Raw genomic sequence first — 524,126 nt, forward strand, 5'->3', positions numbered from 1 at the left:
TCCTGCATACAGTATTATGGACCCCGTATATTGCTCCATTCAGTATAATGGGCACCACATAGTCCTCAATACAAAATAATGGACCCCATATAATCCTCCATACAGAATAATGGACCTCATATAATGCTCCATACAGACTAATGGACTCCATATAATGCTCCATACAGAATAATGGGCCCCATATAATACTCCATACAGAATAATGGACACCATATAATGGTCCATACAGAATAATAGACCCCATATAATGCTCCATAAAGAATAATGGACCCCATAGAGTGTTCCATAAAGTATAATGGGCCCCAAATAATGTTCCATACAGAATGTGCCCTATATAATGCTCCACACAGAATAATGGACCCTATATAATGCTCGATACAGAATAATGAGCCCCATATAATGCTGCATACAGAATGGGCCTTATATAATACTCCATACAGAATGGGCCCCATACAATGCTCCATACATAATGGACCCCATGTAATGCTCCATACAGTATGGACCCCATATAATGCTCTATACATAATGGACTCCATATAATGCTCCATACAGAATGGGCCCCATATAATGCTCAATACAGAACAGGCCCCATATAATGCTCAATACAGAACAGGCCCCATATAATGCAACATGAAGACTTGTCCGATATTGATCCTAGTGTTGGAAAAAACTCCCAACTATAATCTATGGATCTATGAAAAAATCGCACAGATCGTGGATGCCATCTATGTGCTCAGTACCGGCTCCAGGTTTTCTTGGGCCCTGGGCGAAAGAGTCTCAGTGGGCCCTTTTAACACATACCACGATTCATGGTGCACAGATACCGCAGAGAAATATAGATATAGTACAATGCCAAAGATTTCACTTCTTACATTACATGAGCGATATATATTGTAAATTCTACAACAGCTCAGAAACCGGCGAATTCTCTCAACGCACAGTGTGTGCCCTGGGGGGATTCAAAAGTTTTCATTTTAGACCAGACTGTATAGTCCTCCATATAGTATTATGGACAGCACATAGTCCTCCATACAGTATTATGGATACTACATAGTCCTCCATACAGTACAGTGAGCCCCATATATTGCTCCATATGAAATAATGGACACCATATATTGCTCCATACAGTATAATGAGCCTCATATAGTCCTCAATACAGTATAATGAGCCTGATATATTGCTCCATACAGAATAATGGGCCCCATATAATGCTCCATAAAGATTGGACCCCATATAATACTCCATACAGAATAATGGACCCCATAAAATGGTCCATACAGAATAATGGACCCCATATAATGCTCCATACAGAATATTGGACCCCATATAGTGTTCCATAAAGTATAATGGGCCCCATATAATGTTCCATACAGAATAATGGACCCCATATATTTCTCCACACAGAATAAAGGGTCCCATATAATGCTCCATACAGAATAATGGACCCCATATAATGGTCCATACAGAATAATGGACCCCATATAATGCTCCATACAGAATAATGGACCCCATATAGTGTTCCATAAAGTATAATGGACCCCATATATTGCTCCACACAGAAGAATGGGTCCCATATAATGCTCCATACAGAATAATGGCCCCCATATTCTGCTCCATACAGAATAATGGGTCACATATATTGCTCCATGCATATAAAATAAATAATCAAATACTCACCTCTCCTCGTTCCCCGCTGGTCGCTGACCCAGACTCCTCAGCGTCTTCTGGCTCTCTGTACTGCTTAGCAGAGGGCGCACTGTAGTGTAGTGACATCATTGCGCCCTCTGCCCTGAGACGTCAGAGAGTCAGAAGACGAGGAAGACACCGGGCAGCGGAGGAACAGGGATCAGTAAATATTTCAAACAGTTTAAAATACAATGCGGGGGGCCTGATGCCAGCGCCCACTCTGGCATAAGTCCCCCCGACTCATGGGTCCAGTAGCGTATCAGTGACCTCGGCGGCAAGTGGGCCCCGGTACTTGCCAGGGTGTGCCGGGTGGTGATGCCGGCCTTGTTTGTGCTATTCGTTTTTCATTGCTGTTTGTTAGGAAAAGGTGGAGAAACCTCCATCAATGCTTTTTCAACTGAGAAAAAGAAATGAAACTCTGATGATAAAAACTGAAATTGACCAAACTCTGATGACTCTGATTAAAAACACTGGTGACACTTGGATCGTTTTTTTTTTGTATGTGAAAAATCACTGACATGTGAATGAGGCCTAAAGCAGAAACTTTTCCAATAAACCTGTGTATAATTCTGCTCAGCTTCCTAGCTGCCATGATGATTGGAGTGATGGTATGTGACAGGTTCCCATTAACTGGATTCTTTTGAATCTGTTTTTTTTTTTTAATTGAGATATTATCGAAATACAAAAAGTTGGATATCAATCAAATATTCAGAGTTCTTAAATAACCACAAAATATATACGACAACAGACCTGAAAGAGTCAGTTATGAAATGTTTGGCTTATTATTATTATTTTTTTTTAAATTGGCTTCTTGACTGAGCATTTCTGGCTCTGAGCACATACATGTTACTACAAGAACTGATCATTACTTAGAGCTAACTATTGTATAATCGGAGGTTGTTCCAAAAAGAAAAACTTTTAATTCACCTTTGATCATGTCACCAGTTTATGCTATTTCTATTGAAAGGCTTCTATATTATGGTAGTGATATTATAGGGTTATTATAGGTCTCATGCTCTACTATTATGTGACTACTAGAGAAAATGGTCAAAATGTAAGGTAGGACCATTTGTCTCTTTGCCATGTTTAGACAAATTACTTATAATTTTAATCAGCTAAATAACACCAGATAGTGCTAATATAAAATAGATAGTGAACGGTGCTGCACGATAGCAGATGTAATCAAATGGAAAAATTACTAAAAAATGGACCGAAGAATAAAATAAATTAAAAGAGAATTTTATGTAAACACACACAGACACATAGCTCAAACGAGTCACTTTTTAAATACATTTTTTCCTTTATTTTATTCTTCTGGCACTTTTTTGGTAATTTTTCCATTTTATTACATCTCCTATTGTGGGAATGCCCTTAACCTGGTATCTTCTCCCTCAGTGGCGTCCTAGTAAACTGGTGTCCTAAACCCTAGATTTTTCCATGACACTACATTAAAACATTTTTTTTACTTCTCAAGGGGCATAGAAGAAAGTGATGTTTTGGTGTCTGCATTCCAGCAGCTCTTCTACCTGAGTCTCAACATGCACCATCAGACATTTTTCTCTCTCCTGGAGTATAGTGAATTCCATTTTTCTTTTTTTTTTGACTGCTCAGATACTACTGTTAAAAATTCAAATGGGGGAGATTTAGCAATCATGTGCCAGAATTCCTGCCAAAAAACTATCCTTTATGACTTGCAAAATATTTATTTTGCCTTTAGTGATAATGAGTCAGCTGCTAAAATGTGATCTTTAGGGTATAGGAATCTTATTGTCTGGCTCAGAGGTCAGGATGAAAGCAGCAAAATTGTGAGATTTTCTGTAAATCAATAATTAGAGATGAGTGAACCCAAACAGTAAAGTTCAGGGTTCGTACCGAACATCTACTGTTCGGGCACAAACCCTGAACACGGACTTGTTCAAAAAGTCTGTGTTACTGTTTGGGTTCGGCACCCCGAACATCGGGTGTTTCCCGCACTGTCATGTGTGTGAGAAACACCGGTGGGCTCTGATTGGCGGAAGATTGTTACTGCCGATCAGAGTGCTTCGGGCTCATGCTGTCAAATGATGGCGTGAGTCCGCAGCTGTGACTGGCGGTAAAATGGTTCCCGCTGGTCACAGGCGACGGCTGATGAGAGAATACTACTCCCATCAGCTTACGTCTGCTGTCGCTGATAACAGCAAGAGCATCAGCCGGCGCCTGAGCTCCAAGTAAAGAAAAAAAAGTTAACATGAATAAATATTGAAATAAAAAAAAACACAGTTATACTCACCTTAATGACTAATCCTTGAAGCATTGTCCACTGTAAAAAAAAATTAAATAAAAAAACACCATAATATTCACTTAACACCTAATCCCTGAAGCCATTGTCTCCCGTAAAAAAATCAAAAATAAAAAAACACCATAATACTCACCTTATACCTAATCCCCAAGCCATTGTCACCTGTAAAAGACAAAAAATAATAAACCACCATATTAATCACCTATCCGCCGTGACCCATACTGTCCCACGACGATCTGGTTCTCAAGCAGTGGCCGTGCCGTAAGTGAGATCACTGGGGTTCATCAGCGGATGAACTCCTGTGAACTTTGTCACAGTAGCTCAGCGCTACACTGCTGCAGGGAAGAGCAGTCACATCAGTGACTGCTGATGTGACTGTTCTACAAGTAGATAGTCGTGGGATAGCATGGATTATCTTCACTGCGGACAGATGAGTATTATGTTGGTTTATTATTTTTTCTCTTTTACAGGTGACATTGGCTTTGAGGATTAGGTGTTAGGTGAGACTAAATTTGCTTTTTTATTTTCTGTTTTTTTTTTTACAGGGGGCAAAGTCTTCAGAGGATTAGGTGTTCGGTGAGTATACCTGTTACGCTGGGTATGGGGAGAACACAGTGTATAACGACAGGAAAAGGAAAGAGTGCCCTACAAGTGAGGAAAGGGGGAGTGGAGACCTAAACAGCTCAAATGACAAAACCTGACTCCCCTATGGACCCTATATAGTTTCTGCACCTATCACCAAGCAGGAAACCTGGCCCTAGCTGACCCTATAGCTAGGCCCTAGGTAGGGAGGGGGAGGGGTGAGCACTAGTCAGCCCCACTGAAAACTAAAGTACACACAAGGGAAACAAACAAGGGAATATACTTAGCTTAAAGATGACACTGGGGAAAACAAGGCAACAATCCCCAAAGGAACGCCAAGAAAATTCTAGCCGACCACTAGAATATGAGGCCTGGATAGATAAGAAACTCTCGATCACCAGCAACTCTCTAGAGAAACTGATTGTAGTTAAGGATACAGCAAGGGTTTGGCAATTATCAGCAGAAGGTGAGGATCACCGCTGGGTCCTAAAGGTATAATCCCTAAGCAAGGTGAGGATCACCGCTGGGTCCTAGAGAGAGAGGGATAATAAAAAGATCAGGAAAATGTTTGCAAGGCTAAACGCAGTGACCTTCTACAGCCGGACCCCGTATGACTGTCTGTAAAACCTGACACACCCGTGACAATAACTATGTTTTTATTTTGAAATAAATTTGTAAAACTGTGTGAACTTTTATTTCAAATAAAGTTTTTTTTGCAGGCTGTGTCTTCATTTGCAAACTGTTACTATGGGGTTAGTAATGGGGGCATCTTATAGATGCCTCTGCATTACTAGCCCCTGGGCCTCATGTCAGCTACCAATACAAGGCTGACATGAACCTCAAACCCATTACCCCAATTTCCACCGCACCAGAACAAGTGGGAAGAGCCAAGGCTAAGTGCCATCTTATTGATGTGCCATTTCTGGGGCCGCTGAGGGTTGATGTTATTAGCCTCAGAGGGGGCTAGTATCCATGGCCCCTTCCCTGGATATTAATGTCAGCCCACAGCTGTCTGTTTAGCCTTTGCTGGTTGCAATTTATTAGGGGACCCTACGTCATTTTTTTTCTGGGATCCCCCTGTAAACTAGCCAGAAAACGCTAATCAAACAGCTGTGAGCTGTTTTTAATAGCCAGGGAACATTATCGGCTAATGGCCCCTTTCTAGGCTATTAATATCACCCTGCTCTGTCTGTTTAGCCTTTGCTGGTTAGTGAATATAGGGGGGACCTCACATCAATTTTTGGGGGGGTTTCTCCTATAATAATCAGTAAAGGCTAAGCAAACAACTGTCAGCTGATATTAACAGCCTGGGAACCTTTAGGGCTATTGGTCCATTCACAGAATATTAACATCAGCCCCAAGCCATCGGCTTTCACTCTGCTGATTATGAAAATTGCGGGGGAACCCATGCTTTTTTTTTAACCTGTTTTTTTATTAACAAATACAGTAAAATACATACCTAAGCTAACCTTAGTTCACAGCCTCCATGTGTTCCAGCAGCTGGAAACACCAGTAACCTTAAAGGAGTTGGCCGTTCAAAACCAATAAGTCTGCAGTCACTCTGTGCAACTGCAGTCTTATGAATCCCACCAGCACACCCACTGTGAGCTGCAGGGATTCCCCAGTTTCAGACCCGGGACCGAAGGGTATGTATGAGTTATACATACCCCTGGCCAGTGGGCGCAGTCTCTCTCTCCATATACTTGTATGGAGCTAGGCCACACCCTCTAGTCGGCCATGCCCACTAGTTGGCTACGTCACTAGATGGGGCGTGGCCTCGGCTCAATACAAGTGTATAGAGCAAGGCCGCACCCCTGGCAGGGGGTATGTGAAGCGCCCCCTGGGCCGTAGGGTACTCGGTAGCCAAGCCGATTGGTGCTGGTGACCCGGACCGTGACCCAGGGCGGTCAATAAAAGGGGCAAAATAAAAAGGGGAATAAAGTTTTTAGAGATAATATTTGTGACGCCACCTGTGGTATACGGTTATATGGGGCCGCCGCTGCGGTGCAGATCCACTGGAGCTGATGGTGATGCAGCAGAATTGGTTCAGCTCTCCACAGGCAGAGCTAGGCTCCAGGGCAGTGTAGAGGATTTGAAGAGTAGGTGTTGTCGGCAGGGACAGCGTCGTGCAGGGCTGAGGGCACTGGTAATGAACAGACAACACATTAATGGCGGTTTCCTATTGCTTTACTTGGGGTTTGTCAGAGCAGACCGGGGCACTGTTACTAGCTGGTAGTGGAGGTCCGGGCGGTCTGGAAGCAAATTGGGGATCCACCTCGCCAGGTGGAGTTGTAGGCCTTCTCTCTGTGCTATTCTCTTTAGCCCTGCTGCTTGCAGCTATGCTATGGCCCTCGTCCCTGAGTAAAGCGTCTTTTTCCTCACCCGTATGGCAGGCAGCTCGGGCCTTCTGCAAGTGTCGCTCCACGTGGTGGTGCTGGGCCCTATGATGCTGCTGAGCCGCCGGGCGTCTGGTGGGGCCCGGAAACCTGCAGTCTCCTGCCCTCCAGATCTTGCTGCTGGGCCTTCAGTGCCCCACAGCCACGGACTCCGGTGTCCGGTTCCTTTGCACTTCTCTCCTGAGGCGAGCTTTTCCACAGCTCCCTTCCTCAGGTTCTTCCTCGTCGCTGTCCTGTCTTCAACTCCTCTCAACTAACTCTTACTAACCCCGCATCCATATTCCAGTTGCTAAGGGGAGAAGCTCCCCTTCCTTGTCTGGAGCCAGGAAAGTGTTGTATGCTGGCATACCTGATAAGGGGACCCCTCCTTGCTTTTAGGTGACTCGCCCCCTGGGCCGTGGGGTACTCGGCAGCTGGGCCTCTGGATGCCGGTGGGGGATATCATGGTAGCTGGCCCAGTCCATGACCCAGGGCGGTCAGAAAAAAGGGAATTATTTATAGGGGATTAGGAAAGTTCGTGACGCCACCTGTGGAATGCGGCTAAGGGGTGCCGCCGCTGCGGAGCAGTCCTCTGGAGCTGGTGTTACAGCAGCAGGGATGGCTGGCTCCAGGGCAGCGTGGGGTGTAATGGATGATGGTGCAGGGGAGATGAGACCCAGCCGGGTCAGAGGAAGAACAGACACACACACCGGGGCTAGTTTCAGTACCTTTACTGCAGATGGTAGTCAGGTACGGTCCGGGGCACTTGTAGGTGGTGTGCACTTCTGGTCTTGCTCCCCAGTGAGCGGGTGTAAGGCCTCCTTTCTGTATCTTCCTGTCTCTCTACCTGGAGCTTCTGACCTGCCTGGAACAGGGTCTAGCTCCCTTGATGTTCCTCTCACCGGTCTTGCTTGGCGGCGAGGGCTTTCCCACTGGTTACCACGATCCCTGGACGCTGGGGCCTTCGTGGTACCTAGTCCTCTGAGTGTGCGCTATTCACGGGTGGACTGAGGGATATGAAATCCTCCTCCATATGCCGGATTCCCTACTGGGCATAGAGATCCCAATAGGCTCGGGCCCGGTGCCCGGCTTGCAACAGGGGACGAACCCTCTGTGGTTCCTCTGTCCATCATGGCTCTTCTCTTCCTTCTTGCCTTCTAGCCCACTCTAGGCTCTCACTGGCCAGACTAGCCCGAAGCTTGGGCCTAGCCTGGCTTTCAGCCACACAGACTTCAGCATGTCTGGTGCTCCAGAATCGTGTCACACTCCCTGACTGACTTCCTGAACTCCACCCCCAGTATATATATGACTCGCCCCCTGGGCCGTGGGGCACTCGGAGCCGGGCAATCGGGAAACGATGGGGGTAGTAGTGGCGACCCGGTCCGTGGCTCAGGGGGGTCAGACCAGTGGTAGTCCCTTTATACAGTCATATGAAAAAGTTTGGGCACCCCTATTAATCTTAAGCTTAATGTTTTATAAAAATTGGTGTTTTTGCAACAGCTATTTCAGTTTGATATATGTAATAACTGTTGGATACAGTAATGTTTCTGCCTTGAAATGAGGTTTATTGTACTAACAGAAAATGTGCAATCTGCATTCAAACAAAATTTGACAGGTGCATAAGTATGGGCACCTCACCAGAAAAGTGACATTAATATTTAGTAGATCCTCCTTTTGCAAAAATAACAGCCTCTAGTCGCTTCCTGTAGCTTTTAATCAGTTCCTGGATCCTGGATGAAGGTATTTTTGACCATTCCTCTTTACAAAACAATTCCAGTTCAGTTAAGTTTGATAGTCGCCGAGCATGGACAGCCTCTTCAAATGATCCCACAGATGTTCAATGATATTCAGGTCTGAGGACTGGGATGGCCATTCCAGAACATTGTAATTGTTCCTCTGCATGAATGCCTGAGTAGATTTGGAGCGGTGTTTTGGATCATTGTCTTGCTGAAAGATCCATCCACTGCGTAACTTCAACTTTATCATTGATTCTTGAACACTATTGCCAAGAATCTGCTGATACTGAGTGGAATCCATGCGTCCCTCAACTTTAACAAGATTCCCAGTGCCGGCATTGACCACACAGCCCCAAAGCATGATGGAACCTCCACCAAATTTTACTGTGGGTAGCAAGTGTTTTTCTTGGAATGCTGTGTTTTTTTGCCACCATGCATAACGCCTTTTTGTATGACCAAACAACTCAATCTTGGTTTCATCAGTCCACAGGACCTTCTTCCAAAAAGAAATAGGCTTCTTCAAATGTGCTTTTGCATACCTCAGCCGACTCTGTTTGTGCGTACTTGCAGAAACGGCTTCTTTCGCATCACTCTCCCATACAGCTTCTCCTTGTGCAAAGTGCGTTGTATAGTTGACCGATGCACAGTGACACCATCTGCAGCAAGTTGATGCTGCAGCTCTCTGGAGGTGGTCTGAGGATTGTCCTTGACTGATCTCACCATTCTTCTTCTCTGCCTTTCTGATATTTTTCTTGTCCTGACACTTCTGGCCTTAACAAGAACTGTCCCTATGTTCTTCCATTTCCTTACTATGTTCCTCACAGTGGAAACTGACAGGTTAAATCTCTGAGACAGCTTTTTGTATCCTTCCCCTGAACAACTATGTTGAATAATCTTTGTTTTCAGATCATTTGAGAGTTGTTTTGAGGAGCCCATGATGCCACTCTTCAGAGGAGATTCAAACAGGAGAACAACTTGCAAGTGGCCACTTTAAGTAGCTTTTCTCATGATTGCATACACCTGGCTATAAAGTTCAAAGCTCAATGAGGTTACAAAACCAAAAAAAGTGCTTTAGTAAGTCAGTAAAAAGTAGGCAGGGGTATTTAAAACAAGAAAATGATAAGGGTGCCCATACTTATGCACAGGTCAAATTTTGTTTGAATGCAGATTGCACATTTTCTGTTAGCACAATAAACCTCATTTCAAGGCAGAAACATTACTGTGTCCAACAGTTATTACATATATCAAACTGAAATAGCTGTTGCAAAAACACCAATTTTTATAAAACATTAAGCTTAAGATTAATAGGGGTGCCCAAACTTTTTCATATGACTGTAAGTTTTAAGCGATGTCCGACTACGCCACCCGTGGATTGCGGCTATTAGGAACCGCCGCTGCAAAGCAGACCGCTGGGGCTGATGATGTATGCAGCTGGGATGGTGTGACTCCCCACGGGAAGAGTGCGGCCCCAGGGCAGTGTAGTGGATGGTGGGAGTGATGGTGGTGAGAGTCCCAGTACCGGTAGTGCCGGAGGAGCGAAAAAGCACACAGACAACGTACTGCAGTCCAGGGTCTTTACTCACGGTTAATATCCAAGTCACTTCAGCTGGCAATGACTGCCCGAGCCGTGCTGCGTCCACCAGGTGAGGGGCTCAGTCAACTCCCAGGCAGCTCGGAAGTATGGCTCAGGACCCCCTTCAATCCTTCCTCTGGCCTGCCTCACCAGTGACCCACTTTTGTCCAGCTGCCGCGAACTTGTGCGGGTAAACGTGGATCCCGTTCCCCGCTGTTCTATATGGTGCCTTCCTAGCAGGTTTAATGAGGTGTCGCACCAATAAATGATCACGACGTCCGGTCTTTGGCTGAGGGTAGTTTCTCCTCCACCAACTTGGGATCCGGCACCCTTAATCTGCTTGACCCTTCACCCTGTATTCTCGTGGGTTCTTAGGGTCCCTTCCTCCTTCTTGTTCCTGAGCCCTTCTGTTTCTTTCTCTTCTTTTCCCTTCTATGTTCCTCCATCCTCTCCTTTCTCGTGGAGCTGGGCTGATAAGTAATCCCAGCTCCCCTTCACCTCCTCTCTCTCTCCACTTTCCTCCTCGGCCTCTCCCTAGGCCCACTCTGGAGTAGAGCTCCTACAGAGCCTCTACTCCCTGTCTTCTCCTCTCTTTGCACAGACTGTCCTGAACTGACTGAACTGACTGTCCTAAGATGGTGCCCACCTTTTATACCTCCCTATAGCCATGAGCCCAGGTGACCAGCAACCAATGGGCTCCTACCTACGCTCAGGAACCATCCCCTCCTGCTCCTACATCACCGGGTATTCCTCCCCCCTCCCCACTCCAGCCAGGGACATGGTCTGTCGTACCTGCATTTCTGTCTAATGGGAGTACCGTTGAGCTGTCCCTCGGAAATGGGGTGAGTGTGCTGTATGCAGCTAACTGAGCCCTGGTCCATACTCCATCCTCACCCGGGAGTGGAATATCACACTTCTGGCAGAGGTGCAATACCCCTGTAGCGGCCGAGCCCTCGGGGCGCTACATATATACCTGACAGGGCTCCATCTAGTGGACTTTGGTGGAGATGTCTGCATGTATTGAGGCCACTGGGGAGAAACCATCTGTGCAGCACCCAGGAGTTCTGTGACAGCCTGCAGCCGCAGGGCATTACACAGGCATGGCATCACTCCTTGTGAGGGAGGCAATCCAACTGTGACAACCGGACATCTGGGGTGCCACATATGTATAACTCATACATACCCTACCATCTTGGGTCAGAAACCGGCAAATCCCTACAGTGCACAGTGCATGCACGGGGCATATTCATAAGACTGCAGTCACAAAGAATGACTGCATACTTATTGGTTTTGTCCGGGCTACCCCTTTAAAATGTTCCTCAAAGTTTCCCATGAGGTTTCTGGTCCTCGCAGATGCCGGGAGACCCGGTGGCTTTGAACTCTGGTGACCTGAGTTCAAGCCACCGGGTCTCATGGTAGCTCTAGTGCCGGACTGTTGAATGCCGGAGTGCCGAGTGCCGGACAAGCACTGGGTGCTGAGTGCAGGTCACATCATTATTGCTTGTTCTCCCTGAGATTAGCGTGACCAGGCGACAATGTTGGGAGCTGCGGTCAGCACCCGCAGTGCACATTATGTGTAAAATAAAGAATTAAAGTAAAAAAACAGCTTGGACTTCCACCGATTATTCATAACCAGCAGAGGGAAAGTCGCTAGGGAAAGGGGCCATTGGATAATCTGAAAATAAATATACAACAACAGTCGTGAAAGATTCAATTCTGAAGTGTCTGTTTTATTACTTAATTTTGTGAAAAATTTGCTTCTTCTCTGAATATTTCTGTCTGTCAGCACAGACTCTGAGAGCAAATTAAAGAGATTGCCTGGGATTTTAACATTGATGACCTATCCTTAAGATAGGTCATCAGTGTCTGATTGGTGAGGGTGCAACACCCAGTAATCCCGCAGTTCAGCTGTTGCCTGTGTTGGCGGCGGCCAGAATTGCTCAATTAAGGAGCTGCACAACACAGCTATTTCAATCGAATACCCATCCACCCTCTATTCATTTGAATAGGTGGTGCATGTGCAGTACCCGGCCACGGCTCTATTCAGTCGACAGAACTGTGCTGTGCAGCTTCGCAACTGAGCATATCCGGCTGAGGGAGATGTTGATCGGGCATGTCTGAATTTGGACTGACAATCACTTTGTTCTCCCAGAGATGTCTGCTTTCTCATAGAGAACATAGGAATGCTCATCTGAATGAGTTCTTCTGTGAATGGCTGTCTCCCAAATGATCAGCCAAAGCATCGTTCGGCCATCAGCCATCTAATGTGTGCGGACCAGGGGCGGGGGGGGGGGCAGAGAGGCAAATGCTGGTCACTAAGCAGCAGATTAAGGCCGCCAGGGGGCCAACACTGTTATATTTGTGCAGGCCGGCCCCATCACAGGGAGGGAGGGACAGACAGGAGGCATCAGTATCTATGAGCTTCAGCTCTCTGTGCAGTGAGGAGATGGCTGGACGCTACTCGCCTCTTGATAAGTCCAGGACCAGATCCTGTATTGTTTTAGCAGCCGGCCGGTCTTCTGACGATCAGAGATTTATTGCAGGAGTTTGAACCGTCACACCGATCAAGTCGTTCTGTCAGTGGGAGTCATTAGCTCCAAAGTCACCAGATCCGCAGGAAAGTTCAGTCTGCTGCAATAAATCTCCTTAAGGGTATGTGCACACGATGCAGAAATGCTCAGGATTTTTTCCTGAGCGTTTCTGCATCTCTCTGGCAGGAAAAAACGCATGCGGATTGTACATGCGGTTTCCTGCCAGGGACATGCGGATGTGAAGCGTTCTTCACTTTCATTTCCGCATGCGGGTTGACAAGCGCTTCCCAAGCGATTTTAGCATCACTTGGAAAGTGCTTGTCAACTTCACACTATATAAATCCATGCAGCCGGCATGGATTTATATAGTGTGTGAATGTCAAAAAATAAAAAATAAATCTATACTTTACCCTCTGATGGCCCCCGGTGTCCTGCTTCATCGGTCCCGGCTGCCGGCAGTGAAGACTTTAGGACCTTCCGACGTCAGCGTCACGTGACCCGTCACATGACTCTGACGTCAGCGAAGGTCCTTCATTCAACCGCGAAGTGCGCGGGAAGCCGGCAGGACGCAGCGCGGGCTGTCAGAAGGTGAGAGTATATATATTTTTTATTTTATTCTTTTTTTTTTAATGGTACCTGGGTCTGGATGAGAGTCCTCTCATCCACACCCGGGTACCATCCGCACATTAGACCGCATGAAAAGCGCATCAACATATACAGTGATGCGGATTCCATGCGGTCTAATGCAAGTCAATGGCGGCAAAAGAGCAGCGTTTCCGCAAAATTAATTGACATGCTGCGGATTTTTGACCGCAGCGTTTACGCTGCGGAAAAATCCGCATCATGGGCACAGCACATGCGGATTTCTATTGGGGAACATTGCTGCCCTTCTACCATGCGTTTTTCATGCGTTTCCGCGGCGTTTACGCAACTGCAAAAACGCCGCGGAAACGCATGAAAAACGCATCGTGTGAACTCAGCCTTAACCTCAGAGTCACCACAGACACAATACAGAAACCAACACTGGATAGATAAACCCTGAGCCTGGTTACAGGACATCACATGCTATTTGTATGGCCAAGTATATACAGTATATAATATGTATGTCCTGTGCCAGGTGCAGGATTGATAAATCTTGTGCAGATAACATTGTACACCTGTACCATGTATAGTGTACAGGATAATACATGAGTTGTATATGGTGTACAGTGATATATACATCCGATGTTATACAGTTTACACACTGTCATAAATATTTATATATGTCACATGCAGAAGTAGTGCTGTTGCAGAGTGTGACATGCAGAGGTAGTGCTGTTGCTTTAAAAACATTCAGCAACTATTAGAAGTAACACAAGCACATGAGACAGGAAGTTTTGTTCTCCAGAAGCGTCCAGGAATTAGAGGGGTTAACACAGTCACAGGAGAACGGGAGTGTTTTAGCAGAGCCCCAGGGATATTGTGGGCATGTTGTTTATTGTCTGGCTGGAGCTGAAGAGAAAGGTAGTGTGTTCTATATCTCACAGAAGCGCCCCTGCAAGTGAAAAGGTTCAAGTCAGGAGTGAAGCTAAGCACAGGTCAGGTAGAGTTCCTGAACTAGCAGTGCAGAGTATTGTCAAGCAGAAAGATAAGGACTGGAAGAAAAGGTGTCACAGGGATCATCTCCTTCAGCAAACCCCTCCTCCTCTATCTCACTGTGCTGTAAAGAATGCTGTGTTTATTAATGTGCCTTTGCATTAGAACTGTGCTGTCCTGTACTACTGGGAAGACTGTGAACTACTGTGCTGCTAAGGAAACTGTATTGTTTGTCACTGGAGCCTGTTGCTGATAAGACTTAACTTGCACTGGCTGTGTGGCTTCTTATTAAATGCTACTCTTCTACCGTTTATGAGGACTCTTGTCAAGTGTGTCTGGTCAGGAAGTGCAACAACCTACGTGTCTGTGCCTGAGGGTCAATACCCCTGTGTGCCTGAGAGAAGTTGCAGCACATGGTCTATGGTCGCCCTGAGTAGCTGTTCCCCCAGGATTCCAAAGAATTCATGTAACCTGTCTCGCCCCTATCTGCACCTAGTGGTGTGCGTGTAACATATACAATCATAGCCGAAAGTGTTGACACCCTTGAAATTGTTACAGAAAATGAAGTATTTTTCCCAGAAAATTAATGCAGTTCCACATGTTTTGCTATACATTTGTTTATTTCATTTGTGTGTATTGGAACAAAACAAAAAAAACAGAAAAAAAGGCAAATTGGACATAATTTCACACAAAACTCAAAAAAGGGCTGGACAAAATTGTTGTTACCCTCAACGCAATATTTGGTTGTACACCCTTTGGAATAAATAGCTGCAATTAATAGCTTCCTATAACCATTAACAAGCTTCTTACATCTCTCAACTGGAATTTTGGACCACTTTTCTTCTGCAAAATGCTCCAGGTCTCTCTTATTTGAAGGCGCCTTCTCCGAACAGCAAATTTAAGATCTGTCTACAGGTGTTCAATGGACTTTAGATCTAGACTCATTTGCGGCCCAGTTCAGAATTCTCCAGAACTTTGTTTCCTTCTATTTCTGGGCACTTCTTGAAGTATGTTTGGGGTCATTGTCCTGCTGGAAGACCCATGACCTAGGACTAGTGTTGAGCCACCCCCGTAGTGTTCGAGTTCGGTTCGTTGAACAACCGTATGTTCGCCGAACTGTTCGTCGAACTGTTCGACGAACACCTTCGAACACCGTTAAAACCAATGGCAGGGAAACAAAAACGCATAGAAACACATAGAAAACACCTTCAAAGGTGTCCAAAACCTGACAAACTGCTCAGAAGACACAACTAACACATGGAAAAGTGACAAGTACATATAGTCATGCGAAAAGAAAAGAGGTGGAGGAGTAAAAGGAGGGGGAGACAGAGATATAGGCATGTCATGCCCTTCTAAAACCAAAAAAGTGCAAAGCCGACACGGCCAGTCCGTTCCTGCCTGTGCGACCTCCGTGTCGCCGGGTTTGTGCCAGAGCCACGTTGGACCCTGACGGCCAGCCCCCCTCTCCCAATACTGGTGCCTGTCCGCTGGTGGGTCGAGCGAGCCCCCCTGCGGTGGAGGCAGGTCTAATCTTTTTAATTTAAATTGTCTCTCTAATTTGAATGAGTACACTTTAAATCCTTTTACAAGGATCTATTGGAGGGCAAGTCTCATGCCAGCTGCCGCGGTAATTCCAGCTCTAGTAGCATCCACTAAAGCTGCTGCAGTTAAAAAGCTTTAATAAGGATCAAGCTTGGCGGTCCACCGCAAGGCGTCCTACCGCCAGTCCCAGCCCCTATGCCTTGGGGTGCCTCCCCTATGCTCTTCACTGAGTGTCCCTGGGGCCCGAACCATTTGCTTTGAAAAAATTAAGTGTCCAAACTACAGGTGGTGTAGCTTGCTTAACAGCTGGGATAATACGCTAACTAGCAGACACTGCTACTAGGCACAAAGTATTTCCTGGGCTAGATGCAGTTAAAAATTTGTAATTAGATACTCTTGTTGGATGATGAGAAAGCATTCCATAGAGTCTCCTGGCATGCCATATATTATTCTCTTAAAAAGCTTGGGGTAGGGGTCTAGGGGACCCTTTTATAGCCAAAATCACGGCCCTGTATCGCAATACGTCACCTAGGCTGAAGATAAATGGAAAATTTTCATCACCTTTCATATTCACCAATGGTACAAGGCAGGGATGTCCTCTGTCCCCTCTCTTATACATCCTAGTGACGGAGCACCTGCTCTCATCAATTCGCCATAACCCCAATATTAGGTGGATTGAGGTGGGAGGCACCGAGTACAAGTGCTCTGCATTTGCTGATGTTGTCCTAGTATATATCACTCAATCACATATATCCATCCCTGCTGATATGGCTGAAATAGATCACTTTGTTACATGGTCAAATTTTAAAATCAATGCAGCGAAGTCTGAGGCCCTCGATGTCTCCCTCCCAAAATCCATACAGGATTCCATCCAGTCCAACTTTCCCTTTGCCTGGCCCTCACAGGGTATCAAATACTTAGGAATTCGTATTCATAGAGACCTCTCCCGTCTATGTTATCTTAATTTTGGGCCCTTTATTGAACAACTCCATACAGACCACGGTTGGCAAGTTAGAACTGTAAGATTCACTACGTGAACCACTGGTGTTTTGTGGAAAAGCACATGTACACTGTGTTCCAAATTATTATGCAAAAAGTGTTTAGGAGTGATAAGGGAAGAATTTGTTTGTTTGTCAGTTAAACTCATTGATGGTGATGTGTGTCAGGACTCTTTATATCACTGTAAGCAATTGCAGACACCTGTGCTAATTAGTTTAGCAGGTGTGTCCAATGAAATGCAATACTACTTAAGAAGGCTGTCCCACATTATTAAGCAGCCTATATTTTCTGCCAAAATGGGAAAGAAAAAGGATGTGTCGGCTGCTGAGAAACAACAAATTGTGGAGTGTTTAGGTCAAGACATGACTACAATCAACATTGCCAAGACACTTCATCCTGATGATCGCACAATCAAGAAGTATGTAGCTAATTCATAGTACACATGTGTGCGTGCTGATAAGGGAAAATTGAGGACTCTTTCCTACAGGCAATTACGTCAGGTTAAAGGAGCAGCGGCAAAAAAGCCTTGTCATAGCAGCAGACAAGTTTTTGAAGCTGCTGGTGCCTCCAACGTCCCCCGATCAACAAGATGCAGAGTCCATAAGAGGTTTGCAGCTGTGCATACGCCATCCTGTCGACCTCCTCTATCCACTGCACACAAGCAGAAACGGCTCCAGTGGGCCAAACAATACATGAAGACTGACTTCAAAACTGTTTTGTTCACCGATGAGTGCCGTGCAATGCTCGATGGTGAAGATGGATGGAGTGGAGGATAGCTGGTTGATGGACACCCCATGCAAACACGGCTACGGCGCCAACAAGGAGAAGGTGGAGTAATGTTTTGGGCTGGAATCATGGGGAGAGAGATTGTCAGCCCCTTTAGGATCCCTGAAGGGGTAAAGATGAACTCCATAATGTATGTGGAGTTTCTCAAACAGCACTTCCTGCCATGGTTCAAGAAGAAGAACCGTGTATTCCGAAGCAAGATCATTTTCATGCATGATAATGCACCGTCTCATGCTGCACATAACACATCTGCATCTCTGGCTGATATGGGCATAAAAGGGGACAAACTTATGGTGTGACCCCCATGCTCCCCTGACCTCAACACCATTGAGAACCTCTGGAGCATCATCAAAAGGAGTGTCTATGGTGGCGGGAGGCAGTTCACATCTAAGCAACAGCTCTGGGAGGGTATTCTGTCCTCATGAAAAACAATTGAAGCAGAAACCATACAAAACCTGACAAATTCAATGTACGAGAGAGTTCAGAATCTCCTTTTGAACAAGGGGTCCTATCTGCAAATGTAACATCACCTAGAATAAAGTTTTGAGTTGAAAACTGTTTGATTTCAGTTTCTAATAACCTGCTAATTCTTATAATTTCAAAAATGACCATTTTTTTTGTTCTTTATTAAAATGAAAAGGTTGATCGAAGAGTGTGGGGGATCTAAGAGTGTGGGGGATCTAAGAGTGTGGCAACCCAGTAGTCAGGATTATTTCGAATTCTGACAATCTGAGGGTCATGTTGCAGGTAGTGCAGCAAGAAGGCACTCATGCGGCTTGCGCATCTAGGAGCCCCAAAATTATTTTCCGGGCTAGATGCAGCTAAAAATTATTATTAATTTGAAAGCTGGTGGAGCTTAGTATAGATGGCCTAATAGAATCAGTACTGCAAACTGCCACAAAGCCCAAATTATTTTCCAGCCAAGATACAGATAAACATGATTAGTAATTTGAAAGCTTAAAACGGTGGGTGAGGTGATTTTAACAAATCATCAAGCTTTTACTCTCCCCATGATGACACAGCGGTAGAAAAGTCATTTTGGATCCATGATTTGTTCATCTTTATGAACGTGAGTCTGTCTACATTATCAGTGGAGAGCCGCGTGTGCTTATCTGTCAGCACTAGTGTTGAGCCACCCCCGTAGTGTTCGAGTTCGGTTCGGTTCGTCGAACACCCGTGTGTTCGCCGAACTGTTCGTCGAACTGTTCGTCGAACACCTTCGAACACCGTTAAAACCAATGGCAGGCAAACAAAAACACATAGAAACACATAGAAAACACCTTCAAAGGTGTCCAAAAGCTGACAAACTGCTCAGAAGACACAACTAACACATGGAAAAGTGACAAGTACATATAGTCATGCGAAAATAAAAGAGGTGGAGGAGTAAAAGGAGGGGGAGACACAGATATAGGCATGTCATGCCCTTCTAAAATCCAAAAAGTGAGAAGCCGACACGGCCAGTCCGCTCCTGCCCGTGCCACCTCCGTGTCGCCGGGTTTGTGCCAGAGCCGCGGTGAACCCTGATGGCCAGCCCCCCTCTCCCAATACTGGTGCCTGTCCGCTGGTGGGTCGAGCGAGCCCCCCTGTGGTGGAGGCAGCTCTAAGCTTTTTAATTTAAATTGTCTCTCTAATTTGAATGAATACACTTTAAATCCATTTACAAGGATCTATTGGAGGGCAAGTCTCATGCCAGCAGCCGCGTAATTCCAGCTCCAGTAGCGTCCACTAAAGCTGCTGCAGTTAAAAAGCTTTTATAAGGATCGAGCTCGGCTGTCCACCGCAAGGCATCCTACTGCCAGTCCCAGCCCCTATGCCTTGGGGTGCCTCCTGATGCTCTTCACTGAGTATCCCATGGTCCCGAAGCATTTCCTTTGAAAAAATTAAGTGTCTAAACTACAGGTGGTGTAGCTTGCTTAACAGCCGGGATAATCCGCTGACTAGCAGACACTGCTACTAGGCACAAAGTATTTCCTGGGCTAGATGCAGTTAAAAATTTGTAATTAGATACTCTCGCTGGATGCTGAGAAAGCATTCCATAGAGTCTCCTGGCACGCCATATATGATTCTCTTAAAAAGCTTGGGGTAGGGGTCTAGGGGACCCTTTTATAGCCAAAATCACGGCCCTGTATCGCAATACGTCACCTAGGCTGAAGATAAATGGAACTGTAGCACCCTGAGGGCTCGGTTGCTACAGACGTATTGCACCTCACCCAGAGGTGTGATATCTCACTCTCAGGTAAGGATGGAGTGTGGATCAGGACCCGACACCTGCATGCATTACTCCACATTGCCGTGGGGCAGGGCGACCAATATGCCCCTGAGATGGGCACGACAGTCCCTGTCCCTGGCTGGAGTGGGGGGAGGGAACACTGAGGAAGGGGAACCCTGTAGTGCAGGAGCAGGGAGGAAGCAGTTCCTGGGTGCATTGAGAAGGGAGTATAAAAGGTGGGCACCATCTTAGTTCAGTGCAGAGAAGTCTGAGCAGAAGTGGCAGGGAGCAGGGGCTCTGCATGAGCTCTGCTCCGGAGGCGGGCCTAGTAACAGAGGCCCAGGCCTGGAAGAGGGAGAAGGAAGGAAGAGGAGCGGAGAAGGCTCCAGGAACAAGGAATGAAGGGATCCCAGGGGTGCGGACGGGCGAGTCGCCACCGCACGCACGAATCCACCTGCGTGGAGGGGTCAGGCCAAAGGGGGAGACCGGTCCCCGAACTAGTGGAGGCAGGAAACGACCCTCAGCTAGAAACCGGAGGCTCTGACATTTTATGTGGCGCAGCCCCTCGCTACACCCGCTAGGAAGGCACCACATAGGGTCAGGGAAACTGGCTCCAAGTTTACCAAGAGGAGGCCCGAGGCAGCCGGACAGAAGTGTTGGTAAGAAAGGCCAGACAAAGGACACACAAAGGGGGTCCTGTGAAGTGCTCCAAAGTTATCTGGGAGTTGTCTGAGCCCCTCACCTGGTGAGCACAGTACGACGTGGTCAGCCGTTACCTGCAGACGTGGTCTGGATAATAAGAACTGTGAGTAAAGGCCCTGGACTGCATCACTGACTCCGTGTCGTTACTGCTGCTGCCCTGCACCATCACCCCCATCCTCCGCATACACTGCCCTGAGGCTATACTCCTCCCGTGGGGAGTTATGCTACGCTCTGCTGCACCCACAACACCAGCCTCAGCGGTCTGCCCTGTAGCGGCGGTTCACTCTGACCGCAATCCACGGGTGGCGTAGTCGGACATTTAAACATCAAAACCACATAAATAGTTCCGCCACTGGTTTGACCGCCCTGAGCCACGGAACCGGGTCGCCGCCACGAAGACTACAACCACCAGCATCCACCAAAAAGGGTCCGGCTCCGGGTGTCCCAAGGCCCAGGGGGTGCGTCAGAACATTTTCATCACCTTTCACAATCACCAATGGGACAAGGCAGGGATGTCCTCTGTCCCCTCTCTTATACATCCTAGTGACGGAGCACCTGCTCTCATCAATTCGCCATAACCCCAATATTAGGTGGATTGAGGTGGGAGGCACCGAGTACAAGTGCTCTCTATTTGCTGATGATGTCCTAGTATATATCACTCAATCACATATATCCATCCATGCTGTTATGGCTGAAATAGATCACTTTATTACATGGTAAAATTTTAAAATCAATGCAGCGAAGTCTGAGGCCCTCGATGTCTCCCTCCCCAAATCCATATAGGATTCCATCCAGTCCAACTTTCCCTTTGCCTGGCCCTCACAGGGTATCAAATACTTAGGAATTCCTATTCATAGAGACCTCTCCCATCTATGTTATCTTAATTTTGGGCCCTTTATTGAACAATTCCATACAGACCACGGTTGGCAAGTTAGAACTGTAAGATTCACTACGTGAACCGCTGGTGTTTTGTGGAAAAGCACATGTACACCGCGTTCCAAATTATTATGCAAAAAGTGTTTAGGAATGATAAGGGAAGAATTTGTTTGTTTGTCAGTTAAACTCATTGATGGTGATGTGTGTCAGGGCTCTTTATATCACTGTAAGCAATTGCAGACACCTGTGCTAATTAGTTTGGCAGGTGTGTCCAATGAAAGGCAAGACTACTTAAGAAGGCTCTCTCACATTATTAAGCAGCCTACATTTTCTGCCAAAATGGGAAAGAAAAAGGATGTGTCGGCTGCTGAGAAGCAACAAATTGTGGAGTGTTTAGTTCAAGGCATGACTACAATCAACATTGTGCGATGATCAGGATGAAGTGTCTTGGCAATCAAGAAGTATGTAGCTGATTCACAGTACACACGTGTGCGTGCTGATAAGGGCAAATTGAGGACTCTTTCCTACAGGCAATTACGTCAGGTTGAAAGAGCAGCGGCAAAAAAGCCTTGTCATAGCAGCAGACAAGTTTTTGAAGCTGCTTGTGCCTCCAACGTCCCCCGAACAACAAGATGCAGGGTCCTTCAGAGGTTTGCAGCTGTGCATACGCCATCCTGTCGACCTCCTCTATCCACTTCACACAAGCAGAAACGGCTCCAGTGGGCCAAACATTACATGAAGACTGATTTCAAAACTGTTTTGTTCACGGATGAGTGCCGTGCAGCGCTCGATGGTCCAGATGGATGGAGTGGAGGATGGCTGGTTGATGGACACCCCACGCAAACACGGCTACAGCGCCAACAAGGAGGAGGTGGAGTAATGTTTTGGGCTGGAATCATGGGGAGAGAGATTGTCGGCCCCTTTAGGATCCCTGAAGGCGCTAAAGATGAACTCCATAATGTATGTGGATTTTCTCAAACAGCACTTCCTGCCATGGTTCAAGAAGAAGAACCGTGTATTTCACAGCAAGATCATTTTTCTGCATGATAATGCACCATCTCATGCTGCACATAAAACATCTGCATCTCTGGCTGATATGGGCATAAAAGGGGACAAACTTATGGTGTGACCCCCATGCTCCCCTGACCTCTACCCCATTCAGAACCTTTGGAGCATCATTAAAAGGAGTGTCTATGATGGCGGGAGGCAGTTCACATCTAAGCAACAGCTCTGGGAGGGTATTCTGTCCTCATGCAAAACAATTGAAGCAGAAACCATCCAAAACCTGACAAATTCAATGGACGAGAGAGTTCAGAAGCTCCTTTCGAACAAGGGGTCCTATGTGAAAATGTAACATCACCTAGAATAAAGTTTTGAGTTGAAAACTGTTTGATTTCAGTTTCTAACAACCTGCTAATGCTTATAATTTCAAAAATGACCATTTTTTTGGTCTTTATTAAAATGAAAAGATTGATTGAAAAGTTTGGGGGATCTAAGAGTGTGGCAACCCAGTAGTCATGATTACTTCGAATTCTGACAATATGAGGGTCATGCTGCAGGTAGTGCAGCAAGAAGGCACTTATGTGTCTTGCGCATCTCGGAGCCCCAAAATTATTTTCCGGGCTAGATGCAGCTAAAAATTATTTTTAATTTTAAATCTGGTGGAGCTTATTATAGATGGCCTAATAGGATCAGTGCTGCACACTGCTACAAAGCCCAAATTATTTTCCAGTCAAGATACAGATAAACATGATTAGTAATTTGAAAGCTTAAAACGTTTGGTAGGATGATTTTAACCAATCATCAAGCTTTTACTCTCCCCAGGATGACACAGGGGTAGAAAAGTCGTTTCGGATCCATGATTTGTTCATCTTTATGAACGTGAGTCTGTCTACATTATCAGTGGAGAGCCGCGTGCGCTTATCTGTCAGCACACCACCAGCAGCGCTGAACACACGTTCAGACAGAACGCTGGCTGCGGGGCATGACAAGATCTCCAAGGCGTAAGTGGCTAGCTCCGGCCATTTATCCAGATTGGAAGCCCAAAAAGAGCAAGGGTCCAGTGACACAGTCGTGGCTTCAATGTTTACTTGGAGATACTCCTGTACCATCGTCTCTAGGCGTTGACTATGTGTCAGACTTCTTGTCTCCTGTGGCCTTGCAAAGAATGGGCTAAAAAAGTGGTGAAATGATTCCGCAAAATTGATGTTACCAGCAGATACTGTGGTTCTGTTACGGTTTGAGTGCTGAACACTTGACGGTCCCATGGTTGGCAAGTTGGAACTGTGAGATTCACTACGTGCACCACTGGTATTTTGTGGAAAAGCACATGTAAGATTCTGCAACAGTCTCTGCTGATACTCCTGCATGCGTGCATCCCTTTCTATGGCAGGAATAATTTCTGCAAATTTACTTTTGTACCGGGGATCTAACAGTGTGGCAACCCAGTAGTCAGGATTATTTCTAATTCTCACAATTCGAGGGTCATGTTGCAGGTAGTGCAGCAAGAAGGCACTCATGTGTGTTGCGCATCCAGGAGCACCAAGTCCCTGTTGTGTTGGTGGCGAGGTAACAATCATGCTTCCTTCCTCTGTCCTCTCCCCCCAACCTCGCACAACAGAAATGTGATCAAGGTCTCCCTCATCTGATGAGTCTTCCATCAGTTCGTCCTCCACTTCTTCCTGGGCTCCTGCACCTTCCTCACTAGTTTGGCTGCTACCATGCGCCCTGGTAAAACCATCTCCCCCACCCTCACATGCCTGCCGCCTTGGTGCTGCCGACCTTCTGGACCTTGCAGATGTTAGCCCTTCCGCATACAACTCCTCCTCCTCTACTTCCTCCACCTCCTCTTGTGCCACCACCTGACTCCGAATTCTGTTTAACATGTGCTCCAGCATGTAAATCACCGGAATAGTCATGCTGATAATGGCATCGTCAGCACTAAACATCTTCGTCGCCATTTCAAAACTGTGCAGAAGGGTGCATAGGTCCCTGATCTGAGACCACTCCTCCAGCGTGATTTGCCCCACCTCTGAATCTCGTTGGCCCAGGCTATACGTCAGAACGTATTGCACCAGGGCTTGTCGGTGCTGCCACAGTCGCTGCAACATGTGCAGAGTTGAATTCCACCGGGTAGGCACATCGCATTTTAGCCGGTGAAGTGGCATGCCCAATGACTTCTGTAGAGATGTAAGTCGCTGAGCTGCGGGATGCGAACGGCGGAAGTGAGCACACAGCGACCGTGCCCTCTGCAGAAGGCCATCTAGTCTGGGATAGTGGGCTAAAAATTGCTGGACAACCAGGTTCAACACGTGAGCCATACAAGGCACGTGTGTGACATTGCCCCGGCGAAGGGCCGCACCCAGGTTTGCAGCATTGTCGCACACGGCCTTCCCTGGTTTCAGGTCCAGTGGAGACAACCATTCATGAAATTGGTTCTCCAGAGCTGACCACAACTCCTCAGCTGTGTGACTCACATTTCCCAGACATTTCAATGTAAAAACCGCCTGATGACGTTGAGCCCTACTGCCAGCATAGTAAGGAGGTGTGCAGGATCCCTTCTGCGCAGTTAGAAAGCTTGTGGCATGACCAGACAGGCTTTGGGTGCAGGTGGAAGACCGAGAGGAGGTTGAGGAGGCAGAAGCAGTGGAGGAACTTTGACATAAAGAGGATTGACGCACAACTCGTGGGGACGGCAAGACTTGGACAGCAGCCCCTTGTCCTGCTGTCACCATAGTTACCCAGTGCCCAGTCAGCGACATGTAACGCCCCTGTCCATGCCTACTCATCCAAGTGTCTGTGGTGAAATGCACCCTGTCACACACAGAGTTTCTCAAAGAAGCGGTGATGTTGTGTGCTACATGCTGGTGGAGCGCAGGCACACCTTTCTTTGAGAAGTAGTGCCGACTGGGCATCTGGTACTGGGGCACTGCGACGGACATAAGGTCTCGAAAATCCTCTGTGTCCACCAGGCGGAAAGGCAGCATTTCTGTAGCCAAGAGCTTGCAGATGGTGAAATTCAACCTCTTAGCTTTCTCATGGCTAGGAGGAAATGGTCTTTTACTTGTCCACATCTGAGGGACCGAGGGCTGGCTATTGTGCTTAGACGGGGTTGATAAGGGTGTCCCCGGCAAACTGCCGGTCTGTGAGGAAGATGCAGGCGGACATGTTAGGTTGCCTTCATCCAAAGGTGGTGCTATCGATGTCGGACAGCGCTCAACACCAGCTGGTGTTACCACCTCCAAAGAAAATGATGACCTGCCAATCACGCTGGCTGTTGCGGGTAAAGAGGTGGCAGGTCTGCGCCCCAAAACAGGTGTGACTGCTGTCCCCCCAGTCACAGAGGATGAAGAGGCCGCGGATGCACAAGATATGGCAGACGGTGGTTGGCCCGGCCGGCTAGGCCGCATTGTAGCACACTGAGCTTCCCACTGCAACTTATGCTTCATGTCCATGTGCCGGTTCATGCATGAAGTACTCAAACTATGTATTTTTTGGCCTCTACTTAGCTTTTGCTGACAAATGTTACAGATAACACGAGTTGGGTCATCTTTATCGATCTGAAAAAATGCCCAGGCTATGCAAGGCTTAGCACCCATGCGACCTGAAGAGCCACCACGACTTGTGGTGAGAGGCAGAGTTGTGTTTGAGGATGCAGTTGTTGACGTGCTTCCAGTACTACGTCTCTGTCCAGGAAGGCGCAACCTGACCTCGTCGTCACTAGCATCTTCCTCCACCTCCTCTGCTGACCTCATCTCTTGGCTGACTGTGGGTTGACAGTAAGTGGGATCTCCGACCTCATCATCATCACCCTGTGCGTTATCACACCCGTCGTCCTCAGAGCCAACCTGTTCCTGCCCTGACAAAAAACTAAAGTTGTCGCTCCAATCAGGTATTTGAGTCTTATCATCGTCTTCCTCATTGTCTCCACCAACAGGAGTTACAGTTTGGGAATGAGGGTCTACATTATGGTCAGAACCTTCTGCGTCTGGTCCTGGATCCGACTCATAAAGATTCTGGGCATCAGTGCAGATCATTTCCTCGTCTGGATTCACAGAAGCGCTGGAGTCGACCTCTGATTCCCAGGCTATAGTATGAGTAAACAGCTCTGCAGACTCAACCATCTGTTCTACCTCATACTCAGACGGGCAGCTGGAGATTTGGGAGCTGTGAGGAAGCAAGTGCGATTTGGGTGACACCTTTGAGGACTGGAGTATTTGTGATGTTGAAGTTGATGTGGAGGAGAGCCCACTTAAAGGAGCACTTGATATCCGTTGAAGCACCTGCTGTTTTTGTGCCTCATCTGGAATTTGTAGCGATTGGCGTGGCCGTAAGAAAGGGATCTTATCACATTGTCCGCTAAAAGAAGTAGACATTTTAGTTTGGCTGGAAGATGGTCTTTCTTCTGCAGATGTTACTGTTGCTTTAACACCTACCCCACGGACACAACCTTTTTTCCCCTTCCCAACATGCCTATTCCCCTTTCCACCAGCAGCAGGCCTTTTTCCACTCATTTTGGTGGTTAACTAATTCACAACTCTGGAGTTGTTTGCACAAAAAAACAATGGATGGTAACCGAGCAGAGCTGAGTGGCCAAACTGTGGTATTAGGCCAAAACTATTGGCTGGGTTAGATGCAGAAAAAAATTATTTTGAATTTGCAACCTGATGGAGGTCAGTATAGATGGACTAATAGAGAAAGTCCGACACACTACTAGAAGGCCAAATATTTTTTCAGAGGTAGATGCAGAAAAAAATATATTCAGTTTGCAACCTGATGGAGGTCAGTATAGATGGATTAATAGAACAAGACCCATACACAGCTAGAAGCCCAATATTTTTTCAGAGGTAGATGCAGAAAAAAATATATTCAGTTTGCAACCTGATGGAGGTCAGTATAGATGGACTAATAGAACAAGTCCCACACACTGCTAGAAGCCCAAATATTTTTTCAGAGGTACTGTAGATGCAGATAAAAATTAGTTTTAATTTGCAACCTGATGGAGGTCAGTATAGATGGACTAATAGAGAAAGTCCGACACACTACTAGAAGGCCAAATATTTTTTCAGAGCTAGATGCAGAAAAAAATTATATTCAGTTTGCAACCTGATGGAGGTCAGTATAGATGGACTAATAGAGAAAGTCCGACACACTACTAGAAGGCCAAATATTTTTTCAGAGGTAGATGCAGAAAAAAATATATTCAGTATGCAACCTGATGGAGGTCAGTATAGATGGATTAATAGAACAAGACCCACACACAGCTAGAAGCCCAATATTTTTTCAGAGGTAGATGCAGAAAAAACTATATTCAGTTTGCAACCTGATGGAGGTCAGTATAGATGGACTAATAGAACAAGTCCCACACACTGCTAGAAGCCCAAATATTTTTTCAGAGGTACTGTAGATGCAGATAAAAATTAGTTTTAATTTGCAACCTGATGGAGGTCAGTATAGATGGACTAATAGAGAAAGTCCGACACACTACTAGAAGGCCAAATATTTTTTCAGAGCTAGATGCAGAAAAAAATTATATTCAGTTTGCAACCTGATGGAGGTCACTATAGATGGATTAATAGAACAAGACCCACACACAGCTAGAAGCCCAATATTTTTTCAGAGGTAGATGCAGAAAAAAATATATTCAGTTTGCAACCTGATGGAGGTCAGTATAGATGGACTAATAGAACAATTCCCACACACTGCTAGAAGCCCAAATATTTTTTCAGAGGTACTGTAGATGCAGATAAAAATTAGTTTTAATTTGCAACCTGATGGAGGTCAGTATAGATAGACTAATATAATGATGCTATGCCCAAAAGATTTTACTTCACTAGGTGCAGTAAAAAAATTGGTATTCTATACACAGGTGGTATATCTTGCAACACAGATAGGCTACTCCACTGACTAACACACTCTGCAATAGGCCAAAAAGGATTAGCTTTGCTAGATTCAGCCAAATGCTGTGAAAAAAACTTGCACAGCACTGGCACAGACCTGCCTGGCAGAAACTGATAGGAACTCATGTAACCTAGTCCTGAAAAGGACTGCAATTACAATTAGTCTTTACTCCCACAACCGATCTATTTAAGAGCACAGACCTCCCTGATAAAAGTCGTAGGAAATGCTGTAACCTAGTCCTTAAAAGGACTGCAATCACAACTATTCCCTACTCCCAAGCTATCTGTATATTTGTGCGAAAATTGGCTTGAAATTAACAAGGTATAGCACACACAGCAACAGCGGTGCCGTCTAACACGCAGCTGCAGCAGTGAGAAAATGGTGGCGACGGGGAAAATGGCTTGGTCTTATAGGGCAAGGACATGTGACATACACTGCCAATGACACATGCCCTTGCTTGTGTGAAAAAAAGCACTTCGCTCCGTGTGTGCGCTGCTGATAGGCTGACAGATTGCACCTCCCCACTGTAAATGCGGGAAAGAGAAAAAAAAATGGAGATCTTCATTGTTCCTGCACAGATCCATCCCCTGCCCCTCCCCCCACCCCGCTGTACACTCAAACTGCGTATTAACATTAATTTTCATCATTACTGAGAAAAAATCCAGTTATGATTTTGGTGCACGAACAGTTATCGAACATAACCTCGAACAGCCGAATTTTTCTCAAATTGTTCGTGTTCGCCGAACGGCTCGAACACCGCCCAAAACAGCTCGAATTTGAGATTGGCGAACAGTTCGAGTAGAACAACGCTCATCTCTAGTCAGCACACCACCAGCAGCGCTGAACACATTTTCAGACAGAACGCTGGCTGCGGGGCATGACAAGATCTCCAAGGCGTAAGTGGCGAGCTCCGGCCATTTATCCAGATTGGAAGCCCAAAAAGAGCAAGGGTCCAGTGACACAGTCATTGCTTCAATGTTTACTTGGAGATACTCCTGTACCATCGTCTCTAGGCGTTGACTATGTGTCAGACTTCTTGTCTCCTGTGGCCTTGCAAAGGATGGGCTAAAAAAGTGGTGAAATGATTCCGCAAAATTGATGTTACCAGCAGATACTGTGTTTCTGTTACGTTTTGAGAGCTGAACACTCGACGGTCCCACGGTTGGCAAGTTGGAACTGTGAGATTCACTACGTGCACCACTAGTGTTTTGGGGAAAAGCACATGTAAGATTCTGCAACAGTCTCTGCTGATACTCCTGCATGCGTGCTTCTCTTTCTATGGCAGGAATAATTTCTGGAAATTTACTTTTGTACCGGGGATCTAACAGTGTGGCAACCCAGTAGTCAGGATTATTTCTAATTCTCACAATTCGAGGGTCATGTTGCAGGTAGTGCAGCAAGAAGGCACTCATGTGTCTTGCGCATCCTGGAGCACCAAGTCCCTGTTGTGTTGGTGGCGAGGTAACAATCATGCTTCCTTCCTCTGCCCTCTCCCCCCAACCTCGCACAACAGAAATGTGATCAAGGTCTCCCTCATCTGATGAGTCTTCCATCAGTTCGTCCTCCAATTCTTCCTGGCCTCCTGCACCTTCCTCACTAGTTTGGCTGCTACCATGCGCCCTGGTAAAACCATCTCCCCCACCCTTACATGCCTACCGCCTTGGTGCTGCCTACCGTCTGGACCTTGCAGATGTTAGCCCTTCCGCATACAACTCCTCCTCCTCTACTTCCTCCACCTCCTCTTGTGCCACCACCTGACTCCGAATTCTGTTTAACATGTGCTCCATTATGTAAATCACCGGAATACTCAAGCTGATAATGGCATCGTCAGGACTAAACATCTTCGTCGCTATTTCAAAACTGTGCAGAAGGGTGCATAGGTCCCTGATCTGAGACCACTCCTCCAGCGTGATTTGCCCCACCTCTGGATCTCGTTGGCCCAGGCTATATGTCAGAACGTATTGCACCAGGGCTTGTCGGTGCTGCCACTGTCGCTGCAACATGTGCAGAGTTGAATTCCACTGGGTAGGCACATCGCATTTTAGCCGGTGAAGTGGCAGGCCCAACGACTTCTGCAGAGATGTAAGTCGCTGAGCTGCGGGATGCGAACAGCAGAAGTGAGCACACAGCGACCGTGCCCTCTGCAGAAGGCCATTTAGTCTGGGATAGTGGGCTAAAAATTGCTGGACAACCAGGTTCAACACGTGAGCCATACAAGGCACGTGTGTGACATAGCCCCGGCGAAGGGCCGCACCCAGGTTTGCAGCATTGTCGCACACGGCCTTCCCTGGTTTCAGGTCCAGTGGAGACAACCATTCATGAAACTGGTTCTCCAGAGCTGACCACAACTCCTCAGCTGTGTGACTCACATTTCCCAGACATTTCAAAGTAAAAACCGCCTGATGACTTTGAGCCCTGCTGCCAGCATAGTAAGGAAGTGTGCAGGATCCCTTCTGCACAGTTAGAAAGCTTGTAGCATGACCAGACAGGCTTTCGGTGCAGGTGGAGGACCAAGAAGAGGTTGAGGAGGCAGAAGCAGTGGAGGAACTTTGAGATAAAGAGGATTGACGCACAACTCGTGGGGACGGCAAGACTTGGACAGCAGCCCCTTGTCCTGCTATCACCATAGTTACCCAGTGCCCAGTCAGCGACATGTAACGCCCCTGTTCATGCCTACTCGTCCAAGTGTCTGTGGTGAAATGCACCCTGTCACACACAGAGTTTCTCAAAGAAGCGGTGATGTTGTGTGCGACATGCTGGTGGAGCGCAGGCACACCTTTCTTTGAGAAGTAGTGCCGACTGGGCATCTGGTACTGGGGCACTGCGACGGACATAAGGTCTCGAAAATCCTCTGTGTCCACCAGGCGGAAAGGAAGCATTTCTGTAGCCAAGAGCTTGCAGATGGTGAAATTCAACCTCTTAGCTTTGTCATAGCTAGGAGGAAATGGTCTTTTACTTGTCCACATCTGAGGGACCGTGGGCTGGCTGTTGTGCTTAGACGGGGTTGAGAAGGGTGTCCCCGGCAAACTGCCGTTCTGTGAGGAAGATGCAGGCGGACATGATAGGTTGCCTTGATCCAAAGGTGGTGCTATCGATGTCGGACAGCGCTGAACACCAGCTGGTGTTTCCACCTCCAAAGAAAATGATGACCTGCCAATCACGCTGGCTGTTGCGGCTAAAGAGGTGGCAGGTCTGCGTCCCAAAACAGGTGTGACTGCTGTCCCCCCAGTCACAGAGGATGAAGAGGATGCGGATGCACAAGATGTGGCAGACGGTAGTTGGCCCGGCCGGCTAGGCCGCATTGTAGCACAGTGAGCTTCCCACTGCAACTTATGCTTCATATCCATGTGCCGGTTCATGCATGAAGTACTCAAACTATGTATTTTTTGGCCTCTACTTAGCTTTTGCTGACAAATGTTACAGATAACACGAGTTGGGTCATCTTTATCGATCTGAAAAAATGCCCAGGCTATGCAAGGCTTAGCACCCATGCGACCTGAAGAGCCACCACGACTTGTGGTCAGAGGCAGAGTTGTGTTTGAGGATGCAGTTGTTGATGTGCTTCCAATACTACATCTCTGTCCTGGAAGGCGCAACCTGACCTCGTCATCACTAGCATCCTCCTCCACCTCCTCTGCTGACCTCATCTCTTGGCTGACTGTGGGTTGACAGTAAGTGGGATCTCCAACATCATCATCATCACCCTGTGTGTTATCACACCCGTCGTCCTCAGAGCCAACCTGTTCCTGCCCTGACAAAAAACTAAAGTTGTCGCTCCAATCAGGTATTTGAGTCTCATCATCGTCTTCCTCATTGTCTCCACCAACAGGAGTTACAGTTTGGGAACGAGGGTCTACATTATGGTCAGAACCTTCTGCGTCTGGTCCTGGATCCGACTCATAAAGATTCTGGGCATCAGTGCAGATCATTTCCTCGTCTGGATTCACAGAAGCTCTGGAGCCGACCTCTGATTCCCAGGCTATAGTATGAGTAACCAGCTCTGCAGACTCAACCATCGTTACCCCATACTAAGACGGACAGCTGGAGACTTGGGAGCTGTGAGGAAGCAAGCGCGATTGGGCTGACACCTCTGAGGACTGGAGTATTTGTGATGTTGAAGTTGAGGTGGAGGAGAGCCCACTTAAAGGAGCACTTGATATCCGTTGAAGCACCTGCTGTTTTTGTGCCTCATCTGGAATTTGTAGCGATTGGCGTGGCCTTAAGAAAGGGATCTTATCACATTGTCCGCTAAAAGAAGTAGACATCTTAGTTTGGCTGGAAGATGGTCTTTCTTCTGCAGATGTTACTGTTGCTTTAACACCTACCCCACAGACGCAACCTTTTTTTCCCTTCCCAACACGCCTATTCCCCTTTCCACCAGCAGCAGGCCTTTTTCCACTCATTTTGGTGGTTAACTAATTGACAACTATGGAGTTGTTTGCACAAAAAACAATGGATGGGAAGCGAGCAGAGCTGAGTGGCCAACCTGTGTTATTAGCCCAAAAGTATTGGCTGGGTTAGATGCAGAAAAAAATTAGAATGAATTTGCAAGCTGGTGGAGGTTAGTATAGATGGACTAATAGACCAAGTCCCACACACTGCTACAAGCAGGAATATTTTTTCAGAGCTAGATGCAGATAAAAAATATTTTTAATTTGCAACCTGGTGGAGGTTAGTATAGATGGACTAATAGACCACGTCCCACACACTGCTAGAAGCCTAAATATTTTTTCAGAGCTAGATGCAGAAAAAAATTAGATTGAATTTGCAACCTGGTGGAGGTTAGTATAGAAGGACTAAAAGAACAAGTCCCACACACTGCTAGAAGCCTAAATATTTTTTAAGAGCTAGATGCAGAAAAATATTATATTGAATTTGCAACCTGGTGGAGGTTAGTATAGACGGACTAATAGAACAAGTCCCACACACTGCTAGAAGCTGAAATATTTTTTCAGAGCTAGATGCAGAAAAAAATTAGATTGAATTTGCAACCTGATGGAGGTCAGTATAGATGCACTAATAGAACAAGTCCCACACACTGCTAGAAGCCTAAATATTTTTCCAGAGCTAGATGCAGAAAAATATTATATTGAATTTGCAACCTGGTGGAGGTTAGTATAGATGGACTAATAGAACAAGTCCCACACACTGCTAGAAGCTGAAATATTTTTTCAGAGCTAGATGCAGAAAAAAATTAGATTGAATTTGCAACCTGGTGGAGGTTAGTATAGATGGACTAATAGAACAAGTTCCACACACTGCTAGAAGCTGAAATATTTTTTCAGAGCTAGATGCAGAAAAAAATTTGATTGAATTTGCAACCTGATGGAGGTCAGTATAGATGGACTAATACAACAAGTCCCACACACTGCTAGAAGCCTAAATATTTTTCCAGAGCTAGATGCAGAAAAAAATTAGATTGAATTTGCAACCTGATGGAGGTTAGTATAGATGGACTAATAGAACAAGTCCCACACACTGCTAGAAGCCTAAATATTTTTTCAGAGCTAGATACAGAAAAATATTATATTGAATTTGCAACCTGATGGAGGTTAGTATAGATGGACTAATAGACCAAGTCCCACACACTTCTAGAAGCCTAAATATTTTTTCAGAGCTAGATGCAGAAAAATATTATATTAAATTTGCAACCTGATGGAGGTCAGTATAGATGGACTAATAGAACCAGTCCCACACACTGATAGAAGCCTAAATATTTTTTCAGAGCTAGATGCAGATAAAAAATATTTTTAATTTGCAACCTTGTGGAGGTTAGTATAGATGGACTAATAGACCAAGTCCCACACACTTCTAGAAGCCTAAATATTTTTTCAGAGCTAGATGCAGAAAAATATTATATTAAATTTGCAACCTGATGGAGGTCAGTATAGATGGACTAATAGAGCAAGTCCCACACACTGATAGAAGCCTAAATATTTCTTCAGAGCTAGATGTAGATAAAAAATATTTTTAATTTGCAACCTGGTGGAGGTTAGTATAGATGGACTAATAGACCAAGTCCCACACACTGCTAGAAGCCTAAATAATTTTTCAGAGCTTGATGCAGAAAAAAATTAGATTGAATTTGCAACCTGATGGAGGTCAGTATAGATGGACTAATAGAACAAGTCCCACACACTGCTAGAAGCCTAAATATTTTTTCAAAGCTACATGCAGATAAAAAATATTTTTAATTTGCAACCTGGTGGAGGTTAGTATAGATGGACTAATAGACCAAGTCCCACACACTGCTAGAAGCCTAAATATTTTTTCAGAGCTAGATGCAGAAACAAATTAGATTGAATTTGCAACCTGGTGGAGGTTAGTATAGATGGACTAATAGAACAAGTCCCACACACTGCTAGAAGCCTAAATATTTTTTCAGAGCTAGATGCAGAAAAATATTATATTGAATTTGCAACCTGGTGGAGGTTAGTATAGACGGACTAATAGAACAAGTCCCACACACTGCTAGAAGCTGAAATATTTTTTCAGAGCTAGATGCAGAAAAAAATTAGATTGAATTTGCAACCTGATGGAGGTCAGTATAGATGCACTAATAGAACAAGTCCCACACACTGCTAGAAGCCTAAATATTTTTCCAGAGCTAGATGCAGAAAAATATTATATTGAATTTGCAACCTGGTGGAGGTTAGTATAGATGGACTAATAGAACAAGTCCCACACACTGCTAGAAGCTGAAATATTTTTTCAGAGCTAGATGCAGAAAAAAATTAGATTGAATTTGCAACCTGGTGGAGGTTAGTATAGATGGACTAATAGAACAAGTCCCACACACTGCTAGAAGCTGAAATATTTTTTCAGAGCTAGATGCAGAAAAAAATTTGATTGAATTTGCAACCTGATGGAGGTCAGTATAGATGGACTAATACAACAAGTCCCACACACTGCTAGAAGCCTAAATATTTTTCCAGAGCTAAATGCAGAAAAAAATTAGATTGAATTTGCAACCTGATGGAGGTTAGTATAGATGGAATAATAGAACAAGTCCCACACACTGCTAGAAGCCTAAATATTTTTTCAGAGCTAGATACAGAAAAATATTATATTGAATTTGCAACCTGATGGAGGTTAGTATAGATGGACTAATAGAACAAGTCCCACACACTGCTAGAAGCCTAAATATTTTTTCAGAGCTAGATACAGAAAAATATTATATTGAATTTGCAACCTGGTGGAGGTTAGTATAGATGGACTAATAGAACAAGTCCCACACACTGCTAGCAGCATAAATATTTTTTCACAGCTAGATGCAGAAAAATATTATATTGAATTTGCAACCTGATGGAGGTCAGTATAGATGGACTAATAGAACAAGTCCCACACACTGCTACAAGCTGAAATATTTTTTCAGAGCTAGATGCAGATAAAAATTATTTTTAATTTGCAACCTGGTGGAGGTAAGTATAGATGGACTAATAGACCAAGTCCCACACACTTCTAGAAGCCTAAATATTTTTTCAGAGCTAGATGCAGAAAAATATTCTATTAAATTTGCAACCTGATATAGGTCAGTATAGATGGACTAATAGAACAAGTCCCACACACTGATAGAAGCCTAAATATTTTTTCAGAGCTAGATGCAGATAAAAAATATTTTTAATTTGCAACCTGGTGGAGGTTAGTATAGATGGACTAATAGACCAAGTCCCACACACTGCTAGAAGCCTAAATATTTTTTCAGAGCTAGATGCAGAAAAAAAATAGATTGAATTTGCAACCTGGTGGAGGTTAGTATAGATGGACTAATAGAACAAGTCCCACACACTGCTAGAAGCCTAAATATTTTTCAGAGCTAGATGCAGAAATATATTATATTGAATTTGCAACCTGGTGGAGGTTAGTATAGACGGACTAATAGAACAAGTCCCACACACTACTAGAAGCTGAAATATTTTTTCAGAGCTAGATGCAGAAAAAAATTAGATTGAATTTGCAACCTGATGGAGGTCAGTATAGATGCACTAATAGAACAAGTCCCACACACTGCTAGAAGCCTAAATATTTTTCCAGAGCTAAATGCAGAAAAAAATTAGATTGAATTTGCAACCTGATGGAGGTTAGTATAGATGGAATAATAGAACAAGTCCCACACACTGCTAGAAGCCTAAATATTTTTTCAGAGCTAGATACAGAAAAATATTATATTGAATTTGCAACCTGATGGAGGTTAGTATAGATGGACTAATAGAACAAGTCCCACACACTGCTAGAAGCCTAAATATTTTTTCAGAGCTAGATACAGAAAAATATTATATTGAATTTGCAACCTGGTGGAGGTTAGTATAGATGGACTAATAGAACAAGTCCCACACACTGCTAGCAGCATAAATATTTTTTCACAGCTAGATGCAGAAAAATATTATATTGAATTTGCAACCTGATGGAGGTCAGTATAGATGGACTAATAGAACAAGTCCCACACACTGCTACAAGCTGAAATATTTTTTCAGAGCTAGATGCAGATAAAAATTATTTTTAATTTGCAACCTGGTGGAGGTAAGTATAGATGGACTAATAGACCAAGTCCCACACACTTCTAGAAGCCTAAATATTTTTTCAGAGCTAGATGCAGAAAAATATTCTATTAAATTTGCAACCTGATGGAGGTCAGTATAGATGGACTAATAGAACAAGTCCCACACACTGATAGAAGCCTAAATATTTTTTCAGAGCTAGATGCAGATAAAAAATATTTTTAATTTGCAACCTGGTGGAGGTTAGTATAGATGGACTAATAGACCAAGTCCCACACACTGCTAGAAGCCTAAATATTTTTTCAGAGCTAGATGCAGAAAAAAAATACATTGAATTTGCAACCTGGTGGAGGTTAGTATAGATGGACTAATAGAACAAGTCCCACACACTGCTAGAAGCCTAAATATTTTTCAGAGCTAGATGCAGAAAAATATTATATTGAATTTGCAACCTGGTGGAGGTTAGTATAGACGGACTAATAGAACAAGTCCCACACACTACTAGAAGCTGAAATATTTTTTCAGAGCTAGATGCAGAAAAAAATTAGATTGAATTTGCAACCTGATGGAGGTCAGTATAGATGCACTAATAGAACAAGTCCCACACACTGCTAGAAGCCTAAATATTTTTCCAGAGCTAAATGCAGAAAAAAATTAGATTGAATTTGCAACCTGATGGAGGTTAGTATAGATGGAATAATAGAACAAGTCCCACACACTGCTAGAAGCCTAAATATTTTTTCAGTGCTAGTTACAGAAAAATATTATATTGAATTTGCAACCTGATGGAGGTTAGTATAGATGGACTAATAGAACAAGTCCCACACACTGCTAGAAGCCTAAATATTTTTTCAGAGCTAGATACAGAAAAATATTATATTGAATTTGCAACCTGGTGGAGGTTAGTATAGATGGACTAATAGAACAAGTCCCACACACTGCTAGCAGCCTAAATATTTTTTCACAGCTAGATGCAGAAAAACATTATATTGAATTTGCAACCTGATGGAGGTCAGTATAGATGAACTAATAGAACAAGTCCCACACACTGCTACAAGCTGAAATATTTTTTCAGAGCTAGATGCAGATAAAAATTATTTTTAATTTGCAACCTGGTGGAGGTAAGTATAGATGGACTAATAGACCAAGTCCCACACACTTCTAGAAGCTAAATATTTTTTCAGAGCTAGATGCAGAAAAATATTCTATTAAATTTGCAACCTGATGGAGGTCAGTATAGATGGACTAATAGAACAAGTCCCACACACTGATAGAAGCCTAAATATTTTTTCAGAGCTAGATGCAGATAAAAAATATTTTTAATTTGCAACCTGGTGGAGGTTAGTATAGATGGACTAATAGACCAAGTCCCACACACTGCTAGAAGCCTAAATATTTTTTCAGAGCTAGATGCAGAAAAAAAATAGATTGAATTTGCAACCTGGTGGAGGTTAGTATAGATGGACTAATAGAACAAGTCCCACACACTGCTAGAAGCCTAAATATTTTTCAGAGCTAGATGCAGAACAATATTATATTGAATTTGCAACCTGGTGGAGGTTAGTATAGACGGACTAATAGAACAAGTCCCACACACTACTAGAAGCTGAAATATTTTTTCAGAGCTAGATGCAGAAAAAAATTAGATTGAATTTGCAACCTGATGGAGGTCAGTATAGATGCACTAATAGAACAAGTCCCACACACTGCTAGAAGCCTAAATATTTTTCCAGAGCTAGATGCAAAAAAATATTATATTGAATTTGCAACCTGGTGGAGGTTAGTATAGATGGACTAATAGAACAAGTCCCACACACTGCTAGAAGTTGAAATATTTTTTCATAGCTAGATGCAGAAAAAAATTAGATTGAATTTGCAACCTGGTGGAGGTTAGTATAGATGGACTAATAGAACAAGTCCCACACACTGCTGGAAGCCTAAATATTTTTTCAGAGCTAGATGCAGAAAAATATTATATTGAATTTGTAACCTGGTGGAGGTTAGTATGAACGGACTAATAGAACAAGTCCCACACACTGCTAGAAGCTGAAATATTTTTTCAGAGCTAGATGCAGAAAAAAATTAGATTGAATTTGTAACCTGATGGAGGTCAGTATAGATGCACTAATAGAACAAGTCCCACACACTGCTAGAAGCCTAAATATTTTTCCAGAGCTAGATGCAGAAAAATATTATATTGAATTTGCAACCTGGTGGAGGTTAGTATAGATGGACTAATAGAACAAGTCCCACACACTGCTAGAAGCTGAAATATTTTTTCAGAGCTAGATGCAGAAAAAAATTTGATTGAATTTGCAACCTGATGGAGGTCAGTATAGATGGACTAATAGAACAAGTCCCACACACTGATAGAAGCCTAAATATTTTTTCAGAGCTAGATGCAGATAAAAAATATTTTTAATTTGCAACCTGGTGGAGGTTAGTATAGATGGACTAATAGAACAAGTCCCACACACTGCTAGAAGCCTAAATAATTTTTCAGAGCTTGATGCAGAAAAAAATTAGATTGAATTTGCAACCTGATGGAGGTCAGTATAGATGGACTAATAGAACAAGCCCCACACACTGCTAGAAGCCTAAATATTTTTTCAGAGCTAGATGCAGATAAAAAATATTTTTAATTTGCAACCTGGTGGAGGTTAGTATAGATGGACTAATAGACCAAGTCCCACACACTGCTAGAAGCCTAAATAATTTTTCAGAGCTAGATGCAGAAAAATATTATATTGAATTTGCAACCTGATGGAGGTCAGTATAGATGGACTAATAGAACAAGTCCCACACACTGCTAGAAGCCTAAATATTTTTTCAGAGCTAGATGCAGATAAAAAATATTTTTAATTTGCAACCTGGTGGAGGTTAGTATAGATGGACTAATAGACCAAGTCCCACACACTGCTAGAAGCCTAAATAATTTTTCAGAGCTTGATGCAGAAAAAATTAGATTGAGTTTGCAACCTGATGGAGGTCAGTATAGATGGACTAATAGAACAAGCCCCACACACTGCTAGAAGCCTAAATATTTTTTCAGAGCTAGATGCAGATAAAAAATATTTTTAATTTGCAACCTGGTGGAGGTTAGTATAGATGGACTAATAGACCAAGTCCCACACACTGCTAGAAGCCTAAATAATTTTTCAGAGCTAGATGCAGAAAAATATTATATTGAATTTGCAACCTGATGGAGGTCAGTATAGATGGACTAATAGAACAAGTCCCACACACTGATAGAAGCCTAAATATTTTTTCAGAGCTAGATGCAGATAAAAAATATTTTTAATTTGCAACCTGGTGGAGGTTAGTATAGATGGACTAATAGACCAAGTCCCACACACTGCTAGAAGCCTAAATATTTTTTCAGAGCTAGATGCAGAAAAAAATTAGATTGAATTTGCAACCTGGTGGAGGTTAGTCATAGAATCATAGAATCATAGAATGGTAGAGTTGGAAGGGACCTCCTGGGTCATCTGGTCCAACCCCCTGCTCAAAGCAGGATTCACTAAATCATCTCAGACAGATGTCTGTCCAGCCTCTGTTTGAAGACGTCCATTGAAGGGGAACTCACCACCTCTCGTGGCAGCCTGTTCCACTCATTAATCACCCTAACTGTCAAAAAGTTTTTTCTAATATCTAATCTGTGTCTCCTCCCATTTAGTTTCATCCCATTGCTTCTAGTCTTTTCTTGTGCAAATGAGAATAAAGATGATCCTTCTACAATGTGACAGCCCTTGACATATTTGTAGACAGCTATTAAGTCTCCTCTCAGTCTTCTTTTTTGCAAGCTAAACATTCCCAAATCCTGCAACCGTTCCTCATAGGACAGGGTTTGCAGACCAGTCACCATTCTGGTCGCTCTTCTCTGAACTTGCTCCAGTTTGTCTATGTCTTTTTTAAAATGTGGTGCCCAAAACTGTACACAGTATTCCAGATGAGGTCTGACCAAAGAGGAGTAAAGACCAATAATGACTTCACGTGATCTAGACTGTATGCTTCTGTTAATACATCCCAGAATTGTATTTGCCTTTTTTGCTGCTGCATCACACTGTTGACTCATGTTCAGTCTATGATCTATTAGTATACCTAAGTCTTTTTCACATGTACTGTTGCTTAGCTCTATTCCTCCCATTCTGTATATGCTTTTTTCATTTTTATTGCCCAGATGTAGTACTTTGCATTTTTCCCTGTTAAAAACCATTCTGTTGGTTGCTGCCCACTGCTCCAGTTTATTTAGGTCTTTTTGAATCCTCTCTCTCTCTTCTCTAGTATTAGCTATCCCTCCTAGCTTTGTGTCATCAGCAAATTTAATCAGTTTACCCTCAATTCCTTCATCTAAATCATTGATAAAGATGTTGAACAATACAGGTCCCAGGACGGAGCCCTGTGGTACCCCACTTGAGACATTCATCCAGCTGGATGTGAAGCCATTTACAATCACCCTTTGAGTCCGATCACTAAGCCAGTTATGAATCCACCTAACAGTTGCCTGGTCCATTGCATACTTGGTCATTTTTTCAATAAGGATGGTGTGAGATACTTTGTCAAATGCTTTGCTGAAGTCAAGATATACTATATCTACAGCATTTCCCTGATCCACCCAGTCAGTGATTCTGTCATAGAAGGAAATTAAGTTAGTCTGACATGACTTGTTAGTTATAAACCCATGCTGACTCTGGTTAATCACTTCATTCTTATCCAGGTACTTACATACATGTTGTTTAATAATTTGTTCAAAGATCTTTCCTGGTATAGAAGTCAGACTCACCGGCCTATAGTTCCCTGGGTCCACCTTCTTCCCCTTTTTGAAGATAGGAACAACATTTGCTCTTCTCCAGTCTTCTGGGACATCTCCTGTTCTCCAAGAATTTTCAAAGATTATGGAGAGTGGTTCTAAAATTTCTTCTACGATCTCCTTCAGTACTCTGGGTTAGTTAGTTAGTATAGAAGGACTAATAGAACAAGTCCCACACACTGCTAGAAGCTGAAATATTTTTTCAGAGCTAGATGCAGAAAAAAATTAGATTGAATTTGCAACCTGATGGAGGTCAGTATAGATGCACTAATAGAACAAGTCCCACACACTGCTAGAAGCCTAAATATTTTTCCAGAGCTAGATGCAGAAAAATATTACATTGAATTTGCAACCTGGTGGAGGTTAGTATAGATGGACTAATAGACCAAGTCCCACACACTGCTAGAAGCCTAAATATTTTTTCAGAGCTAGATGCAGAAAAAAATTTGATTGAATTTGCAACCTGGTGGAGGTTAGTATAGATGGACTAATAGAACAAGTCCCACACACTGCTAGAAGCCTAAATATTTTTTCAGAGCTAGATGCAGAAAAATATTATATTGAATTTGCAACCTGGTGGAGGTTAGTATAGACGGACTAATAGAACAAGTCCCACACACTACTAGAAGCTGAAATATTTTTTCAGAGCTAGATGCAGAAAAAAATTAGATTGAATTTGCAACCTGATGGAGGTCAGTATAGATGCACTAATAGAACAAGTCCCACACACTGCTAGAAGCCTAAATATTTTTCCAGAGCTAGATGCAGAAAAATATTATATTGAATTTGCAACCTGGTGGAGGTTAGTATAGATGGACTAATAGAACAAGTCCCACACACTGCTAGAAGCTGAAATATTTTTTCATAGCTAGATGCAGAAAAAAATTAGATTGAATTTGCAACCTGGTGGAGGTTAGTATAGATGGACTAATAGAACAAGTCCCACACACTGCTAGAAGCTGAAATATTTTTTCAGAGCTAGATGCAGAAAAAAAATTGATTGAATTTGCAACCTGATGGAGGTCAGTATAGATGGACTAATACAACAAGTCCCACACACTGCTAGAAGCCTAAAAATTTTTCCAGAGCTAGATGCAGAAAAAAATTAGATTGAATTTGCAACCTGATGGAGGTCAGTATAGATGCACTAATAGAACAAGTCCCACACACTGCTAGAAGCCTAAATATTTTTCCAGAGCTAGATGCAGAAAAATATTATATTGAATTTGCAACCTGGTGGAGGTTAGTATAGATGGACTAATAGAACAAGTCCCACACACTGCTAGAAGCTGAAATATTTTTTCAGAGCTAGATGCAGAAAAAAATTTGATTGAATTTGCAACCTGATGGAGGTCAGTATAGATGGACTAATACAACAAGTCCCACACACTGCTAGAAGCCTAAATATTTTTCCAGAGCTAGATGCAGAAAAAAATTAGATTGAATTTGCAACCTAATGGAGGTTAGTATAGATGGACTAATAGAACAAGTCCCACACACTGCTAGAAGCCTAAATATTTTTTCAGAGCTAGATACAGAAAAATATTATATTGAATTTGCAACCTGATGGAGGTTAGTATAGATGGACTAATAGACCAAGTCCCACACACTTCTAGAAGCCTAAATATTTTTTCAGAGCTAGATGCAGAAAAATATTATATTAAATTTGCAACCTGATGGAGGTCAGTATAGATGGACTAATAGAACAAGTCCCACACACTGCTAGCAGCCTAAATATTTTTTCAGAGCTAGATGCAGAAAAATATTATATTGAATTTGCAACCTGATGGAGGTCAGTATAGATGGACTAATAGAACAAGCCCCACACACTGCTAGAAGCCTAAATATTTTTTCAGAGCTAGATGCAGATAAAAAATATTTTTAATTTGCAACCTGGTGGAGGTTAGTATAGATGGACTAATAGACCAAGTCCCACACACTGCTAGAAGCCTAAATAATTTTTCAGAGCTAGATGCAGAAAAATATTATATTGAATTTGCAACCTGATGGAGGTCAGTATAGATGGACTAATAGAACAAGTCCCACACACTGATAGAAGCCTAAATATTTTTTCAGAGCTAGATGCAGATAAAAAATATTTTTAATTTGCAACCTGGTGGAGGTTAGTATAGATGGACTAATAGACCAAGTCCCACACACTGCTAGAAGCCTAAATATTTTTTCAGAGCTAGATGCAGAAAAAAATTAGATTGAATTTGCAACCTGGTGGAGGTTAGTCATAGAATCATAGAATCATAGAATGGTAGAGTTGGAAGGGACCTCCTGGGTCATCTGGTCCAACCCCCTGCTCAAAGCAGGATTCACTAAATCATCTCAGACAGATGTCTGTCCAGCCTCTGTTTGAAGACGTCCATTGAAGGGGAACTCACCACCTCTCGTGGCAGCCTGTTCCACTCATTAATCACCCTAACTGTCAAAAAGTTTTTTCTAATATCTAATCTGTGTCTCCTCCCATTTAGTTTCATCCCATTGCTTCTAGTCTTTTCTTGTGCAAATGAGAATAAAGATGATCCTTCTACAATGTGACAGCCCTTGACATATTTGTAGACAGCTATTAAGTCTCCTCTCAGTCTTCTTTTTTGCAAGCTAAACATTCCCAAATCCTGCAACCGTTCCTCATAGGACAGGGTTTGCAGACCAGTCACCATTCTGGTCGCTCTTCTCTGAACTTGCTCCAGTTTGTCTATGTCTTTTTTAAAATGTGGTGCCCAAAACTGTACACAGTATTCCAGATGAGGTCTGACCAAAGAGGAGTAAAGACCAATAATGACTTCACGTGATCTAGACTGTATGCTTCTGTTAATACATCCCAGAATTGTATTTGCCTTTTTTGCTGCTGCATCACACTGTTGACTCATGTTCAGTCTATGATCTATTAGTATACCTAAGTCTTTTTCACATGTACTGTTGCTTAGCTCTATTCCTCCCATTCTGTATATGCTTTTTTCATTTTTATTGCCCAGATGTAGTACTTTGCATTTTTCCCTGTTAAAAACCATTCTGTTGGTTGCTGCCCACTGCTCCAGTTTATTTAGGTCTTTTTGAATCCTCTCTCTCTCTTCTCTAGTATTAGCTATCCCTCCTAGCTTTGTGTCATCAGCAAATTTAATCAGTTTACCCTCAATTCCTTCATCTAAATCATTGATAAAGATGTTGAACAATACAGGTCCCAGGACGGAGCCCTGTGGTACCCCACTTGAGACATTCATCCAGCTGGATGTGAAGCCATTTACAATCACCCTTTGAGTCCGATCACTAAGCCAGTTATGAATCCACCTAACAGTTGCCTGGTCCATTGCATACTTGGTCATTTTTTCAATAAGGATGGTGTGAGATACTTTGTCAAATGCTTTGCTGAAGTCAAGATATACTATATCTACAGCATTTCCCTGATCCACCCAGTCAGTGATTCTGTCATAGAAGGAAATTAAGTTAGTCTGACATGACTTGTTAGTTATAAACCCATGCTGACTCTGGTTAATCACTTCATTCTTATCCAGGTACTTACATACATGTTGTTTAATAATTTGTTCAAAGATCTTTCCTGGTATAGAAGTCAGACTCACCGGCCTATAGTTCCCTGGGTAAACCTTCTTCCCCTTTTTGAAGATAGGAACAACATTTGCTCTTCTCCAGTCTTCTGGGACATCTCCTGTTCTCCAAGAATTTTCAAAGATTATGGAGAGTGGTTCTAAAATTTCTTCTACGATCTCCTTCAGTACTCTGGGTTAGTTAGTTAGTATAGAAGGACTAATAGAACAAGTCCCACACACTGCTAGAAGCTGAAATATTTTTTCAGAGCTAGATGCAGAAAAAAATTAGATTGAATTTGCAACCTGATGGAGGTCAGTATAGATGCACTAATAGAACAAGTCCCACACACTGCTAGAAGCCTAAATATTTTTCCAGAGCTAGATGCAGAAAAATATTACATTGAATTTGCAACCTGGTGGAGGTTAGTATAGATGGACTAATAGACCAAGTCCCACACACTGCTAGAAGCCTAAATATTTTTTCAGAGCTAGATGCAGAAAAAAATTTGATTGAATTTGCAACCTGGTGGAGGTTAGTATAGATGGACTAATAGAACAAGTCCCACACACTGCTAGAAGCCTAAATATTTTTTCAGAGCTAGATGCAGAAAAATATTATATTGAATTTGCAACCTGGTGGAGGTTAGTATAGACGGACTAATAGAACAAGTCCCACACACTACTAGAAGCTGAAATATTTTTTCAGAGCTAGATGCAGAAAAAAATTAGATTGAATTTGCAACCTGATGGAGGTCAGTATAGATGCACTAATAGAACAAGTCCCACACACTGCTAGAAGCCTAAATATTTTTCCAGAGCTAGATGCAGAAAAATATTATATTGAATTTGCAACCTGGTGGAGGTTAGTATAGATGGACTAATAGAACAAGTCCCACACACTGCTAGAAGCTGAAATATTTTTTCATAGCTAGATGCAGAAAAAAATTAGATTGAATTTGCAACCTGGTGGAGGTTAGTATAGATGGACTAATAGAACAAGTCCCACACACTGCTAGAAGCTGAAATATTTTTTCAGAGCTAGATGCAGAAAAAAAATTGATTGAATTTGCAACCTGATGGAGGTCAGTATAGATGGACTAATACAACAAGTCCCACACACTGCTAGAAGCCTAAAAATTTTTCCAGAGCTAGATGCAGAAAAAAATTAGATTGAATTTGCAACCTGATGGAGGTCAGTATAGATGCACTAATAGAACAAGTCCCACACACTGCTAGAAGCCTAAATATTTTTCCAGAGCTAGATGCAGAAAAATATTATATTGAATTTGCAACCTGGTGGAGGTTAGTATAGATGGACTAATAGAACAAGTCCCACACACTGCTAGAAGCTGAAATATTTTTTCAGAGCTAGATGCAGAAAAAAATTTGATTGAATTTGCAACCTGATGGAGGTCAGTATAGATGGACTAATACAACAAGTCCCACACACTGCTAGAAGCCTAAATATTTTTCCAGAGCTAGATGCAGAAAAAAATTAGATTGAATTTGCAACCTGATGGAGGTTAGTATAGATGGACTAATAGAACAAGTCCCACACACTGCTAGAAGCCTAAATATTTTTTCAGAGCTAGATACAGAAAAATATTATATTGAATTTGCAACCTGATGGAGGTTAGTATAGATGGACTAATAGACCAAGTCCCACACACTTCTAGAAGCCTAAATATTTTTTCAGAGCTAGATGCAGAAAAATATTATATTAAATTTGCAACCTGATGGAGGTCAGTATAGATGGACTAATAGAACAAGTCCCACACACTGCTAGCAGCCTAAATATTTTTTCAGAGCTAGATGCAGAAAAATATTATATTGAATTTGCAACCTGATGGAGGTCAGTATAGATGGACTAATAGAACAAGTCCCACACACTGCTACAAGCTGAAATATTTTTTCAGAGCTAGATGCAGATAAAAATTATTTTTAATTTGCAACCTGGTGGAGGTAAGTATAGATGGACTAATAGACCAAGTCCCACACACTTCTAGAAGCCTAAATATTTTTTCAGAGCTAGATGCAGAAAAATATTCTATTAAATTTGCAACCTGATGGAGGTCAGTATAGATGGACTAATAGAACAAGTCCCACACACTGATAGAAGCCTAAATATTTTTTCAGAGCTAGATGCAGATAAAAAATATTTTTAATTTGCAACCTGGTGGAGGTTAGTATAGATGGACTAATAGACCAAGTCCCACACACTGCTAGAAGCCTAAATATTTTTTCAGAGCTAGATGCAGAAAAAAAATAGATTGAATTTGCAACCTGGTGGAGGTTAGTATAGATGGACTAATAGAACAAGTCCCACACACTGCTAGAAGCCTAAATATTTTTCAGAGCTAGATGCAGAAAAATAATATATTGAATTTGCAACCTGGTGGAGGTTAGTATAGACGGACTAATAGAACAAGTCCCACACACTACTAGAAGCTGAAATATTTTTTCAGAGCTAGATGCAGAAAAAAATTAGATTGAATTTGCAACCTGATGGAGGTCAGTATAGATGCACTAATAGAACAAGTCCCACACACTGCTTGAAGCCTAAATATTTTTCCAGAGCTAGATGCAGAAAAATATTATATTGAATTTGCAACCTGGTGGAGGTTAGTATAGATGGACTAATAGAACAAGTCCCACACACTGCTAGAAGCTGAAATATTTTTTCATAGCTAGATGCAGAAAAAAATTAGATTGAATTTGCAACCTGGTGGAGGTTAGTATAGATGGACTAATAGAACAAGTCCCACACACTGCTAGAAGCCTAAATATTTTTTCAGAGCTAGATGCAGAAAAAAATTAGATTGAATTTGCAACCTGGTGGAGGTTAGTATGAACGGACTAATAGAACAAGTCCCACACACTGCTAGAAGCTGAAATATTTTTTCAGAGCTAGATGCAGAAAAAAATTAGATTGAATTTGTAACCTGATGGAGGTCAGTATAGATGCACTAATAGAACAAGTCCCACACACTGCTAGAAGCCTAAATATTTTTCCAGAGCTAGATGCAGAAAAATATTATATTGAATTTGCAACCTGGTGGAGGTTAGTATAGATGGACTAATAGAACAAGTCCCACACACTGCTAGAAGCTGAAATATTTTTTCAGAGCTAGATGCAGAAAAAAATTTGATTGAATTTGCAACCTGATGGAGGTCAGTATAGATGGACTAATACAACAAGTCCCACACACTGCTAGAAGCCTAAATATTTTTCCAGAGCTAGATGCAGAAAAAAATTAGATTGAATTTGCAACCTGATGGAGGTTAGTATAGATGGACTAATAGAACAAGTCCCACACACTGCTAGAAGCCTAAATATTTTTTCAGAGCTAGATACAGAAAAATATTATATTGAATTTGCAACCTGATGGAGGTTAGTATAGATGGACTAATAGACCAAGTCCCACACACTTCTAGAAGCCTAAATATTTTTTCAGAGCTAGATGCAGAAAAATATTATATTAAATTTGCAACCTGATGGAGATCAGTATAGATGGACTAATAGAACAAGTCCCACACACTGATAGAAGCCTAAATATTTTTTCAGAGCTAGATGCAGATAAAAAATATTTTTAATTTGCAACCTGGTGGAGGTTAGTATAGATGGACTAATAGACCAAGTCCCACACACTTCTAGAAGCCTAAATATTTTTTCAGAGCTAGATGCAGAAAAATATTATATTAAATTTGCAACCTGATTGAGGTCAGTATAGATGGACTAATAGAACAAGTCCCACACACTGATAGAAGCCTAAATATTTTTTCAGAGCTAGATGCAGATAAAAAATATTTTTAATTTGCAACCTGGTGGAGGTTAGTATAGATGGACTAATAGAACAAGTCCCACACACTGCTAGAAGCCTAAATAATTTTTCAGAGCTTGATGCAGAAAAAAATTAGATTGAATTTGCAACCTGATGGAGGTCAGTATAGATGGACTAATAGACCAAGTCCCACACACTTCTAGAAGCCTAAATATTTTTTCAGAGCTAGATGCAGAAAAATATTATATTAAATTTGCAACCTGATGGAGGTCAGTATAGATGGACTAATAGAACAAGTCCCACACACTGCTAGCAGCCTAAATATTTTTTCAGAGCTAGATGCAGAAAAATATTATATTGAATTTGCAACCTGATGGAGGTCAGTATAGATGGACTAATAGAACAAGTCCCACACACTGCTACAAGCTGAAATATTTTTTCAGAGCTAGATGCAGATAAAAATTATTTTTAATTTGCAACCTGGTGGAGGTAAGTATAGATGGACTAATAGACCAAGTCCCACACACTTCTAGAAGCCTAAATATTTTTTCAGAGCTAGATGCAGAAAAATATTCTATTAAATTTGCAACCTGATGGAGGTCAGTATAGATGGACTAATAGAACAAGTCCCACACACTGATAGAAGCCTAAATATTTTTTCAGAGCTAGATGCAGATAAAAAATATTTTTAATTTGCAACCTGGTGGAGGTTAGTATAGATGGACTAATAGACCAAGTCCCACACACTGCTAGAAGCCTAAATATTTTTTCAGAGCTAGATGCAGAAAAAAAATAGATTGAATTTGCAACCTGGTGGAGGTTAGTATAGATGGACTAATAGAACAAGTCCCACACACTGCTAGAAGCCTAAATATTTTTCAGAGCTAGATGCAGAAAAATAATATATTGAATTTGCAACCTGGTGGAGGTTAGTATAGACGGACTAATAGAACAAGTCCCACACACTACTAGAAGCTGAAATATTTTTTCAGAGCTAGATGCAGAAAAAAATTAGATTGAATTTGCAACCTGATGGAGGTCAGTATAGATGCACTAATAGAACAAGTCCCACACACTGCTTGAAGCCTAAATATTTTTCCAGAGCTAGATGCAGAAAAATATTATATTGAATTTGCAACCTGGTGGAGGTTAGTATAGATGGACTAATAGAACAAGTCCCACACACTGCTAGAAGCTGAAATATTTTTTCATAGCTAGATGCAGAAAAAAATTAGATTGAATTTGCAACCTGGTGGAGGTTAGTATAGATGGACTAATAGAACAAGTCCCACACACTGCTAGAAGCCTAAATATTTTTTCAGAGCTAGATGCAGAAAAAAATTAGATTGAATTTGCAACCTGGTGGAGGTTAGTATGAACGGACTAATAGAACAAGTCCCACACACTGCTAGAAGCTGAAATATTTTTTCAGAGCTAGATGCAGAAAAAAATTAGATTGAATTTGTAACCTGATGGAGGTCAGTATAGATGCACTAATAGAACAAGTCCCACACACTGCTAGAAGCCTAAATATTTTTCCAGAGCTAGATGCAGAAAAATATTATATTGAATTTGCAACCTGGTGGAGGTTAGTATAGATGGACTAATAGAACAAGTCCCACACACTGCTAGAAGCTGAAATATTTTTTCAGAGCTAGATGCAGAAAAAAATTTGATTGAATTTGCAACCTGATGGAGGTCAGTATAGATGGACTAATACAACAAGTCCCACACACTGCTAGAAGCCTAAATATTTTTCCAGAGCTAGATGCAGAAAAAAATTAGATTGAATTTGCAACCTGATGGAGGTTAGTATAGATGGACTCATAGAACAAGTCCCACACACTGCTAGAAGCCTAAATATTTTTTCAGAGCTAGATACAGAAAAATATTATATTGAATTTGCAACCTGATGGAGGTTAGTATAGATGGACTAATAGACCAAGTCCCACACACTTCTAGAAGCCTAAATATTTTTTCAGAGCTAGATGCAGAAAAATATTATATTAAATTTGCAACCTGATGGAGATCAGTATAGATGGACTAATAGAACAAGTCCCACACACTGATAGAAGCCTAAATATTTTTTCAGAGCTAGATGCAGATAAAAAATATTTTTAATTTGCAACCTGGTGGAGGTTAGTATAGATGGACTAATAGACCAAGTCCCACACACTTCTAGAAGCCTAAATATTTTTTCAGAGCTAGATGCAGAAAAATATTATATTAAATTTGCAACCTGATTGAGGTCAGTATAGATGGACTAATAGAACAAGTCCCACACACTGATAGAAGCCTAAATATTTTTTCAGAGCTAGATGCAGATAAAAAATATTTTTAATTTGCAACCTGGTGGAGGTTAGTATAGATGGACTAATAGAACAAGTCCCACACACTGCTAGAAGCCTAAATAATTTTTCAGAGCTTGATGCAGAAAAAAATTAGATTGAATTTGCAACCTGATGGAGGTCAGTATAGATCGACTAATAGAACAAGCCCCACACACTGCTAGAAGCCTAAATATTTTTTCAGAGCTAGATGCAGATAAAAAATATTTTTAATTTGCAACCTGGTGGAGGTTAGTATAGATGGACTAATAGACCAAGTCCCACACACTGCTAGAAGCCTAAATAATTTTTCAGAGCTAGATGCAGAAAAATATTATATTGAATTTGCAACCTGATGGAGGTCAGTATAGATGGACTAATAGAACAAGTCCCACACACTGCTAGAAGCCTAAATGTTTTTTCAGAGCTAGATACAGAAAAATATTATATTGAATTTGCAACCTGATGGAGGTTAGTATAGATGGACTAATAGACCAAGTCCCACACACTTCTAGAAGCCTAAATATTTTTTCAGAGCTAGATGCAGAAAAATATTATATTAAATTTGCAACCTGATGGAGATCAGTATAGATGGACTAATAGAACAAGTCCCACACACTGATAGAAGCCTAAATATTTTTTCAGAGCTAGATGCAGATAAAAAATATTTTTAATTTGCAACCTGGTGGAGGTTAGTATAGATGGACTAATAGACCAAGTCCCACACACTTCTAGAAGCCTAAATATTTTTTCAGAGCTAGATGCAGAAAAATATTATATTAAATTTGCAACCTGATTGAGGTCAGTATAGATGGACTAATAGAACAAGTCCCACACACTGATAGAAGCCTAAATATTTTTTCAGAGCTAGATGCAGATAAAAAATATTTTTAATTTGCAACCTGGTGGAGGTTAGTATAGATGGACTAATAGAACAAGTCCCACACACTGCTAGAAGCCTAAATAATTTTTCAGAGCTTGATGCAGAAAAAAATTAGATTGAATTTGCAACCTGATGGAGGTCAGTATAGATCGACTAATAGAACAAGCCCCACACACTGCTAGAAGCCTAAATATTTTTTCAGAGCTAGATGCAGATAAAAAATATTTTTAATTTGCAACCTGGTGGAGGTTAGTATAGATGGACTAATAGACCAAGTCCCACACACTGCTAGAAGCCTAAATAATTTTTCAGAGCTAGATGCAGAAAAATATTATATTGAATTTGCAACCTGATGGAGGTCAGTATAGATGGACTAATAGAACAAGTCCCACACACTGCTAGAAGCCTAAATGTTTTTTCAGAGCTAGATGCAGATAAAAAATATTTTTAATTTGCCACCTGGTGGAGGTTAGTATAGATGGACTAATAGACCAAGTCCCACACACTGCTAGAAGCCTAAATAATTTTTCAGAGCTTGATGCAGAAAAAATTAGATTGAATTTGCAACCTGATGGAGGTCAGTATAGATGGACTAATAGAACAAGCCCCACACACTGCTAGAAGCCTAAATATTTTTTCAGAGCTAGATGCAGATAAAAAATATTTTTAATTTGCAACCTGGTGGAGGTTAGTATAGATGGACTAATAGACCAAGTCCCACACACTGCTAGAAGCCTAAATAATTTTTCAGAGCTAGATGCAGAAAAATATTATATTGAATTTGCAACCTGATGGAGGTCAGTATAGATGGACTAATAGAACAATTCCCACACACTGATAGAAGCCTAAATATTTTTTCAGAGCTAGATGCAGATAAAAAATATTTTTAATTTGCAACCTGGTGGAGGTTAGTATAGATGGACTAATAGACCAAGTCCCACACACTGCTAGAAGCCTAAATATTTTTTCAGAGCTAGATGCAGAAAAAAATTAGATTGAATTTGCAACCTGGTGGAGGTTAGTCATAGAATCATAGAATCATAGAATGGTAGAGTTGGAAGGGACCTCCTGGGTCATCTGGTCCAACCCCCTGCTCAAAGCAGGATTCACTAAATCATCTCAGACAGATGTCTGTCCAGCCTCTGTTTGAAGACGTCCATTGAAGGGGAACTCACCACCTCTCGTGGCAGCCTGTTCCACTCATTAATCACCCTAACTGTCAAAAAGTTTTTTCTAATATCTAATCTGTGTCTCCTCCCATTTAGTTTCATCCCATTGCTTCTAGTCTTTCCTTGTGCAAATGAGAATAAAGATGATCCTTCTACAATGTGACAGCCCTTGACATATTTGTAGACAGCTATTAAGTCTCCTCTCAGTCTTCTTTTTTGCAAGCTAAACATTCCCAAATCCTGCAACCGTTCCTCATAGGACAGGGTTTGCAGACCAGTCACCATTCTGGTCGCTCTTCTCTGTACTTGCTCCAGTTTGTCTATGTCTTTTTTAAAATGTGGTGCCCAAAACTGTACACAGTATTCCAGATGAGGTCTGACCAAAGAGGAGTAAAGACCAATAATGACTTCACGTGATCTAGACTGTATGCTTCTGTTAATACATCCCAGAATTGTATTTGCCTTTTTTGCTGCTGCATCACACTGTTGACTCATGTTCAGTCTATGATCTATTAGTATACCTAAGTCTTTTTCACATGTACTGTTGCTTAGCTCTATTCCTCCCATTCTGTATATGCTTTTTTCATTTTTATTGCCCAGATGTAGTACTTTGCATTTTTCCCTGTTAAAAACCATTCTGTTGGTTGCTGCCCACTGCTCCAGTTTATTTAGGTCTTTTTGAATCCTCTCTCTCTCTTCTCTAGTATTAGCTATCCCTCCTAGCTTTGTGTCATCAGCAAATTTAATCAGTTTACCCTCAATTCCTTCATCTAAATCATTGATAAAGATGTTGAACAATACAGGTCCCAGGACGGAGCCCTGTGGTACCCCACTTGAGACATTCATCCAGCTGGATGTGAAGTCATTTACAATCACCCTTTGAGTCCGATCACTAAGCCAGTTATGAATCCACCTAACAGTTGCCTGGTCCATTGCATACTTGGTCATTTTTTCAATAAGGATGGTGTGAGATACTTTGTCAAATGCTTTGCTGAAGTCAAGATATACTATATCTACAGCATTTCCCTGATCCACCCAGTCAGTGATTCTGTCATAGAAGGAAATTAAGTTAGTCTGACATGACTTGTTAGTTATAAACCCATGCTGACTCTGGTTAATCACTTCATTCTTATCCAGGTACTTACATACATGTTGTTTAATAATTTGTTCAAAGATCTTTCCTGGTATAGAAGTCAGACTCACCGGCCTATAGTTCCCTGGGTCCACCTTCTTCCCCTTTTTGAAGATAGGAACAACATTTGCTCTTCTCCAGTCTTCTGGGACTTCTCCTGTTCTCCAAGAATTTTCAAAGATTATGGAGAGTGGTTCTAAAATTTCTTCTACGATCTCCTTCAGTACTCTGGGTTAGTTAGTTAGTATAGAAGGACTAATAGAACAAGTCCCACACACTGCTAGAAGCTGAAATATTTTTTCAGAGCTAGATGCAGAAAAAAATTAGATTGAATTTGCAACCTGATGGAGGTCAGTATAGATGCACTAATAGAACAAGTCCCACACACTGCTAGAAGCCTAAATATTTTTCCAGAGCTAGATGCAGAAAAATATTATATTGAATTTGCAACCTGGTGGAGGTTAGTATAGATGGACTAATAGACCAAGTCCCACACACTGCTAGAAGCCTAAATATTTTTTCAGAGCTAGATGCAGAAAAAAATTAGATTGAATTTGCAACCTGGTGGAGGTTAGTATAGATGGACTAATAGAACAAGTCCCACACACTGCTAGAAGCCTAAATATTTTTTCAGAGCTAGATGCAGAAAAATATTATATTGAATTTGCAACCTGGTGGAGGTTAGTATAGACGGACTAATAGAACAAGTCCCACACACTACTAGAAGCTGAAATATTTTTTCAGACCTAGATGCAGAAAAAAATTAGATTGAATTTGCAACCTGATGGAGGTCAGTATAGATGCACTAATAGAACAAGTCCCACACACTGCTAGAAGCCTAAATATTTTTCCAGAGCTAGATGCAGAAAAATATTATATTGAATTTGCAACCTGGTGGAGGTTAGTATAGATGGACTAATAGAACAAGTCCCACACACTGCTAGAAGCTGAAATATTTTTTCATAGCTAGATGCAGAAAAAAATTAGATTGAATTTGCAACCTGGTGGAGGTTAGTATAGATGGACTAATAGAACAAGTCCCACACACTGCTAGAAGCTGAAATATTTTTTCAGAGCTAGATGCAGAAAAAAAATTGATTGAATTTGCAACCTGATGGAGGTCAGTATAGATGGACTAATACAACAAGTCCCACACACTGCTAGAAGCCTAAATATTTTTCCAGAGCTAGATGCAGAAAAAAATTAGATTGAATTTGCAACCTGATGGAGGTCAGTATAGATGCACTAATAGAACAAGTCCCACACACTGCTAGAAGCCTAAATATTTTTCCAGAGCTAGATGCAGAAAAATATTATATTGAATTTGCAACCTGGTGGAGGTTAGTATAGATGGACTAATAGAACAAGTCCCACACACTGCTAGAAGCTGAAATATTTTTTCAGAGCTAGATGCAGAAAAAAATTTGATTGAATTTGCAACCTGATGGAGGTCAGTATAGATGGACTAATACAACAAGTCCCACACACTGCTAGAAGCCTAAATATTTTTCCAGAGCTAGATGCAGAAAAAAATTAGATTGAATTTGCAACCTGATGGGGGTTAGTATAGATGGACTAATAGAACAAGTCCCACACACTGCTAGAAGCCTAAATATTTTTTCAGAGCTAGATACAGAAAAATATTATATTGAATTTGCAACCTGATGGAGGTTAGTATAGATGGACTAATAGACCAAGTCCCACACACTTCTAGAAGCCTAAATATTTTTTCAGAGCTAGATGCAGAAAAATATTATATTAAATTTGCAACCTGATGGAGGTCAGTATAGATGGACTAATAGAACAAGTCCCACACACTGATAGAAGCCTAAATATTTTTTCAGAGCTAGATGCAGATAAAAAATATTTTTAATTTGCAACCTGGTGGAGGTTAGCATAGATGGACTAATAGACCAAGTCCCACACACTTCTAGAAGCCTAAATATTTTTTCAGAGCTAGATGCAGAAAAATATTATATTAAATTTGCAACCTGATGGAGGTCAGTATAGATGGACTAATAGAACAAGTCCCACACACTGATAGAAGCCTAAATATTTTTTCAGAGCTAGATGCAGATAAAAAATATTTTTAATTTGCAACCTGGTGGAGGTTAGTATAGATGGACTAATAGAACAAGTCCCACACACTGCTAGAAGCCTAAATATTTTTTCAGAGCTAGATGCAGATAAAAAATATTTTTAATTTGCAACCTGGTGGAGGTTAGTATAGATGGACTAATAGACCAAGTCCCACACACTGCTAGAAGCCTAAATAATTTTTCAGAGCTTGATGCAGAAAAAAATTAGATTGAATTTGCAACCTGATGGAGGTCAGTATAGATGGACTAATAGAACAAGCCCCACACACTGCTAGAAGCCTAAATATTTTTTCAGAGCTAGATGCAGATAAAAAATATTTTTAATTTGCAACCTGGTGGAGGTTAGTATAGATGGACTAATAGACCAAGTCCCACACACTGCTAGAAGCCTAAATAATTTTTCAGAGCTAGATGCAGAAAAATATTATATTGAATTTGCAACCTGATGGAGGTCAGTATAGATGGACTAATAGAACAAGTCCCACACACTGATAGAAGCCTAAATATTTTTTCAGAGCTAGATGCAGATAAAAAATATTTTTAATTTGCAACCTGGTGGAGGTTAGTATAGATGGACTAATAGACCAAGTCCCACACACTGCTAGAAGCCTAAATATTTTTTCAGAGCTAGATGCAGAAAAAAATTAGATTGAATTTGCAACCTGGTGGAGGTTAGTCATAGAATCATAGAATCATAGAATGGTAGAGTTGGAAGGGACCTCCTGGGTCATCTGGTCCAACCCCCTGCTCAAAGCAGGATTCACTAAATCATCTCAGACAGATGTCTGTCCAGCCTCTGTTTGAAGACGTCCATTGAAGGGGAACTCACCACCTCTCGTGGCAGCCTGTTCCACTCATTAATCACCCTAACTGTCAAAAAGTTTTTTCTAATATCTAATCTGTGTCTCCTCCCATTTAGTTTCATCCCATTGCTTCTAGTCTTTCCTTGTGCAAATGAGAATAAAGATGATCCTTCTACAATGTGACAGCCCTTGACATATTTGTAGACAGCTATTAAGTCTCCTCTCAGTCTTCTTTTTTGCAAGCTAAACATTCCCAAATCCTGCAACCGTTCCTCATAGGACAGGGTTTGCAGACCAGTCACCATTCTGGTCGCTCTTCTCTGAACTTGCTCCAGTTTGTCTATGTCTTTTTTAAAATGTGGTGCCCAAAACTGTACACAGTATTCCAGATGAGGTCTGACCAAAGAGGAGTAAAGACCAATAATGACTTCACGTGATCTAGACTGTATGCTTCTGTTAATACATCCCAGAATTGTATTTGCCTTTTTTGCTGCTGCATCACACTGTTGACTCATGTTCAGTCTATGATCTATTAGTATACCTAAGTCTTTTTCACATGTACTGTTGCTTAGCTCTATTCCTCCCATTCTGTATATGCTTTTTTCATTTTTATTGCCCAGATGTAGTACTTTGCATTTTTCCCTGTTAAAAACCATTCTGTTGGTTGCTGCCCACTGCTCCAGTTTATTTAGGTCTTTTTGAATCCTCTCTCTCTTCTCTAGTATTAGCTATCCCTCCTAGCTTTGTGTCATCAGCAAATTTAATCAGTTTACCCTCAATTCCTTCATCTAAATCATTGATAAAGATGTTGAACAATACAGGTCCCAGGACGGAGCCCTGTGGTACCCCACTTGAGACATTCATCCAGCTGGATGTGAAGCCATTTACAATCACCCTTTGAGTCCGATCACTAAGCCAGTTATGAATCCACCTAACAGTTGCCTGGTCCATTGCATACTTGGTCATTTTTTCAATAAGGATGGTGTGAGATACTTTGTCAAATGCTTTGCTGAAGTCAAGATATACTATATCTACAGCATTTCCCTGATCCACCCAGTCAGTGATTCTGTCATAGAAGGAAATTAAGTTAGTCTGACATGACTTGTTAGTTATAAACCCATGCTGACTCTGGTTAATCACTTCATTCTTATCCAGGTACTTACATACATGTTGTTTAATAATTTGTTCAAAGATCTTTCCTGGTATAGAAGTCAGAATCACCGGCCTATAGTTCCCTGGGTCCACCTTCTTCCCCTTTTTGAAGATAGGAACAACATTTGCTCTTCTCCAGTCTTCTGGGACTTCTCCTGTTCTCCAAGAATTTTCAAAGATTATGGAGAGTGGTTCTAAAATTTCTTCTACGATCTCCTTCAGTACTCTGGGTTAGTTAGTTAGTATAGAAGGACTAATAGAACAAGTCCCACACACTGCTAGAAGCTGAAATATTTTTTCAGAGCTAGATGCAGAAAAAAATTAGATTGAATTTGCAACCTGATGGAGGTCAGTATAGATGCACTAATAGAACAAGTCCCACACACTGCTAGAAGCCTAAATATTTTTCCAGAGCTAGATGCAGAAAAATATTATATTGAATTTGCAACCTGGTGGAGGTTAGTATAGATGGACTAATAGACCAAGTCCCACACACTGCTAGAAGCCTAAATATTTTTTCAGAGCTAGATGCAGATAAAAAATATTTTTAATTTGCAACCTGGTGGAGGTTAGTATAGATGGACTAATAGACCAAGTCCCACACACTGCTAGAAGCCTAAATATTTTTTCAGAGCTAGATGCAGAAAAAAATTAGATTGAATTTTCAACCTGGTGGAGGTTAGTATAGATGGACTAATAGAACAAGTCCCACACACTGCTAGAAGCCTAAATATTTTTTCAGAGCTAGATGCAGAAAAATATTATATTGAATTTGCAACCTGGTGGAGGTTAGTATGAACGGACTAATAGAACAAGTCCCACACACTGCTAGAAGCTGAAATATTTTTTCAGAGCTAGATGCAGAAAAAAATTAGATTGAATTTGTAACCTGATGGAGGTCAGTATAGATGCACTAATAGAACAAGTCCCACACACTGCTAGAAGCCTAAATATTTTTCCAGAGCTAGATGCAGAAAAATATTATATTGAATTTGCAACCTGGTGGAGGTTAGTATAGATGGACTAATAGAACAAGTCCCACACACTGCTAGAAGCTGAAATATTTTTTCAGAGCTAGATGCAGAAAAAAATTTGATTGAATTTGCAACCTGATGGAGGTCAGTATAGATGGACTAATACAACAAGTCCCACACACTGCTAGAAGCCTAAATATTTTTCCAGAGCTAGATGCAGAAAAAAATTAGATTGAATTTGCAACCTGATGGAGGTTAGTATAGATGGACTAATAGAACAAGTCCCACACACTGCTAGAAGCCTAAATATTTTTTCAGAGCTAGATACAGAAAAATATTATATTGAATTTGCAACCTGATGGAGGTTAGTATAGATGGACTAATAGACCAAGTCCCACACACTTCTAGAAGCCTAAATATTTTTCAGAGCTAGATGCAGAAAAATATTATATTAAATTTGCAACCTGATGGAGGTCAGTATAGATGGACTAATAGAACAAGTCCCACACACTGATAGAAGCCTAAATATTTTTTCAGAGCTAGATGCAGATAAAAAATATTTTTAATTTGCAACCTGGTGGAGGTTAGTATAGATGGACTAATAGACCAAGTCCCACACACTTCTAGAAGCCTAAATAATTTTTCAGAGCTAGATGCAGAAAAATATTATATTAAATTTGCAACCTGATGGGGGTCAGTATAGATGGACTAATAGAACAAGTCCCACACACTGATAGAAGCCTAAATATTTTTTCAGAGCTAGATGCAGATAAAAAATATTTTTAATTTGCAACCTCGTGGAGGTTAGTATAGATGGACTAATAGACCAAGTCCCACACACTGCTAGAAGCCTAAATAATTTTTCAGAGCTTGATGCAGAAAAAAATTAGATTGAATTTGCAACCTGATGGAGGTCAGTATAGATGGACTAATAGAACAAGCCCCACACACTGCTAGAAGCCTAAATATTTTTTCAGAGCTAGATGCAGATAAAAAATATTTTTAATTTGCAACCTGGTGGAGGTTAGTATAGATGGACTAATAGACCAAGTCCCACAAACTGCTAGAAGCCTAAATAATTTTTCAGAGCTAGATGCAGAAAAATATTATATTGAATTTGCAACCTGATGGAGGTCAGTATAGATGGACTAATAGAACAAGTCCCACACACTGCTAGAAGCCTAAATATTTTTTCAGAGCTAGATGCAGATAAAAAATATTTTTAATTTGCAACCTGGTGGAGGTTAGTATAGATGGACTAATAAACCAAGTCCCACACACTGCTAGAAGCCTAAATATTTTTTCAGAGCTAGATGCAGAAAAAAATTAGATTGAATTTGCAACCTGGTGGAGGTTAGTATAGAAGGACTAATAGAACAAGTCCCACACACTGCTAGAAGCTGAAATATTTTTTCAGAGCTAGATGCAGAAAAAAATTAGATTGAATTTGCAACCTGATGGAGGTCAGTATAGATGCACTAATAGAACAAGTCCCACACACTGCTAGAAGCCTAAATATTTTTCCAGAGCTAGATGTAGAAAAATATTATATTGAATTTGCAACCTGGTGGAGGTTAGTATAGATGGACTAATAGAACAAGTCCCACACACTGCTAGAAGCTGAAATATTTTTTCAGAGCTAGATGCAGAAAAAAATTAGATTGAATTTGCAACCTGGTGGAGGTTAGTATAGATGGACTAATAGAACAAGTCCCACACACTGCTAGAAGCTGAAATATTTTTTCAGAGCTAGATGCAGAAAAAAATTTCATTGAATTTGCAACCTGATGGAGGTCAGTATAGATGGACTAATACAACAAGTCCCACACACTGCTAGAAGCCTAAATATTTTTCCAGAGCTAGATGCAGAAAAAAATTAGATTGAATTTGCAACCTGATGGAGGTTAGTATAGATGGACTAATAGAACAAGTCCCACACACTGCTAGAAGCCTAAATATTTTTTCAGAGCTAGATACAGAAAAATATTATATTGAATTTGCAACCTGATGGAGGTTAGTATAGATGGACTAATAGACCAAGTCCCACACACTTCTAGAAGCCTAAATATTTTTTCAGAGCTAGATGCAGAAAAATATTATATTAAATTTGCAACCTGATGGAGGTCAGTATAGATGGACTAATAGAACAAGTCCCACACACTGATAGAAGCCTAAATATTTTTTCAGAGCTAGATGCAGATAAAAAATATTTTTAATTTGCAACCTTGTGGAGGTTAGTATAGATGGACTAATAGACCAAGTCCCACACACTTCTAGAAGCCTAAATATTTTTTCAGAGCTAGATGCAGAAAAATATTATATTAAATTTGCAACCTGATGGAGGTCAGTATAGATGGACTAATAGAACAAGTCCAACATACTGATAGAAGCCTAAATATTTTTTCAGAGCTAGATGCAGATTAAAAATATTTTTAATTTGCAACCTGGTGGAGGTTAGTATAGATGGACTAATAGACCAAGTCCCACACACTGCTAGAAGCCTAAGTAATTTTTCAGAGCTTGATGCAGAAAAAAATTAGATTGAATTTGCAACCTGATGGAGGTCAGTATAGATGGACTAATAGAACAAGTCCCACACACTGCTAGAAGCCTAAATATTTTTTCAGAGCTACATGCAGATAAAAAATATTTTTAATTTGCAACCTGGTGGAGGTTAGTATAGATGGACTAATAGACCAAGTCCCACACACTGCTAGAAGCCTAAATATTTTTTCAGAGCTAGATGCAGAAACAAATTAGATTGAATTTGCAACCTGGTGGAGGCTAGTATAGATGGACTAATAGAACAAGTCCCACACACTGCTAGAAGCCTAAATATTTTTTCAGAGCTAGATGCAGAAAAATATTATATTGAATTTGCAACCTGGTGGAGGTTAGTATAGACGGACTAATAGAACAAGTCCCACACACTGCTAGAAGCTGAAATATTTTTTCAGAGCTAGATGCAGAAAAAAATTAGATTGAATTTGCAACCTGATGGAGGTCAGTATAGATGCACTAATAGAACAAGTCCCACACACTGCTAGAAGCCTAAATATTTTTCCAGAGCTAGATGCAGAAAAATATTATATTGAATTTGCAACCTGGTGGAGGTTAGTATAGATGGACTAATAGAACAAGTCCCACACACTGCTAGAAGCCTAAATATTTTTTCACAGCTAGATGCAGAAAAATATTATATTGAATTTGCAACCTGATGGAGGTCAGTATAGATGGACTAATAGAACAAGTCCCACACACTGCTACAAGCTGAAATATTTTTTCAGAGCTAGATGCAGATAAAAATTATTTTTAATTTGCAACCTGGTGGAGGTAAGTATAGATGGACTAATAGACCAAGTCCCACACACTTCTAGAAGCCTAAATATTTTTTCAGAGCTAGATGCAGAAAAATATTATATTAAATTTGCAACCTGATGGAGGTCAGTATAGATGGACTAATAGAACAAGTCCCACACACTGATAGAAGCCTAAATATTTTTTTCAGAGCTAGATGCAGATAAAAAATATTTTTAATTTGCAACCTGGTGGAGGTTAGTATAGATGGACTAATATACCAAGTCCCACACACTGCTAGAAGCCTAAATATTTTTTCAGAGCTAGATGCAGAAAAAAATTAGATTGAATTTGCAACCTGGTGGAGGTTAGTATAGATGGACTAATAGAACAAGTCCCACACACTGCTAGAAGCTGAAATATTTTTTCATAGCTAGATGCAGAAAAAAATTAGATTGAATTTGCAACCTGGTGGAGGTTAGTATAGATGGACTAATAGAACAAGTCCCACACACTGCTAGAAGCTGAAATATTTTTTCAGAGCTAGATGCAGAAAAAAATTTGATTGAATATGCAACCTGATGGAGGTCAGTATAGATGGACTAATACAACAAGTCCCACACACTGCTAGAAGCCTAAATATTTTTCCAGAGCTAGATGCAGAAAAAAATTAGATTGAATTTGCAACCTGATGGAGGTTAGTATAGATCGACTAATAGAACAAGTCCCACACACTGCTAGAAGCCTAAATATTTTTTCAGAGCTAGATACAGAAAAATATTATATTGAATTTGCAACCTGATGGAGGTTAGTATAGATGGACTAATAGACCAAGTCCCACACACTTCTAGAAGCCTAAATATTTTTTCAGAGCTAGATGCAGAAAAATATTATATTGAATTTGTAACCTGATGGAGGTCAGTATAGATGGACTAATAGAACAAGTCCCACACACTGATAGAAGTCTAAATATTTTTTCAGAGCTAGATGCAGATAAAAAATATTTTTAATTTGCAACCTGGTGGAGGTTAGTATAGATGGACTAATAGATCAAGTCCCACACACTTCTAGAAGCCTAAATATTTTTTCAGAGCTAGATGCAGAAAAATATTATATTAAATTTGCAACCTGATGGAGGTCAGTATAGATGGACTAATAGAACAAGTCCCACACACTGATAGAAGCCTAAATATTTTTTCAGAGCTAGATGCAGATAAAAAATATTTTTAATTTGCAACCTGGTGGAGGTTAGTATAGATGGACTAATAGACCAAGTCCCACACACTGCTAGAAGCCTAAATATTTTTTCAGAGCTAGATGCAGAAACAAATTAGATTGAATTTGCAACCTGGTGGAGGTTAGTATAGATGGACTAATAGAACAAGTCCCACACACTGCTAGAAGCCTAAATATTTTTTCAGAGCTAGATGCAGAAAAATATTATATTGAATTTGCAACCTGGTGGAGGTTAGTATAGACGGACTAATAGAACAAGTCCCACACACTGCTAGAAGCTGAAATATTTTTTCAGAGCTAGATGCAGAAAAAAATTAGATTGAATTTGCAACCTGATGGAGGTCAGTATAGATGCACTAATAGAACAAGTCCCACACACTGCTAGAAGCCTAAATATTTTTCCAGAGCTAGATGCAGAAAAAAATTAGATTGAATTTGCAACCTGATGGAGGTTAGTATAGATCGACTAATAGAACAAGTCCCACACACTGCTAGAAGCCTAAATATTTTTTCAGAGCTAGATACAGAAAAATATTATATTGAATTTGCAACCTGATGGAGGTTAGTATAGATGGACTAATAGACCAAGTCCCACACACTGCTAGAAGCCTAAATATTTTTTCAGAGCTAGATGCAGAAAAAAATTAGATTGAATTTTCAACCTGGTGGAGGTTAGTATAGATGGACTAATAGAACAAGTCCCACACACTGCTAGAAGCCTAAATATTTTTTCAGAGCTAGATGCAGAAAAATATTATATTGAATTTGCAACCTGGTGGAGGTTAGTATAGACGGACTAATAGAACAAGTCCCACACACTGCTAGAAGCTGAAATATTTTTTCAGAGCTAGATGCAGAAAAAAATTAGATTGAATTTGTAACCTGATGGAGGTCAGTATAGATGCACTAATAGAACAAGTCCCACACACTGCTAGAAGCCTAAATATTTTTCCAGAGCTAGATGCAGAAAAATATTATATTGAATTTGCAACCTGGTGGAGGTTAGTATAGATGGACTAATAGACCAAGTCCCACACACTTCTAGAAGCCTAAATATTTTTTCAGAGCTAGATGCAGAAAAATATTATATTAAATTTGCAACCTGATGGAGGTCAGTATAGATGGACTAATAGAACAAGTCCCACACACTGATAGAAGCCTAAATATTTTTTCAGAGCTAGATGCAGATAAAAAATATTTTTAATTTGCAACCTGGTGGAGGTTAGTATAGATGGACTAATAGACCAATTCCCACACACTTCTAGAAGCCTAAATATTTTTTCAGAGCTAGATGCAGAAAAATATTATATTAAATTTGCAACCTGATGGAGGTCAGTATAGATGGACTAATAGAACAAGTCCCACACACTGATAGAAGCCTAAATATTTTTTCAGAGCTAGATGCAGATAAAAAATATTTTTAATTTGCAACCTGGTGGAGGTTAGTATAGATGGACTAATAGACCAAGTCCCACACACTGCTAGAAGCCTAAAAAATTTTTCAGAGCTAGATGCAGAAAAATATTATATTGAATTTGCAACCTGATGGAGGTCAGTATAGATGGACTAATAGAACAAGTCCCACACACTGCTAGAAGCCTAAATATTTTTTCAGAGCTAGATGCAGAAAAAAATTAGATTGAATTTGCAACCTGGTGGAGGTTAGTATAGATGGACTAATAGAACAAGTCCCACACACTGCTAGAAGCCTAAATATTTTTTCAGAGCTAGATGCAGAAAAATATTATATTGAATTTGCAACCTGGTGGAGGTTAGTATAGACGGACTAATAGAACAAGTCCCACACACTGCTAGAAGCTGAAATATTTTTTCAGAGCTAGATGCAGAAAAAAATTAGATTGAATTTGCAACCTGATGGAGGTCAGTATAGATGCACTAATAGAAAAAGTCCCACACACTGCTAGAAGCCTAAATATTTTTCCAGAGCTAGATGCAGAAAAATATTATATTGAATTTGCAACCTGGTGGAGGTTAGTATAGATGGACTAATAGAACAAGTCCCACATACTGCTAGAAGCTGAAATATTTTTTCAGAGCTATATGCAGAAAAAAATTAGATTGAATGTGCAACCTGGTGGAGGTTAGTATAGATGGACTAATAGAACAAGTCCCACACACTGCTAGAAGCTGAAATATTTTTTCAGAGCTAGATGCAGAAAAAAATTTGATTGAATTTGCAACCTGATGGAGGTCAGTATAGATGCACTAATACAAGTCCCACACACTGCTAGAAGCCTAAATATTTTTTCAGAGCTAGATACAGAAAAATATTATATTGAATTTGCAACCTGATGGATGTTAGTATAGATGCACTAATAGAACAAGTCCCACACACTGCTAGAAGCCTAAATATTTTTTCAGAGCTAGATACAGAAAAATATTATATTGAATTTGCAACCTGGTGGAGGTTAGTATAGATGGACTAATAGAACAAGTCCCACACACTGCTAGCAGCCTAAATAATTTTTCACAGCTAGATGCAGAAAAATATTATATTGAATTTGCAACCTGGTGGAGGTTAGTTTAGATGGACTAATAGAACAAGTCCCACACACTGCTAGAAGCTGAAATATTTTTTCAGAGCTAGATGCAGAAAAAAATTAGATTGAATTTGCAACCTGATGGAGGTCAGTATAGATGGACTAATAGAACAAGTCCCACACTGCTAGAAGCCTAAATATTTTTTCAGAGCTCGATGCAGAAAAATATTATATTGAATTTGCAACCTGGTGGAGGTTAGTATAGATGGACTAGTAGAATGATGCTATGCCCAAAAGGTTTTACTTCACTAGGTGCAGTAAAAAAATTAGTAATCTATACACACTTGGTGTAGCTTGCAACACAGATAGGCTACTCCACTGACTAACACACTCTGCAATTGGCCAAAAAGGATTTGCTTTGCTAGATTTAGCCAAATGCTGTGAAAAAAACTTGCACAGCACTGGCACAGACCTGCCTGGCAAAAAGTGATAGGAACTGATGTAACCTAGCCCTGAAAAGTACTGCAATTACAATTAGTCTTTACTCCCACAACCTATCTATTTAAGAGCACTGACCTGCCTGATAAAAGTCGAAGGAAATGAAGTAACCTAGTCCTTAAAAGGACTGCAATCACAACTCTTCCCTACTCCCAAGCTATCTGTAGATTTGTGCGAAAATTGGCTTGAAATTAACAAAGTATAGCGCACACAGCAACAGCGGTTCCGTCTAACACGCAGCTGCAGCAGTGAGAAAATGGTGGCGACGGGGAAAATGGCTGGGTCTTATAGGGCAAGGACATGTGACATACACTGCCAATGACACATGCCCTTGCTTGTGTGAAAAAAAGCAGTTCGCTCCGTGTGTGCGCTGCTGATAGGCTGACAGACTGCACCTCCCCACTGTAAATGCGAGAAAGAGAAAAAAAAAGGGAGATCTTCATTATTCCTGCAGAGATCCATCCCCTGCCCCTCCCCCCGCCCCACTGTACACTCAAACTGCATATTAACATTAATTTTCATCATTACTGAGAAAAAATCCAGTTATGATTTTGGTGCACGAACAGTTATCGAACATAACCTCGAACAGCCGATTTTTTTTCAAATCGTTCGTGTTCGCCGAACGGCTCGAACACCGCCCAAAACAGCTTGAATTTGAGATTGGCGAACAGTTCGAGTCGAACACCGCTCATCTCTACCTAGGACGCAAATCCAGCTTTCTGACACTGAGCAATACATTGCGACCCAAAATCCTTTGGTACTCTTCAGATTTCATGATGTCTTGCCCACAGTCAAGGGACCCAGTGCCAGTGGCAGCATAACAACCCCAAAACATTTTTGAACCTCTGCCATGTATGACTGTAGGTCTTATTCCATTTTCGGTAGACAGTAGCATGATGTACTTTACTAAAAAGCTCTATCTTTGTCTCATCTGTCCACAAGACGCTTTCCCAGAAGAATCTTGACTTTCTCACATACATTTTGGCAAACTGCAATCTAGATTTTTTATGTCTCTGTGTCAGCAGTGGGGTCCTACTGGGTCTCCTGCCATAGCGTTTAATTTCATTCAAATGTGATAGTTAGAGCTGACACTGATGCACCCTGAGCTTGCAGAACCGCTTGAATTTCTTTGGCACCTGATTGGGGATGCTTATTCACCATCCGGACTATCCTTATCCTGCGCTGCAACCTTTCATCAATTTTTCTCTGCCGTCCACGTCCAGAGACATTAGCTACAGTGCCATGAATGTAAACTTCTTGATTACGTTGTGCACCGTGAACAAAAGAACATCAAGATCTCTGGATATGGACTTGTAACCTTGAGATTGTTGATATTTTTAAACAATTTTGGTTCTCAATTCCTCAGACAGTTCTCTTCTCCTCTTTCTGTTCTCCATGCTTAGTGTGGCACACACAGACACAATGCAAAGATTGAGTCAACTTCTCCCCTTTTTATCTGGTTTCAGGTGTGATTTTCATATTACCCACACCTGTTACTTGCCACAGGTGAGTTTGAACGAGCATTCTATGCTTTAAGCAAAGTTATTTACCCACAATTTTGGAAAGTTGCCGACAATTTTATCTGGCTCATTTTTGGGGTTTTGTGTGAAATTATGTCCAATTTGCCCTTTTTTTTCTTTTTTTTTTGCATTGTTCCAATACATACAAAGGAAATAAACATGTGTATAACAGAAAATGCAATAATTTTCTGGGAGAAATATTTCATTTTCTGAAACAATTTCAAGAGTGCCAGCACTTTCGGCCCTCATTGTATACACCATTATACCATCACATATAATTTTATATTTACTGTCACATTATTTAATATACCATCACATATTATGTTATTGATGACATCTAGTATCTGTAATCATATCATACATCAGTAGAAATGAATTAATTCACAGAACCCTGATCCAGTAGTCAGGTCAGTAGCCTGTAGCCACAGGACAAATTTTCTGAATCAGCTCCCATCTAGAGGCATTTCCAGCTCCTCCTTTGATTTGCAGTCCTTGTACAACGTCATTTTTGCGGTATGACACATACATGACATTACACTGGGCTACAAATCAATAGAGCCTTCTGGGATGTCGGCAGGTAGGATGTGGTTCACAGGGCTCCCATCCAGAAGCTATAGACTACAGACCTGGCCACTGGACCAGGGTCCTGTAAATTAATGTGCTCATTTGTTAATACTAGTGATGAGTGAGCATGCTCGCTACTGCTCGGTGCTCGCCTGAGCATCTCACTTCTCGAGATGCTCGGCGCTCGCCGAGTATTTCCGGGGTTGCTCGGCGGAAGCTCGGGGCCCCTACCTGCATGTTTGGAGCTCCTTAGAGTGCCAATCAACATGCAGGGATTGTCTGCCACACACTGTAATGCTGCTGCCTTGTTGGTTGTGGCATTACAGTGATTGGCTGGCCGCACAGCGTCATCAGGTCTATATCAGACCTGGCGCCGCTGTACTCGTCACAGTCTCTCCGGAATCAGGCAGTGTAGGGAGAGGTGCTGATGAGCTAGGGAGAGATTTGCTTGTTTCTTACTTAGTGTAGGTATACCACCATATATTATTCTCATATCCATCTCAACTAACAGTCCTTCTGAGGACTAATCCAGCTGCATAGATATCATTTCTAGGCAGTCAGTGTATGTGGCAGACTTCAGTGCATATAGCAAGAGGGTCCATTCCAGTTCTGTCTGCTGGTGCTTTTACAGATATTTGTAGAAATAGCCCAAGGTATCAGGGGCCAGGAATAATTTTTTTTTGGATCTTAATCCTGATTATTTGCTTAAAAAGCAATCCAGACAACGCAGTTTTTCTGCACCATTTGCTTGTTGGCACTGCAGAATACAGCCAGATCCATTCTATATTACAGCGCTAAAAATCCATCTATTTAAAACTGTGGTTTGTCCGTCACATGGATCACATATAAGTGCGCTGAAAATTCTGCCTTTTCTGGCCTCCATAGAAATTTTGTTTCAGTGTGTCAGCGAAGTTATTGACACGAGGTCGCTGTTAATAATAGTTACCGACAGGCCAGCTATTTAAAACTGTGGTTTGTCCGTCACATGGATCACATATAAGTGCGCTGAAAATTCTGCCATTTCTGGCCTCCATTGAAATTTTGTTTCAGTGTGTCAGCGAAGTTATTGACAGGAGGTCGCTGTTAAAAATAGTTACCTACAGGCCAGCTGTTTAAAACTGTGGTTTTCTGTCACACGTATCACATGTCACTTCGGTCCAACTCCAGCCATTTGTATTGAACGTAGAAAATATTGTCCTCCATTTAAAATGGGCAAGACACGTGGCAAGGGATGGGGAAGAGGACGTGATGGAGATGATGGTGATAGCAGAGGACGAGGCTGAGGCCGTGAGCTAGATGAAATTCTGCCACAACAAACACCAACATCTTCTCGCTCGACATTCCTGTCCCAATTAATAGGGGACCACAGAACACCACTATAGAACACAGAGCAGAGTGAAAAGGTTTTTGGTTGGATAGCAGATGCTTCCAGGCACTTAGCTACCACCACCACATGTCTTCCACACGGTCAAGTCTCAGTAGCCGTGAGCTTGGACCGCATATTCCTCACCCTGATCCTCCTTCCACCATGCCGAGTGCCCGGTACAACTGATCCCACACTTGGATACTCCAAAGAGATGTTACCTTTTCCATTTATAGATTCGGGCCTCTCGTCCGGTCCACTTGAAGTGGGGCAAGAGAAGATCACATGTAGCAATGGCCAAATATTTGAGCAGCCACAGTCACACGAAGGCAACAGTGGGAAACTGTCACAAGAGGTGGACGATGATGACACAATTGGCAGAAAGTCAATAGGAGGACCAGAGTGCAGAAGTGGAAGACGAGGTTGTGGATGATATAGTAACTGACCCAACCTGGCAGGGGGACATACAGAGTGAGGACAGCAGCACGCAGGGGGAGGGAGTCGTAGCACCACAACAGGCAGGAAGAAGAAGTATGGTGGCCGCAGATAGAAAGAGGGCAACCATTCCCCATGACATCAACAAGATGGAAGTTGCCAATACAACTGTTAGGTCTTCCAAAGTCTGGTTGTTTTTTAAAGACTCTGCCAATAACCCCAAAAAGGACATTTGCACCACCTGCGAGGCCAGTATCAGCAGGGGTAGCAAAACAACCAGTCTGACCACCACCAGCATGATCAGGCACATGGCAGAAAAACACCCGACTAAGTGGGCTGAACCCCAGGGTCCAGGAACAATGTCTGCGGGTGGCACCACTGCTTCTTTCACTGTTGTGCGCGCAGGCCAATCCTCTGTCCATGGCGCATGCGAAGACGCCTCCTGCCCTGCACCTGTTGTTGCACATTCTCAAGTAGCACCATCAGCAAGCACGTCCATGTCCTTGTCCCAGCGCAGCGTTCAGTTGTCCCTACCCCAGTCCTTGGAACGCAAGCACAAATACGCAGCCAATGCCACACAGGCCACACTACTAAATTCACACATTTTGCAACTGCTTGCTCTCGAAATGTTGCCTTTTAAGCTCGTGGAGATGGAAGTTTTGTGCAACTTGTTGGAGGCTGTCCCTCGGTACTTGGTCCCCAGCCATCACTATTTCTCCCGGTGTGCCATTCCCGCATTATACGAGCACATGTCCCACAACATTAGCCGTGCCCACAACAACACAGTTACTGGGAAAGTCCACCTAACCACGGAAACGTGGACAAGTGCTTGTGGGCCGGGATGGTACATCTTGCTGATGGCACACTGGGTTAACATAGTGGAAGCCGGGACCCAGTCGGATCTTGGGACGGAACACGTCCTACCGACGCCAAGGATTGCGGGCCCTGGGTCAATAATGGTTGCCCCCACATTCTACAGCTCCTGCACAACCTCCTCCTCTTCAGCATCCATCTCCGAAATGACCACATCAGTCGCAAGCTGGAAGCACTGCAGCACTGCCTCGGCCAAGCGGCAACAGGCTGTGCTGAAGTTAACATGCTTAGGAGACAAACCACACAATTCTGAAGAGTTGTGGACAGCTCTGAAAGAGCAGGCATATCTTTGGATGACACCGCTGAACTTACAGCCAGGCATGGTCGTATGTGACAATGGCCAGAACCTGGTGGCAGCTCTGAGGCGAGGCAAACTCACACATGTACCATGCCTGGCCCATGTGCTTAACCTCGTGGTTCAGTGGTTTCTCAAAACCTACCCGGATCAGTCAGATCTGCTTGTCAAAGTACGCCGCCTGTGTACCCATTTTAGAAAGTCACCTACAGCTTCCGCAGCCCTTGCCAAGTTTCAGCAGCGTTTGCAGCTTCCGGCTCACTGACTGGTGTGTGATTTCCCCACGCGTTGGAACTCTACATTACAAATTTTGGGAACGATTTGTGAGCAGAAGAGGGCAGTTGTTGAGTACCAGCATCAACAAGGCCATCGGTATTGAGTTCAGACTCCACACATAAAACCTCAGGAGTGGACATGGATGTCAGACATATGTACCATCCTCCAAAACTTTGAGTACTCCACCAAGATGGTGAGCGGCGATGACGCCACAATTATCATCACCATTCCGCTTCTCTTTCTTCTGAAGCGCTCTCTGCTCACAATCAAAGAGGATGCATTGTAGGCGGAGCACGATGAGATGGAGCAAGGAACCATAAAGGGTGATTACACACAGCCCAGCCTCATCTCATCCCAATGTGGATTGGGTGACAATGAGGAGGAGCTAGTTTCCTGCACTATAGATGTTACTACCTGCACAACTGTCACACCGTCTGTCAGGGCCAGCGTCAGCACCCGGGCAAGTGCTGGGGCCCTGAGAAGGCAGTGGGGCCCACTCATCATCGGGCACCCCGCTGTGCTATGAGACCCGTGAGCGGTGCAGTGCCTGTGTCAGCACCTGCTCCCCCTGCTTGCTTAGGGCTGCGGCACAATACTTACCTTTCCCCGTGACTCTGCAGCAGCTCCGATCTCCTCCGCGGCTGCTGCACTGTGACATCTCAGGTCAGAGGGCGTGGTGACATCTTTACACCTCACTCTCTCCTGAGCCGTCACAGACAGTGCATAGCGGGAAGACGGCGGCGCGGGTGAGGTGTCCAGAGCTGCGGCAGCAGGTGAGAAGTGAGGTGAGTATTTGAATTTTTTTTTAATATTTATGGAGGCATGGGGCATTATATGGTGGGGGGGGTAAGTGACATCCTGCATAGGGGATTATATGGGGAGGAACAAGTGACATCCTGTATGGGCCATTATATGGGGGGGAACAAGTGACATCTTGCATGGGGCATTATATGGGGGGTGACCAGTGACATCCTGCATGGGGCATTATATGAGGGGAGAGGTGACATCCTACATGGGGCATTATATGGAGGGGAGAGGTGACATCCTGCATATGGCATTATATGGGTGGAGAGGTGACATCCTGCTTGCGGCATTATATGGGGGGGAGGTGACATCCTGCATGGGGCATTATATGTGGGGGAGAGGTGACAGTCTGCATGGGGCATTATATGGGGGGGAGAGGTGACATCCTGCATAGGACTTTATATGAGGGGGGAGGTGACATCCTGCTTGGGGCATTATAAGGGGAGGAGAGGTGACATCCTGCATGGGGCATTATATGGGGGGAGAGGTGACATACTGCATGGGGCTTTATATGGGGGAGAGGTGACATCCTGCATGGGGCATTATATGGGGGGGAGGTGACATCCTGCATGGGGAATAATATAGGGGGGGAAAGGTGACATCCTGCATAGGGCATTATATGGGGGGAGAGGTGACATCCTGCATGGGGCATTATAAGGGGGGTGACAACCTGCATGGGGCATTATTTGGGGGCCAGTATTCTGTATGGAGCGTTATAAGGGGGCCAGTATCCTATATGGAGTGTTATATGGGGGCCAGTATCCTGTATGGAGCATTATATGGGGACCAGTATCCTGTATGGAGTGATATATGGGGACCAGTATCCTGTATGGAGCGTTATATGGGGACCAGTATCCTGTATGGAGTGTTATATGGGGACCAGTATCCTGTATGGAGCGTTATATGTGGGCCTGTATCCTGTATGGAGCATTATATGGGGACCAGTATCCTGTATGGAGTGTTATATGGGGGCCAGTATCCTGTATGGAGCTTTATATTGGGACCAGTATCCTGTATGGAGCGTTTTATGGGGACCAGTATCCTGTATGGAGCATTATATGAGGACCAGTATCCTGTATGGAGCGTTATATGGGGACCAGTATTCTGCATAGAGCGTTATATGGGGACCAGTATTCTGCATGGAGCAATATATGGAGCCCATAATACTATATGGAGGACTATACTGTCTGGTCTGCACTGTGTGCTGTGAGGATTCGCCGGTTTCTGAGCTATTGTAGAATTTACTATAGACATCGCTCATGTAATGTAAGAAGTGAAATCTTCGGCCTTGTACTATATATATATATTTCTCTGCGGTATCTGTGCATCAAGAATCGTGGTATGTGTTAAAGGGGCCCACTGAGACTCTTTCACCCAGGGCCCACAAAAATCTGGAGCCGGCCCTGCCGTCTGTTCAGCATGGATGGCCTGGGGACAGGGAGGAGGAGGAGGAGAGCATGGTCAGTCGTCCTCCTCCAAATTTTTGGCAGCCGTTGCTTCACTGCATAGGCAAACATTATGGGAGACCCACTTCCTAATAATGGGAATATTGTTTTTAGGAGGATCTCCGACCTCTAAGTCTCTTCCAAGGGGCATTGGAGTGCCTCCAAATTTTTGGCAGCCGTTGCTTCACTGCTTAGGCAAACACTATGGGAGACCCACTTCCTAATAATGGGAATATTGTTTTTAGGAGGATCTCCGACCTCTAAGTCTCTTCCAAGGGGCATTGGAGTGCCTCCAAATTTTTGGCAGCCATTGCTTCACTGCATAGGCAAACACTATGGGAGACCCACTTCCTAAAAATGGGAACATTGTTTTAAGAAGTCCAAATACAAATGCACAGGCAACCAGCACTGCGGCGACTCAGTCCTTGTGCAGAGACTCCAGAAGCTCGACCTCATCAGCTGGAGCAATCAATCTTACCATTGGGTGCAACTCCCTCCAGAAACAAAGTAAGTCACAATTCATACATGAAGAAAGCGAGGTGGCACACCGATGTAATAAAATCTTCTATTATTCCATTTCCATTAAAAATGCAGGGACGCGGCGCCTGGGCCCGTAGAAGCGTGATAGACACGCGAAACGGCCGTCGTCCGCAAAAGGCGCCGCTTCCCTGCATTTTTAATGGAAATGGAATAAAAGAAGATTTTATTACATCGGTGTGCCACCTCGCCTTCTTCATGTATGAATTGTTTTTAGAAGGCTCTCTGACCTCTATGTCTCTTGCAAGGGGCATTTGAGTGCCTCCAAATTTTTAGCAGCACTTGAAGTCACTGCATATGCAATAACAGTATAAGAGATCCACTCGTTAATAATGGGAACAACAAAGCATAGCCAGCTGATGGCTCTCTAACAATAGTGAGGGGTGACTGTCGGCCCTTTAAGAATAGTAAGGGTTGCCTGATGGCCCTATAAAAATAGGCTTTGTGACTTTCAGAGTCCCTCCATCATAAATGAAAACGGATGTGTCTGATGATGTGTCACACACTACATGGCCAGATAAGATTGTAAAATGTTAAAATGACATTTCCTGGTGAATGCATTTGTCACGGTTGAAAGTAATGCAAAAGTGCAAAAACGCATAAAAAACGCTACGTGTGAACATAGCCCAAGGTGTGGAGGAGCATTTTTGTTTTTGTATATTTATTTTGCCTTATATACAAGTCATTACCCTGGAAAGGATGTTCCTTAACATATTTCCCAGGAAAATTCATTTTGGTTTCGTTTTTGTATGTTTTATTGTGTCCGTAAAAGTGGTGTAATACCTCTGACAACATTATTGACAGCAGTGACCTGGGAGTCAGAAATGCTTTCAGTGGTCTTCCCCATGCTGTTCCCATGTCATTTGAGCACTGTTCCCATCGATTTGGACAATTTTTAGGCCCTCTGCAGACTGCCGGGGGGAGCCGCCTGAAAAATGTTCGAGTTTCGCATATACTTATATTGGGCTCGTTGCTCGGGTCGAGCACCCGAGTATTCCAATGTGCTCGACCCAAGCATTGAGCACCCGGGCATTTTAGTGCTCGCTCATCACTAGTTAATACCAGTCATGTATTATCCTGTATACATTTTTTCCCACCAAATTTGTGCAGAATAGTGCAAAGTGTGCACATAGCCTGAAACAAGATTTTCACCATATTTTTTCATGTATCCAGGTCTACTATACAGAAAGGATATAACTAGAGAAATTGAAAGCAAAAGAACTGTATTAGTAGGAACCTAATAGTGGAAATGCATGTTCCCGGGGAAGAGATTGAAGAAGACACAAGGTCAGGTGACACCGTGTTGCAGTTACTAATTCTAAATGGCCTGGTCAGGCCGAGAAGGGTGGAGTTGGTGCCAGAACCTACACCAGGCAGATCGTGTGGCTGCAAGGTTGGCTTACAGCTACCATCACCAGAGAAGGGTCCGAGAACAGTCAGATGCCGGAGAAAGCCTGATTTGTGAGGAAAATCCATGACCAGTGCCAGTAAAAGACTGTAAGCAGCGCCAGTAGATGACCATAACCAGATGCAAGCCAGGCTCAGGAGACGATCTGGCTGTATTAGAGGACTGTTCCTGTACTCCCAGCATAGACGTACAGTACAGGGTGTGGGCTGGGGCCGTGCTTCAGGGAATGGAGATGGCCAGTGCGACGAGCACACTCTATACCCAGTGACTCGCATATTTATAACTTGTGGCCTAGCAGGAAATACCAGTGACCCCCGCTGGGGCCCATGTAGTGATCAAAGGAGCTTAGAGAGACTACAATGGGGATGGGCCTAGAACTGAGAGTGAAGCCTGAAAAGCTGACTCATAAAGGCATTAATAGTGTTTGGAATTACTGTGTTCTGATAGTGTCATAACATACTGTATTGACCTTGTTACTGTAGCCCACAATATAATGCTTACCTGTAGATATTTATACTGATAGATACTGGTTGACTACAACTGTTTCCTCATTGTCTGCACCTTTGCATCCAAGTAACTTGCTTACATACACATCCAGATATATATTAGATCAAAATTACACCTGGTTTTGTAAATAAACTGATAACCTCAGTATGACATATATTTGTTAAAGCAGGTAAGTAAGAGAGAGTTATTATCCATATTGGTTTACAGGAACTCGCCGCACCATTACCCCAATGCAGGTTTTACGTCACTCGTATCCTCAGAATGAGATATATGAACTATCAATCTATAAGGAACTGGAGTACATTCCTGTAGGAGGGGTACAGCACTTATAAGTTGAGACTAATTCATTATGTGGCATATGCCTCTTAATAAATTAGACGCATCTTACTCCAATACGCCCCTTCTTTAAGATTGGAGTGATACATACTAATAAGGATAGTCCGCTATCATGGGCCACTGGTTTGTGCTCCTTCGCCCTTCCTGAATTTTTTTTCCAGCCAGCCTCTGGTGGGGACCCTTAACGGCCTCATGAGAGTACACTTGCTGTGTTCCAAATGGTTAATCTCTTCTTTTATTTTCCCCAGGAGCTAAGTACTGTAGGTCTGTATCTTCCATTTTCTCTGTTGAAATAACATGCCTGCTTTGCAAGAATTAAAGAGTTTGTATGGAAAAGGATTTGGATTCATATGAAGAGTTTGGCTGAAATCAGCTTCTATCACTTGCCAAATGTAAAGGAGAAGAATATATAAATGTAATGTGACACAGCTACGTAAGGTACATTTTGCATAAATGAAATGTTTAAAGATTTCATAAATGGGTTGTGTGCAAACAGGTTTAGAAAATAAATAAAATACAATGGATGAAAATATGACCTTTATTTCTAGTATATGCATGATTGTTAACTTTATGTGCCAGAAGAAAAGAAATCAAGTATTTGATCTGAAAATTTCAAACTATTTCAAGCGTATCGACAATTGTAAAAAAGTCAACTGTAAAGATAATTGACCACACTAATATCTTCAATCATATATAATTAAGCCAAAAAAGCATATCCAAAAACCTCTGTTTAATAAGCCTATCACTACATGGACTTTATAACATCTTGTTTCTAATACAAATAGAGTTTTTTATATATTTCTCAATATTTGACAGACTTTTAATAGACATAGCAGTGCATTGTAGGTACTTATTATCTAGGTATAACCACATTCTTTCCTATATTTGTATCCCCCTATTCCATATTTTTTTATGTGTTGAAATGAAGATGTTTTTAGCCTTTTTCAAAAAAAGCCTTTTTTTTAGTGTTTGTTAAGGTAATTGGTCAAACCTTATTATTATTATAAACCTATTGGGTGTTTCAAAGTAGCCAGAAGCCTCCCTAACAGTTAGGCTATGTGCCCACGTTGCGGACCTGAAGCATATTTTTTACGCTTCTCCCTGGCGGGAAAATCGCATGCGGATATTACATGCGGTTTTCCCGCCAGGTAGAAGCGTTTGTGAGGCGTCTTTGCATGCATTTCCGCATGCGGGTTATCAAGCACTTCTCCAAGCATCACTTGGAAAAGTGCTTGACAACTTGTTCAGAATGGTAAAAAATAAAAAAATAAACTTTATACTCACCTTCTGATGCATTCTCTGCCCCGTCCGGAGGCTTGAGCGGCTCACGCTGTTGTGTGCAGGACCTGCGGTGACGTCATTGAGTCATGTGGTGGGTCACATGACTCAATGACGTGGCAGGTCCTTCAGACAACAGCGCGACGGAGGGAAAACATCAGAAGATAAGTATAAACTTTATTTTATTCTTTTTTTTACAGGTTCTTTGGTACCCAGGTCTGGATGAGAGTCTCCTCTCATCCAGACTTGGGTACCATCCGCACATTGATTCCGCTGTGCTTCCGCAAAATTAATGAACATGCTGCGGATTTTTGACCGCAGCATATACGCTGTGGAAAAATCCGCAGCAAGGGCATTGACATTGCGGAATGCCATTGGGGACCATGGGGTGCGGATATACATGCGTTTTTCAAGCGTTTACGCTGCGGAAATTCCGCAGCATATACGCTTGAAAAACGCTACGTGGGCACACAGCCTTAAAGGTTAATTGAAATGTAAAACGTCTGGCAACACTAGGCAGAGAGCACTGTCAACTGATTTGTTCAATAGGAGTTACGGTACTTCTTTCTGTTGGAAAGAACCAACAAGCCACCAGACCCAAGAAATCACAAGTCTCTAAACCACAATTCATTAAAACGAGTGATATTTATAAGAGATGTAGAAAGTTGTGAGTAAAATAATGGGGAGCAGTTAGATGGTGCAAAGTTTTGCAGTTTCTGTGATGTAATATGTATATTTTGGGTCCTTTCCCTTTCCTTTTCCCTTTCCTTTCCCTTTCCATTATCCTTCTTTTCATTTGCTTTTCTTCCTTTCCTTTTCCACCTCCTTTCCCTTATCTTCCTTTCTTTCCTTTGCTTTTCTTGCTTTTCTTTACTTTCTATTCCCTTCTCTTACCTTCCCTTCCCTTCCTTTGCATTCCTTACTTTTCCCTTACCTTCCCTTCTTTTTATTTTCTTTTCTTTTACTTCCTATCTTCCTTTCCTTCCCTTTCCCTTACCTTATTTTCCTTTGCTTTTCTTTACTTTCAATTCCCTTCTCTTCCTTTCCAGAAAAAAAGGAAAAAAAAAGAAGAGAAGAGAAGGGAAGGGAAATGAAAGAAAGGGTACGGAAATGAGATAAGGGAAAGAAAGGAAAGAAAATATATTTTCCTATCAAGGTTCTTCTTGAGCCACCTGCTTCTGGTGTATTATCAGAGGTGTTCTATATGCTTTTAACAATCAGAAGTCTCTCACTTCGGCTATCCCTGCCCTCTTGCAGCATGCAGTCTCACAGACACACTGAGATACACACTGAGAATGATACTGCAGCTGCTTCTTTTTCCAACTTATCTTTAGACAAATTACATTTTTTGATGATTGTGATTTTTTTAGCATTCACAAGAAAAGGGAAACTACATGTAAAACTTTATGATGTAGCATTCTTTAAAGAGGACCTATGACCAGGTCAAAAGTGGATAGTTTTTTTAAATACATTTTATTCCCGCTGCTCCCCTTACTATTCTATGTTTTTATTTTTTATTTTTTTATAGTCCGATAGCAGGCTCCTATCTATGTAGCTTTTTATTTAGTGCTAATTTTTGTGGTCTATACCTGGGGTCTTACAAGATAAATATACAGAGTAGCCTAAAGACGTGACCCCGGAGATTCTTGTAAGCGCCACCCTCTTAATAAAGACCAAAATATTAGTACTTTATAAAAAGGCCCTTATCTCTGGAACTAAATGGCGGATGTAAGTAAAAAAAAAGGAATACTTGGGAGCAGCGGAAATAAAGCAAAAGCAAAAACTGGTCACTTTTGAACTGGTGACAGGTCCTATGTAAGGAAAAGCTTGGCATGCCATGAATGTTTGTTAGTTGCAATTTGCTTAGTCTGGCAACTCCAATTCAAAGTGGATAAGAGGTCAAACTATGCAAACTGCAGCTGGACCACCCAGGGGATACGTTGCAATAAATGAGGAATACGGTGGTTCAGAGTCTGTGCTGCCCAAGGTTCCAATATACGATCACAAAGGTAAAGCATTGATGCTTTTTATATCAACGCATTTCAAGGTTTTCAAACCTCTTCATCATGACCAAACTACAATGATAACAACCACAACCAATCATAGTGGTTTGGTCCTGCTGATGAAGTTGCTCGAAAACCTTGAAATGCGTTAACATAATAAACTGCATTCATGCTTAACCTTCGTGTGTGATCGTATGTTTGAACCTTGGGCAGTGCGAACTCTGAAGCACTGTATTCCTCATTTATTACAGGTGTTTATAATCATAGGTACATTTTGGATGTCTAACCAAACCTATATACACGTAAGCCAAGAGTTGAGCAAATCCAATGAATATTAGCCCCTTTCCGATGTGGTTAGTAATAGTACGCACCACGTCGGAAAGGCCGGTTTAGCGGGGGCTCCGGCTCTGTGCCCACACTGCACCAGGCACCTGTCAGCTGATTTATACAGCTGACATGTGCCCACAACAGCCACAGGTGGAATCACGATCTACCCGCTGCTGTTGACCAGTTAAATGTCAATCTCTGACAGCGGTATTTAACTCGCGCTTCCGGGAAGCGAGTCCTAGGCCCCGCCCATCGGTGACCCCATCACTGATGGGTTGGCATGACAACCCGGGGTCTGCAGCAGACCCCTGTGGTTGTCATTTCTCAATTGCTATGAGCGCCACCCAGCATTTCTACTACATAGAGCATTTCTACTACATAGAGTCGATCCGCTCATTGCCTCTATGTAGCAGAGGCGATCGGATAGCTGCTGCTTCTAGTCTCCTGTGGAGAATATTGAAGTATGCAAAAAGTGTAACAAAAAATGTTTTTAAAAATATTAAAAAAATTAAAAAAATCTAAAAGTTTAAATCACCCCCCTTTTGTCCCATTCAAAATAAAATAATAAAAAATAAACCCCACATACACATATTTGGTATCGCCGCATTCAGAATCGCCCGATCTATCAACATAAACAAAGAATTAATTCAGTCTGTAAACGGTGTAAGGAGAAAAAAATTCCAAACGCCAGAATTATGTTTTTTTTGGACCCAGCAACAATACAATAAAATGCAATAACAGGCAATCAAAACATTGGCTATACCCCAAAATGGTATCAATAAAAATGTCATCCCGGCGCGCAAAAAATAAGCCCGCACCCAGCCCCAGATTCCGAAAAATGGAGACGCTATGGGTCTCGGAAAATGGAGCCAATTTTTTTTTTTACCAAATTTTGGAATTTTTTTTTACCACTTAAATAAAAAAGAACCTATACATGTTTGGTGTCTATGAACTCGTAATGACCTGGAGAATAATAATGTCCGGTCATTTTTAGCATTCAGTGAACGTGGTAAAAAAAACAAAAAAACAACTGTGGAATTTATTTTTGTTGCAATTTCACCGCACTTGGAATTTTTTTCCCGTTTTCCAGTACACGATATGGTAAAATCAATGATGGTGTTTAAAAGTATAACCCGTTCCACAAAAAATAAGCCCTGACATGGCTATATTGACCAAAAAATAAACGAGTTCTGGCTCTGGAAAGAAGGGGAGCAAAAAATGAAAACGCAAAAGTGGAAAATGCTCTGGTCATTAAGAGGTTAGGATTCACTATGTATTTCAATTGAACACTAGACAATCAACTTTTCTTTCCTTTGAAAAATCAGAGATATTTTTTCAAGGGTGGGTTGGTTTGATCTACAAGTAAAGTAGCAATTTTTCTCAGACTTTAAAAAACTAACGAGGTAAAATGCAGCACTTGTACTCTGGAGGGACACTCCCCAGACCGCTTGCTGTTGGTCTGATACTTAATTCTTCCATTGAAACCACGGGTTTGAAGGTGAAATTTTGCAGTAAGGATGTAAAGAAAAGAAAGAGTTCCATCCGAGCCAGACTTTCCCCCAGACAAATTCGCTTTCCTAGCCAGAGAAAGAGAGAGAGACCATTAATTACAGAATGGCAGGGCTTGATGATATTAAAATTCATGTAGCTAGTAAATAAAAATCAACGGTACAGTAATACTTTGCAATTAGTTTTAAGTGACTCTTTAAAGTCTTCTTTCTTAATTTTAAAGTCAATTACGCTAAATCAGAGGCCTTGGACATATCTCTCCCACAGACTGAAGTCTCAGAAGTTATGACTAAATTTCTATTGAAAAGGCAGAAAGAATCTTTAGGGGTCCATATTCCCTCGGATTCTAATAAATTATTTGAGTTTAACCATCAAGCTTTACTGAGTAGAACATATGGAGATCTATTGAAATATTGAAATTGAAGCTATCTTGGTTTGGAAGAATGAACGCCATCAAAATTGACATTTTACCTCTTTTCTTGCACATTTTTCATACAGTCCCGATCTCTCCTCCTCATAGCTTCGTTCGTAAACTAAGGTCAGCTATGATTAAATTCATTTGGGGTAAGATTAAACCTTGCATAAACATACAGATACTCTCTCGTCATAAATCAATGGGTGGTGCTAGCCTTCCAAATTTCAAGAGATATTTTCAGGCCTCTGCCTTGCTGAGAATCCTAGATTGGCACTTTTATGCAGACTCTAAACAATGGGCAGGGGTGGAACAGGAAGGCTTAGAAGTCCCTCTACAACATCTACCATGGTGTCAAGAAGACTCAGTGTCCTTGGTCAAGTGCAAATTAACTAGGGAAACACTTAGATCATGGTATGCCCTGAGGAAAAAAGTGTTTCCAGATAAAACTAACAGTCCACTCATATCAATATTTTATAACTCTTCCTTTCTACCCTGACATCTACGCAGGTCCTTCCTCGGTCGGAGGGCAGTGGAGGATACCCGATTGTTTCAAATATTGAAAAATGATACCTTCTTTTGTAACTTTACAAACAAAATCTCCAAATGTGAAAATCAAATGATTTGAATACTTGCAAATACAATCCTTTCTAGTAGCACATAACCCTAATGTAAATTCGCTCTCAAACTACACCTTCTTTGAGAACATGTTCCTTGAGGAAAATGGACCGATTCACGCTATTTCTGTGATCTATGAGGGATTGGGTAGAGAGGAAGGAACAGAGAAGCTGGCATATCAGCGAGCATGGGAAAGGGACTTGGGGATTAGCTTGTCCCCTTTTGAATGGGCAAAAGGGTTTCTCTTCACACATAAGCTCACTAATGCTGGGACTGCACAAGACAAGAACTATAAAATACATGATGGTATCACTACCCTTTTAAATTACATGCAATATTCCCTACAGTCTCAGAAATGTGTCAGAGATGTGAATGTGTAGTGGGTTCCATGATTCATATCTGGTAGGAGTGTTCTAGAATTAAACCATTTTGGCTGAACATATTCGATAATTACCAACATATCACAGGTAACAGAGTAACAAGGTCTCCTCAAATAGCTCTCCTGTCAATTCTCCCTTCTTAAATAGGTACTCAAAAGAAAGACCTACTTCAATTTTGCTTAACAGCGGCATGGACGGTAATCCCTCAGTTTTGGAAACTTTAAAACCCACCTAGCATATTGGATTGGTACAATCAAATGGTGAATTTATGTAGAATGGAAGAACTTTCTGCAGAATGTAATGGAACCAACGATAAATTCAGAAGGGTTTGGAGCGGATGGATTCTGTTTCAGGATTCACATGATTTTCATACCCTGTTTTAACAGTTTTAACAGATTTATGTGATTGTGCTCATAAACAGCTACATGGGCATAAGGACCCCCCCTCTCCATCCTTCATCCCATGTCTTTTCTCTCTCTTTTTCTTTCTTCTCTTTATATGATTTCTTCAGACATAATATAAAAGTTACCTCAACATAAGAAGAACCTCTTATTGGTGATTATTACATAAACAATATGATGTTCAAGGTATTACAATGTGAATTGATATTGAAAGAGGTGATCTCATTGGAACTGTAGACATTTTATATATTGTTATGTTTTCTTCGAATTCAGCATATTTTTTTATTTGCAAAATGTATAATAATCAATAATTAATGTTTGGTTAATGTTTAATAAAACAGAATGAATATAAAGTCTTCTTTCCAAAAATAGTATAGAATGGAGCAGGGGTGGGCAGTTTATTTTTATGTGAGGGGCCATGTGAAAGACCATCACTGTTGTAGTGGGCTGATCAAATAGGCTGATGTTAATTCTGCTCAATATTAATATTGTTATTAAGAAAATTTATTATTATTAATGTTGCAAATTAATATTAACTGTATCGCTTAATATGGAACAGAATTAAAGGGAAACTGTCAGCATGATTTCACTCAATCTATTAATTTGTGCATATAACTCTTTCAAAGTCCAGCAATACCTTTACATGGCGAATCCATTCCTCCATTACTGAGAAATCAGAATTTGAATTTATATGCAAATAAGGCTAAACAATTATTTGTAGATCTGATGCCTCTGTCACTCCAGCTCTATTCTCCTCCCCCTTGCCTGAAGACACACAGCATAGAAGCTGTCAGTCAAGTGGTTCACGGCAATGGTGAGCAGGGAGTGGAGCTGGAGTGACAGAGGTTTCAGATCTACCATAGCACTTCAGTATTTGAACTGATATGCAATTGAGGCTAATTTCTGGAGTATTGGAGGAGTGGATTGTATGAAAAGCCATTGCTGGACTCATCCTTGAAAAAGCTACATGCACATATAGCTAATTTGAGGGTGAAATCCTGCGGCCAGTTTCCCTTTAAGTATGTTGACTAACTGCTACTATTAAATCATATTAAATCATGTTATGATAGGTATTATTGTAACACGAATTCTTACCCAACAACCCTCCACATAGCATAATAACCTCACTGCCCCCCCAAACAGCATGGCCTCACTAAGCCCCCTCACACAATATGATGGCACACTGGCATTTTCTCTTTTTGGGCTATGGCCCTACATTTCTCTTCCATCTCCTCATCACACTTCTTCTATGTATGTTTGGGAGACATAGAAGCTTCTTGAAACCTACTTTCTGGCAACATCCAAGCAAAGAAAAGAGAAGCTACAAATAAAACTTTATATATCACACCAATTTAAAGGTGTGATACTGTTTTTGGATGGATTTCTTCTAGTGCTGGAAAATTGATTCAAGAATGATTTGCCAAGCGTGCTATAATAAAATAATCAAAGGACAGAGTCAAAGTCATAAAAAGTGTAAAAACAACACTCCTTACCAGCTGCAAAGGGCATGTGAGCATCATTCTTCTTAAAAAGACCTTTTTCATCCAAAAAATTGTTTGGGTTGAACACGTTTGGCTCAGTATAATACTCAGCATCATAATGAACGGAAGTCAAGAGCGGAGTGATTAATGTTCCCTAAAAGAAAGATAAAATGAAATAAATAAACAGAAAAGAAAGGGCAGTTTAATTCACTGGGTTGATATATTCTAAGATGTCAGAAATAGAGATGAGCGTTGTTCTACTCGAACTGTTCGCCAATCTCAAATTCGAGCTGTTTTGGGCGGTGTTCGAGCCTTTCGGCGAACACGAACAATTTGAGAAAAATTCGGCTGTTCGAGGTTATGTTCGATAACTGTTCGTGCACTAAAATCATAACTGGATTTTTTCTCAGTAATGATGAAAATTAATGTTAATACGCAGTTTGAGTGTACAGCGGGGTGGGGGGAGGGGCAGGGGATGGATCTCTGCAGGAACAATGAAGATCTCCATTTTTTTTTTCTCTTTCCCGCATTTACAGTGGGGAGGTGCAATCTGTCAGCCTATCAGCAGCGCACACACTGAGCGAAGTGCTTTTTTTCACACAAGCAAGGGCATGTGTCATTGGCAGTGTATGTCACATGTCCTTGACCTATAAGACCAAGCCATTTTCCCCGTCGCCACCATTTTCTCACTGCTGCAGCTGCGTGTTAGACGGCACCGCTGTTGCTGTGTGCGCTATACCTTGCTAATTTCAAGCCAATTTTCGCACAAATCTACAGATAGCTTGGGAGTAGGGAATAGTTGTGATTGCAGTCCTTTTAAGGACTAGGTTACAGCATTTCCTACGACTTTTATCAGGCAGGTCTGTGCTCTTAAATAGATAGATTGTGGGAGTAAAGACTAATTGTAATTGGAGTCCTTTTCAGGACTAGGTTACATCAGTTCCTATCAGTTTTTGCCAGGCAGGTCTGTGCCAGTGCTGTGCAAGTTTTTTTCACAGCATTTGGCTGAATCTAGCAAAGCTAATCCTTTTTGGCCTATTGCAGAGTGTGTTAGTCAGTGGAGTAGCCTATCTGTGTTGCAAGATATACCACCTGTGTATAGAATACCAATTTTTTTACTGCACCTAGTGAAGTAAAATCTTTTGGGCATAGCATCATTCTATTAGTCCATCTATACTGACCTCCATCAGGTTGCAAATTGAATATAATTTTTTTCTGCATCTAGCTCTGAAAAAATATTGGCCTTCTAGCTGTGTGTGGGACTTGTTGTATTAGTCCATCTATACTGACCTCCATCAGGTTGCAAACTGCATATATTTTTTTCTTCATCTACCTCTGAAAAAATATTGGGCTTCTAGCTGTGTGTGGGACTTGTTCTATTAATCCATCTATACAGACCTCCATCAGGTTGCAAACTGAATATATTTTTTTCTGCATCTACCTCTGAAAAAATATTGGGCTTCTAGCTGTGTGTGGGACTTGTTGTATTAGTCCATCTATACTGACCTCCATCAGGTTGCAAATTGAATATAATTTTTTTCTGCATCTAGCTCTGAAAAAATATTGGGCTTCTAGCTGTGTGTGGGACTTGTTGTATTAGTCCATCTATACTGACCTCCATCAGGTTGCAAACTGAATATATTTTTTTCTGCATCTACCTCTGAAAAAATATTTGGCTTCTAGCTGTGTGTGGCACTTGTTCTATTAATCCATCTATACAGACCTCCATCAGGTTGCAAACTGAATATATTTTTTTCTGCATCTACCTCTGAAAAAATATTGGGCTTCTAGCTGTGTGTGGGACTTGTTGTATTAGTCCATCTATACTGACCTCCATCAGGTTGCAAACTGAATATATTTTTTTATGCATCTACCTCTGAAAAAATATTGGGCTTCTAGCTGTGTGTGGGACTTGTTGTATTAGTCCATCTATACTGACCTCCATCAGGTTGCAAACTGAATATATTTTTTTCTGCATCTGCCTCTGAAAAAATATTGGGCTTCTAGCTGTGTGTGGGACTTGTTCTATTAATCCATCTATACAGACCTCCATCAGGTTGCAAACTGAATATATTTTTTTCTGCATCTACCTCTGAAAAAATATTGGGCTTCTAGCTGTGTGTGGGACTTGTTGTATTAGTCCATCTATACAGACCTCCATCAGGTTGCAAACTGAATATATTTTTTTCTGCATCTACCTCTGAAAAAATATTGGGCTTCTAGCTGTGTGTGGGACTTGTTCTATTAATCCATCTATACAGACCTCCATCAGGTTGCAAACTGAATATATTTTTTTCTGCATCTACCTCTGAAAAAATATTGGGCTTCTAGCTGTGTGTGGGACTTGTTGTATTAGTCCATCTATACTGACCTCCATCAGGTTGCAAATTGAATATAATTTTTTTCTGCATCTAGCTCTGAAAAAATATTGGGCTTCTAGCTGTGTGTGGGACTTGTTGTATTAGTCCATCTATACTGACCTCCATCAGGTTGCAAACTGCATATATTTTTTTCTTCATCTACCTCTGAAAAAATTTTGGGCTTCTAGCTGTGTGTGGGACTTGTTCTATTAATCCATCTATACAGACCTCCATCAGGTTGCAAACTGAATATATTTTTTTCTGCATCTACCTCTGAAAAAATATTGGGCTTCTAGCTGTGTGTGGGACTTGTTCTATTAATCCATCTATACAGACCTCCATCAGGTTGCAAACTGAATATATTTTTTTCTGCATCTACCTCTGAAAAAATATTTGGCCTTCTAGCTGTGTGTGGGACTTGTTCTATTAATCCATCTATACAGACCTCCATCAGGTTGCAAACTGAATATATTTTTTTCTGCATCTACCTCTGAAAAAATATTTGGCCTTCTAGCAGTGTGTGGGACTTTCTCTATTAGTCCATCTATACTGACCTCCATCAGGTTGCAAATTAAAAATAATTTTTATCTGCATCTAGCTCTGAAAAAATATTTGACCTTCTAGCAGTGTGTGGGACTTTCTCTATTAGTCCATCTATACTGACCTCCATCAGGTTGCAAATTAAAAATAATTTTTATCTGCATCTAGCTCTGAAAAAATATTTGGCCTTCTAGCAGTGTGTGGGACTTTCTCTATTAGTTCATCTATACTGACCTCCATCAGGTTGCAAATTGAATATAATTTTTTTCTGCATCTAACCCAGCCAATAGTTTTGGCCTAATACCACAGTTTGGCCACTCAGCTCTGCTCGGTTCCCATCCATTGTTTTTTTGTGCAAACAACTCCAGAGTTGTGAATTAGTTAACCACCAAAATGAGTGGAAAAAGGCCTGCTGCTGGTGGAAAGGGGAATAGGCGTGTTGGGAAGGGGAAAAAAGGTTGTGTCCGTGGGGTAGGTGTTAAAGCAACAGTAACATCTGCAGAAGAAAGACCATCTTCCAGCCAAACTAAAATGTCTACTTCTTTTAGCGGACAATGTGATAAGATCCCTTTCTTACGGCCACACCAATCGCTACAAATTCCAGATGAGGCACAAAAACAGCAGGTGCTTCAACGGATATCAAGTGCTCCTTTAAGTGGGCTCTCCTCCACATCAACTTCAACATCACAAATACTCCAGTCCTCAAAGGTGTCACCCCAATCGCACTTGCTTCCTCACAGCTCCCAAATCTCCAGCTGCCCGTCTGAGTATGAGGTAGAACAGATGGTTGAGTCTGCAGAGCTGTTTACTTATACTATATCCTGGGAATCAGAGGTCGACTCCAGCGCTTCTGTGAATCCAGACGAGGAAATGATCTGCACTGATGCCCAGAATCTTTATGAGTCGGATCCAGGACCAGACGCAGAAGGTTCTGACCATAATGTAGACCCTCATTCCCAAACTGTAACTCCTGTTGGTGGAGACAATGAGGAAGACGATGATAAGACTCAAATACCTGATTGGAGCGACAACTTTAGTTTTTTGTCAGGGCAGGAACAGGTTGGCTCTGAGGACGACGGGTGTGATAACGCACAGGGTGATGATGATGAGGTTGGAGATCCCACTTACTGTCAACCCACAGTCAGCCAAGAGATGAGGTCAGCAGAGGAGGTGGAGGAAGATGCTAGTGACGACGAGGTCAGGTTGCGCCTTCCTGGACAGAGACGTAGTACTGGAAGCACGTCAACAACTGCATCCTCAAACACAACTCTGCCTCTCACCACAAGTCGTGGTGGCTCTTCAGGTCGCATGGGTGCTAAGCCTTGCATAGCCTGGGCATTTTTTCAGATCGATAAAGATGACCCAACTCGTGTTATCTGTAACATTTGTCAGCAAAAGCTAAGTAGAGGCCAAAAAATACATAGTTTGAGTACTTCATGCATGAACCGGCACATGGACATGAAGCATAAGTTGCAGTGGGAAGCTCAGTGTGCTACAATGCGGCCTAGCCGGCCGGGCCAACCACCGTCTGCCATATCTTGTGCATCCGCGGCCTCTTCATCCTCTGTGACTGGGGGGACAGCAGTCACACCTGTTTTGGGGCGCAGACCTGCCACCTCTTTACCCGCAACAGCCAGCGTGATTGGCAGGTCATCATTTTCTTTGGAGGTGGTAACACCAGCTGGTGTTGAGCGCTGTCCGACATCGATAGCACCACCTTTCGATCAAGGCAACCTAACATGTCCGCCTGCATCTTCCTCACAGACTGGCAGTTTGCCGGGGACACCCTTATCAACCCCGTCTAAGCACAATAGCCAGCCCTCGGTCCCTCAGATGTGGACAAGTAAAAGACCATTTCCTCCTAGCCATGAGAAAGCTAAGAGGTTGAATTTCACCATCTGCAAGTTGTTGGCTACAGAAATGCTGCCTTTCCGCCTGGTGGACACAGAGGATTTTCGAGACCTTATGTCCGTCGCAGTGCCCCAGTACCAGATGCCCAGTCGGCACTACTTCTCAAAGAAAGGTGTGCCTGCGCTCCACCAGCATGTCGCACACAACATCACCGCTTCTTTGAGAAACTCTGTGTGTGACAGGGTGCTTTTCACCACAGACACTTGGACGAGTAGGCATGGACAGGGGCGTTACATGTCGCTGACTGGGCACTGGGTAACTATGGTGACAGCAGGACAAGGGGCTGCTGTCCAAGTCTTGCCGTCCCCACGAGTTGTGCGTCAATCCTCTTTATGTCAAAGTTCCTCCACTGCTTCTGCCTCCTCAACCTCCTCTCGGTCTTCTACCTGCACCCAAAGCCTGTCTGGTCATGCCACAAGCTTTCTAACTGCGCAGAAGGGATCCTGCACACCTCCTTACTATGCTGGCAGTAGGGCTCAACGTCATCAGGCGGTTTTTACATTGAAATGTCTGGGAAATGTGAGTCACACAGCTGAGGAGTTGTGGTCAGCTCTGGAGAACCAATTTCATGAATGGTTGTCTCCACTGGACCTGAAACCAGGGAAGGCCGTGTGCGACAATGCTGCAAACCTGGGTGCGGCCCTTCGCCGGGGCAATGTCACACACGTGCCTTGTATGGCTCACGTGTTGAACCTGGTTGTCCAGCAATTTTTAGCCCACTATCCCAGACTAGATGGCCTTCTGCAGAGGGCACGGTCGCTGTGTGCTCACTTTCGCCGTTCGCATCCCGCAGCTCAGCGACTTACATCTCTACAGAAGTCGTTGGGCCTGCCACTTCACCGGCTAAAATGCGATGTGCCTACCCGGTGGAATTCAACTCTGCACATGTTGCAGCGACTGTGGCAGCACCGACAAGCCCTGGTGCAATACGTTCTGACGTATAGCCTAGGCCAACGAGATCCAGAGGTGGGGCAAATCACGCTGGAGGAGTGGTCTCAGATCAGGGACCTATGCACCCTTCTGCACAGTTTTGAAATGGCGACGAAGATGTTTAGTGCTGACGATGCCATTATCAGCATGACTATTCCGGTGATTTACATGCTGGAGCACATGTTAAACAGAATTTGGAGTCAGGTGGTGGCACAAGAGGAGGTGGAGGAAGTAGAGGAGGAGGAGTTGTATGCGGAAGGGCTAACATCTGCAAGGTCCAGACGGTCGGCAGCACCAAGGCGGCAGGCATGTGAGGGTGGGGGAGATGGTTTTACCAGGGCGCATGGTAGCAGCCAAACTAGTGAGGAAGGTGCAGGAGCCCAGGAAGAAGTGGAGGACGAACTGATGGAAGACTCATCAGATGAGGGAGACCTTGATCACATTTCTGTTGTGCGAGGTTGGGGGGAGAGGACAGAGGAAGGAAGCATGATTGTTACCTCGCCACCAACACAACAGGGACTTGGTGCTCCTGGATGCGCAACACACATGAGTGCCTTCTTGCTGCACTACCTGCAACATGACCCTCGAATTGTGAGAATTAGAAATAATCCTGACTACTGGGTTGCCACACTGTTAGATCCCCGGTACAAAAGTAAATTTGCAGAAATCATTCCTGCCATAGAAAGGGATGCACGCATGCAGGAGTATCAGCAGAGACTGTTGCAGAATCTTACATGTGCTTTTCCACAAAATATCAGTGGTGCACGTAGTGAATCTCACAGTTCCAACTTGCCAACCGTGGGACCGTCAAGTGTTCAGCACTCAAACCGTAACAGAACCACAGTATCTGCTGGTAACATCAATTTTGCGGAATCATTTCACCACTTTTTTAGCCCATCCTTTGCAAGGCCACAGGAGACAAGAAGTCTGACACATAGTCAACGCCTAGAGACGATGGTACAGGAGTATCTCCAAGTAAACATTGAAGCCACGACTGTGTCACTGGACCCTTGCTCTTTTTGGGCTTCCAATCTGGATAAATGGCCGGAGCTAGCCACTTACGCCTTGGAGATCTTGTCATGCCCCGCAGCCAGCGTTCTGTCTGAATGTGTGTTCAGCGCTGCTGGTGGTGTGCTGACAGATAAGCGCACGCGGCTCTCCACTGATAATGTAGACAGACTCACGTTCATAAAGATGAACAAATCATGGATCCGAAACGACTTTTCTACCCCTGTGTCATCCTGGGGAGAGTAAAAGCTTGATGATTGGTTAAAATCACCCTACCAACCGTTTTAAGCTTTCAAATTACTAATCATGTTTATCTGTATCTTGGCTGGAAAATAATTTGGGCTTTGTAGCAGTGTGCAGCACTGATTCTATTAGGCCATCTATAATAAGCTCCACCAGATTTAAAATTACTAATCATGTTTATCTGTATCTTGACTGGAAAATAATTTGGGCTTTGTAGCAGTGTGCAGCACTGATCCTATTAGGCCATCTATACTAAAGCTTCACCAGATTTAAAATTAATAATAAGTTTTAGCTGCATCTAGCCCGGAAAATAATTTTGGGGCTCCGAGATGCGCAAGACACATAAGTGCCTTCTTGCTGCACTACCTGCAGCATGACCCTCATATTGTCAGAATTCGAAGTAATCATGACTACTGGGTTGCCACACTCTTAGATCCCCCAAACTTTTCGATCAACCTTTTCATTTTAATAAAGACCAAAAAAATGGTCATTTTTGAAATTATAAGCATTAGCAGGTTGTTAGAAACTGAAATCAAACAGTTTTCAACTCAAAACTTTATTCTAGGTGATGTTACATTTTCACATAGGACCCCTTGTTCGAAAGGAGCTTCTGAACTCTCTCGTCCATTGAATTTGTCAGGTTTTGGATGGTTTCTGCTTCAATTGTTTTGCATGAGGACAGAATACCCTCCCAGAGCTGTTGCTTAGATGTGAACTGCCTCCCGCCATCATAGACACTCCTTTTAATGATGCTCCAAAGGTTCTGAATGGGGTAGAGGTCAGGGGAGCATGGGGGTCACACCATAAGTTTGTCCCCTTTTATGCCCATATCTGCCAGAGATGCAGATGTTTTATGTGCAGCATGAGATGGTGCATTATCATGCAGAAAAATGATCTTGCTGTGAAATACACGGTTCTTCTTCTTGAACCATGGCAGGAAGTGCTGTTTGAGAAAATCCACATACATTATGGAGTTCATCTTTAGCGCCTTCAGGGATCCTAAAGGGGCCGACAATCTCTCTCCCCATGATTCCAGCCCAAAACATTACTCCACCTCCTCCTTGTTGGCGCTGTAGCCGTGTTTGCGTGGGGTGTCCATCAACCAGCCATCCTCCACTCCATCCATCTGGACCATCGAGCGCTGCACGGCACTCATCCGTGAACAAAACAGTTTTGAAATCAGTCTTCATGTAATGTTTGGCCCACTGGAGCAGTTTCTGCTTGTGTGAAGTGGATAGAGGAGGTCGACAGGATGGCGTATGCACAGCTGCAAACCTCTGAAGGACCCTGCATCTTGTTGTTCGGGGGACGTTGGAGGCACCAGCAGCTTCAAAAACTTGTCTGCTGCTATGACAAGGCTTTTTTGCCGCTGCTCTTTCAACGTAATTGCCTGTAGGAAAGAGTCCTCAATTTGCCCTTATCAGCACGCACACGTGTGTACTGTGAATCAGCTACATACTTCTTGATTGCCAAGACACTTCATCCTGATCATCGCACAATGTTGATTGTAGTCATGCCTTGACCTAAACACTCCACAATTTGTTGCTTCTCAGCAGCCGACACATCCTTTTTCTTTCCCATTTTGGCAGAAAATGTAGGCTGCTTAATAATGTGAGACAGCCTTCTTAAGTAGTCTTGCCTTCCATTGGACACACCTGCCAAACTAATTAGCACAGGTGTCTGCAATTGCTTACAGTGATATAAAGAGCCCTGACACACATCACCATCAATGAGTTTAACTGACAAACAAACAAATTCTTCCCTTATCACTCCTAAACACTTTTTGCATAATAATTTGGAACACAGTGTACATGTGCTTTTCCACAAAACACCAGTGGTTCACGTAGTGAATCTTACAGTTCTAACTTGCCAACCGTGGTCTGTATGGAGTTGTTCAATAAAGGGCCCAAAATTAAGATAACATAGATGGGAGAGGTCTCTATGAATAGGAATTCCTAAGTATTTGATACCCTGTGAGGGCCAGGCAAAGGGAAAGTTGGACTGGATGGAATCCTATATGGATTTGGGGAGGGAGACATCGAGGGCCTCAGACTTCGCTGCATTGATTTTAAAATTTGACCATGTAACAAAGTTATCTATTTCAGCCATAACAGCATGGATGGATATATGTGATTGAGTGATATATACTAGGACATCATCAGCAAATAGAGAGCACTTGTACTCGGTGCCTCCCACCTCAATCCACCTAATATTGGGGTTATGGCGAATTGATGAGAGCAGGTGATCCGTCACTAGGATGTATAAGAGAGGGGACAGAGAACATCCCTGCCTTGTCCCATTGGTGATTGTGAAAGGTGATGAAAATGTTCTGACGCGCCCCCTGGGCCTTGGGACACCCGGAGCCGGACCCTTTTTGGTGGATGCTGGTGGTTGTAGTCTCCGTGGCGGCAACCCGGTTCCGTGGCTCAGGGCGGTCAAACCAGTGGCGGAACTATTTATGTGGTTTTGATGTTTAAATGTCCGACTACGCCACCCGTGGATTGCGGTCAGAGTGAACCGCCGCTCCAGGGCAGACCGCTGAGGCTGGTGTTGTGGGTGCAGCAGAGCGTAGCATAACTCCCCACGGGAGGAGTATAGCCTCAGGGCAGTGTATGCGGAGGATGGGGGTGATGGTGCAGGGCAGCAGCAGTAATGACACGGAGTCAGTGATGCAGTCCAGGGCCTTTACTCACAGTTCTTATTATCCAGACCATGTCTGCAGGTAACGGCTGCCCACGTCGTACTGTGCTCACCAGGTGAGGGGCTCAGACAACTCCCAGATAACTTTGGAGTGTTTCACAGGACCCCCTTTGTGTGTCCTTTGTCTGGCCTTTCTTACCAACCCTTCTGTCCGGCTGCCTCGGGCCTCCTCTTGGTAAACTTGGCGCCAGTTTCCCTGACCCTATGTGGTGCCTTCCTAGCGGGTGTAGCGAGGGGCTGCGCCACATAAAATGTCACAGCCTCCTGTTTCTAGCTGAGGGTCGTTTCCTGCCTCTACTAGTTTCGGGGACTGGTCTCCCCCTTTGGCCTGACCCCTCCACGCAGGTGGATTCGGGCGTGCGGTGGCGACTCGCCCGTCCGCACCCCTGAGATCCCTTCGTTCCTCGTTCCTGGAGCCTTCTCCGCTCCTCTTCCTTCCTTCTCCCTCTTCCAGGCCTGGGCCTCTGTTACTAGGCCCGCCTCCGGAGCAGAGCTCATGCAGAGCCCCTGCTCCCTGCCACTTCTGCTCAGACTTCTCTGCACTGAACTAAGATGGTGCCCACCTTTTATACTCCCTTCTCAATGCACCCAGGAACTGCTTCTTCCCTGCTCCTGCACTACAGGGTTCCCCTTCCTCAGTGTTCCCTCCCCCCACTCCAGCCAGGGACAGGGACTGTCGTGCCCATCTCAGGGGCATATTGGTCGCCCTGCCCCACGGCAATGTGGTGTAATGCATGCAGGTGTCGGGTCCTGATCCACACTACATCCTTACCTGAGAGTGAGATATCACACCTCTGGGTGAGGTGCAATACCTCTGTAGCAACCGAGCCCTCAGGGTGCTACAGTTCCATTTATCTTCAGCCTAGGTGACGTATTGCGATACAGGGCCGTGATTTTGGCTATAAAAGGGTCCCCTAGACCCCTACCCCAAGCTTTTTAAGAGAATCATATATGGCATGCCAGGAGACTCTATGGAATGCTTTCTCAGCATCCAACAAGAGTATCTAATTACAAATTTTTAACTGCATCTAGCCCAGGAAATACTTTGTGCCTAGTAGCAGGGTCTGCTAATCAGCGGATTATCCCGGCTGTTAAGCAAGCTACACCATCTGTAGTTTGGACACTTCATTTTTTCAAAGGAAATGCTTCGGGACCACGGGATACTCAGTGAAGAGCATCAGGAGGCACCCCAAGGCATAGGGGCTCGGACTGGCAGTAGGATGCCTTGCGGTGGACAGCCGAGCTCGATCCTTATAAAAGCTTTTTAACTGCAGCAGCTTTAGTGGACGCTACTGGAGCTGGAATTACGCGGCTGCTGGCATGAGACTTGCCCTCCAATAGATCCTTGTAAATGGATTTAAAGTGTATTTATTCAAATTAGAGAGACAATTTAAATTAAAAAGCTTAGAGCTGCCTCCACCACAGGGGGGCTCGCTCGACCCACCAGCGGACAGGCACCAGTATTGGGAGAGGGGGGCTGGCCGTCAGGGTTCACCGCGGCTCTGGCACAAACCCGGCGACACGGAGGTGGCACGGGCAGGAGCGGACTGAACGTGTCGGCTTCTCACTTTTTGGATTTTAGAAGGGCAGGACATGCCTATATCTGTGTCTCCCCCTCCTTTTACTCCTCCACCTCTTTTCTTTTCGCATGACTATATGTACTTGTCACTTTTCCATGTGTTAGTTGTGTCTTCTGAGCAGTTTGTCAGCTTTTGGACACCTTTGAAGGTGTTTTCTATGTGTTTCTATGTGTTTTTGTTTGCCTGCCATTGGTTTTAACGGTGTTCGAAGGTGTTCGACGAACAGTTCGACGAACAGTTCGGCGAACACACGGGTGTTCGACGAACCGAACCGAACTCGAACACTACGGGGGTGGCTCAACACTAGTCAGAAAGCCTTCTTGTACGTGTCGCATCTCATCATGAAAGACTTTATCCTAAGTCGACTTACCTAAGAGCTATATATCGTGTTTCTGTTCTTTTAAAAATATTGGAAACGTCATCTAGACACATTAGAACTTTTGACTTATATGAATTATGCATTAAAAACGCCTCCATTTCCTAGAATAAAGAGGCATGAGTTCTGGGATCTTTGGCAGGACCGAGACCAGTTATTTTAGTGCCCTTGTCATAAGAAGCCAATTTTGCCTCCCACAGCTATCCCCAAGCAAAGTAATATGTCAGAAACTAATGGAACAGGATCCCTAACATACCCTCCCCCATCAATGGTTCAGATAACAAGTGCTCTGATGACCACTTCCACAAGAATTGTGTGAGAGTAGGATTTATATTTATCTATCCTGACTTCATCTTGAGTATTGCCTCTGTAGGCAACAATCCCCACTCCACAAACTATCATACCCACGCAGAAACCTCAAACACCTTGACCTACACTCACTCTCTGAATCCCTCCTCCATCTTACAGACATCAGTTCCTTACATGATGCAGATATTGCTGCCATATTATATAACATCACAACAACTGCAGCTCTCAATTCGATCGCCTCCCTCACACATACCAAAGCTCACAGAATTAACAGGCAACCCTGGCACACTGCACACCAGCCTAACCAAGGAACTGTGATGGGTCTCCAGGGTTTCTGAGCATAGATGGAAAGGGTCCCACTCCAATGAGCACTTCATCGCGTTCAAACAGTCCCTCACTACCTTCAAGTCCACACTTACTACAGCAAAACAAACATACAACTCATCTCTCATATCCTCCCTGTCTCACAACCCCAAACAACTATTCAACACCTTCAATTCTCCCCCCCCGCGCCTCCTCTCTCTCCTCTCATCTCAGCCGAAGACTTTGCCTCATTCTTTAAGCAGAATATTGACACCATGGGACAAAGTTTTTGCCTAAAGTCCCCCCCAGCCCCTACTCACACCTACTCAATACTCCTCCTCCAAAACCAGCTTCTCCACCATTACGGAAGAGCAACTTTCCTCTTTACTCTCCAAATCATGTCTCACCACCTGTGAACTTGACCCAATCCCGTCCCACCTCATCCCAAACCTTACCACTATCTTCATCCCAACCCTAACCCACCTTTTCAACCTGTCACTAACAACTGGTATCTTCCCCTCATGCTTCAAACATGCCTCGATCACACCCATTGTAGCATCGGCGTCTCTGCCCCGTTCTAGGCAGAGACGCCGTCCCTCTCACCTCCCCGCTCCTGGCGCGGCGTCCTCCAGCGCTTCTCTCCCCGCTGCTTCCAGCACGCGCTCCTTCCCCGGCAGTGTGCTTAGGGCGCGCGCGCTCCCCCTCTCTTAAAGGGACCGCGCGCGTCGTCCTAAGGAGTCCCCGGCCAATTGCCGGAGGACCTCCCATATAAAAGGCACCTCCTCCAAAATGGAGGTGCCCGAGCAATGTTGTAGCTCTGTTCACTACTCTGCTTCAGCCCTCAGGTCCCGTTGCCAGTTACCTGCCAGATACCTGCCAGATTCCTGCCAGTCTACTGTCTATTCCTGCCTGATATCCTGCTACCTTCCTGCTAGCCTGAGGTCCGACGGTCTGCCTTCCAACTTCTGTCAGTCTGTCTAAGGACCAGCTTGCCCGCTCACCTGGGAGCGCACATCTTCTACCTGCCTGCTTGCCTGAGGTCCGACGGTCTGCCTTCCAACTCCTGTCAGTCTGTCTAAGGACCAGCTTGCCCGCTCACCTGGGAGCGCTCATCTGCTGCCTGTCTGCTAGCCTACCAGGAGGCTCTGCCGTCACGTGCTGTGACCACCCGCCTGTCCAGAGACTCCTGCCCGCTCACCTGGGAGCGCTCATCTGCTACCTGTCTGTTGGTCTTCCTGGAGGCTCCGCCGTCACATGCTGTGACCACCCGATTATCCAGAGACTCCCGCCTGCTCACCTGGGAGCTCACGTCTATCATCTGCCGCCACAGGTCGTACCAATCCTTACCCAGAGACTGCCCCGGTCACTTGCCGTGACCTCCTGCCCGTTCATCCAGAGACTGCCCCGGTCACTTGCCGTGACCTCCTGCCCGTTCATCCAGAGACTGCCCCGGTCACTTGCCGTGACCTCCTGCCCGTTCATCCAGAGACTGCCCCGGTCACTTGCCGTGACCTCCTGTCTGTTCTTTCAGAGACTGTCCCAGTCACCTGCTGTGACTGCCTGCCCGTCTACCCTGGTCGCCACCCGCTCCCTTACAAGGATCGCCCCCTTGTATAGTAGCTCAGAGGTTCCGCCTCCCAGACCCGTTACAGTTTGCTCGGGCCATGGAACCCGGTGGCACCCAAGCTCCCTCGCTCTCGGACCTGTGTCATGAACTGTCCCGTCAGAGGTCCCAACAGGAGTCCATCCTGGGTCACCTGCGGAATGTCAATTCTCGCCTGGACACTCTGACTGCTCTGCCTGCAACCACCGCCAGTGCCATGACTCGCAATCCGGCGGCTCCACTGCCCACTAATAACATGGTATCCTACCCCGGACCCCGGCTTTCTGCACCTCCTCGTTTTGGAGGCGACTCCTCCCAGGCTCGGGGCTTCATAAATCAGTGCACCCTGCACTTTGAACTCCTGTCTCACCAGTTTAACTCCGACCAGGCCAAAATTGCCTTCATCATGTCCCATCTCACCGGAGAGGCCCTGGCCTGGCTAAATCCTCTATGGGAGAGAGGAGACCCCCTGGTGTCCGACTTGCCTGCCTTTCTCACGGCTTTCCGGAAAGTCTTCGACGAACCCGGACGGAAGAACTCATCCGCATCATCTCTGCTACGCCTCCGTCAGGGAAGTCTCACCGTGGGCCAATATGCCATACGGTTCCGTACCCTTGCCTCGGAGCTGGCCTGGGATAATGACGCTCTGGTTTCCGTCTTCTGGGAGGGTCTGTCCGGCCGTATTAAAGATGAACTTGCCGGTCGGGACATTCCTACCACTCTCGATGACCTAATAACTCTTGCCACCCGGATTGACCTGCGGTTCCAGGAGCGTGCCAAAGAGGTCACCCGTGAGAGGAGGTTTCCACGTCTAGCTCCTACTTTTCAGAAACCCGTCACTTCCTCCGTCTCTCCTCAGCTACACTCTCCTGAGCCTATGCAGGTCGACCAGACCAAGATGGTCGGTTCTCGCCAAGAATCTCGCCGAGCCGAGGGAAGCTGTTTCTATTGTGGCAGTATGAAGCACTTCATCCGTTCCTGTCCGGAAAAGCTGGGAAACGCCAGTGTCTAGGACCACTCGGAGAGGTCGTCCTAGACAAAAGTAAGCCCTCTCCGTCTCTGACCTTACCGGTCTCTATTGCTTGGGGAGAAAACCGTCTCTTTGAACTCGCCCATCTGGATTCTGGAGCTGCTGGAAACCTCATCTCCCAGTCTCTGGTAGAGAGATACCATATTCCCACCAAGTCCCTGGCTGAACCATTGTCAGTCGCCTCCGTGGATAGAAGACTTCTCTCGGAGACCATCCTGCTCGTCACCGAACCCATAACCCTGCAGGTGGGAATGCTGCACTCTGAGGAGATCTCATTCCATGTGCTGTCCGGACTTTCTCACTCCCTGTTGCTAGGTCTACCTTGGCTCCAGACACATGAACCCGTATTGACCTGGCGGTCCGGTGAAGTACTCCGATGGGGTCCTGACTGCCATAGGACCTGCCTGGTCCCGGTCCGTCCACTTCGCCCTCAGCCTACTCCAGCTAACTTACCTGGTCTCCCGGCTCCCTACTGGACCTATGCGGACGTCTTCGGTAAGAAGGAAGCTGAGACGTTGCCACCCCATAGGCCATACGATTGCCCGATCGACCTGGTACCTGGCACCACTCCTCCCCATGGGCGTATCTACCCGTTGTCTGCAGCCGAGACCCGAGCCATGTCTGAGTACATTGAAGAGAATCTGGCTAGGGGATTTATCCGAAAATCTACCTCCCCGGCTGGAGCCGGATTCTTCTTTGTCAAAAAGAAAGACGGCTCGCTACGTCCCTGTATTGACTACAGAGGACTGAATCTCATCACGGTAAAAAACAAATATCCCCTGCCACTCATCTCCGAATTGTTTGACCGTCTCAAGGGCGCCAGGATCTTCTCCAAGCTGGATCTACGAGGAGCATATAATCTGGTCCGTATCCGTCAAGGAGACGAGTGGAAGACGGCATTCAATACCCGGGACGGTCACTACGAGTAGCTTGTGATGCCCTTCGGTCTCTGTAATGCTCCCGCGGTCTTTCAGGAACTAGTCAACGACATCTTCCGTGACCTCCTGTACTCCTGCGTAGTGGTATACCTGGACGATATCTTGGTCTTCTCTCCGGATCTCCCCACACACCGGAGGGATGTTCGTCAGGTCGTGCTTAGGCTTCGGCAGAACCACCTTTACGCCAAATACGAAAAGTGCATCTTCGATCAGACCTCCCTTCCGTTCTTGGGCTATGTCATCTCCCAAACAGGTCTGCAAATGGATCCCGAGAAGCTCTCTTCCGTTCTAAAATGGCCTCGTCCTGAAGGTTTGAAGGCGATACAGCGATTCCTGGGCTTCGCTAATTATTATCGTCTTTTCATCCCACACTTCTCGTCTCGTACTGCTCCCATATCTGCACTTACCCGTAAGGGGGCTAACCCCAGGACATGGTCGCCTGAAGCCGAGGAGGCCTTCCTTTCCCTAAAGAAAGCCTTCGCCTCTGCTCCCGTCCTGCACCGTCCGGACTGTAATAAACAATTCTACCTGGAGGTTGATGCCTCCTCCTCCGGAGCCGGAGCGGTGCTCACCCAGAAGTCTTCTACCGGGAGAATGGTAACGTGCGGCTTCTTCTCCAAAATCTTCTCCTCGTCGGAGCGCAACTACTCCATTGGAGACCGGGAATTGCTAGCCATCAAATTGGCACTGGGAGAGTGGCGCTATCTGCTTGAAGGGGCTCTCTACCCGGTAATTATCTACACGGATCACAAAAACCTGGCATATCTCCAAAATGCCCAGAGACTCAATCCTCGCCAGGCCCGGTGGTCGTTGTTTTTTGCCCGCTTCGACTTCATTCTTCATTTCCGTCCGGCGGACAAGAACGTCAAAGCTGATGCCTTGTCCCGGTCCTTCCTGTCCTCCGATCAAGAGGAGGAACCTACGCACATCATCGACTCCTCCAAGGTGATGAATGTGGCCCCCTTGTATCTGACTCGTCTTCCACCCGGTAAGACGTTCGTAGCTGTGCCAGATCGGGAGAGGGTTCTTCGCTGGGGACATTCTTCTAAACTAGCTGGCCATGCTGGCCAAAAGAAGACCTTCCAACTTATTACCTGGCATTACTGGTGGCCTACCCTGCGTAAGGACGTGGTAGACTTCGTCGCGGCCTGTTCATCCTGTGCCCGTAACAAAGTTCCCCGACATCTACCTGCCGGCCATCTCCTGCCCCTTCCCGTACCTGCTGCTCCTTGGCAACACATCGCTATGGACTTTATCACCGACCTTCCAGTTTCTGCCGGTTGTACTGTCATTTGGGTTGTCGCTGACCGTTTTTCTAAGATGGCCCACTTCATTCCCCTGCCTGGTCTTCCGTCTGCACCCGAGCTGGCTAAAGACTTTATCCGCCACATCTTCCGTCTCCATGGTCTGCCCCTCCACATCGTGTCGGATCGTGGGGTTCAGTTCACCTCTCGCTTCTGGAGAGCCACATGTAAGCTGCTGGACATTACCCTGGATTTCTCCTCCGCTTACCACCCTCAGTCCAATGGTCAAGTGGAGCGGATAAATCAGATCTTGTCCAGCTACCTCCGGCACTTCGTTGATGCTCACCACTCAGACTGGGTGGATCTCCTACCATGGGCCGAGTTCTCTTATAACAACCATGGGAGCGAGTCCTCTTCAAAATCCCCGTTCTTTATAGTCGGTGGCCAACATCCCCGGATTCCATTTCCTGTCTCCGTTTCTGTGGACAACCCTGCTGCGGAGTCTCTTGTCAGCGAATTTTCTACTATTTGGGAGAGCACCAGGTCCGCTCTTCTTCTCTCCTCTGAGCGGATGAAGAGATATGCTGATAAGAGACGTCTGGATCCGCCCCAATTCCATCCGGGAGACAAGGTTTGGCTCTCATCCAAACATGTGCGGCTCAAAGTACCCTCCTACAAGTTGGGTCCTCGATTCATCGGCCCCTTCGAAGTCCTCAGGCAAATTAACCCTGTGGCCTACAAATTAAAACTCCCGGCCACCCTACGGATCCCCAACTCCTTCCACGTATCTCTCCTCAAACCCGTTGTCTTTAACTTTTTTTCCAAAAATCCAGGTGCCCCTCCTGCTCCGGTTTCCGCTGATGACATCTTTGAGGTAGAGAGTATTCTGGCCTCCAAGAGGGTAAGAGGAAAAACCTTTTTTCTGGTAGATTGGAAGGGGTTTGGTCCTGAGGAGAGAACTTGGGAACCCAGGGAGAACATCAACGCCCCGCTTCTCCTTGAGAAATTTCTTTCTGGCCAAAAAAAGAGGGGGCCTAAAGGGGGGGGTACTGTAGCATCGGCGTCTCTGCCCCGTTCTAGGCAGAGACGCCGTCCCTCTCACCTCCCCGCTCCTGGCGCGGCGTCCTCCAGCGCTTCTCTCCCCGCCGCTTCCGGCACGCGCTCCTTCCCCGGCAGTGTGCTTAGGGCGCGCGCGCGCTCCCCCTCTCTTAAAGGGACCGCGTGCGTCGTCCTAAGGAGTCCCCGGCCAATTGCCGGAGGACCTCCCATATAAAAGGCACCTCCTCCAAAATGGAGGTGCCCGAGCAATGTTGTAGCTCTGTTCACTACTCTGCTTCAGCCCTCAGGTCCTGTTGCCAGTTACCTGCCAGATACCTGCCAGATTCCTGCCAGTCTACTGTCTATTCCTGCCTGATATCCTGCTACCTGCCTGCTAGCCTGAGGTCCGACGGTCTGCCTTCCAACTTCTGTCAGTCTGTCTAAGGACCAGCTTGCCCGCTCACCTGGGAGCGCACATCTTCTACCTGCCTGCTTGCCTGAGGTCCGACGGTCTGCCTTCCAACTCCTGTCAGTCTGTCTAAGGACCATCTTGCCCGCTCACCTGGGAGCGCTCATCTGCTGCCTGTCTGCTAGCCTACCAGGAGGCTCTGCCGTCACGTGCTGTGACCACCCGACTGTCCAGAGACTCCTGCCCGCTCACCTGGGAGCGCTCATCTGCTACCTGTCTGTTGGTCTTCCTGGAGGCTCCGCCGTCACATGCTGTGACCACCCGATTATCCAGAGACTCCCGCCTGCTCACCTGGGAGCTCACGTCTATCATCTGCCGCCACAGGTCGTACCAATCCTTACCCAGAGACTGCCCCGGTCACTTGCCGTGACCTCCTGCCCGTTCATCCAGAGACTGCCCCGGTCACTTGCCGTGACCTCCTGCCCGTTCATCCAGAGACTGCCCCGGTCACTTGCCGTGACCTCCTGCCCGTTCATCCAGAGACTGCCCCGGTCACTTGCCGTGACCTCCTGCCCGTTCATCCAGAGACTGCCCCGGTCACTTGCCGTGACCTCCTGCCCGTTCATCCAGAGACTGCCCCGGTCACTTGCCGTGACCTCCTGTCCGTTCTTTCAGAGACTGTCCCAGTCACCTGCTGTGACTGCCTGCCCATCTACCCTGGTCGCCACCCGCTCCCTTACAAGGACCGCCCCCTTGTATAATAGCTCAGAGGTTCCGCCTCCCAGACCCGTTACACCCATCCTCAAAAAGCTCTCCATTGTCCCATCCTCTCTGACTAGCTGTCGCCCCATATCACTTCTCCCCTGTGCCTCAAAACTAATGGAACAACATGTCCACTTTGAACTGTCCTCCCACCTCTCCTCCTGCTCTCTCTTTGACAGCTTCCAATCTGGCTTCCGACTGCACCATTCTCCTGAAATTGCCCTGACTAAAGTGACCAACGACCTACTAACTGCCAAATCCAAGCGACACTACTCTGTCCTCTTCCTCCTAGACCTGTCATCTGCCTTCGACAGAGTGGACCATTCCCTCTTACTACAGACTCTCATCTCTCGGCATCACAGACTTGGCCCTATCTTGGATCTCCTCATACTTAACAGACCAGACATTCAGTGTCTACCACTCACACACCACCTCCTCATCTCTCCCCCTATCTGTCGGTGTCCCCCAAGGTTTAGTCCTAGGACCCCTCCTCTTTTCCATCTACACCTTTGGCTTGAGACAGCTCATTGAGCCTCTCGGCTTTCAGTATCACCTCTACGGTGATGACACACAGATCTACCTCTCCGGACCCGACATCTCCTCCCTACTAACCAAAATCCCACAATTTCTGTCTGCTATTTCATCCTTCTTCTCTGCTAGATTTCTAAAACTTAACATGGACAAAATAGAATTCATCATCTTTCCACCATCTTATTCATCCCCCCCACCATCTTATTCATCAACGTCAATGGCTGTTCACTCTCCCCAGCCCGCAACCTTGCTGCCTTGGGGTAACCCTGGACTCTGATCTCTCCTTCAAACCACATATTCAAGCCCTTTTCACGTCCTGCCGACTCCAACTCAAAAATATCTCCCGGACACGCACATTCCTCAACCACGAATCTGCGAAAACACTAGTGCACGCCCTCATCATCTCCCACCTCGACTACTACAACCTCCTGCTCTGTGGCTTCCCTTCCAACACTCTCGCGCCCCTCCAATCTATCCTAAACTCTGCTGCCCGACTAATCCACCTGTCTTCCCGTTATTCTCTTACCTCTCCTCTCTGTCAATCCCTTCACTGGCTCCCCATTTCCCAGAGACTCCAGTTCAAAACCCTAACCATGGCATACAAAGCCATCCACAACCTGTCTCCTCCATATATATCAGTGACCTAGTCTCCCGGTACATACCTACAATCAACCTCCGATCCTCACAAGATCTCCTTCTCTACTCCCCTCTTATCTCCTCTTCCCACAATCATATACAAGATTTCTCCTGTGCATACCCCCTACTCTGGAACTCTCTACCCCAACATATCAGGGTCTCGCCTACCGTGTAAACCTTCAAAAGGAGCCTGAAGACTCACCTCTTCCAACAAGCATACAACCTGCAGTAACCCTCGCTTCACCATAACGCTGCACGACCAGCTCTACCCCCACCTACTGCATCCTCACCCATTCCTCGCTCATCCTGTACCAGTCACCGTCACGTTTTGTTCATGATCATTGTAATTGTTCTTGTATGTATACCCCTTTTTCATATGTAAAGCTCCATGGAATAAATAGTGCTATAATAATAAATAATAATAATAATTCTAAGTCCATTTTCTGCTTTCTTAAATGCAGTTTGAGCCAGTATGTGTGTGTGAGATAAGAAGTATTTGGAATGTCTTTGTCTAAAGACTTAGAGAAACATAAGGAAGAAACAAAACTAGAAAGTGAGAGATTCCTGAAATCCAAAAGCTGGGTGTAGACAGAATTACCTTTAGCCAATGAGATGTACTCCATGTATTCTAATGTCAGCACATATGTATAGATAAGCTGAGCCAATTATATTGTTACCATATATGACTATTAACAAGCTATAAAACTTTGACCTATGATGTAATAAAGTCAGATCTGCCCTGATGCTCAATGTATCAGAGGTGGTTCTTCCGTGCACATATTTGAATGTTATAATTTAATTTGGAACAGGCACAACGTCTCAGAATGTCCCACATTATGTGGCGATAACAATTGTTATCTTACTTACCAAAAAATACAAGCAAAAGTAAAAAAAAGTAGTGTAATTTAGAGGTGTTATTTAACAGAGAGTGCAATTTCAAAGTTAGATATAGAATAATTCATTATTTGTAGGCTATTTACACAACACCAAGGACAAATAGAGATATTCATCTCTGACATACTATATTTTAAATGTCAAACCCGAGGATAATAATGGAAACTAATATCACTTAACTATAATGGGGGCCATTTGATTTCAATTAAGTTGTCTGGAATTTGAAATATAGCCTAATGGAAACTAAACAGACCCCATTATAAAGTGAAATGATGTTTTTTGAGTCCATCTTTTTATGGTGGATCTGGTGCTGTATTCTTGTACTAATAGTGATTCTGCTGCTGTATTTCTGTATCAATGGTGGTTCTGGTTGTAGTATCAGCGTCTCTGCCCCCTGACAGGCAGAGACGTTGTCCCTCTTACCACCGCGCTCCCTGCCCGGCTTCCTCCGGCGCTCCTGCTTCTGCTGCTGCCGGCGCGTGCAGCTTCCCGGGCACTGTGCTTAGGGCGCGCGTGCTCCCTCCCTCTTAAATGGACCACGCGAGCCGTCCTAATGAGTCCCCGGCCAATGGCCGGAGGACCTCTCATATAAAAGGCACCTCCTCCAAAATGGAGGTGCCCGTGCAAGGTTGCAGCTTTGTGTGTTAAACTCTGCTTCAGCCATCAGGTCCCACTGCCAGCCTGACTACCAGTCCAGCCCGCCAGCCTGACTATAAGTCCAGTCCACCAGCCTGACTACTAGTCCAGCCAGCCAGCCTGACTACAAGTTCAGTCCGCCAGCCTGACTACAAGTTCAGTCCACCAGCCTGACTACAAGTTCAGTCCGCCAGCCTGACTACCAGTCCTGTCCGCCAGCCTGACTACCAGTCCTGTCCGCCAGCCTACCAGTCCAGTCCGCCAGCCTGACTACCAGTCCTGTCCGCCAGCTTGTCTACTCTCCAGCCCGACAGTCTGTCTACAGTCCAGTCCACCATTCTTTCTATAGGCCTTGCCCGCCTGCTTACCTGGAAGCACCTGCCTGTTACCTGCCGTGCCTGCCAGCTCGCTTACCTGTAAGCACCTGCCTGTTACCTGCCGTGCCTACCAGCCAGCCTACCTGGAGGCTCCTGCTTGTTACGTGCCGTGTCTGCCAGTCCGTCTACCCGGATCACCCGTCAGCCTGCCTGCCGTGCTCATCTGCTGTACCGGTCAATCCCTGCCTTCTGACACGTGGGAGTCACCTGGTCTCATACAAGGTCGGTTCCAGAGTAGCACCTGGTCGGTCTGCTCGGTCCTTCCCTGGTCACGGAGTCGATTGAGCCACAGTACAACCTTGGTCAGTCCGAGTTGATACCTAGTTATGCCCCTCTGGTCCCTCCTTGCACCGCAGCCTGAGGTTCCACCACCCGGATCCATAACAGTTTGCATGGGCCATGAAACCCGGTGGCCCCCAGGCCCCTTCGCTTGGTGACCTGTACCAGGAGGTTTCTCATCAGAGATCCCAACAGGAAACCAGCCTGACCTACCTGCGGTCAGTCAACTCTCACCTGGACACACTGTCTGTTCCACCTGTGGCCGCCTCAAGTCAAGCGACACCCGCTCCGGCAGTGCCACAGCCTACCAATACCACGGCATCCAGCATAGGACCCCGAATTTCTACGCCTCCTCGTTTTGGAGGTGACCCCGTCCTATGTCAGGGCTTTCTGAACCAGTGCACGCTGCACTTTGAACTTCTGGCACATCAGTTTCCCTCCGACCGGGCCAAGGTGGCGTTCATCATGTCTCACCTCACCGGGGAAGCATTGGCATGGCTAAACCCTCTATGGTAGAGAGGGAATTCCCTGGTGTCCGACCTTCCGGCTTTCCTCACTGCCTTCCGGAAGGTCTTCGATGAACCCGGATGAAGGATTTCTACTGCCTCCTCATTGCTCCGTCTCCGCCAAGGGAGTCTCACCGTGGACCAGTATGCCATACGGTTCCGTACCCTCGCTTCTGAGGTTGCCTGGGACAACGAGGCCCTGGTGTCCACCTTCTGGGAGGGTCTTTCCGGTCAGATTAAGGGTGAGTTAGCCTGCCGGTACATTCCTACCACCCTGGATGATCTGGTGTCAGTAGCTACTTGGATTGACATCCGTTTCCTAGAACGTGCTAAGGAGACTACCCGGGAGAGAAGATTTCCCCATCTTGCTCCTGTTTTCCAGAAAGTGGCTTCCCAAACAGCAACTCCCCGGGCACGCTCGCCCGAACCCATGCAGATCGACCAGACCAAGATGGTCAAGTCCCACCAAGAGACACGCTGAGCCGAGGAGAGCTGTTTCTACTGTGGTTGTAAGGAGCACCTGATCCGCTCCTGTCCGGTGAAGCCGGGAAACTATAGTGTCCAGGACCGCTCGGAGAGGTCATCCTGGGCAAGATTAAATCCTCTCCATTCTTGACTTTGTCCGTCTCTATCTCCTGTGGAGAGAACCGCTTCTTTGAAACCACACATCTGGATTCCGGAGCCACTGGGAATCTCATTTCCCAGTCCCTTGTAGAGAAGTATCAGATTCCTACCAAACCTCTGGCTGAACCATTGGCAGTCACTTCCGTGGATGGAAGACTCCTTCCGGTGACCATCTTGCTCGTCACAGAGCCCGCAACCCTGAAGGTGGGAATGCTGCACTCTGAGAGAATCTCCTTCCATGTGCTTTCCGGACTCTCTCACCTCCTTTTGCTAGGTCTACCCTGGCTACAGAGACATGAACCCATTCTGAATTTGCAATCCGGTGAGGTGCTCCATTGGGGGCAGGATTGCCAAGAGACCTGCCTGGTTCCGGTTCGCCCGGTTCGACCTCCATCTATTCCGGCTAATTTACCTGATCTACCAGCACCTTACTGGTCCTATGCTGATGTCTTTGACAAGAAGGAGGCAGAGACACTGCCACCTCATAGTCCATATGATTGCCCTATCGACCTGGTACCCGGTGCCACTCCACCCCATGGGCGTATTTACCCATTGTCGTTGGCCAAAACCCGGGCCATGTCACAGTACTTGGAAGAAAATCTGGCTAGGGGATTCATCCGGAAATCTTCCTCCCCGGCTGGAGCCGGATTCTTCTTCGTAAAAAAGGAAGACGGTTCACTACGCCCCTGTATCGATTATAGAGGACTCAACCAAATTACTATCAAAAACAAATACCCCCTGCCGCTCATCTCTGAGCTGTTTGACCGGCCAAAAGAAGCGAAGATCTTCACCAAGCTCGATCTTCGTGGGGCGTATAACTTGGTCCGGATCCGCCAAGGAGACAAGTGGAAGACGGCATTCAATACCCGGGACGGTCACTATGAATACCGTGTGATGCCCTTCTGTCTCTGTAATGCTCCCGCCATCTTCCAAGAATTAGTTAACGACATCTTCCGTGATCTCTTATATTCTTGCGTAGTGGTGTACCTGGACGACATCTTGGTCTTCTCTCCGGATCTTCCTACACATCAGAGGGATGTTCGTCAGGTCCTGCTTAGGCTCAGGCAGAATCACCTTTATGCAAAATTTGAGAAATGCCTCTACGAGCAGACCTCTCTTCCGTTTCTGGGCTATATTATCTCTAAGACAGGTCTACGGATGGACCCCGAGAAGGTCTCTGCCGTCTTACAGTGGCCCCGTCCGAAGGGGTTGAAGGCGATTCAGCGATTTCTGGGCTTCGCCAGACTGCTCCCATCTCTGCGCTCACCCGAAAGGGAGCAAATCCTAAGCAATGGCCGTCCGAAGCGGAGGAGGCCTTCCTCTCCTTAAAACAAGCCTTCTCTTCTGCCCCTGTGCTGCACCGTCCAGATAGCAACAAACAGTTCTTTCTGGAGGTTGATGCTTCCTCTTCCGGAGCCGGAGCGGTGCTCACCCAGAAATCTTCATCCGGGAGAATGGTAACCTGCAGCTTCTTCTCCAAGCTCTTCTCCCCGTCTGAGCGCAACTACTCCATAGGAGACCGAGAACTGCTAGCCATCAAATTGGCGCTGGAGGAGTCGCATTACCTGCTCGAGGGGACTCTGCACCCGGTGGTCATCTATACTGACCACAAAAACCTGGCATATCTACAGAATGCCCAAAGACTCAATCTGTGTCAGGCCCGGTGGTCTTTGTTCTTCGCCCGCTTCAACTTTACCCTACATTACCGCCCGGCGGACAAGAACGTTAAAGCCGACGCTTTGTCCCGATCCTTCCTGTTTTCTGATCAAGAGGAGGAGCATATGCATATCATCGATCCCTCCAAAGTGATGAATGTGGCCCCCTTGGACCTGTCTCGTCTCCCACCCGGTAAGACGTTTGTAGCGGTTCCGGATCTTAAGAAGGTTCTTCACTGGGGTCATTCATCCAAACTAGCTGGCTATGCTGGCCAGAAGAAGACCTTCCTGCTCATTACCTGGCATTACTGGTGGCCTACCCTGCGCCAGGATGTGGTAGACTTCGTCATGGCCTGTTCATCCTGTGCCTGCAACAAGGTTCCCAGACATCTTCCAGCCGGCCGTCTCCTGCCGCTTCCCGTACCTGCTGCCCCGTGGCAACACATTGCTATGTACTTTATTACTGATCTTCCTGTTTCTGCTGGTTGTACAGTCATTTGGGTGATCGCTGACCGCTTTTCTAAAATGGCCCACTTCATCCCTCAGCCTGGTCTCCCATCTGCATCTGTGTTGGCTAAGGACTTTTTCCATCACATCTTTTGTCTCCACTGCCTACCCCTCCACATTGTGTCTGATCAGGGTGTCCAGTTCACTTCACGCTTCTGGAGAGCTACGTGTAAGCTGCAGGATGTGACCAATGGCCAAGTGGAACATATCAACCAGATCCTTACCAGCTTCCTCTGGCACTTCATCAACGCTCACCATACCGATTTGGTGGAGCTCCTACCATGGGCCGAGTTCTCCTATAACAACCATGAGAGCGAATCTTCTTCCAAGTCCCCATTCTTTGTGGTCTACGGTCAACATCCCTGGATTCCGTTTCCCGTTTCTGCTTCAGTGAACAACCCTGCCACGGAGTCTCTGGTCAGCGAATTTTCTACTATTTAGGAGGACACTAGATCCGCACTTCTTCAATCCTATGAGTGGATGAAGAGACATGTGGATAAGAGACATCTGGATCTGCCTCAATTCCGTCCGGGAGACAAGGTTTGGCTTTCCTTCAAACATGTTCATCTCAAAATACCCTCCTATAAGTTGGGTCCACGGTTCATCGGTTCATTTGAAGTCCTCAAGCAAATCAATCCAGTAGCCTACAAGTTAAAACTCCTGGCCACCTTACAGATTCCCAACTCCTTCCACGTATCTCTCCTCAAACCAGTTGTGCTTAATTCTTTTTCCGACAATCCAGGTACCTCCCCAGCTCCGGTCTCCGCTGAGGACGTCTATGAGGTAGAGAACATTCTGGCCACCAAGAGGGTAAGAGCAAAAAACTTTTTTCTGGTGGATTGGAAGGGGTTTGGCCCAGAAGAGGGAACTTGGGATCCCAGGGAGTACATCCACACCCCGCTTCTCCTTAAAGAATTTCTTTCAGGCCTAAAAAAGAGGGGGCATAAAGGGGGGGGTTCTGTAGTATCGGTGTCTCTGCCCCCTGACAGGCAGAGACGCCGTCCATCTTACCACCGCGCTCCCCGCCCGGCGTCCTCCGACGCTCCTGCTTCTGCTGCTGCCAGCGTGCGCAGCTTCCCGGGCACTGTGCTTAGGGCGTGTGCGATCCCTACCTCTTAAAGGGGCCGCGCGCACCATCCTAAGGAGTCCCCGGCCAATGGCCGAAGGACCTCTCATATAAAAGGCACCTCCTCCAAAATGGAGGTGCCCGTGCAAGGTTGTAGCTTTGTGTGTTAAACTCTGCTTCAGCCCTCAGGTCCCACTGCCAGCCTGACTACCAGTCCAGCCCGCCAGCCTGACTACAAGTCCAGTCCGCCAGCTTGACTACCAGTCCTGTCCGCCAGCCTGACTACCAGTCCTGTCCACCAACCTGACTACCAGTCCTGTCCACCAGCCTGACTACCAGTCCTGTCTGCTAGCTTGTCTACTCTCAAGCCCGACAGTCTGTCTACAGTCCATTCCGCCAGTCTGTCTATTGGCCTTGCCCGCCTGCTTACCTGGAAGCACCTGCCTGTTACCTGCCATGCCTGACAAGCCCACTTACCTGTAAGCACCTTCGTGTTACCTGCCGTGCCTACCAGCCAGCCTACCTGGAGGCTCCTGCTTGTTACCTGCCGTGTCTGCCAGTCCGTCTACCCGGATCACCCGTCAGCCTGCCTGCCGTGCTCATCTGCTGTACCGGTCAGTCCCTGCCTTCTGACCCGTGGGAGTCACCTGGTCTCATACAAGGTCGGTCCCAGAGTAGCACCTGGTCCCTCTGCTCGGTCCGTCCCTGGTCACGGAGTCGATTGAGCCGCCGTATGACGTTGGTCAGTCTGAGTTGATACCTAGTTACGCCCTTCTGGTCCCTCCTTGCACTGCAGCACTGAGGTTCCACCACCCAGATCCGTAAGACTGGTGTAGTATTCTGACAGTGTTTTTGGTGACATATTCATGTAGTAATGGTGGGTCTGGTGATGTATTCATATACTGATGGTGGTTCTGGTTCTATTTTCATGTACTGAAGATGGCTCTGGTGATGCATTCATGTAATGATGATGGTTCTCCTGATGTAGTTATCATTCATCAGACGAAGCATTATCAGTACGTCAATATGAAAAAAAAAATCATCATCACTATATAAATAGAACACCAGAGCCAATAACAGTACCTGAATATAGCACCAGAACCAGTAAATAAATATGGCACTAGAACCACCACCAGTACATGAATATAGCATCAGAATTACCATCAGTACATGAATATGGCACCACAGCCACCATCAGTATGTGAGCATGGCACTAGAACCATCATTCAAGTACATGAATCCATTACCAGAACCATCATCTGTATATAAATATGGTACCAGAACCAACATCAGCTCATAGATACCATAAATGTATTACCAGAACCACTAACAGTATGTGAATAGAGCACCAGAACCACCATCAGTACATGACTACAGTACATCACCAAAACCACTATTAGTACATGATTACGGCACAAGAACCATCAGCAGAAAATAAATAAAATTCCAATACGATCAGTAAATGAATAGTCACCAGAAATACCATCAGTACATGAATACAACACCAGAACCACCATCAGTACACGAATAGAACACCAGTACCATCATAAGAACATGAATACATCACTAGAACCACCATAAGTACTTAAATACAAGAACAATGCTTAGTACAGAGATCAATTGTAATGTCAGGTCAGCCCCATACACATTTGTATGACATGAACCTACAACTGCCAGTATGTCCTCAGCAATGGAAAGGAGATACTGGCAGGTGTTGTTGCCAGCCATTATCAGACTGTAGACCATACAGGCAGCATAGTAGTTATGATAAGTAGTCAGTATCACAGATAAATATTTACTCCCAGGTACCATATAGGTAAGGTGACATCTTCTCTGATTGAGCTGTTCTCTTTCTTTTTATCCCTAATTTGCCCAGATGCCATGATGACTTTTCACAGCCAAGTTCATGTCTGCAGACTTCCATCTTCTCCGGTCTTCTGCAGCACATACCGAAACGGTGCCCTTAAAACTCAGAGTGTTATTAAAATGCCCTCTGCATAAAAATATCTGTCCACACTATGCCCTTAATAAGCCTTCTATGGTATATGGCATTCACGCTGTCCCTATGAGCTACACCTGCTACACCGTCTACCTCAGTGAGCTACAGTGGGAAAAATAAGTATTTGATTCACTGCAAATTTTGCAAGTTTTCCACCTACAAAGAATGGAGAGGTCTGAAATTTTTATCATAGGTACACTTCAACTGTAAGAGACAGAATCTAAAAAAAACAAACAGAAAATCACATTGTATGATTTTTAAGTAATTATATTGCATTTTGTTGCATGAAATAAGTATTTGATCACTTACCAACCAGCAAGAATTCTGGCTCTCACAGACCTGTTAGTTTTTCTTTAAGAAGCCCTCCTATTCTGCACTCATTACCTGTAGTAATTGCACCTGTTTGAACTCATCTGTTCACACAGTCAATGAATCACACTCCAGCCTCTCCACTATGGCCAAGACCAAAGAGCTGTTTAAGGACACCAGGGCCAAAATTATAGACCTGCACAAGGCTAGGATGGGCTACAGGATAATAGGAAAGCAGCTTGGTGAGAAGGCAACAACCGTTTTCACAATTATTAGAAAATGGAAGAAACACAAGATGATGGTCAATTTTCCTTGGTCTGGGGCTTCATGCAAGATCTCTCCTTGTGGGGTAAGGGTGATTCTGAGAAAGGTCAGAAATCAGCACAGAACTACATGGGAGGACTGGGTCAATGACCTGAAGAGATCTGAGACCACAGGCTAAAATATTACCATTAGTAAAATACTAAGCCGTCATTGATTAAAATCCTGCAGGGTACGCAAGGACCCCCTGCTCATCACACCACATGTCCAGGCCCATTTGAAGTTCGCCAATGACCATTTGGATGATCCAGAGGAAGCATGAGAGAAGGATATGTGGTCAAATGAAACCAATATAGAACTTTTTGGTATCAACTCAACTCGCTGGGTTTGAAGGAAGAAGGATGAGTACAACCCCAAGAATACCATCCAAACTGTAAAGCATGGTGGGGGAAACATCATAGTTTGGGGGTGTTTTTCTGAAAAGGAGATAGGACAACTCCATCATTTTGAAAGGTGAATGGATGGGGTCATGTATCGTGAGATTTTGGCCAATAACCTCCTTCCCTCAGTAAGAGCATTGAAAATGGGTTGTGGCTGAGTCTTCCAGTATGACAATGTACACACAAATTGCCAAACGCAAGTAGAGATCCCTTATAAAGACCTAGATTTAAAATATAACTTTTATTTTAATTCAAATTATAATTAACGGAGGAAAACACACACTTTAAAAACACACAACACTAAATGTTCCTTCAGTGAAGGGTTATTCACCCATAATGATTAAGGTGCTCTGTGCTTATATGGTGACAGTAATCCAAACTCAACTGCCTCCCCAACATGTTTAACCATGCGGCGTCATCAGGGGAAAGAGGCTATACTGAGCTTGTCAAAATGCTGTCTGACCTTTTGAGTTGGAAGAAGTCTTAAGGGAGGCAGTGATGGATAACCTAATAACATCTGAAGAGTCTAATTTCAGTATGAATAAGTGTCCTACGATTGTAACCTTTTATACACTTCCCAAAGTGCATAAAAATTAACTGCCGATGCCCGGTAGACCTATTATGTCCAGGAATGATTCCCTAATGGAGGGGGCAAGTCGTTATTTGAATGAATTGCTCTCCCTCTTTGTCCTCACCCTACCCTCCTATGTGAGGGATACAAAGGATATGGTGTGCAAATTGAGAGATATTACTGTATCAGAAATGACCAAGCAAGTAAGATTGGGTGTTGAGAGCTTACATAGCAATAGAAGACACAATCTGGGAACAAATACAGTAGCATATTTTCTTAATGCTATAGGCAGACATTTAGAAAACATAATTCCTTTCTGCTCAGATTATTGCTATTTGTGTTGGAGCATAATTATTTTACCTTTGGCTGTACCCTCTATCATCAGATACAGGGTACCGCCATGGATACGTCGTGTGTACCAACCTTTGCAATTTTTTTCTTAGGGTGGTGGGAGGACACTTTCGTTTTTGGTGAGGACCTTTCTTTCTCTACGAGTCACATTTTGTTTTGGGGTCGTTATATTGACGATGTGCTGATTTTGTGGGATGGGGATATGGATATTTTTTTAGATTTTGCATCCATCCTGAATAAGAACCAAATGGGCATGTTATTTATACATGAAGTCGGGGACAAACTGATAAATTTCCTTTATCTAACTATATCTATCAGTCATGAGGGTATGGTACATGCTAACACCTACTGGAAGCCAACTGCTACCAATAATCTTTTGGATTGGAGCAGTTGGCATCTACCGGAACTAAAAGCAAGTATCCCAGTATGGCAATACCTGTGTGCACGGCAAAATTGTTTGGATGCAGAAACTTTCAGGCAGGAAAGTAACAAACTCTTTCGGAGATTCTCCTTAAGAGGTTATCCGAAAGAAATACTGCACAAAGCATTTAACAGGGCTTAAAAAACAAATTGTGAGTCTCTTTTGAATCAGATCAAAAGAAAATCAGAGGAGAAAATTATACGGTTCATCGGAACATTAATGAGCAGGCTGAAAATGCCCTTAAAATTATAAGAAGATATTGGCCAATCTTAAGGGCTGACCCAGATATTGGAGAAGTCATTGGGATTAATCCCAATATCACCTATAGAAGAGGCTAGAACCTGAAAGATAGGAGATAGGCCTGAGGAGAATAAACAATTGAATAGGATGCTTTTGTAGCACCCTGAGGATTCAGCTGCTACAGGGGTATTGCACCTCAACCCAGAGGTGTGATATTCCACTCCCGGGTAAGGATGGAGAGTGGAACTGAGCTCGGTAGGCTGCATGCACTACATACATCCCATTTCCGAGGAACAGGCCGACGGTACTCCCACTTAGAAATGTGCAGGTACGACCGAGTCTGTTCCTGGCTGGAGTGGGAGGGGGGTGGTACATCCCATGTAGTGTAGGGGCAGATAGGGGGAGCAGCCTGGGTAAAGATAGGAGCTCATTGGGTGCTGGTCACCTGAGCTCACACATAGAGGGTGTATATAAGGTGGGCACCAACTAGAATCAGGGTCAGACGCAGAGAGTCAGATGCAGAGAGGATCAGCTGCAGAAAACAAGTTAGGAGAGGAGAGAAGAAAGATCAAGACCCAGAGTGAGAGAGGAGAAAAGAGAAAGACCCAGAGCACAGAAGAGAAGGGACCCAAGAACCCAAATCAGAGCACCGGGTGAGGAGTCAGCATCAGGGTACCGGAACCCAAGCTGGTGGGGGTAAAAACAATCCCCAGCCAGAGACCGGAGACCGTGGGCAGTGTCTGTCACGGTCACCCACCACATTCACCCTGAAGGCACACCACAGGAAGGGTCAGGGAACCCAGGGCCAAGGGTGTCCCAACAGAAGGCCCGAGGGAGCTGGACCTAGGTGGATCACTGGTGGGGACGGCTGAAGAAAGGACAGAGGGAGAGCTCAGGGCCACGCTCCGGACTTGTTTGGGGGTTGGCTGGATCCAGGACCTGGTGGACGCAGCACGGCTCGGGTGGTCACTAGCAGCTGGAGTGACCAGTACAACATCTGCAGTAAGTAAACACCCTTAACTGCACAACCCGACTCTGTCTTCACTGCCGTCTGCACTACACCACCACAACCCCCATCCTCTGCGCCTGTCCCCTCTGAGGCTATACCCCTCCCGTTGGGGGTTATCCCACCAAGCTGCGCACCCACCATCAGCCTCAGCGGACCCTGCTGCAGTGGCGGCCACAGTGACCGCATCACAACGGGTGGCGTAGTCGACACAAAAGAACTTTAGTAACATCTGTAGAACTGCCACATCACACTGAGCTTGACGCCCTGGGCACGGGACCGGGTCACAGCCGCTCGGAGACTACAACCCCCCATCTGATCCGGTGCCGGGTATTCCCCTCAAAAAGGAATATGTCCCAGGGGGCGCGAGAACTTTGGCGTAGTCGGCAGGATTACGTGCCCACAACAACCGGGTACTGCGTGCCTGAAGAAAAGTGCAAGTTTACCTCAGAAAGAAGTCTCCCGCCGGTTCCGGAGGGTCCACGCCATCGGACCCCATCACAGGTCGTGTCCCGCCGATGGTCCGCCATTTCCAGCTTGTTCCCGCCATCTGCAGAGTTTCCCGCCACTGGGCGACGCTTCCCGCCAAAACCGCAGATTTCCCGCCTTGGAAGAGCAGCGGACGCCATTATGGGCGTGCCAAAGGAGGGCAAGAGGCCACCTCCCATCGTGGGCCAGGACAGAAAATGGCGCCAAAAGTGGAAACCGCCCCCACCAACAGAGACTGTGATGCTGGAGGTGTCTGTCAGCGTGAAAGAACTACCCCTGGAGCTGACAGTCACCGAGTTGCCCCGGGACCGCCCTCGAAGTGGGAGGAGACGAAAGAGAAGAGAAAAGATGGGTGTCGCTTGGAGCAGTCTGGAGCGAGCGCACCCGGAGGCAAGAGGTCTAACGAGGAGTAGCGGAGGAGCTCACCCGGAGATGGAGAGAAAGCAGAACAGCATCGGCCCGCTGGCCAGGAGTCTGCTAGAGACCGAGGAAGGAGGGCAGAGCAGCACCGGCCCGCTGGCCAGGAGCCTGCCGGAAGCAGAGCAGAGCAGCACCGACCCGATGGTCAGGAGCCTGCTAGAGTCCACAACCCCGCTAGGTCTAGCGGAGATCTTAGCGCAGCTCCCCCGAGACCGGGAGTGTGCACAAACTGCCCTGGAGGGCCTCGCAAGGAGGATGGCCCGGGTACAGCGCGAGATACTGGCGGAGTGGAGCCGGGAGATGACCCAGCAAGCTGAGACCAGTCAACGGAGCACGCTACCCTGGAAGAGGAAGCAGACCGCCTCTGAGGATGGCGCGGGAGGACCCAAGGCCGGAGACGGCGCCGAGAAGGGAGCCGAACGCATGGAGGCAGGTAAAGGGGACGCCTATACCCCAAGCCGTGACACCGCTTACCTGCCCCAGCTCCCCGTCGCAGAGCCCGAAAGTCCCCCTGCTGTGCCCGTAGCCGCCATGTCACCGCTATGGACTAGGCCCCAACCGGAAGCCGCCGCAGCGACCCCTGTGACGTCACGCGCCTCGACCCGGAGCGTGACAAAGCAGGAAATACCACCAGCCTGGTCGCAAGGCCTAGTACCCCCGGGCGCCGCACCACCAACAGCGCCCCCTACCTCCGCGGAGCCTCCGGCCTGGCCGCAAGGCCAGGTAGCCCAGGGCGCCGCCGTCCTAACGGTGCCCTTCACCTTCCAGGTGCCCCAGGCCTGGCCGCAAGGCCTGGGCAACCCGGGCGCCACCACCACCGCGCCCGCGCCCGCAATACCAAGGGTGCCACACCTGGGGGAGGAACTGTTCAGCCAGCTCACATGGCCGGACGGGCGGCCCTTCATCTGGCCCGAAGGATACCATGAGCTGGAACGGCAGCAGAAACCAAGACCCCTGGATGAACCCCTGATTCCGGCTCCGAAGCCCGTGGCACGGATCTCGCCCCCGCTAGCGGAAGCGCAGTTTGAGTGGGACCCCACCGGAGAAGATCTAATGGGGTTCACTCAGGAAACCAGGGCAGCTGCAGCGGAGCGTGCTGAGTGTTGCCGACAGCAGCTCGAAGAGTTCGCGAGGGAGCGGAGAGAGAGGCGGGTCCGGGAACAGCAGGCCCAAGTACGGAGTGCCGAGCAAAAGAGCCGGACCAGGAGGGACCCCCGTGCAGCGCACAGTCCCCGTACCACCGGGACTGTAATAAAGTTCAACCAGCAGCACGGGTGGGGCTTCATTCGAGACAACAACACCCACGGCGACGTCTTTGTCACGCGCAGAGACGTGGAGTCCCATCTGCCGGAGGGGCACAGAGGTCGTGACCTCTACATCGGAGATGAGGTCACCTTCACCCGGCACAAGTGTGCCAAAGGACCTTACGCCCTCCACGTACACCGCTTGACGGAGGAGGAGTTGCGGTACGAGGAGGAGGAGCAAGAGGACCCGGACGGGTCTGAAGTTCAAAGAGCAGGAGGAAGACGCCGTTGAGTGCGGCAGAGCAGGTGCTGTAAATAAGTTACCCAATGGGGGTATAAAGAAACTGAAACTGTTGCTGCTAAAATAGTCCCCGTTGGGACCAGTGAACTGTTTACCCGTTTACCCCTTAATCCCACAGGCTGAGGACTGTGAGCAGCCATTCCCTTCCCTCTACCTGGCCGAGGACTGAGAGTGGCCAACTTCCCCTGTAAATAGTTGCGCGTCCTAAAGCGCCCCTACCGGTTTTATAGAAAACCAGATTTTCTAAGAGACTGTCGCACTTTTCCCGGACACACGGTGCACAGTGTCCGGAGGAGGAACTTGAAACAGGAGACGACGAGAAAGTTTTATCTGCTAAGATATGTTATTTATATTATGTTTTTATATGTTTTATATGTTTATATGAAAAATTTTGTATGTTTTGGTGTTTTATGTCTTACAGCCCGAGGACGTGCTGTGATTTACCAGGGGGGAATGTAGCACCCTGAGGATTCAGCTGCTACAGGGGTATTGCACCTCAACCCAGAGGTGTGATATTCCACTCCCGGGTAAGGATGGAGAGTGGAACTGAGCTCGGTAGGCTGCATGCACTACATACATCCCATTTCCGAGGAACAGGCCGACGGTACTCCCACTTAGAAATGTGCAGGTACGACCGAGTCTGTTCCTGGCTGGAGTGGGAGGGGGGTGGTACATCCCATGTAGTGTAGGGGCAGATAGGGGGAGCAGCCTGGGTAAAGATAGGAGCTCATTGGGTGCTGGTCACCTGAGCTCACACATAGAGGGTGTATATAAGGTGGGCACCAACTAGAATCAGGGTCAGACGCAGAGAGTCAGATGCAGAGAGGATCAGCTGCAGAAAACAAGTTAGGAGAGGAGAGAAGAAAGATCAAGACCCAGAGTGAGAGAGGAGAAAAGAGAAAGACCCAGAGCACAGAAGAGAAGGGACCCAAGAACCCAAATCAGAGCACCGGGTGAGGAGTCAGCATCAGGGTACCGGAACCCAAGCTGGTGGGGGTAAAAACAATCCCCAGCCAGAGACCGGAGACCGTGGGCAGTGTCTGTCACGGTCACCCACCACATTCACCCTGAAGGCACACCACAGGAAGGGTCAGGGAACCCAGGGCCAAGGGTGTCCCAACAGAAGGCCCGAGGGAGCTGGACCTAGGTGGATCACTGGTGGGGACGGCTGAAGAAAGGACAGAGGGAGAGCTCAGGGCCACGCTCCGGACTTGTTTGGGGGTTGGCTGGATCCAGGACCTGGTGGACGCAGCACGGCTCGGGTGGTCACTAGCAGCTGGAGTGACCAGTACAACATCTGCAGTAAGTAAACACCCTTAACTGCACAACCCGACTCTGTCTTCACTGCCGTCTGCACTACACCACCACAACCCCCATCCTCTGCGCCTGTCCCCTCTGAGGCTATACCCCTCCCGTTGGGGGTTATCCCACCAAGCTGCGCACCCACCATCAGCCTCAGCGGACCCTGCTGCAGCGGCGGCCACAGTGACCGCATCACAACGGGTGGCGTAGTCGACACAAAAGAACTTTAGTAACATCTGTAGAACTGCCACATCACACTGAGCTTGACGCCCTGGGCACGGGACCGGGTCACAGCCGCTCGGAGACTACAACCCCCCATCTGATCGGGTGCCGGGTATTCCCCTCAAAAAGGAATATGTCCCAGGGGGCGCGTCACTTTTATCTGCATACACAAAAATGTAATAATATTTGATAAAACGGAATTGGGATAGGTCTGACCATGTTGTATAATTTTACTCTGATTTATGTGGGATGCAATTAGTTAATGAGATATACAGTGGGGAAAAAAGTATTTAGTCAGCCACCAACTGTGCAAGTTCTCCCACTTAAAAAGATGAGAGAGGCCTGTAATTGACATCATAGGTAGACCTCAACTATGAGAGACAGAATGAGAAAACAAATCCTGAAAATCACATTGTCTGATTTGGAAACAATTTTTTTTCAAATTTTGGTGGAAAATAAGTATTTGGTCAATTACAAACAAGCAAGATTTCTGGCTCTCACAGACCTGTAACTTCTTCTTTAAGAGGCTCCTCTTAAAAAAAGACACGTCAAACAGTCACACTCCAAACTGCACTATGGTGAAGACCAAAGAGCTGTCGAAGGACACCAGAAACAAAATTGTAGCCCTGCACCAGGCTGGGAAGACTGAATCTGCAATAGGCAAGCAGCTTGGTGTGAAGAAATCAACTGTGGGAGCAATAATTAGAAAATGAAAGACATACAAGACCACTGATAATCTCACTCGATCTGGGGCTCCACACAATATCTCACCCTATGGGGTCAAAATGATTTCAAGAACGGTGAGCAAAAATCCCAGAACCACATGGGGGGACCTAATGAATAACCTGCAGAGAGCTGGGACCAATGTTACACAGGCTACCATCAGTAACACACTACGCCGCCGGGGACTCTGATCCTGCAGTGCCAGTCGTGTCTACCTGTTTAAGCCATTACATGTCCGGGCCTGTCTGAAGTTTGCTAGAGAGCATTTGGATGATCAAGAAGAGTATTGGGAAAATGTCATATGGTCAGATGAAACCGAAGTAGAACTGTTTGGTAGAAACACAACTCGTCGTGTTTGGAGGAGAAAAAATGCTGAGTTGCATCCTGTGAGGCAGTGACCGGGATCGTATACGAGGGACGTTATATATCCCCCAGAATGTGTACAGAGACCTATTAAATCTATTGGAGTGCATTGCAGTCACAAACTCACCTGCGGCTGCAATGCAGGAATGAAGGTGAGCATTGACCTGGTCAGGCTATCTGGCTAAGGCAGATTAAGTAAAACCCGGCAGGGCCTTCATTTCTTGGGGGAGGCTACAGGAAGGCAGTGGGGCGGCCTCCCCCTCCAACCCGGGTTTTCCAGTGGCTCAAGCCACAGGTCCTTTAAAAACTCTGCACTAAGGATTAGTGTTGTTCAGTGTTGGGACCTGCTAGGAGCATAGCAGGAAAACTCGGCAGGACTGTATATAGCTGAACCCACACATGGGAAGGCTCTGCACCCATCAGGCTCTGAGCGGCTCGGCGCGGCCATTGTCCACGGCAACCATTGTGTATGGACTTTCTGTTAACTCGGCTGCGAACCAGAGGACTTTCTGTTAACCCGTGAGTTGCTGAAATAAAAGCTGGTTATGTTGGACTTGCTTGGGTCACTGCCTTAGTTACTGCACGGTGTGAACACCGCTGCCTTACAGCTTGGTGGAGAATGCGGGCAGAGTGACTGAGGCATACACCACCATCAGCTGCATGACCACAATTCTGACGGCCACCTTTCAGCCTAATCCCGTGGACAAAATGGAGGAGCGGTTAAGGCAATTGGTCCTCACGCAGCGGCAGCAGCAGGAGCAGCTCAAGCAGCAGCAGCACACCAATGAGCTGATCGTGCAGCAACTTACAGCCCTGCAGGAGACGCCGATGGCACCAGCCCCGGAGTGTCAAGAGGCCCGGGACAAGGTTCGCTCAGCATTCAGGAAGATGGGACCGGAGGACGACGTGGAAGCCTTCCTGACCATTTATGAACACACAGCGGAGCGGGAAAACCTACCAGCCGGACAGTGGGCAGAAGTGGTGGCTCCGTTTCTGGTCGGCGACACCCAAGAGGCCTACTTCGACCTCAGTCGGGAAGACGCCCTGGACTACCAGAGGCTCAAAGGTGAGATCCTTGCCCGACTGGGGGTCAATACATACATGAGGGCTCAGCGCGTATTTTCATGGGCCTATGTGGAGACTCGACCCATCCGGTCTCAGGCGTATGACCTTTTGCAGCTGGTAAAGAGGTGGCTCCAGCCTGAGTTTTTGACTCCAGCCCAGATGGTGGAGAGGGTGGTGGTCGACCAGCTGGTGATGACTCTGCCAGCCGCTGTCCAACGTTGGGTGGGGCAAGGGGATCCTGGCACCCTCAACCAGGTGGTCAGCCTGATTGAGCGCTACTCAGCCACTCAGGACTTTATCCGAGACTCTGCCCCCTTGCGGCTGTCACGCCGATCCCTGCCAACCCAGGAACCGGGTCCTCTGCTAAGGACAGTCAGCACCGTACCCGTGCAGAAGGGGTAAACTGAAATGATAGTGGCAGGAGACCGGTTCCCCCCCAAACAGTCATAAGACGTAACAGTACTTCCACCATGAGGTTCTGGCAGTATCAGGGCCTGGTACATGTGGTTGCTAACTGCCCCCTGATTACGGAACCCATGGACTGCGGGTATAACCGCCGGGTCTTAATGTACGCCCAGACCATCTGCACTGCGAGTGCCGACCCCTCAGACAGTAAACCTCAACTGTGCCAGGTACTGGTTAATGGGTACCCCACGGAGGCCCTCCTAGACTCGGGGTGCCTAGTGACTTTGGTACATGGGTCGCTGGTGGCAGGAGACAACCCCAATGGACGGACAGTCGGGGTTGTGCATATCCATGGAGACCTCCAAGAGTACCCAACCACAGAGGTAGTTTTGTCCACGCCATGTGGAGTCATAAAACATGTGGTGAGGGTGGTAAAAACTCTTCCCTATGGGACTGTGTTGGGAAGAGACTTGCCCCTGTTCTGGACTTTGTGGAAAAACAAAATCCACTCTCCGCCGGTAAAATGTATTACAGGCATTGTACCCGACGAACCCGAGTCAGGGGTACCTGCCTTAGGGGTGTCCAACCTAGGGACAGAGTGTGACCCCGATAGATTTCCCCTAGAGGTGCTGGCAGGAGAGGTCGAGGAGATCCCATCGATACCTGAGCTGGAAGTGTCCTGGGGCACGTTTGGGACAGATCAGCTACAGGATCCCACCTGACTCGGGCGCGGGAAAGGGTGTTAGAGGTAAATGGCGTAGCTCAACAGCGTCGTACAGATACTGTATTTCCACGCATGGTAGTCAACGGTGAGTTGCTCTATAGGGTAGACAAAATCAGGGACAAGGTCGTGGAACAGTTAGTAGTACCTCAGTCGTACTGTCGGGCGGTGCTGGAGATGGCACACACACACCTGCTGGGTGGACACTTATGAGTTAAAAAGATGCAAGAGCGTATCTTGCAGCGGTTATTTTGGCCAGGGATTTACGCGGAGGTCTAAAGGTACTGCGAATACTGCCCCGAATGTCAGTTGACGACACCCACCACAAGTTTCCGTAGCCCATTGGTACCCCTGCCAGTGATAGAGGTACTTTTGAATGGATTGCAATGGACTTGATAGGGCCCATTGTAAAATCTGCCCATGGCCACCAACATATACTGGTGGTCGTCGACTATACCACCCGGTACCTGGAAGCTATACCGCTATGCCACACCTCGGCAAAACTGATTGCACGGTTGCTGTTTGCCATGTTCTGTTGCCTTGGACTACCTAAGGAGATCCTGACGGATCAAGGGACCCTTTTATGTCCAAAGTGACAAGGGAACTGTGCAAACTACTAAAAATTAAACAATTGCACACCTCGGTGTACCACCCTCAAACTGAATGGCTAGTAGAACGGTTCAATAAAACCCTCAAGTCCATGTTAAAAAAGGTGGTTTCTAAGGACGAAAGGGATTGGGACATGTTGCTACTAGTGTTGAGCCACCCCCGTAGTGTTCGAGTTCGGTTCGGTTCGTCGAACACCCGTGTGTTCGTCGAACTGTTCGTCGAACACCTTCGAACACCGTTAAAACCAATGGCAGGCAAACAAAAACACATAGAAACACATAGAAAACACCTTCAAAGGTGTACAAAAGCTGACAAACTGCTCAGAAGACATAACTAACACATGGAAAAGTGACAAGTACATATATTCATGCGAAAATAAAAGAGGTGGAGGAGTAAAAGGAGGGGGAGACACAGATATAGGCATGTCATGCCCTTCTAAAATCCAAAAAGTGAGAAGCCGACACGGCCAGTCCGCTCCTGCCCGTGCCACCTCCGTGTCGCCGGGTTTGTGCCAGAGCCGCGGTGAACCCTGATGGCCAGCCCCCCTCTCCCAATACTGGTGCCTGTCCGCTGGTGGGTCGAGCGAGCCCCCCTGTGGTGGAGGCAGCTCTAAGCTTTTTAATTTAAATTGTCTCTCTAATTTGAATGAATACACTTTAAATCCATTTACAAGGATCTATTGGAGGGCAAGTCTCATGCCAGCAGCCGCGTAATTCCAGCTCCAGTAGCGTCCACTAAAGCTGCTGCAGTTAAAAAGCTTTTATAAGGATCGAGCTCGGCTGTCCACCACAAGGCATCCTACTGCCAGTCCCAGCCCCTATGCCTTGGGGTGCCTCCTGATGCTCTTCACTGAGTATCCCATGGTCCCGAAGCATTTCCTTTGAAAAAATTAAGTGTCTAAACTACAGGTGGTGTAGCTTGCTTAACAGCCGGGATAATCCGCTGACTAGCAGACACTGCTACTAGGCACAAAGTATTTCCTGGGCTAGATGCAGTTAAAAATTTGTAATTAGATACTCTCGTTGGATGCTGAGAAAGCATTCCATAGAGTCTCCTGGCACGCCATATATGATTCTCTTAAAAAGCTTGGGGTAGGGGTCTAGGGGACCCTTTTATAGCCAAAATCACGGCCCTGTATCACAATACGTCACCTAGGCTGAAGATAAATGGAACTGTAGCACCCTGAGGGCTCGGTTGCTACAGAGGTATTGCACCTCACCCAGAGGTGTGATATCTCACTCTCAGGTAAGGATGTAGTGTGGATCAGGACCCGACACCTGCATGCATTACACCACATTGCCGTGGGGCAGGGCGACCAATATGCCTCTGAGATGGGCACGACAGTCCCTGTCCCTGGCTGGAGTGGGGGGAGGGAACACTGAGGAAGGGGAACCCTGTAGTGCAGGAGCAGGGAGGAAGCAGTTCCTGGGTGCATTGAGAAGGGAGTATAAAAGGTGGGCACCATCTTAGTTCAGTGCAGAGAAGTTTGAGCAGAAGTGGCAGGGAGCAGGGGCTCTGCATGAGCTCTGCTCCGGAGGCGGGCCTAGTAACAGAGGCCCAGGCCTGGAAGAGGGAGAAGGAAGGAAGAGGAGCGGAGAAGGCTCCAGGAACGAGGAATGAAGGGATCCCAGGGGTGCGGACGGGCGAGTCGCCACCGCACGCCCGAACCCACCTGCGTGGAGGGGTCAGGCCAAAGGGGAGACCGGTCCCCGAAACTAGTGGAGGCAGGAAACGACCCACAGCTTGAAACCGGAGGCTGTGACATTTTATGTGGCGCGGCCCCTCGCTACACCCGCTAGGAAGGCACCACATAGGGTCAGGGAAACTGGCGCCAAGTTTACCAAGAGGAGGCCCGAGGCAGCCGGACAGAAGGGTTGGTAAGAAAGGCCAGACAATGGACAAACAAAGGTGGTCCTGTGAAGCGCTCCAAAGTTATCTGGAAGTTGTCTGAGCCCCTCACCTGGTGAGCACAGTACGACGTGGGCAGCCGTTACCTGCAGACGTGGTCTGGATAATAAGAACTGTGAGTAAAGGCCCTGGACTGCATCACTGACTCCGTGTCGTTACTGCTGCTGCCCTGCACAATCACCCCCATCCTCCGCATACACTGCCTGAGGCTATACTCCTCCCGTGGGGAGTTATGCTACGCTCTGCTGCACCCACAACACCAGCCTCAGCGGTCTGCCCTGCAGCGGCGGTTCACTCTGACCGCAATCCACGGGTGGCGTAGTGGGACATTTAAACATCAAAACCACATAAATAGTTCCGCCACTGGTTTGACCACCCTGAGCCACGGAACCGGGTCGCCGCCACGAAGACTACAACCACCAGCATCCACCAAAAAGGGTCCGGCTCCGGGTGTCCCAAGGCCCAGGGGGTGCATCAGAACATTTTCATCACCTTTCACAATCACCAATGGGACAAGGCAGGGATGTCCTCTGTCCCCTCTCTTATACATCCTAGTGACGGAGCACCTGCTCTCATCAATTCGCCATAACCCCAATATTAGGTGGATTGAGGTGGGAGGCACCGAGTACAAGTGCTCTCTATTTGCTGATGATGTCCTAGTATATATCACTCAATCACATATATCCATCCATGCTGTTATGGCTGAAATAGATCACTTTGTTACATGGTCAAATTTTAAAATCAATGCAGCGAAGTCTGAGGCCCTCGATGTCTCCCTCCCCAAATCCATATAGGATTCCATCCAGTCCAACTTTCCCTTTGCCTGGCCCTCACAGGGTATCAAATACTTAGGAATTCCTATTCATAGAGACCTCTCCCATCTATGTTATCTTAATTTTGGGCCCTTTATTGAACAACTCCATACAGACCACGGTTGGCAAGTTAGAACTGTAAGATTCACTACGTGAACCACTGGTGTTTTGTGGAAAAGCACATGTACACTGCGTTCCAAATTATTATGCAAAAAGTGTTTAGGAGTGATAAGGGAAGAATTTGTTTGTTTGTCAGTTAAACTCATTGATGGTGATGTGTGTCAGGGCTCTTTATATCACTGTAAGCAATTGCAGACACCTGTGCTAATTAGTTTGACAGGTGTGTCCAATGAAAGGCAAGACTACTTAAGAAGGCTGTCTCACATTATTAAGCAGCCTACATTTTCTGCCAAAATGGGAAAGAAAAAGGATGTGTCGGCTGCTGAGAAGCAACAAATTGTGGAGTGTTTAGGTCAAGGCATGACTACAATCAACATTGTGCGATGATCAGGATGAAGTGTCTTGGCAATCAAGAAGTATGTAGCTGATTCACAGTACACACGTGTGCGTGCTGATAAGGGCAAATTGAGGACTCTTTCCTACAGGCAATTACGTCAGGTTGAAAGAGCAGCGGCAAAAAAGCCTTGTCATAGCAGCAGACAAGTTTTTGAAGCTGCTTGTGCCTCCAACGTCCCCCGAACAACAAGATGCAGGGTCTTTCAGAGGTTTGCAGCTGTGCATACGCCATCCTGTCGACCTCCTCTATCCACTTCACACAAGCAGAAACGGCTCCAGTGGGCCAAACATTACATGAAGACTGATTTCAAAACTGTTTTGTTCACGCATGAGTGCCGTGCAGCGCTCGATGGTCCAGATGGATGGAGTGGAGGATGGCTGGTTGATGGACACCCCACGCAAACACGGCTACAGCGCCAACAAGGAGGAGGTGGAGTAATGTTTTGGGCTGGAATCATGGGGAGAGAGATTGTCGGCCCCTTTAGGATCCCTGAAGGCGCTAAAGATGAACTCCATAATGTATGTGGATTTTCTCAAACAGCACTTCCTGCCATGGTTCAAGAAGAAGAACCGTGTATTTCACAGCAAGATCATTTTTCTGCATGATAATGCACCATCTCATGCTGCACATAAAACATCTGCATCTCTGGCTGATATGGGCATAATAGGGGATAAACTTATGGTGTGACCCCCATGCTCCCCTGACCTGTACCCCATTCAGAACCTTTGGAGCATCATTAAAAGGAGTGTCTATGATGGCGGGAGGCAGTTCACATCTAAGCAACAGCTCTGGGAGGGTATTCTGTCCTCATGCAAAACAATTGAAGCAGAAACCATCCAAAACCTGACAAATTCAATGGACGAGAGAGTTCAGAAGCTCCTTTCGAACAAGGGGTCCTATGTGAAAATGTAACATCACCTAGAATAAAGTTTTGAGTTGAAAACTGTTTTATTTCAGTTTCTAACAACCTGCTAATGCTTATAATTTCAAAAATGACCATTTTTTTGGTCTTTATTAAAATGAAAAGGTTGATCGAAAAGTTTGGGGGATCTAAGAGTGTGGCAACCCAGTAGTCATGATTACTTCGAATTCTGACAATATGAGGGTCATGCTGCAGGTAGTGCAAGAAGGCACTTATGTGTCTTGCGCATCTCGGAGCCCCAAAATTATTTTCCGGGCTAGATGCAGCTAAAAATTATTATTAATTTTAAATCTGGTGAAGCTTTAGTATAGATGGCCTAATAGGATCAGTGCTGCACACTGCTACAAAGCCCAAATTATTCTCCAGTCAAGATACAGATAAACATGATTAGTAATTTTAAATCTGGTGGAGCTTATTATAGATGGCCTAATAGAATCAGTGCTGCACACTGCTACAAAGCCCAAATTATTTTCCAGCCAAGATACAGATAAACATGATTAGTAATTTGAAAGCTTAAAACGGTTGGTAGGGTGATTTTAACCAATCATCAAGCTTTTACTCTCCCCAGGATGACACAGGGGTAGAAAAGTCGTTTCGGATCCATGATTTGTTCATCTTTATGAACGTGAGTCTGTCTACATTATCAGTGGAGAGCCGCGTGCGCTTATCTGTCAGCACACCACCAGCAGCGCTGAACACACGTTCAGACAGAACGCTGGCTGCGGGGCATGACAAGATCTCCAAGGCGTAAGTGGCTAGCTCCGGCCATTTATCCAGATTGGAAGCCCAAAAAGAGCAAGGGTCCAGTGACACAGTCATGGCTTCAATGTTTACTTGGAGATACTCCTGTACCATCGTCTCTAGGCATTGACTATGTGTCAGACTTCTTGTCTCCTGTGGCCTTGCAAAGGATGGGCTAAAAAAGTGGTGAAATGATTCCGCAAAATTGATGTTACCAGCAGATACTGTGGTTCTGTTACGGTTTGAGTGCTGAACACTTGACGGTCCCACGGTTGGCAAGTTGGAACTGTGAGATTCACTACGTGCACCACTGGTATTTTGTGGAAAAGCACATGTAAGATTCTGCAACAGTCTCTGCTGATACTCCTGCATGCGTGCATCCCTTTCTATGGCAGGAATAATTTCTGCAAATTTACTTTTGTACCGGGGATCTAACAGTGTGGCAACCCAGTAGTCAGGATTATTTCTAATTCTCACAATTCGAGGGTCATGTTGCAGGTAGTGCAGCAAGAAGGCACTCATGTGTGTTGCGCATCCAGGAGCACCAAGTCCCTGTTGTGTTGGTGGCGAGGTAACAATCATGCTTCCTTCCTCTGTCCTCTCCCCCCAACCTCGCACAACAGAAATGTGATCAAGGTCTCCCTCATCTGATGAGTCTTCCATCAGTTCGTCCTCCACTTCTTCCTGGGCTCCTGCACCTTCCTCACTAGTTTGGCTGCTACCATGCGCCCTGGTAAAACCATCTCCCCCACCCTCACATGCCTGCCGCCTTGGTGCTGCCGACCGTCTGGACCTTGCAGATGTTAGCCCTTCCGCATACAACTCCTCCTCCTCTACTTCCTCCACCTCCTCTTGTGTCACCACCTGACTCCGAATTCTGTTTAACATGTGCTCCAGCATGTAAATCACCGGAATAGTCATGCTGATAATGGCATCGTCAGCACTAAACATCTTCGTCGCCATTTCAAAACTGTGCAGAAGGGTGCATAGGTCCCTGATCTGAGACCACTCCTCCAGCGTGATTTGCCCCACCTCTGAATCTCGTTGGCCCAGGCTATACGTCAGAACGTATTGCACCAGGGCTTGTCGGTGCTGCCACAGTCGCTGCAACATGTGCAGAGTTGAATTCCACCGGGTAGGCACATCGCATTTTAGCCGGTGAAGTGGCAGGCCCAACGACTTCTGTAAAGATGTAAGTCGCTGAGCTGCGGGATGCGAACGGCGGAAGTGAGCACACAGCGACCGTGCCCTCTGCAGAAGGCCATCTAGTCTGGGATAGTGGGCTAAAAATTGCTGGACAACCAGGTTCAACACGTGAGCCATACAAGGCACGTGTGTGACATTGTCCCGGCGAAGGGCCGCACCCAGGTTTGCAGCATTGTCGCACACGGCCTTCGCTGGTTTCAGGTCCAGTGGAGACAACCATTCATGAAATTGGTTCTCCAGAGCTGACCACAACTCCTCAGCTGTGTGACTCACATTTCCCAGACATTTCAATGTAAAAACCGCCTGATGACGTTGAGCCCTACTGCCAGCATAGTAAGGAGGTGTGCAGGATCCCTTCTGCGCAGTTAGAAAGCTTGTGGCATGACCAGACAGGCTTTGGGTGCAGGTGGAAGACCGAGAGGAGGTTGAGGAGGCAGAAGCAGTGGAGGAACTTTGACATAAAGAGGATTGACGCACAACTCGTGGGGACGGCAAGACTTGGACAGCAGCCCCTTGTCCTTCTGTCACCATAGTTACCCAGTGCCCAGTCAGCGACATGTAACGCCCCTGTCCATGCCTACTCGTCCAAGTGTCTGTGGTGAAATGCACCCTGTCACACACAGAGTTTCTCAAAGAAGCGGTGATGTTGTGTGCGACATGCTGGTGGAGCGCAGGCACACCTTTCTTTGAGAAGTAGTGCCGACTGGGCATCTGGTACTGGGGCACTGCGACGGACATAAGGTCTCGAAAATCCTCTGTGTCCACCAGGCGGAAAGGCAGCATTTCTGTAGCCAAGAGCTTGCAGATGGTGAAATTCAACCTCTTAGCTTTCTCATGGCTAGGAGGAAATGGTCTTTTACTTGTCCACATCTGAGGGACCGAGGGCTGGCTATTGTGCTTAGACGGGGTTGATAAGGGTGTCCCCGGCAAACTGCCGGTCTGTGAGGAAGATGCAGGCGGACATGTTAGGTTGCCTTGATCCAAAGGTGGTGCTATCGATGTCGGACAGCGCTCAACACCAGCTGGTGTTACCACCTCCAAAGAAAATGATGACCTGCCAATCACGCTGGCTGTTGCGGGTAAAGAGGTGGCAGGTCTGCGCCTCAAAACAGGTGTGACTGCTGTCCCCCCAGTCACAGAGGATGAAGAGGCCGCGGATGCACAAGATATGGCAGACGGTGGTTGGCCCGGCCGACTAGGCCGCATTGTAGCACACTGAGCTTCCCACTGCAACTTATGCTTCATGTCCATGTGCCGGTTCATGCATGAAGTACTCAAACTATGTATTTTTTGGCCTCTACTTAGCTTTTGGTGACAAATGTTACAGATAACACGAGTTGGGTCATCTTTATCGATCTGAAAAAATGCCCAGGCTATGCAAGGCTTAGCACCCATGCGACCTGAAGAGCCACCACGACTTGTGGTGAGAGGCAGAGTTGTGTTTGAGGATGCAGTTGTTGACGTGCTTCCAGTACTACGTCTCTGTCCAGGAAGGCGCAACCTGACCTCGTCGTCACTAGCATCTTCCTCCACCTCCTCTGCTGACCTCATCTCTTGGCTGACTGTGGGTTGACAGTAAGTGGGATCTCCAACCTCATCATCATCACCCTGTGCGTTATCACACCCGTCGTCCTCAGAGCCAACCTGTTCCTGCCCTGACAAAAAACTAAAGTTGTCGCTCCAATCAGGTATTTGAGTCTTATCATCGTCTTCCTCATTGTCTCCACCAACAGGAGTTACAGTTTGGGAATGAGGGTCTACATTATGGTCAGAACCTTCTGCGTCTGGTCCTGGATCCGACTCATAAAGATTTTGGGCATCAGTGCAGATCATTTCCTCGTCTGGATTCACAGAAGCGCTGGAGTCGACCTCTGATTCCCAGGCTATAGTATGAGTAAACAGCTCTGCAGACTCAACCATCTGTTCTACCTCATACTCAGACGGGCAGCTGGAGATTTGGGAGCTGTGAGGAAGCAAGTGCGATTGGGGTGACACCTTTGAGGACTGGAGTGTTTGTGATGTTGAAGTTGATGTGGAGGAGAGCCCACTTAAAGGAGCACTTGATATCCGTTGAAGCACCTGCTGTTTTTGTGCCTCATCTGGAATTTGTAGCGATTGGCGTGGCCGTAAGAAAGGGATCTTATCACATTGTCCGCTAAAAGAAGTAGACATTTTAGTTTGGCTGGAAGATGGTCTTTCTTCTGCAGATGTTACTGTTGCTTTAACACCTACCCCACGGACACAACCTTTTTTCCCCTTCCCAACATGCCTATTCCCCTTTCCACCAGCAGCAGGCCTTTTTCCACTCATTTTGGTGGTTAACTAATTCACAACTCTGGAGTTGTTTGCACAAAAAAACAATGGATGGGAACCGAGCAGAGCTGAGTGGCCAAACTGTGGTATTAGGCCAAAACTATTGGCTGGGTTAGATGCAGAAAAAAATTATATTCAATTTGCAACCTGATGGAGGTCTGTATAGATGGATTAATAGAACAAGTCCCACACACAGCTAGAAGCCCAATATTTTTTCAGAGGTAGATGCAGAAAAAAATATATTCAGTTTGCAACCTGATGGAGGTCTGTATAGATGGATTAATAGAACAAGTCCCACACACAGCTAGAAGCCCAATATTTTTTCAGAGCTAGATGCAGAAAAAAATTATATTCAATTTGCAACCTGATGGAGGTCAGTATAGATGGACTAATAGAATGATGCTATGCCCAAAAGATTTTACTTCACTAGGTGCAGTAAAAAAAATGGTATTCTATACACAGGTGGTATATCTTGCAACACAGATAGGCTACTCCACTGACTAACACACTCTGCAATAGGCCAAAAAGGATTAGCTTTGCTAGATTCAGCCAAATGCTGTGAAAAAAACTTGCACAGCACTGGCACAGACCTGCCTGGCAAAAACTGATAGGAACTGATGTAACCTAGTCCTGAAAAGGACTTCAATTACAATTAGTCTTTACTCCCACAATCTATCTATTTAAGAGCACAGACCTGCCTGATAAAAGTCGTAGGAAATGCTGTAACCTAGTCCTTAAAAGGACTGCAATCACAACTATTCCCTACTCCCAAGCTATCTGTAGATTTGTGCGAAAATTGGCTTGAAATTAACAAGGTATAGCGCACACAGCAACAGCGGTGCCGTCTAACACGCAGCTGCAGCAGTGAGAAAATGGTGGCGACGGGGAAAATGGCTTGGTCTTATAGGGCAAGGACATGTGACATACACTGCCAATGACACATGCCCTTGCTTGTGTGAAAAAAAGCACTTCGCTCCGTGTGTGCGCTGCTGATAGGCTGACAGATTGCACCTCCCCACTGCAAATGCGGGAAAGAGAAAAAAAAATGGAGATCTTCATTGTTCCTGCAGAGATCCATCCCCTGCCCCTCCCCCCACCCCGCTGTACACTCAAACTGCGTATTAACATTAGTTTTCATCATTACTGAGAAAAAATCCAGTTATGATTTTGGTGCACGAACAGTTATCGAACATAACCTCGAACAGCCGAATTTTTCTCAAATTGTTCGTGTTCGCCGAACGGCTCGAACACCGCCCAAAACAGCTCGAATTTGAGATTGGCGAACAGTTCGAGTAGAACAACGCTCATCTCTAGTTGCTACCCTATTTGATGTTCACCATCCGTGAGGTACCCCAGGCTTCCACAGGGTTCTCTCCCATTGAGTTATTGTACGGCAGACACCCTAGGGGTCTGTTAGACGTAGCCAAAGAAACGTGGGAACAAGAGCCGACTCCACATAGGAGTATAATTGAACACGTGGCTAGTATGCAGGACTGGATCGCGGCGGTCATGCCCATCGTGAAAGAACATCTGTTAGATGCCCAGGCAGCCCAGAGGTGCACATATAATAAAAGAGCCAGAGTCAGGTCTTTTAACAAGGGCAATCGGGTGTTAGAACTGCTACCCACAGCCGAGAGTAAGCTCATGGCCAAGTGGCAAGGGCCATATGAGGTTCGAGAAAAGGTGGGGGAGGTAAATTGCCGGGTGTATAAGCTCGGAAGGAGGAAACCTGAGCAGCTTTACCATGTAAACCTGCTAAAACCTTGGAAAGATCAAGAGTCTTTAGTTACAGACGTCACTCTGGGCATATCACCAGAGAGTTCTCTACCTTCAGCCAGGGATGCATCCTGGGAAGAGGTCAGGATAAGTGATGCTCTCACTAAACAGCAGCATCGGGAGGCTCGCTCACTGGTGCAGCAGAATACCGACGTATTCTCAGAGCTACCCGGTAGGACTACAGTTCTCCAACATGACATTGTCACCGAACCTGGGGTAAGGGTGCGAATGAGACCGTTCTGGGTACCCGAAGCCAGAAGGCAAGCCATCACGGCTGAGGTAAAACAGATGCTCCATTTAGGCGTCATCGAGGAATCACGGAGTGAGTGGGCTAGCCCCATCGTACTGATTCCGAAACCAGACAGATCGTTACGCTTCTGTAACGATTTCCGAAAACTAAATGAAGTGTCGAAGTTTGACCTTTATCCAATGCCCAGGGTGGATGAGCTGATTGAGAGACTGGCGCAGGCCCAGTACTTTACCACGCTCGATCTCACCAAGGGTTACTGGCAGGTACCTCTCACGAAATCGGCAAAGGAAAAGACCGCCTTCATAACTCCGGAGGGTCTATATCACTATGTGGTCTTACCTTTTGGGTTACATGGGGCCCCAGCTACATTCCAGAGGTTGATGGACATAATGCTCAAGCCTCATCAGGAGTACGCGTCCACGTATCTGGGTGATATTATCATCTTTAGCACTGACTGGCATCCCAGGTACAAGCGGTGCTGGATTCTCTCAGAGCTGCGGGGTTAACGGCAAACCCAAAAAAATGTGCGGCAGGGCTAAAGAAGTCCAATATTTGGGCTATGTGATTAGTTATCAGGAGTTATCAAGCCCCAAATCAATAAAGTTGAAGCCATAAAAAACTGGCCTAAACCGTCAAGTACAAAGCAGGTGAGGGCGTTCCTTGGCATCCTTGGGTATTACTGCCGGTTTATACCTAATTTTGCTGGGAGAATGGCGGCCCTGACCGATCTCTTAAAAGGGAAAAAAATCGGTAATGGTTCGGTGGAACCCTCAGGCAGAAGAAGCCTTTCAGTCCATGAAGTTGGCCCTGTGTGGACAGCAGGTCCTCATCAGCCCCAACTTCAAGGAAACATTCATTGTACAGACAGATGCCTCAGAGGTAGGCCTAGGGGCGGTATTGTCACAAAAAGTGAATGGTGAAGAGCACCCGGTCATCTACATAAGTAGAAAACGTGTCCCGGCAGAGAAAAACTATAGCGTGGTAGAGAAGGAGTGTTTGGCTATTAAGTGGGCCTTGGAATCGCTACGTTATTATTTACTCGGGCGTCAGTTCCGCTTGGTGACGGACCACTCACTCTTGGTATGGATGAGAATTGCCAAGGAGAGGAATGCTCGAGTCATCAGGTGGTTCCTGTCACTGCAAAATTTCAGTTTCTCTGTAGAACATCGCCGTGGGAAGTCGCAGGCAAACGTGGATGACCTGTCCCGGACACCCTGTATGGTGTCAAATGTTCAACCCCACAAGTTTGAACAGAGGGGGGGGGATATGTGAGGCAGTGACCGGGATCGTATACGAGGGATGTTATATATCTCCCAGAATGTGTACAGAGACCTATTAAATCCATTGGAGTGCATTGCAGTCACAAACTCACCTGCGGCTGCAATGCAGGAATGAAGGTGAGCATTGACCTGGTCAGGCTATCTGGCTAAGGCAGATTAAGTAAAACCCGGCAGCACCTTCATTTCTTGAGGGAGGCTACAGGAAGGCAGTGGGGCGGCCTCCTCCTCCAACCTGGGTTTTCCAGTGGCTCAAGCCACAGGTCCTTTAAAAACTCTGCACTAAGGATTAGTGTTGTTCAGTGTTGGGACCTGCTAGGAGCATAGCAGGAAAACTCGGCAGGACTGTGCATAGCTGAACCCACACCTGGGAAGGCTCTGCACCTGTCAGGCTCTGAGCAGCCCGACACGGCCATTGCCCACGGCAACCATTGTGTATAGACTTTCTGTTAACCCGGCTGCGGACCGGAGGACTTTCTGTTAACCTGTGAGTTGCTGAAATAAAAGCTGTTTATGTTGGACTTGCTTGGGTCACTGCCTCAGTTACTGCACTGTGTGAACACCGCTGCCTTACAATCCAAAAAACACCACACCTACTGTGAAGCATGGTGGTGGCAACATCATGCTTTGCATCTGGTTGTCTGCCAAGGGACCAGGACGACTGATCCGTGTACATGAAAGAGTGAATGGGGCCATGTATCGTGAGATTTTGAGTGCAAACCTCATTCCATCAGCAAGGGCATTGAAGTTGAAACGTGGCTAGGTCTTTCAGCATGACAATGATCCCAAGCAATCTGCCAGGGCAATCAAGGAGTGGCTTCGTAAGAAGCATTTCAAGGTCCTGGAGTGACCTAGCCAGTCTCCAAATCTAAACCCTACAGAAAACCTTTGGAGGGAGTTGAAAGTCCGTGTTGCCAGCGACAGCCCCAAAACATCACTGCTCTAGAGGAGATCTGCATGGAGGAATGGGCCAACATTCCAGCAACAGTGTGTGCCAACCTTGCGAAGACTTACAGAAAATGTTTGACCTTTGTCATTGCCAACAATGGATATATAACAAAGTATTGAGATGAACTTTTGTAATTGACCAAATACTTATTTTCCACCAAAATTTGAAAAAAAAAATTCTTTCCAAATCAGACAATGTGATTTTCAGGATTTGTTTTCTCATTTTGTCTCTCATAGTTGAGGTCTACCTATGATGTCAATTACAGGCCTCTCTCATCTTTTTAAGTGGGAGAACTTGCACAATTGGTGGGTGACTAAATACTTTTTTTCCGCTCTGTAGGTTAAAATGAAGGTATATCAATTTTGCCAAAATTAAACTTAAACTACAGCGATTTATTAATTTTGCTAGTAGCTAATCAAAACCACATTAATTAGTCTGCTTAATGATTAATATTATTCTGGTAGACATTGCCCATCCATTATAGTTGTCTGCTGGGTGAGATAACATTGAATTATATAAGATTTTGGTTATGTGTGATCAAGAATAGCTGAAGGTGTGATATATTAGGATTCAATGGCATGAGCAACACCTGCCTGATGGCAGCGAGGATACTTTTAGCGATACCCTCTATCATCAGACACAGAGTACCACCATGGGTACGTCCCGAGCACCGACCTTTGTGAATTTGTTCTTAGCATGATGGGGGGACACTTTAGTTTTTGGTGAGGACCTTTCTTTCTTTACAAGTCACATTTTGTTTTGGGGCCGTTATATTGACGACGTGCTGATTTTGAGGGATACGGATGCGTATCTTTTTTTACATTTTGTATTCATCCTGAATAAGAACTAAATGAGCAAGTTATTTACACACAAAGTCGGGGACAAACTGATAAGTTGTCTTGATCTAACGATATCTATCGATCATGAGAGTATGGTACATACTAACATCTACCGGAAGCCAATTACTACCGATAATCTTTTGCATTGGAGCAGTTGACATCTACCAGACCTAAAAGCAGGTATCCCAGTAAGGCAATACCTGTGTGGATGGCGAAATTGTTTGGATACTGAAACTTTCGGAGATTCTCCACTAGAGGTTATCCGAAGAAAATACTGCACAAAGCATTTACAGGGCTAAAAAAACAAAAGTGTGAGTTGCTTTTGAATGAGACCAAAAGAAAATCAGAGGAGAAAATTATACAGTTCATTGAAACATTTGATGAGCAGGTGGAAAATGTCCTTTAAATTATAAGAAGATTTTGGCCAATCTTAAGGACTGACCTAGATATTAGAGAAGTCATTGGTATTAATCCCAATATCATCTATAAAAGGGGCAAGAACCTGAAAGAACATCTGGTTCATAGCTATTTGGCTCGAAAGGGAGGCTCAAATTCCTGTGGTACATGTAGCTTTTGTAGATTTATGCCATATTTGAGAGAGTTTACCAACTCATGTGACGGTAGAAAATATGAGATCAGAGACCGGATAGATTGCAAGACCAAAAGAGTAGTGTATGTTATAATGTGCACATGCAAAAAACTTTATGTAGGGAAAACCATTCAGGAGTTGAGGAGATGCTTATCAAAACATATAAGCTCTATTAACACAGAATTAGATACTTCCCTTTCTGTCCACATGAGGAATTGTCATGTCAGTAATCCCACAGATCTGAAAGTATGGGGGATTAGACATATTACCTTAGGGTCAAGGAAGGGAGATCTAGATAGATTGTTACGACAAGAAGAGGCGAAATGGATCTTTCGTCTAAATTCAAGAAACCCTGTTGGTCTTAATGAAGGTTTTACCTTCTCAGCATTTCTTTGAGTGAGGGGGACTGTATTGGTGGAGATAGGCCTGAATACAATAAAGAACTGAATAGGATGCTTTTATCTGCATACTCAAAAATGTATTAATATTTGATAAAACGGAATTGGGATAGGTCTGACCGTGTCGTTTATGTGCGATGCAATTAGTTAATAAGATATAGGTTAAAATGAAGGCATATCAATTTTGCCAAAATTAAACTTAAACTTCAACAATTTATTAATTTTGCTAGTAGCTAATCAAAACCACATTAATTAGTCTGCTTAATGATTAAGATTATTCTGGTAGGTATTGCCCATCCATTAAATAATAATAATAATATATATATATTTTTCTATGGCGCCAACATATTCCACAGCACTTTACAATTTTAGGAGGGAGTTATACAAAGAATACAGAATATGCATTTCTCAAATCAAATGGAGTGAGGGCCCTGCTCGCAAGCATACAGTCTATGAGGAAATGGGGGAGACACAAGAGGTAAAATGTACATACAGTGCTGGCCAAAAGTATTGGCACCCCTGCAATTCTGTCAGATAATACTCAGTTTCTTCCTGAAAATGATTGCAATCACAAATTATTTGGTATTATTATCTTCATTTAATTTGCTTGCAAGGAAAAAACACAAAAGAGAATGAAGCAAAAATCAAATCATTGATCATTTCAAACAAAACTCCAAAAAAGGGCCTGACAAAAGTATTGGCACCCTCAGCCTAATACTTGGTTGCACAACCTTTAGCCAAAATAACTGCGAACAACCGCTTCCGGTAACCATCAATGAGTTTCTTACAATGCTCTGCTGGAATTCTAGACCATTCTTCTTTGGCAAACTGCTCCAGGTCCCTGATATTTGAAGGGTGCCTTCTCCAAACTGCCATTTTGAGATCTCTCCACAGGTGTTCTATGGGATTTAGGTCTGGACTCATTGCTGGCCACCTTAGAAGTCTCCAGTGCTTTCTCTCAAACCATTTTATAGTGCTTTTGGAAGTGTGTTTTGGGTCATTGTCCTGCTGGAAGACCCATGACCTCTGAGGGAGACCCAGCTTTCTCACACTGGGCCCTACATTATGCTGCAAAATTTGTTGGTAGTCTTCAGACTTCATAATGCCATGCACACGGTCAAGCAGCCCAGTGCCAGAGGCAGCAAAGCAACCCCAAAACATCAGGGAACCTCCGCCATGTTTGACTGTAGGGACCGTGTTCTTTTCTTTGAATGCCTCTTTTTTTTTCCTGTACACTCTATGTCGATGCTTTTTCCCAAAAAGCTCTACTTTTGTCTCATCTGACCAGAGAACATTCTTCCAAAACGTTTTAGACTTTCTCAGATAAGTTTTGGCAAACTCCAGTCTGGCTTTTTTATGTCTCGGGGTAAGAAGTGGGGTCTTCCTGGGTATCCTACCATACAGTCCCTTTTCATTCAGATGCCGATGGATAGTATGGGTTGACACTGCTGTGCCCTTGAACTGCAGGGCAGCTTGAACTTGTTTGGATGTTAGTCGAGGTTCTTTATCCACCATCCACACAATCTTGCGTTGAAATCTCTCATCAATTTTTCTTTTTCGTCCACATCTAGGGAGGTTAGCCACAGTGCCATGGGCTTTAAACTTCTTGATGACACTGCGCACGGAAGACACAGGAACATTCAGGTCTTTGGAGATGGACTTGTAGCCTTGAGATTGCTCATGCTTCCTCACAATTTGGTTTGTCAAGTCCTCAGACAGTTCTTTGGTCTTCTTTCTTTTCTCCATGCTCAATGTGGTACACACAAGGACACAGGACAGAGGTTGAGTCAACTTTAATCCATGTTAACTGACTGCAAGTGTGATTTAGTTATTACCAACACCTGTTAGGTGCCACAGGTAAGTTACAGGTACTGTTAATTACACGAATTAGAGAAGAATCACATGATTTTTCAAACAGTGCCAATACTTTTGTCCACCCCCCTTTTTAGGTTTGGTGTGGAATTATATCCAATTTGGCTTTAGGACAATTCTTTTTGTGTTTTTTTCATTGAAGACAAATTAAATGAAGAGAATAATACCAAAGAATTTGTGATTGCAATCATTTTCAGGAAGAAACTGAGTATTATCTGACAGAATTGCAGGGGTGCCAATACTTTTGGCCAGCACTGTATATTGTATAATGCAGCCTTGATATACTAAATAGGATAAATAATAATTAGTGATGAGCGAGCATGCTCGCCACTGCTCGGTTCTTGCCCAAGCATCTCAGTACTCGAGATGCACGGAGATCGCCGAGTACTTTCGAGATCATCGGGCGGGAGCTCGGGACCCCTCCCTGCATGTTTGGTGCTATTTAGAGCACCAATCAGGCAGGGATTGTCTGCCACTCACTGTAATGCCACAGCCATGGTGTTTGTGGTATTACAGTGATTGCCCAAATCGATGGGAACAGTGCTCACAGTGAAACATGAAAAGCCGGCAATTCAGCAGCGGCATGCATCGGTACCCGACAACTTAGAACAGAAAGAATAGAGCATAACACATAGATTAGATAGATAGAAACATGTCAGTCACATATATAATAAGTACAGTGACAGTGTTGGTTACTGTACTGGTTATTTTGTGTTAAAATAAAGGATTTATTAAAAAAAAAAAAGTGTTTTCATGCACCTGTCTCTTTAAAAAAGCCGTCCGGAAATTCATCAGCGGCATACATCAGTACTAGTGTTGAGCGGTACTCGCCCGAGCATCTCACTACTCGGGATGTTCGGTGAGCACCAAGCATTTCCGGGTTACTCGGGCGGGAGCTCGGGTCTCCGCTCTGCACATTTGACGCTCTTTACAGAGCCAATGAACATACAGGGATTGCCAGCCAGTCACTGGAATGCCGCAGCCATGTTGTTTGTGGGCATTACAGTGATTGGCTGGCCGCACAGCGTCACCTCGAGTATTTAAAACTGGGCGTCGCCATCTTGGAAACAGTCGCCCAGGATCAGACAGTGTAGGGAGAGTGCTGCTGAGTTAGGGAGAGATATATAGTGCGAAATAGGTAGTGTAGGGTCTTTAAAGCCTGCCAAATCAAACAAACAGTCCTTCTCAGGACTAATATTCATCCCAGATATCAGACAGGCAGGCAGGCTGTATAGGAGATGCAGTGGTTATACCAGCAAACACTGCATTACAGTCCTGTGTGCTCCTGTTGGTCAAATTGCTAGACTTATCCCCCGGTCTCAGGGGCCGGGAAAAATCCTTTTTTTTTTCATCTAAATCCTGTATTTTTTTTTTCCTAAGTCAGACTGTACAAATACTCGTCTTATTTACCTTTTGGTATCCCCCCCCCCCAAAAAAAAAAATTGAGTGTGTCTGTGACTGTTCAGACACAAATATATCTGTTCAAAACAGTCTGGAGTAGGCCAGAGAAATAGAACTGTGATTTTGCAGTTCCACGGGTCAAATCTCTGTAAGATCCTGCTTTTGGCATTTTTTGCCGAAAAAAAAACTATAATAGTCTCTCCCTGACTGTTCAGACACAAATATATCTGTTTAAAAGAGTCTAGTGTAGGCCAGAGAAATAGAACTGTGGTTTTGCAGTTCCACGGGTCAAATCTCTGTATTATCCTGCTTTTGGCATTTTTTGCCATAAAAAAACTGTAATAGTGTCTCCCTGACTGTTCAGACACAAATATATATGTTTAAAAGAGTCTGGTGTAGGCCAGAGAAACAGAACTGTGGTTTTGCAGTTCCACGGGAAAAAATCTCCGTATTATCTTGCTTTTGGCATTTTTTGACATAAAAAAGCCTGTAATAATGTCTCCCTGACTGTTCAGACACAAATACAGTATATCTGTTTAAAAGAGTCTGGTGTAGGCCTGAGAAATAGAACTGTGGTTTTCCTCTTTCACGGTTCTAATCTCCTTTTTATTACCCTTTTTCCATGGATAGTGCGAGTGTAAGCTATTTTACTTCATTTACAATGGGCAAGGCGCATGGCAAGGGACGTGAAACTGGATGTTCTGGTGATGGTGCGTGTAGAGGACGGGGCCGTGGCCAAGGTGAAAATGTGCCACGACCAACAGCCACATCTTCTCGCTCCCACTTCTTGACCGAATTACTAGGGAAGCACACTACAACACCAGTATTGCGAACTGATCAGTGTGAACAGGTTATTAATTGGATAGCAGATAATACTTCCAGTTACCTTGGCACCAATACCTCCGGTCTGTCTTCCACACGGTCAAGTTTTAGTAGCCGTGAGTCTCAACCGCATACTCCTCCTCACCCTGATGCTCCTTCCTCCCACCATGCTGAGTGTCGTCAGACAGCAACTGATCCCACACTTGGACACTCTGAAGAGCTGTTCACTGGTCCATTTCCATATTTGTGCCCCTCACCTGCTCCGCTTGAATTGGTGGAAGAGGAGATACCATGTAGCGATGCCCAAATATTTGAACAGCCACAGCCAGAGGATGTCGACGCTGGCAATTTGTCACAAGAGGTGGACAATGATGAGACACAATTGCCACGAAGTGAGGAGGAGGATCGTGGTGAGCAAGTGGAAGAGGAGGAGATGGTGGATGATCTAGTAACTGACCCAATGTGGCAGGAGGAAACGCAGAGCAAGGCCAGCAGCACACAGGGGGAGGGAGGCAGATTACCGCAACAGGAAGGAAGAAGCAGTGTGGTGGCCGCACACAGAAGGCGGGCAATAGTTCCCCGTAACACCAACACGAGGGACGTTGCCAGTACAACCGGAAGGTCTTCCAGAGTCCGGAATTTTTTTAAAGACTTTTTTAATGCCATGCCAGGGGTGACAAAACTACCAGCCTGACCACCACCAGCAAGATCAGGCACATGTCAACAAAGCACCCGACTTTGTGGGGCAAACCCCAGGGTCCATGACCAGTGTCAGCGGGTGTAACCACTGCTTCTTCCGCTGTTGTGCGTGTAATAGAACCCCCTGTTGTGCGTGCAAGGCAATCCCCTGTCCATACTGCATGCAAAGATGCCCCCTCCTCTCAGTCTTCACTTGTTATGGCAGTTTCTCAAGAAACAGCATCAACGTCCACGTCCACGTCCCACCGCTGCGTTCAATTGCCCTTATCCCAGAGCTATGAACGAAAGCGCAAATTCGCAGCTAATGCCCCACAGGCCACAGTCCTAAATTCGCACATTTCACGACTGCTTGCTTTGGAAATGCTGCCTTTTAGGCTAGTGGAGATGGAATCCTTCCGCAACCTTATGGCGGTGGCCGTCCTTCGGTACTCGGTCCCCAGCCATCACTATTTTGCCTGGTGTGCCATCCCTGCACTACACAAGCACGTGTCCCAAAACATCTGTCGTGCCCTCAACAACGCATTTACTGGGAGAGTCCACCTGACAACGGACACGTGGACAAGTGCTTGTGGCCAGGGACAGTACATGTCCCGTGCGGCACACTGGGTAAACATAGTGAAAGCCGGGACACAGTCGGACCTTGGGACGGAACACATCCTCCCCACACCGAGGATTGCGGGCCCTATGTCAGTCAGAGTTGCCCCTATAGTGTACAGCTCCTGTGCATCATCCTCCTCCTCCTCCTCACGTTCAGCCTCCATCTCAGATATCCCCACATCAGATACAAGCTGGAAGCACTGCAGTACTGCCTCAGCCAAGCGGCAACAGGCTGTGCTGAACTCATAAGCTTAGGTGGTAAACCTCATACTGCTTGTGAGTTGTGGACAGCTGTGAAAGAGCAGGCAGATCTGTGGCTGAGACAGCTGAACCTACATCTAGGCATGGTCGTGTGTGACAATGGCCGTAACCTGGTGGCGGCTCTGAGGCGAGGCGAGATCACACACGTACCATGCCTGGCTCATGTGCTTAACCTTGTGGTTCAGCGGTTTCTTAAATCGTACCACGAGTTGCCAGATCTGCTCGTCAAAGTACGCTGCCTGTCAGCTCATTTTCGCAAGTCGGCTACAGCTTCCGCCGCCCTTGCTGTGTTGCAGCAGCGTTTGCAGTTTCCGGCACACTGACTGGTGTGTGATGTCCCCACACGTTGGAACTCTACCCTCCACATGTTGCAAAGGATTTGTGAGCCGAAGAGAGCAGTTGTGGAGTACCAGCTGCAACAAAGCTGTTGATATTCAGGTCAGACTCCACACATAAGACATCAGGAGTGGACTTGGATGACTGACATATGTACCAACCTGACAAACTTTGAGGAGTCCACCAAGATGGTGATTGGCAATGATGCCATCATTAGCGTCAGCATCCCACTTGTCTGTCTTTTGCTACGCTCTCTGCAGAGAATTAAAGAGGAGGCATTGCAGCCAGAGTATGATGAGATGGATCAAGAAGCCATAGCGGGTGATTACACACAGCCCAGCCTCATCTCATCCCAAAGTGCATTGGGGAACTATGAGGGAGAGGAGGAGGAGGAGGAGAAAGAACAGGAGCTGGTATCACGCGCTGTAGACGGTAGTACCTGTACAACTGTCATACAGTCGGTTCAGCGTGGGTGGCCTGAGGACAGGTGGGAGGAGGAGGAGGAGGAGGAGAGCATGGTCAGTCATCATCTTGGTGAGGACACGGAAGCTTTGCCCGGCACGCATGGCTGACTTTATGTTACGCTGCCTTAACCGTGACCCTCTTGTTGTCAAAATGTTGGGTGACAGTCATTACTGGTTGGTGAAACTTTTAGACCCCGCTTCAAGGAGAACTTTCACTCTCTTATTCCTGAGGTGGAGAGGTCTACAAAAATGGGGCAGTATCAGAATGCCCTTGCTGCAGAACTGTTAAAAAAATTCCCATCTGAACATGCTAGCGTCAGAGGTCACAGTTCGTTGACCAACCAAGGCGTACAGGCGGGAGAGACGCAACTTCAATCCAGCAGAGGCAGGGGAACACTGTCAACGTTCTGGGACAGTTTTCTGAGACCCACCCAGCTTACAGGCCCTGAGACGCGGGGTACTCTCACAAGGAGTGGAAAGTTTCAAAAGATGGTGAAGGAGTACCTTGCCGACCGTACCAGCATCCTCCGTGATTCCTCTGTGCCTTTTAATAATTGGGTATCCAAGCTGGACACTTGGAATGAACTCACTCTGTACTCCTTGGAGGTCCTGGCCTGCCCTGCCGCTAGCGTGTTATCGGAGCGTGCTTTAAGTGCCGCTGGGGGAATTATAACTGATAAGCGCATTCGCCTGTCAACTGACAATGCTGACAAGCTGACCCTTATCAAAATGAACAAGGGCTGGATTGGTCCAGATTTCTCATCACCACCAATTGACAGCAGAGTAACATAAAGTCAAATCCACTGTGTTATTTCGGGAGGTGTATTCCCATGCACCGATTCACACCCACACATGGGTATACGCTTACTCATTTTGGCTGTATTTTGCTCTTCTCCTTATCCTCAGCCTCCATCACCACTATACCACCAGGGTGACCATGGTCCGTGTTGCCAGCATTGCAAATTCCTCTGTCCTAATTTTTGGCAGCTTTTGCTTGGAAGGCATAGGCAAAGACTATGGAAGACCCACTCCACAATAATGGGAATAATGTTTTTAATATGCTGTACTGCATGGCTCTTGTAAGGGCATGAAAACCGTCTTGTTAAGCTACTGCGACCTCCACCACTTTTCCAAGGGGCATTGATATTGTCTTTTTATTCCACTGCGACCTCCACCATTCTTCCAAGGGGCATTAAAACTGTCTTTTAGTATGCTGTAATCCACGTCTGTTTCAAGGGGCAATGCAGTTCCTCATAATTTTTGGAAAGCTTTCCATTCACTGCTTAGGCCAACAGTGCACAGGAGACAGGAAAAAACAGTTTAGTTAAGGTCCTCTGACCTCCATGTCACTTCCAAGGGGCATTGGAGTGCCTCAAAATTTTTGGTAGGCATTGCACTCACTGTATGCCCTATAACTCTGTAGCCGAACGCTCCTTTTGGTACAGAAACATATCCTACAAGACATGTGTGGTTGACTGGCCTGATATTGATGTGAATGGTCCCTGTTCCTCCTGCTCTTTCTCCTTTACCACCACCTCATCCATCATTCATCACCTAAAGCTTTGTTTTAACGGGAGTCATAGAACTGGGATAGTAGCAGGAAAACATCCAGCAATCATCGGAGGAGGTAGGATATGCGCCAAAACGCTGACCCCCTCAAGCCTAGCCGCTACTACATATATGCACTTGCATTCCAAGAAAACAAAGCAGATGCTCACTTCTATCATCATCATCATGCTCCTCACCTTGGCACTCTCAACTCCCCTGATGGAGAAGCCAGGGCACACCGGAGGAGTCTGGTTCTCTGGTGGGCTCGTCCAATGCTGCCCTAAAGCAGGCCAGGCTAAGAAAAGTGTGGGGGAAGTTGACAGGAGAAATAGGGGTGGCTGGGGACCGTTTATGGACACCCGGCCGCCCCCAGGCGGCTGGGCACCGTGTGTGGACACCCGGCCGTGGGGCGGCTGGGGACCGAGTATGGACACCCGGACGTCCCCTGGCGACTGGGGACTGAGCGTGGACACCCGGCCGCCGGGTGGCTGGGGACTGAGTATGGATACCAGGCCGCCGACGCAGCCATGTCTTGGTGGCCGGCGTCTGCCTCCACATGCCTAAAAGGCCCAATTTCATGTGCAAGCAAGCTAGCAGTATGGTATTGCAGTCTGGGGATGGGTGGGTGGCAGGGTGCACACTTACGCTTGCATTCCAAGAAAACAAAGCAGATGCTAACTTCTATCATCATCATCATACTCCTCACCTTGGCACTCTCAACTCACCTGATGGAGAAGCCTGGGCCCACCAGTGGAGTCTGGTTCTCTCGTGGGCTCGTCCAATGCTGCCCTAAAGCAGGCCAGGCTAAGAAAAGTGTGGGTGAAGTTGACAGGAGAAATAGGGGCGGCTGGGGACCATTTATGGACACCCGGCCGCCCCCAGGTGTCTGGGGACCGTGTGTGGACACCCGGCCGCGGGGCAGCTGGGGACCCAGTATGGACACCGGGCCACCCCCTGGCGGCTGTGGACCAAGCGTGGACACTCGGCCGCCGGGCGGCTGGGGACTGAGCATTGATACCTCATTGCCGAAGCAGCCATGAGGTAGTGGCCAGCTTCGGCCTCCTCCAAACTAAAAGGAACTATTTCAAGTGCAAGCTGGCAGTATGGTATTGCAGTCTGGGGGTGGGTGGGTGGCAGGCTGCACACTTGCGCTTGCATTGCAAGGAATGGGGGAGGTACAATTGAACACTGCCCTGGGACAAGGACTTGCACGGGGATAGTTGCAAGTCTGCATCTTCTGATGCAGCAAGGATTACTTCTGATTGGCACACTTTTAGGCAGTGACCTGGGTGTCAGAGATGCTTCTAGGGGTCTTCCCCATGCTGTTCCCATGTCTTTTCAGCACTGTATGCATGTGTCACACAGCACATGGCCAGATAAGATTGTAAAATGTTAAAATTACATTTCCCGGTGAATGCATTTGCCACGGTTGAAAGCAATACAAAAGTGCAAAAACGCATAAAAAATGCTACTTGTGAACATAGCCCAAGGTGTGGAGGAGTATTTTTGTTTTTGGTTATTTATTTTACCTTATACACAAGTCTTTACCCTGGAAAGGAAGTTCCTTAACATATTTCACAGGAAAACCGTTTCAGTTTCGTTTTTGAAGGTTTTATTGTAAACCCGTAAAAGTGGTTTAATACCTCTGACTACGTTGTTGACAGCTGTGACCTGGGGGTCAGAAATGCTTCCTGGGGCGATGCCCATGCTGTCCCCATGTCATTTGAAAACTGTCACTATCATTTTGGGCACTTTTTAGGCTTTCTACAGACTGCCGGGGGTGCCGACGCAAAAATGCTCAGGTCTCCCATAGACTAACATTGGGCTCGTTGCTCGGGTCGAGCACCCGAGTATCACGGTGAGCTCGGCCTGAGCTTCGAGCACCCAAGCATTTTAGTGCTCACTCAACACTAATCGGTACCCGACAATTTAGAACAGAAAGAATAGAACATCATACATAGATTAGATAGATAGAAACATGTCAGCCACAGCTGGGGGCTGATATTAGTAGCCTGGGAAGCTCCGTGGGTATTACCCCCTTCCCAGGCTTCAAACATCTGCCCCAGCCATCTTCTTAACCTCCGCTAGAAACTTAAATTAAGGGGAACCCCACGCCAATTTTTCTTTTAATAACACTAAATGACAAGTACAGTAACCAACACTGTCACTGTACTTATTATATACAGTATGTGACTGACATGTTTCTATCTATCTAATCTCTGTGTGATACTCTATTCTATCTGTTCTAAATTGTCGGGTACCGATGTATGCCGCTGATGAATTGCCGGCCGGCTTTTTTAAAGAGACAAAAACACTATTTTTTTTTTTAATAAATCCTTTATTTTAACACTAAATAACAAGTACAGTAACCAACACTGTCACTGTACTTATTATATATATGACTGACATGTTTCTATCTATCTAATCTATGTGTGATGCTCTATTCTTTCTGTTCTAAATTGTCGGGTACCGGTGTATGCAGCTTATGAATTGCCCGCCGGCTTTTTTAAAGAGATGGGTGCATGAAAATTGGAGGCCACTAGTGTGCTTCAAGTGCCCTGCTATGTTTTTCATGCACTCTCCTATATACCCTGCATGCCTATTTGCCTATATAGTCTGCCTGCTTGACGTTTAATTGAGCACTGTTCCCATCGATTTGGGCAATTTTTGACCTTCTGCAGACCGCCGGAGGGGACCTCCAGAAAAATGCTTGAGTTTCCCATAGACTTACATTGGGCTCGTTGTTCGGGTCTAGCACCCGAGTATTCCAATGTGCTCGACCCGAGCTTCGAGCACCCGAGCATTTTAGTGCTCGCTCATCACTAATAATAATACATGGACTGGTCGCCAGCCAGTATGTGTACAGTCCTGACAGAGGCTATTAAGTACATGGATGGTATGAACCTGAAATTGAAGAAGATTTTAATATGGGGGAAAACTGTGACGGACAGATAGTGTGTTTAGGCGGTACAAATATAATAATCCATTATACAGTAGTTGTCTGCTGGGTGAGATAACATTGACTAATATAAGATTTTGGTTATGTGTCTCCCCCTGTGTGATCAAGAATAGCTGAAGGAGTGATGCATTAGGATTCAATGGCATGCGCAGTGCATGCCTGATGGCAGCGATGTGAGCGCGCTCTGGTGGGCGTTGATATGTGAGGCACGGAGAGAAGATAAGCGTAATCCCGTGCCCCTGGCATGCCCATAGGAATACGCATAGCAATGATGCTATCTCCACTCTGGAGAGCGGAGGATGTCCGGCAGCATGACACGCACGCTGGATATGACCCGTTTTGACTAGCGCTGAACATGATTATGTGGGGACTACAAAATGTAGAGATATGGGTAATAAGTGAACTAATTTGATTGGAGGGGGACCCCTTAGTTGTTACCTTCTTATGGTGGAGTGGTTTTGATTTGTTAAGGCAACATATCATTATAGTTTTAACTATATGTATTCCTGGTAATGAAGTCTCAAGTCTTACTATTGGCTATGACGTCAGTGGCTTCCACTGGTTAGTAGAATGAAGACATTCTGTGACATACAGAAGTAGTGCTGTTGCTTCAAAAGCATCCAGCAACTATAAGAGTTAAGACAGTCACAAGTGACGGCAAATGCTGTGCTTCAGAAGCATCCAGCAACTAGAGGGGTTAACACAGTTACAGGAGACAGGGAGTGTTTTAGAAGAGCCCCAGGTGAATTGCGGCGAACTTGCTATTGTAGTCTGGCTGGAGCTGAAGAGAGAGGTGGTGTGTTATCTGTATCTGACAGAAGGCAACTGAACAGGATTCAGACCAGGAGATAAACTAAACACAGGTCAGTTAAACTCTCTGAACTAACAGTGCAGAGTATTATCGGGCAGGAAGATAAGGACTGGAAGCAATTGTGTCACAGGGATCATTTCCCCTATCAAACCCTCCTTCCTCCATCTCCTTGCAGGATAATGAATGCTGTTTACTAGTGAGTCCTTGTGAAGGAAAAGCCTGCTGTTTATGCATAGAAGTGTGCTGCCAAGAGATCTAATCTGTGCTGAATTATGCTACTGAAGAGACCGACGTTATTGTGCCTGCTTTATGAGACTGTACTGTAATGAAGATTGTTGCTGTAATATCCCTGAATTGCAATGGCCATGCTTCAGTTTAAATTCCACTGTTAAACTGTTGAAAAAGACTCTTGTCAGATGTGTCTGGTCAGCAACTGAATCTATCGTGTGCCTGAGAGAAGCTGCAGCCTATGGTCGCCCTGAGTAGCTGTTCCCCCAGGATTCCAACGAATTCATGAAACCCGTCTTGCCCTATCTGAACCTAGTGGCGTCCGTGTAACAATGAGACAAACAGAGTAATTGGATGACCTTTGGTAGTGAGGTCACACCTAAGCTTTTAAAAGGTTAGACAGCATTTTGAGAAGCTCAGTATAGCCTCTTTCCCATGGTGAAACATGTTGGGGAGGCTAATGGCTGCTAATTTTAACTAGCATAACCTGAATGTTGAACACAGTGATGAAACAAGAGATGTGCTTTAAAGCTAATAAATAAATCTCAGAGTAGCTAAGTAACTCCTATTAGAAAATGAATTGAAAAGGAGTATGTCAATTGGAGAGCACTGATGACAACTAAGTGCTATAACTCAAAGTGTAATACATTTAAGGAGTGTTTAAACTATTGATTGGGGGGGAGGGTATTCATTTTATAGGTTGGGAAGATAGTGCAGATAGTGACCTGGGCACAAATAAAGAAATTGGGGGTGGGGTTAGAACAGTCAATATAGTAGGAAGGAATAGAGGTACAGAGAGATACATAAAATGCATGTTCACTAATGCCAGAAGCCTCACCAACAAAATGGAGGAATTAGAATTAATTTTGTTGGAAAATAATTATGACATGGTGGGGATATCTGAGACATGGCTGGATGAGAGCCATGACTTGGCAGTTAATTTACAGGGCTATAGTCTGTTCAGAAATGACCGTACAAACAAGTGAGGGGGGGTGTGTGTTCATATGTAAAATCATCCTTAAAACCCATCTTGCGTGAGAATATATGTGAATCTAATTAAAAAGGAAGAGTCCCTGTGGGTGGAGATAAGGGGAGGGGGAAAAAATAATAAATTACTGTAGGGGTTTGTTATAAGTCTCCAAAAATAATGGAAGCAGCGGAGAATATCCTCATAAAGCAAATAGATGAAGCAGCGACTCAAGGAGAAGTCATTATTATGGGGGACTTTAACTACCCTGAAATACACTGTAGTTCAAGCAAAGGTAATAGGTTTTTGACAACTATGAGAGACAATTACCTTTCACAACTGGTTCAGGACCCAACGAGAAGGGGGCCACTGCTAGACCTAATATTAACCAACAGGACTGACCGCAAATCAAATATACGAGTTGGGGGTCACTTGGGTAATAGTGATCACAAAATAATAAGCTTTCATGCATGCTTTAATAAGAAGTGTAGTAGAGGGGTTACAAGGACACTAAACTCCAGAAAGGCAAATTTCCAACGGTTGAGAGATGATCTTAGTGCAATAAACTGGGACGATATTCTGAGACATAAAACTACACAAAGCAAATGGGAGACATTTATTAGCATCCTGAATAGCACATGTGCACAATATATACCCTATGGGAATAAACATGCTAGAAAAAGGAGGAAACCACTATGGCTAAATAGAGCTGTAAGGGGTGCAATAAGTGACAAAAAGAAAGCATTTAGAGAACTAAAGCAAGTAGGTAGTGATGAGACATTAAATAAATACTGAAAATTAAATAAAACCAAAAACCAAATCAATGCAGCAAAGATTGAGACAGAAAGACTCATTGCCAGAGAAAGTAAAAATAATCCCAAAATATTCCTTAACTGCATAAATAGTAAGAAACTAAAAAAATGATAGTGTTGGCCCCCTTAAAAATAGTATATGTGAATTGGTGGATGAGGATGAGGAAAAAGCCAATATGCTAAATGATTTTTTTTCAACAGTATTTACACAAGAAAATCGCATGACAGAAAACATGATCAGTGATAACAAAAATTCTCCATTACATGTCTCTTACATAACTCAACAGGAAATACGACGGCGTCTAAAAATCACTAAAGTTGACAAATCCCCGAGCCCGGATTGGATACACCCGTGAGTACTGCAGGAATTATGTAAAGTTGTAGATATACCATTATTTTTAATCTTTAAAGATTCCATAATAACACAATCTGTACCGCAGGACTGGCGTATAGCAAATGGGGTGCCAATATTCAAAAAGAGGAAAAAAACTGAACTTAGAAATTATAGGCCAGTAAGCTTATCCTCTACTGTGGGTAAAATCCTGGAGGGTTTCCTAAGAGATGCTATTGTGGCACCCCAGGGGTCCAGTTGCCACAGTGGCATTGCTTCCCTCACAAGAGGTGATGCCATGCCTGGAAGCAAGCATGGGTCCCCTAATTAGGTTTTTCTAAACATGCAACACTGTCCTGGCTCCAGACCAGCAAGGGGAGTCCCTCCCCTTGGCAACTGGGATCTGGGGGCGGGGTTAGTTAGACTTAGTGTGAGGAGTTGAAGTGAGGACATCGAGGAGAGAGGAGCTGGGGAGTGGAGCTGCGTAGCAGTTCATCCCAGAAGGAGCCAACTCAGAGGAACCGGACACGGGAGTCCGAGGCTGTGGGGCACTGAAGGCCCAGTGGCAGAACTCAGAGGACAGGAGTCTGCAGGTCTCCTGGCCCCATCAGACGCCCTGAGGCTCAGCAGCACATAGGGCCCAGAACTGCCACGTGGGAGCGGCGCATCAGGAAGGCCCGAGCAGCCTGCCATACGGGTGAGCACAAAGACATTGCACTCAGGGACGAGGGCCACTGCACAGCTACAAGCAGCAGGGCCAAAGAGATTAGTGGAAAGGGAAGGCCCCCAACTTCACCTGGTAAGGTGGATTCCTTACTTGCTTCCAGGCTGCCCGGACTTCCACTTCTAGCCAGTACCCCAGTCCCGGTTTGCCTAATCACCGCCAGTAAAGATAAGAGGAAACCACCAATTATTGCTGTGCCATCAAACCCTGCACTACAACGCCCAGCATCACCTATAACATCTACACTGCCCTGGAGCTAAGCTCTACCTGTGGAGAGCCACACTAGCTTTGCTGCACTAACATCAGCTCCAGAGGACCTGCTCCGCAGCGGCGGCTCCCTTTAGCCACATACCACAGGTGGCGTCACGAACTTTGTACATAAAAACGATAAAATCCCCTTTTTACTGACCGCCCTGGGTCACGGACCGGATCACCGCCACTGTGACATCTCCCCTAGCAACGACCGGCCTGGCACCGAGTACCAAACGGCCCAGGGGGTGCGTCACTATACTAGAGTATCTGAAGAAGAATAACCTCATGACCCAATATCAACATCGGTTTACGAGGGACCTTCCTGTCAATCTAATCTGATCAGCTTTTATGAGGAGGCAAGTTCTGGACTGGACCAAGGAAATGCAGTGGATGTTGTGTATATGGAGTTTTCAAAAGCTTTTGATACGGTTCCACCCAAAAGGTTGATACATAAAATGAGAACAATAGGGATAAGGGAAAATATATGTAAGTGGGTTAAGAATTGGCTCAGTGATAGGAAACAAAGGGTGGCTATTAATGGAACACTCAGGCTGGGTCTCAGTTAACAGTGGGGTACCACAGGGGTCAGTATTTGTCCCGCTTCTTTTTAACATATTTATTAATGACCTTTTAGGGGACATACAGGGTAATATTTCAATATTTGCAGATGACACTAAACTCTGCAGGGTAATCAATACAGAGGAGGACAATTTTATATTACAAGAGGATCTATGTAAACTAGAAGCTTGGGCTGATAAATGGCAAATGAGCTTTAATGGGGATAAATGTAAGGTAATGCACTTGGGCAGAGTAAATAAAATGTATAACTATATGCTTAATTGTAAAACATTGGGCAAAAGTGTCACTGAAAAAGACCTGGGTGTATTGTTGGACAACAAGCTCACATTTGGTAGCCAGTGTCAGGCAGCTGCTGCAAAGGCAAATAAAATAATGGGATGCATTAAAAGAGGCATAGATGCTCATGAGGAGAACATAATTTTACCTCTATACTAGTCACTAGTGTGACCACACTTAGAATACTGTGTACAGTTCTGGTCTCCAGTGTATAAGAAAAACATAGCTGAACTAGAGCGGGAGCAGAGAAGAGCGACCAAGGTTATTAGAGGACTGGGGGGTCTGCAATACCAAGACAGGTTATTACGCTTGGGGTTATTTAGTTAGGAAAAACGAAGGCTTAGGGGTGATCTTATTACTATGTACAAGTATATGAGGGGACAGTACAAAGACCTTTCTACTGATCTTTTTACTCTGAGGCCTGAGACGGGGACAAGGGGGCATCTTCTACGTCTGGAGGAAAGAAGGTTTAATCATAATCACAGACGGGGATTCTTTACTGTAAGAGCAGTGAGACTATGGAACTCTCTGCCACATGATGTTGTAATGAGTGATTCACTACTAAAATGTAAGAAGGGCCTGGATGCCTTTCTTGAAAAGTATAATATTACTGGTTATAAATAATAGATTCCTTGATAGGGCGTTGATCCAGGAAACTAGTCTGATAGTCGTATGGAGTCAGGAAGGAATTTTTTTCCCCAATGTGGAGCTTAGTGTTTGCCACATGGTTTTTTTTTGCCTTTCTCTGTATCAACATGTTAGGCTATGGGTTGAACTAGATGGACTTAGTCTTCCTTCAACCTTAAAAACTATGTTACTATGTTATATGAGAATTAATAGTGACAAGATAGATGGTTACTCTTAGGCTATCGGTGAAAGATATGTTGAAAGCCTTAGAAGGCCATATTGTACATAGACCGACAGTTGTTGTGACCTGAGTAGTTGCCTATAGGTCCACTACAAGTGGTGATTTCCTCTGATCGTCAATATATGAAGCAGTTGAGTTTGCATTACTGTCACCATATAAGCACAAAGCACCTTAATCATTATGGGTGTATAACCCTTCGCTGAAGGGACAGTTAGTATTGTGTGTTTTTAAAGTGTATGTTTTCCTCCGTTAATTATAATTTGAATTAAAATAAAAGTTAGATTTTAAATCTAGGTCTTAATAAGGGATCTCTATTTGCCTTTGGCAATTTGTGAGTACAAGAAGTAAATAGTTTTGAGCAAATTTGTTCGGTGAATATTCAAAAGTTTCAAATTCAGCACAAATATGGTAGATTCGGTTTCGTTATCGCAAATGCGAGCAAATTTTCTTAAAATCGGAAAAGTTTGATGAATTTGCGCGGGACCGCGAATACAGGAATATGACGGTGTTTTGAACAGTTTTGATAGCATAGTGCAAGTGTATGATGAGTGGAGACATGTGCCAGGTGAGTGTGGGGGCTGTGGAGCGCTTAGAACAGGTCAGATCAGCAGCACACTTTTTTTTTTCCTGTGGGTGGTAAGAGATATAAGCTAGATAGATGGGCGCTTGTGTGGTAGTCAGATAGTGTAGATAATTCCTGGCCTGTGTACCTCTGCAACCACAGGTGCAGAACATTTTTGGTGTTCTTGTGCAATTACTGAGATTCTGACTGAAACAGAGGGCCTCTTACTAGGCCCAGTCCAAAAAATATTTTTTCCTGTGCCAAAAGTCATACAGTGCTATAAGCCAGCTACTGCATCAGTGGCGGTCAAAGTCAGCTGGACGCAGAGCTTCTGAAAATATTTTTTGCTCTATGAAAAGTGTTACAGCTGGCTAGATCTGAGCTTGAAATATTTTGGAGCATATATTCTATGTCATACTGGCCTCATCCACATTAAAAAAAAAAATTCTTCTGTTCCTAAAGTAATACAGCAGGGGAGATCTCAGTTTGAAATTGTTTGGAGAATATCTTGTAGGTTTTATCGGCATCATGCACACTAACAAATGTCTTTTGTTTGTTAGTAATGTTATACGGCAGGCCATATCTGACCTTGTTATTTAGTGTCGCAGAAATTCAGGTGAATTATTGTACAGAAAAAAAACATTTTTCTTTAGTTAATTGCGTGCTCCTACTACTGTATCTGACCAACATGAGTGGGAAAAAGAGAGGGCGTGGTGGAAGGGGGAAATAGGCTTGGTGCTTAAGGTGTACGTGGGGTACATGGTAATGTTAGTGAAAGCACTAGTGAACCAACACAAATAGGTCCTATCCAAAGACAACTGACAACTTATGTTAGTGGACGGCCTACTGCACTTCCTTCCTTTGGCAGCCGCACAATGATACGCCTTATTGATAAGGCCCAGAAAGAGCAGGTGCTTCAGTGGATGGCAAGCTCTACTTCCAGTGCCCTCTCCTCTTCTTCCTCCACCTCAACATCACACGCAGTACAGTCCACAGAGGTGGTACCCCAATTACCCTCGCTTCCTCCCGCGTCACAACTGGCCAACTGCCCAACTGACTGTAGCGAACCACAGATGGGCACTACGACAGCTAAGAGATACTAACACCTACTCTAGAATGTCGTTTAATCCCACTGCCTCCTTCTCCGCCACCCTCCAGGGGATCCTGGCCTGGGCCTGTGAACAACATATCATTGATAAGAAAACCATCGAGGCGTTAACGGTACGCTCTCCCCGGATGGCTACGTTCTATCTGCTCCCTAAAATCCACAAGGACGCCCTCTGCCCCCTGGGCGTCCGATCGTGTCTGGTTTGGGGGGTCTTAGTGGACCGATTTGTACCTATATTGATAATCATCTCCGGCAATTTGCGGAAACACTACCCTCCTACATTAAAGACACGAAGGTCATCCTCAGGCGGGTCGATGGCGTCCTCGTGGATGAGAGCACTCTCATGGTCACGGCTGACGTTGAGAGCCTGTATACCTGCATTAAGCATGATCTCGGTTTGACAGCGGTCCGCCTCTTCCTCGGGACTTCCGATCTGGATGGCCCATCACGTGATTTTCTCCTCGAGTGCCTCCACTTTGTCCTCCATCACAATTATTTTCTTTTTAAAGATGTGGTATACCTACAGAGGCATGGCACGGCAATGGGGGCGGCCTTCACGTCCTCGTACGCAAACCTCTTCCTGGGCGCTTGGGAGAGGGAAATTTTTGGTGGCAAGGGGGTGCAGGGCGTGGTCTGGGTCGTGACATGGCTCAGGTACATAGATGATGTTTTCTTTCTTTGGCAGGGTACAGTGGAGGAGCTCGATTAATTCATGAGGAGGTTGAACCTTAATGAATGGGGTATTAAGTTGACATATACTTACCATCAACAAACAATGCACTTTTTGGACATCACTCTGGAGGTTGAGAAGAATTGTCGCATCCAGACTGATGTATTTCGTAAACCAACGGCAGTCAACTCCCTGGTTCATGCCTCCTCTGCACATCATAAATCAACTATTAGGGCCGTCCCGATTGGACAGTTCCTTAGGATGAGGCAGATCTGCTCCTCTGATTCTCAATCTGAGAGACAGGCGGCTGATCTTACTGACTGCTTTAAAAGCCGAGGGTATAGCAACAGGTGCATCGGCCGTGGCTATGGGAGGGCACGGGGTACCTCGCGTAACCGTTTGTTGTACCCCGTCCCCACGGACAGGAAGAACAATTCGGGGAAGGTCTGCTACATCTCCACCTTCAACCATGAGTGGGAGAAGATACGGCGGATCTTCTCCCGACATGGGGGGTCCTCGGTTCGGAGCCCTCGCTGCGTGACCACATTGGAGATTTTTATAATGACTCCTCGCAAAGTCAAAAATTTGGGAAACCTATTGGTTTCCAGCCACTCTGTCCCCCCACCTACTAATCCCTTCCGATCCCACGGACCCGTGAAGGGGTTCTTCCCATGCGGTCACTGCCTGGCATGCGCGAATGTCATGCGCTCTGTTTCCTTCACCTCATCAGATGGCTCCCGTGAATTTCAGATCTGCAGTTACATCTCATGGGGCTCCACATATGGAATCTACTACGCCACGTGTGCTTGCCAATTAATTTATATTGGCTTGACCACTAGGGAGCTGAGGGTGAAAGTTTGGGAACATGTGCGTGACATTTGTGCGGCCAGGTCAGTGACCGACCTCCGGGAACTTAGGACTCTCCCATGTCACTTTCGGCGCAAACATAATTGCGATCCAAAATCTGTGTGCGTGGGATAGATATCCTACACTTAGGATCCCGTGGAGGAAATGGGGGGAAAATTGTGGCCCAGAAAGAGGCCAGATGGATCATCAACCTTGACACCATGGCTCCGCGAGGTTTGAATGAGTCATTGGGTTTTGCTTCCTTTCTATGAATAATATGATTTATTTGTTCTCCTGTCAGTCCCATTATTTAAATATCTGCCTTTTTTTTAATTGTATTTTAAAATGTTATATTGTATCTATGCTTATTGTTTGTTCTTTTCTCTGATTAACACCTGAGTGGGACCTGACTTCACTCTCTGAGCCACCAGACTGGAAAGAATATTTGGCGTGTCATTTCAACTACTCTTCTCATGGGACTGCCAGCTGTCTATATTCTACTGTATTGATTGGGGATTTCCCAGTTTCATATGTGTGTATATATGAGTACTATGACACGGGTAGTCTTGTTATATGATGTAATGGATTTACTAATATCGCCAGTTTTTTGTGGTATCTAAACCTTCCCATATGTCTGTTTTCCCCTGTGGCACTTTGATGCACCTTTGTCACGCTGTCTCTGTATACTGGAGGTAGGGGGCCTAAGCTGACCCTAAGCTGGGGCCCTGACTAATCCCTCAACCTGGAGGTACTGTTAAAGGTACAGAGGTCCAGGCCGCCAGCGTAACCCCTACCTCCTGAAGATCCCTGCACCTCAGTAATCTAGTCCTGAGAAGGACCCCGATCACAACCAAAGGGAACAAGAAATAATATGCCCAAACACAGTATTTAGACGAACAAGACAGTACAAGGGAAAAACCAAAACCACCTTGCATACAAACAACTTCTCAACTACAACAGAGGGAAAACCAACGGGAAAGGAGATAAATGATAAAGCGAGGAAAGGGAAAAAACACTTCCAAATACACTTATCTCAGCAACTCCAAACACCACGATCCGCTCTGTCAGTCTGAATGAAATGCTTTCACCGACACCTCCCAAACAGACCAGCAGGTATATGAAGGAGTCTCACTACAGAAGTATTGATTGCAGCTGGGCGAGGCTGGACCTCATCTAGCCCAGAGAGAGAGAGAGAATTAACTCCCTCACTGCCGAGAAACACAAAGCACCAAAAAGTCAGCTGCGAGAAGTCAGGCTGTGTACTCGTGACGATCTTCGTGGCAACACACCCGTGACAGTACCCCCCCTTCTACGAGGGGCCTCCGGACCCTCAGGGCCAGGTTTATCTGGGTGAGTCGTGTGGAAGGCCCGAACTAATCGGTCTGCGTTAATATCCGACGCAGGAACCCACATCCTCTCCTCAGGACCATACCCCTTCCAATGAACCAGGTACTGAAGGGACCGGCGATTAAAGCGTGAATCAATGACCCTCGATACCTGGAACTCCAAGTTACCATTGACAACCACTGGAGGGGGAGGTAAAAGTGACGGTACCACCGGCGCCACATACCTCTTAAGCAATGATCTGTGAAACACGTTGTGAATTTTAAATGTAGGGGGGAGGTCAAGACGGAATGCCACCGGATTAATAATAGAACTGATTCTGTACGGCCCGATGAACCTGGGACCCAGTTTCCAGGAGGGAACCTTAAGTTTTATATTCCTGGTAGACAACCATACCCGATCGTTCACACTTAGGTCCGGACCAGACACTCTCCTCCTATCAGCCATACGTTTGTATCGGTTCCCCATAGTATTCAGATTCTTCAGCACCCCTCTCCATACTGAAGCGAGTGATGAGGAAAATCGTTCCTCCTCAGGAACCCCCGAAGAGCCCCCCCCACTGAAAGTACAAAACTGGGGGTGAAAACCATATGCCCCAAAAAACGGGGACTTACCAGTGGACTCGCTCCGCCTATTATTAAGAGCAAACTCTGCCAGAGGTAAGAAAGAAGCCCAGTCCTCCTGGTTCTCTGACACAAAACACCGGAGATATGTCTCCAAGCTCTGGTTCATACGTTCCGTCTGACCATTGGTCTGAGGATGAAAAGCCGATGAGAATGACAACTGCATCCCCCGCCGTGCACAAAACGCCTTCCAGAACTTAGACACAAACTGAGACCCCCGATCAGACACCACCTCGGAGGGTACCCCATGAAGCCTCACAATCTCCCCAATGAACACCTGCGCAAGAGTTTTAGCATTAGGGAGAGCCGGAAGAGCGATAAAATGTGCCATCTTGCTGAACCTGTCCACTACAACGAGTATGACCGTTTTACCCGAAGACGGAGGGAGGTCCGTAATAAAGTCCATAGACAGATGAGTCCAAGGACGCTCCGGGATCTTCAAAGGTAAGAGGGCCCCAGACGGACGGGTATGTGAGGTCTTAGAGCGCGCACAAACCCCACAGGACGCGACAAAAGTTACCACCTCCTTATGTAAATTAGGCCACCAAAACCGACGCGAGAGGAGATCCACAGTAGCTTTACTCCCCGGGTGTCCTGCAAAAACTGAGTTATGGTGTGCCTCGATCACCTTTTGTCGCAACTGATCTGGAACAAACAATCTCCCTGGAGGTCCAACAGGGGCGTCCCCCTGAGCCTCCAATACCTCCTCCTCCAGCTCAGAGCATACTGCCGAAACCACCACCCCCTCCTGAAGGATAGGAATCGGGTCGTCCGTATTCCCGGCCCCCGGGAAACTACGAGATAAGGCATCCGCCTTTACATTTTTTGACCCAGGACGATATGTAACGACAAAATTAAACCTGGTAAAAAACAATGACCACCTAGCTTGTCTGGGATTCAGACGTTTCGCGGACTCCAGATATAGCAGGTTCTTGTGATCGGTGATGACGGTGACCGGATGAACAGCCCCCTCCAGAAAATGGCGCCACTCCTCAAAAGCTAACTTAATGGCCAAGAGTTCCCTATTGCCGACATCGTAATTCCTCTCAGCGGACGACAATTTTTTAGAGAAAAAGGCGCACGGATGCCACTTACCAGGGGACGAACCCTGTGACAATACTGCTCCCACCCCTACCTCGGAAGCGTCTACCTCTACAATGAATGGCTGAGACGCATCAGGTTGAATGAGTATGGGCGCCGAGGCAAAACATTTTTTCAAAGAGGAGAATGCTTGACAAGCCTTGTCAGACCACCTAGAAAAATCCGTCCCCTTTTTAGTCATGTCAGTGAGAGGCATAACCATGGACGAGAAATTACGAATGAACTTCCGGTAATAATTAGCAAACCCCAGGAAACGTTGTAGTGCCTTAAGATTCTCTGGCCGATCCCACTCAAGAACTGCCCGCACTTTCCCAGGGTCCATACGAAAACCGGACGCTGAAACCAGGAAGCCTAAAAACTGGAGTTCCTGTACGGCGAACACACACTTTTCCCACTTGGCATACAGTTTATTATCCCGCAAGATCTGTAACACCTGCCTAACGTGCTCCTGATGAGACACCAGATCCGGCGAGTAAATTAGGATATCATCCAGATATATGACAACAAACTGTCCCACCAAGCGGCGAAAAATGTCATTAACAAAGTGTTGGAACACCGCCGGGGCATTAGTCAGACCGAATGGCATGACAAGGTTCTCATAATGCCCCTCCGGAGTGTTAAAAGCCGTCTTCCACTCATCCCCCTCCTTCATCCTAATCAGATTGTACGCCCCCCTGAGATCCAACTTAGAAAACCATTTGGCGCCCACGATCTGATTAAAGAGATCGGGAATAAGTGGGAGCGGATACGGATCTCGGACCGTAATCCGATTAAGTTCACGGAAATCCAGACAAGGGCGTAGGCCTCCATCTTTCTTCTTAACAAAGAAGAACCCCGCAGCCACCGGTGAAGATGAAGGTCTAATATGCCCCTTAGCCAGACTTTCTGAGATATAATCCTTCATGGCCTGCCTCTCAGGACCAGAAAGGTTATACAACCTAGCTTTAGGTAACTTGGCCTCAGGGAGCAGTTTTACAGAACAGTCATACACGCGATGAGGAGGTAGTTCCTGACACCCTTTCTCCGAGAATACATCCTCAAAGTCCGCCAGAAATGGAGGTAAGACCCAAGGAGTAACCGCACCAATGACCGTGTTCATGCAGTTTTTATTACAGAATTTACTCCATTGGCTTATCTCCCTGGTTTGCCAATTAATAACCGGGTTATGCTTAGCTAACCAAGGAAGGCCCAACACAATAGGAGTGGGAAGACCCTCCAACACGTAGCAAGACAACAGTTCTTTATGTATTGCCCCCACTTGAAGTTTTACGTCATGCACAACTTGCAAAAAACTTCCCTGCCCGAGAGGCCTGGCATCGATCGAGAATATGGGGATGGGTTTAGCCAACTCACTCAACCGCATACCTTGAACCCGGGCAAACCGAGCATCAACCAGATTAGCCCCGGCCCCACTATCCAGAAGAACAGATATCCTCTCAGTTCTCGTACCCACCACCACCTCCGCCGGTACGAGAAACTGAGACGAACCTAGGGACGAAATACCTACTCCCAGATTGCCGTCCACCACACAACCTGGGATCAACAGTTTTCCGACGACTCTTCACTCTGCAAGGGACGGGATGGACACCCCCCAATAAAATGTCCCTTTCTCCCGCAGAAGAAACACCTTCCTGCCTTATGGCGCACCACCGGTCCCCTCCCCCGAAATGATGTCCCTCCTAATTGCATAGGCTCCTCTGGACTGACCAGGGGAACCACCATATGAGGGGACCTTGTAGGAGGTGGAGTCATCACAGGGGGTAGAGTTATCCCGCACCTCTCCCGAAGCCGTCTGTCCACGCGAATAGCGAGGGCCATAGCGGCTTCCAGAGACACGGGAGAGTCATACTGTGCCAACACATCCTGTAATTTGTCGGATAAACCATGACAAAACTGGCTCCTAAGAGCCGGGTCATTCCACTGGGTGTCCGTGGCCCACCTACGGAACTCCGAACAGAATTCCTCCGCCGGACGATCTCCCTGCTGGATCCTACGTAACTTAGACTCAGCAAGGGAGATCCGATCTGGGTCATCATATACGAGTCCCAGGGCAGCGAAAAACCTATCCACTGACTGGAGAGCCGGGGAACCCGGGGGAAGAGAGAACGCCCAAGATTGTGGGTCCCCTTGTAGGAGCGAGATGACAATTCCCACCCTTTGTTCTTCACTCCCCGATGACCGAGGCCGCAGCCGAAAGTACAATTTACATGCCTCCCGGAAAACAAAAAACTTGTCCCGCCCCCCAGTGAACCTATCAGGGAGAGCTACTTTAGGTTCTGGTCCGGCTTGCTCCTGAAGATGCCAAACCTTGGACCTAACGTCCGCCAGCTCCATGGACAAACTCTGCAATTGCCGAGCTAGAACGGCTACTGGATCAATAGTAGCTGGAGAAAAACTAAGTGGGTCGGTGAAAATGTCACGCTGTCTCTGTATACTGGAGGTAGGGGGCCTAAGCTGACCCTAAGCTGGGGCCCTGACTAATCCCTCAACCTGGAGGTACTGTTAAAGGTACAGAGGTCCAGGCCGCCAGCGTAACCCCTACCTCCTGAAGATCCCTGCACCTCAGTAATCTAGTCCTGAGAAGGACCCCGATCACAACCAAAGGGAACAAGAAATAATATGCCCAAACACAGTATTTAGACGAACAAGACAGTACAAGGGAAAAACCAAAACCACCTTGCATACAAACAACTTCTCAACTACAACAGAGGGAAAACCAACGGGAAAGGAGATAAATGATAAAGCGAGGAAAGGGAAAAAACACTTCCAAATACACTTATCTCAGCAACTCCAAACACCACGATCCGCTCTGTCAGTCTGAATGAAATGCTTTCACCGACACCTCCCAAACAGACCAGCAGGTATATGAAGGAGTCTCACTACAGAAGTATTGATTGCAGCTGGGCGAGGCTGGACTTCATCTAGCCCAGAGAGAGAGAGAGAATTAACTCCCTCACTGCCGAGAAACACAAAGCACCAACAAGTCAGCTGCGAGAAGTCAAGCTGTGTACTCGTGACGATCTTCGTGGCAACACACCCGTGACAACCTTACATCACACTGTGCGGTGCGCGTGCGTGGTGGTTCCCCGGTTACCTGGCCCGGGCTTGGCTGTCTCCGCTCGGCCGCGTGCTCCCTGTATGTGTGTCCTTGCACTCCTGGGTGCGCGCTGCCGCTTGACGGCCAGTGCTCGTGCCCTGGGACTCCGGTGGCCATACGCATGCGACATGAAGCACTTACTGTGAAGGAACTTCCAGTCACATGACCTCAATTTTGTCATGTGATTTGTGGGAGGGTGTATTTAAGGTCCTGCTATACAGTTCTGAGCATGCCTCATGAAAAAGCCAGCGGTTATAGCGGCGAAAGACGCGTCGGGGCATTTTTTTGCCGGGACACCACCTTGCTGCGGCCCTCCACACTATCTCCCATCACACCCAGCGGTAAGCATTGCCAGTCTGACTCATACGTAAGCACTGCCTGTCTGACTCATACGTTGTATCATAACCTTGGAACCAAATTATTTATACTATTTTCATGAATTGAACTAGGGTTTCCAACTGGTCTTGTACCTCTCAGCTGTGATGTGGTAAACGCTATGGGGGGACTTGTGTTAGAGCACGGCAGCTTTCCTTCCCAGCACATTGCACCTTTTCCTGTTATGATAAAAACTTTCTGATTGAATACTTCAAAATTTTATATTTGTATTAAATAAAAAATTCTATTTTTATGCCATATTTACTCATCGTTTCTCTTAATTTCTACTAGATGGGCAAGTCTGTAGAACTCTTCACCCATTCTACACCATGTGCATCAGAAGTGTACTCCAAACAGTCACAGAGTCAAGGGGAGAAAAGCATCTGCACCGATGCCCAAAGTTTTTTTAGCTTGGATTTGGGGCAGGACGAAGTAGGGTCTGAGCAGGTTCCTAACCCTCGTCAACAAACGTTAACCGCAGGGGAGAGAGGTGATCCCATGAGACTCAGATACCTGGGGACTGTACTGTGCTGTCAGGGCAACAAGAGGAGAGGGGTCACTCTGATGGCGAGGAATGGGATAACACATTGGATGATGACAAGGTTGAAGATCCTACTTGGTGTGAACCCAGTGTCACGCGGCTGAGTAGCTCATCTGCGGAGGTGGAGGAGGAAGACAAAGAGGTTACATTTCGCCCTACGGTGCAGACACGGAGTGATGCTAGCATGAGGAGCACTGCATCCTTAGTCACAACCGTGGCTGTGGCCAGCAGCGGTCACCGGTCTGCAGCTTGCAGGGGCAGCAAGGGTTGCCTAGCATGGGCCTTTTTTGTCTCTGCAAAGGATGAGCCAACTCACGTTATCAGCAAACTTTGCGATAAAAAAATTAAAAGAGGGAAAAACTGCAATAATTTGACTGCTACATGCATGAACATTCACATGCTCAAACAACATTCTTTACGCTGGTAATCTTACCGTGCTGAAATGCGGACCAGCGCACCTCAACAGCCATCAGCTGCCCCATCAAACGCATCCGCTACTTCTTCCTCCTCCTCTGTTATCATGCCAAGTATTGTCACACAGGTCTCCCATCGCAGAAAATCCGGTTTACCCGCTCCAGTCAGGCTGAGTGACAGCCCTTCAGCTGTAATGGAAGGGACACGCGTGCTGTGCTTGTTTCACCAAGCAAACCACATATTTCTCAATCCACTGCAACATCTGCACCTCACTCACGCTCCACCAGTTTTTCTGGTTCACCATACTCCCCCATCTCTCAGCACCTTAGGCAGTCTTTGGTCCCGCAGTTGTGGTCACGTAAAAGATTGTTTCATCCTACGCAAGATAAAGCTAAGAGGTTGAACTCCACCATCTCCAATCTGTTGGCCACGGAAATGATGCCTTTCCGCCTGGTAGATACAGATGGTTTCAGAAAACTGATGGCTGTTGTTGTCCCCCAGTACCAGTTGCCCAGTCGCCATTACTTATCTAAGAAAGCTGTGCCTGCGCTACACCAGCATGTCGCAGATAACATCACCCATATCTTGTCTACATCTAGGTGTGCCAGGGTGCATTTCACCACAGACACCTGGATGAGTAAGCATGGCCAAGGGCGTTACATCTTGCTGACTGGTCACTGAATGACTCTGGTGGCTGTGGGGTCAGGCGGAGAAGGGGTGGCTCCACAAATCTTGGAATCCCCAAGACTTGCAGAAGAAACCTCTGTATTTCCCACTTCCTCCGCTGCTTCAGCGTCTTCCACCTCCTCTAGGGCCTTCACCTGCGCACTCAACCTCTGCCTTAATGAAACATGCGTTCCAAGGGTGCAGAGCGAATACACACCACCTCTGTACTGCGCAGTCAGGGCTCACTGTAATCAGGCAGTCTTCAAATTAATATGCCTTAGAGATCGCAGTCATACAGGTGAAGAGTTGTGGGCAGCTCTCCAGGCTCAGTTTGAGCAATGGCTGTCTCCGCTGAACCTAGAGCCAGGGAAGGCCGTGTACAATAACGGTGCAAACCTGTTAGCGGCCCTAGGCCGAGGTAAGCTCACACACCTGCCTTGCATGGCTCACGTCCTCAACCTGGTGGTAGAGCGATTTCTCTGCCACTTTCCCGGCCTGGATGTGTAGCTTCACAAAGTGCGGAAGCTGTGTGCACACTTCTGCCATTTGCACCGCTCATGTCATCGACTTGCATCGATACAGAGGTCTTTGTCCATGCCAGTTAACAGATTGATCTGCGATGTGCCGACACGGTGATAGGGCGTTGATCCAGGAAACTAGTCTGATTGCTGTATGTGGAGTCAGGAAGGAATTTTTTCCCCAATGTGGAGCTTAGTGTTTGCCACATGGTTTTTTTTTGCCTTCCTCTGTATCAACATGTTAGGCTATGGGTTGAACTAGATGGACTTAGTCTTCAATCAACCTTAAAAACTATGTTACTATGTTATATGAGAATTAATAGTGACAAGATAGATGGTTACTCTTAGGCTATCGGTGAAAGATATGTTGAAAGCCTTAGAAGGCCATATTGTACATAGACCGACAGTTGTTGTGACCTGATTAGTTGCCTATAGGTCCACTACAAGTGGTGATTTCCTCTGATTGTCAATATATGAAGCAGTTGAGTTTGGATTACTGTCACCATATAAGCACAAAGCACCTTAATCATTATGGGTGCATAACCCTTCGCTGAAGGGACAGTTAGTATTGTGTGTTTTTAAAGTGTGTGTTTTCCTCCGTTAATTATAATTTGAATTAAAATAAAAGTTAGATTTTAAATCTCGGTCTTAATAAGGGATCTCTATTTGCCTTTGGCAATTTGTGAGTACAAGAAGTAAATAGTTTTGAGCAAATTTGTTCGGTGAATATTCAAAAGTTTCAAATTCGGCACAAATATGGTAGATTCGGTTTCGTCATCGCAAATGCGAGCAAATTTTCTTAAAATTTTCTTAAAATCGGAAAAGTTTGATGAATTTGCGCGGGACCGCGAATACAGGAATATGACGGTGTTTTGAACAGTTTTGATAGCATAGTGCAAGTGTATGATGAGTGGAGACATGTGCCAGGTGAGTGTGGGGGCTGTGGAGCGCTTAGAACAGGTCAGATCAGCAGCACACTTTTTTTTTTCCTGTGGGTGGTAACTTTAACTGAGGAAAGCGCGACCAGCCAATCATAGCGCAGGAAGCATCTACACTGTCCAGACATAAGGGCTTCTGCAATTGGCTGCAGAAGTCACATGTCCTCTCAATATAAAAAGCGGCCATGTTCCCTCAGTGCCATTATATCCATGTCACTGCTGGAGACTGACGCAGCTCAGTGTTCTCCTGTGTAGTGAGAGATATAAGCTAGATAGATGGGCGCTTGTGTGGTAGTCAGATAGTGTAGATAATTCCTGGCCTGTGTACCTCTGCAACCACTGGTGCAGAACATTTTGGTGTTCTTGTGCAAGTACTGAGATTCTGACTGAAACAGAGGGCCTCTTACTAGGCCCAGTCCAAAAAATATTTTTTCCTGTGCCAAAAGTCATACAGTGCTATAAGCCAGCTACTGCATCAGTGGCGGTCAAAGTCAGCTGGACGCAGAGCTTCTGAAAATATTTTTTGCTCTATGAAAAGTGTTACAGCTGGCTAGATCTGGGCTTGAAATATTTTGAAGCATATATTCTATGTCATACTGGCCTCATCCACATTAAAAAAAAAATTTCTTCTGTTCCTAAAGTAATACAGCAGGGGAGATCTCAGTTTGAAATTGTTTGGAGAATATCTTGTAGGTTTTATCGGCATCATGCACACTAACAAATGTCTTTTGTTTGTTAGTAATGTTATACGGCAGGCCATATCTGACCTTGCTATTTAGTGTCGCAGAAATTCAGGTGTGTGCTGAATTATTGCACAGAAAAAAAACATTTTTCTTTAGTTAATTGCGTGCTCCTACTACTGTATCTGACCAACATGAGTGGGAAAAAGAGAGGGCGTGGTGGAAGGGGGAAATAGGCTTGGTGTTTAAGGTGTACGTGGGGTACATGGTAATGTTAGTGAAAGCACTAGTGAACCAACACAAACAGGTCCTATCCAAAGACAACTGACAACTTATGTTAGTGGACGGCCTACTGCACTTCCTTCCTTTGGCAGCCGCACAATGATACGCCTTATTGATAAGGCCCAGAAAGAGCAGGTGCTCCAGTGGATGGCAAGCTCTACTTCCAGTGCCCTCTCCTCTTCTTCCTCCACCTCAACATCACACGCAGTACAGTCCACAGAGGTGGTACCCCAATTACCCTCGCTTCCTCCCGTGTCACAACTGGCCATCTGCCCAACTGACTGTAGCGAACCACAGATGGGCACTACGACAGCTAAGAGATACTAACACCTACTCTAGAATGTCGTTTAATCCCACTGCCTCCTTCTCCGCCACCCTCCAGGGGATCCTGGCCTGGGCCTGTGAACAACATATCATTGATAAGAAAACCGTCGAGGCGTCAACGGTACGCTCTCCCCGGATGGCTACGTTCTATCTGCTCCCTAAAATCCACAAGGACGCCCTCTGCCCCCTGGGCATCCGATCGTGTCTGGTTTGGGGGGTCTTAGTGGACCGATTTGTACCTATATTGATAATCATCTCCGGCAATTTGCGGAAACACTACCCTCCTACATTAAAGACACGAAGGTCATCCTCAGGCGGGTCGATGGCGTCCTCGTGGATGAGAGCACTCTCATGGTCACGGCTGACGTTGAGAGCCTGTATACCTGCATTAAGCATGATCTCGGTTTGACAGCGGTCCGCCTCTTCCTCGGGACTTCTGATCTGGATGGCCCATCACGTGATTTTCTCCTCGAGTGCCTCCACTTTGTCCTCCATCACAATTATTTTCTTTTTAAAGATGTGGTATACCTACAGAGGCACGGCACGGCAATGGGGGCGGCCTTCGCGTCCTCGTACGCAAACCTCTTCCTGGGCGCTTGGGAGAGGGAAATTTTTGGTGGCAAGGGGGTGCAGGGCGTGGTCCGGGTCGTGACTTGGTTCAGGTACATAGATGATGTTTTCTTTCTTTGGCAGGGTACAGTGGAGGAGCTCGATTAATTCATGAGGAGGTTGAACCTTAATGAATGGGGTATTAAGTTGACATATACTTACCATCAACAAACAATGCCCTTTTTGGACATCACTCTGGAGGTTGACAAGAATTGTCGCATCCAGACTGATGTATTTCGTAAACCAACGGCAGTCAACTCCCTGGTTCATGCCTCCTCTGCACATCATAAATCAACTATTAGGGCCGTCCCGATTGGACAGTTCCTTAGGATGAGGCGGATCTGCTCCTCTGATTCTCAATCTGAGAGACAGGCGGCTGATCTTACGGACTGCTTTAAAAGCCGAGGGTATAGCAACAGGTGCATCGGCCGTGGCTATGGGAGGGCACGGGGTACCTCACGTAACCGCTTGTTGTACCCCGTCCACACGGACAGGAAGAACAATTCGGGGAAGGTCTGCTACATCTCCACCTTCAACCATGAGTGGGAGAAGATACGGCGGATCTTCTCCCGACATGGGGGGTCCTCGGTGCGGAGCCCTCCCTGCGTGACCACATTGGAGATTTTTATTATGACTCCTCGCAAAGTCAAAATTTGGGAAACCTATTGGTTTCCAGCCACTATGTCCCCCCACCTACTAATCCCTTCCGATCCCACGGACCCGTGAAGGGGTTCTTCCCATGCGGTCACTGCCTGGCATGCGCGAATGTCATGCGCTCTGTTTCCTTCACCTCATCAGATGGCTCCCGTGAATTTCAGATTTGCAGTTACATCTCATGGGGCTCCACATATGGAATCTACTACGCCACGTGTGCTTGCCAATTAATTTATATTGGCTTGACCACTAGGGAGCTGAGGGTGAAAGTTTGGGAACATGTGCGTGACATTTGTGCGGCCAGGTCAGTGACCGACCTCCGGGAACTTAGGACTCTCCCATGTCACTTTCGGCGCAAACATAATTGCGATCCAAAATCTCTGTGCATGGGATAGATATCCTCCACTTAGGATCCCGTGGAGGAAATGGGGGGAAAATTGTGGCCCAGAAAGAGGCCAGATGAATCATCAACCTTGACACTAGTGTTGAGCCACCCCCGTAGTGTTCGAGTTCGGTTCGGTTCGTCGAACACCCGTGTGTTCGCCGAACTGTTCGTCGAACTGTTCGTCGAACACCTTCGAACACCGTTAAAACCAATGGCAGGCAAACAAAAACACATAGAAACACATAGAAAACACCTTCAAAGGTGTCCAAAAGCTGACAAACTGCTCAGAAGACACAACTAACACATGGAAAAGTGACAAGTACATATAGTCATGCGAAAAGAAAAGAGGTGGAGGAGTAAAAGGAGGGGGAGACACAGATATAGGCATGTCATGCCCTTCTAAAATCCAAAAAGTGAGAAGCCGACACATTCAGTCCGCTCCTGCCCGTGCCACCTCCGTGTCGCCGGGTTTGTGCCAGAGCCGCGGTGAACCCTGACGGCCAGCCCCCCTCTCCCAATACTGGTGCCTGTCCGCTGGTGGGTCGAGAGAGCCCCCCTGTGGTGGAGGCAGCTCTAAGCTTTTTAATTTAAATTGTCCCTCTAATTTGAATGAATACACTTTAAATCCATTTACAAGGATCTATTGGAGGGCAAGTCTCATGCCAGCAGCCGCGTAATTCCAGCTCCAGTAGCGTCCACTAAAGCTGCTGCAGTTAAAAAGCTTTTATAAGGATCGAGCTCGGCTGTCCACCGCAAGGCATCCTAGTGCCAGTCCCAGCCCCTATGCCTTGGGGTGCCTCCTGATGCTCTTCACTAAGTATCCCGTGGTCCCGAAGCATTTCCTTTGAAAAAATTAAGTGTCCAAACTACAGGTGGTGTAGCTTGCTTAACAGCTGGGATAATCCGCTGACAAGCAGACACTGCTACTAGGCACAAAGTATTTCCTGGGCTAGATGCAGTTAAAAATTTGTAAGTAGATACTCTCGTTGGATGCTGAGAAAGCATTCCATAGAGTCTCCTGGCACGCCATATATGATTCTCTTAAAAAGCTTGGGGTAGGGGTCTAGGGGACCCTTTTATAGCCAAAATCACGGCCCTGTATCACAATACGTCACCTAGGCTGAAGATAAATGGAACTGTAGCACCGAGGGCTCGGTTGCTACAGACGTATTGCACCTCACCCAGAGGTGTGATATCTCACTCTCAGATAAGGATGGAGTGTGGATCAGGACCCGACACCTGCATGCATTACACCACATTGCCGTGGGGCAGGGCGACCAATATGCCCCTGAGATGGGCACGACAGTCCCTGTCCCTGGCTGGAGTGGGGGGAGGGAACACTGAGGAAGGGGAACCCTGCAGTGCAGGAGCAGGGAGGAAGCAGTTCCTGGGTGCATTGAGAAGGGAGTATAAAAGGTGGGCACCATCTTAGTTCAGTGCAGAGAAGTCTGAGCAGAAGTGGCAGGGAGCAGGGGCTCTGCATGAGCTCTGCTCCGGAGGCGGGCCTAGTAACAGAGGCCCAGGCCTGCAAGAGGGAGAAGGAAGGAAGAGGAGCGGAGAAGGCTCCAGGAACGAGGAATGAAGGGATCCCAGTGGTGCGGACGGGCGAGTCGCCACCGCACGCCCGAATCCACCTGCGTGGAGGGGTCAGGCCAAAGGGGGAGACCGGTCCCCGAACTAGTGGAGGCAGGAAACGACCCTCAGCTAGAAACCGGAGGCTCTGACATTTTATGTGGCGCAGCCCCTTGCTCCACCCGCTAGGAAGGCACCACATAGGGTCAGGGAAACTGGCGCCAAGTTTACCAAGAGGAGGCCCGAGGCAGCCGGACAGAAGTGTTGGTAAGAAAGGCCAGACAAAGGACACACAAAGGGGGTCCTGTGAAGCGCTCCAAAGTTATCTGGGAGTTGTCTGAGCCCCTCACCTGGTGAGCACAGTACGACGTGGGCAGCCGTTACCTGCAGACGTGGTCTGGATAATAAGAACTGTGAGTAAAGGCCCTGAACTGCATCACTGACTCCGTGTCGTTACTGCTGCTGCCCTGCACCATCACCCCCATCCTCCGCATACACTGCCCTGAGGCTATACTCCTCCCGTGGGGAGTTATGCTACGCTCTGCTGCACCCACAACACCAGCCTTAGCGGTCTGCCCTGTAGCGGCGGTTCACTCTGACCGCAATCCACGGGTGGCATAGTCGGACATTTAAACATCAAAACCACATAAATAGTTCCGCCACTGGTTTGACCGCCCTGAGCCACGGAACCGGATCGCCACCACGAAGACTACAACCACCAGCATCCACCAAAAAGGGTCCGGCTCCGGGTGTCCCAAGGCCCAGGGGGTGCGTCAGAACATTTTCATCACCTTTCACAATCACCAATGGGACAAGGCAGGGATGTCCTCTGTCCCCTCTCTTATACATCCTAGTGACGGAGCACCTGCTCTCATCAATTCGCCATAACCCCAATATTAGGTGGATTGAGGTGGGAGGCACCGAGTACAAGTGCTCTCTATTTGCTGATGATGTCCTAGTATATATCACTCAATCACATATATCCATCCCTGCTGTTATGGCTGAAATAGATCACTTTGTTACATAGTAAAATTTTAAAATCAATGCAGCGAAGTCTGAGGCCCTCGATGTCTCTTTCCCTAAATCCATATAGGATTCCATCCAGTCCAACTTTCCCTTTGCCTGGCCCTCACAGGGTATCAAATACTTAGGAATTCCTATTCATAGAGACCTCTCCCATCTATGTTATCTTAATTTTGGGCCCTTTATTGAACAATTCCATACAGACCACGGTTGGCAAGTTAGAACTGTAAGATTCACTACGTGAACCACTGGTGTTTTGTGGAAAAGCACATGTACACCGCGTTCCAAATTATTATGCAAAAAGTGTTTAGGAGTGATAAGGGAAGAATTTGTTTGTTTGTCAGTTAAACTCATTGATGGTGATGTGTGTCAGGGCTCTTTATATCACTGTAAGCAATTGCACACACCTGTGCTAATTAGTTTGGCAGGTGTGTCCAATGAAAGGCAAGACTACTTAAGAAGGCTCTCTCACATTATTAAGCAGCCTACATTTTCTGCCAAAATGGGAAAGAAAAAGGATGTGTCGGCTGCTGAGAAGCAACAAATTGTGGAGTGTTTAGGTCAAGGCATGACTACAATCAACATTGTGCGATGATCAGGATGAAGTGTCTTGGCAATCAAGAAGTATGTAGCTGATTCACAGTACACACGTGTGCGTGCTGATAAGGGCAAATTGAGGACTCTTTCCTACAGGCAATTACGTCAGGTTGAAACAGCAGCGGCAAAAAAGCCTTGTCATAGCAGCAGACAAGTTTTTGAAGCTGCTTGTGCCTCCAACGTCCCCCGAACAACAAGATGCAGGGTCCTTCAGAGGTTTGCAGCTGTGCATATGCCATCCTGTCAACCTCCTCTATCCACTTCACACAAGCAGAAACGGCTCCAGTGGGCCAAACATTACATGAAGACTGATTTCAAAACTGTTTTGTTCACGGATGAGTGCCGTGCAGCGCTCGATGGTCCAGATGAATGGAGTGGAGGATGGCTGGTTGATGGACACCCCACGCAAACACGGCTACAGCGCCAACAAGGAGGAGGTGGAGTAATGTTTTGGGCTGGAATCATGGGGAGAGAGATTGTCGGCCCCTTTAGGATCCCTGAAGGCGCTAAAGATGAACTCCATAATGTATGTGGATTTTCTCAAACAGCACTTCCTGCCATGGTTCAAGAAGAAGAACCGTGTATTTCACAGCAAGATCATTTTTCTGCATGATAATGCACCATCTCATGCTGCACATAAAACATCTGCATCTCTGGCTGATATGGGCATAAAAGGGGACAAACTTATGGTGTGACCCCCATGCTCCCCTGACCTGTACCCCATTCAGAACCTTTGGAGCATCATTAAAAGGAGTGTCTATGATGGCGGGAGGCAGTTCACATCTAAGCAACAGCTCTGGGAGGGTATTCTGTCCTCATGCAAAACAATTGAAGCAGAAACCATCCAAAACCTGACAAATTCAATGGACGAGAGAGTTCAGAAGCTCCTTTCGAACAAGGGGTCCTATGTGAAAATGTAACATCACCTAGAATAAAGTTTTGAGTTGAAAACTGTTTGATTTCAGTTTCTAACAACCTGCTAATGCTTATAATTTCAAAAATGACCATTTTTTTGGTCTTTATTAAAATGAAAAGGTTGATCAAAAAGTTTGGGGGATCTAAGAGTGTGGCAACCCAGTAGTCATGATTACTTCGAATTCTGACAATATGAGGGTCATGCTGCAGGTAGTGTAGCAAGAAGGCACTTATGTGTCTTGCGCATCTCGGAGCCCCAAAATTATTTTCCGGGCTAGATGCAGCTAAAAATTATTTTTAATTTTAAATCTGGTGAAGCTTATTATAGATGGCCTAATAGGATCAGTGCTGCACACTGCTACAAAGCCCAAATTATTTTCCAGTCAAGATACAGATAAACATGATTAGTAATTTGAAAGCTTAAAACGGTTGGTAGGGTGATTTTAACCAATCATCAAGCTTTTACTCTCCCCAGGATGACACAGGGGTAGAAAAGTCGTTTCGGATCCATGATTTGTTCATCTTTATGAACGTGAGTCTGTCTACATTATCAGTGGAGAGCCGCGTGCGCTTATCTGTCAGCACACCACCAGCAGCGCTGAACACACGTTCAGACAGAACGCTGGCTGCGGGGCATGACAAGATCTCCAAGGCGTAAGTGGCTAGCTCCGGCCATTTATCCAGATTGGAAGCCCAAAAAGAGCAAGGGTCCAGTGACACAGTCGTGGCTTCAATGTTTACTTGGAGATACTCCTGTACCATCGTCTCTAGGCGTTGACTATGTGTCAGACTTCTTGTCTCCTGTGGCCTTGCAAAGGATGGGCTAAAAAAGTGGTGAAATGATTCCGCAAAATTGATGTTACCAGCAGATACTGTGGTTCTGTTACGGTTTGAGTGCTGAACACTTGACGGTCCCACGGTTGGCAAGTTGGAACTGTGAGATTCACTACGTGCACCACTGGTATTTTGTGGAAAAGCACATGTAAGATTCTGCAACAGTCTCTGCTGATACTCCTGCATGCGTGCATCCCTTTCTATGGCAGGAATAATTTCTGCAAATTTACTTTTGTACCGGGGATCTAACAGTGTGGCAACCCAGTAGTCAGGATTATTTCTAATTCTCACAATTCGAGGGTCATGTTGCAGGTAGTGCAGCAAGAAGGCACTCATGTGTGTTGCGCATCCAGGAGCACCAAGTCCCTGTTGTGTTGGTGGCGAGGTAGCAATCATGCTTCCTTCCTCTGTCCTCTCCCCCCAACCTCGCACAACAGAAATGTGATCAAGGTCTCCCTCATCTGATGAGTCTTCCATCAGTTCGTCCTCCACTTCTTCCTGGGCTCCTGCACCTTCCTCACTAGTTTGGCTGCTACCATGCGCCCTGGTAAAATCATCTCCCCCACCCTCACATGCCTGCCGCCTTGGTGCTGCCGACCGTCTGGACCTTGCAGATGTTAGCCCTTCCGCATACAACTCCTCCTCCTCTACTTCCTCCACCTCCTCTTGTGCCACCACCTGACTCCGAATTCTGTTTAACATGTGCTCCAGCATGTAAATCACCGGAATAGTCATGCTGATAATGGCATCGTCAGCACTAAACATCTTCGTCGCCATTTCAAAACTGTGCAGAAGGGTGCATAGGTCCCTGATCTGAGACCACTCCTCCAGCGTGATTTGCCCCACCTCTGAATCTCGTTGGCCCAGGCTATACGTCAGAACGTATTGCACCAGGGCTTGTCGGTGCTGCCACAGTCGCTGCAACATGTGCAGAGTTGAATTCCACCGGGTAGGCACATCGCATTTTAGCCGGTGAAGTGGCAGGCCCAACGACTTCTGTAGAGATGTAAGTCGCTGAGCTGCGGGATGCGAACGGCGGAAGTGAGCACACAGCGACCGTGCCCTCTGCAGAAGGCCATCTAGTCTGGGATAGTGGGCTAAAAATTGCTGGACAACCAGGTTCAACACGTGAGCCATACAAGGCACGTGTGTGACATTGCCCCGGCGAAGGGCCGCACCCAGGTTTGCAGCATTGTCGCACACGGCCTTCCCTGGTTTCAGGTCCAGTGGAGACAACCATTCATGAAATTGGTTCTCCAGAGCTGACCACAACTCCTCAGCTGTGTGACTCACATTTCCCAGACATTTCAATGTAAAAACCGCCTGATGACGTTGAGCCCTACTGCCAGCATAGTAAGGAGGTGTGCAGGATCCCTTCTGCGCAGTTAGAAAGCTTGTGGCATGACCAGACAGCCTTTGGGTGCAGGTGGAAGACCGAGAGGAGGTTGAGGAGGCAGAAGCAGTGGAGGAAAAATGACATAAAGAGGATTGACGCACAACTCGTGGGGACGGCAAGACTTGGACAGCAGCCCCTTGTCCTGCTGTCACCATAGTTACCCAGTGCCCAGTCAGCGACATGTAACGCCCCTGTCCATGCCTACTCGTCCATGTGTCTGTGGTGAAATGCACCCTGTCACACACAGAGTTTCTCAAAGAAGCGGTGATGTTGTGTGCGACATGCTGGTGGAGCGCAGGCACACCTTTCTTTGAGAAGTAGTGCCGACTGGGCATCTGGTACTGGGGCACTGCGACGGACATAAGGTCTCGAAAATCCTCTGTGTCCACCAGGCGGAAAGGCAGCATTTCTGTAGCCAAGAGCTTGCAGATGGTGAAATTCAACCTCTTAGCTTTCTCATGGCTAGGAGGAAATGGTCTTTTACTTGTCCACATCTGAGGGACCGAGGGCTGGCTATTGTGCTTAGACGGGGTTGATAAGGGTGTCCCCGGCAAACTGCCGGTCTGTGAGGAAGATGCAGGCGGACATGTTAGGTTGCCTTGATCCAAAGGTGGTGCTATCGATGTCGGACAGCGCTCAAGACCAGCTGGTGTTACCACCTGCAAAGAAAATGATGACCTGCCAATCACGCTGGCTGTTGCGGGTAAAGAGGTGGCAGGTCTGCGCCCCAAAACAGGTGTGACTGCTGTCCCCCCAGTCACAGAGGATGAAGAGGCCGCGGATGCACAAGATATGGCAGACGGTGGTTGGCCCGGCCGGCTAGACCGCATTGTAGCACACTGAGCTTCCCACTGCAACTTATGCTTCATGTCCATGTGCCGGTTCATGCATGAAGTACTCAAACTATGTATTTTTTGGCCTCTACTTAGCTTTTGCTGACAAATGTTACAGATAACACGAGTTGGGTCATCTTTATCGATCTGAAAAAATGCCCAGGCTATGCAAGGCTTAGCACCCATGCGACCTGAAGAGCCACCACGACTTGTGGTGAGAGGCAGAGTTGTGTTTGAGGATGCAGTTGTTGACGTGCTTCCAGTACTACGTCTCTGTCCAGGAAGGCGCAACCTGACCTCGTCGTCACTAGCATCTTCCTCCACCTCCTCTGCTGACCTCATCTCTTGGCTGACTGTGGGTTGACAGTAAGTGGGATCTCCGACCTCATCATCATCACCCTGTGCGTTATCACACCCGTCGTCCTCAGAGCCAACCTGTTCCTGCCCTGACAAAAAACTAAAGTTGTCGCTCCAATCAGGTATTTGAGTCTTATCATCGTCTTCCTCATTGTCTCCACCAACAGGAGTTACAGTTTGGGAATGAGGGTCTACATTATGGTCAGAACCTTCTGCGTCTGGTCCTGGATCCGACTCATAAAGATTCTGGGCATCAGTGCAGATCATTTCCTCGTCTGGATTCACAGAAACGCTGGAGTCGACCTCTGATTCCCAGGCTATAGTATGAGTAAACAGCTCTGCAGACTCAACCATCTGTTCTACCTCATACTCAGACGGGCAGCTGGAGATTTGGGAGCTGTGAGGAAGCAAGTGCGATTTGGGTGACACCTTTGAGGACTGGAGTATTTGTGATGTTGAAGTTGATGTGGAGGAGAGCCCACTTAAAGGAGCACTTGATATCCGTTGAAGCACCTGCTGTTTTTGTGCCTCATCTGGAATTTGTAGCGATTGGCGTGGCCGTAAGAAAGGGATCTTATCACATTGTCCGCTAAAAGAAGTAGACATTTTAGTTTGGCTGAAAGATGGTCTTTCTTCTGCAGATGTTACTGTTGCTTTAACACCTACCCCACGGACACAACCTTTTTTCCCCTTCCCAACACGCCTATTCCCCTTTCCACCAGCAGCAGGCCTTTTTCCACTCATTTTGGTGGTTAACTAATTCACAACTCTGGAGCTGTTTGCACAAAAAAACAATGGATGGTAACCGAGCAGAGCTGAGTGGCCAAACTGTGGTATTAGGCCAAAACTATTGGCTGGGTTAGATGCAGAAAAAAAATATTTTTAATTTGCAACCTGATGGAGGTCAGTATAGATGGACTAATAGACCAAGTCCCACACACCGCTAGAAGCCCAAATATTTTTTCAGAGCTAGATGCAGAAAATTTTTTTATTCAATTTGCAACCTGATGGAGGTCAGTATAGATGGACTAATAGACCAAGTCCCACACACTGCTAGAAGCCCAAATATTTTTTCAGAGCTAGATGCAGAAAAAAATTATTTTTAATTTGCAACCTGATGGAGGTCAGTATAGATGGACTAATAGACCAAGTCCCACACACCGCTAGAAGCCCAAATATTTTTTCAGAGCTAGATGCAGAAAAAAATTATTTTTAATTTGCAACCTGATGGAGGTCAGTATAGATGGACTAATAGACCAAGTCCCACACACTGCTAGAAGCCCAAATATTTTTTCAGAGCTAGATGCAGAAAAAAATTATATTCAATTTGCAACCTGCTGGAGGTCAGTATAGAAGGACTAATAGAACAAGTCCCACACACTGCTAGAAGCCCAAATATTTTTTCAGAGCTAAATGAAGAAAAAAATTATTTTTAATTTGCAACCTGATGGAGGTCAGTATAGATGGACTAATAGACCAAGTCCCACACACTGCTAGAAGCCCAAATATTTTTTCAGAGCTAGATGCAGAAAAAAATTATTTTTAATTTGCAACCTGATGGAGGTCAGTATAGATGGACTAATAGACCAAGTCCCACACACTGCTAGAAGCCCAAATATTTTTTCAGAGCTAGATGCAGAAAAAAATTATTTTTAATTTGCAACCTGATGGAGGTCAGTATAGATGGACTAATAGACCAAGTCCCACACACCGCTAGAAGCCCAAATATTTTTTCAGAGCTAGATGCAGAAAAAAATTATATTCAATTTGCAACCTGCTGGACGTCAGTATAGAAGGACTAATAGAACAAGTCCCACACACTGCTAGAAGCCCAAATATTTTTTCAGAGCTAAATGAAGAAAAAAATTATTTTTAATTTGCAACCTGATGGAGGTCAGTATAGATGGACTAATAGACCAAGTCCCACACACTGCTAGAAGCCCAAATATTTTTTCAGAGCTATGGCAGAAAAAAAATATTTTTAATTTGCAACCTGATGGAGGTCAGTATAGATGGACTAATAGACCAAGTCCCACACACCGCTAGAAGCCCAAATATTTTTTCAGAGCTAGATGCAGAAAATTTTTTTATTCAATTTGCAACCTGATGGAGGTCAGTATAGATGGACTAATAGACCAAGTCCCACACACTGCTAGAAGCCCAAATATTTTTTCAGAGCTAGATGCAGAAAAAAATTATTTTTAATTTGCAACCTGATGGAGGTCAGTATAGATGGACTAATAGAACAAGTCCCACACGCTGCTAGAAGCCCAAATATTTTTTCAGAGATAAATGAAGAAAAAAATTATTTTTAATTTGCAACCTGATGGAGGTCAGTATAGATGGACTAATAGACCAAGTCCCACACACTGCTAGAAGCCCAAATATTTTTTCAGAGCTAGATGCAGAAAAAAATTATTTTTAATTTGCAACCTGATGGAGGTCAGTATAGATGGACTAATAGACCAAGTCCCACACACTGCTAGAAGCCCAAATATTTTTTCAGAGCTAGATGCAGAAAAAAATTATTTTTAATTTGCAACCTGATGGAGGTCAGTATAGATGGACTAATAGAACAAGTCCCACACGCTGCTAGAAGCCCAAATATTTTTTCAGAGATAAATGAAGAAAAAAATTATTTTTAATTTGCAACCTGATGGAGGTCAGTATAGATGGACTAATAGACCAAGTCCCACACACTGCTAGAAGCCCAAATATTTTTTCAGAGCTAGATGCAGAAAAAAAATATTTTTAATTTGCAACCTGATGGAGGTCAGTATAGATGGACTAATAGACCAAGTCCCACACACCGCTAGAAGCCCAAATATTTTTTCAGAGCTAGATGCAGAAAATTTTTTTATTCAATTTGCAACCTGATGGAGGTCAGTATAGATGGACTAATAGACCAAGTCCCACACACTGCTAGAAGCCCAAATATTTTTTCAGAGCTAGATGCAGAAAAAAATTATTTTTAATTTGCAACCTGATGGAGGTCAGTATAGATGGACTAATAGACCAAGTCCCACACACCGCTAGAAGCCCAAATATTTTTTCAGAGCTAGATGCAGAAAAAAATTATTTTTAATTTGCAACCTGATGGAGGTCAGTATAGATGGACTAATAGACCAAGTCCCACACACCGCTAGAAGCCCAAATATTTTTTCAGAGCTAGATGCAGAAAAAAATTATATTCAATTTGCAACCTGCTGGAGGTCAGTATAGAAGGACTAATAGAACAAGTCCCACACACTGCTAGAAGCCCAAATATTTTTTCAGAGCTAAATGAAGAAAAAAATTATTTTTAATTTGCAACCTGATGGAGGTCAGTATAGATGGACTAATAGACCAAGTCCCACACACTGCTAGAAGCCCAAATATTTTTTCAGAGCTAGATGCAGAAAAAAATTATTTTTAATTTGCAACCTGATGGAGGTCAGTATAGATGGACTAATAGACGAAGTCCCACACACTGCTAGAAGCCCAAATATTTTTTCAGAGCTAGATGCAGAAAAAAATTATTTTTAATTTGCAACCTGATGGAGGTCAGTATAGATGGACTAATAGACCAAGTCCCACACACCGCTAGAAGCCCAAATATTTTTTCAGAGCTAGATGCAGAAAAAAATTATATTCAATTTGCAACCTGCTGGACGTCAGTATAGAAGGACTAATAGAACAAGTCCCACACACTGCTAGAAGCCCAAATATTTTTTCAGAGCTAAATGAAGAAAAAAATTATTTTTAATTTGCAACCTGATGGAGGTCAGTATAGATGGACTAATAGACCAAGTCCCACACACTGCTAGAAGCCCAAATATTTTTTCAGAGCTATGGCAGAAAAAAAATATTTTTAATTTGCAACCTGATGGAGGTCAGTATAGATGGACTAATAGACCAAGTCCCACACACCGCTAGAAGCCCAAATATTTTTTCAGAGCTAGATGCAGAAAATTTTTTTATTCAATTTGCAACCTGATGGAGGTCAGTATAGATGGACTAATAGACCAAGTCCCACACACTGCTAGAAGCCCAAATATTTTTTCAGAGCTAGATGCAGAAAAAAATTATTTTTAATTTGCAACCTGATGGAGGTCAGTATAGATGGACTAATAGAACAAGTCCCACACGCTGCTAGAAGCCCAAATATTTTTTCAGAGATAAATGAAGAAAAAAAATATTTTTAATTTGCAACCTGATGGAGGTCAGTATAGATGGACTAATAGACCAAGTCCCACACACTGCTAGAAGCCCAAATATTTTTTCAGAGCTAGATGCAGAAAAAAATTATTTTTAATTTGCAACCTGATGGAGGTCAGTATAGATGGACTAATAGACCAAGTCCCACACACTGCTAGAAGCCCAAATATTTTTTCAGAGCTAGATGCAGAAAAAAATTATTTTTAATTTGCAACCTGATGGAGGTCAGTATAGATGGACTAATAGAACAAGTCCCACACGCTGCTAGAAGCCCAAATATTTTTTCAGAGATAAATGAAGAAAAAAATTATTTTTAATTTGCAACCTGATGGAGGTCAGTATAGATGGACTAATAGACCAAGTCCCACACACTGCTAGAAGCCCAAATATTTTTTCAGAGCTAGATGCAGAAAAAAAATATTTTTAATTTGCAACCTGATGGAGGTCAGTATAGATGGACTAATAGACCAAGTCCCACACACTGCTAGAAGCCCAAATATTTTTTCAGAGCTAGATGCAGAAAAAAATTATATTCAGTTTGCAACCTGATGGAGGTCAGTATAGATGGACTAATAGAATGATGCTATGCCCAAAAGATTTTACTTCACTAGGTGCAGTAAAAAAATTGGTATTCTATACACAGGTGGTATATCTTGCAACACAGATAGGCTACTTCACTGACTAACACACTCTGCAATAGGCCAAAAAGGATTAGCTTTGCTAGATTCAGCCAAATGCTGTGAAAAAAACTTGCACAGCACTGGCACAGACCTGCCTGGCAAAAACTGATAGGAACTGATGTAACCTAGTCCTGAAAAGGACTCCAATTACAATTAGTCTTTACTCCCACAATCTATCTATTTAAGAGCACAGACCTGCCTGATAAAAGTCGTAGGAAATGCTGTAACCTAGTCCTTAAAAGGACTGCAATCACAACTATTCCCTACTCCCAAGCTATCTGTAGATTTGTGCGAAAATTGGCTTGAAATTAACAAGGTATAGCGCACACAGCAACAGCGGTGCCGTCTAACACGCAGCTGCAGCAGTGAGAAAATGGTGGCGACGGGGAAAATGGCTTGGTCTTATAGGGCAAGGACATGTGACATACACTGCCAATGACACATGCCCTTGCTTGTGTGAAAAAAAGCACTTCGCTCCGTGTGTGCGCTGCTGATAGGCTGACAGATTGCACCTCCCCACTGCAAATGCGGGAAAGAGAAAAAAAAATGGAGATCTTCATTGTTCCTGCAGAGATCCATCCCCTGCCCCTCCCCCCGCCCTGCTGTACACTCAAACTGCGTATTAACATTAATTTTCATCATTACTGAGAAAAAATCCAGTTATGATTTTGGTGCACGAACAGTTATCGAACATAACCTCGAACAGCCGAATTTTTCTCAAATTGTTCGTGTTCGCCGACCGGCTCGAACACCGCCCAAAACAGCTCGAATTTGAGATTGGCGAACAGTTCGAGTAGAACAACGCTCATCTCTACTTGACACCATGGCTCCGCGAGGTTTGAATGAGTCATTGGGTTTTGCTTCCTTTCTATGAATAATATGATTTGTTTGTTCTCCTGTCAGTCCCATTATTTAAATATCTGCCCTTTTTTTTATTGCATTTTAAAATGTTATCTTGTATCTATGCTTATTGTTTGTTATTTTCTCTGATTAACACCTGAGTGGGACCTGACTTCACTCTCTGAGCCACCAGACTGGAAAGAATATTTGGCGTGTCATTTCAACTACTCTTCTCATGGGACTGCCAGCTGTCTATATGCTACTGTATTGATTGGGGATTTCCCAGTTTCATATGTGTGTATATATGAGTACTATGACACAGGTAGTCTTGTTATATGATGTAATGGATTTACTAATATCGACAGTTTTTTGTGGTATCTAAACCTTCCCATATGTCTGTTTTCCCCTGTGGCACTTTGATGCACCTTACATCACACTGTGCGGTGCGCGTGCGTGGTGGTTCCCCGGTTACCTGGCCCGTGCTTGGCTGTCTCCGCTCGGCCGCGTGCTCCCTGTATGTGTGTCCTTGCACTCCTGGGTGCGCGCTGCCGCTTGACGGCCAGTGCTCGTGCCCTGGGACTCCGGGGGCCATACGCATGCGACATGAAGCACTTACTGTGAAGGAACTTCCAGTCACATGACCTCAATTTTGTCATGTGATTTGTGGGAGGGTGTATTTAAGGTCCTGCTATACAGTTCTGAGCATGCCTCATGAAAAAGCCAGCGGTTATAGCGGCGAAAGACGCGTCGGGGCATTTTTTTGCCGCGACACCACCTTGCTGCGGCCCTCCACACTATCTCCCATCACACCCAGCGGTAAGCATTGCCAGTCTGACTCATACGTAAGCACTGCCTGTCTGACTCATACGTTGTATCATAACCTTGGAACCAAATTATTTATACTATTTTCATGACTTGAACTAGGGTTTCCAACTGGTCTTGTACCTCTCAGCTGTGATGTGGTAAACGCTATGGAGGGACTTGTGTTAGAGCACGGCAGCTTTCCTTCCCAGCACATTGCACCTTTTCCTGTTATGATAAAAAATTTCTCATTGAATACTTCAAAATTTTATATTTGTATTAAATAAAAAAATCTATTTTTATGCCATATTTACTCGTCGTTTCTCTTAATTTCTACTAGATGGGCAAGTCTGTAGAACTCTTCACCCATTCTACACCATGTGCATCAGAAGTGTACTCCAAACAGTCACAGAGTCAAGGGGAGAAAAGCATCTGCACCGATGCCCAAAGTTTTTTTAGCTTGGATTCGGGGCAGGACGAAGTAGGGTCTGAGCAGGTTCCTAACCCTCGTCAACAAACGTTAACCGCAGGGGAGAGAGGTGATCCCATGTGACTCAGATACCTGGGGACTGTACTGTGCTGTCAGGGCAACAAGAGGAGAGGGGTCACTCTGATGGCGAGGAATGGGATAACACATTGGATGATGACAAGGTTGAAGATCCTACTTGGTGTGAACCCAGTGTCACGCGGCTGAGTAGCTCATCTGCGGAGGTGGAGGAGGAAGACAAGGAGGTTACATTTCGCCCTACGGTGCAGACACGGAGTGATGCTAGCATGAGGAGCACTGCATCCTTAGTCACAACCGTGGCTGTGGCCAGCAGCGGTCACCGGTCTGCAGCTTGCAGGGGCAGCAAGGGTTGCCTAGCATGGGCCTTTTTTGTCACTGCAAAGGATGAGCCAACTCACGTTATCAGCAAACTTTGCGATAAAAAAATTAAAAGAGGGAAAAACTGCAATAATTTGACTGCTACATGAATGAACATTCACATGCTCAAACAACATTCTTTACGCTGGTAATCTTACCGTGCTGAAATGCGGACCAGCGCACTTCAACAGCCATCAGCTGCCCCATCAAACGCATCCGCTACTTCTTCCTCCTCCTCTGTTATCGTGCCAAGTATTGTCACACAGGTCTCCCATCGCAGAAAATCCGGTTTACCCGCTCCAGTCAGGCTGAGTGACAGCCCTTCAGCTGTAATGGAAGGGACACGCCTGCTGTGCTTGTTTCACCAAGCAAACCACATATTTCTCAATCCACTGCAACATCTGCACCTCACTCACGCTCCACCAGTTTTTCTGGTTCACCATACTCCCCCCTCTCTCAGCACCTTAGCCAGTCTTTGGTCCCGCAGTTGTGGTCACGTAAAAGATTGTTTCATCCTACGCAAGATAAAGCTAAGCGGTTGAACTCCACCATCTCCAATCTGTTGGCCACGGAAATGTTGCCTTTCCGCCTGGTAGATACAGATGGTTTCAGAAAACTGATGGCTGTTGTAGTCCCCCAGTACCAGTTGCCCAGTCGCCATTACTTATCTAAGAAAGCTGTGCCTGCGCTACACCAGCATGTCGCAGATAACATCACCCATATCTTGTCTACATCTAGGTGTGCCAGGGTGCATTTCACCACAGACACCTGGACGAGTAAGCATGGCCAAGGGCGTTACATCTTGCTGACTGGTCACTGAATGACTCTGGTGGCTGTGGGGTCAGGCGGGGAAGGGGCGGCTCCACAAATCTTGGAATCCCCAAGACTTGCAGAAGAAACCTCTGTATTTCCCACTTCCTCCGCTGCTTCAGCGTCTTCCACCTCCTCTAGGGCCTTCACCTGCGCACTCAACCTCTGCCTTAATGAGACATGCGTTCCAAGGGTGCAGAGCGAATACACACCACCTCTGTACTGCGCAGTCAGGGCTCACTGTAATCAGGCAGTCTTCAAATTAATATGCCTTAGAGATCGCAGTCATACAGGTGAAGAGTTGTGGGCAGCTCTCCAGGCTCAGTTTGAGCAATGGCTGTCTCCGCTGAACCTAGAGCCAGGGAAGGCCGTGTACAATAACGGTGCAAACCTGTTAGCGGCCCTAGGCCGAGGTAAGCTCACACACCTGCCTTGCATGGCTCACGTCCTCAACCTGGTGGTAGAGCGATTTCTCTGCCACTTTCCCGGCCTGGATGTGTAGCTTCACAAAGTGCGGAAGCTGTGTGCACACTTCTGCCATTTGCACCGCTCATGTCATCGACTTGCATCGATACAGAGGTCTTTGTCCATGCCAGTTAACTGATTGATCTGCGATGTGCCGACACGGTGGAATTCCACTCTGGACATGTTACAGCGACTGTGCCAGCAGCAACGAGTTCTGACGCAGTATGTCATGGCGCATAGCTTGGGGCAATGCAGTATCGACTTGCGGCATATCACGTTTGCGGAGTGGGAACTGATTAAGGACCTCTGCACACTTCTGCATGGTTTTGAAATGGCTACTAAACTGGTTAGTGCTGACTAGAGATGAGCGTTGTTCTACTCGAACTGTTCGACAATTTCAAATTCGAGCTGTTTTGGGCGGTGTTCGAGCCGTTCGGCGAACACGAACAATTTGAGAAAAATTCGGCTGTTCTACGTTATGTTCGATAACTGTTCGTGCACCAAAATGATAACTGGATTTTTTCTCAGTAATGATGAAAATTAATGTTAATACGCAGTTTGAGTGTACAGCGGGGTGGGGGGAGGGGCAGGGGATGGATCTCTGCAGGAACAATGAAGATCTCCATTTTTTTTTTCTCTTTCCCGCATTTACAGTGGGGAGGTGCAATCTGTCAGCCTATCAGCAGCGCACACACAGAGCGAAGTGCTTTTTTTCACACAAGCAAGGGCATGTGTCATTGGCAGTGTATGTCACATGTCCTTGCCCTATAAGACCAAGCCATTTTCCCCGTCGCCACCATTTTCTCACTGCTGCAGCTGCGTGTTAGACGGCACCGCTGTTGCTGTGTGCGCTATACCTTGTTAATTTCAAGCCAATTTTCGCACAAATCTACAGATAGCTTGGGTGTAGGGAATAGTTGTGATTGCAGTCCTTTTAAGGACTAGGTTACAGCATTTCCTACGACTTTTATCAGGCAGGTCTGTGCTCTTAAATAGATAGATTGTGGGAGTAAAGACTAATTGTAATTGGAGTCCTTTTCAGGACTAGGTTACATCAGTTCCTATCAGTTTTTGCCAGGCAGGTCTGTGCCAGTGCTGTGCAAGTTTTTTTCACAGCATTTGGCTGAATCTAGCAAAGCTAATCCTTTTTGGCCTATTGCAGAGTGTGTTAGTCAGTGGAGTAGCCTATCTGTGTTGCAAGATATACCACCTGTGTATAGAATACCAATTTTTTTACTGCACCTAGTGAAGTAAAATCTTTTGGGCATAGCATCATTCTATTAGTCCATCTATACTGACCTCCATCAGGTTGCAAATTGAATATAATTTTTTTCTGCATCTAGCTCTGAAAAAATATTGGGCTTCTAGCTGTGTGTGGGACTTGTTGTATTAGTCCATCTATACTGACCTCCATCAGGTTGCAAACTGTATATATTTTTTTCTTCATCTACCTCTGAAAAAATATTGGGCTTCTAGCTGTGTGTGGGACTTGTTCTATTAATCCATCTATACAGACCTCCATCAGGTTGCAAACTGAATATATTTTTTTCTGCACCTACCTCTGAAAAAATATTGGGCTTCTAGCTGTGTGTGGGACTTGTTGTATTAGTCCATCTATACTGACCTCCATCAGTTTGCAAACTGAATATATTTTTTTCTGCATCTACCTCTGAAAAAATATTGGGCTTCTAGCTGTGTGTGGGACTTGTTGTATTAGTCCATCTATACAGACCTCCATCAGGTTGCAAACTGAATATATTTTTTTCTGCATCTACCTCTGAAAAAATATTGGGCTTCTAGCTGTGTGTGGGACTTGTTGTATTAGTCCATCTATACTGACCTCCATCAGGTTGCAAACTGAATATATTTTTTTCTGCATCTACCTCTGAAAAAATATTGGGCTTCTAGCTGTGTGTGGGACTTGTTCTATTAATCCATCTATACAGACCTCCATCAGGTTGCAAACTGAATATATTTTTTTCTGCATCTACCTCTGAAAAAATATTGGGCTTCTAGCTGTGTGTGGGACTTGTTATATTAGTCCATCTATACTGACCTCCATCAGGTTGCAAACTGAAGATATTTTTTTCTGCATATACCTCTGAAAAAATATTGGGCTTCTAGCTGTGTGTGGGACTTGTTCTATTAATCCATCTATACAGACCTCCATCAGGTTGCAAACTGAATATATTTTTTTCTGCATCTACCTCTGAAAAAATATTGGGCTTCTAGCTGTGTGTGGGACTTGTTGTATTAGTCCATCTATACTGACCTCCATCAGGTTGCAAACTGAATATATTTTTTTCTGCATCTACCTCTGAAAAAATATTGGGCTTCTAGCTGTGTGTGGGACTTGTTCTATTAATCCATCTATACAGACCTCCATCAGGTTGCAAACTGAATATATTTTTTTCTGCATCTACCTCTGAAAAAATATTTGGCCTTCTAGCAGTGTTTGGGACTTTCTCTATTAGTCCATCTATACTGACCTCCATCAGGTTGCAAATTAAAAATAATTTTTATCTGCATCTAGCTCTGAAAAAATATTTGGCCTTCTAGCAATGTGTGGGACTTTCTCTATTAGTCCATCTATACTGACCTCCATCAGGTTGCAAATTAAAAATAATTTTTATCTGCATCTAGCTCTGAAAAAATATTTGGCCTTCTAGCAGTGTGTGGGACTTTCTCTATTAGTCCATCTATACTGACCTCCATCAGGTTGCAAATTGAATATAATTTTTTTCTGCATCTAACCCAGCCAATAGTTTTGGCCTAATACCACAGTTTGGCCACTCAGCTCTGCTCGGTTCCCATCCATTGTTTTTTTGTGCAAACAACTCCAGAGTTGTTAATTAGTTAACCACCAAAATGAGTGGAAAAAGGCCTGCTGCTGGTGGAAAGGGGAATAGGCGTGTTGGGAAGGGGAAAAAAGGTTGTGTCCGTGGGGTAGGTGTTAAAGCAACAGTAACATCTGCAGAAGAAAGACCATCTTCCAGCCAAACTAAAATGTCTACTTCTTTTAGCGGACAATGTGATAAGATCCCTTTCTTACGGCCACGCCAATCGCTACAAATTCCAGATGAGGCACAAAAACAGCAGGTGCTTCAACGGATATCAAGTGCTCCTTTAAGTGGGCTCTCCTCCACATCAACTTCAACATCACAAATACTCCAGTCCTCAAAGGTGTCACCCCAATCGCACTTGCTTCCTCACAGCTCCCAAATCTCCAGCTGCCCGTCTGAGTATGAGGTAGAACAGATGGTTGAGTCTGCAGAGCTGTTTACTCATACTATAGCCTGGGAATCAGAGGTCGACTCCAGCGCTTCTGTGAATCCAGACGAGGAAATGATCTGCACTGATGCCCAGAATCTTTATGAGTCGGATCCAGGACCAGACGCAGAAGGTTCTGACCATAATGTAGACCCTCATTCCCAAACTGTAACTCCTGTTGGTGGAGACAATGAGGAAGACGATGATAAGACTCAAATACCTGATTGGAGCGACAACTTTAGTTTTTTGTCAGGGCAGGAACAGGTTGGCTCTGAGGACGACGGGTGTGATAACGCACAGGGTGATGATGATGAGGTTGGAGATCCCACTTACTGTCAACCCACAGTCAGCCAAGAGATGAGGTCAGCAGAGGAGGTGGAGGAAGATGCTAGTGACGACGAGGTCAGGTTGCGCCTTCCTGGACAGAGACGTAGTACTGGAAGCACGTCAACAACTGCATCCTCAAACACAACTCTGCCTCTCACCACAAGTCGTGGTGGCTCTTCAGGTCGCATGGGTGCTAAGCCTTCCATAGCCTGGGCATTTTTTCAGATCGATAAAGATGACCCAACTCGTGTTATCTGTAACATTTGTCAGCAAAAGCTAAGTAGAGGCCAAAAAATACATAGTTTGAGTACTTCATGCATGAACCGGCACATGGACATGAAGCATAAGTTGCAGTGGGAAGCTCAGTGTGCTACAATGCGGCCTAGCCGGCCGGGCCAACCACCGTCTGCCATATCTTGTGCATCCGCGGCCTCTTCATCCTCTGTGACTGGGGGGACAGCAGTCACACCTGTTTTGGGGCGCAGACCTGCCACCTCTTTACCCGCAACAGCCAGCGTGATTGGCAGGTCATTATTTTCTTTGGAGGTGGTAACACCAGCTGGTGTTGAGCGCTGTCCGACATCGATAGCACCACCTTTGGATCAAGGCAACCTAACATGTCCGCCTGCATCTTCCTCACAGACCGGCAGTTTGCCGGGGACACCCTTATCAACCCCGTCTAAGCACAATAGCCAGCCCTCGGTCCCTCAGATGTGGACAAGTAAAAGACCATTTCCTCCTAGCCATGAGAAAGCTAAGAGGTTGAATTTCACCATCTGCAAGTTCTTGGCTACAGAAATGCTGCCTTTCCGCCTGGTGGACACAGAGGATTTTCGAGACCTTATGTCCGTCGCAGTGCCCCAGTACCAGATGCCCAGTCGGCACTACTTCTCAAAGAAAGGTGTGCCCGCGCTCCACCAGCATGTCGCACACAACATCACCGCTTCTTTGAGAAACTCTGTGTGTGACAGGGTGCATTTCACCACAGACACTTGGACGAGTAGGCATGGACAGGGGCGTTACATGTCACTGTCTGGGCACTGGGTAACTATGGTGACAGCAGGACAAGGGGCTGCTGTCCAAGTCTTGCCGTCCCCACGAGTTGTGCGTCAATCCTCTTTATGTCAAAGTTCCTCCACTGCTTCTGCCTCCTCAACCTCCTCTCGGTCTTCCACCTGCACCCAAAGCCTGTCTGGTCATGCCACAAGCTTTCTAACTGCGCAGAAGGGATCCTGCACACCTCCTTACTATGCTGGCAGTAGGGCTCAACGTCATCAGGCGGTTTTTACATTGAAATGTCTGGGAAATGTGAGTCACACAGCTGAGGAGTTGTGGTCAGCTCTGGAGAACCAATTTCATGAATGGTTGTCTCCACTGGACCTGAAACCAGGGAAGGCCGTGTGCGACAATGCTGCAAACCTGGGTGCGGCCCTTCGCCGGGGCAATGTCACACACGTGCCTTGTATGGCTCACGTGTTGAACCTGGTTGTCTAGCAATTTTTAGCCCACTATCCCAGACTAGATGGCCTTCTGCAGAGGGCACGGTCGCTGTGTGCTCACTTTCGCCATTCGCATCCCGCAGCTCAGCGACTTACATCTCTACAGAAGTCGTTGGGCCTGCCACTTCACCGGCTAAAATGCGATGTGCCTACCCGGTGGAATTCAACTCTGCACATGTTGCAGCGACTGTGGCAGCACCGACAAGCCCTGGTGCAATACGTTCTGACGTATAGCCTGGGCCAACGAGATTCAGAGGTGGGGCAAATCACGCTGGAGGAGTGGTCTCAGATCAGGGACCTATGCACCCTTCTGCACAGTTTTGAAATGGCGACGAAGATGTTTAGTGCTGACGATGCCATTATCAGCATGACTATTCCGGTGATTTACATGCTGGAGCACATGTTAAACAGAATTCGGAGTCAGGTGGTGGCACAAGAGGAGGTGGAGGAAGTAGAGGAGGAGGAGTTGTATGCGGAAGGGCTAACATCTGCAAGGTCCAGACGGTCGGCAGCACCAAGGCGGCAGGCATGTGAGGGTGGGGGAGATGGTTTTACCAGGGCGCATGGTAGCAGCCAAACTAGTGAGGAAGGTGCAGGAGCCCAGGAAGAAGTGGAGGACGAACTGATGGAAGACTCATCAGATGAGGGAGACCTTGATCACATTTCTGTTGTGCGAGGTTGGGGGGAGAGGACAGAGGAAGGAAGCATGATTGTTACCTCGCCACCAACACAACAGGGACTTGGTGCTCCTGTATGCGCAACACACATGAGTGCCTTCTTGCTGCACTACCTGCAACATGACCCTCGAATTGTGAGAATTAGAAATAATCCTGACTACTGGGTTGCCACACTGTTAGATCCCCGGTACAAAAGTAAATTTGCAGAAATTATTCCTGCCATAGAAAGGGATGCACGCATGCAGGAGTATCAGCAGAGACTGTTGCAGAATCTTACATGTGCTTTTCCACAAAATACCAGTGGTGCACGTAGTGAATCGCACAGTTCCAACTTGCCAACCGTGGGACCGTCAAGTGTTCAGCACTCAAACCGTAACAGAACCACAGTATCTGCTGGTAACATCAATTTTGCGGAATTATTTCACCACTTTTTTAGCCCATCCTTTGCAAGGCCACAGGAGACAAGAAGTCTGACACATTGTCAACGCCTAGAGACGATGGTACAGGAGTATCTCCAAGTAAACATTGAAGCCACGACTGTGTCACTGGACCCTTGCTCTTTTTGGGCTTCCAATCTGGATAAATGGCCGGAGCTAGCCACTTACGCCTTGGAGATCTTGTCATGCCCCGCAGCCAGCGTTCTGTCTGAACGTGTGTTCAGCGTTGCTGGTGGTGTGCTGACAGATAAGCGCACGCGGCTCTCTACTGATAATGTAGACAGACTCACGTTCATAAAGATGAACAAATCATGGATCCGAAACGACTTTTCTACCCCTGTGTCATCCTGGGGAGAGTAAAAGCTTGATGATTGGTTAAAATCACCCTACCAACCGTTTTAAGCTTTCAAATTACTAATCATGTTTATCTGTGTCTTGGCTGGAAAATAATTTGGGCTTTGTAGCAGTGTGCAGCACTGAATCTATTAGGCCATCTATAATAAGCTCCACCACATTTAAAATTACTAATCATGTTTATCTGTATCTTGACTGGAAAATAATTTGGGCTTTGTAGCAGTGTGCAGCACTGATCCTATTAGGCCATCTATACTAAAGCTTCACCAGATTTAAAATTAATAATAAGTTTTAGCTGCATCTAGCCCGGAAAATAATTTTGGGGCTCCGAGATGCGCAAGACACATAAGTGCCTTCTTGCTGCACTACCTGCAGCATGACCCTCATATTGTCAGAATTCGAAGTAATCATGACTACTGGGTTGCCACACTCTTAGATCCCCCAAACTTTTCGATCAACCTTTTCATTTTAATAAAGACCAAAAAAATGGTCATTTTTGAAATTATAAGCATTAGCAGGTTGTTAGAAACTGAAATCAAACAGTTTTCAACTCAAAACTTTATTCTAGGTGATGTCACATTTTCACATAGGACCCCTTGTTCGAAAGGAGCTTCTGAACTCTCTCGTCCATTGAATTTGTCAGGTTTTGGATGGTTTCTGCTTCAATTGTTTTGCATGAGGACAGAATACCCTCCCAGAGCTGTTGCTTAGATGTGAACTGCCTACCGCCATCATAGACACTCCTTTTGATGATGCTCCAGAGGTTCTGAATGGGGTAGAGGTCAGGGGAGCATGGGGGTCACACCATAAGTTTGTCCCCTTTTATGCCCATATCAGCCAGAGATGCAGATGTTTTATGTGCAGCATGAGATGGTGCATTATCATGCAGAAAAATGATCTTGCTGTGAAATACACGGTTCATCTTCTTGAACCATGGCAGGAAGTGCTGTTTGAGAAAATCCACATACATTATGGAGTTCATCTTTAGCGCCTTCAGGGATCCTAAAGGGGCCGACAATCTCTCTCCCCATGATTCCAGCCCAAAACATTACTCCACCTCCTCCTTGTTGGCGCTGTAGCCGTGTTTGCGTGGGGTGTCCATCAACCAGCCATCCTCCACTCCATCCATCTGGACCATCGAGCGCTGCACGGCATTCATCCGTGAACAAAACAGTTTTGAAATCAGTCTTCATGTAATGTTTGGCCCACTGGAGACGTTTCTGCTTGTGTGAAGTGGATAGAGGAGGTCGACAGGATGGCGTATGCACAGCTGCAAACCTCTGAAGGACCCTGCATCTTGTTGTTCGGGGGACGTTGGAGGCACAAGCAGCTTCAAAAACTTGTCTGCTGCTATGACAAGGCTTTTTTGCCGCTGCTCTTTCAACCTGACGTAATTGCCTGTAGGAAAGAGTCCTCAATTTGCCCTTATCAGCACGCACACGTGTGTACTGTGAATCAGCTACATACTTCTTGATTGACAAGACACTTCATCCTGATCATCGCACAATGTTGATTGTAGTCATGCCTTGACCTAAACACTCCACAATTTGTTGCTTCTCAGCAGCCGACACATCCTTTTTCTTTCCCATTTTGGCAGAAAATGTAGGCTGCTTAATAATGTGAGACAGCCTTCTTAAGTAGTCTTGCCTTTCATTGGACACACCTGCCAAACTAATTAGCACAGGTGTCTGCAATTGCTTACAGTGATATAAAGAGCCCTGACACACATCACCATCAATGAGTTTAACTGACAAACAAACAAATTCTTCCCTTATCACTCCTAAACACTTTTTGCATAATAATTTGGAACACAGTGTACATGTGCTTTTCCACAAAACACCAGTGGTTCACGTAGTGAATCTTACAGTTCTAACTTGCCAACTGTGGTCTGTATGGAGTTGTTCAATAAAGGGCCCAAAATTAAGATAACATAGATGGGAGAGGTCTCTATGAATAGGAATTCCTAAGTATTTGATACCCTGTGAGGGCCAGGCAAAGGGAAAGTTGGACTGGATGGAATCCTATATGGATTTGGGGAGGGAGACATCGAGGGCCTCAGACTTCGCTGCATTGATTTTAAAATTTGACCATGTAACAAAGTGATCTATTTCAGCCATAACAGCATGGATGGAAATATGTGATTGAGTGATATATACTAGGACATCATCAGCAAATAGAGAGCACTTGTACTTGGTGCCTCCCACCTCAATCCACCTAATATTGGGGTTATGGCGAATTGATGAGAGCAGGTGCTCCATCACTAGGATGTATAAGAAAGGGGACAGAGAACATCCCTGCCTTGTCCCATTGGTGATTGTGAAAGGTGATGAAAATGTTCTGACGCGCCCCCTGGGCCTTGGGACACCCGGAGCCGGACCCTTTTTGGTGGATGCTGGTGGTTGTAGTCTCCGTGGCGGCAACCCGGTTCCGTGGCTCAGGGCGGTCAAACCAGTGGTGGAACTATTTATGTGGTTTTGATGTTTAAATGTCCGACTACGCCACCCGTGGATTGCGGTCAGAGTGAACCGCCGCTCCAGGGCAGACCGCTGAGGCTGGTGTTGTGGGTGCAGCAGAGCGTAGCATAACTCCCCACGGGAGGAGTATAGCCTCAGGGCAGTGTATGCGGAGGATGGGGGTGATGGTGCAGGGCAGCAGCAGTAATGACACGGAGTCAGTGATGCAGTCCAGGGCCTTTACTCACAGTTCTTATTATCCAGACCACGTCTGCAGGTAACGGCTGCCCACGTCGTACTGTGCTCACCAGGTGAGGGGCTCAGACAACTCCCAGATAACTTTGGAGTGCTTCACAGGTCCCCCTTTGTGTGTCCTTTGTCTGGCCTTTCTTATCAACCCTTCTGTCCGGCTGCCTCGGGCCTCCTCTTGGTAAACTTGGCGCCAGTTTCCCTGACCCTATGTGGTGCCTTCCTAGCGGGTGTAGCGAGGGGCTGCGCCACATAAAATGTCACAGCCTCCTGTTTCTAGCTGAGGGTCGTTTCCTGCCTCCACTAGTTTCGGGGACCGGTCTCCCCCTTTGGCCTGACCCCTCCACGCAGGTGGATTCGGGCGTGCGGTGGCGACTCGCCCGTCCGCACCCCTGAGATCCCTTCGTTCCTCGTTCCTGGAGCCTTCTCCACTCCTCTTCCTTCCTTCTCCCTCTTCCAGGCCTGGGCCTCTGTTACTAGGCCCGCCTCCGGAGCAGAGCTCATGCAGAGCCCCTGCTCCCTGCCACTTCTGCTCAGACTTCTCTGCACTGAACTAAGATGGTGCCCACCTTTTATACTCCCTTCTCAATGCACCCAGGAACTGCTTCCTCCCTGCTCCTGCACTACAGGGTTCCCCTTCCTCAGTGTTCCCTTCCCCCACTCCAGCCAGGGACAGGGACTGTCGTGCCCATCTCAGGGGCATATTGGTCGCCCTGCCCCACGGCAATGTGGTGTAATGCATGCAGGTGTCGGGTCCTGATCCACACTACATCCTTACCTGAGAGTGAGATATCACACCTCTGGGTGAGGTGCAATACCTCTGTAGCAACCGAGCCCTCAGGGTGCTACAGTTCCATTTATCTTCAGCCTAGGTGACGTATTGCGATACAGGGCCGTGATTTTGGCTATAAAAGGGTCCCCTAGACCCCTACCCCAAGCTTTATAAGAGAATCATATATGGCGTGCCAGGAGACTCTATGGAATGCTTTCTCAGCATCCAACGAGAGTATCTAATTACAAATTTTTAACTGCATCTAGCCCAGGAAATACTTTGTGCCTAGTAGCAGGGTCTGCTAGTCAGCGAATTATCCCGGCTGTTAAGCAAGCTACACCACCTGTAGTTTGGACACTTCATTTTTTCAAAGGAAATGCTTCGGGACCACGGGATACTCAGTGAAGAGCATCAGGAGGCACCCCAAGGCATAGGGGCTCGGACTGGCAGTAGGATGCCTTGCGGTGGACAGCCGAGCTCGATCCTTATAAAAGCTTTTTAACTGCAGCAGCTTTAGTGGACGCTACTGGAGCTGGAATTACGCGGCTGCTGGCATGAGACTTGCCCTCCAATAGATCCTTGTAAATGGATTTAAAGTGTATTTATTCAAATTAGAGAGACAATTTAAATTAAAAAGCTTAGAGCTGCCTCCACCACAGGGGGGCTCGCTCGACCCACCAGCGGACAGGCACCAGTATTGGGAGAGGGGGGCTGGCCGTCAGGGTTCACCGCGGCTCTGGCACAAACCCGGCGACACGGAGGTGGCACGGGCAGGAGCGGACTGAACGTGTCGGCTTCTCACTTTTTGGATTTTAGAAGGGCATGACATGCCTATATCTGTGTCTCCCCCTCCTTTTACTCCTCCACCTCTTTTCTTTTCGCATGACTATATGTACTTGTCACTTTTCCATGTGTTAGTTGTGTCTTCTGAGCAGTTTGTCAGCTTTTGGACACCTTTGAAGGTGTTTTCTATGTGTTTCTATGTGTTTTTGTTTGCCTGCCATTGGTTTTAACGGTGTTCGAAGGTGTTCGACGAACAGTTCGACGAACAGTTCGGCGAACACACGGGTGTTCGACGAACCGAACTGAACTCGAACACTACGGGGGTGGCTCAACACTAGTGCTGACGATGCCGTCATCAGCATCACTATTACTGTCATATACATACTGGAGAAAACTTTGAATAACCTGCGGCAGGAGGTGGTGGCCCCAGAAGAAGGGGAGGATGCGGTAGGGATACCAATGTCTCAAATTTTCAGACTGTCGTCACACAGGTGGATGCCAAGTGAAGGTGGATTACAACGATCGAGGGGGTTTGGTGACACTAGGCAAACTGTTAGTGCCTACTGCAGTCTGATACAGACTCTGCCTGCTGCACTCTGATACAGACTCTGCCTGCTGCACTCTGATACAGATACAGACTCTGCCTACTGCAGTCTGATACAGACTCTGCCTGCTGCACTCTGATACAGATTCTGCTGCTGCATTCTGATACAGACTCTGCTTGCTGCACTCTGATGCAGACTCTGCCTGCTGCACTCTGATACAGATTCTGCCTGCAGAACTCTGATACAGTCTCTGCCTGCTGCACTGTGATACAGACTCTGCCTGCTGCACTCCTGATACAGACTCTGCCTACTGCACTCTGATACAGATTCTGCCTGCTACACTCTGATACAGACTCTGCATGCTGCACTCCTGATATAGACTCTGCCTACTGCACTCTGATACAGACTCTGCCTGCTGCACTCTGATACACACTCTGCCTGCTGCACTCTGATAAAGATACAGACTCTGCCTGCTGCTTTCTGATACAGACTCTGCTTGCTGCACTCTGATGCAGACTCTACCTGCTGCACTCTGATACAGACTCTGCCTGCTGCACTCCTGATACAGACTCTGCCTGCTGCACTCTGATACAGACTCTGCCTGCTGCACTCCTGATACAGACTGTGCCTGCTGCACTCTGATACAGACTCTGCCTGCTGCACTGATACAGACTCCGCCTGCTGCACTCTGATACGGACCTTGTCTGCTGCACTCCTGATACAGACTGTGCCTGCTGCACTCCTGATACAGACTCTGCCTGCTGCACTCCTGATACAGACTCTGCCGGCTGCACTGATACAGACTCTGCCTGCTGCACTCTGATACAGACTCTGCATGCTGCACTCCTGATATAGACTCTGCCTACTGCACTCTGATACAGACTCTGCCTGCTGCACTCTGATACACACTCTGCCTGCTGCACTCTGATAAAGATACAGACTCTGCCTGCTGCATTCTGATACAGACCCTGCTTGCTGCACTCTGATGCAGACTCTACCTGCTGCACTCTGATACAGACTCTGCCTGCTGCACTCCTGATACAGACTCTGCCTGCTGCACTCTGATACAGACTCTGCCTGCTGCACTCCTGATACAGACTGTGCCTGCTGCACTCTGATACAGACTCTGCCTGCTGCACTGATACAGACTCCGCCTGCTGCACTTTGATACGGACCTTGTCTGCTGCACTCCTGATACAGACTGTGCCTGCTGCACTCCTGATACAGACTCTGCCTGCTGCACTCCTGATACAGACTCTGCCGGCTGCACTGATACAGACTCTGCCTGCTGCACTCTGATACAGACTCTGCCTGCTGCACTCCTGATACAGACTCTGCCTACTGCACTCCTGATACAGACTCTGCCTGCTGCACTCCTGATACAGACTCTGCCTGCTGCACTCCTGATACAGACTCTGCCTGCTGCACTCTGATACAGACTCTGCCTGCTGCACTCTGATACCTACTCTGCCTGCTGCATTCTGATGCAGACTCTGCCTGCTGAACCATCTAGTTTGTCCTATTGGGTACAGCTGCTGCGTGTCCATTGATCTGTCCTGGAGTGGCACCTGGCATTCATTGGGAGCCAAGTCTAACCTCTCCATCAGAGGCACTAGTGAACAGTCTGGTGCTCGCTTAGTCACGCCCATCCAGGCTCTCCGGGGTCCGTGGCACAGTGGTTCCACAAACCACATCCGTGACAGTGCGCCCTCGCAGGCAGGGTCCTCTCTCCTGTTGTACCAGTCGGTGACCTCTTTTGACATGTAAAGTGCAACTGAATAAATGTTGCTGTCACAGTAATAATAATTATAGCACTTGTACTCTGGGTTAATTGATGGCACTTCCCTGGTGTCTACACCTAATTTGATGTGTTTTGGCAGCTTTTGGTCCCCATTCTAGTTGTTGTATATACATTTTTTTGGTTCCCCCATTGACTCCTATGGGATTCGGGTATGTTCGACGAACATTCAGCGAATATCAATTTGTTCGACGAACTTTTAGAACCGAACATTGAAATGTTCGCTCATGCCTAGAAGTAAACCCTGGCTGACCTTGAACAGTATTTTCTAGTGTGTGTTCCAGCATGACAATGACCCGAAACACACAGCCAGGGCAACTAAGTAGTGGCTCCGCAAGAAGCATTTCAAGGTCCTGGAGTGTCCTAGCCAGTCTGCAGATTTGAACCCAATAGAAAATCTTTGGAGGGAGCTGAAACCCAATATTGCCCAGCGACAGGCCCGAAACCTGAAAGATCTGGAGAAGATCTGCATGGAGGAGTGGGCCAAAATCTCTGCTGCAGTGTGTGCAAACCTGGTCAAGAACTACAGGAAACTTCAGACCTCTGTAATTACAAACAAAGGTTTCTGTACCAAATATTAGGTTCTGTATTTCTATTGTATTATATACTTTTTTCATGCAATAAAATGCAAATTAATTATGTAAAAAATCACACTGTCTATCACAGTTGAAGTGTACCTACGATGAAAATTACAGAGTCAGACCTCTCCATTCTTTGTAGGTGAGAAAACTTGCAAAATTGGCAGTGTATCAAATACTTATATTTCCCACTGTATAATTACTCCACACTGTTAGCTATTATCAGCTATAAGTCCGCCCTTATGAACCATGGCCTATAACATAACAGGGCAGCACAGTGGCTCAGTGGTTAGCACTGCAGCCTTGCAGCGCTGGGGTCTTGGCTTCAAATCCCACCAACTACAACATCTGCAAGGAGTTTGTATGCTCTTCCCGTGTTTGCGTGGGTTTCCTCCGGGTTCTCTGGTTTCCTCCCACACTCCAAAGACATACTGATAGGGAATGTAGATTGTCCCCCAATGGGGACAATGCCCATGATGTCTGTAAAAATTGTCTCAATTGTAAAGCACTGCGGAATATGTTGGCGCTATATAAATAAAAAAAATATTATTATTATTATTATTATTATTACATGGCTTTCACCTCTCCACTGTTTTCCCTTATACTTTCCTTATCTCTACAATGTCCCCTGCCATGCTAACCTCTCTCCATATTATGCCTCCATTTCACACAGCCCCCTCTCCATATCTATTGTGTGCCCCATATTCACACTATGCCCTCATAGTGCCCACCATGCTGCCTTCTCCAAACTGTACCCCTTCCTCACACAGTCCTACAGAGAATGATAATCACCACAGTCGCTCTTACAGTTTGGTATCCAAAACAGCCCCCAATATACAGTAAGATTTCCACCACCACCCCTCATAAAGTATGGTCATCAAAGCTCCCCATATATTATGATGTCCTTCACAGCCCCCCATACAGTATGATGTCCACCACCGATCCCCATTATATAGTATGGTCACCACCACAGTCCCCCATATATAGCATAATGTTAACCACAGCCACCGTTATATAATATGATGGTCCCCACAGCACCCCATATGGTAACATGGCCCCCACAGTTCCCCATACAGTATGATGGCCTCCACAGCCCCTTATATACTGTATAATGTATATATATGGTCATGACAGCCCACAGTATAATGTACCACATAGCTCCCTATTCAGTATGTACATCATATGCCCCAGTATTATGTCACTCACAATGCCCTATACAGTATGGTCACTACAGCATACACCCAGTATAATGTCTCCCACGGCCCCCTATATAGTATGGACACCACAGCCCCCAATATAATGTCCCCATAGTCCTCTATACAGTATGGACACCACAGCCCCCCAGTATACCGGGGGGGCTGTGGTGTCCATACTGTATAGAGGACTATGGGGACATTATATTGATATATCGCCTATAAGACTGTTCATTCCCCAGAGCCCCTTATGTGATGTTTCTCACAGCCCCCATTTAGTAGTCAAATAATATAAGAAAAATAAAGAAGAGTTTATATTCACCTAATCCAGGCTCCCCATTCTCTGCTGCCTTTGTCTCCTTTTCTATCTTGAGTAGCCGTGGGCACTGGCGGCGCGATGCAGTAATTTCAACAGGTAGTCTGATGTCATCTGCGAGGTGCTATCATCCAACAAGGTGCAGGTCGGAAGTAGCTTTAAATACCTGAATACAAATGAGTGCGGAGAGGGAGTGACCGCCAGGGCGCATCCAGACAGAGCAGTGTTAGTTACTCGCTGACACCGCTCACCTGTGCCTCTGCCCCAGCTGACAGTGTGCTGAAAGCCTGTGGTCGGAAGAAGGCACAGCCGTACGGATAGTGATGTAAATTTTTTTTAAACTGCACACTCCTCACAGAGAAAAGAAGTAGCATCCCAGGCAGGTCCTACCCTGCCTACCCTTCATTCCAGCCCTGATCTTTGGCTAAGATTCAGCTCACACGGTTCTTTGAGAAATTAAAGAGCACAATGAGCAGCCAACATTTTCTGACCATGTAGACTATGTTCACACCCAATTAAAATTCTAACTTGTGCTTCCAGCACAGAGATTTCAGGCTGACTCTTGGATTTCTGCCATGATTTGCATTTTGGACTGTCATTTAATGGTGCTAATCCTCAACCATTCTTTGCAGAATCCATCCAAAATAAGTAGCATGCAACCTCTTTTGACAGTGGTAATTTTTTCCTTATTGGTGCCAAAAATCTATAAGGAAATGTATTATTGCATGTGAATACGGCTGTGGAAATCCCATTGACAGTCATGGGATATAGATTGTCGTTGAATTTTACTTGAAATGGTCACAAACCTTTGGAATTGAGAATCCTCTGAAAACTGTATTTTTTGATGTGCTGCGAGGAAGACTGATAGGTATGACATCACAGAATCTCATGAATTCATAGATAGTTGCCTCGGTGTAGGGCATCTTACTCCTATCCGCTATTGATGGGCTTCTATTTCGTCCAACAACGCTATCAATTTCCTTTTGAATTCTCTCTGGATCAGGGTAAAGAAACATGTTATTACATGATTGTATAATGGGCCAGGTATCATAAAATGTAACCAAAATTCATCCAAATAACAAAACACCAATAATACACCATTTGATTCAGTGGTGTATTTCTATCAATATATGTAACATTTTCTGAAGGGTGGATGTTAAGTGATGACCGACTCAGCCAAAATTCAAATTCAGCAGGTTGCTCATACAGTGTTTGTCCAGGAAATTTGCATTGATTTTATTAGTTGTGAATTGATATTACATCGCTATTCCTTGAGGTTCCGAGAGACACCACTGTATGTTAAATGTCATGTCCCACAACTTGGGAATCATACAGGATTGGATTGTCATTGTATTGTTGTTGTTATACTGCTATAAAATCAAGTTTGCCTTTCAGAAGTTTGTCCTTTCTCTCTCACTGTAGCCCAGTTCTAATGTAAGTAACCCCTTCCTTCTACCTCCTCAATTAGTGTTTGTCATCCATCTTGCTAGGTTAATCTTTGCATATCTCTGTTTCAGAATTGTCTTTTTACTTGGTGCAATTGTTAGAGCTGCTGCTGTTACTATTGTGCATAATGCAAAAATTTAGTCTGACAATAAACTTCTGGAATTTTGATACATGCCTCTACAGTCGAGTTAAGCTATTTGATGAAGTTTCTTTGTGTGAGTACTGGTTCAATGCAAACATCCATAGAAACACAGTCTCAAGAGCTTCACACTTGCAAACTAGTTATGGAGTTAGAATAATAAACATATGTAAAACTTTTTTTTTAAAATAAAGTTAGTAATACTGATCCAAAACCTCACCTGTTCTGCTGCACAGCCCTTTTCCTGACCATTTTTTTTTGTCCAATTACCAGTGTGGTGTTCACTGAGACATTATCTGCATCCTCCAGTGGCGGAAATCTTTGGGCATCTTCCAGTGCCCAGCATTTTTGAAGGCTCATGTGTTGGTTAGGCCATAACAATATGCATAAGATATCACAATGTCGTGTAGTGGGCACCAAGGCCTACTCAACACAGAAGACTTCAAAGTTGCTGATCACCAGAAGACACTGAAGATGAACATTTGAAGACCTCACTAATGATCATACAGACGCCTTCTAAAACCTAGGGGTAACGGCTGAATGAGTAATTTTCTAAAAATTGGTTTTAACTCTTATTTTCAGCCTCTTTGAATCCAGTTAATAGTAACTGATTGGTCACCATTTTGCTGGATTTGAGTGAATTGAATCTTCAAAAAAAAAATTTGTGAAATTCGATGCAAATTCAATTCACCTTCAAGTGACTCTTTCATCTCTAGTATGCATCCTTTGCTTATGCTACAATAATCACCATATATGAGTTCTGAGTTCACCTGCTATCTCTGGATATTTCATAAGGATAAGGATTCCATATCGCAGAGTCGTACTGACAGTCTCTGTTCCACCAAAGAGCAGATTTTGAATGGTTCTTTGCAAACTTTTGATATAGAAGCTGGTATCTGGGATATCCGCCTCCTAAGAATATAAAAATGTTAAATTACCTAGAACAGATTGGTTTTGCTAAATTACAAGAAAGATAATAAAATTTTGACTCGGCGCATTCTACCATAAACATGGAGTCTTCAGCATATGCTCAAACAAGAAGTACTGGAAATATCATACTCACTAGCATCTGGCCAAGTGATTTTGATTAATTAATTACTTGATATGACTGATGATTAGGAAAGAGTCAGAGCGCCATATAACTCGGATGAGGATCACAAGGCAATGATCGGACCTGCCATTAGGTCTCCCAACCTGAGCTTGACTGCTGCATAGAAATTTATGCTGTCATGCTCAGGTCGGGAGAGATGCCGGCCAGTCCGAGCATTTCCTTTCTATCCTCGTCCGAGTTATATAGTTATATGGCCATCTTATTCTTTCCTTACTGCCAGAATTTTACTTATTTGGGGTCATAAGCAAAGCAAGGCTATATGCATCGAGTTGTTGATGAGTTTATGGGAGGCACTTTTTCTTAAACGTTACATGTAAGACAATATTAGATCACTTTAGATAAAAAATTTTCAAGCAAGTCCTTCAGGCTGTAGTGAGTTCCTTATCGGGGTGTCCTTCTCACTGGTGTAAGCGCAATGTGGGGGACTCGTCCACAAAAAAACCCCAACGTAGGCCCTGGGCGTGGCTGCAGGGCATAGCTGATCCACTTGTTGGACCACGTGCTGGGCCATGCCAAATGGGTTTTTGTTCAGTGGTCTATAAAACCAACAAGAAGCACCTTAATAAGTGCTAACCTTTTACAATATAAGTTTTTGGGTTAATCACCGTCCTTAACCGCAAAGTCCTTTTACCTTAACCGGGTACTATAAAAACTTTCTAGCACACAAGAATTATACTAATACCCGTTCAGTGGTGGTGCTCCCTCCGGGGAAACGTTTGGTCACCACTGGATGACTATGCCGGGTCATCAGCTTCTGATGGCAGGGGTACGTCCTCCTCCTCCTCCACTCTGCGCACATTTAGGGCATACAACCCATGTTCTCCACGGTGACGGGTGTAGGTGACACTGTCTCTGGGGTACAGATCCCGTCCCGTGTGTCCCTGTTGTAGGTGGGACTCCACGTCACACCGGTTGACAAATACGTCCGTGGCTACCTGAGGCTCCCGGATAAAGCCCCAGCCCTTGTACAGGTTGACCTTTAATACGGTGCCCAGCATTCTCAAACTTGTGTTGTATTCACAGAGCTGCAGCAGCTGGGATGGATGGATGGGATTCCATAGCACAGGGCCACAGCAGCTGGATGGATGGGATCACACAGCACAGAGTTGCAGCAGCTAGGATGGATGGATGGGATCACACAGCCCTCTGCAGGGGGAGGTGACAATCTCCCCCTCTCACTCTGATGCAAAGGGGAAGGCTGCACCTTTCAGCCTGAGTGACTGACAACTTTGGTACAGTCTATGCAAGTGGGAGGGGCCTATTTTGGCGCAGTTTCCAAGGCTCCGCCCATGATCGTGCACCCCACATATCATTAACTCCGAATGTGCTACAGTAATGGCTGCGGTTTATACAGTTGTACACAGCCTTTGTGGCACACAGGATCCGGTTAATGGGTCGGTAGCTCCTGTTCATAACGCCAAAGTTGACACTCCCCCTGGGGCCATGGGGTACTCAGTAGCCGGACTGGTCTGTTCCTTATTTGGGGGTAGTCACGGCAGCAGTGGCCTGGTCCATGGCCCAGGGCGGTCAATGAATGAAAATTCAATTGGGGGAACAAAGAAAAGGGGAAATAAAGTTTGTGACACCACCCATGGTTTGTGGCTATATGTGGCTGCCACGGCTGTTCAGATCCACTGGGGCTGTTGGTGACGCAGCACAGATGGTTTAGATCTCCACTGGTAGAGCTAGGCCCCAGGGCAGTATATAGGTCTTGATGAGGTAGATGTTGTTGGTGTAGTGCAAGGCAGGTGATGCAGTAATTAAGTGAAGGACACAGCGGGGTTCAGTCTTCAAGTATTTACTCACAGTTATCAAGATGCTCCAGATTACAATGACCAGATTATAACCCCCCACGTCATCCTGTGTCCTCCGGGGAAGTGATCCAGCCAACTGTCAGGTAACTTAGGTGCACTTGAATGGGACCCCTTTCTGTGTACCTCTCCAGGTCATCTCCCTGTGCTGGCTCTCTCCCTCCTGCCCTGCACCTCACACACAGTGTCCTGAGCCAGTGGCCCCGGGCCTTGTTCGGCGACGTATGGTCTGTGGTTGTTGGTTACGGCACTTGAAGATACCGCAACCTCCGGTTTGCTAGCTGAGTCTTGTAGTCCTCCACTAGTCTGGGGCCGGTCCACCACTGCGGCTTGATCCCTCCACAATCAGCGTGAACTCGGGAGCACAGGTGGCATCCTGCACTCGCCGTGCCCCTAGGATCCCTTCTAACTCTGGAGCCCTCCTCACTGCTCCGGTGTTCTCTCCTCACTCTCCTCCTAGGCCCCTTTTACTGAGCCCCTTCGCCATCAGGACCTTACTCCTCACGGTCCTCTGAACAAACATCTCCACTGGAACTGCTAACTAACTCTTTCTAGATGTTTCTACCCTTGCTTTTATACTGTTCTGCCAGTGCTCCCCTAAACTACTTCCTCCACCTACCTCCTCTACTTAGTTCCACCTTCCTAACAAGGACCAGGCCTGTGCTCTCCCTTAGGAGCTATCTGATCCTTCCCTTATGAAGTGGTGTAGTGTTGGATGTGAGTGGTTGGGTCCTGGGTAGTGCTCCCTCCTTATCTGAGAGTGAGGTACCACACTTCTGGCTGAGATGCAGTACCTCTGTGGCAACTGGACCCGCAGGGCGCCACAAAAGGACTTGGGAAACCATATCTAATCCAGCTGTCATTTCTCCCAGGAAGTACTCTAAAGCTGCTTTCACTCGAAATGTAGCCTTTTAGGTTCGTGGAGGCGGAAGCTTTTCACAACCTCATGCCTCATGTCTCGTCTCCATACTCGGTACCCAGCCGCCACTATTTCTCCCGGTGTTGTCTCCACCTTCTACAAGCGCGGGTCCCTGAACATTACTGCTGGTACTTTTCTGTGGGAATCTCCTTGCCTCCTACCAGCCTGGAATATTTCCAGTAAACTATGGTACGACGCCATGGTATTATCACTGCCCCCAGTATCAGTAGCGAAGCCATCCTCAATTTCCTTCTCAGGAATTTTATTTGATAGACAGAGTGGCTGCCCAAATACATTAGTTTCTCACAAAGGAGCTTAAGATAGAGTGGCAGTAGGTGCAAGTTTCTCCAGCCTGTTAGATATTAGAGGGTGAACGGCAGCACATTGGATCAGTGGTTAGAACTGAAGCCTTGCAGCGCTGGGATCCTGGGTTCAAATCCCAGCAAGGACAACATCTGCAAGGACTTTGTATGTTCTCCCCGTGTTTGCGTGGGTTTCCACCTCAGTAAAAAAGCAGCCATAGAGTGTCCGAGAACCTTCTCACACACTTTTCTTAGCCAGGACTGCTTCTCGGCAGGGTTGGACGGTCCTACCAGAAAATCCTCTGGTGTGCCCTGGCTTCTACATGAGGAGAGTTCATGATAGCGCTAACTTTGCAGCTGCTATAGGGCTCTTGAGCAGGGCAGAAAGGTGAGCCCTCAGAATCAAATCCTCTGGTGGGCCCAATGTTTTTCAATCTGAAACAGCTTCTCAGTGGGAGTTGTATTTCACCACAGCCATATTCTTTAGCTCGGTGAAAGGACCTGGCATAGAGGGAAACCGTATCTACTACGGCTGTCATTTCTCCGTCACCAGGTTCCGCCCATTGTCACACACGACCATGCCTGGCTGTATGTTCAGCGGTGAGAGCCATAGATGAAGCTGCTGTGTTACAGTTTTCAACAACTCTGCAGCGCTGGACGGTTTGTCACCTAAGCATTAAACATGTTATCTTCAGCACAGCCTGTTGCCGCCTGACCAAGGCAGTGCTGCAGTGCTTTCAGCTTGTGACTGATGTGGTCATTTCGGAGATGGAGGAGGAGGTGAAGGAGCTGAACAATGTGATTGCATTGAGGTTACATTGGCGACTTTTATACTAAAGAAAGATCCTTCTGTTTTTTTTTTTACGTTACTTTTTAAGGCAAATGCATTCAATGTGAAATGTAATTTTAAAATTTTACAACCTTATCTGGCAATGTGGTGTGTGATACATCATCAGACACATCCTGTTTCATTTATGATGGAGGGACTCTGAAAGTCACAAAGCCTATTTTTATAGGGCCATCAGGCAGCCCTTACTGTTCTTAAAAGGCCAGCAGTCGGCCCTCGCTATTGTTATAGAGCCATCAACTGGCTATGCTTTGTTGTTCCAATTATTAATGAGTGGGTCTCCTATACTGTTATTGTATATGCAGTGACTGCAAGGGCTTCCAAAAATTCGGACGCAACCCAATACCCATTTGAAGAAACATAGAGGATGGTCTCAGTAAAAAAAAGTTCCCAATATAAAGGAGCGGGTCTCTTATAGTGGTAATGCCCATGCTGTGGCTGCAAGGGCTGCCAAAATTTTGGAAAAAACCCACTAAGAATTTAAAGACACATAGAGCAGGGCCACAGTAACGAGTACGACATGTTCCCATTAGAAAGGAAAGGGTCTGCTATACAGTTATAGGGTATGCAGTGAGTCCATTTACTGACGAAATTTAGGAAAAACTCCACTAACAATTTAAAGACACATAGAGCAGGGCCACAGTAATGAGTACGACATGTTCCCATTAGAGAGGAGAGAGTCTGCTATACAGTTATAGGGTATGCAGTGAGTCCAACGGCTGACCAAATTTAGGAAAAACCCCACTAACAATTTAAAGACACATAGAGCAGGGCCACAGTAACGACAAATTCCCATTAGAAAGGAGAGGGTCTCCCATTGCGTTGGCCTATACAGTGAATGCAAGGGCTGCCAAAAATTGGGAGGCACTCCAATGCCCCTTGGAAGAGACTTAGAGGGCCTCATAAAAAATGTTCCCATTAGAAAGGAGCGGGTCTCCTATACTTGTAATGCCCATACACTAAGTGTATGGGCTCACAAACATTTACCCCTGGGGGGGTATACATGAGTATACTTTATAAAAAAAATTTTTTACGGGCATCATAAACACTCTTTAAAAAAATTATGTGGGTGTTGCATCACGGTCCACGGTCAACCTGGTGATATGGTGGAGGAGGATGATGATGAGGAGAAGGAGGAGGACAAGAGCAAATAGCCAAAATTAAGAAGCGTATACCCATGTGTGGGTGTGAAAAGGTGCATGGGAATACACCTTCCAAAAATTCCACTGGACTTAAGTTTATGTTATGCTGCTATCATTCGGTGGAGTTGAGAAGTCTGGCCCAATCCTGCCCTTGTTCATTTTTATAAGAGTCAGCCTGACAGCATTTTCAGTTGACAGGCGGATGCGCTTATCAGTTATAATTCCACCAGCGGCACTAAAAACTAGCTCTGATAAAACGCTAGCAGCAGGGCAGGCCAGGACCTCCAAGGCATAGAGAGCCAGTTCATTCCACATATCCACCTTGGATACCCAATAATTATAAGGCACAGAGGAATCACCGAGGATGTTGGTACGGTCGGCAAGGTACTCCCTCAGCATCTTCCCAATCTTTGCATTCCTTGTGAAAGTAACCCGCGCCTCAGGGCTTGTGTGATGGTAGGGGCTGAGAAAATTCTCCCAGAACTTTGACAGTGTTCCCCTGCCTCTGCTGGATTGGAGCTGCGTCTCTCTCGCCTGTAATCCTTGGTTGTCCAACGAACTATGACCTCTGCCGCCAGCGTTTTCAAAGGGACAGTTTTTTAATAGTTCCCCAACAAGGGCATTCTGGTACTGCCCCATTTTTGTAGACCTGTCCACCTCAGGAATAAGAGATATAAAGTTCTCCTTGCAGCATGGGTCTAGAAGTGTCACCAAACAGTAATGACTGTCACCCAAAATTTTGTGAATGCGAGGGTCATGAGAAAGGCAGCATAACATAAACTCAGCCATGCGTGCAAGACTGCTAACAGGCAAGACTTCCATGTCCTCACCAAGAGGACGAGTGACCAGGCTTTCTTCCTCCTCCTCCTCTTTGTCCTCCGGCCATCCACGCTGAAAAGACGGTATGAAAGTTGTGCAGGTAGTACCGTCTATAGCGCATGAAACTAGCTCCTGTTCTTCCTCTTCCTCATTGTTTCCCAATCCATGTTGGGATGAGATGAGGCTGGGCTGTGTGTAATCACCCTGTATGGTTCCTTGTTCCATCTCATCGTGCTCCACCTACAATGCATCCTCTCTGATTGTGAGCAGAGAGCGTTTAAGAAGACAGAGAAGTGGGATGGTGACACTAATTATGGCGTCATCGCCGCTCACCATCTTGGTGGAGTCCTCAAAGTTTTGGAGGATGGTACATATGTCTGACATCCATGTCCATTCCTGAGGTCTTATGTGTGGAGTCTGAACTGAATACCGATGGCCTTGTTGATGCTGGTACTCAACAACTGCCCTCCTTTGCTCACAAATCCTTCCCAACATCTGCAGTATAGAGTTCCAACGCGTGGAGACATCACACACTAGTCTGTGGGCCGGAAGCTGCAAATGCTGCTGAAGCACGTCAAGGGTGGCGGAAGCTGTAGCTAACTTTTTAAAATGGGCACACAAGCGGCGTACTTTGACAAGCAGATCCGGTAGCTCCGGGTAGGATTTGAGAAATCGCTGAACCAAGAGACTAAGCACATGGGCCAGACATTGTACATGTGTGAGCTCACCTCTCCTCTGAGCCGCCACCAGGTTCCGGCCATTGTCACACACTACCATGCCTGGCTGTAGGTTCAGCGGTGTGAGCCACAGATCTGGCTGCTCTTTCAGAGCTGTCCACAACTCTTCAGCATTGTGCGGTTTGTCACCTAAGCATATAACATATAACATAAGCATATAAGCATATAACACAGCCTGTTGCTGCTTGGCCGAGGCAGTGCTGCAGTGCTTCCAGATTGTGACTGATGTGGTCATTTTGGAGATGGAGGCTGAAGAGGAGCAGAAGGCAGAGGAGGATGAGGTGCAGGAGCTGTGGACTGTGGGGGCAACCCTGGTTGACCTAGGGCTTGCGATCCTTGGCGTCTGAAGGACTTGTTCCGTCCCAAGGTCCGACTGGGTCCCATCCCTGCCCACAAGCACTTGTCCACGTGTCCGAGGTTAGGTGGACTTTCCCGGTAACTGCGTTGTTGAGGGCACTGTTAGAACCCTCCTGTTTGTTTTTTCCATCTTGTGTTTTGCGGTCACGTGACCATCTGCCTTTATATTCCAGCTCCACCCTCTTGGCTGTGCTGGACTTCAGTGTTTGACTGTTTCTCCAGCCAGGTGCTTCAGTGCCTTTCTCTGTCAGTTCGCTTGGTCCTTCTGGGACCTCTAGTACCTTTTGTCAGTTTGTCTTTTTTGTGTTCTGCAACTACTTCTCTGTTTAGGAGGTGCCCCATTTTTGTACCAGTCCTTAGTTCGTTTAGGGACCCCTCCCTTTATGCTATAGGTCATCGTTCAGACTAGCCGAGGACTAAGGCAGGTCTGTTCACTAGGAACAGGCAGCCCGCTACATCGTAGGGATTCAGCTTAGTCTTACTGTAGGGACAGCCTTCCCCTATCTTTCCCTAGTTCATGTTGCAGATCATAACAGTAAGTCCAGCCCAAAAATCTAAAAGGAAAGAAATTCGGGGATCAGTATGGTTTCCGTCCAGGATTTGGCTCAACGCCTGCAGGGATTGTCTCTGGAGGTGGCCGAGCTTCAGCAACACGTGAGTAGCTGTACTGGAGCGCATTTTGTTGAACCTAAGGTGGGACTGCCTGATGTTTTTTATGGTAAACAGCAATATTTTTTTTCCTTTAAAAATGCTTGTTTGTTATATTTTCGTTTGAGACCAAGATCCTCTGGCAATGAATCACAGCGCATTGGTTTTATTATGTCACTTTTGCGCAATGAACCACAGGGATGGGCCTTTTCTCTCCAACCTAATGATCCATGTTTAAGGTCTGTTGAAGATTTTTTTTCTGCTATGGGGCTATTATATGACAATCCTGATCGAATCTCATCTGCTGAGGCAGAACTCAGGCGTTTGAATCAGGGGTCTGGTGATGTTGAAAATTATTGCACACACTTCAGGAGATGGGCCTCAGAAGTTAAATGTAATGATTCTGCGCTGAAATGTTTATTTCTTGCTGGTCTGAGTGAAAGGGTTAAGGATCTGCTAATTGCATTCCCTGCACCTGAGACTTTGCAGGATGCCATGCAATTAGCTGTTTGTGTGGACAGGAGGCTGAAGTTCAGGCTGAATGAGGCAAAGACTTCTGTAATGTCAGTTCCTAGTCCCCCAAAAATCTGCTCAGACGGCGGAGAACTGATGGAGGTTGGGGCGATGTCACTCCGCTCTCAGTAAAGAGACCGGAGGTTCGCCGAGGGATTATGTCTTTATTGTGGTAAAGCTGACCATTTGATTAAGTATTGTGAGCTTCGTTTAAGTAAAGAAAAAAAAAAGGTCAGTTACGCCCGTATAGCTTGTTTATGCTATGCAGGAGTATTTCTTTCTGGGAGTACTACTTTGCAGGGAGATTTGATTGAATTTCAGGTATTTGTGGATTGTGTTTCTACACTTAATATGATTGCTAAAGGGTTTTTGGAAAACCTTAAATTGAAATCCAAACCTTTGTCATCACCTATTTCTGTGATTGCAATTGATAACACTCCCTTGAAATGTATTACTCACAAGGTTGCTGCATTTCCACTCACTATCAATGGAGTTCACCAAGAAATTTTGGACTTGGTTGTTTTAGATAATTTACCCTCTCTGGTTGTTCTAGGATTGCCTTGCTTAAAACGGCACAATCCTTTACAGGACTGGTCTACTAATGTGATTAAGTCTTGGAGTCCAAAGTGCTATGATAAATGTTGTAATGGTCGCATTGCGGCGGTGGAAAAAGAGGAATTAGCTGTACCTATTCAAGATTTTTGGAGGGTTTTTTCGGAGGAGGAGTCGCAAGTTTTACCTCCTCATAGGTAGGGATTATGATTGCGCCTTGCTTTATATCGCAGCTTCTCTCCTATGGTTGGTGACGAGGAGGAGAGCATTTTACTGAAAAGTGTTGTGGTGGCGGCATTGGACTCCGTGTTGGAGAATGGGATTCTGAAAGCTCAAGATGATGCTCCATCTAACACTCCCCATGGAAGGCTGCTCGTGCCCTGAGCGTTTAGGAGAGATTTTTTGTGGAGTGTCATGAGTCTCGGTTGGCAGGTCATCCAGGAATTTCGGAGACTAAGAGACATATTAGTTGCAGATTTTGGTGGCCTGGATGGCAGAAGGAAGTCTTTAAGTGGGTGCATCAATGTACTGTGTGTGCTAGGTCAAAGGCTTCACATACTCCTGCTGTGGGGTTGCTTTGCTCTCTGGAGGTTCATAGTGCGCCTTGGACGCATCTCACAATGGATTTTATTACTGATCTTCCTGTGTCCGAGGATTTTACTGTCATCTGGGTGGTCGTGGACCGTTTTAGTAAGATGTGTCATTTGGTTCCATTCATTAAGTTGACCTGCACCAAGACACTCGCTAAGGCGTTTGTTAAAGAGATTGTCAAGCTCCATGGCGTTCCCACGGATATTGTTTCTGATAGAGGACCTCAGTTTGTGGCTCGCTTTTGGCGTGCTTTTTGTGACAGTTTGGGAGTCCATTTGTCATTTTCGTCTGGTTATCATCCTGAGTCTAATGGACAGACTGAAAGAAAGAACCAGGATGTTGAACAGTTTTTACGTTGTTTTGTGGCGGACAATCAAGAGTTGTGGTCTGAGTTTCTGCCTCTCGCAAAATTTGCTCTTAACAATCATACATCCTCATCTGCTAGGTGTACTCCTTTTTTTTGTTGTACTGGGAGACATCCGTCTTTTGGTTCGTTCTCCAAATTGGGGTCAGTGGTGCCGGAGGAGGAGAATTTTTCCAGTGATTTGGAGAGAGTTTGGACTAATGTACATTGCAACCTTCAAGAGGCTAACAAGAAGTCCAATAAGTATTTTGACAGGAAACGTAAGGAGGTTTTGTTTACTGTGGGTGACAAGGCTTGGTTGTCCTCGAAGAACCTGCGGTTGAGGATTCCCTCTAAAAAACTGGGTCCTAAGTTTGTGGGTCCATTTAAAGTGCTTCAGGTTGTTAACCCGTCTGCTGTTAGGTTGGATGTCCCTACTTCCTGGTAGATTAATCCTGTGTTTCATGTTTCCTTGTTGAAAAAGGCTGATGTATCTGATAGGGACGCCACTGTCACGGTTCCTCCTGTGGTGGAAGATGGCGAATATGAAATTTCTTGTATCTTGAATTCTAGATGGCATAGAGGGAGATTACAGTATCTCGTCTCCTGGAAGGGTTTCGGTCCCGAAGACAACTCCTGGGTAAGGACGCATGATGTCTCTGCTCCTAGGCTTGTTAAAGCTTTCCGCAAGAGGTTTCCGGATAGGCTTGGGCCTGGAGGATCCGGAGGATCCTCATAAAAGAGGGTGTACTGTTAGAACCCTCCTGTTTGTTTTTTCCATCTTGTGTTTTGCGGTCTGCCTTTATATTCCAGCTCCACCCTTTTGGCTGTGCTGGACTTCAGTGTTTGACTGTTTCTCTAGCCAGGTGCTTCAGTGCCTTTCTCTGTCAGTTCGCTTGGTCCTTCTGGGACCTTAAGTACCTTTTGTCAGTTTGTCTTTTTTGTGTTCTGCTACTACTTCTCTGTTTAGGAGGTGTCCCATTTTTGTCCCAGTCCTTAGTTCTTTTAGAAACCCCTCCCTTTATGCTATAGGTCTTCGTTCAGACTAGCCAAGGACTAAGGCAGGTCTGTTCGCTAAGAACAGACAGCCCGCTATATCGTAGGGATTCAGCTTAGTCTTACTGTAGGGGCAGCCTTCCCCTATCTTTCCTTAGTTCATGTTGCAGATCATAACAGACACGGCTAATGTTTTGGGACACGTGCTTGTGTAATACCGGGGACGGCACTCCGGGAGAAATAGTGGCGGCTGGGGACTGAGTACCGAGGAACGGCCACCGCCATCAGGTTGCGGAATGCTTCTGTCTCCACGAGCCTAAAAGGCAACATTTCTAGCGCACGCAGTCGCGAAATGTGGGAACTTTATAGTGTGGCCTGTGGGGCGTTGGCTGCGTATTTGCACTTGCGCTGCGCTGGGACAAGGAAGTGGACGTGCTTCCTGATGCTGCAACTTGAGAGTGTGCAATGACAGATGCAGGGCAGGAGGCATCTTCGCATGCACCATGGACATGTGATTGGCTTGCATTTCCCAACAGCGGATAAAGCAGTGGTGCCACCCGCAGACACTGTTCCTGGATCTTGGGGTTTGGCTCACAAAGTCGGATGCTTTGCTGCCATGTGCCTAATCATGCTGTTGGTGGTCAGGCTGGTCGTTTTGCCACCCCTGCTGATGCGGGCCTGGCAGGTGGTGCAATAGCCTTTTTGGGGTTATCGGCAGAGTCTTTAAAAAACAACCAGACTCGGGAAGACCTAACAGTTGTACTGGCATCTTCCTTCGTGTTGGTGTTATGGGGAACGGTTGCTTACCTTCTTTCTATGGCCATCACACTGCTTCTTCTTGCCTGTTGGGGTGCCCTGCCTCCCTCCCCATGTGTGCTGCTCTCCTCGCTCTGCATGTGCTCCTGTCAGGTTGGGTCAGTTACTATATCATCCACCACCTCCTCTTCCACTTCCACATTCTGGTCCTCCTCCTGAATTTCTAGCAATTGTGTCTCATCATCGTCCACCTCTTGTGACACTATCCCACTGTCGCCTTTGTGTGACCGTGGCTGCTCAAATATTTGGGCATCGCTACATGTGATCTCCTCTTGCCCCACTTCAAGTGGACCGGGCGAGAGGCCCGAATCTATAAATGGAAAAGTGAACAGCTCTTTGGAGTGTCCAAGTGTGGGATCAGTTGTCTCTGGGCATTCGGCATGGTGGGAGGAAGGAGGTTCAGGGTGAGCAATATGCGGTTCAGACTCACAACTACTGTGACTTGACTGTGTGGAAGACAAGGTGGTGGCGGTTGTGGCGGTGGTGGCTAAGTGACTGGAAGCATTATCTCCTATTCAACCAATAACCTGTTCACACTGCTCTGTGTTCAATAGTGGTGTTCTGCGGTCCCCTATTAATTGGGACAGGAAGGTCGAGGAAGAAGATGTGGTTGTTTGTTGTGGCACAATTTCAGCTTGCTCATGGCCTCGGCCTCTGCATGCACCATCACCATTACGTCCAGTTCCCCATCCCTTGCCACGTACATTGCCCATTTTAAATGGAGGACAATATCTTCCACGCTCACTACAAATGACTGAATTTGGAGTGAACTTATATATGATCCGTGTGACAGACAAACCACAGTATTAAATAACTGGCCTGTAGGTAATTATTTTGAACAGTAAACTGGTGTCAATTGCTTCACTGACACACTGTAACAAATTTTTAATGGAGGTCAGAAATGGCAGTATTTTCTGAAAACGTATATGTGATCCATGTGACGGAGAAAACACAGTTTTAAATACCTGGCCTGTAGGTAACTATTTTGAACAGCAAACTGGTGTCAATTGCTTCACTGACACACTGAAACAAATTTTTAATGGAGGCCAGAAATGGCAGTGTTTTCTGAAAACTTATATGGCAGTATTTTCAGCGCAATTATATATGATCCGTGTGACGGACAAACCAGAGTTTTAAATAGCTGGATTTTTAGCGCTGTAATATGGAAGGACCTGGAAGTGTTCTGCAGTGCCAACAAGCAAAAGGCGCAGAAAAACTATGTTCTCTGGATTGCTTTTTAAGCAAACAATGAAGATTAAGATCCGCAAAAAAATATTCCTGGCCCCTGAGACCTGGGCCTATTTCTAGAAATATCTAACAGCAGCAGCAGACAAAACTGGAATGGAGCCTCTTGTGCTATGTGCATTGTTGTCTGCTATATATCCTGCCTGCCTGCCTATATACAGTGCCTGCCTGATATCTCTGCAGATGGATTAGTCCTCAGAAGGACTGTTTGTTGAGATGGATATGTGTCTCTAATATAGTTTGGTACACCTACACTAACTAGAAACAAGCAAATTTCTCCCTAGCTCAGCAGCACCTCTTCCTACACTGTCTGATTCCGGAGTGACTGTGACGAGCACGGCGGCGCTAGGTCTGATATAGACCTGATGACGCTGTGCGGCCAGCCAATCACTGTAATGCCACAACGAACATGGCTATGACATGTGTGGCAGGCAGTAGAGATGAGCGGTGATCGACTCGAACTGTTCGCCAATCTCAAATTCGAGCTGTTTTGGGAAGTGTTCGAGCCGTTAGGAGAACACGAACAATTTGAAAAAAATTCGGCTGTTCGAGGTTATGTTCGATAACTGTTCATGCACCAAAATCATAACTGGATTTTTTCTCAGTAATGCTGAAAATTAATGTTAATACGCAGTTTGAGTGTACAGCGGGGCAGGGGGAGGGGCAGGGGATGAATCTCTGCAGAAATAATGAAGATCTCCATTTTTTTTTCTCTTTTCCGCATTTACAGTGGGGAGGTGCAATCTGTCACCCTATCAGCAGCGCACACACAGAGCGAACTGCTTTTTTTCACACAAGCAAGGGCATGTGTCATTGGCAGTGTATGTCTCATGTCTTTCCCTATAAGACCCAGCCATTTTCCCCGTCGCTACCATTTTCTCACTGCTGCAGCTGCTTGTTAAACGGCACCGCTGTTGCTGTGTGCGATATACTTTGTTAATTTCAACCCAATTTTCGCACAAATCTACAGATAGCTTGGGAGTAGGGAATAGTTGTGATTGCAGTCCTTTTAAGGACTAGGTTACATCATTTCCTATGACTTTTATCAGGCAGGTCTGTGCTCTTAAATAGATAGGTTGGGAGTAAAGACTAATTGTAATTGCAGTCCTTTTCAGGGCTAGGTTACATCAGTTCCTATCACTTTTATCAGGCAGGTCTGTGCTCTTAAATAGATAGGTTGGGAGTAAAGACTAATAGTAATTGCAGTCCTTTTGAGGGCTAGGCTACATCAGTTTCTATCACTTTTTGCCAGGCAGCTCTGTGCCAGCGCTGTGCAAGTTTTTTTCACAGCATTTGGCTAAATCTAGCAAAGCAAATCCTTTTTGTCCGCTTGCAGTGTGTGTTAGTCAGTGGAGAAGCCTATCTGTGTTGCAAGCTACACCACCTGTGTATAGAATACAATTTTTTTTACTGCACCTAGTGAAGTAAAACCTTTTGGGCATAGCATCGTTCTATCAGTCCATCTATACTAACCTCCACCAGGTTGCAAATTCAATATAATTTTTATCTGCATCTAGCTCTGAAAAAATATTTCGGCTTATAGCAGTGTGTGGGACTTGTTCTATTAGTACATCTATACTAACCTCCACCAGGTTGCAAATTCAATATAATTTTTTTCTGCATCTAGCTCTGAAAAAATATTTCGGCTTGTAGCAGTGTGTGGGACTTGTTCTATTAGTCCATCTATACTAACCTCCACCAGGTTGCAAATTCAATATAATTTTTTTCTGCATCTAGCTCTGAAAAAATATTTCGGCTTGTAGCAGTGTGTGGGACTTGTTCTATTAGTCCATCTATACTAACCTCCACCAGGTTGCAAATTCAATATAATTTTTTACTGCATCTAGCTCTGAAAAAATATTTCGGCTTGTAGCAGTGTGTGGGACTTGTTCTATTAGTCCATCTATACTAACCTCCACCAGGTTGCAAATTCAATATAATTTTTTTCTGCATCTAGCTCTGAAAAAATATTTCGGCTTGTAGCAGTGTGTAGGACTTGTTCTATTAGTCCATCTGTACTAACCTCCACCAGGTTGCAAATTCAATATAATTTTTTTCTGCATCTAGCTCTGAAAAAATATTTCGGCTTGTAGCAGTGTGTAGGACTTCTACTATTAGTCCATGTATACTAACCTCCACCAGGTTGCAAATTCAATATAATTTTTTTCTGCATCTAACCCAGCCAATAGTTTTGGGCTAATACCACAGTTTGGCCATTCAGCTCTGCTCGGTTCCCATCCATTGTTTTTTGTGCAAACAACTCCAGAGTTGTGAATTAGTTAACCACCAAAATGAGTGGAAAAAGGCCTGCTGCTGGTGGAAAGGGGAATAGGCGTGTTGGGAAGGGAAAAAAAGGTTGTGTCCGTGGGGTAGGTGTTAAAGCAACAGTAACATCTGCAGAAGAAAGACCATCTTCCAGCCAAACTAAGATGTCTACTTCTTTTAGTGGACAATGTGATAAGATCCCTTTCTTACGGCCACGCCAATCGCTACAAATTCCAGATGAGGCACAAAAACAGCATGTGCTTCAATGGATATCAAGTGCTCCTTTAAGTGGGCTCTCCTCCACTTCAACTTCAACATCACAAATACTCCAGTCCTCAGAGGTGTCACCCCAATCGCACTTGCTTCCTCACAGCTCCTAAGTCTCCAGCTGCCCATCTAAGTATGGGGTAGAACAGATGGTTGAGTCTGCAGAGCTGTTTACTCATACTATAGCCTGGGAATCAGAGGTCGGCTCCAGAGCTTATGTGAATCCAAACGAGGAAATGATCTGCACTGATGCCCAGAATCTTTTTGAGTCGGATCCAGGACCAGATGCAGAAGGTTCTGACCATAATGTAGACCCTCGTTCCCAAACTGTAACTCCTGTTGGTGGAGACAATGAGGAAGACGATGATGAGACTCAAATACCTGATTGGAGCGACAACTTTAGTTTTTTGTCAGGGCAGAAGAGGTTGGCTCTGAGGACGACGGGTGTGATAACACACAGGGTGATGATGATGAGGTTGGAGATCCCACTTACTGTCAACCCACAGTCAGCCAAGAGATGAGGTCAGCAGAGGAAGTGGAGGAGGATGCTTGTGACAACAAGGTCCTTCCTGGACAGAGACGTAGTACTGGAAGCACGTCAACAACTGCATCCTCAAAAACAACTATGCCTCTGACCACAAGTCGTGGTGGCTCTTCAGGTCGCATGGGTGCTAAGCCTTGCATAGCCTGGGCATTTTTTCAGATCGATAAAGATGACCCAACTCGTGTTATCTGTAACATTTGTCAGCAAAAGCTAAGTAGAGGCCAAAAAATACATAGTTTGAGTACTTCATGCATGAAGCGGCACATGGATATGAAGCATAAGTTGCAGAGGGAAGCTCACTGTGCTACAATGCGGCCTAGCCGGCCGGGCCAAACACCGTCTGCCACATCTTGTGCATCCGCGGCCTCTTCATCCTCTGTGACTGGGGGGACAGCAGTCACACCTGTTTTGGGACGCAGACCTGCCACCTCTTTACCCGCAACAGCCAGCGTGATTGGCAGGTCATCATTTTCTTTGGAGGTGGAAACACCAGCTGGTGTTCAGCGCTGTCCGACATCGATAGCACCACCTTTGGATCAAGGCAACCTAACATGTCCGCCTGCATCTTCCTCACAGACCGGCAGTTTGCCGGGGACACCCTTCTCAACCCCGTCTAAGCACAACAGCCTGCCCTCGGTCTCTCAGATGTGGACAAGTAAAAGACCATTTCCTCCTAACCATGAGAAAGCTAAGAGGTTGAATTTCACCATCTGCAAGCTCTTGGCTACAGAAATGCTGCCTTTCCGCCTGGTGGACACAGAGGATTTTTGAGACCTTATGTCTGTCGCAGTGCCCCAGTACCAGATGCCCAGTCGGCACTACTTCTCAAAGAAAGGTGTGCCTGCGCTCCACCAGCATGTCGCACACAACATCACCACTTCTTTGAGAAACTCTGTGTGTGACAGGGTGCATTTCACCACAGACACTTGGACGAGTAGGCATGGACAGGGGCGTTACATGTCGCTGCCTGGGCACTGGGTAACTATGGTGACAGCAGGACAAGGGGCTGCTGTCCAAGTCTTGCCATCCCCACGAGTTGTGCGTCAATCCTCTTTATCTCAAAGTTCCTCCACTGCTTCTGCCTCCTCAACCGCCTCTCGGTCCTCCACCTGCACCCAAAGCCTGTCTGGTCATGCCACAAGCTTTCTAACTGCGCAGAAGGGATCCTACACACCTCCTTACTATGCTGGCAGCAGGGCTCAACGTCATCAGGCGGTTTTTACTTTGAAATGTCTGGGAAATGTGAGTCACACAGCTGAGGAGTTGTGGTCAGCTCTGGAGTACCAGTTTCATGAATGGTTGTCTCCACTGGACCTGAAACCAGGGAAGGCCGTGTGCGACAATGCTGCAAACCTGGGTGCGGCCCTTCGCCGGGGCAATGTCACACACGTGCCTTGTATGGCTCACGTGTTGAACCTGGTTGTCCAGCAATTTTTAGCCCACTATCCCAGACTAGATGGCCTTCTGCAGAGGGCACGGTCGCTGTGTGCTCACTTCCGCCGTTCGCATCCCGCAGCTCAGCGATTTACATCTCTACAGAAGTCTTTGGGCCTGCCACTTCACCGGCTAAAATGCGATGTGCCTACCCGGTGGAATTCAACTCTGCACATGTTGCAGCGACTGTGGCAGCACCGACAAGCCCTGGTGCAATACGTTGTGACTAGTGTTGAGCGAGCACTAAAATGCTCGGGTGCTCGAAGCTCGGGCCGAGCTCACTGTGATACTCGGGTGCTCGACCCGAGCAACGAGCCCAATGTTAGTCTATGGGAGACCCGAACATTTTTGCGGCGGCTCCCCCGGCAGTCTGTAGAAAGCCTAAAAAGTGCCCAAAACTATAGTGACAGTGCTCAAATGACATGGGGACAGCATGGGGATCGCCCCTGGAAGCATTTCTGACCCCCAGGTCACTGCTGTCAACAACGTGGTCAGAGGTATTAAGCCACTTTTACAGGCTCACAATAAAATGTTCAAAAATGAAAGTGAAAGTGCTTTCCTGTGAAATATGTTAGCCCCTTAACGACCATGGGTCTTTCTGTTTTTGTGTTTTCCTTTTTTGCTCCCCTTCTTCCCAGAGCCAGAACTTTTTTAATTTTCGTTCAATATGGCCATTTGAGGGCTTATTTTTTGCGGGATGAGTTGTACTTTTAAACACCAGCACTAGTTTTACCATATCGTGTGCTAGAAAATGGGAAAAAAATTCCAAGTGCAGTGAAACTGCAAAAAAAATGCAATTCCACAGTTGTTTTTTGGGTCCTTTTTTTACCACGTTCAAAGATTGCTAAATCTGACCTGCCATCATTATTTTCCAGGTCGTTACGAGTTCATAGACACCAAACATGTATAGGTTCTTTTTTATTTAAGTGGTGAAAAAAAAATCCAAAGCTTGCTAAAAAAACAAAAAAAAATTATGCCATTTTCCGAGACCCTTAGCTTCTCCATTTTTCGGGATCTGGGGCCAGGTGAGGGCTTATTTTTTGCGTGCCGGGCTGACATTTTCATTGATACCATTTTGGGGTAGATCCGATGTTTTGATCGCCCGTTATTGCATTTTATTGCAAAGTTTTAGCGACCAAAAAATCTTAATTCTGGCGTTTAAAATTTTTTTCTCGTTACGCCGTTTACTGATTGTATTAATTCTTCTTTTATATTGATAGATCGGGCGATTCTGAACGCGGCGATACCAAATATGTGTATGTGGTTTTTTTTATATATATATATTTTATTTTGAATGGGGCGAAAGGGGGGTGACTTACCTTTAATATATATATTTTTTTTTTATTCTTTTAAAAACTTTTTTTTTACACTTTCTGCTTGCTTCTATAGTCTCCAGAGGAGACTAGAAGCAGCAGTTGTCTGATTGCTTCTACTGCATACAAGCGATGAGCAGATCGCTTGTATGCAGGAGAAATGCTCACTTGCTATGAGCGCTGACCACTAGGTGGCGCTCATAGCAATTGAGACATGACAACCACAGGCGTCTGCTGCAGACCCTGAGTTGTCATGCCCACCCATTGGTGACCCGCGATCACGTGACGGGGTCACTGATGGGCGGGGCTTAGGACTCCCGGAAGCGCGAGTTAAATGCCACTGTCAGAGATTTAACATGTTAACAGCCGCGGGTGGATTGCGATTCCAATAATCAGCTGACATGTGCTCGTTTCAGTGTGGGCTCACCGCCGGAGCCCCCGCTGAACCGGCCTTCCCGACCTGGTGCGTACTATTACTGACCAGGTCGGAAAGCGGTTAAGGAACATCCTTTCCAGGGTAAAGACTTGTGTATAAGGTAAAATAAATAACCAAAAACAAAAATACTCCTCCACACCTTGGGCTATGTTCACAAGTAGCATTTTTTTATGCGTTTTTGCATGTTTGTATTGCTTTCAACCATGACAAATGCATTCACCGGGAAATGTCATTTTAACATTTTACAACCTTATCTGGCCATGTGCTGTGTCACACATGCATACAGTGCTAAAAAGACATGGGAACAGCATGGGGAAGACCCCTGGAAGCATCTCTGACACCCAGGTCACTGCCTAAAAGTGTGCCCATCAGAAGTGATCCTTGCCGCATCAGAAGATGCAGACTTGCAACTATCCCCGTGCAAGTCCTTGTCCCAGGGCAGTGTTCAATTGTACCTCACCCATACCTTGCAATGCAAGCGCAAGTATGCAGCCTGCCACCCACCCACCCCCAGGCTGCAATACCATACTGCTAGCTTGCTTGCACTTAAAATTGGGCCTTTTAGGCATGTGGAGGTGGAATCTGGCCACCACGTCATGGCTGAGTCGGTAGCCTGGTATTGATACTCAGTCCCCAGCCGCCCCGCGGCCGGGTGCCCAAACACAGTCCCCAGCCGCGTGGGGGTGGCCGGGTGTCCATAAACGGTCCCCAGCCGCCCCTATTTGTCCCGGTGCGCCTTATACACAAGCGCGCATACCAAAACATTACCTGTGCCCTCCCCAGTGCATTTAGTGGGAAGGACAGCCTAACCACAAACACGTGGACAAGTGAATGTGGCCAGGAATGGTCCATCTCACTGACGCCTTCACACTGGGTTAATATTGTGGAAGCCAGGACACAGTTGGACACTGGGATGCAACACGTCCTCCAGACATAGAGGATTGCGGGTCCTGGGTCAATCAGGCTTCAACACAAAGTTCAGAAGGTAGACAGCAGCAGTGGTCGGCCTCCTACACAACGAATAAATTATTCATGATCATGAGGCCATCCACCTCCTTAGCTTTCTGTTCCTTGGAATGCAAGCACATGTATGTAGTAGCAGCTAGGCCTGAGGTGGTCAGCGTTTTGGCGCATATTCTACCTCCTTCAAGGATTGCTGGATGTTTTCCTGCTACTATCCCAGTTCTATGACTCCCGTTAAAACAAAGCTTCAGGTGATGAATGATGGATGAGGTGGTGGCAAAGGAGAAAGAGCAGGAGGAACAGGGACCATTCACATCAATATCAGGCCAGCCAACTACACATGTCTTGTAGGATATGTTTCTGTACCAAAAGGAGCGGTTCAGCTACACAGTTATAAGGCATACAGTGAATACAATGCCTACCAAAAATTTCAAGGCACTCCAATGCCCCTTGGAAGTGACATGGAGGTCAGAGGGCCTTAACTAAACCGTTTTTTCCATTTATAGCAACTGGGTCTCCTGTACACTGTTGGCCTAAGCAGGGAATGGAAGGCTTTCCAAAAATTATTAGGCACTGCAATGCCCCTTGAAACAGATGTGGATTACAGCGTATTAAAAACCATCTACCCATTATTGGGGAGTGGGTCTCCCTTAGTGTTCGCCTATGCATTGAAAAGCAAAAGCTGACAAAAATTAGGAGGAAATGCAATGCCCGTTGCAAGAGTCGTGGAGGTTAGAGGTAATTAAAAACAACATGTCAATGCCCCTTGGAAGATCTGTGGAGTTCAGAGTGGTTTAACAAGACGGTTTTAATGCCCCTTAGAAGAGATGTGGAGTTCAGAGTGGTTTAACAAGACAGTTTTAATGCCCCTTGGAAGAGATGTGGAGGTCACAGTAGATTAATAAGATGGTTTTAATGCCCCTTGGAAAAGACGTGGAGTTCAAAGTGGTTTAACAAGACAGTTTTAATGCCCCTTGGAAGAGTGGTGGAGGTTACAGTGGAATAAAAAGACAATATCAATGACCCGTGGTAGAGACGTGGAGGTCACAGTAGCTTAAACAGGACGATTTTAATGCCCCTTGGAAGAGTGGTGGAGGTCGCAGTGGAATAAAAGGACAATATCAATGCCCCTTGGAAGAGTGGTGGAGGTTACAGTGGAATAAAAAGACAATATCAACTCCCTGTGGAAGAGACGTGGAGGTCACAGTAGCTTAACAAGACGATTTTAATGCCCCTTGGAAGAGTGGTGGAGGTCGCAGTGGAATAAAAAGACAATATAAACGACCCTTGGAAGAGACGTGGAGGTCACAGTAGCTTAACAAGACGTTTTTAATGCCCCTTACAAGAGCCATGCAGTGCAGCATATTAAAAACATTATTCCCATTATTGGGGAGTGGGTCTCCCATAGTCTTTGCCTATGCCTTCCAAGCAAAAGCTGCCAAAAATTAGGAAGGGGGACCTTGCAATGTCCCTTACAAGAGCCATGCAGTACAGCATATTAAAAACATTATTCCCATTATTGGGGAGTGGGTCTCCCATAGTCTTTGCCTATGCCTTCCAAGCAAAAGCTGCCAAAAATTAGGACAGAGGAACTTGCAATGCTGGCAACATGGACCACGGTCACCCTGGTGGTATAGTGGTGGTGGAGGCTGAGGATAAGGAGAAGAGCAAAAAACAGCCGAAATGAGGAAGCGTATACCCATGTGTGGGTGTGAAGCGATGCATGGGAATACACCTCCCGAAATAACACAGTGGATTTGACTTTATGTTACTCTGCTGTCATTTGGTGGTGATGAGAAGTCTGGCCCAATCCAGCCCTTGTTCATTTTGATAAGGGTCAGCTTGTCAGCATTGTCAGTTGACAGGCGAGTGCGCTTATCAGTTATAATTCCCCCAGCGGCACTAAAAACACGCTCCGATAACACTCTAGCGGCAGGGCAGGCCAGGATCTCCAAGGCATACAGAGTGAGTTCATTCCAAGTGTCCAGCTTGGATACCCAATAATTAAAAGGCACAGAGGAATCATGGAGGACGCTGGTACTCCCTCACCATCTTTTGAAACTTTCCACTCCTTGTGAGAGTACCCTGGGCCTCAGGGCCTGTAAGCTGGGCAGGTCTCAGAAAACTGTCCTAGAACATTGACAGTGTTCCCCTGCCTCTGCTGGATTGGAGTTGCGTCTCTCTCGCCTGTATGCCTTAGTTGGGCAGTGAACTGTGACCTCTGCCGCTACCGTGTTCAGATGGGAATTTTTTTAATAGTTCAGCAGCAAGGGCCTTCTGGTACTGCCCCATTTTTGTAGACCTCTCCAGCTCAGGAATAAGAGAGTGAAAGTTCTCCTTGTAGAGGGGGTCTAAAAGTGTCATCAACCAGTAATGACTGTCACGGTTAAGGCACCGTAACATAAAGTCAGCCATGGGTGCCAGACTGGTAACGGGCAAGACTTCCGTGTCCTCACCAAGATGACGACTGATAGTGTTGAGCGATCACTAAAATGCTCGGGTGCTCGAAGCTCGGGCCGAGCTTACCGTGATACTCGGGTGCTCGACCCGAGCAACGAGCCCAATGTTAGTCTATGAGAGACCCGAGCATTTTTGCGGCAGCACCCCCGGCAGTCTGTAGAAAGCCTAAAAAGTGCCCAAAACGATAGTGACAGTGCTCAAAAGACATGGGGGCAGCATGGGGATCGCCCCTGGAAGCATTTCTGACCCCCAGGTCACTGCTGTCAACAACGTAGTCAGAGGTATTAAGCCACTTTTGCGGGCTCACAATAAAACGTTCAAAAACGAAACTGAAACGGTTTTCCTGTGAAATATGTTAAGGAATTTCCTTTCCAGGGTAAAAACTTGTGTATAAGGTAAAATAAATAACCAAAAACAAAAATACTCCTCCACACCTTGGGCTATGTTCACAAGTAGCATTTTTCATGCGTTTTTGCACTTTTGTATTGCTTTCAACCGTGACAAATGCGTTCAACGGGAAGTGTCATTTTAACATTTTACAACCTTATCTGGCCATGTGCTGTGTGACACATGCATACAGTGCTGAAAAGACAAGGGATCAGCATGGGGAAGACCCCTGGAAGCATCTCTGACCCCCAGGTCACTGTCTAAAAGTGTGCCCATCAGAAGTGATCCTTGTCGCATCAGAAGATGCAGACTTGCAACTATCCCCGTGCAAGTCCTTGTCCCAGGGCAGTGTTCAATTGTACCTCCGCCATTCCTTGCAATGCAAGCGAAAATATGCAGCCAACCACCCACCCACCCGCAGGCTGCAATACCATACTGCTAGCTTTCACTTGAAATGGGGCCTTTTAGTTTGGAGGAGGCCGAAGCTGGCCACTACCTCATGGCCGCTTCGGCAGCGAGGTATCCATACTCTGTCCCCAGCCGCCCGGCGGCCTGGTGTCCACGCTCGGTCCCCAGCCGCCAGGTGGCGGCCAGGTGTCCATACTCGGTCCCCAGCCGCCCTGATTTCTCCTGTCACCTTCCCCCACACTTTTCTTAGCCGGGCCTGCTTTAGGGCAGCATTGGACGAGCCCACCAGAGAACCAGACTCCTCCGGTGGGCCCTGGCTTCTCCATCAGGGGAGTTGAGAGTGCCTATGTGAGGAGCATGATGATGATGATAGAAGTTAGGATCTGCTTTGTTTTCTTGGAATGCAAGCGCATGTATGTAGTAGCGGCTAGGCCTGAGGTGGTCCGCGTTTTGGCGCATATCCTACCTCCTCCGAGGATTGCTGGATGTTTTCCTACTACTATCCCAGTTCTATGACTCCTGTTAAAACAAAGCTTCAGGTGATAAATGATGGATGAGGTGGTGGCAAAGGAGAAAGAGCAGGAGGAACAGGGACCATTCACATCAATATCAGGCCAGTCAACCAGATATGTCTTGTAGGATATGTTTCTGTAACAAAAGGAGAGGTTCGGTTACACAGTTATAGAGCATACAGTGAGTGCAATGCCTACCAAAAATTTCGAGGCACTCCAATTTCCCTTGGAAATGACACGGAGGTCAGAGGGCGTTAACTAAACCTTTTTTTCCCCATTTATAGCAACTGGGTCTCCTGTGCACTGTTGGCCTAAGCAGTGAATGGAAGGCTTTCCAAAAATTATGAGGAACTGCAATGCCCCTTACAAGAGCCATGTGTGGCACCCCAGGGGTCTGGTCACCACAGTAAAAAAGATATTACGTCGGAGAGCAAGTGGGAGGTTTCCTGGTCAGGATCCCTTAAACATGCAACATCCTCCTGCCCCAGTCCTGGGAGGGGAGAATTCTGCCCTTATAAACTGGATCTGGGGCGGGGTTGAGTGAGTCAGAGAACAGTCAGAGTCAGAGTGAGAGCAAGGGAAAGTAATAGCAAGGAGCTCTGTAGGAGCTAGGAGCTAAAGACCAGGGGCTGAAAGCTGAGCAGAGCTCGCCCTGGCAGAAGACAATAGGAATCGGACACAGGAGTCCGAAGCTGTGAGGACTTATATATCCAGCAGCAGAAACCAACCGGCAGGGGATTTCAGGTCCTCTGGCCATAGAAGCCCGGAGGCTCAGTCACAAGCAAGGGACCAGCACCGCCGTCGTGGAGCGGAGGCTAACAGAAGGCCCCAAGTCACCAGACATACGGGTGAGCACTACACAGTACACTCAGGGACGTGGGCTACTTCTACCCGCTTACAGCAAGGTAGCCAGGAAGAGTGCAGACAGACGGGGAGGCCTACAACTCCACCTGGCCAGGGGAACTCCTGCTTGCTCACAGACTGACCAGGCCTCTTATGCTAGCCAGTACTCCTGGGAGGGTCTACCTTATAATCATCAGTAAAGACCCTGAACTGCACTGCAAACACTCTGAGTCATTCCTGCTGCGCTCGTGCACCATCACCCCCATCATCCACACTCGCTGCCCTGAGGCTATACTCCTCCCGAGGGGAGTTATCCCATTCTATTCTGCGCACACAAAACCAGCCTCAGCGGTCTGCCTCGCAGCGGTGGTACTCCCTGACCGCAATCCACGGGTGGCGCAGTCGGACAATTAACCTCAAAACCTAAGAAAGACTGCCACTGGTTTGACCAGCCTGAGCCACGGAACCGGGTCACCGCCACGGAGACTACAGACCCCAGAGACCCGGCACCGGGTATCCCACACACGTGTACACACGGCCCAGGGGGCGCGTCACATGCAGTACAGCATATTACAAACATAAGTCCCATTATTGGGGAGTGGGTGTCCCATAGTATTTGCTTATGCCTTGCAAGCAAAAGCTGCCAAAAATTAGGACGGAGCAACTTGCAATGCCCCTTACAAGAGCCATGCAGTACAGCATATTACAAACATAAGTCCCATTATTGGGGAGTTGGTGTCCCATAGTATTTGCTTATGCCTTGCAAGCAAAAGCTGCCAAAAATTAGGACGGAGCAACTTGCAATGCCCCTTACAAGAGCCATGCAATACAGCATATTACAAACATAAGTCCCATTATTGGGGAGTGGGTCTCCCATAGTATTTGCTTATGCTTTCCCAGCAAAAGCTGCCAAAAATTAGGACGGAGCAACTTGCAATGCCCCTTACAAGAGCCATGCAGTACAGCATATTACAAACATAAGTCCCATTATTGGGGAGTGGGTGTCCCATGGTATTTGCTTATGCTTTCCCAGCAAAAGCTGCCAAAAATTAGGACGGAGCAACTTGCAATGCCCCTCACAAGAGCCATGCAGTACAGCATATTACAAACATAAGTCCCATTATTGGGGAGTGGGTCTCCCATAGTATTTGCTTATGCTTTCCCAGCAAAAGCTGCCAAAAATTAGGACGGAGCAACTTGCAATGCCCCTTACAAGAGCCATGCAGTACAGCATATTACAAACATAAGTCCCATTATTGGGGAGTGGGTCTCCCATAGTATTTGCTTATGCTTTCCCAGCAAAAGCTGCCAAAAATTAGGACGGAGCAACTTGCAGTGCCCCTTACAAGAGCCATGCAGTACAGCATATTACAAACATAAGTCCCATTATTGGGGAGTGCGTGTCCCATGGTATTTGCTTATGATTTCCCAGCAAAATCTGCCAAAAATTAGGACGGAGCAACTTCCAATGCCCCTTACAAGAGCCATGCAGTACAGCATATTACAAACATAAGTCCCATTATTGGGGAGTGGGTCTCCCATAGTATTTGCTTATGCTTTCCCAGCAAAAGCTACCAAAAATTAGGACGGAGCAACTTGCAATGCCCCTTACAAGAGCCATGCAGTACAGCATATTACAAACATAAGTCCCATTATTGGGGAGTGGGTCTCCCATAGTATTTGCTTATGCTTTCCCAGCAAAAGCTTCCAAAAATTAGGACGGAGAAACTTGCAATGCCCCTTACAAGAGCCATGCAGTACAGCATATTACAAACATAAGTCCCATTATTGGGGAGTGGGTGTCCCATGGTATTTGCTTATGCTTTCCCAGCAAAAGCTGCCAAAAATTAGGACGGAGGAACTTGCAATGCTGGCACCCTGGTGGTATAGTGGTGGTGGAGGCTGAGGATAAGGAGAAGAAGATTAAACAGCCGAAACGAGGAAGCGTATACCCATGTGTGGGTGTGAAGCTGTGCATGTGAATACACCTCCCGAAATAACACAGTGGATTTGACTTTATGTTACTCTGCTGTCATTTGGTGGTGATGAGAAGTCTGGCCCAATCCAGCCCTTGTTCATTTTGATAAGGGTCAGCTTGTCAGCATTGTCAGTTGACAGGCGAGTGCGCTTATCAGTTATAATTCCTCCAGCGGCACTAAAAATACGCTCCGATAACACGCTAGCGGCAGGGCAGGCCAGGACCTCCAAGGCTTACAGAGCGAGTTCATTCCAAATGTCCAGCTTGGATACCCAAATAATTAAAAGGCACAGAGGAATCACGGAGGACGCTGGTACGATCGGCACGGTACTCCCTCACCATCTTGTGAAACTTTCCACTCCTTGTGAGAGTACCCCGCGCCTCAGGGCCTGTAAGCTGGGCGGGTGTCAGAAAACTGTCCCAGAACGTTGACAGTGTTCCCCTGCCTCTGCTGGATTGGAGTTGCATCTCTCTCTCCTGTACGCCTTGGTTGGGCAACGAACTGTGACCTCTGCCGCTAGCGTGTTCAGATGGGAATTTTTTTAAGAGTTCTGCACCAAGGGCCTTCTGGTATTGCACCATTTTTGTAGACCTCTCCACCTCAGGAATAAGAGAGTGAAAGTTCTCCTTGTAGCGGGGGTCTACAAGTGTCACCAACCAGTAATGACTGTCACCCAACATTTTGACAACGCGAGGGTCACGGTTAAGGCAGCGTAACATAAAGTCAGCCATGCGTGCCAGACTGGTAACGGGCAAGATTTCCGTGTCCTCACCAAGATGATGACTGACCATGCTCTCCTCCTCCTCCTCCTCTTCCTCCTCCCCCCTGTCCTCAGGCCACCCACGCTGTACCGACGGTATGACACTTGTACAGGTACTACCGTCTACAGTGCATGATAGCAGCTCCTGTTCTTCCTACTCCTCCTCCTCCTCTCCCTCATTGTCCCCCAATGCACGTTGGGATGAGATGAGGCTGGGCTGTGTGTAATCGCGCGCTACGGCTTCTTGATCCATCTCATCATACTCTGGCTGCAATGCCTCCTCTTTAATTCTCTGCAGAGAGCGTTGCAAAAGACAGACAAGTGGGATGCTGACACTAATGATGGCGTCATCGCCACTCACCATCTTGGTGGCCTCCTCAAAGTTTGTCAGGATGGTACATATGTCAGACATCCAGGTCCACTCCTGAGGTCTTATGTGTGGAGTCTGACCTGAATATCGACGGACTTGTTGCAGCTGGTACTCCACAACTGCTCTCTTCTGCTCACAAATCCTTTGCAACATGTGGAGGGTAGAGTTCCAACGTGTGGGGACATTACACACCAGTCGGTGTGCCGGAAGCTGCAAACGCTGCTGCAACACAGCAAGGGCGGCGGAAGCTGTAGCCAACTTGCGAAAATGAGCTGACAGGCGGCGTACTTTCACAAGCAGATCTGGCAACTCGGGGTACGATTTAAGAAGCCGCTGAACCACGAGGTTAAGCCCATGAGCCAGGCATGGTACGTGTGTGATCTCACCTCGCCTCAGAGCCGCCACCAGGTTACGGCAATTGTCACACACGACCATGCCGGGATGTAGGTTCAGCGGTCTCAGCCACAGATCTGCCTGCTCTTTCACAGCTGTCCACAACTCACAAGCAGTGTGAGGTTTATCACCTAAGCTTATGAGTTTCAGCACAGCCTGTTGCCGCTTGGCGGAGGCAGTACTGCAATGCTTCCAGTTTGTAACTGATGTGGTGATATCTGAGATGGAGGCTGAATATGAGGAGGAGGAGGAGGAGGAGGATGCGCAGGAGCTGTACACTGTGGGGGCAACTCTGACTGACATAGGGCCCGCAATCCTCAGTGTGGGGAGGATGTGTTCCGTCCCAAGGTCCGACAGTGTCCCGGCTTCCACTATGTTTACCCAGTGTGCCGTCAGAGAGCTGTACCGTCCCTGGCCACAAGCACTTGTCCACGTGTCCGTTGTCAGGTGGACTCTCCCAGTAACTGCGTTGTTGAGGGCACGGCAGATGATTTGGGACACGTGCTTGTGTAGTGCGGGGATGGCACACCGGGCAAAATAGTGTCGGCTGGGGACCGAGTACCGAGGGACGGCCATAAGATTGCGGAAGGATTCCGTCTCCACCAGCCTAAAAGGCAGCATTTCCAATGCAAGCAGTCGTGAAATGTGCGAATTTAGGACTGTGGCCTGTGGGGCGTTAGCTGCGAATTTCCGCTTTCGTTCAAAGGTCTGGGATATGGACAATTGAACGCTGCGGTGGGACGTGGACGTGGACGTTGATGCTGTTTCTTGAGAAACTGCCATAAGAAGTGAAGACTGAGAGGAGGGGCATCTTTACATGCAGTATGGACAGGGGATTGCCTTGCACACACAACAGGGGGTTCTATTGCACGCACAACAGTGGAAGAAGCAGTGGTGACACCCGCTGACACTGGTCGTGGACCCTGGGTTTCGCCCCACAAAGTCGGGTGCTTTGCTGCCATGTGCCTGATCATGCTGGTGGTGGTCAGGCTGGTAGTTTTGTCACCCCTGCTGATGCTGGCATGGCAGGTGGAACATATGGCCTTTTTGGGGTTTTCAGCAGAGTCTTTAAAAAAATTCCAGACTCTGGAAGACCTACCGCTTGTACAGGCAACGTCCCTCGTGTTGGTGTTACGGGGAACGGTTGCCTGCCTTCTGTCTGCGACCACCACACTGCTTCTTCCTGCCTGTTGGGGTACTCTGCCTCCCTCCCCCTGTGTGCTGCTGGCCTCACTCTGCATGTCCTCCTTCCACGTTGGGTCAGTTACTAGATCATCCACCACCTCCTCCTCTTCCACTTGTGCACCACGATCCTCCTCACTTCCTGGCAATTGTGTCTCGTCATCGTCCACCTCTTGTGACAGATTGCCAACGTCGACTTCCTGTGGCCGTGGCTGTTCAAATATTTGGGCATCGCAACATGGGATCTCCTCTTCCACCACTTCAAGCGAATCAGGCGAGGGGCCCAAATATGGAAATGGACCAGTGAACAGCTCTTCAGAGTGTCCAAGTGTGGGATCACTTGCTGTCTGAAGACACTCGGCATGGTGGGAGGAAGGAGCATCAGGGTGAGGAGGAGTATGCGGTCGAGACTCACGGCTACTAAGAGTTGACCGTGTGGAAGACAGACCGGAGGTGGTGGTGCCCAGGTAACTGGAAGTATTGTCTGCTATCCAATTAATAACCTGTTCACACTGATCAGTTCTCAATACTGGTGTTGTTCTGTGCTTCCCTAGTAATTCGGTCAAGAAGAGGAACGAGAAGATGTGGCTGTTGGTTGTGGCACATTTTCACCTTGGCCACGGCCCCGTCCTCTGCACGAACCATCACCAGAACGTCCACTTCCACGTCCCTTGCCACGTGCCTTGCCCATTGTAAATGAAGTAAAATAGCTTACACTTGCACTATCAATGGAAAAAGGGTAATAAAGAGTAGATTAGAACCGTGGAAGAGGAAAACCACAGTTATTGTTTACTGGGGTATACCACACTTTTTAAAATAGATATATTTGCGGCTGAACAGTGAGTGACACACTCAAACTGCTTTTTTTTTAGATACCAAAGGCCCAAAACTGGATAGTACAGCGATTTGACCCGTGGAACTGCGAAACCACACTGGGATGTCGGGCCTACACAAGACTATTTTCAACAGATATATTTTTGTGTCACAACAGTCAGGAGACACTACTGTTTTTCTTTACGGAAAAAACTACCAAAGCCTGAATAATAGAGATTTTTTACCGTGGAACAGCAAAACCACAGTTATAATTTACTGGTGTATACCAGGCTTTTTAAAATATATATATATTTGCGGCTGAACAGTGAGCGACACACTCAAACTGTTTTTTTTAGATACAAATGGTCCAAAAGTGGATAATACAGAGGTTTGTACCGTGGAACTGCAAAACCACACTTGTATTTCTCGGGCCTACACCAGACTATTTTCAACAGATATATTTGTGTCTGAAAAATCAGGGAGACACTATTTTTTTTTTTTACAACAAAAAATGCAAAAAGCAGGATAATAGAGATTTTTTAACGTGGAACAGCAAAAGCACACTTCTGTCTCTCTGGCCTACACCAGACTATTTTCAACAGATATATTTGTGTCTGAAAAATCAGGGAGACACTATTATTATTTTTATACAGCAAAAAATGCCAAAAACAGGATAATAGAGATGTTTTACCGTGGAACATCAAAACCACAGTAATAATTTACTGGTGTATACCAGGCTTTTTAAAATATATATATATTTGCGGCTGAACAGTGAGCGACACACTCAAACTGTTTTTTTTAGATACAAATGGCCCAAAAGTGGATAATACAGAGATTTTTTACCGTGGAACAGCAAAAGCACACTTCTGTCTCTCTGGCCTACACCAGACTATTTTCAACAGAGATATTTGTGTCTGAAAAATCAGGGAGACACTATTTTTTTTTTTTTTTACAGCAAAAATGCAAAAAGCAGGATAATAGAGATGTTTTACCGTGGAACAGCAAAAGCACTGTAATAATTTACTGGTGTATACCAGGCTTTTTAAAATATATATATATTTGCGGCTGAGCAGTGAGCGACACACTCAAACTGTTTTTTTTAGATACAAATGGCCCAAAAGTGGATAATACAGAGGTTTGTACCGTGGAACTGCAAAACCACACTTGTATTTCTCGGGCCTACACCAGACTATTTTCAACAGATATATTTGTGTCTGAAAAATCAGGGAGACACTATTTTTTTTTTTTTTTACAGCAAAAAATGCAAAAAGCAGGATGATAGAGATTTTTTACCGTGGAACAGCAAAAGCACACTTCTGTCTCTTTGGCCTACACCAGACTATTTTCAACAGATATATTTGTGTCTGAAAAATCAGGGAGACACTATTATTATTTTTATACAGCAAAAAATGCCAAAAACAGGATAATAGAGATGTTTTACCGTGGAACATCAAAACCACAGTAATAATTTACTGGTGTATACCAGGCTTTTTAAAATATATATATATTTGCGGCTGAACAGTGAGCGACACACTCAAACTGTTTTTTTAGATACAAATGGCCCAAAAGTGGATAATACAGAGGTTTGTACCGTGGAACTGCAAAACCACACTTGTATTTCTCGGGCCTACACCAGACTATTTTCAACAGATATATTTGTGTCTGAAAAATCAGGGAGACACTATTTTTTTTTTTTTTTACACCAAAAAATGCAAAAAGCAGGATAATAGAGATTTTTTACCGTGGAACAACAAAAGCACACTTCTGTCTCTCTGGCCTACACCAGACTATTTTCAACAGATATATTTGTGTCTGAAAAATCAGGGAGACACTTATTATTTTTATACAGCAAAAAATGCCAAAAACAGGATAATAGAGATGTTTTACCGTGGAACATCAAAACCACAGTAATAATTTACTGGTGTATACCAGGCTTTTTAAAATATATATGTATTTGCGGATGAACAGTGAGCGACACACTCAAACTGTTTTTTTTAGATACAAATGGCCCAAAAGTGGATAATACAGAGGTTTGTACCGTGGAACTGCAAAACCACACTTGTATTTCTCTGGCCTACACCAGACTATTTTCAACAGATATACAGTGCCTACAAGTAGTATTCAACCCCCTGCAGATTTAGCTGGTTTGATAAGATGCAAATAAGTTAGAACCTTCAAACTGCAAACGAGAGTAGGTTTTATGAACAGAAGCATAAATCTTACAAACCAAAAAGTTATGTTGCTCAGTTGAATTTTATTAAATTTTAAACATAAAAGTGTGGGTCAATTATTATACAACCCCTATGTTTAATATTTTGTGGAATAACCCTTGTTTGCAATTACAGCTAATAATCGTCTTTTATAAGACCTGATCAGGCCGGCACAGGTCTGTGGAGTTATCTTGGCCCACTCCTCCATGCAGATCTTCTCCAAGTTATCTAGGTTCTTTGGGTGTCTCATGTGGACTTTATTCTTGAGCTCCTTCCACAAGTTTTCAATTGGGTTAAGGTCAGGAGACTGACTAGGCCACTCCAACACCTTGACTTTTTCCCTCTTGAACCAGGCCTTGGTTTTCTTGGCTGTGTGCTTTGGGTCGTTGTCTTGTTGGAAGATGAAATTACGACCCATCTTAAGATCCTTGATGGAGGAGCGGAGTTTCTTGGCCAAAATCTCCAGGTAGGCCGTGCTATCCATCTTCCCATGCATGCGGACCAGATGGCCAGGCCCCTTGGCTGAGAAACAGCCCCACAACATGATGCTGCCACCACCATGCTTGACTGTAGGGATGGTATTCTTGGGGTCGTATGCAGTGCCATCCAGTCTCCAAACGTCACGTGTGTGGTTGGCACCAAAGATCTCGATCTTGGTCTCATCAGACCATAGAACCTTGAACCAGTCTGTCTCAGAGTCCTCCAAGTGATCATGAGCAAACTGTAGACGAGCCTTGACATGACGCTTTGAAAGTAAAGGTATCTTACGGCTCGTCTGGAACGGAGACCATTGCGGTGGAGTACGTTACTTATGGTATTGACTGAAACCAATGTCCCCACTGCCATGAGATCTTCCCGGAGCTCCTTCCTTGTTGTCCTTGGGTTAGCCTTGACTCTTCGGACAAGCCTGGCCTCGGCACGTGAGGACACTTTCAAAGGCTGTCCAGGCCATGGAAGGCTAACAGTAGTTCCATAAGCCTTCCACTTACGGATGATGCTCCCAACAGTGGAGACAGGTAGGCCCAACTCCTTGGAAAGGGTTTTGTACCCCTTGCCAGCCTTGTGACCCTCCACGATCTTGTCTCTGATGGCCTTGGAATGCTCCTTTGTCTTTCCCATGTTGACCATGTCTGAGTGCTGTTCACAAGTTTGGGGAGGGTCTTAAATAGTCAGAAAAGGTTGGCAAAAGAGATCTTTAATCCACACATGTGAAGCTCATTATTCTTGGTGCCTGAACTACTTCTTAATACTTTAGGGGGACCAAACAGAATTCTTGTGGTTTGAGGGGTTGAATAATAAATGACACTGAATTAACTTTTAATGTTTTAAAAAAAAAACAACAAAAAAAAAACAAAACAATATTTGCTGCAGTGCATTTCCCACTTCCAGGCTGATCTACAGTACAAATGTCACAATGCCAAGTTAATTCCGCATGTGTCAACCAGCTAAATCTGCAGGGGGTTGAATACTACTTGTAGGCACTGTATTTGTGTCTGAAAAATCAGAGGCACACTTTTTTTTTGGGGGGGTGGGGTGGGGGCACCAAAAGGTTAATAAGATGGGTATTTGTACATTGTGAAGGAGGAAGAAAAAAAGAGGATTTAGATTAAAAAAAAAGGATTTTTCCTGTCCCCCTGGACCTGGAGCTAAGTCCAGCAATTTCAGCAACAGGAGCAGCACACAGGACTGTAATGCAGCGTTTGCTGGTATAACCACTGCGTCTCCTATACAGCCTGCCTGCCTGATATACCTGGGATGGATATTAGCCCTGAGAAGGACTGTTTGTTTGATCTGGCAGCCTTTACAGACCCTACACTAACTATTTTGCAGAATATATCTCTCCCTAAATCAGCAGCGCTGTCCCTACACTGTCTAATCCGGAGCGACTGTGTCCAAGATAGCGGCGCCCGGTTTTAAATACTCGAGGTGACGCTGTGCAGCCAGCCAATCACTGTAATGCCCACAAACAACATGGCTGCGGCATTACAGTGACTGGCTGGCAATCCCTGCATGTTCATTGGCTCTGTAAAGAGCGCCAAACATGCAGGGCGGAGACCCGAGCTCCCGCCCGAGTAACCCGGAAATGCTCGGTGCTCGCCGAACATCCCGAGTAGCGTGATGCTCGGGCGAGTACCGAGCAGTGTCGAGCATGTTCGCTCAACACTAGTTGTGACGTATAGCCTGGGCCAATGAGATCCAGAGGTGGGGCAAATCACGCTGGAGGAGTGGTCTCAGATCAGAGACCTATGCACCCTTCTGCACAGTTTTGAAATGGCGACGAAGATGTTTAGTGCAGACGATGCCATTATCAGCATGACTATTCCGGTGATTTACATGCTGGAGCACATGTGAAACAAAATTCGGAGTCAGGTGGTGGCACAAGAGGAGGTGGAGGAAGTAGAGGAGGAGGAGTTGTATGCGGAAGGGCTAACATCTGCAAGGTCCAGACGGTCGGCAGCACCAAGGCAGCAGGCATGTGAGGGTGGGGGAGATGGTTTTACCAGGGCGCATGGTAGCAGCCAAAGTAGTGAGGAAGGTGCAGGAGCCCAGGAAGAAGTGGAGGACGAACTGATAGAAGACTCATCAGATGAAGGAGATCACATTTCTGTTGTGCGAGGTTGGGGGGAGAGGGCAGAGGAAGGAAGCATGATTGTTACCTCGCCACCAACACAACAGGGACTTGGTGCTCCTGGATGCGCAAGACACATGAGTGCCTTCTTGCTGCACTAACTGCAACATGACCCTCGAATTGTGAGAATTCGAAATAATCCTGACTACTGGGTTGCCACACTGTTAGATCCCCGGTACAAAAGTAAATTTGCTGAAATTATTCCTGCCATAGAAAGAGATGCAAGCATGCAGGAGTATCAGCAGAGACTGTTGCAGTATCTTACATGTGCTTTTCCCCAAAACACTAGTGGTGCACGTAGTGAATCTCACAGTTCCAACTTGCCAACCGTGGGACCGTCGAGTGTTCAGCACTCAAAACGTAACAGAAACACAGTATCTGCTGGTAACATCAATTTTGCGGAATGATTTCACCACTTTTTTAGCCCATCCTTTGCAAGGCCACAGGAGACAAGAAGTCTGACACATAGTCAATGCCTAGAGACGATGGTACAGGAGTATCTCCAAGTAAACATTGAAGCCATGACTGTGTCACTGGACCCTTGCTCTTTTTGGGCTTACAATCTGGATAAATGGCCGGAGCTCGCCACTTACGCCTTGGAGATCGTGTCATGCCCCGCAGCCAGAGTTCTGTCTGAACGTGTGTTCAGCGCTGCTGGTGGTGTGCTGACAGATAAGCGCACGCGGCTCTCCACTGATAATGTAGACAGACTCACGTTCATAAAGATGAACAAATCATGGATCCGAAACGACTTTTCTACCCCTGTGTCATCCTGGGGAGAGTAAAAGCTTGATGATTTGTTAAAATCACCTCACCAACCGTTTTAAGCTTTCAAATTACTAATCATGTTTATCTGTATCTTGGCTGGAAAATAATTTGGGCCTTGTAGCAGTGTGCAGTACTGATTCTATTAGGCCATCTATACTAAACTCCACCAGATTTAAAATTACTAATCATGTTTATCTGTATCTTGGCTGGAAAATAATTTGGGCCTTGTAGCAGTGTGCAGTACTGATTCTATTAGGCCATCTATACTAAACTCCACCAGATTTAAAATTACTAATCATGTTTATCCGTATCTTGGCTGGAAAATAATTTGGGCTTTGTAGCAGTTTGCAGTACTGATTCTATTAGGCCATCTATACTAAGCTCCACCAGCTTTCAAATTAATAATAATTTTTAGCTGCATCTAGCCCGGAAAATAATTTTGGGGCTCCTAGACGCGCAAGACACATGAGTGCCTTCTTGCTGCACTACCTGCAACATGACCCTCAGATTGTCAGAATTCGAAATAAAACACACTACAGGGTTGCCACACTCTTAGATCCCCCACATTCTTCGATCAACCTTTTCATTTTAATAAAGAACAAAAAAATGGTCATTTTTGAAATTATAAGCATTAGCAGGTTATTACAAACTGAAATCAAACAGTTTTCAACTCAAAACTTTATTCTAGGTGATGGTACATTTGCACATAGGACCCCTTGTTCAAAAGGAGCTTCTGAACTCTCTCGTCCATTGAATTTGTCAGGTTTTGGATGGTTTCTGCTTCAATTGTTTTGCATGAGGACAGAATACCCTCCCAGAGCTGTTACTTAGATGTGAACTGTCTCCCGCCATCATAGACACTCCTTTTGATGATGCTCCAGAGGTTCTCAATGGGGGTTGAGGTCAGGGGAGCATGGGGGTCACACCATAAGTTTGTCCCCTTTTATGCCCATATCAGCCAGAGATTCAGATGTGTTATGTGCAGCATGAGACGGTGCATTATCATGCATGAAAATGATCTTGCTGCAGAATACACAGTTCTTCTTCTTGAACCATGGCAGGAAGTGCTGTTTGAGAAACTCCACATACATTATGGAGTTCATCTTTACCCCTTCAGGGATCCTAAAGGGGCTGACAATCTCTCTCCCCATGATTCCAGCCCAAAACATTACTCCACCTCCTCCTTGTTGGCGCCGTAGCCGTGTTTGCATGGGGTGTCCATCAACCAGCCGTCCTCCACTCCATCCATCTGGACCATCGAGCATTGCACGGCACTCATCGGTGAACAAAACAGTTTTGAAGTCAGTCTTCATGTATTGTTTGGCCCACTGGAGCCATTTCTGCTTGTGTACAGCTTGTGTACAGTGGATAGAGGAGGTCGACAGGATGGCTTACGCACAGCTGCAAACCTCTGAAGGACCATGCATCTTGTTGTTCGGGGGACGTTGGAGGCACCAGCAGCTTCAAAAACTTGTCTGCCGCTATGACAAGGCTTTTTTGCCGCTGCTCTTTTAACCTGACGTAATTGCCTGTAGGAAAGAGTCCTCAATTTTCCCTTATCAGCACGCACACGTGTGTACTGTGAATCAGCTACACACTTCTTGAATGTGTGATGTTAAGATGAAGTGTCTTGGCAATGTTGATTGTAGTCATGCCTTGACCTAAACACTCCACAATTTGTTGCTTCTCAGCAGCCGACACATCCTTTTTCTTTCCCATTTTGGCAGAAAATGTAGGCTGCTTAATAATGTGGGACAGCCTTCTTAAGTAGTCTTGCCTTTCATTGGACACACCTGCCAAACTAATTAGCACAGGTGTCTGCAATTGCTTACAGTGATATAAAGAGCCCTGACACACATCACTATCAATGAGTTTAACTGACAAACAAAAAAATTCTTCCCTTATCGCTCCTAAACACTTTTTGCATAATAATTTGAAACACCAGTGGTTCACGTAGTGAATCTTACAGTTCTAACTTGCCAACCGTGGTCTGTATGGAGTTGTTCAATAAAGGGCCCAAAATTAAGATAACAGAGACGGGAGAGGTCTCTATGAATATGTATTCCTAAGTATTTGATACCCTGTGAGGGCCAGGCAAAGGGAAAGTTGGACTGGATGGAATCCTGTATGGATTTTGGGAGGGAGACATCGAAGGCCTCAGACTTCGCTGCATTGATTTTAAAATTTGACCATGTAACAAAGTGATCTATTTCAGCCAAAACAGCAGGGATGGATATATGTGATTGAGTGATATATACTAGGACATCATCAGCAAATGCAGAGCACTTGTACTCGGTGCCTCCCACCTCAATCCACCTAATATTGGGGTTATGGCGAATTGATGAGAGCAGGTGCTCCGTCACTAGGATGTATAAGAGAGGGGACAGAGGACATCCCTGCCTTGTCCCATTGGTGATTATGAAAGGTGATGAAAATGTTCCATTTATCTTCAGCCTAGGTGACGTATTGCGATACAGGGCCGTGATTTTGGCTATAAAAGGGTCCCCTAGACCCCTACCCCAAGCTTTTTAAGAGAATAATATATGGCGTGCCAGGAGACTCTATGGAATGCTATCTCAGCATCCAACAAGAGTATCTAATTACAAATTTTTAACTGCATCTAGCCCAGGAAATACTTTGCGCCTAGTAGCAGTGTCTGCTAGTCAGCGGATTATCCCAGCTGTTAAGCAAGCTACACCACCTGTAGTTTGGACACTTAATTTTTTCAAAGGAAATGCTTCGGGCCCCCGGGACACTCAGTGAAGAGCATCGGGATGCACCCCAAGACACAGAGGCTGGTACTGGCGGTAGGACGCCTTGTGGTGGACCGCCAAGCTCGATCCTTATAAAAGCTTTTTAACTGCATCAGCTTTAGTGGACGCTACTGGAGCTGGAATTCCCGCAGCTGCTGGCATCAGACTTGCCCTCCAAAATATCCTTGTAAAAGGATTTAAAGTGTACTCATTCAAATTAGAGAGACAATTTAAATTAAAAAGCTTAGACCTGCCTCCACCGCAGGGGGGCTCGCTCGACCCACCAGCGGACAGGCACCAGTATTGGGAGAGGGGGGCTGGCAGTCAGGGTTCACCGCAGCTCTGGCACAAACCCAGCGACACGGAGGTCGCACGGGCAGGAACGGACTGGCCGTGTCGGCTTCGCACTTTTTTGGTTTTAGAAGGGCATGACATGCCTATATCTGTGTCTCCCCCTCCTTTTACTCCTCCACCTCTTTTCTTTTCACATGACTATATGTACTTGTCACTTTTACATGTGTTAGTTGTATCTTCTGAGCAGTTTGTCAGCTTTTGGACACCTTTGAAGGTGTTTTCTATGTGTTTCTATGTGTTTTTGTTTGCCTGCCATTGGTTTTAACGGTGTTCGACGAACAGTTCAGCGAACATACGGGTGTTCGACGAACCGTACCGAACTCGAACAATACGGGGGTTGCTCAACACTAGCAGGCAGTCCCTGCATGTTCATTGGCTATGTAAAGAGCGCCAAATATGCAGGGAGGACATTCAAGATAAAAATTTAATTTAAAGAATAGAATATTTTCTGATGACAAATTCCCTTTAGGTCTGGCAAAAGTCCTTTTGTTAAGTGGTTTCAAAGTCTACTTTGGAAATCCCTATTTGACATATGGACCCCCTACCAATAACCTGATCACATGATGTTCCACTTCCAATTCCGCCGACGGTCAACTGTACTCTAGAATGATTGATAGGGCTCAGTTTTCCTGCACTGCCTCTACAGGTGAAATTTAGTATTACAGAGATTGCATTGAAATCAATCAGAAATCAGCAATAAATAAAAATGTTGGATCCTCTAGAGAAAGAGACACTCTGTGTAGTCATTCTCAAGTAATGTTAGGCAGATATATTAGGGTCTTACACAAGGATCCCCTCTTGTATCCCTAATTATGTATTTGAAATACATTTTATGAATCAGATGATCATCATGTGAAAATTTTAGAATTGGCAATTTTTACCTCTTTTATCTTGATGAGGAAGCAGTCTATATAATCTCGTGGATTTTTTGGATCAAGCGTCTTCTCGTGATTCTCGATTAAGTCTGCTGAAATGTCATAGATATCTTGAAAATTTCTCCTCATTTTCTTATGTGGACCAGGCAAATATTCCATAAGATCTGGAAACATGTTGTAGAGCTAAGGCAGAAGAAAAAAAATAAATAATCTTTTTTTAAGGAAAATTAATGTTTAAGGGAAACGAAAGGTAGATCCAGCACCATAGTTCTTAATGAAGTCATAATTAAAGGGGTTGTCCCACAAACTATATCTTAATCAATAGATGCTAGAATAATAAGTGCCAAGATTGGATGTGTTAAAAAATGTTTCTGTTCTGAGATAAATGTGCCCCTACAATGTACTGTGTAACGGCTGTGTCCGACTTTCCAGAGCTTCTCCAGTTCATGGTGGGCACATCCCACCTCCAGGGGGAAGGCATTTGTCTCTTATGATAAGTGAGCATACTAATGAAACATCAGTGGTTCCCAACTGCCACTTTCTAAGGTAACACTTTCTGCCTGTTTTATCACAATAGCGTGTGTTTCTGCCATATCATCATTCCTGTAAGCTCATCATAATTCAAGTCAGTGACATAAAAGTTCAGCGGCCGGTGGAGCTCCTACATCGCTGACTTGATTTATGATGAGCTCAGAGGGCTGGAGACATGGAAGAAACAATCACTCGTGTGTTACCTCAGGTAGAGAAATGTTTTATCGTCTATATACTCAATTATTATAAGTGATCAAGTGGTATGTCTTACCATGAACTGGAGCAACTCTGAATGGTCGGACACAGCCATTACACAGTAGACAGCAGGGGCACATTTATAAGATTATCTCAGCGTAGGAACATTTTTTTTAACACATCTAATTGTGGAACTATTTTTTATTCCAAGATCTATTGATTAAAATGTACTTTGCGGGATGCTCCCCTTAAGCATGAGTTCTGACACACCTAGAGGATGTTCTCAATTTTTCATGCAACTATTCTGTGTGTTTTTCATGGTGGCCACTTTGCTTCCTGATTTTATAGAATTTATTAACAAAGAAGAATATTTAGAGGTGAAAGAGACCAGAGATAGGCTCTCCCTTGAGGATGAGGTAAGTTGCTCCAACAGATAGATTAAAAAATAAGAAGTGATTAAAAGAAAAGATGCACTGCAAACCACTCATACAATACAAAAAGAGTGATTCCTACTTGTCTTAGAGAAAATGGTAGTCCAAATGAAGTACTTCAGATATAAGCGTACAGCTTTCAGGGGTCCTTTGAAGAAGTCACAACTGAAACTAGAGGTGATAGACACGTGCCGGAGTCTGTAGAACGAGCTGTGAGTATTGCAGAAAATGGGTTCAGATGGCGTGTTAACACCGGAGATAGAGGGCTGCAGAGACTCTCAGAGACTCGGGCTTTCAGGTACATGCAGCCGTTGCACTAGGTGGATACAGGGATGAAGATCATGGGTGAGAAGGACTGCAGACAGCCTGATAGGTGTGCCGGCCAGTCACACCTGTAGGTAAAGCTGATGATCAAGGACGTGAGCACTTAGTATCTGTGTGACGTCACAACAGCTGGGGGATTCCACTGAGGGAAAACCAGTCCAGCGCTTATCCAACAAGTTCCAAGGTCACGGCCTCCTTCGTCAGGAATTTGCAGACACAGGGCGCTCCCTTGTATATATAGGTGGATAATCATCCCATAAATTAGCAAAAAAAAAGACATTTAATTAAAAGCAAAAAGCTTGATCTCACTGTTGAGGCCATGTGGTTTCAGTGAGTTCATTCTGAATATCCATCCACTTTCTGCTTTGCACATTAGTTTGACATAATCACCACCTCTCCAATGTTTTTTAATTTGTTCAATTCCCCAAAATTTAGTGCCTATTAATTTACCTTTATGGGCCATTTTATAATGTAAAGAAAGCGGATGACCTTTATATTGTTTAATAATATTGTTTGTATGTTCTTTTAATCTCACCTTTAATTGTCTTTTTCTTCTCCCTATATAGTGCTTATTACAAGGACATTGTATACAATAAATTATTCCTCTTGATTGACAAGATATGTGTGTATAGATACTGATTGTTTCTTCATCATTAGAAAAAGATAGTACTGATTCTTTCGCCTTAGTTCCTTTGCACATAGTACACACCTTGCAAGGAAAAAAACCTTTTGTCCATTTCTCATTTATTACCCCATTTTCTTTATACACCACTGTAGGGGCTATCTTACTTGTCAGATATTTGTCCTCCCATATACAAAACTAGGCTTAGGAGGCACGTAGTCTCTAGTGTTGAGCCACCCCCGTAGTGTTCGGGTTCGGTTCGTCGAACACCGGCATATTCGCCGAATGGTTCGTTGAACACCGTCGAACACCGTTAAAACCAATGGCAGGCAAACAATAACACATAGAAACACATAGAAAACACCTTCAAAGGTGTCCAAAAGCTGACAAACTGCTCAGAAGACACAACTAACACATGGAAAAGTGACAAGTATATATAGTCATGCGAAAAGAAAAGAGGTGGAGGAGTAAAAGGAGGAGGAGACACAGATATAGGCATGTCATGCCCTTCTAAAATCAAGAAAGGATGGAGTAAAAATCTAAAATCAGCCTACCAACACCCAGACGTCGTGACAAGAAAATTAAAAAAATAAATATCTTTAGGTAGAATGGCGGTTCCATTCAGAACACTTTCCTTACAAGACATAGTGGTATCCCCGTTGGGAGTCGTGCCAAAAACAGAACCCAATACATTCGGACTAATCCACCGTTTGTCATATCCAAGGGGCAGGTCAGTAAAAGACAACATCGACGCGGAACCAAGTATAGTAGTATATACTGTACCTCCTTTGACAAGGCAATCAGGTGGGTCAAGAAGTTGGGAAGGGGCACCCTAATGGCCAAAACAGACATTGAGGTGGCGTTCCGGTTACTTACTACCTGTGCCTCTTAATAGTGTCTGCCTATTGGGCTGCTTCTGGGAAGGAGCATACTATATAGATCGCTGTTTGCCCATGGTGGTCTCCATATCCTGGTCACTATTTGAGGCGTTAAGTTGCTTCCTCGAATGGGTCGTCATGGACGTTTCTAAGGGGGCACATATTATCCATTACTTAGATGACTTCTTATGCCTGGGCCCAAAAGATTCGCCACAGTGTGAATACACGCGGTAGTCCACCTGTGAGAAGGAGAGAGCTGGAGGGAGAGCGGACACCACAGAGCCGAGGGGTTAGATGGAGAACGGAAGAAGGAAAGAGGGCGAGGGAGGTAAGGGAGTACGGTGGAAGGCCGGCCTGAGCTCCCCCATGTTCTTGCTGGGCGGGGAACAGCCCTGGGAAGAAAAGCCGCTTGCGCATCCCTTTGAGATTACGGGCGCGAGCGGTCAGAGAGACTACGCTGGAGTGCGAAGCCGACACGACCAGGCCGTTCCCCCCCATGCGACCTCCGTGTCGCCGGGTTTGTGCCAGAGCCGCGGTGAACCCTGACGGCCAGCCCCCCTCTCCCAATACTGGTGCCTGTCCGCTAGTGGGTCGAGACCCCCTGCGGTGGAGGCAGGTCTAAGCTCTCTAATTTATATTGGCTCTGTAATTTGAATGAGTACACTTTAAATCGTTTTACAAGGATCTATTGGAGGGCAAGACTGGTGCTAACTAGAGATGAGCGGTGTTCGACTAGAACTGTTCGCCAATCTCAAATTCGAGCTGTTTTGGGTGGTGTTCGAGTTGTTAGACGAACCCGAACGATTTGCAAAAAATTCGGCTGTTCGAGGTTATGTTCGATAACTGTTCGTGCACCAAAAGCGTGTCCTGCATGTCTGGCGCTATTTAGAGCACCAATCATGCAGGGATTGTCTGCCACTCACTGTAATGCCACAGCCATGGTGGTTGTGGCATTACAGTGATTGCCCAAATCGATGGGAACAGTGCCAACAGTGAAACATGAAAAGCCGGCAATTCATCAGCGGCATACACCGGTACCCGACAATTTAGAACCGAAAGAATAGAGCTTCACACATAGATTAGATAGATAGAAACATGTCAGTCACACATATAAGAAGCACAGTGACAGTGTTGCTTACTGTACTTGTCATTTAGTGTAAAGGATTTATCAAAAAAAATAATAGTGTTTTCGTGCACCATCTCTTTAAAAAAGCCGGCCGGCAATTCAGCATCTGTACCCAACAATTTATAACAGACAGAATAGAGCTTCACACATAGATTAGATAGATAGAAACATGTCAGTCACATACATATGAAGTACTGTGACAGTGTTGCTTACTGTACTTGTCATTTACTGCAAAGGATTTATTAAAAAAAATAATAGTGTTTTCATGCACCGTCTCTTTAAAAAAGCCGGCCGGCAATTTAGCATCTGTACCCGACAATTTATAACAGAAAGAATAGAGAATCACACATAGATTAGGTAGATAGAAACATGTCAGTCACATATATATGAAGTACTGTGACAGTATTGCTCACTGTACTTGTCATTTACTGCAAAGGATTTATTAAAAAAAATAATAGTGTTTTCATGCACCGTCTCTTTAAAAAAGCCGGCCGGCAATTCAGCATCTGTACCCGACAATTTATAACAGACAGAATAGAGCTTCACACATAGATTAGATAGATAGAAGCATGTCAGTCACATATATAATAAGTACAGTGACAGTGTTGGTTACTGTACTTGTCATTTAGTATTAAAATAAAGGATTTATTATTAAAAAAAATTGGCGTGGGGTTCCCCGTAATTTTAGTCTCTAGCGGAGGTTAAGCAGACAGCTGGGGCAGATGTTTGAAGCCTGGGAAGGGGGTAATACCCACGGAGCTTCCCAGGCTACTAATATCAGCCCCCAGCTGAATACCTAGCCTTTACTAGCTATTAAAATGGAGGACCCCCCCAAAAAAAATGACGTGGGGTCCCCCCTAATTTAATAGCTAGCAAAGGCTAGGCAGACAGCTGGGGGCTGATATTAATAGCCCAGGAAGGGAGCCATGAATATTGGCCCCCTCCCAGGCTAGAAACACCAGCCGTCAGCCGCCCCAGAAATGGCGCATCCATAGGATGCGCCAACTCTGGCACTTAGCCTCGCTCTTCCCACTGCCCTGTAGCGGTGGCAGTGGGGTAATAGGGTTGGGGTTGATGTCAGCTTATAATGCCAGCTGACATCAAGCCCAGGTTAGTAATGGAGAGGCGTCTATAAGACACCCCCATTACTAACCCCATAGTCAAAGTTAAAAGAAAACACAAACACCCAGAATAAAGTCCTTTAATTGAAATAAAGACACAATCCTTTATTGTTCTAAATTAAACCATACTTACCGTCACGCCCATTCCAGCTGAAGCCAACGATCTCCTGCAATAAAAGAAAAATAATAAAGCAACCTCATCCTTACCTTTCCATGGTTCCCACGACAGCTTCAGCTCTGCTACATCGAGATAACAGGCTGGACCGCAGCAGAACGCTGCCATCCAGCCTGTCATCCCGCAGACACTGAGAAGCGCAGGCATGCTTGCGCTCTGCAGTGTCTGGCTGTGACGGCATAAAGATGAGACGAGCTTCGCCCTATTTTTGTGTCCAGCCAGGTACAACTAGGCAGCTGGGGGCTGGAATCTGCAGCGCAGGGAGGCCCAAGCTTTCTGGGCCCCACCCGCTGCAAATTGCAGTACGCAGCCGCCCCGGAAAATGGCGCGTTCATAGAAGCGCCATCTTCTGGCGCTGTACCCAACTCATCCAGGGCCCTGGTGCGGTGGCTCACTGGGTAATAAAGGGGTTAAGGCCAGCTTGGCATTATCAGCTGGCCCTAAGCCCGAAATTCATGGGGTCACGCCAATATTAGACATGACCACCATGAATTTCTAGTAAAGTATTTAAAAAAAACACAAACACCCAGAAAAAAGTCCTTTAATTGAAATAAACACACAATTCTTTATTGTTCTAAATTAAACCATACTTACCGCCACGCCCATTCCAGCTGAAGCCAATGATCTCCTGCAATAAAAGTAAAATAATAAAGCAACATCATCCTTACCTTTCCATGGCTCCCACGACAGCTTCAGCTCTGCTACATCGAGATGACAGGCTGGACCGCAGCAGAACGCTGCCATCCAGCCTGTCATCCCGCAGACACTGAGAAGCGCAGGCTTGCTTGCGCTACTCAGTGTCTGGCTGTGACGGCATCCAGATGAGCCGAGGTCATGTCCAATGAACTCGGCTCACCTCATGCACGTCACTGACAGCGTGGGAAAATTCTCACGCTGAAGCGCTGAGTGCAGGAGAATTTTCCCACGCTGTCAGTGACGTACATGAGGTGAGCCGAGTTCATTGTCGGCTCATCTGGATGCCGTCACAGTCAGACACTGAGGAGCGCAAGCATGCCTGCGCTTCTCAGTGTCTGCGGGATGACAGGCTGGATGGCAGCGTTCTGCTGCGGTCCAGCCTGTCATCTCGATGTAGCAGAGCTTAAGCTGTCCTGGGAACCATGGAAAGGTAAGGATGAGGTTGCTTTATTATTTTTCTTTTATTGCAGGAGATCGTTGGCTTCAGCTGGAATGGGCGTGATGGTAAGTATGGTTTAATTTAGAACAATAAAGAATTGTGTCTTTATTTCAATTAAAGGACTTTATTCTGGGTGTTTGTGTTTTTTTTTTAACTTTGACTATGGGGTTAGTAATGGGGGTGTCTTATAGACGCCTCTCCATTACTAACCTGGGCTTGATGTCAGCTGGCATTATAAGCTGACATCAACCCCAACCCTATTACCCCCTGCCACCGCACCAGGGCAGCGTGGAAGAGCGAGGCTAAGTGCCAGAATTGGCGCATCCTATGGATGCGCCATTTCTGGGGCGGCTGACGGCTGGTGTTTCTAGCCTGGGAGGGGGCCAATATTCATGGCTCCCTTCCTGGGCTATTAATATCAACCCCCAGCTGTCTGCCTAGCCTTTGCTAGCTATTAAATTAGGGGGGACCCCACGTCATTTTTTGGAGGGGGGTCCTCCATTTTAATAGCTAGTAAAGGCTAGGTATTCAGCTGGGGGCTGATATTAGTAGCCTGGGAAGCTCCGTGGGTATTACCCCCTTCCCAGGCTTCAAACATCTGCCCCAGCTGTCTGCTTAACCTCCGCTAGAGACTAAAATTACGGGGAACCCCACGCCAATTTTTTTTAATAATAAATCCTTTATTTTAATACTAAATGACAAGTACAGTAACCAACACTATCACTGTACTTATTATATATGTGACTGACATGTTTCTATCTATCTAATCTATGTGTGAAGCTCTATTCTGTCTGTTATAAATTGTCGGGTACAGATGCTGAATTGCCGGCCGGCTTTTTTAAAGAGACGGTGCATGAAAACACTATTATTTTTTTTAATAAATCCTTTGCAGTAAATGACAAGTACAGTAAGCAACACTGTCACAGTACTTCATATATATGTGACTGACATGTTTCTATCTATCTAATCTATGTGTGAAGCTCTATTCTGTCTGTTATAAATTGTCGGGTACCGCTGCTGAATTGCTGGCCGGCTTTTTTAAAGAGACGGTGCACGAAAACACTATTATATTTTTTAATAAATCCTTTACACTAAATGACAAGTACAGTAAGCAACACTGTCACTGTACTTCGTATATATGTGGCTGACATGTTTCTATCTATCTAATCTATGTGTGATGCTCTATTCCTTCATGTCTAAATTGTCGGGTACCGGTGTATGCCGCTGCTGAATTGCCGGCCGGCTTTTTTAAAGAAAGCGTCTTCTGAGCAGTTTGTCAGCTTTTGGACACCTTTGAAGGTGTTTTCTATGTGTTCCTATGTGTTTTTGTTTGCCTGCCATTGGTTTTAACGGTGTTCGACGGTGTTCTAAGGTGTTCGACGAACAGTTCGACGAACAGTTCCTCGAACATCCCGTTGTTCGACGAACCGAGCCGAACCCGAACACTACGGGGGTGGCTCAACACTAGTGCTAACAGCCGCGGTAATTCCAGCTCCGGTAGCGTCCACTAAAGCTGCTGCAGTTAAAAAGCTTTTATAAGGATCGAGCTTGGCAGTCTGCTGCAAGGCGTGCTACCGCCAGTCCCAGCCCCTTTGACTTGGAGCTCCTTCCCGATGCTCTTGACTGAGTGTCCCGGGGACCCGAAGCGTTTCCTTTGAAAAAATTAAGTGTCCAAAGCACAGGTGGTGTAGCTTGCTTAACAGCTGGGCTACTCCGCTGACTAGCAGAAACTGCTAATAGGCCCAATGTATTGCCTGGGCTAGATGCAGTTAAAAATTTGTAATTAGATCTACAGGTGGTGTAGCTTGCCTAACAGCTAGGCTACTCCGCTGACTAGCAGACACTGCTTCTAGGCCCAAAGTATTACCTGGGTTAGATGCAGTTAAAAATTTGTAATTAGATCTACAGGCGGTGTAGCTTGCTTAACAGCTGGGCTACTCCGCTGACTAGCAGACACTGCTACTAGTCCCAAAGTATTGCCTGGGCTAGATGCAGTAAAAAATTTGTAATTAGATCTACAGGTGGTGTAGCTTGCAAAACAGCTGGGCTACTCCACTGACTAGCAGACACTGCTATTAGGCCCAAAGTATTGCCTGGTCTAGATGCAGTTAAAAATTTGTAATTAGATCTACAGGTGGTGTAGATTGCTTAACAGCTGGGCTACTCTGCTGACTAGCAGACACTGCTACTAGCCCAAAAGGATTTCCTGGGTTAGATGCAGTAAAAGGTTGTTATTAGATGCACAGGTTGTGTAGCTTGCTTCAGATGGGCTACTCTGCTGACTACGAGACACTGCTACTAGCCCAAAATGATTGGCTGGGTTAGATGCAGTAAAAAATTGTTATTAGATACACAGGCGGTGTAGCTTGCTTCACAGCCGGGCTACTACGCTGACTAGCAGACACTGAAGCTTTGGAGCAGATCTCTGATTCCCAGGCTATAGTATGAGTAAACAGCTCTGGAGACTCAACCATTTGTGTTACCCCAAGCCACAGTGTATGTAGCTTCTTACGGTTAAAGGGGGGGGGGGAACCCGACCCATCTGGAATTGAAGATACCAACGTCATGTAAAGCACAGCAAGGGGACTCCAAAAAGAGTCTCCATTTTTTCCAAAAATTGTGGCACAAACACCACTTAAGTGGCATCAATTGCCCCAGAGTTGCTTAAAATGGTTGGTGAGGTGATTTTCCAAAATCCTCAAACTTTTAGTCTCCCCAGGATGATACAGGGGTAGAAAAGTCCTTGCGGATCCATGATTTGTTCATCTTTATGAAAGTGAGTCTGTCTACATTCTCAGTGGACAGTCGCGTGCGCTTATCTGTCAGCACACCACCAGCAGCGCTGAACACACGTTCAGAGAGAACGCTGGCTGCGGGGCACGACAAGATATCCAAGGCGTGAGTGGCGAGCTCAGGCCATTTTTCCAGATTGGAAGCCCAAAATGAGAAGGGTCCAGTGACAGAATCATGGCTTCGATGTTCACTTGGAGATACTCCTGTACCATCCTCTCTAGGCGTTGAGTATGTGTCAGACTTCTTGTCTCCTGTAGCCTTGCAAAGGATGGTCTAAAAAATTGGTGAAACGATTCCACAAAATTGCTGTTACCAACAGAAACGGTGTTACTGTTACGGTTTGAGTGATGAAGACTCGACAGTTCCACGGTTGGCAAGTTAGAACTGTGAGATTCATTACGTGCACCACTGCCACTGGTGTTTTGTGGAAAAGCACATGTAATATTCTGTAGCAGCCTCTGCTGATAATCCTGCATGCGTGAATCCCTTTCAATGGCAGGAATTATTTCGGCTAATTTACTTTTGTACCGGGGATGTAAGAGTGTGGCAACCCAGTAGTCGGTATTACTTCGAATTCTGACAATCCGAGGGTCATGTTGCAGCTAGTGTAGCAAGAAGGCATTCATGTGTCTTGCACATTCAGGAGGACCAAGTGCTTGTTGTGTTGGTGGCGAGGTGAGAATCATGCTTCCTTCCTTTGCCCTCTCCCCCGAACCTCGCACAACAGAAATGTGATCAAGGTCTCCCTCATCTGATGAGTCTTCCATGCCCATTGCCAGTTCGTCCTCCACTTCTTTCTCGGCTCCTGCACCTTCCTTAACAGTTTGGCTGCTACCATGCGCCCTCGTTAATCCCTCTCCCCCACCCTCCCATGCCTGCTGCCTTGGTGCTGGTGACCTTCTGGACCTTGGAGATGTTATCCCTTCCGCATACGACTCCTCCTGTACTTCCTCCCCCTCCTTTTGTCCCACCACCTGACTCCGAATACTGTTTAAAGTGTGCTCCAGCATGTAAATGTCCGGAATAGTCATGCTGATAATGGCATCGTCAGCACTAAACATCTTCGTCGCCATTTCAAAACTGTGCAGAAGGGTGCATAGGTCCCTGATCTGAGACCACTCCTGCAGCGTGATTTGCCTCACCTCTGGATCTCGTTGGCCCAGGCTATACGTCATAAAGTATTGCATCAGGGCTCGTCGGTGCTGCCACAGTCGCTGCAACATGTGCAGAGTTGAATTCCATCGTGTCGGCACATCGCATTTCAGCCAGTGAACTGACAGGCCCAATGACTTCTGTAGAGATGTAAGTCGTTGAGCTGCGGGATGCGAACGGCGGAAGTGAGCACACAGTGACCATGCCCTCTGCAGAAGGCCATCTTGTCTGGGATAGTGGGATAAAAATTGCTGGACAACCAGGTTCAACACGTGAGCCATACAAGGCACGTGTGTGACATTGCCCCGGCGACGGGCCGCACCCAGGTTTGCAGCATTGTCGCACACGGCCTTCCCTGGCTGCAGATTCAGTGGAGACAACCATTCATGAAACTCGGTCTCCAGAGCTGACCACAACTCCTCAGCTGTGTGACTCACATTTCCCAGACATTTCAAAGTAAACACCGCCTGATGAAGTTGAGCCCTGCTGCCACCATAGTAAGGAGGTGTGCAGTATTTCCATCTGCACAGTTAGAACGCGGGTGGCATTACCAGACAGGCTTTGGGTGCAGGTGGAGGACCGAGAGGTGGTTGAGGAGGCAGAAGCAGTGGAGGAACTTCTAGATAAAGAGGATTGACGCACAACTCATGGGGACGGCAAGACTTGGACAGCAGCCCCTTGTCCTGCTGTCACCATAGTTACCCAGTGCCCAGTCAGCGACATGTAACGCCCCTTTCCATGACTACTTGTCCAAATGTCTGTGGTGAAAGGCACCCTGTCACAAACAGAGTTTCTCAAGGAAGCGGTGATGTTGTGTGCTACATGCTGGTGTAGCGCAGGCACAGCTTTCTTTGAGAAGCAGTGGCAACTGGGCATCTGGTACTGGGGCACTGCGACGGACATAAGGTCTCGAAAATCCTCTGTGTCCACCAGGCGGAAAGGCAGCATTTCTGTAGCCAACAGCTTGCAGATGGTGAAATTCAACCTCTTAGCTTTGTCATGGCTTGGAGGAAATGGTCTTTTACTTGTCCACATCTGAAGGACCGAGGGCTGGCTGTTATGCAAACTGTCGGTCTGTGAGGAAGAAGCAGGCGGACATGTTATGTTGCCTTGATCCAAAGGTGGTGCTCTCGATGTCGGAGAGCGCTCAACAATAGTGTTGAGCCACCCCCGTAGTGTTCGAGTTCGGTTCGGTTCGTCGAACACCTTCGAACACCGTTAAAACCAATGGCAGGCAAACAAAAACACATAGAAACACATAGAAAACACCTTCAAAGGTGTCCAAAAGCTGACAAACTGCTCAGAAGACACAACTAACACATGGAAAAGTGACAAGTACATATAGTCATGCGAAAAGAAAAGAGGTGGAGGAGTAAAAGGAGGGGGAGACACAGATATAGGCATGTCATGCCCTTCTAAAATCCAAAAAGTGAGAAGCCGACACGTTCAGTCCGCTCCTGCCCGTGCCACCTCCGCGTCGCCGGGTTTGTGCCAGAGCCGCGGTGAACCCTGACGGCCAGCCCCCCTCTCCCAATACTGGTGCCTGTCCGCTGGTGGGTTGAGCGAGCCCCCCTGTGGTGGAGGCAGGTCTAAGCTTTTTAATTTAAATTGTCTCTCTAATTTGAATGAATACACTTTAAATCCATTTACAAGGATCTATTGGAGGGCAAGTCTCATGCCAGCAGCCGCGTAATAACAGCTCCAGTAGCGTCCACTAAAGCTGCTGCAGTTAAAAAGCTTTTATAAGGATCGAGCTCGGCTGTCCACCGCAAGGCATCCTACTGCCAGTCCCAGCCCCTATGCCTTGGGGTGCCTCCTGATGCTCTTCACTGAGTATCCCGTGGTCCCGAAGCATTTCCTTTGAAAAAATTAAGTGTCCAAACTACAGGTGGTGTAGCTTGCTTAACAGCCGGGATAATCCGCTGACTAGCAGACACTGCTACTAGGCACAAAGTATTTCCTGGGCTAGATGCAGTTAAAAATTTGTAATTAGATACTCTCGTTGGATGCTGAGAAAGCATTCCATAGAGTCTCCTGGCACGCCATATATGATTCTCTTAAAAAGCTTGGGGTAGGGGTCTAGGGGACCCTTTTATAGCCAAAATCACAGCCCTGTATCGCAATACGTCACCTAGGCTGAAGATAAATGGAACTGTAGCACCCTGAGGGCTCGGTTGCTACAGAGGTATTGCACCTCACCCAGAGGTGTGATATCTCACTCTCAGGTAAGGATGTAGTGTGGATCAGGACCCGACACCTGCATGCATTACACCACATTGCCGTGGGGCAGGGCGACCAATATGCCCCTGAGATGGGCACGACAGTCCCTGTCCCTGGCTGGAGTGGGGGGAGGGAACACTGAGGAAAGGGAACCCTGTAGTGCAGGAGCAGGGAGGAAGCAGTTCCTGGGTGCATTGAGAAGGGAGTATAAAAGGTGGGCACCATCTTAGTTCAGTGCAGAGAAGTCTGAGCAGAAGTGGCAGGGAGCAGGGGCTCTGCATGAGCTCTGCTCCGGAGGCGGGCCTAGTAAGAGAGGCCCAGGCCTGGAAGAGGGAGAAGGAAGGAAGAGGAGCGGAGAAGGCTCCAGGAACGAGGAACGAAGGGATCCCAGGGGTGCGGACGGGCGAGTCGCCACCGCACACCCGAATCCACCTGTGTGGAGGGGTCAGGCCAAAGGGGGAGACCGGTCCCCGAAACTAGTGGAGGCAGGAAACGACCCTCAGCTAGAAACAGGAGGCTGTGACATTTTATGTGGCGCAGCCCCTCGCTACACCCGCTAGGAAGGCACCACATAGGGTCAGGGAAACTGGCGCCAAGTTTACCAAGAGGAGGCCCGAGGCAGCCGGACAGAAGGGTTGGTAAGAAAGGCCAGACAAAGGACACACAAAGGGGGTCCTGTGAAGCGCTCCAAAGTTATCTGGGAGTTGTCTGAGCCCCTCACCTGGTGAGCACAGTACGACGTGGGCAGCCGTTACCTGCAGACGTGGTCTGGATAATAAGAACTGTGAGTAAAGGCCATGGACTGCATCACTGACTCCGTGTCGTTACTGCTGCTGCCCTGCATCATCACCCCCATCCTCCGCATACACTGCCCTGAGGTTATACTCCTCCCGTGGGGAGTTATGCTATGCTCTGCTGCACCCACAACACCAGCCTCAGCGGTCTGCCCTGGAGCGGCGGTTCACTCTGACCGCAATCCACGGGTGGCGTAGTCGGACATTTAAACATCAAAACCACATAAATAGTTCCGCCACTGGTTTGACCGCCCTGAGCCACGGAACCGGGTCGCCGCCACGGAGACTACAACCACCAGCATCCACCAAAAAGGGTCCGGCTCCGGGTGTCCCAAGGCCCAGGGGGCGCGTCAGAACATTTTCATCACCTTTCACAATCACCAATGGGACAAGGCAGGGATGTTCTCTGTCCCCTCTCTTATACATCCTAGTGACGGAGCACCTGCTCTCATCAATTCGCCATAACCCCAATATTAGGTGGATTGAGGTGGGAGGCACCGAGTACAAGTGCTCTCTATTTGCTGATGATGTCCTAGTATATATCACTCAATCACATATATCCATCCATGCTGTTATGGCTGAAATAGATCACTTTGTTACATGGTCAAATTTTAAAATCAATGCAGCGAAGTCTGAGGCCCTCGATGTCTCCCTCCCCAAATCCATATAGGATTCCATCCAGTCCAACTTTCCCTTTGCCTGGCCCTCACAGGGTATCAAATACTTAGGAATTCCTATTCATAGAGACCTCTCCCATCTATGTTATCTTAATTTTGGGCCCTTTATTGAACAACTCCATACAGACCACGGTTGGCAAGTTAGAACTGTAAGATTCACTACGTGAACCACTGGTGTTTTGTGGAAAAGCACATGTACACTGTGTTTCAAATTATTATGCAAAAAGTGTTTAGGAGTGATAAGGGAAGAATTTGTTTGTTTGTCAGTTAAACTCATTGATGGTGATGTGTGTCAGGGCTCTTTATATCACTGTAAGCAATTGCAGACACCTGTGCTAATTAGTTTGGCAGGTGTGTCCAATGAAAGGCAAGACTACTTAAGAAGGCTGTCTCACATTATTAAGCAGCCTACATTTTCTGCCAAAATGGGAAAGAAAAAGGATGTGTCGGCTGCTGAGAAGCAACAAATTGTGGAGTGTTTAGGTCAAGGCATGACTACAATCAACATTGTGCGATGATCAGGATGAAGTGTCTTGGCAATCAAGAAGTATGTAGCTGATTCACAGTACACACGTGTGCGTGCTGATAAGGGCAAATTGAGGACTCTTTCCTACAGGCAATTACGTCAGGTTGAAAGAGCAGCGGCAAAAAAGCCTTGTCATAGCAGCAGACAAGTTTTTGAAGCTGCTGGTGCCTCCAACGTCCCCCGAACAACAAGATGCAGGGTCCTTCAGAGGTTTGCAGCTGTGCATACGCCATCCTGTCGACCTCCTCTATCCACTTCACACAAGCAGAAACGGCTCAAGTGGGCCAAACATTACATGAAGACTGATTTCAAAACTGTTTTGTTCACGGATGAGTGCCGTGCAGCGCTCGATGGTCCAGATGGATGGAGTGGAGGATGGCTGGTTGATGGACACCCCACGCAAACACGGCTACAGCGCCAACAAGGAGGAGGTGGAGTAATGTTTTGGGCTGGAATCATGGGGAGAGAGATTGTCGGCCCCTTTAGGATCCCTGAAGGCGCTAAAGATGAACTCCATAATGTATGTGGATTTTCTCAAACAGCACTTCCTGCCTTGGTTCAAGAAAAAGAACCGTGTATTTCACAGCAAGATCATTTTTTTGCATGATAATGCACCATCTCATGCTGCACATAAAACATCTGCATCTCTGGCTGATATGGGCATAAAAGGGGACAAACTTATGGTGTGACCCCCATGCTCCCCTGACCTCTACCCCATTCAGAACCTTTGGAGCATCATTAAAAGGAGTGTCTATGATGGCGGGAGGCAGTTCACATCTAAGCAACAGCTCTGGGAGGGTATTCTGTCCTCATGCAAAACAATTGAAGCAGAAACCATCCAAAACCTGACAAATTCAATGGATGAGAGAGTTCAGAAGCTCCTTTCGAACAAGGGGTCCTATGTGAAAATGTAACATCACCTAGAATAAAGTTTTGAGTTGAAAACTGATTTCAGTTTCTAACAACCTGCTAATGCTTATAATTTCAAAAATGACCATTTTTTTGGTCTTTATTAAAATGAAAAGGTTGATCGAAAAGTTTGGGGGATCTAAGAGTGTGGCAACCCAGTAGTCATGATTACTTCGAATTCTGACAATATGAGGGTCATGCTGCAGGTAGTGCAGCAAGAAGGCACTTATGTGTCTTGCGCATCTCGGAGCCCCAAAATTATTTTCGGGCTAGATGCAGCTAAAAATTATTATTAATTTTAAATCTGGTGAAGCTTTAGTATAGATGGCCTAATAGGATCAGTGCTGCACACTGCTACAAAGCCCAAATTATTTTCCAGTCAAGATACAGATAAACATGATTAGTAATTTTAAATCTGGTGGAGCTTATTATAGATGGCCTAATAGAATCAGTGCTGCACACTGCTACAAAGCCCAAATTATTTTCCAGCCAAGATACAGATAAACATGATTAGTAATTTGAAAGCTTAAAACGGTTGGTAGGGTGATTTTAACCAATCATCAAGCTTTTACTCTCCCCAGGATGACACAGGGGTAGAAAAGTCGTTTCGGATCCATGATTTGTTCATCTTTATGAACGTGAGTCTGTCTACATTATCAGTGGAGAGCCGCGTGCGTTTATCTGTCAGCACACCACCAGCAGCGCTGAACACACGTTCAGACAGAATGCTGGCTGCGGGGCATGACAAGATCTCCAAGGCGTAAGTGGCTAGCTCCGGCCATTTATCCAGATTGGAAGCCCAAAAAGAGCAAGGGTCCAGTGACACAGTCATGGCTTCAATGTTTACTTGGAGATACTCCTGTACCATCGTCTCTAGGCGTTGACTATGTGTCAGACTTCTTGTCTCCTGTGGCCTTGCAAAGGATGGGCTAAAAAAGTGGTGAAATGATTCCGCAAAATTGATGTTACCAGCAGATACTGTGGTTCTGTTACGGTTTGAGTGCTGAACACTTGACGGTCCCACGGTTGGCAAGTTGCAACTGTGAGATTCACTACGTGCACCACTAGTATTTTGTGGAAAAGCACATGTAAGATTCTGCAACAGTCTCTGCTGATACTCCTGCATGCGTGCATCCCTTTCTATGGCAGGAATAATTTCTGCAAATTTACTTTTGTACCGGGGATCTAACAGTGTGGCAACCCAGTAGTCAGGATTATTTCTAATTCTCACAATTCGAGGGTCATGTTGCAGGTAGTGCAGCAAGAAGGCACTCATGTGTGTTGCGCATCCAGGAGCACCAAGTCCCTGTTGTGTTGGTGGCGAGGTAACAATCATGCTTCCTTCCTCTGTCCTCTCCCCCCAACCTCGCACAACAGAAATGTGATCAAGGTCTCCCTCATCTGATGAGTCTTCCATCAGTTCGTCCTCCACTTCTTCCTGGGCTCCTGCACCTTCCTCACTAGTTTGGCTGCTACCATGCGCCCTGGTAAAACCATCTCCCCCACCCTCACATGCCTGCCGCCTTGGTGCTGCCGACCGTCTGGACCTTGCAGATGTTAGCCCTTCCGCATACAACTCCTCCTCCTCTACTTCCTCCACATCCTCTTGTGCCACCACCTGACTCCGAATTCTGTTTAACATGTGCTCCAGCATGTAAATCACCGGAATAGTCATGCTGATAATGGCATCGTCAGCACTAAACATCTTTGTCGCCATTTCAAAACTGTGCAGAAGGGTGCATAGGTCCCTGATCTGAGACCACTCCTCCAGCGTGATTTGCCCCACCTCTGGATCTCGTTGGCCCAGGCTATACGTCAGAACGTATTGCACCAGGGCTTGTCGGTGCTGCCACAGTCGCTGCAACATGTGCAGAGTTGAATTCCACCGGGTAGGCACATCGCATTTTAGCCGGTGAAGTGGCAGGCCCAACGACTTCTGTAGAGATGTAAGTCGCTGAGCTGCGGGATGCGAACGGCGGAAGTGAGCACACAGCGACGTGCCCTCTGCAGAAGGCCATCTAGTCTGGGATAGTGGGCTAAAAATTGCTGGACAACCAGGTTCAACACGTGAGCCATACAAGGCACGTGTGTGACATTGTCCCGGCGAAGGGCCGCACCCAGGTTTGCAGCATTGTCGCACACGGCCTTCCCTGGTTTCAGGTCCAGTGGAGACAACCATTCATGAAATTGGTTCTCCAGAGCTGACCACAACTCCTCAGCTGTGTGACTCACATTTCCCAGACATTTCAATGTAAAAACAGCCTGATGACGTTGAGCCCTACTGCCAGCATAGTAAAAAGGTGTGCAGGATCCCTACTGCGCAGTTAGAAAGCTTGTGGCATGACCAGACAGGCTTTGGGTGCAGGTGGAAGACCGAGAGGAGGTTGAGGAGGCAGAAGCAGTGGAGGAACTTTGACATAAAGAGGATTGACGCACAACTCGTGGGGACGGCAAGACTTGGACAGCAGCCCCTTGTCCTGCTCTCACCATAGTTACCCAGTGCCCAGTCAGCGACATGTAACGCCCCTGTCCATGCCTACTCGTCCAATTGTCTGTGGTGAAATGCACCCTGTCACACACAGAGTTTCTCAAAGAAGCGGTGATGTTGTGTGCGACATGCTGGTGGAGCGCAGGCACACCTTTCTTTGAGAAGTAGTGCCGACTGGGCATCTGGTACTGGGGCACTGCGACGGACATAAGGTCTCGAAAATCCTCTGTGTCCACCAGGTGGAAAGGCAGCATTTCTGTAGCCAAGAGCTTGCAGATGGTGAAATTCAACCTCTTAGCTTTCTCATGGCTAGGAGGAAATGGTCTTTTACTTGTCCACATCTGAGGGACCGAGGGCTGGCTATTGTGCTTAGACGGGGTTGATAAGGGTGTCCCCGGCAAACTGCCGGTCTGTGAGGAAGATGCAGGCGGACATGTTAGGTTGCCTTGATCCAAAGGTGGTGCTATCGATGTCGGACAGCGCTCAACACCAGCTGGTGTTACCACCTCCAAAGAAAATGATGACCTGCCAATGACGCTGGCTGTTGCGGGTAAAGAGGTGGCAGGTCTGCGCCCCAAAACAGGTGTGACTGCTGTCCCCCCAGTCACAGAGGATGAAGAGGCCGCGGATGCACAAGATATGGCAGATGGTGGTTGGCCCGGCCGGCTAGGCCGCATTGTAGCACACTGAGCTTCCCACTGCAACTTATGCTTCATGTCCATGTGCCGGTTCATGCATGAAGTACTCAAACTATGTATTTTTTGGCCTCTACTTAGCTTTTGCTGACAAATGTTACAGATAATACGAGTTGGGTCATCTTTATCGATCTGAAAAAATGCCCAGGCTTTGCAAGGCTTAGCACCCATGCGACCTGAAGAGCCACCACGACTTGTGGTGAGAGGCAGAGTTGTGTTTGAGGATGCAGTTGTTGACGTGCTTCCAGTACTACGTCTCTGTCCAGGAAGGCGCAACCTGACCTCGTCGTCACTAGCATCTTCCTCCACCTCCTCTGCTGACCTCATCTCTTGGCTGACTGTGGGTTGACAGTAAGTGGGATCTCCAACCTCATCATCATCACCCTGTGCGTTATCACACCCGTCGTCCTCAGAGCCAACCTGTTCCTGCCCTGACAAAAAACTAAAGTTGTCGCTCCAATCATGTATTTGAGTCTTATCATCGTCTTCCTCATTGTCTCCACCAACAGGAGTTACAGTTTGGGAATGAGGGTCTACATTATGGTCAGAACCTTCTGCGTCTGGTCCTGGATCCGACTCATAAAGATTCTGGGCATCAGTGCAGATCATTTCCTCGTCTGGATTCACAGAAGCGCTGGAGTCGACGTCTGATTCCCAGGCTATAGTATGAGTAAACAGCTCTGCAGACTCAACCATCTGTTCTACCTCATACTCAGACGGGCAACTGGAGATTTGGGAGCTGTGAGGAAGCAAGTGTGATTGGGGTGACACCTTTGAGGACTGGAGTATTTGTGATGTTGAAGTTGATGTGGAGGAGAGCCCACTTAAAGGAGCACTTGATATCCGTTGAAGCACCTGCTGTTTTTGTGCCTCATCTGGAATTTGTAGCGATTGGCGTGGCCGTAAGAAAGGGATCTTATCACATTGTCCGCTAAAAGAAGTAGACATTTTAGTTTGGCTGGAAGATGGTCTTTCTTCTGCAGATGTTACTGTTGCTTTAACACCTACCCCACGGACACAACCTTTTTTGCCCTTCCCAACACGCCTATTCCCCTTTCCACCAGCAGCAGGCCTTTTTCCACTCATTTTGGTGGTTAACTAATTCACAACTCTGGAGTTGTTTGCACAAAAAAACAATGGATGGGAACCGAGCAGAGCTGAGTGGCCAAACTGTGGTATTAGGCCAAAACTATTGGCTGGGTTAGATGCAGAAAAAAATTATATTCAATTTGCAACCTGATGGAGGTCAGTATAGATGGACTAATAAAGAAAGTCCCACACACTGCTAGAAAGCCAAATATTTTTTCAGAGCTAGATGCAGATAAAAATTATTTTTAATTTGCAACCTGATGGAGGTCAGTATAGATGGACTAATAGAGAAAGTCCCACACACTGCTAGAAGGCCAAATATTTTTTCAGAGCTAGATGCAGATAAAAATTATATTCAATTTGCAACCTGATGGAGGTCAGTATAGATGGACTAATAGAACAAGTCCCACACACAGCTAGAAGCCCAAATATTTTTTCAGAGGTACTGTAGATGCAGATAAAAATTATTTTTAATTTGCAACCTGATGGAGGTCAGTATAGATTGACTAATAGAGAAAGTCCCACACACTGCTAGAAGGCCAAATATTTTTTCAGAGCTAGATGCAGATAAAAATTATTTTTAATTTGCAACCTGATGGAGGTCAGTATAGATGGACTAATAGAGAAAGTCCCACACACTGCTAGAAGGCCAAATATTTTTTCAGAGCTAGATGCAGAAAAAAATTATATTCAGTTTGCAACCTGATGGAGGTCATGATAGATGGACTAATAGAGAAAGTCCCACACACTGCTAGAAGGCCAAATATTTTTCAGAGCTAGATGCAGATAAAAATTATTTTTAATTTGCAACCTGATGGAGGTCAGTATAGATGGACTAATAGAGAAAGTCCCACACACTGCTAGAAGGCCAAATATTTTTTCAGAGCTAGATGCAGATAAAAATTATTTTTAATTTGCAACCTGATGGAGGTCAGTATAGATGGACTAATAGAGAAAGTTCCACACACTGCTAGAAGGCCAAATATTTTTTCAAAGCTAGATGCAGATAAAAATTATATTCAATTTGCAACCTGATGGAGGTCAGTATAGATGGACTAATAGAACAAGTCCCACACACAGCTAGAAGCCCAAATATTTTTTCAGAGGTACTGTAGATGCAGATAAAAATTATTTTTAATTTGCAACCTGATGGAGGTCAGTATAGATGGACTAATAGAGAAAGTCCCACACACAGCTAGAAGGCCAAATATTTTTTCAGAGCTAGATGCAGAAAAAAATTATATTCAGTTTGCAACCTGATGGAGGTCAGTATAGATGGACTAATAGAGAAAGTCCCACACACTGCTAGAAGGACAAATATTTTTTCAGAGCTAGATGCAGATAAAAATTATTTTTAATTTGCAACCTGATGGAGGTCAGTATAGATGGACTAATAGAGAAAGTCCCACACACTGCTAGAAGGCCAAATATTTTTTCAGAGCTAGATGCAGATAAAAATTATATTCAATTTGCAACCTGATGGAGGTCAGTATAGATGGACTAATAGAACAAGTCCCACACACAGCTAGAAGCCCAAATATTTTTTCAGAGGTACTGTAGATGCAGATAAAAATTATTTTTAATTTGCAACCTGATGGAGGTCAGTATAGATGGACTAATAGAGAAAGTCCCACACACTGCTAGAAGGCCAAATATTTTTTCAGAGCTAGATGCAGAAAAAAATTATTTTTAATTTGCAACCTAATGGAGGTCAGTATAGTTGGACTAATAGAGAAAGTCCCACACACTGCTAGAAGGCCAAATATTTTTTCAGAGCTAGATGCAGAAAAAATTATATTCAGTTTGCAACCTGATGGAGGTCAGTATAGATGGACTAATAGAGAAAGTCCCACACACTGCTAGAAGGCCAAATATTTTTTCAGAGCTAGATGCAGATAAAAATTATTTTTAATTTGCAACCTGATGGAGGTCAGTATAGATGGACTAATAGAGAAAGTCCCACACACTGCTAGAAGGCCAAATATTTTTTCAGAGCTAGATGCAGAAAAAAATTATTTTTAATTTGCAACCTAATGGAGGTCAGTATAGTTGGACTAATAGAGAAAGTCCCACACACTGCTAGAAGGCCAAATATTTTTTCAGAGCTAGATGCAGAAAAAATTATATTCAGTTTGCAACCTGATGGAGGTCAGTATAGATGGACTAATAGAGAAAGTCCCACACACTGCTAGAAGGCCAAATATTTTTTCAGAGCTAGATGCAGATAAAAATTATTTTTAATTTGCAACCTGATGGAGGTCAGTATAGATGGACTAATAGAGAAAGTCCCACACACTGCTAGAAGGCCAAATATTTTTTCAGAGCTAGATGCAGATAAAAATTATATTCAATTTGCAACCTGATGGAGGTCAGTATAGATGGACTAATAGAACAAGTCCCACACACAGCTAGAAGCCCAAATATTTTTTCAGAGGTACTGTAGGTGCAGAAAAAAATTATATTCAGTTTGCAACCTGATGGAGGTCAGTATAGATGGACTAATAGAGAAAGTCCCACACACTGCTAGAAGGCCACATATTTTTTCAGAGGTAGATGCAGAAAAAAATATATTCAGTTTGCAACCTGATGGAGGTCTGTATAGATGGATTAATAGAACAAGTCCCACACACAGCTAGAAGCCCAATATTTTTTCAGAGGTAGATGCAGAAAAAAATATATTCAGTTTGCAACCTGATGGAGGTCAGTATAGATGGACTAATACAACAAGTCCCACACACAGCTAGAAGCCCAATATTTTTTCAGAGGTAGATGCAGAAAAAAATATATTCAGTTTGCAACCTGATGGAGGTCTGTATAGATGGACTAATACAACAAGTCCCACACACAGCTAGAAGCCCAATATTTTTTCAGAGGTAGATGCAGAAAAAAATATATTCAGTTTGCAACCTGATGGAGGTCTGTATAGATGGATTAATAGAACAAGTCCCACACACAGCTAGAAGCCCAATATTTTTTCAGAGGTAGATGCAGAAAAAAATATATTCAGTTTGCAACCTGATGGAGGTCTGTATAGATGGATTAATAGAACAAGTCCCACACACAGCTAGAAGCCCAATATTTTTTCAGAGGTAGATGCAGAAAAAAATATATTCAGTTTGCAACCTGATGGAGGTCAGTATAGATGGACTAATACAACAAGTCCCACACACAGCTAGAAGCCCAATATTTTTTCAGAGGTAGATGCAGAAAAAAATATATTCAGTTTGCAACCTGATGGAGGTCTGTATAGATGGATTAATAGAACAAGTCCCACACACAGCTAGAAGCCCAATATTTTTTCAGAGGTAGATGCAGAAAAAAATATATTCAGTTTGCAACCTGATGGAGGTCAGTATAGATGGACTAATACAACAAGTCCCACACACAGCTAGAAGCCCAATATTTTTTTAGAGGTAGATGCAGAAAAAAATATATTCAGTTTGCAACCTGATGGAGGTCTGTATAGATGGATTAATAGAACAAGTCCCACACACAGCTAGAAGCCCAATATTTTTTCAGAGGTAGATGCAGAAAAAAATATATTCAGTTTGCAATCTGATGGAGGTCAGTATAGATGGACTAATACAACAAGTCCCACACACAGCTAGAAGCCCAATATTTTTTCAGAGCTAGATGCAGAAAAAATTTATATTCAATTTGCAACCTGATGGAGGTCAGTATAGATGGACTAATAGAATGATGCTATGCCCAAAAGATTTTACTTCACTAGGTGCAGTAAAAAAATTGGTATTCTATACACAGGTGGTATATCTTGCAACACAGATAGGCTACTCCACTGACTAACACACTCTGCAATAGGCCAAAAAGGATTAGCTTTGCTAGATTCAGCCAAATGCTGTGAAAAAAACTTGCACAGCACTGGTACAGACCTGCCTGGCAAAAACTGATAGGAACTGATGTAACCTAGTCCTGAAAAGGACTCCAATTACAATTAGTCTTTACTCCCACAATCTATCTATTTAAGAGCACAGACCTGCCTGATAAAAGTCGTAGGAAATGCTGTAACCTAGTCCTTAAAAGGACTGCAATCACAACTATTCCCTACTCCCAAGCTATCTGTAGATTTGTTCGAAAATTGGCTTGAAATTAACAAGGTATAGCGCACACAGCAACAGCGGTGCCGTCTAACACGCAGCTGCAGCAGTGAGAAAATGGTGGCGACGGGGAAAATGGCTTGGTCTTATAGGGCAAGGACATGTGACATACACTGCCAATGACACATGCCCTTGCTTGTGTGAAAAAAAGCACTTCGCTCCGTGTGTGCGCTGCTGATAGGCTGACAGATTGCACCTCCCCACTGTAAATGCGGGAAAGAGAAAAAAAAATGGAGATCTTCATTGTTCCTGCAGAGATCCATCCCCTGCCCCTCCCCCCACCCCGCTGTACACTCAAACTGCGTATTAACATTAATTTTCATCATTACTGAGAAAAAATCCAGTTATGATTTTGGTGCACGAACAGTTATCGAACATAACCTCGAACAGCCGAATTTTTCTCAAATTGTTCGTGTTCGCCGAACGGCTCGAACACCGCCCAAAACAGCTCGAATTTGAGATTGGTGAACAGTTTGAGTAGAACAACGCTCATCTCTACTCAACACCAGTAGGTGTTTCCACTTCCAAATGAACTGATGACCTGCCAATCACACTAGCTGTTGCGGGTAAAGAGGTGGCAGGTCTGCGTCCAAAAACATGTGTGACTGCTGTCCCCCCAGTTACAGAGGATGAAGAGACCGCGGATGCACAAGATGGGGCAGACGGTGGTTGGCCCGGCCCACTAGGCCACATTGTAGCACAGTGAGCTTCCCACTGCAACTTATGCTTCATATCCATGTGGCAGTTCATGCATGAAGTACTCAAACTATGGATTTTTTGACCTCTACTTAGCTTTTGGTGACAAATGTTTCAGATAACAATAGTTGAGTCATCCTTTGTGATCTCAAAAAATGCCCAGGCTATGCAAGGCTTAGAGCCCATGCGACCTGAAGAGCCACCACGACTTGTGGTCAGAGGCAGAGTTGTGGTTGAGGATGCAGTTGTTGATGTGCTTCCAGTACTCCGTCTCTGTCCAGGAAGGCGCAACCTAACCTCGTCATCACTAGCATCCTCCTCCACCTCCTCTGCTGACCTCATCGACTGGCTGACTGTGGGTTGACAGTAAGTGGGATCTCCAACCTCGTCATCATCACCATGTGTGTTCTCACACCCGTCGTCCTCAGAGCCATCCTCTTTCTGCCCTGACCGAAAAGTCAAGTTGTCGCTCCAATCAGGTATCTGAGTCTCATCATCGTCTTCCTCATTGTCTCCACCAACAAGAATTACAGTTTGGGAATGAAGGTCTACATTATGCTCAGAACCTTCTTCATCTGGTCCTGGATCCGACTCATAAACATTCTGGGCATCAGTGCAGATCATTTCCTTTTCTGGATTCACAGAAGTTCTGGAGCAGACCTCTGATTCCCAGGCTATAGTATGAGTAAACAGCTCTGCAGACTCAACCATCTGTGTTACTCCATACTTAGACGGGCAGCTGGAGACTTGGGAGCTGTGAGGAAGCAAGTGCGATTGGAGTGGCACCTCTGAGGACTGGAGTATTTGTGATGTTGAAGTTGAGGTGGAGGAGAGCCCACTTGAAGGAGAACTTGATATCCGTTGAATTTGTAGCGATGGGCGTGTCCGTAAGAAAGGGATCGTATCACATTGTCCACGAAAAGAAGTAGACAACTTAGTTTGGCTGGAAGATGGTCTTTCTTCTGCAGATGTTATTGTTGCTTTACAACCTACCCCACGGACACAACCCTTTTTTCCCTTTCCAACACGCCTATTCCCCTTTCCACCAGCAGCAGGCCTTTTGCCACTCATTTTGGTGGTAAATTAATTGGCAACTCTGTAGTTGTTTGCACAAAAAACGATGGATGGGAACCAAGAAGAGCTGAGTGGCCAAACTGTGGTACTAGCCCAAAAGGATTGACTGGGTTAGATGCAGTAAAACAATTTAATTAGATACACAGGCGATGTAGCTTGCTTCACAGCTGGGCTACTTCAATGACTACGATACACTGCTACTAGGCCCAAAAGGATTTCCTGGGTTAGATGCACTAAAAAATTAGAATTAGATACACAGGCGGTGTAGCTTCCTTCACAGGTGGGTTACTCCGCTAACTACCAGACACTGCTACTAGGCCCATAAAGATTTCCTGGCTTAGATGCAGTAAAAAATTAGAATTTAATACACAGGTGGTGTAGCTTCCTTCACAGGTGGGCTACTCTGCTGACTACCAGACACTGCTACTAGACCAAAAAGATTTCCTGAGTTAGATACAGTAAAAAATTAGAATTAGATACACAGGCGGTGTAGCTTCCTTCACAGGTGGGCTACTCCGCTGACTACGAGAGACTGCTACTTGGCCGAAAAGGATTTACTGGGTTAGATTAAGTAAAAATTGTTATCAAATACACAGGTGGTGTACCTTGATTCAGATGGGCTACTCTACTGACTACCAGACACTGCTACTAGGCCCAAAAAGATTTCTTGGGTTAGATGCAGTAAAAAATTAGAATTAGATACACAGGCGGTGTAGCTTCCTTCACAGGTGGGCTAATCCACTGACTACCAGACACTGCTACTAGGCCCAAAAAGATTTCCTGGGTTAGATTCAGTAAAAAATTAGAATTAGATACACATGCAGTGTAGCTTCCTTCACAGGTGGGCTACTCGTCTGACTACCAGACACTGCTACTAGGCCCAAAAAGATTTCCTGGGTTAGATGCAGTAAAAAATTTGAATTAGATACACAGGTGTTGTATCTTCCTTCACAGGTGGGCTACTCCGCTGACTACTAGATACTGCTACTAGGCCCAATAAGATTTCCTGGGTTAGATACAGTAAAAAATTTGAATTAGATACACAGGCGGTGTAGCTTCCTCCACAGGTGGGCTACTCCGCTGACTACGAGAGACTGCTACTTGGCCCAAAAGGATTTACTGGGTTACATGAAGTAAAAATTGTTATTAGATACACAGGCAGTGTACCTTGCTTCAGATGGGCTACTTTACTGACTACCAGACACTGCTACTAGGACCAAAAAGATTGTTTGGGTTAGATGCAGTAAAAAATTAGAATTAGATACACAGGCGGTGTAGCTTCCTTCACAGGTGGGCTACTCCACTGACTACCAGACACTGCTACTAGGCCCAAAAAGATTTCCTGGGTTAGATTCAGTAAAAAATTAGAATTAGATACACAGGCAGTGTAGCTTCCTTCACAGGTGGGCTACTCGTCTGACTACCAGACACTGCTACTAGGCCCAAAAAGATTTCCTGGGTTAGATGCAGTAAAAAATTAGAATTAGATACACAGGCGCTGTAGCTTCCTTCACAGGTGGGCTACTCCACTGACTACCAAACACTGCTACTAGGCCCAAAAAGAATTCCTGGGTTAGATGCAGTAAAAAATTAGAATTAGATACACAGGCGGTGTAGCTTCCTTCACAGGTGGGCTACTCTGCTGATTACCAGACACTGCTACTAGGCCCAAAAAAAAATTTCCTGGCTTAGATGCAGTAAAAAATTAGAATTAGATACACAGGCGGTGTAGCTTCTTTTACAGGTGGGCTACTCCGCTGACTATGACACACTGCTACTATGCCCAAAAGGATTTACTAGGTTAGATGCAGTAAAAAATTGTTATTAGATACAAAGGTGGTGTAGCTTGCTTCAGATGGGCTACTCCACTGACTACCAGACACTGCTTCTAGGCCCAAAAGGATTTCCTGGGTTAGATGCAGTAAAAAATTAGAATTAGATACACAGGCCGTGTAGCTTCCTTCACAGGTGGGCTACTCCACTGACTACCAGACACTGCTACTAGGCCCAAAAAGATTTCCTGGGTTAGTTGCAGTAAAAAATTAGAATTAGATACACAGGCGGTGTAGCTTCCTTCACAGGTGGGCTACTCCGCTGACTACCAGACACTGCTACTAGACCCATAAAGATTTCCTGGGTTAGATGCAGTAAAAAATTAGAATTAGATACACAGGCAGTGTAGCTTCCTTCACAGGTGGGCTACTCCGCTGACTACGAGACACTACTACTATGCCCAAAAGGATTTACTGGGTTAGATGCAGTAAAAAAATGTTATTAGATACACAGGTGGTGTAGCTTGCTTCAGATGGGCTACTCCACTGACTACCAGACACAGCTACTAGGCCCAAAAGGATTTCCTGGGTTAGATGCAGTAAAAAATTAGAATTAGATACACAGGCGGTTTAGCTTCCTTCACAGGTGGGCTACTCCGCTGACTACCAGACACTGCTACTAGGCCCAAAAAGATTTCCTGGGTTAGATGCAGTAAAAAAATAGAATTAGATACACAGGCAGTGTAGCTTCCTTCACAGGTGGGTCACTTCGCTGACTACCAGACACTGCTACTAGGCCCAAAAAGATTTCCTGGGTTAGATGCAGTAAAAAATTAGAATTAGATACACAGGCGTTGTATCTTCCTTCACAGGTGGGCTACTCAGCTGACTACTAGACACTGCTACTATGCCCAAAAGGATTTCCTGGGTTAGATGCAGTAAAAAATTTTAATTAGATACACAGGCGGTGTAGCTTCCTCCACAGGTGGGCTACTCCGCTGACTACGAGACACTGCTACTCTGCCCAAAAGGATTTAATGGATTAGATGCAGTAAAAAATTGTTATTCGATACACAGGTGGTGTAGCTTGCAACTAAGATAGGCTACTCCAATGACTAGCAGACACTGCTACAGGCCCAAAAGGATTGGCTGAGCTACATTTCACCAAATGCTGTGAAAAACACTTGCACAGCACTGGCACAGACCTGCCTGGCAAAAAGTGCTATGAACTGATGTAACCTAGTCCTCAAAAGGGCTGAAATTAGAACTAGTCCCTACTCTCTAAACCTATCTCTCTATGTAACTGGAAATTCGCTCTCAATTCACACAGTTATACTGTATAGCGCCCACAGCAGCAGTGGTGCTGTCTAACACTCAGCTGCAGCAGTGAGAAAATGGTGGTGACGGGGAAAATGGCTGGGTCTTATAGGGCAAGGACATGTGACATACACAGCCAATGACACATGCCCTTGCTTGTGTGAAGAAAAAGCACTTTGCTGCGTGTGTGCGCTGCTGATAGGCTGACAGACTGTACTGCCCCACTGTAAATGCGGGAAAGAAAAAAAAATGGAGATTCGCATTATTTCTGCAGAGATCCATCCCCTGCCCCTCCCCCCGCCCACTCTAAACTGAAACTGTCTACATTGATTAACATTATTACTGTGAAAAAATCCAGTTACACTTTTGGTGCACGAACAGTTATCGAACATAACCTCGAACAGCCGAATTTTTTGCAAATCGTTCGAGTTCGTCGAACGACTCGAACACAGCCCAAAACAGCTCGAATTTGAGATTGGCGAACAGTTCGAGTCGAACACCGCTCATCTCTAGTTGTCTCCAATAATTTTGTCCTCCATTAATAACGGCCAATACTTTTGGACAATTATTTTTAATTTACCACATTCGTGATTATACTGGGTGATTATTGGGATTTTAAAAACATCATTATTAGTGTTGAGCAAGCACTAAAATGCTCTGGTGGTCGAAGCTCGGGCTAAGCTCGCCATGATACTCAGGTGCTCGACCCGAGTAACGAGCCCAATGTTAGTCTATGGGAGACCCGAGCATTTTTGCGGCTCCACCCCCGGCAGTCTGTAGAAAGCCTAAAAAGAGCCCAAAACGATAGTGACAGTGCTCAAAAGACATGGGGACAGCATGGGCATCGCCCCAGGAAGCATTTCTGACCCACAGGTCACTGCTGTCAACAACGTGGTCAGAGGTATTAAGCCACTTTTACGGGCTCACAATAAAACGTTCAAAAATGAAACTGAAACGGTTTTCCTGTGAAATATGTTAAGGAACTTCCTTTCCAGGGTAAAAAATTGTGTATAAGGTAAAAGAAATAACCAAAAACAAAAATACTCCTCCACACCTTGGGCTATGTTCACAATTAGCATTTTTTATGCGTTTTTGCACTTTTGTATTGCTTTCAACTGTGACAAATGCATTCACTGGAAAATGTCATTTTAACATTTTACAATCTTATCTTGCCATGCATACAGTGTTGAAAAGACACATGGGAACAGCATGGGGAAGACCCCTGGAAGCATCTCTGACACCCAGGTCACTGCCTAAAAGTGTGCCCATCAGAAGTGATTCTTTCCGCATCAGAAGATGCAGACTTGCAACTATCCCCGTGAAAGTTCTTGTCCCAGGGCAGTGTTCAATTGTACCGCCCCCATTCCAAGTATGCAGCCTGCCACCCACCCACCCCCAGGCTGCAATACCATACTGCTAGCTTGCTTGCACTTGAAATGGGGCCTTTTAGTTTGGAGGAGGCAGAAGCTGGCCACTACCTCATGGCTACTTCGGCAGCGAGGTATCCATACTCAGTCCCCAGCCTCCCGGTGGCTGGGGGTCCAAGCTCGGTCCCCAGCCGCCAGGGGGCGGCTGGGTGTCCATACTCGGTCCCCAGCTGCCCCCATTTCTCCTTGGAACATCCCCTCACACACTTTTCTTAGCCCGGCCTGCTTTAGGACAGCATTGGACGAGCCCATCAGAGAACCAGACTCCTCCGATGGCCCCTGGCTTCTCCATCAGGGAAGTTCAGAGTGCCAAGATGAGGAGCATGATGATGATGATAGAAGTTAGCATCTGCATTGTTTTCTTGCAATGCAAGCGTAAGTGTGCAACCAAACACCCACCCACCCCCAGGCTGCAATACCATACTGCTAGCTTGCACTTGAAATAGGGCCATTTAGTTTGGAGGAGGACGAAGCGGGCCACTAGTTCATGACTGCTTCGGCAGCGAGGTATCCATACTCAGTCCCCAGCCGCCCGGCGGCTGGGTGTCCACGCTCTGTCCCCAGCCGCCAGGGGGCCGCCGGGTGTCCGTACTCGGTTCCCAGCCGCCCCGCGGCCGGGTGTCCACACACGCTCCCCAGCCGCCTGGGGGCGGCCGGGTGTCCATAAACGGTCCCCATCCGACCCCATTTCTCCTTGGAACATCCTCCCACACACTTTTCTTAGCCCGGCCTGCTTTAGGGCAGCATTGGACGAGCCCACCAGAGAACCAGACTCCTCCGGTGGGCCCTGGCTTCTCCATCAGGGGAGTTGAAAGTGCCAAGATGAAGAGCATGATGATGATGATAGAAGATAGTGTCTGCTTTGTTTTCTTGGAATGCAAGCGCATGTATGTAGTAGTGGCTAGGCCTGAGGTGGTCAGCGTTTTGGCGCATATCCTACCTCCTCCGAGGATTGATGGATGTTTTCCTGCTACTATCCCAGTTCTATGACTCCCGTTAAAACAAAGCTTCAGGTGATGAATGATGGATGACGTGGTGGCAAAGGAGTAAAAGCAGGAGGAACAGGGACCATTCACATCAATATCAGGCCAGTCAACCACACATGTCTTGTAGGATATATTTCTGCACCAAAAGGAGCGGTTTGGCTACACAGTTAAAGGGCATGCAGTGAGTGCAATGCCTACCAAAAATTTTGAGGCACTCCAATGCCCCTTGGAAGTGACATGGAGGTCATGGAGGTCAGAGGGCTTTAACTAAACCATTTTTTACATTTATAGCAACAGGGTCTCCTGTGCACTGTTGGCCTAAGCAGTGAATGGAAGGCTTTCAAAAAATTATAAGGAACTGCAATGCCCCTTGACGTGGATTACAGCATACTCAAAACCTTCTACCCATTATTGGGGAGTGGGTCTCACTTAGTGTTTGTCTATGCATTGAAAAAAGCGGACTAAAATTAGGAGGAAATGCAATGCCCCTTGAAAATGTTATGGAGGTTGCAGTAGCTTAACAAGACGGTTTTAATCCCCCTGGGAAAAATGGTGGAGGTCACAGTAGCTTAACAAGACGGTTTTAATGCCCCTTGGAAGAGCGGTGGAGGTCGCAGTAGCTTAACAAGACGGTTTTAATGCCCCTTGGAAGAATGGTGGAGGTCACAGTAGCTTAACAAGTTGGTTTTAATGCACCTTGGAAGAGATGTGGAGGTCGCAGTGGAATAAAATGACAATATCAATGCCCCTTGAAAATGTGGTGGAGGTCGGAGTAGCTTAACAAGACGGTTTTAATGCCTCTGGGAAAAGTGGTGGAGGTTGCAGTAGCTTAACAAGACGGTTTTAATGCCCCTTGGAAGAGACGTGGAGGTCGCAGTAGCTTAACAAGACGGTTTTAATGCCCCTTGGAAGAGTGGTGGAGGTAACAGTAGCTTACAAAGACAGTTTTAATGCCCCTTGGAGAAGTGGTGAAGGTCGCAGTAGCTTAACAAGACGGTTTTAATGCCCCTTGGAGAAGTGGTGGAGGTCGCAGTAGCTTAACAAGACCATTTTAATGCCCCTTGGAAGAGACGTGGAAGTCGCAGTGGAATTAAAAGACAATATAATTGCCCATTGAAGATGTCGTGGAGGTTGAAGTAGCTTAACAAGACTATTTTAATACCCCTGGGAAAAGTGGTGGAGGTCGCAGTAGTTTAACAAGATGATTTTAATGCCCCTTGGAAGAGACGTGGAGGTCGCAGTGGAATAAAAAGACTATATCAATGCCCCTTGAAAATGTGGTGGAGGTCACAGTAGCTTAACAAGACGGTTTTAATGCCCCTTGGAAGAGACGTGGAGGTTGCAGTGGAATAAAAAGACAATATCAATTCCCCTTGAAAATGTGGTGGAGGTCGCAGTAGCTTAACAAGACGGTTTTAATGCCCCTGGGAAAAGTGGTGGAGGTCGCAGTAGCTTAACAAGATGGTTTTAATGCCCCTTAGAAGAGATGTGGAGGTTGCAGTGGAATAAAAAGATAATATCAATGCCCCTTGAAACTGTGGTGGAGGTCGCAGTAGCTTAACAGGACTGTTTTAATGCCCATTGGAAGAGTGGTGGAGGTCACAGTTGATTAAAAAGATGGTTTTAATGCCCCTTTGAGAAGTGGTGGATGTCGCAGTAGCTCAACAAGACGGTTTTAATGCCCCTTGGAGAAGTGGTGGAGGTCGCAGTAGCTTAACAAGATGGTTTTAATGCCCCTTGGAGAAGTGGTGGAGGTCGCAGTAGCTTAAAAAGACGGTTTTAATGCCACTTGGAGAAGTGGTGGAGGTCGCAGTAGCTTAACAAGACCGTTTTAATGCCCCTTGGAAGAGACGTGGAAGTCGCAGTGGAATAAAAAGACAATATAATTGCCCATTGAAAGTGTCGTGGAGGTTGCAGTAGCTTAACAAGACTATTTTAATACCCCTGGGAAAAGTGGTGTAGGTCGCAGTAGTTTAACAAGATGGTTTTAATGCCCCTTGGAAGAGACGTGGAGGTCGCAGTGGAATAAAAAGACTATATCAATGCCCCTTGAAAATGTGGTGGAGGTCGCAGTAGCTTAACAAGACGGTTTTAATGCCCCTGGGAAAAGTGGTGGAGGTCGCAGTAGCTTAACAAGATGGTTTTAATGCCCCTTAGAAGAGATGTGGAGGTCGCAGTTGAATAAAAAGATAATATCAATGCCCCTTGAAACTGTGGTGGAGGTCGCAGTAGCTTAACAGGATGGTTTTAATGCCCCTTGGAAGAGTGGTGGAGGTCACAGTAGATTAAAAAGATGGTTTTAATGCCCCTTTGAGAAGTGGTGGATGTCGCAGTAGCTCAACAAGACGGTTTAATGCCCCTTGGAGAAGTGGTGGAGGTCGCAGTAGCTTAACAAGATGGTTTTAATGCCCCTTGGAAGAATGGTGGAGGTCGCAGTAGCTTAAGACAAAGGTTTTAATGCCGTTTGGAAGAGACGTGGAGGTCGAAGTGGAATAAAAAGACAATATTAATGCCCCTTAAAAATGTGGTGGAGGTCGCAGTAGCTTAACAAGATGGTTTTTATGCCCCTTGGAAAAGACGTGGAGGTCGCAGTGGAATCAAAGGACAATATCAATGCCCCTTGAAAATGTGGTTGAGGTTGCAGAAGCTTAACAATATGGTTCTAATGCCCCTGGGAAAAGTGGTGGAGGTCGCAGTAGCTTAACAAGACGGTTTTAATGCCCCTTGGAAGAATGGTGGAGGTCGCAGTAGCTTAACAAGATGGTTTTAATGCCCCTTGGAAGAGACATTGGGGACGCAGTGGAATAAAAAGACAATATCAATGCCCCTTGAAAATGTGGTGGAGGTCGCAATATCTTAACAAGACGGTTTTAATGCCCCTGGGAAAAGTGGTTGAGGTTGCAGTAGCTTAAAAAGACGGTTTTAATGCCCCTTTGAGGAATGGTGGAGTTCGCAGTAGCTTAACAAGATGGTTTTAATTCCCTTTGGAGAAGTGGTGGAGGTCGCAGTAGCTTAACTAGACAGTTTTAATTCCCCTTGGAGAAGTGGTGGAGATCGCAGTCGCTTAACAAGGCTGTTTTAATGCCCCTTGGAAGAGACGTGGAAGTCGCAGTGGAATAAAAAGACAATATAATTGCCCATTGAAAATGTCGTGGAGGTTGCAGTAGCTTAACAAGACTATTTTAATACCCCTGGGAAAAGTGGTGTAGGTCGCAGTAGTTTAACAAGATGGTTTTAATGCCCCTTGGAAGAGACGTGGAGGTCGCAGTGGAATAAAAAGACTATATCAATGCCCCTTGAAAATGTGGTGGAGGTCGCAGTAGCTTAACAAGACGGTTTTAATGCCCCTGGGAACAGTGGTGGAGGTCGCAGTAGCTTAACAAGATGGTTTTAATGCCCCTTAGAAGAGATGTGGAGGTTGCAGTGGAATAAAAAGATAATATCAATGCCCCTTGAAACTGTGGTGGAGGTCGCAGTAGCTTAACAGGATGGTTTTAATGCCCCTTGGAAGAGTGGTGGAGGTCACAGTAGATTAAAAAGAAGGTTTTAATGCCCCTTTGAGAAGTGGTGGATGTCGCAGTAGCTCAACAAGACGGTTTAATGCCCCTTGGAGAAGTGGTGGAGGTCGCAGTAGCTTAACAAGATGGTTTTAATGCCCCTTGGAAGAATGGTGGAGGTCGCAGTAGCTTAAGACAAAGGTTTTAATGCCGTTTGGAAGAGACGTGGAGGTCGCAGTGGAATGAAAAGACAATATTAATGCCCCTTAAAAATGTGGTGGAGGTCGCAGTAGCTTAACAAGATGGTTTTTATGCCCCTTGGAAGAATGGTGGAGGTCACAGTAGCTTAACAAGATTGTTTTAATGCACTTTAGAAGAGACGTGGAGGTCGCAGTGGAATAAAAAGACAATATCAATGCCCCTTGAAAATGTGGTGGAGGTCGCAGTAGCTTAACAAGACGGTTTTAATGCCCCTTGGAGAAGTGGTGGAGGTCGCAGTAGCTTAAAAAGATGGTTTTACTGCCCCTTGGAGAAGTGGTGGAGGTCGCAGTAGCTTAACAAGACCGTTTTAATGCCCCTTGGAAGAGACGTGGAAGTCGCAGTGGAATAAAAAGACAATATAATTGCCCATTGAAAATGTCGTGGAGGTTGCAGTAGCTTAACAAGACTATTTTAATACCCCTGGGAAAAGTGGTGTAGGTCGCAGTAGTTTAACAAGATGGTTTTAATGCCCCATGGAAGAGACGTGGAGGTCGCAGTGGAATAAAAAGACTATATCAATGCCCCTTGGAAATGTGGTGGAGTTCGCAGTAGCTTAACAAGACGGTTTTAATGCCACTGGGAAAAGTGGTGGAGGTCGCAGTAGCTTAACAAGATGGTTTTTATGCCCCTTGGAAAAGACGTGGAGGTCGCAGTGGAATCAAAGGACAATATCAATGCCCCTTGAAAATGTGGTTGAGGTTGCAGAAGCTTAACAATATGGTTTTAATGCCCCTGGGAAAAGTGGTGGAGGTCGCAGTAGCTTAACAAGATGGTTTTAATGCCCCTTAGAAGAGATGTGGAGGTCGCAGTGGAATAAAAAGATAATATCAATGCCCCTTGAAACTGTGGTGGAGGTCACAGTAGCTTAACAGGATGGTTTTAATGCCCCTTGGAAGAGTGGTGGAGGTCACAGTAGATTAAAAAGATGGTTTTAATGCCCCTTTGAGAAGTGGTGGATGTCGCAGTAGCTCAACAAGACGGTTTAATGCCCCTTGGAGAAGTGGTGGAGGTCGCAGTAGCTTAACAAGATGGTTTTAATGCCCCTTGGAAAAATGGTGGAGGTCGCAGTAGCTTAAGACAAAGGTTTTAATGCAGTTTGGAAGAGACGTGGAGGTCGCAGTGGAATAAAAAGACAATATTAATGCCCCTTAAAAATGTGGTGGAGGTCGCAGTAGCTTAACAAGATGGTTTTTATGCCCCTTGGAAAAGACGTGGAGGTCGCAGTGGAATCAAAGGACAATATCAATGCCCCTTGAAAATGTGGTTGAGGTTGCAGAAGCTTAACAATATGGTTTTAATGCCCCTGGGAAAAGTGGTGGAGGTCGCAGTAGCTTAACAAGATGGTTTTAATGCCCCTTGGAAGAGACATTGTGGTCGCAGTGGAATAAAAAGACAATATCAATGCCCCTTGAAAATGTGGTGGAGGTCGCAATATCTTAACAAGATGGTTTTAATGCCCCTGGGAAAAGTGGTTGAGGTTGCAGTAGCTTAAAAAGACGGTTTTAATGCCCCTTTGAGGAATGGTGGAGTTCGCAGTAGCTTAACAAGATGGTTTTAATTCCCTTTGGAGAAGTGGTGGAGGTCGCAGTAGCTTAACTAGACAGTTTTAATTCCCCTTGGAGAAGTGGTGGAGATCGCAGTCGCTTAACAAGGCTGTTTTAATGCCCCTTGGAAGAGACGTGGAAGTCGCAGTGGAATAAAAAGACAATATAATTGCCCATTGAAAATGTCGTGGAGGTTGCAGTAGCTTAACAAGACTATTTTAATACCCCTGGGAAAAGTGGTGTAGGTCGCAGTAGTTTAACAAGATAGTTTTAATGCCCCTTGGAAGAGACGTGGAGGTCGCAGTGGAATAAAAAGACTATATCAATGCCCCTTGAAAATGTGGTGGAGGTCGCAGTAGCTTAACAAGACGGTTTTAATGCCCCTGGGAAAAGTGGTGGAGGTTGCAGTAGCTTAACAAGATGGTTTTAATGCCCCTTAGAAGAGATGTGGAGGTCGCAGTGGAATAAAAAGATAATATCAATGAACCTTGAAACTGTGGTGGAGGTCGCAGTAGCTTAACAGGATGGTTTTAATGCCCCTTGGAAGAGTGGTGGAGGTCACAGTAGATTAAAAAGATGGTTTTAATGCCCCTTTGAGAAGCGGTGGATGTTGCAGTAGCTCAACAAGACGGTTTAATGCCCTTTGGAGAAGTGGTGGAGGTCGCAGTAGCTTAACAACATGGTTTTAATGCCCCTTGGAAGAATGGTGGAGGTCGCAGTAGCTTAAGACAAAGGTTTTAATGCCGTTTGGAAGAGACGTGGAGGTCGCAGTGGAAAAAAAAGACAATATTAATGCCCCTTAAAAATGTGGTGGAGGTCGCAGTAGCTTAACAAGATGGTTTTTATGCCCCTTGGAAGAATGGTGGAGGTCAAAGTAGCTTAACAAGATTGTTTTAATGCACCTTTGAAGAGACGTGGAGGTCGCAGTGGAATAAAAAGACAATATCAATGCCCCTTGAAAATGTGGTGGAGGTCGCAGTAGCTTAACAAGACGGTTTTAATGCCCCTTGGAGAAGTGGTGGAAGTCGCAGTAGCTTAAAAAGACGGTTTTAATGCCCCTTAGAGAAGTGGTGGAGGTCGCAGTAGCTTAACAAGACCGTTTTAATGCCCCTTGGAAGAGACGTGGAAGTCGCAGTGGAATAAAACGACAATATAATTGCCCATTGAAAATGTCGTGGAGGTTGCAGTAGCTTAACAAGACTATTTTAATACCCCTGGGAAAAGTGGTGTAGGTCGCAGTTGTTTAACAAGATTGTTTTAATGCCCCTTGGAAGAGACGTGGAGGTCGCAGTGGAATAAAAAGACTATATCAATGCCCCTTGAAAATGTGGTGGAGGTCGCAGTAGCTTAACAAGACGGTTTTAATGCCCCTGGGAAAAGTGGTGGAGGTCGCAGTAGCTTAACAAGATGGTTTTAATGCCCCTTAGAAGAGATGTGGAGGTCGCAGTGGAATAAAAAGATAATATCAATGCCCCTTGAAACTGTGGTGGAGGTCGCAGTAGCTTAACAGGATGGTTTTAATGCCCCTTGGAAGAGTGGTGGAGGTCACAGTAGATTAAAAAGATGGTTTTTATGCCCCTTTGAGAAGTGGTGGATGTCGCAGTAGCTTAACAAGATGGTTTTAATGCCCCTTGGAAGAATGGTGGAGGTCGCAGTAGCTTAAGACAAAGGTTCTAATGCCGTTTCGAAGAGACGTGGAGGTCGCAGTGGAATAAAAAGACAATATTAATGCCCCTTAAAAATGTGGTGTAGGTTGCAGTAGCTTAACAAGATGGTTTTTATGCCCCTTGGAAAAGACGTGGAGGTCGCAGTGGAATCAAAGGACAATATCAATGCCCCTTGAAAATGTGGTTGAGGTTGCAGAAGCTTAACAATATGGTTTTAATGCCCCTGGGAAAAGTGGTGGAGGTCGCAGTAGCTTAACAAGACGGTTTTAATGCCCCTTGGAAGAATGGTGGAGGTCGCAGTAGCTTAACAAGATGGTTTTAATGCCCCTTGGAAGAGACATTGGGGTCGCAGTGGAATAAAAAGACAATATCAATGCCCCTTGAAAATGTGGTGGAGTTCGCAATATCTTAACAAGACGGTTTTAATGCCCCTGGGAAAAGTGGTTGAGGTTGCAGTAGCTTAAAAAGACGGTTTTAATGCCCCTTTGAGGAATGGTGGAGTTCGCAGTAGCTTAACAAGATGGTTTTAATTCCCTTTGGAGAAGTGGTGGAGGTCGCAGTAGCTTAACTAGACAGTTTTAATTCCCCTTGGAGAAGTGGTGGAGATCGCAGTCGCTTAACAAGGCTGTTTTAATGCCCCTTGGAAGAGACGTGGAGGTCGCAGTGGCATAAAAAGACAATATCAATGCCCTTTGAAAATGTGGTGGAGGTCGCAGTAGCTTAACAAGACAGTTTTAATGGCCCTGGGAAAAGTGGTGGAGGTCGTAGTAGCTTAACAAGATGGTTTTAATGCCTCTTGGAAGAGACGTGGAGGTCGCAGTAGCTTAAAAAGACGGTTTTAATGACCCTTGGAAGAGTGGTGGAGATCACAGTAGCTTAAAAAGACGGTTTTAATGTCCCTTGGAGAAGTGGTGGAGGTCGCAGTAACTTAGCAAGACGGTTTTAATGCACCTTGGAAATGTGGTGGAGGTCACAGTAACTTAACGTGACGGTATTAATGCCCCTTGGAAGAATGGTGGAGGACGCAGTAGCTTAACAAGATGGTTTTAATGCCCCTTGGAAGAGATGTGGAGGTCGCAATGGAATAAAAAGACAATATCAGTGCCCCTTGAAAATGTGGTGGAGGTCGCAGTAGCTTAACAAGACGGTTTTAATGCCCCTGGGAAAAGTGGTGGAGGTCGCAGTAGCTTAACAAGACGGTTTTAATGCCCCTTGGAAGAGACGTGGAGGTCGCACTAGCTTAACAAGACGGGTTCAATGCTCCTTTGAAGAGTGGTGGAGGTAACAGTAGCTTAAAAAGACGGTTTTAATGCCCCTTGGAGAAGTGGTGGAGGTCGCAGTAGCTTAACAAGACGGTATTATTGCCCCTTGGAGAAGTGGTGGAGGTCGCAGTAGCTTAAAATGTCGGTTTTAATGCACCTTGGAAGAATGGTGGAGGTCGCAGTGGAATAAAAAGACAATATCAATACCCCTTGAAAATGTGGTGGAGGTCGGAGTAGCTTAATAAGACGGATTTATTGCCCCTGGGAAAAGTGGTGGAGGTCGCAGTAGCTTAACAAGACGGTTTTAATGCCCCTTGGAAGAGACGTGGAGGTCGCAGTAGCTTAACAAGACGGTTTTAATGCCCCTTGGAAGAGTGGTTGAGGTAACAGTAGCTTAAAAAGACGGTTTTAATGCCCCATGGAGAAGTGGTGGAGGTCGCAGTAGCTTAAGAAGGCGGTTTTAATGCCCCTTGGCAAAGTGGTGGAGGTCGCAGTAGCTTAAAAAGACAGTTTTAATGCCCCTTGGAGAAGTGGTGGAGGTCGCAGTAGCTTAACAAGACGGTTTTAATGCCCCTTGGAAGAGATGTGGAGGTCGCAGTGGAATAAAAAGACAATATTAATGTCCCTTGAAAATGTGGTGGAGGTCGCAGTAGCTTAACAAGACTGCTTTAATACCCCTGGGAAAGTGGTGGAGGTCGCACTAGTTTAACAAGATGGTTTTATTGCCCCTTGGAAGAGACGTGGAGGTCGCAGAGGAATAAAAAGACATTATCAATGCCCCTTGAAATTGTGGTGGAGGTCAAAGTAGCTTAACAAGATGGTTTTAATGCCCCTTAGAAGAGACGTGGAGGTCGCAGTGGAATAAAAAGACAATATCAATTCCCCTTGAAAATGTGGTGGAGGACGTAGTAGCTTAACAAGATGGTTTTAATGCCCCTGGGAAAAATGGTGGAGGTCGCAGTAGCTTAACAAGACGGTTTTAATGCCCCTTAGAAGAGATGTGGAGGTCGCAGTGGAATAAAAAGATAATATCAATGACCCTTGAAACTGTGGTGGAGGTCGCAGTAGCTTAACAAGACGGTTTTAATGCCCCTTGGAAGAGTGGTGGAGGTCACAGTAGATTAAAAAGACGGTTTTAATGCCCCTTTGAGAAGTGGTGGATGTCACAGTAGCTCAACAAGACTGTTTTAATGCCCCTTGGAGAAGTGTTGGAGGTCGCAGTAGCTTAACAAGATGGTTTTAATGCCCCTTGGAAGAATGGTGGAAGTCGCAGTAGCTTAAGACGATGGTTTTAATGCCGCTTGGAAGAGACGTGGAGGTCGCAGTGGAATAAAAAGACAATATTAATGCCCCTTAAAATTGTGCTGGAGGTCGCAGTAGCTTAACAATATGGTTTTAATGCCCCTGGGAAAAGTGGTGGAGGTCGCAGTAGCTTAACAACACTGTTTTAATGCCCCTTGGAAGAGCGGTGGAGGTCGCAGTAGATTAACAAGATGGTTTTAATGCCCCTTGGAAGTGTGGTGGAGGTCACAGTGGAATAAAAAGACAATATCAATGCCCCTTGGAAAAGTGGTGGAGGTCGAAGTAGCTTAACAAGATGTTTTTAATACCCCTTGGAAGAATGGTGGAGGTCGCAGTAGCTTAAGAAGACGGTTTTAATGCCCCTTGGAAGAGACATGGAGGTCGCAGTGGAATAAAAATTAAATTTAAATGCCCCTTGAAATTTTGGTGGAGGTCACAGTAGCTTATCAAGATGGTTTTAATGCCCCTGGGAAAAGTGGTGGAGGTCGCAGAAGCTTAACAAGACGGTTTTAATGCCCCTTGGAAGTGTGGTGGAGGTCACAGTGGAATAAAAAGACAATATCAATGCCCCTTGGAAGAGTGGTGGAGGTCGCAGTAGCTTAAAAGGAAGTTTTTAATGCCCCTTGGAACAATGGTGGAGGTTGCAGTAGCTTAACAAGACCGTTTTAATGCCCCTTGCAAGAGACGTGGAGGTCGCAGTGGAATAAAAAGACAATATCAATGCCCCTTGAAAATGTGGTGGAGGTCGCAGTAGCTTAGCAAGATGGTTTTAATGCCCCTTAGAAGAATGGTGGAGGTCGCAGTAGCTTAATAAGACAGTTTTAATGCCCATTGGAAGAGACATGCAGTACTGCATCTTAAAAACAGTATTCCCATTATTGGGGAGTGGGTCTCCCATAGTCTTTGCCTATGCCTTCCAAGCAAAAGCTGCCAAAAGTTAGGAAGGAGGAACTTGCAATGTTGGCAAACAAGAGCCATGCAGTACAGCATCTTAAAAACATTATTCCCATTATTGGGGAGTGGGTATCCCATAGTCTTTGCCTATGCCTTCCAAGCAAAAGCTGCCAAAAATTAGGAGGGAGAAACTTGCAATGCTGGCAACACGGACCAAAGTCACCCTGGTGGTATAGTGGTGGTGGAGGCTGAGGATAAGGAGAAGAGCAAAATACAGCCGAAATGAGGAAGCGTATACCCATGTGTGGGTGTGAAGGGGTGCATGGGAACACATCTCCCAAAATAGCAGAGTGGATTTGACTTTATGTTACTCTGCTGTCATTTGTTGGTGATGAGAAGTCTGGCCCAAACCAGCCCTTGTTAATTTTGATAAGGGTCAGCTTGTCAGCGTTGTCAGTTGACAGGCGAGTGCGCTTACCAGTTATAATTCCCCCAGCGGCACTAAAAACACGCTCCGATAATACGCTAGTGGCAGGGCAGGCCAGGACCTCCAAGGCGTACAGAGCGAGTTCATTCCAAGTGTCCAGCTTGGATACCCAATAATTAAAAGGCAAAGAGGAATCACGGAGGACGCTGGTACAGTCGGCAAGGTACTCCCTCACCATCTTTTGAAACTTTCCACTCCTTGTGAGAGTACCCCGCGTCTCAGGGCCTGTAAGCTGGGCGGGTCTCAGAAAACTGTCCCTGAATGTTGACAGTGTTCCCCTGCCTCTGCTGGATTGGAGTTGCGTCTCTCTCGCCTGTACGCCTTGGTTGGTCAACGAACTGTGACCTCTGCCGCTAACGTGTTCAGATGGGAATTTTTTTAAGAGTTCTGCAGCAAGGGCCTTCTGGTACTGCCCCATTTTTGTAGACTTCTTCAACTCAGGAATAAGAGAGTGAAAGTTCTCCTTGTAGCGGGGGTCTAAAAGTGTCACCAACCAGTAATGACTGTCACCCAACATTTTTACAACGCGAGGGTCACGGTTAAGGCTGCCTAACATAAAGTCAGCCATGCGTGCCAGACTTGTAACGGGCAAAACTTCCATGTCCTCACCAAGATGACGACTGACCATGCTCTCCTCCTCCTCCTCCTCCCCCCTGTCCTCAGGCCACCCACGCTGAACCGACGGTATGACAGTTGTACAGGTACTACCGTCTACAGCGCATGATAACAGCTCCTGTTCTTCCTCCTCCCCGTCCTCCTCTCCCTCATTGTCCCCCAATGCACGTTGGGATGAGATGAGGCTGGGCTGTGTGTAATTGCCCGCTATGGCTTCTTGAGCCATCTCATCATACTCTGGCTGCAATGCCTCCTCTTTAATTCTCTGCAGAGAACGTTGCAAAAGTCAGACAAGTGGGATGCTGACTCTAATGATGGCGTCATCGCCACTCACCATCTTGGTGGACTCCTCAAAGTTTGTCAGGATGGTACATGTCAGACATCCAGGTCCACTCCTGAGGTCTTATGTGTGGAGTCTGACCTGAATATCGACGGCCTTGTTGCAGCTGGTACTCCACAACTGCTCTCTTCTGCTCACAAATCCTTTGCAACATGTGGAGGGTAGAGTTCCAACGTGTGGGGACATCACACACCAGTCGGTGTGACGGAAGCTGCAAACATTGCTGCAACACAGCAAGGGCGGCGGAAGCTGTAGCCGACTTGCGAAAATGAGCTGACAGGCGGCGTACTTTGACGAGCAGATCTGGCAACTCGGGGTACGATTTAAGAAACCGATGAACCACAAGGTTAAGCATATGAGCCAGGCATGGTACGTGTGTGATCTCGCCTCGCCTCAGAGCCGCCACTAGGTTATGGCCATTATCATACACGACCATGCCTGGATGTAGGTTCAGTGGTCTCAGCCACAGATCTGCCTGCTCTTTCACAGATGTCCACAATAGAGTTGAGTCACCCCCGTAGTGTTCGAGTTCGGTTCGGTTCATCGAACACCCGTATGTTCGCCTAAATGTTTGTCGAACTGTTCGTCGAACACCGTCGAACACCGTTAAAACCAATGGCAGGCAAACAAAAACACATAGAAAACACCTTCAAAGGTGTCCAAAACCTGACAAACTGCTCAGAAGACACAACTATCACATGGAAAAGTGACAAGTACATATAGTCATGTGAAAAGAAAAGAAGTGGAGGAGTAAAAGGAGGGGGAGATACAGATATAGGCATGTCATGCCCTTCTAAAACCAAAAAAGTGCGAAGCTGACACGGCCAGTCCGTTCCAGCCCGTGTGACCTCCGTGTCGCCGGGTTTGTGCCAGAGCTGCGGTGAACCCTGACGGCCAGCCCCCCTCTCCCAATACTGGTGCCTTTCCGCTGGTGGGTCGAGCGAGCCCCCCTGCGGTGGAGGCAGGTCTAAGCTTTTTAATTTAAATTGTCTCTGTAATTTGAATGAGTACACTTTAAATCCTTTTACAAGGATCTATTAGAGGGCAAGTCTGATGCCAGCAGCCGCGGGAATTCCAGCTCCAGTAGCGTCCACTAAAGCAACTGCAGTTAAAAAGCTTTTATAAGGATCGAGCTTGGCGGTCCACCACAAGGCATCCTACCGCCAGTCCCAGCCTCTGTGTCTTGGGGTGCCTCCCCGATGCTCTTCACTGAGTGTCCCGGGGGCCCGAAGCATTTCCTTTGAAAAAATTAAGTGTCCAAACTACAGGTGCTGTAGCTTGCTTAACAGGTGGGATAATCCGCTGACTAGCAGACACTGCTACTAGGGCCAAAGTATTTCCTGGGCTAGATGCAGTTAAAAATTTGTAATTAGATCTACAGGCGGTGGCTACTCCGCTGACTAGCAGACACTGCTACTAGGCCCAAAGTATTGCCTGGGCTAGATGCAGTTAAAAATTTGTAATTAGATCCTCTCTTTGGATGCTGAGGAAGCATTCCATAGAGTCTCCTGGCACGCCATATATTATTCTCTTAAAAAGCTTGGGGTAGGGGTCTAGGGGACCCTTTTATAGCCAAAATCATGGCCCTGTATCGCAATCCATCAGCTAGGCTGAAGATAACTGGAACATTTTCATCACCTTTCATACTCACCAATGGGACAAGGCAGGGATGTCCTCTGTCCCCTCTCTTATACATCCTAGTGATGGAGCACCTGCTCTCATCAATTCGTGATAACCCAAATATTAGGTGGATTGAGGTGGGAGGCACCGAGTACAAGTGCTCTGCATTTGCTGATGATGTCCTAGTATATATCACTCAATCACATATATCCATCCCTGCTGTTATGGCTGAAATAGATCACTTTGTTACATGGTCAAATTTTAAAATCAATGCAGCGAAGCCTGAGGCCCTCGATGTCTCCCTCCCCAAATCCATACAGTATTCCATCCAGTCCAACTTTCCCTTTGCCTGGCCCTCACAGGGTATCAAATACTTAGGAATTCGTATTCATAGAGACCTCTCCCATCTATTTTATCTTAATTTTGGGCCCTTTATTGAACAACTCCATAAAGATCTTACTTCTTGGACGGTGAAGGATTTTTCCTGGTTCGGCAGAATAAGTATACTAAAAATGAACGTCCTACCTAAACTCTTATACTTCTTCCAGACCATTCCCGTGGTAATTCCCTCAAATTTTTGGAAAAGGCTACGCAGTAGCTTTTAGTCTCCCCGGGATGACACAGGTGGGGCAGATGGTGGTTGAGCTTCGCACTGCAACTTATGCTTCATATCCATGTGACGGTTCATGCATGAAGTACTCAAACTATGTATTTTTTGGCCTCTACTTAGCTTTTGGTGACAAATGTTACAGATAACACGAGTTGGGTCATCCTTAGCGATCTGAAAAAATGCACAGGCTATGCAAGGTTTAGAGCCCATGCGACTCTGCTGCTAGCAATAATATCAAATGATTGGCTGGGTTAGATGCAGAGCGTCTGGGTTTGGTTGGGGGTCCCCACAGTCTGCCTAGGCTATATGCAGTTAAAAATTCTCATTAGATACACAGGCGGTGCAGCTTGCTTCGCAGCTGGGCTAATATGCCCAAAGTATTGGTAGACTCTATACTAAATAAGGAAGGATTCACTGACTGTGGTGGCCCCTCCGTGGGCCGTGGCGATTGGTGGAGATTTTGTCCATGATTATAGGAGAAAGCTCCTTAATAGAGAAAGTTGGTGGATTTATACTTTAAATACACGTGTACCAGCGGGTTTAAACATCAGACATGATTTGATGTATCATTAAGAGTGATCATATATAGATTATTATTATATATATGTTCCTTTTTTCTTCTTTTCTTTTTCTTTTTGATTATTTACAATTATATGCATTGTTTCTATGCTATACGATTTTAACATGGTATGTGTGTTTAAATTTCTGATTAACTCAGCCTTGAACAGGTGCATAGCAGGACATGACATATAAATACCACTTCCTTGCTGTTTTTTTGCTATGCAATGATTAAGAACTCGTATATATATTGTGCAGAAAGAAGGGTGAAAGTCCGCCCAGGCGGGAGGAAATTGGAGTTTCATAACACATATTTTAACTGGAGAGGTATTAGAGGCCTGCAATGGCCACAGGTACTAATGGAGGTAATCAAGGTAGGGAGAGAGGCAAGAGGTCCGGTCATTTTAGTTATACAGGCCGGGGGAAACGACATAGCTTATCACAAGAGCGCATAACTAATGGCAATAATGAAACTAGACACTCAGCGCTTCAGAGAATTTTTCACAAAACTAACTATAGTATGGTCAGAGATTGTGCCGAGAATGGTATGGCAAGGTGCGTGAGACATCACGGCCATTGAACGGACAAGGCAGGTAATAAATATTCGGATGGCAAAATTTATAAGAGACAGAGGCTGTGTAGTGATAAGACACCGACAACTGGAAGGAGATAAAGCAGGCCTCATACGGCCCGACGGTGCTCACTTAATGGATATTGGACTGGACATATTACTGTCAAGACTCTAGGATGGAGTGGAACAAGCGTTAAGAGTGATGGATGGGGGTCGGAGTCCTGCATACGAGTAAGCAGGATCCTCCGTGGCGTGGAAATAGAAAGGACATGTTGGAGAGTTACACTTGTTGGCCAACTTGCCGTTGTGGAGACTGGAGACACAGGGCATGCTGCAACAAGCTGAATTATTTTAGAAATAAAATGCATTTCTAATGGAATGAGTATAAACAGTTAATAAAGCTGTGACCGATCCTCACCCATCCAGTTGTAAGAGTTACATGATTGTATTGTCAATGAAAGGGGGGCGTTAGGGGGCTGAGCGTCTGGGTTTGGTTAGGGTTCCCCACAGTCTGCCTAGGCTAGATGCATTTAAAAATCATTATTAGATACACAGGCGGTGCAGCTTGTTTCGCAGCTGGGTTACTATGCTGACTTGACTAGCAGACACTGAAGCTTTGGAGCAGACCTCTGAGTAAACAGCTCTTCAGACTCAACCATCTGTGTTACCCCAAGCCATAGTATATGTATTTTCTTACGGTTAAAGGGGGGGGGGGGCGGGGGGACCCAACCCACCTCTAATTGACGATGGCAACGTCACGTAAAACAAAGCAAGGGGACTCCAAAAAGAGTCTCCATTTTTTCCAAAAATTTGTGGCACAGACACCACTTAAGTGGCATCAATTGCCACAGAGTTGCTTAAAACGGTTGGTTAGAATGAGTACCACACAATGCTACTATGCCCAAAATTATTTTCCAGACAAGATGCAGCTAAAAAATATTAGTAATTTGCAAGCTGGTGGAGCTTAGTATAGATGGCATAAAAGAATGAGTACCGCACACTGCTACAGGCCAAAAATTATTTTCCAGACAAGATGCAGCTAAAAATTATTAGTAATTTGCAAGCTGGTGGAGCTTAGTATAGATGGCATAATAGAGTGAGTACCGCACACTGCTACAGGCCCAAAATAATTTTCCAGACAAGATGCAGCTAAAAATTATTAGTAATTTGCAAGCTGGTGTAGCTTAGTATAGATGGCATAATAGAATGAGTACCACACACTGCTACAGGCCCAAAATAATTTTCCAGACAAGATGCAGCTAAAAATTATTAGTAATTTGCAAGCTGGTGGAGCTTAGTATAGATGGCATAATAGAATGAGTACCACACACTGCTACAGGCCCAAAATAATTTTCCAGACAAGATGCAGCTAAAAATTATTAGTAATTTGCAAGCTGGTGGAGCTTAGTATAGATGGCATAATAGAATGAGTACCACACACTGCTACAAGCCCCAAATTATTTTCCAGACAAGATGCAGCTAAAAATTATTAGTAATTTGAAAGTTTAAAAAGGTTGGTGAGGTGATTTTACGAAATCCTCAAGCTTTTACTCTCCCCAGGATGACACAGGGGTAGAAAAGTCCTTGCGGATCCATGATTTGTTCATCTTTATGAATGTGAGTCTGTCTACATTCTCAGTGGACAGCCGAGTGCGCTTATCTGTCAGCACACCACCAGCAGCGCTGAACACACGTTCAGAGAGAACGCTGGCTGCGGGGCATGACAAGATCTCCAAGGCGTAAGTGGCGAGCTCCGGCCATTTATCCGGATTGGAAGCCCAAAAAGAGCAAGGGTCCAGTGACACAGTCATGGCTTCGATGTTTACTTGGAGATACTCCTGTACCAACATCTCTAGGCGTTGACTATATGTCAGACTTCTTGTCTCCTGTGGCCTTGAAACGGATGGGCTAAAAAAGCTGTGAAATGATTCCGCAAAATTGCTGTTACCAGCAGATACTGTGTTTCTGTTACGGTTTGAGTGCTAAACACTCGACAGTCCCACGGTTGGTAAGTTAGAACTGTGAGATTCACTACGTGCACCACAGGTGTTTTGTGGAAAAGCATATGTAAGATTCTGCAACAGTCTCTGCTGATACTCCTGCATGCGTGAATCCCTTTCTATTGCAGGAATTATTTCGGCAAATTTACTTTTGTACCGGGGATCTAAGAGTGTGGCAACCCAGTAGTCAGGATTATTTCTAATTCTGACAATTTGAGGGTCATGTTGCAGGTAGTGCAGCAAGAAGGCACTCATGTGTCTTGCGCATCCAGGAGCACCAAGTCCCTGTTGTGTTGGTGGCGAGGTAACAATCATGCTTCCTTCCTCTGCCCTCTCCCCCCAACCTCGCACAACAGAAATGTGATCAAGGTTTCCCTCATCTGATGAGTCTTCCATCAGTTCGTCCTCCACTTCTTCCTGGGCTCCTGCACCTTTCTCACTAGTTTGGCTGCTACCATGCACCCTGGTAAATCCATCTCCCCCACCCTCACATGCCTGCCGCCTTGGTGCTGCCGACCGTCTGGACCTTGCAGATGTTAGCCCTTCCGCATACAACTCCTCCTCCTCTACTTCCTCCACCTTCTCTTGTTGCACCACCTGACTCCGAATTCTGTTTAACATGTGCTCCAGCATGTAAATCAGCGGAATAGTCATGCTGATAATGGCATCGTCAGCACTAAACATCTCCGTCGCTATTTCAAAACTGTGCAGAAGGGTGCATAGGTCCCTGATCTGAGACCACTCCTCCAGCGTGATTTGCCCCACCTCTGGATCCCGTTGGCCCAGGCTATACGTCAGAACGTATTGCACCAGGGCTTGTTGGTGCTGCCACAGTCACTGCAAAATGTGCAGAGTTGAATTCCACCGGGTAGGCACAATGCATTTTAGCTGGTGAAGAGGCAGGCCCAACGACTTCTGTAGAGATGTAAGTCGCTGAGCTGCGGGATGCGAATGGTGGAAGTGAGCACACAGCGACCATGCCCTCTGCAGAAGGCCATCTAGTCCGGGATAGTGGCCTAAAAATTGCTGGACAACCAGGTTCAACACGTGAGCCATGCAAGGCACGTGTGTGACATTGCCCCGGCGAAGGGCCACACCGAGGTTTGTAGCATTGTCGCACACGGCCTTCCCTGGTTTCAGGTCCAGTGGAGACAACTATTCATGAAACTGGTTCTCCAGAGCTGACCACAACTCCTCAGCTGTGTGACTCACATTTCCCAGACATTTCAAAGTAAAAACCGCCTGATGACGTTGAGCCCTGCTGCCAGCACAGTAAGGAGGTGTGCAGGATCCCTTCTGTGCAGATAGAAAGTGTGTGGCATGACCAGACAGGCTTTGAGTGCAGGTGGAGGACCGAGAGGAGGTTGAGGAGGCATAAGCAGTGGAGGAACTTCTAGATAAAGAGGATTGACGCACAACTCGTGGGGACGGCAAGACTTGGACAGCAGCCCCTTGTCCTGCTGTCACCATAGTTACCCAGTGCCCAGTCAGCGACATGTAACGCCCCTGTTTATGCCTAATCATCCAAGTGTCTGTGGTGAAATGCACCCTGTCACACACAGAGTTTCTCAAAGAAGCGGTGATGTTGTGTGCGACATGCTGGTGGAGTGCAGGCACACCTTTCTTTGAGAAGTAGTGTCGACTGGGCATCTGGTACTGGTGCACTGCGGCGGACATAAGGTCTCGAAAATCCTCTGTGTCCACCAGGCGGAAAGGCAGCATTTCTGTGGCCAAGAGCTTGCAGATGGTGAAATTCAACCTCTTAGCTTTCTCAAGGCTAGGAGGAAATGGTCTTTTACTTGTCCACATCTGAGGGACCAAGGGCTGGCTGTTGTGCTTAGACGGGGTTGAGAAGGGTGTCCCCGGCAAACTGCCGGTCTGTGAGGAAGATGCAGGCGGACATGTTAGGTTGCCTTGATCCAAAGATGGTGCTCTCGATGTCGGAGAGCGTTCCACACCAGCTGGTGTTTCCACCTCCAAATAAAATGATGACCTGCCAATCACGCTGGCTGTTGTGGGTAAAGAGGTGGCAGGTCTACGTCCCAAAACAGGTGTGACTGCTGTCCCCCCAGTCACAGAGGATGAAGAAGCCGCGGATGCACAAGATGGGGCAGATGGTGGTTGGCCCGGCCCGCTAGGCCGCATTGTAGCACAGTGAGCTTCCCACTGCAACTTATGCTTCATATCCATGTGATGGTCCATGCATGAAGTACTCAAACTATGGATTTTTTGGCCTCTACTTAGCTTTTGGTGACAAATGTTACAGATAACACGAGTTGGGTCATCCTTATCGATCTGAAAAAATGCCCAGGCTATGCCAAGCTTAGCACCCATGCGACCTGAAGAGCCACCACAACTTGTGGTCAAAGGCCGAGTTGTGTTTGAGGATGCAGTTGTTGACGTGCTTCCAGTACTACGTCTCTGTCCAGGAAGGCGCAACCTAACCTCGTCATCACTAGCATCCTCCTCCACCTCCTCTGCTGACCTCATCGACTGGCTGACTGTGGGTTGACAGTAAGTGGGATCTGCAACCTCGTCATGATCACCTTGTGTGCTCTCACACCCGTCGTCCTCAGAGCCAACCTCTTCCTGCCCTGACAAAAAACACAAGTTGTCTCTCCAATCAGGTATTTGAGTCTCATCATCGTCTTCCTCATTGTCTCCACCAACAGGAGTTACAGTTTGGGAATGAGGGTATACATTATGGTCAGAACCTTCTGCGTCTGGTCCTGGATCCGACTCATAAAGATTCTGGGCATCAGTGCAGATTATTTCCTCGTCTGGATTCACAGAAGCTCTGGAACCGACTTCTGATTCCCAGGCTATAGTATGAGTACACAGCTCTGCAGACTCAACCATCTGTTCTACCCCATACTCAGACGGGCAGCTGGAAACTCGGGAGCTGTGAGGAAGCAAGTGCGATTGGGGTGACACCTCTGAGGACTGGAGTATTTGTGATGTTGAAGTTGAAGTGGAGGAGAGTCCACTTAAAGGAGCACTTGATATACGCTGAGCCTCATCTGGAATTTGTAGCGATTGGCGTGGCCGTAAGAAAGGGATCGTATCATATTGTCCGCCAAAAGAAGTAGACATCTTAGTTTGGCTGGAAGATGGTCTTTCTTGTGCAGATGTTACTGTTGCTTTAACACCTACCCCACAGACACAACCTTTTGTTCCCTTCCCAACATGCCTATTCCCCTTTCCACCAGCAGCAGGCCTTTTTCCACTCATTTTGGTGGTTAACTAATTGACAACTCTGGAGTTCTTTGCACAAAAAACAATGGATGGGAACCGAGCAGAGCTGAGTGGTCAAACTGTGGTATTAGCCGAAAAGGATTGGCTGGGTTAGATGCAGTAAAACAATTTTATTACATACACAGGTGGTGAAGCTTAGTATAGATGGACTAATAGAATGAGTCCCACACACTGCTACAAGCCCAAAATTATTTTCCGAGCTAGATGCAGATAAAAATAATTTGTAATTTGCAAGCTGGTGGAGCTTAGTATAGATGGACTAATAGGATAAGTCCCACACACTGCTACAAGCCCAAAATTATTTTCCGAGCTAGATGCAGATAAAAATTATTTGTAATTTGCAAGCTGGTGGAGCTTAGTATAGATGGCCTAATAGAATGAGTCCCACACACTGCTACAATGCCCAAAATTATTTTCTAGACAAGATGCAGCTAAAAATTATTTGTAATTTGCAAGCTGGTGTAGCTTAGTATAGATGGCCTAATAGAATGAGTACCACACACTGCTACTATGCCCAAAATTATTTTCCAGACAAGATGCAGCTAAAATTATTTGCAATTTGCAAGCTGGTGGAGCTTAGTATAGATGGACTAATAGAATAAGTCCCACACACTGCTACAAGCCCAAAATTATTTTCCGAGTATGATGCAGATAAAAATTATTTGTAATTTGAAAGCTGGTGGAGCTTAGTATAGATGGACTAATACAATAAGTCCCACACACTGCCACAAGCCCAAAATTATTTTCCGAGCTTGATGCAGATAAAAATTATTTGTAATTTGCAAGGTGGTGGAGCTTAGTATAGATGGCCTAATAGAATGAGTACCACACACTGCTACTATGCCCACAATTATTTTCCAGACAAGATGCAGCTAAAAATTATTTGTAATTTGCAAGCTGGTGGAGCTTAGTATAGATGGACTTATAGAATAAGTCCCACACACTGCTACAAGCCCAAAATTATTTTCCGAGCTAGATGCAGATAAAAATTATTAGTAATTTGCAAGCTGGTGGAGCTTAGTATAGATGGCCTAATAGAATGATGCTATGCCCAAAAGGTTTTACTTGGCTAGTGTAATGCAGCGACGTGCTTGCATTATGGTAATGGTCTAGAATGTGTTTTACCTGACCATATACCTTTCCCTCAGGTGACTGGTCACATGACTGTGACATCACACAGGTCCTGTATGCACAGTAAAGGTCTGTATACATGACTGGGACAGCACACAGGACCTATACACACAGCTGACTGATCACATGACTGTGACATCAGCAAGGTCTTGTCAGTTTGTGTGTGTGTGCACAGGATATATAAACCCTGGTAATTTGAGACAGGTGTGTTCGGTGTGAGGCGTGAGGCCTGTGCTCCGTGTGTGTGGGACACTGTTTGTGAGAGGCCTAGTGAGGCCAAGTGAAGCCTGGTGCCTGAAAGGCAAAGCCTGGATCCTGTGTGGATGCTAGTGACCTTTGAGGGAGAGCCGGCTTGGCATACAAGAGTCCTGAAAGGCGCAGGCTGGATGTGAGTGAAGACATACCAGTAGCCTTCGAGGAACAATGGCTGGAGACCCCTACCTGGGAAGCCGCAAAGCCACAGTGGTGGCGGAGTAATGGACTGAGACAGCTAAACCCGGCAAAGGTAATACCCTGTGTTATACGGACATTGCTATCTGATTACCTTGCTGAAGGCTGTACCTGCAGCAAGTGGGCCGGTCTGCCACTTGGCTCGTGAACATTATATGTATATGTGAGTCGGCGTGCCACTGAGTTGGACCCGGTGAACTGTGGTTTATGAAGTGCAATAAACTGCAGCATTGTGAAATACCGGAAGGACATTGCTGGTGTGCTTTGATTTACCCGGTGCAGCGAGTATCCCCCATTATGATGACTAGTGCTGCCTTACATATGGTTCGAGAATGCGGGCAGCGGCAGCCCAGTTGCTAGCGGCAACGATAACCCGGTTGCTAGGGGCAACGACACAGGACGACGAGTGTAGATAAAGCATCTTGCTGCAACTCGGCGGGGTTGCGAAGATTGGCGTCGCACTCAAATCCGGTTGTTTGCTGCAACTCGGCGGGGTTGCGAAGATTGGCGTCGCACTCAAATCCGGTTGTTTGCTGCAACTCGGCGGGGTTGCGAAGATTGGCGTCGCACTCAAACCTGGTTTGCTGTGGCTCGGCGGGGCTCATGAAATTAAAAGCATCTGACTGCAACTCGGCGGGGTTGCGAAGATTATCGTCGCACTCAAACCTGGTTTGCGGTGGCTCGGCGGGGCCACTAATATTTTTCCGGGAGAGCGGTGAAGTTCTAGTGTGAACAGCGTACCGCGATGGCTGTGAGCAAAGCAGCAGATCTGTCTGGAGCTATTGAGCGGTTGAAGGGCCGGTTGGGACCGGAGCAGGTATTTGGGAAACTTTTACTGGACATGGTGCAGGAACCGCAGGAGCTGTGGGCACGAGGTGGAATGGCGGCAGTGGACCATTCTATGGACTCTCCGGGGGAGCCAGTGTTGTCCCAGAGTGCCCGGGGAGGAGGTAAGAGATGTTGTGAACTGAGTCCTAAGACTACTGCTGATTTTTTGTGTAAAAATTACCCTGCCGGTGTGGTTGTTAAAAAGGGGGTGGAGTCTAAAAAGGGGCGGATTTTCACAAGAGTGTGGACTGCAGAAAACTGGAAATTGTTACTGGTTGTGGGTCGGTACCTACTAAAAATGACAATGTGACCATTGATAACGGGGTAACTCCAGTAGAAGGGGGTGACGTCAAAGTGGGAGGTGACCTGTTAGTCCACAACACCATGGGGAGGGACACAGACCCCGTAGCTGACTGTGACACTATGAAAGTAAAAAGTGAGTTCAGTCAGGAGGGGCTAGACGAGGGGAGAGAGTTCCCCTCTCGTCGTCGACGGCGCAAGGGCCACAAAAAGGTTGCTCCGGTAGTACTCCCTGAAAATGAAAATAAAGCGAATGTAGTACTGTGTGCCTATGCTTCAAGTGTGGATCCTCCTTTAGAGGTAGAAGAGGAGATGACGTTGCCATTAGCAACTTCCGGTACAGTACTGAGACTGACGGATCAGGATCCGACAGCCCTGAAAGGGGAGGCGGCCAGTCATGACCAAGTGCGGGAGCCTATCAGGCCGCAGTGTCAGATTGACGTGCAGCAGATATGTGGAAACCTGGGAAGCGTGTCCTCAGACCAGCTGAACCTGGAGTCTGAGCAGCAGAAAATATACCAGGTTATGAGGAACTGGCAGCGAGACATGGAGGGAAGCAATGCGGAAATTAACCATTGAAAGGAAATGTTCTACGGAATAAAGGAGGACCGCCGTAAAATCAAGGAGGAGGTTTTTCAATTACAGATTGACAAAACGGTGTATGAAGATGAGTTATGCGAGGTGAAAGATCGCTTCTCCCTGGTACAGTTAGAGCTGTCAGCCCTCAAAGAGGCGCTGCAGCATGAAGTTGCTGGGCGTGAACAAAACCTAGAACGATTGCGCGAACAGTTCAACCAGGAGCTGTGTGACTCCAAGAAGGAGTGTGATGAAAAGTTCGGTATGGAACTGCAACAACTTAAGAGAGATTATGAGGATCTCCTCAAGGTAAAAGAAAAACTAGAGGAGGATAAGGCGGGTGCAGAGCACGTGCGCCAAGTAGGTGAGACCACTCTGCAAGAGACCCGTGAGGAGAATGATTATCTCCGTGGAAAGACCCTAGGTCTGGAAGCTCAGGTGAAGGAGCTACAGATGTCCTGTGAAACTCTCCAGAGGGCAGAGACGTGCCTTAAAGAAACAGTCAGCAAGATGGAAGCTGAGCGGAAAAAGATGGAGGAGTCCATCGGAGAAGCCACAGACCAGGGCCAGGAGTTGGCCGCTGGTGAGGGGAGGTATGAAGCAGATACCTCCTCGAGTGATGCGAGCTTGGATGATTCAATGGAAGTAAGAGCCGAGATCAGGGAGCTCAAGGAATTGCTTCAGGCCCATTTGAAGCAGGAAGAGCTTCAGAGACAGGCCGCTGAGAGGCGAGTGACGGAACTAGAGGAAGAGGTTTCCGGGCTCAAAAGTCGCCTGACAAAGTATCACTCGGTGAACGAGGCCTCCTTGGAGAAGGAAAAGGGCAAACACGTTGCGCTCACTCCCTTATACCATGAGAAGGTGGACCTGAGGAGAGCTAAGAGCATGGTAACAGAAGATAAATATGAAGTGGAAGTGGTCAAGACGAAAATTCGTGAATTTGTAGCTGTGAGTCAGCTCAGGGTAAGCATACAGGGGGAAGAAGCTGAAAGTCAGTTATCCCTGAACCCTGAGCTGGTTGATCGTCTGGAAACTACTGGTGAGACCGAAACGTCTTGGTACAAATGCCTCGTAGATGTACCCGAGGATTTGAGGGAAGAATGCACCCGTGAGTCCATGCATGAAGAGTTTAAGAAGGCTGTGGGAGCCTGTAAGGTGTACTTGACCTCTGAAGCTAAACAGCTGGTGGTTCTGTCCATGACCGAAGTCACAGTGAAGAGGGTGGCGATCCTAAGTGATATGCATTGGCGATGTATTCGCACGAAGCGGTTTCTCCGGTTGAAGACGGAACAAGCCGCTAGACAACTAGAGCTGATGAGGAAAGCTCAGAGTATGCTTGAAGAGGTCATCCGGGTGCCTCATGTTCTGGTGAGAAAGCTCATTGGGAGAAGCGGTCGAGCCATGCAGATGATGGTCAAGAAATCTGGTGTGGTGAAAGTAAGCAGTCCACGTGATCAGGACTGGATACCAGACGAAGACGGCATGGTGTCCTTCTCCGCTGTAGGAACAGAAGAAAGCCTAGAATATATACGCATGCTGATTGAGTACTGAGTGATCTACCTGCAGGAGGTAGAACAATTGAATCTCGCTAGACTGCGAGTAGATAGACAGCATCATCTGAGCAGCAGAAGATGGAAGCCATCTAGAAATAGTGAGACCCGACAGAGAAAGGGCCCCCTCAATAACAGAACAGCTACAGCTGGAGTTAGGAACCTTTCAAGATGTCCTGAGAGTAGTGGGCGTGGGTTTAGAGGTAGTGAGACCTCCAGTAACTCAGGTTTGAGCAGCCCATACAAACGACCCCATAGAGGACGGGACAGTACGGAGTCGAACCGGACCTTAGATACCAGGGCATGTGAGTCACACCGCTGTATGACTGACTGCTGGGAGCGGGGGAGACCTGACAAGGTTACAACTGACCGCTGGGAGCGGGGGAGCTCTGACAAGGTTACGACCCGGAAAGGTGACCCGACGAAGTCAGTGACAGTGACAAATGGTAGGTCCCTAAGGAATGGGCTAATGTCATTGACTAATATTCCAGGGGCTGAACAGAGCAATTGACAAGTACATGGTCTCGGTATGAGCTGTGGGATATGAGGTGATTGTGTATATTATGTGTTCAACCCCACAAGTTTGAACAGAGGGGGGGATATGTAATGCAGCGACGTGCTTGCATTACGGTAATGGTCTAGGATGTGTTTTACCTGACCATATACCTTTCCCCTCAGGTGACTGGTCACATGACTGTGACATCACACAGGTCCTGTATGCACAGTAAAGGTCTGTACACATGACTGGGACAGCACACAGGACCTATACACACAGCTGACTGATCACATGACTGTGACATCAGCAAGGTCCTGTCAGTTTGTGTGTGTGTGCACAGGATATATAAACCCTGGTAATTTGAGACAGGTGTGTTCGGTGTGAGGCGTGAGGCCTGTGCTCCGTGTGTGTGGGACACCGTTTGTGAGAGGCCTAGTGAGGCCGAGTGAAGCCTGGTGCCTGAAAGGCAAAGCCTGGATCCTGTGTGGATGCTAGTGACCTTTGAGGGAGAGCCGGCTTGGCATACAAGAGTCCTGAAAGGCGCAGGCTGGATGTGAGTGAAGACATACCAGTATCCTTCGAGGAACGACGGCTGGAGACCCCTACCTGGGAAGCCGCAAAGCCACAGTGGTGGCGGAGTAATGGACTGAGACAGCTAAACCCGGCAAAGGTAATACCCTGTGTTATATGGACATTGCTATCTGATTACCTTGCTGAAGGCTGTACCTGGAGCAAGTGGGCCGGTCTGCCACTTGGCTCGTGAACATTATATGTATATGTGTGTCGGCATGCCACTGAGTTGGACCCTGTGAACTGTGGTTTATGAAGTGCTATAAACTGCAGCATTGTGAAATACCGGAAGGACATTGCTGGTGTGCTTTGATTTACCCGGTGCAGCGAGTATCCCCCCTTACACTAGGTGCAGTAAAAAAAATTGTATTCTATACACAGGTGGTGTAGCTTGCAACACAGATACGCTACTCCACTGACTAACACACACTGCAAGAGGCCAAAAAGGATTTGCTTAGCTAGATTTAGCCAAATGCTGTGAAAAACACTTGCACAGGACTGGCACAGACCTGCCTGGCAAAAAGTCCTAGGAAATGCTGTAACCTACTCCTCAAAAGGACTGCAATTACAACTAGTCCCTACTCCCAAGCTGTCTATTTAAGAGCACAGACCTGCCTGCTAAAAGTCTTAGGAAATGCTGTAACCTAGTCCTCAAAAGGACTGCAATTACAAGTAGACCCTACTCCCAACCTATCTATTTAACAGCACAGACCTGCCTGCTAAAAGTCATAGGAAATGCTGTAACCTAGTCCTCAAAAGGACTGCAATCACAACTATTCCCTACTTCCAAGCTATCTGTATATTTCTGAGAAAATTGGCTTGAAATTAACACTGAAAGTATAGCGCACAAAGCAACAGCGGTGCCGTCTAACACGCAGCTGCAGCAGTGAGAAAATGGTGGCGACGGGGAAAATGGCTGGGTCTTATAGGGCAAGGACATGTGACATACACAGCCAATGACACATGCCCATGCTTGTGTGAAAAAAAGCAGTTCGCTCCGTGTGTGCGCTGCTGATAGGCTGACAGATTGCACCTCCCCACTGTAAATGCAGGAAAGAGAAAAAAAAATGGAGATCTTCATTATTTATGCAGAGATCCATCCCCTGCCCCTCTCCCCACCCCGCTGTACACTCAAACTGCGTATTAACATTGATTATCAGCATTACTGTGAAAAAATCCAGTTATGATTTTGGTGCACGAACAGTTATCGAACATAACCTCGAACAGCCGGATTTTTTTCAAATCGTTCGTGTACGCCAAACGGCTCGAACACCACTCAAAACAGTTCGAATTTGAGATTGGCGAACAGTTCGAGTCGAACACCGCTCATCTCTAGTCCACAACTCACAAGCAGTGTGAGGTTTATCACCTAAGCTTATGAGTTTCAGCAAAGCCTGTTCCCGCTTGGCTGAGGCAGTACTGCAGTTCTTCCAGCTTGTTACTGATGTGGTGATATCTGAGATGGAGGCTGAACATGAAGAGGAGGAGGATGAGGTGCAGGAGCTGTACACTGTGGGGGCAACTCTGACTGACATAGGGCCCGCAATCCTCGGTGTGGGGAGGATGTGTTCCGTCCCACGTCCGACTGGGTCCCGGCTTCCACTATGTTTACCCAGTGTGCCGTCAGGAAGATGTACCGTCCCTGACCACAAGCACTTGTCCACGCGTCCGTTGTCAGGTGAACTCTCCCAGTAACTGCGTTGTTGAGGGCACGGCAGATGTTTTGGGACACGTGCTTGTGTAGTGCAGGGATGGCACACCGGACAAAATAGTGTCGGCTGGGGACCGAGTACCGACGGACGGCCACCGCCATAAGGTTGCGGAAGGATTCCGTCTCCACCCCTCTAAAAGGCAGCATTTCCAACGCAAACAGTCGTGAAATGTTCGAATTTAGGACTGTGGCCTGTGGGGAATTGGCTGCGAATTTGTGCTTTCGTTCAAAGCTCTGGAATATGGACAATTGGATGCTGCGGTGGGACGTGGATGTTGATGCTGTTTCTTGAGAAACTGCCATAACAAGTGAAGACTGAGAGGGGGGGCATCTTTGCATGCAGTATGGACAGAGGATTGCCTTGCACGCACAACAGGGGGTTCTATTACATGCACAACAGTGGAAAAAGCAGTGGTGACACCCGCTGACACTGGTCGTGGACCCTGGGGTTCGCCCCACAAAGTCGGGTGCTTTGCTGCCATGTGCCTGATCATGCTGGTGGTGGTCAGGCTGGTAGTTTTGTCACCCCTGCTGATGCTGGCATGGCAGGTGGTACAAATGGCCTTTTTGAGGTTATCAGCAGAGTCTTTAAAAAAATTCCAGACTCTGGAAGACCTACCGGTTGTACTGGCAATGTCCCTCGTGTTGGTGTTACGAGGAACTGTTGCCTGCCTTCTGTGTGTGGCCACCACACTGCTTCTTCCTGCCTGTTGGGGTGCTCTGTCTCCCTCACCCTGTGTGCTGCTTGCCTTGCTCTGCGTGTCCTCCTGCCACGTTGGGTCAATTACTAGATCATCCACCACCTCCTCCTCTTCCACTTGCGCACCACGATCCTCCTCCTCACTTCGTGGCAATTGTGTCTCGTCATCGTCCACCACTTGTGACAAATTGCCAGCGTTGACTTCCTCTGGCCGTGGCTGTTCAAATATTTGGCCATCGCTACATCGGATCTCCTCTTCCACCACTTCAAGCGGAGCAGGCGAGGGGCACAAATATGGAAATGGACCAGTGAACAGCTCTTCAGAGTGTCCAAGTGTGGGATCAGTTGCTGTCTGACGACACTCGGCATGGTGGGAGGAAGGAGCATCAGGGTGAGGAGGAGTATGCAGTCGAGACTCACGGCTACTAAAACTTGACCGTGTGGAATACAGACCAGAGGTGGTGGTGCCCAGGTAACTGGCAGTATTATCTGCTATCCAATTAATAACCTGTTCACACTGATCAGTTTGCAATACTGGTGTTGTAGTGTGGTTCCCTAGTAATTTGGTCAAGAAGTGGGAGCGAGAAGATGTGGCTGTTGGTTGTGGCACATTTTCACCTTCGCCACGGCCCCGTCCGCTACACGCACCATCACCAGAACGTCCAGTTCCACGTCCCTTGCCACGCGCCTTGCCCATTGTAAATTAAGTAAAATAGCTTACACTCGCACTATCAATGGAAAAAGGTTAATAAAAAGGAGATTAGAACCGTGGAAGAGGAAAACCACAGTTATATTTTTCTGGCCTACACCAGAATCTTTCAAACAGATATATTTGTGTCTGAACAATCAGGGAGACACTATTACAGTTTTTCTTTACGGAAAAAATACCAAAAGCTGGATAATACAGAGATTTGAACCGTGGAACTGCAAAACCACAGTTATATTTTTCTGGCCTGCACCAGAATGTTTCAAACAGATATATTTGTGTCTGAACAATCAGGCAGACACAATTACTGTTTTTCTTTACAGAAAAAATACCAAAAGCTGGATAATACAGAGATTTGAACCGTGGAACTGCAAAACCACAGTTATATTTTTCTGGCCTACACCAGACTCTTTTAAACAGATATATTTGTGTCTGAACAATCAGGGAGACACTATTACTGTTTTTCTTTACGGAAAAAATACCAAAAGCTGGATAATACAGAGATTTGAACCGTGGAACTGCAAAACCACAGTTATATTTTTCTGGCCTACACCAGGCTCTTTCAAACAGATATATTGGTGTCTGACCAGTCAGGGAGACACTAGTACATTTTTTTTTAAGCCAAAAAATGCCAAAAACAGGATAATACAGAGATTTGACCCGTGGAACTGCAAAACCACAGTTATATTTTTCTGGCCTACACCACACTCTTTTAAACAGATATATTGGTGTCTGACCAGTCAGGGAGACACTATTACGTTTTTTTTTTACAGCAAAAATTGCCAAAACAGGATATTACAGAGATTTGACTCGTGGAACTGCAAAACCACAGTTATATTTTTCTGGCCTACACCAGACTCTTTTAAACAGATATATTGGTATCTGACCAGTCAGGGAGACACTATTACAGTTTTTTTTTTACGGCAAAAATTGCCAAAAACAGGATAATACAGAGATTTGACCCGTGGAACTGCAAAACCACAGTTCTTTTTTTCTGGCCTACACCAGACTCTTTTAAACTGATATATTGGTGTCTGAACAGTCACAGACACACTCAATTTTTTTTTGGGGGGGGGGGATATACCAAAAGTTTAATAAGACGCGCATTTGGACAGTCTGACTGAGGAAAAAAAAATACCGGATGTAGATAAAAAAAATAATAATTTTTCCTGGCCCCTGAGACCGGGGTGATAAGTCTAGCAATTTGACCAACAGGAGCACACAGGACTGTAATGCAGCGTTTGCTGGTATAACCACTGCGTCTCCTATACAGCCTGCCTGCCTGATATCTGGGATGGATATTAGCCCTGAGAAGGACTGTTTGTTTGATTTGGCAGGCTTTAGAGTCCCTACACTAACTATTTCGGACTATAAATCTCTCCCTAGTTCAGCAGCACTGACCCTACACTGTCTGATCCGGAGCGACTGTGTCCAAGAAGGCAGCGCCCGGTTTTAAATACTCGAGGTGACGCTGTGCGGCCAGCCAATCACTGTAATGCCCACAAACAACATGGCTGCGACATTCCAGTTACTGGCTGGCAATCTCTGCATGTTCACTGGCTCTGTAAAGAGCGCCAAACGTGCAGGGCGGAGACCTGGAAATGCTCGGTGCTCGCCGAACATCCCGAGTAGTGAGATGCTCGGGCGAGTACTGAGCAGTGTCGAGCATGTTCGCTCAACACTAATCATTATTGTTCTTTTTTTTATATCACACATTTTTTATTTAGCAACAACTGATTTCTAGGAATTTTCCCTACCTGTTCTCTCAGATTCTCAAGGTCTGTATGATTATAGCCTTTTTGGGTGAATTGGTCTATCATCTTTTCAGATTCATTCTGGTAATCTTCATAATAAGTACAGTTCCTCCTTGTCCGCATAAATTGGCCTTTAGGAATATTTTTGAGCCACGCAGGTGACGCACCCCATGGGGCCGTAGGGTACTGGGCAGCCGGGCCGGTCCTGTATTGGGGTAGTCACGGTGGCAGTGACCCGATCCGTAGCCCGGGCAGTCAAATAAAGAGCAGTGAAAGTCAATTTGGGGAAATAAAGATTTGGGGATAATGTTCGTGACGCCACCCTTGGTATGTGGCTATATGGGGCCGCCGCTGCAGTGCAGATACACAGGGGCTGATGGTGACACAGCAGAGTTGGTTCAGCTCTCCACGGGCAGAGCTAAGCTCCAGGGCAGTATATGGTGATTTTTACAAGTAGATGTTGCCGGCAGGGACAGTGTAGTGCAGGGCTGGTGACGCAATAATTAGTCAAGGACACAGTGGGGTGCAGTTTTCAGGCTTTACTTACAGTTGTTAAGCTGCTCTAAGTTACAATTGTGACGCACTGCGGCTGCAGGCTGTCACAGAACTCCTGGGTGTAGCACAGACGGATTTTCCCCAGTGGCCTCAATACATGCAGACACCTCCACCCAAGTCCACTAGATGGAGCCCTGTCAGGTATATATATAGTGGGGGGTGGAGTTCAGGAAGTCAGTCAGTGGGAAGCAGGGAGTGTGACACGATGCTGCAGCACCAGACAAGCTGAAGTCTGTGTGGCTGAAAGCCAGGCTAGGCCCAAGCTGCGGGCTAGTCAGGCCAGTGAGAGCCTAGAGTGGGCTGGAAGGAGAGGAGAGAGGAGTTGAGGGGGCAGAGGAGCATCATAGGCTCACCCACGAGTATACAAACCAGACAACGGGTCCGCGCCTACAGGGTCCCTTTATACCCAGTAGGGATCACCGGTATACCAGGAGGACTACAAGTCCCTGGCCGACCTGAAGCTAAACCCATTACAGGAACAGGAACCACGAAGGCCCCGGCTCCCAGGGATAGTTGTTGCCGGCGGAAGGTCCTACTACCAAGCGACAGGTGAAGAGAGCAACACGACACAGAAGCTAGGCCCAGTTGCAGGCTGGCCAGGAGCTTAGAGAGAGGGAGACACGGACCAGGAGGCCTTATACCCACTCACTGGGGAGAAGTCCTGAAGTGCACCCTTCCTACTGAGTACCCTGTACCGTACCTGACATCCGCACCAGTAAAGGTATTGAAGCGATTCCCCTGTCTCTGTCACTTACTCCTGCTGCACCATCCCGACTGCACTACAAGCCCCAGCATCACCACCACCACCCACAGTCAAACTCTACACTGCCGTGAAGCCCGCTCCATCTGTAGGGAGCTGCTCCATCCTAGCTGCCTATCAACTGCCTCAGAGGTCTGCAGCAGCGCTGTTACAAATTACCAGAAACCACAGGTGGCATCACGATCAAACTACAAATCCCATATAAACTATCCCCTTTTTGCTGACCACCCTGGCCAACGGACCGGGCCAGCCACTGTGACATATTCCCCCCCCCCCAGCATCCATAGGCCCGGACACCAAGCACCCCACTGCCCTGGGGGCGCGTCACAATGGCCAGGTTATAATCGCCCACGTCGTCCTGTGTCCTCCGGTGAAGTGATCCAGTCAACTCTCAGTTATTTTGGAAGCACTTGAACGGGACCCCTTTCTGTGTACCTCTCCAGGTCGTTTCTCTGCGCTATCCTCTTTGGCCCTGCTGCTTAAAGCTATGCTCCAGCCCTCGTTCCTCAGCAAACTTCTATTCCTTGCCCGTATGGCAGGCAGCTCGAGCCCTTTTTAGGTGTCGCTCCTTCGTGGCGGCGATGGGCCCCAGGATGCTGCATAGCCATCGGGCGTTTAGTGGGGCCAGGAGACCTGCAGTCTCCTGCCCTCCGGATTTAGCTTTTGGGATTTTAGTACCCGAACAACCATGGACTCCGGTGTCCTGTCTCTTGCGCTTTTCTCTGGGGCGAGCTTGGTCACAGCTCCCTTCCCCAGGTTCTCCTTCGTCCCTCTCCTGTCTCCAACTGCCTTTTCTCACTCCAACTGACTTTTCTAAACCCCGCCTCTAGGCTCCAATTTAAACGGGAAGCTCACCCTTCTGGTATGGAGCCAGGAAATGTGCTGGATGCTGGTGTTACATGATAAGGGGACCCCTCTTTGCTTCTAGGCATGGCATCACCCCCTGTGAGGGTGGCAATGCCAATGTGGCATCCCTACTCCTGGGGTGCCACACAGGTAAATGGCAACTACTTATGTCAATATAACTGTTACTATCAGGAGGCTTTCTATAACTTTTTGTAATTAGCTGCCCATTTTCCATAAAAACTGTGATATCTAAAAAATTAACTGACGATGTACTGGTGGCTGACGTAAATTTCAGATTAAAATAGTTTTTATTAATTTCCATCATCAATAAAACGTTTCCATAGGACAAGACCCGCGCCAGGCCCCTGGTGGGGAGGGAGGTGAAGCACTCGTACCTCCACAAGTAGAGATTAGCTAAATGCGGCACGAATCAGGTCCCCATCTCGATTATGTCAAATAAATGTCCAAAGCGGAAAGCAGATAGATATTCAGAATGAACTCACTGAAACCACATGGCCTCAACAGTGAGATCGAGATTTTTGCTTTTAATTAAGTTTTTTTGGAGTTTTTTTTGCTAATTTATGGGATGATTATCCACCTATATATACAAGGGAGCGCCTTGTGTCTGCAAATCCCTGACGAAGGAGGCCGTGACCTCGGAAACGCGTTGGATAAGCGCTGGACTGGTTTTCCCTCAGTGGAATTCCCCAGCTGTTGTGACGTCACACAGATACTAAGCGCTCACGTCCTTGATCATCAGCTTGTCCTGCAGGTGTGATCGGCCGGCACATCTATCAGGCTGTCTGCAGTTCTTTTAACCCATGATCTTCATCCCTATATCCACCTAGTGCAACGGCTGCATGTACCTGAAAGCCCGAGTCTCTGAGAGTCTCTGCAGCCCGCTATCTCCGGCGTTAACACGCCGTCTGAACCCATTTTCTGCAATACTCACAGCTCGTTCTACAGACTCCAGCACTTATCCGTCACCTCAAGTTTCAGTTGTGACTAGAGATGAGCGGTGTTCGACTAGAACTGTTCGCCAATCTCAAATTCGAGCTGTTTTGGGCGGTGTTCGAGTCGTTCGACGAACGCAAACGATTTGCAAAAAATTCGGCTGTTCAAGGTTATGTTCGATAACTGTTCGTGCACCAAAAGCGTAACTAGATTTTTTCACATCATACAGGGATTGTCTGCCACTCACTGTAATGCCACAGCCATGGTGGTTGTGGCATTACAGTAGTTGCCCAAATCGATGGGAACAGTGCTCACAGTGAAACATGAAAAGCCGGCAATTCAGCAGCGGCATACACCGGCACCCGACAATTTAGAACAGAAAGAATAGAGCATCACACATAGATTAGATAGATAGAAACATGTCAGTCACATATATAATAAGTACAGTGACAGTGTTGGTTACTGTACTTGTCATTTAGTGTTAAAGGATTTATTATAAAAAAAATAATAGTGTTTTCATGCACTGTCTCTTTAAAAAAGCCGGCCGGCAATTCAGCATCGGTACCTGACAATTTAGAACAGAAAGAGTATAACATCACACTTAGATTAGATAGATAGAAACATGTCAGTCACATATATAATAAGTACAGTGACAGCTGGTGCTTCTAGCCTGGGAGGGGGTCAATATTCAAGGCACCCTTCCTGGGCTATTAATATCAGCCCCCAGCTGTCTGCCTAGCCTTTGCTAGCTATTAAAATAGGGGGGACCCCTCGTCAATTTTTTTTGGGTCCCCCATTTTAATAGCTAGTAAAGGCTAGGTATTCAGCTGGGGGCTGATATTAGTAGCCTGGGAAGCTCCGTGGGTATTACCCCCTTCCCGGGCTTCAAACATCTGCCCCAGCCGTCTGCTTAACCTCCGCTAGAGACTAAAATTACGGGGAACCCCACGCCAATTTTTTTTTAAATAAATCCTTTATTTTAACTCTAAATGACAAGTACAGTAATCAACACTATCACTGTACTTATTATATATGTGCCTGACATGTTTCTATCTATCTAATCTATGTGTGATGCTCTATTCTTCCTGTTCTAAATTGTCGGGTACCGATGCTGAATTGCCGGCCGGCTTTTTTAAAGAGAGTGTATTCTGAGCAGTTTGTCAGCTTTTGGACACCTTTGAAGGTGTTTTCTATGTGTTTTTGTTTGCCTGCCATTGGTTTTAACGGTGTTCGACAGTGTTCTAAGGTGTTCGACGAACAGTTCCACAAACATCCCGGTGTTCGACGAACCGAACCAAACCCGAACACTACGGGGGTGGCTCAACACTAGTTGTGACTTCTTTAAAGGACCACTGGAAGCTGTACGCTTATATCTGAAGTGCTTCATTTGGACTACCATTTTCTCTAAGACAGGTAGGAATCACTCTTTTTGTATTTTGAGTGGTTTGCAGCGCATCTCTTTTCTTTTAATCATTTCATTATTACTTGCACCATGGCATACGGTGCTTTGAGATTGCGGCTCTTTGCCTATCTGATCTTACTATAGCTGCAGCGCTATTGCAGTTTTTTTAAAATATTTTACTCTAATAAATAAGAAGTATATAGAAATACTTTTTATTTAAAAAACACAATGTGTTTCGGCTGCATCCATCCTTTCGCAGGTGCCTCAGCACAACTTCACCAAGTAAGATTTTTTTCTCCAGATTTGGTTTTACTACATTCAGAAAGGGCTAGTTTCTCTCCTCCATATACTGGTATAAAGAAGAGTTTTTATCAACTTGGTGTTAGATCTACCTTTAATTTTCTTCGGTATTTGTGAAAACCTTTTTGATCCGTAACACTAGTGTGGGTGACCTGCATTTAATTTTTGTATATATATATACATAGTGAATATTTGTTGCTTCCAGGATGTCATGATACATATTAAAGGGGTATTCTAAGCATAAAAATCCCTTTGACAGTTGAGACTTAGATGCTATGTGCTATTCGAAAGACTACAGAGCAGGTTGAGGGCAATTGCACAAGCCCTGAACCAGTTGCCTAAGTTGAAACTCATGGGTTCCAATGTAAAATTTTTAACATGGCCCCAACTATCATAGGTCTTTGATGGTATTGGTTTTTCCATATGGGCCAAATGGATCTTTTGGGCCTTCTTGAGCTTCAGAGGCGAGGAGTGACTACAACTCTTACACCCACTGTAGTTATGTCCCTGCCCTAAACCCCCTATACATCTGAATAGAGAAGCAGAGAGGTAGGTATAGATTTTTGGTTTAGGGAAGGGAATAGTACCTAGAAATGGTACACTTTTGTGACACCATTGGCATCCATAAGTTTATCATTTTTGGCAAATTCTATCACTTGGAGTGGGAGTAAGTAGATAGGATTAACCCTTTAAACAGAACCGTGCGTGTGCTGCCATATAGAATCCAAACATCGCAATTGCCTCAATTGGATGCCAAATTTTAAGGCTGGAGCCATCACTATCATAATTGTACTGCATAGCGTATTGTTATACTCACAGTCCCCCACGTGCTACTCATGATACAGAAGTTGTTGTAGATACTGGCAGTGATTGCTAACAGTCTCTTGTCCTCGTAATCAAAGCGATTGCCAGAGATTATGGAGCAGATCACATTGGAGACTGCCCGAGCCAAGTATACCGTAAGATCCACTGGAGATCCTAAGTAGCAAAAGGTACAAAGAGACATTATCTTATATTAACTAAACAAAGTGTAAATTAAGTTTTTATGGTTTACATATAGATCAAATCTATGGAAAATATTAGGCCATTTCGTACGTACGTTGCATTATTTATCTGGTACTGATTTTAAATTTCAGCTTGTATTATAGTTTAGAGCTGCATTTATAATTCTGCAGGCTTCGGAGTACAAATCTCCCAGAATTCCTTGATGGCTCAGTGTATGATCCTTAATTCCAGTTTGTATTACAGTCCAGAGCTGCATTTATAATTCTGTAGGCTTCGGAGTGCAAAGCTCCCAGAATTTCTTGATGGCTCATTGTCACCACAGAGCTTACTCTTGTGATTTACAGTATTGAGAGAAAAATCACACGTCTGATGACTTAAAAATAAACGTTGATCCTTATTTACCTGATCCTGCTCTATTGCCCTTGGTCATCATTCTCTGTCTCGGTAGCTCTGACTTTGTGGGTGTCACTGGTAGCAAGGGCGATAGTGTCATGCCCTGCTATCTCCTGCTGGGCAGTGTAATTGCCATCCAACCACTTCCTGACTGATCTACTTGCCTTACATCTCTGCCTCACCCCTGAACTTGCCCTCATCTTTCCTCTTAATCAAGACCCTGTCTATAGATTTTGTCATTGTCCCTATTTCTGTCTCTGACCTGTCTTGGGGGCCATTCTACTTTCAACTTGTTCCACCGGCCAGTAGATCGATGCAGCCTTGGAGTCACTGCAGTGAAGGACAAATCCCTGTACAGGGACGGAAGGGTGAAAACCAGGGCATTCCCTGGTACCTGCTAAGAAAAGTGGCTAGTGCCTAGTCTGGCTACGGAAGATCTACTGTATTAAAATTTGATAGATACCCAACTACAGAAAAATGCAAGTATCAAAAAACAGATTAGTCGATACACCCACAGAATTGCATCCCCCTGACATTTGGGATGCCTATTTAAAATGTGAGCTCAATTCAAATTACACTACTTCATTTTTATGGGGCTGAAAAGCATTACTTGACAAAATTCATGGAAATCATCATCAATTTTGGAACGTCAGCACAATAAACACTAACATACATTGTAAATGTTTCTATGACCTTACTCTTTGTGTTTTCAAGCTCCTTGATGAGGAATTGCGTCTCCTCCAGGATCCTATCTTCTATGCTCTTTTTCCCCATTCCAAAGTTTCTCAGTGTCTGCAAAGCAAATCGCCGGCGATTCCTCCATTGCTCACCATTGGTAAATCCTATATCTATGGGGGCAAAAGTTTACTCATAAAGGGAAACTATAATAAGCACATGAATCAATCCCACAACAACCTCACACATTTTATAACAGTATTATAGCAGTGTTCTTTTATTTACCTATTAGAGATGAGCGGTGTTCGACTAGAACTGTTCGCCAATCTCAAATTAGAGCTGTTTTGGGTGGTGTTCGAGTTGTTCGACGAACCCGAACGATTTGCAAAAAATTCGGCTGTTCGAGGTTATGTTCGATAACTGTTCGTGCAGGAAAAGCGTGTCCTGCATGTCTGGCGCTATTTAGAGCACCAATCATGCAGGGATTGTCTGCCACTCACTGTAATGCCACAGCCATGGTGGTTGTGGCATTACAGTGATTGCCCAAATCGATGGGAACAGTGCCAACAGTGAAACATGAAAAGCCGGCAATTCAGCAGCGGCATACACCTGTACCCGACAATTTAGAACCGAAAGAATAGAGCTTCACACATAGATTAGATAGATAGAAACATGCCAGTCACATATATATGAAGTACAGTGACAGTGTTGCTTACTGTACTTGTCATTTAGTGTAAAGGATTTATCAAAAAAAATAATAGTGTTTTCATGCACCGTCTCTTTAAAAAAGCCAGCTGGCAATTCAGCATCTGTACCCGACAATTTAGAATAGAAGGAATAGAGAATCACACATAGATTAGATAGATAGAAACATGTCAGCCACATATATACGAAGTACAGTGACAGTGTTGCTTACTGTACTTGTCATTTAGTGTAAAGGATTTATTAAAAAATATAATAGTGTTTTCGTGCACCGTCTCTTTAAAAAAGCCGGCCGGCATTTCAGCATCTGTACTCGACAATTTATAACAGACAGAATAGAGCTTCACACATAGATTAGATAGATAGAAACATGTCAGTCACATATATATGAAGTACTGTGACAGTGTTGCTTACTGTACTTGTCATTTACTGCAAAGGATTTATTAAAAAAAATAATAGTGTTTTCATGCACTGTCTCTTTAAAAAAGCCGGCCGGCAATTCAGCATCTGTACCTGACAATTTATAAGGCTATGTGCCCACGTTGCATTTATGAAGCAGAAAATTTCTGCTGCATAAATGCAAGTCCTCTCCCGGAAAAACGCATGCGGAATTCCGCACGCGTTTATCGCGCATTTTTCGCGCGTTTATCACGCGTTTTCCACATGCGGAATTGCCTTGCGTTTTTTATGCATTGGACAAAGGCAATTCCGCTTGCGGAAACGCAAAATTAAATGACATGCTGCGGATTTTTGAACGCGGCATAAACGCTGCGGAAAAATCCGCAGCATGTGCATAGAACTTGCGGAATCCCATTGGGGACCATGGGGTGCGGATATACATGCGTTTTTCAAGCGTTTACGCTGCGGAAATTCCGCAGCATATACGCTTGAAAAATGCTACGTGGGCACACAGCCTAAGCCTAAGGCTGTGTGCCCACGTAGCATTTTTCAAGCGTATATGCTGCGGAATTTCCGCAGCGTAAACGCTTGAAAAATGCATGTATATCCGCACCCCATGGTCCCCAATGGGATTCCGCAAGTTCTATGCACATGCTGCGGATTTTTCCGCAGCGTTTATGCCGCGTTCAAAAATCCGCAGCATGTCATTTAATTTTGCGTTTCCGCAAGCGGAATTGCCTTTGTCCAATGCATAAAAAACGCAAGGCAATTCCGCATGTGGAAAACGCGTGATAAACGCGCGAAAAATGCGCGATAAACGCGTGCGGAATTCCGCATGCGTTTTTCCGGGAGAGGACTTGCATTTATGCAGCAGAAATTTTCTGCTTCATAAATGCAACGTGGGCACATAGCCTAACAGACAGAATAGAGCTTCACACATAGATTAGATAGATAGAAACATGTCAGTCACATATATAATAAGTACAGTGACAGTGTTGGTTACTGTACTTGTCATTTAGTATTAAAATAAAGGATTTATTATTAAAAAAAATTGGCGTGGGGTTCCCCGTAATTTTAGTCTCTAGCGGAGGTTAAGCAGACAGCTGGGGCAGATGTTTGAAGCCTGGGAAGGGGGTAATACCCACGGAGCTTCCCAGGCTACTAATATCAGCCCCCAGCTGAATACCTAGCCTTTACTAGCTATTAAAATGGAGGACCCCCTCCCAAAAAAAATGATGTGGGGTCCCCCCTAATTTAATAGCTAGCAAAGGCTAGGCAGACAGCTGGGGGCTGATATTAATAGCCCAGGAAGGGAGCCATGAATATTGGCCCCCTCCCAGGCTAGAAACACCAGCCGTCAGCCGCCCCAGAAATGGCGCATCCATAGGATGCGCCAATTCTGGCACTTAGCCTCGCTCTTCCACGCTGCCCTGGTGCGGTGGCAGGGGGTAATAGGGTTGGGGTTGATGTCAGCTTATAATGCCAGCTGACATCAAGCCCAGGTTAGTAATGGAGAGGCGTCTATAAGACACCCCCATTACTAACCCCATAGTCAAAGTTAAAAGAAAACACAAACACCCAGAATAAAGTCCTTTAATTGAAATAAAGACACAATCCTTTATTGTTCTAAATTAAACCATACTTACCGTCACGCCCATTCCAGCTGAAGCCAAAGATCTCCTGCAATAAAAGAAAAATAATTAAGCAACCTCATCCTTACCTTTCCATGGTTCTCACGACAGCTTCAGCTCTGCTACATCGAGATAACAGGCTGGACCGCAGCAGAACGCTGCCATCCAGCCTGTCATCCCGCAGACACTGAGAAGCGCAGGCATGCTTGCGCTCTGCAGTGTCTGGCTGTGACGGCATAAAGATGAGACGAGTTCATGTCCAATGAACTCGGCTCACCTCATGCACGTCACTGACAGCGTGGGAGAATTCTCCTGCACTCAGCACTTCAGCGTGAGAATTCTCCCACGCTGTCAGTGACGTGCATGAGGTCAGCTGAGTTCATTGGACATGAATGAGCTCACTTCATGCACGTCACTGACAGCGTGGGAGAATTCTCATGCTGTAGCGCTGAGTGCAGGAGAATTTTCCCACGCTGTCAGTGACGTGCATGAGGTGAGCTCATTCATGTCCAATGAACTCAGCTGACCTCATGTACGTCACTGACAGCGTGGGAGAATTTTCACGCTGAAGTGCTGAGTGCAGGAGAATTCTCCCACGCTGTCAGTGACGTGCATGAGGTGAGCTGAGATCATTGGACATGAATGAGCTCACCTCATGCACGTCACTGACAGCGTGGGAAAATTCTCCTGCACTCAGCGCTTCAGCGTGAGAATTTTCCCACGCTGTCAGTGACGTGCATGAGGTGAGCTCATTCATGTCCAATGAACTCAGCTGACCTCATGTACGTCACTGACAGCGTGGGAGAATTTTCACGCTGAAGTGCTGAGTGCAGGAGAATTCTCCCACGCTGTCAGTGACGTGCATGAGGTGCGCCGAGTTCATTGGACATGAGCTTGTCTCATCTTTATGCCGTCACAGCGAGACACTGAGGAGCGCAAGCATGCCTGCGCTTCTGAGTGTCCGCGGGATGACAGGCTGGATGGCAGCTTTCTGCTGCGGTCCAGCCTGTCATCTCGATGTAGCAGAGCTGAAGCTGTCGTGGGAACCATGGAAAGGTAAGGATGAGGTTGCTTAATTATTTTACTTTTATTGCAGAAGACATTGGCTTCAGCTGGAATGGGCGTGACGGTAAGTATGGTTTAATTTAGAACAATAAAGAATTGTGTGTTTATTTCAATTAAAGGACTTTATTCTGGGTGTTGTGTTTTTTTAAATACTTTACTAGAAATTCATGGTGGTCATGTCTAATATTGGCGTGACCCCATGAATTTCGGGCTTAGGGCCAGCTGATAATGCCAAGCTGGCCTTAACCCCTTTATTACCCAGTGAGCCACCGCACCAGGGCCCTGGATGAGTTGGGTACAGCGCCAGAAGATGGCGCTTCTATGAACGCGCCATTTTCTGGGGCGGCTGCGGACTGCAATTTGCAGCGGGTGGGGCCCAGAAAGCTTGGGCCTCCCTGCGCTGCGGATTCCAGCTCCCAGCTGCCTAGTTGTACCTGGCTGGGCACAAAAATAGGGCGAAGCCCCACGCATTTTTTTTTTAAATTATTTCATGAAATTCATGGAATAATTAAGAAAAAAAGGGCTTCCCTATATTGTTGTGTCCAACCAGGTACAAATAGGCAGCTGGTGGTTGGGGGCAGCCCGTTCCTGCCTGCTGTACCTGGCTGGACACAAATATAGTGCGAAGCCCCACGTCAATTTTTTTTTAATTATTTCATGAAATAATTTTTTTAAAAAAGGGCTTCCCTATATTGTTGTGTCTGGCCAGGTACAAATAGGCAGCTGGTGGTTGGGGGCAGCCCGTTCCTGCCTGCTGTACCTGACTGGACACAAATATAGGGCGAAGCCCCACGTCAATTTTTTTTTAATTATTTCAGGAAATTCATGAAATAATGAAAAAAAAATTGATGTGGGGCTTCGCCCTATATTTGTGTCCAGCCAGGTACAGCAGGCAGGGACGGGCTGCTCCCAACCACCAGCTGCCTATTTGTACCTAGCCGGACACAACAATATAGGGAAGCCCTTTTTTTGTTAATTATTCCATGAATTTCATGAATTTAAAAAAAAAATACGTGGAGCTTCGCCCTATTTTTGTGTCCAGCCAGGTACAACTAGGCAGCTGGGGGCTGGAATCTGCAGCGCAGGGAGGCCCAAGCTTTCTGGGCCCCACCCGCTGCAAATTGCAGTCCGCAGCCGCCCCGGAAAATGGCGCGTTCATAGAAGTGCCATCTTCTGGCGCTGTACCCAACTCATCCAGGGCCCTGGTGCGGTGGCTCACTGGGTAATAAAGGGGTTAAGGCCAGCTTGGCATTATCAGCTGGCCCTAAGCCTGAAATTCATGGGGTCACGCCAATATTAGACATGACCACCATGAATTTCTAGTAAAGTATTTAAAAAAAACACAAACACCCAGAAAAAAGTCCTTTAATTGAAATAAACACACAATTCTTTATTGTTCTAAATTAAACCATACTTACCACCACGCCCATTCCAGCTGAAGCCAATGATCTCCTGCAATAAAAGTAAAATAATAAAGCAACATCATCCTTACCTTTCCATGGCTCCCACGACAGCTTCAGCTCTGCTACATCGAGATGACAGGCTGGACCGCAGCAGAACGCTGCCATCCAGCCTGTCATCCCGCAGACACTGAGAAGCGCAGGCTTGCTTGCGCTACTCAGTGTCTGGCTGTGACGGCATCCAGATGAGCCGAGGTCATGTCCAATGAACTCGGCTCACCTCATGCACGTCACTGACAGCGTGGGAAAATTCTCACGCTGAAGCGCTGAGTGCAGGAGAATTTTCCCACGCTGTTAGTGACGTGCATGAGGTGAGCTGAGTTCATTGTCGGCTCATCTGGATGCCGTCACAGTCAGACACTGAGGAGCGCAAGCATGCCTGCGCTTCTCAGTGTCTGCGGGATGACAGGCTGGATGGCAGCGTTCTGCTGCGGTCCAGCCTGTCATCTCGATGTAGCAGAGCTGAAGCTGTCCTGGGAACCATGGAAAGGTAAGGATGAGGTTGCTTTATTATTTTTCTTTTATTGCAGGAGATCGTTGGCTTCAGCTGGAATGGGCGTGATGGTAAGTATGGTTTAATTTAGAACAATAAAGAATTGTGTCTTTATTTCAATTAAAGGACTTTATTCTGGGTGTTTGTGTTTTTTTAACTTTGACTATGGGGTTAGTAATGGGGGTGTCTTATAGACGCCTCTCCATTACTAACCTGGGCTTGATGTCAGCTGGCATTATAAGCTGACATCAACCCCAACCCTATTACCCACTGCCACCGCACCGGGGCAGCGTGGAAGAGCGAAGCTAAGTGCCAGAATTGGCGCATCCTACGGATGCGCCATTTCTGGGGCGGCTGACGGCTGGTGTTTCTAGCCTGGGAGGGGGCCAATATTCATGGCTCCCTTCCTGGGCTATTAATATCTGCCCCCAGCTGTCTGCCTAGCCTTTGCTAGCTATTAAATTAGGGGGGACCCCACGTCATTTTTTTGGGGGGTGTCCTCCATTTTAATAGCTAGTAAAGGCTAGGTATTCAGCTGGGGGCTGATATTAGTAGCCTGGGAAGCTCCGTGGGTATTACCCCCTTCCCAGGCTTCAAACATCTGCCCCAGCTGTCTGCTTAACCTCCGCTAGAGACTAAAATTACGGGGAACCCCACGCCAATTTTTTTTAATAATAAATCCTTTATTTTAATACTAAATGACAAGTACAGTAACCAACACTGTCACTGTACTTATTATATATGTGACTGACATGTTTCTATCTATCTAATCTATGTGTGAAGCTCTATTCTGTCTGTTATAAATTGTCGGGTACAGATGCTGAATTGCCGGCCGGCTTTTTTAAAGAGACGGTGCACGAAAACACTATTATATTTTTTAATAAATCCTTTACACTAAATGACAAGTACAGTAAGCAACACTGTCACTGTACTTCGTATATATGTGGCTGACATGTTTCTATCTATCTAATCTATGTGTGATGCTCTATTCCTTCTATTCTAAATTGTCAGGTACCGCTGCTGAATTGCCGGCCGGCTTTTTTAAAGAGACGGTGCATGAAAACACTATTATTTTTTTTAATAAATCCTTTGCAGTAAATGACAAGTACAGTAAGCAACACTGTCACAGTACTTCATATATATGTGACTGACATGTTTCTATCTATCTAATCTATGTGTGATGCTCTATTCTGTCTGTTATAAATTGTCGGGTACCGCTGCTGAATTGCCAGCCGGCTTTTTTAAAGAGACGGTGCACGAAAACACTATTATATTTTTTAATAAATCCTTTACACTAAATGACAAGTACAGTAAGCAACACTGTCACTGTACTTCATATATATGTGACTGACATGTTTCTATCTATCTAATCTATGTGTGATGCTCTATTCCTTCATGTCTAAATTGTGGGGTACCGGTGTATGCCGCTGCTGAATTGCCGGCCGGCTTTTTTAAAGAAAGCGTCTTCTGAGCAGTTTGTCAGCTTTTGGACACCTTTGAAGGTGTTTTCTATGTGTTCCTATGTGTTTTTGTTTGCCTGCCATTGGTTTTAACGGTGTTCGACGGTGTTCTAAGGTGTTCGACGAACAGTTCGACGAACAGTTCCTCGAACATCCCGGTGTTCGACGAACCGAACCGAACCCGAACACTACGGGGGTGGCTCAACACTATTACCTATGCCTTCTATAAGAGAAAATTCCAAAATTAGTTCATAAACCATCATGTGCATCAAAGTGTAAAAGAGTATGTGAAAAAGTGCATGTAAAGAGGTATACTGTATATAACTGTATGAAATATATATGCAAAAAATTATATATAAATTACACATAACAGGCAAGGAGCTGTGTGGAAATGAAAATAGCAAAAACAGGGAAAAAAATAGCAAGATACAAAAGAATGAATAATAAATAATAAAAATGTATAAAATAAAAAATGAAAAATGATAGATAAATAACAGAATAAAAAAAATAAAAAAAGGAATAGATATGGTGTATACTCTATATGGGTATATGCACATTCATATAAATCTACACACATAGACCCACACAAATCCATAAATTACATATAAAGAAAAATTGGATAGTGAAAGTGTGCATATCAGTAAAATAGAAGTAAATAGATTTGATAAAGGGAGAGGAGGGGACATGACAAGTACACTGTAGGGAAAGAAAGAAAAATACCAAGCCAAACTTAAATCAACCAAACCACCCATGATTTGCTTACAAGAAAAGAGAAAATAGTTTTATATATATATATATATATATATATATATATATATAAATATATATATATATTTACGGATATATATATATGTGTATATATATATATATATGTACACATATATACAGAAAAGTCTTATGTATATAGACATGTATATATACTGTATGTACAGGTGCTTCTCACTAAATTAGAATATCATCAAAAAGTTAATTTATTTTAATGAAATTCATATATTACATAGAGTCATTACAAACAGAGTGATCTATTTCAAGTGTTTATTTCTGTTAATGTTGATGATTATGGCTTACAGCCAATGAAAACACAAAAGTCATTATCTCAGGAAATCAGAATACTTTATAACAACAGCTTGAAAAATGATTTTAAAATCCAAAATGTTGGCCTACTGAAATGTATGTTCAGTAAATGCCCTCAATACTTGGTCGTGACTCCTTTTGCATCAATTACTGCATCAATGCGGCGTGGCATGGAGGCGATCAGCCTGTGGCACTGCTGAGGTGTTATGGAATCCCAGGTTGCTTTGATAGCAGCCTTCAGCTCATCTGCATTGTTAGGTCTGGTGTCTCTCATCTTTCTCTATAGGGTTAAGGTCAGGCGAGTTTGCTGGCCCATCAAGCACAGTGATACTGTTGTTTTTAAACCAGGTATTGGTACTTTTGGCAGTGTGGACAGGTGCCAAGTCCTGCTGGAGAATGAAATTTCCATCTCCAAAAAGCTTGTCGGCAGAGGGAAGCACGAAGTGCTGTAAAATGTCCTGGTAGACGGCTGCGCTGACTTTGGTCTTGATAAAACACAATGGACCTAAACCAGCAGATGACATGGCTCCCCAAACCATCACTGATTGTGGAAACTTCACACTAGACCTCAAGCAGCTTGGATTGTGGCCTCTCCACTCTTCCTCCAGACTCTGGGACCTTGATTTCCAAATGAAATGCAAAATTTTTTTTCATCTGAAAACAACACCTTGGACCACTGAGCATCAGTCCAGGTCTTTTTCTCCTTGACCCAGGTAAGACGCTTCTGGCGTTGTCTATTGGTCATGAGTGACTTGATACAAGGAATACGATACTTGTAGACCATGTCCTGGATACGTCTGTGTGTGGTGGCTCTTGAAGCAATGACTCCAGCAGCAGTCCACTCCTTGTGAATCTATCCCAAATTTTTGAATGGCCTTTTCTTAACAATCCTTTCAAGGCTGCAGTTATCCCAGTTGCTTGTGCACCTTTTTCTTCCACACATTTTCCTTCCACTCAACTTTCATTTAATATGCTTGGATACAGCACTCTGTGAACAGCCAGCTTCTTTAGCAATGACTTTTTGTGGCTTACCCTCCGCGGCAGTGAGGGGAGCGGCGTCTCTGCCCGGCAGGAGGCAGAGACGCTGACACTACAGGGTTAAGGTGAGGCGAGTTTGCTGGCTAATCAAGCACAGTAATACTGTTGTTTTTAAACCAGGTATTGGCACTTTTGGCAGTGTGGACAGGTGCCAAGTCCTGCTGGAGAATGAAATTTCCATCTCCAAAAAGCTTGTCGGCAGAGAGAAGCATGAAGTGCTCTAAAATTTCCTGGTAGACGGCTGCGCTGACTTTGATCTTTATAAAACACAGTGGACCTACACCAGCAGATGACATGGCTCCCCAAACCATCACTGATTGTGGAAACTTCACACTAGACCTCAAGCAGCTTGATTGTGTGCCTCTCCACTCTTCCTCCAGACTCTGAGACTTTGTTTTCCAAATGAAAATTGGAACTCTGGGACCTTGTGGAGTATGTCAATGACTGCCTTCTGGACATCCGTCAAGTCTGTAGTCTTCTCCATGATTCTGGAGCCTACTGAAACAGACTAAGGGACTTTTTTAAACGCTTAGGAAGCCTTTGCAGGTGTTTTTTGTTAATTATTCTAATTTACTGAGATGGGGTCCAGAACATGGGGGCATAATGGTAACACCCACGTACGGCTTCCGGGACACCCTGTGTGCGCATCATCACAATACGTCATGGACTTCCTTCCTCTAGATGGTGCCACCCCTTGACAAAAGAAACGCTGAAACGAGCGTCGAGGTAGGTGCATCTTGTCCCTGGGAGTCTCTGCTGCTGCTACTACCACTAAATTATGAATGCATAAATGATATATAAAGAAAAACTGGATAGTGTAAGTGTGCATATCAGTAAAATAGAACTGAAAGAACTGAAAAGATTTGATAAGGGGAAAGGAGGGGACATAACAACTACACTGCATGGAAAGAAAGAAAAAATACAAAGTCCAAAATATGACAAGGACAGATTTTCATTCCCTGGATATACAATAATTGCACGTATTTACATACAAACTGTGCGTAAAATGACTGGTCACAGGATAGGGGATAAACTGTTGATCACCTAGGGTCAAACTGCTGGGACCCCCAGCGATGTAGAAAATGGAGAACTGTAACCTCTTAGAATGAGGTTCTACAGACCCATCTTGAATGGAGTGAAGGTGTGCTTGCTCAACATTCGCTCCACCCATTGCCAATGAAATCGCTGGAAATAGATAATCAAAGCATTCAAGTATTTCCTGCAATCACATAGACAATGAATGGAGTGGACTTTGAGTAAGCCGCCTCCACTCCATTTAATGGGGCTGCCGAGCCCCATTCTTAGGAGTCTCAGAATTCCCATCTCGGTATCAATAATAATAATAATAATAGTTATAGTTTTTATTTTTATAGCGCCAACATATTCCGCAGCACTTTACAAATTTTAGGGGGACATATACAGACTATACAGAATAAGCATATCTCATATCGAAAGGAGTGAGGGCCCTGCTCGCAAGCTTACAGTCTATGAGGAAAAGGGGGAGACACAAAAGGTAAAAAGTACATATATTGTATAATGCAGCCTTGATATACTAAATAGGATAAATAATAATACATGGACTGGTCGCCAGCCATATCGATGAGTATCCCTTCGATCAGACCTTCAGAGATCGGCAAAGGATAGGCGATAATTTGTGATTTTGGGAATATTTAATTACAGCAGTGTTTCTCAACTCCAGTCCTCAAGACTCCCCAACAGATAAGGTTTTCAGGATCTCCTTAGTATTGCACAGGTGATGGAATTATTATCAAGGCATCAAAAAATGCCACAGGTTCTCTCACCTGTTCAATACTAAGGAGATCCTGAAAACCTGATATGTTGGGGGGTCCTGAGGACTGGAAATGAGAAACACTGATTTAGAGAATATTCAATGTTGACATTGGCGTAATATTACCGTGTTCTCCTATGAAGTTGAGGAAAACTGGATATTCTCCTCTATCACCAAACACATCATTTTGGTCAATCAAGGCCTCCTTCAGTGCTTTGTAGCCACATATGACGACTCCAGGTTTAGGTCCTAAGTAAAGGGTGTACACTGGCCCATATTTCTGTTTTAGCTGTGAAAAAATAAATGAACACATCAATATTTTAGCATAAAATAACTTCAACAGGATGGATAGTTAGAGAACACTCTATATATTATATTGAGACAAACCATATGGCTGCTATACAGCAGTTGGAGAGAGGACGCCCAGGATTGGTGGGTTTGTACAAACCTAGGGGAGGCTGTAGTTGTGTCCTATTGCAACACTTAGGAAGATCTATTTGGGATGATAGATAAGTCTAGTGAGATCTGGTTGATCTCTTATATATAACCCTGAAATAAACTGGACTAAGTGAAGTACACAAAAGGGAGAAATGGGCCAGTGGGAGCCATTGGGAATCACGGCCAAGAAATAAAACACTTTAGCCTGAGTCTGAAGTGTGGCATAATTAACCCATTGTGAGACTGCTTAATGGATGGTACCTGGGAGAGAACTTGAGTGTGGACAAAGCCCTTAAGAAATAGAGTTTGCATCAAAGAGAATGAGCCGTTAAGAACATGTGGTATAAAAAAAAAGAATGTGATAGACTCTAGCCAGAGATACGCCAGTGCTAAAAACATTAGTGTGAGAATGGTGTGAACTAAAACGGTGCTGGGAGTTGTTTCCATGAAAAGAACAGAGACCTGAGTGACGAGATTGTTTAACTTAATAATGAAAAATGCCTTAATCGATCACATTTAATCCTGGGCCATAATTTATGGTGCAAGTTTAAATCTCCAACTTCTTCATTCTAGAAAGAGCATATCTGATTCCCACAGTAAGACACAGCTGAAGACCCAAAGCAGAAGACAGAAACGGTTTATTACGGCTTCTGTCTTTTCTTTTACTGGCTACATAGAGCTCAATGAGCGCTAAGTAGAAAATAGATTAATCATCTCTGCCAATGCTTCTATTAGACCTGGCAAACATGTCATCTGGCATACTAGACCTGACATAGCAGAATTATAAAAGTTCTGAGAAAAAAGTTATATTTTTTTTTCATATGTTTTATTATATTTGGAACATAGAAAAACATACATACTTTTGCTATCCACATGACACTAATAACCCGGATAATTACTTCAATATGATCTTCAATGTAAAACATGAACAGTAAAAAATCTAAGCAAACAAATTAATAAAAAATTTATTATTTTTCTATTGTTGCATTGCAAAAAGAAATTATATTAATTACGGTACTTAGTAACCCAACCCATAATAACCCAGTCTAACCCAAGGCAGAGAAAAAAACTGTTTGACTTTATTGAACTTTCACTGAGATTGTCTTCTTTCTTTAAAGAGAAGCTGTCACTTGCTCTAAATTTGTAATTTTCTCTGGTGGTCTCCAGAATCTGGCAGAATTTTGCTTTTCTTCCTATGCCTCTCCAATCCTTAGATTTAGCTCCCTCTTCTCTGTATATAAATCTAGTCCTTTTTTTTAGTCAGTTGGGTGTTGCCATCAACTCTCCTCTTTGGGGGTCTTTTTGGTACCACACCCAATTGTCTAAAAAGACTAGATTTATATATAAGGAAAAGAAGGCCATATCTCGGGAACGGAGAGGCGCAGTAAGAAAAGGAAACCCATGTCATATTTGGGAGAACAGCGGCATTTACATCAGAAAAAAGCAATTATTTTTGTCAAGTGACAGGTTCTCTTTACAGGAAACTATTCAGGAATAACACCCTACAGACTATTAATTTATTGTTGATTTTCCAACTGCATCTCCTGTGAGTTTGCTCCAAGCATTTTCTACTCTTCAGTATAATAACAGCACCTAAAAGCCTCGGACTTCACATCATGCTCAGACTTTGAGGAAATCAGTATTATTCCAGCTGGAATCTCTAAGAGACATTCCAAAAAGAATTACTACTTTTATGAGAAGAGAATTATACTGGATCTCCAAACTCCAATCCTTTCATCCATAAGGACTATATGAGATCATCGAGTGGGTAAAAAAACCCTAAACTGCTGCTTTGAAGTGTAATTTTATACAGTATTATTGAGTAAAGCAAATAAGTGATTGGACTATGCCATTGTAACCTTGAATTGAAGTAAATTAAATATTCTCCTTGTATAAACATGTTACATAACAACATCACTGATCTTTCATGCAGAAAGTTTCATCATTTGAACCTGTAGTCACAAGGGTGACATATTGTAAAAGACGACCTCCATGCCAGGGTGTTCAGTTGCAAAAGAGCTGTTTATTCCGCCATCCCAAAACACACAATGTTTCGACCCTGTGTGAGTCTTTGTCAAGTATAGGTGAAAAACACGGCGCCATCCTTATGTAATGTTGGGAGGTTAAGCCTTTGCAGTAATTGGTGATCTGTTGTGAACCACACTACATAAGGACGGCCCCGTGTTTTTCACCTATACTTGACAAAGACCCATACAGGGTCGAACGTGTGTTTTGGGATGGAGGAATAAACACTTCTTTTGCAATTTAACACCCTGGCATAGACTCTGTCTTTTACTTTTGTATGCTGCTGATATTTCCTCAAATGGGTTCCTTGAGGATTATGGACGTGCATCCCTTGCAGTGAGTGCTGCTGACCACCATGTTTCTTGAAGGGTGACACATTGGTCACTGTCCTCAATAGTGTAACTGGTTGTTTTTCATAGATACCATACTCTCACCACCTACGACTATGAGCTCTGTACTATCTGGTTACCCCTGAATGCACAGAGTCATTGGTCTCTTAGTAATGTACCATACTAATTACCTTCTTCTTTCTTCAGTGTTTTATGGCTTTTTTTCCCTATCTCTATGACTAAGCTGTGAGATGTGACAGTCTCTCATTATTCAGATTCACCGCAAAATGGCGGCTGCATTCCATGCCTCTGCTTTTATACAGACTATGATAATCCCTCCTGATTGGCTATGCTATACAATGTGACGTAATAGCTACAAGACATTATGAGGAAGCCTCCCCAGCTGTGCCAGAGGTCACATGATCCTTCTCTGACTGATGCAATCATCTGCAATAAGCAAAATTATTATTTCAGCCAGGTATGTTTTACAGAGAATGCATACAAAATTTTCAGAGAAAACATACTTTAAAATGGGGCAGGGGATGAGATGAGTAGGATGATTGGTCACAGGTATATTTCCACCAGCTATTCTTCGCTGCACTAAGCTAGATGGATAGGTTCCTCCCTACACTGTAGACACTTAGGATAAGATCTGTCAATTATGCAAAGTCAGGCGGGGAACAGCCTACGGTGACAGCCCTCTGTGACTTGTCATCCTTGTCAAATGGTCCCCACTTTAAATTTTGTTAACTTTGAAACTTTATAGTGTTGGAGAGTAAAATACATATTTGCAATAGCGGAACTGATCTCTGATTCATGCTGTTGGTGGTTAGAGTGGTAAGAATCATCTGACAGGTTTCCTTTAGCTACGTCTCACCTGAGCTCTATTTTTATATAAAGGATTTTCTCCGGGGTCTGTATTTATTTAGGGTGTCTGTTCTGTGGTCTGTTTTTAGGTGGTTTGGTATAGAAGTTTGTAATATTTTCGAGATTCTACTGTGGTTTATGCATTTGTTTAGAGGTCTTGTCTAGGGTATGAGTATATTTAGACAGGTCGGTCTGAGGTCTGCAATCATATAGTTTATCTGACATAGAGTCAGTATCCGTTTAGGGGGTCTAGTCTGAGAACTGTATTTAGAAGTGTTCAGCTTAGGGGTTTATATTATATAATAATAATATAATCTTTTTATTTATATAGCGCACACATATTCTGCAGTGCTTCACAATTCAGATAATTTACAGACAATATCAGCACTGTCCCCATTGGGGCTCACAATCTACATTTGTCCTATCAGTATGTCTTTGGAGTATGGGAGGAAACCGGAGAACCCGGAGGAAACCCAATGCAAACACGGGGAGAACATACAAACTCCTTGCAGATGTTGTCCTTGAAGGGATTTGAACCCAGGATCCCAGCGCTGCAAGGCTGCAGTGCTAACCACTGAGCCACCACGCCGCTCAGTTTAGGGAGTCTTTTCTGAGGTCTATATTTGTTAAGTGTGTTTAGCCTGGGGGTATTTAAAAATGTAAATGTAATCTCTGCCCATCTAGCCTGATCTTCAGCTCCTCAGTGTCTCTCTTCCCTGCTGAAATCTCTCACTGCTCAGTACAACCTGCAGTCAGGCTGGGAGGGGACTGAATACACTTGCACTTAAAAGCTCCCTCACTGAGTAGCTGAACTCATAAGTGGGAGTTTCAAAGTAGGTACCTCATCAGATCTATTTAATTATATATGCTGTATATATAGTCAAATTAGGTAACAGATCAGGTTTCAATGGAATTGAACACTATAGAGTCAGCAAAGTAAAAAAAAAAGTTAATCATTAAACAACCCTAAATTTGTGTTTTAGGATTTGTGAGCTATTTAAAGGGGTCTTCCAACAAACAAAGTTAATTTTAGTTAGCATTTTAATCAATAGATCTTTGAATAATGATTAGTTCCACAATTGGATGTGTTTGACAAAAAAATGCTGTGCTGAGATAATCTTATACATGTGCCCCTGCTATAGTATATGCTGTGTAATGACTGCTTCTGACTATGGAGGAACATGGTCTGATCATCTCCTGACCTGGGGAGGAAGCAAAAGAGAGGATACAGACAGGACAGCACAGGATCACAAATTATTCTTTCTTTCAGGTGAAACATTACTTAAAAACAGGCAGTGAAATGTTTTATTTCACAAAAAAAATAATTTGTAATCCCATGCTGTAATGTCTGTATACTCTTTTCCTTCCTCCCCTGCCCAGGAGATGTGGTATGATCAGACCATGTTCCTGTACAGTCAGACACAGCCATTACACAGTACACAGCAGGGGCACATTTACAACTCCTGGAAAAAATTATGTAATTACCCGGCTCGGAGGAAGTTCATTCAGTTGTTTAATGTTGTGGAAAAAAAGCAGATCACAGACATGGCACAAAACTAAAGTCATTGCAAATGGCAACTTTAGGGCTTTAAGAAACACTAAAAGAAATCAAGATTAAAAATGTGGTACTCAGTAAGGGTAATTTTTTTCAGACCAAGCAGAGGGAAAAAATTATGGAATCACTCAATCACTGTGAATCCGGCATTTGTTCACCGGCGTCCGCCTGTGCTGCCTTGTAGGTCTCTGACTTCGACCTGTCAGGCTGGTTTCCTCAGTGCATCCCGAGCGCATCTCCTTCTCTCTGCAGCTTGGCGCCGAAATCACCTGAGGTTTGGCGCGCTCGACCGTTATATTTAAAAACTCCTCATTGGACGTCACCTGACCAGGTCTCACGTTCAAAACTGTTCCCCCTTCAACATTCCTGAGGCATCTTGGTTCCGTTTGATTGCGGTCAACCAGCAGATGACAATAAGGCTTTTTGACTTCTATTACATTAGCATTCCACTGGGTCCTACTATAAAACCAGATGCCTGTACAGGGGTTAAAGGATATTGGGATTTCTCTGAAGTCTGCCAGAAGGAGTCTGTCCGAGGCAGCCTTTGAGCCTGTGGCCTCGGGCAGACATTACAATAAAGGCACAACCACTCAATTTTTTGGGAAATGCCCAACTAAACATTGTAGCAATACAAAAATAGAGTATCCATAATATCTTAACGCCCAAGGGATCTGACTTTACATCAGGCCCAGAATTTTAGTCAAATTAATATTATTCCAGTTGGAATAAAAAAAAGACATTGCAAAAAGATTTACTTCTTTGAAGAGAAAGAAATCATACAGGATTTTCAAATTCAGGTCCTTTCATCAGGTCTAAATGAGACCACCAAGTTGGAATAAAAGAAACTTGAACTGCTGTTTTTAAGTTCAACGACTAGAGCCAATATGTTGTGATAGGTCTTTGTGATTACAAATAGGAGGAAATTAAATATTTCCCTTGTACAAACACGTTACATAACACTCAACATTCAGAGTAATTATGCAGGAAGTTTCAGCATTTGTTTGAGTCTCTAGACCCAAGAGTTTAACTGTCTACCTGCTAGACTGTAATCTTCTCTCTTTTTTATAGTATCCTGTTTTAGATAGGACGATGGAAGTCATATCGAAGTTTTAATTTTTTTGTGTCCAGGTAATGTATTCATTTTCCATGAAAGTCCTGGGGCACTCGAATGGGCACTGAAATTTGGTTGATATACATGGAATACAAAAATGCCATGTCCCAGTACTAGCAACATATTTAAATTTATTATGTCTGTGGCCAAGGCTTGCCTCAGTCCCAGCAAGATCAAAAACATCCCATCGCGCCCAACTGCTCTCTGCACTATTGTGAAAATTTTCCTACACAGGGTTCTTTCCCAGCACACTAACAATGCTCAGGGTATTACTCTACATATTTAACTCATCATTTGCTTTCACTAGGTCCCTCCTGAATTTAAAATCCAATTCTTGCTGTAAAGGTGGCAGAAACACTACCAGTGAGCCAGTGAGAGAGGATTTTCTCTGACTAAAAAGCTCAATAGCATTTTTTTTTTTACTAGCGTAATGTACTGGTTTACAAAATATACTGTATCTCTATGCCAGTATTTTCTAGGTGGAAGAACAATTACTAATCAAAAGTTACATTTTGTATCTGTTATTAAAGATACTAAAAATTACCGTTCAAAAATAATTACACCAAATTCATTTTTGAAATATATTTTTATGAAAAAAATCACAAAACGGTAAATAATAGTCAAATTTAGTTTTCTTGTAATCGTAAATCGATGCAATAGAGTTTAGCACATTACTTATGGTGATCAGTAAATGATGGAAATAAAAATGGCTCAAAAGGTTTTTTTTTACCCAATAATAACATTTAATTATTTGGTTAGCTTCGTGTATGGCTATTGTAGATATGATAGTGGGAAGGTAAAAACAACAGGAAAAATTCTTCTGACTATCTGAAGGAATATTTACTGGTAATAAAAGTGTTACAGCAGAGGTCTCCAACCTTTCTTACCATGACAGTCACATTCAACTTTGAGAAATGGTTGTGAGTTACATACTGACCTATCACACCCCGACCCTCACAATAGTGACCCTCTGAGACCAAATTCCTGTATAATTACAGCCAAAGCTTCTTCATAAAAAGGACACTGCGACCTTGTGCCCCCTCCCATATAGGCAGTAGTCTAATTAAATCTAAGGGTTCCCACTTTACCCTTACTTGGTAGTCTCATATCAAGCACACCCTCCACACCATCGCATCCAGCTTCAAGTTGCCCTCTAACAGTATCCTCCTATCTCTAGCTTACTATATTTATCATTCCCCTCCCACAAGTATATGCATATCCAGATCTTCTTTTCTGTGCAGGGTTATTCATAAAAGTCATGATCTGGAAAATTTATCTTCATAGATGGTTGCTAGATCTAAGTGCTAATTCACCAAGCTGGCAGACAGTCACAAGCTACTCATCTTTGGTATGCGAGCCACATGTGCCTCCCGAGACACAGGTTTGAGATTCTTGCATTGCAGCATACTATTCTCCTTATAGGGGTACGAGCTATTGAACCCATTCTACGCCCAGGTGGTGAGCATTTTTATTGGTATATGGTCTCCCATGTTGGTATGTGCTGCCCCCGTCCTTGTATTTGTGCTGCCCCCATCCTGTCCCCACCATGTAATCCTGGTATGCGTGGTACCCCTCACCCCCAATCCTGGTATGCGTGAAACCCCTCACCCCCAATCCTGGTATGCGTGGCACCCCTCACCCTCAATCCTGGTATGAGTGGCACCCCTCACCCCCAATCCTGGTATGCGTGGCACCCATCACCCCAAATCCTGGTATACGTGGCACCCCTCATCCCTATCCTGGTGTGTATGGTATCCCTCAATCCTGGTATGCGTGGCACCCATCACCCCCCATACCGGTATGCGTGGCACCCCTCACCCCCAATCCTGGTATGTGTGGCACCCCTCATCCTGGTGTGCGTGGCACCCCTCACCCCCAATCCCGGTATGCGTGGCACTCCTCATCCCAAATCCCGGTATGTGTGGCACCCCTCATCCTTATCCTGGTGTGTATGGTATCCCTCATCCTGGTATGCATGGTACCCCATCCCTCATCCCTATCCTGGTGTGTATGGTATCCCTCATCCTGGTATGCATGGCACCCCATACCTCATTCCCAATCCTGGTATGCGTTGCACCCCTCATCCCTATCCTGGTATGCGTGGCACCCCTCATCCCTATCCTGGTATGTATGGCACCCCTCATCACTATCCTGGTGTGTATGGTATCCCTCATCCTGGTATGCATGGCACTCCATCCCTCATCCCCAATCCCGGTATGCGTGGCAGCCCTCATCCCCAATCCCGGCATGCGTGGCACCTCTCATCCCGAATCCCGGCATGCGTGGCACCCCTCATCCCCAATCCCGGCATGCGTGGCACCGCTCATCCCCAATCCTGGCATGCATGGCACCCCTCATCCCTAATCCCGGCACCCCTCATCCCCAATCCCGGCACCCCTCATCCCCAATCCCGGCATGCGTGGCACCCCTTATCACCAATCCTTGTATGCGTGGCACCCCTCATCCCCAATCCCGGTATGCATGGCACCCCTCATCCCCAATCCCGGTATGCATGGCACCCCTCATCCCCAATCCTGGTATGCGTGGCACCCCTCATCCCCAATCCCGGTATGCGTGGCACCCCTCACCCTCAATCCTGGTATGCATGGTCCCCTCACCCCTCAATCCTGGTATGCGTGTTACCCCTCACCCCCCAATCCTGGTATGCGTGGCACCCCCCACCCCCCAAACCTGGTATGCGTGGTACCCCTCACCCCCCAATCCTGGTATGCATGGCACCCCTCACCCCCCAATCCTGGTATGTGTGACATCCCTCACCGCCCAATCCTGGTATGCGTGGTACCCCTTACCCCCCAATTGTGGTATGTGTGGTACACCTCACCCCCCAATCCTGGTATGTGTGGTACCCCTCACCCCCCAATCCTGATATATGCATGGTCCCCTCACCCCACAATCCTGTTATGTGTGGCCCACTCATCCCTTTCACACTGTACACACATACAAAAAAAATAAAGTTATGCTCACCTTTCTTCTCTGTACTCCAGCGCTGCGGTGTCCTCTTCTGCTGGAGGCCGGGGGAGGAGTGCAGCGCCGGAGCACCGCGCTGTCTGGCGCCATTTTGCTGAAGACACACTGTAAATGTGTCTTTAGTAAAATGGAGCCGGATAGCGCAATGCGCACGCGCCGGTCTGACGCCTTCACTCCGCCCCCGGTCTCCAGCGAAGAGAGACGCCGCGGCAACGCTCCTACCGGTCAGGTAAGTATGTACAGTACAGACCAAAAGTTTGGACACACCTTCTCATTTAAAGATTTTTCTGTATTTTCATGACTATGAAAATTGTACATTCACACTGAAGACATCAAAACTATGAATTAACACATGTGGAATTATATACTTAACAAAAAAGTGTGAAACAACTGAAAATATGTCTTATATTCTAGGTACTTTAAAGTAGCCACCTTTTGCTTTGATGACTGCTTTGCACACTCTTGGCATTCTCTTGATCAGCTTCAAGAGGTAGTCACTGGAAATGGTCTTCCAACAATCTTGAAGGAGTTCCCAGAGATGCTTAGCACTTGTTGGCCCTTTTGCCTTCACTCTGCGGTCCAGCTCACCCCAAACCATCTCGATTGGGTTCAAGTCTGGTGACTGTGGAGGCCAGGTCATCTGGCGCAGCACCCAATCACTCTCCTCCTTGGTCAAATAGCCCTTACACTGCCTGGAGGTTTGTTTGGGGTCATTGTCCTGTTGAAAAATAAATGATGGTCCAACTAAACGCAAACCGGATGGAATAGCATGCCGCTGCAAGATGCTTTAGTAGCCAAGCTGGTTCAGTATGCCTTCAATTTTGAATAAATCCCCAACAGTGTCACCAGCAAAGCACCCCCACACCATCACACCTCCTCCTCCATGCTTCACGGTGGGAACCAGGCATGTAGAGTCCATCCGTTCACCTTTTCTGCGTCGCACAAAGACACGGTGGTTGGAAGCAAAGATCTCAAATTTGTACTCATCAGACCAAAGCACACATTTCCACTGGTCTAATGTCCATACCTTGTGTTCTTTAGCCCAAACAAGTCTCTTCTGCTTGTTGCCTGTCCTTAGCAGTGGTTTCCTAGCAGCTATTTTACCATGAAGGCCTGCTGCACAAAGTGTCCTCTTAACAGTTGTTGAAGAGATGTGTCTGCTGCTAGAACTCTGTGTGGCATTGACCTGGTGTCTAATCTGAGCTGCTGTTAACCTGCGATTTCTAAGGCTGGTGACTCGGATAAACTTATCCTCAGAAGCAGAGGTGACTCTTGGTCTTCCTCTCCTGGGGCGGTCCTCATGTGAGCCAGTTTCTTTGTAGCGCTTGATGGTTTTTGCAACTGCACTTGGGGATACTTTCAAAGTTTTCCCAATTTTTCGCACTGACTGACCTTCATTTCTTAAAGTAATGATGGCCACTCGTTTTTCTTTACTTAGCTGCTTTTTTCTTGCCATAATACAAATTCTAACAGTCTATTCAGTAGGACTATCAGCTGTGTATCCACCAGAATTCTGTACAACACAACTAACGGTCCCAATCCCATTTATAAGGCAAGAAATCCCACTTATTAAACCTGACAGGGCACACCTGTGAAGTGAAAACCATTTCCAGTGACTACCTCTTGAAGCTCATCAAGAGAATGCCAAGAGTGTGCAAAGCAGTCATCAAAGCAAAAGGTGGCTACTTTGAAGAACCTAGAATATAAGACATATTTTCAGTTGTTTCAAACTTTTTTGTTAAGTATATAATTCCACATGTGTTAATTCATAGTTTTGATGCCTTCAGTGTGAATGTACAATTTTCATAGTCATGAAAATACAGAAAAATCTTTAAATGAGAAGGTGTGTCCAAACTTTTGGTCTGTACTGTAAGTATGGCGCCGGAGATCGTGGTATGCGTTCAGTGTCTACGCATACCACGCGATCTCCGGCGCCATACACCTCCTCTTACCTGTAACGGCTGGATGCGTGCTTCTCTCTGGAGCCAGACTGCGCGTCACGCATGCGCAGTCTATCGAGGCTTCAGACAGAGACACGCATCCCGCCTTATATTATAGATATTCACACATTTTACTACAGTTTTTTAGCAAAATGGTAGAAAAATATATTTGAGTAGAAAAATTGAGTGGATCCCAAGAAAACCTGATTGAAATTGATAATTGCTGCAGAAAAGCAAGGAGAAATTCCCAAGATGTCTGGCTGGAGCAACCTACAAAAATACAGGGAGGGCAATAGGTACAAGTGCATCTCACTAAATTAGAATATCATCAAAAAATTAATTTATTTCAGTTCTTCAATACAAAAAGTGAAACTCATATATTATATATAGTCATTACAAACAGAGTGATCTATTTCAAGTGTTTATTTCTGTTAATGTTGATGATTATGGCTTACAGCCAATGAAAACACAAAACTCCATTAACTCAGTAAATTAAAATAATTAACAAAAAAACACCTGCAAAGGCTTCCTAAGCGTTTAAAAAGGTCCCTTAGTCTGTTTCAGTAGGCTTCACAATCATGGGAAAGACTGCTGACTTGACAGATGTCCAGAAGGCAGTCATTGACACACTCCACAAGGTCCCAGAGTTCCAATTTTCATTTGGAAATCAAGGTCCCAGATTCTGGAGGAAGAGTGGAGAGGCCACAATCCAAGCTGCTTGAGGTCTAGTGTGAAGTTTCCACAATCAGTGATGGTTTGGGGAGCCATGTCATCTGCTGGTGTAGGTCCACTGTGTCTTATCAAGACCAAAGTCAGCGCAGCCGTCTACCAGGACATTTTAGAGCACTTCATGCTTCCCTCTGCCGACAAGCTTTTTGGAGATGGAAATTTCATTCTCCAGTAGGACTTGGCCCCTGTCCACACAGCCAAAAGTACCAATACCTGGTGTAAAAACAGCAGTATCACTGTGCTTGATTGGCCAGCAAACTCGCCTGACCTTAACCCCATAAATAATCTATTATAGAGAATCTATGGGGTATTGTCAAGAGGAAGATGAGAGACACCAGACCCAACAATGCAGACGAGCTGAAGGCTGCTATCAAAGCAACTTGAGAAAGAAGGAATTCTGCGGTGTTAGTGAAGCGCTAGAACAACTAGACAGGGGATTAGGTTATAACACACAAACCTTTTATTGTTTAGTACGCTCTCACACTGTGGCGTTAGCGTACTAAACAATAAAAGGTTTGTGTGTTATAAACTAATCCCCTGTCTAGTTGTTCTAGTGCTTCACTAACACCGCAGAATTCCTTATTTTTTGATTGCTAATCTCCCCTGTGGAGAGCGGTGGAAGCTGCTCTGTTTACAGCTAGCCTACTATAGGACCTGCCGTGATGTCATTGTGGAACGCCCACTTTGGTCACACGGTCCTGGTCATGTGACCGCTGAAGCAGACAGAAGCTCCTTACAACAGTTCCTGATAAGTTGTGATCATCTTACAGACTCCCACCTGGAAGCGTTTTCCCTTGTTGTGCGGGGCTCCTTTGCACAACAGGGCCAGGTGAGTGGTCACTACATCTCCCCCTTCATTCCCCCCCCCAAACCTCAGGCTCTTCACCATTGGCGCTCCTACTGTTTTTGTTTTCCATCAAAGCAACCTGGGCTTCCATAACCCCTCAGCAGAGTCACAGGCTGATCGCCTCCATGCCACATTGCCGCATTGATGCTGTAATTGATGCAAAAAGAGCCCCGACCAAGTATTGAGGGCATTTACTGACCATACATTTCAGTAGGACAACATTTTGGATTTTAAAAACTTTTTTCAAGCTGTTGTTATAAAGTATTCTAATTTACTGGGATATTGACTTTTGTGTTTTCATTGGCTGTAAGCCATAATCATCAACATTAACAGAAAGAAACACTTGAAATAGATCACTCTGTTTATAATGGCTCTATGTAATATATGAGTTTCACTTTTTGTATTGAAGAACTGAAATAAATTAACTTTTTGATGATATTCTAATTTAGTGACATGCACCTGTATAATGCACCAGGGACCTCCACCACTAAATTTCCTAATATCTCCCCCCGCAGATCTTGCTAGCAGCTACACATAAAGACAAGAGAGCTTGGATAAATCCACAGGGAACCTCCAACAATATACCTTCCTACTATATTCCTTAGTTTTGCTTTTGGCCATATCCCTAGGAGTGAGGTTGGAGATTTCCAGATTTCTTAAAAAAACGTAGCCTTGTAATACTGTGTTATGATAGGTGATAAATTACTAATTACTGGGACCACCATCAATTCTGAGAATGGAGCAGTGGAGTTCCCAATTTTGAACAATGGCAGTGCGTGTTTCTTAATGATCTCTTCATTGCCTATAGGGCTGTTGGAGCTAGGTGAGCAAAGTACTAGGCCTTCCCTGTCAGTCCCATAGACAAAAAATGGAATGCTCTTTTTAAAGAGAAGTTTCCCTTGTAGACCGTGAGCTCTCGTGGGCAGGGTCCTCTCTCCTCCTGTACCAGTCAGTGACTTGAATTGTTCAAGATTATTGTACTTGTTTTTTATTATGCATACCCCTTTTCACATGTAAACTGCCATGGAATAAATAGTGCTATAATAATAAATAATAATAATAAATAATATGGTATACTTTATATTAGTAAAGAAAGCATTGTGAAAAAGGTGAAAGATGGAAAGCTTCGTTGATGCATTTTTGTAAGAGTCCATTGTGAAGACACGGGGTCTGCAGTAGGCATAATACTAGTGATGAGCGAGCAATAAAATGCTCTGGTACTCGTTGTTTGGGTCGAGCACATTGGAAAACTCGGGTGCTCGACCCGAGCAACGAGCCCAATGTAAGTCTATGGGAAACTCGAGCATTTTTCAAGCAGCTCCCCCCGGCGGTCTGCCGAGTGCCTAAAAATTGCCCAAATTGATGGGAACAGTGCTCAAATGACATGGGAACAGCATGAGGAAGACCCCTGGAAGCATCTCTGACTCCCAGATCACTGCTGTCAACAACGTTATCAGAGCATTACGCCATTTTTACGGACTCACAATAAAACATACAAAAACGAAACCAAAATGGATTTTCCTTGGGAAATATGTTAAGGAACATCCTTTCCAGGGTAATGACTTGTATAGAAGGCAAAATAAATAACCAAAAAACAAAAATACTCCTCCACACCTTGGGCTATGTTCACATGTAGCGTTTTTGATGCGTTTTTGCACTTTTCCATTGCTTTCAACAAAGACAAATGCATTCACCAGGAAATGTCATTTTAACATTTTACAACCTTATCTGGCCATGTGGTGTGTGACCCATCATCAGACACATGCATACAGTGCTGAAAAGACATGGGAACAGCATGGGGAAGACCTCTGGAAGCATCTCTGACTCCCAGGTCACTGCTTAAAAGTGTGCCCATCATAAGTGATCCTTGGCGTATGTGAAGATGCCTCCCACCATGCACCTGTCATTGCAGACTTGCAACAATCACCATCCACGTCCTCGTCCCAGTGCAGTGTTCAGTTGTCCCTACCCCATTCCTTGGAATGCAAGCGCAAGTATGCAGCCAGCCACCCACCAATCCACAGGCTACAATACTATACTGCCAAATTTTTGACAGCTGCTTTCACTTGAAATGTTGCCTTTTAGGCTCGTGGAGGCGAAAGCTGTCCACAATTTTATGGCGGCGGTGACCGGGTGTCCATACTCGATCCCCAGCCGCCACTATTTGTCCCGGTGTCGTCTCCACCTTCCACAAGCACGGGTCCCTCAACATTACCTGTGCCCTCCCCAGTACAGTTACTGGGAAGGACCGCCTAACCACAAACACGTGGACAGGTGAATGCGGCCTGGGACGGAACGGAGCCATTCCACAGCTTTTTTTGCTGAGTTGTATTTCACCACAGCCATATTCTTTAGCTTGGTGAAAGGACTTGGGAAACCATATCTAGCCAGCTGTCATTTCTCCCAGGAAGTCCTCTAAAGCTGTTTTCACTTGAAATGTTGGCTTTTAGGCTCATGGAGGCGGAAGCTTTTCACAACCTCATGCCGGCGGTGGCCGGGTGTCCACACTCGGTCCCCAGACGCTACTGTTTCTCCAGGTATTGTCTCTGCCTTCCACAAGCACTGGTCCCACAACATTACCCTTGCCCTCCCCAGTGCACTTATTGGGAAGGACCGCCTAACCACAAACACGAAGACAGGTGAATGAGGCCAGGGACCGTTCGGAGCCAGTCCACAGCTTTTTTTGCTGAGAGTTGTATCTCACCACAGCCATATTTTTTAGCTCGGTGAAAGGACTGGCATAGAGGGAAACCATATCTACTCTGGGTGTCATTTCTCCCAGGAATTCCTCTAAAGCAGCTTTTGCAGAAGCAATGGCAGCCGGTCCAACATCAACTCGCACTTCTCGGTGGTGCTTTGACAGACAAGCATCTTTCTTTGCACATTTAATTTCATGACTACAGAGTTGGGCAATGGCCTGATCTGCAATCCGGTTTGAGAAATAACATGCATAAGCATGTCCGATCCACATTTAAAAAACAGCCATAGAGTGTACGGGAACCTTCCCACACACTTTTCTTAGCCAGGGCTGCTTCTTAGCAGGGTTGGACGGACCCACCAGAAAACCAGAGACTCCTCCGGTGGGCCCTGGCTTCTCCTTCAGGAGAATTCATAATGCCCCAAGGTGAGGCCATGATGATGATAGAGGCCACCATCTGCTTAGTTTTCTATTACTTGGAATGCAAGCGCAAGTATGCAGCCAGCCACCCACCCCCAGGCTGCAATACTAAACTGCCAGATTTCTGGGCAGCTGCTTGCATTTGAAATGTGGCCTTTTAGGCTCGTGGAGGTGGAAGCTTTCACAACCTCATGCCTCATGTCCATACTCGGTCCCCAGCCGTCACTATTTCTCCCGGTGTTATCTCCGCCTTCTACAAGCGCTGGTCCCCTGGTACTTTTCTGTGGGAATTTGCTTGCCTCCTACCAGCATGGAATATTTCCAGTAAACTATGGTACGACACCATGGTATTAGCACTGCTCCCAATAACAGTAGCGAAGCCATCCCCCATTTTCCTTTTCAGGAATTTTATTTGGTAGACTTGAGTGGCTGCCAAAATACATTATTTTTTCACAAAGGAGATAGAGTGGCAGTAGGTGCAATTTTTTCCAGCCTGTTAGATATTAGAGGGTGAACGGCAGCACATTGGATCAGTGGTTAGCACTGAAGCCTTGCAGCGCTGGGATCCTGGGTTCAAATCCCAGCAAGGACAACATCTGCAAGGACTTTGTATGTTCTCCCCATGTTTGAGTGGGTTTCCACCTCAGTAAAAAAGCAGCCATACAGTGTCTGGGAACCTTCCCACACACTTTTCTTAGCCAGGACTGCTTCTCGGCAGGGTTGGGCAGTCCCACCAGAGAATCCTCTGGTGTGCCCTGGCTTCTACATCAGGAGAGTTCATGATAGTGCTAACTTTGCAGCTGCTATGGGGCTCTTGAGCGGGGGAGAAAGGTGAGCCCTCAGAATCAAATCCTCTGGTGGGCACAATGTTTTTCATTCCGAAACAGCTTCTCAGTGGGAGCTGTATTTCACCACAGCCATATTCTTTAGCTCGGTGAAAGGACTGTCATAGAGGTAAACCGTATCTACTCCGGCTGTCATTTCTCAGTCACCAGGTTCCGCCCATTGTCACACACGACCATGCCTGGCTGTATGTTCAGCGGTGAGAGCCAAAGATCAAGCTGCTGTTTTACAGCTTTCAACAACTCTGCAGCACTGGGCGGTTTGTCACCTAAGCATTAAGCATGTTATCTTCAGCACAGCCTGTTGCCGCTTGGCCAAGGCAGTGCTGCAGTGCTTTCAGCTTGTGACTGATGTGGCCATTTTGGAGATGGAGGAGGAGGTGCAGGAGCTGAACAATGTGATTACATTGAGGTTACATTGGCGACTCTGTTTTATACTAAAGAAAGATCCTACTGGTTTTTTTTTTTTACGTTACTTTTTAAGGCAAATGCATTCACCGGGAAATGTCATTTTAACATTTTACAACCTTATCTGGCAATGTGGTGTGTGACACATCATCAGACACATCCTGTTTCATTGATGATGGAGGGACTCTGAAAGACACATAAAGCAGGGCCACAGTAACGAGTACGACATGTTCCCATTAGAAAGGAGAGAGTCTGCTATACAGTTATAGGGTATGCAGTGAGTCCAACGGCTGACCAAATTTAGGAAAAACCCCACTAAGAAATTAAAGACACATAGAGCAGGGCCACAGTAACGACAAATTCCCATTCGAAAGGATAGGGTCTGCTATACAGTTATAGGGTATGCAGTGAGTTCAACGGCTGACCAAACTTAGGAAAAACCCCACTAAGAAATTAACGACACAAAGAGCAGGGCCACAGTAACGACAAATTCCCATTACAAAGGAGAGAGTCTGCTATACAGTTATAGGGTATGCAGTGAGTCCAACGGCTGCCCAAATTTAGGAAAAACCCCACTAAGAAATTAAAGACACATAGAGCAGGGCCACAGTGACAAGTACGACATGTTCCCATTAGAAAGGAGAGGGTCTGCTATACAGTTATAGGGTATAGTGAGTCCAACGGCTGACCAATTTAGGAAAAACCCCACTAACAATTTAAAGAGACATAGAGCAGGGCCACAGTAGCGACAAATTCCCATTATTAGGGAGTGGGTCTCCCATAGTGTTGGCAAATGCAGTGAATGCAAGGGTTGCCCAAAATTTGGAGGCACTCCAATGCCCCTTGGAAGAGACGTGGGCCTCATAAAAAAATGTTTCTATTAGAAAGTAGTGGGCCTCTTATATTTGTAATGCCCATGCACTAAGTGTATGGGCTGACAAACATTTACCCCTGGGGGTATACATGAACATAATGTATAAAAATTTTTTTTTACGGGCATCATAAACACTCTTTAAAAAATTATGTGGGTGTTGCATCATGGACTATGGTCACCCTGGTGATATGATGGTGAAGGATGAGGAGAAAGAGGAAGACAAGAGCAAATAGCCAAAATCAGGAAGCGTATACCCATGTCTGGGCATGTAAAGGTGCATGGGAAAACACCTCCCAAGAAAAGATATTGGATTTGAGTTTATGTTACGCTGCTATCATTAGGTGGTGTTGAGAAGTCTGGCCCAATCCAGCCCTTGTTCATTTTTATAAGAGGTCAACCTGTCAGCATTTTCAGTTGACAGGCGGATGCGCTTATCAGTTATAATTCCCCCAGCGGCACTAAAAACCCGCTCTGATAAAATGATGGCGGTAGGGCAGGCCAGGACCTCCAAGGCATAGAGAGCCAGTTCATTCCACGTATCCACCTTGGAAACCTAATAATTAAAAGGCACAGAGGAATAACGTAGGATGTTGGAACTGTCAGCAAGGTACTCCCTCAGCATCTTCCCAAACTTTGCACTCCTTGTGAGAGTACCCCGCTCCTCAAGGCCTGTGCGATGGGGGGATCTGAGAAAACTCTCCCAGAACTTTGACTGTGTTCCCCTGCCTCTGCTGGATTGAAGTTGTGTCTCTCTCGCCTGTCCAACAAAGTGTGCCCTCTGCCGCCAGCGTTTTCAGATGGGAATTTTTAAATAGTTCCGCAACAAGGGCCTTCTGGAACAGCCATATTTTTGTAGACCTGTTCGCCTCAGGAATAAGAGATAAAGTTCTCCTTATAGCGTGGGTCTAGAAGTGTCACTAAACAGTAATGACTGTCACCCAAAATTGTGAGAACACGAGGGTCATGGGAAAGGCAGCATAACATAAACTCAGCCATGCGTGCCAGACTACTAACAGGCAAGACTTCCGTGTCCTCACCAAGAGGATGACTGACCATGCTCTCCTCCTCCTCCCTGTCCCCTGGCCATCCACGCTGAACAGACAGTATGACATCTGTGCAGGTAGCACCGTCTATAGTGCATGAAACTAGTTCCTGGCCTTCCTCCTCCTCCTCTTCCTCATTGTCACCCAATCCACGTTGGGATGAGTTGAGGCTTGGTTGTGTGTAATCACCCTGTATGGTTCCTTGCTCCAACTCATCGTGCTCCGCCTGCAATGTATCTTCTTTGATTGTGAGCAGAGAGCATTTCAGAAGACAGAGAAGCGGGATGGTGATGCTAATTATTGCTTCATGGGAGCTCACCATCTTGGTGGAGTCCTCAAAGTTTTGGAGGATGGTACATATATCTGACATCCATGTCCACTCCTGAGGTCTTATGTGTGGAGTCTGAACTGAATACCGATGGCCTTGTTGATGCTGGTACTCAACAACTGCCCTCTTCTGCTCACAAATCTTTCCCAACATCTGCAGTGTAGAGTTCCAACGCGTGCGGACATCACACACTAGTCTGTGAGCCGGAAGCTGCAAATGCTGCTGAAACACGGCAAGGGCGGCGGAAGCTGTAACTGACTTTCTAAAATGGGCACACAGGCGGCGTACTTTAACAAGCAGATCCGGCAGTTCCAGGTAGGATTTGAGAAGCTGCTGAACCATGAGGTTAAGCACATGGGCCAGGCATGGCACGTGTTTGAGCTTGCCTTGCCTCAGAGCCGCCACCAGCTTCCGACCATTGTCAAGCATGACCATGCCTGGCTGTAGGTTCAGCAGTGTGAGCCACAGATCTGCCTGCTCTTTCAGAGCTGTCCACAACTCTTCAGCATTGTGCGGTTTGTCACCTAAGCATATTAGCTTCAGCACAGCCTGTTGCCGATTGGCCGAGTCAGTGCTGCAGTGCTTCCAGCTTGTGACTGATGTGGTTATTTCAGAGATGGAGGCTGAAGAGGTGGAGGCTGAGGAGGATGAGGTGCAGGAGCTGTAGACCGGGGGGGCAACCCTGACTGACCTAGGGCCCGCAATCCTTGGCGTCGGGAGGACGTGTTCCGTCCCAAGGTCCGACTGGGTCCCGGCTTCCACTATGTTAACCCAGTGTGCCATCAGCGAGATGTACCATCACTGCCCACAAGCTCTTGTCCACGTGTCCGTGGTTAGGTGGACTTTCCCAGTAACTGCGTTGTTGAGGGCACGGCTAATGTTTTGGGACACGTGCCTGTGTAATGCGTGGACGGCACACTGGGAGAAATAGTGGCGGCTGGGGACCGAGTACCGAGGGATGGCCGCCGCCATCAGGTTGCGGAATGCTTCCGTCTCCACGAGCCTAAAAGGCAACATTTCGAGTACAGGCAGTCGTGAAATGTGAGAATTTAGTAGTGTGATCTGTGGGGCATTGGCTGCATATTTGTGCTTGCGTTCCAAGGACTGGGGTGTGGACAACTGAACGCAGCGCTGGGACAAGGACATGGAGGTGCTTCCTGATGCTGCTACTTGAGAGTGCGCAATGACAGGTGCAGGGTAGGAGGCATCTTTGCATCCACCATGGACAGGGGATTGGCTTGCATGCACAACAGTGGAAGAAGCAATGGTGCCACCCGCAGACACTGTTCCTGGACCCTGGGGTTCGGCCCACAAAGTTGGGTGCTTTTCTGCCATGTGCCTGATCATGCTGGTGGTGGTCAGGCTGGTCGTTTTGCCACCCCTGCTGATGCTGGCCTGGCAGTTGGTGCAAATGGCCTTTTTGGGGTGATCGGCAGAGTCTTTAAAAAACAATCAGACTCTTGAAGACCTAACAGTTGTACTGGCAACTTTCTTCATGTTGGTGTTACGGGGAACGGTTGACTGCTTTCTGTGTGCGGCCACCTCACTGCTTCTTCCTGCCTGTTGGGGTGCTCTGCCTCCCTCCCCCTGTGTGCTGCTGTCCTCGCTCTGCATGTCCTCCTGCCAGGTTGGGTCAGTTACTCTATCATCCACCACCTCGTCTTCCACTTCCGCACCCTGGTCCTCCTCCTGACTTTCTGGCAATTGTGTCTCATCATCGTCCACCTTTTGTGACACTTTCCCACTGTCGCCTTCATTCGACCGTGGCTGCTCAAATATTTGGGCATCACTACATGTGATCTCCTCTTACCTCGCTTCAAGTGGACCGGGCGAGAGGCCCGAATCTATAAATGGAAAAGTGAACAGCTCTTCAGAGTGTCCAAGTGTGGGATCAGTTGTCTCCGGGCACTTGGCATGGTGGGAGGAAGGAGGATCAGGGTGAGGAATATGCGGTCGAGACTCACAGCTACTGAGACTTCACTGTGTGGAAGACAGGGTGGTGGTGGTGGTGGTGGCTAAGTGACTGGAAGCATTATCTGCTATCCAACCAACAGCCTTTTGACACTGCTCTGGGTTCAATAGTGGGGTGCTGTCCCCTAGAAATTGGGACAGGAAGGTCAGGCGAGAAGATGTGGCTGTTTGTTGTGGTACAATTTCAGCTTGTTCACGGCCTTGTCCTTGGCCTCTGCATGCACCATCACCATCACGTCCAGTTCCCCGTCCCTTGCCACGTGCCTTGCCCATTTTAAATGTAGGACAGTATCTTCCACGTTCACTACAAATGACTGAGTTTGGAACGAACTTATAAGTGATCCATGTGATGGAGAAAACAGAGTATTAAATACCTGGCCTGTGGGTAAGTAGTTTGAATAGCAAACTGGTGGGAATTGCTTCACAGACACACTAAAGGAAATATTTAATGGAGGTCAGAAATGGCAGTATTTTCTGACAACATATATGTGATCCGTGTGATGGTAAAACAGAGTTTTAAATACCTGGCATGTAGGTAAGTAGTTTGAACAGCAAACTGGTCGGAATTGCTTCACTGACACACTAAAGGAAATTTTTAATGGAGGCCAGAAATGGCAGTATTTTCTGAAAACGTATATGTGATCCGTGTGACGGAGAAAACAGAGTTTTAAATACCTGGCCTGTAGGTAAGTAGTTTAAACAGCAAACCAGTGTCAAAAGTGTCGCTGACACAGTGAAAAAAAATTGGAATTGGGGCCAAAAATGGCAGTATTTTCTGAAAATGTATATGTGATCCGTGTGACGGAGAAAACACAGTTTTAAATAGCTGGATTTCTAGCGCTGTAATATGGAAAGGACCTGGCTGTATTCTGCAGTGCCAACAAGCAAATGGTGCAGAAAAACTGTGTTCTCTGGATTGCTTTTTAAACAAATAATGAGGATTAAGATCCAAAAAAAAGTATTCCTGGCCCCTGAGACCTGGGCCTTTGTATAGAAATGTCTAACAGCAGCAGAAGGCAGAATTGGAATGGAGCCTCTTATCCTATGTGCACTGCAGTCTGCTATATACACTGCCTGCCTGCCTATATACCCTGCCTGCCTGATATCTCTGCAGATGGATTAGTTAGTCCTCAAAAGGACTGTTTGTTAAGATGGATATGTGTAATGTACGATTTTTCTCCCTACACTACCTAATACACAAGCAAATCTCTCCCTGACACAGCAGCACCTCTCCCTACTCTGCCTGATTCTGACTGTGACGAGCATGGCGGCGCCAGGTCTGATATAGACCTGATGATGCTGTGCGGCCATCCAATCACTGTAATGCCACAACCACCATGGCTGCGGCATTATAATGAGTGTCAGGCAATCCCTGCATGTTGTTTGGCGCTTTAAAGAGCGGCAAACATGCCGGGAGGGGACCCGAGCTCCGGCTGAGCAACCCCGGAAATACTCGGCGAGCGCAGAGCATCTCGAGCAGTGAGATGCTCGGACGAGCACCGAGCAGTAGCGAGCATGCTCGCTCATCACTACATAATACCACTCAGACAACACAGGGTGAGGGTAAAACAGTGCTGCAACACTTTTTTTAACCACCAAACAGACAATAGACATATAGAACAGTCACAGCAAATGCCAAAGATGGTGCAAAGTTACACACTTACCCTTTTGCTGGCCTGCCTAGGAATTGAACAGCTACAACTTTGGGACTTCCAGGGCCAACTACCTCAACCTGTGGCCCCCCACTTTTGGTGAGCACCCACAGAGAGGAGCTAGCGGCAAACTTAGGAAGCTGACAGTCCATCGATGTACAAGGCCAGGAGACCCGAGAGTCCCACTCTGGCCTCTCTGTGAGTTTACAAGGGGCAAGATGACCGGCTGGTCCCAGTCTGGCTTCTCCGAATGTTTCCATGGGTTTCAGGCGACTGGAGGGTCCCATTTGGTCACCCCAAACAGCATATTCATGGGGCTAGGTTACTTCATTATTCCAACCTGGTCTTCACAAATTCATCCATGGGTTCTCTGATGGTCAATGGAGCAGATCCTTATCCTTACAGTCAGGGCCATGTACCCTTAGGCCGGAATCATGTAGAATTCAAATCTATGTCTCTCTGGAGGAAGACATGCTATCAAGCTGATGTCCCAAGGAGTCTGACTGATATTTGATCTTTCTTTCAATTCTGACTACTACAGAGGCATATGTCTCTTAAATAGTTGCAATTGCACTTTCAAGTACACTTCCACAGGTTAAGAATTAGGGATGATATTATTTCACAGGGCTCGGTCTCATTGTTTGTGCATTTAATCAATTTACATAGTTGGTATAGTAGGGGGCTCTTTATATCAACAATTAGCTGGCTTTAGTACAATATGTAATTAGCATATTAAGAAACATTATTATTTTCAAACCAAGAGAAAGCAACATTCAGGTTTATACACAGAATAGTATGTCCTTCTTGACCAGCCAAAGAAAAACACATTAGTGATGAGCTGTTAGAACCCTCCTGTTAGTTCTTTTTCTATTTTGTTGGTCACATGACTTTCTGCCTATATAATCCAGCTCCGCCCCTTCTGGCCTTGCTGGACTTCAGTGTTACATTTACTCTTAAGCTAGCCAGGTGCCTTGTACCTAACTCTGTAGTTTGCTTGGTCTTTGGACCACTAGTACTTTTTGTTTGTTTGTCTTTGCTCTGCTACAATTTCTGCTAGGAGGTGTCCAACTATATCCCAGTCCTTAGTTCTTGTAGGGACCCCTCCCTTATATCTATAGGTCTGTTTTCAGACTAGCCGAGGACTTAGGCGGGTCTGTTCACAGGGAACAGGTCCCCCGCTGCATCGTAGGGAATCAGCTTAGTCCTATTGTAGGGACAGTTTTCCTATCTTTCCTTAGTGCTTGTAGCAGTTCATAACAGTAAGTCCAGCCCAAAATAAAACACTCTAAGGAAAGTAATCCAGATATCAGCATGGTGTCGGTTCAGGAGTTGGCTCAACGCCTGCAGGGACTGTCTTTGGAGGTGGCCGAGCTCCAGCAACACGTGAGTAGCTGTCCTGGAGCGCATTTTGTCGAACCGAAGGTAGGACTGCCCGATTTTTTTTATGGTAAACAGCAAGATCTTTTTTCCTTTAAAAACGCTTGTTTATTATATTTTCATTGAAGACCCAGGTCCTCTGGGAATGAATCACAGCGCATTGGGTTTATAATGTCACTTTTGCGCAAAGAACCACAGGGATGGGCCTTTTCTCTACAACCTATTGATCCGTGTTTTAGATCTGTGGAGGATTTTTTTTCTGCTATGGGGTTGTTGTATGATGATCCTGATCGAGTCTCATCTGCTGAAACGGAATTAAGACGTTTGAAGCAGGGATCAGGTGATGTGGAAAATTATTGTACATACTTCAGAAGATGGTCGGCTGAAGTGGAATGGAATGACTCAGCATTAAAATGTCTGTTTCTTGCTGGTCTAGGTGAAAGGGTTAAGGATCTGCTCAAACCAAATTCATTTTTGAACTATATTTTTATGAAAAAAATCACAAAACGGTAAATAATAGTCAAATTTAGTTTTCTTGTAATCGTAAATCGATGCAATAGAGTTTAGCACATTACTTATGGTGATCAGTAAATGATGGAAATAAAAATGGCTCAAAAGGTTTTTTTTTACCCAATAATAACATTTAATTATTTGGTTAGCTTCGTGTATGGCTATTGTAGATATGATAGTGGGAAGGTAAAAACAACAGGAAAAATTCTTCTGACTATCTGAAGGAATATTTACTGGTAATAAAAGTGTTACAGCAGAGGTCTCCAACCTTTCTTACCATGACAGTCACATTCAACTTTGAGAAATGGTTGTGAGTTACATACTGACCTATCACACCCCGACCCTCACAATAGTGACCCTCTGAGACCAAATTCCTGTATAATTACAGCCAAAGCTTCTTCATAAAAAGGACACTGCGACCTTGTGCCCCCTCCCATATAGGCAGTAGTCTAATTAAATCTAAGGGTTCCCACTTTACCCTTACTTGGTAGTCTCATATCAAGCACACCCTCCACACCATCGCATCCAGCTTCAAGTTGCCCTCTAACAGTATCCTCCTATCTCTAGCTTACTATATTTATCATTCCCCTCCCACAAGTATATGCATATCCAGATCTTCTTTTCTGTGCAGGGTTATTCATAAAAGTCATGATCTGGAAAATTTATCTTCATAGATGGTTGCTAGATCTAAGTGCTAATTCACCAAGCTGGCAGACAGTCACAAGCTACTCATCTTTGGTATGCGAGCCACATGTGCCTCCCGAGACACAGGTTTGAGATTCTTGCATTGCAGCATACTATTCTCCTTATAGGGGTACGAGCTATTGAACCCATTCTACGCCTGGGTGGTGAGCATTTTTATTGGTATATGGTCTCCCATGTTGGTATGTGCTGCCCCCGTCCTTGTATTTGTGCTGCCCCCATCCTGTCCCCACCATGTAATCCTGGTATGCGTGGTACCCCTCACCCCCAATCCTGGTATGCGTGAAACCCCTCACCCCCAATCCTGGTATGCGTGGCACCCCTCACCCTCAATCCTGGTATGAGTGGCACCCCTCACCCCCAATCCTGGTATGCGTGGCACCCATCACCCCAAATCCTGGTATACGTGGCACCCCTCATCCCTATCCTGGTGTGTATGGTATCCCTCAATCCTGGTATGCGTGGCACCCATCACCCCCCATACCGGTATGCGTGGCACCCCTCACCCCCAATCCTGGTATGTGTGGCACCCCTCATCCTGGTGTGCGTGGCACCCCTCACCCCCAATCCCGGTATGCGTGGCACTCCTCATCCCAAATCCCGGTATGCGTGGCACCCCTCATCCTTATCCTGGTGTGTATGGTATCCCTCATCCTGGTATGCATGGTACCCCATACCTCATTCCCAATCCTGGTATGCGTGGCACCCCTCATCCCTATCCTGGTATGCGTGGCACCCCTCATCCCTATCCTGGTATGTATGGCACCCCTCATCACTATCCTGGTGTGTATGGTATCCCTCATCCTGGTATGCATGGCACTCCAGCCCTCATCCCCAATCCCGGCATGTGTGGCACCTCTCATCCCGAATCCCGGCATGCGTGGCACCCCTCATCCCCAATCCCGGCATGCGTGGCACCGCTCATCCCCAATCCTGGCATGCATGGCACCCCTCATCCCTAATCCCGGCACCCCTCATCCCCAATCCCGGCACCCCTCATCCCCAATCCCGGCATGCGTGGCACCCCTTATCACCAATCCTTGTATGCGTGGCACCCCTCATCCCCAATCCCGGTATGCATGGCACCCCTCATCCCCAATCCCGGTATGCATGGCACCCCTCATCCCCAATCCTGGTATGCGTGGCACCCCTCATCCCCAATCCCGGTATGCGTGGCACCCCTCACCCTCAATCTTGGTATGCATGGTCCCCTCACCCCTCAATCCTGGTATGCGTGTTACCCCTCACCCCCCAATCCTGGTATGCGTGGCACCCCCCAATCCTGGTATGCATGGCACCCCTCAACCCCCAATCCTGGTATGTGTGACATCCCTCACCGCCCAATCCTGGTATGCGTGGTACCCCTTACCCCCCAATTGTGGTATGTGTGGTACACCTCACCCCCCAATCCTGGTATGTGTGGTACCCCTCACCCCCCAATCCTGATATATGCATGGTCCCCTCACCCCACAATCCTGTTATGTGTGGCCCACTCATCCCTTTCACACTGTACACACATACAAAAAAAATAAAGCTATGCTCACCTTTCTTCTCTGTACTCCAGCGCTGCGGTGTCCTCTTCTGCTGGAGGCCGGGGGAGGAGTGCAGCGCCGGAGCACCGCACTGTCTGGCGCCATTTTGCTGAAGACACACTGTAAATGTGTCTTTAGTAAAATGGAGCCGGATAGCGCAATGCGCACGCGCCGGTCTGACGCCTTCACTCCGCCCCCGGTCTCCAGCGAAGAGAGACGCCGCGGCAACGCTCCTACCGGTCAGGTAAGTATGTACAGTACAGACCAAAAGTTTGGACACACCTTCTCATTTAAAGATTTTTCTGTATTTTCATGACTATGAAAATTGTACATTCACACTGAAGACATCAAAACTATGAATTAACACATGTGGAATTATATACTTAACAAAAAAGTGTGAAACAACTGAAAATATGTCTTATATTCTAGGTACTTTAAAGTAGCCACCTTTTGCTTTGATGACTGCTTTGCACACTCTTGGCATTCTCTTGATCAGCTTCAAGAGGTAGTCACTGGAAATGGTCTTCCAACAATCTTGAAGGAGTTCCCAGAGATGCTTAGCACTTGTTGGCCCTTTTGCCTTCACTCTGCGGTCCAGCTCACCCCAAACCATCTCGATTGGGTTCAAGTCTGGTGACTGTGGAGGCCAGGTCATCTGGCGCAGCACCCAATCACTCTCCTCCTTGGTCAAATAGCCCTTACACTGCCTGGAGGTTTGTTTGGGGTCATTGTCCTGTTGAAAAATAAATGATGGTCCAACTAAACGCAAACCGGATGGAATAGCATGCCGCTGCAAGATGCTTTAGTAGCCAAGCTGGTTCAGTATGCCTTCAATTTTGAATAAATCCCCAACAGTGTCACCAGAAAATCACCCCCACACCATCACACCTCCTCCTCCATGCTTCACGGTGGGAACCAGGCATGTAGAGTCCATCCGTTCACCTTTTCTGCGTCGCACAAAGACACGGTGGTTGGAAGCAAAGATCTCAAATTTGTACTCATCAGACCAAAGCACACATTTCCACTGGTCTAATGTCCATACCTTGTGTTCTTTAGCCCAAACAAGTCTCTTCTGCTTGTTGCCTGTCCTTAGCAGTGGTTTCCTAGCAGCTATTTTACCATGAAGGCCTGCTGCACAAAGTGTCCTCTTAACAGTTGTTGAAGAGATGTGTCTGCTGCTAGAACTCTGTGTGGCATTGACCTGGTGTCTAATCTGAGCTGCTGTTAACCTGCGATTTCTAAGGCTGGTGACTCGGATAAACTTATCCTCAGAAGCAGAGGTGACTCTTGGTCTTCCTCTCCTGGGGCGGTCCTCATGTGAGCCAGTTTCTTTGTAGCGCTTGATGGTTTTTGCAACTGCACTTGGGGATACTTTCAAAGTTTTCCCAATTTTTCGCACTGACTGACCTTCATTTCTTAAAGTAATGATGGCCACTCGTTTTTCTTTACTTAGCTGCTTTTTTCTTGCCATAATACAAATTCTAACAGTCTATTCAGTAGGACTATCAGCTGTGTATCCACCAGAATTCTGTACAACACAACTAACGGTCCCAATCCCATTTATAAGGCAAGAAATCCCACTTATTAAACCTGACAGGGCACACCTGTGAAGTGAAAACCATTTCCAGTGACTACCTCTTGAAGCTCATCAAGAGAATGCCAAGAGTGTGCAAAGCAGTCATCAAAGCAAAAGGTGGCTACTTTGAAGAACCTAGAATATAAGACATATTTTCAGTTGTTTCAAACTTTTTTGTTAAGTATATAATTCCACATGTGTTAATTCATAGTTTTGATGCCTTCAGTGTGAATGTACAATTTTCATAGTCATGAAAATACAGAAAAATCTTTAAATGAGAAGGTGTGTCCAAACTTTTGGTCTGTACTGTAAGTATGGCGCCGGAGATCGTGGTATGCGTTCAGTGTCTACGCATACCACGCGATCTCCGGCGCCATACACCTCCTCTTACCTGTAACGGCTGGATGCGTGCTTCTCTCTGGAGCCAGACTGCGCGTCACGCATGCGCAGTCTATCGAGGCTTCAGACAGAGACACGCATCCCGCCTTATATTATAGATATTCACACATTTTACTACAGTTTTTTAGCAAAATGGTAGAAAAATATATTTGAGTAGAAAAATTGAGTGGATCCCAAGAAAACCTGATTGAAATTGATAATTGCTGCAGAAAAGCAAGGAGAAATTCCCAAGATGTCTGGCTGGAGCAACCTACAAAAATACAGGGAGGGCAATAGGTACAAGTGCATCTCACTAAATTAGAATATCATCAAAAAATTAATTTATTTCAGTTCTTCAATACAAAAAGTGAAACTCATATATTATATATAGTCATTACAAACAGAGTGATCTATTTCAAGTGTTTATTTCTGTTAATGTTGATGATTATGGCTTACAGCCAATGAAAACACAAAACTCCATTAACTCAGTAAATTAAAATAATTAACAAAAAAACACCTGCAAAGGCTTCCTAAGCGTTTAAAAAGGTCCCTTAGTCTGTTTCAGTAGGCTTCACAATCATGGGAATGACTGCTGACTTGACAGATGTCCAGAAGGCAGTCATTGACACACTCCACAAGGTCCCAGAGTTCCAATTTTCATTTGGAAATCAAGGTCCCAGATTCTGGAGGAAGAGTGGAGAGGCCACAATCCAAGCTGCTTGAGGTCTAGTGTGAAGTTTCCACAATCAGTGATGGTTTGGGGAGCCATGTCATCTGCTGGTGTAGGTCCACTGTGTCTTATCAAGACCAAAGTCAGCGCAGCCGTCTACCAGGACATTTTAGAGCACTTCATGCTTCCCTCTGCCGACAAGCTTTTTGGAGATGGAAATTTCATTCTCCAGTAGGACTTGGCCCCTGTCCACACTGCCAAAAGTACCAATACCTGGTGTACAAACAACAGTATCACTGTGCTTGATTGGCCAGCAAACTCGCCTGACCTTAACCCCATAAATAATCTATTATAGAGAATCTATGGGGTATTGTCAAGAGGAAGATGAGAGACACCAGACCCAACAATGCAGACGAGCTGAAGGCTGCTATCAAAGCAACTTGAGAAAGAAGGAATTCTGCGGTGTTAGTGAAGCGCTAGAACAACTAGACAGGGGATTAGGTTATAACACACAAACCTTTTATTGTTTAGTACGCTCTCACACTGTGGCGTTAGCGTACTAAACAATAAAAGGTTTGTGTGTTATAACCTAATCCCCTGTCTAGTTGTTCTAGTGCTTCACTAACACCGCAGAATTCCTTATTTTTTGATTGCTAATCTCCCCTGTGGAGAGCGGTGGAAGCTGCTCTGTTTACAACTAGCCTACTATAGGACCTGCCGTGATGTCATTGTGGAACGCCCACTTTGGTCACACGGTCCTGGTCATGTGACCGCTGAAGCAGACAGAAGCTCCTTACAACAGTTCCTGATAAGTTGTGATCATCTTACAGACTCCCACCTGGAAGCGTTTTCCCTTGTTGTGCGGGGCTCCTTTGCACAACAGGGCCAGATGAGTGGTCACTACATCTCCCCCTTCATTCCCCCCCCCAAACCTCAGGCTCTTCACCATTGGCGCTCCTACTGTTTTTGTTTTCCATCAAAGCAACCTGGGCTTCCATAACCCCTCAGCAGAGTCACAGGCTGATCGCCTCCATGCCACATTGCCGCATTGATGCTGTAATTGATGCAAAAAGAGCCCCGACCAAGTATTGAGGGCATTTACTGACCATACATTTCAGTAGGACAACATTTTGGATTTTAAAAACTTTTTTCAAGCTGTTGTTATAAAGTATTCTAATTTACTGGGATATTGACTTTTGTGTTTTCATTGGCTGTAAGCCATAATCATCAACATTAACAGAAATAAACACTTGAAATAGATCACTCTGTTTATAATGGCTCTATGTAATATATGAGTTTCACTTTTTGTATTGAAGAACTGAAATAAATTAACTTTTTGATGATATTCTAATTTAGTGACATGCACCTGTATAATGCACCAGGGACCTCCACCACTAAATTTCCTAATATCTCCCCCCGCAGATCTTGCTAGCAGCTACACATAAAGACAAGAGAGCTTGGATAAATCCACAGGGAACCTCCAACAATATACCTTCCTACTATATTCCTTAGTTTTGCTTTTGGCCATATCCCTAGGAGTGAGGTTGGAGATTTCCAGATTTCTTAAAAAAACGTAGCCTTGTAATACTGTGTTATGATAGGTGATAAATTACTAATTACTGGGACCACCATCAATTCTGAGAATGGAGCAGTGGAGTTCCCAATTTTGAACAATGGCAGTGCGTGTTTCTTAATGATCTCTTCATTGCCTATAGGGCTGTTGGAGCTAGGTGAGCAAAGTACTAGGCCTTCCCTGTCAGTCCCATAGACAAAAAATGGAATGCTCTTTTTAAAGAGAAGTTTCCCTTGTAGACCGTGAGCTCTCGTGGGCAGGGTCCTCTCTCCTCCTGTACCAGTCAGTGACTTGAATTGTTCAAGATTATTGTACTTGTTTTTTATTATGCATACCCCTTTTCACATGTAAACTGCCATGGAATAAATAGTGCTATAATAATAAATAATAATAATAAATAATATGGTATACTTTATATTAGTAAAGAAAGCATTGTGAAAAAGGTGAAAGATGGAAAGCTTCGTTGATGCATTTTTGTAAGAGTCCATTGTGAAGACACGGGGTCTGCAGTAGGCATAATACTAGTGATGAGCGAGCAATAAAATGCTCTGGTACTCGTTGTTTGGGTCGAGCACATTGGAAAACTCGGGTGCTCGACCCGAGCAACGAGCCCAATGTAAGTCTATGGGAAACTCGAGCATTTTTCAAGCAGCTCCCCCCGGCGGTCTGCCGAGTGCCTAAAAATTGCCCAAATTGATGGGAACAGTGCTCAAATGACATGGGAACAGCATGGGGAAGACCCCTGGAAGCATCTCTGACTCCCAGATCACTGCTGTCAACAACGTTATCAGAGCATTACGCCATTTTTACGGACTCACAATAAAACATACAAAAACGAAACCAAAATGGATTTTCCTTGGGAAATATGTTAAGGAACATCCTTTCCAGGGTAATGACTTGTATAGAAGGCAAAATAAATAACCAAAAAACAAAAATACTCCTCCACACCTTGGGCTATGTTCACATGTAGCGTTTTTGATGCGTTTTTGCACTTTTCCATTGCTTTCAACAAAGACAAATGCATTCACCAGGAAATGTCATTTTAACATTTTACAACCTTATCTGGCCATGTGGTGTGTGACCCATCATCAGACACATGCATACAGTGCTGAAAAGACATGGGAACAGCATGGGGAAGACCTCTGGAAGCATCTCTGACTCCCAGGTCACTGCTTAAAAGTGTGCCCATCATAAGTGATCCTTGGCGTATGTGAAGATGCCTCCCACCATGCACCTGTCATTGCAGACTTGCAACAATCACCATCCATGTCCTCGTCCCAGTGCAGTGTTCAGTTGTCCCTACCCTATTCCTTGGAATGCAAGCGCAAGTATGCAGCCAGCCACCCACCAATCCACAGGCTACAATACTATACTGCCAAATTTTTGACAGCTGCTTTCACTTGAAATGTTGCCTTTTAGGCTCATGGAGGCGAAAGCTGTCCACAATTTTATGGCGGCGGTGACCGGGTGTCCATACTCGATCCCCAGCCGCCACTATTTGTCCCGGTGTCGTCTCCACCTTCCACAAGCACGGGTCCCTCAACATTACCTGTGCCCTCCCCAGTACAGTTACTGGGAAGGACCGCCTAACCACAAACACGTGGACAGGTGAATGCGGCCTGGGACGGAACGGAGCCATTCCACAGCTTTTTTTGCTGAGTTGTATTTCACCACAGCCATATTCTTTAGCTTGGTGAAAGGACTTGGGAAACCATATCTAGCCAGCTGTCATTTCTCCCAGGAAGTCCTCTAAAGCTGTTTTCACTTGAAATGTTGGCTTTTAGGCTCATGGAGGCGGAAGCTTTTCACAACCTCATGCCGGCGGTGGCCGGGTGTCCACACTCGGTCCCCAGACGCTACTGTTTCTCCAGGTATTGTCTCCGCCTTCCACAAGCACTGGTCCCACAACATTACCCTTGCCCTCCCCAGTGCACTTATTGGGAAGGACCGCCTAACCACAAACACGAAGACAGGTGAATGAGGCCAGGGACCGCTCGGAGCCAGTCCACAGCTTTTTTTGCTGAGAGTTGTATCTCACCACAGCCATATTTTTTAGCTCGGTGAAAGGACTGGCATAGAGGGAAACCATATCTACTCTGGGTGTCATTTCTCCCAGGAAGTCCTCTAAAGCAGCTTTTGCAGAAGCAATGGCAGCCGGTCCAACATCAACTCGCACTTCTCGGTGGTGCTTTGACAGACAAGCATCTTTCTTTGCACATTTAATTTCATGACTACAGAGTTGGGCAATGGCCTGATCTGCAATCCGGTTTGAGAAATAACATGCATAAGCATGTCCGATCCACATTTAAAAAACAGCCATAGAGTGTACGGGAACCTTCCCACACACTTTTCTTAGCCAGGGCTGCTTCTTAGCAGGGTTGGACGGACCCACCAGAAAACCAGAGACTCCTCCGGTGGGCCCTGGCTTCTCCTTCAGGAGAATTCATAATGCCCCAAGGTGAGGCCATGATGATGATAGAGGCCACCATCTGCTTAGTTTTCTATTACTTGGATTGCAAGCGCAAGTATGCAGCCAGCCACCCACCCCCAGGCTGCAATACTAAACTGCCAGATTTCTGGGCAGCTGCTTGCATTTGAAATGTGGCCTTTTAGGCTCGTGGAGGTGGAAGCTTTCACAACCTCATGCCTCATGTCCATACTCGGTCCCCAGCCGTCACTATTTCTCCCGGTGTTATCTCCGCCTTCTACAAGCGCTGGTCCCCTGGTACTTTTCTGTGGGAATTTGCTTGCCTCCTACCAGCATGGAATATTTCCAGTAAACTATGGTACGACACCATGGTATTAGCACTGCTCCCAATAACAGTAGCGAAGCCATCCCCCATTTTCCTTTTCAGGAATTTTATTTGGTAGACTTGAGTGGCTGCCAAAATACATTATTTTTTCACAAAGGAGATAGAGTGGCAGTAGGTGCAATTTTTTCCAGCCTGTTAGATATTAGAGGGTGAACGGCAGCACATTGGATCAGTGGTTAGCACTGAAGCCTTGCAGCGCTGGGATCCTGGGTTCAAATCCCAGCAAGGACAACATCTGCAAGGACTTTGTATGTTCTCCCCATGTTTGAGTGGGTTTCCACCTCAGTAAAAAAGCAGCCATACAGTGTCTGGGAACCTTCCCACACACTTTTCTTAGCCAGGACTGCTTCTCGGCAGGGTTGGGCAGTCCCACCAGAGAATCCTCTGGTGTGCCCTGGCTTCTACATCAGGAGAGTTCATGATAGTGCTAACTTTGCAGCTGCTATGGGGCTCTTGAGCGGGGGAGAAAGGTGAGCCCTCAGAATCAAATCCTCTGGTGGGCACAATGTTTTTCATTCCGAAACAGCTTCTCAGTGGGAGCTGTATTTCACCACAGCCATATTCTTTAGCTCGGTGAAAGGACTGTCATAGAGGTAAACCGTATCTACTCCGGCTGTCATTTCTCAGTCACCAGGTTCCGCCCATTGTCACACACGACCATGCCTGGCTGTATGTTCAGCGGTGAGAGCCAAAGATCAAGCTGCTGTTTTACAGCTTTCAACAACTCTGCAGCACTGGGCGGTTTGTCACCTAAGCATTAAGCATGTTATCTTCAGCACAGCCTGTTGCCGCTTGGCCAAGGCAGTGCTGCAGTGCTTTCAGCTTGTGACTGATGTGGCCATTTTGGAGATGGAGGAGGAGGTGCAGGAGCTGAACAATGTGATTACATTGAGGTTACATTGGCGACTCTGTTTTATACTAAAGAAAGATCCTACTGTTTTTTTTTTTTTTACGTTACTTTTTAAGGCAAATGCATTCACCGGGAAATGTCATTTTAACATTTTACAACCTTATCTGGCAATGTGGTGTGTGACACATCATCAGACACATCCTGTTTCATTGATGATGGAGGGACTCTGAAAGACACATAAAGCAGGGCCACAGTAACGAGTACGACATGTTCCCATTAGAAAGGAGAGTCTGCTATACAGTTATAGGGTATGCAGTGAGTCCAACGGCTGACCAAATTTAGGAAAAACCCCACTAAGAAATTAAAGACACATAGAGCAGGGCCACAGTAACGACAAATTCCCATTCGAAAGGATAGGGTCTGCTATACAGTTATAGGGTATGCAGTGAGTTCAACGGCTGACCAAACTTAGGAAAAACCCCACTAAGAAATTAACGACACAAAGAGCAGGGCCACAGTAACGACAAATTCCCATTACAAAGGAGAGAGTCTGCTATACAGTTATAGGGTATGCAGTGAGTCCAACGGCTGCCCAAATTTAGGAAAAACCCCACTAAGAAATTAAAGACACATAGAGCAGGGCCACAGTGACAAGTACGACATGTTCCCATTAGAAAGGAGAGGGTCTGCTATACAGTTATAGGGTATAGTGAGTCAAACGGCTGACCAATTTAGGAAAAACCCCACTAACAATTTAAAGAGACATAGAGCAGGGCCACAGTAGCGACAAATTCCCATTATTAGCGAGTGGGTCTCCCATAGTGTTGGCAAATGCAGTGAATGCAAGGGTTGCCCAAAATTTGGAGGCACTCCAATGCCCCTTGGAAGAGACGTGGGCCTCATAAAAAAATGTTTCTATTAGAAAGTAGTGGGCCTCTTATATTTGTAATGCCCATGCACTAAGTGTATGGGCTGACAAACATTTACCCCTGGGGGTATACATGAACATAATGTATAAAAATTTTTTTTTACGGGCATCATAAACACTCTTTAAAAAATTATGTGGGTGTTGCATCATGGACTATGGTCACCCTGGTGATATGATGGTGAAGGATGAGGAGAAAGAGGAGGACAAGAGCAAATAGCCAAAATCAGGAAGCGTATACCCATGTCTGGGCATGTAAAGGTGCATGGGAAAACACCTCCCAAGAAAAGTTACTGGATTTGAGTTTATGTTACGCTGCTATCATTAGGTGGTGTTGAGAAGTCTGGCCCAATCCAGCCCTTGTTCATTTTTATAAGAGGTCAACCTGTCAGCATTTTCAGTTGACAGGCGGATGCGCTTATCAGTTATAATTCCCCCAGCGGCACTAAAAACCCGCTCTGATAAAATGATGGCGGTAGGGCAGGCCAGGACCTCCAAGGCATAGAGAGCCAGTTCATTCCACGTATCCACCTTGGAAACCTAATAATTAAAAGGCACAGAGGAATAACGTAGGATGTTGGAACTGTCAGCAAGGTACTCCCTCAGCATCTTCCCAAACTTTGCACTCCTTGTGAGAGTACCCCGCTCCTCAAGGCCTGTGCGATGGGGGGATCTGAGAAAACTCTCCCAGAACTTTGACTGTGTTCCCCTGCCTCTGCTGGATTGAAGTTGTGTCTCTCTCGCCTGTCCAACAAAGTGTGCCCTCTGCCGCCAGCGTTTTCAGATGGGAATTTTTAAATAGTTCCGCAACAAGGGCCTTCTGGAACAGCCATATTTTTGTAGACCTGTTCGCCTCAGGAATAAGAGATAAAGTTCTCCTTATAGCGTGGGTCTAGAAGTGTCACTAAACAGTAATGACTGTCACCCAAAATTGTGAGAACACGAGGGTCATGGGAAAGGCAGCATAACATAAACTCAGCCATGCGTGCCAGACTACTAACAGGCAAGACTTCCGTGTCCTCACCAAGAGGATGACTGACCATGCTCTCCTCCTCCCTGTCCCCTGGCCATCCACGCTGAACAGACGGTATGACATCTGTGCAGGTAGCACCGTCTATAGTGCATGAAACTAGTTCCTGGCCTTCCTCCTCCTCCTCTTCCTCATTGTCACCCAATCCACGATGGGATGAGTTGAGGCTTGGTTGTGTGTAATCACCCTGTATGGATCCTTGCTCCAACTCATCGTGCTCCGCCTGCAATGTATCTTCTTTGATTGTGAGCAGAGAGCATTTCAGAAGACAGAGAAGCGGGATGGTGATGCTAATTATTGCTTCATGGGAGCTCACCATCTTGGTGGAGTCCTCAAAGTTTTGGAGGATGGTACATATATCTGACATCCATGTCCACTCCTGAGGTCTTATGTGTGGAGTCTGAACTGAATACCGATGGCCTTGTTGATGCTGGTACTCAACAACTGCCCTCTTCTGCTCACAAATCTTTCCCAACATCTGCAGTGTAGAGTTCCAACGCGTGCGGACATCACACACTAGTCTGTGAGCCGGAAGCTGCAAATGCTGCTGAAACACGGCAAGGGCGGCGGAAGCTGTAACTGACTTTCTAAAATGGGCACACAGGCGGCGTACTTTAACAAGCAGATCCGGCAGTTCCAGGTAGGATTTGAGAAGCTGCTGAACCATGAGGTTAAGCACATGGGCCAGGCATGGCACGTGTTTGAGCTTGCCTTGCCTCAGAGCCGCCACCAGCTTCCGACCATTGTCAAGCATGACCATGCCTGGCTGTAGGTTCAGCAGTGTGAGCCACAGATCTGCCTGCTCTTTCAGAGCTGTCCACAACTCTTCAGCATTGTGCGGTTTGTCACCTAAGCATATTAGCTTCAGCACAGCCTGTTGCCGATTGGCCGAGTCAGTGCTGCAGTGCTTCCAGCTTGTGACTGATGTGGTTATTTCAGAGATGGAGGCTGAAGAGGTGGAGGCTGAGGAGGATGAGGTGCAGGAGCTGTAGACCGGGGGGGCAACCCTGACTGACCTAGGGCCCGCAATCCTTGGCGTCGGGAGGACGTGTTCCGTCCCAAGGTCCGACTGGGTCCCGGCTTCCACTATGTTAACCCAGTGTGCCATCAGCGAGATGTACCATCACTGCCCACAAGCTCTTGTCCACGTGTCCGTGGTTAGGTGGACTTTCCCAGTAACTGCGTTGTTGAGGGCACGGCTAATGTTTTGGGACACGTGCCTGTGTAATGCGTGGACGGCACACTGGGAGAAATAGTGGCGGCTGGGGACCGAGTACCGAGGGATGGCCGCCGCCATCAGGTTGCGGAATGCTTCCGTCTCCACGAGCCTAAAAGGCAACATTTCGAGTACAGGCAGTCGTGAAATGTGAGAATTTAGTAGTGTGATCTGTGGGGCATTGGCTGCATATTTGTGCTTGCGTTCCAAGGACTGGGGTGTGGACAACTGAACGCAGCGCTGGGACAAGGACATGGAGGTGCTTCCTGATGCTGCTACTTGAGAGTGCGCAATGACAGGTGCAGGGTAGGAGGCATCTTTGCATCCACCATGGACAGGGGATTGGCTTGCATGCACAACAGTGGAAGAAGCAATGGTGCCACCCGCAGACACTGTTCCTGGACCCTGGGGTTCGGCCCACAAAGTTGGGTGCTTTTCTGCCATGTGCCTGATCATGCTGGTGGTGGTCAGGCTGGTCGTTTTGCCACCCCTGCTGATGCTGGCCTGGCAGTTGGTGCAAATGGCCTTTTTGGGGTGATCGGCAGAGTCTTTAAAAAACAATCAGACTCTTGAAGACCTAACAGTTGTACTGGCAACTTTCTTCATGTTGGTGTTACGGGGAACGGTTGACTGCTTTCTGTGTGCGGCCACCTCACTGCTTCTTCCTGCCTGTTGGGGTGCTCTGCCTCCCTCCCCCTGTGTGCTGCTGTCCTCGCTCTGCATGTCCTCCTGCCAGGTTGGGTCAGTTACTCTATCATCCACCACCTCGTCTTCCACTTCCGCACCCTGGTCCTCCTCCTGACTTTCTGGCAATTGTGTCTCATCATCGTCCACCTTTTGTGACACTTTCCCACTGTCGCCTTCATTCGACCGTGGCTGCTCAAATATTTGGGCATCACTACACGTGATCTCCTCTTACCTCGCTTCAAGTGGACTGGGCGAGAGGCCCGAATCTATAAATGGAAAAGTGAACAGCTCTTCAGAGTGTCCAAGTGTGGGATCAGTTGTCTCCGGGCACTTGGCATGGTGGGAGGAAGGAGGATCAGGGTGAGGAATATGCGGTCGAGACTCACAGCTACTGAGACTTCACTGTGTGGAAGACAGGGTGGTGGTGGTGGTGGTGGCTAAGTGACTGGAAGCATTATCTGCTATCCAACCAACAGCCTTTTGACACTGCTCTGGGTTCAATAGTGGGGTGCTGTCCCCTAGAAATTGGGACAGGAAGGTCAGGCGAGAAGATGTGGCTGTTTGTTGTGGTACAATTTCAGCTTGTTCACGGCCTTGTCCTTGGCCTCTGCATGCACCATCACCATCACGTCCAGTTCCCCGTCCCTTGCCACGTGCCTTGCCCATTTTAAATGGAGGACAGTATCTTCCACGTTCACTACAAATGACTGAGTTTGGAACGAACTTATAAGTGATCCATGTGATGGAGAAAACAGAGTATTAAATACCTGGCCTGTGGGTAAGTAGTTTGAATAGCAAACTGGTGGGAATTGCTTCACAGACACACTAAAGGAAATATTTAATGGAGGTCAGAAATGGCAGTATTTTCTGACAACATATATGTGATCCGTGTGATGGTAAAACAGAGTTTTAAATACCTGGCATGTAGGTAAGTAGTTTGAACAGCAAACTGGTCGGAATTGCTTCACTGACACACTAAAGGAAATTTTTAATGGAGGCCAGAAATGGCAGTATTTTCTGAAAACGTATATGTGATCCGTGTGACGGAGAAAACAGAGTTTTAAATACCTGGCCTGTAGGTAAGTACTTTGACTTTGAACAGCAAACTTGTGTGAATTGCTTCACTGATACCCTGAAAGAAATTTTTAATGGAGGCCAGAAATGGCAGTATTTTCTGACAACGTATATGTGATCCGTGTGACGGAGAAAACAGAGTTTTAAATACCTGGCCTGTAGGTAAGTAGTTTAAACAGCAAACCAGTGTCAAAAGTGTCGCTGACACAGTGAAAAAAAATTGGAATTGGGGCCAAAAATGGCAGTATTTTCTGAAAATGTATATGTGATCCGTGTGACGGAGAAAACACAGTTTTAAATAGCTGGATTTCTAGCGCTGTAATATGGAAAGGACCTGGCTGTATTCTGCAGTGCCAACAAGCAAATGGTGCAGAAAAACTGTGTTCTCTGGATTGCTTTTTAAACAAATAATGAGGATTAAGATCCAAAAAAAAGTATTCCTGGCCCCTGAGACCTGGGCCTTTGTATAGAAATGTCTAACAGCAGCAGAAGGCAGAATTGGAATGGAGCCTCTTATCCTATGTGCACTGCAGTCTGCTATATACACTGCCTGCCTGCCTATATACCCTGCCTGCCTGATATCTCTGCAGATGGATTAGTTAGTCCTCAAAAGGACTGTTTGTTAAGATGGATATGTGTAATGTACGGTTTTTCTCCCTACACTACCTAATACACAAGCAAATCTCTCCCTGACGCAGCAGCACCTCTCCCTACTCTGCCTGATTCTGACTGTGACGAGCATGGCGGCGCCAGGTCTGATATAGACCTGATGATGCTGTGCGGCCATCCAATCACTGTAATGCCACAACCACCATGGCTGCGGCATTATAATGAGTGTCAGGCAATCCCTGCATGTTGTTTGGCGCTTTAAAGAGCGGCAAACATGCCGGGAGGGGACCCGAGCTCCGGCTGAGCAACCCCGGAAATACTCGGCGAGCGCAGAGCATCTCGAGCAGCGAGATGCTCGGACGAGCACCGAGCAGTAGCGAGCATGCTCGCTCATCACTACATAATACCACTCAGACAACACAGGGTGAGGGTAAAACAGTGCTGCAACACTTTTTTTAACCACCAAACAGACAATAAACATATAGAACAGTCACAGCAAATACCAAAGATGGTGCAAAGTTACACACTTACCCTTTTGCTGGCCTGCCTAGGAATTGAACAGCTACAACTTTGGGACTTCCAGGGCCAACTACCTCAACCTGTGGCCCCCCACTTTTGGTGAGCACCCACAGAGAGGAGCTAGCGGCAAACTTAGGAAGCTGACAGTCCATCGATGTACAAGGCCAGGAGACCCGAGAGTCCCACTCTGGCCTCTCTGTGAGTTTACAAGGGGCAAGATGACCAGCTGGTCCCAGTCTGGCTTCTCCGAATGTTTCCATGGGTTTCAGGCGACTGGAGGGTCCCATTTGGTCACCCCAAACAGCATATTCATGGGGCTAGGTTACTTCATTATTCCAACCTGGTCTTCACAAATTCATCCATGGGTTCTCTGATGGTCAATGGAGCAGATCCTTATCCTTACAGTCAGGGCCATGTACCCTTAGGCCGGAATCATGTAGAATTCAAATCTATGTCTCTCTGGAGGAAGACATGCTATCAAGCTGATGTCCCAAGGAGTCTGACTGATATTTGATCTTTCTTTCAATTCTGACTACTACAGAGGCATATGTCTCTTAAATAGTTGCAATTGCACTTTCAAGTACACTTCCACAGGTTAAGAATTAGGGATGATATTATTTCACAGGGCTCGGTCTCATTGTTTGTGCATTTAATCAATTTACATAGTTGGTATAGTAGGGGGCTCTTTATATCAACAATTAGCTGGCTTTAGTACAATATGTAATTAGCATATTAAGAAACATTATTATTTTCAAACCAAGAGAAAGCAACATTCAGGTTTATACACAGAATAGTATGTCCTTCTTGACCAGCCAAAGAAAAACACATTAGTGATGAGCTGTTAGAACCCTCCTGTTAGTTCTTTTTCTATTTTGTTGGTCACATGACTTTCTGCCTATATAATCCAGCTCCGCCCCTTCTGGCCTTGCTGGACTTCAGTGTTACATTTACTCTTAAGCTAGCCAGGTGCCTTGTACCTAACTCTGTAGTTTGCTTGGTCTTTGGACCACTAGTACTTTTTGTTTGTTTGTCTTTGCTCTGCTACAATTTCTGCTAGGAGGTGTCCAACTATATCCCAGTCCTTAGTTCTTGTAGGGACCCCTCCCTTATATCTATAGGTCTGTTTTCAGACTAGCCGAGGACTTAGGCGGGTCTGTTCACAGGGAACAGGTCCCCCGCTGCATCGTAGGGAATCAGCTTAGTCCTATTGTAGGGACAGTTTTCCTATCTTTCCTTAGTGCTTGTAGCAGTTCATAACAGTAAGTCCAGCCCAAAATAAAACACTCTAAGGAAAGTAATCCAGATATCAGCATGGTGTCGGTTCAGGAGTTGGCTCAACGCCTGCAGGGACTGTCTTTGGAGGTGGCCGAGCTCCAGCAACACGTGAGTAGCTGTCCTGGAGCGCATTTTGTCGAACCGAAGGTAGGACTGCCCGATTTTTTTTATGGTAAACAGCAAGATCTTTTTTCCTTTAAAAACGCTTGTTTATTATATTTTCATTGAAGACCCAGGTCCTCTGGGAATGAATCACAGCGCATTGGGTTTATAATGTCACTTTTGCGCAAAGAACCACAGGGATGGGCCTTTTCTCTACAACCTATTGATCCGTGTTTTAGATCTGTGGAGGATTTTTTTTCTGCTATGGGGTTGTTGTATGATGATCCTGATCGAGTCTCATCTGCTGAAACGGAATTAAGACGTTTGAAGCAGGGATCAGGTGATGTGGAAAATTATTGTACATACTTCAGAAGATGGTCGGCTGAAGTGGAATGGAATGACTCAGCATTAAAATGTCTGTTTCTTGCTGGTCTAGGTGAAAGGGTTAAGGATCTGCTGATTGCCTTCCCAAAACCTGGAACCTTGCAGGAGGCAATGCAATTAGCTATTCGTGTAGACAGGAGACTGCATGCTAGGATTAATGAAGAGAAATCTACTGCTATGGCAGCTTCTAGTTTTCAGAGGGTCTTTCAGAGGTGGAGAACCGATGGAGATTGGGGCAATGTCACCCCACTCTCAGGAAAAAGACCGCAGGTTTGCTAAGGGATTATGTTTTTATTGCGGTAAATCTGACCACTTTATTAAGAACTGTGTGCATCGTTTGAACAAAGAAAAAAAAAAGAGGTCAGTTACGCCCGTATAGCTTGCTTAAACTCAAAAGGAGTATTTCTTTCTGGAAGCACCTCATTCCAGGAGGAGTTGATTGAATTTCGGGTATTTGTGGATTGTGCTTCTACACTCAATGTGATTGATAAGGGATTTTTGGAAAAATTTAAATCAGAATCCAAACTTTTGTCATCTCTTATTTCTGTGGTTGCTGTTGATGGCTCTCCCTTGAAATGTATTACTCACAAGGTTTTTGAATTTCCCCTCACCATTAATGGTATTCACCAAGAGAATTTGGATTTGGCGGTATTAAATAATTTGCCTTCTCCAGTGGTTTTGGGGTTGCCTTGGTTAAAATTGCACAATCCTGTACTGGACTGATCTACCCATGAAATTAAGTCTTGGAGTCCTAACTGTCATGATAAATGTTGTAACGGTCGCATTGCTGCTGTGGAAAGAGGGGAATTACCTGTACCTATTCAGGATTTTTGGAAGGTTTTTTCTGAGGAGGAGTCACAAGTTTTGTCTCCTCATAGGGACTGTAATTGCACCATTGAGTTTGTTCCTGGAGCTACTCTTCCCAAGAGTTGCTTATTTAATTTGACTATCCCTGAGAGAAAGGCCTTGGAGGAATACATACAGACAAGCTTGGCCGCCGGTCACATTAGACCTTCTAAGTCTCCTGTAGCTGTTGGATTTTTTTTTGTAAAAAAAAAAGGACGGCGGTTTATATCCATGTCTGGACTTTCGCGAAATTAATAAAATTACCGTACGCAATTCCTACCCACTGCCATTAATTCCTGACTTGTTCAACCAGTTAGTGGGGGCCAAGTGGTTCTCTAAAATTGATCTCCGGGGGGCATACAATTTGTTACGTATGAAGGAAGGTGATGAATGGAAAACTGCTTTTAACACTCCTGTGGGTCATTTTGAGAATCTGGTTATGCCTTTTGATCTTACCAATGCACCAGCGTTTTTTCAGAACCTTATTAATGACATCCTAAGACCGTTGATTGGTAAGAATGTGGTGGTGTATTTGGATGACATTTTGATTTATTCGCCAGATCTGGAGTCTCATTGGCAGAGCATGCTTGAGGTATTGCAGTTGTTAAGTGACAATTCGCTTTTTGCTAAGCTGGAGAAATGTGAGTTCGCTGTGCAGAGAATTAGTTTTTTGGGCTACATTATCTCCAGCGAGGGCTTTGAGATGGACCCAGTGAAGGTTCAGGCAGTGCAGGAATGGCCTAGGCCTATTGGTTTGAAATCGATACAGAGATTTTTGGGTTTCGCCAATTATTACAGAAAATTCATTAAGAATTTTTCTATAATTGTTAAGCCGCTGACCGATCTCACCAGGAAAGGTGCGAATACGGTCCAGTGGACTACGGAGGCCATTGAAGCTTTTGTGTATCTCAAGGAGAGGTTCAGTTCTGCCCCCATCCTTATGCAGCCTGATGAGACCAAGCCTTTTTTGTTCGAGGTTGATGCTTCTTCGGTGGGGGTCGGGGCTGTTATGTCTCAGGAAAACAAGGATGGAGTACATCCCTGTGCCTTTTTTTCAAAAAAATTTTCTGAGACCGAACTTAATTACGATGTTGGTAATCAGGAATTGCTGGCTATTAAACTTGCATTTGAACATTGGCGTCATCTCTTGGAAGGTGCTAAATTTCCCATTCAGGTTTTCACTGATCATAAGAATCTGATCTATCTTGATGCTGCCAAGCGCTTGAATGCCCGTCGGGCTAGGTGGGCACTTTTTATTTCGCGGTTTAATTTTTCTGTTACTTACATCCTGGGTACCAAGAATGTAAAAGCTGATGCTTTATCTCGCAGCTTTTCTCCCATGGTTGGTACCGAGGAGGAGGAGAGCATTTTACAGGAAGGTGTTGTGATAGCAGCATTGGACTCCGTTTTGGAAGATGGGATTCTGAAATCCCAGGAGGATGCCCCGTCTAACACTCCCCATGGGAGGTTGTTTGTGCCTAGGAACTTTAGGAGAGATTTGTTTGTGGAGTGTCAAGAGTATCGGTTGGCAGGTCATCCAGGAATTTCAGAGACTAAGAGACTTCTAGGTCGCAGTTTTTGGTGGCCTGGGTGGCAGAAGGAAGTCATTAAGTGGGTGCGTCAATGTACTGTGTGTGCTAGATCTAATTCTTCACATGCTCCTGCTGCGGGGTTGCTTTGCCCTCTGGAGGTTCCTAGTGCACCTTGGACGCATCTTGCTATGGATTTTATTACTGACCTTCCTGCCTCTGAGGGTTTCACTGTCATCTGGGTGGTCGTGGACCATTTTAGCAAAATGTGTCACTTGGTTCCTTTCATCAAACTGCCCTGCGCTAAGACACTCGCTAAGGCTTTTGTTAAGGAAATTGTCAGACTCCATGGCGTTCCTACCGACATTGTTTCCGATAGGGGACCTCAGTTCGTGGCTCGTTTTTGGCGTGCCTTTTGTGACAGGTTGGGAGTTCATTTGTCATTTTCATCTGGATATCATCCTGAGTCTAATGGACAGACAGAAAGAAAGAACAAGGATGTTGAACAGTTTTTGCGTTGTTTTGTGGCTGACAATCAAGAGGGGTTGTCTGAGTTTCTACCACTTGCTGAATTTGCTCTTAACAACCATACATCCTCTTCTGCTGGGTGCTCTCCTTTTTTTACTTGTACTGGGAGACATCCGTCGTTTGGGTCATTCTCCAAATTGGTATCGGCTGTGCCGGAGGAGGAGAATTTTTCCGGTGATTTGGAGAGAGTTTGGACTGATGTACGTTGTAACCTTCAAGAGCCTAACGAAAAATCTAAGAGGTACTTTGACAGGACAGGTCAAGAGGTTTTGTTTACGGTTGGTGACATGGTTTGGTTGTCCTCTAAGAATCTGCGGTTGAGGATTCCTTCTAAGAAATTGGGCCCGAAATTTGTAGGGCCATTTAAGGTACTTCAGGTACTTAACCAATCTGCTGTTAGGTTGGAGGTTCCCACCTCTTGGAAGATTAATCCGGTGTTTCATGTTTCCTTAATGAAAAAAGCTGAGGATTCGGATAGGGATGCCACTGTCTCTGTTCCTCCAGTGGTGGAAGACGGTGAATATGAAATTTCTCGCATTCTTAATTCTAGGTGGCATAGAGGGAGATTGCAGTATATCGTCGCTTGGAAAGGTTTCGGTCCCAAGGATAACTCCTGGGTAAAGGCGGATGATGTCTCTGCTCCTAGACTTGTTGGAGCATTTCACAGGAGGTTTCCTGATAGTCCTGGGCCTGGAGGATCCGGAGGATCCTCATAGAAGAGGGGGTACTGTTAGAACCCTCCTGTTAGTTCTTTTTCTATTTTGTTGGTCACATGACTTTCTGCCTATATAATTCAGCTCCGCCCTTCTGGCCTTGCTGGACTTCAGTGTTACATTTACTCTTAAGCTAGCCAGGTGCCTTGTACCTAACTCTGTAGTTTGCTTGGTCTTTGGACCACTAGTACTTTTTGTTTGTTTGTCTTTGCTCTGCTACAATTTCTTCTAGGAGGTGTCCAACTATATCCCAGTCCTTAGTTCTTGTAGGGACCCCTCCCTTATATCTATAGGTCTGCGTTCAGACTAGCCGAGGACTTAGGCGGGTCTGTTCACAAGGAACAGGTCCCCCGCTGCATCGTAGGGAATCAGCTTAGTCCTATTGTAGGGACAGTTTTCCTATCTTTCCTTAGTGCTTGTAGCAGTTCATAACATGAGCGAGCACTAAAATGCTCGGGTGATCGAAGCTCGGGTCGAGCACATTGGAATACTCGGGTGCTCGACCTGAGCAACGAGCACCATGTAAGTCTATGGCGGTCTGCAGAAGGTCAAAAATTGCCCAAATCGATGGAAACAGTGCTCAATTAAACGTCAGGCAGGCAGAATATATAGGCAGACAGGCAGGCAGGGTACATAGGAGGGTGCATGAAAAACAAAGCAGGGCACTTGGAACACACTAGTGCCTTCCGATTTTCATGCACCCTTATCTTTAAAAAAGCCGGCCGGCAATTTAGCAGCGGCATACACTGGTACCCGACAATTTAGAACAGAAAAATAGAGCATCGCACATAGATTAGATAGATAGAAACATGTCAGTCACATATATAATAAGTACAGTGATAGTGTTGATTACTGTACTTGTCATTTAGTGTTAAAATAAAGGATTTATTAAAAAAAAAAATTTGGCGTGGGGTTCCCCGTAATTTTAGTCTCTAGCAGAGGTTAAGCAGACGGCTGGGGCAGATGTTTGAAGCCTGGGAAGGGGGTAATACCCACGGAGCTTCCCAGGCTACTAATATCAGCACCCAGCTGAATACCTAGCCTTTACTAGCTATTAAAATGGGGGACCCCCCAAAAAAATGATGTGGGGTCCCCCCTATTTTAATAGCTAGCAAAGGCTAGGCAGACAGCTGGGGGCTGATATTAACCCCTTCAGGACCCAGCCTATTTTGACCCTAAAGACCTTGGCATTTTTGTCAATTCTGACCAGTGTCCCTTTATGAATTAAAAACTCTGGAACACTTCAACGGATCCTAGCGATTCTGAGATTGTTTTTTCGTGACATATTGGGCTTCATGGTAGTATTAAATTTAGGTCGATAATATTTGCGTTTATTTGTGAAAAAATCAAAAATATGGGAAAAATTTTGAAAATTTTGCAATTTTCAAATTTTGAATTTTTATTCTGCTAAACTAGAGAGTGATGTGACACAAAATAGTTAATAAATAACATTTCCCACATGTCTACTTTACATCAGCACAATTTTGAAAAAAAAAAAAAATTTTTGTAGGAAGTTAGAAGGGTTCAAAGTTCATCAGCAAATTTTCTTTTTTCCAGCAAAATTTGCAAAGCCATTTTTTTTAGTGACCACATCACATTTGAAGTCCCTTTGAGGGGTGTACATGACAGAAAACACCCAAAAGTGACACCATTCCAAAAACTGCACCCCTCAAGCTACTCAAAACTACATTCATGAAGATTATTAACCCTTCAGGTGCATCACAGGAACTAAAGCAAAATGGAAGAAAAAAATGAACATTTTAATTTTTCTAACAAAATTTTTTTTCTAGCCTAAATTTTTTAATTTTCACATGGGTAACAGGGTAAAATGCATCCTAAAATTTGTTGGCCATTTTCTCCTGAGTAAACCAATACCTCATATGTGGTCATAAACCACTGTTTGGGCACACGACAGGGCTCAGAAGGGAAGGAGCGCCATTTCACTTTTTGATTGGAAAATTAGCTCCAAAAGTCAAATTGCGCTCCTTCCCTTCTGAGCCCTGCCATGCGCCCAAACAGTGGTTTATGACCACATATGAGGTATCGGTGTACTCAGGAGAAATTGCCCAACAAATTTTAGGATGCATTTTATCCTGTTACCTATGTGAAAATTAAAAAAAATAGGCTAAAAGAATTTTTTTGTAAAAAAAAAAAGTATTTTTAATTTTTACGGATTAATTTGTGAAGCACCTGGGGGTTCCAAGTGCTCACTATGCATCTAGATAGGTGCCTTGGGGGGTCTAGTTTCCAAAATGGGGTCACTTGTGGGGGAGCTCCAATGTTTTGGCACACAGGGCCTCTCCAAACGCAACATGATGTCCGCTAACAATTTCGGCTCAAATTGTTAGCGGACACCATGTTGCGTTTAAAGAGCTCCTGTGTGCCTAAACATTGGAGCTCCCCCATAAGTGACCCCATTTTGGAAACTAGACCCCCCAAGGCACCTATCTAGATGCATAGTGAGCACTTGGAACCCCCAGGTGCTTCACAAATTGATTCGTAAAAATGAAAAAGTGGAAAAAAAAATACTTTTTCATTTTTACGGATTAATTTGTGAAGCACCTGGGGGTTCCAAGTGCTCACTATGCATCTAGATAGGTGCCTTGGGGGGTCTAGTTTCCAAAATGGGGTCACTTGTGGGGGAGCTCCAATGTTTTGGCACACAGGGCCTCTCCAAACGCAACATGGTGTCCGCTAACAATTTCGGCTCAAATTGTTAGCGGACACCATGTTGCGTTTAAAGAGCTCATGTGTGCCTAAACATTGGAGCTCCCCCATAAGTGACCCCATTTTGGAAACTAGACCCCCCAAGGCACCTATCTAGATGCATAGTGAGCACTTGGAACCCCCAGGTGCTTCACAAATTGATTCGTAAAAATGAAAAAGTGGAAAAAAAAATACTTTTTCATTTTTACGGATTAATTTGTGAAGCACCTGGGGGTTCCAAGTGCTCACTATGCATCTAGATAGGTGCCTTGGGGGGTCTAGTTTCCAAAATGGGGTCACTTGTGGGGGAGCTCCAATGTTTTGGCACACAGGGCCTCTCCAAACGCAACATGGTGTCCGCTAACAATTTCGGCTCAAATTGTTAGCGGACACCATGTTGCGTTTAAAGAGCTCCTGTGTGCCTAAACATTGGAGCTCCCCCATAAGTGACCCCATTTTGGAAACTAGACCCCCCAAGGCACCTATCTAGATGCATAGTGAGCACTTGGAACCCCCAGGTGCTTCACAAATTGATTCGTAAAAATGAAAAAGTGGAAAAAAAAATACTTTTTCATTTTTACGGATTAATTTGTGAAGCACCTGGGGGTTCCAAGTGCTCACTATGCATCTAGATAGGTGCCTTGGGGGGTCTAGTTTCCAAAATGGGGTCACTTGTGGGGGAGCTCCAATGTTTTGGCACACAGGGCCTCTCCAAACGCAACATGATGTCCGCTAACAATTTCGGCTCAAATTGTTAGCGGACACCATGTTGCGTTTAAAGAGCTCCTGTGTGCCTAAACATTGGAGCTCCCCCATAAGTGACCCCATTTTGGAAACTAGACCCCCCAAGGCACCTATCTAGATGCATAGTGAGCACTTGGAACCCCCAGGTGCTTCACAAATTGATTCGTAAAAATGAAAAAGTGGAAAAAAAAATACTTTTTCATTTTTACGGATTAATTTGTGAAGCACCTGGGGGTTCCAAGTGCTCACTATGCATCTAGATAGGTGCCTTGGGGGGTCTAGTTTCCAAAATGGGGTCACTTGTGGGGGAGCTCCAATGTTTTGGCACACAGGGCCTCTCCAAACGCAACATGGTGTCCGCTAACAATTTCGACTCAAATTGTTAGCGGACACCATGTTGCGTTTAAAGAGCTCCTGTGTGCCTAAACATTGGAGCTCCCCCATAAGTGACCCCATTTTGGAAACTAGACCCCCCAAGGCACCTATCTAGATGCATAGTGAGCACTTGGAACCCCCAGGTGCTTCACAAATTGATTCGTAAAAATGAAAAAGTGGAAAAAAAAATACTTTTTCATTTTTACGGATTAATTTGTGAAGCACCTGGGGGTTCCAAGTGCTCACTATGCATCTAGATAGGTGCCTTGGGGGGTCTAGTTTCCAAAATGGGGTCACTTGTGGGGGAGCTCCAATGTTTTGGCACACAGGGCCTCTCCAAACGCAACATGGTGTCCGCTAACAATTTCGGCTCAAATTGTTAGCGGACACCATGTTACGTTTAAAGAGCTCCTGTGTGCCTAAACATTGGAGCTCCCCCATAAATGACCCCATTTTGGAAACTAGACCCCCCAAGGCACCTATCTAGATGCATAGTGAGCAGTTGGAACCCCCAGGTGCTTCACAAATTGATTCGTAAAAATGAAAAAGTGGAAAAAAAATACTTTTTCATTTTTACGAATCAATTTGTGAAGCACTTGGGGGTTCCAAGTGCTCACTATGCATCTATATAGGTGCCTTGGGGGTTCTAGTTTCCAAAATGGGGTGACTTGTGGGGGAGCTCCAATGTTTCGGCACACAGGGGCTGTCCAAACACGACATGGTGTCCGCTAACAAATTGGAACCATGTTGCGTTTGGAGAGCACCTGTGTGTGTAAACATTGGAGCTCCCCCATAAGTGACCCCATTTTGGAAACTAGATCCCCCAAGGCACCTATCTAGATGCATAGTGAGCAGTTGGAACCCCCAGGTGCTTCACAAATTGATTCGTAAAAATGAAAAAGTGGAAAAAAAATACTTTTTCATTTTTACGAATCAATTTGTGAAGCACTTGGGGGTTCCAAGTGCTCACTATGCATCTAGATAGGTGCCTTGGGGGTTCTAGTTTCCAAAATGGGGTGATTTGTGAGGGAGCTCCAATGTTTCGGCACACAGGGGCTGTCCAAACACGACATGGTGTCCGCTAACAAATTGGAACCATGTTGCGTTTGGAGAGCACCTGTGTGTGTAAACATTGGAGCTCCCCCATAAGTGACCCCATTTTGGAAACTAGATCCCCCAAGGCACCTATCTAGATGCATAGTGAGCAGTTGGAACCCCCAGGTGCTTCACAAATTGATTCGTAAAAATGAAAAAGTGGAAAAAAAATACTTTTTCATTTTTACGAATCAATTTGTGAAGCACTTGGGGGTTCCAAGTGCTCACTATGCATCTAGATAGGTGCCTTGGGGGTTCTAGTTTCCAAAATGGGGTGACTTGTGGGGGAGCTCCAATGTTTCGGCACACAGGGGCTGTCCAAACACGACATGGTGTCCGCTAACAAATTGGAACCATGTTGCGTTTGGAGAGCCCCTGTGTGTAAACATTGAAGCTCCCCCACAAGTGACCCTATTTTGGAAACTAGACCCCCCAGGGAACTTATCTAGATGTAGTGTATGTGAGTTTGGTGTGTGGTGTGGTGTATACACCACACACACACAAACAACCTCACATACACTACAACACACACACCAACCTGACATAGGTTGGTGTGTGTTGTAGTGTACGTGAGGTTGTTGTGTGTGTGCGTGATGTTTTGTATGTCATGCTAGTGTGGGTGAGTTCTGTAGGGAAGGTCAGGATGTGTTTAGTCCGGGGACATGTGATGAATTTTGAAACATTCATTCAAACACAGTCCCGGTTTATCAGGACACGTTTCACATTGGAAACGGGTGACCTTTCTTATCCCCCTTTTATGGCAGACCCGGCACCTTTTTCTTACCGTGACCTCACCAGGAAAATGTTGCCCTGGTACCACACGGGAGACTCGAGTTCCAGGGGTGCTGGGGCCCGCTTCTTCTTCGCTTCTAAAAATCAGGGCCTTTATCACTGCCTCCTGGAAGTTGAGGAAGGTGTTGGTGGTCTGGCCTGCACATCGTGACAGCACGTATGCATTATACAGTGCCATTTGAACGATGTGCACGGCCAGTTTTTTATACCAGACTTTCGCCTTCCTCATCGCACTGTAGGGCTGGAGGACTTGATCAGAAAGATCAACTCCCCCCATGTGCTTGTTGTACCCCAGGGCACAGTCCGGTTTGCGGACCGGTGCTGGGGTACCTCTAACGTTGGTGGCCGTGGTGCCGGGACCATGGATTGTGGTCAAGAAAAAGACGTCCCTTTTGTCTTTGTACTTCACCACAACCATGTTGCCGCTACATTGAGCTCGGCTCTCACCCTTTGGGAAAACCTGCTCAATTAGCGTCAAAGGGAGACCCCTCTTGGTTATGCGCACAGTACCGCAAGCGACGGTAGCTCTGGCAGAGAGGGACTGAAATAGGGGAATGCTTGTATAAAAGTTATCAACGTATAGATGGTAACCTTTATCAAGCAGTGGGCGGATCAAATCCCACACTATTTTCCCACTTACCTTCAGAGCAGGTGGACATTCTGGGGGCTGAATCCTCGAATCCTTTCCTTCGTAAACTCTAAAGCTGTGAGTGTACCCTGAGGCACTCTCGCACAGCTTGTAGAGCTTTATTCCGTACCTGGCCCTCTTACTGGGCAGGTATTGTCGGAATTGAAGCCTCCCTTTGAAGTGGATGAGGGATTCATCCACAGAAATTTCCCTTTGGGGAACGTACACTTCAGCAAACTTGTTGCTGAAGTGTTCTATGACCGGACGAATTTTGAACAATCTGTCAAAATTCGGGTCATCGCGGGGAAGGCTGTCCGTGTTATCCCTGAAATGCAAAAATTTGTGAATGACCTCAAATCTTTTGCGGGTCATCACCATTCCGAACACTGGAGTTTGATATAAAATATCGGTACTCCAGTATTGACGGATTTCTGGTTTCTTCACAATCCCCATGTGAAGTACCAGTCCCCAATATTTTAACATTTCTACTGAGTCAACGGGACTCCAAGTAGAAAACATTGAATTTGGGTTTGCAGACAAAAATTGTTGGGCGTAAATGTTAGTCTGCTCCACCATGAGACTGACAATGGCCTCAGAGAAATAGACTTTGAAAAAGTCTATTTCCCTGAGGTTTGCGGTCTCAAACTGGATTCCTGATTGGGGAAGGAAATCAGGAATCCGCGGAGCGTAATTTTCAGGGACGGGGGTCCACACCGGGGCACTGGTGCTAGGTTGGGCTTGACTAGCACCAGGTTGAGGGTTACTTACAGATGGCTGTGGGTCTTCTTCCACGGCCTCCGGACGATGCCTTGACCTCTGACGTCGTCTTGGTGCCGGCTCGGTGTCACTGGAGGAGGAAGAATGAGAGGAATAGAGGAACGTGGGGTCCTCTCCCTCACTATCAGCTTCGGAGGCAATAAATGAATATGCCTCCTCAGCTGAGTACGCCCTAGGGCGGGACGGGCGGGACATTTTGTGTGCTGTGGGGAAAAAAAAAATCTAAACTTTATTATTAGTATGAGTGTACGTGTGTATGTGTGAGTGCTTGGTGTAAATCACGTGTGGAGGCGTACGGGGCGCAGGAGGGGGCGCGCTCAGGCGTACGGGGCGCAGGAGGGGGCGTGCTCAGGCGTACGGGGCGCAGGAGGGGGCGCGCTCAGGCGTACGGGGCGCAGGAGGGGGCGTGCTCAGGCGTACGGGGCGCAGGAGGGGGCGCGCTCAGGCGCACGGGGCGCAGGAGGGGGCGCGCTCAGGCGTACGGGGCGCAGGAGGGGCGCGCTCAGGCGCACGGGGTGCAGGAGGGGGCGCGCTCAGGCGTACGGGGCGCAGGAGGGGGCGCGCTCAGGCGCACGGGGCGCAGGAGGGGGCGCGCTCAGGCGCACGGGGCGCAGGAGGGGGCGCGCTCAGGCACACGGGGCGCAGGAGGGGGCGCGCTCAGGCACACGGGGCGCAGGAGGGGGCGCGCTCAGGCGCACGGGGCGCAGGAGGGGGCGCGCTCAGGCGCACGGGGCGCAGGAGGGGGCTGAGGAGATAGAAGAGCCAACAGCAGCAGGGGGGGTATCACTGGGGCAGAAGGGGCAGAAAGGGGGGCAGGAGCCGGCAGCAGCAAGGGGGGTAGGGGCCGGCAGGCAGTAGCTGGCAGCAGCAGGGGGGGTGATCACTCGGACGGGGGAGGGGGCGGGTGATCACTGGGGGGGTGAGATCACTAGGACTGGGGGATGGTGGGTGAGATCACTAGGACTGGGGGATGATGGTGTGATCCCTGGGACTGGGGGATGGTGGTGTGATCACAGGCACAGGAGATTTACACTGAGTCTGCTGCTGCCTGTGATCACAGTCCACCGGCTGTCAGAAGGAGAGCAGCAGCCGGTGGATGAAGACGTGGGAGAGGGAGGGAGCGGAGGTCGGGGTACAGGTGAGAAATTGGGACTGGGGTGGAAGGGGGGTGGAAGGGGGGTGGAGGGGGGGGTGGGGGGGGAAGTGGGGGCTGGAAATCTGATAAGGGGGGGGATACTACCGGCAGCGGATCAGCAGCGGAGGCAGCAGCGGGTGCAGGGGGTCGGCGGCAGATCAGCAGCGGTGGCAGCGGCGGGTGCAGAGGATCGGTGGCGGCGATGGAGGTGGCAGACGATCGGCGGCGGGGCAGATGATCTGTGGCAGCAGCGGATCGGCGTGACCAAACTCCTCTGGCTCCACGGAAGGGATGGATCTGGAAAGTTTGGTCAGCCATAGTAAATACACCGCTCGACATCTGATTGGAGCTAGTGTCCATGTGACGCTAGCCCCCAATCAGATCTGGGGGGGTGACACAGAGGTGACACTCCCCCCAGCCAATGGCTGATGCTATAAGCATCAGGCCATGCCCAGAAAGTAAATATTTCACCAATTTCCATTGGTGAAATATTTCATTCATTCCGATTGGCAGTTTCACTAAAAGTGAAAGTGAAACTGCCAATCGGAGGGGTTTTAGGCACGGGGGGGTTAATCCACCCCCTGTGGGGTCAACTACAGGTTGTCTAGTTGCAGTAGCAACTGTGACACCTGAGCGACCCTGCTCGCGGGCGCTGCAGGGGCTCTTTCCCTCCATGTCACACACGCTGTGACATGGGTCGGGAACGAACTGTTTTCCATGTCACAAACGGTGTGACACGGGTCGGGAAGGGGTTAATAGCCCAAGAAGGGTGCCATGAATATTGGCCCCCTCCCAGGCTAGAAACACCAGCCGTCAGCCGCCCCAGAAATGGCGCTCAGCTGCCATCCAGCCTGTCATCTCAATGCCATCCCAGCGTGGGAGAATTCTCCTGCTGAAGCCCTGAGCGCAGGAGAATTTTCCCACGCTGTCAGTGACGTGGATGAGGTAAGCTCATGTCCAATGAACTCAGCTCACCTCATGCACGTCACTGACAGCGTGGGAGAATTGCCTGCGCTCTGCAGTGTCTATGAAGGATGGCATGCTGGATGGCAGCACTCAGCTGCCATCCAGCCTGTCATCTCAATGCCATCTCAGCGTGGGAGAATTCTCCTGCGCTCACCGCTTGCGCAGGAGAATTCTCCCATGCTGTCAGTGACGTGCATGAGGTGAGCTGAGTTCATTGGACATGAACTCGGCTCATCTGGATGCTGTCACAGCGAGACACTGAGGAGCTTCACTGAGAAGCTTCTCAGTGTCTGCGGCATGGCAAGCTGGATGGCAGCTTTCTGCTGCGGTCCAGCCTGTCATCTCGATGTAGCAGAGCTGAAGCTGTCCTGGGAACCATGGAAAGGTAAGGATGAGGTTGGTTTATTATTTAATTTTTATTGCAGGAGATCATTGGCTTCAGCTGGAATGGGCGTGACGGTAAGTAGAGTTTAATTTAGAACATTAAAGAATTGTGTGTTTATTTCAATTAAAGGACTTTATTCTGGGTGTTTGTGTTTTTTTTTAACTTTGACTATGGGGTTAGTAATGGGGGTGTCTTATAGATGCCTCTCCATTACTAGCCTGGGCTTGATGTCAGCTGTCATTATAAGCTGACATCAACCCCAACCCTATTACCCCACTGCCACCGCTACAGGGCAGTGGGAAGAGCGAGGCTAAGTGCCAGAATTGGCAAATCCTATGGATGCGCCATTTCTGGGGCGGCTGACGGCTGATGTTTCTAGCCTGGGAGGGGGCCAATATTCATGGCACCCTTCCTGGGCTATTAATATCAGCCCCCAGCTGTCTACCTAGCCTTTGCTAGCTATTAAAATAGGGGGGACCCCACGTCATTTTTTTGGGGGGTTCCCATTTTAATAGCTAGTAAAGGCTAGGTATTCAGCTGGGGGCTGATATTAGTAGCCTGGGAAGCTCCGTGAGTATTACCCCCTTCCCAGGCTTCAAACATCTGCCCCAGCCATCTGCTTGACCTCCGCTAGAGACTAAAATTATGGGGAACCCCACGCCAATTTTTTTTTTAATAAATCCTTTATTTTAACACTAAACGACAAGTACAGTAACCAACACTATCACTGTACTTATTATATATGTGACTGACATGTTTCTATCTATCTAATCTATGTGTGATGCTCTATTCTTTCTGTTCTAAATTGTCGGGTACCGATGATGAATTGCCGGCCGGCTTTTTTAAAGAGACAAGTGCATGAAAACACTATTATTTTTTTTAATAAATCCTTTAACAGTAATGACAAGTACAGTAACCAACAGTGTCACTGTACTTATTATATATGTGACTGACATGTTTCTATCTTTCTAATCTATGTGTGATGCTCTATTCTTTCTGTTCTAAATTGTCGGGTACCGGTGTATGCCGCTGCTGAATTTCCGGCTTTTCATGTTTCACTGTGAGCACTGTTCCCATCGATTTGGGCAACCACTGTAATGCCACAACCACCATGGCTGTGGCATTACAGTGAGTTGCTGACAATGCCTGCATGATTGGTGCTCTAAATAGTGCCAGACATGCAGGACGGGGACCCGAGCCCCCGTCCGAGCATCGCGCAAGTACTCGGCGAGCTCCGAGCATCTCGAGTGGTGAGCATGCTCGCTCATCACTAAAACACATACATTCACAAGTCAACACAAACACAATAGTGTATTTATCTTGGCTTAACAAATCTAGACGCCTGGCTGATTAAGATTAGAAACTGTTTCGTCACACCCATCCTAATACATGGATGAAAATTTCTCCATATTTAATAGGTAATTTTTGGCTGAATTATATTGGATTACTAGTATGACACTATTAGTGAAGAGTGAACTTCTACCAAATTTTAGTCCAGAGGCTTCCACGGACCCTGACTTAAGCCTTCTTACAGATGCACATATTTCCTGACTGATTCTTCTACTGTGGTTGATGTGATTGTTATTTAATCAGCCCTTTTACAAACCTTGATAAAGATTAGTAGATTCACACCTGGATCCACACAATAATGGTGGTTTCAGGTATATTCCAGTATTATGATCACTAAAACAATGCACCAACACTCTGAATTTGCTTTTCGATAAGGTAATCAACACCTTATCCATATATTGACACAGTATTATAAATTCTCAGAATACTTAATAACAGGTATAAGGAAACGTATTGAATTACGTACTGTTTACCTTTCCTACAACTGGTGCTTGTAATCTACTTTTAGGGATTGTTTTACACGTTCGGGAGGGTTGTTATAGAATTTTCTTATTTGGATTGGATAACTTTGAGTAAGATCACATAACTTATTGTAAACGGGTAGAATTGTTATAGATATTACATAAAATAAACATCTCATGTATAGATCACTTTGCATTAGATATCAGTTCCTAATCTTGTTGGGAAAAACTGATTTATAATAGAAAATGGAATAATTATAAGTCAGAGCTATTAAAAGGTGAACTCCAGCAAGCAATTGTGATCTGTGAAGATGCCTGGAGGCAAGTGTTTTATTTTCCTACAGTGTCCCTGAAGGGAAAATCGAGTATTACACAATTCTAGTAGAGAGTTCGATTAAATTCAAATTTGTCAGTTTGAATGAATTTGTCCAAGAAACTAGATTTACATTGAAGTTATGTTATGTAATTTGAACGTGCCTTATTTAGGGTCTCTCAAAACTCTAGAACCTAATAATCATTGGGTACGATGGTACGATGATGACATACAACACATTCATATGATTCCATACATCATTATGTGATCATGTTTGCACTAATATATGGCCTTCACCCCACAAGTAGCTCTCACCTTCATGAGTGTGCTGACTATGTCACTCGTGTTGATCTGAAGAAGATTTCCCAGGAATGGAATTGGCATTGGTCCTGGAGGAAGTGTTGACTTCTCTTTGAGGATCTTCATGTAGCTCAAGATGATAAAAGACAGGCAGAAGAGGAAAAGAAGAACAATGGTGCTGGACCAGTCCATCCTGCAAAAAGTCAGTTTTATACAGAACTGAATAATAATTTACATATTCACCAATCATGATGTACAACAAGTTAAAGCAAATCTCCAGTTTTTAACACCATGCTGTTATTAGGTCCAATATATTTTTTGGAATGTGGTCAAGGAGGCAGCTAAAACACTGCTATCAGACTAAGGAGAAAAATCCTAATGACAGGTTCCCTTTATGTTTTTCTCTACGTAGATAACATGCATTAAACAGAAAATGATGTACAAAAAAGGGAAAGAACCACTCACTTCCAATATCAAGGAATTAACAAGATTTGAAGAATCAGCTTTTATGAGAAGTTGAGATGGTCTAAGGGTGGGATTGGGAGGTATTATAGATACTGTGGTAGATCTGCTCACTCGGCTGCACATGGAGGTAGACACGGAACACTGTATCTTTAAATTTTCAGTTGGTTTATTAAGCAGGATAAACTAATGTAGAGTTCATGAAAATAAACTCAGGTCATCTGGCATAACGGCAAAACAAAAAAAGAAAATGTCAAATAAAGTCCTTGCACCGGCCACTTGGGATTAGCAAAAGCCACACAGTTCAAATTATCACAAATAAACACAAGCTCCTCTCTCTGGAGCTGGCCTCCAGATACTGAAGGACACCTGAGTGAAAAGGCTGGCTATTTAAAGCCCAAGCCACACCCTGAGGTGGAGATATGGTGAATGACCTCCTGCCCACACTTTGGTCATTCATCTATCAAACATGCCTTTTCAAATCTGTCTGATTAACCCTCTCTGCACTTACTATGCAGGAGAAGACTCCCATGTTTCACATCACTGTAGCGAACAGCCTCAGTGAAACATATCTCCCCTCCAATATTCTGCCAGTGACTTTGTCACAATACCTAAAAAAATGGACTGATTGTCTTGAATTCGGAGATTATCATAGTATAACTGGCAAATTAATATGGGGATTACTATGACTTTGGGCAAGTTTTGAGTCACAACTTGATCACATATACTTCTTCATGCTGCGATGTAGCAGCATAGTACAATTTTTGGCAATGCTACAAGTTTCACAGCCAAAGTTGACATGTAATCAAAGCCTTATCAGGAAAGTATATTTCTGTGTAAACACAGTCTTTTAGTCTAGAAATACACTCTAGATTATCATAAGCATTAGTCATTGAACAACCATATATATGCTCTCCAAGAATTCATCCCATCCCATGAAGGTCAGTGGACTCCAATTATAATTTTGGTAAATATTTCTCTACCTTTTAAATTCTTTAATCTATCTGTAATTATTAATATTATTTATTTTACAGATGTGACCTTAGAATGTGTAAAGTCACAGTGACGAAAAATGCATCGAGTCTGGACATGCTTGGTCTAATAAATCCTTTTGGGAAATTTGATCTCTGTTTGTAGAGCCTACATCTAATACTTAGCATTGTCCTGGTGACATTTTTGAAACTTAGAGGAGCATTCAAGGCAATATATGATAAAACTGCAGGAGCAATTAATGAAGGATTTGGATGTATATTATTTGACCTAATATTACTTTTAAAGCATTTTTTTTCTTTTACCTCTATCTGTTATTAAGTAAAGTAATCCGTCAAGTCAAATGGTCATCCATGGAAAGACTTGGCACTAGCCATTCCTCTTAGCAGGTCCCAAAGGTTACCTCTTTTACCTGTTACTGGGGCCCTTGAATTGCATCCATGGAGAAACTGCGGGCTGGTAGAGTGATAAGAAGGAAAAATTTGTACAAGCCAAGTCAGAACTAGAGAAGAGGAGACAATGCCAAAATCAGAACCTAAGGAAAGCCAAGTCGTGGTGGTCAAACAGAATGATCAGGCAGAGATAGTAATTGGTTAGATAAGGAGGTCAAATCAGGCCAGGTGTATGTGGCAGGAGAAAAAAAAGTGCGCCCGGAACAGAGGTCAATTGCATATAAAGAGTAGAAGAACAAACAAAAATTACTGGGAACTGGCCAAGAGGGTAATTATATAGAGCACTTACTGTATGTCAAACTAGTCTGCTTATTGATCGGTTGGCCAGATCTAACAATGCTCTGGCCAAAAGGACCTTCAAAAACAACATTCATAATGATAAATTTATTGGTTTGATGACACATGTGCTACTAAGCCAGAGGCGAGAGCACTGGACATCCTGAGTCAGCTCCAGAAGAATTATATGAGTGGTGATGAGTGCACCACCCAACATGGGGAGAGCCAAATCCTATGTCAGATTCTGCCTCCAGGAATTAATCATCTGAAAGTAGGGAAGCCTGATGCAGTAGCAAGGCCAAGCTACAGATTAGACAGATTAGACAGATTAGACCTGAAACAACTTGCGATATTTGGGAATAGCTGCTTGATAGTTTTGGATTAGGTGTTTTTAGATTTCCCTCCCTAGTTGGCTTGGTGCCAATGTGTTTTTAAGCAAGGGGGTCAATCTGTACATCATTACAGGTCTTCATGAAAGGTTAATAGCAAGATAGGGGCCATGTACCAGAATGGATCAACATCTTACTATTATATTATGGCTAGCAATGAGTAACTGGTTGTAAGGGGTGATGATTTTGGGTTCCACTTCAATGTAAGATTTATCATCTTAGGCTGTGGAATTTTTGGAGGGTAACATTTCCTTTGCTTTTGAAAATGCTACAATAATTATAATTTTGGTTAAACGATTAACAGAAAAACATGTTTTTGAAGTAATGTCATGGGTGTGGAATTTAGAATCATTTACTTTATAACAGTATCTGGTTAAGGGGATGACAGTGTTTAAATCGGGTTTTTGTTACATCTATTAAAAAAAAATTGCAATTTTTTTCTCATACCACAATCTTCATTAAAAAAAAAAGTAATCTTGCAATTTTCACACTGGCGACTGGAGCTATTTTAGACATATGCTGTCCTTTTAGAAAAAAAGTTTTTACCTGGCTCTTCAGATCATCAGAGGCAGAACAATGACAGGTAACTAGTGTTGAGCATTCCGATACTGTAATATCGGGTATCGGTCGATATTCGCGGTATCGGAGTTCCGATACTGAGTTCCTATATTTTTACAATATCGAATACCGGAATCGGAAGTTCCCATAATGCCTGTGCTCTGCAGTGTCTCTGAATGATGACAAGCTGGATGGCAGCGCTCAGCTGCGATCCAGCCTGTCATCAGAATGCCATCCCAGAATTCTCCTGACTGTTTAAAAGCTGGCGGGCGGTAAAAAGCCGCCGGCTTTTAAACAATCACACAGCCCCATACTGCTTCCCCGCAGCCTCCCACCACGATCCTCCGCTCCCCTCTCACCTCCCTTCCCGATCGCAAGTTAGGACTGGGCGGGGAGCGCAGCACCAGGGAGCGAAGGACCCGGGCGGGGAAGCCGGCAGTGAAAAGACTTCACCACAGCTTTCCCGTTCTGTGCTGCGCTTTCCCGCCGGTTATTTCAAATGAACAGCTGAGGTATCAGGTGATCAGCTGTTCATTTGAAGTAGCCGCGGTGCCCTCAGAGGGTTCATGTGAGTTCATGCTTGACTGCATTGCATGCACTCACATGAACTTTCCCACGGCCGCACAGGTCAGCCTCACCTCCCAGACCATCAGCCTGTCATGATTGGTGTCTGCGCGATGTGTCTGCGCGATGTGTGTGCGCGATGTGTGTGCGCGATGTGTGTGCGCGTGTTACGGGGCCGGGTGGTGGAACCTCTGTGCCGAGGTGCAAGGAGGGACCCAGAGGGGCGTGACTAAGTATCCACCCGAACCGACCCTGGTCATACGGCAGCTAACGACACAGTGACCAGGGAGGATCCGGGCTGAGGGACCAGGTGCTACTTTGGGGACGACTTTGTAAGAGAGCAGGTGGCTCTAACGGGTCATATGGCTGGGACTGACCGGTATGGCGGATGGACACGGCAAGCAGGCGGAAGTCTCTGGTAGCTGGCAGGTGGACACAGTTCGAGAAAGCAGGGCAGGTAGCAGTCTATAGGTTTTACCCGGAAGATGGTCACAACAAGTGATGGCAGGGTCTCCAGGCAGGCTGGCAGGAAACAGGCAGGTGCTCCCAGGTGAGCGGGCAGACAGATGAGGCGGGTAACTGGCAGGTAACTGGTGGGCGCTCCCAGGTGAGCAGGCAGACGGACACAGCAGGTAACAGGTGGGTGCTCCCAGGTGAGCGGGCAGACAGACGAGGCAGGTAACAGGCAGGTAACTGGTGGACGCTCCCAGGTGAGCGGTCTGACAGACGAGGCAGGTAACAGTCAGGTAACCGGTGGATGCTCCCAGGTGAGCAGTCAGACAGACGCGGCAGGTAACTGGCAGGTAACTGATGGACGCTCCCAGGTGAGCGGTCTGACAGCCGAGGCAAGTAACAGTCAGGTAGGCAGGACGAGAAGTCAGGCTAGCAGCGGAACCTGAGGGCTGAAGCACAGGTGAGACACAGTGCAAACAACTTTGCTCGGGCACCTCCATTTTGGAGGAGGTGCCTTAAATATGGGAAGTCCTCCGGCAATTGGCCGGGGATTCCTTAGGACGACACGCGCTGCCCCTTTAAGAGAGGGGGAGCGCGCGCGCGCCCTAAGCACAGTGCCCGGGAAGGAGCGCGCGCCGGCAGCAACGAGGGAAGGAGCGCAGGAGGACGCCGCGCGCTGAACAGGAAGGTGAGAGGGACGGTGTCTCTGCCTAGCAGGAGGCAGAGACGCCGATGCTACAGCGCGCAGGCAGACATAGGCCGATGTGACACTACTACTCCCATCGGCCTATGTCTGTCCCCCGTCCACTCGTGCCAGCAGGATCAGCTTGATGGGAGCAGTAGTTCCCATCAGCCTGATCCTGCTATTTAAGTTGCCCTTTAAACTGGTCCATATGTTATTTTGTCCCCCATAGTTTTCTATTTTTGTCCCTATACATGTTTTATTTAGGCCCCCATATTTTTTTGAGGGGGTTGTTGATCCCCAATAAATTTTAAATAAATTTCATTGGTGGCCAGTGGTTACCTGAAATAAATTAGTTTATACATTACCTGTCCCCGCCGATCTCCTCCTAAAATAAAGTAAAAAATAAAAAACTACACCTATACTCACCTAGACACCTAATTCCCCGAAGCCATCGATCTCCTCTAATAAAATATAAAATAATAAACCACAACCTTATCCTTACCCCTCCGTAGTAGTCCACGAGTGTCCCACGATGATCTCCAGTTTAGAGCAGCCACATAGAATGTGACCGCTCTGAACCGCTGCCGCCGCTAGAATGACAGGGCCGTAAAGCAGCCCCGTCATTGCATAAGCGGGTTCACCGGAGTTCAGGCAGCACTGCTCCGGTTACCTCCTTTACGGCCCTGCTGTACCGTGAGAAATTCCCACGGTACAGCAGTGCCGTAAAGGAGGTCTCCGGAGCTGCGCTGACTGAATGCACTCCGGTGACCTCAGTCAGTGGCTCACGCTGCCGGGAGCGGATGTGTTCCCGGCAGTGTGAGCTTACAGCAGCCATGACAGCTGTCACATCTCCAGATGTGACAGCTGTGCATGGGAGATCAGCGCAGGAACGTGGACAGGTAACTATTTTTTTTTAGTAAACTACGAATTAAATAAAATGGTGTGTTTTATTTCAAACAAATTATTTTTTTCTGGGTGTAGTGTGTGTTTTTTCTTTTTAACACTTTGTAGGTTAGTAATGGGTGTGTCTTATAGATGGGCTCATTACTAACCTGGGCTTCATGGCAGCTGGCGCTGACATGAACCCCAGCACTGTTACCCCACTGCCACCACTACAGGGCAGTGGGAAGAGCGAGGCTAAGTGCCAGAATTGCCGCATCCTATGGATGCGCCATTTCTGGGGCAGCTGAGGGCTGGTATTTCTAGCCTGGGAGGGGGCCAATATTCATGGCACCCTTCCTGGGCTATTAATATCAGCCCCCAGCTGTCTGCCTAGCCTTTGCTAGCTATAAAAATAGGGGGGTCCCCACGTCATTTTTTTGGGGGGGTCTCCCATTTTAATAGCTAGTACAGGCTAGGTATTCAGCTGGGGGCTGATATTAGTAGCCTGGGAAGCTCCGTGGTATTACCCCCTTCCCAGGCTTCAAACATCTGCCCCAGCCATCTGGTTAACCTCCGCTAGAGCCTAAAATTACGGGGAACCCCACGCCAATTTTTTTTTTAATAAATCCTTTATTTTAACACTAAATGACAAGTACAGTAAGCAACACTGTCACTGTACTTCATATATATGTGACTGACATGTTTCTATCTATCTAATCTATGTGTGATGCTCTATTCTTTCTGTTATAAATTGTCGGGTACCGATGCTGAATTGCCGGCCGGCTTTTTTAAAGAGACGGTGCATGAAAACACTGTTATTTTTTAAATAAATCCTTTACACTAAATGACAAGTACAGTAACCAACAGTGTCACTGTACTTCGTATATATGTGGCTGACATGTTTCTATCTATCTAATCTATGTGTGATGCTCTATTCTTTCTGTTCTAAATTGTCGGGTACAGGTGTATGCCGCTGCTGAATTGCCGGCTTTTCATGTTTCACTGTGAGCACTGTTCCCATCGATTTGGGCAACCACCTCCCCCAATACATTCTACATTATTGTTAGTTGTTTTCCTTCATGTAGAATTAACCTACAAGGAAAGAAAGGGTTTATTTTCATTCCGATATTTGTGTTCCATTGACTTGCATTGGTTTCCGGTTTCGGAATCGGCGATATCCGATACTTTTTGGCTATCGGCCCGTTCCAATCCGATCCGATATTTCCGGATATCGGAAGGTATTGCTCAACACTACAGGTAACACATCTATATACAGGATCCAATATTCACAATAGGTGATGTCACAGCTCACCTCCTCCTCATGTACAATGACTGATAACACCTCTACATACAGGAGATAACACAGGATCCACCATTCACAATATGTAATGTCACAGCTCACCTCCTCCTCATCCTGTACAATGACTGATAACACCTCTATATAAAGGAGATAACACATTATCCACTATTCATAATATGTGAGGTCACAGCTCACCTCCTCCTCCTGTAGAATGACTGATAACACCTCTATAACCAATAGATAACACAAGATCCACCAATCACAATAGGTGATGTCACAGCTCACCTGCTCCTCCTGTACAATGACTGATAACACCTATATATACAGCAGATAACACAGGATCCACCATTCACAATAGGTGGTATCACAGCTCACCTCCTCCTCCTCCTCCAGTACAATGACAGATAACACCTCTATATACAGTAGATAACACATATACCACAATTCACAATAGGTGATGTCACAACTCACCTCCTCTTGTACAATGACTGATAACACCTCTACATACAGTAGATAACACAGGATCCATCATTCACACTAAGTGATGTCACAGCTTCCCTCTTCCCCCTTCTATATAATTACTGATAACACCTCTATATACAGGAGATAATACAAGATCCACCATTCACAATAGATGATATTACAGCTCATCTCCTGCTCCTCAAGTACAATGACTAATAACACCTCTATATGCAGTAGATAAAACACGATCCACCAATCACAATAGGTGATGTCACAGCTCACCTCCTCCTCCTGTACAATGACTGATAACAACTCTATATGCAGTTGATAAAACACGATCCACCAATCACAATAGGCGATGTCACAGCTCACCTCCTCCTCCTGTACAATGACTGATAACACCTCTATATACAGTAGATAACACAGGATCCTCCATTCACAATAGGTGATATCACAGCTCACCTCCTCCTCCTGTACAATGACTGATAACACCTCTATATACAGTAGATAACACAGGATCCTCCATTCACAATAGGTGATATCACAGCTCACCTCCTCCTCCTGTACAATGACTGATAACACCTCTATATACAGTAGATAACACAGGATCCACCATTCACAATAGGTGATGTCACAGCTCACCAGTGCTGTTTCTCAGACCCCCATCAATCTGATATTGATGAACTATTCTGTGGATAGTTCTTTAATATCATAGTAAACAAAAAGAAATCCTTTAAAAACAAATAAATGCAAAATCTCTATTCCAATAAAGTGATCTAAGGGGTAAGGTTTCTCCTTGTGTGACATGCCAGGTCTGGCACCCCAGTATGAGGAGACTTAAATGCATTGCATGCTACTCTGGGAAATTATGCAAATGGCTCTTCATAGCGAAAGAGGACTTGAACTCTAGTGCCATCTATTATAAGTAGCAATCCTACAAGTCAATGTCGACCCTGTAAAGAGTCGTGCAATATGACTTAAGATAAAAGCCAAATCAGAATCTCAATTTGCAGGCACGGTGTTTCGGGGTATTGCCCCTCGTCAGTGCAAAGTATGAGATCTGATTTGGCTAGATGAGAGGCTAAGACTGGGGGATTAAGTACTCTTTCTCTATGAAGAGACAATTTTCATATTCCAATAATGTAAAAGAAAACTGAAACATTTACAATAGTCATGTAGTAAGTAACAAACGGTTTAGTGTCTGAATTCCCCCAACCTACCTGCTATTTCCAGTATAAAATGCAATTTTCAAAACAATTTTGGAAAATATCTGGGACAGGACCGGGCATCCCCTTTAAATACAATAAAGTATAGTAGGGTATACTAATTGTAGTGGAATACAGTACAGCCTTGTATAGTAAATGTAATAAAGTAGAACATATTATAATGCAGAATAATGTGATATTAGATAGAATAATAAAATGTGATATACTAAAGTACCTTATAGTAAAACGCAGAACAATATATTATGTGGTATAATACAATAAAGCATAGTAAGATATACTAAATACAGTACAATCTCGCTTAGTTAATTTAATATAGTGGGACATAATAGAATACAGAATAATATAATATTGGATGGAATAATATAAAGTATAGTAGAATAATATTTAGTAATAAAGTAAAATATTGTACAGTTATGAAGACACAGTACATCAGAATATTGGTTAGAATAATATACTGTATATAAAGTCTAGTAGAATAATATATAGTAATTTAGTAATATATAATACATTTATATGTACAATATAGCATAATATTGGATAGAATAATATAGAATAACATGGTATAATATAATATTGTACAGTACAGTATGCTATATAAATATAATAATAGTATAATATAGTGTAGCAAAATATTATATAGTGTAAATAATGCAGTCTAATATACTGTAGTAGGGTATGTATTATAACTTTGTGCATAATAATAAATATAGTTTATATAATATAATCTAGTATAATATCTGGGTAGAAAAGTATCTAGAAGAGCATAATAAAGTTACAGCTTAGATGAGTGTAATATGTGACGATTTATAATCTTACGACTACTTATCGAAGTGTTCTTTGATTTCTACATGAAGTAAGGAATGTTTCTCACCTGAAGCAGCAGACTTCTCCCTCCGAGTCAATTCTCTCCGAGTCTCTCTCCGAGGTGGTGATTGTTATCTGAGGTTTATAAGAGAAGCAGCCAGCTGGAGAATAAATGAACACTACTTACTGCTTTAATAGTGTTTGCTGGTATTAGCTAGAATAGTAGTGGAACAAATGCCATTGTTCCTTTTGAATCACCCCCTTTTCTTGCAGATTGTGAGCTCAGCCCTTTCTCCTTATGTTTATGCTGTAATATTGCATCTGACTATAAGTATGTGTCCCTTTATCCTGCAATTGATTGGGATATTTTGGTGCTTTATAAATAGAATGTTCATTAAAGGGAATCTGTCAGCAGGTTTTTGCTATGTAATGTGAGAGCACCGTGATGAAGGGGCTGAGATCCTGACTCCAGTGATATTGCTTTTGCGGGGATGTGTGTGGCTGATTCAATAAAATCAGTGTTTTATTAGCAGGAGATTATCACTACAGGACTAGGTATCTCGTGCTTCCTAGTCAACTGCTCTTTGTAACCCCACCCCCATCACTGATTGGAAGCTTTCTGTCAATATACAATGAACACAGAAAGCTGCCAATCAGTTGTGTGGGCAGGGTTATACAAGGCTCAGCATTCAGATCTCTGCTAGATCTGCAGCAGTAAATTAAGTAATACATCACTGGAATCAGGATCTCTGTCCCTACTTCATTCTTCTGACATATTACATGACAAAAATCTCTTTAAAGATTCACATAAGTATTGAAGTTTACAGTTCTCAATAAGTTTATGACAAGCAATGGACTGACCCTCAGGGAAACAGGTGAACTTCCCCGGTGGGCCTTTAGGCACCCATCCTATACATGTGCAGTACACTTGATGCACTATACAGACAGAGGCAGCATATGGCTGGCTTTCTCATATTTTTTTTACAAGTTAAATATGCATAATCTAAGAAGACATAAAGGAGCAGCAGACCACCCAGTATCCTCCATCCCAAAGCTCACCGCCTTCTTGAAATGGCGAGCAGGGACCCTTTACCCTCCAATCAAGTTGCAACTTCTTGTTTCCACTGCTTGTGACCTGCCATTTTGTGAGGATGGTTCCTCAGGCCACAGCGCTAAGAGGGTCCCTAGTCCGTCAGTCTACTGGCTACTGATTTGGTTGCCACCTTTCCATTTAAGTACTGTATATGAAAAATGTATCAGCTGGGAATTTGTAAATGAGGGTCAGGTAATATTTACATGTAGCCGTAGTATGGGCCCCCAGAATGAATTAGACTGATCAGCCCTTCCACTCTAGTCCAACACTGTCTTGAGAATTTTATCCTCAAAGTCATTGTTCCCAATTGGCAATTTTAATGCATCACAGACAGGTGGCGCCGGTGCAGCAAGGCAATCTATTTGGAAGAATGGTAACAAAGAGCTGGAACAATGGAATGACTGAACTAGAACAAGGGAAGCAGATCTGGAATAGCAATGTAGCAGAGTAGAATCAGCAATCTGGATCGATTTAGGTTTGCAGTGGCAGCTAAATGTAGGGGAACTTGTACAGTGATATAGCAGAATTGACTCTGTGAAGAGGAACTGGATTAGCACATGTAAGTTTGCAATAGAGGCCAAATATAGTAGAGCTAATATGGAGGATGCAGCAGTGCTGGAACCACAGAATAGAATTAAGGCAATCTGGAAACTCTACCTTCCTCAAGGACAGATTGATGGTGTCAAAGAGCAGTGGCCGAATATACAGATGTAGTATTTCTTAACCTAACATAATACAGTAACTATACCGTGTCACAAAAATATATGTTTCTGAAAACTGTACCTGGACACTTAAATTGGGCATCTACTACTTGGACAGCCCCTCCTAAATCCTTATATTCCCCACAGTAATCCAGTAATATAATAAGAGCTCTATTCACCTCCAGTGCCTGCACCGTTCCAGCTGTGTTAGCACTGCCTCTTCCTGGGATTGCGTGACATTGTTATGTCACTCAATCCCTGCTACCAATCAGCGCTAGCAGCAACACCCGGCACCCCCACTGATCAGCTTTTCCCCGGACTGGAACTGCTCTGTTACGGAGCTGCACAGCACAGCTTCGTCGATGGAATAGTGACCGCGGCCAGGTACTGCAATCTACCCCCCCTATTAATTTGAATTGAGGCGGATGTGCAATACCTGGCCGTGGTCACTATACAGTCGATGGAGCTTTGTAGCTCTGTAATGGAGCACTTCCAGTTGCCCCCAACACCGCGAAAAGCTGATCGGCAGGGGAAGGTGGGTGTCGCACCCCCACCAATCAGACATTGATGACCTATCCTAAGGATAAACCATCAATGTTAAAAAAAGAGATAACTAGCTCATATCACCTGATACTCACAGGAATCCCAGGCTCACGGATTACTGTCCAGCATACACTTGCAAGGATATACAGTACAGACCAAAAGTTTGGACACATCTTATTTAAAGATTTTTCTGTATTTTCATGACTATGAAAATTGTACATTCACACTGAAGGCATCAAAACTATGAATTAACACATGTGGAATTATATAGTTAACAAAAAAGTGTGAAACAACTGAAAATATGTCTTATATTCTAGGTTGTTCAAAGTAGCCACCTTTTGCTTTGATGACTGCTTTGCACACTCTTGGCATTCTCTTGATGAGCTTCAAGAGGTAGTCACCGGAAATGGTCTTCCAACAATCTTGAAGGAGTTCCCAGAGATGCTTAGTACTTGTTGGCCCTTTTGCCTTCACTCTGTGGTCCAGCTCACCCCAAACCATCTCGATTGGGTTCAGGTCTGGTGACTGTGGAGGCCAGATCATCTGGCGCAGCACCCCATCACTCTCCTTCTTGGTCAAATAGCCCTTACACATACTGGAGGTGTGTTTGGGGTCATTGTCCTGTTGAAAAATAAATGATGGTCCAACTAAACGCAAACCGGATGGAATAGCATGCCGCTTCAAGATGCTGTGGTAGCCATGCTTGTTCAGTATGCCTTCAATTTTGAATAAATCCCCAACAGTGTCACCAGCAAAGCACCCCCACACCATCACACCTCCTCCATGCTTCACGGTGGGAACCAGGCATGTAGAGTCCATGCGTTCACCTTTTCTGCGTCGCACAAAGACACGGTGGATGCAACCAAAGATCTCAAATTTGGACTCATCAGACCAAAGCACAGATTTCCACTGGTCTAATGTCCATTCCTTGTGTTCTGTAGCCCAAACAAGTCTCTTCTGCTTGTTGCCTGTCCTTAACAGTGGTTTCCTAGCAGCTATTTTACCATGAAGGCCTGCTGCACAAATTCTCCTCTTAACAGTTGTTGTAGAGATGTGTCTGCTGCTAGAACTCTGTGTGGCATTGACCTGGTCTCTAATCTGAGCTGCTGTTAACCTGCGATTTCTGAGGCTGGTGACTCGGATAAACTTATCCTTAGAAGCAGAGGTGACTCTTGGTCTTCCTTTCCTGGGGCTGTCCTCATGTGAGCCAGTTTCTTTGTAGTGCTTGATGGTTTTTGCAACTGCACCTGGGGACACTTCCAAAGTTTTCCCAATTTTTCACACTGACTGACCTTCATTTCTTAAAGTAATGATGGCCACTCATTTTTCTTTACTTAGCTGCTTTTTTATTTCCATAATACAAATTCTAACAGTCTATTCAGTAGGACTATCAGCTGTGTATCCACCTGACTTCTGCACAACACAACTGATTGTCCCAACCTCATATATAAGGCAAGAAATCCCACTTTTTAAACCTGACAGGGCACAAATGTGAAGTGAAAACCATTTCCTGTGACTACCTCTTGAAGCTCATCAAGAGAATGCCAAGAGTGTGCAAAGCAGTCATCAAAGCAAAAGGTGGCTACTTTGAAGAACCTAGAATATGAGACATATTTTCAGTTGTTTCACACTTTTTTGCTAAGTATATAATTCCACATGTGTTAATTCATAGTTTTGATGCCTTCAGTGTGAATGTACAATTTTCATAGTCATGAAAATACAGAAAAATCTTTAAATGAGAAGGTGTGTCCAAACTTTTGGTCTGTACTGTATAAAGAAGGTTAAATCTGGTGCCACATGCGATAAATCCTTTTATTCCAAAATTAAAAATCACAACATGTCCCTAGGAGGGGAACAACTGGACGCGTTTCGAGGACACAGGCCTCGAAACGCTTTCAGTTGTTCACCTCCTAGGGACATGTTGTGATTTTTAATTTTGGAATAAAATGATTTATCGCATGTGGCACCAGATTTAACCTTCTTTATACATCAATGTTAAAGTTCCAGACAATCCCTTTGAGGAAACAGTATAAATGATTGTTGTGTATTGCCAGCCTGGACATCCTGCCAACTTCTCCCACACAGAAAATGCCACTGAACTTGTCCTTAAGTAACATGGCTTATCTAAGGTCTCTGACTTGGATAAACATTCTCTATTTTACCTCGAGTAACTCTATAAAAAAAATAACCTTAAAGTACCATCAATAAAATAATTGATTGTGTGCTGCTAGCAGAATCCTTCCATCTGAAACGTACCATCCATTAACCCCTTGCCTTCACAGACGATTTTTGTTTTTCTACACTTTTGATTTTTTTTCCTCTCCTTCTTCCAAGAGCTATAAGATAGCCATATGAGGGCTTTTTTTGTTTGTTTTTGGACGAGATGTACTTTTGATTTACTCCATTCATTTTACCGTATAATGTGCTAAAAAAAAGGGCAAAAAATACAAATGGGATGAAATTGAGAAACATAAACAATTCTGTCATTATTTTTGGAATTTTTGTTTTTACGGTGTTCATTGCATGGTAAAAAATCACCTGGCATCATGATTGTTTAGGTCATTACAATTATGGCAATAACATTTTTTTTCATTATATTATTTACATGGTGAAAAAAAATTCAGAAATTTATAGAAAAAAAAAAATTTTGGTTTGTGCTGCCATTTTTAAAGAAACTGAACATTTCTTTTCATTAATTGAGATGTGTGACAGCTTGTTTTTTTTGAGTGGTGTGCTGATGGTTTTATTAATACAAATTTAGGGTACAGTTAGGTCCATATATATTTGGACAGAGACAACATTTTTCTAATTTTGGTTCTAGACATTACCACAATGAATTTTAAACAAAACAATTCAGATGCAGTTGAAGTTCAGACTTTCAGCTTTCATTTGAGGGTATCTACATTAAAATTGGATGAAGGGTTTAGGAGTTTCAGCTCTTTAACATGTGCCACCCTGTTTTTAAAGGGACCAAAAGTAATTGGACAGATTAAATAATTGTAGATAAAATGTTAATTTCTAGTACTTGGTTGAAAACCCTTTGTTGGCAATGACTGCCTGAAGTCTTGAACTCATGGACATCACCAGACGCTGTGTTTCCTCTTTTTTGATGCTCTGCCAGGCCTTCACTGCGGTGGTTTTCAGTTGCTGTTTGTTTGTGGGCCTTTCTGTCTAAAGTTTAGTCTTTAACAAGTGAAATGCATGCTCAATTGGGTTGAGATCAGGTGACTGATTTGGCCATTCAAGAATATTCCACTTCTTTACTTTAATAAACTCCTGGGTTGCTTTGGCTTTATGTTTTGGGTCATTGTCCATCTGTAGTATGAAACGAGGACCAATCAGTTTGGCTGCATTTGTCTGGATCTGAGCACACAATATGGCTCTGAATACATCAAAATTCATTTGGCTGCTTCTGTCCTGCGTCACATCATCAATAAACACTAGTGACCCAGTGCCACTGGCAGCCATGCATGCCCAAGCCATCACACTGCTTCCGCCGTGTTTTACAGATGATGTGGTATGCTTTGGATCATGAGCTGTACCATGCCTTCGCCATACTTTTCTCTTTCCATCATTCTGGTAGAGGTTGATCTTGGTTTCATCTGTCCAAAGAATGTTCTTCCAGAACTGTGCTGGCTTTATTAGATGTTTTTTAGCAAAGTCCAGTCTAGCCTTTTTATTCTTGATGCTTATGAGTGGCTTGCACCGTGCAGTGAACCCTCTGTATTTACTTTCATGCAGTCTTCTCTTTATGGTAGATTTGGATATTGATACGCCTACCTCCTGGAGAGTGTTGTTCACTTGGTTGGCTGTTGTGAAGGGATTTCTCTTCACCATGGAGATGATTTTGCGATCATCCACCACTGTTTTCTTCTGTGGGCACCCAGGTCTTTTTGCATTGATGAGTTCACCAGTGCTTTCTTTCTTTCTCAGGATGTACCAAACTGTAGATTTTGCCACTCATAATATTGTAGCAATTTCTCGGATGGGTTTTTTCTGTTTTTGCAGCTTAAGGATGGCTTGTTTCACCAGCATGGAGAGCTCCTTTGACCGCATGTTTACTTCACAGCAAAACCTTACAAATGCAAGCACCACACCGCAAATCAACTCCAGGCCTTTTATCTGCTTAATTGAGAATGACATAACGAAGGGATTGCCTACATCTGTCCATGAAATAGCCTTGGAGTCAATTGTCCAATTACTTTTGGCCCCTTTAAAAACAAGGTGGCACATGTTAAGGAGCTGAAACTCCTAAACCCTTCATCCAATTTTAATGTGGATACCCTCAAATGAAAGCTGAAAGTCTGAACTTCAACGGCATCTGAATTGTTTTGTTTAAAATTCATTGTGGTAATGTCTAGAACCAAAATTAGAAAAATGTTGTCTCTGTCCAAACATATATGGACCTAACTGTACATACAAAGTTTTTATAGCTTTTTATTGCATTTTTTAGGGAGGTGTGGTGATAGAAATTCTGACATTTTAATTTATTTTCTCTTTATGACGTTTACCTATCAGTTAATTAATTTGATATTTTAATACATTAGATTATTAAGGACACTGTAATACCGAATATGTTTATTTTGTTTTCATTTTTAATGGGGGGGGGGATTTTTTAATCTCTTTTATATATATATATTTTTTTTCATTTAGTCTGCATAGGGGATTTGAACCTGCGATTGTTCCATTGTTTGTACTATACACAATAGTATTGCGGTACATAGTTAAAACTGAGGTCTCCTATGAAGCTGAGCCCGTGGCTTGAATTCACAGGAGAAGCAAGATGATAGTAGAGCTGAATTTGTAACAGAGTCACAAATAGAGCAGGCAGTGTTATCCAGCTGCTGTATATAGCTGAGCAGAGTTTACCACAGACTCTAAATCAGAGCTGGCATAGCAGTAATGCAGGGTTAATTAATGTAGTATAGCTGGGTTAGTCACAAAATCAAAGGCAGAGCTGGCTAGTGGTATAGCAGAGTTAACCAGCGATGCAACAGAGCTGGGTTTAAAACAGTCTAAGGCAGAGTTTGCACTTTGGTATAGCATCATTACTTAGCGATATGGCAGAGCTAGGTTTGTTGCAGAGTCCAAGGCAGAGCTGGCAATTGGTGTAGCATAGCTTCTCAGCCATGTCACAGAGGTGGGTTTTTGTCATAGAAGCCAAGAAAGGGTTGGCAAATCAGTATAACAGAGTTCCTCAGTGATGTAGCAAAGTTGTTTTTTTCACGAGTTTCTAGGAAAAGCAGGTAGGCCTCGGAGACACCAAAATTTTTTTACTTCGGCAGCATCCTGGCACCCAAAATTGTTTTTTGAAGCCTGATGTCAGAGTTGAGTGTGGGGGGGGGCACAGTAACCTGATACACCAAGGAAGGGAAAGAGCTGGTGGGGGAAGAGGACACAGTGCCTGGCACAGGAGTCAGGGCAGGTGAGTAACATTTCTTGCCGCCTGAGTACATAGCTGTACAGTATTAACATCTAGAAGTGTCGGTTTTATTTATACCAGAAGGATAATCCTTCTTTCCAAAACTAGGTCCTCTAACACTACAAACTCTTTATAGGGGTATAGGTCATATAAATGTAGTTCCCTAATTTTTAATCTAAATATAATACCAGAGCAAAGCTCAATACATACAGTATTAGAACCAAGCTGGTTACATTCATACAGTATCAGAACCAAGCTCACTACATACAGTTAGGACAAGAAATATTTGGAGAGCGACTGAATATTTGTGATTTCAGTTCCGCAGGCCACTATTTTTGATTTAATAGGAAACCACTGAGATCCAATTGAAGTGGAGACTTTCGGGTTTAATAAAAAGGGTTGAACAAAAATGTTTAGTAATTGCAACTATTTTTTCTACAAAGCTTCCTGATTTCAGGGGCTCAAAAGTAATTGGACAAATTAACTTTACCATGAATAAAATATTCATTTTTAATACTTTGTAGAGAATCCTTTGCAGGCAATGACTGCCTGCAGTCTGGAAGCCATAGACGTCACCAAACACTGGGTTTCCTCATTTGTGATGCGTTGCCAGACCTTTACTGCAGCTGACTTCAGTTATTGCTTGTTTATGGGTCTTTCTGCCTTAAGTTTTGACTTAAGCATGTGAAATGCAGCTCAATGGGGTTGAGATTAGTGTTGAGCGAACATGCTCGACACTGCTCGGTGCTTGCCCGAGCATCACGCTACTCGGGATGTTCGGTGAGCACCGAGCATTTCCGGGTTACTCGAGCGGGAGCTCGGGTCTCCGCCCTGCATGTTTGGCGCTCTTTACATTGCCAATGAACATGCAGGGATTGCCAGCCAGTCACTGTAATGCCGCAGCCATGTTGGTTGTGGGCATTACATTGATTGGCTGGCCGCACAGCGTCACCTCGAGTATTTAAAACCGGGCGCTGCCATCTTGGACACAGACGGCTGGGATCAGACAGTGTAGGGACACCGCTGCTGATTTAGGGAGAAATATATACTGCAAAATAGTTAGTGTAGGGTCTGTAAAGGCTGCCAGATCAAACAAACAGTCCTTCTCAGGACTAATATCCATCCCAGATATCAGGCAGGCAGGCTGTATAGGAGACGCATTGGTTATACCAGCAAACGCTGCATTACAGTCCTGTGTGCGCCTTTTGCTGAAATTGCTGGACTTAGCTCCAGGTCTCGGGGGCCAGGAAAAATCCTTTTTTTTCATCTAAATCCTCTTTTTTTTTTCCTCCTTCACACTGTACAAATACCTGTCTTATTAACCTTTTGGTGTCCCCCCCCCAAAAAAAACAAAACAAAAAAAAAAGTGTGTCTGTGACAGATCAGACACAAATATATCTGTTGAAAATAGTCTTGTGTAGGCCAGAGAAACAGAAGTGTGGTTTTGCAGTTCCACGGTTCAAACCTCTGTGTTAACCACTTTTGGGCCATTTGAATCTAAAAAAAACTGTTTGAGTGTGTCGCTCACTGTTCAGCCGCAAATATATATATTTTAAAAAGTCTGGTATACACCAGTAAATTATAACTGTGGTTTTGCCATTCCACGGTAAAAAATCTCTATTATCCAGCTTTTGTTATTTTTTCCGTAAAAAAAAACAGTAATAGTTTCTCTATAATTGTTTAGATTGTTTAAAAGAGTCGGGTGTAGGCCAGAGAAATAGTACTGTGGTTTTCCTCTTCCACGGTTCTAATCTACTTTTTATTACCCTTTTTCCATTGATAGTGCGAGTGTAAGCTATTTTACTTCCTTTACAATGGGCAAGGCACGTGGCAAGGGACGTGGAACTGAACGTTCTGGTGATGGTGCGTACAGAGGATGGGGCCGTGGTCAAAGTGAAAATGTGCCACAACCAACAGCCACATCTTCTCGCTCCCACTTCTTGACCGAACTACTAGGGAAGCACAGAACAACACCAGTATTGCGAACTGATCAGTGTGAACAGGTTATTAATTGGATAGTAGATAATACTTCCAGTTACCTGGGCACCACCACCTCCGGTCTGTCTTCCACATGGTCAAATCTTAGTAGCCGTGAGCCTCGACCGCATACTCCTCCTCACCCTGATGCTCCTTCCTCCCACCATGCCGAGTGTCGTCAGACAGCAACTGATCCCACACTTGGACACTCTGAAGAGATGTTCACTGGTCCATTTCCAGATTTGTGCCCCTCGCCTGCTACGCTTGAAGTGGTGGAAGAGGAGATCCCATGTAGCGATGCCCAAATATTTGAACAGCCACGGCCACAGGAAGTCAATGCTGGCAATTTGTCACAAGAGGTAGACGATGACGAGACACAATTGCCAGGAAGTGAGGGGGAGGATCGTGGTGTGCAAGTGGAAGAGGAAGAGTTGGTGAATCATCTAGTAACTGACCTAACGTGGCAGGAGGACATGCAGAGCGAGGCCTGCAGCACACAGGGTGAGGGAGGCAGAGTACCCCAACAGCCAGGAAGAAGCAGTGTGGTGTCCGCACACAGAAGGCAGGCAACAGGTCCCCGAAACACCAACACGAGGGACGTTGCCAGTACAACCTATAGGTCTTCCAGAGTCTGGAATTTTTTTAAAGACTGCTGATAACCCCAAAAAGGCCATTTGTACCACCTGCCATGCCAGCATCAGCAGGGGTGACAAAACTACCAGCCTGACCACCACCAGCATGATCAGGCACATGGCAGCAAAGCACCCGACTTTGTAGGGCGAACCCCAGGGTCCACTACCAGTGTCAGCGGGTGCCACCACTGCTTCTTCCACTGTTGTGCGTGCAATAGAACCCCCTGTTGTGTGTGCAAGGCAATCCTCTGTCCATGCTGCATGCAAAGATGCCCCCTCCTCTCAGTCTTCACTTGTTATGGCAGTATCTCAAGAAACAGCATCAATGTCCACGTCCGCGCCTCACTGCAGCGTTCAATTATCCATATCCCAGACCTTTGAATGAAAGCGGAAATTCGCAGCTAATGCCCGACAGGCCACAGTCCTAAATTCGCACATTTCACGACTGCTTACGTTGGAAATGCTGCCTTTTAGGCTGGTGGAGAGGGAATCCTTCCACAACCTTATGGCGGTGGCCGTCCCTCGGTACTCGGTCCCCAGCCGACACTATTTTGCCCGGTGTGCCATCCCCGAACTACACAAGCATGTGTCCCAAAACATCTGCCGTGCCCTCAACAACGCAGTTACTGGGAGAGTCCACCTGACAACGGACACGTGGTCAAGTGCTTGTGGCCAGGGACGGTACATCTCCCTGACGGCACACTGGGTAAACAAAGTGGAAGCCGGGACCCAGTCGGACCTTGGGACGGAAAACATCCTCCCAACATGGAGGATTGCGGGCCCTATGTCAGTCAGAGTTGCCCCCACAGTGTACAGCTCCTGCGCATCATCCTCCTCCTCCTCCTCATGTTCAGCCTCCATCTTAGATATCACCACATCAGTTACAAGCTGGAAGCACTGCAGTACTGCCTCCGCCAAGCGGCAACAGACTGTGCTGAAACTCATGAGCTTAGGTGAGATACCTCACACTGCTTGTGAGTTGTGGACAGCTGTGAAAGAGCTGGCAGATCTGTGACTGAGATCGCTGAACCTACATCCAGTCATGGTCATGTGTGACAATGGCCGTAAACTGGTGGCGGCTCTGAGGCGAGGCGAGATCACACACATACCATGCCTGGCTCATGTACTTAACCTCGTGGTTCAGCGGTTTCTTAAATCGTACCCCGAGTTCCCAGATCTGCTCGTCAAAGTATGCCACCTGTCAGCTCATTTTCGCAAGTTGGCTACAGCTTCCGCCGCCCTTGTGTGTTGCAGCTACATTCGCAGCTTCCGTCACACTGACTGGTGTGTGATGTCCCCACACGTTGGAACTCTACCCTCCACATGATGCAAAGGATTTGTGAGCAGAAGAGAGCAGTTGTGGAGTACCAGCTGCAACAAGGCCGTCGATATTCAGGTCAGACTCCACATATAAGACCTCAGGAGTGAACCTGGATGTCTGACATATGTACCATCTCGACAAGCTTTGAGGAGTCCACCAAGATGGTGAGTGGCGATGACGCCATCATTAGCGTCAGCATTCCACTTGTCTGTCTTTTGCAACGCTCTCTGCAGAGAATTAAAGAGGAGGCATTGCAGCCAGAGTATGATGAGATGGATCAAGAAGCCGTAGCGGTCGATTACACACAGCCCAGCCTCATCTCATCCCAAAGTGCATTGGGGGACAATGAGGGAAAGGAGGAGGAGGAGGAGGAGGAGGAAGAGCAGGAGCTGGTATCATGCGCTGTAGATGGTAGTACCTGTACAACTGTCATACCGTCGGTTCAGCGTGGGTGGCCTGAGGACAGGAGGGAAGAGGAGGAGGAGGAGGAGAGCATGGTCAGTCGTCATCTTGGTGAGGAAACGGAAGTCTTGCCTGTTACCAGTCTGGCACGCATGGCTGATTTTATGTTACGCTGCCTTAACTGTGACCCTCGCGTTGTCAAAATGTTGGGTGACAGTCATTACTGGTTGGTGACACTTTTAGACCCCTGCTACAAGGAGAACTTTCACTCTCTTATTCCTGAGGTGGAGCGGTCTACAAAAATGGGGCAGCACCAGAAGGCCCTTTCTGCAGAACTGTTAAAAAAATTCCCATCTGAACACGCTAGCGGCAGAGGTCACAGTTCGTTGCCCAACCAAGGAGTACATGCGAGAGAGACGCAACTTCAATCCAGCAGAGGCAATGGAACACTGTCAACGTTCTGGGACAGTTTTCTCAGACCCTCCCTTCAGACAGACCCTGAGGCGCGGGGTACTCTCACAAGGAGTGGAAAGTTTCAAAAGATGGTGAGGGAGTACCTTGCCGACCGTATCAGCATCCTCCGTGATTCCTCTGTGCCTTTTAATTATTGGGTATTCCATCTGGACACTTGGAATAAACTCGCTCTGTATGCCTTGGAGGTCCTGGCCTGCCCTGCCGCTAGCGTGTTATCGGAGCGTGTTTTTAGTGCCACTGGGAGAATTATAACTGATTAGGGCACTCGCCTGTCAACTGACAATGCTGACTAGCTGACCCTTATCAAAATGAGCAAGGGCTGGATTGGGTCAGACTTCTCATCACCACCAAATGACAGAAGAGTAACATAAAGTCAAATCCACTGTGTTATTTTGGGAGGTGTATTCACATGCACCACTTCACACCCACACATGGGTATACGCTTCCTCATTTTGGCTGTTTTATGTTCTTCTCCTTATCCTCAGCCTCCACCACCACTATACCACCAGGGAGACCGTTGTCCATGTTGGCATTATTGAAAGTTCCTCCATCCTTAATTTTGTCAGCTTTTGCTTGGAAGGCATAAGCAAAGACTGTGGGAGACCCACTCCCCAATAATGGGAATAATATTTTTAAGATGCTGTACTGTATGACTCTTGTAAGGGGCATAAAAACTGTCTTGTTAAGCTACTGCGACCTCTACCTCTTTTCCAAGGGGCATTAAAACCGTCTTGTTAAGCTACTGGGACCTCCACGTCTCTTCAAAGGGGCATTAAAACCATCTTGTTAAGCTACTGTGACCTCCACCACTTTTCCAAGGGGCATTAAAACCGTCTTGCTAAGCTACTTCGACCACTACTTTTCCAAGGGGCAGTAAAACCATCTTGTTAAGCTACTGGGACCTCCACCACTTTTCCAAGGGGCATTAAAACCGTCTTGTTAAGCTACTGGGACCTCCACGTCTCTTACGAGGGGCATTAAAACCGCCTTGTTAAGCTACTGTGACCTCAACGTCTCTTCCGAGGGGCAATAAAACCATCTTGCTAAGCTACTGCGACCTCCACCCCTTTTCCAAGGGGCAGTAAAACCGTCTTGTTAAGCTACTGTGACCTCCACCATTTTTCCAAGGGGCAATAAAACCATCTTGTTAAGCTACTGCGACCTCCACCACTTTTCCAAGGGGCATTAAAAGCGTCTTGTTAAGCTACTGGGACCTCCACGTCTCTTCCAAGGGGCATTAAAACCGTCTTGCTAAGCTACTGTGACCTCCATCACTTTTCCAAGCGGCATTAAAACCATCCTGTTAAGCTACTGTGACCTCCACGTCTCTTCCGAGGGGCATTAAAACTATCTTGTTAAGCTACTGGGACCTCCCCGTCTCTTCCGAGGGGCATTAAAAGCATCTTGTTAAACCACTCTGAACTCCACAGCTCTTCCAAGGGGCATTGAAATGTTGTTTTTAATTAACTCTAACCTCCACGACTCTTCGAACGGGCATTGCATTTCCTCCTAATCTTTGGCAGCTTTTGTTGGAAGGCATAAGCAAAGACTATGGGAGACCCACTCCCCAATAATCTGAATAATGTTTGTAATATGCTGTACTGCATGGCTCTTGTAAGGGGTATTACAAGTTCCTCCATCCTAATGTTTTGCAGCTTTTGCTTGGAAGCCATAAGGAAAGACTATGGGAGACCTACTCCCCAATAATGGGAATAATGTTTTTAAGATGCTGTACTGTATGGCTCTTGTAAGCGGCATTCAAACCATCTTGTTAAGCTACTGTGACATCCACCTCTCTTCCGTGGGGCATTAAAACCATCTTGTTAAGCTACTGTGACCTCCACGTCTCTTCCGAGGGGCATTAAAACCATCTTGTTAAGCTACTGTGACCTCCACGTCCCTTCCGAGGGGCATAAAAACCGTCTTTTTAAGCTACTGTGACCTCCACGTCTCTTTTGAGGGGCATTAAAACCGGCTTGCTAAGTTACTGTGACCTCATCCACTTTTCCAAGGGACATTAAAATCGTCTTGTTAAGCTACTGCGACCTCCACGTTTCTTCCAAGGGGCATTAAAACCATCTTGTTAAGCTACTGTGACCTCCACGTCTCTTTCAAGGGGCATTAAAACCGTCTTGTTAAGCTACTGTGACCTTCACCACTTTTCCAAGGGGTCATTAAAACCATCTTGTTAAGCTACTGCGACCTCAACCACTTTATCAAGGGGCATTAAAACCGTCTTGTTAAGCTACTATGACCTCCACGTCTCTTCCGAGGGGCATTAAAACCATCTTGTTAAGCTACTGTGACCTCCACGTCTTTTCCGAGGGGCACCAAAACCGTCTTGTTAAGCTACTGTGACCTCCACGTCTCTTTCGAGGGGCATTAAAACCATCTTGTTAAGCTACTGTGACCTTCACTACTTTTCCAAGGGGTCATTAAAACCGTCTTGTTAAGCGACTGTGACCTCAACCTCTTTTCCAAGGCGCATTAAAACCGTCTTGTTAAGCTACTGTGTCCTCCATGTCTCTTCAAAGCGGCATTAAAAGCGTCTTCTTAAACCACTCTGATCTCCACTGCTCTTCCAAGGGGCATTGAAATGTTGTTTTTAATTACCTCTAACCTCCACGACTCTTCCAACGGGCATTGCATTTCCTCCTAATTTTAGTCAGCTTTTGCTTTTCAATGTAAAGGCGAAAACTAAGGGAGACCCACTCCCCAATAATGGGTAGAAGGTTTTTAGTACGCTGTAATCCACATCAGTTTCAAGGGGCATTGCAGTTCCTCATAATTTTTGGAAAGCCTTCCATTCACTGCTTAGGCCACCAGTGTACAGGAGACCCAGTTGCTATAAATGGTAAAAATGGTTTAGTTAAGACTAGTGTTGAGCCACCCCCGCAGTGTTCGAGTTCGGTTCGGTTCGTCGAACACCCGTGTGTTCGCCGAACTGTTCGTCGAACTGTTCGTCGAACACCTTCGAACACCGTTAAAACCAATGGCAGGCAAACAAAAACACATAGAAACACATAGAAAACACCTTCAAAGGTGTCCAAAAGCTGACAAACTGCTCAGAAGACACAACTAACACATGGAAAAGTGACAAGTACATATAGTCATGAGAAAAGAAAAGAGGTGGAGGAGTAAAAGGAGGGGGAGACACAGATATAGGCATGTCATGCCCTTCTAAAATCCAAAAAGTGAGAAGCCGACACGTTCAGTCCGCTCCTGCCCGTGCCACCTCCGTGTCGCCGGGTTTGTGCCAGAGCCGCGGTGAACCCTGATGGCCAGCCCCCCTCTCCCAATACTGGTGCCTGTCCGCTGGTGGGTCGAGCGAGCCCCCCTGTGGTGGAGGCAGCTCTAAGTTTTTTAATTTAAATTGTCTCTCTAATTTGAATGAATACACTTTAAATCCATTTACAAGGATCTATTGGAGGGCAAGTCTCATGCCAGCAGCCGCGTAATTCCAGCTCCAGTAGCTTCCACTAAAGCTGCTGCAGTTAAAAAGCTTTTATAAGGATCGAGCTCGGCTGTCCACCGCAAGGCATCCTACTGCCAGTCCCAGCCCCTATGCCTTGGGGTGCCTCCTGATGCTCTTCACTGAGTATCCCGTGGTCCCGAAGCATTTCCTTTGAAAAAATTAAGCGTCCAAACTACAGGTGGTGTAGCTTGCTTAACAGCCGGGATAATCCGCTGACTAGCAGACACTGCTACTAGGCACAAAGTATTTCCTGGGCTAGATGCAGTTAAAAATTTGTAAGTAGATACTCTCGTTGGATGCTGAGAAAGCATTCCATAGAGTCTCCTGGCACGCCATATATGATTCTCTTAAAAAGCTTGGGGTAGGGGTCTAGGGGACCCTTTTATAGCTAAAATCACGGCCCTGTATCACAATACGTCACCTAGGCTGAAGATAAATGGAACTGTAGCACCCTGAGGGCTCGGTTGCTACAGACGTATTGCACCTCACCCAGAGGTGTGATATCTCACTCTCAGGTAAGGATGGAGTGTGGATCAGGACCCGACACCTGCATGCATTACACCACATTGCCGTGGGGCAGGGCGACCAATATGCCCCTGAGATGGGCACGACAGTCCCTGTCCCTGGCTGGAGTGGGGGGAGGGAACACTGAGGAAGGGGAACCCTGTAGTGCAGGAGCAGGGAGGAAGCAGTTCCTGGGTGCATTGAGAGGGAGTATAAAAGGTGGGCACCATCTTAGTTCAGTGCAGAGAAGTCTGAGCAGAAGTGGCAGGGAGCAGGGGCTCTGCATGAGCTCTGCTCCGGAGGCGGGCCTAGTAACAGAGGCCCAGGCCTGATAGAGGGAGAAGGAAGGAAGAGAAGCGGAGAAGGCTCCAGGAACGAGGAATGAAGGGATCCCAGGGGTGCGGACGGGCGAGTCGCCACCGCACGCCCGAATCCACCTGCGTGGAGGGGTCAGGCCAAAGGGGGAGACCGGTCCCCGAACTAGTGGAGGCAGGAAACGACCCTCAGCTAGAAACCGGAGGCTGTGACATTTTATGTGGCGCAGCCCCCGCTACACCGGCTAGGAAGGCACCACATAGGGTCAGGGAAACTGGCGCCAAGTTTACCAAGAGGAGGCCCGAGGCAGCCGGACAGAAGTGTTGGTAAGAAAGGCCAGACAAAGGACACACAAAGGGGGTCCTGTGAAGCGCTCCAAAGTTATCTGGGAGTTGTCTGAGCCCCTCACCTGGTGAGCACAGTACGACGTGGGCATCCGTTACCTGCAGACGTGGTCTGGATAATAAGAACTGTGAGTAAAGGCCCTGAACTGCATCACTGACTCCGTGTCGTTACTGCTGCTGCCCTGCACCATCACCCCCATCCTCCGCATACACTGCCCTGAGGCAATACTCCTCCCGTGGGGAGTTATGCTACGCTCTGCTGCACCCACAACACCAGCCTCAGCGGTCTGCCCTGGAGCGGCGGTTCACTCTGACCGCAATCCACGGGTGGCGTAGTCGGACATTTAAACATCAAAACCACATAAATAGTTCCGCCACTGGTTTGACCACCCTGAGACACGGAACCGGGTCGCCGCCACGAAGACTACAACCACCAGCATCCACCAAAAAGGGTCCGGCTCCGGGTGTCCCAAGGCCCAGGGGGTGCATCAGAACATTTTCATCACCTTTCACAATCACCAATGGGACAAGGCAGGGATGTCCTCTGTCCCCTCTCTTATACATCCTAGTGACGGAGCACCTGCTCTCATCAATTCGCCATAACCCCAATATTAGGTGGATTGAGGTGGGAGGCACCGAGTACAAGTGCTCTCTATTTGCTGATGATGTCCTAGTATATATCACTCAATCACATATATCCATCCATGCTGTTATGGCTGAAATAGATCACTTTGTTACATGGTCAAATTTTAAAATCAATGCAGCGAAGTCTGAGGCCCTCGATGTCTCCCTCCCCAAATCCATATAGGATTCCATCCAGTCCAACTTTCCCTTTGCCTGGCCCTCACAGGGTATCAAATACTTAGGAATTCCTATTCATAGAGACCTCTCCCATCTATGTTATCTTAATTTTGGGCCCTTTATTGAACAACTCCATACAGACCACGGTTGGCAAGTTAGAACTGTAAGATTCACTACGTGAACCACTGGTGTTTTGTGGAAAAGCACATGTACACTGCGTTCCAAATTATTATGCAAAAAGTGTTTAGGAGTGATAAGGGAAGAATTTGTTTGTTTGTCAGTTAAACTCATTGATGGTGATGTGTGTCAGGGCTCTTTATATCACTGTAAGCAATTGCAGACACCTGTGCTAATTAGTTTGGCAGGTGTGTCCAATGAAAGGCAAGACTACTTAAGAAGGCTCTCTCACATTATTAAGCAGCCTACATTTTCTGCCAAAATGGGAAAGAAAAAGGATGTGTCGGCTGCTGAGAAGCAACAAATTGTGGAGTGTTTAGGTCAAGGCATGACTACAATCAACATTGTGCGATGATCAGGATGAAGTGTCTTGGCAATCAAGAAGTATGTAGCTGATTCACAGTACACACGTGTGCGTGCTGATAAGGGCAAATTGAGGACTCTTTCCTACAGGCAATTACGTCAGGTTGAAAGAGCAGCGGCAAAAAAGCCTTGTCATAGCAGCAGACAAGTTTTTGAAGCTGCTTGTGCCTCCAACGTCCCCCGAACAACAAGATGCAGGGTCCTTCAGAGGTTTGCAGCTGTGCATACGCCATCCTGTCAACCTCCTCTATCCACTTCACACAAGCAGAAACGGCTCCAGTGGGCCAAAAGTTACATGAAGACTGATTTCAAAACTGTTTTGTTCACGGATGAGTGCCGTGCAGCGCTCGATGGTCCAGATGGATGGAGTGGAGGATGGCTGGTTGATGGACACCCCACGCAAACACTGCTACAGCGCCAACAAGGAGGAGGTGGAGTAATGTTTTGGGCTGGAATCATGGGGAGAGAGATTGTCGGCCCCTTTAGGATCCCTGAAGGCGCTAAAGATGAACTCCATAATGTATGTGGATTTTCTCAAACAGCACTTCCTGCCATGGTTCAAGAAGAAGAACCGTGTATTTCACAGCAAGATCATTTTTCTGCATGATAATGCACCATCTCATGCTGCACATAAAACATCTGCATCTCTGGCTGATATGGGCATAAAAGGGGACAAACTTATGGTGTGACCCCCATGCTCCCCTGACCTGTACCCCATTCAGAACCTTTGGAGCATCATTAAAAGGAGTGTCTATGATGGCGGGAGGCAGTTCACATCTAAGCAACAGCTCTGGGAGGGTATTCTGTCCTCATGCAAAACAATTGAAGCAGAAACCATCCAAAACCTGACAAATTCAATGGACGAGAGAGTTCAGAAGCTCCTTTCGAACAAGGGGTCCTATGTGAAAATGTAAGATCACCTAGAATAAAGTTTTGAGTTGAAAACTGTTTGATTTCAGTTTCTAACAACCTGCTAATGCTTATAATTTCAAAAATGACCATTTTTTTGGTCTTTATTAAAATGAAAAGGTTGATCGAAAAGTTTGGGGGATCTAAGAGTGTGGCAACCCAGTAGTCATGATTACTTCAAATTCTGACAATATGAGGGTCATGCTGCAGGTAGTGCAGCAAGAAGGCACTTATGTGTCTTGCGCATCTCGGAGCCCCAAAATTATTTTCCGGGCTAGATGCAGCTAAAAATTATTATTAATTTTAAATCTGGTGAAGCTTTAGTATAGATGGCCTAATAGGATCAGTGCTGCACACTGCTACAAAGCCCAAATTATTTTCCAGTCAAGATACAGATAAACATGATTAGTAATATTAAATCTGGTGGAGCTTATTATAGATGGCCTAATAGAATCAGTGCTGCACACTGCTACAAAGCCCAAATTATTTTCCAGCCAAGATACAGATAAACATGATTAGTAATTTGAAAGCTTAAAACGGTTGGTAGGGTGATTTTAACCAATCATCAAGCTTTTACTCTCCCCAGGATGACACAGGGGTAGAAAAGTCATTTCGGATCCATGATTTGTTCATCTTTATGAACGTGAGTCTGTCTACATTATCAGTGGAGAGCCGCGTGCGCTTATCTGTCAGCACACCACCAGCAGCGCTGAACACACGTTCAGACAGAACGCTGGCTGCGGGGCATGACAAGATCTCCAAGGCGTAAGTGGCTAGCTCCGGCCATTTATCCAGATTGGAAGCCCAAAAAGAGCAAGGGTCCAGTGACACAGTCGTGGCTTCAATGTTTACTTGGAGATACTCCTGTACCATCGTCTCTAGGCGTTGACTATGTGTCAGACTTCTTGTCTCCTGTGGCCTTGCAAAGGATGGGCTAAAAAAGTGGTGAAATGATTCCGCAAAATTGATGTTACCAGCAGATACTGTGGTTCTGTTACGGTTTGAGTGCTGAACACTTGACGGTCCCACGGTTGGCAAGTTGGAACTGTGAGATTCACTACGTGCACCACTGGTGTTTTGTGGAAAAGCACATGTAAGATTCTGCAACAGTCTCTGCTGATACTCCTGCATGCGTGCATCCCTTTCTATGGTAGGAATAATTTCTGCAAATTTACTTTTGTACCGGGGATCTAACAGTGTGGCAACCCAGTAGTCAGGATTATTTCTAATTCTCACAATTCGAGGGTCATGTTGCAGGTAGTGCAGCAAGAAGGCACTCATGTGTGTTGCGCATCCAGGAGCACCAAGTCCCTGTTGTGTTGGTGGCGAGGTAACAATCATACTTCCTTCCTCTGTCCTCTCCCCCCAACCTCGCACAACAGAAATGTGATCAAGGTCTCCCTCATCTGATGAGTCTTCCATCAGTTCGTCCTCCACTTCTTCCTGGGCTCCTGCACCTTCCTCACTAGTTTGGCTGCTACCATGCGCCCTGGTAAAACCATCTCCCCCACCCTCACATGCCTGCCGCCTTGGTGCTGCCGACCGTCTGGATCTTGCAGATGTTAGCCCTTCCGCATACAACTCCTCCTCCTCTACTTCCTCCACCTCCTCTTGTGCCACCACCTGACTCCGAATTCTGTTTAACATGTGCTCCAGCATGTAAATCACCGGAATAGTCATGCTGATAATGGCATCGTCAGCACTAAACATCTTCGTCGCCATTTCAAAACTGTGCAGAAGGGTGCATAGGTCCCTGATCTGAGACCACTCCTCCAGCGTGATTTGCCCCACCTCTGAATCTCGTTGGCCCAGGCTATACGTCAGAACGTATTGCACCAGGGCATGTCGGTGCTGCCACAGTCGCTGCAACATGTGCAGAGTTGAATTCCACCGGGTAGGCACATCGCATTTTAGCCGGTGAAGTGGCAGGCCCAACGACTTCTGTAGAGATGTAAGTCGCTGAGCTGCGGGATGCGAACGGCGGAAGTGAGCACACAGCGACCGTGCCCTCTGCAGAAGGCCATCTAGTCTGGGATAGTGGGCTAAAAATTGCTGGACAACCAGGTTCAACACGTGAGCCATACAAGGCACGTGTGTGACATTGCCCCGGCGAAGGGCCGCACCCAGGTTTGCAGCATTGTCGCACACGGCCTTCCCTGGTTTCAGGTCAAGTGGAGACAACCATTCATGAAATTGGTTCTCCAGAGCTGATCACAACTCCTCAGCTGTGTGACTCACATTTCCCAGACATTTCAATGTAAAAACCGCCTGATGATGTTGAGCCCTACTGCCAGCATAGTAAGGAGGTGTGCAGGATCCCTTCTGCGCAGTTAGAAAGCTTGTGGCATGACCAGACAGGCTTTGGGTGCAGGTGGAGGACCGAGAGGAGGTTGAGGAGGCAGAAGCAGTGGAGGAACTTTGACATAAAGAGGATTGACGCACGACTCGTGGGGACGGCAAGACTTGGACAGCAGCCCCTTGTCCTGCTGTCACCATAGTTACCCAGTGCCCAGTCAGCGACATGTAACGCCCCTGTCCATGCCTATTCGTCCAAGTGTCTGTGGTGAAATGCACCCTGTCACACACAGAGTTTCTCAAAGAAGCGGTGATGTTGTGTGCGACATGCTGGTGGAGCGCAGGCACACCTTTCTTTGAGAAGTAGTGCCGACTGGGCATCTGGTACTGGGGCACTGCGACGGACATAAGGTCTCGAAAATCCTCTGTGTCCACCAGGCGGAAAGGCAGCATTTCTGTAGCCAAGAGCTTGCAGATGGTGAAATTCAACCTCTTAGCTTTCTCATGGCTAGGAGGAAATGGTCTTTTACTTGTCCACATCTGAGGGACCGAGGGCTGGCTATTGTGCTTAGACGGGGTTGATAAGGGTGTCCCCGGCAAACTGCCGGTCTGTGAGGAAGATGCAGGCGGACATGTTAGGTTGCCTTGATCCAAAGGTGGTGCTATCGATGTCGGACAGCGCTCAACACCAGCTGGTGTTACCACCTCCAAAGAAAATGATGACCTGCCAATCACGCTGGCTGTTGCGGGTAAAGAGGTGGCAGGTCTGCGCCCCAAAACAGGTGTGACTGCTGTCCCCCCAGTCACAGAGGATGAAGAGGCCGCGGATGCACAAGATATGGCAGACGGTGGTTGGCCCGGCCGGCTAGGCCGCATTGTAGCACACTGAGCTTCCCACTGCAACTTATGCTTCATGTCCATGTGCGGTTCATGCATGAATTACTCAAACTATGTATTTTTTGGCCTCTACTTAGCTTTTGCTGACAAATGTTACAGATAACACGAGTTGGGTCATCTTTATCGATCTGAATAAATGCCCAGGCTATGCAAGGCTTAGCACCCATGCGACCTGAAGAGCCACCACGACTTGTGGTGAGAGGCAGAGTTGTGTTTGAGGATGCAGTTGTTGACGTGCTTCCAGTACTACGTCTCTGTCCAGGAAGGCGCAACCTGACCTCGTCGTCACTAGCATCTTCCTCCACCTCCTCTGCTGACCTCATCTCTTGGCTGACTGTGGGTTGACAGTAAGTGGGATCTCCAACCTCATCATCATCACCCTGTGCGTTATCACACCCATCGTCCTCAGAGCCAACCTGTTCCTGCCCTGACAAAAAACTAAAGTTGTCGCTCAAATCAGGTATTTGAGTCTTATCATCATCTTCCTCATTGTCTCCACCAACAGGAGTTACAGTTTGGGAATGAGGGTCTACATTATGGTCAGAACCTTCTGCGTCTGGTCCTGTATCCGACTCATAAAGATTCTGGGCATCAGTGCAGATCATTTCCTCGTCTGGATTCACAGAAGTGCTGGAGTTGACCTCTGATTCCCAGGCTATAGTATGAGTAAACAGCTCTGCAGACTCAACCATCTGTTCTACCTCATACTCAGACGGGCAGCTGGAGATTTGGGAGCTGTGAGGAAGCAAGTGCGATTGGGGTGACACCTTTGAGGACTGGAGTATTTGTGATGTTGAAGTTGATGTGGAGGAGAGCCCACTTAAAGGAGCACTTGATATCCATTGAAGCACCTGCTGTTTTTGTGCCTCATCTGGAATTTGTAGCGATTGGCGTGGCCGTAAGAAAGGGATCTTATCACATTGTCCGCTAAAAGAAGTAGACATTTTAGTTTGGCTGGAAGATGGTCTTTCTTCTGCAGATGTTACTGTTGCTTTAACACCTACCCCACGGACACAACCTTTTTTCCCCTTCCCAACACGCCTATTCCCCTTTCCACCAGCAGCAGGCCTTTTTCCACTCATTTTGGTGGTTAACTAATTCACAACTTTGGAGTTGTTTGCACAAAAAAACAATGGATGGGAACCGAGCAGAGCTGAGTGGCCAAACTGTGGTATTAGGCCAAAACTATTGGCTGGGTTAGATGCAGAAAAAAATTATATTCAATTTGCAACCTGATGGAGGTCTGTATAGATGGACTAATAGAACAAGTCCCACACACAGCTAGAAGGCCAAATATTTTTTCAGAGGTAGATGCAGAAAAAAATTATATTCAGTTTGCAACCTTATGGAGGTCAGTATAGATGGACTAATACAACAAGTCCCACACACAGCTAGAAGCCCAATATTTTTTCAGAGGTAGATGCAGAAAAAAATATATTCAGTTTGCAACCTGATGGAGGTCTGTATAGATGGATTAATAGAACAAGTCCCACACACAGCTAGAAGCCCAATATTTTTTCAGAGGTAGATGCAGAAAAAAATATATTCAGTTTGCAACCTGATGGAGGTCTGTATAGATGGATTAATAGAACAAGTCCCACACACAGCTAGAAGCCCAATATTTTTTCAGAGGTAGATGCAGAAAAAAATTATATTCAGTTTGCAACCTTATGGAGGTCAGTATAGATGGACTAATAGAACAAGTCCCACACACAGCTAGAAGGCCAAATATTTTTTCAGAGGTAGATGCAGAAAAAAATTATATTCAGTTTGCAACCTTATGGAGGTCAGTATAGATGGACTAATAGAACAAGTCCCACACACAGCTAGAAGGCCAAATATTTTTTCAGAGGTAGATGCAGAAAAAAATTATATTCAGTTTGCAACCTTATGGAGGTCAGTATAGATGGACTAATAGAACAAGTCCCACACACAGCTAGAAGGCCAAATATTTTTTCTGAGGTAGATGCAGAAAAAAATATATTCAGTTTGCAACCTGATGGAGGTCTGTATAGATGGATTAATAGAACAAGTCCCACACACAGCTAGAAGCCCAATATTTTTTCAGAGGTAGATGAAGAAAAAAATATATTCAGTTTGCAACCTGATGGAGGTCAGTATAGATGGACTAGTACAACAAGTCCCACACACAGCTAGAAGCCCAATATTTTTTCAGAGCTAGATGCAGAAAAAAATTATATTCAATTTGCAACCTGATGGAGGTCAGTATAGATGGACTAATAGAACAAGTCCCACACACAGCTAGAAGGCCAAATATTTTTTCAGAGGTAGATGCAGAAAAAAATTATATTCAGTTTGCAACCTTATGGAGGTCAGTATAGATGGACCAATAGAACAAGTCCCACACACAGCTAGAAGGCCAAATATTTTTTCAGAGGTAGATGCAGAAAAAAATATATTCAGTTTGCAACCTGATGGAGGTCTGTATAGATGGATTAATAGAACAAGTCCTACACACAGCTAGAAGCCCAATATTTTTTCAGAGGTAGATGAAGAAAAAAATATATGCAGTTTGCAACCTGATGGAGGTCAGTATAGATGGACTAGTACAACAAGTCCCACACACAGCTAGAAGCCCAATATTTTTTCAGAGCTAGATGCAGAAAAAAATTATATTCAATTTGCAACCTGATGGAGGTCAGTATAGATGGACTAATAGAACAAGTCCCACACACAGCTAGAAGGCCAAATATTTTTTCAGAGGTAGATGCAGAAAAAAATTATATTCAGTTTGCAACCTTATGGAGGTCAGTATAGATGGACTAATAGAACAAGTCCCACACACAGCTAGAAGGCCAAATATTTTTTCAGAGGTAGATGCAGAAAAAAATTATATTCAGTTTGCAACCTTATGGAGGTCAGTATAGATGGATTAATAGAACAAGTCCCACACACAGCTAGAAGGCCAAATATTTTTTCAGAGGTAGATGCAGAAAAAAATTATATTCAGTTTGCAACCTTATGGAGGTCAGTATAGATGGACTAATAGAACAAGTCCCACACACAGCTAGAAGGCCAAATATTTTTTCAGAGGTAGATGCAGAAAAAAATATATTCAGTTTGCAACCTGATGGAGGTCTGTATAGGTGGATTAATAGAACAAGTCCCACACACAGCTAGAAGCCCAATATTTTTTCAGAGGTAGATGAAGAAAAAAATATATGCAGTTTGCAACCTGATGGAGGTCAGTATAGATGGACTAGTACAACAAGTCCCACACACAGCTAGAAGCCCAATATTTTTTCAGAGCTAGATGCAGAAAAAAATTATATTCAATTTGCAACCTGATGGAGGTCAGTATAGATGGACTAATAGAATGATGCTATGCCCAAAAGATTTTACTTCACTAGGTGCAGTAAAAAAATTGGTATTCTATACACAGGTGGTATATCTTGCAACACAGATAGGCTACTCCACTCACTAACACACTCTGCAATAGGACAAAAAGGATTAGCTTTGCTAGATTCAGCCAAATGCTGTGAAAAAAACTTGCACAGCACTGGCACAGACCTGCCTGGCAAAAACTGATAGGAACTGATGTAACCTAGTCCTGAAAAGGACTCCAATTACAATTAGTCTTTACTCCCACAATCTATCTATTTAAGAGCACAGACCTGCCTGATAAAAGTCGTAGGAAATGCTGTAACCTAGTCCTTAAAAGGACTGCAATCACAACTATTCCCTACTCCCAAGCTATCTGTAGATTTGTGCGAAAATTGGCTTGAAATTAACAAGGTATAGCGCACACAGCAACAGCGGTGCCGTCTAACACGCAGCTGCAGCAGTGAGAAAATGGTGGCGACGGGGAAAATGGCTTGGTCTTATAGGGCAAGGACATGTGACATACACTGCCAATGACACATGCCCTTGCTTGTGTGAAAAAAAGCACTTCGCTCCGTGTGTGCGCTGCTGATAGGCTGACAGATTGCACCTCCCCACTGCAAATACGGGAAAGAGAAAAAAAAATGGAGATCTTCATTGTTCCTGCAGAGATCCATCCCCTGCCCCTCCCCCCACCCCGCTGTACACTCAAACTGCGTATTAACATTAATTTTCATCATTACTGAGAAAAAATCCAGTTATGATTTTGGTGCACGAACGGCTCGAACACTGCCCAAAACAGCTCGAATTTGAGATTGGCGAACAGTTCGAGTAGAACAACGCTCATCTCTAGTTAAGACCCTCTGACCTCCATGTCATTTCCAAGGGGCATTGGAGTGCCTCGAAATTTTTGGTAGGCATTGCATTCAATGTATGCCCTATAACTGTGTAGCCAAACCGCTCCTTTTGTTACAGAAACATATCCTACAAAAGATATGTGGTTGACTGGCCTGATATTGATGTGAATGGTCCCTGTTCCTCCTACTCTTTCTCCTTTGCCACCACCTCATCCATCATTTATCACCTGAAGCTTTGTTTTAACGGGAGTCATAGAACTGGGATAGTAGCAGGAAAACATCCAGCAATCCTCGGAGGAGGTAGGATATGCGCCAAAGCGCTGACCACCTCAGGCTTAGCCGCTACTACATACATGCGCTTGCATTCCAAGAAAACAAAGCAGGTGCTAACTTCTATCATCATCATCATGCTCCTCACCTTGGCACTCTCAACTCCTCTGATGGAGAAGCCAGGGCCCACCGGAGGAGTCTGGTTCTCTGGTGGGCTCGTCCATTGCTGCCCTAAAGCAGGCCAGGCTAAGAAAAGTGTGTGGGAAGGTGACAGGAGAAATAGGGGCGGCTGGGGACCGTTTATGGACACCCGACCACCCCCAGGTGGCTGGGGACCGTGTGTGGACACTCAGCCGTGGGGCGGCTGGGGACCGAGTATGGACACCCGGCCGCCCCCTGGCGGCTGGGGACCGAGTGTGGACAACCCGGCCGCCGGGCGGCTGGGGACTGAGTATGGATACCAGGCATGATGTGGTGGCCAGATTCCGCCTCCACATGCCTAAAAGGCCCAATTTCAAGTGCAAGCAAGCAAGCAGTATGGTATTGCAGCCTGGGGGTGGGTGGGTGGTTGGCTTCATATTTGCGCTTGCATTACAAGGAATGGGGGAGGTACAATTGAACACTGCCCTGGGACAAGGACTTGAACGGAGATAGTTGCAAGTCTTCAATGACAGGTGCAGGGTGGGAGGCATCTACGCATGTACCATGAGCAGGGGTTTGGCATGCACACACTACAGCGGAATAGGCTGTCCTTCCCACTAAATGCACTGGGGAGGGCACAGGTAATGTTTTGGTATGCGCGCTTAATCCTATGTATAAGGCGCACCGGGACAAATAGGGGCGGCTGGGGACCGAGTATGGATACCTCGCTGCTGAAGCAGCCATGAGGTAGTGGCCAGCTGCGGCCTCCTCCAAACTAAAAGGCCCCATTTCAAGTGCAAGCTAGCAGTATGGTATTGCAGCCTGGGGGTGGGTGGGTGGCAGGCTGCACACTTACGCTTTCATTCCAAGAAAACAAAGCAGATGCTAACTTCTATCATCATCATCATGCTCCTCACCTTGGCACTCTCAACTCCCCTGATGGAGAAGCCAGGGCCCACCTGAGGAGTCTCTGGTTGTCTGGTGGGCTCGTCCAATGCTGCCCTAAAGTAGGCCAGGCTAAGAAAAGTGTGGGGAAGGTTCCCGGGACAAATAGTGGCGGCTGGGGACTGAGTATGGAGACCTCGCCACCAACGCAGCCATGAGATAGTGACCAGCTTCCGCCTCCTACAAACTAAAAGGCCCCATTTCAAGTGCAAGCTAGCAGTATGGCATTGCAGCCTGGGGGTGGGTGGGTGGCAGGCTGCACACTTACGCTTTCATTCCAAGAAAACAAAGCAGATGCTAACTTCTATCATCATCATCATGCTCCTCACCTTGGCACTCTCAACTCCCCTGATGGAGAAGCCAGGGCTCACTGGAGGAGTCTGGTTCTCTGGTGGGCTCGTCCAATGCTGCCCTAAAGCAGGCCAGGCTAAGAAAAGTGTGTGGGAAGGTGACAGGAGAAATAGGGGCATCTGGGGACCGTTTATGGACACTCGGCCGCCCCCAGGCGGTTGGGGACCTTGTGTGGACACCCGGCCGCGGGGCGGCTGGGGACCGAGTATAGACACCTGGCCGCCCCCTGGCGGCTGGGGACAGATCGTGGACACCCGGCCGCCGGGCGGCTGGGGACTGAGTATGGATACCTCGTTGCCGAAGCAGCCATGAGGTAGTGGCCAGCTTCGACCTACTCCAAACTAAAAGGCCCCATTTCAAGTGCAAGCTAGCAGTATGGCATTGCAGCCTGAGGGTGGATGAGTGGCAGGCTGCACACTTACGCTTGCATTCCAAGAAAACAAAGCAGATGCTAACTTCTATCATCCTCATCATGCTCCTCACCTTGGCTCTCTCATCTTCTCTGATGGAGAAGCCAGGGCCCACCGGAGGAGTCTCTCGTTGTCTGGTGGGCTCGTCCAATGCTGCCCTAAAGCAGGTCAGGCTAAGAAAAGTGTGGGGAAGGTTCCCGGGACAAATAGTGGTAGCTGGGGACTGAGTATGGAGACCTCGCCACCGACGCAGCCATGAGGTAGTGGCCAGCTTCAGCCTCCTCCAAACTAAAAGGCCCTATTTCAAGTGCAAGCTAGCAATATAGTATTGCAGCCTGGGGGTGGGTGGGTGGTTGGCTATATATTTGCGCTTGCATTGCAAGGAATGGGGGAGGTACAATTGAACACTGCCCTGGGACAAGGACTTGCACGGGGATAGTTGCAAGTCTGCATCTTCTGATGCGGCAAGGATCACTTCTGATGGGCACACTATTAGGCAGTGACCTGGATGTCAGAGATGCTTCCAGGGGTCTTCCCCATGCTGTTCCCATGTCTTTTCAGCACTGTATGCATGTGTCACACAGCACATGGCCAGATAAGGTTGTAAAATGTTAAAATGACATTTCTCTGTGAATGCATTTGTCACGGTTGAAAGCAATACAAAAGTGCAAAAACGCATAAAAAATGCTACTTGTAAACATAGCCCATGGTGTGGAGGAGTATTTTTTTTTTGGTTATTTATTTTACCTTATACACAAGTCTTTACCATGGAAAGGAACTTTCTTAACATATTTCAGGCTTATAAAAGACTGCCGGGGGTGCCGCCACAAAAATGCTCGCGTCTCCCATAGACTAACATTTGGCTCGTTGCTCGGGTCGAGCACCCGAGTATCACGGTGAGCTCGACCCGAGCTTCGAGCACCCGAGCATATTAGTGCTCACTCAACACTAGTTGAGATCTGTGATGACTCGGCCATTGCAGAATATTTCACTTCCTTGGCTTAAACTCCTGGGTTGCTTTCACAGTATATTTTGGGTTATTGTCTATCTGTACTGTTCAGCACCGTCCAGTCAACCTTACTGCATTTGTCTGAATCAGAACAGAAAGTATAGCCCTGTACACCTCAGAATTCATCCAGCTACTTCTTTCTTCAGTTTTGTCATCAATAATCTATAGTGACTCAGTGTCATTGGAAGCCATGGATTCCCATGCCATCACACTGCCTCTACCATGTTTTATAGAGGATGTGGTGTGCTTTGGATCAAGAGCTATTCTAAGCCATCTCCAAAATTACTTCTTCCCATCATTCTGGTGCAGGTTGATTTTAGAATAATCTGTCCAAAGAATGTTTTTCTGGAACTGGGCAGTTTCTTTAGATTTTTTTTTGGCAAAATATAATCTGGCCTTTCTGTTTTCAAGGTCTTTTAATGGTTTGCACATTGTAGTGAACCCTCTGTAAGGGGGAAGACCGGGGTGTAATTGCTTTCAGAGCAAGGGATCCGGAACTGCCGGGCTGTACCTCCTGTTGAAGAGGGAAGACAGACTGCGAGCACAGGAGTCATGTGACTGGGAAGTTGGGGGTGTGTCCAGAGAGAGAGCTGGGAAGTCAGGTGACCAAGGGACTCCGGGTGTGACTGGAGAGAGGGAGAGACGAGGACATTTTGCGCGGGAAAGCGGAGCTGAGTCCTGCGCAGGAGAACAGTGTGAGAGGGTCCAGGGTCCTGGCTCGAGTACTGGGAGCAGGAGTCAGGTGCAGTGGACCGGAGGAGTCAAGCCCGACTATAGAGACAAGGGACACAGGGTCCGTGGAGCCGAGGCACGTGAGGTGCCGTGTTATGGACTAGGGGCTCAGCGGGTAAAACCGGAGACCGCCCGCTGCCGCCAGAAGACGGAGCATTGTTTGGGCGGGGAAGCCTGAAGAAATCATCACCTGCATCTGACGCGCCCCCTGGGCCAGTGTTGTTGGGGATACCCGGAGCCGGATCAGATGGGGGTTGTAGTCTCCGAGTGGCTGTGACCCGGTCCGTGCCCAGGGTGTCAAGCTCAGTGTGTGGCAGTCCTTACTGATGTTACTAAAGTTCTTTATGTCGACTACGCCACCCGTTGAATTGCGGTCACTTCGGCCGCCGCTGCAGCAGGGTCCACTGAGGCTGATGGTGTTTGTGCAGCTTAGGTAGTATAACCCCCAACGGGAGGGGTATAGCCTCAGGGGGTCAGGTGCAGAGGATGGTGGTTGTGGAAGTGCAGGGAAGATGGTAATGAGAGTCAGAGTCGGGTTGTGCAGTTCAGGGTTCTTTACTTACTGCTGTTCTTGTACTGGTCACTCCGGCCTTAAGTGACCACCCGAGCCGTGCTGCGTCCACCAGGTCCTGGACTCGGCCAACCCCCAAGTAGTTCTGGAGCGTGGTTCTGAGCTCCCTTTCTGTCCTGTCCTCGTCTCTGGCCTTCCCCACCAGGGATCCACCTATGTCCGGCTCCCTCGGGCCTCTTGTTGGCGAACCCTTGCCTCTGGGTTCCCTGACCCTATGCGTGGTCTGCCTTCCGGGTGGATTTGGTGGGTGGCCGTGGCAGATGCTGCCCACGGCCTCCGGTCTCTGGCTGAGGTATGCTGTAGCCCCCACCAGTTTGGGATCCGGTACCCTGTTGCCAACTCTTCACCCTGTGGTTGTATTTGGGCTCTCAGAGTTCCTTCTTTCTCCCCCTCTGGGTCTTTCGTTCTCTCCTCTCTCACTCTGGGCCTGGGGCTGCTCTGCTCCTCTGCTTTCTTACACTGCTCTGCAAAGTCTTCACTACAACAGGCTGACTTCTCACAGACTGACTGACTGACCCTGATCTTAGATGGTGCCCACCTTAAATACTCCCTCTATGTGTGAGCTCAGGTGACCAGCACCCAATGAGCTCCTAGCACTACCCAGACTGCTCCCCCTATCTGCCCCTACACTACTGGGATGTACCACCCCCCTCCCACTCCAGCCAAGGACAGACTCGGTCGTACCTGCACATTTCTAAGTGGGAGTACCGTTGGTCTGCCCTCCGGAAATGGGATGTGTGTAGTGCATGCAGCCTTCTGAGCTCAGCTCCACACTCCATCCTTACCCGGGAGTGGAATATCACACCTCTGGGTTGAGGTGCAATACCCCTGTAGCAGCCGAATCCTCAGGGTGCTACATTCCCCCCTGGTAAATCACAGCACGTCCTCGGGCTGTAAGATATAAACAACATCCAAAACATACAATTTTTTTTTTTTCCATAAACATAAACATATAAAACATATAAAACATCATATATATCAGCATAAACTTTTCATATAAACTTTTCATAAAAACATTCTTGTCTTCTGGTACCTCCGGTCACGGTGCAACTTGTGACCGGGTAAAGTGCGACAGTCTCTTGAAGAAACACGGTTTCCTATAAAACCGGTAGGGGGCGCTTTAGGAAGCGCAACTATATACAAGGGGATATGGCCGCTCTCAGTCCTCGGCCAGATATTAGGAAAGGGATGACCGCTCTCAGTCCTCGGTCAGTGGGGAAATGGGACACACTGGAACAGTTCACACTTGTCCCAACGGGGACCATATTTAAATTAGCAGCATGGCATATACCCTAACGGGTAACTTTATACAGTCTCTTCACTACCGTACTCAACGACGGCGTCCTCCTGCTCTTTCTTTGTGGACAGTTTCAGTTTCAGACCCATCCGGGTCCTCTTGCTCCTCCTCACACCGCAGCTCCTCCTCCGTCAGGCGATGCACATGGAGGGCGTAGGGTCCTTTGGCACACTTGTGCCGGGTGAAGGTGACCTCGTCCCCTAAATACAGGTCACGACCTCTGTGTCCCTCCGGTAGGTGGGACTCAACGTCTCTCCTGGTCACGAAGACGTCGCCTGGGGTGCGGTGATCCCTGATGAAACCCCACCCATGCTGCAGATTGAACTTTATCACAGTCCCGATGGTACGGGGACCATGCGCTGCACGGGGGTTTCTCCTGGTCCGGCTCTTCTGCTCCGCGCTCCTTATTTGGGCTTGTTGTTCCCGGACCCGCCTCTCTCTCCGCTCCCTCTCAAAGACCTCGAGCTGCTGGCGGCAGCACTCTGCACGCTCCGCTGCGGCTGCCCGAGTCTCCTGAGTGAACCCCATGAGGTCTTCTCCGGTGGGATCCCACTCAAACTGGGTCTCTTCTAGCGGGGGCGAGATCCTCTTTACAGGCTTCGGAACCGGAATCAGGGGTTCGTCTAGGGGTCTCTCTTTCCGGAGTCGGGGATGGTGAAACTCCGGTGGCCATATGAAGGGCTGCCCATCCGGGCACGTATGCTGGGCGAACAGGTCCTCACCCAGGTGCGGTACTGTAGGTGTTATGGGCGCCGTGGTGGTAGCGGCGCCCGGGTTAACCAGGCCTTGCGACCAGGCCTGGGGCACCTTGAAAGTAAAGGGCACCGTAAGAACGGCGGCGCCCTGTGTTACTTGGCCCTGCGACCAGGCCGGGGGCTCCGCGGAGGTAGGGGGCGCTGTTGGTATTGCGGCGCCCGGGGGTACTAGGCCTTGCGACCAGGCCGATGGTACTTCCTGCTTGGTCACGCTCGGGGTCGAGGCGTGTGACGTCACAGGGGTCGCGGCTCCCGTTTGAGGCCTAGTCTGCGGCGGTGACGTTGCAGCGACGGGCACGGCAGGGGGTACTTCGGGCTCTGCGACGGGGAGCTGGGGCAGGCACGCGGTTTCCCGGCTCGGGGTAGTGACGTCCCCTTTACCTGCCTCCATTCGTTCGGCTCCCTTCTCGGCGCCGTCTCCTGCCTTCAGTCCTCCTTCGCCATCCTCAGAGGCGGTCTGTCTCCTCGTCTCGGGTGGCGTGCTCCGCTGACGGATTCCGGTCTGCTGGGCCATCTCTCGGCTCCACTCCGCCAACGTCTCTCGTTGCACCCGGGCCAACCTCCGTGCGAGGCCCTCCAGCGCGGTCTGTGCACACTCCCGGTCTCGGGGGAGCTGTGTTAGGATCTCCAGCAGGCCTTCTGGAGTGGCGACCTGCAACAGGCTCCTGACCACTGGGTCGGTGCTGCCTGGAGTGGCGGCCCGCATCAGGCTCCTGACCACTGGGTCGGTGCTGCCTGGCTCTCCCTCCATCTCCGGGTGTGCTCTCTCTGGACTCTCTTCCAGACGTCTTGTCTCCGGGTGCGCTCTCTCCAGACTGCTCCAGGCGACACCCATCTTTGTTCTCTTCTTCTGTCTCCGCCCACATCGAGGGTGGTCCCGGGGCAACTTCAGTTCCAGGGGCAGTTCTCTTACGCTGATGGACACTTCCAGCATCACAGTCTCTGTTGGTGGGCGCGGTTTCCGCTTTTGGCGCCATTCTTCGACCTGGCCCACGATGGGAGGTGGCCTCTTGCCACCCTCTGGCACGCCCATAATGGCGTCCGCTCCCCCAAGGCGGGAAATCTTCGGAAATGGCGGGAATCGTCTCCCAGTGGCGGGAAACTCCATGGATGGCGGGAAAAAGCTACAAATGGCGGACAACCGGCGGGAAACGACCTGTGATGGGGCCCGATGGCGGGGACCCTCCGGAACCGGCAGGAGACTTCTTTTTAAGGTAACGATGAACTTTTCTTCAGGCACGCAGTACCCGGTTGTTGCGGGCACGTTATCCTGCCGACTACGCCAAAGTTGACGCGCCCCCTGGGCCAGTGTTGTTGGGGATACCCGGAGCCGGATCAGATGGGGGTTGTAGTCTCCGAGTGGCTGTGACCCGGTCCGTGCCCAGGGTGTCAAGCTCAGTGTGTGGCAGTCCTTACTGATGTTACTAAAGTTCTTTATGTCGACTACGCCACCCGTTGAATTGCGGTCACTTCGGCCGCCGCTGCAGCAGGGTCCACTGAGGCTGATGGTGTTTGTGCAGCTTAGGTAGTATAACCCCCAACGGGAGGGGTATAGCCTCAGGGGGTCAGGTGCAGAGGATGGTGGTTGTGGAAGTGCAGGGAAGATGGTAATGAGAGTCAGAGTCGGGTTGTGCAGTTCAGGGTTCTTTACTTACTGCTGTTCTTGTACTGGTCACTCCGGCCTTAAGTGACCACCCGAGCCGTGCTGCGTCCACCAGGTCCTGGACTCGGCCAACCCCCAAGTAGTTCTGGAGCGTGGTTCTGAGCTCCCTTTCTGTCCTGTCCTCGTCTCTGGCCTTCCCCACCAGGGATCCACCTATGTCCGGCTCCCTCGGGCCTCTTGTTGGCGAACCCTTGCCTCTGGGTTCCCTGACCCTATGCGTGGTCTGCCTTCCGGGTGGATTTGGTGGGTGGCCATGGCAGATGCTGCCCACGGCCTCCGGTCTCTGGCTGAGGTATGCTGTAGCCCCCACCAGTTTGGGATCCGGTACCCTGTTGCCAACTCTTCACCCTGTGGTTGTATTTGGGCTCTCAGAGTTCCTTCTTTCTCCCCCTCTGGGTCTTTCGTTCTCTCCTCTCTCACTCTGGGCCTGGGGCTGCTCTGCTCCTCTGCTTTCTTACACTGCTCTGCAAAGTCTTCACTACAACAGGCTGACTTCTCACAGACTGACTGACTGACCCTGATCTTAGATGGTGCCCACCTTAAATACTCCCTCTATGTGTGAGCTCAGGTGACCAGCACCCAATGAGCTCCTAGCACTACCCAGACTGCTCCCCCTATCTGCCCCTACACTACTGGGATGTACCACCCCCCTCCCACTCCAGCCAAGGACAGACTCGGTCGTACCTGCACATTTCTAAGTGGGAGTACCGTTGGTCTGCCCTCCGGAAATGGGATGTGTGTAGTGCATGCAGCCTTCTGAGCTCAGCTCCACACTCCATCCTTACCCGGGAGTGGAATATCACACCTCTGGGTTGAGGTGCAATACCCCTGTAGCAGCCGAATCCTCAGGGTGCTACACATCCACTGGCGACTTCCTTGTGAGGAGCCAGAGTCAGCTAAGTGTACAAACTAACGTTTACAACCGGTTTGGCTCTGTTACATCTTGCCAGACTGTGAACTGTTAGTTATAGACTTTCATCTGCTATTTTCCTTGTTTTCCCCTCATATTTTCCTTGTTGCTCCCTGCGTGGAGATTTACCTTGTTCTTATAAACCCCCCTGTTTATTAACCCCGTATTGGCTGCTCTGTGTTTCTGTGTCACTGCATCTAAAGTACCCGTGTTACACCTCTGTATTTACTCTCATGAAGTCTTCTCTTTATGTTAGACTTAGATACTGAAACTCCTACTTCCTGGAGAGTGTTCTTAACTTGGGTGGATATTTTGAAGGGGTCTTTCTTCATCATGGAAAGGATTCTGCAATCATCCACCACTGTTGTCTGCCATGGATGTCCAGACATTTTAGAATTCCCAAGCTCATCAGTGCTCTCTATTTTTGTAGAATGTACCAAATTGTTGATTTGGCCACTCCTAACTTTTATGCTAACTCTGTGATGGATTTCTTTTTTTTCAGCCTAATGATGGACTGTTTCTCTTCTATTAAGAGCTCCATTGACCACATGTTGTTAGTTCACAGCAACAGCTTCCAAATGCAAATGTCAAACTTGGAATTAGCTCCAGACCTTTTATCTACTTAATAATGGATTAATGAAGGAAAAGCCCATTCAGAGCTTATGAGATTCAGTAATTGCCCAATTACTTTTTGTAACGGGTCTGGGAGGCGGAACCTCTGGGCTACTATACAAGGGAGCGGTCCTTGTAAGGGAGCGGGTGGCGACCAGGCAGGCAGTCACAGCAGGTGACCGGGACAGTCTCTGGGTGTACGGGCAGGAGGTCACGGCAAGTGATCAGGGCAGTCTCTGGAAGAACGGGCTGGAGGTCACGGCAAGTGACCGGGGCAGTCTCTGGAAGAACAGGCTGGAGGTCACGGCAAGTGACCGGGGCAGTCTCTAGGTAAAGGGTAGGTACGACCTGTGATGGCTGAACCTCCAGGTAGGCTAGCAAGGCAGATGGAGGATGTGTGCTCCCAGGTGAGCAAGCGAGAGTCTCTGAAATAGCAGGTGGTCACAGCACGTGACGGAGGAGCCTCCAGGTAGGCAAGCAGGCAGGTAGCGGAGAAGCGCTCCCAGGTGAGCGGGCAAGAGTCTCTGGAATAGCTGGTGGTCACAGCACGTGACAGCGGAGCCTCCGGGCAGGCAAGCAGGCAGGTAGCGGAGAAGCGCTCCCAGGTGAGCGGGCAAGCTGGTCCATAGACAGACTGACCGGAGTTGTAAGGCAGACCGTCGGACCTCAGGCAAGCAGGCAGGTAGCTGATGTGCGCTCCCAGGTGAGCGGGCAAGTTGGTCCTTAGACAGACTGACCGGAGTTGTAAGGCAGACCGTCGGACCTCAGGCAGGCAGGCAGGTAACAGGAAATCAGGCAGGATTAGGACAGCAAGCTGGCAGGAATCTGGCAGGTAACTGGCAGGTAACTGGCAACGGGACCTGAGGGCTGAAGCAGAGTAGAACGGTGCAACAACATTGCTCGGGCACCTCCATTTTGGAGGAGGTGCTTTATATATGGTAAAGTCCTCCGGCCATTGGCCGGGGTCTCCTTAGGACGGCGCGCGCGGCCCCTTTAAGAGGGAGGGAGGGCGCGCGCGCGCGCCCTAAGCACAGTGGCCGGGAAGGAGCGCGCGCTGCCAGCAGAGCGGGAGAGGGACGCCGGGCACGGAGCAGAGCGGTGAGGGGAACAGCGTCCCTGCCTAGCAGAGGGCAGGGACGCCGGCACTACAGTACCCCCCCCTTTAGGCCCCCCCTTTTTTAGACCAGATAGAAATTTAGCTAGGATGAGAGGGGCATGGATGTTCTCCCGGGGCTCCCACGTTCTCTCCTCAGGACCAAACCCCTTCCAATCTACCAGAAAAAAGGTCTTTCCTCTTACCCTTTTGGTGGCAAGAATGTTCTCTACCTCAAACTCGTCCTCAGCAGAAACCGGAGCAGGAGGCGTACCTGTAGACTTGGAAAAAGAGTTAAGCACCACGGGTTTGAGGAGAGATACATGGAAGGAGTTAGGGATCCGTAAGTTGGCCGGGAGTCTCAATTTATAGGCCACCGGGTTGATCTGACTGATGACCTCCAGAGGACCGATGAACCGAAGCCCTAACTTGTAAGAAAGTATCTTGAGTCGAACATATTTAGATGAGAGCCAGACTTTATCTCCTGGACGAAATTGTGGAGGATCCAGGCGTTTTTTGTCAGCGTGTCTTTTCATACGCTCGGATGACAGAAGGAGTGCGGACCGGGTACTCTCCCATATGGAGGAAAATTTGCTAACGAGAGATTCCGCAGCCGGGTTGTCCACAGAGGTGGAGACAGGAAAAGGAATCCGAGGATGCTGACCAAAGACTACAAAAAACGGGGATTTGGAGGAGGATTCGCTCTCGTGATTATTATAAGAGAACTCGGCCCATGGTAGGAGATCCACCCAGTCAGAATGGTGGGTATTAACGAAGTGCCGGAGATAACTGGTCAGGTTCTGATTGATCCGCTCCACTTGACCATTGGACTGTGGGTGGTAAGCGGAAGAGAAGTCCAGGGTGACGTCTAGTAGTTTACAAGTGGCTCTCCAGAAACGTGAGGTGAACTGTACCCCACGATCTGACACGATGTGGAGGGGCAGGCCATGAAGACGGAAGATGTGGCGGATAAAGTCTTTAGCCAGCTCAGGTGCAGACGGAAGGCCTGGCAGGGGAATAAAGTGAGCCATCTTGGAAAAGCGGTCAGCGACCACCCAAATGACCGTACAACCGGCAGAGACGGGGAGATCAGTTATAAAGTCCATTGCTATATGCTGCCAGGGGGCAGCAGGTACAGGAAGCGGAAGGAGGCGTCCGGCTGGCAGATGTCTCGGGACTTTGTTGCGGGCGCAGGACACACAGGCAGAAACAAAGTCTATTATGTCCTTGTGCAGGGTAGGCCACCAATAGTGCCGGGCAATAAGCTGGAGGGTCTTTTTCTGACCGGCGTGGCCAGCTAGTTTAGACGAATGGCCCCAGTGTAGGATCTTCTCCCGATCAGGTACTGAAACAAACGTCTTACCGGGAAGGAGACGATTTAGACTCACGGGAGCCACCTGCATTACTCTGGCGGGATCGATGATATGTTTAGGTTCTTCCTCGAGATCGGACACCAGAAAGGATCGGGACAAGGCGTCTGCTTTGACGTTTTTGTCAGCCGGGCGAAAATGAAGAACAAAATCAAAGCGAGCAAAAAACAAGGACCACCGGGCTTGGCGCGGGTTAAGTCTCTGGGCATGCTGGAGGTAAGCCAAGTTCTTGTGGTCAGTGTAAATTATTACCGGATGAAGAGCCCCCTCGAGTAGGTAACGCCACTCCTCCAACGCCAGCTTGATGGCCAATAACTCTCGGTCTCCTATGGAATAGTTGCGCTCAGAAGAGGAGAAGAGTTTGGAGAAGAAGCCACAAGTTACCATTCTCCCGGAAGATGATTTTTGAGTAAGTACCGCTCCGGCTCCAGAGGAGGAGGCGTCAACTTCCAGGAAGAACTGCTTGTTGCCGTCCGGGCGATGCAGCACCGGGGCGGAAGAGAAGGCCTGTTTTAGGGAAAGAAAGGCCTCCTCTGCTTCGAGCGGCCACTCTTTGGGATTAGTACCCTTACGGGTGAGCGCGGAAATTGGGGCAGTCCGGGAAGAGAAGTGCGGGATGAAGAGGCGGTAATAGTTGGCGAAGCCCAGGAACCGTTGAATAGCCTTCAACCCCTCTGGTCGGGGCCATTTCTCGATGGCAGACAGTTTCTCAGGATCCATTTGTAGGCCGGTCTGAGAGATAATGTAGCCCAGAAACGGAAGCGAGGTCTGCTCAAAGAGGCACTTCTCATATTTAGCGTAGAGATGGTTCTGCCTGAGCCTGAGCAGGACCTGACGAACATCCCTCCGGTGAGTCTGGAGATCCGGAGAGAAGACCAAGATGTCGTCCAGGTACACCACTACGCAGGAGTAGAGAAGGTCCCGGAAGATGTCATTGACCAACTCTTGAAAGACGGCAGGAGCGTTACAGAGGCCAAAGGGCATTACCAGATATTCATAGTGGCCGTCCCGGGTATTGAATGCCGTCTTCCATTCATCCCCCTGACGGATACGAACCAGGTTGTACGCCCCACGGAGGTCCAGTTTGGTGAAGATTCTAGCCCCCCCTCAGACGATCAAATAACTCCGGAATGAGCGGAAGGGGGTACTTATTCTTCACCGTGATCTGGTTAAGGCCTCTATAGTCTATACAGGGACGGAGAGAGCCGTCCTTCTTTTTGACGAAAAAGAAGCCTGCTCCCGCCGGGGAGGTAGATTTCCGGATGAATCCCCTGGCCAGATTCTCCTCAATATATTCGGACATCGACCGGGTCTCAGCAGCGGATAATGGATAAATACGCCCACGGGGAGGAGAAGTACCAGGTAACAGGTCGATAGGGCAGTCGTATGGTCTATGAGGGGGTAGTGTCTCTGCCTCCTTTTTATTAAAGACATCAGCATAAGACCAATAAGGAATCGGAAGTCCAGGTAGATTAGCTGGGGTAGGAGAAGGACGGACGGGATGAACGGGAACCAGACAGGTCTTATGGCAGCCCTGTCCCCAGCGAAGGACTTCTCCGGTCTGCCAGTCAAGAACGGGTGCATGTTTCTGGAGCCAAGGTAGGCCTAGCAAGAGGGCGTGAGAGAGTCCAGGCAGAACATGGAAGGAGATACTTTCAGAATGCAGCATTCCCACCTGCAGAGTAATGGATTCGGTGATGAGTTGGATGGGGCGTGGTAAGAGCCCCCCATCCACGGCAGCAACAGACAAGGGTACAGCCAGAGGTTTGGTGGGGATGCGGTATTTCTCTACCAGGGACTGTGAAATAAGATTCCCGGCTGCTCCAGAGTCCAGTTGGGCTCGTTCGAAATAACGGTTCTCCCCGTAGACGATTGAAACTGACAACAGCAGGGATGGAGAGGATTTATTCTTGTCTAGGTGGACCTCTCTGAGCGAACCTAGACACAGGCGTTTCCCGACCTCTCCGGGCAGGCACGGATCTGGTGCTCCTTACTGCCACAGTAGAAGCAGGTCCCCTCGGCACGGCGTAAGTCCTGACGGGTCTTGACCATCTTGGTCTGGTCGACCTGCATAGGCTCAGGAGGGTGTACCTGGTTAGAGACAGAAGGAGTGACGGGTTTCTGAAAAGTAGGAGCTAGACGTGGTAACCTCCTCTCACGGGTGACCTCTCTGGCACGCTCCTGGAACCGTAGGTCAATCCGGGTGGCAAGAGTTATTAAGTCATCGAGAGTGGTAGGAATGTCCCGACCGGCAAGTTCATCTTTAATACGGCCGGACAGACCCTCCCAGAAGACGGAAACCAGAGCGTCGTTATCCCAGGCCAGCTCCGAGGCAAGGGTACGGAACCGTATGGCATATTGGCCCACGGTGAGACTTTCCTGACGGAGGCGTAGCAACGATGATGCGGATGAGGTCTTCCGTCCGGGTTCGTCGAAGACTTTCCGGAAAGCCGTGAGAAAAGCAGGCAAGTTGGACACCAGGGGGTCTCCTCTCTCCCATAGGGGATTTAGCCAGGCCAGGGCCTCCCCGGTGAGATGGGACATGATGAATGCAATTTTGGCTCGGTCGGAGTTAAACTGGTGGGACAATAGTTCAAAGTGCAGGGTGCACTGATTTATGAAGCCCCGAGCCTGGGCTGAGTCGCCTCCGAAGCGAGGAGGTGCAGAAAGCCGAGGTCCGGGGTAGGATATCATGGTGTTAGTGGACAGCGGAGCTGCCGGATTGCGAGACATGGCACTGGCGGAGGTTGTTGGTGGAGCAGTCAGAGTGTCCAGGCGAGTATTGACATTCCGCAGGTGACCCAGGATGGACTCCTGTTGGGACCTTTGACGGGACAGTTCATGACACAGGTCCGAGAGCGAGGGAGCTTGGGTGCCACCGGGTTCCATGGCCCGAGCAAACTGTAACGGGTCTGGGAGGCGGAACCTCTGGGCTACTATACAAGGGAGCGGTCCTTGTAAGGGAGCGGGTGGCGACCAGGCAGGCAGTCACAGCAGGTGACCGGGACAGTCTCTGGGTGTACGGGCAGGAGGTCACGGCAAGTGATCAGGGCAGTCTCTGGAAGAACGGGCTGGAGGTCACGGCAAGTGACCGGGGCAGTCTCTGGAAGAACAGGCTGGAGGTCACGGCAAGTGACCGGGGCAGTCTCTAGGTAAAGGGTAGGTACGACCTGTGATGGCTGAACCTCCAGGTAGGCTAGCAAGGCAGATGGAGGATGTGTGCTCCCAGGTGAGCAAGCGAGAGTCTCTGGAATAGCAGGTGGTCACAGCACGTGACGGAGGAGCCTCCAGGTAGGCAAGCAGGCAGGTAGCGGAGAAGCGCTCCCAGGTGAGCGGGCAAGAGTCTCTGGAATAGCTGGTGGTCACAGCACGTGACAGCGGAGCCTCCGGGCAGGCAAGCAGGCAGGTAGCGGAGAAGCGCTCCCAGGTGAGCGGGCAAGCTGGTCCATAGACAGACTGACCGGAGTTGTAAGGCAGACCGTCGGACCTCAGGCAAGCAGGCAGGTAGCTGATGTGCGCTCCCAGGTGAGCGGGCAAGTTGGTCCTTAGACAGACTGACCGGAGTTGTAAGGCAGACCGTCGGACCTCAGGCAGGCAGGCAGGTAACAGGAAATCAGGCAGGATTAGGACAGCAAGCTGGCAGGAATCTGGCAGGTAACTGGCAGGTAACTGGCAACGGGACCTGAGGGCTGAAGCAGAGTAGAACGGTGCAACAACATTGCTCGGGCACCTCCATTTTGGAGGAGGTGCCTTATATATGGTAAAGTCCTCCGGCCATTGGCCGGGGACTCCTTAGGACGGCGCGCGCGGCCCCTTTAAGAGGGAGGGAGGGCGCGCGCGCGCGCCCTAAGCACAGTGGCCGGGAAGGAGCGCGCGCTGCCAGCAGAGCGGGAGAGGGACGCCGGGCACGGAGCAGAGCGGTGAGGGGAACAGCGTCCCTGCCTAGCAGAGGGCAGGGACGCCGCCACTACACTTTTGTTCCCTTGAAAAAGAGCAACCTACATATTAAAGAGTTGCAATTCCTAAATCCTTTCTCCAAATAGGATGTGAACATCCTCAACTGAAGCTGAGAGTCTGCACTTTAAAGCCATATTGATTATATAAATGTATCTTGATTGTGTTTTGGTAAACAGCTAAATGTCAAAACTTGTGTCACTGTCCAAATATTTCTGGACCTAACTGTACATACAGTAGCAGAACCAAGCTAGTTATATTCATGCAGTACCAGAACCAAGCTCATTACATACATATAGTGCCAGAACCAAGCTGGTTACATTCATGCAGTATCAGAACCAAGCTCATTACATACATGTAGTACCAGAACCAAGCTCTGTCATTACATGCATACAGTACCAGAACCTAGCTGGTTACAATCATACAGTATCTGAATCAAGCTCATCAAGTAAATACACTATCAGTGCCAATACTAAGTACATAACGATATAGCAGAAAATGCGGGCCGTGAATGATGCTGGCACCCCCATGTTTCACAGTTGGGATGGTGTTCTTAGGCTTCCAAGCTTCTCCCTTTTTCCTCCAAACGTAACGATGGTCATTATTCCCAAATTCAATTCAGACCACAGGACATGTCGCCAAAAATTAAGGTCTTTGTTTCTGTGTGCATTTGCAAACATGAAACGTTTTTTATGTTTCTTTTGGAGTAATGGCTTCTTCCTGGCAGAGTGGCCTTTCAGATGATTTCTTTAGACTTACAACCAAAGGTGTGTCTCTAATTAACTTAGATGTTGCCAAAAAATCTATCTGAAGCTTCCAAACACATGACATCATTTATATGGGCAGTCCAGAATTGTTGAAAGGCATAGTAATCTTAGTGTATGTAAACTTTTGACTTTGCAGTAATAAAAATGCCTGAAAACATTCTCTCTCTCATTATTCTGGCATTTGGCAAATATTAAAAATTATGGTAATCCTAATTGACCTAAAACGAGAAAGGTTTATTCTCTTCTCATGTCATATATTGAGAAAAACATGCAGATGTGTCTTTTTATATAGTGTATGTAAACTTCTGATTTCAACTGTATGGAGTGGGCTCAGAAACGGAAACTTCTTAATATGATGGGTGCCAGCTGTGTCATGCAGCCAGGACCTGCAAGTGACATCTGTGATTTGAGCTACAGTATCTCTATCTCTTAGCAGTTTTACTCCCTTTTATTACATGGTCAATAGGAGTGTGGTAAAATGACAACACAGAAGGTTGCAAGACTCTTTCTAACACAAAGAAAAATGTAATATTGGTTAAAAGATTTTATATAGAAAAATCAAATAATAAAATAATAAACATTATTACTATTATATGATAAAACAATTGAAGAAAAGAAAATAAAAATGAAAAAGAACTGCAACCTCAAAAAATATGTAACACACAGTTTATGAGATACTGTAGTAACACCTATCTCGCACCTATCTCGCACATCTCGCTTCATTGATAAGTTCTGGTAATGTATTGCCAAATGACTGAACTAAAACAATAAATAATGCAGAACACAAAAGTAGATATCCTTCCGGAGCTATTGGATATTGCATTTCCTGACTAATAAACCTTCACTTATCAGACTGGACTCTTCCACTGTTGTTGGCATCGAAGCGCTTAGATTCATTAATTTGCACACATTGGCGGCAGCAGTCTAGCTACATTTCTTCCATTTGAAACGACAGGTTCACTTATGTTATATGGTATTTTGGGTGTTGTCGTTTTCTGCTCTATGATATCCATGCTTTTACTTAGGACTCCAAATAAAATCAAAATTACCTGTGTGCTGTGATGTTACATAGGACTGCAAGTAACATCTACTACAGTATCTTTGCTCCGAGAGTTATTACTATTATTTGCAGTGTTGCACATGACTGCAGGTAACATCTACTCCATTATCTGCACCGAATTATCAGTAAATGGTATCTTTAGTGTTACATAGGACTGCAGACAACATCTACTACATTATCTGTACTCAGAGAGTCCTCATAGTGTACATAGTGTACATGGGACTGCAGGTAAAATCGACTTTATTATCTGTACTGAGCTATCACTAAGTGTTATGTGTAGTGTTACCTAGGACTGCAGGTAACATCTACTCCATTATCTGTTCTAAGTTATCAATTAATATGTCTGTAATGTTACATAGGACTGCAGGTAACATCTACTCTATTGTCTATACTGAGTAGTCACTGTGTGTTCTGTCTGATGTTACATGGGACTGCAGGTAACATCTACTACTTTATTTGTACTCAGAGAGTTATCATTATGTGTTAACTATACTGTTACATAGGACTGCTGTTAACTGCTACATTTTCTGTATTCAAAAAGTTACTGATGTTCGTTATCTGTAGTGTTACATAGGACTGCAGTTAACATCTACCCGTTATCTGTTCTAAGTTATCACTGTGTGTTATCAGTGGTGTTACATAGGACTGCAGGTAACATCTACTACTACTATTGTCTGAACTAAGTTATCACTACAGTAAGTGTTACCTCTAGTGTTATTACATAGGACTGAGGATAACATCTACTCCATTATCTGTAATGAGTTATCACTGTTTGTTATCTGTAGTGTTACATAGGGCTGCTAGTAACATCTACTACATTATCTTTACTCATAGAGTTATCACAATGTGTAACCTATGATGTTGCATGGGACTACTGCATTACCTGTGTGCTCTCTGTAGTGTTACATGGGACTGCAGGTTAAACATATGCATTATCTGTACTCAGAGAGTTATCACCATCTATTATATGTACCTTTACATGGGACTGCAGTTAGGAACTACTAAATTATCTGTACTCAGAGAGATATCACTGCTATATGTGATGTTATATTTTTTTGGTGGTTGAGGAAGAGTGGGAGCAAAACATAAGTCTTGGGGCTTATGCTCCAGACCTGAGCAACAGAGAACCCCCCCCCCAAAAAAAAAAAAATAGTGCCACACAAATGCCCTAAATAAAAATGATGTTATTGCACAAATGTCCCACAAAAAATATTAGTGCCATACACATGCTCTACATAAAAATGATATTGTTGCACAAAAAGAGAAATAATGTCACACATTCCCCCCAGAAAACTGAGAGTGCCACATAAAATCATCAGTGAGCGCTATTTATGCCCCATGTCTGATACAAATGTTTTTTGCACAATAAATGTACTTTTTAATACATTTCAGATGCACATGATTGGGTTATAGCTGGATATATATATTTTTTAAGTTTCTAATAGAACGGCTGATTGCAAAATTCATCACCTTAAAAATCTGCAAGCAACAATTTCATATACATTCCCAAAAATACTCTTATTGCTCTCAATAAGAGGAAGAAAATGATAGATAACAGTCATGGAATCAATATCACAACTGACGAAGAGACCTAAATGGACTCTAAAGCTCTCCAATATCTTTTATTTTAAGTATCTATCAAATGATTGCAGTTTTTATGTTCTCCCCGTGTTTGTGTGGGTTTCCTACAGGTTCTCCGGTTTCCTCCCACACTCCAACGACATACTGATAGGGAATGTAAATTGCGAGCCCCAATGGGGACAGTGCTGATAATGTCTGTAAAGCGCTGTGGAATTAATGGCGCTATATAAATGAGTAAAATAAAATAAATAAAATCTATTTTCTACTTATTAAGAGCAATAAGACTTTTTCAAGTGGCTACTAGCCCTGCAACAAACTTTCACTTTTTGCATAAAAAGAAGCAGGTGTCACCACCACGTACCTTACCAGAATTACCAAACGTGATGAGGATGAGGCTTACTGTATCTTCCCTGAAAATACAATGACTGATGTAATACCATCATCACCATCACACACATATTCACTACTCATAAAGCACCAAAGGACAAAGTTCAGTTGGCAGCAGGAAAGAAATCAGGGTCATGTTGCACAGTCTGTCTGGAATTTCCAGCTCTGTCTACTGGACAATACAGGCTCCATAGAGTTACTCAGTAACATTCCATGTTGATATATAAAATAGATATAGTAAACAATAATGCCGAGAAATATATTACCCTGTAAGGCTGTGTGCCCACGATGTGTTTTTAATGCGTTTCTGTAGCGTTTTTGCAGCTGCGGAAACGCATTAAAAACGCATGGTAGAAGGCCTGCCATGTTCCCCAATGATAATCCGCATGTGCTGTGCACATGCTGCGGAAATTTCCGCTGTGGATTATCATTGCGGAAAAAAACGCAGCACTACCGGAAGCGCTGCATTTTCGCCGCCATTGACTTGCATTAGAACGCGACAATTCCGCAAGACTGCATCTGTACTTGCGTAATTGTGTGTATAGTACCCGGGTGTGGAGGACAGGAGAGTCACATACACACCCAGGAAACATAGAAACTATAAAAAAAAGAATAAAATAAAAAATAAAGATTATATTTACCTTATGACGGCCCGCGCTGCGCTCCTTCTCCTTTGCTGGCGCATCGCGTTGGACTGTAGGACCTGCGGTGACGTCACGTGACGATAGGTCCTTCAGTACAGGGCATTGCAATATCCCGGCAGCCAGGAACGAGCGCAGCAGCACACCCGGGCCATCGGAAGGTAAGTATAGGTTTATTTTTTTATTTTTAACCATTCTAAAGGTCACACTATATAAATCCCTGCTGTTTGCATGGATTTATATAGTGTGACCTAGTTGTCAAGCACTTTCCAAGTGATGCTAAAATCGCCTGGAAAGCGCTTGTCAATCCGTATGCAGAAATGCAAGTGAAGATCGGCTTCATTTTCGCATGTCCCTGGCAGGAAAACGCATGTACAATTCACATGTACAATCCGCATGCGTTTTTTTTCTGCCAGGGAGATGCAGAAACGCTCAGGAAAAATCCTGAGCATTTCTGCATCGTGGGCACTTAGCCTAAAAGAAAGACCTTGAAAATGTTCTGTAACATTTTGTATCTGACGCGCCCCCTGGGCCAGTGCTGTTTGGGGGATTACCCGGAGCCGGATCAGATGGGGGGTTGTAGTCTCCGAGTGGCGGCGACCCGGTCCGTGCCCAGGGTGTCAAGCTCAGTGTGTGGCAGTCTTTACAGATGTTACTGATGTTCTTAGTGTCGACTACGCCACCCTTTGATTTGCGGTCAAAAGGCCGCCGCTGCAGCAGGGTCCGCTGAGGCTGGTGGTATAGGTGCAGCTGTGGTAGTATAACCCCCAACGGGAGGGGTATAGCCTCAGGGGGTCAGGTGTAGAGGATGGTGGTAGTGGTGGTGCAGTGTGGATGTTAAGAAGACTCAGAGTCGGGTTGTGCAGTTCAGGGTTTTTACTTACTGCTGTTCTGTTGGTCACTCTGGCCTTGAGTGACCGCCCGAGTCGTGCTGCGTCCACCAGGTCCTGGACTCGGCCAACCCCCAAGCAATTCAGGAGCGTGGTCCTGAGCTCTCTTTCTGACTGTCCTCTCTACTGGCCGTTCCCACCAGGGGTCCACTTATGTCCGGCTCCCTCGGGTCTCCTGTTGGGTGAACCTTCTTTGGCTTCCCTGACCCTATGCTCGGTGTGCCTTCTTAGTGGACTTGGTGAGGGGCTGCTCCACATGTAATGTCGCAGCCTCCGGTTCTTAGCTGAGGGTAGTTTCTCTCCTCCACTAATTTGGGATCCGGTTCCCTTGCATGCCAACCCTTCACCCTTCTGGTCTAATTCTGGGTTCTTGGGGTTCCTTCTTCTTCCCCTCTGGGTCCTTCTCTTCTCCTCTCTCTCTGCAGGCGCTCCTGGACCTCTCTCAGGACAGACTGACCCTCTACAGAAGACTGACCCTGTCTCTAGATGGTGCCCACCCTATATACTCCCTCTATGTGTGAGCTCAGGTGACCAGCACCCAATGAGCTCCTAGCCTTACCCAGACTGCTCCCCCTATCTGCCCCTACACTACTGGGATGTTCCACCCCCCTCCCACTCCAGCCAGGGACAGACACTGTCGTACCTGCACATATACTGGTGGGAGTACCGTCGGTCTGTCCCCCGGAAATGGGATGTGTGTAGTGCATGCAGCCTACTGAGCTCAGTTCCACACTCCATCCTTACCCGGGAGTGGAATATCACACCTCTGGCTTGAGGTGTAATACCCCTGTAGCAGCCGAGTCCTCAGGGTGCTACATATCCGTACTAAGAATAGATGGAACAATAAGCATGAGTCCAGGATCACACCACACAGTACCAGGCAGCTATAGATAAAAAAATGTTAGGAAGCTTTCAATCAAGTCTATATGTAAAGTTGCTTCAATTTATATTTCAGATGTATTGGTAGAATTAAAGGACATACAATTTATCACCTTCCTGACATTGGATGTGCTGGTATGTCCAACGTTGGCAAAACAGTTCCAAAAATTAAAATAATTGAAAAAGTGGAGATGGTCATTGCCATGCACCCTCCACCGGCTTCCTAGATAGTCACGCTGGTGATGAGATAGATGCCACTACCTCAAGGCCTGACATGCAGGAGATTTGCATGAAGTGACTGTGCTCCCCATATCTCCACTTACTTTCTTTTTGAGAAAGGTCTTTAACATATTCCCCTGATGAATGTCTGATTGTGTTAAAGTGAAACGCTCTTGGTTGAACTGTGATTCTGGATGCCTTTAGGCTGACTGTCAGATGAGTATATGTAGCACCCTGAGGATTCGGCTGCTACAGGGGTATTGCACCTCAACCCAGAGGTGTGATATTCCACTCCCGGGTAAGGAAGGAGTGTGGAACTGAGCTCGGTAGGCTGCATGCACTACACACATCCCATTTCCGAGGAGCAGACCGACGGTACTCCCACTTAGAAATGTGCAGGTACGACCGAGTCTGTTCCTGGCTGGAGTGGGAGGGGGGTGGTACATCCCAAGTAGTGTAGGGGCAGATAGGGGGAGCAGCCTGGGTAAAGATAGGAGCTCATTGGGTGCTGGTCACCTGAGCTCACACATAGAGGGTGTATATAAGGTGGGCACCAACTAAGAACAGGGTCAGTTGCAGAGAGAAAGTCAGCGAGCGGAGGAGAAGAGAGACCCAGAGTGAGAGAGGAGAAAGAGAGACCCAGAGGGGGAAACAGAAGAAAGGACTCTAAGACCCCAAATTAAATCCCCGGGTGAAGAGTTGGCACAGGGTACCGGAACCCAAGCTGGTGGGGGCAAAAACACACCCCAGCCAGAGACCGGAGACCGTGGGCAGCGTTTGCCACGGCCACCCACCACATCCACCACGAAGGCATACCACGTGGAGGGTCAGGGAACCCAAGGCCAAGGGTCTCCCAACAGAAGGCCCGAGGGAGCTGGACCTGGGTGGATCAATAGTGGGGACGGCCAGAGAAAGGACAGAAGGAGAGCTCAGGGTCACGCTCCGGACTTATTTGGGGGTTGGCTGGATCCAGAACCTGGTGGACGCAGCACGGCTCGGGAGGTCACTCGAAGCTGGAGTGACCAGAACATCAGCAGTGAGTAAACATCCTAAACTGCATAACCCGACTCTGTCTCTGATTGCCGTCTACACTGCATCACCACAACTCCCATCCTCTGCACCTGATCCCCCTGAGGCTATACCCCACCCGTTGGGGGTTATATCACCAAAGCTGCACCTATACCACCAGCCTCAGCGGACCCTGCTGCAGCGGCGGCCACAGTGACCGCAACACAACGGGTGGCGTAGTCGACATTAAGAACTTAATAACATCTGTAGGACTGCCACATACAACTGAGTTTGACACCCTGGGCACGGACCGGGTCACAGCCACTCGGAAGACTACAACCCCCATCTGATCCGGCTCCGGGTATTCCCTTGAAAGAAAGGAATATGTCCCAGGGGGCGCGTCATATACAGGGGTCAGAGGGACTATCTGTTAATTGTGCTGTTGTATCTATGTACATAGGATAAGGGTGGAGATGATCCACACTCTGGCCCCTGGGAAGATTCCCAGGGACCACAGTGCACGCAGTGTTCTCTACTGAATGTTGTGGTGAGTGCAATGAAAGATTATGTCCTCATGCTGGCCAGTGCTAATGTCAGAACATAGCTTGTGAGCAGAGTTAGCGCACTATGCTCTCCCCTCCCACAGAGGAAGACAGCAGCACCTCCTGTGATGTCTATACTGGAGCCCCAGCATCTCCTTTAATGTCTATACCGCAGCCTCAGCATCTCCTATGAAGGCTACACTGCAGCCCCAGCATCTCCTGTGATGGCTATACCGCAGCCCCAGCATCTCCTGTGATGTGTTTACAGCAGCGTCATGTCTCCTGTGATGTCTATACTGCAGCCTCTTGTATCCTGTGATATGTATGCTACAGCTCCTTATCTCCTGTGATGTCTATTCCGCAGCCTTATGTCTCCTGTGATGTATATGCCATAGCCTCATGTCTCCTGTGATGTATATGCCATAGCCTCATGTCTCCTGTGATGTATATGCTGCAGCCCCATGTATCCTGTGATATGTATGCCACAGATCCTTATATCCTGTGATGTCTATTCTGCAGCCCTATGTCTCCTTTGATCGCCTCCATGCCACGCCACATTGATGCAGTAATTTATATAAAAGGAGCCACGACCAAGTATTGAGGGCATTTACTGAACATACATTTCAGTAGGACAACATTTCGGATTTTAAAAACATTTTTCAAGCTGTTGTTATAAAGTATTCTAATTTACTGAGATAATGACGTTTGTGTTTTCATTGGCTGTAAGCCATAATCATCAACATTAACAGAAATAAACACTTGAAATAGATCACTCTGTTTGTAATGACTCTATATAATATATGAGGTTCACTTTTTGTATTGAAGAACTGTGAGATGCACCTGTACATTAGACCCAGGAACCTATGCTCGTCACAGTCTACCCCATCAAACAGGCAGAGTAGAAAGATGTGGAGAGCGAGGGAGAGAATTAGCGCTCATTTTAGGCAGGCTTTCCACACCAATGTTATTTATTTAATCTTCACCAACAGTCCTTGTAAGGGCTCATTCTGATGAATATCAATACTGCTATTAGCAGTAGTTAGGCAGAGTTTGTGGAGAGCTAGTATAGTACAGAATAGGGTCCATTGCATGTTCTTTCTGCTGCTGGAATTCATATCAATAGCCCTAGATATCAGGACTAATAATATTTTTTTTGCTCTTAATCATGATGATTTTGGTAAAAAGCAATGTTATACACCATTTATACTGCTCCATCTGCTTGTTAACAGCATACAGCCAGATTTAGTTGATTTGAATAGCATTACTCTATAATGCAAGCAGAGAAACTCGTCCATAATCTCAGATGTTCAAATATTACTATAATAATCCAGACATTTTTTGGAAGCTGCCAAATATTATATGCCATCTAAATTGTGGCAGTTGTGCATTCAAAACATATCCACACTTGGCATCTGACCAATAGCATCACTGTAATGCCAATGCATGGTCATCACAAGTGATCAAATATTACTGCGGTAATAATCCTGATATTTTTTGGAAGCTGTCAAATATTGTACTCCATTTAAAATGGGAAAGACTTGTGGTAAGGGACGAGGAAGTGGATGTGATGGTGATGGTGCACACAGAGGCCGAGGTCATGGCCCTGGGCAAGGTGAAACTGTGCCCAGGCCAGGCGTCAGCACCCGGTGCACCCGGGCAAGTGCTGGAGCCCTGAGCAGGCAGGGGGGCCCACTCACCGTCGGGCACCCCTGCGCGGTGCTTGCTCAGGGCCCTGGCAGCCGGCACAATACTTACCTCTCCCCGTGCCTCCGCAGCAGCTCCGATGTCTTCCGCATGCTCTGACTGTGACGTCTCAGGTCAGAGGGTGCGGTGACGTCTTTCCACTGCGCCCTCTGCTGAGCCGTCACAGCACAGAGTGGGAAGATGCCAGCGACGCTGAGGACTCCAGTCAGAGCAGCGGCAGCAGGTGAGGAGAAGTGATGTGTTTGATTTTTTTTTCTTTATGTATGGACACATGGGGAACTATATGGGGGGGCTGACATCCTGCATGGGGCATTATATGGGGGGGTAAGTGACATCCTGCATGGGGCATTATATGTTGGGGGGGTGATGACATCCTGCATGGGGTATTATATGGGGGAGGAAGTGGCATTCTGCATGGGGCATTATATGGGGAGGGATTGACATCCTGCACGGAGCATTTTATTGGGGGGGGGTACTGACATTCTGCATGGGGCATTATGTGGGGGGAAGTGACATACTGCATGGGGCATTATCTGGGGGGAGTGACATCCTGTTTGAGGGATTATATGGGGAGGAAGTGACATCTTGTGTGGGGCATTTTATGGGGGGGTGGAGTGACATCCTGCATGGGGCATTATGTGTATGGGGGGGAACAGCCCGCATGGGGCATTATGTGGGGAGGCAAAGCCTGCATGGGACATTATATGGGGGCCAGTATCCTGTATGGAGCGTTATAAGGGGGCCAGTATCCTGTATGGAGCATTATATGGAGGGCCAATATCCTGTGTGGAGCATTATATGAGGGCCAGTATTCTGTATGGAGCATTATATAGGGTCCATTATTCTGTATGGAGCAATATATGGGGCCCATAATACTGTATGGAGGACTATGTGGTGCCCATAATACTATATGGAGGACTATACTGTCCGGTCTGCATTGTGTGCTGCAAGGATTTGCCAGTTTCTGAGCTATTGTAGAATTTACTATAGATATCGCTCATGTTATGTAAGAAGTGAAATCTTTGGCATTGTACTATATATATATTTATTTCTCTGCGGTATCTGTACATCATGAATCATGGTATGTGTTAAAGGGGCCCACTGAGACTGGCCACAATTCTAAACTGCCACATTTACAGACTGCTGGTGCTGTAAATGTTGCCTTTTAGGCTCATGGAGACAGAATATTTCCACACCCACATGGCGGTGGCTGTCCCTCGCTACTCGGTCCCCAGCTGCCACTATTTCTCCCAGTGTGTCGTACTTGTCTTACACAAGCACATGTCTCAGAACATTAATCATGCCGTCACCAACGTAGTTACTGGGAAGGTCCACCAAATCAAGGAAACATGGACAAGTGCTTGTGGCCAGGTATGGTACATTTAACTGACGACAAACTGGGTGAATATTGTGGAAACCAGGACCCAGTCGACCCTGGGACGGAAAACGTACTACCGACGCCGAGGATTGCGGGCTCTAGTTAAATCAGGATTGCACCCACCTTCTACAGCAGCTCCTGCACCTCCTCCTCCTCTTCTTCAGCCTCCATCTCTGAAATGACCACCTCAGTTGCAAGCTGGAAGCACTGCAGCACTGCCTCGACCAAGCAGCAACAGGCTCTGCTGAAGCTAATCTGCTTAGTTGACAAACCGCACACCATTGCAGAGTTGTTGAAAGCTGTTACAGAGCACGCAAATCTGTGGTTCTCACCCCTTAACCTACAGCCAGGCATGGTCGTGTGTGACAATGGCACGTACCTAGTGGCAGCTCTGAAGCTTGGCAACCTTGCACATGTACCATGTCTGGCCCATGTGCTCAACTTAGTGGCTCAGCGATTTCTCAAAACCTACCCTGATCTGCCTGAGATGCTTGTGAAAGTACGTCGCGTGTGTGCCCATTTTGGAAAGTGAGCTATAGCCTCCACCGCCCTGGCAGTGCTGCAGCAGCGTTAACAGCTTCCAGTTCACCGACTGGTGTGCGATATCACCACACGTTGAAACTCAACGTTGCAGATGTTGGGAAGGATTTGTGAGCAGCAGAGGGGCAGTTGTTGAATACCAGCTACAATGTGCTCATCGGTATTCTGGTCAGCCTCCGCACATAAGAGCTGATGAGTGGGCATGGATGTCAGACATCTCTGCAAGTGATGAGTGAACACTAAAATGATCGGGTGCTTATTGCTCAGGTCGAGCAAATTGGAATGCTCAAGTGCTCGAGTGCCCCCCGGCGGTCTGCAGAGGGCCTAGCAATTGCCCAAATCGATGGGAACAGTGCTCAAATGACATGGAAACAGCATAGAGAAGCCCCTGGAAGCATCTCTGATTCCCAGGTCACTGCTGTCAACAATGTTGTCAGAGGTATTACGCCACTTTTATGGACTCACAATAAAACATACAAAAACAAAACCAAAATGGATTTTCCTGGGAAAAATGTTAAGGAACATCCTTTCCAGGGTAATGACTTGTATGTCAGGCAAAATAAATAACTAAAAACAAAAATGCTCCTCCACACCTTGGGCTATGTTAACACGTAGCGTTTTTGATGCGTATTTGCACTTTTGCATTGCTTTCAACAGTGAAAAATGCATTCACCAGGAAATGTCATTTTAACATTTAACTACCTTATCTGGCCATGTGGTGTGTGAGATATCATCAGACACATCCTATATCATTTATGAAGGAGGAACTCTGAAAGTCACAACCACTATTTTTATAGAGCCATCAGGCGACCCTTACTTAAAGGGCCAGCAGTCGGCTATGCTTTGTTGTTCCCATTATTAAAGAGTGGGTCTCCTATACTGTTATTAGGTATGCAGCATCTGCAAGGGCTGCCAAAAATTTGGAAGCACCCCAATACCCCTTTGAAGAGAAATATAAGAGGGTCTCAGTAAAATAAAATGTTCCCATTATAAAGGAGTGGGTCTACTATAGTGGTAATGCCCATGCAGTGACTGCAAGGGCTTCCAAAATTTAGGAAAATCCCCAATACCAATTTAAAGACACATAGAGCTTGGCCACAGTAGCAACATGTTCTCATTAGAAATGAGCGGGTCTACTATACAGTTATAGGGTATGCAGTGAGTCCAACGGCTGCTAAAATGAAGGAAATACCCAAATAACAATTTAAAGACCGATAGAGTTGGGCCACAGTAACAACATGTTCCCATTAGAAAGGAGTGGGTCTCACATACTGTTTGCCTATGCAGTGAATGCAACAGCTGACAAAAATTTGGAGGAACTCCAATGTCCCTTGCAAGAGACGTAAAGGTCGGAAGGCCTCCTGAAAACAATCTGTTCCATATATCAGCAATAAAAATCCAGAAATTTGAATTGAACATGGAAAATATTGGCCTCCTTTTCCATTCTGTTGCAGTGTGTCGGTGAAGCTATTCACACTAGGTCTCCGTGTAGAATAATATTAGTAAATTACAGGCCTACAATTTAAAGCCGTTGTTCTCTGTCAGACATATCACCTAAAAGACTATTCAAAAATCATACATTTCTTCCATTTTCATTTTGTTGCAGTGTGTCGGTGAAGCTATTCACACTACTTGTCACGCACTGTCTAGCGCTGTGTATCTGCAGTCTATTCTAGATGCCGCTGTAACTTAAACTGTGAAATTCCCTCTTGCACTGCATGGGTCAATGCCAGTTCTATTGCCGTGTCCTGGTGGATGTGAGTTTCTGTTTGAGTCTCCTCCCCCTAGTCTTTAAGTAGCCTTTCCTTCCACCAGGTGTTGCTGCTGATAGAGTTTCACTCTATACCTGGAAGCCCTGCTGTGCAGTCCTGTTCGTTTGTGCTGCTGAAGTCCTTTCCTTTGAGATTGCTGTACCTTTGTTCTGTGGAGGGAGGTGAGGGGGATTAGCGCAGGGCTTGTGGAGGAGTTAAGGCCGCGTCACACTAAGCGATGCAGCAGCTATCCCAACAACGATATGACCTGTCAGGGATCATTGCTGCATCGCTAATGCATCGCTGGTGAGCTGTCAAACAGGCAGGCTCACCAGCGATCAGGTGAGCAGCGATATCGTGGAAAGAATCTTTCCACGATGTCCTGCTCCGGTTACCAGCCTGCTGCTCAAGCAGGAGCAGGCTGGTAACTATGGTAAACATCGGGTTACTAAGTGCGCGTGTGCCCCTAGTAACCCGCTGTTTACCATGGATACCACTCTGCTACGGTGCGCGGGAGGTTACCGTTCACCTTAGCAGAGTCGTATCCATGATAAACATCGGGTTACTAGGGGCATACGCGCACTTAGTAACCCGATGTTTATCATGGATACGACTCAGCTAAGGTGAACGGTAACCTCCCGCGCACCGTAGCAGAGTGGTATCCATGGTAAACAGCGGGTTACTAAGTGCGCGCGTGCCCCTAGTAACCCGATGTTTACCATGGATACCAGCCTGATCGTTGGTCCCGCTGGTCACACACAGCGATGTGTGCTGGCCAGCGGGAGGCCAACGACCAAAAAATGGTCCAGGACACTTTGCAGCGATCAGCGACCTCACAGCAGAGGCCTGATCATTGCAAAGTGTCACACATAGCGACATCGTTGGTGAGGTTGCTGTTGCGTCACCAAAATCGTGACACAGCAGCGATCTCGCTAGCGATATCGCTATGTGAGACGGGGGCTTTAGGGCTTAGGGTGGAGACCCGAACCTTTTCACCATCAGAGATATCTTCGGGGTCAGGGCTATTCAGGGTTCCCAGTCTATGGACAGACTAGTTTTCCCTGCTCACCCTGCCCATATCTGCCATTTCCTCACCAGCATTTCCACTACACCGTGACACTACTTCTCCGTGTAGAATAATATTAGTAAATTACAGGCCTGCTATTTAAAATCGTGGTTCTCTGTCAGACATATCACATATAACTGCGTTCCAAAATCAGCCATTTCTCGTGAACGTGGAAAATATTGTCCTCCATTTAAAATGGGCAAGGTGCGTGGCAAGGGTCGGGGAAGTGGACGTGATGGTGATGGTGCATGCAGATGACGAGGACATGGCCATGGGCAAGGTGAAATTGTGTCACAACAAACATGCACATCTTGTCAATCGACCTTCCTTTCCCAATTATTAGGCGACCGCAGAGCACCACTATTGAACACAGAGCAGTGTGAAAAGGTCATTGGTTGGATATCAGATAATGCTTCCAGTCACTTGGCCACCAACACCTCCACCCTGTCTTCCAAGTCTCATTAGCCATGAGTCTGAACCGCATATTCCTCACCCTGATACGCCTTCCTCCCACCATGCCGAGTGCCCGGAGACAACTGATCCCACACTTGGACACTCAGAAGAGCTGTTCACTTTTCCATTTGTAGATTCGGGACTCTCATCCGGCCAGCTTCAAGTGAGTCAAGAGCAGAACATGTCTAGTGATACCCAAATATTGGAGTAGCCACAGTCACACGAAGGCGACAGTGGTAAAGTGCATTTACTGTCGCAAGAGGCGAATGATGATGATGAGAAACAATTGCCAGAAAGTCAGGAGGAGGACCAGGGTGCAGAAGTGGAAGATGAGGTGGTGACACACAGAGCAAGGACAGCAGCACACAGGAGGAGGGAGGCGTAGCACCATAACAGGCAGGAAGAAGCAGCGTGGTGGCCGCTGACAGAAAGCGGAAAAGCGTTTCTCGTAATGCCAACGCGACAGAAGTTGCCAGTACAACTGTTAGTTCTTCCCGAGTCTGGTTATTTTTTAAAGAATCTGCCGATAACCCCGAAAAGACCATCTGTTCCACCTGCCAGGCCAGCATCAGCAGGGGTAGCAAAACTAGCAGCCTGACCACCAAAAGCATGATCAGGCACATGGCAGCAAAGCGCACCCGACTAAGTGGGCCGAACCCTACGGTCCAGCAATAGTGTGTGCAGGTGACACCACTGCTTGTTCTGCTGTTGTGCGTGCACGCCAATCCCCTGTCCATGGCGCATGCCAAGCTAACTCCCGCCCTGTACCTGTCATTGCACACTCTCAACTAGCACCATCAGCAAGCACGTCCACGTCCTTGTCCCAGCACAACGTTCAGTTATCCCTACCCCAGTCCTTGAAACGCAAGCACAAATATACGCAGCAAACACCCCGCAGGCCACACTACTAAATTCACACATTTTGCGAATGGTTGCGCTCTAAATGTTGCCTTTTAGGATCATGGAGACAAAAGCTTTCTCCCGGTGTGCCATCCCCGCATTACATGAGCACATGTCCCACAACATTAGACGTGCCCTCAACGACGCAGTTACAGGAAAATTCCACCTAACCACAGACACGTGGACAAGTGCTTGTGGGCAGGGACGGTACATCTCGCTGATGGCACACTGGATTAATATAGTGGAAGCCGGGACCCAGTCAGACCCTGGGACGGAACACGTGCTCCCTAGGTCAATCAGCATTGCCCCCACATTCTACAGCTCCTGTACCTCCTGCTCTTCAGCGTCCATCTCCAAAATGACCACATCAGTTGCAAGCTGGAAGCACTGCAACACTGCCTCAGCCAAGCGGCAACAGGTTGTGCTGAAGCTAATATGCTTAGGTGACAAATCACACATTGTGGACAGCTCTGAAACAGTAGGCAGATCTGTGGCTGACACCGCTGAACCTACAGCCAGGCATGGTCGTGTGTAATAATGGCCGGAACCTGGTGGCGGCTCTGAGGTGAAGTGAGCTCACAAACGTACCATGCCTAGCTCATGTGCTTAACCTCGTGGTTCAGCAGTTTATCAAACCCTACCCAGATCTGTCGGATCTGCTTGTCAAAATACGCTGCCTGTGTGTCCATTTTAGAAAGTCAGCTACAGCTTCCGCGGCCCTTGCCGTGCTTCAGCAGCGTTTGCAGCTTTCAGCTCACGGACTGATCTGCGATGAACCCATGCTTCAGACTCCACACATAAGACCTCAGGAGTGGACATGGATGTCAGACATATGTACCATCCTCCGAAATTTTGAGGACTCCATCAAGATGGTGATCGGTGATGACGCCATAATTAGTGTCACCATCCCGCTTCTCTGTCTTCTGAAATGCTCTCTGCTCACAATTAAAGAGGATGCATTGCAAGTGGAGCACAATAAGATGGAGCAAGGAACCATACAGGATGATTCCACACAGCCCAGCCTCATCTCATCCCAATGTGGATTGGGTGGCAATGAGGAAGAGGAGGAGGAAAAACAGGAGCTAGTTTCCTTCGCTATAAATGGTACTACCTGCACAACTGTCATACCGTCTGTTCAGCGTGGATGGCCTGAGGACAGGGAGGAAAAGGAATATGAGGAGGAGGAGAGCATGGTCAGTCATCCTCTTGGTGAGGACACGGAAGTCTTGCTTCTTTGTAATTTGGCACACATGGCTGAGTTTATTTTCCGCTGCTTTCCCCGTGACCCTCGCGCTGTCCAAATTTTGGGTGATAGTCATTATTGGTTGGTGACACTTCTAGACCCAAGCTACAAGGAGAACTTTATGTCTGTTATTCCCTTGCAGGACAGGCCTAATAAAATGGTGCAGTACGAGAAGGCCCTTGTTGCGTAATTATTAAAAAAATTCCCATTTGAAAACGCTGGCGGCAGAGGTCACAGTTCTTTGGACAACCAAGGAGTACAGATGAAAGAGACACAAATGCAATCGAGCAGAGGCAGAGGAACACTGTCAAAGTTCTGAGACAGTTTTCTCAGACCCTCCCATCGCGCAAGCCCTGATGCGCTGGGTACTCTCTCAAGGAATGAAAAGATTTGGAAGATGGTAAGGGAGTACCTTGCCGACCATACCAACGTCCTCCATTATTCCTCTGTGCCTTATAATTATTGAGTATCAAAGCTGGACACGTGGCATGAACTGGCTCTCTACACCTTGGAGGTCTTATCCTGCCCTGCCGCTAGCGTTTTGTCAGAGCGGGTGTTTAGTGCCACCGTTGGAATTATAACCAATAGGCGCTTCCGACTGTCAACAGAAAATGCTGACAGGCTGACTCTTATAAAAATGAACAAGGGCTGGATTGGGCCAGACTTCTCAACACCACCGAATGATAGAAGCGTAACATAAACTCAAATACAGTGTCTTTTTTTGGGAGGTCTAACGCTATTCCCATGCACCTCTGTCTTCACACCCAGACATGGATATAAGCTTCCTGATTTTGTCTATTTGCTCTTGTCCTCCTCATCCTCCACCACCATATTACCACCATATGTACCATATTAACATATCTACATCTCTTGTATGGGAGACATACTTCCTAATAATGGGAGCATTTTTTGCAGGAGGCCTTCCGACCTTACATCTTTTGCAAGGGGCATTGGAGTTCCTCCAAATTTTTGGCAGCCATTGCTTCACTGCATAGGCAAATAGTATGGGAGACCTACTTCCTAATAATGGGAGCATTGTTTTCAGGAGGCCCTCCATTCTCTACGTCTCTTGCAAGGGGCATTGGAGTTCCTCCAAATTTTTGGAAACCGTTGCTTTCACTGCATACCCTTTAACTGTATAGCAGACCCTTTCCTTTCTAATGGGAACATGTCATTACTGTGGCCCAGCTCTTTGTGTCTTTAAATTGTTAGTGTGTTTTTTCCCAAATTTTGGCAGCCCTTGCAGTCACAGCATGGGCATTACCACTATAGGAGACCCGATCCTTTATAATGGTAACCTTTTTTAATGAGGCCCTCCTTTATGTCTCTTCAAAGGGGTATTGGGTTGCGTCCAAATTTTTGGCAGCCCTTGCAGTCACTGGATACGCAATAACAGTATAGGAGACCCACTCATTAATAATGGAAACAAAAAAGCATAGCCGGCTGATGGCTCTCTAACAATAGCGAAGACTGACTGCTGGACCTTTAAGAATAGTAAGGGCTGCCTGATGACCCTATAAAAACAGGCTTTGCGACTTTCAGAGTCCCTCCATCATAAATGAAACAGGATGTATCTGATGATGTGTCACATACCACATGGCCAGATAAGGTTGTAAAATGTTAAAATTACATTTCCCGGTGAATGCATTTCTCTTAAAAAATAAAGTAAAAAAAAAAAAAAAAAAAAAAATAAAAACACAGTAGGATCTTTGATTAGTATAAAAACCAGACTCGCCAATGTAACCTCAATGTAATCAGATTTTTCAGTTCCTGCACCTCCTCCTCCATCTCCGAAATGACCACATCAGTCACAAGCTGAAAGCACTGCAGCACTGCCTTGGCCAAGAGACAACAGGCTGTGCTGAAGATAGCATGCTTAATGCTTAGGTGAGAAACCACCCACCGCTGCAGAGTTTTTAAAAGCTGTAACACAGCAGCCTGATCTGTGGCTCTCACCTCTGAACATGCCGCCAGGCATCTTCGTGTGTGACAATGGGCGAAACCTGGTGGTGACCTAGAAATGACAACCAGAGTAGATACGGTTTTCCTCTATGCCAGTCCTTTCACCGAGCTAAAGAACATGGCTGTGGTGAAATACAATTCCCACTGAGAAGCAGTTTCAAACTGAAAAACATTGGACCCACCAGAAGATTTGATTTCTGAGGCCTCAACTTTCTCCCCCGCTCAAGAGCCCCATAGCTGCTGCAAAGTTTTCGCCTGTCATGAACTCTCCTGATGGAGAAGCCAGGGCCCACCCGAGGATTCTCAGGTGAGCCCATCCAACCCTGCCAAGAAGCAGCCCTGGCTTAGAAATGTGTTGGGGAAGGTTCCCGGACACTCTATGGCTGCATTTTTAATTTGGACTGGCTCCGTACTGGAGGTACTTCCCACCTAAGTGCACTGGGGAGGGCACGGGTAATGTTGTGGGACCCGTGCTTGTGGAAGGTGGAGACGACACTGGGAGACACCCGGCCGCCATGAGGTTGTGGACAGCTTCCGCCTCCACGAGCATAAAAGGCCACATTTCAAGTGCAAGCAGCTGCCCAGAAATCTGGCAGTTTACTATTGCGGCCTGTGGGTGGGTGGGTGGCTGGCTGCATACTTGCGTTTGCATTCCAAGTAACAGAAAACTAGCAGATGGTGGCCTCTATCATCATCATGGCCTCACCTCGGCACTATAAACTCTCCCGAGGGAGAAGCCAGGGCCCACCGGAGGAGTCTCCGGTTCTCTGGTAGGCCCGTCCAACTTTGCCGAAAAGCAGCCCTGGCTAAGAAAAGTGTGTGGGAAGGTTCCCGGACACTCTATGGCTGCACTCTATGGTCGCACACAGACTGCACCTGTGTGCAACCTGCTGGCTTCCCTCAGCAATGCATGTTGCACGCACAGTCACAATTTTTTCCGGAGGTTTGATACCTTATGCATTCAGTCCTGATGAAGGTCTGAGTCAAGGCTGAAAACATTTAACCTTTGAATGCAAAAATAAAAAGGAACTTTATTTCTTATTGAGTGCCAAGTTTTCTGTTCTACATGAAGTACTGGTTGGATGCCCTCCTTGTGCACCAGGCCTACTAGCTACAAGAGTGCCGTATATCATCTTGAAAAAGATGTTATGATGGGTTCCAAACTATTCTATGGACTCCCATCTCCACTGCCAGTCGTATGTAACGACCACCCCCCAACTCTCGCTACCTTACTGCTAGCAGGCCCGCTAGCATGTCTCCAGCCCTGGTCCACAGGCTTCTGCACCTGCCGCTGTCATGCCATCTTGGTCTGGCTCCAATATTCCTCCGTTCGCTTCCTCGAGAGTCTTGTGGGATTCTGCCATCTTTGTTGCCTTGTTTCCCACTACGCATGTAACACTGTATGCATTATTAATTCAATCCAGAATTTTTTTTCCACAATAAAACACAAAGTATGTTATACTCTATGGATGATTAATTGAATCCAGAAATTTTTTTAAACGCTTTTTTGGAGAGTTATCTACCACCGAAATGTAATAGAAAGCATGTAATATTCTATGGATGACTAACTGAATCCAGAATAGAGATGAGCTGTGTTCGACTCGAAGTGTTCGCCAATCTCAAATTCGAGCTGTTTTGGGCGGTGTTCGAGCCGTTCGGCGAACACGAACGATTTGAAAAAAATTCAGCTGTTCGAGGTTATGTTCGATAACTGTTCGTGCACCAAAATCATAACTGGATTTTTTCTCAGTAATGCTGAAAATTAATGTTAATACACAGTTTGAGTGTACAGCGGGGCAGGGGGAGGGGCAGGGGATGGATCTCTGCAGAAATAATGAAGATCTCCATTTTTTTTCCTCTTTCCCACATTTACAGTGGGGAGGTGCAATCTGTCAGCCTATCAGCAGCGCACACACGGAGCGAACTGCTTTTTTTCACACAAGCAAGGGCATGTGTCATTGGCAGTATATGTCACAAGTCCTTGTCCTATAAGACACAGCCATTTTCCCCGTCGCCACCATTTTCTCACTGCTGCAGCTGCGTGTTAGACGGCACCGCTGTTGCTGTGTGCGCTATACTTTGTTAATTTGAAGCCAATTTTCGCACAAATCTATAGATAGCTTGGGAGTAGGGAAGAATTGTGATTGCAGTCCTTTTAAGGACTAGGTTACATAATTTCCTGCGACTTTTATCAGGCAGGTCTGTGCTCTTAAATAGATAGGTTGGGAGTAAAGACTAATTGTAATTGCAGTCCTTTTCTGGGCTAGGTTACATCAGTTCCTATCACTTTTATCAGGCAGGTCTGTGCTCTTAAATAGATAGGTTGGGAGTAAAGACTAATTGAATTACAGTCCTTCTCAGGGCTAGGTTACATCAGTTCCTTTCACTTTTTGCCAGGCAGGTCTGTGCCAGGGCTGTGCAAGTTTTTTTCGCAGCATTTGGCTAAATCTAGATAAGCAAATCATTTTTGGCCTATTGCAGAGTGTGTTAGTCAGTGGAGAAGCCTATCTGTGTTGCAAGCTACACCACCTGTGTATAGAATACCAATTTTTTTACTGTACCAAGTGAATTAAAACCTTTTGGGCATAGCATCATTCTATTAGTCCATCTATACTAACCTCCATGTAGTGTCGGCGTCCCTGCCTCCTGCTAGGCAGGGACGCTGTTCCCCTCACCTCTCCGCTCCGTGCCCGGCGTCTTCCTCCCGCTCTGCTGGCAGCGCGCGCTGCTTCCCAGTCACGGTGCTTAGGGCGCGCGCGCGCACGCTCCCCCTCTCTTAAAGGGGCCGCGCGCGCCGTCCTAAGGAGTCCCCGGCCAATGGCCAGAGGACTTCACCATATATAAGGCACCTCCTCCAAAATGTAGGTGCCCGAGCAATGTTGTTGCAAAGCCTTCACTCTGCTTCAGCCATCAGGTCCCGTTACCAGTTACCTGCCAGTCATCTGCCAGATTCCTGCTTGTTACCTGCCAGTCACCTGCCAGATTCCTGCTTGTTACCTGCCAGTCACCTGCCAGATTCCTGCTTGTTACCTGCCAGTCACCTGCCAGAATCCTGCTTGATACCTGCCTGATATCCGCTTACCTGCTTGCAAGCCTGCGGTCCGACGGTCTGCCTTCCGACACCTGTCAGTCTGTCTATGGACCAGCCTGCCCGCTCACCAGGGAGCGCTCACCTACTATCTGTCTGCTAGCCTACCTGGAGGCTCCGCCGTCACGTGCTGTGACCACCTGCCTGTCCAGAGACTCTTGCCCGCTCACCTGGGAGCGCTTACCTGCTACCTGCCTGCTAGCCTGGAGGCTCTGCCGTCACTTGCCGTGACCACCTGCCCGTCCAGAGACTCTTGCCCGCTCACCTGGGAGCGACCACCTGCTACCTGTCTGCTAGTCTACCTGGAGGCTCTGCCGTCACTTGCCGTGACCACCTGCCTGTCCAGAGACTCTCGCCCGCTCACCTGGGAGCGCTCACCAGCCACCTGCCTGCTTTCCTTCTACCCAGAGACTGTCCCTGTCACTTGCCGTGACTACCTGCCATTCTACCCAGAGACTGTCCCTGTCACTTGCCGTGACTACCTGCCCGTCTTCCCTGGGAGCCACCCGCTTCCTTACAAGGACCGCCCCCTTGTATAATAGCTCAGAGGTTCCGCCTCCCAGACCCGTTACAGTTTGCTCGGGCCATGGAACCCGGTGGCACCCAAGCTCCCTCGCTCTCGGACCTATGTCATGAACTGTCCCGTCAGAGGTCCCAACAGGAGTCCATCCTGAGTCACCTGCAGAGTGTCAACTCTCGCCTGGACACTCTGACTGCTCCACCAGCAACCACCGCTAGTGTCATGACTCGCAACCCGGCAGCGCCACTGCCCACCAATACCATGGTATCCTGCCCCGGACCCCGGCTTTCTGCACCTCCTCGCTTCGGAGGTGACTCCGCTTAAGCTCGGGGCTTCATAAACCAGTGCACCCTGCACTTTGAACTCTTGTCCCACCAGTTTATCTCCGACCGGTCCAAAGTAGCCTTTATCATGTCCCACCTCACGGGGGAGGCTCTGGCTTGGCTAAATCCTCTATGGGAGAGAGGAGACCCTCTGGTGTCCGACCTGCCAGCCTTTCTCACGGCTTTCCGGAAAGTCTTCGACGAACCCGGACGGAAGACCTCATCCGCATCGTCTCTGCTACGCCTCCATCAAGGAAATCTCACCGTGGGCCAATATGCCATACGGTTCCGTACCCTTGCTTCGGAGCTGGCCTGGGATAACGACGCCCTGGTGTCTGTCTTCTGGGAGGGTCTGTCCGGCCGTATTAAAGATGAACTCGCCGGTCGGGACATTCCTACCACTCTCGACGACTTAATAACACTTGCCACCCGGATTGACATCCGGTTCCAGGAGCGCGCCAAAGAGGTCACCCGTGAGAGGAGGTTTCCACGTCTAGCCCCTACCTTCCAGAAACCCGTCACTCCCTCCGTTACTCCCCAGGCACACTCACCTGAGCCTATGCAGGTCGACCAGACCAAGATGGTCAAAACCCGTCAAGACTTACACCGTGCCGAGGGGAGCTGCTTCTACTGTGGCAGTAAGGAGCACCGGATCCGTTCCTGCCCAGAGAGGTCGGGAAATGCCTGTGTCTAGGATCGCTCAGAGAGGTCGCCCTAGACAAAAGTAAACCCTCTCCATCCCTGATGCTGTTAGTCTCTATCATCTGCGGAGAGAACCGCTATTTCGAACTGGCTCAACTTGACTCAGGAGCTGCTGGAAATCTCATCTCTCAATCCCTGGTAGAGAAATACCGCACTCCCACCAAACCTCTGGCCGTACCTTCATCTGTCGCCGCCGTGGATGGGGGCCTCTTACCACATCCCATCCAACTCATCACCGAATCTCTAACTCTACAGGTGGGAATACTGCATTCTGAGAGAATTTCCTTTCATGTTCTGCCTGGACTCTCTCACGCACTCTTGCTAGGTCTACCTTGGCTCCAGAAACATGCACCCGTGCTTGACTGGCAGACCGGAGAAGTCCTTCGCTGGGGACAGGACTGCCATAAGACTTGTCTAGTTCCCGTTCATCCTGCTCGTCCTTCTCCTACCCCAGTCAATCTACCTGGTCTACCGGTTTCCTATTGGTCTTATGCGGATGTCTTCAATAAAAAAGAAGCAGAGACATTATCCCCTCATAGACCATACGACTGCCCAATCGATCTGATACCCGGCTCTACTCCTCCCCGTGGGCGTATCTACCCTTTGTCGGCTGCAGAGACCCGGTCCATGTCAGAATATATTGAGGAGAATCTGGCCCGGGGATTTATCCGGAAATCTACCTCCCCGGCGGGAGCAGGCTTCTTCTTCGTCAAAAAGAAGGACGGCTCACTCCGTCCATGTATAGATTATAGAGGCCTTAACCAGATTACAGTGAAGAATAAATACCCCCTCCCGCTCATTCCTGAATTATTTGACCGTCTGAGGGGGGCTAGAATCTTCACCAAACTGGATCTCCGTGGGGCGTATAACCTGGTCCGTATCCGTCAGGAGGATGAGTGGAAGACGGCATTCAACACCCGGGACGGCCACTATGAGTACCTTGTAATGCCCTTCGGTCTCTGTAACGCTCCTGCCGTCTTTCAAGAGTTGGTCAATGACATCTTCCGTGACCTTCTCTACTCCTGCGTGGTGGTGTACCTGGACGACATCTTGGTCTTCTCTCCGGACCTTCCTACTTACCGGAGGGATGTTCGTCAGGTCCTGCTCAGGCTCAGGCAGAACCACCTCTACGCTAAATATGAGAAGTGCATCTTTGAGCAGAGCTCTCTTCCATTTCTGGGCTACATAATCTCTCAGACCGGCCTACAAATGGATCCTGAGAAACTGTCTGCCATCCAGAAGTGGCCACGACCAGAGGGGTTGAAGGCTATTCAGCGGTTAATGGGTTTCGCCAACTATTACCACCTCTTCATACCGCACTTCTCTTCCCGGACTGCCCCTATCTCTGCGCTCACCCGTAAGGGCACTAATCCCAGAGGATGGCCACCTGAAGCTGAGGAGGCCTTTCTTTCCTTAAAACAGGCTTTCTCCTCCACCCCGGTGCTGCATCGTCCGGACGCAATAAACAATTCTTCCTAGAAGTTGACGCTTCCTCCTCCGGAGCCGGGGCGGTACTTACCCAAAAGTCATCTTCCGGAAGAATGGTAACCTGCGTTTTTTTCTCCAAACTCTTCTCCTCTTCTGAGCGCAATTATTCTATTGGAGACCGAGAATTGTTAGCCATTAAGTAGAGATGAGCGTTGTTCTACTCGAACTGTTCGCCAATCTCAAATTCGAGCTGTTTTGGGCGGTGTTCGAGCCGTTCGGCGAACACGAACAATTTGAGAAAAATTCGGCTGTTCGAGGTTATGTTCGATAACTGTTCGTGCACCAAAATCATAACTGGATTTTTTCTCAGTAATGATGAAAATTAATGTTAATACGCAGTTTGAGTGTACAGCGGGGTGGGGGGAGGGGCAGGGGATGGATCTCTGCAGGAACAATGAAGATCTCCATTTTTTTTTCTCTTTCCTGCATTTACAGTGGGGAGGTGCAATCTGTCAGCCTATCAGCAGCGCACACACGGAGCGAAGTGCTTTTTTTCACACAAGCAAGGGCATGTGTCATTGGCAGTGTATGTCACATGTCCTTGCCCTATAAGATCAAGCCATTTTCCCCGTCGCCACCATTTTCTCACTGCTGCAGCTGCGTGTTAGACGGCACCGCTGTTGCTGTGTGCGATTTACCTTGTTAATTTCAAGCCAATTTTCGCACAAATATACAGATAGCTTGGGAGTAGGGAATAGTTGTGATTGCAGTCCTTTTAATGACTAGGTTACAGCATTTCCTATGACTTTTATCAGGCAGGTCTGTGCTCTTAAATAGATAGGTTGTGGGAGTAAAGACTAATTGTAATTGGAGTCCTTTTCAGGACTAGGTTACATCAGTTCCTATCAGTTTTTGCCAGGCAGGTCTGTGCCAGTGCTGTGCAAGTTTCTTTCACAGCATTTGGCTGAATCTAGCAAAGCTAATCCTTTTTGGCCTCTTGCAGAGTGTGTTAGTCAGTGGAGTAGCCTATCTGTGTTGCAAGATATACCACCTGTGTATAGAATACCAATTTTTTTACTGCACCTAGTGAAGTAAAATCTTTTGGGCATAGCATCATTCTATTAGTCCATCTATACTGACCTCCATCAGGTTGCAAATTGAATATAATTTTTTTCTGCATCTAGCTCTGAAAAAATATTGGGCTTCTAGCTGTGTGTGGGACTTGTTGTATTAGTCCATCTATACTGACCTCCATCAGGTTGCAAACTGAATATATTTTTTTCTGCATCTACCTCTGAAAAAATATTGGGCTTCTAGCTGTGTGTGGGACTTGTTCTATTAATCCATCTATACAGACCTCCATCAGGTTGCAAACTGAATATATTTTTTTCTGCATCTACCTCTGAAAAAATATTGGGCTTCTAGCTGTGTGTGGGACTTGTTGTATTAGTCCATCTATACTGACCTCCATCAGGTTGCAAATTAAAAATAATTTTTATCTGCATCTACAGTACCTCTGAAAAAATATTTGGGCTTCTAGCTGTGTGTGGGACTTGTTCTATTAGTCCATCTATACTGACCTCCATCAGGTTGCAAATTGAATATAGTTTTTATCTGCATCTAGCTCTGAAAAAATATTTGGCCTTCTAGCAGTGTGTGGGACTTTCTCTATTAGTCCATCTATACTGACCTCCATCAGGTTGCAAATTAAAAATAATTTTTATCTGCATCTACCTCTGAAAAAATATTTGGGCTTCTAGCTGTGTGTGGGACTTGTTCTATTAATCCATCTATACAGACCTCCATCAGGTTGCAAACTGAATATATTTTTTTCTGCATCTACCTCTGAAAAAATATTGGGCTTCTAGCTGTGTGTGGGACTTGTTGTATTAGTCCATCTATACTGACCTCCATCAGGTTGCAAACTGAATATATTTTTTTCTGCATCTACCTCTGAAAAAATATTGGGCTTCTAGCTGTGTGTGGGACTTGTTCTATTAGTCCATCTATACTGACCTCCATCAGGTTGCAAATTAAAAATAATTTTTATCTGCATCTACAGTACCTCTGAAAAAATATTTGGGCTTCTAGCTGTGTGTGGGACTTGTTCTATTAGTCCATCTATACTGACCTCCATCAGGTTGCAAATTGAATATAATTTTTATCTGCATCTACCTCTGAAAAAATATTTGGCCTTCTAGCAGTGTGTGGGACTTTCTCTATTAGTCCATCTATACTGACCTCCATCAGGTTGCAAATTAAAAATAATTTTTATCTGCATCTACCTCTGAAAAAATATTTGGGCTTCTAGCTGTGTGTGGGACTTTTTCTATTAGTCCATCTATACTGACCTCCATCAGGTTGCAAACTGAATATATTTTTTTCTGCATCTACCTCTGAAAAAATATTGGGCTTCTAGCTGTGTGTGGGACTTGTTCTATTAATCCATCTATACAGACCTCCATCAGGTTGCAAACTGAATATATTTTTTTCTGCATCTACCTCTGAAAAAATATTGGGCTTCTAGCTGTGTGTGGGACTTGTTCTATTAATCCATCTATACAGACCTCCATCAGGTTGCAAACTGAATATATTTTTTTCTGCATCTACCTCTGAAAAAATATTGGGCTTCTAGCTGTGTGTGGGACTTGTTCTATTAATCCATCTATACAGACCTCCATCAGGTTGCAAACTGAATATATTTTTTTCTGCATCTACCTCTGAAAAAATATTGGGCTTCTAGCTGTGTGTGGGACTTGTTGTATTAGTCCATCTATACTGACCTCCATCAGGTTGCAAACTGAATATATTTTTTTCTGCATCTACCTCTGAAAAAATATTGGGCCTTCTAGCAGTGTGTGGGACTTTCTCTATTAGTCCATCTATACTGACTTCCATCAGGTTGCAAATTCAAAATAATTTTTTGTCTGCATCTAGCTCTGAAAAAATATTGGGCTTCTAGCTGTGTGTGGGACTTGTTGTATTAGTCCATCTATACTGACCTCTATCAGGTTGCAAATTAAAAATAATTTTTATCTGCATCTACAGTACCTCTGAAAAAATATTTGGGCTTCTAGCTGTGTGTGGGACTTGTTCTATTAGTCCATCTATACTGACCTCCATCAGGTTGCAAATTGAATATAATTTTTATCTGCATCTAGCTCTGAAAAAATATTTGGCCTTCTAGCAGTGTGTGGGACTTTCTCTATTAGTCCATCTATACTGACCTCCATCAGGTTGCAAATTGAATATAATTTTTATCTGCATCTAGCTCTGAAAAAATATTTGGCCTTCTAGCAGTGTGTGGGACTTTCTCTATTAGTCCATCTATACTGACCTCCATCAGGTTGCAAATTAAAAATAATTTTTATCTGCATCTACCTCTGAAAAAATATTTGGGCTTCTAGCAGTGTGTGGGACTCATTGTATTAGGCCATCTATACCAAGCTCCACCAGCTTTGAAATTAATAATAATTTTTAGCTGCATCTAGCCCTGAAAATAATTTTTCCCAATAGTGGTAGCAATAGAAATATGGGGCGCGCGCCTGGCTAACAAAAATATACGCTTCATAACACAAAACACCAGCCTAGCGCACTGCATTAATAAGATGGCATCATCGTCTCTCCCAGTGCTAGGCCTACTACGCAGGCTAGTATTCCTGTGCCTAAAACACAATGTATGGGTCCGTGCTAGCCACTATGCTGAGGGGTATAAAGCTGCTGCTAACGCTTTATAACAATTCAATTGACAGATTTTCACAGAGCTCTTCCACAACGCCCACCCATCGGGCAAAAGTTGCCCACCCTCCCTATGGGATCTAGTGGCGAATAGTTGATGCCATTAATCAGAGCGTCAGTTGCCCCATCAATGTGGCAAGCATACGGTAAGGCATGGGAAGAGTGGACACGACTAGTAGCAGGCAGACGGGTTGACCAATGTGAACAAGCCAGATCACAAGTCACCATAGAATTTCTCCACCAGCTAATGATAAGGGGCATATCAGGGGCGTCAGCGCAGCGGTGTCTGACCGGAGTAGCATTTCACTTCCAACTACTGAATTGGGGAGATGTGACAAAGATTCATTATCAGACAATCAATAAAAGGGTGGAAAAGGGGTCAGCCAAGTCAGGAATGTAGACGTCCCGTCCCGTGTCACTAAAACTGATTTCTCACATCTTATCCCTAACACCATTAACATGACACTCACAATTTGAAGCAACACTAATGTCTACTGCATTTGTGATCGCCTTCTTCGGGGCGCTATGTATAAGCGAATTAGTCCCTCAATCCAAAATTACCACCAGTGGACGCTTATTACACCAGGAAGTAGTCATAGCCAATAATGCAATACGTGTACGCATACACCAATCGAAAACGGTTCCAGCGGGCAGGGGTACTTGGGTACTTCTACAACCCACAAACGGTACACTGAGTCGGGTAACAATTGTAAAAACATATCTAACCATCAGATCACAAAGTAATTTCTTCGTATCACACATTGATGGAACGCCATTATCAAGATACCTGTTCCAAGCTATATTTAATAAATGCATAACATCGGCAGGGAACCACCCCATTATTACGGGACACACTCATTCCGCATAGGTGCGGCCATGGAAGCAGCAAGAGCAGGACTGTCAGAAACGGAAGTTCAGAGGATAGGGAGATGGCGATCCACGTGTTTGGCGAGATAAATAAGACCGGACTTGTTATCCTAACGTGGTTTGTTTCTTTTACAGGTGACGCTAAGACAACAGAATGAGTGATTGGCCACTCGTATATATATTGGGCACAAAAAAGGGCGAAAGTCCGCCCAGGCGGGAGGAAATTAGAGTTTCATAACACATATTTCAACTTGAGAGGTATTAGAGGCCTGCTATGGCCACAGGTACTAATGGAGGTAATCAAGGTAGGGAGAGAGGCAAGAGGTCCGGTCATCTTAGTTATACAGGCCGGGGGAAACAACCTAGGTCATCACAAGAGCGCATAACTAATGGCCATAATGAAACTAGACACTGAGCGCTTCAGAGAATTTTTCACAAAATTAGCTATAGTATGGTCAGAGATTGTGCCGATAGCGGTATGGCAAGGTGCGCTAGACATCTCGGCCATCGAATGGACAAGGCGGGTAATAAATATTCGGATGGCAAAATTTAGAAGAGACAGAGGCGGTGTAGTGATATGACACCGACAACTGGAAGGAGATAAAGCAGGCCTCATACGGCCCGACGGTGTTCTCTTAATAGATATTGGACTGGACATATTCCTGTCAGGACTCCAGGACGGAGTGGAACAAGCGTTAAGAGTGATGGGTGGGGGTCAGAGTCCTGCATACGAGTACGCTGGATCCTCCGTGGCCTGGAAATAGAAAGGACATGTTGGAGAGTTACACTTGTTGGCCAACTTGCCGGAGTGGGGACCCAGGGCATGCTGCAACAAGCTGAATTATTTTAGAAATAAAATGCCTTTCTAATGGAATGAGTATAAAGAGTTAATAAAGCTGTGACCGATCCTCACCCATCCAGTTGTAAGAGTTACATTATTGGGTTGTCCATGAAAGGGGGGCGGTAGGGGGGCTGAGCATCTGGGTTTGGTTGGGGGTCCCCACAGTCTGCCTAGGCTAGATTAATTTAAAAATTCTTATTAGATACACAGGCGGTGCAGCTTGCTTCGCAGCTGGGCTACTACGCCCAAAGTATTGCCTAGGCTAGATGCAGTTAAAAATTCTACGCTGACTAGCAGACACTGAAGATTTGGAGCAGACCTCTGAGTAAACAGCTCTTCAGACTCAACCATCTGTGTTACCCCAAGCCATAGTGTATGTAGTTTCTTACAGTTAAAAGGGGGGGTGCGACCCAACCCACCTGGAATTGACGATGCCAACGTCACGTAAGACACAGCAAGGGGACTCCCAAAATTGTGGCACAGACACCACTTAACCCTAGAACGCATACCTGTGGCCTTTCAGGCCCGCCCAGTTAATTGTTTTCTATTTTCTGCAAGATTGCTTTAGTTAGAATTTTGAAACTCTAGGTATGCTTCATGTATATAGTTGTTTGTCATTTGAGTTTGAGTTATTCCATGTTATTTGCACACGGGCCTAAAGGGCCCCAGGTATGTGAAAGTGTAGATTTTTATGGTCATGCGTTCTAGGGTTAAGTGGCATCAATTGCCCCACTGTTGCTTAAAACGGTTGGTGAGGTGATTTTACCAAATCCCCAAGCTTTTAGTCTCCCAAGGATGACACAGGGGTAGAAATGTCCTTGCGAATCCATGATTTGATCATCTTTATGAACGTGAGTCTGTCTACATTCTCAGTGGACAGCCGCGTGCGCTTATCTGTCAGCACACCACCAGCAGCGCTGAACACACGTTCAGAGAGAACGCTGGCTGCATGGCATGACAAGATCTCCAAGGCGTGAGTGGCGAGCTCCGGCGATTTTTCAAGATTGGAATACCAAAATGAGCAAGGGTCCAGTGACACAGTCATGGCTTCGATGTTCACTTGGAGATTCTCCTGTACCATCCTCTCTAGGCATTGACTATGTGTCAGACTTCTTGTCTCCTGTGGCCTTGCAAAGGATGGTCTAAAAAAGTGGTGAAACGATTCCACAAAATTGCTGTTACCAGCAGATACTGTGTTACTGTTACTGTTTGAGTGATGAATACTCGACAGTCCCACCGTTGGCAAGTTAGAACTGTGAGATTCACTACGTGCACCACTGGTGTTTTGTGGAAAAGCACATGTAAGATTCTGCAACAGATACTCCTGCATTCGTCAATACCTTTTTATGGCAGGAATTATTTCGGCAAATATACTTTTGTACCGGGGATCTAAGAGTGTGGCAACCCAGTAGTCGGGATTACTTTGAATTCTGACAATCCAGGGGTCATGTTGCAGGTAGTGCAGCAAGAAGGCACTCATGTGTCTTGCGCATCCAGAAGGACCAAGTCCTTGTTGTGTTGGTAGCGAGGTAAGAATCATGCTTCCTTCCTCTGCCCTCTCCCTCCAACCTCGCACAACAGAAATGTGATCAAGGTCTCCCTCACCTGATGAGTCTTCCATGCCCATTGCCAGTTCGTCCTCCACTTCTTCCTCGGCTCCTGCACCTTCCTCAACAGTTTGGCTGCTACCATGCGCCCTGGTTAATCCCTCTCCCCCACCCTCCCATGCCTGCCGCCTTGGTGCTGCCAACCGTCTGGACCTTGGAGATGTTATCCCTTCCGCCTACGACTCCTCCTCTACTTCCTCCACCTCCTCTTGTCCCACCACCTGACTCCGAATTCTGTTTAACATGTGCTCCAGCATGTAAATCACCGTAATAGTCATGCTGATAATGGCATCGTCAGCACTAAACATCTTCGTCGCCATTTCAAGACTGTGCAGAAGGATGCATAGGTCCCTGATCTGAGACCACTCCTCCAGCGTGATTTGCCCCACCTCTGGATCTCGTTGGCCCAGGCTATACGTCAGAACCTATTGCACCAGGGCTTGTCGGTGCTGCCACAGTCGCTGCAACATGTGCAGAGTTGAATTCCACCGTGGCGGCACATCGCATTTCAGCCGGTGAACTGGCAGGCCCAACGACTTCTGTAGAGATGTAAGTCGTTGAACTGCGGGATGCGAACGGCGGAAGTGAGCACACAGCGACCGTGCACTCTGCAGAAGGCCATCTAGTCCGGGATAGTGGGCTAAAAATTGCTGGACAACCAGGTTCAACACGTGAGCCATACAAGGCACGTGTGTGACATTGCCCCGGCGAAGTGCCGCACCCAGGTTTGCAGCATTGTCGCACATGGCCTTCCCTGGTTGCAGGTCCAGTGGAGACAACCTTTCATGAAACTGGGTCTCCAGAGCTGACCAAAACTCCTCAGCTGTGTGACTCACATTTCCCAGACATTTCAAAGTAAACACTGATGCGTTGAGCCCTGCTGCCAGCATAGTAAGGAGGTGTGCAGGATTCCTTCTGCGCAGTTAGAAAGCAGGTGGCATTACCAGACAGGCTTTGGGTGCAGGTGGAGGACCGAGAGGAGGTTGAGGAGGCAGAAGCAGTGGAGGAAGTTCGAGATAAAGAGGATTAACACACAACTCGTGGGGACGGTAAGACTTGGACAGCAGCCCCTTGTCCTGCTGTCACCATAGTTACCCAGTGCCCAGTCAGCGACATGTAACGCCCCTGTCCATGCCTTCTCGTCCAAGTGTCTGTGGTGAAGTGCACCCTGTCACACACAGAGTTTCTCAAAGAAGCGGTGATGTTGTGTGCGACATGCTAGTGGAGCGCAGGCACACCTTTCTTTGAGAAGTAGTGCCGACTGGGCATCTGGTACTGGGGCACTGTGACGGACATAAGGTCTTGAAAATCCTCTGTGTCCTCCAGGTGGAAAGGCAGCATTTCTGTAGCCAACAGCTTGCAGATGGTGAAATTCAACCTCTTAGCTTACTCATGGCTAGGAGGAAATGGTCTTTTACTTTTCCACATCTGAGGGACCAAGGGCTGGCTGTTGTGCTTAGACGGTGTTGAGTAGGGTGTCCCCGGCAACTGCCGGTCTGTGAGGAAGATGCAGGCGGACATGTTAGGTTGCCTTGATCCAAAGGTGGTGCTCTCGATGTCGGAGAGCGCTCAACACTAGCAGGTGTTTCCACTTCCCAATGAACTGACGACCTGCCAATCACACTGGCTGTTGCGGGTAAAGAGGTGGCAGGTCTGCGTCCAAAAACATGTGTGACTGCTGTCCCCCCAGTCACAGAGGATGAAGAGGCTGCGGATGCACAAGATGGGGCAGACGGTGGTTGGCCCAGCCGGCTAGGCCGCATTGTAGCACAGTGAGCTTCCCACTGCAACTTATGCTTCATATCCATGTAACGGTACATGCATGAAGTACTCAAACTATGTATTTTTTGGCCTCTACTTAGCTTTTGCTGACAAATATTACAGATAACACGAGTTGGGTCATCCTTATCGATCTGAATAAATGCCCAGGCTATGCAAGGCTTAGAGCCCATGTGACCTGAAGAGCCACTACGACTTGTGGTCAGAGGCAGAGTTGTGGTTGAGGATGCAGTTGTTGACGTGCTTCCAGTACTCCGTCTCTGTTCAGGAAGGCGCAACCTAACCTCATCGTCAATAGCATCTGTGATGCCCCGCTGCGCTTGGTATCACAGTTCCTAAAAGAGTGCATTGATGGAATCCTCCACAAGAGGCCCCCATAAACATTCACACATCTCCACCTTCCACCTCAGACCAGCAGAGGGAGCCCGTTAGGGATATAAATAGGGAAGGTGGAGCTAGGCAGTTCAGTTCCTCTGAAGAGTTCCTGCAGTAGAGAAGCCTAAGAGAGGTCAGTCTGCAGTGGAGCTCAGTCTAGTCTAGAGAACGCAGTTAATAGTTCAGCAGTGGAGCACGAGGCTCCTGCTTGCTAGATTCAGGGAGCCCAGATAGAGCTTAAGGTGTGCCGGTGCCGTAAGATCAGTGAAGCGCGGCAAGCTGCCGTTAGTGTGTATAGCCTAGTGAGGGCCCGAGTAGGCCGAAGGCGAGTGGCGAGTTAGTACATAAGGGGCAGAGGAGCTTAACCAGCTCACCCCGAAGCATTTACCGGACACAGGATCCGAGCTTACCGGTATCTCTATGACCCAGTAAGGCATAACCGGAATCCCTGGAGAACTACAAGTCCCAGGATCGCTAAGGTGCTGATATGTAACAGAGCCAGGAGACGCTTAGGCCCCGCATACTGGGAGCGTGAACTCCAAGAGAAGGCCCTACCACAAAGTCAGCCAGCGCAGGACAGAGACAAAGTTAGGCTTAGCTCCAGGCAGGTCAGAAACTTACTACGCAGAGGCAAGAAACAGGAGGCCCTACACCCGCTCATTGGGGAGGATCCTGATATGCACCCTTCACCCTACAGTGCTCCGGGATGTGCCTGAATTTCCACCAGTAAAAGGTACTGAAGTGACTACCGTGTCCGTTCCCGTTCTTGCTCTGACCCAGCTGGGTCTCGCCTGTCCTGCATTCCCCCTGCATACGCTGCCCTGAGACCTAGCTCCACCTGTGGGGAGCTATACCATCGAGCTGCCTTATCACCGGCCTCAGTGGACTGCTGCAGCGCTGGTGCTTGTCACCAGATACCACAGGTGGCGTCATGAACTCTTATAAAATTAACAATTATCCACCCTTTTAAAGAGAGACCCCAGGGTACGGGCCAGGGAGACGACCACCGCGACATCCCCAAGGCCAGGCAAATGCCCGGGTACCGAGTCATCCCCATCCCCAGGGCTAGTCACATCCTCCTCCACCTCCTCTGCTGACCTCATCGACTGTCTGACTGTGGGTTGACAGTAAGTGGGATCTCCAACCTCGTCATCATCACCCTGTGTGTTATCACACCCGTCGCCCTCAGAGCCAACCTCTTCCTGCCCTGACCGAAAAGTCAAGTTGTCGCTCCAATCAGGTATTTGAGTCTCATCATCGTCTTCATCATTGTCTCCACCAACAGGAGTTACAGTTTGGGAACAAGGGTCTACATTATGCTCAGAACCTTCTTCATCTGGTCCTGGATCCAACTTATAAAGATTCTGGGCATCGGATCAGATCATTTCCTCATCTGGATTAACAGAAGCTCTAGAGCAGACCTCCGTTTCCCAGGCTATAGTATGAGTAAACAGCTGGGCAGACTCAGCCATCTGTGTTACCCCATACTCAGACGGGCAGCTGGAGACTTGGGAGCTGTGAGGAAGCAAGTGCGATTGGGGTGACACCTCTGAGGACTGGAGTATTTGTGATGTTGAAATTGAGGTGATGGAGAGCCCACTTGAAGGAGCACTTGATATCCGTTGAAGCACCTGCTGTTTTTGTGCCTCATCTAGAATTTGTAGCGATGGGCGTGTCCGTAAGAATGGGATCATATCACATTGTCCACGAAAAGAAGTCGACATCTTAGTTTGGCTGGAAGATGGTCTTTCTTCTGCAGATGTTACTCCCCCCTCCCACCGTGGGGGGCCTCGACCCTCCGGCGGACAGGCACCAGTATTGGGATAGGGGGGCTGGCCGTCAGGGTCCACCGCGGCTCTCTGGCACAAACCCGGCGACACAGAGGTGGCACAGGCAGAAACGGACTGGCCGTGTCGGCTTCTCACTTTTTGGATTTTAGAAGGGCATGACATGCCTATATCTGTGTCTCCCCCTCCTTTTACTCCTCCACCTCTTTTCTTTTCGCATGACTATATGTACTTGTCACTTTTCCATGTGTTAGTTGTGTCTTCTGAGCAGTTTGTCAGCTTTTGGACACCTTTGAAGGTGTTTTCTATGTGTTTCTATGTGTTTTTGTTTGCCTGCCATTGGTTTTAACGGTGTTCGAAGGTGTTCGACGAATAGTTCGACGAACAGTTCGGCGAACACACGGGTGTTCGACGAACCGAACCGAACTCGAACACTACGGGGGTGGCTCAACACTACCATTAAGCTGGCACTGGAGGAGTGGCGTTACCTGCTCGAGGGGGCTCTTCACCCGGTAATAATTTACACGGACCACAAGAACTTGGCTTACCTTCAGAGCGCCCAGAGACTTAACCCGCGCCAAGCCCGGTGGTCCTTGTTTTTGATTTTGTTCTTCATTTTCGCCCAGCAGACAAAAACATCAAAACTGACGCCTTGTCCCGATCCTTCCTGGTATCTGATCTAGAGGAGGAACCTAAGCACATCATTGATCCCGCCAGAGTAATGCAAGTGGCCCCCGTGAATCTAAATCGTCTCCCTCCCGGTAAGACGTTCGTAACAGTACCTGATCGGAAGAAGGTCCTACACTGGGGTCACTCGTCTAAGCTAGCTGGCCACGCCGGTCAGAAAAAGACCCTCCAGCTCATTACCCGGCATTACTGGTGGCCTACCCTGCACAAGGATGTAATAGACTTTGTTTCAGCCTGTGTGTCCTGCGCCCGCAACAAAGTTCCGAGACACCTGCCAGCCGGTCGCCTCCTTCCTCTTCCAGTACCTGCTGCCCCGTGGCAGCATATAGCTATGGACTTTATAACGGATCTCCCTGTCTCTGCCGGTTGTACGGTCATTTGGGTGGTCGCTGATCGCTTTTCCAAGATGGCGCACTTCATTCCCCTGCCGGGCCTCCCGTCTGCACCCGAACTGGCTAAAGACTTTATCCGCCACATCTTCCATCTCCATGGCCTGCCCCTCCACATCGTGTCAGATCGTGGGGTTCAGTTCACCTCACGCTTCTGGAGAGCCACATGTAAGTTGCTTGACGTCACTCTGGACTTCTCCTCCGCTTACCATCCACAGTCCAATGGTCAAGTGGAGCGGATCAATCAGAACCTACCAGTTACCTCCAGCACTTCGTTAATGCCCACCATTCGGACTGGGTGGATCTCCTACCATGGGCCGAGTTCTCTTACAATAATCACGAGAGCGAATCTTCCTCCAAATCCCCGTTTTTTGTAGTCTTCGGTCAGCATCCTCGGATCCCATTTCCCATCTCCACCTCGGTGGACAATCCGGCTGCAGAATCTCTCGTTAGCGAATTCTCCTCCATTTGGGAGAGTACCCGATCCGCACTCCTTCAGTCGTCCGAGCGGATGAAAAAACACGCTGAAAAAAACGCCTGGATCCTCCACAATTCCGTCCTGGAGATAAAGTCTGGCTCTCGTCCAAATATGTCCGGCTCAAGATTCCCTCCTACAAGTTAGGGCCTCGGTTCATCGGCCCACTGGAAGTTATCAAACAAATCAATCCGGTGGCCTATAAATTGAATCTCCCGGCCAACTTACGGATCCCTAACTCCTTCCATGTATCTCTCCTCAAACCCGTGGTACTTAACTCTTTTTCCAAGTCTACAGGTACGCCCCCTGCTCCGGTTTCCGCTGAGAACGAATTTGAGGTAGAGAACATTCTGGCCACCAAAAGGGTAAGAGGAAAAACCTTTTTTCTGGTAGATTGGAAGGGGTTTGGTCCTGAGGAGAGAACGTGGGAGCCCCGGGAGAACATCCATGCCCCTCTCATCCTTGATCAATTTCTCTCTGGCCTAAAAAAGGGGGGGCCTAAAGGGGGGGGGTACTGTAGCGTCGGCGTCCCTGCCTCCTGCTAGGCAGGGACGCTGTTCCCCTCACCTCTCCGCTCCGTGCCCGGCGTCTTCCTCCCGCTCTGCTGGCAGCGCGCGCTGCTTCCCGGTCACGGTACTTAGGGCGCGCGCGCGCGCTCCCCCTCTCTTAAAGGGGCCGCGCGCGCCGTCCTAAGGAGTCCCCGGCCAATGGCCGGAGGACTTCACCATATATAAGGCACCTCCTCCAAAATGGAGGTGCCCGAGCAATGTTGTTGCAAAGCCTTCACTCTGCTTCAGCCCTCAGGTCCCTTTACCAGTTACCTGCCAGTCACCTGCCAGATTCCTGCTTGTTACCTGCCAGTCACCTGCCAGATTCCTGCTTGTTACCTGCCAGTCACCTGCCAGATTCCTGCTTGTTACCTGCCAGTCACCTGCCAGAATCCTGCTTGATACCTGCCTGATATCCGCTTACCTGCTTGCAAGCCTGCGGTCCGACGGTCTGCCTTCCGACACCTGTCAGTCTGTCTATGGACCAGCCTGCCCGCTCACCTGGGAGTGCTCACCTACTACCTGTCTGCTAGCCTACCTGGAGGCTCCGCCGTCACGTGCTGTGACCACCTGCCTGTCTAGAGACTCTTGCCCGCTCACCTGGGAGCACTCACCTACTACCTGTCTGCTAGCCTACCTGGAGGCTCCGCCGTCACGTGCTGTGACCACCTGCCTGTCCAGAGACTCTTGCCCGCTCACCTGGGAGCACTTACCTGCTACCTGCCTGCTAGCCTGGAGGCTCTGCCGTCACTTGCCGTGACCACCTGCCCGTCCAGAGACTCTTGCCCGCTCACCTGGGAGCATCCACCTGCTACCTGCCTGCTAGCCTAGAGGCTCGGCCGTCAATTGCCGTGACCACCTGCCCGTCCAGAGACTCTTGCCTGCTCACCTGGGAGCGTCCACCTGCTACCTGTCTGCTAGTCTACCTGGAGGCTCTGCCGTCACTTGCCGTGACCACCTGCCTGTCCAGAGACTCCTGCCTGCTCACCTGGGAGCGCTTACCAGCCTCCTGCCTGCTGTCCTTCTACCCAGAGACTGTCCCTGTCACTTGCCGTGACTACCTGCCCTTCTACCCAGAGACTGTCCCTGTCACTTGCCGTGACTACCTGCCCGTCTTCCCTGGGAGCCACCCGCTTCCTTACAAGGACCGCCCCCTTGTATAGTTGCTCAGAGGTTCCGCCTCCCAGACCCGTTACACTCCATCAGGTTGCAAATTCAATAAAAAAAAATTCTGCATCTAGCTCTGAAAAATATTTAGGCTTCTAGCAGTGTGTGGGACTTGTTCTATTAGTCCATCTATACTGATCTCCATCAGGTTGCAAATTCAATATAATTTTTTTCTGCATCTAGCTCTGAAAAAATATTTCGGCTTGTAGCAGTGTGTGGGACTTGTTCTATTAGTCCATCTATACTGATCTCCATCAGGTTGCAAATTCAATATAATTTTTTTCTGCATCTAGCTCTGAAAAAATATTTTGGCTTCTAGCAGTGTGTAGGACTTGTTCTATTAGTCCATCTATATTGACCTCCATCAGGTTGCAAATTCAATATAATTTTTTTCTGCATCTAGCTCTGAAAAAATATTTCGGCTTCTAGCAGTGTGTGGGACTTGTTCTATTAGTCCATCTATACTGACCTCCATCAGGTTGCAAATGCAATATAATTTTTTTCTGCATCTAGCGCTGAAAAAATATTTCGGCTTCTATCAGTGTGTGGGACTTGTTCTATTAGTCCATCTATACTGACCTCCATCAGGTTGCAAATTCAATATAATTTTTTCCTGCATCTAGCTCTGAAAAAATATTTCGGCTTCTAGCAGTGTGTGGGACTTGTTCTATTAGTCCATCTATACTAACCTCTACCAGGTTGCAAATTCAATAGAATTTTTTTCTGCATCTAGCTCTGAAAAAATATTTCGGCTTCTAGCAGTGTGTGGGACTTGTTCTATTAATCCATCTATACTAACCTCCACCAGGTTGCAAATTCAATATAATTTTTTTCTGCATCTAGCTCTGAAAAAATATTTTGGCTCCTAGCTGTGTGTGGGACTGGTTCTATTAGTTCATCTATACTGACCTCCATCAGGTTGCAAATTCAATATAATTTTTTTCTGCATCTAACCCAGCCAATACTTTTGGGCTAATACCACAGTTTGGCCACTCAGCTCTGCTCGGTTCCCATCCATTGTTTTTTGTGCAAACAACTCCAGAGTTGTGAATTAGTTAACCACCAAACTGAGTGGAAAAAGGCCTGCTGCTGGTGGAAAGGGGAAAAGGCGTGTTGGGTAGGGAAAAAAAGGTTGTGTCCGTGGGGTAGGTGTTAAAGCAACAGTAACATCTGCAGAAGAAAGACCATCTTCCAGCCAAACTAAGATGTCTACTTCTTTTAGCGGACAATGTGATAAGATCCCTTTCTTATGGCCACGCCAATCGCTACAAATTCCAGATGAGACACAAAAACAGCAGGTGCTTTAATGGATATCAAGTGCTCCTTTAAGTGGGCTCTCCCCCACCTCAACTTCAACATCACAAATACTCCAGTCCTCAGAGGTGTCTCCCCAATCGCACTTGCTTCCTCACAGCTCCCAAGTCTCCAGCTGTCTGTCTGATCATAGAATCATAGAATCATAGAATGGTAGAGTTGGAAGGGACCTCCTTGGTCATCTGGTCCAACCCCCTGCTCAAAGCAGGATTCACTAGATCATCTCAGACAGATGTCTGTCCAGCCTCTGTTTGAAGACGTCCATTGAAGGGGAACTCACCACCTCTCGTGGCAGCCTGTTCCACTCATTAATCACCCTAACTGTCAAAAAGTTTTTTCTAATATCTAATCTGTGTCTCCTCCCATTTAGTTTCATCCCATTGTTTCTAGTCTTTCCTTGTGCAAATGAGAATAAAGATGATCCTTCTACAATGTGACAGCCCTTGACATATTTGTAGACAGCTATTAAGTCTCCTCTCAGTCTTCTTTTTTGCAAGCTAAACATTCCCAAATCCTGCAACCGTTCCTCATAGGACATGGTTTGCAGACCAGTCACCATTCTGGTCGCTCTTCTCTGAACTTGCTCCAGTTTGTCTATGTCTTTTTTAAAATGTGGTGCCCAAAACTGTACACAGTATTCCAGATGAGGTCTGACCAAAGAGGAGTAAAGACCGATAATGACTTCACGTGATCTAGACTGTATGCTTCTGTTAATACATCCCAGAATTGTATTTGCCTTTTTTGCTGCTGCATCACACTGTTGACTCATGTTCAGTCTATGATCTATTAGTATACCTAAGTCTTTTTCACATGTACTGTTGCTTAGCTCTATTCCTCCCATTCTGTATATGCTTTTTTCATTTTTATTGCCCAGATGTAGTACTTTGCATTTTTCCCTGTTAAAAACCATTCTGTTGGTTGCTGCCCACTGCTCCAGTTTATTTAGGTCTTTTTGAATCCTCTCTCTCTCTTCTCTAGTATTAGCTATCCCTCCTAGCTTTGTGTCATCAGCAAATTTAATCAGTTTACCCTCAATTCCTTCATCTAAATCATTGATAAAGATGTTGAACAATACAGGTCCCAGGGTCGGAGGCCTGTGGTACCCCACTTGAGACATTCATCCAGCTGGATGTGAAGCCATTTACAACCACCCTTTGAGTCCGATCACTAAGCCAGTTATGAATCCACCTAACAGTTGCCTGGTCCATTGCATACTTGGTCATTTTTTCAATAAGGATGGTGTGAGATACTTTGTCAAATGCTTTGCTGAAGTCAAGATATACTATATCTACAGCATTTCCCTGATCCACCCAGTCAGTGATTCTGTCATAGAAGGAAATTAAGTTAGTCTGACATGACTTGTTAGTTACAAACCCATGCTGACTCTGGTTAATCACTTCATTCTTATCCATGTACTTACATACATGTTGTTTAATAATTTGTTCAAAGATCTTTCCTGGTATAGAAGTCAGACTCACCGGCCTATAGTTCCCTGGGTCCACCTTCTTCCCCTTTTTGAAGATAGGAACAACATTTGCTCTTCTCCAGTCTTCTGGGACTTCTCCTGTTCTCCAAGAATTTTCAAAGATTATGGAGAGTGGTTCTAAAATTTCTTCTACGATCTCCTTCAGTACTCTGGGGTGTAATTCATCTGGACCTGGAGACTTGAACTCATTTATGTTAGCTAAATATTCCCTCACAATCTTTCTGTTTACAGATAACTTGGATTCCTCTATTCCTTTAAAAGGACAGTGAAGGTCAGTTGATGTTACATTTTCTTTCTGAGAGAAAACAGATGCAAAATAGGAATTAAAAAGTTTGGCCTTCTCAACATCCTCTCTTACCATTTCTCCATTTTCATCCTGTAAAAATCCTATAGCATCTTTGACTTTTCTTTTACTTTTGACATACCCCCAAAATCCTTTTTTATTGCTTTTGACATCTCTTGCAAGCCTTAATTCATTGTCAGCTTTAGCTAACCTGATACGTGCCCTACAGGATCTGCAGACTGCATTATAATCTTCTTTAGATATGCCTCCCTCTTTCCATTTAATAAACATTTCTTTCTTTCTTTTTAGCATGTGTTTAAGTTCTGTGTTCATCCATCCTGGTTTCCTTAAATGCTTCCCATTCTTCCTACTTTTCGGGATTGTTAACGATTGTGCTTTGAGAATCTCATTTTTAAAAATTTCCCATCCTTCCTGGACATTTTTGTCCTTAAGGACATCCAGCCATTGGATCCCTCCTATTCTCTTTCTGAGTCTCTTAAAATCTGCCTTTCTAAAATCTAACCTTGAAGTTTGAGTCTTCACATGTCTTCCTCCTCTAGTTATCCAAAATTCTATAATAGCATGATCGCTGCCTCCTAGGGTCCCAGCCACCTTTACCTCCTCAACCATTTCCTCCCTGTTTATAAGGATTAGATCCAAAGTAGCAGATCCCCTTGTTTTCTCCCCTACCTTTTGGAAGATAAAGTTGTCAGCATGAGAGGATAAGAATTTGCTTGACCTGTTAGTTTTACTTGAGAGAGATTCCCAACAAATGTCTGGATAGTTGAAATCTCCCATGACCACTACGTCGTATTTTTTGGAGAACTTGGTCATTTGATACATAAAGAGTTCATCCATATCTTCAGCTTGCCCAGGTGGCCTGTAGTAAATGCCTACAATGGTGTCCTTTCCGTTGTTCTCTCCTTGTATTCTTACCCAAACAGTTTCCACAGAACTCCCAGTCTCTGAAGCTTCAATCTCTGTGCAGATATACGCTTTTCTAACATACAATGCAACACCTCCTCCTCGTTTATCAAGTCTGTTTCTTGCAAATAAGTTGTATCCTTTTAGCCTTTTATTCCAATCATGTGTTTCGTCCCACCAAGTTTCAGTGATTCCAATGACATCATATTCCTTTTCCTGCATTAGTAGTTCCAATTCTCCTTGTTTGTTGCCCATGCTTTGTGCATTTGTATAAAAACATTTTAGTTTGTGATTGGTTTCTCTTCCTCCCATATTTTTATTATTTAGATTTTTTTGTCTTTGTTCTTCTTTTCCACTTCCAGTAGCAGAGATCTCAATAGTATTTGTCAGCTGTATGGCTTTTTCTGGCCTTTTGCTTCCCTTCCCACATTGCTCTAGTTTAAAGCTCTTCTGATGAGTGTAGCAAGGCGACTTCCAAATACATGTTTTCCAGTCTTCGTAAGGTGCACCCCATCTCTAGCAAGTAGTCCATCGTATAGGTAATTCATTCCTTGATCCAGAAATCCAAATCCTTGTTGACGGCACCATCGACGTAGCCAGTTGTTCACCTGTAGAATCTTATTCCACCTCATTGTTCCATGGCCATCCACTGGGAGGATGGATGAGAAGACCACCTGCGCTCCCAATTCTTTCACTTTCTTGCCTAAGTCTTCAAAGTCACTGCAGATGGTTTCCAGGTCCTTTCCTGCGGTGTCATTTGTCCCCACATGTATTAGCAGGAATGGGTAGTGATCTGTAGGTCTGAAGAGTCTTGATATCCTGTCAGACACATCTTTAATTTTTGCTCCTGGAAGACAGCACATTTCTCTTGAGGTTATGTCTGGTCTGCAGATAGCGGCCTCTGTTCCTCTTAACATGGAATCCCCCATGACCACCACTCTCCGTTTTTTCTTCACAACATTCTTCTTTCTCCATCCAGGAGGATTCTGAGGGCTTACAAGGTTATTCATTGCTGGCAAAGTCTTATTTTGCTGTATTTCTTCATGGTTCTCCTGCGTGAGAGCCTGGTACTGGTTCCTGAGCAGTATGGGTGCTGACTGCCTCTCGATCCTCCTGCTTCTGTGGGTCACATGCTTCCATTCCTCTGTTTCGTCAGGTGCAATTCGAATTTCTTCTCTTTCTGAATCATGAAGAGATAATGCTGCTCTGTCTAAGAACTCTTCACCTTCCTTAATGATTTTCAAGGTAGTTAACCTCTCTTCTAGATTTCGCAACTTTTCCTCCAACAGGGACACAAGCTTGCATTTCTGGCATGTGAAGTTTGGCTTTTCCACTGGCAAGTCTGTGAACATGTAGCAGGATATGCAGCTCACCAAATGGCTCCTGGACTCTTCCATGTTCTTATTGTTAATGTTCTGAAAACAGTGAAAAAAGCTTAAAAAAAAGCTTCAAAATGCGCGCGCGGTTTACCGATGTCCTCTTTTCAGCTCCAACAGCCAAAATCCAGTGTTCTTTGAGCTCGCGGAGACTCTTCACTTACCCCAAAATGCAGTGGGAATATGCAAATTATCTCCTCAGGACTCCTCCCCTGAGTATGGGGTAGAGCATATGGTTGAGTCTGCAGAGCTGTTTACTCATAATATAGCCTGGGAATCAGAGGTCGGCTCCAGAGCTTCTGTGAATCCAGATGAGGAAATGATCTGCACTGATGCCCAGAATCTTTATGAGTCGGATCCAGGACCAGACGCAGAAGGTTCTGACCATAATGTAGACCCTCGTTCCCAAACTGTAACTCCTGTTGGTTGAGACAATGAGGAAGACGATGATGAGACTCAAATAACTGATTGGAGCGACAACTTTAGTTTTTTGTCAGGGCAGGAACAGGTTGGCTCTGAGGACGACGGGTGTGATAACACACAGGGTGATGATGATGAGGTTGGAGATCCTACTTACTGTCAACCCACAGTCAGCCAAGAGATGAGGTCAGCAGAGGAGGTGGAGGAGGATGCTAGTGACGACGAGGTCAGGTTGCGTCTTCCTGGACAGAGACGTAGTACTGGAAGCACGTCAACAACTGCATCCTCAAACACAAATCTGCCTCTGACCACAAGTCGTGGTGGCTCTTCAGGTCACATGGGTGCTAAGCCTTGCATAGCCAGGGCATTTTTTCAGATCGATAAAGATAACCCAACTTGTGTTATCTGTAACGTTTGTCAGCAAAAGCTAAGTAGAGGCCAAAAAATACATAGTTTGAGTACTTCATGCATGAACCGGCACATGGACGTGAAGCATAATTTGCAGTGGGAAGCTCACTGTGCTACAATGCGGCCTAGCCGGCCGGGCCAACCACCGTCTGCCACATCTTGTGCATCCGTGGCCTCTTCATCCTCTGTGACTGGGGGGACAGCAGTTACACCTGTCTTGGGACGCATATGACGCGCCCCCTGGGCCATATTCTTTTAGGGGAATACCCGGAGCCGGATCAGATGGGGGTTGTAGTCTTCCGAGTGGCTGTGACCCGGTCCGTGCCCAGGGTGTCAAACTCAGTTGTATGTGGCAGTCCTACAGATGTTATTAAGTTCTTTATTGTCGACTACGCCACCCGTTGTATTGCGGTCACTATGGCCGCCGCTGCAGCAGGGTCCGCTGAGGCTGATGGTGTTGGTGCAGCTTTTGGTAGTATAACCCCCAACGGGTGGGGTATAGCCTCAGGGGGTCAGGTGCAGAGGATGGGGGTTGTGGTGGTGCAGCGTAGATGTTAATTAAAGACAGAGTCGGGTTGTGCAGTTTAGGGTATTTACTCACTGCTGATGTTCCGGTCACTCCAGCTTCAAGTGACCACCCGAGCCGTGCTGCGTCCACCAGGTCCTGGATTCAGCAAACCCCCAAACAAGTCCGGAGCGTGACCCTGAGCTCTCCTTCTGTCCTTTCCTCTGGCCGTCCCCACTAGTGATCCACCTAGGTCCAGCTCCCTCGGGCCTTCTGTTGGGAGACCCTTGGCCTTGGGTTCCCTGACCCTCCACGTGGTCTGCCTTCGGGGTGGATGTGGTGGGTGGCCGTGGCAGACGCTGCCCACGGCCTCCGGTCTCTGGCTAGGGTGTGCTTTTGCCCCCACCAGTTTGGGATCCGGTACCCTATTGCCGACTCTTCACCCGGGGATTGAATTTGGGTTCTCAGAGTCCTTTCTTTTCCCCCTCTGGGTCTCTCTTTCTTCTCCTCTCTCACTCTGGCTCAGGCTGCTCTGCTCCTCTTCCTCTCCACTGCAAAGACTGGCTGACTGACTCCACTCTGACAGACTGACCCTGATCTTTGATGGTGCCCACCTTATATACTCCCTCTATGTGTGAGCTCAGGTGACCAGCACCCAATGAGCTCCTATCTTTACCCAGGCTGCTCCCCCTATCTGCCCCTACACTACTGGGATGTACCACCCCCCTCCCACTCCAGCCAGGAACAGACTCGGTCGTACCTGCACATTTCTAAGTGGGAGTACCGTCGGCCTGTTCCCCGGAAATGGGATGTGTGTAGTGCATGCAGCCTACCGAGCTCAGTTCCACTCTCCATCCTTATCCGGGAGTGGAATATCACACCTCTGGGTTGAGGTGCAATACCCCTGTAGCAGCCGAATCCTCAGGGTGCTACACATACCTGCCACCTCTTTACCCGCAACAGCCAGCATGATTGGCTGGTCATGATTTTCTTTGGAGGTGGAAACACCAGCTGGTGTTAAGCGCTGTCCGACATCGATAGCACCACCTTTGGATCAAGGCAACCTAACATGTCCGCCTGCATCTTCCTCACAAACCGGCAGTTTGCCGGGGACACCCTTCTCAACCCCAGTCTAAGCACAACAGCCAGCCCTCGGTCCCTCAGATGTGGACAAGTAAAAGACCATTTCCTCCTAGCCATGAGAAAGCTAAGAGGTTGAATTTCACCATCTGCAAGCTCTTGGCTACAGAAATGCTTCCTTTCCGCCTGGTGGACACAGAGGATTTTCGAGACCTTATGTCCGTCGCAGTGCCCCAGTATCAGATGCCCAGTCGGCACTACTTCTCAAAGAAAGGTGTGCCTGCGCTCCACCAGCATGTTGCACACAACTTCACCGCTTCTTTGAGAAACTCTGTGTGTGACAGGGTGCATTTCACCACAGACACATGGACGAGTAGGCATGGACAGTGGCGTTACATGTCGCTGACTGGGCACTGGGTAACTATGGTGACAGCAGGTCAAGGGGCTGCTGTCCAAGTCTTGCCGTCCCCACGAGTTGTGCGTCAATCCTCTTTATCTCAAAGTTCCTCCACTGCTTCTGCCTCCTCAACCTCCTCTCGGTCCTCCACCTGCACCCAAATCCTGTCTGGTCATGCCACAAGCTTTATAACTGCGCAGAAGGGATCCTGCACACCTCCTTACTATTCTGGCAGCAGGGCTCAACGTCATCAGGCGGTTTTTACTTTGAAATGTCTGGGAAATGTGAGTCACACAGCTGAGGAGTTGTGGTCAGCTCTGGAGAACCAGTTTCATGAATGGTTGTCTCCACTGGACCTGAAACCAGGGAAGGCCGTGTGCGACAATGCTGCAAACCTGGGTGCGGCCCTTCACCGGGGCAATGTCACACACGTGCCTTGTATGGCTCACGTGTTGAACCTGGTTGCCCAGCAATTTTTATCCCACTATCCCGGACTAGATGGCCTTCTGCAGAGGGCACGGTCGCTGTGTGCTCACTTCCGCCGTTCGCATCCCGCAGCTCAGCGACTTACATCTCTACAGAAGTCGTTGGGCCTGCCACTTCACCGGCTAAAATGCGATGTGCCTACCTGGTGGAATTCAACTCTGCACATGATGCAGTGACTGTGGCAGCACCGACAAGCCCTGGTGCAATACGTTCTGACGTATAGCCTGGGCCAACGAGATCCAGAGGTGGGGCAAATCACGCTTGAGGAGTGATCTCAGGTCAGGGACCTATGTACCCTTCCGCACAGTTTTGAAATGGCGACGAAGATGTTTAGTGCTGACGATGCCATTATCAGCATGACTATTCCAGTGATTTACATGCTGGAGCACATGTTAAACAGAATTCGGACTCAGGTGGTGGCACAAGAGGAGGTGGAGTAAGTAGAGGAGGAGGAGTTGTATGCGGAAGGGCTAACATCTGCAAGGTCCAGACGGTCGGCAGCACCAAGGCGGCAGGCATGTGAGGGAGGGGGAGATGGTTTTACCAGGGCGCATGGTAGCAGCCAAACTAGTGAGGAAGGTGCAGGAGCCCAGGAAGAAGTGGGGGACGTACTGATGGAAGACTCATCAGATGAGGGAGACCTTGATCACATTTCTGTTGTGCGAGGTTGGGGGGAGAGGACAGAGGAAGGAAGCATGATTGTTACCTCGCCACCAACACAACAGGGACTTGTTGCTCCTGGATGCGCAAGACACATGAGTGCCTTCTTGCTGCACTACCTGCAACATGACCCTCGAATTGTGAGAATTAGAAATAATCCTGACTACTGGGTTGCCACACTGTTAGATCCCCGGTACAAAAGTAAATTTGCAGAAATTATTCCTACCATAGAATAGGATGCACGCATGCAGGAGTATCAGCAGAGACTGTTGCAGAATCTTACATGTGCTTTTCCACAAAACACCAGTGGTGCACGTAGTGAATCTCACAGTTCCAACTTGCCAACCGTGGGACCGTCGAGTGTTCAGCGCTCAAACCGTAACAGAAACACAGTATCTGCTGGTAACATCAATTTTGCGGAATCTTTTCACCACTTTTTTAGCTCATCCTTTGCAAGGCCACAGGAGACAAGAAGTCTGACACATAGTCAACGCCTAGAGACGATGGTACAGGAGTATCTCCAAGTAAACATTGAAGCCATGACTGTGTCACTGGACCCTTGCTCTTTTTGGGCTTCCAATCTGGATAAATGGCCGGAGCTAGCCACTTACGCCTTGGAGATCTTGTCATGCCCCGCAGCCAGTGTTCTGTCTGAACGTGTGTTCAGCGCTGCTGATGGTGTGCTGACAGATAAGCGCACGCGGCTCTCCACTGATAATGTAGACAGACTCACGTTCATAAAGATGAACAAATCATGGATCCGAAACGACTTTTCTACCCCTGTGTCATCCTGGGGAGAGTAAAAGCTTGATGATTTGTTAAAATCACCTCACCAACCGTTTTAAGCTTTAAAATTACTAATCATGTTTATCTGTATCTTGGCTGGAAAATAATTTGGGCCTTGTAGCAGTGTGTAGTACTGATTCTATTAGGCCATCTATACTAAGCTCCACCAGATTTAAAATTACTAATCATGTTTATCTGTATCTTGGCTGGAAAATAATTTGGGCTTTGTAGCAGTGTGCAGTACTGATTCTATTAGGCCATCTATACTAAACTCCACCAGATTTAAAATCACTAATCATGTTTATCTGTATCTTGGCTGGAAAATAATTTGGGCTTTGTAGCAGTTTGCAGTACTGATTCTATTAGGCCATCTATACTAAGCTCCACCAGATTTAAAATTACTAATCATGTTTATCTGTATCTTGGCTGGAAAATAATTTGGGCTTTGTAGCAGTTTGCAGTACTGATTCTATTAGGCCATCTATACTAAGCTCCACCAGCTTTCAAGTTAATAATAATTTTTAGCTGCATCTAGCCCGGAAAATAATTTTGGGGCTCCTAGATGCGCAAGAAACATGAGTGCCTTCTTGCTGCACTACCTGCAACATGACCCTCAGATTGTCAGAATTTGAAGTAAACCTCACTACTGGGTTGCCACACTCTTAGATCCCCCACACTCTTCGATCAACCTTTTCATTTTAATAAAGAACAAGAAAATGGTAATTTTTGAAATTATAAGCATTAGCAGGTTATTAGAAGCTGAAATCAAACAGTTTTCAACTCAAAACTTTATTCTAGGTGATGTTATATTTGCACATAGGACCCCTTGTTCGAAAGGAGCTTCTGAACTCTCTCGTCCATTGAATTTGTCAGGTTTTGGATGGTTTCTGCTTCAATTATTTTGCATGAGGACAGGATATCCTCCCAGAGCTGTTGCTTAGATGTGAATTGCCTCCCGCCATCATAGACACTCCTTTTGATGATGCTCCAGAGGTTCTGAATGGGGTTGAGGTCAGGAGAGCATGGGGGTCACACCATAAGTTTGTCCCCTTTTATGCCCATATCAGCCAGAAATGCAGATGTGTTATGTGCAGCATGAGACGGTGCATTATCATGCATGAAAATGATCTTGCTGCGGAATACACGGTTCTTCTTCTAGAACCATGGCAGGAAGTGCTGTTTGAGAAAGTCCACATACATTATGGAGTTCATCTTTACCCCTTCGGGGATCCTAAAGGGGCCGACAATCTCTCTCCCCATGATTCCAGCCCAAAACATTACTCCACCTCCTCCTTGTTGGCGTTGTAGCCGTGTTTGCGTGGGGTGTCCATCAACCAGCCATCCTCCACTCCATCCATCTGGACCATCGATCGTTGCACGGCACTTATCGGTGAACAAAACAGTTTTGAAGTCAGTCTTCATGTATTGTTGGGCCCACTGGAGCCGTTTCTGCTTGTGTGCAGTGGATAGAGGAGGTCGACAGGATGGCTTATGCACAGCTGAAAACCTCTGAAGGACTCTGCATCTTGTTGTTCGGGGGACGTTGGAGGCACCAGCAGCTTCAAAAACTTGTCTGCTGCTATGACAAGGCTTTTTTGCCGCTGCAGTTTTAACTTGACGTAATTGCCTGGAGGAAAGAGTCCTCAATTTTCCCTTATCAGTACGCACACTTGTGTACTGTGAAACAGCTACAAACTTCTTGATTGTGCGATGATCAGGATAAAGTGTCTTGGCAATGTTGATTGTAGTCATGCCTTGACCTAAACACTCCACAATTTGTTGTTTCTCAGCAGCCGACACATTCTTTTTCTTTCCCATTTTGGCAGAAAATGTAGGCTGCTTAATAATATGGGACAGCCTTCTTAAGTAGTCTTGCATTTCATTGGACACACCTGCCAAACTAATTAGCACAGGTGTCTGCAATTGCTTACAGTGATACAAATTCTTCCCTTATCACTCCTAAACACTTTTTGCATAATAATTTGGAACACAGTGTACATGTGCTTTTCCACAAAACAACAGTGGTTCACGTAGTGAATCTTACAGTTCTAACTTGCCAACCGTGGTCTGTATGGAGTTGTTCAATAAAGGGCCCAAAATTAAGATAACATAGATGGGAGAGGTCTCTATGAATACGAATTCCTAAGTATTTGATGCCCTGTGAGGGCCAGGCAAAGGGAAAGTTGGACTGGATGGAATCCTGTATGGATTTGGGGAGGGAGACATCGAGGGCCTCAGACTTCGCTGCATTGATTTTAAAATTTCACCATGTAACAAAGTGATCTATTTCAGCGATAACAGCAGGGATGGATATATGTGATTGAGTGATATATACTAGGACATCATCAGCAAATGCAGAGCACTTGTACTCGGTGCCTCCCACCTCAATCCACCTAATATTGGGGTTATGGCGAATTGATGAAAGCAGGTGCTCCGTCACTAGGATGTATAAGAAAGGGGACAGAGGACATCCCTGCCTTGTCCCATTGGTGATTTTGAAAGGTGATAAAAATGTTCCATTTATCTTCAGCCTAGGTGACGTATTGCAATACAGGGCCGTGATTTTGCCTATAAAAGGGTCCCCTAGACCCCTACCCCAAGCTTTTTAAGGGAATAATATATGGCATGCCAGGAGACTCCATGGAGTGCTTTCTCAGCATCCAACGAGAGTATCTAATTACAAATTTTTAACTGCATCTAGCCCAGGAAATACTTTGTGCCTAGTAGCAGTGTCTGCTAGTCAGCGGATTATCCCAGCTGTTAAGCAAGCTACACCACCTGTAGTTTGGACACTTAATTTTTTCAAAGGAAATGGTTCAGGCCCCCGGGACACTCAGTGAAGAGCATCGGGGAGACACCCCAAGGCATAGGGGCTGGGACTGGCGGTAGGACGCCTTGCGGTGGACCACCGAGCTCGATCCTTATAAAAGCTTTTCAACTGCAGCAGCTTTAGTGGACGCTACTGGAGCTGGAATTACGTGGCTACTGGCATGAGACTTGCCCTCCAATAGATCCTTGTAAAAGGATTTAAAGTGCATTCATTCAAATTAGAGAGACAGTTTAAATTAAAAAGCTTAGACCTGCCTCCACCACAGGGGGGCTCGCTCAACCCACCAGCAGACAGGCACCAGTATTGGGAGAGGGGGGCTTGCCGTCAGGGTCCACCGCAGCTCTGGCACAAACCCGGCGACACGGAGGTCGCACGGGCAGGAACGGACTGGCTGTGTCGGCTTCGCACTTTTTTTGTTTTTAGAAGGGCATGACATGCCTATATCTGTGTCTCCCCCTCCTTTTACTCCTCCACCTCGTTTATTTTCGCATGACTATACAGTACAGACCAAAAGTTTGGACACACCTTCTCATTTAAAGATTTTGTTGTATTTTCATGACTATGAGAATTGTACATTCACACTGAAGGCATCAAAACTATGAATTAACACATGTGGAATTATATACCTAACAAAAAAGTGTAAAACAACTGAAAATATGTCTTATATTCTAGATTCTTCAAAGTAGCCACCTTTTGCTTTGATGACTGCTTTGCACACTCTTGGCATTCTCTTGATGAGCTTCAAGAGGTAGTCACCGGAAATGGTCTTCCAACAGTCTTGAAGGAGTTCCCAGAGATGCTTAGCACTTGTTGGCCCTTTAAAAAATCTTTAAATGAGAAGGTGTGTCCAAACTTTTGTTCTGTACTGTATGTACTTGTCACTTTTCCATGTGTTAGTTGTGTCTTCTGAGCAGTTTGTCAGCTTTTGGACACCTTTGAAGGTGTTTTCTATGTATTTCTATGTGTTTTTGTTTGCCTGCCATTGGTTTTAATGGTGTTCGAAGGTGTTCGACGAACAGTTCGACGAACAGTTCGGCGAACATACGAGTGTTCGACGAACCGAACTCCAACACTACGGGGGTGGCTCAACACTAATCCAGAAACATTTTTGAACACTTTTTTGGAGTGTTGTATACCACTGTAATGTAACACAAAGCACGTGAAACTGTATGGATGACAATATAGTAAATTTTTTCACCCCCAAAAAAATAATGCGGTGAACTGCCACAGCTATATATTTAGCAATGGACTGCAAAGCCCTAAACTCTGTCTAGAGACTGTATTTAGCCACTCTCCCTGCTCCTGCAACTATCCCTCCCTAGGCTAAATGCAGAATGTATCTGATACAAACAGCAAAGCACAGGATTTGTCCTTACAAGGACTGTTAATATGATGGTTCAGCATCGGCAACAGTATCACCACTAGAGGACTCTAGTTCGTTAAACTGTGCACAAACAGGCCTGGTCAACCACTCTCTCGCTCCAATAAGGGCTGTCCCTGACCTGTGCAATGCAGTGTGCCTTTTGTAACCTCTGATGAGGTAATGCAGCCAGTCAATCACAGCAATTCCACTACCAAGATGGCTATGGCATTACAGTGACTGGCAGGCCAATCCCACATGTTTATTGGTTGTTATTCAAGCTTCGAATCTGAGCACTAGCCAATTCTCGTCGAGTACCGAGCACATCCAAGCACCCAGATACTCAAGTGATATTCGAGTATCACCGAGCATTCCTAGAAATAAAATTAAGCTCTACTAAAAGCATTTTCCTGGTGTTTTTACAGCAAGACCCATTTTCTGTAAAGAGCATACAACACAGCAAAGTGATCTCATTATTGAAAGTTATCAGTCAGGAGGACGGTACAAAAACTTTCCAAGACTTTAGGCATATCATGGAGCACTGTGAAGATATCAAAAAAGAGGCTTGAGTTTGGCACAACATTGACATTACCTAAAGCTGAACGTCCCTCAAAAATTGATGAAAAAAACAAGAAGAAAATTGGTCCAGGAGGCGCCGAGATGCCTACTATAGCCTTAACCCCTTCACAACCTTGAGATTTTCTGTTTTTGCATTTTAGTTTTTTGCTTCTCTTCTTCCCAGAGCAATTACTTTTTTATTTTTCCATCAATATGGCCATATGAGGGCTTGTATTTTTGAACGACACCATTGATTTTACCATATAGTGTACTGGAAAATGAGAAAAAACTTCCAAGAGGGTGAAAATAAAAAAAAGGGCAATTCCATTTTTTTTTTTTAAGTTATTTTTTAACATGTTCACTAAATACTAAAACTGACCTGCCATTATGATTTTCCAGGTCATTATGAGTTCGCAGATACCAAACATGTATAAGTTCTTTTTTAATTGGTGAAAAAAAAATCCAAAGTATTTGAAAAAAAATGGTGCCATTTTCTGAGACCCGTAGAGTCTTCTGAAACCCGTAACATCTGGGGCCGGGTGAGGGCTTATTTTTTGCACACCTAGCTGATGTTTTTATTGATTCCATTTTGGGGTAGATACAATGTTTTGATCACCTGTTATTGCATTCTATTGCAATTGCAACCAAAAACAATAATTCTGGCATTTAGATTTTTTCTCTATTTACCTATTGGATTAATTTAGTTTATATTTTGACAGAAGGGAGTTTCTGAACTCAGTGATACCAAATATGAGTATTTTTCACTTTTTTATTGTTTCATTTTGAATGAGGTAAGAGGGGCGTGATTTAAAGTTTTATATTTTTTTAATATTTTTAAAACCTTTTTTTTTCTACTTTTTACTTGCTCCAATAGTCTCCATAGGAGACTTGAAGCTGCAATCATCCAATTGTTTGTGCTACACATAACAGGGCTTCAGCCCTGCTATGTGCAGCAAAAATCATCATCTTCTATGAAAGCCATCCAGACGTCCATAGCAGATCTACTATGACAAACAAAGGGATCTTCTGCCAAACCCTGTTGTCATGCCAACTTATTGGCGTCCCATGATCATGAGACAGGGGTGTCGACGTCCGTGGTTTGCAACGCGCTTCCTTTAAGCGTGAGTTAAATGCCGCTGTCAAAGATTGAATTGCTGTAATAAACAAACACTAAAACATTCAACTTTCGGTAGAAATGTAATCATTCTAAAAATCAGTATTGTGATACTTGTTTATATTGTGTATTATATTAAAAAAGAAAAAAATATTATTTTGTGTCTCCTTATTCTGACCGAAAAGCAAAAATTCTGGCACTATTTTTAATATAGCGTATACTTTTTTGGGATAAATGATATTTTAAAAGTTTGACGCAGTGATATCAAATATGATTATTCTTTTATTGTTTAGGTTTTTTATGTAGCAAATTAAACATTTATCTATTGTGTTTTTTAACCTTTAACATTTTTTTGTAATTCTTTTTCTTAACCCACTTCAGGATTTTTTTTCGTTTATGGTGTTTACCATTATGTTGTTTATGGTGTTTACCATATATTTTGATATATCTGACTTTTCTGAATGCGGTGAGACCACATATGTGTATTTTTTTTTAAATATCTTTATTTCACATGTACGGGGGATGTTGTGAGGGGATTAAACTTATAAAAATAAGTTTAAATCACCTCCTTTTCCCCAAATCTAAATAGCAAAATCTGAAAAAATTACATATTTTCTGCCATTTTGCCAAGTTTTGAGTTTTGTAAAACAGAGATGGAAAAATCCAGTGAGTGATGAACTGTTAAATACCTTTGACCAGAATTTTATAAGTCTACCTGGAAAACATATAGTATCTTATCACCATTCTCATCTCAAAATAAACGGTAAACAAAATATTTTGAAGATATTGTAGAGGATATATCCTGATTAAATCTTATATGAGTGGATCCACATTCAAAAGTTAACAATTAATGAGTGTTGATGAGGGACCAAAGTCAATTGCAGTTTTAAGATTGCATCAAAAGCTCCATGTAGGCCGACAGTATGTCCCATGTGTTAGCAGCCTAAAAGGGACTTGATTCATGGCATTGTCCTAATATTAAACAATTTGAAATCCAAAAAGCCAAATTTACACATGATAATTGGGATGTTTGGGTATTATCAAGTTCTCAATTTCTGTTATTTCATCAGTAACAGACAGGTGCTTCTCACAAAATTAGAACATCATCAAAAATTTTATTTATTTCAGTTCTTCAATACAAAAAGTGAAACTCACATATTATATAGAGTCATTGAAAATAGAGTGATCTATTTCAAGTGTTTATTTCTGTTAATGTTGATGATTATGGATTACAGCCAATGAAAATACAAAAGTCATTATCTCAGTAAATTAGAATAATTAACAAAAAACACCTGCAAAGGCTTCCTAAGCTTTTAAAAAGGTCCCATAGTCTGTTTCAGTAGGCTCCACAATCATTCGGAAGACTGCTGACTTGACAGATGTCCAGAAGGCAGTCATTGACACACTCCACAAGGAGGGTAAGCCACAAAAGGTCATTGCTAAAGAAGCTGGCTGTTCACAGAGTGCTGTATCCAAGCATATTAATGGAAAGTTTAGTGGAAGGAAAAAGTGTGGTAAAAAAAGGTGTACAAGCAACTGGGATAACTGCAGCCTTGAAAGGATTGTTAAGATAAGGCCATTCAAATATTTGGGGGAGATTCACAAGAAGTGGACTGCTGCTGGAGTCATTGCTTCAAGAGCCACCACACACAGACGTATCCAGAAAATGGGCTACAAGTGTCGGATTCCTTGTGTCAAGCGACAGAAGTGTGGTACCTGGGCCAAGGAGAAAAAGACCTGGACTGATGCTCAGTGGTCCAAGGTGTTGTTTTCACATGAAAGTAGATTTTGCATTTCATTTGGAAATCAAGGTCCCAGAGTCTGGAGGAAGAGTGGAGAGGCCACAATCCAAGCAGCTTGAGGTCTAGTGTGACGTTTCCACAATCAGTGATGGTTTGGGGGGCCATGTCATCTGCTGGTGTAGGTCCACTGTGTTTTATCAAGACCAAAGTCTAAAGCAGGTGTGATGGAGTGCACCAAAATACCCACTATGGTATCATATACATAGATTGAAATGTGGGTGCTTTTTCCGGCATTGAAAATGAGACAATAATGCAAGGGAGAAAGGAGAGAAACAATGCAAAAAGGGATATCCACACCAAATAGCCAAAAGTATACAAATTTATTCAAGAAATATCAGTGCACACACATGAAAACATCGGAAACATTTAAAAACTAATGACTGAAAGGACCATGTCCACAAAAAGCTTAATATATTGTAGGATAAACAGTTACATATAAACAGAATATACCAAAGAATATACAAACAATGCTGCAACCCACTCCTAAAGCATGATAACCAAAACTGCTGGACAGATATTAATGCATAGTAACAAACATCACAGCCCCAAGGCGTCCCTATGCAAGAAGTATGTCTCAATCATACAGGCTACATGGACAAATCCTGCCAAGTAAATGTATAAGAAGCACGCCCAAAGATAGAAGGTATATGCCTCTACAGCTGAAGCCCCCACTGTTCTGTCAGAATATATACCTCAAGTACTACCTGCTATACCTAGCAAAACGGGACCAGGTGTATCATGGAACTATGTTTTTGAGCCCTTGGGACAGGGGCAGATGATGGCATTATTGACATTCTTCATCTTGCAATTTATGTAAGACTTAAGAGGAAACTGCTGATGATTAAGGGGGTTTGAAAAGTTGTTTCTAGTGGGACACATGAAGAGACAGACGTTGCAGTCCCCACATGGAAACGAGCCCTTCAAGACTATGCCCTGATTTAGTGTCAATGTGGGTCTAGTAAATTGACTGGAGGTAAGTAGATTCGGTGCTCTTCTGGCTTACATCAAAGGCTCCGGACTTACAACAGTGGATGTGTGCACGTCCAGGGTAAGGACGGGCCAATTCCTCTTCCGTATGTGCCTCATCTGGTTCCATCCAGTAATGTAGTCCGTAACAGATCTCGGCCTCAAATACTGTGCACGGTTCCAGAGTACCTGCAATGAATCCTGTTTACAGCTCTTGGCCCTCTGGAAAGCCATTGATATAATCCTCTTAGGGTAACCCTTTGTTGGAACCTCTGCGTCAGAGCCCTTGCCTGGGTTAGAAAGCCCCCACCCAAGGAGCCGTTCCGGCGAACCCTAAGGAACTGTCCAATGGACACGCCACTTTTGGTGTGCGCAGGATGAAAGCTGCTAAACTGGAGTAAGCTATTCTTCCAGGTTGGCTTCCAATAGAGATCTGTGATCAGTTGGGCACCAGAGATGTCAATCTGGAGATCCAGGAAGGTGACCGTGCTGGATGAGAAGGAATGTGTGAGAAAGATATTAAAATCATTGCAATTAAGATATTTTATGAATTGCACACATTCCATTTCTGTACCTGACCAGACAAAAAACACGTTGTCAATATACTGATACCAGTGTGTTACACACTGTTGGAATATGCTGAAGCGGTACACCACAGTCTCTTCCCACCAGCCTAAGAAAATATTTGCATACGCCTGTGCGCATGATGCGCCCATGGCCACACCACAACAACAGAGACCTGTTGATATAATTGATGATCGAATAAGAAATAATTGTGACAGAGCACAAAATTAAGGAGATCTATCACAAACGAATTGTGCATTTGATCTTGCCCTTCCAATTTATTCAGAAAAAAAGTGAGCGCCTTAATCCCATTCTTGTGGTCAATGTTTGAGTAAAGGGATTCTATGTCACAGGTTACAATGAGCGCTGAGTCCGGTAAGGTAATGCCATGGCAGATGTCAATAAAGTGAGAGGAGTCCCTGATGTAGGAAGGCAGTGGCGGAATTAATGGCTGTAGAATAAAATCAACATAAGTTCCTGCCTTCTGGCACAAACTCCCTATACTAGAAGCAATGGGCCTCCCAGGTGGCTTGGTTGCATTCTTATGCACCTTGGGGAGAAGGTAGAAGGTGGAGATAACTGGGAAGTCCACCCACATAAACTTCTCATTTAATGAAATTATGCCAAGGTTATATGCTCGGTTTAACAGACCCTGAAACCTCTTAGTAAAAACTTGGGTTGGGTCTGTGGGTAACTTCTAATAAAACCGGGGGTTACTAAGTTGCCTCTGTGTTTCCTCTAGATAGAGGCTAACCGGCCAGCGCAAAACGTTACCCCCTTATCAGCTTCCTTGATCAGGAAGCTGTTATTGCTTTGGAGGGTCTGCAGAGCCTTCTTCTCCATAGGTGTAAGATTACATGAGGGGGAGATCTGTTCTGGCATACCCATAATATCCATTTTAACCAATTAAAAAAAAATATTGTCTATATAGTATATACACTGTGTTCCAAATTATTATGCAAATAATATTTTCTCAGATTTTCCCAAATTACCTATATGAATTGCAGTCATTGTAATTTTCCAGTCAAATAACTATTAGAGTACAATTGAAAGGTTTTTGTACAAACTGCCTATGATAACAGTATATTTTTAAAAAAATAAAAAACTCAAACTGCACTCAAAATGCATGTCCCAAATTATTATGCACAGCAGAGTTTTCAAACTTTTCATTTTAATAAAGAACAAAAAAATGGTCATTTTTGAAATTATAAGCATTAGCAGGTTATTACAAACTGAAATCAAACAGTTTTCAACTCAAAACTTTATTCTAGGTGATGTAACATTTGCACATAGGACCCCTTGTTCGAAAGGAGCTTCTGAACTCTCTCGTCATTGAATTTGTCAGGTTTTGGATGGTTTCTACTTCAATTGTTTTGCATGAGGACAGAATACCCTCCCAGAGCTGTTGCTTAGATGTGAACTGCCTCCCGCCATCATAGACAATCCTTTTGATGATGCTCCAGAGGTTCTCAATGGGGTTGAGGTCAGGGGAGCATGGGTGCCACACCATAAGTTTGTCCCCTTTTATGCCCATAGCAGCCAGAGATGCAGATGTGTTATGTGCAGCATGAGATGGGGCATTATCTATGACCAGCCCCGATGAAGCCACTAGTTGGTGATACGCATGGGTTCTTCCCATGTCCAGGTCTTCCTCTCCCCTCCTCCGCTGCTAGGTCCCATTTTGCTAGGTATAGCCGGTAGTACTTGTGGTATATATTCTGACAGAACACCTTCTATCTTTGGCATGATTTGTCCGTGTACCCTGTATGACTGAGACAAATGTTTTGCACACACTCCCCCATAGGGACGCCTTGGGGCTGTGATGTCTGTTATTATGCATTAATATCTGTCCAGCAGTTTTGGTTATCATGCTTTAGGAGTGGGTTGGATCATTATTTGTATATGCTTTGGTATATTCTGTTTATATGTAACTGTTTATACTACAATATATCAAGATTTTGTGGACATGATCTTTTCGGTCATTAGTTTTTAAATGTTTTTAATGTGTTCACGTGTGTTCACTTTCTTGAATAGATTTGTATACTTTTGGCTATTTGGTTTATCACTTTTTGCATTGATTCTCTCCTCTCTCCCTTGCAATATTATCAAGATCAAAGTCAGCGCAGCCGTCTACCAGGAAATTTTAGAGTACTTCATGCTTCCCTCTGCCGACAAGCATTTTGGAGATAGAAATGTCATTCTCCAGCAGGACTTGGCACCTGTCCACACTGCCAAAAGTACCAATACCTGGTTTATACAACAGTATCACTGTGCTTGATTAGCCAGCAAACTCGCCTGACCTTAACCCCATAGAAAATCTATGGGGTATTGTCAAGAGGAAGATGAGAGACACCAGACCCAACAATGCAGACGAGCTGAAGGCTGCTATCAAAGCAACCTGGGCTTCCATAACACCTCAGCAGTGCCACAGGCTGATCGCCTCCATGCCACATTGCCGCATTGATGCAGTAATTGATGCAAAAGGAGTCCCCACCAAGTATTGAGGGCATTTACTGAACATACATTTCAGTAGGCCAACATTTCTGATTTTAAAAACATTTTTCAAGCTGGTGTTATAAAGTATTGTAATTTACTGAGATAATGACTTTTGTGTTTTCATTGGCTGTAAGCAATAATCATCAACATTAACAGAAATGAACACTTGAAATAGATTGCTCTGTGTGTAATGACTCTATATAATATATGAATTCACTTTTTGTATTGAAGAACTGAAAAAAATAAATTTTTTGAAAATATTCTAATTTTGTGAGAAGCACCTGGAGATTGTCGAAGATCACACGAATATTCATGGACTGTTATTGACTGTTAAACGGTGTTCAGTAGAATAAATGTTAAACCTCAGTACTCTTTCTATGGCCACTGACTGGCTGCAGTGGTCGCAGGATGTCACATTGTCATGTGACTGCCAGGAAACACAGCTCCAACATCAGGGAAACATCAGATTTTTTTTTAACTGTATATACTAGAAAAACTGATAACACTTGGATCAAATTCGTATGAAACTCTGACCAAAAATCACTGATGACACTCAGTTAGTTTTTCTCATAGGTAAAAAAAAACCTGATGTCTGAGGCTATGTGTGCACATTCAGGATTTGATTGCAGAAATTTCCGCAGTGTTTCTGCATCTCTTGGCAAGAAAAACGCAACAGAAAAAAAACGCGTGTTTTGCCGTGGTTTTGCCCCTTTTTTGACGTATTTTTTTATGTGGTTTTTAATGCATTTTTAATGCATTTTTTCAAGCATTTTTGTACATCAATGCATGCTTTTTGGAGCATAATAAAGTTATTTGAAAGGAGAAATGTGGGACATTGCGTTAACCCTAGGATTACCGTCAGACCTGGGGTGAGTATATTGGTTAATTTAAATGATTAAAGAATGTGTCTGTTGTACTTCAAATAAAGTGCTTACTCCGTGTCTGTGTGTTTATTTAGCTCTTTACTTTAATTAGGTGCAGTAATGAAAGGGTCTGATTGACACCTTGTCATCACCACACAAAAGGTCTAGGTGTCAGCTAATGCATAAACCCAATCTTCATTAGCATTTCCATTCATATAATTTCTGGGGCAGCTGAGAGCTGCTATTTGTAGCCTAGAAAGGTGCCATTAGACAAACTTTTTCCCTGGCTTTAATAACAGATCACATCTGTTTCGTTAGCCGCTATGTCCCCCTGATCAGCACTCAGCAGCGCTTTGGATGCAGCGTATTTTTGCTGGATCCAAAATGCTGTGTTCTAATGCTGCACTTTTGTTGTCAATACTTGCGGATCCACCGCATATAATGGCAATTCAATCGGTCAAAATCTGCGATGGGCGTCTCCGCTACAGAAATTTACATGATGCGGGTGAGTTTGGGTACAAGGCCACAGTCAGGAGCCACTGCAGATTTGAAGCTGTGTATTTATGCAGCATCAAACCCACAGCAGCCAGATGTTACAGCATAGTGAATGGGATTTCCACTATGCATGCATATGAGGCTGCAGATCACCCATGGACACTGACATGCCGCACATCTTTCAGGACAACAGCGTGTCAAATTCTCTCGTGGAGTTGCTTTTCTCTGCAACAGATATTTGATCACTAGAAAGTATTGAATGCGATAAATCTGCAAGGTTCAGTAAACACGTGTGAATTTACCTGCGTTCGATAGAAGGCAGCGTTTCGGATGCAGCAAAATTATGCTGCGTTTAAAGCGCTGCTGCATCCAGATCGTAGGCACATAGCCTAAAAAAATGATGTGGGCTCCCATGTCATTTTTTATAACCAGCAGAGGAAAAGCTGACGCTGGGAGCTGATATTAGTAGCCGGGGAAGGGGCCATTAGCCAAAAATGTTTCCTGCCTATTAATAACAGCCCACAGCTGTTTGCTTAGCCTTTACTGGCTAGATTAAAGGGGATCCCCTGAAAAATATTTATGTAGAGTCCCCCTATAAAATTTAACCAGAAAAGGCTAAACAGACAACTTGGGGCTGATATTAATAGCCAGGGAAGGGGCCATGGATACTAGCCCACTCCACGGCTAATAATATCACCCCTCAGCAGTTCCAGAAATGGTGCATCCATAAGATGCGCCAAATCTGGCGCTTAGCCTCTACTCTTCCAACTGCCCTGTAGTGGTGGCGAGTGGGGTAATGAGGTTGTGGTTCATGTCAGCCTTCTATTGACGGCTGACATGAAGCCCAGGTTAGTAATGGACCGCTTTGTAAAGTTTTCAATGCTTTTTCAATAAAAGACACCACCAGAATAAAGTATTTTATTGAAATAAAATTACACATGGTTTTAATATTTTTTTTATTACACGCCCAGTCCCCGAATCCCTTGATCTGCGGTAAAAAAACAAAAATAACAAACAACCATATCCCTCAACTGTCCGCCATCACGATGTAATCCAGATTGTCCCTCGGCAATCTGTGTCACTTCTACAGCAGCCACATCAATCACTAATGGGACTGCTGTAGAAGTCAGCAATGTACACTGACTGGAGTGTAAAATTACTCCTGTCAGTGCTCATTGCTCAGCTGCAGGAGTGAGGTAACTTTGGTACATCAGCTGAAGATCAGCTGATCAGCGCCGGTGAACTCAGCAGCAGTGGTACGTGGGAACATTCTCACGAATGTTCCCACGCAGCACCGGTGCCGTAAAGTGAGGTCCCGAGCTCATCAGCTGATTTCCAGATGTGAATTCGCATGACCTCAGCCGGCACCGCAGTGATGTACTCTGCCGGGAGCGAGGGCGTTTCCGTCAGTGTACCGCCGGCCGCCGGGGGCCACCGGGGGACATCACGAGGACACCGGGAGGACGGCGGGGAATGCCGGACAAGTGAGAATAGGTATTTTTTTAGTTTTTACACTCGCCACGCACACACCGACTTGGCTGAGGAGACCACTGCTCCCCTCAGCCACGCCACTCTCACTGTTATCAGCCAGAGCAACAGTCAGATGATTGGAGAAGTAGTCTTCCCCTGCCGACCCGCGTACCACTCTATTTGCATTTTTGCAGCGTATTTGACCCATTGGCTAGTCAAATACGCAGCAAACAACCGCAGCAAATCCACAAATATATTTATACCTGCGGGTTTGCTGAGTTCAATTAAAGTCAATGGGTGGGAAACGCTGCATTTATGCTACATAGAATGGACATGCTGCGTATTTAAACGCAATGACAATCCTGAGCGGAAAACTCCACATCATTTGCACAGCACATCAGGATTGTCATTGCATTAGCTGGCATACAGATCACATAGCACTTTTGATGCATTTCCGCAAGGAAAAAACGCTGCGAAAATGCATCAAAAATGCACAGTGTGCACTTAACCTTAATGAGGCCTTAAACACTTCAGGGGCCAGAACTAATAGTGACCAGGTGAGCTTTTAGTGTTCAGGTCAAGCAGATGCGATGCTCAAGGGAAGTAGTTTGACACTTAGTTAAAAACTCATTGCTAATGTTAAAGAGGAACTGTCACCAGATAAAATGAGGCCAAATATTCCCCTTATTTTATTCCCTCTGCTTCCCTGAGTATTCTGTTTTTATTTTTTATGGGAACATAGTAAAAGCAAAAAGTAACCACTTTTAATCCAGTGGCAGGTCCTCTTTAAGTTATAACTAGTGTTGAGCTTTCCGATACTGAAATATCGGGTATCGACCGATATTCGCTGTATCGGAGTTCCGATACTTTTACAATATCGAATACCGGAATCGGAAGTTCACATAATGCCTGCGCTCTGCAGTGTCTCTGAAGGACTTAGCTGCGATCCAGCCTGTCATCAGAATGCCATCCCGCTAGAGACTAAAATTACGGGGAACCCCACGACAATTTTTTTTTTAATAAATCCTTTATTTTAACACTAAATGACAAGTACAGTAACCAACACTGTCACTGTACTTATTATATATGTGACTGACATGTTTCTACCTATCTAATCTATGTGTGAAGCTCTATCTTTCTGTTTTAAATTGTCAGGTACCGCTGCTGAATTGCCTGCCGGCTTTTTTAAAGAGACGGTGCATGAAAACACTGTTATTTTTTTAAATAAATCCTTTAACACTAAATGACAAGTACAGTAACCAACACTGTCACTGTACTTATTATATATGTAACTGACATGTTTCTATCTATCTAATCTATGTGTGAAGCTCTATTCTTTCTGTTCTAAATTGTCGGGTACCGGTGTATGCCGCTGCTGAACTGCCGGCTTTTCATGTTTCACTGTGAGCACTGTTCCCATCGATTTGGGCAACCACCTCCCCCAATACATTCTACATTATTGTTAGTTGTTTTCCTTCATGTAGAATTAACCTACAAGGAAAGAAAGGGTTTATTTTCATTCCGATATTTGTGTCCCATTGACTTGCATTGGTTTCCGGTATCGGAATTGGCGATATCCGATACTTTTTGGGTATCGGCCCGATCCAATCCGATCCGATATTTCCTGATATCGGAAGGTATCGCTCAACACTAGTTATAATACAGATGATAAAAACAACAAAAACAAAGCATAATTAAAGGTGTCTCTCAAAACTTGATGAAATAGGTCTCATTCAGACGTCCATTTTTCATGTACGCGTTCTAGCTATATTTTTCCCGAGTAGAACATATACCCATTATAGTTCGACGGTACTGCTCACATGTAAGTGCTCTTCTGCGGACTATGGGGCCGATACATGAAGACTGGCATTACGCATGCTAGTCTTAATGAATGGGTTTGCTGGAGTGCGATACGCCTAATTCATTAAGAGATGTAAGCCACTTAATAAATAAGGTATATCTTTTAACTAGCGTGCACCACTGCAACAAATGTACTCCAATCAGAAACTGGAGTACATTTAGAAGTAAGTTATGCTAGTGTTGTAATTTTTCATAAATTTGATAGGTGGTCATAGCCATGCACCCATGTTATGCCCATGAAAATACCAAAAACCACAACTGCCATGTTGCACAAAAATCAGGAACTTCAGATTTACGCTACTGTCTTAACCTGCCATTCATATATTATACAGTGTCTTGAAAAAGTATTTATACCCTATTACCTTTTACACCCAAAAACTTAAAAGTATTTAATTGAAATTTTAAGTGATACCAGCACAAGTTAGTAAATATTTGTGAAGTATAAGGGAAATTATACATGGTTTTCCAATTATCTTAAAAATATTAATCTGAAAATTGTGATCTGCATTTCTATTCAGCCCCCTGAGTCAATACATCATAGGACCATATTTCGCTACAATTACTGCTTTTGTGGTCTGTCTCTACCAGCTTTGTACATCTAGAGGCTGAATTTTTGCCAATTCTTCTTTGCAAACTAGCTTTAGTTCAGTGAGTTCTGATGCAGAGCATCTGTGAACAGCAATTTTCTTGTCTTTCTACAGATGGGATGTGGACTGGATCAATGGGATGTGGGCTATGACTGGGCTATTCACAGACATGATTATGCTTTGATCAAAACCATTCTATTGTAGCTCTCGCAAGATGTTTAGGGTCGTTGCCCTGTTAGAAGGTGAACCTAGGCCCCAGTCTCAAGTCTTTTGAAGCCTCTAACATGTTTTCATCCAGGATTTCACTGTATTCAACTACTTCCATCTTCCCATCAACTCTGACCAGCTTCCCTGTCCCTGCTGAAGAAAAGCATCCCCACATCATGATGCTGTGCCCATCATGTTTGATGGTGGGGATGGTATTTTTAAAGTGATGTGCTGTGTTAGTTTTCCACCGCGCATAGCATTTTGCATTTAACCGAAAAAGTTCTACTTTGGTCTCATCTGACCAGAGCACCCTCTTCCACATGGTAGCAGTGTTCCCTATATGGCTTTTTTTCAACCTGCAAATGGGACTTCTTATTGCTTGCTTTCAAAAATGGCTTTCTATTTGCCACTCTTCCATTAACGCCAGATTTGTGGAGTATATGACTAATATTTGTCCTGTGGACAGATTCTTCCACCTGAGCTGTTGATCTCTGCAGCTTCCCCAAAATAACTATGGGCCTCCTGGATGTGTTTCACTGGTGCCTCTGTCTCCTGCCCCTCTTCCCCGGCAGAGACGCCGACTCTCTTACCGCCGCGGGCCCAGGTCGGGGTGTCCCGCTCCTCTGCCCCTACTCCACACCGAGGCTGTCCGGGGTGCGCAGATCCCCGGGCACTGTGCTTAGGGCACACGCTCGCTGTCTGCCTCTTGAAGGGGCCACACACGCTGTCCTAATGTGTCCCCGACCAATGGCAGGAAGACTTGCAATTTAAGGCACCTCCTTCAACATGAAGGTGCCTGTGCAATGTTAAAGTTTATTGCCTAAAAACTTCTGTCAGTTCTCAGGTGCCAGTGATTCTTGCCCACCAGCCTGTCTACCAGCTGTGCCTGCTGCCAGTCTACCAGTCGTGCCCGCCTGCCAACCATGCCCACCTGCCTGTCTACCAGCTGTGCCCGCCTGCCTATCTACCAGCCCTTCCCGCCTGCCTGTCCATCTGTCGTGTCTTTCTGCTCCAGTCCCTTGGGGGTCATCTGCCGTCCAGTAGAGGTCAGTCCTGGAGTAGCACCTGGTCCACCTTCCTGGTCCTTCCTCGGATTGCGGAGTCATCTAGCCGCCATACATCTAAGCTCAAATTTGGTGAGGTCCCTAGTTATGCCCCTCCAGACTCTCCTCACACCAAGGCACAGTGGTTCCACAACCTGTCCCATTACGGGCTGCTTCTCTAATTAGTGCTCTCTTGCTTGAAATGTCAGCTATGCGACTCCTAAAGGAAATTTGTTACTCAGAATTTCATTTAGGGGTTATAATATAAATGCATGTCACAATTTTCAAATGTATATTTTTTAAATAACTAGAAACCATGTATCATTTCCTTCAGACTTGACTAATACTTGCTACTTTGAGCTGATGTATCACATAAAATCCTAATGAAATATATTTCAACTTATGGTTGTAACATGGAAAAATGTGGAAAAGGTCACAGGGTATGAATATTTTTTCAAGAAACTGTATATCTCAGTACAAGGTAATTTTAACAACCCTGTAAAAGCCTGAAAATGCTTACAGTTCAACCACATTGCAAGATATTGAGCAGCCATAAGAAAGACAGATATCATAGCCAAATAATTATAATGTTGTTGCATGCCACAAGTTCACCTTCCATTAAGGAATATTGGACAAGATAATTATTACGGTTATGGAACAAAGAAATCTGAACATCGCCCGCTAGGAGATTCCACTGCTGTAGCCTGGGACCTAAGATGTCAGACTTACACATGGGCTGATCCAAATCTCTAATAAGATCGTTCAGTTCACTTTGTGTTATAAGTTGCGGTTCAGTTGAGGTTGCTGACAGGAAGTCTGGGTCGTAAGAGGAAGATATTTCATGACACCAAGTACCCTCTTCTTCCTCACTTGACTAGATTGAAAATGTTTCTGGTGATTTTGGAACCAGCAGTTCTTCTGTATGTGGTACTGGGCATATTGAAGATGGAATTTTGGATACTGTAAAGTCCACTTCTTCTTCCTTGAAACTCCTTTCCTAATGGGGTGCACCAAGAAGAAATAGCAATTGGTAGTGTGATCAGTTGTCTCTCTCCAGATCATTGGGACTGCAAAAGGCATACATAGATTGTCTCTTCCCATGCAACCACTGGGTAAGATGTGATGCACATCTATTGCAGCATATATGTGGAGCCCAACTCTTGTCCTGATTTCCTATTCTGCAGCCAAAATACAGGTTGTAGGTTTTCCTTATCATGGTAGTCAAGTTTCGCCTTTGTGACGCAAAAGTAGTTTCTGCTACATATGCAGAGAAGTTATCTGCTTTGATAATGCAAGAACAAGGCATATCTGAAAAAACATATAGAAACATGTCCATATACTAAGAAACTAAGCTAAGAAATCCTAAAACTGTATACCTTACACAGAGAGCATTTATAAAAGTAGGTGATGCAATTGTAATTAAGATTACGTCGTCGGAGCCGAGTTGGCATTTTTTGATTGCTCACCCTAAGATGATAGAATACTGAAGGCTCAATAGGCTAAATAGATGATGTAATAAACGAGCTTTTACAATGCAATGATGATGATGAATTAAGAAAGATGCAATTTTTCTATTCGTCTGCATGAAAGATGTCATAAATAATTACAACCTCCTCTGGATCTTGAAAATTAGAGCCAATCAGCAAATTTAAGCATCATATTCGTTTTCAGCACCACAAAATTAGTTGACTTCAATTGTTTTCGTCTCTGAACCAATTTGACTGTAGAATAGTGTAATCCATGTACTTTGCAACTCAACAGACAGTAACATTAAGGGTATATCAGGACATGAGAATGTGAGTCATTGTCTGATTTTGCCATGAGGGCCCCCATTCTGCCTCTAGCAATACCCCATCAAAGGAAACTTTTGAAAGGCATCCTCTGTTGATACACAAACAATTTCTCTTATTTATGGGATATAAGGTGATGTATGAGACTCACTTCTTTGATTACCCTCTGAAAAACTACTTAAAGTTAGAAAACAGGTTTCGGCTGTGTGCCCACGATGCTTTTTTAAGCATTTCCAGAGTGGCAAAAATGCTGTAGAAGGCCTGCCATGTCCCCCAATGATAATCCGCATGTGCTTTGCACATGCTGCGGAATTTTCCGCTGCGGATTATCATTGCGGAAAAAAAATGCAGCACTACCAATTATTTTGCGGAAGTGCTGCGTTTTTGCTGCCATTGACTTGCATTAGAACGCGCCAATTCTGCAAGACTGCATCTGTACTTGCGTAATTGGTGCGTTCTAATGTGCGGATGGTACCCGGGTGTGGAGGAGAGGAGAGTCTCATCCACACCCAGGTACCATTAAAAAAGCTGTAAAAAAAGAATAAAATAAAAAATAAATATATACTTACCTTCTGGCAGCCCATGCTGCGCTCCTCCTTGCTTCCCGGCACTTCGCGATGTATCTACTGTATTCTCACCCATCCCTTGTAGATTGTGAGCCCTCGCGGGCAGGGTTCTCGCTCCTCCTGTACCAGTCGCTGTCACATTGTGTTCAAGATTATTGTAATTGTTCTTGTATTATACCCCTTTATCACATGTAAAGTGCCATGGAATAAATGGCGCTATAATAATAAATAATAATAATAATAATAATGAAGGACCTGCGCTGATGTCAGAGTCATGTGACGAGTCACGCGACGCTGACGTCGGCAGGTCCTTCACTCTACCGCTGCCGGCAGCCGGGACTGAGCGAAGCAAGCCAGTGCGGGCCATCGGAGGGTAAGTATATATATTTTTTTTTATTTTTTGACATTCTCTCGGGTCACACTATATAAATCCCTGCTGTTTGCATGGATTTATATAGTGTGACCAAGTTGTCAAGCACTTTCCAAGTGATGCTAAAATCGCTTGGAAAGCGCTTGTCAACCCGCATGCGGAAATGCATGTGAAGAACGCTTCACTTCCGCATGTCCCTGGCAGGAAAACGCATGTACAATCCGCATGTAAAATCTGCATGTACAATCCGCATGCGTTTTTTTCTGCCAGGGAGATGCAGAAACACTCAGGAAAAAATCCTGAGCATTTCTGCATCGTGGGCACAAAGCCTTAGAAAGGCATCCTTTGCTCATCTTCTTATCTTATCACGTAAAATCTCTACTTTGTTCCTGGATAATTAAAGTTTGTCATTAAAAGTATGTAAACTGAAAATGTTGAGCCATAAACGGGTAATTAGAGCTAAGTGCAGGGTGGCTTCCAGTTTAAAGCTTTGTTTGATGCATGCCCAATAAAGCTTCACACCTCAACATGGATGTGTACCCTAAACCCTCATCTTACAAGTCTAATGATAAATCAATAGAGCTAACTAGGCTGTAAAAGAATGGAGATGCTCAAAATCCCTGCGTTCAAACACATGAAACATGCACTCTATCTCTAAGCTACATCTGCTGGACCATAGAGCTCCTGGTCTCCTAATAGTAACTAACCCTTGGATATTTGCCTAGAGCCAGTCATCCCAGGCCTGTTGTGTTTGCTATGTACGGCTAATTCCATAAAAAACCTTGTATCTCAAAACTGGCCCCAGTGACCATGGGTTCTGCACGTTCTAAACCAGACGACCCTGCAGGAGAAGCAACTGCGATAGAAGGCTGGGGGCTGGGATCAAACCTTTGCCCAATGCTTCTTGGAGCCCAAGGCCTCCAGTTGCACCCTCTTGTCAGCCATACTTGCTTGGATCAGTAGGCATCTGGTAAGAGGCAAATCAATGTATGCATGGGCCTCCAGCCATAATGATGAGCAGCAGGCAGTCAATGCGGGGGTCACAGTTACAGCCTCCGCTCTCTATACACAGAGTGGTGACTGAACCCGTGCTGGCACCGCCCCATGAGTGAAACCTGAAAGAGGCCAGGGGGAATAAAGTTCATTTCCTCCCGGCAGCGGAAGTCTAAGGGTAACATCAGTTTAACCCCATATCTGTAGGTTAATAGCGTTTTTTCACATGACTGGTTCCCTTTAAAAGGAATGTTTTGTCAGAAAATGGTTTATTGTTTACATCAGATTTTTGTGTAACAAGTATTTGTTTTGGTTTTTGGTAATGTTTTATTTTTTTTTTCCATATCACAAACTTTATTAAAAAGTAAAATTAATCATCTTGCAAATTTCATACTGGTCACTGCGACCAATATTGACTTGTACTTCCCATTTTTCCAGGAAGAGCTTTCAGCAGGCTCCTTATCAGCAGAGGCAGGATTACAGTACAATGGCAAATAACACCTCTATACACAGCTGATAACATTGGATCCACCAGTCACAACAGGCAATGTCATAGCTGACCGGCTCTGGTCTTCCTCATCCACCTTCTGATGAGTTTCACTGGTTGGAAGCAGCTTATTGGAAGCTATTATTAGTCTGAAGCAATTTTTTAAGCAATTTTAGCTATTTTATCAGTCTTTCTTTGTCCTGCTCCACTGGACCATACATTTTCCAGAATTCTATGGAGGATTATTTCTGATGGTTGCCCGTAACAATTTAACTATTTTTAGCCGATGCAGTAAAATGTTCTTTAATGTCCTTTAAATCTGTTGTCTGCATCCGAAAAACAATATCTAGGAAAAAAGGGGCTTAGAATAAATAAACACAGTAATATAGACTTTAAAGTCCAGAAACATGACTTGCTTTAGTTTATTTTGCATCCATAATAATAAACGGCCCTTTATAGTTTAGGCAAAAAAAAACCTGGAAATAAATGATGATTTTACTCTGTCCTGTAATGTGACTTGCTTTGCCTTTGTTGTGTAACAAGCAGGTTGAGTCCAGGTTAAAAGAATTATCCACTGTGCTCAGGGCTGCACCCCCTATTGGTATGTCAGACAAAGGACCGAAAACTGATGACACATGGACCGTATATTGATTACACAAGACCGTACACTGATGACACACGGACCGTACACTGATGACATAGGACCATACACTGATGACACACGGACCGCACACTAATGACACATGGACCGCACACTAATGACTAGTGTTGACTGAATTTGTTTGGCATTTCTAATTCGTGTTTGGGGTTCTGACTTGTTCATGCCAAAAAATCGTCTCTGCCCATGAACATTCCTGATTTGCCACGCTGTCACGCAGATGTCATCTGTGTGACAGTGTGACAAATCAGGAATGTTCATGGGCGGAGCAGATTTGTTGGCACAAACAAGTCAGAACCCCAAAAATGCCGAACAAATTCGCTCAACACTACTAATGACACGGTATGCATGGCTCCCCTCATCCACAATCCTGGTATGCGTGGTACCCCTCACCCCCCAATCCTGGTATATGTATGGTCCCCTCACCCCACAATCCTTGTATATGCATGGTCCCCTCACCCCACAATCCTGATATGTGTGGCCCCCTCTTCCCTTTCACACTGTACACACATACAAAAAAAAATAAACAGTTATACTCACCTTTCTTATCTGTACTCCAGCGCTGCAGCGTCCTTTTCTGCCAGAGGCCGGGGGAGGAGAGCGGCGCCGGAGCACCACGCTGTCCGGTGCCATTTTGTTGAAGACACACTGTAAATGTGTCTTCAGTAAAATGGTGAAGGATAGCGCTATGCGCATGCGCCGACCCGACGCCTCACTCCTGCCCCCGGTCTCCGGTCAGAAGACAGGCGCCGCGGAAATGCTCCTCCCGGTCAGGTACAGTGGTGGCCAAAAGTATTGGCACCCCTGCAATTCTGTTAGATAATACTCAGTTTCTTCCTGAAAATGATTGCAATCACAAATTCTTTGGTATTATTATCTTCATTTAATTTGCTTGCAAGGAAAAAACACAAAAGAGAATGAAGCAAAAATCAAATCATTGATCATTTCACACAAAACTCCAAAAATGTCCCAGACAAAAGTATTGGCACCCTTAGCCTAATACTTGGTTGCACAACCTTTAGCCAAAATAACTGCGAACAACCGCTTCCGGTAACCATCAATGAGTTTCTTACAATGCTCTGCTGGAATTGTAGACCATTCTTCTTTGGCAAACTGCTCCAGGTCCCTGATATTTGAAGGGTGCCTTCTCCAAACAGCCATTTTGAGATCTCTCCACAGGTGTTCTATGGGATTCAGGTCGGGACTCATTGATGGCCACCTTAGATGTCTCCAGTGCTTTCGCTCAAACCATTTTATAGTGCTTTTGGAAGTGTGTTTTGGGTCATTGTCCTGCTGGAAGACCCATGACCTCTGAGGGAGACCCAGCTTTCTCACACTGGGCCCTACATTATGCTGCAAAATTTGTTGGTAGTCTTCAGACTTCATAATGCCATGCACACGGTCAAGCAGTCCAGTGCCAGAGGCAGCAAAGCAACCCCAAAACATCAGGGAACCTCCGCCATGTTTGACTGTAGGGACCGTGTTCTTTTCTTTGAATGTCTCTTTTTTTCTCCTGTACACTCTATGTTGTTGCTTTTTGCCAAAAAGCTCTACTTTTGTCTCATCTGACCAGAGAACATTCTTCCAAAACGTTTTAGGCTTTCTCAGGTAAGTTTTGGCAAACTCCAGCCTGGCTTTTTTATGTTTCGGGGTAAGAAGTGGGGTCTTCCTGGGTATCCTACCGTACAGTCCCTTTTCATTCAGACGCCGACGGATAGTACCAGTTGACACTGTTGTACCCTCAGACTGCAGGGCAGCTTGAACTTGTTTGGATGTTAGTCGAGGTTCTTTGTCCACCATCTGCACAATCTTGCGTTGAAATCTCTCGTCAATTTTTCTTTTCCGTCCACATCTAGGGAGGTTAGCCACAGTGCCATGGGCTTTAAACTACTTGATGACACTGCGCACGGAAGACACAGGAACATTCAGGTCTTTGGAGATGGACTTGTAGCCTTGAGATTGCTCATGCTTCCTCACAATTTGGTTTCTCAAGTCCTCAGACAGTTCTTTGGTCTTCTTTCTTTTTTCCATGCTCAATGAGGTACACACAAGGACACAGGACAGAGGTTCAGTCAACTTTAATCCATGTTAACTGGCTGCAAGTGTGATTTAGTTCTTGCCAACACCTGTTAGGTGCCACAGGTAAGTTACAGGTGCTGTTAATTACACAAATTAGAGAAGCATCACATGATTTTTCAAACAGTGCCAATAGTTTTGTCCACCACCTTTTTTAGGTTTGGTGTGGAATTGTATCCAATTTGGCTTTAGGACAATTCTTTTTGTGTTTTTTCATTGAAGACAAATTAAATGAAGATAATAATACCAAAGATTTTGTGATTGCAAACATTTTCAGGAAGAAACTGAGTATTATCTGACAGAATTGCAGGGGTGCCAATACTTTTGGCCACCACTGTAAGTATGTAGGTATGGCACCAGAGATCGCGGTATGCGATCTCTGGCACAATACACCTCCTCTTACCTGTAACGGCTGGATACCTGCTTCTGTCTGGAGCCAGACTGCGCGTCACGCATGCGTAGTCTATCGAGGCTTCAGACAGAGCTACGCATCCCCGGTTATATTATAGATGTGCACAGAAGAAGCATATTAAAGGAGTTGTCCAGGTTTGTCATGTCATACAAGTGAATTGAGTGAGGCCGCGCAAGTCTAGTCTATGCTGTGCACCTGAATAAATAATTGCTCCTCACTGTGCTCCCTGCCCAAAAAGTAACGCCCACACTGTCCCTCTTATGATACATGGCCTCCACACTGTTCCCCTCATGATACAGGGCCTCCACACTGTCCCCCTTATGATACATGGCCTCCACAGTGTCCCCCTTATGAAACATGGCATCCACAGTGTCCCCTTTATGATACATGGCCTCCACACTGTCCCCCCTATGATACGTGATCTCCACACTGTCCCCCCAATGATACATGGCCTCCACAGTGTCCCTTATATATACTATAACCACCATCCCCCCGCATTAACTATGTCCGCCACACTGGCTTTCCTTAAGAACAATATTCATCAAACTATCTCCCCTTAACAAATATGGCCTAATACTGCCTCTCATACTGTGCCTTTACTTTGTATACTGAGTGAACACCCCTATTCCCCCTCCCACAGTCCACGGTAAAATTTCCTCGCATCATCAGCTCCACTATGGAGCATTTACCTTCTCCCTTCGCCTCCTTTGTGGTGCTCTATCACACACAGCGTGCACCCCCTTGCACGCCTCTATCTCTCGCACCATGCACTCCCTTGAACAACTTGATCTCACACCCTCTTCACCCCCTTGCATGCCTCTATCTCTCGTACTCTGCACCCCCTTGCACACCCCGATCTCACGCACCCTGCAACCCTTGCACTCCTCTATCTCATGCATCCTGCACTCCCTTGCATGCCTCTACCTTATGCACCCTGCACCCCCCTTATCTCACACACTCTGCACCCCCTTGCACACCTCTATCTCACACACCCTGCACCCCCTTGCATGCCTCTATCTCACACACCCTGCACCCTCTTGCACGCCTCTATCTCATGCACCCTGCACCCCATTGCATGCCTCTACCTCACGCACCCTGCACCCCCTTATCTCACACACCCTGCACCCCCTTGCACGCCCCTCTCAAGAACCCTGCACCCCTATATCTCATGCACCCTTCACCCCTCTATCTCACGCACTCTGCATCTCTTTGCACCCCTCTATCTCACACTCTGCACCCCCTTACACTCCTCTCTCACGCACCCTCTACCCCCCTGCACCACTCTCTCATGCACCCTGTACCCCCTTGCATGCTTCTATCTCATGCACCTGGCACGCCTCTATCTCACGCACTCTGCATCCCCTTATATCACACACTCTGCACCCCTTCATCAAACACTCTGCACCCCCTTGCATCCCTCTATCTCATGCACTCTGCACCCCCTTGCACACCTCTATCTCACACACTCTGCACCCCTTCATCACACACTCTAGACTCCCTTATATCACACACTCTACACCCCCTTATATCACACACTCTGCATCCCTTCATCACACATGCACCCCCTTGCACACCTCTATCTCACACACTCTGCACCTCCTTATCTCACACCCTCTGCACCCCTTCATCACACACTCTGTACCCCCTTGCACCCCTCTATCTTCCACATCCTGCACTCCTTTATCTCTCACACCCTGCACCCCCTTGCATCCCTCTATCTCACACTCTGCGCTCATCTGTCAAAGTCTGGGTCCCTCTATTTCCCACACCCTATACCCCCACACATCCCTCTGTCAGTGTGCACCCCCACAGGTCACAGAGCCTGTACCTCGCTATCACATACACCCTGCACTCCCTATGTACCCTGTTCCCTCATTACCACTCACACATTTTTCCATCTCCTGCAGCTTCTCCTGCAGTTTCCAGCAGGCAAAACTCTGTGGCTCCTCCCCCTCTTCAGTCACATGATCCAGGTCTTGTACCATTGGTATGTATTTTCTTCCATTTAGGCAGAAAGCCGTTTACTGCTCCTCTGCCCCTGCTGCGACTTGCACATGAAATCTCCCCCTCATCCTTAAAAACATGCTGGTTTTGATACTTGGTCTGGCCAAGGGGAAGGGGGTTTAAAAAACAAGAAAAATATATATATTTTTTTACCTTCAAGATGGCGCCGTCCCTTTAACCTGCCACCCTAGGCATCCACCCTCCAGTGCCTAGTGGCTAATACGGCCCTGACTGTGCCCAAAGGAAACTCTTTGCGTGCCAAGTGCCAATCATCCTGCCCAAGAGATGGTTTCATTTGGGGTTTGAATTAGACGGGTATTCCCATTTCCAAGATACTATCCTGAAATGTAGTAGGTGTAATACTAATACTATTAGCAAATACTTCCATTTAGAATGTAGTATAGTTCTTATTATTATCTATGTTGCTTACCTCCTGTGCAGGGTATTGCAGTAGCTCAGGTATGCATGATTATAACCACTCATATAGTTAGTTGTTAGTGATTGTAATCATGGATAACGAAGCTACTGCAATGCCCTGCACATGGGGTAAGAGACACATTGAATCAAAAGAACTATACTACATTTCTAATTGGAGGTATTTGCTAATATTATTATACCTACTACATATTGGGGTAAAAGATTGGAAATGGGAATACCCCTTTATTTTTAAGATGTGGTGTGGTGTCTAATTTAAGGTCAGCTCTTAGTATCTCAATTAATTTTAAGAATCTCTGTGAGTTTAAAGGGAAAGTAGATCTCAAATACTCTAAAATACAAAACTGAGCAGGTGCTCACCCTTCCTGGATCCAGCGCTAGTTCCCCACCCCTTGTCAAGTCCTAGTGTTTTGGCTGCCAAGGTATCGTCAAGAAGACAGCACACACTGTAACGCTGAAGCCAATCACTGAGATCAGCTGCTATGCAGAAGTAAGTCATGCGAGCTGCTGATCTCAATTATTGGTTATGCCAGCGATTCATGCTGTCGATATGACGTTACCCTTGCAGCCAAAATACCAAGACATTCTCAACGGTGGACAGGTCTAGGCAGTGGCAGACTGAAGAACATTGGGTCCACCAGAGGATTTGATTCTGAGGGCCCATCTTTCTCTCCCACTCAAGAGCCCCATAGCAGCTGCAAGATTTGCACTATGCACTTGACGCGCCCCTGGGCCTGAGTCGCGCAGCATTGCGCACGTGGGAGCCTACCCGGAGCCGGATCGGATAGGGGTAGTAGTCTCGTGGCGATGACCCGGTCCGTGCCCAGGGAGTCAGACTAAGTGACGGTATATTAGCAGTAGATGTAGGACGACTACGCCACCCGTTGAATGCAGCTATGGAGCTGCCACTGCAGGGCAGACCGCTGAGGCCGGTGGAAGGATGGTGCAGCGTGGATGGTGTAACCCCCAACGGGAGGGGTATGGCCTCAGGGCAGCCGACGTGGATGATGGGGGTAGCAGGAACCACTCAGAGACGATGCGGTGTAGTTCAGGGTCTTTACTGGTGACAAAGATAGACCCTCCCGGAGTACTGGCTAGCGGTCGGGGCCTGGTCAGTCCTTGAGCAGATGGGATCCCCCTTGGCCAGGCGGAGTTGTAGGCCTCCCCAACTAATTGTACTCTTCTGGCTTCCTTGCTAGAGGCGGGTAAAGGTAGCCCACGTTCCTGAGTGTACCGTGTGGTGCTCACCCGTATGGCCGGTGACTCGGGGCCTTCTAGTGGCTTCCGCTCCACGACGGCGGTGCTGGTCCCACGCGTGTGACCGTGCCTTCGGGTTTCTTGGCCAGAGGACCTGAAATCCCCTGCCGGTCGGTTTCTGCTGCTTGGTCAAGGTTAATCCCCACAGCCTCGGACTCCGGGTCCGGTGGTAACTCTTCAATCAGGGCGAGCTCTTCAGCTGCCAGCCCCTGATTCCTTTTAGCACTGCTCCCACTGAGCTCCTGATCTTTCTTTCCTAAGCTGCTCCTCTTCTTCTCTACTCTTCTTCTCTCTAACCCTGCCTCAGCCCCAGTTTTATATAGGGGAAGTTCTTCCCCTCCCAGGACCGGGCAGGAGGTGTGGCATGAATAGGATTCCTGACCAAGAGACCTCCCACCTGCTCTCAGACATAACATTGCTATTACTGTGGAGACCAGACCCCTGGGGTGCCACATTCCCCCCTAGTGAAATTTAGTACTCCGGGACTAAACATACTTTTGTAAACATAACAAGGTGTAAACAATAACATACTGATAAAGACAACACATAAGGTGGTCACGGCGTGTCCGCAACCGGGTGTAACTTTTGAGGAAAACAAGGGTGTCCATTTCACCAACACAGGGAGACGTAACCAGGTAGGGGTCTGTCCTGCCCCGAGTCCTTAACAGTCTTTCAGTCCGTCCTGGGTTACGCTCCAACTATATGCACAAAGGATTCCCGGTAAATCCACCAAGACTCCTATAAATAACTAGAAAGACATAATTATACACAAGCAACAATAAACAGGTAAACATTAATGAAATAGCTTGAACATTTAGATCCTCCACCGTATGGGCAGCTGGCCTCTAGTGACCCTAGTGGACCTACGGAGCTGGTTGATTGGTCCTGAGCTACAGGGTATAGGAGCTGTCAAGGGTAAACTGGGCAGCCGTCTACGGACTCTTTGGGTCACTAGGGGTATGGCGGGCTCACTATAAGCAGAGGGTTAATTTTCCTGGTCTGCTTGTGTGGGACCTTCTGCCTCCTGGACCGGCTGTTCTTCCAGTTCTACCTGTGTCTCCGTAGGCACTTGGGATGCTGGTTGGAGGAACGTGAGGACGGGTACCACAACAGCACCATTGACTTGAGTCCAAGACCGAGGGAAGTCTCCGAGCACAGTACTAACCATATCTTCCCTTTCCTCTATGGGTCGAGGGTCCTCTTGTTCCTCTTCAGGGTTCCGTAGCTGTTCGGGACACTTCTTTAGGTGATCCCGGGATACAATGGCTGTGGTTTCCCCTCTGTCTTTACTGATTGTACAGATCTTTGGGTTGTCGTGGCTTGAGGGCAGTACGGTGTACGGGTCCTTCTCCCATTGGTCGTCCAACTTGTGGAGCCGTCTTTTCCTCTTCAAGACCTGCTCTCCGGGCACCAGGGGAACAGCGGGAGCATACTGGTTGTAGGTTTTCTCTTGTCTTTCCCTAGCTTGACAGAGACTACGCTCCACGCTCTCCTGTACTTTTCGGTATTGCTGCTGCCTCTCTGTGTCCCAGTTGGCTTCTGGTGAAGTGTCCTCGGGTGTCAGGACTCCCATTTCCAGATCAACAGGAAGCTTACCAGGTCTTGCCCTCATTAGGTAAGCCGGGGTACAGTTGGTGGAACCTACAGGGATGTGGTTGTATAGGTCCACCAGGTCGGGCAGCTTCTCAGGCCACAGACTGCGTTCCTCCAGGGGCAATGTTTTCAGGAGATCTATCACCACCTGGTTCATTTTCTCACAAAGTCCATTAGTTTGCGGGTGATAGGGTGTTGTTCTTATCTTCCGGCATCCATACAGGGTGCAGAACTCCTGGAAGACCTCCGCTTCAAAGGCAGGCCCCTGGTCCGTCAGCACCTGCTCCGGGTATCCATGCGGACGGCAGAAGTGCTGCTGGAAGGCTCTAGCTGCTGTGTGAGCCGTTAAGTCCTTGACGGGGACGACAACCAAGAACCGGGAGTAGTGATCCACGATGGTTAACGCGTAGACGTAGCCACTTCTGCTTGGGGTCAGTTTTACATGATCCAAGGCTACCAGTTCCAACGGCTGTCTGGTGATGATGGACCGCAGGGGAGTCTTCTGGCTGGCACGGTCCCTCCTTCTTAAGTTGCATGGGCCACAGTCTCTGCACCACCTCTCGATGGTTCCTCTCATGCCTACCCAATGGAACCGCCCGCGCAGCAGGAACTCCAGCTTCTTCCATCCGAAATGCCCAGCTCCGTCGTGGTATGCCTCCATCACCATAGCTGCGTCTCTTCTTGGCACCACTACTTGCCAGATTAGTTCATGCGTCCAGGAGTTAACCATTCTGCGGCACAACTTTCCCTTGTAAAGGAACAGTCGACTCTTCTCAGCCCACAGTTGCTTGGCTTCCTCCGGAGCGTCTGGGTCAAGGCGTGCATCTGGCCGAGTCAGCATCTCCTTTACCAGACGGACGGCAGGGTCACTGTCTTGCGTCTCCACCCAGTTGTAATGAGGTAAGGGGTTGAACGTAGCGGTTTGCTTACTTCTTACACGGTGGGAATACTGGATAGTCCCATGATGGTGGAACGCGGGGAGCTCAACTTCTTCCAGTTCCTCTGAATCTTCCCCTACGTCCGGTAGGTTTGGCATCCTGGACAGGGCGTCTGCGTTGGTATTGGAGTGTCCTGCCCGGTATTTGATTGTAAACTCATAGTTGGACAAGCGGGCCATCCATCTCTGCTCTAGGGCACCGAGTCTTGCAGTGTCCAGGTGTGTCAACGGGTTGTTATCCGTGTACACAGTGAACCGGGAAGAAGCGAGGTAGTGCTTAAAGCGTTCGGTGACTGCCCACACCACTGCCAGGAACTCTAGCTTAAATGAGCTGTAATTCTCAGGGTTTCTTTCGGTGGGTCGCAGTTTTCGGCTGGCGTAAGCAATTACCCATTCTTTCCCCTGCTGGATCTGGGATAGTACGGCTCCTAGCCCGATGTTACTGGCGTCGGTGTAGAGGATAAAGGGCTGGCTATAATCAGGGTACACCAGGATTTCATCCCCCGTGAGGGCCATCTTCAGCTGGCGGAAGGACTCTTCTTCCAACTTCTCCCATCTGAAGGGCGGCTTCTGGTTCTTGGCCTTCCTGGACTGGCCTATCAGGAGGTCCTGCATAGGAGCTGCCTTTTTGGTGAAACCGGGAATGAACCTTCGGTAGTAGCCTACCAACCCGAGGAACTGCCTCACTTCCTTTACGCTGGAGGGGCTTGGCCATTCCTTAATTGCGGTGATCTTATCAGGGTCGGGAGCCACTCCGTCAGCACTCACCACGTGTCCCAGGTACTGCACCTTTGGCTTCAGGAGGTGACACTTGGAAGGTTTCACCTTTAGGCCGTAACTTGCCAGAGCTTCAAACACTTCCGCCAGGTGCTTCAGGTGGTCCTCGTAGGTCTTGGAGTAGATGATGACATCGTCCAGGTATAACAGGACCGTCTCAAAGTTCCGGTGTCCCAGACAGCACTCCATCAATCGCTGGAAGGTTCCTGGTGCGTTGCAGAGTCCAAACGGCATGCAGGTAAACTCGCTAAGTCCCATCGGGGTGGTGAATGCGTTCTTCTCCCGATCCGCCTCTGCTACAGGAACCTGCCAGTACCCGCTAGTGAGATCCAAGGTGGAGAAGAAGTTAGCAGATTTTAAAGCAGCCAAAGACTCCTCTATTCTTGGTAAGGGGTACGCATCTTTGTGTGTGATACGGTTAATTTTCCGGTAATCTACACACATTCTCATGGTGTTGTCTTTCTTTTTGACCAAGACTAGTGGAGCTGCCCAGGGGCTACAGCTATCCCTGATTACCCCAGCCTCCTTCATGTCTCTAAGCATCCCCTTGGCGTGTTGGTAGTGTGCAGGGGGTACGGGCCGATACCTCTCTTTTATGGGAGGATGGTCTCCCGTGGGGATGTGGTGTTCTACCCCCTTGACTCGCCCGAAGTCTAACTGGTGTTTACTAAACACTCTCTGGTACTCTTGAACCACCCGGTAGACTCCCTGTTTCTGGTGGGAGGGAGTGGAGTCAGTACCCAAATGTAGTTGCTGACACCAATCCTCCATTATTTTCTCAGAGCCGTTACCTTCCTCCGGATGAGATGGAGGCAAGGGTTCCACAGACTGTATAGAATTTTGGTTGATAGTATATAATTTGGCTAGCGTAGCATACCGGGGCAGGTATACTTCCCTTTTCCCAATATTTATTATGCGAACGGGTACCCTCCCATGGCGTACATCAACTACCCCCCGGGCTGTCAAAATGGTGGGCCTACTGTCTGAGTAGACTGGCTCTACCATGGCCTGGTAATCTCTACCTCTCAGACCAATAGCTGCCCGGCACCAAATCATCATTTCACTTTTCGGGGGTATGGCAATAGGGAAAGGGTCACACATTCTTACGCTACCAATCTCACCGCCGGAGAGTTCCACTTGTTGCCGTCGCATCAGTGCCCGGATCTCTTTCTGGAGCACTCGCTGCTGGCCGGAGCTGGCGTTCTTGGCAACCTGCTGTAAAATGAAAATCACCTCTGCAAGACAATTTTCAATCACATTAGTTCCTAGAGTTATCTTTGGGTGACTCTCGCGCTTGTCAATGTCCACAATGATCAGTCCCTGTGCTGCCAGTTCGACTCTACCGATTTTAATGGTCATCTCTTTAAATCCGATCTGCGGCACGGGTTGACCATTGCTGGCAATGATACTCAAGTCGTCGTCAGGGTAGCGGGTTATATCCGAGTCATTCCAGTACTGCTTGAAGAGCACGTACGGGATGGTGGTGACCTGTGACCCGGTGTCCAGTAGGGCACTCATAGGAATGCCATCCAGTACCACAGGCAAGACTGGACGTCCTCCCACATATTTGTCGCGCCAGTTCGATGGGCCTGGTGATCTTTTTCCTGGGGGTTGGCCCTCTACCCCAGGTTGTGCCAGTTTAAAGGACAGTACCTTGCCATATGTCCGGGTTGATTGCAGCGGCGGCAGATGGGTTGTCCGTCCTCGTTGTATCGGTCGCTGGGTCTTCCTCTGGCCGGTGGGGTCCTCTTTGGTCGACGCCACGGGATGTCCTCCGGTCCGGATGCCAGCTGGATCTTCCCTGGAGTGGAAACCTGTAAAGACTGCACAGTTCGGGTTAGCGCAGCAACGCTTTTAGCTAGCTCTTGGACCTGATGGTGCAGGTCTGGAGCCGGGTCATTGTTCAAAGCCTGCGCATCAGCCCCCACAGGCCCTGCCGACAAGGACGCCGCCTCCTGGTGGTAAGTGATAGCTGGGCGCCTGTGGGTCACAACGCCACCCGGTGCCGGTTCTCGGAGCACCCGGATGGCTCTGTCCTTGAACTGTGCAAAGTCCAGATGAGGATCCTGTAAGGCTATGGCCCGCAACTGGGTTCGGTGGACATTGCAATATAGTCCCTCTATAAATTGTTCGGTCAACAGCCTGTCCTCGTTTCCCACGCTGTCGGGGTCGGTCTGCTTAATGGCTCTCAGGGCCTCTTGTAGGTTTAGTGCATAGTCCCTTATACTCTCATGTGCTCGCTGCTTGCACCCATAGAATTTAAGCTTAATCTCGGCTGAGGTGCGGGTATCAAAGGTGTCCCTCAGCCGGGTTAGTATCCCCGCGACAGTCCTCCTCCCAGGTGGCCAGGACTTTACCTCCCTTTGGGCTGCCCCGGTTAGTTGGGCCACCAGGATGCTCACTTTTTGCTCTTCTGTGAGGGGGTACACCTGGAAGAGGCTATCCAGCTTTTCTCTAAAGTCATTCAGGGTATGTGACTCCCCTGAGTATTGGGGTAGCCAGGCTGCTCCCGGGATATAGGGCATGGTAAAAGGCATGACTGCAGCAGCGCTGGCGGGGGTTGAGGCAGTGAAGCTCTCCTCCGTATCCGACATCTTCCTCTCCCCTAGTGGACCGTGGCCTACCTTGCGATGATCCTCTTCCATAGGCCGCGGCTCCGCAGTGGATCGTCAGGGTTGAGGACCTTCCGTCGCGCTCCTGTGACGTCAGCGTCTGCTGGGCTCCTTCCAGGACCTTACGCGACGTCTGGACGTGAGGCGGGGCTTCAGTTCTCGCGCGCTTTTGGAATCCACGCCCCTCTTCTTCCCGCGCGGCGTCTTCAAGATGGCGTCCAACGGCGGGAAAACTCCACGGAAGGCGGGAAGAAGGCTGAAAATGGCGCCGGATGGCGGGAATCTTCACCGATGGCGGGAAGAAGGCTGAAGATGGCGCCGGATGGCGGGAAGAAGGCTGAAGATGGCGCCGGATGGCGGGAATCTTCACCACAGGTAAGTTTAAAAGTCTCTTTTTTCAGGCACGCAGTACCCGGTGGTTGCGGGCACGAAATCCTGCCGACTACGCCAAAAGCTGACGCGCCCCCTGGGCCATGTTCAAGGGATACCCGGAGCCGGATCTGGATAGGGGTAGTAGTCCTTGTGGCGGTGACCCGGTCCGTGCCCAGGGTGTCAGACTAAGTGGCGGTATATTAGCAGTAGATGTAGGACGACTACGCCACCCGTTGAATGCAGCTATGGAGCTGCCACTGCAGGGCAGACCGCTGAGGCCGGTGGAAGGATGGTGCAGCGTGGATGGTGTAACCCCCAACGGGAGGGGTATGGCCTCAGGGCAGCCGACGTGGATGATGGGGGTAGCAGGAACCACTCAGAGACGATGCGGTGTAGTTCAGGGTCTTTACTGGTGACAAAGATAGACCCTCCCGGAGTACTGGCTAGCGGTCGGGGCCTGGTCAGTCCTTGAGCAGATGGGATCCCCCTTGGCCAGGCGGAGTTGTAGGCCTCCCCAACTAATTGTACTCTTCTGGCTTCCTTGCTAGAGGCGGGTAAAGGTAGCCCACGTCCCTGAGTGTACCGTGTGGTGCTCACCCGTATGGCCGGTGACTCGGGGCCTTCTAGTGGCTTCCGCTCCACGACGGCGGTGCTGGTCCCACGCGTGT

The 524,126-nt window shown here is 46.0% G+C and overlaps 1 protein-coding gene across 4 annotated transcripts; it reads right to left on the bottom strand.

Annotated features, from left to right (window-relative positions):
• Positions 1-79,485: 79,485 nt before the first annotated feature.
• Positions 79,486-442,381, bottom strand: LOC141154946 (cytochrome P450 2F3-like). Of its 4 annotated transcripts, none has more exons than XM_073641519.1 (12): positions 442,257-442,381; positions 395,628-395,721; positions 394,751-394,822; positions 386,073-386,250; positions 327,674-327,836; positions 316,460-316,609; positions 315,181-315,341; positions 247,030-247,206; positions 207,127-207,268; positions 205,578-205,765; positions 85,850-85,991; positions 79,486-82,613 (listed from the first exon to the last, which is right to left on the bottom strand). In XM_073641519.1, exons 4-12 carry the CDS (start codon positions 386,247-386,249, stop codon positions 82,432-82,434), a joined length of 1,482 nt encoding a protein of 493 aa, XP_073497620.1. In that variant the 5' UTR covers position 386,250; positions 394,751-394,822; positions 395,628-395,721; positions 442,257-442,381; the 3' UTR covers positions 79,486-82,431. The 4 variants fall into 4 exon arrangements, with proteins under 4 accessions (XP_073497620.1, XP_073497623.1, XP_073497621.1 ...); XM_073641522.1 differs by having other exon boundaries at positions 442,262-442,276; XM_073641520.1 differs by lacking the exon at positions 394,751-394,822.
• Positions 442,382-524,126: the final 81,745 nt, after the last annotated feature.

The sequence above is a fragment of the Phyllobates terribilis genome, unplaced genomic scaffold (assembly GCF_046119375.1).
Source record: "Phyllobates terribilis strain yellow unplaced genomic scaffold, ASM4611937v1 Scaffold_7__3_contigs__length_470593459, whole genome shotgun sequence".
Lineage (NCBI taxonomy): Eukaryota > Metazoa > Chordata > Amphibia > Anura > Dendrobatidae > Phyllobates > Phyllobates terribilis.

Bases quoted from the DNA above. Each gene is read 5' to 3' on its own strand.
- LOC141154946 (XM_073641520.1), bottom strand. From the start codon at position 386,249: ATGGACTGGTCCAGCACCATTGTTCTTCTTTTCCTCTTCTGCCTGTCT. The intron at 327,837-386,072 runs GTGAGAGCTACT...ATTTTTTCACAG, and splicing joins TAGTCAGCACACTCATGAAG to CTAAAACAGAAATATGGGCC. The intron at 85,992-205,577 runs GTTTGTGACCAT...TCTTTCTTTTAG, and splicing joins GAGGATTCTCAATTCCAAAG to GGAACATTAATCACTCCGCT.